Source organism: Pseudopodoces humilis, chromosome 2 (genome assembly GCF_049639895.1).
Source record: "Pseudopodoces humilis isolate 2021_Gansu_Grassland_sample_001 chromosome 2, ASM4963989v1, whole genome shotgun sequence".
NCBI classification, from domain to species: Eukaryota; Metazoa; Chordata; class Aves; order Passeriformes; family Paridae; genus Pseudopodoces; species Pseudopodoces humilis.
In genome coordinates this window covers 18,056,217-18,615,234 of record NC_142201.1, presented here as the reverse complement: position 1 = coordinate 18,615,234, position 559,018 = coordinate 18,056,217, and the positions used below count along the sequence as shown (strand labels likewise).

At 38.9% G+C, this 559,018-nt stretch overlaps 5 protein-coding genes and 2 long non-coding RNA genes across 15 annotated transcripts; 6 read left to right on the top strand and 1 right to left on the bottom strand.

Annotated features, from left to right (window-relative positions):
- The first annotated feature begins 13,086 nt into the window (after positions 1-13,086).
- On the top strand, positions 13,087-33,294 carry MSL3 (MSL complex subunit 3). The gene is made up of 13 exons (XM_005516626.3): positions 13,087-13,232; positions 15,140-15,222; positions 15,796-15,891; positions 16,451-16,551; positions 17,440-17,531; positions 18,286-18,408; positions 18,850-19,010; positions 20,910-21,068; positions 21,330-21,592; positions 21,961-22,070; positions 22,259-22,358; positions 22,785-22,869; positions 32,380-33,294. The coding sequence occupies exons 1-13, from the start codon at positions 13,134-13,136 to the stop codon at positions 32,477-32,479; spliced, it is 1,572 nt and encodes a 523-aa protein (XP_005516683.1). The 5' UTR covers positions 13,087-13,133; the 3' UTR covers positions 32,480-33,294.
- Positions 33,295-41,583: 8,289 nt separating this feature from the next.
- On the top strand, positions 41,584-51,917 carry LOC148184799 (uncharacterized). Of its 2 annotated transcripts, XR_015772024.1 has the most exons (6): positions 41,709-41,751; positions 48,538-48,574; positions 49,185-49,284; positions 50,097-50,235; positions 50,407-50,533; positions 51,336-51,917. It is a non-coding gene; the product is annotated as an uncharacterized LOC148184799 (long non-coding RNA). The 2 variants fall into 2 exon arrangements; XR_015772025.1 differs by lacking the exons at positions 41,709-41,751; positions 48,538-48,574 and adding an exon at positions 41,584-41,669.
- A 38,420-nt stretch (positions 51,918-90,337) lies between these two features.
- On the top strand, positions 90,338-460,732 carry FRMPD4 (FERM and PDZ domain containing 4). 4 transcript variants are annotated; one of them, XM_088051869.1, is made up of 18 exons: positions 90,338-90,385; positions 93,649-93,737; positions 348,203-348,319; positions 395,068-395,228; positions 397,305-397,407; positions 429,815-429,860; positions 438,797-438,901; positions 440,251-440,358; positions 443,334-443,465; positions 445,548-445,667; positions 446,466-446,602; positions 447,822-447,948; positions 450,274-450,363; positions 450,954-451,136; positions 454,321-454,459; positions 455,046-456,107; positions 456,432-457,703; positions 458,830-460,732. In XM_088051869.1, exons 3-18 carry the CDS (start codon positions 348,282-348,284, stop codon positions 460,173-460,175), a joined length of 5,169 nt encoding a protein of 1,722 aa, XP_087907995.1. In that variant the 5' UTR covers positions 90,338-90,385; positions 93,649-93,737; positions 348,203-348,281; the 3' UTR covers positions 460,176-460,732. The 4 variants fall into 4 exon arrangements, with proteins under 4 accessions (XP_087907995.1, XP_087907996.1, XP_087907994.1 ...); XM_088051870.1 differs by lacking the exons at positions 90,338-90,385; positions 93,649-93,737 and adding an exon at positions 128,924-128,959; XM_088051868.1 differs by lacking the exons at positions 90,338-90,385; positions 93,649-93,737 and adding an exon at positions 163,833-164,046 and having other exon boundaries at positions 450,957-451,136.
- On the bottom strand, positions 142,318-161,490 carry LOC148184798 (uncharacterized). 2 transcript variants are annotated; one of them, XR_015774623.1, is made up of 4 exons: positions 161,357-161,490; positions 160,901-161,042; positions 160,712-160,773; positions 142,318-142,584 (listed from the first exon to the last, which is right to left on the bottom strand). It is a non-coding gene; the product is annotated as an uncharacterized LOC148184798 (long non-coding RNA). The 2 variants fall into 2 exon arrangements; XR_015774622.1 differs by lacking the exon at positions 142,318-142,584 and having other exon boundaries at positions 160,649-160,773.
- Positions 460,733-493,320: 32,588 nt separating the features above from the next.
- Positions 493,321-516,689, top strand: PRPS2 (phosphoribosyl pyrophosphate synthetase 2). 2 transcript variants are annotated; one of them, XM_005516628.3, is made up of 8 exons: positions 493,321-493,491; positions 502,780-502,963; positions 505,567-505,587; positions 508,730-508,828; positions 509,872-509,996; positions 512,424-512,597; positions 515,381-515,540; positions 516,408-516,689. In XM_005516628.3, exons 1-8 carry the CDS (start codon positions 493,370-493,372, stop codon positions 516,498-516,500), a joined length of 978 nt encoding a protein of 325 aa, XP_005516685.1. In that variant the 5' UTR covers positions 493,321-493,369; the 3' UTR covers positions 516,501-516,689. The 2 variants fall into 2 exon arrangements, with proteins under 2 accessions (XP_005516685.1, XP_005516688.1); XM_005516631.3 differs by lacking the exon at positions 505,567-505,587.
- A 5,285-nt stretch (positions 516,690-521,974) lies between these two features.
- TLR7 (toll like receptor 7) lies at positions 521,975-529,536 on the top strand. 3 transcript variants are annotated; one of them, XM_088052142.1, is made up of 3 exons: positions 521,975-522,145; positions 523,434-523,558; positions 526,086-529,536. In XM_088052142.1, exons 1-3 carry the CDS (start codon positions 522,070-522,072, stop codon positions 529,224-529,226), a joined length of 3,342 nt encoding a protein of 1,113 aa, XP_087908268.1. In that variant the 5' UTR covers positions 521,975-522,069; the 3' UTR covers positions 529,227-529,536. The 3 variants fall into 3 exon arrangements, with proteins under 3 accessions (XP_087908268.1, XP_014108349.2, XP_014108358.2); XM_014252874.2 differs by having other exon boundaries at positions 522,076-522,145; positions 523,430-523,558; XM_014252883.2 differs by lacking the exon at positions 521,975-522,145 and adding an exon at positions 524,113-524,198 and having other exon boundaries at positions 523,487-523,558.
- A 9,037-nt stretch (positions 529,537-538,573) lies between these two features.
- LOC102104620 (toll-like receptor 7) lies at positions 538,574-549,841 on the top strand. Its single transcript, XM_014250948.2, has 2 exons — positions 538,574-538,659; positions 541,244-549,841. The coding sequence occupies exons 1-2, from the start codon at positions 538,657-538,659 to the stop codon at positions 544,382-544,384; spliced, it is 3,144 nt and encodes a 1,047-aa protein (XP_014106423.2). The 5' UTR covers positions 538,574-538,656; the 3' UTR covers positions 544,385-549,841.
- The last annotated feature ends 9,177 nt before the right edge of the window (positions 549,842-559,018 follow it).

The following is a 559,018-nucleotide window of genomic DNA, read 5'->3' as shown; positions in this document are numbered from 1 at the left end:
TGAAACACTCTAAATAATCATGTCAAACCACAGCCTGAGCACATAACAAAACAAACTATTTCAAACAAAATTTCAATCTTACAAGCACAGTCACATAGCTGAAGTGTCAGAAAACACACACACGTGGTCAAAGAAACCCCTGATGTGCTTAGGATTGAGTAATTAGCTGAGAAGTTGCACAAAAGGGACATTAATCCATGATTTCCACATTTCAATTTGGCCATAAACCTGGCAATGCTTAGCTAATACCCCAGAGATCATTCCAGGCTGGAAGAATATCTTTCCACCCTCAGCTGGAAACATTAAACGAGAAGTGTTCTGCGTGGTGGGATCCATAGAGTGCTGCTATAACATATTTGTGCAATCTCTGCAGCTGGGCCTCTCAAGAGGTTCATGTACCAGAGGCCCAGAGGCTCTCAGTAGTACTAGAGGCACACTTTGCACCTGAAAATATGAAAAGGGCACATCCTAGAAGAGTGTTTCCCTGTTAAAATATGAAGTGCTGTTCATTCCCTTACATGGCTCTTCAATAGAAGCCAAATATCAGGAAGAATGTGTGCATGTGCCTCCACAAGAATCAAGGATGTCTTTGCAAATTATTTGCACCAAAAATAATCTATTTGGAAAATGCTGTACTATAACATCATTAAAAAACCAATCCAAAATCCTGGAAATATAACAGCATGCTTAAATGACACTGGAAACAACACAGAACCATGCCTGGCTCATGGTGAATATTCTGGAATACTTTTTATACTTTTGGCTCTATTCAGCCCTATTAATTAAGAGGACTAATCAGTGTGTTGCAGAAAGTTTTATTATCTTCCCAAACTCATTTGAGATAACTACTAAAGGAAATATAGGCAGTGATTTAACCACAGCAAGTCTCTCAGATACTTAATTTTGATTAAATAGAAAATGCATCCTGAGGAAGAGAGGAGATTTATTTTCATAATAGGGTGGAAAACATACTCATCTATTTCCAGAAAAGCTATAAGCTGTTGGCAGTAAACATTTAACAAATAAAATGTAATTTGTTAATCATTTTAGTGCTGGGCCTTTACCCTGAAATTGCCTGCATAAACTCGGATCAGAACACCATTAACATCTGGCACCCGAGCTATGGCCAGGAAATGCCAAGCTGGAGTGAAGGCATTTTCATACATGTTACTGCATACATGCCAAGAGTACACAGAGCTTTCCTGAAATGAGGAAAACTAACTGCTGCATGAGTTAAAAATACAGTGCCACAAAGAAGTCCCAGAAGAGTGAGGAGAAAGCTGTAGTTATCCATCAGGCCCTGTTTCCCTGCATAAGAAGGGGCCAGTTGGTGGGAGTGCCTCAGTGCCCACAGTCAATGGCAGCATCCCCAGCAGGGTGATGTAGAGAGTGCAGTACCCTCAGCTGGCCTGTGAGGAGATGAATGGGCTTCAGTCCCTCCCTGGAAGTAAACTATAACAATTCATAGTGTCTCTTAAGTTGGAAAGAGTCTCTGTATTCTTTCGTAGCTTGCCCACACTTAGATTTCACTTCAAGACATCGTTAAAGTGTGGGAGATGGCCATAAAACAATCAGATGAAGTGTTTTCCTTTCCTCAGACTCTGTTTAGCATTGGAATGACGGGTTACATTACTGTAGAACAAGGACTGCATTTGTTTACACTGAAACATAGTCAGAATCTAAAAGTATTTGAGTTCCTTTTTCAGCCCTTAAATAACCATGTCTTTTCACATCTGTTAGTTTTTCTGGAACTCAATCAGTAAAATGTCTTTCAGTTTTAATTTTTAAGTTCATGTTCTATATATAGAACATACCTTTCTTAACATTTTATGCTCTGTCTATATGATCCTCTACAGGCATAAATCAGTTTTCTTATGTTTCTTTTTCAAAAGATATTTAAAACTTCCTCAGAAACTGTTTTCTGGTCCTTGGTATTCTCAGATATGTATGAAATATAAATCTATGCCACTTTCAGTAGCCAAAGCTATTGTTACATTGTATACATGATCCAAAGAAATTTGGACGTTGCATGAGTAGTCTGATATAAACAATTGCCTTCAATAAATAAAGTAGAAATATAAAAAACAACAGTGTAATGTAATGTGATTTAGTTTACACAGAAATCTAAGTGCAAAGTATACTTTGGATGCCAAATACTGTATTAATATTGGATAAAAATGAGCTACTTCAAGTAGCTTCTTTATAGTCCCAATATCCTGTCTTTGCAGTATCAGTACTGGCAAGAACAATCTTCTAGGCTGTTAGAGTGATCACTTGATAACTTATTCAGCCTTTCTCAGCTCTCTTCTTATATTATGCACAACCTGAGAAGACCCCAAGACTCATCTCAGTGCCCGCTGCCCACCAAGAAGATTTCAGCCAGCACCAGCTCTCCTGGCTTTGCAGGCTTTGTCATGAACTCTCAAAACAACCCTTGTCTGATGCTTGATGAACGCTATTCCCACAGCCCTCCCCAGGACCCCTGAGCACAGATGCTGGGCATCCCAAGAACAGAGGGCTCCTCTGGGACTTGAAGGCCTCTGGTTTACCAGCCTCCTTTAGTCATAACTGACACATGCAAGGAAAATAAGCATAACACATATTATAGTCTTGCTGGCTGATTCCAAGATATCTCATCTATTTATTTTTCCCTAGTTGGCTGTCAAGGAGATCATCATTAAAATTTTTCACATTTTTTTCCAGCCTTGGGTTTGCTGTTTTTGACAAGTTTCAGCCTGGCCTTGGGCTACTGACTGTATACTGACTGTAATTCCCCTTTCACCCCATCATAGTATGGTATCTACCAAATATAGCTTGGTTGAAGGGGTAAACTACTTGTGATTGATTTAATTAGGACATTAACTTGTCCATTAATGTCCTGGCACCCCTAGAGTTGGAGCATCACCCTCAAGTTTGGTTTTCTGCCCTCTGGAGCCCAAGAGGGTCCCTGGAGAAACCATGTACATAAACAGGGATGATGTTCACCTCTTGACTTGGGATGTGACAAAGCAGGCACCTTCAGTGTTGTCACACTGAAGTAGCTACTAATATTTCACCATGTGTTAATGCTCTTTGCTGAATAGGAATGGAATTCAGCTTGTGCTTCATTTCCAGCAGAACAGGGACTTTCAAACATGGGCTAATCATCTGTTTTGCTGAATTTTCAGCCTCCAGCAAAACAACTAAAGAACACAGGCGAGCCCACCATATGAGGAGCCTTCCTTCTTCCTCTTTCCAGGGTGCATTACCTCTGTTTACTTGCATTTGCAAATGGCAAAATAAATAAATTGCACTGTGTGTTCTTTAGTTGAACCATTCTTTCCTGGGAAGTCCAGAGCACACCAAATAACGCTAGAAGGCAGAAATTACAAGAAAGAACAAAGACACATTCATTTAGCACAAAATAAATATGTTGAGAATGGAATTACTCGAGGCTTGAAAGAATATAAACCCACATTTTTAATTCTTTATGTAACAGTGACAGCAGCCTGAGTAATTAACAAGAGGAAGTAATTGCTTTAAATTAGCATAAACTACACACTCAATTTTACTAATAAAACATAGTGGGAACATTTATTTTACTAGATTTTTAATAATAAATCATATCTAAAATTGAGCAAAAGAAAATAACTAAAAACCCATGTTAACTGGGAAAACAATTTAAATATTAGGTATTAGATAGGTTTGGTTAGGAAAAAAAAATCACAGAATTATCAGAAGGAAAGAATTGTTATTTTCAGTTAATTGAAGAGAATTCATTGGAGGTGGGGTAGACCAGGCTATGGTAGTTTCTCTACCTTAGATATCTAAATCCAACTCTCCCCATATCTGAGGGACTGCTGTGGTCACCAGCTGCTGGACTAGGCTAGACTGACAGTTTTAACTCTTGACACTTTTCAGTCTCTACAAATAAACCTTGCCTGGAGCAAGTGCAAGTCCAAGTCCTGCCTCCTGGAGGAAGGACCCAGCCACTGGCCTGAGCAGTCAGTCTTCAACATTCAGTCTTTTTTTCACAGCAGTATTTATACACAGTGAAACAATATTAAGGGAAGCCTGAAGAAAGCTCATTGTGAACAACTTTGTGAATTGAATGTTGGGTGGTATTCTAAGAAATGGGAGAAAATCTCTGGCAATGAGGGAGTGGGGAAAACAAAAGCTTTAGGCTTCTATTCTCATTTTCAGACTGGTTTGTGTAACCTTTCTTATAAATTAATTAGGATGGACTGAGTGGGAAGAGGGATGGGGAAATTGTACACTTCATTTCTGAACTGGTTTCCAAGTCACTCAGAGCTTAGAAGCAAAGGAAGGACTGAAAGGATGGGATTTCACACCACAAAGACAATTCATGGAGATCAATTTGGCTTCTCAAATTCTTTCCCACACCATCTGCTGTTCACCACTCCTAGTCCTTGACTTGTAAGCCCATCTCTGACCTCTACTTCATGCCAAATGTCCTTCATTTTATAATTGTAGACAGGGCTATTGTCTGTCCACAATAATTTGTCTCAGCTTGGGAAGAGAGTAAGAAAATATGGGAAGACACATAACTGCTTCCAGAACTACACTCCTTCCTATACTTATTTTCCTAAGAGCCATCAGTCAGATCCTCACTCTGAGGATAGCAAAGGCCTTTCATGGTTATTTCCCATGTAACCAGGACTGCCACTCTAAACTTAAGTACTCTTTTGCAAATATGTGTCATGTGGGGAAGAGCATGGACAGCTTCACTATTTCAGAGAGCATTTTCTTTTTGCATGCTCAGAAAAATTACATTCTGTTCCAAAGCAACTGCATGCCACGTTTACAGCTGAACTCATTTTTGAGCTATCCAAACAAGGAGGAAAAGGAAATACATATCCCAAAAATGTTTTGATCATAGAAAATTATGTTCAGGGTCTGAATAACTTAAGAGATGCCTAAAAAACTTTTGTGAATTCTGAAAAGAAAAAGTCACTTAAAAGCATAGGGGCCAAATAAAGCATTGAAAATATCAAACTACTGGACAGATTATAAACACATGAAAGTGTCCATTTAAAGCTTTAAAATTGGTCCTATCTCCACCATTATTTCTTTAATGAAATGAGTAAAAGTAGGTTAAGAAACAATTTCTCACATGTGGATTTTTCCTTTTCAGTTCATTGAGAAATAATTCAGAAGTGCTCTTGTCATGTCAAATGAAAAACTGTTAAGAGTACTTCAAGAAAATATAACTTCATTATTGCAGGCTTGTTATTTGAGTCTTCTAAAGGTTACCTTGCTAACTTTTTACATTGATCTTCCACAATTATAGCCCACATCCTGTTTTATTTGAAACAGCTAAATATTTCAAGAATGCTAAATCAAATTTCAATATAATTCTGTACCTTGACTTCAGAAACTGCTTTGGCTGACTTGTTCAATGTGCAGGTAAAGAAGCAAAGGGATGAACAGAAGGTGTTGACAGAGTAATTTTACAGAATAAAAGACCATATTGTATCTTGTTATCTCAGGTATTTTTTTTCAAAGTCTCTCCCCTTCTTTATACTTTGGAATAAGATGACCATGAAAAACAGAGCTTAGCAAAAGAATGTGCATATGAAAAGAAAGACTTTACTGTACCAGTACATCAGTTGAAACTACGCAGTATGTTTGGTATCATGAGGACATGCCTTTCTTTGGAAAAGGTAATTTCATAGGTCAAGAAGGGAAGGTGTAATTTGCTGACCTCTACTTTACAATAACTCTTCTGCCTCTTTGAATAAATGCACAAAGTCAGTTTCTGGTTGCTTGGCTGTTTTTTTGTTTGGTTTTTTTTTTAATCAAACCACCATTTATTTTCATTAATGCCAGTTTATACTCTTACACCAACATGAGGAAAAATCTTGAGCTCATCCATATTTTCACCCTTCCCTGAGTCATACAAAAACGGTACATCCAAAGAATATTACTTATTAATATATTACTTATAAATTATTTATTATTAATATTACTTACAAATTACATGCACTGCAACCAGTGCATGGGAAGACAGAGGAGCTGAAGGCTACAAGCGGAGACCAGAACCAGGTTTCTTTTGTTGGGATTTTTTTCCTGAGCACTACTAGAAACCTTCAAATAAAAAAAGAATGGGGATGAAAAAAAGGCTTAAGTGAAAAACATCTCTCCCCACCCTACGAAAATGGAAAGTGAGTGAGAAAAACACTTTAGAAAAACCAAATGTTTGTGGGGGCATCACAAGTGGTACAATGAAATAGGGAAAACCAAAACTGTTGAAATAGGAAATGGGGGTGGTAACGAGCACCTGCTGGAGTTACAGAGGTTACATTAAAGAGGAAAAGGAGAAATGCGTGCATCTCAAGGCTGCATCCAAAAGTAAAAATTTCACCTCAGCCTGTGCAACTGCCTGAACTTGAGGACTTTTCTGCAGACCACATCAAGGGACTGCCTGCAACTACGAGGGGCTGTAGAGTAACACAAGTATCAATACCCAGGGAGTGGCTTTACAGAAAAAAAGAAAGCAAATAGGGCTTCTGTGCTATGGGACTGCAAAATGGAATGGGCTGACTAGTAAGGCTGTGTTCCTCAGAGCCTGGGTGACCCAGTCTGACAGCTGGGGGATATATGCTGATGCACAGCCAGGCCATGCTCCAGAGATCCAGAAAACAGCTTCTTCTATCCTCAGTTTTGGGGCATTGGGGTGCCGTCTGTTCTCTCTGGCAGTGGCTGTATCTGATGAGCCGCACAACACCCACCTAACCTCCTGCTGTGGCCCCAGCTGTTCTCTCCTGACTTGAACTGCACATGCCCTCTCACACACCCTGCCTTGTTCAGCACTTCTCTGGTCACCAAGGTAGACATAAGGTCTGTATCTTTTTCTTCCTTTTCAAACTCCTGACTGGGGCAGCAGCTTCCTGCATAATTTACGATGTCACAGTTCAAAGGCCAGGAATGAGGGAGGTTTGCATTCCAAGAGAGCCATTGCTTTCCCATGAAAAGAACGCACAATCCTAACACCAAGAGTATGTTTTCTACTACAGACAAATAATTTCCATGATATGTGGTATGTATAAATACCTTATTTCTACCTCTTCCCCTACAACTTTTGCCCTCCATAGCAACATAAAATAATAACAGCCCCTGAAGGAAAACAGCAAAATTTTGTCCATTTTCCTTATATTTATTCTGTGCAGATGGGGACGAGCATTTGTAAAGCCTCAGTGCACGCCCTTTGAATTACTTGTGATTATCATTATTTAATCCTTTTTCCTCGCCTCAAGTACTTCTGCAGCTTCATTGACCCCACTTTGCTACTGTGGTCAAGCCCCTCTCAGGATAAGTGTGTTCAGTATGTTTTCTCCTAAAAGTCTTGGGCCATTGAAAATCTGAAGATAAAAGCAGAAATACAACTGTAGGACGAAGATTGTACAGCCTGCTTCCTGGAGTCCTGCAGGCCCCATGCCTTGATGCCAGCACCATTTCACACTGCATGACTCCTTCACAGTCCAATTAAACCAGAAAGGTAGGAAAGTTTTAGCTTTAGCTCTCTGCTAGATTGAAGTATTGGTCTTATTTCACAGTAGGAACCAAGGCAAAAATACTGAAGTAAAATATGATGTGTATTTTGTAACAACTCTACCTGGAGTTATTAAAATCTTGATTAGCTCCTAAGAATATTTGTCACTATATGTTGATTGTAGTTCAGCCCAAGCTTCTACTCAACTCTGCCATAGATACATTTGCTCAACTTGTATTCCATTGAGGCTCCTTACTGCACACACAGCTGTGCCAGAACAGCTGGTGGTGGAGGGGGAAAACAGCCAGCAGCAGAAACTTCTTAAGCTTCTTCAAGGAATCCTGGCCCGAGACCTTCTAAAATAAAAAAAATCTCTACCAGTCACGTGCAGTATAATGTGGGGTGTTTATTTTGCCCAAGGGATTCTAAAGCTATGACTGCAGCACTAGAAAAAAAAGGGCCTGGAAATGAGTTTAAGCACTGGACTGCTAATTGTCCATTATGCTTAACTGCAAGCATGTGTCCTGGAAAAGGTTTGGCTCATGTCAGCCCACACTGTCCCAGACAGAATCCAGACCAGGAGATGGCGAGTGTGCAGCCCATTCCAGGAGAGAGCATGCACCAGGCAAACACCAGACCAGCCTCCCCTTTTCCCTCTTCTTGTGCCTAGCATCACCATTTTTCACTGCCTTCAGTCTCTCCAGGGCATAGGACATGTGTTCTCAGCTTCATACTATGAAAATGTAATTCCAATAATCCTTTTTTTTTTTTTTCAGGAAAAGAAAGAGCCAACAAAAAAAGCACAGACGTACTAACGGTTGCATCTTAGGTCCATGGAAAGGAAGCAATTGTTTTGTAAATTGGATCAGGTCAGGTCTTGGAACTTGGCCAAAAAGCCAAGAGCCTTCACCTGTTTTATTTGGTGTTATAAACATAGTCCAGCTGCAAGATTCTGGTCTTACCTTCACAGGGGTGGCAGAAGGCACCTGTGACACTAAGGTCACCGTCATTTGGACAATACTGTCAGGCACAAACCTCTCTGTTTGAAACAGACACCCAAGTAAGAACATCAGGAGGAATGTCCTTCATAGGTAACAATCTCACCATCAGTAGTTTTACAGTAAATTAGGGTGGTTTTTTAATTCTTGTTTTTATTTTTAAGATCTCAGAATTTAATTATGTTGAAACAGGAAGCATGCTTCATTTAAGTGATGTCAGAATTTCTTTATTGAGCTGTTTCATGGGAAGAATCCTTACTTCTTTTTCTCTGTTTACACTGAAGGTTCACGAAGCCAATGTAAACAGCAAAATGAGTGTAAACACCAGGGATTAACTTCAGGAGATTTGAAAGCAACAGGGTTTGCCTTAATAAAATCAAGCAAATAGTTAAGCAGCAGGGTTTGCCTTAATAAAATTAAGCAAACAGTTTAGTATTTCTGTATGTCTCTATATATAGTTTAGAGCAGAAGAAGTATGTTCCCCTTATTAAACATTCACCATTTGAGTTTTTTGAGGATTTCCTCAAAAAAGACCCCAGGATAGAATTATGTTGGTGTTAAGCTAATTTATTAACGTCAGGAAAAGGACAGCTGGGTTATTGCTTCATTGAATGTGCAGACACTCACTGAAGTTGTATTCTCTGCATTGCAATAGAGCAAGATTTTTATACAATACAATAATCTTAAAGGATTCTTGTCTCTTTCTTGTGAGCTGTGCTTTGACTCTAAATGCCTCCTCCTCCGGCTTACTGTGGATGTCCTTTGCTTCCTCTGAGTGTCCTGTAATATTAATGGGGAAATTTCCATGATCCTAATACTAAAACTCCTGGTTATAATTACTTCTAGAAAAGAAGGGGGCAAAAAAGAAGAATGTCACTCTGCAAAAAAAATTATATATTATCTTGCCATGATCAATGCCATAACAAAAAATTTTGCTTTCTAGCAAGCAAAACATAGAAGAGAACATGCAGGTGATGGCTGTTGAATAAAAGTTTAGGAAGAAAGTTATTCAGTTTTAAGAGATACCAATGTGGCCCGAGTGACGAGAGCCTCATAAAGCCAAAATACCCTCAGAATGCTTAAAAGTTTCTGCTTGCTGTTTCCAGCCTGAACAAAATGAAGGATTTTAAACAACTCAGTGCAGGGCTAAAAGAATTATTGATTGCTTAGGTATAACTGAAGTCTCACCGGGATTTACAAGAAGCACTGACCGCGTGGGTGCTGGAGCTCATGGAAACACCCCTTGTCTCTACTGCCCTCGGCTGACGTGTTTTCCTTTCAGCACCGCGCCAATGCGGCCGAGCCAGGTAAATACACACCTGGTACCCGAACATCTATCCCACGAGAAATAATGAAAAGGAGGGTAGATTCAAACAACAGCAACGAACAGTATGCATATTGCATCCCGTCAGACTAACTGTGTGTGTCTTTAGGGTGCTGTCACCTTTGTGTTTGCCTGTAGACGTACAGCGAGAAGCCCGGCACCAGCAGACATGGGGGTAAATTTGAGGTTACCTACACCGGGGCAGTGCAAGCTCCGCACAGAGCAGATCGTGGGCAGGCCGCGGGCATCCCTCTTCCCCGGACAGCCCAAGCCTCGGTGTTCCCAGCGCGCTGCACAGGAAGGATGGAGGCAGGGAATTCTCCTCTTTGGGGGACCCCGACATCTCTTCCCCGCGGGGCCAGGCCGCTGCCCGCCCCCGCAGCAGGACTACAGCTCCCAGCGAGCCTTGCGCCGCCTCCATCTTCCCCCTCACAAACACCGCGCGTTGCGTTCTCGAAACAACGCCTTGTTCAAATAAAACCTGTCCTTCAACAAAACTTCCTCACAGTGTGCTTTGAGCCTGCACTGAGGCGCGTAGCTGAAATAGATCCTCGAATTAGCCGAATAGCCCTCATGATCTCGTTGGGTTCACTTTGGCAGGAGGCCAGAGTCTGCACTCCCGGGCTGCTCTGTCTCCCAGAGGAGCTGTAAATCTGCTTTTCTTTCCAGGAGGGGATGTGGTGTCCTGGGAATGTCCTCGACATCCATGCTGGGTCAGCTCATCCCCTGCTTCAACAATATTCAACAAACCCGGCCGCTGGCCTCTCTCATCACTCACACCCCTTCACTGTTCCTCAGAATCTGGGACGATGATCCTGAAGATGCTGCCTGACATCGCTGTGCTGCCTGCGATTTCTCCTTGCTCAGACTTGCTGCCTACGAGTGAAAAGCTGTAGTTCAAGCTTTGCTAAATCTCGTATGTCTGTACCGGGCCTTTTGTTTATATGCTGTACATAGCAGGAACAACTCACAACAGGTTCTGCACGGGCAGTATGTACATACACACAACAAACACCGTTTTCCAAGTGGCTATTGCTCTTTATTTTTCATTTTGGACAGCCATTTGTGAGTCTTCACTATGGAGAACTCAGTACCTTTGAAAACTCCATATTCTGTATTTTATCTAGAAGTAGGCATTGCCTGGGTATCACAGGTTTTCCATAAACACACCAGCATTTCTCTTCTCTCAGCTCCTTTTGGGTGGATCTTAGTTAAGCACAGCTCACATACAGGATTTTGAAAGCCCTGCTAGATGAAGAGCCTTGGCAGGAGATCTGGCAAGGCCAGGGATCTGCAGGCAAGGATTATCTACAGAAAGGTGGCTCAGGGAGATAAGGACACATGTACATGTGCACCTATCCGAGAGTGGGAGCAGGGACATAGGCAAGGCAACAATTGAACCTCAAGTGCTAGGGCAGAGAGCTGTATGTAAGTATTCAGAGACCCAAGTAAAAAGACATTTGAGTCAAAAGATTCAAGTAGTAGATTGGATGGGAACCATAAAAATGAGCTGGGGTGAACTAGGAGAGACTGAGATGAGCAAGAAGCAGAGTCTGCAAGTGGACACCAGTGGGAAGGAAGAAAAAGGAGGAATCTAGGAGGCAGTGTGGAAATATATAAGCTGTTTATGCAGAAGTGGTGTGAGTACTCTTAACACCAGGTTGGAGGCAGGGACACAAGCACAAGTTGGTGATTCTCCTTCATTTTGTTTTGTTGTTGCTATTTTCCCCCATTTTTAAAGCATTGTAGTCCCTTGGAAGCAGCTTTGTTCTCCAAATATCCAACATTTTCGTCATCTTACCAAAAAGAAAAAAAAAAGGGGGGGAGGGGGGCGGGGTACTTAAGTAACACCTCCTGCAGCTGACATTGCATCCATGCACTTTTGGAGCCTGTTTTCTAACCTTAGTATCAGTGGGCTATGAACAATTTCAGAGACACTTACTTAATTTTCTCTCTTTTCCATCAATTGGCTTCTCTCACTCCACCCAGTCTTAGCAGCAAGTTAACAGGGTTTTCCTACCATTCCCACTATAAAAAATATGTACGTTTTGAATCAAAAGAAATTGAGTACTCAGTCCATTCTATCCCAAGGAGCAGTCACCTTCTCAGAATCTTGTTTTCTGAGGTGATGAACCCCTATCACTTTTTACCTTCAGAAACTTTTCTAATACAGTAGAACTCCATGTCCTTTTCCATGGCATTCCTTACAGCTTCCAGCTTTGCAATCAGCCTCAGTGACTGGAAATAGAGATATGAGGATTTAAAATCCTCTTCCCCTTAGCACAAACTAGTGTATGCTCAGTTGCACAGTCTAGAGTAATCCATCTCCTTCCACAGAAAAACAAGTTCATAAATGCTAAATAATCACAAATTATCTGGTCTTTCCAGAAGACTGGCTAAGCCCAGGCCTCCCAGCCCTGTTATGGTCTTGCATAAATCAGAAATCCAGAACTGGCATAAAAACTGCAACAGCCTGAGGGAGCATCTAATAACATCGTGTGGGAAACTGCAGTGTTCCCCTGGCAGAATGAGGTCCCTTCCAGGCATCAGCATAAACTGGCAAGGAAGTTGTGTATTGATTTTGATTATCTGCACTATATGTGTGCTTGTAGAATCTGAAAATAAACAGTGGATTGGTTTCTAGTCCCAACACCCTATTTATTTCTGGTTTTATTTTCCTGAAGGAAGGCTGAAAGAACAACGGAGTGCAAAACAAACCTTGCGGGAGGTTACAATGTACACAAAGCCATCTTGGGAGTCGGGGCGGTTCTTCGCTTAGCAAAGAACACGGGAAAGAGGGTGAGGAATGGGAATGTCTGCTGATGTTTAGAGGAAGCAGCAGCAGACAGAAGGGCAGATGTTGCTCTCGGGGTGCAATTAATCCTCCACTGGTGGGTACAGACCCAGCACACGCCCTGGCTCCCATGGCGTTGGGGCACCGCCGCCACGGCCGGGAGCTCTCGCTCCCTGGCCCAGGGCAGGCGGCCGCCCCTCCGCTCGGCGGGACACGTCCCCCACGCCGCCGCCGCCGCCGCCGCCCCTCCCGCCGCCGGCTCCCGCATCCCGTGCCGCGCACCCCGCGTGACCGGCGGGGCGGGCACGGGGACGGGCAGGCACAGGAGGGCGGCCCGTCCCCGCAGCGCCCGGGGCCGAACGCCGCTCCCCTACAGAGGGCAGAGGAAGCCGTGCCCTGCACCCCCGCTCCGTCCCGGCCGCCCGCCCCCGCCGGGGGAGCGGGGGGCGGGGCGGGGCCGGCCCGTCCGCGGCGCCTCCCCGCGGGAGCGGGCGGGGCTCCTCTCCTTTGCGCCATGATGAACAAATGACCTCGCGGGGAATGAAATTTAAGTTCCACCGGGGAGAGAGAGTTCTCTGCTTCGAGCCCGACCCCACCAAAGCCAAAGTGCTCTATGATGCCAAGGTGACCGGCCGCGCGCGCTCCTGCCGCCCCCTCCCGCGTCTCCCCGGGCGGGAGGGCGCGGGGCGGGGCCGGCGCGCGGCCCGCCCGCTCCCGTTACGGCTCCTGCTCTCCCGTTACCGCTCCCGCCGGGCGCTGCGCGCGCCCCCGGGCGGGAGGCGGCGCGGGAAGCGGCTGTGGGCCCGGCCGGGAAGGCGGCACCGCCGGCAGCTGCACTTGTTGCGGGAGACGGGCGCTGGCCCGGGGAGGGGGAAGCAGGCGGGGAGGCCGCGGGGCGGCGGCCGCCACGAGACAGGGAGACGAAACGAGGCGGTGCCGCTTCCTCCGTTATTGCTCTCTGCGGGCGGCTCGGGCTGGTCCCCCGGAAGGGCTCAGCTCTCTCCCCGCACCACGGGAGCCGCGGGGGTGGGGGGTTCGCGTAGCAGCTGTTTGCGAGCCTCGGGGCCTTCCCCGCGCTGGGGAGCAGAGGCGATGGGGCCCGCGCTCTCGGGGCCTGCCTGTCGCGGCAGGTAGACAGCGGAGCCGCCGGGCAGCTCTGCAAGTGTCGGACGCGCTTCAAGCCTTCCGTTCTCGGCTGAACACCTGCAAAGTAATTCTGAAGTCTTACTGCCACCCCTGCAGTTTTATAGCGTAGCTGGGTTTATTTCCTGTCACGCTTTTCCGCGCTTATTGCCCGCCCTTCTGCCTTTTAGAAAAGTTCAAGTGGTACCGCTAGTGCAGGGAAGTGTAGGGAAACAGGATAGTAAACAGTGCTCGGTGGGCCATAGGTGTTGCAGTAAGAAGTGACTGCCTCAATCAGGGCTGACCTTAAGAGTAGTGATAGTAATGATAGAGCTTTATGTAAATACAGTGTTGTTTTAGGGTATCAGTGGTACACAAGATTCTTTTTCAATCGTAAATCATCTGTGTCCAACTTGGAAACAGAGTTCTGGGATTTTTTTTTTTTGTTTTGTTATAGAGGGGGATTAAAAAGGAGGTGTTGTAACTGGATTCTTGATGAAATTAGTACCTTTTTGCTGCAGGTTTGCTAGTTTTCTGTGCTTCTCAAATACCTTTGATAGGAATGCCACCATCCTGTAATATTTTGCACTGCCCTTTTGTTTGTACACTTATTCCCATGTCCTGACAACCTGGCAGATGTAGTTTCTATCTCTATAAGCCTATAACCTGAGTACAAAAATGTATAGCACCTTTTCTTCTTTACTGTCAAGTACCCTAAACAGAATAACTTTCTGTGAATCCATTAATAGTTCTTAAATTCTGGACTCTCAAATTAAAGCATCACTGTAGCCCAAGTACTGACATATGATCTATTGAAGGTTACTCAAGTGCAGCCACCACATCTTTTTCTTCTGAGGTGCAGGCCCTTTCAGATTGGTTGTTGCATATTCATGAAAACGGAAGAAAACAAAAGTTGACATATTCCCAAAGCCAACTAATAGTTTGTGGCTGAGAATTTGTGGTGTTCAACAGAGCAGTGTTTCTGAGATTTGTGTATAGAGAACTGCATTTCTTGCTTAGGGGATTTGAGGAGACAGCACAGGGGAGAAAGTGTTAGTAGCCCAAATCTGTATATCCATATCCATACTGTGCTACTGCGCTATTTGATGTCTCATTTTGTCTATCTTGAAAGAATGGGACATTTGAGGATAGGACAAAGATGGTGAATAGTCTGTAATATTAAGAGTAATCAACAAGAATGCTAGGTTTTTTGATAATTAGTATAATCTTTATTTTATGTTAATGTCAATATTAACTGGCAGAATAACAAGTGTATTTTATTTTCCTTTCTTTCTTTGTGCATAAACTTTCTAAATACCCAAAGGCTTACATTCTTTCAAGCTTTTTAATATTCAATATTAAATTAAAATCAAATATTATTCAGTAGTAGTATTCAATATTTGTTTCAGATTGTTGACATTGTTGTTGGAAAAGATGAGAAAGGCAGAAAGATTCCAGAATATCTGATCCATTTTAACGGTTGGAACAGAAGGTAAGAACCTATATGTGTGGCTTCAGTTCTTCCAGTTCTTCTATTTTATTCTGCAAAGACAGGTTTTGCACGGAATATCAAAGGACTGATATTTTCAGGAGTATTTTTGTTTTTGTGAACGCCTTTAATATACTTGTTGACCCTGGTCTATATCCAGAAATTTCAGTGAATCATTTTGATAGGCATGAGTTTAAATCTTATGGGATATCTGTCTTGGCATATACTTATGGCACTTAAGTTTCCATTAATAAAGGTTTATGCTTTGTTAAATGTAGCCCTGGATTGTTTGATCATCAGCGCCTGTAGATGAGTGCAGTGTCTTGATTGTAACTGATAGCATGTCTCAGTGCTAGAAATGCTATTGTGGGTTAAGTCAAAGCTTGAGAGATTTTAGATGGCAATGTGAGAGCTGAAGGCGTGTGAACAGAGAGGAATGCAAACCTTGTGATGCAGATGTTGCTTCTGAATGACATTCAATGAGTCCTTTGTAGATTTAAAATATATTAATTAATTGGTTAGTGTGAGTGGCATATATTCATACTCATTTTTTATTTTCTTTTGACCTGTCCTTAGCTGGGATAGATGGGCAGCTGAAGATCATGTTCTTCGGGATACAGACGAAAACCGCAGATTACAGCGTAAATTGGCACGGAAGGCTGTGGCTCGCATGTAAGAAATCCTTTTGGCCTCAAAATGAATGAGATTCGTTTTCAGATTCAGACAAATACATCCAGGTGTCTACAACTGAACTTGGCGTCTGAGCTCACGTTACAGGTGGTAGATATGTACATAACACAGTCAGTACATTCTAGAGAGCTACTCTTAAGCTAGAGACCTGTGGATTGTTACTAACACTAAAAGACTAACAACTCAGTAAATATGTTATTTTTAACTACTGCTGTGAAATGCATGTGTATTGGATCTGTATCTTCCCAAATAACTGTACTTGCAAAATACTTTAGGCAAACCTGAAGTATTTTTGAGCCAAGTGCAATAATCTAATATTGGTTTGCCATGGCTTGAGGAGCTGCTTGAGAACATGAATATGAGGTAATGTACAGGCATTAGGATATCCTCAAATAAATATTGTCCAAATGATTTCAACATTATTTAATGAAAATAACTCAGACATAGGTTTCCTGTGCATTTGCACACAGTCAAATTTAGTTAGGATGAACGACTGAAATAATATTACCAAAATGTTAGTAAACAATTTTCTGTTCTGTAGGAGAAGAAAGGGAAGAAAGAAGAGACGTTGCAGGTTGCCTGGTGTTGACTCTGTTTTAAAAAGCCTTCCTGCTGAAGAAAATGATGAGAGTAGCGAAAACTGTGAGCTTGTTTTCATCCTTCGGTAACTGGTGGGATGCCTTGACCTGGGGGAGAAGTGCATGGTGTCACTTGCTATGAGAGTATCATGGCCCAAAGGCAGTCATATGAAGAGTGAGAACTATGTTTCATGCTAAGCATCTGTTAAGTTAGAATATCGGTTTTCTTCTTGTATTCCAGAGGTTTCTTGTTGCATCTCTTCTACTCGACTATTCTAATCAGCGATTTCAGAGCTTAATGCTGTTTTCTTTAGTGTGGTATTAATAGGTGTGAGAAGCCCTCAGTTTTCTTTGTTTGATGTTAGGAAACACAACATTTCCGTGCTAGTGTTTCTGTATTTTTGAGGGAAATAAGATTATTTTTTCCCCAGTCTACCTCACACAAAGGTCTGTTTCTTGTCAGCTGACTGGTTGATTTCACTTTCAAGCCTGATCTTTAATTTCCTGCATTTTCCTTTGTGACTAGAAAGCCAGCAGGAACATTGGCTGGCACTTAACTGATGTTCTGGGAACTGTTGCTGCACAGATTCATGCATTTTGATTGAATGATTAATATGTTAATTCCCTGTGCAGAACTAAAGTCCAATGAAAATGTAGGTGCTCTGGAATGTAGGGAGCTTTTAAAAGTGAGTGTTTTTCAATTAGAGAGGATGCAAGAATACTTCCTATAAACTAATCTTACATGTTTAAAATATTTGTAGTGGGCTGTAAATAATGCATGTTTAATTCATTTAGAATTATTCATCCTTATTAAATATAACAAGCTAGTCGTGCTTTTTCAGTGGGCTTTTTCAGTGTTGTTTTTTGGGGGGGGGTTTGCATTGAGGCCTCAAACTTATTGGTCATGTAATATGCAATGTAATAATAAATATGTGAAATCTCTTTTATGCAGCTATAAGTAGTTCTTCTTCTGATGACAGTGATGAAGGAACAGATGAAGAAATAAAAAGTGAAGAAAGTGACATAGATGAGAGGACAGAAATGGTATTTTCATGTGTTCCTTAAGTTAATAACATTTAAACATATGTGCTTGATAGTCTGGAAAAATTGAAGTAGATGTAATATAGGCCACAGCTGGTAATTTAGTTAGAATTAAAAGCCTTATTTTCTTATTCTTTTTATTAAGGAATAAGAAATACGTAAACCACAGTGCTTACTGTGGTTGAAATTTTGAAAATTATACAGTGTAATTTTCTTATAGAACTGTATGATATAATGCTAAAAATACACATTTGTTTCTTTTTCTCTCATTCTACACAAAAGGCTTATGTAGAGAAAATGTCGCAGACTAGATTTTCCACTTTTGTGGGTGCTGTAAAAGTTTACTTGTCTATGCAGGTTGGACAAACCCTACTAGCAGCAGGATGTTTGTCTTATATTTTACTGTGAGACAGGTATGTCAACCCTGGTCTTAAGTTAAAAAGTAGAGAAGACTGTTTTCAAGAAAAAAAAAAATTCTTCCATGAACAGTTGATCTGAAGATGTGTGGAATTTAACTACTACAGCGTGGGTGATCTGAAGCAGCAGCACCTATCAAATTTCTGGGTTTTTTTTTAGATAAATCCTTCAGAGAATTCTAAATTAAAAAAAAAAAAAGTTAAATAAAATGAATTTGCAGACGTTTTCAGGAGCAGTATTCTTAAATAGTTTACATTAAGCTCTTATCCACTTGTATCTTTACTACTGAAGTTCTTTTTTCACAGCCAATATATTGTTTTCTTTCACTGATCTGTTGTAGAAAGAAGAACAAGACACTCATACAAAAAGGGACATGGAAGAAAGAGCAATAAGCATAGAAATTCCTGAAGTCTTGAAAAAGAAACTTGAGGAAGACTGCTACTATATTAATAGAAGAAAAAGGGTATGAAATAAAAATTTGGACTCTAATGTGTGTGGGGGTGTGAGGAGAATGTCAAAAGTAGTTCTTCTTTATGCACCTCCTGGAGGTTTTTAACTTCATCTTTTTAGCTTCATGTTGAGCTCAGAGAGGGTGAAGAATACAGAGTGCTATAATAGTGGATTGTCATATTTAAAAGTGTGTTGTTTTGGTACCTGATTCTGTTTTAGAATGCTGATTTCTTTTGAAAGCTGGAAATGCTGCAGACATGTTAATCTGACCCTGTTTCTCTTTTCTCCTGATATTTATACGGATAAAATGCAGTTTAAGGGTTGAAATGATAGAGTCCTGAATTTGCTTTATGCACTAGACATTTACTAAATTAGTTGGTACATTACAAGCTCCTATTCTAACTTGGTATACTTACTGCTTTTATAAGACATGAATTTGTTGGTTCTTTTTCAGCTAGTGAAGCTTCCTTGCCAGACAAATATTATAACCATCTTGGAGTCATATGTAAAACACTTTGCAATTAATGCTGCTTTTTCAGCCAATGAAAGGTCTCGGCACCATCAGATGACTCCACATGCTAATATGAATCTTCATTACGTGCCACCAGAGAAGAAGTAAGTAATTCTTAGTCCACTGCTGTTGTCACAAGAAGAGTGACTTTGCATTCTGTGTTCTGTTTTATGGCTGTTCATTTCTGTGAGCCTATACCATCATGTATGTCTATTTACAGGGCTCAAAGTATTTGATAGATAATTATAGTAGCGTAACACTGATAATTTGTTTATCAGTGAGAGAGTCCCTGTACTCTGAGAAGTCATTATGCAAAAGTATCAATATCCTGTTTTATCATGGAAGTTCTTATTGGGATCTCTTTAGAAGAATGTGTTGCTATCAATGTGAAGAATTTCATATGTGATATAAGAGTTATATATGCTGCTTAGATAAACAGGTTCAAGTTTTAAAAAGGATAAAAATTGAATACAAAAACGTATAAAGAATTCCAAGTGCAAGTTGTTTGTTTGTTTGAAATGGATGTATGATCTTAAATTCTAGAGTCAGTATGTAGGGAAACTGATAACACAAATCCTGATTCCTTGAAATTGATTGTGTCTTAATCTGTTTTCTTAGTTTAGCTGTATGTTCTTCTACCATGTTGCAAATGTATTAACCATGCATGTTTGCAGTGTGGTGGATGTTGATTGTTTTGGGGATTTTTTTCTCTTATGTTAAAAGATTTTTGATATTAGATGAGACTGCTTCTGTCTAAGTACAATGGGGTGAAATCTTGTTATTTTATCAAAGAGAAATCCTGACTTGTGTTAGTGTTCTATTTCAGTTGTGTGTAATTATGCTATTCCTGGCAATATTTTAGCCTGTCTTGTTTTATGTTGATGTCATTAATTCTTTGACAGCTTAATCTGACACTTTTCGTTCTTTGTAGTATAATCTCCCAAACAAAATGGTAGATGAAATATCACAGCTATGAACAGAAGGTTTTACACACATTATGATTTTTACAAGTTTATGTTTAAGTAACTTCCTCAATAAAAACAGTGCTTTAGTAAAAGAAATGGGTATAGTTTCAGTGATCTTTAAGTAGGAGGGATTCAGCTGACATCTTCATTGTCTTTTCCTTACTGCTCTAACACTGAACGTTATTAACCTTCTTGGATTTAGAGAATTTCTGCACATGATGGTCCCCTGACCCAATTCATGTGTAGTGGTTTTAGTAGATGCTTTGAAATATTGGAGGTTTGGAATTTCTAACATGGATCTTTTTGTCAGAATCAAATTCTGTTACCATACACATAACATGCACTTGAAACATGGGAGGGGAATACCTTCACAAAGGTGAGAGGTGTTGCAAGTGTGCTGCACTCTGTGTTCTCGGTTCTACTTGTAAATATCTCATGTATTCATCACCTAACATTGTCAGTCTTTTACACAGATCCAAAACTGAAATTCCTGGTAGCCTCCACATGTAGTGCTCTGATTACCAGAGCAGACCATTGGAAACTGCTCTCCAATGCAAATGTATCTGGTTTTGTTGGTTCACTGGATACCTCTTGAACACAGCCTTAAATGCATCTTAGTGGCTTTAGGTCAAATTCTGCTTATGCCTTTTAGACAGATTCAGTCTGTTGAGTACTTGTTCTGGCAGGTGCCTCTTTTTTCAGCATAGTGGAAACTAAAATAATATTTACCTGAAAAACATTTGACTAACTTTATTTATTCTGAAGTAGATTTTATTCGTTTAGTGAACACAACAGAACAGTTGTGTGATTTTGTTTGAGGTTATGAAGCAGACCTTTTAAAAAATTTGTATTTCTGAAGTTAACAAGAGCAATCACCATCTTTTTAAGTGTGTTTTTAATTGCTTATCATTACTTAGTGATTGAATCAGCATATTGTAGTTATGATGTTAATGGACTGTATTAAAGAGCAATTTTGTTCAACGATGCTGAAAAATTTTGCCGTGCAACTTTGAAATTCATCATTTTTTTCCCCTGTAGTGTCGAGCTATGTAAAGAGATGGTGGATGGGCTGAGAATAACCTTTGACTTCACACTTCCCTTAATTTTGCTCTATCCTTATGAACAAGCTCAATTTAAGAAGGTGACTTCATCAAAATTCTTTCTTCCTATCAAAGAAAACTCAACAAATACTAACAGGTAGGTTAGATATAAGAAGTTTAATACTGCTTATCTCAAATGCTAGGAGAATGTGGTATTTGTGGCTTTTAAGTTTAATTTGAAGTTAAGTATACTTCCAGGGAATAGTGTTTAATAGAAGGCCTCAGTACTTTAATAGTTATTGGGAGGAGACTGTCTTATCTGATTAAGTGTTCAATAAGATCTGTGAAACTAGAAGAATTTCTTTTGTGGGTAGAGCCCTGACCTCTTCAATTCTGTAAAGCTGCCTTAATTTCCTAGAAATCAGGAGGAACTTTCCCCAAGCCCTCCTCTGCTGAATCCGCCCACGCCTCAATCGACTGACAGCCAGCCCACCACAGGGGAGCCAGCCACACCGAAAAGGCGAAAAGCTGAACCCGAAATCCTGCAGTCGCTGAGGCGTTCGACACGCCACAGCTCCAACTGTGACAGGTTATCGGAGAGCAGTGCATCCCCACAACCTAAACGGCGGCACCTCGAGACACCAGCTTCTATGCCAAAGCTCTTCTTGCACCTGGAAAAAAGTAGGTTTTTCTCTTTATATTGTTGGTCTAAACAAAGTATAAAGTACTGTTCTTTTTTTAATACAGCGTGGACTGTGAACTGAATGATAGAAGTGGGAAGTCACTACTTGTATCAATTCCTTGAGGCCTTACTACCAAAGAGAGAAACACAAAGCAATATTCTCAGTACTTGAGTACTTTGGTATGTTTTTCCACAGAATGTGAGGAGCTACTTTTCTGACAGTGTCTTAGTATACCCTTTATTGAATTTCAGTGTTTAAGACTTCAAACATTTTAGCAGCAGGATTTAGATGCATTTAATGGCTTACAGTTCCAAATAGTAAAATTTTTCTTATTTCTTTTGTTTTGTTTTTCCTTCCGTTTTGAAGAAACCCCTGTCCATAGTGGGTCGTCTTCACCTATAACTTTGACTCCTAGCAAAGAAGGGAGCACGGTGTTTACTGGCTTTGAAGGTAGAAGAAACAATGAATTGAATGAGGTAACAGATTTCAATATTACTGTCCTAGATTCAATGATTAAATATTTTGTGGACCTCAGAGTAGGGCTGTGTAAGAAAAGATTTTGTTGTATTACTTATTTCATTTTGAATTTAAAGTTCTGTACAGACTAAATTATTTATGATATTATAAAGTTTTCATAACCAGTATTCTCATATTTTATGTGTAGGTTTTGTCCTGGAAATTGATGCCAGAGAATTATCCACCAAGTGATCAACCACCACCTCCCTCGTATATCTATGGATCTCAACATTTGCTGAGGATGTTTGGTAAACTGATGCAAAATTCTCTGCTCAGTCAGAGTTGCTTGATATTTTTTTTCCAGTCCTGATATCTGTGTGATTTTTCTGTTTGTTTTATTACATTTACTTTTTACTTTTGGAGGAATGTACATTTTAATCTATTTGGAACTTTTAGGCTATTCATAGATTTGGGTATCTTTTATTGGCTCTTTAAGCCTTCATTTAAGAAAAGCAAAGCAGCGTTACTTACAGTACACTATCAAACATGATTAAACCCAGCAGCATGCACTTTCTCAGCATGTTTCTATTTAGCTAGGCTTTGAGAGATCTAAGGTAGCTTGCAAGGAAAAGTGGGGTCTGTAGTGAGAATTTTTTATATTTTCTGTATAGCGAATAAAAGTAATTTGAAGTTGCATTTACAAGATGTATAAACATTATTTCTTTTATTCACAGTAAAACTACCAGAAATACTGGGGAAGATGTGCTTTCCTGAAAAAAACTTAAAGGCTTTATTAAAACACTTCGAAATGTTTCTGAGGTAACGTGACACAATGTAGCGCAGCAGTGTTTCTAGTGTTACATGGATCTAAGTGTCCTGGAATGGCAAAGGGGGTTTAAAATATGATACTCATTTTCTATAACTACAAGATTATGATAAAATTAGTATACAATTTTAACAATAGCAATTTGAGCAAAGATGAATATAAGATTGTTTTATTCTTTAGTTCCAATTGAAGGGAGCCTGAATTTTCTACTTTGAGTTTTGATAAACACATTGATGTAAGTGTGAAAGTTCGTTGATATGTATAGAATAGCATGTATAGAATATGTATAGAAAGTAGCGTGTTTTATAAAGAAATGCAGAGTCTGCACTGGTATTTTTGTAGAGCATGATCTTGACAGTTTTGATGTTGTATCAATATTAGCAGGGGGAGAAAGAGGGTTTTTTGGGCTTTAAAACATGTTTTTATTTATGGTGGTTTCTTAAAAGAAATGTCTGTCTTAACTGAGCTTTGAACAGGAAAGTTTCTCTGTGATAGAGTGCAGTGGTTTGTAGAGGTACACAACTCTCTCTGACCACACTAGCTCCACCACTGGGGTCAGTAAGGTCATACCTGCGCCATGATCAGATTGGTTTATCAGGTACTGTAATTAGTATTTCTGCATGACATTGAGGATGTGATATAGTCTTGGCACTGTGTTGTGCAGTGTCAGTACACTGGAAAATAAAATTACCAAGGAAAACTTTCAGGAGAAGGTGTTGTAGATAGTAATGGAGCAGATACAGAAATTGTAACTGAAATTTGGTCAGTGACTTAAGTAGCCACTTACAGAAAGGAGATGTAGTATTACACCAGCATAAAAAGAACTTGCATTACAGATCAGGGACATGAAAACTTTAAAATGCTTTTACTTTAATTGCTTATTGAAAATAGAAGATATTTCCAATGTCAAAGTTTTTATAATACACAGTTTTACTCTGGAAGCAGTTAGTTATCAAGTTTTACTGATTCCAACTTACATCTCTTTTGTCAGATCCTTGTTGGCATTCAAAATACCGTTAAATTAAACAAGACAAAATTAGAGCTTATTATTGGAAGACTGATTTTGCTTGAAATGAATATTTCTTAGGGAGCTTAACTCACTGTGAATCAGATTAGTTTTTATCAGGCCTTTGCCTGTTCAGATTCTTCAGTGTTGATCAGAGCAATCTCTGTTCTTTAGTGTCTTAATACTGTGTTTTCATATCCGTTCTGTGGATAAGCTTTGGTGGAGTAGAATAGACTAAAGGAGAAACATGTCCACTACACCCCATACAATAAAGGCTGCTTATTGGGTAAGGATTGCTTAAGGGAACTGAAATTTCTAGTGATAGTATCTATATGTGTTTTACTCTCCCATCTGAGCATCTCACTGAAATGTGTAGTCATCTATAAACAGAAATAAAAATAAATCATGTTTCCTTGTCAACATTTTTAGGGGAGCTAGAACTGTGCTTTTGAGGCAAATCTCTCAGTAGTTCCCCATTTCCATGCTTTGTGTTGTGGTGGAGAGTCCTCACAACCTGCATTCCTTTTAGAAAACACTTAACCCAGAGGTGTTCCTCAGTCCTTGAGGCCAGGCTGCGGCTAAACCAAAACTTCACAAGCCAAGCATAATATCACATATATGTTTAAACAAAATATTTGAAGGCTGTACTTTTCCAAGCACTTTCTTTTTTGACACTGTCAAGAAACCTTCCAAGTTAGTTACTACTGTTTGAAGCATTTGATCTTAGGTAGCTTTGTAGTAAATACTTTTGTTAGTTTAGTTTCCTTTTCAACTATGCTACTGGGTAACAGAAACCAGTGCAAATTACTAGGTGTTTTTTTCTCAACGTGTTTTCATGTGGTGCTTTGAAAAGTTTTTAATTTGGGTATTTATTTCTTGGTGCTGCTTGTCATTGAAAGTGGTCAAACAATTACATTTTCTAGACACTTGTTCATTCTTGATTTTTATCACAGAAATGGTTCTGCCTTACCTGTTCCTTATCACAGGAAAACTTGAGTTTGAGGTGACATCTTGTATGGTGCCTGGAAAATAGAATAGATGTTCCCAACAACATTAGAGTGAATATAAAAGCAAACCATTACATGAAAGCTTTCAGGTACACAAAATTGCAAAAAATCACACATGGTGATTTCAATTTTTCTAAGGTTAGTCAATTAGTATGCTTACCATATACTGTCCAATTAAAAGGTTAGGTGGTTAGGTAATAATGGCTGGGGTCCTGCCCTACTGAAAGCAGTCTAGAGGTTTCTTTTTCCCTATTTTTTTGATGTCTGGTCCAGATTCTGGTTGGAAAAAAGAATGCCTGTGTAGTTTGTTCTCTTCTTGGAATAAGACTAAACAATATTTAGGAATGTGTTTATAAGGTTAGCTTATCATTTCTAAATGTAGTGATGAAAGAAAAAATACTAGAAACTACAGCCATGCTTTAGCAATCTACAAAACTACAAATACATGAAGAATACAAAAAGCTAAAAGTCTTTAGTCATCAGTACTAGTTCTTCAATTTTCACATTCTGTCTTTTCCTTTTTGGGAATGAAAGGATTAATGGATGTTTATGGTATAAATATTTTATATCTGTTCCATTCCAGCTTAACTTTTGAATAGTAAGAACTTCCTACAGGGTCTGTATGCATTAGGTAATAGCAGCCAGTTTACTTACGACAGCTTAATTTTTTTTTTTTTTTTTTTTTTTTTCTTTGTGAGCTGCTCTTGAGTGAGAAGCTGAATTACTCTCCTTTTCTTTATTTCTCTAATAGCAGACAAAGGACTGATGGTCTGCTTGCATTAATAAAACTACTCCTGAATCTTCTTTGACATCTAGGTAGAGTAGTCCAAGCATAAGTAGTTTATATATTCTTAAATGAAACTTCCATGCAGTACACAACTGATTTAGTTCTTGCATAGATACTAATTTACTTCTGCAGTATGATTTTGTGACTAAAATTTAGTTTATCATTTGTACTATTAATCTCCTGTGGGCTGAGAAACTGAGACTTATACAATGTAATACTTTTTCTGAAAGCTTGTTTCCTTGAGTTTACTTAGGACATGATAGATGCATTAAATTATCTTTGAGATGCTAAATGGATAATATTTTGCAGTCATGCCCTCAGACTCCTTCTAGACAAGATTTTTCTCAATTTCCCAGACAACATATATTTTTAAGGAATGTATGAAATGCATCTTTTTGACTTATTAAGTAGAAGCTCTACCCTTTGTGCTCAGTCCAGCTTTATACAAGTGTGCAAAATGAAAATTTCTTCATGGAGAACATGAAAGTTGATTTCTCAATAATAGAATTTGCAGAAGAAAATCAGTTGCTCAAATTAAGTACAAAACTCTGAATCTTAAATTATTTAGTTCTGAAATAATTCATAGTACTTGCAGTCTAAAAGAGACAGTTGAGTCTAAAAGAGTAAATAGACTTTATTCTAAAAGAATAAAATAGACTTGAGTCTGAAAGAAACAGTTTCACTGAATTTCTCTTAGTTCGCATGTAGTTCTCAGGACCAAGCAGTGGAAGCTAATGCTTTAAGTCGTGCTTACTGGTGCTAACTGGTAATCTGACTAGTTAAAGATCTCATATTAAATCTTCTTGCCTGTTGATAGCTTTGGAGTAAGAGGAAGTATTAGCTTTAAACTAATTCCATTATTTCAGACACTTTTAAATAAATGCTGCATATGCTCTATTTTACAATATTCTGGCATTGTAAGGTGCCTAACATGCCTCCAAAGGTTACCTCAGTGGTGAGAAATGATTGGCAGGAAGGTGCCTATTTCTGTTTTGCTGTTTCCATTAATTTGCACACTGCCTTGGCTTAGAAAACTGTTTTGGATTCAGAGACCTCCTCTCAGGTCCGTTATCCAACAGGAGCTTTGTAGAAGTTAGGAGGATATAGTATGTCTGTTTCTACAAGAGTGAGACCCATCTTCACGGAGGTAATTTCAGAGAATGTCATTTGCATTTTAGGAAAAAAGGCAAAATGATGTGGTACAAAAAGGTATAGATAGATGTTTTGACTTTGAAATACAAAAGAATGAATAAGTGATGAAATATTTCTAAAATATTGAATCTGAAATTTCTAATAAGTTTTTTTCAGATGAGGCTAATGTATTTTTTCAGATTGTGGAGAGGTAACGGTCAAATATTTTAGTTTTGTTAAAATCCCACAGGTATTTCAAACTCAGTATTTACTTTAAGCTTAGATCTCTTTTTCTTCCTGATTTAGATCTCTTTTTCTTCCTGATGTGCTAAAATCTGCTTGTATCTGTTGTGCCATTATGCTCCATGAGTAGAAAAATATTTTGATACTGTTGAGTTTCTTTGAGAAGGCAGCCAAATCAAAATGTGACCAAATTAGAGGGCTGTAAAATAAAATGCGTATATACAAAGATGACAAGTTGTTTCAAGTAACCTTAAGAAACAGATCTCTGGTGCTGACAGCACATTTTGAGTGTAGTAATTTTATTATATACAACTGCAGTGGTGAATTATCACCACTAGTCTGTGCTAATGTACAATTATGAGAGGTTATTTGTGTCTGAGGATGAAAATAATAAAGCACATGGCAAATGGATTAGAAGACATCTTTAGTTAGGCAAAGTTGCTTTGTGATAGAGTCCTGCTCATTGTGAGTCATTTTGACTTCAGTTGCAAAAGGACAAATAATTAAAAATCACGTTCCAAAAGATGGAAAAGAATGCAACTGTGCCAATGTTTTTTATATTGTATTATGAACAGATTAATATTGTTGAATTATACTGGGGTTTCTTCTCTTTATTTTTTGGATTAACCAATTACTTTGTTATGAGACACTAGAAAACTTCATGGAATTGGAATCTAAATGTGAGAAAACCAAGTTTCTGAGTATGAATGGAAATATGGATTTACAGTGCACAAACATGTAAAGCAACATTTTTTTCCCAAGTTTTTAAACACTTTGAACTGAAGGAATTCTTTTTGCACAGTGCTATATTTTAGGGCATTACTGCCATTTTTTTGGGCTTTTCTGTATTCATTGAATGGGTAGAAAGGTAATTGCCATTTTGGGCCCTCTCAAACTTCTGGTACCTTAAGGTAGAATGCTTCTTAGGGAGTACCTGGTATTATGCAGGTTCTTACTTTCAGTGGGCTTTGCTGGCTGCTTGGTCTGCAGAATTTGCTCACTGATGCTTATTCTCCTTGACTAAGGTTTTGTTGCATTGCCAAAAACTGTTCCTGAAACTCACCCTGTGGATTGCTCCTCTTCCTTCTGCTTTCCAGATCATCAGGTGGCTAGGAATTTGAATGAGAATATTGCTAATCAATAGCTGAGGTTTGGATCATGTAACTAAATTGAAAGGTTGCCCCAAATACTTTAAATGTGTTAGGGTAGCTTTTTGAGAGGGCAGCTCTAGGGAGCTGTGCTGGGCTGGCTACGCAGTGGGTCTTCATCCTCAAGACAAACTAAGGACTCCTGTACTGAGGTCTTGTAGGACTGTTTTCCAAAATGGTCTTTGGGAAAATTTAATTCTCACTCAATCTGATTCTTGCAAATTTTATGATGGTAGCTTGGTGTCTTCAGGGTTTTCCACATTTGCTCTTAAATGGCCAAGGCCAAGGAATATCATCTCTCAGTTTCTGTATATCAATGAGTGATAAGAGTCCAGTCAACAAAACAGGCTAGTTTACTCCTTCAGCATGGTTCTTGAGACATTGGCTATTAGAATAAATATCTGAAACTTCAATTCACTTCTTCTGTTGACTGCCGTGGGGTTATGATGGACTGTAATCTTTTGCCCTGAGCAGCTTTCCAGATGGAGACAGGCCTATAAATTGGGGAGGGGTGAGGGTCAGATGGTGGCATATGTTTTTGTGTTTTTTTAACTTAAAGCCTTTTAGTTTTCAAATCCTACATTTGAGTAGTAGTGTCAGAGATGAGGTAACTTCCTAATGTGCAAATGACATTTCTTTTGATGGGGTGACTCATAGAGTTAGGATCCATAACAGTCTTCCAGCAAATTTAAATAGATCGTTACAGTAGCCTTTCAAACAGCATCTAGATCAGGTCACTGATCTCATCAAAGTCATCATCTGCTTACCTTTTGAAACTGTAGCAGAAGTGTGTAAGGTCACCTTCCTGGAAACTTTTCCTTTGGACTCTGTCTTCTTGTACCTTAATGCTTGAGGATAACTTCCTAAAAACTACAGTTTTCCTTTCTTTATCAGTTTCACACTTTCTTGGCTGTCCCTAAGTTTATTCATGTGGTGGTAGCTGACGTTTAATATAATTTCTTTTCCTTCATTCAGAGACTTCTGATAATAAGTTGTGTTGGTGGTGTCAAGACAAGGCCCACCAGAGGATGCTCTTAAAACTCATACTAATTCAGTGACTCTTGATATGTTTATGATGTGTCAAATGGCCTTCTAATGTAGATAGTGATAATTCAATTCTTTTTGGTAGATCTGCCTAAGTCAGTCAGATGGTAGTGTATTTGTGAGGCCATTGCTTGCTTAAAAACACCCACACTTGAAAATCAGAACATAGCTTGGAGAATTCCTAAGTTGCCCACATCTTTTTTCCTTTTCTCCAGCCCCTCTAGACCTTTCTGAAGTGTTGCTCTTCTAGGAACCTATGGTATGGAGGAAAATAGCTGCACTGCACCATGTTACCTTTGTGCTCTAAGCATGAGTGTAAAGCATGAGTTTGTTTTTGAGGATGTTCATGATGAAAAATGCATGCAGTCTCAAATCGATGTGGACTGTGTGTCCCAGAATTTGGTTGCTCAACAGCAGTCTCACTGTGTAGATATATGCATATGAACTCCATAAAAAGTATAGAAATAAAAAAAGGCAATAATGCAACAGGTCACTGAATTGATCAAATTTGTAAGTTAAAAATAATGGAACAATTTCTGAATAGCTCGATAGCATTGTGCTTTCTGATCTATTGCTAAGCATTGTCTCTGTCTGCTAATTACAGCTCCCTGTCTTTAAATCTTGGCTCATGACTTGCAGGTAACAGTGTGATTGATCTTGGTGCTGTTTTAGCTTGTCCAAGAGCAAAACAATAGTGAAATATCCAGTAGGCAAAAGTCTTAGGATACTCCTAATATTTCTTTGCCAGCATTCTGCACTGTGATGTCTTTTCAATAGAAAGCAGCTTCAGAAGGGCGCCTGCTCTTTGTATACAGATATAGAAGGGATTGGGACAGAAGCTGTGTTCCTTCAGTAGTTTTCTCCTACTTCTCTGCAGAAAATAATTTGTGTTTGCTAGCTCTGGGATATTTTGCTGTTCACAACTGTTACATGAAGAACAGGAAGGTATATATTTGACTGTTTGACTGTGTGCATTCTGCCTTTTTTTTCCGAGGCACAGAATCTCAGCTAAAATTTCTCATCTGTACCAGCTGTCACTTTAGCATGCATCAAACTGGCATGCATGACTGATGGTTTAACAAAAGTCAGGAAATTTGTAAGAGAAAATGAGCCTGTTTCCCCTTACATGCCATTACAGTTCTTGGAACAGTGAGCTGCCCAAATGCCCTCTGCAGATTCTTTTAGAACGTGCTCCCTTGTATGATCTGGCTCTTAGTACTGTGTTTTACTGAATGTTATCCAAAGACACTAAGATTTTAATCAGCCCCTGTAATTTTTTAATGTCTTGGAGTCATTAATGTATGCTAATGAAGAATTATTAATTAAATACCACTTGTGGCTCATCTTACCCGTATACAGTCTAAGTACATTCAAAATTAGGTTCAAGTCTGTTAAGTTTTAGGCTTTTTCACACCTGCTTCAACTCTTCATCCTTGAAAGTGGCTTGTAGCTAACTAAAGTCAGAGGTCATAGCAGTTGATGACCTAGGTATTTTATTAACTTCTAAATTGCTATAATTTCGGTATTCTTTTAGTGGTTTGAAACATTTTACATCATAAACCATTTAGGTTCCTCTGTATACTGTTAATTACAGAGCTGCTGTGTAATAAGGAAGTATGGAAGAAGTTGACAGTGTGCCTTCTAAATTAACGGTGATGCCATGAAAGATTGATGTCTTCTAAAAAAATTCTATTTCTCACTACTTTTTCTAGAATTAGTAGGTTGTAACTAGTTATTCCTCCAGCTTAGCACTTGTTTGATGCCTGTGTTCAAGTGCAAGGATTGGGGATGTGTGAGAAAAATCAATCCTTTTTACTTTATCTGCAATTTTGTATTATCACCATTTTCTATGATCTCTGAGCAATTAATTTATTTCTTATTACATTTAAAGTGCTTTATTTAGAGGATCTTGTCAGTATTCTTTGATGCTTTGGCTCTGTTTAATTCAAAGGACATGCTTACATGCTTAGTTCAGGCAGTGCAGCAGTGGGTGAGGTTGGAGAAGGCCTGCAGTTTTTATGGCATTCACTGGAACTTTTTTTTTTTAATTTGGAGTTTCTATGTCCACAGTATTGGCTATGCAAAACTGATATTTTCAGCTTCCATTAGTGAAGTCATCACCCCAGCCACTGCTTCTTGAGAGAACACAGATTCTGTAAATGACATTGTTTTCTGTTCTTTCTTTTGCTTCCTACTCTTAAAATGTGTTGCTAGCATTTTGCCATGTTTATTGATGCTGATCTTTAATATCCAGGTATTTTTGAAGATCTGTGTTCTTTTCTGAAGTACGGCTTGATTGTAATCTTGAGTTTAACAACCATTTTTCCCTTTTGTCCCACTTATACACCCAGTGTCTTTGAAATCAAAGGAAGGAGCAGAGAGCTTGAAGTCATTTTAGCTGTTACTGGTGTTTGTAGCAGCACTGTTTATTTTCATTTTCAGTCCTAAACCAAAGAAACAGTTGTGTGTTAGCAGAGCAGGAAAACATCATAAAATATTGGGTGCTTGGCAGTTTGGATAGTATTTGAAGACCATCTTGCAGAAATATGAAATTAAGGAACTGAATTTGTGAAAGAGGTGTTTTGTCATTGAAACCCATGTTTATATCAGGTACTCCTAAAAGATGGAAACCCTAAATGCACAGGCACATGAAACATGAAAAATCATATCTTTGCTTGCCTTAAAAGATACAGATGGACTTAATGGCTCATGGCTATTTGTGTAAGATCCCGACACAGTGATAACTGAAAGTACTGGACGTAAATGAAAATAGTGTGCTGAGCAGGTAACTTACAGAAGTTGCAGAAAGATCTCAACTTTTTTTTCCTTCTGTGTTAGTTCTTTGAATTCTTTTTTGGTGTAGCGTTAACTTTTGAATTTCGTTTTGTTATTGAGCTTGAGGAATTTTTTTGAATGTTTGTTGGATTTTTTAGAACGATAAGAGAAGGCTGTTTTTCACTATGTGGAACTTAAAAAAAATAGGGCAAATCCTTTGCATGCCAAATTTCAAAGAGTAATAATTCTTAATTCCCAGGCTGTGTTTTTGCTGAGCTTAAAAAATAATTTGAAAATAGCTTTTCTCTTAAACGTTTCATATTCTGTTCTTTTTTTTTTTTTTTGGTGTGTTTTCTTCTCAGGTTTTTAGCAGAATACCATGATGATTTCTTCCCAGAATCTGCTTATGTAGCTGCATGTGAAGCCTACTACAGTACTAAAAATCCTCGGGCAATCTACTGAAGCTATTAATAAGGATTAAATCCTACTATACATAGCCCATGACAATGCTATTCTGCTACATGGCTACAAGATGAAAAAGGAATTAAAACAGCTTCTGGAGTTGAAGACATTGGAAAATATCTTTGTGATGGTTGGATTACTTAGGAATGGAGAACTGTTTTTCAGACGTGTGTAGACAGTGGTGTGGGTCAATCAGAGGATTGGATATAAATCTGACTCCAGATGAATGAAGAAGCCTTGTTCTGGCTTTACTGCACAGGACTACATAGAGTAATAAAAAGCAAAGGAGACAAAAGCAGATGCATTGACAACAGGACATTTTCATGAAGATAAATCACCATGCTGTGTTTCACTGTAGCTCAGCCTCTCCTGCCTGAGAAATAAGACTTGACTAAACAGTTATATGAAGAGAATTTGTTACTGGTATCCTATGGATTGTTTTCCTCACAAATTACATGTCATTTGTGGAACAGTCATGATAGAAAGGATTGCTTAATGTAAAGGGGGCTTTGCTATTTGGCTAGTGTGACATCTGCTTCAAAAATGACTTTGTTGCTTGAATGAAAGATGTGTTGCTGACTTTGCATTTTGCAAAGGTGTATATAGACCTTTCATGATAAAGCTGAAAGGGTTCCAAGCTGACCATACACTGCCAGGGATTTGGCATTTACCTGGCGATAAATGATTTCCAGAGCCGTTATGAAAGAACTGATTTTCTACAACTAAATGGGAAAGTCAGTGAAGTCATTGCAGTTTAATTGGCAAACACTTCTTTTCTTAATAAAGTTCACAGTGGCTGCTGTGTGGATGTGTGATTTTGACTGTCTAAAACATCTTGTTTGTGCTTAATTAGTATTTTTGAGGGCGCTAAGTGTGCGTATAATGAGAGGTGGGAGCACTGACAACATATGGAGAGGAGCCCTTTCTGTATCATTGGGTGTTCTTCTGCAGACTTGAAGGATGTCTCTTTAGACTGTTTTAGACACTTTGGCTCTGGAAATAGCAGTTCAGTGAGAACTGAGTTCCTACAAATGTGGTAACACATTCAGTAGAAATTAATTGAAACATAATTCTTGTCATTGAAACCACATGCGGGACTTAGAACACTGGCCTTCACAATCCTTGGCTGTATCAAGATAGACACAGATTTTAAAAGCACTGAGAGAAAATAGGCCTCTGGTTTACAGACAGCATTATTCAATCTGTAATCCTTCTTGGTTCAGAAAACTTCCACCTGTAATGCAGAACTCAAGTTTCCTCACGGATTTGCAGAAACTAGTAACTTAGAGGCATCGTCTTTCAAGCATAAATGGCAAGCTTAGGCTAAGAGGCCAAAAGAAATGTAAAAATCTGCTGTTGATATTCATTGTCATTTTTCAGAGTTCTGTGGTGTGCTCAAGCTTTTGAACTCAAAAGGCAAGGATTACCCAGGTTTTAGTTATGTAGATTCTCATTTTAGAAAAACTTCTATGAAGAGTCTGTTGAACTTAGTTGTTAAACCAGTGTTTGGCATGGATGCATGCAGATTTGGTGATTAATTCTAAAAATTGCTGTTTAGCAGCACTACTGTTTTTTAAACTGTTTCTCTTGTACAAAGGAAACCCTATATTTGTAAAGGAAACCCTACATTTCATCATTCTCAGATGAAGTTTTGACTCTCTAGCAGAATCCCCATGTACATCAAAATTTTGCCAACATGTTTCATTATAGGTTTAAATGTTGTTTTTCTAAAAGACAATTCAACAAAATACGAACAAACTGTCTTACATGAGATTAGTCTAGGAATGCTGCCTGAAACTTCAACATTCATTCTTTCTATTGTAAGAATGCTCATAATAGGGCAGATCTGCTTTTGTTCCATTTTTTGCACATGTGAATATAAGACAAGTTACGAATAGAGTTTAAACGCCATTGTGTGACTATGTTTAACTGTTCAGATGAAAATTTTTGCATTAAGGGGTCAGGAGTACTGTTGGTATTTCCATGTGGAGATGCTTAAAAGATGTGAGGGGGGAAAAATTCTGATGGTTCAGTTACAGTATAGTCCTTATGTGAACAGAATTTTTCATAGCATTCTCTTAAAGCTGTCTTACTCTCATAACAACCAAAAACTTTTCTCCAAAGTTGCACCTCTTTGTGCTCTTGACACTTCTAATTGATGTAATTTTCATGTTTGAATATATATATTTGAATTTTAGAAGTGTAGGTTTATATATTCAATTACAGTAATGTGCAACTTTTACATCCCCCTTTACTGTCACTCTTCATTTTCAGCATTCAAAATTTTATACTTGATTTAAAAAAAAAAAAAAATAAGATGCAATAGTGGGAGACACTTGCAAAAACTTGAAACAGATTGCCCAAGAGGGGCAGTTCTTACTGGCCTTCAAATATATCTTGCCAGAGTGGGCCCCAAAATTCACTTGGAATGCAATGTTCAAGTGTTCTTGTGGCTAGGGGAGCTTAATAGTGTAGCCATAGAGCCAGTGTGAATCTGGAGGAACTCTTTGGATGTCCTTGACTGATCAGGTACTTGATGGGATCCACATCCATCTGAGGCAATGAAAGATGCACTTAACTATTTGTCATTATTTAGTTGCTCTTTGTAGAGTTCTTTTTACTGGTTTCTAACCTGATTGAGTCAAAATGGCATGGATTAGCTGGAGGAATACAAAACCCTGACTGAAGCAGGCTACAGGAGCCTTCAGAGGAGCAAGTCTGCCAGCAGACTTCAGAGACAGTCCCCTGCAGCAGAGGAGCTGAGCTGAGGTTAATGGGCAGTGATAGTTTATACCAAAATACCTGTTTGTACAAGTCACATGTGCTCTGTTGCCAAGGGAAGGCAGTTTTGTTTGTGTATTTCAGGAAATTATCCCAGTATAGTTACAGTGCATACTTACACTGGTAAGTCTCTGTGCTGAGGGTGCTGCACTTCCCCTCTAGAGTGGGGTGTTCCTACAGTGGGTGTGATGTTGGATTTTGGATATGACTGTTCTTGGGAAAAGGCAGAGGAGAACAATTGCAGCCTAGGTTTAGGAGCAGGTGATGCAGCTCATGGGTGGGAAGAGAATTGCCACCTGCGTGCCCAAGGTGCTTGAGCTGCGCTCGTAGGACTCATTTCAGTACCTGCTCTGATTTTGGCACAGGAAGGTGCCTGAGGAACTTTACATGGTGCCACAGGACTATGAAACTGACCTTATGTTAAGTGCTTTACATAGACAGTAAAGTTTACCAAAGAAAAATAAACAGAATATAACTTTAATATTCTTCTGTTTTGTTCCTGATTTTAAGCTTGATTGCGTACCTATCATCCTTCCATACTGTTCTTTCAAGGGCACTGTCCAGAATTGCCATATTGCCTTTCATTTTGCTATTGTGTTTTTCAAGCTCCTGTTTCAAAGCTCAGGCTTTCATGGAGGGTCCTTTTCCATTGAGATGACAAACGCAAATATGACCAAGTGCTGAATAATATGTTCCATGTTCCATTCTGAAAGCAAGCTTATGCACATGTTAGGGTTTCCTTTGGCACTTGGTGTGGGCTAACAGCAAATGTGTCGTCACCCGTTACGTCAGGAATGTTTGATGGGAACTTGTCAAACACTAGTGTAGGATAACCTTGCTCTGGTTTATGCTGACAGAAGTGTCTGCAGTCAAGGAAGAAATAAAAAGCTGATTGGAAATAAAAAGCTGCTTTTACTGCTTTTCATGTTTATATCATCAAAAGTGTTACCAACACATTTGGGAAGAATGCCGAGGCGATTGTTATTGGAGTTAAAATGTATATGCGTATATTAAATCCTTCATTTTGTGAAAATTACACATTTTCTCCACTGGCATCTTGAGCACGTCTTCCAAAAATATGTGTACTGGGGTGGAAATAAGTTGCTCAAGGCTGGGGGAAGGAAGGAACATTTATTATCCTTTGCCAAGTCTCAAGTCAAGCCTTTATTGTGGTAGTTGGCTGTAGGGAGAGCACAATGCTGTCAGCTCTTGGACTGACAAGAGCGCCTTGTCTTAACTTTGGGCTGGTGCATGTCTGATTACTTAACTTCTCGACCAATAACAGAGGCAGAAAGCAAGATTGCACTTAAGGGCACACAAAGGCTAGTCTAAATTTCAAGGATAAAATGCCAAATAGCCACTGCACAAGCATGCTTTGGCTAAATGTGTTGTTTTCATCCTGTGCACTGTAGAATCTTTTTGATTACACTTAATCACAAGTGCACTTAACAAGTCAAGATACATGTTTCATTTTATAGCTTAATACATCTCAGTGTCTCAAGGTTCCCAAGAACAACAGTTCTAGGTGGTGTGTTGCATTTGTTGTGCATTTGACCATAACATAACCTTGATGTGTTTGCATAGTCAACGTTTTCACTTACGAAGCAATGGATTTGGAGGGATTTTCTGCTTTTTGTATAGCTGCATGCTTTTTCTGTATGAAATTAGTGAATACAGGTACTACACTGCTATCGTCAGGGGTAGAAGCACTACAGTATTTCTGTCTCAATTTTTGGTGTTTTTTACTTCAATAACAACACCCCCTCCCCTCAACTTCTAAGCCAAAGTTTGGGATATATATGGCTTCAGGAAAATGTTATCAGCAATGGCTGAGTGTGGCAGATGTAGATGCTTACTAAGATCTAACTCAGTGCATTCTCCCTATTGCATGCATTATGTATTTTCCCCATCTAACTCACATAGCAGATGACTTTCTTGCATTAAGGGTAAAGATTATAGCAAGCTGAATAAAATCAGTGAAGTGTAAACTTGTGCTCAGAGATGAAAAGAAGTCTGTCTTAAAAAAAAAAAAGAGTGGGAAAATGAAGTAAATGTACATTGCTCCTGCTGTCAGTTGGGAGTGGCTGCTTAGATCGTGTGAGCAGGGCAACAGCATGAAGAGAACAAACAATGCTTAGATGCAAATTGATAAATCTCACCTCTAATACAGACCTTTAAAATGCATTCCATGGAATGGAGTAATTTCTCTGCCATTTTGTTTCTAGAAATGGTGGGAAGTTTTGATTAAAAATTACTTAACCAGTACAAGGTATTGGATCTAATTCTGGGGAAAGCAACCCAAGTATTAAAGCATTGAATCATACAAATATGTTCTTGGGGATATTTAGGTGTGACGCCAGAAAACAAAGTGTGTTTATTTAGCAAGAAATGTAGAGATCAATGTGTTTAGTTCCTGGCAAAATGAGCAACATTTCCATTATAGCAGTAGTGTGCAGGGTGAGCTTCTAACAGATAATGTCAAGTAGATGTTCAATTTATTAAACATTTTTTAGTCTTTAATTACAAGCTATTAATAATTGCCAATCTGATAATTAAGTTGATAATCTTTAAAGTCCTTGAAACAAAAATATCTCCCAAGTATTTTCTTACTTTACTTCTTTGCTTGCTTATATTTTTTCCATTAGTCTAGGAAGTTGTGATAAGCATGCTTATGAGGTTCATGGAGAGAAGAATAGTTCTGACTCAGACTAAGCAAGTCTGAGCATATAGATTGCTTAACCATTTATATATTTCTGATTCATTCTGAGGTACAATCATCACATATGTACAACATACACTAGGTTTTTATTTGTAGGCTCGAAAGTAGAGCCAAAATGAAAGGTGATCTGAATGGTGTAAATATCTAATTGAGTTAATGGATAATTTACATATGCCTAAAATTAGTTCCACTGCATGTATTTGTATGGTGGGGGTCTTTTTATTTTATGTATGGCTTTCTGATTGTGGTTACTTGATGCCAAGCATTATAAATGAGGACCTTTCTCTAAAGTGTAAAACTGATTAAATCTTAACATGAGTAATCAAAACATCAAATTTTGACATAAATTTGAATTAAAACATATATATATATATATATATATATATATATATATATATATATATATATATACACACATACAACATTCCATGTTTTAAACAAGCATTCTGCCCTCCTTTTTGCAGAAGCTTCTTAGAAGTGGAGTATATGACAAATCTGCTGCCAGCTGGCTGGCCTGGTGAAGGTGTCACTCTCAGCAGCAGGACTGCAGCTCTCCCCAAAATGCCCCCAGCCCCTACAGGGTTCTTCCTCTGGTGGCCTGGGGGCTCTGGTCAGCACACAATGACAGAGTCCTTGGATGGAACAAACCTTCACAAGTTGTCTTTTACGTTTATATTTCAATAACAGCAGTACAGTAAATGCTTGTATAGGTGATATTTAGTAAGAGTTTTCATGGCTCACCTGTTTTGTAGGCTGCTGAGTTAAGAAATCGAAAGTAGTTTTGTTTAGGTTTCACATGCATGTTTGAGTAGGAGGTAGATTTTACTAATTGTTTTTAATCAGGTTAATTAGGTATTTATTTTCTGTTGCTGTGAGTGACTACTGCAGTGATATAACTTCTTTGGCACCAGAGATTTGAACATTATTTTTAAAAATCATTTATTATAAACAGGGTGAGTAGTAACTAATTGGATATTTCATAAAGATTTTGTTTACTGGCATATGGATAATATGACACATGTAATGTATATGAAGTATTGCCAACTGTAGGCATTAGAAATCATGAGTCAGACCCTTAAAAGTCTTGAAAGTGGTTAAGAAAATGTGACAATTAACTTCTGTTCTTTGGGCCCCTAGGGTAACATGAGTCAAGCTTGTGACAAGGCTTGCTTGAGACTTTAGGAAGGAAAACTGAGGGTTTTGACTAATCATGTGTCTTTTAGAGTTGGAGCTTTAGGAAAAAAAAAAACAAACACAAAACCTTGCAAGACTGGCAATAAAAGGATGATTTGGCAATGCTCTAATAGAGCAGGATGTCATTAATCTGAAAATAATCATAGACTGAATTTGTTTGTGAACATCTGTGCGAACATAACACAAGCCTTGGATAGTGAGGTTTTCCGGGTAGGACAGTTATATCTGCTGATCTACAAAACAGGCTGCCTTTGCCAAAGGCATAAACCTAAATTTGTAGATTCAATTTTTTAATTGTTTGGAATGACTATTAATAAAATGAGAGAGATAAATTGTTTACCATAGTAACAAAATTATGCTGTGCATGATAATGAAGTTGATGAAATGAAGTCATGCATCAGAAGAAAATAAGAAATTAGATGAGAACTCTGCTGTTTCTATGTGGTATGTGCAAACTTCACATGTTGTTTATGTTGTTAGACCCACTCACTGAATTATTTGTCTCTCTTTTGTTGTGACAGGATAACAAGTTGTTGCTGTTACCTTAGGCCCAGCTCGGTCAAGAGTAGTAGGTATCTAAAGAAAAATATAGGCTGAGATCAGATCAGCTAAAGAGAGCAATCCACAAATCCTTTCTTTTTCTAAATCTAGTGCAGCAATCTGTATTGCTGTAGTTGTCTAAGTTTTCTCCAGTAAAGTTATTTAGATATTAAAGAGACAAACTGAGCTTTTAGTACCCCTGGCAGGCTGGTAACGCCACGTGGGACGTACAGGTTGAGCACCAGTTTTGCACTTGTGTCTGCTGGAGGACACGTGCCTCTTGCCAATGGCAGTGCAACCCGTGTTACAGCAAGAGCAACTGCTGTGGCAGGAGGAGCAGGCTGGAAATGCTGTGGCAAGTCCTTCAGATGCAGTGGTTTAAAGGTGGTTTAGACAATGGGAGGTCTGAGTTTGGTGCTTACTCCACCTCAGAAGTTTAGCTGTGCACTCTACAGACCCTATTGCATGACACTTCCTTTTAGACTTCTCCTAACAATGTCTCACTGCACAGAAAGGGCTGCGAGAGCCAAGGAAGGAAGAATTTTTTTTCTCATTTTCTTTTCTGGAGCTAGAGTGATATTTCTACTTGCATGTTCTGATCTCCCCATACAGCACTTGATTTCCTTTTTATTTTTTGCACACCTTGAGGACAGCCTTGCTACCAGCCTCCTTGGAGATATGAAAGTAATTTATCTGAGATACACCAGGCCTCAGTTGTGAGCATTTGGAGTGGGCCAAAGTCCCACTACAAATCTGAAATTTGAGTTCTTACGGTAAAGAGCCAAAAAAAGCCCTCAACCTACCTATACCCCCAAACTTGTTTTTTCTGTTGCTGCTCAAGCATGTAAGGTAGGGTTCAGCCCAGCATATAGGGATGATGGATCTGAGATACCCTTGTCTGAACAACTTCTGTAGTCCTTGGAAAGAAGTAGTACTTGAGGGTGTGGCTGATCTTGTCCTGAAGTGGGTGTGGAACACAGGCTCTTGAGCCACACCACGTGCTCTCTGCTTAGAGAATCTAGAGTTGAGAGCTCAACACAGATGATTAGGCATACATTTACATGAGAGGGTCCCTGTTAATTATAAATTTAAACCAATTTGACTGTTCTAGAGCTTTTACTTCATGGTTTTGCTCTCCTTTATTTAGGGTACTTTTGTAAATATAAATCACTCTCGCTCCAAGCCCAGGAGAGGTTGGCTGTTATTCTATCTAGTTATTACAAGGGCATTCAGAGGCTTGTGGCATGAGAGGAAAGATAGAAACTTGGAAAAAATAAAGCACGGAACACATGAAGAATAGCTGTTAGTTGTGGAGGAAGAGAGCTGACAAATAAATGGCTAATGTGTGCACAACGTGCTGTTGAAAGCAGGCAAACAGCAAGCTCAGAGTAGGCAGGATCAACACGATGGTTTTACCTGCCTCTGCTGCAACGTTTAGCCCATGGCTGCTGGTGTCATGCTGGCAGGTGCCAGCAGGCAGTGAAACCTGTGCTTTTTCAGTTCCTGCAACAGAGACCCTATGCAGAACACCCCATAGCAATTCTTGATAAAGCATTGTGAAAGATTGTGCTGCTGAGGGAGAAATAAACCCCAGCTCAAACATCCTTCTTGTCGTAGGACTGCATTTTTCAGTCCCATACCAATCACAATTTTTAATTGCTCACACCAATCATTGCTTTTCTGCTCAGGAGCCTGTTATGCAAGACCAGTAGAGGGTGCAACCTGGGTTCAGTTTTGTCACTTTTCTTGCCTAGTCTGTTGCATCAGTGTGAGAGCAGCCGTCCTTTTTGCACTTCACAGATTGAAGCCATGTGTGGGGATTTAAGTAGTCAATGACATCTTAGGGATAGGTAGCAACACACAGACAGCTGCCTTGTGAGGCTGCCCTTGCCTACCTCCACCTGGCTTGGAGGGAAATTGCCTCTTGGTTAGCAGTCAGAAGAGATTTACAGCAAGGTAGTGTTTAGATTTGGGAGAATAGCTGGTGAATGAGGTGGGTGTGTGGTCCATATGGTGCTGTGAAAGGGATTGAATGCAGGTAAGATCTGGGTCATCATGTGGAATTAAGGACTGGATGCAGCATCGGATTTTATGTGACTTTCCTTAGGATTAGTAGGTTGGTTTTTGAGACATTTAAGAAACTTTGATTAAGGAGACTGCAGGACGTTGAAAGGAGTTCTTTCTGAATATACATTTTTCTAAATACTTTTATTTCTGTCCTTAAGCTTAAGGCCACACAAATTCTAGCCTGTTTGACACTGTGTTTGTCATAGGCACAGACATTTGGGTGAAAAACATAATGCTACATTTTGCAGTAGTGTTTTGATTCTCCCTGTTATATGTGCTTTTTTTTTTTAATATGTAAACAGTTTTGAAGTCAACTTATCCTTAGGCTATGTTAAAAAAAAAATAAAAAGATGCAGCAACACTCTTTTCTGGAATCAGTTGAACCCTAATTTAGCTGTTCAATTGTTCAGTTACTTTAAGAAATAGACTTATGCGTAATCATCAGAGATAAAAACATCTCAAAACCCCAAGTGTGTTTCCTTAAGCCTATATGGGTCACCTGTGTACTGAGCATAGATTCAAGGAAATGATAAGAAATTTGGCTTCCTACACTGATAAGGTTTGATGGAGACTTGCTTGTCCAGAGTAGAGCACTCGATGCCTTGGCAAACAAGTGGGGTAGGGGTGATGATGGAAGTCAGTGTTATGGGCCAAGGTATAGAAATGCAGAGGAACTGCTCAGAAATAGGGTGAACAAGTGGAGTTTGTGCACATGTAGTACATGGTTTCCAAACTCTGATGGATGTAGGCTTCTCTCTCACTAAAGATGAAATAATGAAAAATTCATACAGACAAGAAACTCATTTTCTGGGACAGTAGAGGTGCAATTAGATTAATATTCAGAAGACTGTAGTCCCCACCTGGGATTTGAACTCTGGATTAGAAGATTAAAACTGGATCACCATATGCTGTTCAATCTCTGTGTGTAATTTGGTAGTTGTTCCTCTAAATAATTAATTAGATAATGCTCTCTGTCAAGTAATCAGTTTGGAGTTCACTCGAGGAGAAGTAATATAAAGTCCATCAAACCAGAGAGGATTTTATTAGGACAACCATGATTAAAGTTTCAAACTCTAAATGAGGACTTCTTAATTATGCTGTTCAACTGCAGAGGGAGAAACATTTAATGTATTGAAAGATTACAGAAGTCACCTCCATTTTCTTTGGTTTCATCTCAGAGCAGAACAAGAAGAAAATTCACATCTTCCTCTTGGAAAAGTAAGTTTGACAAGCTTTGTGGAGTTATAAGTGGTAGACCTGAAAGCACAAGAGGCAAATCAGTCAAAGTATTTTTTTTAAAAAACCTCTCTCCTAGTTTTGATGACACCATTTCATTGAATGCAGGGTTGTGTTAGGTATTTTTCCAGTCATCTTATAACATTTATTGTGCTTCAGCTGAAATGATACAGAGAAAAGTGAAATCAGCACCTTTGCCTCTGATAAATAACTTGTAAGTTAATTTGTAAGAAAATTGTAAGTACAGGTGGCTGTAAGGACAGGGAGATGCACATACTTTCCATCCCTGAATCCACTGCAATTGGCAGTGGTCATCCACTTGCCAGAGTGGAATGTTTTCTGTACTGTCATCTCATGGTGGCACTGAACAAGGCACAAGGTAATGTGAACTGCAAGGAAGGGTCTGGTTGATTTGGCTCTCAAAAATTTTCAGTGGTGGAAACTTCTGCTTCATGGTGGAAACTGTCATTTTAAGAGTGTTATTCTAGACAGGAGAGATGTATATCACCAGCATTAAACTCCTTTTATGGTTTTTAATTAATTAATGCTTAGTGTTTGGCTGGAAATACATAAAAAAAAAATTAGTTTGCATTTTTTTCTAGAAGAACAGGAAGTTGCCCCTTATTTTTGAAATTTTATACCAAGAAAGCATTTATAAGGAAACATAAATACTGAGCTAGTTCTCTTCCCATTTCACCTGGAGGAGGAAGAAGAAATAAGGAATAGGAATTCCATGTCCTCTTCTGATAGTAAAATTCCGTATCTTCAAATAGGCAAGAGTAAGCAGCTGTCATTATAATGAGTGAAAAGTAAACATTTATTATGTTGTGAATAAGTCCTATAAATCTAAACTTCCATGCAGTATGTATGGAAGTATGCTATGTATGGAAGTGTATATACTGCCTTTACAGTACAGCAAATACAGAACTCTTTGTTATGTAAGCAGTCATATATAACCAGATACTATGGGCCACATGGGTTGAAGAGAAGCCAAACAAACTTTGTTCCTTTCTTTTATTCATTTGTACTTTAGCTAGGTAAAGGAAAAAACTTTCTGAAAAAATCTGAGACTTTCAACAAAGGAAATCCAATCTACACAACTTCTTTAACAATTAATAATAATTAGTGATAATTGCAGTTTTAATTGAAAAATTACTGAAAAATCAGAAACATAAGCAACTATGAGGGGTAAAATAGCAAACTGGAGCACACTAGGGGTTAGTGTTGAGCCTAATATTCACTTCTGTATAAATGACCTAAAATAATAAGAGAACTTAAAAATCAATCAAATTCACAGATGGTATCCAGAGGCTTCAAAGAAAGCAGGGACAACAGATAAACCACCAAATAAACTAGAGAGTTTATAGAAAAAAGGAGCATTCAAGGACAAGATGCAACTTTGATACATGTAAGGTTCTTTTGTGGATTAAAAGAAGGCTAAAAATGCAAATATGTTCACAGAAGAACATGGACACTGATTTCATCAGGAGACAGGGACAGTTTTATATAACTGCACCTCACATCCTGTAACCAGAGGCAATTAGTTTAAATTCTATTTAACAGCAGTTTTTGGTCTTACAAGCTCTGTGCCTGAAGTCTGCAGAGAAGCTGTTTTGTTTTCAGATGCTGCTGGATTAAGAGAGCAAAACTTTTGCATTTGTTGTTCCCAGTTTTTTCAGTACTTGGATTTTTAAAGGATGAGGTTTGGCTGATGTTACGTTTTGACATTGGTGGGAGACTCGCCTTTTACCAAAGGCTTAAACAAAATCAATTTGCCAGTGAAACTTGTTCAATTTGCATCCATATTTGATGTGGTGGGTCTGTGTGTGGCTAAATGTATCTTTATCCACCTGTGTCTGATGTTTGCTTCCATATCTGCAATATAACCTTCTTGTTTTGATTGGCACACATAGGGCTGATTGGAAAAGGAGTTGTATTTAACACAGGGCTGTAAAACTGCATGAGTTTGTTCTCCTTGGATAAAGGACAAGTAAATAATATTCTGCCAGATGAGCAGGTAGCCAAGAAACAGATGACCAAACTGATTTCTGGGTAGCAAAGGACATTGTCAGAAAAAGGGCACTAGTACTTATAAAAGGAAAAATATTATTTTACAAGCAGCCTTGCTTTGATTACCAGAGAAAGACAGATGTAACTTGACTGCAGGGGCCAGAAGAGATGGGGCTTCAGCAAAACCCTGGAGTCTCTGTGACCACCAATCATATCAAAAACGTGATGGAAAGACCGAGGCAGTGATTCAGATGTTGCTATTTGTTAAATATAATTTTCTGTATGACTTTGTTTCATGCACTGACTGAATAATGTGAATTTTCTGTTTTTAGACAAAAGTTGCCAAAATTTTATGTGCTTCTATTTCTGTGGATCCCTGAAAAATGAAATAAACCAGTTCAACTGTAAAGGTAACTGCATGTATCAGAAACTTGGGAAGTATTTTAGTGGGAATATGGAGGAAATCAGGCTGTGAAATGAAGCTGCTTGTGAGCTGAGATTATTGTTATCCTCCCAGGGGGAAGGCTGTGGGCAGCCACTGCAGAGGCCGTGAAGTTGGGTAGATATTTAGGAAATAAACAAATAGGGTCATTATTATTATTATTAGTAGTAGTAGCAGCAGCAGCAATAGTATTATTATTATTATTAGTATTACTATAATTATTAATTCTTAATATAGTTTTTTATAGTTTGACAAAGAGTCAAGCACTGTTGCTGCAGGAATGTATACACCTTTACATTTAACATGGTTATCTGCAGGGATGGTGGCGGAGAAGGCAACTCTGGTAATCGTCTAAAGGGCCTGTGGTGCAGGTCTGCCATTATTAGCCCAAATTCATAAAATCTTAAAATGGGACTGAGTAATTTCACATATTAAACCCTAAATTTTGATCCTTACTCGCCATTCCTTAGGCTAGATCTTTAGACATACAGATTTTCATACTTCTGTTCACCAAGTATTGAATATTTTGTTTCTGTGCACACAAATAGCTGTTAGAGCAATGGTTAGAAACCAAGCTTCTGTACTTCTGATCAAGTTTCCCAGTCATTGGTTAAAAGATGAGGCAGCTTCTCTCTAGTCCACTGATTTTTTTAATCACTTTTTATCCAGGAATATGACTGCAACAGGAAGGGAGAGGAACATCCTGAGTATAAAGCCTGCAGCAGGATAGTTGAGTTAGCAAGTGAGACCTGTACAATTTAGTAATTTGGCTAAAATGGAAACCTCTTGCTTCCCTTTCACACAGGCAATGACTTTTCTCTGTGTTACACAGGCATGAGCACAATGCACAGCTGCAGTGCAGGAGAGGACTCCAGGCTAGAAGTTCCAACCTGATGCTAATCACAAAATCCTCGAGGTTAGAAAAGACCTTTAAGATCAAGGCAAGCTGTAAGCCTAACACTGCCAAGTCCATCATAAACCCTGTCCCTGAGTGCCACATCTACATATTTTTTTCAATATCTTCAGGGCTGGTGACTCAACCACTTCCCTGGGCAGACTGTTCCGGGGTTGACAAACCTTTTAGTGAAGCAATATTTCCTAATACCCAACCTAAATATCCCCTGGCATGACTTTGAGCTAATTTGACTGTGACTTGTGGCCACACAAGTGGTGGGCTCTCAGGTGGGTACCTCTCTGAGGTATGTCTCAGCAAGCCCTGGAGCATCCTTGCTCCCAGCTCTACCTGTTACAAATCTGGTGGAGGTGGCACTCAGCACCCAGGCACCAGGAAGTCAGACACTGCAATGGCTGCTGCTGCAAAACCTGAATCCCTTAACACCTCTAGCCCATGGGTCTCTGACTTACAGTGCAGATAATAGTGTAGAAGGGATGCAAAAAACCAAGCAAGTTACTTAGGCAATGCATTAGCAGAGAGAAGGTGAGGATAGCAGACCTCTCTACAATTGCATTTGGCTTACTTTTCATTCTTCACAATGGGACATCTGTACAGTGGGATGGAAATTTTCCCCATTTCCAGGATGCCACCTTTTCCAATGCAGTTTTTGTTATTTTCCTCCTTGAAACCCTTCTCTTGTGCCATGTCTCCTGGGTGCTCTGTGGACCATGCAGACTGTGGGATGTCCATGCTCACCTCCCTCCTGCTGGCGAGAAAGGAACACAGGCTGCAGAGGAGCTGCAGAAGAATGGGGATGGTAGGATGGATGTGGCCCAACAAACCTTGTTCTCTGTCAGCATCCTGCATTTTTGAAGCAGAGGTCATGAACATTGGCCTTTTGTGTGTTCTCTGGAAATGGCTGCCGTGAGACTCCCAGTTCATCACAGCGTGAGCCAGTCACAAGCGTAGACTTGGTGCACAGCCTGAGCTCCTGCACGATGAACCTCATTTCTGCAAACCCCTGTAAATGTTTGGTTATGCATTTTGAAATGTACTTAATTTTGTAATAACTATAATTCTATAACTTCATTCCATAATATGTTATAGAAGGAGTTTGACCACAGCTAGCTGTTTGAAGTACAGCTTTAATGGCTGAATTGTTGAAATTATAGTTTCACCTTTAGTGATAAAGGACCTCTGGATCTGCCAGCCTGAGTGATTTCATGTGCTTTTTTGGCCTACACGTGTTAATAGATTTCAAAATCACCATTTTGATAAAATGTCTCAAGGAAGATTTGTTTTTTGCAGATTTGTTTTTCATATTTTGTTTTTCTCTGGTGATTGTAGCAAATCTAACTGGTTTCAATTTAATTAAAGTATCTTAACTTGGCAGGGCAACATAACCATAAGATATAGGAGTTTTCAAATATAAAAAAAATGCAAATGCTTATTGTGAAAAACAAATCTTATTTATTTCAATTGAAATTACAGGCTTTTCTCATATATTTAAACTAAGTTTTAAATCACTAAGGGCTAACTATATTGCGTGATTAAGCAAATCCTAGAAGGTTCCAGTTATTTTACTGGAACTTGAAATGTATTTCATGCTTTCTAAAATGTTTTCTCAATATATTGGCTTCTTCTTCTAAAATAGCAGCTGGGAGTAGAGAGCAGTGAACCCATATTAAATCTGAGTTGAACTATATTCTTCAGAGATGCACTGTATTATTTTTAACTGATGCATTCATGGCAACACTATAATCTCACCAGAGCTACTGGATCGCGTTGTTCTAGGGCTTTCTGTGTTTTATGAAGTCACTGCCTCTCAGTCTAAGTGCATCACTCTTTTGATTGACCTCCATATAAAAGCTGTCCATACTTTTAGAGTTACAGCCATAAGCGCCCTGATATAGAAGCATATACTCGGCTCGTTTCAGAAAAATTACCTCCCTTTTAGAGTATTTTGACAGAACCTCTTTGGAAGAGTGAACATGGAGTTAGCAGAAACTTCATCAAGTGATGATGTCTTTGCCCTCTCAATGGGTGATGTGCTTGGGAGTGAGAAAAGATTTTCAAAAGGTTTCATGCTATCTTGGTGTCTGAAAGTTCAGGTTCACAAAAGCATTTCTCATTGTTCTAGAAAGCTCAGACTATCTCTTTGTTTTATCTGCTAGATGATCTCCAGCCCTGCTGAAACATCCTGAACGTAAGGTAGTCAGATATTTCTGGTTCTGAATTCTGAAGATGAGGTCTCCAAGAAGTATCAGATAATGAAAGAGAAATAATTTCATCTTTGGAAAAGAAGAGGTTTTTTTGGGTTTCTTACAAAGTTCAAGTATTTTTCAAGCTTTGAGTATCAAGTGCTGTATTTTATATATCTCTATATATATATCACACTTCTTTACTGTGCATGTGACCAAGCCCTGGAACAGATTGCCCAGAGAGGCTGTGGAATCTCCCTCACTAGAGATATTCCAGACCTGTCCAGATGCCTTCTGCACTCTGGGATGATCCTGCTTGAGCAGGGAGATTGGACCTGATGACCCACTGTGGTACCTTCTGACCTGACCAATTCTGTGATTTGTGACTTATAATGCTTGCTCAGTGTCATAAACATATTGAGCAATTCAGCTGAACAAGGCAGAGCCACCTCAGAAAGGTTCCTAAAATAATGACATAAAAACAATTTTATGTGTTGGATATTTTGAAGGGATTGTTTGGTTAGTTTGATGTAAGACAAGTTCAAAGATTACAAAGAATAAGTGGTCAAACTTCAGCAGGAATTTAAATGTAACAGAAATCTCTGTCTGTGCTTCCTCAGTGACACTCCAGCTGGAACACTGCAGCTGCATGCAAATATCAAATTGCTTCTTAGAGTGAGTTATGAAAAATTGGACAGAAAAAACAGCAGACTAGCACTGGTAGGTTTGATCTTTAAATTCTTGATTTTCAAAATACTGCTGAATCTAGATGGCCATGAGAAAGGGTCATCATTGCTGAATTGTCATCTTTACAATAAATTTCAATTTTATTCCAGAGGATGCTGTGGCAAAATTTTTGTCATAATAACAATTACAGAGTTCTAGTTTTCAATAGTAATATTAAATGCAGAACACAAAGAGAAGCTCAAGTTGTACTTGAAAGTGCTTTATCAGCACAAGACATTCAAGAAAATATTGGTTTGAAAAATGGGAATTGATTTACCTGTTCAGTAAAAAGTCTTGGAAAACACCAGAACTACAGCTCATAGAGAAAGCAGCTATTCAGTGCCCTCTGTGCCTTTTCTTAACAAAGGGTTTGGGGCACCCTTCCTCCCACTACAGTAGTGCTTGGTGCTATAAAAATGTGGCATTTTTGGGCTTTGTTTTGGGCTTGGTGGGAGGTTTTCAGTTGTTTACTTGGGGGATTCTTTGGTGTTTTTTTGGAAATGTACTGCATGGAGATGCCTAAGCAATATTCTGGTCTTGAGATATCTGGGCTTATACATTTGCATGCCTGGAATATTGTCTTGGCATCCTTGCCTTTATGCAAAGTGAAGTGAAGCATTGCCTCAAATTTAACTTAGCTGCAAGAAAGGCAGTTTTATTTGTAAGTGAAATTAAATTAATATATGCACTCTGACATGTCTCAAGGCAAATGAAATTCTTTGTTTTAGACATATTTACATAGTTTTCTATGCCTTTTGCATCTTGTTGTCATTCCACCTTATATTTCTACATTTCCTGTATCTCAGAGAACACACAAATGGAAAATGAAGCTAAAAAAGCTTTGAAGAAAAGCTTTAAAAATCTTCTATTTGGATTCTGGAAAATGGCTCATTAATTACAGCTGGAAATATGAAATGTGAAAGGCTGCCAGCAGAGTCAGCTCAGGTTTGTGACAATGATCATTTTATGACTTGCATCATGTCAATCTCCCAGTAGATTCCCTCCTGCTCCCAGAATAAGTGAATAGTGAGTAAATGACTTCTTACAGTTGCCAGGTAGCTTGGAACACAGTGTTGTGTAGTAAAATTATGTTTATTTCCATATTCTTGGATCTAGTTTTAGTTTGCCTGCCTGGCATCAAAGCTGCGAGATGAGTGACCCCACGTTCCTACTCCTTGTTTTGTATTTGAGGATGATGATACAGCTGAAGCAGGTTGAAATCACATCTGCCATCTATCACACGGTAAGTACCATCCTCACAAGTCTTATTTGGGCAGACTGAGGGGACACAGTTTGGAGGTTTGGAAAGGTAAAGTTCCCATTCATGCTGACAACATTCCTGCCACTCTTAATGTAGGCAGAAACCTGTTAGAATGGGAGACAAACCAACCCTATTTCATGAGGAAGGTGGCTAAGTGGCAGGATCAAAATGAGAGGGTAAGACAGACCCCAAACCCCTGAAGACCACATATTCTGGGCTTAGGAAGATAGTGAGTATTGAGGGCCAAAAAAGAAGTAGAGAAAAAAATTAATGATGTTTCATCTAGTAGAAATAAATAATTGCATCAATAAAAGATAAATCTTTAAATCCAGCTTATACAGGTTGTCAATAACAACATATTCTCTCATTTTTATTGCTGCTATTTAATAACTCCTAAGTAGGAGTAGCTGCAGATGAGACCTGTTGTTCCTTCTATGGCTGCATTTCATTATTTTGATCTTCTTTAGTTAAAAATGTGAAATGTGAGTAGATCTGACACTATAATACATTGCTACATCATGCTAGTAACTCTGTCATGGCAGGGCTGGGACCTGCAGAGTGCGCAGAAGTGTAAAGTCTCGATTTAGATAAATGAAGTACTTATGTGCAACAGTGCTTGCAACAATAATGTTATCTGAGAACGATAGCTAATGCATATGGTACAATTTTTATGAAATGTATGAATCATCTGTCTTTTGGGGAACTCATTGTAGCTTCCTTCTCCTGATTCTGTGTTAATGTAGCAATATAATTTTTCTTTCTCATGCATTTTTCTCAATGGAAGAAGAGCAGCAATCACCAGCATTTAATAATCACAGCCTTCAGAATGCAACACGAGCTACAAAAGCATACAAATAGGCTGGGAGCATGCAGAGTTATGGAGGAAGGAACAGCGTGTTCCTCAAAATTTGCAAGCACCCTTTTGGAGGACTGCTGTGAAGGAGAACTGCCATGGAGGTTGGCACCAGTCCTTGTGCCAAAGCTTGCTGTGGATTATTCTGGACCAATGACTTCCCCAGCAGTAGATGCTATTGGGACTTCTCACACAGCTTTCATGCTCTATCCTTTGGAAAATCCTTGGAACGTGTTCTGGCTATCAGGGAGTGAAATTTTTGGGTGGGCTGCTTGCTTGGTGTATAACAATCTGGGCAGAATGGATATCTTTGGATTTCTACAGTTCAACTAGCAATTGATTTTCTCTGGAGACAGAATTAGGGTTGCCAAGACAGTTTCTTGGCCCAGTTACCATTTCCACTGTGGGCTCGCCCTGGAAAACCATGCAGGCATATCTGGGGATGTCTTCAGTCAGCATAGGGTGGGTTGACTGTATTGTCTGACCAGGTTTTGTGTGTGTCTTTCATTTGTTTATGCCTGCAAATAGACCATATTGTCAATTCCAGATTAAAACCTTATTGAAAAACTATGATTGCTTGTTTTCCAGGAAAACTATGGAAATTGTGAATAACCCCTGTTGCATTTTCTTTTTCTGAAGGATATTTATTAATGTTTTGTCCAGACTGAACAAGGAAAACCTACTCTTTTTAATTTCCTATTCCACATCTACTAAGGTAATGGCTACCAAAGTAGAACAAGAGTGGAGTAACACAGGAATGCTTGGCATTGCAAAATCCCAAGAGGGTTGAAATCTCAGCAACCTTTTCCCATAAGATAAATAGCTTAAATTTAAAACGAAATGAAGCATATTGGAACAAAGAGTAGAAAGAAGGGGTAAAAAGAATTGATACTGCTTACAGTGGCGTAACATTTTCTAGATTGAACTGATTCATATTTCAGAAAACTCTGAATGTAATTTGGGTATTTATATTATGAACTGCAAAGCCTGTGAAGTCAGTGCAGTCCTTCTGTTGTCCCAGTGGTCTGTGAATTAGGGACTTGCTGGAGATCTGGATTAGCCTGGCTACGTGCAGAAAACATTCTTGCATGTTCAAATCCCATTTCACCTTTCTCATGTCTCATTCTCCCCTAAGCACCATTGCCTGTTTAAGGATCATAATAACAAGAACTGCAAATAAGCCGTGTTTTTCATGTTGTTTAATTTTTTATATATGGAAAACACATGAATGACTGAAAGGGTATTTACTAAAGTCTCAGCCTGAAATGTAACCAATGTAACCAAGTCTCCCTGATCTCTAGTTAGACTAATCAGAGGGACTTCCTTTTTTTTTTGGCACTTCTTATTGCTGGACTTTAGTGATATCTCAAAACATGCATTTGAGACAGTCTCTGCCATGCCACTACTTCTTGAGAGCAGATTTAATTTCACTTTGGCGAGGAGATTCAGTGTGCCTAACATTGGTGCTGAAATCCCTCATGCTGTCAAAGACTGGAAAATAATCTCTTCCCTATACCTTCTGCCACATACACAGATGTAGAAACATATCCTGGGGCAAAATCCTGAGCATGCTAAATCCAGCAGTGCCATTAAGGTTGGGATGGAATAGTACAAACATGTATCATCCAAATCTGTATCTATATCGCCAGTACAGGTAGGATTTATTGTAAGAAGAAAAACAAAGTAAAAACACAGCTGATAATTTGATGAATTTATGTTTTTTGAATGAAGAAGAACTAGTTTTCACCAAAGTTACCTGGATGATAAGCTGAATGTTCTGCTTATCACTTTGATATATTTGATTTCTTCAAAGTGAATTAGTTCTAGTTTTGTCATAAATAATATCTCTTTTTTAATAAAGATTTTTTTCAAAGCTTCCAAGTGAGATGAAATTCATTAGACATATCCAAGGATGTTGATTCTCACTGGTCAGGACTTGAAATAGGTGGGTGTGTTAACCCTATAGCTGATTCCTATCCCAGCCACTGCCCCATGGCAGAAGGTGATACTTATGCACTTTCTACTTCTTCCAAATACCATACATGAACACAATGAATCTGTGCTGGTTTTATTCGGGATGGAGACAATATTCTTCATACAAGCTGATATGGGTTACATTTTGGACCTGCGATGGTGAGAGAGGTGTTGGCAACACACCAGCACCTCAGTTATTGCTGAACAGCACTTAACACAGAGCCAAGGCCTTTTCTGCTCCTCACCCTCCTCCCAGTGAGGAGGCTGGGGGTGAACAAGGAGTTGGAGGGGATACAGCCAGGACAGCCGACCCCAATGGACCCAGGGGATATCCCACATCGTATGGTGTCATGCTCAGCCTACAGGGCTGGGGCAAGAAGGGAACAGGTGATGTTTGGAGTGATGGTGTTTGTCTCACCAAGTCACCATGTGCTGGAGTGTGACTTTCCTGGAAATGGCTGAACACCTGTCTGCCCGTGGTAAGTGCTGAGTTATTTTCTTTGCTTTATCTGTTCAGCTGTCTTTATATCAACCTGTGAGGTGTGGTGCATTTGCCCTTCTGATTCTTCTCCCCATGCTACTGATGGGAGACTGAGTGAATGGCTGTGTGAGTCTGAGCTGCCTGCTGGGCTTATACCACCACAGAATCAATTTCACACACTTTTTACAAGAATAGATGACATGAGGTTATTAGCTCAAGGTTGCAAAATGAGGCAGTAATGGGTGCTGCTGCCCGTTGGGATCTCAGCTAATCTATTGAGCTATCACAGTCATGATTCTTGGCCTGAGTAGTTGGCAGAACTGTGCAACAGAACGTGGCAGGAAAGGATACTGTCAGCTTAAAGGAAATATCAGATTCCATCAGTTGAATCTTATCAAAAAGAAAAATTGGAACCCCAACTCTTATCAGCTACTTATTAAAAATCAAGTATTCAAGGTTGTTTATTAAAATGCAATTACAAGGTATTGCCTTCTGTTCTATGCCTCCACAGTAATAAGCAAGATATTTAGTAAATCAACTGCTTTCAATGAACAAGAGCCAGCTAATTAATAGAAAACCTCTTCTGCAGCACTATGAAAGATTATCCAAAACAGTGAATGCATCTAGAGAACAACAGAACATAGCTGTTTATTGTAGCATTTCATTTACACAGCTGCAGTTGGCAATTATTTAGAAATTGTTGAAGTTTTAAGAATATTTATGGTATAGTATGCTGAATATTACACAATTATTTTTTGAAGCGCATGATTAATTTGCAGTGTGCTTTATGGAGGAATTCTTCACAGCAAAACTAGTGCTTTCTTTATAAATACCTTTATAGACATTGGTAGATAAGGGTACAAAGGAAATGATGAAACAAGCATGGTGACACTCTGAGATTGTCACAGTGGAGGCATCCGGTCTTCATGTCCATTTACTTTGTTTTATCATGTAAGTTTTCAAATCTAAATGCCATCTTTATGATTTTCCTTTTTGTGGTATCTTGCAGAACAGACTGTGGTTCTGAAAACCTGCTTGGCAGAATACAGCCCAAAGAAGAAGCAAAAGGAGGTGTGCTTCTGGCCCTGCATTCTTGTAATCCACCCTACGACTGCTGTTGCCTGGCAGCTTTCCTCTAGGATCAATTAAACGTCAGACATCCGCTTCTGGAGATCTTAATATTGGGTATTTTCAAAAGTTACTGGTAGTCAAGCTGGGACCCTCATCCATCCAAGAGTGTAAGTAAGAAGCTTTACCCTCTTGAGAGGGAAGAGAGGCTTAGATAGGTAGGCCATGTGACTGGTTAAATATAGAATAAAATTTCCCATTTGGTTGTGATAGAGGCACACTTACGCACTTCAGACATGAAGAGTCAGGTCGTGAGCACGTGTTCAGGGGTGTCAGGGGTCCAGGTCAAATTGATCACCTGGAATAACAAGATGACTGCAGTAAAGGCAGCCCTAGCCTGCAGTGAGGTCAAGAAGCTCAGGGGTGAGTGCCAGTGTGGCAGGAAGCACTGTCCAGCTGCAAGACCCACAGGCTTTCACACAGTGCGACATGGATGGCAGCTCCCCACCCGTTTTACACAGAAACCTGATGCAGGAAAGGGCAAAATCTGTATGGAGGGACCTTCTGCCTGGTAAGGCTTTACCCAGGTGACCTGCTGCAAGGCTGTTGTACATACGGCACAGGACTCAGGCAAAGGGCTCTCTCTGAACGCCAAGCACAAGGCTGCCTGCACCAGTGTCATGGGTTGTGTGGGAACAAGCCTTCTCTGACCAAACTCCAGGATTTCCCAGGAACTCCTGCCTGACTTGCAATGCAATTGGATAAATACTGAAGCTTTACACACTGTGAATGTCCACCTTTAAGCTAAAGCTACTGTGGGTGGCATTATATTATTATTAAAATGAATATTTTCTCTTTTATGACTTTTTATGGGCAGTGACTCTGTACAATGTCTGCATCTGAGTTATTCATTTGGGGCATCATTGCAGCACCAGGAGATGAAAATGTGCGTTAAAATTTGATTTATCTTCATCATAAATTGGTGATCCAGATAATTGCATAGGATGCAGATGGTATTGGGCAACCAACTCAGCTTCATAAATTTACAGATTTTGTAAAATCTGAAGTTAGATAAAAGGTAGGAAAGCAATTCTTCATGTGTAGTGACCCGTTTACCTCATTACTTTCTAAAGTCCCATATCTATATACATACCTGCTGCTCGTTCTCCACTTCCCATCTCTCTATGCCAATCACTTGTTTCTCTCTCCCATACTTTGTGTAATTCAGAGAGCAGAGAAACTGATACTCCAATTCTTGTGCTATGCCAAACACACTGGGACTCAGGCCTGTAAGTGACTCCAGTGCAAATTACTGTAATAAGCCTCATTAACAACATATTCCCATCAGGATGGCACTTAAACACATTTATAAAACTAAGGATGTGCTTATGTTCCATTGAAGATAATGTTACTGAGGTGTACATTTAGAATTCAATATGAGTTTTTTCACCCAGCCACAGCTTGTAATTCAGTTGTCTGAAGCTGTTGATCTAAAACTCTGCATCAGCCCCAAGGAAAGGGGAGCCTAGATTACATGTTGTAATCAGGAAAATTACTGTTTGACTGCTATTGACATTTTCTTGGCACTTCATCACCAGGCTGTGAGTGCCCACAATCATTCTTTGCCTTTCTACTGCATCTCATTCCAGTCAAGGATCTCAATACGTGATACAAATGGCACCAGATTTGGTGAGAAGCTGAATGTCGGTAATTGATTGATTAGCTGTCTTCTTAATAATATCTTTTTATAAAATCTGGGCTTTCACATTAAGGCTCAAGTTTGATTTGGCAGCAGATTTCAGATTTGTACTCTTCAAGCAGCTGACAGCAACTGTTGTTAGGTTTGGAAAACAGGGTTACATTATTTTAAATACTTATATTTAAAAAGTAACCGTTTGGAGCCCTCTGCATTATGTATGGTTCCCATTTTCACCAGCTTTGACAGAGTTGAGCCAAAAAATAGCAAGTCCACCCAATGTCTGCAGGTTTATGATGCAGGACATAAAGCAACAAAGAGGCCTTTAGCACTGTAGTGGTTTAGATTGGTTTTTGTCAGCTGTTACTGGTTCTAAATGGCTTCCATTTTAAAGCAGGGCTTTAAAATGGAAAAATGGAAGGGTAGGGCTTGTTGAGTGTGCTCTTTTGATGATGCAATGAGATCTTACTGTCCGATTAAACACTGTTCCCAGCAGCATCTCTGGGAATTTTTATGCAAACCATTGGCTTACAATATGTGAACAAGCTGCGTTATTGGGTTTTTCTCAAACTGTCAAAACATTTAGCAATCCTATCCAGGCTGGAGCTGCAATCTTGCCTACTTACAGAAACAAAACATCACATGTGCAGAGGGAACAGAAGTGTGATCAGTCTGTACCAGAGGTCTCCTTCTTCTGCCCTGAGGTGATGAGTGCTGGGATGGAAGAACTACCATGTCTGGGCGAGTCTACTTTCTAAATTACATTCATTTATTCAGAGTAAAATATGGTTTATATGCTTTTAATATTCCTTGCTGTGCTCCAGGAAAAACAGGTGCATAGAGGATGAGAAACAGTTTGGCAGATTGTGGGTTAAAACATTGTACCCTTTATCTGCTGATTGTTAGCAGTATCAGAGGCAATGTGTTTTGAGGCTCTTTCAAAGCTTTAATAATTTGTCTGCCATTCACACATGTAGACGTTACAAAAAGAGAAAAAGATGCTTAATAATGTTCCTTACATAAAGGTTTTTTTTTTTAAAAAATGTTCTTATAAGAGAAGGTTAAAAATCATGTGAATAAAAGGAAAAGTCTAATGATCATACAACTAGTCTTTGAAAAATTCTTATTAATCTTTCTCTTATTTTAGACTACAGAGAAAGCAGAGCTTTTGATAGACTAATTAGAAGCTGAAATGTGTTTATTACCTTCTTTTTTATATCTTCTCATTTTCTGTTGATCAGACTGACTTGATGCATTCATCTCATCTTTGAGCTCATTTTATCATGAACTGCTGAAGTGCTTGAAAGAACCTGTGATGCCTGATAAAACCATTTTTCTAAAACTTTGTTTAGAACTCCAGCTCCAGATACTTCTTTTTGATTTGGAAGAGGGGAAGGCTTGGATAAGAGAGCTGTTTTCCCCATGCCAAATTTTGCCCCCAAATTCCTGCAGCTTGAGTCACCCATCCCATGAAAAATTTAAAATATTAAATCAACAAAAGTGGCCAAATCTGTCCTCCCTCTGGATAATTTTATTATTTTCATAATTTTTGAAAAATTTTGAAATAATTTTTGAAAAAATATGTTCATAATTTTTTATGAAACCAATAATTCTGTTTAGGAATTCATCTTCTGGTCCCTCACTTTATGTCAGCTTTGTCTATGTGACAGAATTATAGTCTCAGGAGCAAAATAGAATATTGTGACAGAAGTAAGCACCTGGTAAACACTGAAACAACCACCTAATCACAAGGAAAGTATCACATTTATGAGGCACAAGAAGGTACATAAAATTCAGTGTATTGAAGGGTATCACCAGTTGCTGTCTCATCACTATCCAGGAAGCTCAAAGGGCTCTCTCTATCTTTCAGAGGTATAAAATAAGACAATCTAATGAGATAATGACATTGCAAGAGACCATGGGTTTACAAAATATGCAGAATCACATTTTCTAGCAATTGTTCAGAGCTAGAATGAGTTGGGCACTTCTGAGAGGCCTGGCTTGAGGCTCACTCTCGTCCCCAGTCCCACCACAACCCATGGACAGAGTGGAGCTCTCCCAGACCAGGCACTGGGCTGGTGGGAGGGCACACATACTGTCCTGCTGCAGGGCCTGCATTTCCATTGATTCTCTTTCCATCAGCTTTACAGGGGAGTCAGAGCCACGCCACAGCATCTGTGTAGTTTTTCTCTCTTTTGGTCTTGTAAAAAGAAGGGATTTCTCTGAACAGATCCTCCTCTCCCCCAGCACAGCCACATTATGATTTCAGTGACCCCGTGGAGGATAAATCTGCTTCAAAAGGAAGGGCAAAGCCTCATTTTTGGTGCTGCTCTTTCCCCCAGCCTGGAACCTGGGAGAGGCAGCTCACACAGGACTTGGGAGAGCCAGAGTGGCCCAGAAGTACAGGATGGTGCTGGCTGTCCCCAGAGCTGCCAGCTTCGGCACACCAACACACGTGTGCTGGCAGCGCCAAGGCTGAGTTCAGGTGTGACACAGACAAGCTATGCCTGGTGTGCTGTTGTTCTTTTAATGTTGTTCTTTTAATGACAGCTGTTGAGTTTTAATGATAAAAGTCAGCTGCATTTTCTCTTTTTTCCTCCCCTGCTAACAAGACTCAAGATAAGGGAAGGATTAAAAAGCAGTAATGAGACTTGATATAATTTTCCCCATATAGTTCAATGAAAGAAATAAAAGCTCAGCTTCACTTCAGCTGTATGTAAAATTTGTGGGAAGCACAAGCGCAACTATGATTATAATAAAAGCGACAATACAAATGATTTACTCCTTGATTCCTGGCTTTTCTCTATTAGGTTTCTTTTCCCAGAGATAATGAGGAACCCAGAAAGTTTCAAGTGAGAGAACTGCTTGCTTTTATGGAGCTATCACTTGATGCTGGAAGTAAAATGCTATAAATGATAAAAAATTAAGGTCTTAAAAGGTAAAACCCAGTTCTGTCTATGGGATATTGACTTGCTCTTTGCTATTGTGTGGCTTCAGGCAATTTGTGTCTCTTTCAGTCTTGTTTCTGTTTCCACCTCCCATCTATCTAGATTGCAGTCTTTTGTGGTTATTGACTAACTCTTACTGTTGTATAGTGCCCAGCATAGGGCAGTCTCAATTCCAGCATTGTGCTTCAAACTCTAAAAGAAAGAAAATTGAGTAAGCAGTGACCAGTTTTCTGCTCTCTGACACTGACTGGGTTAAAATGGTTAGGACTGTAAAGCTGTAGAAGCTCCTCTGAATCAAAATTAGGATTTGCTATTGCACTGGTGACGCTTCCTGGTTAAAAACACTTGTCAGTAGTGTCCTCATCTAAAGGTGACATCCAGTGGAGCCTGTCAGTACCTTCAGGAGGCACTGTGTCCAAGAATCCCTGCAGACACAGCACCCAGGCACTTTCATCCCCTGACAGGGCCTGCATTCATCTTCCAAATTATAGGTTGCACCTTTGCTGGTGCCCGAGTGAACACCAGAGACTGATGCTGAGCACTAGTATGTGTCATCTCCAAAATACTTTTCCATTTAATTTAATGAGAACAAAAAAGTTACTGTGTCTTGCCTTCCTCAAAAAAGTCAGACACAATACAAGTTCTTAAAGTTCCTAATGTCAATTGAAATGTATTTTTGAAGGCTACCTGTGAATGAAAAGATCATTAAGTTTGCTGTGACCTTCTAGATACTGAACATCCTCTGAAAAACCTTGCAGTAGATGAAGGTAATTTCTTTAGAAGTATTCCTCATTTGATTTATGCCCTAGAAAGGAAAAGCACAAAACCAATTTGACTAATTGCAAAGAGATTTCCTTTTCTTCTTTATCTGTGAGGAAAGATAAGGTTTCAAAAGAAAAAAATCCCTTATTTTTGATCTACCTTTTCACACAGTGAAAATTAACCAAGTTATTCTGATATACCTGATACATAACAACTTTTGTTTTCCTTTTTCATTCACAAACTTCATTACTCCTCAAAAGATAATGGGGAGGCTACAGGAATGGCTTTGGTGAGAAGCTCCCAGAAGTTTCCTCCATGTATGGCAGAGCCAGGCAGCTCCAAGCAGTGCTAAACCCTATCAGCTCCCTGATGGGGTTTAGGAAGGTAGGACTGGGCTACATGAAGGATGGGAATATAATTTTCTTCATTAATTCTCCTACCTGGACTGCATAGGTGGGTTTGCAATCAGAGATGCTCTCTGATAGGAGTATGGTTGAGCAACAGATACTGTACTATTAGGTATTCTCCAGGGCATTTTATTTTCCCAGGTTCTAGGAAGGGGAGAATGTATCAGGGAATGCTCAGGGCTGGTGAAGCTATTTAAAATGCCTTTGGATTGGATGCTTTTCTTTTTAAAAGGGAAAAGAAAAAAATAATTTGACTTTTCTGGTGTATTTTTGTAAAGGCTTTCAACAGCCAAGCTGGCCTGTTTGTCTTTTCCATTTTCCTTCTTTTGTTTAACCATTCTTTCTTTTTTTAACTATCAGCTGAGTTTGAGATAATGAGGTTGTGTACAAAATGTCTGGTGAATGGCTGCGCAGCATGGGAATCATTAACACAGAGCCTGCCTGTGTGACTGCACTGTACACCACGCTCCTGCTTGCAAACCCAGCTGCAAAAGGGATTTCCAAAGAAAGAGCACTGATCAGCAAAGATTCAGGTCTGTAAAAGTCACTGGGATGTAGAGCAGGACAATGCCATGACAGCTTGCATATCCTGTAACTCTGTTTATATGAGCAGTTCCATATGTTTCCATGGAATCGCTCTTGGAAGTCAAATTAAGTATATGAAGGCATCTCCCTGAGCTGTATTTAGCTTTCTTTAATTGTTATGGCCAAGTTATGAAAATTACTCCAACACAGTCATGTACCTAAGCAAGACGATATTTTCTCATGTCTAAGATAAAATAAGGTGAAATTTCTTCCTTTCCCTTCTGAATATCTTCTCCTAAACTGTCTGAAAGAGATCACTTGCTTTTCTGGGCAAGTGACAGTGAGGGGAACAGCCAACTCTGATGTTATTGGAGTTAGTGAGGGACTGTGCCTGTGCCTCAAGTGAGACAAAGCATCCCAGAAGGGGGCCTGTAGAGCTAAGGTATTTCCTCTAAATGTCAGTGTAAACTGGCTTTCAGGAATAAAGGCATCATGATACTTCTAGACTGATATTTACTTTTAGAAAATAGGTTTCAAAGGAGGGAAACTGTTGTTGTGTTTTCTCTCCCACTGCTGCAGTCTTACCTGCAGTGAGTTGCTTAAAGCCATAGAGCCCCTGCGAGTGAGTGGTGACTGTGCTAACAATTTTCAGGGAAACAGGATTTCTCTTGCATTTCCTGACTTTGTAATATGTGCAGGCAAGAGCAGATATATTGTCTTAACCCTGAGATTCAAGTCATCTGATAAAGACTCCAAATACTCCTGCAGTGAGCATTTTATGGGATGAAGTGCTCCTAAATCTCCACTGACTGCTGATTTAGATACATGAAAAGTGAAGCAGCAGTAGCAAGTCTGGTAGAGTATCTTGCGTGGGAATGGGGGTCCTGCACACTCAGGGCTCAGAGAAGCCATCTGGTCTCCCACTGATCACCTACAAATTCATCTGTGCCCTTGTGGGGCATGAGATATTTGCATTGGCGCCAGCCATGCCAGGATTTTCAGACTAAAATGAAACATGAAGTAAAATGCTTCTAGAGCCATCATTAAGAGAAACAGAGGAGTTGAATATTTTCAGCAATACTTACAAAGTACCTTGCAGATTATACTATCTGCTCCAGGGAAGGTTTTCTCTCCTCCCTGGCAGGATTACCAATGCACCCTCTGCTGCAGCAATGAGTGGAGGAAACAGATCTCAGAGGGCGGGTGTGGAACTCCATGGCATGTTAGGTGTCTCAAAAATAGGCTCAAATATTTTATTCTCTTTCTGCTCCCATTTGATGCTATTTATGTTAAGACAAATCTGGATGTATAATACTGTCGTAAATAATTGAAGAGCCACAGTCCCTTAAAGTGTTTTCTGCATTGCACTCAGCCATTTGGAATTTCAATATGAGAATTGTCAAAATGGCTGCAGTGTCCTTATTTTAGATGTGGCAGGAAGAGAGAGCACCAAGGACAGTCCAGCTAAAGAGGGAAATAGAAATGCTGTCAGATTGAAACAAAGCTGTCTGAGATCTGCATTGTCAGAATACCTTAGGCACCTCCTTAAGGTAACTTAGGAAAGGAGGCCTTGACAGAGGGAATAAGTAACTATATCATTAATTCATAGCTATTTTCTGTGGCTCAGAATAAGAACTGCTTCCAAGGTACCTGGTAGCAGTCCTGGGGTTGCTGTGTCCTACAGCACTGCCATGCTCCCCAAGCCTCTGCAACACCTCTGGTGCAGGGCAGCAGTATCCCAGTCCAAACTCTTCTCATCCTTCTAATTGCTGATTGCACTGTGGTTTTACCTAGGAGCCTTGGCTGTGTGTCATAGACTCACAGTACCAAATGGTGGTAAAACTAAAATAGGTTGTTCTATTTCCAGGCTTGCAGTTTTTATATACACCAAGAGACAGTCAGGAGGAGGTGGAGAGGCAGAAGTGGGCAATGCCCAGCTGGACTAGCACCATAATTTCTGCCACAGTTTGAGTGCAGTGGGAAGCTCTTGCTCCTGGGCATCTACTTGTGAAGGCTGTGAGAAGAAGAATGTGTGAAGATTCAGCGAGATGGTTTACCCTGAGAAGGCTGACAGTAATTTCCAGCTCAGCTTGCTGGCAATAGATGTGAAAGATATGGTTGCCTTGCAGAAGTAGCAAGCAGGGCACAGATGAACCCCTTTTCTCAGTCTTTGATTCTTCCAAGGCTGTGGCCAAGAGGTGGATGCTCTTCCTCTCCTGGGATCTCTGCCTCCTTCCTATCCACATTCTCCCCCCCACTCTGCATTCTCTATTGAGTGTGCAATGTAGCCCTCCCTCATTAAGCAGAGTGTATGTTAATTACTTGTTGTGCCCAAGCACAAGAACTTCTTGCAGCATCAAGGGTTTGTCTAGCATTTTTTTTTTTGCCTGTGTGGTGTGGCTGGTGCACAAGGATTCTGCACCTTTTCCCCGTTAGGACCAGAGCACAACTAAGAGCCATGGAGTAGACTTCAGCTGCAGGAGGTACTGAGGCCACTGCAGATTTTTAAAAAACTTTCCTCTGACAAAAAGTCCTCTTTTTTCTTTTTTTGGTGCCAAATGTTTCCTACATTTTTTTCCAATTCTGAACTTGTTTTCTCAAAGAAAATCTCTAGCTTCTTTAAATTCAATTTGTGCTTACAAGAGAAGTGTGAAACATATTAGGCAATGAGAGAAGCTGAACCAGTGTAGGGATAGACTGTTCAAGGGACTAAAGTTCTAACTATAAATTATTTAAAACACTGAATTTGAATATACAATATCCCTTTAAATCATCCTCTATATTCCATAATTGAAGGTAAGACTTCCAGAGATTTTCAGCCTGCTGACCTGTGCTCAGCATCTTTCTTTCTTTCCTTTTCTTGCTGGCTAAGGACCTGACAGCTCTCACTTCCTCTCTGATCATGCTGCATTTTAAGTTCCCTTTAGGTGGACTTTAAACACTTGAAATGTGAGTTCACAAGATTCTTCTGTAAGGAAAGACCCTCTTCTGGTTTTTACAAGCATTATATGGTTATGCCTATCTAGAAGAAGTTATACAAGGGAAGGTGTCCGCTTTACCCACAGTGTTGTGTAAAACTCTCCTGCCAGCATCCTGGCTTGATTCAATACTGAGTGGAGGACTGCTGCTGTGCTCCTCATTTTTCACTTGAAAGGGGAATGTGGATATGCAGAGAGCCATGTTCAGTGTCATCTTCCTTATCCCTGTAGTAAATTGGGCTGGCTCAGAAAAAGAGGCTATTTTTCCTTATCAAATATGTGTTAGGATGCAAGGCTCTGCTTGCTGCCTTGGAGAGGCTTTCAGTCTGCTAGTGAAAGTGCTAAATCCTACACTTCTGCTAACTGGTTGGAGGAAGCACCATCCCCCAGCTGTGTGGGTTTCAAAAGTGATTTAATATATTTTTAAGTGCTTTAACACTTTCCCTTATATGCGATGGGCAATCTCTAAGCCTGGATGTTGGACAAATTACCAATAAAAGCCACTGCTTCTGTTGGAAAGAAAACCTCATGCGGCTTCTTGTGCAGACATTGTGTTTGTAAATCACTCAGGGCACATGACCTCTTAACCATATCTTGTTTCCAACTTGCAAAATGATGTAAAGTGATTGGACTCCATGCACTCACCACCACTCTCCCCCCTTCTCTACTCTGTGTGATTTTCCTTCCTCTGAGTTGCTCTGACAGAGTAAGCCCAGCTTGCACCAGCCCTTCCCAGCTGAGGGGCAGCAGGTGCAGAGTGGCTTCATGCGCTCCTTGCTCCCGCCAAGGGCAGTGTCACTGATATCTTCCTGCCTCCATCATGGAGAGGGACTTTGGCAGTGGGAAAAAGCAAACCCTTTGCGTTCCCTGGGACATCACTGAAGTCACGGATGAAGTGGAAGAGGAGCAGTTTTGCCCGTGAGTAATAACACTTAATTTGATAGCTGCTTTCCGTGCCGGCAGAGGATGGATTCATGGTGCTGAGAACTGCCGCTGCATTACGTGGGGACAGACCGAGGTCCGTGTGTCCCTCAGCATGGCAGGGCTGCCTGCAGCAGCTGCCCTCCAGCCCCTCAGAAGGTGACCTGGGCAGGGGACAGCTCCAGGGTGGGTGCCCCTTTTGTACTCGCTGTGTCACAGGGGGCTATGAAGTTTTTGGGAGCAACTAAAAGAGGAAAAATTCAACCTAGATGCATTTCTGAAAGAGAAGACAACTCCAGACTAGCTCATATGCTAAAGCATGTAATTTTTTAAACAGCAGTAGGAAAATGTGTTTCTTTCTTCTCTTAAGAGGTTTAAAGTCCTGCCCAGAATAAGAGAGCATTCTACCTAGATACTGTGTCTTTTGCCATTGAAGACCTGGATATGCAGCTGCAAAAACTGCAGCAAAGAGAATGGGTTTGGAGAGGTGAGAGAAGGTTTAGCATAAAAAATATATATGTTGACAGGATTTTGGGCTAGCATAGTGACAGTGCCAAAATTTGCTTCAGTATTAATCTTTGATAAGATGAACAATCCTGGCTGAATTTCAATACTAATTGACAGTATCTCTTTTTGATCATCATACACACACACCAGACTTCAGCACAATCCTTAGAACTACTTAACAATGTACAAAGATACTTGGATGTCCTTCACAATCAGTGATATGGACATATAAACAATCAGGTATTTTAGTTGGAAAGGATGTTTTTCTGATACAAAAGCTGTCAGGTGAAAACCTGAATCTCACAACACTTACAGACCTCCAATTCCCTTCTTCCCCCAGGCTTCCCTCATTCCTAGTGGGAGCTGGGGTACAGTAGAAAGTGGTGTTGGATTCACCTGCTCCTTGATTCCTTAATCTTTGTAGGTTAAAAAGAATTAAATGGGGAGGAAGTTCTGGGTTTGGGAAGAGAAGAGGGAGGGGAAAGGACTTCTTTTGGAGGGCTATGTGTTAGCTGATGTGCTGCTGTACTATCAGGCACAGTCTTGGTCTTTCAGCCATGGCTGTATTAACTGCACTACAATGTTTCAGTTTCTTTCTTTCAAGGGAATGGGGAGAATTAAATCCTTTTTTCTCATCCAAGTTATTCCTCTGAGCCAAGATCATGTACTCAGGTTTGGCATATGCACTTGGACATGTGCCCCTGCCTATTTGTTTGTAAGGCATCCTATGCTTTCCTGGTTTGGGGAACGTGGAGTGTATCTTCATCCCCCAGGAGTAAGTAAAGAGCTGTAAACTATACCAGCATATTCTTAGGGGCTTATTATAAGCAGGTAGCCCAGACATTGCAAGGGCACTGGTCACAGCTTTCTTTCCTATCACACAGGGTAGATATAGATATATATATATATATAGATATATATATATATAGATATATATATATATATAATATAGAATATAGAATATTTTTATATATATACACACACATATATGAGAACGCATGCCAACTTAGATCTGGGATAAATTACTCCATTAGTCAGTCCCTCTGTCAAGGCTTGTGGGACAAAGCTGTCCCACACTCCAATTGGAGCCAGGGCTTAGGCTTTCCCATGGGCACAGATGAGAGCTGCCATGGCTGCTGTCATCCCCCTAGTCTGAGCTTAGGGCTTTGTTGGTGCACACAAAGAAAAAGCTTCATTTTTGAGAAAAAAAAAATATAAATTACTACTGTACAGCCTGTTCTTCCATTTACCTTAGGAATCAATGGGAAAAGGAGTGAGATAGCACAAACCACATCAGCTTCTAGCAAGAATAATTACACTTCTGCTATTATAAAGAGCAAAATAAAAACCTGTAAAGAGCACCATATAAAGGAAGACAATAAATTAGGGGAGTGTGGATACAAATCTTTATGACAGTGAACAGTGTCCATTACTTATCTTAATAGTGTCTCTTTATTATCGTTATCAGTTTAGTCTCAATTAAAATAAATCTTGAAGTATCATTTATACTTCTATGTGTGGCACACTTCCACCCTCCCTCCATAACACAACATGCAGAATCCATTCAATTAATGGTTGAAAATAGTTGGTCCTAATGAGGTGCACAATAAGCCATTGTACAAAATGTAATTTTCTTTTGCAATCATGTGGATACCCTGCCTGAGGAGATCAGCTCCACTTTGTGAAACAAGCATGGGGAGTGAAGGCATAGGGGATTAAAATTTGAAAACTTTACATAGATTTTCTTATGACCATGTATACCATATACTGAAATGACATCAGATAGAGTTGCTTTTGACTCCTATTCTGCAGTGCCTACATCTTTCAGGATAAAGCATATTAAGATGCTGAAGTGACTTTAATCTTCCACTTCATTCAGTTCATAGGGTTTTTTTTTTAATCTGGAGATAAGTATTTTCATACTAATCATTCTAACCCTTATTGAGGTTACTGTTGGTAGGATGAACTTTGGCAGTGACTGGCTTGTTCTGTCAGTTCTAGGATAAGTATTATTCATTTAATATGTGAATAGAAACACAGCAGCTGTCTGACCTTCACATTAGGAGGTGTATGATTTGTTAGCTGTCTGTGAAGCCTCTGATTCACTGGGACTCTTGCTCCACTTGCAGTGAAAGCTTCCAGCAGATGTTTTTGATGGATTTCAGGGTGGTGCAGAAGCAGTTCAGTGAGCAGTGGAACCAGTCTTATGCTTTGATTCCCTGGAGATTTAAGTCTTGAGGTTGAGCCACCATGCATACACTGGTTCAGCTTGGGTGGCTGTTGTTTCTCTACCTCACTTCCTCTTTCCATTAGTCACATTCAAACTGAACTCCCTTGATTCTCCTGCTACTCTGTCAAATAACCTTGAAATTGGCCAGCAACTTCACAAGCTATTAGAAATGACAGGTAGACATATAAATAGCAATATCAGGTAAACATAGTAGAACACGGTAGGTCTGTACAAATATCTCTAAAACAGATAACTTTCAGTTTCAGCATTTTTCATTGGAGGGGAAGAATATGGTATGTCCAGGCGAAGCCCTAAGAAATGCTATATACCTTTAATGTACCTTATTATTTAATGTACCTTTATGTACCCTATTTAATTCCTATTAAATTCAACATAAACTTTCAGGATCTGATCAGAGGTTTTTGGATCTGGCTGTGACTTCCTCCAGAATTGAGGCAGGTACTCTAATAGCTTGTATTATAATAAGATAAATTACTCTGAGGGAGGAAAAAACAACAGCTTCACTTGATTAAACACCTCAGAACTGCAGTGACTCCAGCCGTATTTTAAATGCTGTGCAGACTTGCAGTTGGTAATAAGAATTTCTGGAGCTTATTCAACCATCTTCTTTCTCACTTTGGGGCAGATGCTATAAAATGCCTAAAGCAAGAAGAGCTTCACCTTGCAATATTCTGTCACAAGTATGACAGACTTGTGATGGCAGCTGCAGGATGAGCACTATTTTATTTGAGGAGGTAGAATGTGCATTCCTGACCCCTCCCAGTAATATTCCCTCACCCATCAGCAGCAATGAGCTACTGTACAGATAGTTGAAGCAGAGTTTCTTGTGCAATTGTGTAAGGCCCTTGAGTTTGAGGTCAGGTGTCCAGCCATGGCTGATGGGCAACAGGAGGTCAGGAAAGAGGGTGGGAGAGAGAGGGGCTTGTGGTGACATGATCTGTGCGTGCCCAAGGAAGGGGCTGTGGGGCAGTTCCTGTGCTGGCAGAAGGGGTGCCTGGGGCTCAGGCAGCAGCTCTTGGTGGAAAGAGAGGCATCTTTTGGCTCAGCTGTGCCTGGGACTGGAAGGAAGAAGGCTGAGAGGCAGAAAGGAGCATTTTATGTTTTGATGTGCATTGTGTTGCTCTGCAACTTCTGCTCATCTAGAGCTGAAGGTCACCTTAGATTCAAGCGTGCTTTGGGTTTGGGTCAATACAGGAATTGTCTCATCTTTCCGCAGAGCATTGGTGGTTCCATTAACCAGCTGGGGTTTTGTCTGAGAGGCTGCATTTTGCTGCAAGCCCAGCTTGTGCCGCAGAGATATCGAGCTTGGTTTGGAAGCTGCAGGAACGAGGGTTACTCAGAACTTGTGGCATTTGGGTTCTGCTAGCACAGTTAGTGTGCTGATGCCCACTTCAATCCCATGCAGTAGTATTTTCTTTTGAAAGAAGAAGAGACTGCTTGTGAGTTTGCTGGGGCAGGAAGGGCACATTTATAAGATGGCAAAAACAGGACCTGACATCCTTTCCTATGGTCAGGTAGGTTGCTATGGTGTTTAGAACTGAAATGAAACAGAGAAGGAGGAATAACTCTAAGACTGCAAACTTTTATTGTTTAAAATCACTCAAATAGCATAGACAGCTCTATACAAGCCCTGGTATTCATGACTTACTATTTTTCACTAAGCTTGATGTTATTAGCTTTTCAGAAAATAGAAGCCTGAGGTGCTCCTGGTAGCCTCTATACCAAATGTGTACAAGCAAGAGATTATTTTACCCTTTTAGCTGGAGAAATATTCTAAATAATTTTACCTCTCAGTCAACGGCTAATTCAGAATCCACTGAGGAGCTTTTGACTAACTAAAATTTGTCCTTTTATTAAACAAATTAGAGCCATTCAAGATGCACATGAGAAATTTGTAAATCCACTATTAGAAGTAACTTTCTGATGATTTTACAATAAGAAGTCAATTTGCCAGGAAGAGGAGACCATTTATTTTTCAGTGGGACCAGGCATATGCAGAGGTGTAGTATCACATCACAACGTACAGTGAAGATAAGCAGATGTACTGCTCAGGATGTTCCTAATTATTTGTCTCCTGCATGAAAAATCTGCATCTTGTATGTTAAAACTCAGAAATGTTAAAATATGAGTTGAGTAAATAAGCTGAACTGCACTTAGTCACTGCACCAGTGTTCTCAATAAGAGTTGACCTTAACTCAATTAAGCAGAAATTATTTTCAATGTGATAGAAACTAAGTGGCGCAGTAGAGGCTATTAGGTTGTAAATTATTATGTATGACAGATCTGCAATAATTTTCAGTTGTTCTTAATATATAGCAAAAGTGAAGCCATTCAAGCCAGAGTGGTGCTAGGGCAGAGAGCACATGCAGACGCTCATGTAGGAGCTGGCATACAATAACAGATTACCTCAAAACTTGTAGTTTAAGCACTAAATTGCTCTGAGACTTTTTAAAGTATAAATGAGGGCATCTGCAGGAGACTTTGATGAAGTTTACCTGCACTGCCTTAAAAATGGGCTAGGATTAACTCTGCTGACAGCTGCACATAAGCAGGCTATGGAACGGGAGCAGGATTCTGGAAACAGCCAAAGAAAGCTGAAATCTGTCCTGCAGTTTTCTTAGCAAAGTGCTGAGGTGCAAGGGATTCAGGTCTCCTTTGGGAAGGGAATTGCAAATGTGGCTGAGCAGGGAATGCCCCCTGGATGAAGAAACAGCATGAAGAAATGGTACAGAAAATGTCACTACTGTTGAATGTGTTGGTGTGAGGGAGCCAGGGACTTCCAGCACTGTGCAAGCCGGCAGCTCATAGTGCCTGTCAGGGTACAGACCCCAACACCATCCAAATCAGGCTCCAAATGTCTCTGTTCTGCATCTCATTGCAGTGCAAGGTGCCACCGTGTCCAGTTCCAGATCTAATCTGGCAGTGCAGCTTTAACTCATGCATTACATTTTCTGTGATCAACACTAAGGGCCTGGAAAACTTGTCTGAGTCTCCCATTGTCTCCTTCATACACTGCCTCCTTTTCCTGTCTCATTTGGCATTTCTGTGCTTTCTCATAATGAGCATTCACAGAACAACAATAAAGAGGAAATTTGGTGCAGAATAAAGGTAAATTTATTAAATCTAGCAAGTGGGGAGAAAGATGATGTGCACTGCATCTATAATTTTGCCAATAACACTGTGACAGAAATAGTGGTTTAGGGTTTGCATTCAATTTATGCATCTGCATTTCTTCTCTGCTGCTTTGCAATCAGACTAACAGCCCCTGCAGAGACCATCAGTGGCAGCAATTACATTATGACCTTTTAAAGCCTACTTTCAGAGTAAAGATTTTTATCCCATATTACCAATAATTGCTGACTGAGTTTAATACAATCCTCCCAGTGCACTGAAACTGCAGCGTTTGTGATTTCCACGATTTAATAGATCAAGTGTCATGGCTTTGGGGGAGACAAACTGTTGTAACAGGATCTCTGCCATTTGGTGATTTCAAATTTCCTACCAAGAGGAAATTTCCTACCACTTGCTGTATGACTCTGCTGCCCCGATCTTGCAAATCACATCACCCTGCTGTATAGAAATTTAAGAAGTGTAGCCAGAGATGAACTTTGAGGGTTTGTCAAAGCTTTGTGATACTGAGACTCCTGTTTAGTTTTTACCTTCAACCAACCCACGGGAGCAGAAAACAAAAAGGTGGTACCCATACTTCAGCCCGCCATGGCATGTCCATCCATCCATCCCTGGCAGCTGTTTACTGCATGTGGCCCAACAGATGTTTCATGTGACACCTGTAAAAGCAAGGCACAGTGATCTGTATCTCTGTGCAAAAATGCTTTTGTGCATGTCTTGGTCATTTGTGTCCCTGACTTCAGTCACATGGAGTGTGTTATTTGGACTTGTGACATATGTGTATGCCAGACAAAATCTGTCAGGCACAAAATAAAAGCACAGTCAGGTCGCCAGTTCAGTATAAACCAAGCAATTCCAGCACAGCATTTTGGAACAGTGTAGAGGTGTTAACTGTGTCTTACATGTTTCTTGCTCCTTATTATAAGGAGCACTATCATTAACAGAGTCCTAATAAACAATTTGTTTATAAAAAATTAAAGATGCCACAGCAATTGCTAGATCATTTTCCCTGGAGAAATCCTGCTAACCTGAAAACACTTAGTAAGGCAGGCCTTATACAGCTCCTGGGACATTTTGTGGCTGCTGAATCAGACCAATAGGCACTTTGGCTCCTTCAGCAATAGCCTTCCTCCAAGGCTGCAGCTTAAAGAGCCTGTCTTCCAGCATGTACGCACATACACACGTGTGTGCACAGGTGTGTGCACACATACCTGTGAGCGTTCCCCCTGCCCCAGCCAGTTCTCCTTTTGGGACAGAGCAAAACTGCAGTATGGTGGAGTGGTCACTCCTGGTGTATAATCCTGGGGCAGGCTCACTTTGCTTTTGTCATGTGTTGAACTCGAACAGGGTAGGAAAGCCCTCTATAGCCAGGGGCAGCCCAACCCACCTGGAAAAGGTCCTCTGGTCATGCTAAAGCCATCAGAAACTGGGATAAGCCAGTTTGTGTGAACTACAAAACAGACCTTCAGAGAAGACTGAGAATAATCCAAATGATTATTAAATTTAGGTTAAATTTGGAAAAGTTTGTTTTGTTAATTTAGATTTTGCGTCCCCTGAATGTGGGTCAAGATCGGTTGACTGAGAATGATTGATTTGCAAAGTCAGTGTGAGTGGATTTTAGTGCTCCTTTCAACAAAAGCTGCTCTGAATCCTCACTTTGCTGTTTATCATTAGGATAAAGATGTCCACGCTTACTTTATGGCTGATGGTAATTTGTTTCCCCCATGAAGCAAGTAGTATATCAAACCTGTGCCAGAACTACCACTTCTGGAAGCCTCTTGGAGATGTGCTTTTACACCTACTTAATTCTTGGTATTGGTTGAGGGGACAGCTGATACATTGCCAAACATGCCAGTGGTTTACAGAGTGAGAACATATTCACTAGGCTCTGGATGAGACTCCTGAGCTGAATCATGGGTTCACTAATAGTAACAACTCCTCTTCACTGCAATCCCTGCGTTTGGCATCAGGACAATGCCTCAGTATCAAAAACCTGAAAGAGAAAGCCTTTATAGCCCATTCCTTACTGGTTTGTAAACCAACCAGATTCTACAAATGAAATTAATATCCCCTACAGTGTAATTTCCTCATTAAACAGAGAACCAGATATTTTTCCAGACCTCTGCTTTATAGAATCCTGTATAAACAAGCTGAGAAGGCTCATCTCTTAAATTTTTTAATACAAGAAACCTTTACCATTTTATGATAATGCTTTTATTAAGCAGCTCTGACATCCATCCTTTCCATGTATTGTCTAAAAGAGCATTAACTACATGCATGGGAGTTATGAAACTAGTCAGCTAACATTCGAACAAACATTTTAGCAGTACACCCCCACAGTTTTCAGAGGCTGAACTTTTGTTTCAGCTGTGATGTTATACAATCCCATTTCCATGGCAAACTTACAGATACACACTTGTCAAAATTCATGGTTTATTTAGCAAAACTGTCGAGGCACATATGTGCCATATGCATTCCCCCATTCTTTACAGACATGCTTTTTAAAACAGCATTTTCCTGCTGTGATTAAGTCGGTTGCTTGGACTCAATAGATATGTGTGGCATTGAAAGGGAACCTGGCTTGGACTCATCACTAAAAAGAGCACTGGTCAAGAAACCCTATGTGTCTTTCTACTGTTACGTCTCCTGCCTATCGCAGACTTTTAAACATCCAGTTTTATTTGATTTTTATCAGTATTTATCCTGCATTTAGAAGGCACTCTTTCCTTGAATAAAACTGCACTTGCACACACCTTAATACAAGAAGTTTTGGGCACTGGCTATCCATGAATCCCAACGATCAGTGACTGTTATCTGTTGTGGCATATTCTTCATACAACCCAGGATAAGTACACAGGCAGTCTGAGGACAAAGCTGAGGAGGTGCTCCTTCCAGCACAGATGTGTCAGGCAGGCAGCCAGAGGCAGGATTTTGTGAGCCCTCACCTTCCCCTGCAGACAGAGGTGTCACCCCCGTGCTATGTCTGGAGCAGTGGAAAACAGCAACACACAATGGAAATTGAATGCTCAGGCCTTGACTTTCAGCTGAGTGGAATCTAAAAATCTGGTCAAAACACAGAAAACTTTATGGGACACTGATTTATTTATTTTTTTTAAAACTATATATATGATTTGAAAATATTTTCAGTGTGGAGAAAATTCCCCCTTCTGCCTTTGTGTCCTTCCTATGTTCTTTTCCTTATTCCCACTAGCTCCTGGCTCTGTGTAGTGTCTGCACCCAGCCACGATGCATCCCTCCCCATCCCCAGAGCCCCAGTCCCTGTTCACTTTGGAACTACCTTTGCTCCCAGTTGTCTCCCTGTGCTCTCCCTCACCACCTTGTGCCTTGCCTTCTCCCATTCTGCTGCCCTGGTTTCTGACTTAGTATCAGCTACCCATCCTCTCATTTTGGTACCTCTACCCCTCTTTGCCTCAGGGTCTTCACACTCTTCACTATTAATTCCAATCACAACCATTCCTGAGCTGCAGGCTCAAATGTGTCTTGCTTCCTTAGCACATGGAGCCCTGAGACAAGATGATAGTTGCTAAAATAGGGTAAATATAGGCAAAGTTCCCATCCTAGTGACTATATACATGACACTGCGCAGCACTGCACCACAGAGCCCCTTGCAGGTGTCCTTCACACATACACTGGGGTTCAGGTGCCTAGAAAAACAGCAGTGAGCTCAAATGGAAACCCAGCTCCAACATGCAAAAGCATTCTTGTAAAGGACGATGTAAGGCTGCTTGTTTGGAGATTATCAGACCTGTCTATAACAAGGAAACCCCAGCAGCAAACCAGGAAAGAAAAAGCAGGCAAAGAACTAAGGAGCTCCAGATATAATTTTCCTTTCACTGATCACGAAGATGACATAATGTCAGTGATTGTGTAAAATATAATTGCTTGGTGACCCCTTTCTCCCTTTGCTGGTCACTCCTCCACGCCCAACAGAGATGCAGTGCAGGCTATCAAGCCATGACTTAACTCTGAGCCAGCTCAAAGCACAGCCACAAAAGAGCCAAATAAATTTCAGTGTTTGAAGAAGAGAAGCAAAACCCCTTCCCTGTCCTTGTCCATGGTGTGGGGAGGCAGTTTTGCACAGTGGCAGAGACATTTGTACTGGCATTGGAAGGGGAGAGAGGAGTGACTTGAAGAGCTCTGTGTGAGGAATCACTGGCCAGAGCTGGGGGAGGGCAGATGGGAGCTTACAGGGGAGATGCACAGGTCACTTTTATTTTTTCCCTAGCACAGCTTTCCTCTTCCCCATTCTAGCTTATTCAGTTGCCTCTTACAGGTGTCAAACTGCCTTTCTTCACAAGAAGTCCTTCTCTATTCATCAAGCAACACTCGGTCCTTAAGCTTCCCAATTTTGCCATGTGAGGAAGACACCTGGGATGGTGTAAGAGAAGAAGAGGGGCTGGGAAGGAAACACTGGCCAACTGGACTTTCATTTTTTTCTTAAAATAAAATAAAAAAAATACTAACTAGCTATGGTGATGGAGGGCAGAAGGCCATGGTTGGAGGGAAGGCCCAGAGGGAGCATGTGAAGTCCTATCAGATCAGTCCATATCATTCCATATAAACACCTCACTACATGTTGTAGCCATGCTTTACCTTTAGTAGCACCTGGCTGCCAGCTCAGAGTACTGAGCTTAGACTGCTGGTCTAGGAAGTGAGAGAACAGATGCTTCATTTGCTGGACTGACACAGAAAATTGGAGAGCCCTGCCTGAGTTAGACAGATTGCAGCTTTTTGCTGTACCACAGGTAATGATCAGGGCATGATATATTTTAAAGTAGCCAGTTTTAGTGCCAGCAGTTCTCTCTGTAGTATCTTTGAACCTTCCATATGCCATCAGCAACTATGTACATAACAACTTTCAAGCAACCTTAGTTTACTGTCCTTTTCAAGGCTTAAAGGCTTTTTTCTAGTTTGTTTTGCTTTGTTTTTGGAGAGAGAAAAGAGACAAAAAGGAACCAAATGTTAGTGAGATCATGTGGAAATGAAAGAAATGTGCAATTGTGAGGGTTGCCTGTGGCAGAAAGGCTCCTTGAAAGGGCAAGCTGTTTCAGCACTTCAGTAATTTGCCAGTTCTGTGAGGTTGTTAAATAACCAAATCCTTCAGCTGAAATTGCTCTGTCCCCACTCTTGTCTGCACCATGGCACAAACAGATATAGCTGTTGTGGCAGCAGGTAGTTGAAGTTTCTTATTTGATTCAGCTGGAGCTTGATGCACTTACTAGTAACAAAATATTCAAGGATAAACAGAAGTGAAGCTGGATAGAAGCCAAGTGAAGTTCCTTAGTTTGTCCCAGAATAAATCAAAGGGTCTTCTGAGACAGCTGTCAGAGGCTCAGAATTAGACCTATCCTTCTAGTGAAATGAACACAGTTGTTTTATAGATTTCCCCTTGCTTTAAAAGGAGCTGCAGCAGCATTGAGGACACACAGTCAGTAACAATAGTCCCATTATCCCATCATGGCTCTCTAGGGGAGCAGGCACATTTATTTCGTTTCCAGCCGCACCAGCACCCTCATACTGCATCATCCTCCCTTGTTTCTAGGAGAGCTATGTGTCACCTATGGAAGCATACAGCTCAAACAAGGTTTTATCTCTCTGATTAGCTTTCCTGCATTGTCTGACTACTTTTAGATGCCCATAAACTTAAAGCTCCATTAACACATAACAAGGCTTAGGCAATTTGCTTGAATAATTCATACAAAATACTGTCTAATTCCTTTTTGAATTGATTTAATTTATTCCTCCCCTTGCTAAATGTAGAAAAAATACATGTTTTCTACAACCACTATTATTAAGTAGCTCAGGCTATTCCCTCTGCTTGTGATTGCCTGAACATCAGATTTTTTATTTGAGAATTAGTAATAAATTACATGCACTTGGCCTGAGTCTTCACTGCTCTGCCCTACACAAAGGACAAAAAGCTTTATGTAGAGATCATAGCCTTATTCTCTGTTTTAAGCACATGTGTGATTCTAGTCCCTGGAAGCATGCTTCCAATTTGTGAGCAATCTGTTCATCCATTCTTTCAAATACAGTACTTTTCTTCCAATGTCAAAATTTGAAATAACAGAACTGTCTCCTCTGCCTCTTAGTCTTTTGTGCACATAGCCACCTATACAATTACTAATTAACAAGAACCACTTTCCAGATAATGCATTGTTCTTCCTCACCTAAAAATGAATCGGAATTTCCTTCATTCCTGTCACATGGGGAGTAATTGGAAATACCTGCATAAGTTTTAGCCTGAAACATGTACACGGGCAAGTTTTAATAGTCCTTTTTCATGTAAAATTTGTTGTGAGTGACTGGCATCCTTAACTGCAGCAACTAGCAAATTCACAAGAGCATTATACCAGATTTTTAATTTACCAAATGAGCCCTTACAGGCCATCAAAACACCAGCTATCACTTCATCAGCCATAAAAAACTTCCCTCCTTGAAGTGCTTACCATGTACAAACCAGAGACCAGGACAGAGAACTGTGGCACAGAAACAGTCATGGAGGAAATCTGAGAGGTGAAGCCAGATTTGTTGCATGACGAAATACATACTAAATAATAACTGAATACATGCTGAAATGAAAGCAGTTATCCTGAACAAGAAATACATACCTTATTCCTTTCATTCCTTATTCAAAGCAGCCATTTATTCATGTTAAAAACGAGTTTGTAGGCAAAGTAACTAAAAGAAAACTATGGAACCATTGAAAAGACATGCTTGCATTTTTGAAATGATGTAAGTAAAAGTACCAGGATGCTGAATCAAATACGGATAACTGAGTTGATAGTTACTGACAGTTACCATGGGTATATTTTGATTTATTTATATTTAACTAGTATATATCCAACAGTAATTTACACCACTCTTAAAATAAAAGATTAAAATAACTATTTCTATATAAGAAATAGATATCTCCACCAGTACTGCTGAATGTATAAACATACGTGGTGATCAGTTTAATATTGGCATACCCATGTACACCCGCAAACAAGAAGCTTAAGATTTGTGGATGTTTATTATATGATTTCAGCAGAAATGTTTGCTTGATGGTCTTTTGTTTTAATAAACTGGCTTTCTTTTGTAGCTTATTTTAGGTGGGTTTTTTTCTCTACAGCTTGAAAATTTCTTTTCCCATAAAGCGTTTGGGAAAAGTGTTTTAAACGGGTTTCCTTTGGCTGCTATGGATACAAAAAATGCTTAAGTGCCTCTTAGGAATTTTTATGTTCTCAAAGGCAAGAAAGTCAGAAGAAGGAGTTAAAAAACAGAAGTGTCATAAGCAGAAATAGATTTTACAGTCCTTCTACTGGAACACAGTATCATCCCAGTGGAAGTCATTAGACGTTTTTCTCCATATATAATGAAGGACTGTAGTGACTCATTCCTGAGTTGTAAATGAATTTTTAAAACCTTTCAGAGCCATGGTCAGGGACATCATAAAGATGAACAGCTCAGGATATTATTCCAACCTGTAATTTCTTAGCAAGGAGGTGATACATGTCAGCTGCTGAGTAAACCCTGTTTATGGACACTGAACTTCAGGTCAAGTGTATCACTAGGAAGTATAAGTGCTGATGAATAAAATCAAAAGCAATTAAGACCAATTATACCTGCATAAAGCTAAACATGTCTTTTTGCTTTTGCTGTTTTAAAATATTAGTGACCAGAAATCATCAGAGACAAATCAACAAAATCATTTCTACAGATTTTTCATCTAAGTGCTTTCTATTTCTGCTTTTCTGTCATGTCTGTGGGATCAAAAATGGTCATGTCACTGACATGACAACATCATGTCAGTGTTCCTCACATAATTACATTACTGCCTTGCTAGAAGTAGGAAATCTTGTTTCAAGACTATTGTCAAACATTGTCCTTTCTAGCCTGTTCTCACTTAGCCTCTGCTTTTCAAAGCAATTTTTTTTAATGTGATTTTTTCCCTTTTTCCATTATCTGGCCTAGTAACCTGGAGAACAGTGGGCAGAGGAATGCATGTTGGTCAAAGCATGGCATCCCTTTTCCCACATCCTGTTGTAACTATTTTTTTTTTGTATGTCACAGGGGTGTATCTCATGTATCTCACCAGTAGACAGAAAGGTAGGTATCACTGCTGACAGTCAAGTGTCTGGTCAGGCTGGAAGTGGTGCAGAGGAATCGCAGCAAAATGATATTTTCATTTTTTTCTGTGACTCTTGGAAAATTACTTCAAAGTTGTGTGCCTCAATTTGTGCATCTGTAGGAAGCACATGGTTACTCATCTCAAAGGACTGCTAAAACTTAGTTTATCAATAGCTGCAAAGCACCATGTACTCCCAGAGAGAAAATACACATATTTTAGAAGCTTAAATTTAATACTTGTGGAATTCTTCAGCAGTTTTAAAAGTGCTATTTCATCCACTCAGAACATCAACTCCAACCTACACAAAACAGTCACTAAAATACCCCCCAGTCTTTTCATGAAAACCATGGCAAGTCCGAGCACCTCTGTTTGATATTGTGTTCAGAAAGTATTCAGAGTGAAATCCTATCCCTGCCAAAGTGAGTGGCTAGGGTTTTGTTTCCAATCTAGATTTAGAGTCTCCAGACTTTTAAAATGCTGCTTATGTCTTCTGGAATCATATTCCAATGGCTTATTGCCCTTATGGCTAAAAGTCTTGGGAGATGGCATTTCCCAAAGGAGTCTACCCCTCCTTATATTTGATTTGAACCATATCTCCTGCCTTTTAATTGAATATTAAATATATTCAGAAAATAATTTAATAACATCTTGTTGCTGCTGGCCTTTTCAAAAACAATAATGTAACTATTTTCTAATAATCTGAAAGCATATTGCCTTTCCAAGCATCTTGATTTATAAGAAGGAAAAAGCTCAGGCAATGGAAAAAATAGAATATTCTCATTCAAAGAACTATTAAAGTGCTTTTCAAAGGTTGATACTGAGAAAGTAAAGGCAGTGGAAAAATGAAAAAAGAGTTTATTAGGAGATATATATCCCTTCTGTACAATTTAAGTCTTGAGTAGAAGAAAGTACATAGCAAGTGTTTCATTCTTATTAAAAGAAAATGAAGTCTGGATGCACGGTTTCACATCCAATGAGATAACGCTGGTATTAGGTCAGCAAGCACTACAGGAATGTAATTTTTTCCCTCTCATACAACTGAATTGCAATTACAGCTACAGGCATGTGGAGACAAGGGAAGGAAAGAAATCTGACAACACTTCAGACATTATCCCTTTGATCTACTCAAATGATCCTGGATTTTAATGACATTAGGTGATTGATGTTACAGTGTTTTACATTGTTACACTGCCTGGGTTATTATGCAGTGAGAATTCCTGTCAGCCATAGCTGCATTGTTGCTGCAAGCAGAGCTGCAGCAAATGTCACTTCCCATTAACAAGGTGAACTAGAACAACTTATATCTCCATGCTGTAGAACTGAGGTCACAACAATAATGTGGCACTAAAATCTACTTTAAACCATAGAAATTTTATCTCAACCAGCCTGAACACTAGATCAGATCTTCAGGGGATGTTGCTTCCTTTTATCTGTTATTCTGTATCTTTTATTCTGTTGCATCTGTGGTGTATGATCCGTATCTCTCCACCTGTTTGGGGTTCAGATCCTTAGAGAAATGGAAAGGGAATGAAACTCATAGTGTTTACATTTTTCAGGATGGACACTGCCTGTAGTAAACTCTTTGTTAATCATGCAGCTTACAAAAGGGACAAAAGGGACTAAAGAAATGAGGCTGGCAGCTAGTGAAAAAAGGTCAAGAAGTCATGTAGCTTGCCTCCTGTCCAGAGGAACCATACACAGGATAGACAGATCTCATGAGGAGAAGGAAGCTCATGGTAATGCAGAAAGGACGTCACTCATGCTGCCAAGAGGCAGTCTCAGCAGGAGAGCTCATCCACCTTCTCTTCTCTGCCTGCATCCCTGAGGTGTTCTCAGGCCAAATTCTCAAAGTCATGTTTTATAGCTCAGTACAATTGTACAAGTTGGTATGGCTTCATGTTTAACAATTTCCATTTAATGCAAGTCAGGAAATGTTGAATCTCTGGTTACAGCGCTGTACCCGTGTCTCTTAAGCAATGAAAGTAGCATGGACAACTGAATTCAGCAAATGCTAAAACATGCTGGATCCACATGGATCTTACTGCTGTACTTTAAATAATTCAACAGAAAATGCAATTCTCCTGTCTAAATGCATGTTTCAGTTCCTTTGAATCCAGTAATAGGTCTCAAGAAAGTTTTGCTGATGCTGTGATTTCAAAGGTGAGTGTGATTCTACCTCCTACCCCAATTATCATCCAGTTTCTTTAATAATTCAAAATCCTTGCTAAAATCCTGACCTTAGAGATTAATAAAATGATCCTTTATAGCCTTTCCAAGTTAGGCCGATTAAACACAGATTTGGCACAGACAACCTGAGAAACTTCAGTAACGTTATTCATTTAGCTAACAGAATTACCTCCCCTGCTGACGCACTCCCAATTAATGCCAAGAAAGGCATCTGATCCGGTGGAAGGGGACCGCTTGTTCCATGCTCTCTATTACCTTGGATTTGGTCCCAATTTAATGATAACATCACCGTGTTTTTCTTGAGAATTGCAATTATTTTATGGAAGGGGGTAGGTTCTGTCCAGCTCACAAGCCTTCCCACGCGGACAGCAGGCACCAAGCCTGGATGGCACCAGGTGTTTTGGAGGGAAGCATTCATTATCTCCCCCAAAAGCACATGAAGAAAGGCTTGTTTGGTGTGGCAGTGGGTGATCAATTTATACCCTGCAGCACAAAGATACCCGAGCTCAAGTACTTTATAATTATAACTGACGGTCTTACTTGTGTCTGTACATCAGCTTTTCCAGACTTAGGCTCTGCTGCAGCCAAGCAGAGCCAGCTTAGCTCAACTCTGCCTGGAAGCAGCTCAGCTTATACTGATGCAACTGTACACACGATGACGGATTTAAAATTAGTTTTCTGTTACACTAGTGTTTATGAATGCCAGCTGAGTCACTGCAGGCTGAATTTAAACCAGTTTACTAGAGTTCATACCCAAAATTACCAGGGTTTAGCCAAACCAGTTTAAAACTCAGCTGCAGGGGTGGGACTGGCTGAGCAAATTGTGCTGTGAGGCTGCCAGGGAGAAGAGCCATACTGAAGGACAGGGGATGCTCTGGCCACAGCCCAGATGCCCATTGCCTCCGACATATCCCCAGGGGTAGTGGTGACAAGGGTGATGGCTGTGCCCATCCCTGGGAGGAGGAGGAGAGCAGGAGGTCTGATCCCAGGAGGAGTTGAAGAAATAGAATCATAGAAACATTTTGGTTGGAGAAGACCTCTTAAGGTCACTGAGTCCAACAGCTAACCCAGCAATGCCAAGTTCACCACTAAACCTTGTCCTTAAGTGCCACATCTATGTCTTTTAAACACATCCGTGTCTTTTAAATACCCTCAGGGATAGGGACTCTTACTGGAGTCCTGCCAGTCAACACCAGCTGAGAACTTGTCCTAACACAGGGCTAAAATGTTATTCCTCTTGCCCAAAGGTCAACATAAGCAGATAAAAGCTGGATCTCTTGGACTATTTCAGACAGTTTTTCCCACCAGACCTTAATAACTCTACCTTCAGGATCCAGCCCACACTGGAGAAGGGAGAGAGATTACCTGACTATGACCAATTTTACGGTTTAAGAATATAAGATCATAATGAATGACCGTGTAGAATGAAGCCTGGTTGTTTATGTTCTTTCAGTGCTGAACTGGAGGCTTTGTGTAAGATCTCACAAGGAGAAGCTGAGGGGCCCCTCCCAAGGCCCGAGCAGAGAGGAGGGTCTAGGTGGGTGCTGTGGGGCACATGGGGTCTCCCATGGCAGGGAAGATTGGAGGTTTCCAACTCCTGGAAAAGGCAGGGGGCTGTGCCTCCATGCAGAGGCCTGCAAGGAGCGTGAGTGCCCGCAGCAGGTGGGGACAGAAAGCTGCCTGGGGAGACATCCCAGACCCACGGCAGCACCAGGAGGAAGCACTGAGGCACAGCAGAGGGAGATCCCCTTCCACAGGGATAGAGGCCCCTGTCTCCTGGCCTGGCCTGCTAGTGGGGGCTTGGGCAGGTCCTGGGATGCACAGACACCTCTGCCAAGGCCAGAAGAGCTCCTGGTGCTTTTCTCCTGGGTTCTGGCACTTTGGGGAAGGGGCTTTAGCTGTCCGCATAACTGTTGTCAGCAATAGATTTGGCTTTTACAACCACAAGAACTGAGGAGGGCTTTGTGGGCACCTGAGAGACACCTCACAGTACCTACAAGCAGGAGAGATGGAGTGAGGTTCCTCACTGCAGTGCAGGGTGGGAGGACAAGAGGCATCAGGTATAAGTTGAAATGAGAGTTTCAGGCTGTGGATAAACAGAAACTGCCTTCCTATGAGGGAGGCAGTGGAGCAGGTTACCCTGAGTATCTGTGCTGTCTCCATCCTCAGAGGGTTTCAAGCCCCAGCTGGTCCAAGCCACAAACAGCCTGCTCTGGCTCCAGCACTGGCCCTGCTTTGGGCCAGGAGGTGGACTGGAAATCTCCCAAGGTACCTCCCAGCCTGAATTATACCATCATCCTGTGATAACCAATAAGTGTTTTTAAACCAAGACAACTTTGCATGTGCAGCATTATACTTATATATTACTTATTACTTATATAACATTATACTTAGCCCTTAGCCTCAGTTAGGTCTTGTGGCTGCAAATTATATAAATTACATAGATATATCAGTTAACCATCATTTCAGTCAGAGTTATTTTCACCCTGACTTTGATTTAAGCAAGACATTTTCATTTTTGCAATCCTATGCACTTGAGGGAAACTTTCCAACATACATGCTTAAGTAAGTAACCTCTTTCTGACAGTGATGAGCCCTCATCAGCTGTCTCTTGAAGGGAAATTATTGCCACTTGAGAACTTTGGAAAACTTGTTCCTTTGTTTACCAGCCCACATAAGACTTTTGGACCCTAATTTTTGGCACATCTTCTAAAATGTCTCTGCTTCAGTAGCTTCTATGTGTTCTGAAAAGGTAGATTCTATCCCTACAAGAAAGGAGTGTTATTGTCACAGTCATAGAGTGTGCTGAGTTGGAAGGGACCCACAAAGATCATCAAGTCCTGGCCCTGCACAGGACAATGTCGAGAGTCACACTTGCCTCTTAGAGCACTGTCCAAGCTCTTTCTGAGCTCTGCCAGGCTGGTGCTGAGACCACCTTGCTGGGGAGCCTGTTCCAGTGCCCAGCCATCATACCTGTGTTATCACCCTCCAAGATCAGAGAGTGGCTGACCCATCAGAAGTCTCACAGTGAGTGAAAAGTGATACTTCAAACATAACCACCCATCTGTTAGTCATAGATTTAATTAGCAGAGAAGCAAGATCCGCCATCCTTATCCAATCAGGTGCAAGTTTTGCTAAAACATAAGGGAATTTGCATTAAATATGAGCCTTGCTATGTTTATCTAAAATATCAAATTTTGTGTATGTTCTATTTTTAGTCATATCTATAAAAGAAAAGACATTTTTTGTTTCCAACTTTTATTTATATGTCTGTTTTTTTCTCTTTTTGCAGTAAATTCATCACTAATTTAATCATCTCTAAGATCCATATGCTCGCCCACACCATCCTTCACATGAGTACAATGAGATAAAAATTCTTATTTGCTCCACTGGGGTATAATTAAACTTTCTAAATTTCAATTATTTCAATTTCCTACCATGAGCAATCACATGCCCCCCTGCAATAAAAGGAGATACTGTTTTCATTTTAAATGTTTCAGAATTTTCTACTCTCATCTTTTATTTAGCTTCCAGTCTTTGATAACATGGTTTACTTACATCAAATTAGTAATATACTCCACTGACATGGTTTCTTTTGTTTTGGTTTGGGGTTTTTTCCCTCCTATGGCCATATTGGCAAGTGTTACAGCTGAGCAGTATGACAAATACCATATGTTCACCTTCAGGCCACTATGTTATTTGCTGGTAACTGCAATTCCTGCTGCTGTAGCTGCTCTGTGAAATTAAGAGTGACTATGACACTTTCCTTCTATTACCTTAAGTCATCTTATGTATCTAGGCAACTTTCTAGAATCACAGCTCCATTAAATGAATTGAAATATGTATAGATTCACATTTCACATTGGTAAAACACAAGCAACATTTGAATTCTGAACAGAAATGGAAAACATTCCAATTGGAAAGCTGCCTGCAAAAAAATTCAATACTTTTCTGCCTTTATTCATTTATTTCAGCCCATACTGCTTATGAATCTAATGAAATGCTAGGCTAGAGCTCCATTTTGGTATGAAATGACTCAAGGGAATAGCATAAGTGTCCAACTTCATGAACAATATATGACAAATCTGTAGAGCAAGTCCTTTGATTAGTTTATCTAGTGGCTTATAACTTTGCTTTTGAGTAAACAGGGGTTGTCAGACTGAGTTAGCAGGAGAGTTTGCTGAGAATATTCATGCAAACACACCTGTCCTAAGTCTTGCACAGTTTAATGGAGCTATTCCTCTGCCTTTCTTTGATTAATTGACTTTTTTAATGAAGTTTTGCTCATTTTTGTTTAAAGTTTCAAAGAAAGAGGGCACAGAGAAACGAGTGACCAAATTGCCATTCCCTGAAAACCAAAACATCTGTCAATAGGAACTAAGAGTTCAATAGAGGGGCAGGACTGAGTCTTGTATTTCCTAGTTTTTTTTGAGTCCTGCTTCCCACAGAAAGCCTGACTAAGTAAGAAATTGCAGGTTTCTTGCTATTTTTAATCTTCCAACAAGAGGTGCAGTCCACCCAGATCAAACTTCTTGACTCATTTCTAGGCTAGTCCTGAGCCAAAGGGTTTCATTTCTTGTTCCACTGCCTCTAGAGAAACTCTTGCTTGTCCTTCTCTATGCAGGACACCAGCTCCCTCTACTCCTCTGATTGCAGAAATCCTCCTTAGTACTTTGGGCTGACCCTTCTTCCTCATGCTTATATCCTTCATCAGCTGCAGCCACTCACCTGTGGACATGAAACAAATCTCTAGTTGGCAGCTGCACTGGAAGTTTACAAAACTTTATTAGATATACAGTCTCCCAAGTTAGCAACAGTGCTAATGTAAGGTGAAGAAAGGGGGGGAAATAGACATCAAATTCCAAGTTAGCGAAAGTGTTATTGCCTGAAAAAAATCATTGGCAGGTTTAGTGTGGGAACTTGCCAGGACTTTGCAGGAGCGAGGGGAGAGAGCTAAAGATACATAGTTGGATGTAATCTATATGCTTAAACAGTAATAAATAGTTCAGTCTGCAGTCATAAGGAGGATTTGCAAGGTGTTCTTTCACCTAGTAAGACTTTCTTTAAGGAGGTGGATCTGCTCTTTCTACAATGTGTGAGGAAAATTAGCACCATAGAACAGAACCTGTAAAGGCGAAAACAAGAGCTGTCTAGGTAGCAACAGAGACCTAAAGAGCTTTAGATCTGCTTCCCTCCAGGCAGAGTTATTTTGGGCTGACTAGAGATGCCTTCAAACCCATGAGCCCCTCCTGGAGAAAGCTCTCAGAGAAGCCAGGACAGCTTGTTTTCAAAACAACAGGCAGGTGTTCTCCTTTCATGGAAGTGTCCAAGAAAAAAGTCAGTCACTCACAAGCAGCGGTGGCACCAATTCTTCCTTGTGGCTTTGTTTGCTTCCTCAGCTACTCCAGATTCCAGTGAGAGGAATGATAATTGCAGATGGGGAGGTTTCAGTTAAAGTGGGAATTTTGATGAAATCTAGACTCCTAAATTCACAGTTGTCCTGAAAACCTCTGGCTTAACCGTTACATAATTTTAGTAAAACACTTGATCAATCTGTTTATAGTATATCAATGTATAGTATATAGAAATTTATAAAATTAGAAAGGCTTTGCCTACAAACAGTGTTCTTCAATGATGATAATTAAATTTTGGTAATTTTGTTGCTTGATATTGCCAAAATCCAAATACACTTTGATTTGCATATTTTGGGATCATCTAGTCTTTGGCTCAAGGGCATGGATCAGGGATTTCAATCTAGATTTCTCTTTTCCCTCTTTCCCAGGAATACTTATGTTCCTTTAAAGTTGTTAAGGAGGTAGATTAAATGTATTTCACACACACACACACATACACACACACATATATATATGTATATATGTATATATGTATGTATGTATGTATGTGTATATATGTATGTATGTGTGTATCTATATATATACATATATATTAAAAATAAATATTTTCTTGTGTTCATTTGGAATGCAGAAAATATTGCTAATAGCTGTTTTCCAGCTAATAAAGCTGAAGCCTTGTGAGACCAAGGTGTCAAAAGAAGAAATGTTAGAACAAGCTGGTACAATTAAGCAGCAACTTATTTAAAAGAGAACTTGGCTGCTGTTCCACCAAATATTCTGTGGAAACACAAGAACAAAATTGTTGTGCTGTTAAGAAAATGCACAGTGTTATTTTAGAAGCAGACCTTAGGGTAGCAAATTTCAGTCTTACTTCTAACAAAGACTCTGGCAACTATGGAAATGATAAACAAGTTTGTGTAGGGTCACTATTGAGTAAGAGGATGAAACAGTAATTAAAGGAAAGTTATAAGAAGGCAATAGGAACAGGAAGAGATGTAATACAAATCAACATTGATGCTGTAAAAGAAAGTGTTTGCAATCTACTGACACTTTATTGTAAATGCTGTATTTAGAGTAGAATAATCTGAAACAATTTATTTGGACTTTTAAAAACTACTTCTGTCAAAATTCCTGAAGTGGGGCCTGTTACTGAAATTAGATATCATGAGGTGAGGAAATTATGATTAGGGAACAGCAAGCCATAGAAAAGCAAGGACTATAGGTAAATACCAAGGTACCATGCTGGCGAAAGGCCAGCCACGTGATGACTGCAGAGCTGCACTATGAATGCTGTCAAAAACATTTCAAATGGTGGTGAAGCTCACCTGAAGTGCAATAGAGTGTGAAGAACACCTAACAACGGGACCTCACAAAGCTAGGTAAACTGGCAGTGGAATGATAGATGGAATATGTCAACAAAAGGGTATGACGGTATGATGGTAGTTTAAAAATGAAAAAAAATCCCTAATGCTTAGGGATGGAAAGGGCCTTTAAAAAATTCACCAAAGTCCTCTTTATCTGCAGTGATGGTCCAAGTGTGACTGGATGTCTATTGAGAATATAAGCAATAATAAAATTAATCCTACATTGTAGATGTAGCATACTTTATTACACATAAGGTTTCTTAAGGCATAATGTGTGGGCATATGGGTGGGAGTGCATAAGTACATATATGCACTGACATAAAATACTCACCTATCTACAGAGCTGAATTTTTAGAAGCAATAATATTTAATATGATAATCCTATGATTCAGATGTTCTGTGCAGTCTTGTGGTGTCATACCCCTGAAGTGCTAATGCTTCAGCTATTCTGCCTGTACACATATGCTCACAGAAACATGTACATGCAAATTTCTGATATGCATATAAAAATATTTCCCCTGTTTCACTGTCTTTTGTAATATTTTTCCTGCTTATGGACTCTTTACAGAAATGATTAGAAGTAATTAAAGCTTTTCATAGGAATATTAATATAGACAGGGACACCTTGTTTCACAGAAGAGTTGAAGAAGTTTATGAAAGGTATGTGAAATTAGGGTACAGAAAAAGGTGATGAGGTGGTGTGTTTAAGGAGTTGATGCACCTAAAATACAAAAAATCTGAAACATACAAAGGTACTCTCATATTTATCACTGGCAGAGTTCTACCATATGTAGAACTTGCTGCCATATGAAAACCACTGAGCCCAAGATTCTCTGGCAGGCGTATCAATGGCAAAAACATTGAACCATCAAGTAAAAAAGAAATTAATGGAGACACATGGAGACAACGAGGCTTAAAATTATAATCCCTGTAGCAGCCAGGCTTTCTACAGTGTTTTTGGAGTGATTTGAGGCACCTGAAAATACTAGTGAGCATTGGATTGATGGGTAGCTGTGATTTAGCAAGGTAATGCCACAGATACCAATTTGTTACATTCCTATAACTTAAGATGATTTCAGCAACTTTGATGACTGCATTTCCATTGCTCTTGGATAGCAACAGGGCATGTTATATCCCAAAGAGTGATCCTTCAGCCTCCAGTAAATCTCAAAACCTATTTTTCCATTAAGAATTACAGCTTTCTTTTGATGCCTTGAAGTAGAAGATGAGCTCTATGCAAGATAGTGTCTTGCAAGACTGCTAACAGCCAGCAGTGGTGAAGTAAATTCAGGGTAAGTAGGAATCCCAAGTGCTGTTTCTCTTCCCTTAAACCTGAAAATCATTCAACGTGATCAAAGACAAGTGAACATCCATTTTGGATTCCTGAAATAAGGGTTGAGTTATATGACTTCTTTCAATACAGTTTTTTATTTAGCTTGTCTATAGTTTAGATCAAATTTAATACTCAAATAGAATCACAGGAAAGTGAAATGTTAAATATAGAATTTTAGACTGAGGCACAAATCTATGAAGGCCATTTAAGAATTTGCTATAATGCTATACCAGGAACAGAATTTTTCCCTAGAAATTTCCCCCCTAAATAAAAATAATATCTGTACTGTGTGTCTCCGTAGTCTTTTGTCATACTAGTTTTGAACACAATTGTTACTAAGTTTTCAAATGCTAAAATGTTAAAATTGGGCATTCAGAAGCAAATGCTCTCAACTTATTTATAACACTTGGGTATGAAATAAATAATGTCTCTAAGTGTCTAACTTGCTCAGGAACTGCAAGCAGCTAAAATGGAGGAAAGTTCTCTGGCCAGACACCCTTCTAAGTAATTATTTTTTTTCTCATTTTGTGTGTTAAAATTGTATCTGGGCTGTCTGACTTAGGGCTGATTACCTCTGTTCAGCATGTCTGATTAAGTAATTTGATGTTCCTCTGCCTGATAAATATGGAGAGATGTCGCCCTGAAAACTCAGCTTCTGAGCTTGCTAACATAGTTTTCCAAGGACTTTCCCAGGACAGTAACTGTAAACATAGATATGTGTACATTCTTTCTGTTACACGTCTTGTGATGGGCATCTTTCATGGCCAGTGCAGTGGGAAAGTGTTATCCTGACCATCCAATCCCTGGCCGTGGTCAGGAGCCTGTAAATCCTGGGGGGAAAAATAAACTCTGCTTTTTCTTTTACCACACCTCGACCTGTGTCCGCGTGATCTATTCATCTTCAGCGGTAACAGAGACTGACAGTGCCTGCTTCCTCTTGTGTGAACAGTTCTTAGGACCAGGTAAGCCTGTCAGTGACAACTTTCATTATGGTGAGGGAAATGCTTGGGAGAGGGCTGGTGGCTTTTGATCTAGTGGTATGTGTGGTGAGGTTGTTGGATTTTCTTCTCTCTTCCACTGTTGAACTTGCTGAGCAGTTTTGTCTGTAGTTGCCTAAAGAAATGAGAGACAGAGCTGGTGAAAATTAGTGGCCTAATAGAGGACAAAGAGCTTGCAAGTATCTTCATGTAACCAAAAACCTGGTGTTTCTGGTTTTATTTTGGTTTCAATAGAAAATAGGCAACCCTCTCAGGGAAAACTGAAATTGGAGCTTAAGTTTAGACCCTGAAGTCAAACAGCTACACTTCACAGACACACAAGAAAACAGCCTGCATTTGCTCACTGGTCATGGGACCTCCTTTCCCTTTCCCTTTCCCTTTCCCTTTCCCTTTCCCTTTCCCTTTCCCTTTCCCTTTCCCTTTCCCTTTCCCTTTCCCTTTCCCTTCCCCTTTCCCTTTCCCTTTCCCTTTCCCTTTCCCTTTCCCTTTCCCTTTCCCTTTCCCTTTCCCTTTCCCTTTCCCTTTCCCTTTCCCTTTCCCTTTCCCTTTCCCTTTCCCTTTCCCTTTCCCTTTCCCTTTCCCTTTCCCTTTCCCTTTCCCTTTCCTTTTCCGTCTTCCATGGTTTGAATAAAAGAGGCTAAGAGAAGCTTTGTCTGATTCTACCCCCAAATATTTTGAATAAATTGCTAAGAAAGGGAGGCAGACCTGCTTTGCTTTCTCTATGCCAAATCCCTTGGTGGGTTGTTTTTTTCTCATCTGGGATGAAATAATTGGTGTCAGGGACATTCTCTCTACCAGCATCCTTGCCTCCCTCCTACTGCCCCATTCCAATTGCCCCAGCCCTATCACATGCTTCTCTCAGGCTGCTGCCAAGAAGAGAGGAGAACCAGAACCAACCAGGAGAGAGACTATGAAGTATGTTGGGCATTATTCCTCTTCGGGAATTTTCAGCTCCTGAACATCCTGTTCAGCATGTTCACCTCTTCCCTGCATCTCTGCTCAGGGTCCCTTTCAAAGGTAGCACTGATACCTTTGCATCCTGACCCTGTAATACTAATGCACAAAAATCCAAAGTGATCAGATGATCAAATCATTCTATGAGGCCAAGTTCTTGCGAACACAAGGCTGGAGGCAGGAGCCTCCATCCCCGTTCCCATTCCATTCCCATCCATTTCCTCCTGGGCACAACCAGCAGGGCTGTTCCTGAGAACAGCTCCTGATTTCAAGAACTGGAAGAGATCAGATCCTAATAACAACCATACTGTTCATACACACAGTGCTTAGTTTTCCCCCTTAAGTGAATCAAAGCTACTTTTGCATAGTGCAGGGTTTCATTGTAAAACGTTGTTCCTGAATTGTTTCCTCGTGTGTTCTGTAATAGCTTTGCTGCAATCACTGGAGTTTGCCCCAAAGAAGGAGCAGGGTGAGCTCAGTCAGTGCAGTACATAGAAAACAGCACACTGATTTCTCCTTTTCATCTTAGATACTCTGGGCTATAGAAATAAGATCCAAGAACTTCAAAAAGCATGCCTGTAAAACCTTTTGCCAGATAAATTAAATCAGTCACTCCATGGTTGCTCTCTACAGATGCATGAGGGCACTGAAGCAAGAGCCATGTTAATTTTCTTTGCGTTTGTTTGAGGACTACTTTATATTCACTAGGGGATCCTTAACATCATGTTCCTTCATTTTTCTGCATTTGAATATATATCCTAATATTGCCTTAGAATTTTGTTTCTTATTCTGAAAGTGGGCTAATTGGTATGTTAGTTGCCTATTTTCATTGTGAATCAGCAGCAGATATCTGTATTTACAGACTGAAAGTGAGTTTTAAGTCTCTCCATTATTGTAAAATATAGTTTTACCTTCTTTTATTTTCTTTCCTCCCAGCAGCAAGCTCTTTAAAACAGCCCTTCTCTTTCACCATCAAAGTAACACACTGTGTACACTGGAGTTATTAATCACAGCCTATCTTCAAAAATATTATTTGGAAGGTGAGGCAGGTGTTCTATGTCATGTAGATATTCAGATTTTCCCCCTCTTCTGAGTAAATACTCAGTTTCATGAAAATTCTCTGAATTATTAAGATCTGGTGTGGCAGCCTCAGAGAGGTTTTAGCAGCCTCTGAGTTGAGCAAGCTGGGTAAGCAGTAGGAGAGATCGCTCTCCTCCTTACTCTTGGATCACAATCCATTCCTAAGAGACAGCGGCTTTCTGGCAGCCTGGCTTGTGTGTCCATGGAGAGGTGTCCAGAGTGTTTGACCTTTCTTTCAGAAGTGTGCTTACAGGCAAATAAAACAAGGGTTGCCTAGAATCTTTGCAGATCTGGGGACATTGATTTCTCCTTCAGTGGCTGTCAGCTCTGCTGGGGTTGATCCCTGGGGCTGCTCCCCTCTGGTGTTAGTGTGGGAAGCAGGGGTGACAGAGCGTTTGCCAAAGGGTGAAAGTGCATTTTAGCTCATTTAGGTCTATGAAAGGCACTGGGAAGTTTGTTCCCTTCTTGCCACTTTGCCCTGTCTTTCTTTGTGCGCTAATTACTAATGTATGGTGCAGTAAATATTATTTACTCTTCTCTCAGGTCAATTTGTAATTCATAGAGGGCTGGGAACAGCTGGAAGGCAAAGCAGTGATCCTGAAATTTTCTGTGACTAAAGTCAATGATATTTTTATGGTCATCTAATTTTCCTGGGAATATTTTGTGTTACATTAAGTGGTTGTTATGCACTGATGAGCATGCCTAATAAATGTAGCCACTTCCCTCTGATAAATTATGGGAACAAATTTGAATGCTCATTAACATGTATATATTAACCCTGTGTGAACATTGTAAAGAGTTCTGCAGGGTACAAAATTATCACTGTGGCTTACTCTACTGTCTGGATCTAGGTTTATCACTTGGCAGGAGATCAGGCTGAAAGGAAATAAATAAATTACTTTTAAAAAGGGAAATTGTATTAATATAAAATTAATTTAAAAGCCCATACCCGTGGGCAGTTCCTCTCCTTCAGTATTACCATTGAGAAGATATTGAGAGAAATTACTGCACTAGTCAGAATAGCAGTGAGATGAGAGGTAGGGAGGGCCCTCTGTGCCAGCAGCAAACTGAACCAAGTAGATGTGTCACCCTGCTTTATTCAAAGAAGGCTGGGGTCTTTGAGAACAGTAACCTGCTCAGGTCCTTTACAAGACTGAAGTTTGCTTCTTTAATATAATTCTATTTTTCCACAGCCACATACAGAGGTTTTTATTGTTGCCATAAGCTAAGGTACAGTCTCTTTCGGGCAAAGGAGTATTTTTCTTCTAGGAAAATTCAGCAGGTAAGAGACTTTTAATCATAATATGCAAAATAAGTCAAAAGGAGTAATTTTAAAAAGTAGCTTTTGATCCAGTATAGCTTTTCCCCAGGAGCTTAGATCAGATAACTGGTTGCATTAATTGGCACCCAGTATAGTAAGAGATGCTAAATACTGCTGCCTGTCAATTCACCCAGATGTACAGAATAATCCAAAAAAGCACTAACATTAACATGCATTAACAGACAGGAATGAATTCTGAATTCTGAAAGTGCTGACAATCATGAATAATGCAGCAAGGTAAAAAAAAAATATTGTGCTCGAGAGGTAGTTCAGAGGCTCCTCTACTAATACCTTTTTTAAATGTATTGTTCATAAATGGAACTTTTCCTATGAGTTTCACTAAATTAGACAGCAAATTATGAAGATAAGCTTACAAAAGAGTGGTATCACATCTGAAATGTTTGAAATATAAAAACCTGGGGCCTGGGAAGGAAGCTCTACTAAAATGACATGTTTGTAATTGTAAAACAAATATTATCTCTTTGCTGTCTGTATGTATAACAGAGACAGATTTCCACTGATAGGGATATAGACACAGTAAAAGAGATGCTCCTGCACAGACTACTTTGTTTAATGAACAACCAACTGAGGTCCAGTAGAAAACATCCCAGTTGCTTCAGTGGATGCTCATGAGGGAATATTTTTATATTCCTTATCTTAAGCTTATAATTTGAATACGTAGGTGATGCCAGTATTCCCCAAAGCTTCAATCAGCACATTATTCTCTCTTTGACTGTAGGTTTGGTAGAGTTACTATTTTTATCTGCATACATTTCCTTTTCACCTCTGTCAGCTTAATGCAAGACTGCAAGAATAGAGGTACTGAGTATTGCCAGTGTTCCCCAACAATGACCACGAACAGAAAAGTGAGAGTAGAAAATAGGAGTGTTTCAAGGAAATCGTGCTACCTTCCCAGCATGGTCTCTTAGCCTCTGACTCCCAGCTCTGAAACTGGGCTCAGAATTGGTGACCCTGTTTCAGATGCACTCAGATGCAGGAATCACTGCCACCCCCTATTGGAATGACCTCCACATTTTATTGTGAAAACTGTGCATTCACTCTAATACTTTTGACCAGTTTCATGAGTTTGGTGGGGGTTGTTTGTCTGTTTGTTTGCTGGTTGGTTGGTTGGTTGATTGGTTGGTTGGTTGGTTGGTTGTTCCCCAGTTCATGTGGAGATTTATCCGGTGGTTGCTTAGTTTCCCTAAGAACAGTCAATGACTGGAGATGGCCCAGAGCCAGTTGAAAGCCTGGTGAGTGCTACTGGGGTGCTTTCTGTCTTGTTCAGGAATGTATGAGGCAGGAATTCCTTCACAAAGTCTATGCTGACTCTTTCTTGATGCCCCAAAATTGTCCATGTGTCTCAGGTTCTTTTCTTTAGTGTAAGTAGGTAGGCAATTTAAGTTTTGCATTTATATTTCCTCTGGGTGTCTTGATGTCCAACAGAATAGTTCTGGTTTGTTTTGTTTTTAAATAGAAGGTATCTTTGCCACCCTCCTGTTCAGAGGATACACGTTGTACTACAACAAAATACAATAGTCATTTCCCATAATGAAGTCTAGATCGTATGGGAAAAGAAGTGCCAGACTGCGGTGTCCTGCCCACTATAGGAAGAAGATGAGTATGTAGATCAGCTTTTAACAAAGAAAGGTAAGCATACAGAAAAGTGAAGCAAGCACAGCAGTGTGTACCAAGGCTCTGTGATACAGCAGCGTTCATCAGGAGCTGCCCTCAGGAATGACCTGAGGTTTGGTGTTTACACAGACAGACCGTGTTTAGAGTTCTTGCACTGTTTTTCAGAGCTATATCTACCCTGCCAAATAAAAGATGACATGGTTTCAAACCAAGTCCAAGTGACTGAGACAGGGTTTACATGTATGCTGTGAGGCAGCAGCCTCTTACAGATCATGGCTGTCTTGAAGGCAGCTGTTTGGAGAAATCCATACCGGAACCAAGGGCTTAGGGAAAAATTATGCTGTGTGGACAATCAATAATCAAGCTTGGCCTTGTTTTATTTAGGGGTATAGAGGCACTCAGTGTGATCCTTCTAATAGACAGGGACAGCTTGTAAAAGGATAAGAGAAAGAGAGTGATTTCTGAGTAAATAATCTGATCTGGGGAATGATGTAAACTGTACTTTCATGCAGCGTGAAATCATTAATGTTATGTAAGAGCTGAAAGCATTCATGTAAGGCTGGTGCACTTGTATCAGGACATGGATCGTGCTGTTATTCATATTTAGCATCCTTTTATTCCTTGATCTGGGGTCACTTGGGAAGACCCATCTACATAAGCTCTATTTAGACTGTAATATTTTGATGTTAACTGAGCTGAAAGAGCTCCTGATGAGCTCCTTCATGAAAAAAACCAGATCTGAATTTTGGAAGGAATGACTGCACATGTCTTTTAGACACAATTCATTGTCATGAAGTTGCATCTGAAATATGACCCAAGTAAAAATGGTATCAAAATGGGTGAGAGTGTTTTTGCTTAGTCCCCTGGTGTAAAAGGAAGATGTTGGTTTCAGTGGCTGAGAGCTCTAAGTAAAAGCAGTGCTAAGGAGGCAGGTAGTGTGAGTGCCCTTCAGGTCAGCCATTCAGATGCTGAAATAAGCTGTATTTATCATTGACTGCTTTTCAGGCTGAGATTTCTTTCCACAGCTGTTTCTTTCTTGAAGGTTAATTAACAATGATATTTTCATAATAAAGTTCCTATTTCCTGTTACAAAATCTTCACTCTTCCTGGTCTAAATGGTAAGCATAAGTTAATTAATACAAGCAAATTTTCCCATGCAGTATAGCTTTTAAAAGCATAGTAGACATGACTTGTTAATTGAAGAATTTAAGAGCTATAAAAGCATATGACTGACACATAATGAGCAGTCAAGGGAAATAGTATCCTGAGGAGCTTTCAGCAGTGTGACACCAAAAGCTGCACTGTGCAAAGTTCATGTAAAAGAACTGATGGGCTCTGCTAGAAGAATCCAGAGCGCACTGATCCATCACTGATGAGAACCCAGCTCAAGGCTAGCTAGGAAAATGGTGGGTATTTTGTTTCTTTCCTGGTACAAAAACATGTTGTGTTTTAGGCCTGAGAGTGCAGTCTACACAACCTAAGAGTAAGAAGGTTGAAAAAGCTGTGGTTTGCACAGCCCAGGACATCACAGACTCATAGAATCAGACTCACAGAACAGCTGGTGTTGGAAGGGACCTTTAAAGGTCATAAATCAAACTGGGATCTTGCCCTCCATTGCAGCCACCTAAAAGACTTTTTCTCCATGTCACAGTGCACAGTGGCACTCTCTCCCAGCAGGACACAGCTCGCTGCCCTGGAGCAGAGGATCTGGGCAGGGAACTGAGCTGGGGAAAGGTGCTGCCTATTTGATTAGAAATCAACACCCTTTTGATAATGGTAGTCAATATTATTTTTGTGCAGTTTTAAATCCCTCAGCATCTCAATAACTGTCCATGTTTTGACTCTTTCTAGAATTATTTAGGTTGGAAAAAACCTTTAAGATAATTAAGGTAATTGAGAGTGTCAGGGATTTTTTAAAAGTTTTTTTTTATTAATACAGACTTACAGTCTTTCTGAACACACCTGAGTGAAAACCATGTAAACCAAAGAGAACACAGCCAGATAATATACATAGAGCAGTGTTCCTATCAATGTAATTTTCAATCAGTGGAGCTACACTTTCATTTCAGGAAGACTGAGAAGCTGTTATTTTGGATAACTACAAATTTAGGCAAATGGAAATTGCAAATGCTCTTCTGCAGATTTAGACATTTTCAGGAGACAGGCTAAGATTGTTTTCATGAATACCATTCCTTTTTAAATCAGTTGCAGTAGTTAGCTGCAAAGTACCTCTTGGGTACTTTGATTTAATTTGTTTTAGAACACAAATCAGGAATATTTAGTTAATCCTCTAAAATTCAGCTGTATTCTCTTCTTATATTAGCCTCTCTAAAATGCATTTTTACTGTTATATTTTAAAGAGGATTAATATCCCTGGTATAAATCACAATAGTCTCTTTAGTTATGGTGCATCTTAAGGTTTACAGGGTTTAAATAATTTAAATGTTGTTTTATGTTGCCTAATTTATTCTGTTAGAGCTGTTGAGAGACTAAAACTGTCGTTAATATTATTCTACTGTTTCTGATGCATCAGATACAGATCTTTTTGAAGAGCTGTTTCTTTCTCAGTTATGGTCCAACATCTCAACCAGCCCTAATCTTTTTCTTAAATGTTTGAGAACAACTGTAGACAGATGTAAAATACTAAAAAAAATAAGTCATTATAAAAATTTATTTGATAACAGCCACCAGCAGATGCATTCTCTGTATGCCACTGATAAACTGGAAATGTTAGCAAGCCCTATTCTGCCTTCTAAGAACCTGAACATGAGTTGTCATGTGAGCATATCTGGATTTCTTAGATATCTTTCCTCCATGTTGTCATTCTGCTACAGATATTTTCTTATTTCTTTCTTTCTCACCTGATGTAAAATGGGACATTCTCACCTCCAGAAAAGACTATTAAGGTGACTCTGCAGAGGTTACCCTCTTTTGTAAAATGCAATTTGGGTTGATCTGTGAAACTCTCAGCAGAGGTCTCCTCTCTCCCACATGTGCCCTGTTTACTCTAAATCACAACTTCCACTCAGAGTGAGCTACAGAGGAGGAAACCACAAGGAGACCAGTGAGCTGGCATTTCCCGGGGCAAAATGAGGACATGCATGTTTTCCTTTAGATGGAGATTTTAAAGCCATTGCAAGTGGCTTACGTATAATTCCTTGGATTTATTAAAAGAGTTGGTTTTAATAGGTGAGTGGGGTTACAGCAAGAATGAGGAATCTAGTCACAGTTTAGCCACTGATCTTCTGGATGATCTCTTAATAGGCATGTGCCAGGACTTTCAGAAAGGGACTGGAATTTGGGTGTCCCAGTTTAGAGTCGCACTTCTGATTTTTATTTAATTTATTTTCCATTTATTTAGGAGGAACATTTAAAAATTTTGCCTGGTTAGTTTAGGTGGAAACACAAAATAATTCCTTTGAAACAAGTTGAGTGCATTTTAGCCCAGTGTTTTGGTGTAGGAAAGTACTTCTACAAATTCCCTTTCTGTTTTCTTATCCATATTATGGATCCAGCAATATTAATCATGTAAGACTTTTGCATCTCTATTAAGGATACTTAGCTCTGCTCAATCTGAAATCACTACAAAGCTGTGAAAGCCAGAAATCAGGTGTTCCTATCTTTTGAGCCTACAGTCAAGTGTTTGTACATCAATTTGCATTTTGAACTCTTGCATGTTTCAGACTGTTTCACAGCATGCTGCGAGTGGGGGCAGATATGAGAGTTGTCTTAAGGACAGCTTCTTAGCATGCCAACTGGATGCTCTTCCAGAGAGATTGGTCACAGGCACATTTGACTGCACTTTCCTGGCAGGAAAAGGGAAAGGAGGAACATCACAAACCCTTCATCTCAAGTGTGGGCCAGTGCTGAGCATTCAAGAATGTGACCATGAAGGAGAGAAAGGGGGAATGTAAACATTACACCTGTGTCTCTTTGCCAGCCTCACATTCCTACTGTCTCTCTCTCCCAGGGAAATGATTCACTTCTGACCACTAGCACAGCCTGGGCAGGGCAGTGCATGTCAGCCTCACCAGGGCATGAAGCTCAGAAACAGAAGAGTTCAGCTTCACTGACCTCCTGGGTGCATCCAGATCTTTGTTTGCAAGAAGCTGCAGGAGAAATTCAATCAAACAGGCAGGGGCTATATTTTTATTTTAAACTGCAGTAGAGAAAAGGAGAAAACTTCATCAAGATCTTCATGTAGGATTATTTCCTGTAGTTATCTCACATACACATTATACATTTATATATTCCTTGTAAATAATTGCAGTCTAAAGAAGCAGAGGGCTTCAGAACTCCGTGATGGGTTTGTTAACTCTCAAATTCAGAGATCCCTTAGGTCTGGGTGGGGATTACCTGTTTGAGAGGGATGGACTTAACCCATAAGATCTGTGAAGGCAGTGCAACAGTGAAAAGAGGGAACCTAAGGCTGGGGTTTGCTATTTGAATAAGTCTTAGGAAGTATCAAGGAATGTAGGGAATTTGGGATCCTTGCTGGAATGTGGAGGGAAACACAGGCAGCTGAGGGCAAAAGCCGGGTATCTGAGTGACCTGGCAGATAAGTAGCTCTCCAAGACAGGCTTTTATGTTTCCTTGCACTGTCACCTGCTTCTCACCATCAGAGAGATGCTCCTGATCAGATCAACAGCCTGCCTGCAAACCAGCTCTGCAGACTGGGCAGGCAAATCTGCCTTCCTATAGCCCCTTCAGTAGGACTGATGTTTAATCCAGATTCCAATTTAACACAATTTGTGTGTGAATGTATATGTGTGAGGATATAAAATCAGACACAAATCACTGAGTTCACTTGCTCTCCACCATGGAAGAAGATATTTGGAAAGGTGTGAGGAAAAAAGGAGGCGTATTTATAGTACATAATTTCAACATTATATGAAGTAATTGATTAGAACAATTGAGAGATCTTACCATTTTTATAAGTTTTTTCTTTTTTAAAGTCACAAGCAGAAATCAGAAAGGAGCCGACGTGAGTTAATTGAATGAAAATGAATTTTACAAAAGGCAGTAACAACCTACTTAAGTGTTACTGTTACCATAACTTTATATTTAAATATATCATCCTTATCAGACAGCTTTGATTAGCTTTTAAATAAAATTAAATTTTGTTTTAATCAAAGTTATAATGTTAACTGCTTATTTCACAGTTTACTTGGGGTGTATTAGCAGTAATTTTTTATGAAACGCAAAAAAAAAATAATTAAATGCTATCTAGAAGGATGATTATTATTTTAGAATTAGTTACAATTTTATATAATTTAAATATGATTAATAATTGTATTTATTTATAATTATGAAATATGATATATATATTAATATAGATAAATTAAGTATTATGTAATTATCTCCCTTCTTTTAAACTGTAGCTTCAATGGTGCGGTTCACTAATTCAGTATTTAAAATAGTTTAATGCAACTTCTGGTATAAGGTCTTTTTTTCCTCTTCTCTTGCTTCCCAGACACATATTTAGTGGAGTTTTAATCCATAACAATGTATCTGATACAGCTTTGTCAATGAAGGCAAAATCAAGAATGATTTAGTTATAAAAGCAGTTTGTGGTTATCTGTGGGTGTATGTATGACACTTTGGATTCATCTTTTCTTGTCCTCTGAGAAACTTCTTGGATCTTTATCTTTGCAATGGGTAATTTCTCTAGATTTGAGAGCCAGACAAATAGGTATATTCCTCATAATATAGTATTAGGAATGTTAGAGATATTTGCAATTCAAGCTTTGTAGGTAAAGACAAATATCTTGCATCCTGAGCCTTTTTTTTCCTGGGAAGTCAGCACAGAAATTGGAAGATTTGATTTTCGTAACATAAGATATGATGTTCCTGGGATAACTACATTAATACTGTCTTTATTTTTTTCTTCCCTTGCAGCATCAATGTGTTTACTCAAATGTTGATTGTCTGTTGTCTAAACAAGAGCAAGTTAAGGATCCCCACTAAGGGCAATGAAGCCATTACCCCTTTTCCCTTTTCCTTGTTCATTGCATGCTCTTAAATCTATGCCATCATTTAATGGTGTCATTGAGATGTGGAATTCCACCAGGACTTACTCTGAATGCCTGCTTTGCAAATGAGGAGCCTGGACCTTGGTGTCATCTCCCACCATGTATCTGTTGCCTTCCTCAGAAACTCTTAAGTAACTGCAATGCATTCCCTGTGTTCCTGTAAACTCTTTTAGTTTGTTATCTCTTCTAACTTGTCACTCATGGCTAATGATGTAGTAGGTAAGCCATCGAGTCAGTGGTGTGTCTCTCCTTTACATCCCATGCTGAATCTATATTAGAAATATAGAAATCTGCTGTAGATGGGTAAGCATGAAAAGAGCTTGTCCAGAGATTGTTACAATTGCACTCAGAATTTAAAAATCAGTTTGCCTTTTTAAGGAAAATCTTGTGGAACAATTTCAGTTTTGAGGTAAAGGGTGAGGGTGAACTATGAATGTGTTTGTGTGTGTATGTGTGTGTATGTGTGTTACCATAAATAATTTAATCCTAAACAGATTAGTAGATATAATATGATCATATTACTCTGTAAGTAACCAAAGGGTTGATGGAGTAAACTCTAGGACACCATTTTTAGAACAGTTTTTAGTTCCCAATACCCTGCCAGGGGTGAGTGAGAGGTGAAGCAGGTGTCTGTTGGTTGGATTTGGAGGAATTTGTAATAAAGCTAAGTGACATGATAGGTTAAGTACAATGAAATGACATGACACTCTCCCTTCATTTAATAAATAATCATTAATAAATTACAAGGTAATTTAAATGTTGTTGCCATACAATGGGAGCTAATATGGTTCAAACTATTTGTCATAAGAAGGAAGAATTAATTTCCCATTATTTTTTACTATCTTACATGCAATTCACATATTTCTGTGATTTCAGGCAGTTAAAAGTCAAGCACTTTAAAGGAGTTCCTTTACTGAGCAAAGGTTTTGATAATTTTTTTTTAAGGCACCCTTAAAATGGCTATTTCAGGTTTTTTCAAAATGTCTCCACTCCACCCCCATTAAATCACTGTTAGATCCTCTATTTATTCTCACAGATTAAAAAGTAATGCTAAATTAAGGTGAAGATGGAGCTATGCTGCACTTGTTAAAATCTGCTGGACTACAATGTAAACAGACATACCGAAATGACTACTTTAGGCTTCCTCATATTTTTTTAGAGTCTTTTACAAGAAACCATAATTGGCTGACATGATTGCATTTTTTAGCAGTCTGTAGAAAGAAACAGTGATGTTTCAGAAGTGCTGACTGAAAATAATACAGGGTTTCTCTTGTCTACTAATTTGTATCCTTGGCTTTCGTAGTTCTTCTCCTTATAATTTGCACGGCATGGTGTGTTTTGAGGCAATTACAACACCAACTCTAGAAGAACTCTCTCTCCTTGACTTTACATAATGCTGGAAAGAGGGTAACGGATTTTTCCTTTAACCTGAAGAAAATTAAGGTCCTTTTTATAAGAAAACAATTAAATATGCACAACATATGTTTGTGATTGAGAAATAGCGACGTAGCTCAGACCTGTGAAATATTTAGGCATTTGCCTGTATTCAGATTTAAATAGGCAAATATTTGTGAGTTACATCAATAAAGGAGAAGACATTCCCCTGGATTATCAATAAAATCTCAACAATGTAAGGTATAACCCAGCAGTAAAACACATGAATGAAACACCTTTGAAGAAAACAGCAAACACCTGACTTGAATTAATGAGTAGCGTAAAGAATGAGAGATTTTTACTCTCACTCATGACAACACTTCCCTTTTTTAAAAAAAAAATATCTTTAAAATTAGTGCTGTATTTCCAGCAAGCCCTTGAAAGGCGTTAATAGAAATTATTCAATGAAAGCAAGTTTAACCCCACCTTTCCCCTGAAAATCCAGAGCAAATTTGAGCAAATCCTGAAAACTAATTTTCCCAAGAATAAAACCTAAGCAATAATTTGTTCCTTTTCTGGTGGGCAGTAGAAAATGAATATCTCAGTTGGGTACAACATGGACCATTTGGACAGCAGAGAGTCAGTAATCTGTCATTTTATAATGTCCTTGAAGGCCCTTTTAACACATGTTTTGATCAGCATGTTAGCATTCATAGCAGCCTTTCAGCATTTCTAGGGAGACTACAAGAAAGGTAGGGACAGACACTTCAGTGTGACCTGTTGCAATAGGACAAGGGGTAATGGTTTTAAATTAAAAGATGGTCAATTTAGATTAGGGATAAGGAAGAAAAGGAGAGTGGTGAAACAGTGGAATAGGCTGCCCACAGGGACAGTAGATGTCCCATTCCTGGAAGTGTTGAATGTTGAGGGAACATCAGACTCTAAGGTGCACACCCTGCAAGTTCAGCATCAATTTAGATTTAAGATAGAACAGCTGCAATGGGCTCTCTTGCAGCAAGTCCTTGCATACATAGCATTTAAGCTTGCCTAAGGATAAAAATGATAGTCAGTATCTATGGAGAACAGATGAAAATTGAAACTACCATGGTAATTTTTGGCAAGAACAGACTAAGATGGGGACTTTTCATCTACATGGACATGAATGTAGATGATGAAATTTCCAGGAAGAGATTCTGTCTCTGAAATAAGATTAGAACAGTTTAAAAAAGCAGTAGAATCACCTCCTGCATATGTTTACCTCTGTTTTATCTCTACCTCTGTTTGAGAATTTGTAAAGCCCTAAATTAATTGTACTTTACTTCATCTTTTATAAAATGCTTACACATTGTTTACACTTGTTTTAGTTGAGTCAGAATAATCTCAAAATAATCTTGAAGGCAGAGCATGCCCTACCAGTGTTCACCAAACTCTGCCATCTCTTTTTGCCATCTTAATGCAAAGATTGAACTTCACCCAACCTGTCAGACCAGCTTTATTCTCTTTGCTTGGTTAGAGCTAGTACAGCTTTACTGAGTTTTAGGGAATAAAACAATCCAGACTTTCTTCTGGAAGCTGTCAGCTATGCCCAGAAAATTTGCAGGTCCTCCTGGTAAGCTGTGTATAGTGCTGCAGCATTGAGGGATGCCGTGTCTCAGCACTTCTTCCTCCCGGTTACACCAATATGAGAACTCTGCAAGAAAGAGGCAATCTTGTGGCCATTCTTTACTCCCACATTTCTCAAAATGATCACAAGAAGTCTGTGATACTCAATTATTCCCACATAGTGCCTTTTTTTCATCTCTTCTTTAGACCTTTTGACCTACCTCTCCTGCAGGAAATTTTACAATCAACTTCCTAATGTTCTTGAAAAATCTATTATTAAATAGACACTAATCAAATTGCAAATTACAGAAAGATGATATTATGTTCTATTAGTGGTTTCTAATGGAAATAAAAGCTACAACATAAAGCTAATAAAGGTCAGTTGATGTACAGAGCATGGCAATTAAAACCACACTCAATCAGCAACTGTTACCATTTGCAGTTTGCAGATCCATTGCAGTGAGCTTTACTCATCTATGCAATATTCCAGATTGATTTTCCTCTTTTTCACACCAAATAGATATCATATTATATCTTGGCCACTAGAATATTCTATAGACCCCCTGACATTTTGCAGAGCAGTTTCTGCTACCAATTCAATTATATTTTTAACAAGGCATTTGATGTTTTTTTGGAATCTGGAAGACCTATTTGACCTGTGACATTTCAGTTCAGAGTATGTGCTTGGTTTGCAACACAATAATCATCCACTCTGTCCTACACTTGGCCTGAGTGCACCCTCAGTGGGTTTGCAGCTGACCCCAAGCTGAATGGGGCAGCTGACATGCCTGAAGGGTGGGACACCATCCTCTGGGACCTCGGCAGGCTTAAGCAGTGCGCCCTTGGGAACTTCATTAACTTTAACAAGGTCCAGTGCAAGATCCTACAACTAAGTTGGGGAATCCATCCATACAGGCTAATGGATTAAAGAATTGATAAAAGCCTCTGGAGAAGATCTTAGGGACACTAGTGGGAGGAAAGTTGGACATGAGCTGGCAATGTGTGCTTGCAGCCCAGAAAGCCAACCACACCCAGCAGGCTGAGGGAGGCAGCTGTGTCCTGGTGCTCTGCCCTTGTGAGACCCCACCTGGAGTGCTGTATCCAGCTCTGGGGTCCCCAGCACAGGAAAGACAGCAATCTGTTGTAGCAGATCCAGAGGAAGACCATGAAAATGATCCTCTGTGTAGAAATGCTGAGACAATTGGGGTTGCCTGGAGGAGATCTGGGGAGATATTTTGCAGAATACTAATATATAAAGAGGAGTTTTTAGAATATAGGGACTTTTTACCAGGGCCTGTATTGTCAGGACAAGGGGACAAAGGTTTTAAACTGAAAGAGGGTAGATTTAGAAAAACTGTGCCCAGAAAAACCTTGGATGTCCCATCACTGGAAGCATTCCAGGCCAGGAGAATGCAGGTTAGAGCAATCTAGTAGAAAAATGTCTGTACCCATGGGAAGAGAGTGGACTAAATTATCTTTATATGTCCTTTCCAACACAAACTCTTCTCTGTTTCCATGATTCTAGACTTTCCATGTGTGTTTACCTACCATTAAGGAGTAGGCATCATTTTAGTATTAAGGTAGCTGAATTAAAAGCATTCTGGGACTGTTCTACAGCAACAAAAATTATCTGAAAGACATAAACCCCTTTTATTTCCATGAATATTGAATGTTCACATAGGTTAAAGTAAGCAGCACAGCTAAAGACTTTACAGTTTAAAATGTATATAAGGTAACTGTGCCATCTTTATAACGAAATTAATTATTAACTAAATTATTACTATTACTACTGCTACTACTACTACTACTACTACTACTACTAATAATAATAATAAATAACTGATATTTTAAAAAGTGTTGTTATGCTAAAAGAAGAAACTTTTTTTTCAGAATTTGGAAAATCTTTCTCAGCTATGCATTACTCTGTAATTTGATGCCAACTACATAATTAAGATATAGTCTCCCAGATGTAATGAGGTGGAATAAGTTTCTTTTCCTTTATGGACAGATTCAAGTATGTTTAATTTCAATGAGCTTTGCCTATTTAATGCTGCTGCATAAGAGCATGGCAATCTGTTACACCTATACTTCATAGCTTGATGGAGCTTACAAGAACCATGCACAACTCCTGTATTTTGATGATGACATTTCAATCCTTTATCCTTTATTTTGCTATAAATTGCACCACATACCTGTTGGAACAGCACAGGGAAATTCTTAAGTAAATCACTGAGAGAGCGATTAATGGCATACGAGCAGAGGTTACACTTGAACTGGAGCTCTAAAACTAATGTAGATCGTGTCTTAAACTGTACACAAAAAATAATCACTTCAACTCGATGCTTTGTTGAAACAGATACTTCTTGTGTTTTAATCAAGTGTGTATGATTCTCTGACTCACAAAGACCTTTCCCATCCTTGAGGATACCTAGAACGGCTTGATCTAAGGCAAGCAGAGAGGGTTTTGTTGGTCTGCAATATCGCTGTAAAATGAACAAAGGTAAGTTACAAGGCACTAATACCTCCTCTGCCTGACGACAGACAGGCTTATTGGAAAATGTGCTTCAACTGGGAGAAGGCACAAAACTATAAGCATGGAATAAATATATAGGTTACTGATGTTTGAGTTCTTTATAGAGCTCTGTTAACAACTTTGAGTAGTGGCCACCCTGCACATGTGAAGCCTTTACTGTTTGTACTTGATGAACTTGGCACATCCTCCTTTTAAGCAAAACATGAAGCAGAGAGAGGATCTGTGCTGCAGCACATTGCAGCTGCAGCCCACTTCTACTTTGGAGGAAAGCACAGGAAAAAGAAAGAAAAATAGTGATCAGTTTTCTGTTGTTGGCAGGTCTTTGTGAGAGTTTCGATGGGAAACAGAACTTGGGGCAACCATGTTATTTTGGCCTAAATTCGTCCTTGTGGTTTCAGTCAGCCAGAATTGATATTGTGTACTTTGAAATTGCTGTGTGCTGTTGTTGAAGGGCACAGCTGAGCAGCTGCTCCCTCTCAGCTCAAAGGAGGCTGCACTTCAGGACGTGTTCAAGTGATTTCTGATTGTAAAGCATTTCGGGGTTCTTCAGACTAAAAGGCATTTTTAACACTTCTGCAGCTACTGGTGTAGAGGGAACAGACAAAAAGTTCTCTGGAGCTGGTACAGATGAAACTTGAATTTAAATAGAACTTCAATAGCTCTGGAAGTTTTTCATTCTTCTTTTAGTCTGTGTTTAATCTATAGTCTATAATGGCCAGGGTTTATACATAATTCTCTTTCGGGCATGCTCCTAGTGTAATTAGTGACAAAACCTGACTTTAATTAATGAGTAGGATAAAGCTTCAGGGATGGCCATGCAGAAGCACTTCTCAGCCTAATGAACTGATTTCCATTGAATTGGCTATAAATATAATATCATTAATAATGAATTGGTTCATTGCAAGGATACCAGAAGACACTAAAAATGAGCAGATGTTACTTTTTTGCCTCAGAAGCAAGTTAAAAGGGTTGTTTCCCCAATATGTTCTCTGACAACGTTGGCAGAATTGATAATGGGCAATACAGCCCTGTCTTGGGCAGTAGTTTAGTAGGCAGTAGCTGTGATGCCTCCAGGAATAGTTAAAGCAAAACTGATCACTCATGCCACAGAAGAAATAGCTGAAGGATCTTAAGATATTCTTGCAGACACTGCACCTTCCTGAAAATCATCTCTGCAATGGTAAAGAGTAGGTAAATGATGAAGAGATCATCAAAAGAAGCAGCATTAAAAATTTTTGGTGACCAGAAGTATTTATTTGATGAGGAGGCTGGAGCTGGCACCAAGCAGATAATTTCAACACTCCCATTGCCCTGTAGGCTCCACTGCTCTACATTGGAAAAAGGATTCCTAAAGTGCCACGCTGCCACCAGTGTGAGTTCCATTTTGGGAAATGAACATCCTTTGCCACAGCAGTCCAGTAATGCTCTCTTGGTTCCTCCTTCATTACAAATCTCAAAACAGATGCCCTTGGAATTGCATGTCCGTATTGCTGATAATATCATCTACATTTTCAAGCCTAAATATCAATCTCTTGTGTGGAAAGGACTAATTGTCTGAACTTCAGAAAAATACACAACCTCAGTGTATTCCACTGGATACAGTAAGTGACTAACATGAAAAGCAGAACGTCATTCAGGTGTTTTAAAAATAACCTAACTACCTAATGTCTAAGCATCCTTGTTCAAAAATTCTGGTCATTTAAATGTGTGTCTTTGTAGGCATTTTAGAGAGAAAAAAAAAGTGAGTTTGATTTTTCAAACATGGTTTCCAAGTGAACCTATCTAAGCTGAGTCTGCAGTTATGTACCAGAAAGAAAATGCACAAAGGTTTAGCAAAGGTGAAAATATATGCCTTTAAATATGGAAGTCAAATTAAATTCCCTGGGCTCCAGTTGCTTTTAGCAAATGTCCTGGGGTGACTTTATGATGCTTGAATCCCCAATGAGAAAAATAAGGAAGAAAAATCAGTTGATTTTCATGTATTTGTTTAGATTTGGGGAAGAAAAGAGAGGAATCCATCCAAGGCTCTACATTTCTGCTATCATTAACCACACAATAAACACATTCTCACCACCTTAAATAATCACTTCAACAGGAACTAAGCCGGCCAGCTACCTACAGGGAGTCCTGGGGGACAGATGAAGGAAAAATAAATACCTGTGAATATTCTGGGAAAACAGAACATCTCCACTTTTCAGTAACACAGCACTCCTGTTTCTAGCCAACGTGAAGGGCAAAAAGCTCAGTCAGTCTTATAAACTCATTATGATACAAGATGGAATATTCCCTGCCCTGATTATTTTGCCAAGTTAAGTGGACAGTGTTATTTTGGGTGACGACAAGAACTTTCTGCTTTGGAAGGAAAAAGAGAGCCTGGCTGATGGTGCTAACAGCCTGATCAAAGGTGGGGGATGTGTGGATTTACTGAGCTGTGGGAAAAAAAAAAAAAACAGCATGCAGAACCAAGGATGTTTGGTAGACATCTGCTTCAGGACCCGAGAAGAGTATGTTCACAAGCAATGGGTTGCATTTTTTACTCACTTTTTGCATATGTGGGTAGGTTTTCAGGCTTTATATTGTGTACTGAATGTATTCATAATACCATACATAACAATGCAAATTACATGTTTAGTTTACCAAAACATATTAACGATCTAAGGGTACAATCTAATGTATCTGGAGCTAATTAGTGCTGAACACTGCAGCAGGAAGGCAGAAATGCCAGGCACAGTTAAGTATGCAGCTCTACACTGCGGGGGAAAACTCTGCCTCATCACAGAGCATGATCAATACATGTCCAAGGCACCAAGACTGATAATGTTTAGTGCAGCTACAAAATATGTCCTCGCATTCTTCAAGTTTTTTGCTACTGAGTTTGGCACACTGAGATACCTAGTGTCAGGGAAATGCACCTTCAGTCTTCTGTGCAATAAAGACACAAATGTATGGATTTGTTTTTTCATTCTGGTCACAGTATTTTGAAACTGAAGACATTTACAAATAAACCTCTTCTTTTAGAAAGGAAATAATTACAGCTGTGGTAATTCTAAGCCTTATGAAGGAATTCTTCAAATGTTTTATAGTAACAAAAGAAAAAAACCAAACAATTTCATGTATTTCCCTTTGCATTTGTAAGTTTTATGAGAAACTGATAGGGTTTCATTATGGGAAGCAATTTTTGGATGTTAATTCTCTGCTCATCTGTCTCCCCAAACTCCTCAGACATTAATTAAACTTTCATAGCCATTCAAACTAACATCTAAACATTCCAACTCAGAGCTGCTTAAGTACAGCCTCAGGCTGTATCTGGCCCAAATCCACCAGAATGGCTATGTGCCCAATCCTCTGTTCCAGCTATTGACTGTTCTTGACCCCTTTTCCCTTTGCTTTTATCATCTATTATCTTAAGGGAGCTTATTCTGCCCTGGTTCTATTTTGTCCAATGGCATAACAAATTCTCATTTTTTTTTCTGTACCCCTCCTACCTGTGTCCAGCAAGTATTTTTCCCAGTAACACTTTCAGAGACTTCAAATACCTTGACAGTTTGACTTTATTGAAGTTACGCAATGGGTGATGGTGGTTATTTGAGCTTGTGCTTCCAGATGGCATGAGATCAATACATGGGATGTGACTCACAGCAAACTGGATATTTGGCCTTTGAAGTGCAGTGTTGCAGCTCCTTAGTAAGTGTTCCAAGCCTTACAGTTATGAAGGGAACTGCTTGCTGATATTTGGTGAGGGAGAGTTACAAACTGTCAGAGCTGAAGAACATTTGGGCTGAGGTTTGCTGTTTGAGCCTTCAGCTGGTCCGTACCTCCCAATGCGTTTTATACTTCCAGCATCTACATGCGCCATGACTTGCACAGATGTCTCAGCTCCCATTAACATCAGTGGAGTTTTAGAGAGAAAGACAGTGAATTTTAGGTAGGAAAAATGGTTATTCAGACACCACTGATGGTGCCTTAAGTTTTAGCTTTTATATTTTCAGAATTCCGTGCCACCTTGGTGTGTAACTCTGAACTTCATATTAAGCATTAGTAAGTTCTCTTTACAGGGTGGGTAGACAAAACATTCCTTTTCCAGCTTGAGAACCAAGGATACCATTGCAACCTGGGGCCCAAAACGCATAAAAAGCAAATTGAAGAGAGCAAACAAGGAAGATGGCACTTCATAACCTGAAACTGTAATTGAACAATTAACCCCAATATGTAAATGGACCAACACTTATGAAAGTGTGAAAACTCATGACTCAGAATCCTTCTTGAGTCCATTTTGGGTGCACCTTGGGCAGAGCCCCAGTCAGGCTCTCGTACTGCCCAAGGTGTATCCTTGGAAAGGCCTTTTAATAAAGCCTACTTTATCCTTTTAACTCTGTCTAGCCTCTGTTCCAGATCAGCCTCTCTAGGCACCACTGACCATGGGAGCATCTCCATTGCATTTGTTTGGACCTTAGGCAAGCAACACCTACCTGGGGATGCCTATGTTGCAGACAGATAAAATTGTCAGGTCTTTTGCACACAGATATGCAAATTTTCAAACACATGACAGTTTCATAAAAAATATTCTTAATTGGAAAACTGAGAATGTTTTCCAATTCACAGAGCCCTCAACTATTTGGGTAGTGTTTTCTAGACATATGGTTAGCCGTCACTTTTTTTGCCAATTGAACATTACAGAATTCTTCAGATTTAGTAACTCATTCATAAAGATGTATAGGAGCAAAATATTACTCTCTGGGACAAAACCCAGTTTTATTAGTAAATAGTTCAGGTTTGTGAAAGAAAACATACCACTTCATGTGAAAAGGAGACACTGTCTGGTCACCAGTGGATTCCAACAGGAATAACAAGACAGTAATGATAGTCCTAGGAATTATTTGTCCAAGAGTCTTTCTGATTTTAGCAAGTATTAATGAAATGATTTTTCCATTTACATGGCTTTATTTTTGACTAATTTTCTAAATCTTGTTTTGGATGTGGCAGAAATGTTCCTTGTTTAGATGTTTCTCTTACCAAAAAACACCACTCTGTTCTCCTTACTTATCAAAGTGTTTCTTAAACTGTAAAGCAATAGATGACTGTATCCGTGATGGTGGATTTCTGAGGAGCACATCAGCTCTTAGCAATATTTAGCAGTCGGACTTCAATCAGCTGTACTACGAGGTCTGGCATCCCCCAACAGCACAATGGGGCTGGGCCAGTGAGTGGGAAACTCCAGGAAGAACAAGGTTTGTGCTTGAAGGTCCACCTGCTTTAACTCTGACAGAAAGACAAGTAAAATCTCACTCCTCATTCTTGCAACTATATTTAGAGAAATATTTATGATTGCTATATAAATCATACAAAGCAAAGTCTTAGGTATTTTGCAGTTATAGAGAATTAGGAATCCTGGATGAAAGTTTGAATTCTGATGGTTCAGTATTTCTTGGCCCTTTTAAATGAGTTCAAATGCCTGCCAGCAGTTAACAAATATTTGGTACTTGGTACCACAGGAGTGAAACTCCGTTAAAATTAACAATGGTAATTTTGATTGCTCTTCCGGTGTGTAACTATGCAATCATTACACTTCATTAATCACATTCAATAGATGTACAGTTCTATTTACTCATACAGGCTGGGAAACTTTCACAGTTCCCCTCTTCAGAGATTATTCCTATCCCCAAAAGCACTATTACCCTTTTCACTCTAGGCTCTTACCAAGCAAGAAATTTCAAGTTTAATATTTTGTATTTACATTACCAGTTACTAAATGTGGCAAGCAAATGATCCAGTATTTTTTAGTACCCAATACTGCAACCTGTTTATACACAAAGCTAATAGTTATGATGATGTTTATTGCTCATTCTGCATTCAGAAAAATTGAAAGAAATGAGAAAAGAATGCCTTTGTGAGAAACCTACTGTCCAAAGTCTGAAACCTACTGCCTATGGGCAGCTCTACTTAAATGGCTTGTTACTGAATCTTTTTTTCTAATCAAGAAAAGGATATTCAATTTATAGTATAAATGTACTGGGGCATAAAGAACCGATTATTATGATCAGCCTTCTATTTAGAAGGGAAAGGGAGTCAAAAAGTCTACTACAAAATGCAACTTTTATGAGAGTTGAGCATTAATTCTGGATCCTGACACTTCGCAGTTTTGATATATTAAAAAAAGCTGCTAGATAAATCTGGTAGTTCTCAAAGAAAGTCAATTAAGAAAGAAAATTATAATATTCTACTTGTTTCTGGTAAAGATGCATGAAGTTATAAAGAGAATGCTGAAAGAATTTCCCCTCCCTCCTAATCCTTACTCCTTTTTCTTAAGATTAATTATGAAAAACCTACCAGAGACTCATTAGGTGCCAAAAGAAATGGCATATATGTTAATATCCCTCTAGGTGCCATGACTATGACTCCAGGAAATTAATTCATAATTCATGCTAATATAGTTAAGATTCTTTGGTATTTGTTCCTGGATGTTACAGGACAGGCTCTAAATATCAGAACTTGCAAAAACTATGCAATAAATAAGATCAAGCTGTTCCTTGCACCAGAGAACTTGTACAGAAATTGGTTTTTTTTCTCTGCTTTCTTCTGCCATCTTCATCTTGCTTAAAATACACAGTAAGAGCTCTGCCAATTGGGATGCAAAATGCCTTCTTGATTGTAGCATATAATTAAATCTTCCCTTTCAGCTTTTTCTCCACATCAGTTTATAAAGGATCTACTTGAATTTGAGGCAAAAAAAGACATCTGGCTTCATGGTTTTGTGTGGGCTGATCTAGTTATATTCTTTTTTTAAATATATATATTTGTACTGAGTCAAGCCTAAAATAATGAACTCTCCTTACCCACTGGAATATATTCCTACATACTGAGAGGTGAAATAAATTCTGCCATGATCACTGAAAATAAGCCAGAACCATTATTGCACATTGCGCTACTTTGGCCCATTACCAAAGAGATTTAAGTCCTACACAAACCATCCCCCCCACCAAACCCCAAACCAAATATCAGATCTTCACAAAGAAATTAATCCACTCCAAAACCTTCTATTCCAGGTCCAGTTTGTGACTTTAGTTTAAAAATTAAAATAGGTTAACACTATTGCTATAGCATGTTGTATGAGAGAGAGTTAGAAAAAAAAAAAAAAAAGCCTTCCTATTTTCCTAGAGAATGCCAGAACTACAAGTTTCAAAGTACTGAAAGCATTTTTTCTGGGTCAACATCATCACAGCCATGCATTTACAGAGTGTCCTTGATAAGAGTCACAAGGCTGCTTTACAATGAAGCTCATTAAAAATGATCAATATTTAAAACTTTTGAAAGAAGAGGCAAACATATTTCTTTGATTTAGTCTTACATGCTAGAAAAGACTGCAGTTTTAAAATAGTGGTGGAAAGTTTAAATCTCAATGATATAATTAGAAAAATGCATGAGTTTTTAATGTCTAAGGAGGGCAAACAAAACAGCTAATTCTGGTGGTAAAAGATATCCGTAAAACATGGGTGGCAGAGCTGATGGGGTGGGCTGGATGGAGGGGGCTCCCTCGCTGGCCTTTGAGTTGCACCATTAACAGAACAGCACTTGGGACTCAGTACTTCAGTACTCAGACTCAGACTCAGTACTTGAGAGGTACTTTTAGTTTATTCTAAATCCATTTCCCAGAGTGAAATAAAAAGAAATGAGAAGATTTTACAGTGCATTTCAAAGATGGCTGTGCTTTACGTCTGTCAAACCTTGGTGGGCATCAGCCTGGACTGTGTGAATTTTGTTGCTTGGCAAACCCTGGATGTTTTGCCAAGTGATAAACTGGATCTTTCAACAGCCTTCTAAACTGTTGGGATTGGGATTACAGTCTCTCCAAATATCAAGGCTGGCTCCTCTGTCTCCACTGTTCTGTACTCACAACCTCTGCCACCTCTGTGGAGCAGCATCAGTTTAATTCCATGGGGGGATCTGCTAGGGCTGAGACACCTGAGAGATTCAGATTCACTGGTGAGTACCTCGTAGCTGTGAGTACAGCCTTTGAACTGCTTTGGAAAGATGTGAGGAAGAAAGATCTGTTGGGCAGCATCGTGTGTGATTCTTGATGATAGAGAAACATGTCAAACCCCAAAATAGCTCTGAAAACAGCTTTGATGGGACCTGTTCATCACTCCAGCACATGGCAGCTGGAAGTGTTCCTGAGGGATGACACACCCCAGAGCGAGCCCAGGAGCTCTCCTGACACCCCACTGGTGCAGCAACTTGTAGTGAGGGAGGGATTTAGGAATTGGATATAACAAACCCTGTACACACTTCAATAGATCCTTTTGCCCAGGGACAAATATTTTTTTTTAAGAGAAAGGCTAAAATTTATGCTCCTTTACCAAGTTTTTACCCTTATGTAGTTGTTGGCACCAGGAGTGTTGCTAGCTGCTAAACAGGCACATGTAAAAGAGACAGATTGATGGTCTCTTTTAAACTGGAGCACTTGCAACAGCTACACGTCGTTGCCAGGCAGCTGCTGGGTGTGGGGCCATTCAAGGACAACAGCCTCTGGTGAGCCACATGGCTTCATTTCTACCCACCCTGTGCATTTTGGTCACTGGAAAAGCCAAATGGCACCCCAGCTATGGCCAGAGCTTTGCCCCCTCCGTGATGGAGCTCTCCCAGCCTGGCAACATACAGAGCTTAAGCCACGTCCACAACCCCAGACTCGTGACAACAGGAATTCCATACTGTTTCTGAGTGAAACTACAGCTAAAAGAAAAACTACTGCTTGCCATGTGGAAAGGTGAAGAATAAAGGATGAAGAGAGAGAAAAATAATTTATTGCCAAGCAGCAAGGTAAAATAAATGACAGCAGATGCATGTTCCTAGAGCAGTGCCATTCAGATGGGACTGCAGCTGGACTTCCCTGCTGTGTCTCTGCCGTGCACTGCCACTCCATGCCATGCCGTGCTACTCCTCCATCAGCCAAACAGTGAGCAGGCTGCAGCGTGAGCTTCTGGACCATAGGGACAGATTTCCCTTGCATGGGGAGGGGATAGGGGATAGGGGATAGGGCTTGGGCAGGTTTGCACCTCTTTCTAAGATGTGGAGCCAGGAGACATCCAGGGTATTTTTTAGGAAAGTCTCCCTAAATGACATGTTGATAGCAAATTAACGCAAATGAATTGCATGCACACAGCTTAAAAAAATCTGGGACTGAGGTGAAAACAAACACATCAGTTTTTATTTCAGTCTGTGCAAGGAGGAGAGCAACATAAAGCATACTGAATGATTGTAAATTTGAGTACCTCCTGAATTTTTTAAAACTCCTCTGTCTCCTATCTTGAAGGACATGTTAAGTGGAAAGCATATCTGATCTCTTTATAGATTGCCACACACAGTAAACCTTTAAATAACCAAGTGTCTTGAGCACATGGAATGACTGTATTTTGCAGAGTCTTGGACCTTTACCAAATGTATTCCTCAATCAGGTTGGGGGGCAGTTTATAAAGGCTAACACACTTTTAAGAAAGATTTGAAGTGACAGCTTTTTGCATGCCCATTATGTGAGAGGTCTGAGCCCTCTCTCCTGCAGGGAGGCTGACAGACTGCGTGCAGCAGGGAGGAGAATGGGCAGGGAAAACCCATGAGAGCTGTATTGCCAGTTTCATTCTGTCTATGCATACCTGGCTCTCCTCTGCAAAGAAGGGATGATTTCCTTTTAATCTATCACCACATATTCAAAGGGCTTCTTTTCCGCTTGAAATATGACTGTGAAAAAATGTCAAGTTTTGCGAAACAAATTCACTCCCTGTGTGGATCCAGTCACATCTGCTAACCACAGTGATGAAGCATTAGCTAGTTCTCAGCTGAAATGTTCTGGCCATTGTCCAAAGAATTTTGGTTTTTAGCCTAAAAACAATAATGTTCAGTTCTAGTGTGTAGTTTTTAAATAAAAAGAGGACACGTCCCCCATTTTTTTTTATTTTGGTAATGAAAGCAAATGCTTTTGGCCCTCAGCTTCTGTTCAGTGACAAATGCAGTTTTTGTCAGAAGGTGGTTTCTGTAGAAAATTTAACCAAGCGTATCATGTATCAGCTCTACCTACAGCCAATGAAGCAATGCAAGCTATCAAAGCTATTAAAAGAATTTTTTTTCTGTTGTGAGCTTTGGCATTAGTTACTAGTAAGTAATCCTTAGTTGAGGAGCATGTGGGATGGGAAGAGGAGTCAGAAGCTGAGAAGCAGAGTTGGCAAGTATCACAATGACACTGTTCTAACAGAGGATTGCCACTTTGGACAGCGGGATGATCTTGTGAGGAGGCAGCATTTGTATTGCAGATGACGTTGTATGTCTCACTACTTATCTAGAATAAATTAAAGCCTACAAGGAATGGGAAAAATGAAGTCCAACAGCTAATTCTTGTCCACATGTCTGGCTGTCTTTCAGGGGGTTACAGCCACTAATCAGATGTCTGCACATTCATCCTGTCTCAGGTAGCAAGGTTTTCCTGTAGGAATGATAAGAAGCCTTGAATATTTCCTGTAGAATTCACAATTTCTCCCTTGGCATTTCAGTATGACTAATAAGATTTTTGTCATCAACTCTGATGAGCATAAGTTTTAGTGTAAGCATTTCCTGTGGACGCATCTCCACTTAATCACCACACTAGACAAGCGTGAAGCAAGCAGAAGAGTTCATCACACAACAGATCTTGGCACCGATGCTGAGAGGAAGATTTATATCTCCTCACAGGACCTCTTAACAACCTGCAGATTTGAGGAAAAGAAACAGAAGTCACGATAGTATCTTTTGTAAAGAAATAAATATCCCTCTCTGTGGAAGAATGATCTCAGGAGAAGCAGCCAACATAGCATGTTCTTCTTCCAGCCCATATCTTATCAGCTCAGCAGATTGCAGATTGCCTGCAGACATCCTGTCTGGATGCCCCAGGGAGCATGGTAATTGTCTTATTGCATTCAAGCATGCAGCTTCCTGAAGTATGTGCCTCTGACCATGCTGGAGGTCAGGCTTAGAGGCTTGCTGGCCAAACAGCTCTACAGCTGCTGGATATACACAGTATGGATGCACCTGGCAGATTAGGAGATACTGCGTTCTCACACAGAATCTTGGGAGGGCTAACACGTTCATCTGCTACTTATAAGGAAGGAGGAGAAATAAAATTCAAATACAATGACACCAAAATAAATAGAGGGTACCAGAAAAAGGAAATAGGTGTTAGTAGGAAATAAGGAATACAGAATAACCATGTGCTGGCTTGCAGTGGGGATGGAACTATGGTTAGGTAAAGAAGATACATAGGCCGTGTACAATTTCATTTAGAGGTATCCTATATTGGAAACTACTTTCCTGACACAGCAGATCTGCAACAAGTAGCAGATCAAGGAGGAGCATTCAAACACATTCTTTTTCAGCTGCTGTCCATGATGAGGACTCATGGCATTAACACCCTGCCCTGGGGACAAACCTGGATCGTCAAAGTGCAGGGCAGAAACAGAGCTGGATTTGGGTGTACTTCATTTCTGAATCATCTCTGGAAAGCTAAGGAGAAGTAGGTTGGATTATCTGAAAATATTTCTAATACAGTTTAACAATATGAAGTTTTAAAATAACTGATGATGTAGAAATAAAATTTTGTAAGTCGTTTTCTGTCAGTTTTTAAGCAATTCTGTGTCATTAGAATAATAGACTAGTAATTTATATAGTTTGCTCTAGCAAACAAGACTCAAGAAAAGATTCCATGGAGTGAATTGTAAAATTGTCATTAGGAAACTAAAGAATTTTCATTCTTCCATCCAATATTTCTATCACACCACAAAAGCAGTTCATGTTCTTTTGCGTACTAGAGACATCACATTGCATGAGGATACTTTTTTAAAAATATGAATATATCTCTAATTTCTGAAGTGTTCTCAGCTCTGGGATTTCAGCTTCTGCCAAATTTCTAGCCATCTAATGGTTTTGGTTCATTGTCTTTGCAAGCAAACAAGACCCCAAGTTTTCCATCGACATCAGTCTGAGCAGAGTCAGTCAAAACTTGGATTATCATAGAATGGAATACTAATTTGTATACTGATGCTGACTGACTTTGATTTGACTTTGGATCAGAACTCTGTAGAAAAATATATCCAAAGTGAAAGAAATTCATTATAGCAAAGTTATTTGTTCACCAGCTGTTAAAAATAAATAGCTATAAAATGATGTACCATAAAATAAGACTGATGTTATGCATAAGAGAGTGTCTCTTCCTTTGATGATTGCTCTTTGTTCTGTGATAAGGTGGTGAATATCCACATCCTTAGCAAAGCTTTATTATTGTTGGTGACATTTATTAATCATGTTTTTATGCAATAAATGTGCCACAAAAAATCCTTTCAGGTCTCCAGTAAAGAGTGGCTGGCATTCCTCTTCCTGTTATACTCGCAACTAGAAGAAGCAGCATGTAGTTGTATGCAGCACTCTCACCACCTCCCAGAGAAACAAAGAAGTTTATCACCAAGGCAGCATACACACTCTATCCAAAGCACACAAAACTTAATGGAAAATGTGAAATATGTTGAATGACATGTAAATGAAAAGTTGCATTGTCTTGTTTTGATATGGAGAATTTAAAGTGGGATAAAAATAATGGTGCTGATCACTTACTTGATGTCTTTTGATGAAATCCCTTGAAAGAAATCTTTATATATTCTACCTGTGTGAGATATGGCAGATGAATCTGTGATTCCATTTTGTGGAGAAACAAATTCAAATACATCAAATCTGGGAGCTGGTCACCCAGCTATGTATTGAAACACTTGTGCAGATGTGCAAGTGAAGACCAAGACTCTTCTCTTTGATTCAGTAAGCAGTATTCTCCTTCAACTTGTTTGATTTCCAATACAAAATTGTTCAGTAAAGTGACTTTAATAAAGAGCCTTCTGTTTGAATTATTTGACAGTCATCTTTGATATTTAAGCTGTGGTATGTAACTCTTCGTGATTTTTATTCGTATGCAAAATACAAAGTAGCACAGCTGAAAAAGAGAAATTTTAAAAATAAAAACATCCCACTTTGTAACATTCAAGTACATGCTGATTTTTCCTTATCTGACTGCAAAAACTCTTCTATATCAAGAGCTGAAGGAAGATAGAAGAGGAGGCATTCATCACTGAGCTTTATATACAGACCCAAACTTCTACTAGGCCTTTGAAAAATGCAATTTGATTGCAGGTTTCTGCCTACCTTACTCTATGGGCCAGATCCATACAAGAAGCTGTGCCATACTGAATAGAAATATTAAGTGGAGTCCCATAGATTGTTGGTCAGCCCTTGAGCCTCTGAAGCATGTAATAGATATGTGTGTTCCAAGGGAAAGTGTGAACTGTGAACTGGCTCATCCTAAGAACAACATAGAAATGAGAAAATAATGAGTTGCAGGTGAAATGTGAACGGATTTCAATCAGATGTATAACTGGTTTGACACAAGGCTACTGTCATTTCACTCTGACATATTGGAAGTAATAAAAATGTACTAGTGCAATCTGTGAGGAGTTCAAACAGAAGCAAAGTGTTGTGTGGAAAGACCTGAAAAAAGTGTACATAGCATTTCTGCTTGGGGAAAAACATACAGAAACTCAGATTTTTTCTCTCTCCTGTTCAAAGCACTCGCTTGTGAAGCTGAAACAGAATCTTGGCTTCACAGGCGTTTGAGCTGATGCCAGGCTGTAATGATCTATACTTGCTGTATGTACACACAGCATTAAGAGAAGGCAATGTTATTCAAACGAGCCTGTGGTTTACTAGATGAATTTAATTATTTCTGGTTTGTTTTTGCCCCTAGGGGCTAGTTTTTGATGGAATAAATTCAATATTAGTACTTACATGACTTGCAGTATACAAGCAACACTGTTGAGAGCATACCAAAAGCAGTGTTCAATTATAGCTCAGTGAAGTCAGTAAGGACAATGAGGTTACATCTGTTATTCACAACCTTCAGTGGAGAAAACTAGGTTGCACACAAACTGAATATATAGGGAATAAAAGAACATGCTGAGATCAAGCATGGATACAATTTTGACTGGAGACCTATATTCTCAGATTAGTTTCTCCCTACAATAATTAATTATATTTTCTCACAATAATAGATAAAGTTTACATAATTGGCAAAGTCTGTAATTCCAAACTTGTCACATCCAAGGTGGTCACAGCCAGCTGTTTCAGGGGGAATGGTTTTTGGATGAAACCACTGCAAAAGCTTTTTAAAGGAGCCTTCTTTCTTGCATCCCACATCAGTGTTCCTCAAAATGCTAACTGCTTTTGAAAAATCATCTATATCAGCAGAAAACAGAGGGATATACTTTGGGGTTTAGCAGAGTGATTGGCAGTGATTCAGATAAGTCCTTGTAAAGTCATGAATCTCCAGTTAAAAAGAGCTAAAATGCTGTCATGCTTGGGGGAAGGTAAAATCAGTATTTATATAGATGAGGTCTGCAAGTGAGCTCTACTTAGGCTAAAGAGCATTGAGGTCAGTGTTCACGTCGGTTTATAGTCATATATCTCAACTGGCACACGCAGTTGCTAGTAATTAAAAAAGATTATGTTTCAGCTGCTGCTTTGCCTGAATAGCTTCCCAGGCAAATGCAGGAATGAGTGGGAGAAGGAGGTGTGCAGCAGTGGGCTTTTAATGCTGGTGGGAGATGGCAAAGCAACTGTGTGCATGTTTGTGTGGTTACCAGAAATAGTAGACAACCCAACTGAGCTAATATGAAAATTCTCTACTGAAGGGTTAGAGCATTAGGGAGGACAAATGTACTGAGAAAGGTCCCCTTCTTCCTCCACAGAAGGTGCTGCCACATACAGATGCATGACAGAAACTGCTGACACTGTCTCTTGGTTGCTGTGGGATGAGAAAGAGATGAAGGAGATAAAGTGAGAAACGCATTTCTTATTCTCCACCATGTTTTGTTATCATGAAGCATCCTCACATTTGGAGCACCATTTGTGATTGAGGCAGTGACCAAAAGGCCATGTGGAAGAAGAAGAAGAACTGACCAGTTAAAACCAGCCAGTATGTGTCCTCTGCACCACATTCAGTGCCTTGACGAAGGAGTGCTTGTTTCTTTCTCAGTCACCTTGTAGATGGCTCTGGAAATGGTCAGTGAGCCCATCACTCCTACTTAGGACCACCTTCCCCATGAAAATTGGGTGGCAATTCCAACACTGCCTTTACACTAGAAAAGCATACAACGTAAAAATTAAAATTAAGGACTTGAGAAATTAGCTACTCCATTAAAAGGCATACATAGAGAAGTAAAATACTTGTCTAAGATATGTTTTGCTAATTATGACTTAAATCTAACTTTGAATTATATTCTGGTTTGTAGATTGACCTGTCAAACTGACTGCCAAGATATCCTACACAGCCCTCCAACACAGTAAATATCTCCATTAACAAATCTGTTACTGAAATTTGCCTTCCTTGAAGTGGAGACTGACTTGGAAGTGAAATTTCTCTTTCCCCTTACTCAAGTTTTTGGTTGCAAGTGAATTGGCCCAAGGAACTTTTCAAAAAACCCTTACAAGTAATTTAATTAATACAATTGTTTTACTCATTACAGCCTTTCCTCTTTGTCAAGTATGGTTTTCCTTTTGTTGCTTAATGTTGCTTGTGGAATCTGCCATCCTGCTGCAAGGATACCATTTGTGTGGATGACTTAATTGCTACAAGCTCCATCTTGTTTATTAAATAGAAATATGCCTTTTCCTGGAAGACAGGAGGGTAGTGCCGAGTTACATCACTCTAAACATGCATAAGTTCTGAAAATAATTTTTAATGCTATATAACTTCCACAGGAGTCATTATACCAACATATAAACAAGAATGATGCATGGCTCATCAGAAATGCTTGTCAGAAATTAGGTACAATAATAAATAAATAGATAAGCATGGATCAGGTGATCTTTAATTATGGCTTGTTGAAACTCCAAAGTGTAATTTCTATGTGTACCACCTTTAGCCTGATTGCATTTTGTATGAAGTGGTTATAGTTTGTCTGGGTTGTTCATTAGCCATTTTCAAAAGAGGAATGTTGCTTGTCACTGCTGATGTAATGTGACCATTCTCAGGCTCCATGCACAGCTATCAGCAAGGAGTGAGCCTATGTGATATGGATCTGGGTATGACTGATCCAGTTCAGTCACTGGAAAGAGCCAGAAACCACTGAAAAGACAGATTGTGACCGGTCCTAGCTTTATTTTGAACAGACCTGACTTGTCAGTCATTGAAAACCATCTGTGAGCTGCTTAACCTTGAGTATAATTTGTTTCTCCCAGTTTCTGAGGCAACTTTGTGCCAAAGTATGTTGGGGTGGATATAAATCTTCTGATGGGACATGACTCCTTGGGTCACAATCCCAGCTTGCTTACGATAGGGTGTCAGTTTCTGTTTGCTCAAGGCACTAAGGAATGTGTCTAAGTTAATTATTACCTGGGACTTCTGTAGATCCAAGTTTCTAAAACAGAAAAATATTGTTAAATACTTCCAGCAGCACTGAGACTTCTCTTTTTCTCTTACATATCCTGGATTGATTCCACCATGCATATTCACAATGAGTTGTATCTACTTCTGCACATGGGATTACATCATAGGATCTTATCTGGCAGGCGCAAGGTTGGAAAAATGTGATTTAAATTTTTCTCCTGATTTTATATTTCCCATTAACTAAGGAACATGCACAGAAATAGAGCTTGTTGCATCTCTGTAACACACCTGAAAATCAGCTTGCTTGTTTTACCAATCTGTTCACTGGTTTTAAGGGGATAAATAATAGCATATGAAGAATTTTCCTAAGGATGTCAAATGCTTTATATAGCTTTGTTGATATAACATGAGTGCAGAAAAATTACTTGATTTATTGCAAACATCAATACATACAAGTCAAACATAAGCTGAATGTTAAACAAACACATTGCAATTCCAAACAAATCATAGATACAAGATTAGCACCACCACTTCTCTCCTCCAGCTCTGCCCACTCTTTTCAGTGAGCCTGGGACTCAAAGCTGGAGCTCAAAGCTCCAGCACCATCAGTCTGCCCCCAGTTACTCATCCCTGTCTTTTCCACACCTTGGTTCCTTTCACTAATGGCCAGCACTGTAGATGAGCTTGGAGGGAGAGCAGGAGGCCACTTTGCAAGTGAAAAACACTGTATGAAAAGTTCTGACAGGGGGATGCAATTGTGGTAAACAATGGGAAAAGCACTCTTGCTGAATACATTCAACATCATGGTCTACCTGAATTGTGCCCAAAGACAGTGTGTGGATCTTAATGTGTTGGGCTTTGGGGGGATGGAGGAGTGTGGATCTTTTAAGAAAAGAGCCCAAACATTGCCAGAGCATGTTTTTCACATGATTGCTGGCAAGGCTATATTTTCCAACATGTAAAAGGTTTTCTTCAAAGAACTTTTTTCCAAACCTCTGGAAGGCCAGATTCAGTCACACCAGCAAATATAATTTTATGGAATACCACATGAGGGGAGCAGGTTTGGATACTGGCAGCTTGGTAGACCAGTGTAACACCAAAGTCCAGTCTATATCTTGCTTTCATGTCTCTGTAATATAGAGCCTCAAGGGAGGCTCTCAGACACAGACCTTTACTTGAAGTCTTAAGTTCAGAGCTTCTCCTCTAGCTCCTATTCTTCTTTGTTCTACACGAAGTAGCACCAGTCTGCGGTACCGCACACCAAACAACTCAGACAGACAGCAAATGGAAAGAAACAGACACTTCTAGGCATTATTCATCTCAACTGTAAAGCAGCCAGCTGAATTAGGTCAGATGAATCACATCCTAGGAGCCGCTGTGGCAGCAAGCAGTGGGTGACCAGCAGAAACAGCCAACTGCACCATAGGCCTCTGGTGTCAGACGATGCAAGTCCTGCTTATGATGATTCTTGCCAAGACCAAATGAAGCTAGAACATGTCTAGATTAGGTATTTTGTAGATAAAAAAATCACCCCTTTCCTGCCCTTAAATAGGGTTCATAATATTTTGAATTTTTCCAAACTGAATTTGACTAACATGCTATTTAATAGCTGCCCTATGGTATTGCCACCATACTTGACCTACTGATTACTTAGAGACTTCTTGGTGTTGACATGCCATCAGACCTGAGGCACTGACACGATATGCAAAGTTTTAATTTTTTAATAATTCCTGTGAAGCAGTAGTTAATCTCCTGTCTAGCAGCACAGTCAAACTGGCAACTTATTAGCACTGTTCTGCGTATTCATTTCTTTAGCAAAGCCTGCCTTTGGTTTTACAAAATATTATTGACACCTTAACCTTAGAAACCACGTTGCAGCCAGAAGACTGAAATTGATGTTGAGTAAAAATAGGTGGTGGCCCCACTGCAACCTAGAGCAGCCATGGGAATCAGGATGAGGCTTCACCTTGCCTCAGTTTGGTGGCTATCCTGTCTCTTATGATGGGACTCAAACATCTCTAAAGCTGAGATGCATTACATCTACAGGTGCCTCATTCTTTAGTGATTTTTGAGTCTTGGGTGAGGGGATTAAAAGTCTGCACTTTGTAAGAAAGGTCCCATTCTTCCACTTTGAAGGGAAAAATGTTGAACAGTGAGGGAAGAATTAGTTTTGTTGTGAGTTCTAGGAGCACTGTTATTGTGGGTTTAGTTGATTTTTGTCCTTTTTTTTTTAGTAGCATGACATCTTTTCTAAGGTTATAGTCATGTTCATCTCAACAAAGTCAATCGTATTAAAAATAAATCCTGTACCGGAATTACCAGTTACATAACTTATGAAACCTTTTATTAAGGCCCAGTTGTTGTAGCTGCTAGTGTATATATATTATCATTGCTCTACTGGTTTCAATGTGTGTGCATCAAATCATGCCAGATGAGCATCTGGCCCCAAATGTTCAGTACGTGATTCTCAAGATGTTATTAAGAGTGTAGTGGGAGGAAAGGATCATGTTAAAGGCTAGTTCATTTCATCACTGCTTTGTTCACAAGAGATGGTCTAAGAAAAGCAAATAAAATATGTTACTTTTCCCCTCTCTGGTTCTTTCAGTGCCCCTCTTGCTGGAATTTCAGAACAAAGAAGTCCAGAAAGGGAAAAACTGCTGGTGCTGAAGGTTGGCTTCTGGGACCTATCTCATTTTGTATTGTGTCATCACTAAAATGATCTCATTAATTTCTTCTGAGTAGTGAGTTTGGCCTCAGTGTCTATGGGTACATGAATAACTTCTGCCATGTCTTTTGTAGTGTGGGGGAGATAGCAAGATTTCTCTGCAAAATGTTAGAGAATCTGAAAAATGAGGAATTAAAGATAAATCACATGCAACTGGGAGAAAACACAAGAATGAAATAAGTGATCAGATTATCTACTCAACTGCACGTGAGGAAGTCATATGGGGTAAACTACCTACATCATCCCTCAAACTATCCCACAAATATTGCCTGAATAATCTCTTAGATATGTACATCTTTTCCTCTCTTTTGGAGATGTGGAAACTAATACAGTCTGAGTAGCTGTGGAGCCTGTTGACTTAGTGGGACATCTCCAAAAACACTTGCAAGGCTTGAGATGAAAACTTGTTTTTTTAAAAAGTGGCTTCTGATTACAGAAGTCAAATTAGTGGTATCCTGTATCTAGATGAGTTTAAAGAAAATTATCATCTGTGGCTAACCCTTCATGATGACACTCACTTTGAAAATACAGCCCCACATGTCTCAGGCTAAATACTGAATATCAGTAGCTCTGTTTGAACAAATGTTTCTACAAGTTGTCTGCTAACGATTTGCCCACTGCCAGAAATAAAATTAGTTTCAGAGCTAGGATCTGAATTCAGAAATGATGCCTAACCCCATATTTATACCACACTGCACTTGGAGTTTTTCAGTACCCTGGAGTTTTTTAACTCCTAGTTCATGTATTCAAAGCACCCTTGAGAAAACAGCAATTACGCTTGTTACAGGCCTGCTTAGCTGGAATCAAAGCTTACCTTAGGAAAAAAATCTTGTCTGCTCTTTGCACAAGTGGAGATGTTTTCCATACCTTGTGAGCCCAAAAGAAGGGCCCAGCCACAAATTTGTTAATAGACCAAGAGTGCCCATCTGTCATGTAATAGACCCTGTGGACACCAGCATTTCAACAAGGTTGGTGATGGAATGTGCTCAGCCTCTGTTCTGAAAATTAAGACTCTGGACTTTCCATTGGCATATTTTAATGGAAAGATACACAATGGTCTTCATTTTGTTCCTCCACTGTGTGAAAATCTGAGTGGCACAGTACAGTAAAAACCCACCAAGCTGTCAGCTTGGCTTTTGCAGTGAGCTTTGGTGTGGATTTCCCAAGTGTGTCTCAATCCACTGCAGCCACCACACGGGAGCACTTCTGTTTTCTCTTGTCTTGCTCTTCTTGGGGCCTGCAATGAAAGGTCCTTAGCCTTGGTCACTAGCCTTTAGCTGAAATGATCTTTGTAAACTGTGGTGCCTTCCAACCTTACAGTGATTCTGTAATCATTGCTGGCAGCAATGCCAGCAGTGTTTGTGATCCAGCTGCCTGTACTTCTGTTCTGGAGTTTTTTACCTCACTAGGAGAGATTGCATTTCTTTGTAATTTTGTCAGCCAAGGTGAGAGCTGTGGGGAGAGCAGGGGGGTCTCGCTTGTTAGAAATGGGGATACCATTTAACTAACTGCTTTCAGCACATCCATTTCCATGGTGGCTGCCTCTGATGGTAAAGACTCACCCATCTGGTATCAGCTTAATGACTAGAGCCACCACTTTTCCCTCTTGTTTTGCTTCTCTTCATCTACTTGGACACAGCAGTTCCTGTTACTCACTGTAGTCTGGGGGTAAGGGCTGGAGGACCTTCCCACAGCTTCCCACATGCCTGTCACCCCAGCCTCACTGCACAATCTATGATATCTCCTTCCCTGAAAGAAGCTGTGTCCAGTGCTGTATTCCTGGAATGAGGGCACTGGGTATCTGAATAGAGGAATGAGTGCTCCCTTGGAAGTGCCCAGCTGTCATCAGACTTTTTCAGCTGAAGGATTTCTTCATGCAGGATCACTGAGGGAATAGGTGATTACTTCAGCAACTGTCTCGGCACCACTGTGTTTAAATTACAGTGTAGATTGGTAAGGAAATATTGTTTCTTTACATGAAGAAATTGTGTTTCTTACAGGTGTTTGTAAGATGGTTAAATTCTGGAGGTGTAAGATCAAAGGATCTTAAGACGTTTAAAAATTACAGCCATCCTCCTTTGAAAATCAGAGGTCTTCAGCTGGGCAGAGGAAGACTCTCATACACTCATTGGTTTTAGTGGACTGGTCTGTACTGTTTGTCCTGTGATATTTAAGTGACAGAGAGTCATTCCCTTGCTGTCACTTCTCTTTTTTGCATAAGCAGAAGAAAGTTTTATTTCATTACAACCCCCAAAGTCATATTCTATTCTAAGAATCCCAGTCAAGGCAAAGAAAACAAAGCACAACTGTTCCTATCCCTCCTTATACCAGCAGACACTGACACATCATTAACATTAGGCTGGTATCACACATGATCCAGTCTACATTAACATACAATTCTGTATTTGTTAAGGTTAATCTCAAGGCTTGTTTCAAGGTGAAGCTACTCAACTGTTTTAAAAATTGTCACTAAATCATTACAGCCCAGACCACGGGACTGCAATTTTGCCATTGATCCTCCCGTGTCAGCATCGACGTGGATGTGGGAGCGTCACTGCCATAGAACACCCCCTCCCCGTGTCCCCCCGCTGCCTCTGGTATCTCTCAGCCAGCAGCAGTGTTTGTGGCTCCATAGCCAATCTGACAGAGCAGTGGGGCCGGGCGAGGCCGAGCGAGGTGCACAGAGCAGGGCTCTGCAGGTGAGGTGTGAAGGGTGCAGAAACAGAGACACAGACTGCCCGAGCCAGACCGCCGTGTCCCGGGACTCTGCCACCTGCTTCCATCGGCTTCAAACACAATGGACGTTTATGATAATCCCTTGGGAATCTTCACCGTGATTCAGTGAGTAAACTAATACATCTGTTCTTCCCATTTTAAGCTAATGGGAATATAAATATTTAAATGTATGCATACTTTGCAAGGGCAATATGGTTTTGAATACTCACACCTCTGTGCCCTTAATGGTAAGGCATGCTTTGAAATGACTTAGTTAAAGACTGAAAATAGTTTGACCTTTGAATTAAACTAATCTAAGTAGCATTTCAGCAAGTGGTAACACAGACATTCTAGATAATTTATTGAAAATGCCATGGACTTCAGAAAGTGAAGAAAGGAATTAGGCATTTTCTTTCTCAAAGAATGCTGACTCTCTCAGAAGTTTTAAGAATGTTTTAGTAAGCATGTATTTATGTCACAAATGGATTTGAAAGATCCTGAAGGTAATGAAGCAAATTCCCATTAAACTGCGTGGTATGCTTGTCTTTGAATAATGAACTCATACTGTAGATAAATTATTCAAGATTTCACTGTATTGTATGTATATTGGGTCATAGCATAGGATATGATGTTTGTTTAAAGAGTGCCTCTCTGCATTTATTTGCTAAAAGAGGTTGTCCAATACTTAGGAGGGCTGGGAGCTGGAATGCCTGGATTCTGCTCCCAGTTCCACCAAAGGCAATTCTTCATCTCCAACTCAGGGAGGTTTTTTTGTTTGTTTGGTTTTGATTTTGGTTATCTTATGTTGCTGTTGTTATTATTTTTCTCATTTTGAGTCTTTGGTGTTTTATCATCTTTTTGGATGTAAAACTAGTACTTAATGAGTAACTATGTCAGGAGAGTTAAGTTTTGCATAATCCAAATCTTCAAGAATCATAAAGCTTTGGACTCATCTGGTCCCTTTCTACTTGAATAGAATTGTCTCTTCCCATTGAACTGGACTGCAGCTGAAACAATTTTCTCTGGATCTTTCAGTGATGTAGATTTTTTGTGAATTATTTAACTTGTTTTGCCTCTATTTAATTTTCCACAAATGCGACAAAATAAAATAAGTCCAAATACATCTGTAAATTTTCATTAACCATATGATTGTCAGATTTGTTCATCTATTCCTTCTGCATCGTTTGCTTTTTGTTACACTTTTTTAAAGTTTAAAATCCATGCTAGAAATTTTTTGAATAGGGATCTTGTCTTTGCCAATGAAAAAGCTGGAACATATTAAAATAAATTCCAGAATTCTGAGTAGTTTCTTTATCAACAAAACTCTGTCCTTCCTCCCCTCCATGAATCCCAAGGCAGATGGGCCACTGCTTTGGGGCCAACTTGCTCCCTTGTTCTGGATGCAGCAGCTGAATGCGGGAACTGAGCAGGCTTCAAAAGGAAAGAACAGAGACACAAAAAATATAGCAAATAAAGAACCACATTCATAAATATTTCCCTTTCCCAACCTTCCCTCCTCCAAAGACAAGAAAACAAACACCAAGCCTGGAACAGGAAATGCAGATGGAATACAAACTGGCACAGTCTTGGGAGCAGCAGAGGGATGGCTGCTTCAGCTCCATGTACACAGGACCTGCTTGGGGTTATGCTGTTGCTCCTGGTCTTCCAGAGCCTCTGGATACTTTGCCTTTGAGGACTGCTGGACTTGCTATGTAAAGCAAGGCAACCACTGCCAGTTTAATGGGGCACAGCAACCCAACCCCTGCAGGATTTGCTGAATAAATTGATAGATAGGTTCATCTTTCCATATGCTCCTTCACATTTCAGGGGAGCTTCAGGAAGTGTGTTTGGAAATTCAGACTTTTCAGCAAGGGCACCTTAACTCCAATGACTGCACAATGGGTGTTGTTTTTAAAGTTCATATGTGCTGGAGTTAAGCTCAGCAGGCTTAGAACAGATCATTAATGTTGGGGTTTTTTTTTCCAAGGAGAATTTTTTGAACATATTACACAGAACAAAAGATGCTTGGAATGAGTGGGCAGAGCTTGTGCAGGCTCTACCATAGAGCCATGAGAAAGAGGCAGAACTCTCGATTATGCACATTCCCCTTATAACATGAAGAAAGCTGGCAAGTCCTGAACAAGCATAAGGAATTTGAAAGCTTAAAAAGAAAGGAAATATTCAGACACAGTCATTACAGTCTCAGTTCTTTGATTATTTGGACGAGGAGTGCCAGGGATACAGAGTGAATTAAATAAGGATTCTTGTATAGACATCAAGCCGCTGTATTATCTGCTGCAGAATTCAGTCTGATGTAGGCTGGTTTTTTTTCCGGAGAACTGAGCAATCCCCCAAAGTCAGTAATACAGCTCCCTATCTGCTTGTGGTGTACCCACAAAATTTGATCTGGCATATGCTCCTTCATATATATATATATATATATATATATCTGAGTTTTCATCTCCGTGAAAGCCATTTATCTCTATAAACAACTGTGCTTCATTGCATTCAGAATGAAGAGAAGCAAGAAAAATCCAAACCAAACCAACAGAAAACCTCAAAGAAAGCAATATATCATCATCTTACTCACAACAGTTGAACAGGGAGGGTTATGCCTTTATTGGGGTGCTCTTCTGGTTCTGTTTCTGACACACTCTTCTCTGAATGCCCATCAAGCTCACTATGAAATGAACTTGAGGGACTTTAACCAGAGGAATCTGCTTGCTGGAATACAGTGTTTGTGGCTTCAGTGTCACTGAATACAGTTTCTGTGATTTGACAGCAATAAACATCTCCCCTATGCAGCTGCACAGTGCCGTCCCCAGAGCACCACTCCTGACTCACAAAGCATCATAACAACAGGTGTCCCACCATGGATATGCCTGGAAGATGACAACGTCTGGCAGTGGTGGCCTGGGACAAATAAATGCATTTTTGGAGCCAATTCATATCAAAACTTGATAGAATAGGCTAATAATGTAAAGGATTCCACAACCAGTGATTTGTACTGCTCATTGTTAAACTTTTAAACTACAAAAAAAGACAGGTATTTCCTGATTTGAATCTCTTTGTCTTTGTAACATTGAAGTCCTACCTTTTTCATTAAAGAGGGAAAAATCATTTACTAGCTCTCATAGTGGTTCATCAGACTTAACAGTTTTGCATTTATCTGTGTACATACAATGAGAGCAGCTAATAATGCTTATTAACTCCACAGTCAGAATCTCTTCCTACACAAAGAATTTCCCTGGACAAAGACCCCTACTAAGTGATTCCAAGATGTGTTTTTCTTGGAAGTTTAGTTCAGACCAGAAATGTATTCAGGAAGCAAATATTCTGTTCTGTTTACTGTACTTGCATTCTCAGTGTGAATGCAGCGGTGCTGGAGCACACAAACTGCATGTCCTTCTGCTGAACCAAGTAGATGGGGTCCAGAAAGGCACTTGCTACACCTCACTCAGCACTCAGCATCCTGTGTAGGGCCCAAACAAGAGACAGCTCAAAGTAATATCCCTAAAATGTGTCCAGGTTGGCCCTCAGCTGCTCTGTACCCACCATGTCACTCTAGAGATCCACTCCAATTACACTCTGCTATTTGCCAATGCAGAGATGCCCTAGACTTCTAAAGGGGACAGTCAAAATCAGACTGGCACTGAGCCAGATCAGCTATTAGCTTGCTGGCCTTTGCAGCAGTTTGCATTGAGATTATGGAGAGGTGCCGAGCAGGAAATCTATGACTGCAGTGTGGGTGGTGTTTCAAGTAGGTTTTAGCTTTAGGTTAGATGAGGGCTTCTGAAAGGGTGGTCTTACTGACTTTTTTTCTTGCTTCTAGATAAGATGTGTTGTTCTCTCTTGTTTTGTTTTTTTTTTTTTCAAGCTATGCTCATCATCATTATGTGAAAGGTTGTGTCAGGATAGAGAAAGTTCTAGCCAATGCCAACAGAACCTGTCAGTAAAACCCACTGTCACAAGCCATCCACTTTGAAACAAAGGCAAAGTAGAGCAAGTGTTACAAATACTCTGTCAAAGAGATCATCTGGGTGATATAACTGTATCTGTGACCTTCCTTAACTCACAGGGGATCTTTTCTGCTCAATAGGCCACTGAAATAGCTGACTTCTGGCTAGATTTAAATAAGCCACTTGTAAATAATTTTGTCATGTGTACTGGGAGGGAAAAAATCTGGCTGCAATTGATTTTGTTCCTGTACTTTCACAGCATTTTGCCACAAGCCCTCAGTATTGACAGTCTTCCCAGACCTACAGTGAATTCACAGCGGCTGCCCTAAATATCTCATGCCTGCTATTTTCTCTTTTCCTACATGTGCATGTTGAATAAACATTGAAACCATTTCTGTCCTTCAAATATTTGCATACTGTGCTAAAGTGCCCAAAAAGGCAAATGGGTAAAATTGTTCTGTGATCAAGTATGTAAGTGATACTTTACTGGGAAGGTACAGATGGGAATGGCCAGCAGCTCACTGTTCATCTGAGTTATGCTATGTTTGAATGTACTGTAAAGCTTACATTCATTTTAAAGGATGGGATATTGGGATAATGGAATCCTTTGCTTCAGTCAGCTGTTCCAGTTTACCTAAGAGTAGTGTAAGTGATTATGGCTATCATCTCACACTAGACCATTTTCATGTTTTGTGGAAGGATGGGTGCCCTCAGACATGGGACACTGAGCTCTTGTTGGACAGGAAAACAGTGGTGGTCTTTGAAATGGTGACCCATGGCTCAAAGTAAATCATTGTGACAAATGGTACTCTTTTGAAAAAGGCCAGGGACTGACAGCCTTGGCAGAAGGTCACCTGCCAATGAGTTCAGTGTTGGTCCTGCTTTGAGCAGAAGGTTGGAAGAGAGACTTCCAGAAGTCCCTCCCACTCTGAATGGCTCTGTGATGATGTTAACAGGATGGTGGAGAGGCAATATGCTAGAAGTAGCTTATGAAAAATAAGTTAATGTGCCTCTCAGAGGTCCCAGACCTTAAACATAAGCAAAATACTGATGTTGATGAAATCAAGAGAGCTGCAGGCAATTACAGCACAAGCATGAAAGATTGTATTAGGGAATCAGATACACGGTTAAATTGGCAATAACACATTTGTCTCCCTCCTCTTTGATGTCCTTCCTTCCACCTTAATACCCAAACTTGCCAGTGGCACAGTTTGTAGTGGCAACTTCAGTTTTCACAAAGTTAATAAACTGAAATAACATTTTTTATTCTGTCCTGAGACTGGCCAGCTATTTGTTGGACTTTCAAATTGGGAGACCCAACTGAAACACAGCTTTCGTCAGTCCTGACAATTTAAATGTGCTTAGCTGGTGGAGCTGCAGAAGAGCATCCCCAGGTTGTTCAGTTTTAGTTTACAATAAAGTCTCAGTGTCAAAATAGGTCAGGCTTGCATGGCTCTGCATGTGGCAGAGCAGAGCTTAATGTGGGCTGAGACATCCATCACAACAAAGTAGAGCTCTCTCAGAACTTGGGGTAACTCTCCTCTGCAATCCACCATGAAAACATGTTCTCGCACACCTCAATTTAATAGAAGGTACAATTTTTTTTAAAAATGGTTGTCTGGCACCTGCCTGCATCATGAGTCACCTTTGATAATGTGCCTCTTTGAGCACTGTTTTCAGAGGTATTTGTGTGTATTTCTACTGAGAGTGAGTCTGGAACAGAGGGCCCTTACCTGTAGCTTTGCTAATCAAGCATTAGTTTCTGGTGTTTGACAGCAGAATTGGTGGTCATTTCAGAGAATTCTTCAGTATATTTCTGTTATTTCACGGTGGGTTTTACTGCAGAGCTGCTGAGAAAGGAAAATACTCATTTGCATGCTGCAAAGCATAGGCAAGGAGCCAGATCTGTGCTATTACAATATCTGATCTCTGTAAGGCAAACATCCTTTTGAAAGAAGCTAATGTTTCTGTCTATTCTATTCTGATTCACAGTTCAGCACTTTCCTCATTCAAACACCCTGGGGAAGAGTTAACTGTATTTTTCTCTTCTCCTTTTATCTTTATTCCTGGATTAAGTGAAGAAATTATTGGTTCATGTTACAGCCCTTTTTCCCCTTGCAGTAAATTATGTGCAATATTTCTTGCTATTGGTATGCTTCATGTCACATATACCCTGTTCATGTCACACTGAAATGGTTATTTGCATGACAAACATTCAGGTTGCATCCTATGAGTTGCCCCACAGGAGGTACGTGTTGTTAACTAATGCATACATGCACATATCTTAGAATGAGCTTTCTATCAAAAGCAAAAAATTGCTATAAAACCTTTAATAACAAATGTTCTTGATGATTTTTTGCTTCTGTTTATGAAGAAAAATCATAATATTTAATATAGTCATTAGTAGAATCTCAGCACTAATTTTTTATCTGCTGTTCACTTGCTGCCTATGCTTTGCAAACACTTTCCAAGAATCAAATTATAAGAGTCACGAGCTGTAGTTTCTTCTTTCTGAGGGGATATGACTGACTATTAAAACAACCTTTAATTCTGTGAATACAAACGTTAAAATTATTTTTCTATAAATACCATGCAAAATGAAATTAATATTTATCACTTGTATTCCTGCCAGGAAATTTAATTGCTGTTCACAGAGAGCAAGTATGGAAAAAAAAAATCATTTAAATATTTAAGCATTTGCTATATATGCTTTATCTGTGAAAAAACAATCCAAACAAAACAAGCCTAGACCAAACCCACAGAACTCTTATAGCAGGATGCACTGTGCATCAGCACAAAGACTAGTCATGTCTTCCCCATCAGTCAGTCTGCTTATGCTTTCTCTAACACAGCAGTTGCCCTCTACCTACACCTGCAGTGTCCGTATGGCCCCCTTGCCTTTCCAGATGAACAGGCACAGGAGCTAATTACTCTTGAGATGATCCTCCATGTAAAGTCTGGGGAGCATTTCAGAAGCACAGCACAAGCCTCTCCCTGCTGAACCAACATTCCCAGCATGCTGAAATGCTGAATAAATACCTTCTCTCCAAAATCAATGCATGCTGTATACTGCTCCTTCATTTAAATAACATTTTTGTATCCCAGGGCTTCAGGGTTAGAGCTCTGTAATGTGAAGGCAAGTTATCCCTGCATGGTTTCTGGCTCCAACTGTAGCCCAGGCTATTCAGGAATCTTTTTCTTCCAAATACTTCTGCTTGGTCCCACGGTGGCTCTACTGACAAATTCTCTGCTCTGTGAGTGACAGCCCACAGCAGCATCGGGTATGAACATAAGGTTTTTCCAGACAGTCCTTCCTTCCCAGGAGAGGCCAAAGGCCCTGCTGGTGCCCCAGAGCCTTCCTGCTGCAAACCCCTCCTGCAGCAGTCCCTGCTGAGGGACCATCACCTGGGGAGGATGGGGTTAAGGAGGCTCTAAGCTCCTGGTCTGGGGCTGCCCCAGCAAAGGTGTCCCAGCCTGTGTGGGTTTGTCTGCTCCTACCCCACTCTCAGCCACATCTTTCAGCACTGCTGGAGGGGGCTGTACAACAGCTGTGCCTCACAAGCTCAGCTTCCCAGGGTAGGAGCTTCCAGATTAAAAGCTTCAACTGTTCTTTTATGATGCTACAGCAACAGCCTTTTGCAGGAGGTACAGCTGCTTCTAAACACCTGTGGTTCCACAGATACAGGTTAGCAAAGAAGTCAGAGTTTCACAGCTTGCCTGGGGTTTTACCTAAGATCCTGCCATCAGTCCCTGGGATCTGAAGTGGGGGTAACAGGCTGCATTTCATTACATGTTTGTCTTTCAAATGAGACTTAGCTTTCTTTTACCTCAGGAGTACAGCATTAATGTTTTGTTAAGGTTGATATATTGAAGCTGGAACAGCACAGCTCAATGGATGCTAATGAGCTTTAAACAAATGGAAAAGACGTACGAGTGCTTGCCTAGTTGGCCAGCCTTGGCCAGCTGCACCAGGTAGCAGGGGAGGTTGCTTGTGGGGAACAAGTAAGTAGCATCAGTCCTCTCCAGGGAAATTGCTCAATGTCCTTGCCCATACTGACGCAGGAAAATATCTCTCCAGCTGTCAATCCTTCAGTCTCCTACAAGAGGAAAAAATTGCTGTGGTTTGTTGTGACTACTTATCAGTTTAACTGGTTTTTATAACCAAATATTTTATCCACACAGAAAATAAATTTCAACAGTCAAATACAAAGAATTGAAAAAATACTTGTGGCACTAGGAAAACCATATCCTTTTCTGTAAAATCATAAGCAAAAGCAGGGAGAAACATCACACTCTTTTTTAATTCTGAAATTTGCTATTTACTTATTTCTAAATAGCTACAGTTGATTTGAAAGGATACCTTAAAATGTAAGGAAGGAATGCATTTTTTTCCAGGACTTGCAATTTCATTCCTTGCTGGAGGTTATGAAGTTTTTTCTGTGCAACACATTAACCTAGTCAGAAAGAGAATTTAAAAAAAAGTAAGCAGTATTGAGCAGTTGGTGTATTCCTGAGCATCTCTATAGGAGGAAAGGTTTCTTATAAATTAGTATTCCTCAACTCTAAGAAGCTTTCTCTCTAATTCATATGGGTCAAAACAGTTCCTCTCATGAAAACAATTTAGAAAATTCAAAGGTAATCCAATTCTAGGCTCTCTGCCATCCAGATGCTTGTGTCCAGAAGGAAAAAAAAAATCACCTTAATCCTTTTCTGTTTTTATAATTACTTGTTTTTCCTATTCCCAGAAGTTCTTCTGTTGTTGGTAACAAAAGTTACCATATCGAATTATACCTTTTTGTCCTTGCTTATAAAATCTTCATGTTTCCTCAGTTATATATTAACACAAGATTAATCACTTGATCAATCTCAAGGTTTTTTTCCATCTGGCACAGTGACAGCCACCAGCCATTTGGTGGCATGTTCTCAGAGTTTTTGTGCAGTCAATGTATGTGTGTGACTGTATGGGGGAAAAAAAGAAGTGTAATTAGAGAGAAAGAAAGAGCAAGAACACCAGTATCCCATTTAGCATGGTAAATGCCATGGCATTTTGGAGAAACCAGCTTCCACATGTGATCATCTAATAGCTTCTGATCCACGTTGTTGTGTATTTCACTGTTTATGTAAGAGAGGCTGACAGGAAGGGCACTTCTTGGCAGTTAATGATCACTGTCATTGACCAAGCCAATCAGTCAGTAACTGGAAATATCTGACCTTTATCACTTCCTTCCTTTGATGATTCTCTTTAATCATATATTTTTTTAACCTTTCCTGTTGGATCTGAAACTGTGTGCTTTGATATTAATGTAATGTGCCATACAAGAATGAAGAGATTTTTCTTTCTCAGACTTATTCTGACAGTTACTGCAACCAAAGATAAAGCAAGATTTGTTTCTGAAAGCTCCATCATATTTACATTGTCTTCTAATGTTTTCCTTTACCTCCCTTACCTTTACTGGAGCTGCTATCACTTTGTACTGCCCACTGGATATTATCTTCAGAGTTCATTTCAGAAAAAAAGACCTGAATTTATCAATGATTGTTTGCTTAAGGTCTGCTACAATATGAGTATTTTAACCTAGGGAATTTAAAGATTTCCAAAATTGACTTTCTCTGACAAAAATACACTGTCTGATGAAGAGTGTAGGCTTTCTTTGGGAGAAGGTTATTATCAAAATTTTAGTTTTCAGATTACTTGAGATTTATTTGGTAAGTCATTGTAAGTTCAAATGCTGTCATAAACAGAAGTCAATTTACTAGAATCTATCATATTCATAATGTTCTTAAAAGAACTTCATTTTCCAAGTCATCTTCTGAATAGTTGCATTTATTACAGTAAATACTTATATACTTCTGGCCAGGGAAAAACATTCTGATTTATTTAGGCACATGTGAATACAAAGCAGAACCTCAGATTTACAAAGTGTGTTATCATCCAATAATTTTCTTAAAAACCATGGCTAGTCAGTAAAGTGCTGAAGGCCATGTTTGACTTGGTGGCCCCCAGTGAGCAGAGAACTCAAATCAAGCATGGGTGCTGCTGCTCTGACCCGCTGGAGCCTTGGAGACATGGCTTTGCTCCCCATGACTGAGGCTTGGGGACACTTTGGCTGTGCAGCCAGGTACAGCACACATGGAGCAAGTTCAGCTCAGTGGCCAAACTGATTTCCATGGTCATATTTTGTTTTGTCTTCTGGTTAAGCCTATTTCATGCATAGCATAACAGACACTGCAATACACAAGAAAATGGGACCAGTCCAAGGGCACTGAAGCAGATACTTTGCAAAGGGAAAGTAGCACAACTCCAATGATTTCAGCGGGCATTCCCATTAACACAGTGCCTCTAGCTGGAAAGATGCAAGGTTAATGTTTGTTAATGTATTCTGGCCTTCTTTTGGTGAAGCTCAGAGACACTCTGTCCTGCCCAGTGTGAAATCTCTGTATTTGACTTGTGCCATGGAAAAGATTAGAGTTAATTATGAACCGCAGCTTTAACCGATAGACTTTCTGTATTACAGCATTCAGGTAAGTTTGGACAATATTTCTAAAATTATATGAAAATTATTTCTTGATGTTTTTTGAATTATTGTTTGTGAAGCGTTTGTTGAAATTACTATGCTTCAGTGAATTGGTGAAAAATTACTTATCCCTGAACACCTGAGATACTACAGTAATTTTCTACATCTAGAAAAATGTAATATTGGTATAGCACTCTATGAGTACGGTGTCCATGACAGTGAGCTCTCATTTCTGGCACCAAGCAGCCAATGAGAAAAATGAACTGATGTTCAAAATGCCAGGCCTCACCTCCAGAAATTCACAAAACAAAGACCTGTATCTTGTCACCACACTGATTCCTGCTTTGTTTTGCTTGATAACTCTATGCAACCCCTGACTTCAGTGGTGACAATTATGACATTGTGAAGTGCCCTGAGACCAGCTGCTGAAAATTGCCACCCCTGAGATGCTGCTAAATAACCCCACCAAAGCCAGCCTCCCCCCTTGTGTAAGAGAGTAATTCGTGCTGTGCCTGGGTAAGGGGGCACTGGGGACTGAGCTCTGGTTTGCAACTCAGCTAATTAAACATTAATGAAGTCCTTTCAAAAGAGGGAGATTTGCTTCACACTTCTGAACGCCTAAATCCAATCTGTAAATGTTTGTTTTCCCCATTTTAGCTTTTTAATTTATTCCTCAATTTTGTAACCCCTGAAATGACAATAAAATATACTAGATTTGAAATAGAAGTCTCCAAACAGTATTTTGGCAATCTGTTAGGAGCTGGAATGCATATGGATTGCTCAGTAAATCTAAATTATTGGCACTCAGGAGATACTATTTCCATTTATTTTGTTTCATTGTATAATACTTTGCAGCTATGGCTGCAGTGCTGTTATTAACTTGTGATAGTTCTAAACCCGGGTAGGTGATTAGATCATTTACTGTGTAAAATTCAGGCCTCCAAAGTAAGATGGTGCTAATCAGTTGAGCCATAGGAGTCCCAGCTGCTCACCCTCTCTAAAGATTTGACCCCTACTGTATTGGATAAGTGAGCCTCAGCAGAATTTTAGTTTGTACTTGGAAACAGTTGGTAGAATATATATTTTTATTAACTTGCTATAATAGAGATAAGATACAGAAAACATTGTCACAGTACAGGATGATTTTAATTTGTACAAAGAAGTTCATGACAAGAAAACAGTCTTTCCAGATAAAAAGATGGTTTTGCATATTGCAAACATGCTTTCAACCATTTGGAAAGAAGTATTTTTCTCCATTGAAGTTAATTCCATTTCGTATTAGCATGAATTACTTATGTATCTTTAAAAAATAGGTGGCTCTCTATGTTAAATGATGGCCTTGGTGAAAGATAATTTTGCATCTTGGGCATTCAGGAGATATGGTATTGCCACAAAGCCACTGTTGATCCTCAGGCAAGTGATTCTATTGGATTTCTTGCCTGTAAAGTGAGATAAGTCATCCCTCATAGCTAAGGTAGGATTTTCCTTCCTTTTTTTCTTTCTCTCCACATCCTTGTACTTTAGATAGATTTGAATTTATTCACTTAGGAAAAAAAACCCTAAAAAACCTATGCTTGCTCAAGAAGCACAAACAGACTTAATCAAAAAATCTTGAGAATTGCAAAGTCTCTAGTTTCCAGAGGGAGGAGAAGAGGACAGATAGAGTCACTCCCAGATAGTCACTCACTGAAAGCTGTGAAGATGTTTTCCTGGGCAGCTGGAACCTGGCTGAGAGATGTCTTTCACCAGAGCCTTTCTGAGCCCAGCTGCAGCCACCACTAATGCAGGTGGTACTTTGGGTTTGCACAGCTTCCCCAGCTGATTGGGGCTGGGAGTGGCTTCAGTTATGAAGGGTTAAGTCACTTCAGAGTTTATTTATAGATTGCCACTGTGGCCACATCCACAACAAATACCAGATTTCTTAGGTAAGTCAGTGACCAAGATGGAAGAAGGCTTGCTGGTACCAAGTCCAGCATTTAACATGCAATAAAACCTCTTCCCCCAAAAACTCACAGTATTTGATTTGAAAGTATAAAAATGTATTACTCTTGCTGTGTTATGTCTATTGGGGCTTATTTAATGCACATTTACTGTCCTAGCCCAATTGGTTCAGACATAACTGAAAATTAAATGTTATTTAGAGAAGCATGTGAATGTTATGTAAAACCAGAAGAATGCCATTCAGAACTTAAGTTCCTACTAACCTACACAAAAATGCTGAAGGGATTGTTCAGCTTATTTTCCCAAACTATCACTTATGGCTTAGGTTTCAGACCTTAAGTCAATGACAGCAGTTAATCCAAACAGCAATTAGAACAGCCATTTAGAGGTAAAGTGATTTTAACTTCTCACCATTAATACAGCCTACGTTAGCAAACATGAAATGGAGGAACTTCTCTCTTCAACCAATAAGAATTTGTATTTTTTTGATATGTTTACAGACTGATATTAGTAGTTTTCTTTGTAAGAAAAATAATAAAAATGAATGGCAGCTGAAGAGCAAGTGGCCTTAGAAAAAAATGCAGGAAGACAGCACAGGGACACTTTCACATACCTAAAGCAACAAAGAATGACTTGTCCAAGCATTCTGTCAGCTTTTCAAAATGAAATTCATATGATCAGACATCTATGCACACGATCAGACATCCATGCATGCTGTGGTATGTGTTCTTTGCACATTTTTGTCAGTTTCATCCACTGAGCAGCCTGCTCAATAAAGACCAAAAAAAAAGAATCAATCCAAAACATAAATTTTCCTTATGCTTTTGATAAAGGTGTTACATTATCTACATTATCAATATTTGTAGCAACATCGCACCAGTTTGAGTTCTTGTCAGAGCTTACAAAAGTAGCTGAGCCAGGTCTTACTGGCAGGGAGGTGGCAATCTTCCAGCAGCTCCCAGGTGCTGCAGAGCTCAGCAGCAATTAAAGATGTGCCACTCTTTGCCTCCCAGCCAAGACCATGATAGCTTGTAAAAACTCAGAACAAAGCTATGAATATCCTGTCAGCTTTTGGAAACACTGTAAAACTGAAGTTCTGGCTACATGTGGTCATTAAAAACCACTTCAAGACGTTGGAAAATATAGTGCAGTAACTCCTTTATCCTGGACAGGTGCCACTCAGGTTTACTCTCTCATCTGGCAGCTGATGTTCCCTCTGTGGCCTCCTGTGAGCGTGGTGATCTTGCTTTATGAACAGGGCTGGTGGATGGGAGCTCTGCTTGGCTTTCATTCTCTGCATGCCCACTGTGACTGTGCTCTTCAGCTTTCAGCTTGCCTGAGAATTCCATCAATGAGAGCATGTGGTTAAAGTTACCATGAGGAAAATGGGTAACCTAACTTGAGAAACATTGTCACACAGGAGTTTCGGGGAGTATTCTAAACATTTACATGTAAAACTTTCCACTCGACCACTTCCACTGAAGTGGTTCTGACTGACTACCTCTTACAGTTAACACCTCAGTGCTTTCCAGAGATCTTATAGAGGATTTGGAGTTTACCATGTTCTGAGCATGCTAACATTCCTGTCCCCTTCAGACTGGACTGAAAGTCAAACAGAATCATCTTAGTTGGAAAAGACCTGTACAATCAAGTCCAACCCTTAACCCAGCACTGCCATGTCCACCACTAAATCATGTCCCTAAGTGCCACATCTACACATCTTTCTAATACCTCCAGGGGTGTGACCCAACCACTTCCCTGGGCAGGCTATTCCAGTGCCTGAATACCATTTCTGTGGAGAAAATTTTCCTAATACCCAACCTGAACATCCCCTACTGCAACTTGAGACCATTCCCTCTCATCCTGTCACTTGTAATCTGGGAGAAGAGACTGACCCCTGCCATACTACAACCTCTTTTCAGGTAGTTGTGGAGGTCCCCACTGAGGCTCCTTTTCTCCAGGCTAAGCTTCCTCAGCCTCACCTGACAGGACTTGTGCTCCAGACCTGTCATCAGCTCCTTTGCCCTACTTTGGACATGCTCCAGCACATCAGTGTCTTGTAGTGAGGGGCCCAAAACTGAATCCTGGCTCCGAGGTGTGGCCTCACCAGTGCTGAGAGCAGTGGGATGATCACTGTCCTGCTGGCCACACTACTCCTGACACAAGCCATGATGGTAGAACAGCATGCACAGTTTGCATCGACATAAATAACTACTCAGTATCCACTGTCACAGAAATGAAGTATTTTTTATCTCCTGACTGCCAAACTAGATAACTGAATATTGTAGCTCTGTAGCTACAGCATGGGAAGTGAAAGGTGTGAATGGTAAATGCCCTGAGGTCTCTAAATTACCTAAAGCATTCTTTCAGTAACTGTAAGACAGCTATGGTCTCACCAACTGCATTACAACTTACACTGTGGATCCAGTTGAAAAACTGGGGTTTGGCATTTCCCAATGCAATACAGCCCCAGTTTTGTTCCCCTCGTGGATTTTGCATAATAAATAAAGTTGTCACTGGTGTCACTAATGGTGTCACTAAATATATATATATATATATATAGTGCCAATTCAGAGCTCAAGGTCAGTCTGTTAGAGAGAAAAGAAGAGACATTTATGGCTACATTGTTGGAGAAAAATATTTAAAAGAGCATCTCTTCAAAGCTATACAACTATTTTAAGCATGTGGTGTGATTCTTGGGGTTACCCTGTGCAGGACCAGGAGTTAGACTTCAATGATCCTTCTGGGTCACTTCCAGCTCATGGTATTCTGACGTTCTATGATTTTAGAAGTTACAAAAAATTGAGGTCAAGCAGTCAGCAAAGTGATTCTGAAATGGTCAAGGGTAAAAAAAAATACTAAAATCTATCACCATGATCTATTTGCACTTCATCATCTGGGTATCACCACTGAATTCACAGATTCAGACAGCTAGAAGTCCAGAAATAATGGGATAAGATAAAAAAGGGAACAAAGATTTGGATTGGAATACAAATTGTTTTTTTCTAAGCTATTTTGAAGCTGATGTGGAACAAATTGCTATCTGCATTCTTTTCAGTCATACCTATAATAAACCCATAAATAAATACAAAACTTAAGTGAAGCAGAGCACCGCTTTCCACAGCTCCTGCCCTTGATCCCTGCAAATACCAGGAATCACTCCGGTTGTCTACCACATGGTCTGATAAAAAGTTTTTTGAAATTCTATTTCACAGCATTAGTGTTTTGAAAATGTTGTTATCCTCTGTTCTTTTCAATAGACAGAAACAGAGGTCTCCAGAGAGCCATTCATCTCATCCTAAGATAGGCATCTAAGGCAGGTCAGAAAATGGTGTTCTGAAGATTATTCTATTAACTATAAAGGGAGAGTAGACTCAGATTTCCAACTTTTAGAAGTCTGTAATTAGGCAAGATGATTTTCACTCATCAAGCTACTTTTAGACAACTTTTTTCCCTCTTAAGATATAAAATCTCAACTTTTTAAACTAGAAAAGTACACTACACCCTTGCTAAATTTAAAATCCTGCATACAGTAAGATTGACTTTATTCTTCTGCACCCTAGACAAACTTTCAAGCCTTTCCTTTCTCCCCAACTTGAAATGCCAGCATACTAGAGGGATATTGCCTTCTCTGTATTTCTAGGTGTAACTCAAATCAAATGTTTGAAAACTCATGAAAAACATTGTACTTAGCACATTTTCAGCTCAGGTTCAGAGCCTTCCAGTTCATGTATAATTCAAAGGATTATCTAAATATTAGGATGCCTGTCCAAACTAAAGTGAAATTCCAGATGCTTGAGATTCACCTGTCATTGAAGATAATGTTGCCATGAAGAAAGCCCCAATTATTCCACTAGCGATACAATACTGAGAATAACCGTAGTAAAAATGGCACTTGCTGAATTTATGGTGATGCAAAGCTATGAGCTACCAGGAAGATGAACAAGGAATGTGGGAGACATTTTCCATGATTCATACCAGGAGCTACAGTGCTCCTTGCTGAGAACATATCCATCCCATACAGTTTGCAGAGTCAGATACCCTAAACAATTGCATGTGTCAGTTCCAATTGCTCATTGAACAGTGACACCTCACTCATTTCATGCTCCTCACCCTTTTCTCTGTATCATTCCTTTGTTGTGACCCTTTCTGTCAGAGATGTTAGTTTTAAAGCCAGCATGAGATTAGCTGCATAATGCTCCCCTTGCAAGCCTGCCTTTGCTTTATCTCCATCCAGCTGAGCTGAGCACCAGGATGCACGGAGCCCCCCCGGGAACAGCCGTGGTCCCTGCAGCCTGTTTGCATAACAGCTCACTCGTCTTTCTAACATGACCACAATAAGAAGAGGAGACACATTGTTTCCAGAAATAAAACAGATTACTTTAATTCTAAACCTACTGCAGAGCCAGGATAATAATTTTTTTTTTTTTTTAAGCCATGTATTTAACCATTTCTGAGGACTCTAAAATAGCTAGACATTTGTGTGTATGCTATCCTTGTTTAAGAAACAATCTTCATCTGGGTTTACTAGGGGTTTAGGCTTTCTCCCACCACTTCAACAAAATATATTCAGAAAAAAAAAAATCAAAATCAGAAGACTGCATCACTATTTGTTAATCTCCTTAAAATAAACATATTTAGAATTTTCTCTCAGTCCCCACACTGTTTCTCCAGCCAACCATTACTTAAAGATATGTTTACCTTCTTTCAAGGAACAGTTATTACTACATTCTTCTATGAAAGCCTATATCTGCTCTCTTTTCTGATTAATCAGCTAATTGACACCTTTTATGAGGAGGGTTTTTTTTTTCATGTTTTTCCTCTTCATGTTTATAATGTACAAGGCATTGATTTTCTTGTGTTTCCGCCATCCCAGGCAGTTCTGACTTCTTCCCTTCAAGCTACATTGTAATGAAACAGGACAAATGCTGCGGTATGCTCTCCTTAAAAAAGAATAAGATTTTAACATGGATGGTATTTACAAATAAAATTCACCCCTCTTAACTTTACGCTTCTATAAACTAAGTTTCTAGTAATTTAAAACATTGCAACCTGACTATTTACATTCCCTACAGTCAACATGGACAGAAACATCCAGAGGGTAATTTATCCCCTGCTAAGATCAGTGCTCAAGGCAGCACCTGCAGGAGATACTGGCTCCTATCTCATCCATTAAATAAACACAGAACCTTGATGACCTGGCAGAAACAAGACATGTATGGCATGGCAGGGTCAAGTTACAGGAGGTGAGATTTACCTGTAGGAACTTCTAGTCTTAAAAAACCCCCAAACCAGCTGTTTTCATATAATCTGAAACAACCTTCAAGTGAAATAAGTGGTGCTGGATCACTTATCAGAGTTTAACATGAAAATTAAAGCAATCACAGAGGAATGAGTTCTGAGTGATTACAAACTCCCCCCACACCCCATTTCTGTGCCATTTTGGAAGGATGTAGTAGCTTTGATTGTGCATTACCCAATGATATCCTCTCAATATACCTAAGACAGATATATTTATTATGGTGATATGATGTTGCTAAGTACTGCTCAAGATCCATGTCTTGCTGGGGAGGAAGAAAAGGACAAGTTATTTTATCTCACTCTTAAATCTACTTCAATATATACATTTTAAATATATACTTCAATATATAAATTTTATCCTTCCTTGAATAAATTTAAATATGTCAACTTTCCCAAAGTTTGAAACTGCAAGCATTCTAAAGAAATGTTTCACATGACATACATACAGGTATCAAAACTAATGATATATATCCACTCACCTACAAACAGTGTTCTGCTGAACCTATGTTGAACAAGAAAGTATCAGTAGATTTGAGAATTAAAGCTCCTAATGAATCTGGTAAGCTTACCCTAAAGTTTATTTCTACTTTTGCATAATAATATAAACTTGCCCAGATGAGAAGCATGTGAGGTAGGTTGAGTGATTTTTATTTGCCACATGCATTTACTGCACTGGGTCTTTTTGATGGCTTCTTTCTTCTGCCTCTTAATGTAGACCTAAAGCAGGTGCTGCAAACCTAAAATCCTCCTGAAAGACCAGGATCCCACTTATCCCATGCCTGTCTATGACGTCGTCAAAGCATTTCCTAATCTCTATCCCTGTTGCCTTTTGACAAGTGTATGCAAGATTAAGCTAAGAGAAGGAAAATATATTCTCAGTAATATTAGTGGATGGAACTTTCACACTGTTTAACTAAAGTTAAAGAGTTCACTTTTAGGCTGGCAAGCAAGGAATAGAATAGTTTCAGGATGCAGAGTTTTCAAAAGTTTCATTTGCTTTTAATAATTGAATTGTTGTAGCACAGTATGGAAATATTGAGGGAACTCTTGGTCTTTCACTGAAACAAGTTGGGGCTCTTGATGTGATTGGTATATAGATTATGGCATGAGAAAAACTATTTGGAATTAATCTGATCAGATTAATTAATCAGATGGGACTCAACAAGACAAGAGATGCCCCAGTTGTCTCTCCAAAATGGCTTCTGCATTTTTAACTAGTGGTAAGCTCTTTTATAAGTTAGTGCTTTATTCCCAGGAAAACGAAATTGCCAAGAAACCTGAATTTATGATGAGCCAATCTAAAACTTATGTAGTTTCAGCCCACTGGAACCATGTTTGTTATCCCTAAGTAGCAATGCAGGCTTTCTCCTATTCAGAAATAAATGAGCATTTTTATCTGCTTGTGTGCAGAATTTATGAAGCATACAAGAAAAGTCCCAGGTCACAATATTATTTACTTAGTGCTGCAAGGGGAGTTCCCTGGCAGCAAAGAAGAACTGTGATACGACATGTCCTTAATATTCCTCTCTCCCCATCCTTGTACCCTGCAATACTATGGGGGAAGTTCTCATTCCCATTCTGGGAAATAAGCACATCTGGGTGCCTCCCTAGAGTGCCTGTAGATATCCTGAACATTAATGCCCATGGCATGGGGAACAAGCAGGAGGAATTAGGATCTATGATCTCACTGGAATCACAGAAATGTGGTGAGATTCTTCACACAACTGGAGAATTATGATTGATGGAGACAGACTTTTTGGTAAGGGTGGCAAGAAGGGTGAATTATGCTGTATGTGAGGGAGCAGCTGAGATGGATGGAGCTCTGATGTGGGATAGGTAAAAGGGCTGAGAGCCTGTGTGTCAGGACAGGGGACAAACCAACACAGGTGATGTTGTGGGTGTCTGCTACAAACTGTCTGGTCAGAAAGAAGTGGATAAGGTCCTTTTCAAACAACTGGAAAAAGCCTCATGTTTGCTGGCCCTGGTCCTCATGGAAAGTGGAATCATGGTGATACCTTCTGGTGTGAGCTGACTGAATAGATAATGATGGGAGCTGCTTTGCTCATGTCATACTTAGAAACAAGGAAGGGCCATCTGGGGATCTGAGGCTGCGAGCACCCCTGGCTGCAGTGATTACAATGACTGGAGTTCAGAAGATGGAGTAGAGAGAACAAGGCAAAATTAGGATTATAAACCTGGACTACAGCAGAGGAGACTTTTGGCCTTTTTCAGAGATCTGCTTGGAAGAATGCCATGCAATATGTCCCTGGAGAAAAGAGGGGTCAGGGAGAGCTGGTTCATTATCAAGGATCACTTTCTCCATCCTCAAAGGTGGTCCATACTAATGAGCAGGAAATCAAGCAGAAGCAGTAGGAGGCCTGCATGGATAAACAAGGAGCTCCTGACTCAACTCAGACATTAAAAGGAAATACACAGGAAGGGGAAGCAGGGATTTCAATGACATTTATAAGAAAACTCATCAAACATTAACAATCTTAGTTTCCTGAAGAAAACCTGGTAGGGGACAAGACAAGGAATTTTAGTTACAGAGAGAAGAAAAAACAGTGCAGTCTATGCATTTCATATCACATTACCTATGGGTCTGAGCAGGCTTTATTCTAACTTGGGACCTACCTGACAGAGAGTAACTTTTACAGAGTAAGAGACTTATCATCCATTGGGACAAAAAATTATCTGTGTTGTTGGTATTTTAGATGATGTCTCATAATTTTTCCCCAGTGCCTTTATATGGATATTGAAAGAGTGATTGATGTAGAACTGGAGGGTCTTCATATCTTTGGCAAGTAAGACAAAGCAGGCCATCAGTCCTCTGATTGCATTTTGTACAGTGGAAATTTTCCAGCTCAGTGCTTAACCATTAACTTCTCAAGGTAAAATGACTACTCAGCGCAGTGAATATATGGAACATTGTAGAAAGACATAGGAACCTTTAAATGGCAAGAGTGGGTCATCCATCACTCCAGCCAATGGTGTGTCTATTCCAAATTCTATTCAGCTGGAAGGAGTCCATGAGCAAGGTGGTAAATAAATTGGCTGTGCACAAACACAAATCAAAAGTGGTGTGAGGGCAGAGGAGATGGAATAATGGTAAAGAGCATCTAAAAAAGTTTTAAAAATTTGCATTACTAAGTCTGCATTCTCAAAGTGCTCATTTTTCTCCCCACTTTTATTTTAATATAGAACTTAATGTCTACTACTTCACTGATGCCTGGGGCCAAAAATCTATGGAGAGAATCTGGTACTCAAAATACAAAAACACATCTTCATTTTGCAAAGTTTCTGACCAGACACAGGGAAAACCAGCAAATATATTCAATTAAAAAATACATATACTTTAGCACTTCCTTGATCTGCAAGGAAAATTTACGGGCTTCAGTACAATTCTGATGGTGTAGAAGACTTTCTTGGACTATAAAACTTTAAAAAGAGGATTTTTATATGTTTTTTGAAGACATAACCACTTCTGTTTCATATAAATATATATACTTATATATACTTATATACACACACAACGATTTATGAAGGTGATATAGTTAGGTAATATTACAGTAAGCAGCAGTAATCAATGGTGATCAATGCACCACAAAGACAAAGTTATGTGCTAATGGGTTTTTGATGTTGTTGGAAAAAAACCCAGGAGTGATAATATTAGACAGATGATTCAAAATATGTATTAAAAATAACACTAACGAAAGGTCAAAACTTTGTGAAAGGAACATTACAAAGCTCTTGGAAAGAGTTCTGGGACTCAAGGCCTCAGCTGACTCTTGGGGATTATCAAGAAGGATCAGTCTTACCCATCCTTGAGTATGTGAAATGGGTAAAATAGCTTTGCTGTCCACATTCACAGTATATTTTTTAAGGTCAAGTAGAATCAGAAAATGTTAGAGGATCAAAGAAACATAACCTTCAAAACAAACTTAAGAGCTTCCCATCTTCAAAATTGTTACTAGCAGCAACATTCACCATGCTGCAAATCACAATTCCATCCACTCTATTCCTTACTTTCAGACTTAGTGTGTCCAGAGCTAGTAGATAAATTCCTCTCATAGCCATAGATATTTAGACTTCCCAAAACTAATAAATTGAGGTCTGCAATGTACATCTAATGTGCTCAATGGCCTTAGGAATGTTTTTCAGCAGCAAATTCACATAAACCCTCTTACCTTTCAACCACTCTGATTTATCTGACACTGCCATGAAATTATTAAGTCTGTAGAGATCAACGTGTGACACAAACTAATGCCAGAATTTTTCAAACTTTAAAACAATGAAGGAACTAACTGAAATTGCTGACTTTACACTAAAAATAATCCAAACTCTAGCTAAACAGCACAATCTTAGAATAATATAAAGCTATTTTGTAGCGAGTATGCTCTTATCCCTGTTACAGCAGTTTTATTACAGTCTTCCTTTAGGTGGCATTTGTTTGAATTATTTGACAGTAAATATGAAGAGGGATAAGGGGCTGAAAGTATTCATAAAGTATTTTCTTGCAATATGACTCACAATATTACTCTCCTCTGATGTCTGTCTTTATCTGGTGAATTTAAATTTTCACTTTTTATATTATTTTAATTAATTTATAAAAAGATTTTTGATACACTACAATATAACAAAAATCCTCACAATGTCACAATTCTAAGCTTAATTTTAAAGGATATTGTATTTTTAGTGTTTTTAAATCACATTGGTCTAAAACAAATATGCAATGAGACATCTGTCTGATCATCTTCTTACAGTTACAGAGAGAAAAATAAAAGTAATCCCAGTGACTTCAACTGCTTTTCTAACAAACCATCCTATAATTTGAAGAGAAATAATGAAACTAGACATAAAGCTGGTTTTAATGGGATTTTGGAAATTTTTTTTGTTCTTATTGAGGCAATTGACTATCAAAGCCAACCCCAGAAAATGTGCATTGTTCAGTAAATTTGTATTTTATTCACAGTAGGATGGTGTGGAAAATATCAGCCATGGAAAATAACCGTCAGAGTCTACAGAGATCTTGCTAGAATGTCAAAACAAAACATCTTCCATGTAAATTATGCTAACAACAAAATATAAATTATGACCATAGATGTGAATGGAAAAACTCATAATCAATTAATATAGAATATAAATTTGTTTTGTCTCCATTTATTCTAACTTTAATAGAGGCTATTCATAGCTTTCGATGGGCATGCAGTTACCAGTCCACTGCTTCTGGAACAAATAAACTCCAGAAGATTACCTGTGATGTTTGAAATTCAGCCTGGGTATTTCAGGAGGCAAACTGACTTGGATCCTTCACATCAAAACTCTTATATTTATTCTTGCAAGTTGCAGAACAATTCAAAGTAATCAGGGTGATAAAAGCAGTGAAATCTCATTTTCCTGAAAGCCTTTACAGTTCTTGCAGTGTGTTAGTCTGGTGTTCTTAGTCCAGTGTGTTTTGAAGTTAAATTGTAAGTTGGAAGGTTTTCAGGCAGAGGCTAAGGATGTCAGCATAGGGCCATAACAGCATATACCCTTTTTGGTGAACCTTTTAAACACCAGATATGCAATTAATGCATACGAACTCATAAAAGCTGCAGACTAAATGAGTGAAGCCCCAAAATCAATTAGAGAATAATAGAATTTTTTTTTTCCTTTTAAAAAACTTATGGCCTTCTGTCACCCTTTCCATTTAATTCTTATACCAACCTCCTTAGCACCTCAAAGCTATCATGATTAATAAAACAAATTTGAAAAATTTGTTTCATATTGCTTCCTCAAGCTGCTGAGTTTCTGTCCACCTCAGTGACCCAAAATTTCTGACTGACAGATTCCAAACCCTGCATAGTGATAACTTTTGATTTCATATGAATAACTTAGAACTATAAACAGGTATTTTACCTCAAATAGGGTGTAAAATTCTGTAAAATGTTTATGTCTAGTTCTGGTAACGTGTAAGATACAATGGCTATATGCCTGCACTGCTCTGATGGAGAGACAAAATATTTTTTGTATTTTGGAGGGCTTTATACTTGTATAAATACTATTTTCCCTGTCATTCTAAGGACTATATTTTGTAACTAGGCAACCATGATATAGAGCATTATAGTATAATTTTTTTAATTCTCTAAAAATGGTTTAGTTATTTGTCGACATTGTTCTCTACATTTTTCTATAATGCTGCATAAACAGACAAACCATGTGTTTGTGTCTTTGCACTATATTGCCTTTATTGTTTATATTTACCTATATTGTGGGTGATCTTCAGAGATTATTTCTGCCTTCATTCCTTGTTAGCAATTACCAGTCATTCCTTTTTTCACTTTGTGGGAGTGGATCCAAACCAAAAATATGATCAATTGTTCCTCTGTCCCAATGATTCTTTTGTGCAGGACTGTGTGGTGCTCAGCTTGGCCATTACTCCTTTTCATCTGCAAGGTCATGACTGTTTTAAGCTGTCTTGGCACCAGTGGGCACCACAACTCTTAACTTGGTGATTTCTCATCTAAGCAAAGGGCTTTGAGTTTTCCCACAAAAAGTGGGACAAAACTGAGATTTAAGTGAGAATTTCTGAACCACATTTATTGCAAAAGATAAAGATACTCTCAGGCTTCTAATAACAGAATTTGTACCTGTCCCTCTACCTTATGAATTACACTATCAAACAGTCAACCAAAAATTGTAGAGGATTAATCAGTAGCAGAGGACAGCAGGGTATTGCAGATAACATCTCCAGTGGGAAGTGCAGAGTGGGATGAACCTGGATGTATGGAATTAACATGATATGAATGTAGTATTATAGTTACCTCTGGTATTCTGTCTCTTCCTTGTCTTGGACCAATATGAATCCCTCAAAGCTCAAAGCCTCAAAGACCAAGAAGCCTCCACAGAGAAGAATGGCTGCCTACTTATTTTTGTAGATGGTCTTGGGATGTGTGTGACTTCAACTTTGCACTGTGCACTCTTATGCAAAAAGTCTGTCCCTAGATTAAATTCAAAGTGTTATTTTCAACATTTAAAAATCACTTAATGGGCAATCATTTAAACCCTGGTTACAAGACTCTTAATCACAAGAGACTCAAGTTTATACTGAATTACACTGAAATGCAATACAGAGTTTGTGGTGGATATTTAGCTTTGTGCTTCAGAGTTCATACATCCTTGTCCAGGCAGAGGGATGAGATTGTGTGCCACAATATAAGAAAGATAAAGAGTGTCCAGAGGAGGACGACAAGGATGGTGAAGGGCCTTGAGGAGAAGCCGTATGAGAAGCAGCTGGGGGCACTTGGTCTGTTCAGTCTGGAGAGGAGGAGACTGAGGGGAGGCCTCATCGCAGTTACAGCTTCGTTGTGAGGGGAAGAGGATGGGCACTGATCTCTTCTCTGTGGGGACCAGTGACAGTGGTCTCAAAGGAATGGCCTGAAGCTGTATCAGAGGAGGTTTAAGTTGGATATCAGGGAAAGGTTCTTCACCCAGCGGGTGGCTGGGCACTGCAACAGGCTCCCCAGGGAAGTGGTCACAGCATCAAGCCTGACAGAGTTCAAGAAGTGATTGGACAGTACTGCTGGACACATGTGACTCTTGGAGATGGGCCTGCACAGGGTTGGACCTCATGATACTTGTGAGTCCCTTCCAACCCAGCATATCTTTTGATTTAGTACAGCTACTTCTTTTAACACAGCTGACTGGAGCACAGACCTCTGTTCCTTCCTGTTTACTCTGGTGAATGGTGCAAGCTTACCCTCACACAGGCACTACCTGAGATATCCAATTCAGGAGTACAAGCAATGGTGCAGAGATGACACCCTACCTTTAAACTCTCCCACTCCTCCCCCTAAAAAACCAAAACACAAGCCTAACAACCAACCAGTCAGACCTTAGGTGGACAGAACTGCCCTCAGAAAGTGCTTGCAGTCACAAGTCACAAGATTTCACAGGGACCTGGGAGAATTACTCAGAAGTTGTAAGGTGACTTTCAGGTAAGCAGAATTTCTTCCTCTCAGATGCAAATGTCTTAAGCAGGAAGTTGATGGGTGTAGTCATGACCCCTACAGTGTGATTCTATTCATCTCCTACTTCAATGGTTTTTGGACAGTCTGGCCGTTCATCTGGTGGAAATATAGGAGAAATGGGCCCTGGAGGACAGCCACCATTATGGAGCTGGCCTGATGGATAAGCAGAATAATTATTCAAGTGGATGGTCTAATACAGCTAAATATGTATTTTTAATGCTATGTGTTTCAAAACCTCTGATATCCTGACATGTTTTCAAACTGTGCTAAGCCAAAAGAGTCTTAAAGAATTGTTAAACCAGATGTTGTACATCTCTCTCTCAGATGTATTCCTTGAGGCAGTTTGAGAATACTGGGTTCTCAATGACTGGGGCAGACTTGACGTGCAATTTCACGGGCATCTGATTTATTTCCCCTAAGTGTATGCTCTGCTCTTTTTAAGAGGGACCTCTTGGAAGAAGGGGAGCTTGTTCTTTTCCCAAGGGCACTGAGTGTGCTCAAAGAGAGAAGGTTCAGGAGACTGTAAGGTGCACTGAGAAGGTAATTTATATAAAGGGGTGTGGACATCATGCATGGTTTGGTTTAGAAGACAAAAACAAAGATGACAGAGCAGGCCAGCAGGCTTTGGAGGTGAAGGAAGGAATTTCTAGATGACTAGAGCAGACAAAGCAGAATTTGCAGCCAATCAGAAATCTGTAAAGTTAGCAGCAATCATGGACTACCCCTCTAAACATACTGGACTTGAAAGGACTCTCTGGAAAATTCAATTTCTATGTCTTCTTTTGTCTTCTCTCTAAAAAGCTAAAATTTTAGGTTTCTGTTTTCATTCAGACAAAACTTTTATTTCTCAGTAATGTAATGCAGACATGCAATAACCTAACTTTGAAAGAATCATCCAGGGGAAAAAAGTGCTTTGGCATATTGTAAACAAATAATTGTACTAATCTCAGCAGAGAAATACAAGAAGCCCTTAATGGGACATTAATATCATCTTTAAACCACTCATCAGGTACTCACTGGACTGAATGAAATCTACAGTCACAAAAGTAGTTCATGGAACATAAAGTGAGCAGCCCCTTTCCTCACCTCTTCCTTACTGCTCCACTGCAAGTAAAAGGAAAAATCTCATATAGCTCTGTGCTCCCTGCTGCATGAAGCCAGCAAGCTTCTTAACAGTTTCACTGATATTATTCTGGCTGCTAAGCTCCAACATAGCTCTGAACCCCAGCCATTTTATGAGGCCAGAAGTGATTTGAAAATACCAATGCCTTATGTTTACATGGAACAAGTCCTAATTTCTTGAATTTGACTAAAATTCCTTTCACTTGCAGCTACAGAAACTAAAGCGATAGGTTGGGCAGTGGGAACAATTTTCCCACCGGCTTTGTGAAAATTGTGCTATGTTTCCTTTTTGCAAGAGCTAGGAATATCTGCTAAGCATGTTACTGCTCTTTCATGAAATGGAATCACTTTGATGTCCTTTATTATTATTGCATTTGGATGTAAAATGCTTATCTGTAGAAGATCTGGGTGCACATTACAAAATTTAGATCAGAATTAGGCAACCATTTCTGTGACAACCCCCACATAGCACCAAAATAGCTGCTCTGAAAAGAAGTGATACGAGGCACATGATTAAATGTCAGTGAATTCTAAAGACTGTTTCTACTGGGGAGCACAAAGAAAGTGATCTTGCATTGTGCTCTAAAATGTCTCTACCCTGTAAGCTGATCTGCACAGACTGCTGGTTCTTATGCTGTGTGTTGGCTCTTTGACTCCCTTTTGACTCCAGAAGGTGTGCATGTCCATTTGTGTGATCAAGGTACATGACCCAGGCTGAAACAGCCTGCCCTGGGGAATGCTCTGCAGCCCATCTCTTTGCTTTCAACTTCAGGGTGCAGCAAAGGGAAGAGTAACACAGGTCTGAGATAATGAGCACGGAGACAAAACAGGTTATAAATTTCACCCAGACTAGAACTGGTTGCCAAAGAAGCGAGTACAGGTGTGAAGCTCTCTTGTTGATGTTTCTTAATGATCTGGGCAAACAGATTCCTGTTAGCAGAAAACACAGCACAAGAGCCTTCACATGCAGGTTACTCAGGCACATCACAGGCCACTTGCTGATGGGGACTGGTTTTCTATTTCCTCCTAACTGAAAGCATTAGGCTAGTGCATTGTAATAGGTAAATAGTTTTCTAAATGTGCAGTGTTTACAGGATACCTTTCATCAACTGCAGTACATTTCTAAAAATTGCACGTGCTTTCCTAAGAAAATTATGTGAACTTTATGACATGTTTTTGTCCCTTTCAGCTTTGCAGTCCTCACTGGTCTTTCCACATACCATATTCCCAAGATAATTACTATCCAGTATTTATTGTTAGGACACATTAGGGACTCATTTTCTGTTCTAGAAGCACTACAGAGCCTGAACAAAAATCAAAATCCTTAGTGACAGTCACCAGCAGTCACTTGAATAAACAGAAGTGTCTTGAGCATCCAAAACTCCTTATCATGTTACTCGGTACGCTGAGCAAGTAACTATCTTACTATGCTTTAGACTACAGACAGATTTGCAGTCTTCTCTTCTGCCTGGAAAAAACATTCTTAATGCAAGCCACATGAAATAGTTGCCTGTACACACCCTGCAAACACAGATTTACACTAACAACCCCTGATGCACAGACTGGCTGTTCTGCTGATGCTACGGTCAGGAAGAGCAGCTGCAGTGTGCTGTAACTTACTTCAGCTAAGAGTAATTCCTCACTGCCTGAGATATATATATATATATATATAGGTATATATATATAGATATATAATTCACAGGCCTAGTTGTATTAAACCTGCAATTAAGATCAAAAGAACACATTGTAGTGGATAAAATATGGGGTGTGTGATCTTTCAAACTACAGGCTGGAAATTTTAAGACTACATGCCGATGTTTGTCTCTTCAGATACTCAGGCAACTTTGTATAAACTGCTTGGTTTTTAAAAGTACTTAAACCTTTAAAATCACCTCTTTTTCATTTGTGAATGTTTAGTATTACTGACAAGTAGGCCAGCTATGTGCAAGTGCCTAAATATGGACTGAGAAAACTAGGTTTTGGCACCCAGATACAAATGCTGTGTCTATGAAGTTTCTGTTCATTGTGAAAATCTCTTTTTTTTGCTTCTTTTTCTCTCTCTCTCCTCTGACTGTAAGCTATTTTGCACCTGTGAAATTGATTTTTCCCTCTTTGCTTCAATGCTTGCATATACTTCCCAGAAAATACACAGAACAAAAGTTTACAGTATTTCTTGAGTTTCATCATAATGTCTCATTCTAACACGGAAAAAAAACCAAATACTTTGTGTTCATAAACAGATGAGCTGGCAAATTTTTTAATACATAACTAATACAAGAATCTGCTACTGGGAATAATAAGTATTTTAAACTTCAGACTATACACTAAACCAAAGGCTTCCTACCCCAACACGATTCAATCTTATCCTTGGTTTTGATGATATCTTAATAAAAAATTGAATGTGCCTCTGATTTTAAAAACTCAACACATATTTGATCATTTTAATCACAGATAATACTAGAAAAATTCAGTGGTAGTCCTGCTTTTAAACATTTTGTTAATTTAGAAATGCATACTTTGATCACTTTCTCTGAAGTTGCCACAAAATTTTCATTCTGCAGTCAGTTTTGGTTAAAGAATAAAAAAAGCCCTGATGGCAGAATCAGGATTGACTTTGAGAAAGAGGGTAGATGAGGTTTTACTTTTCCTCAATTTTCCTTTTATTCTAAATAAATTTCAAATTTCTTTTTTTCTGATTAATGTCTATATATTTTCATATGATTTGTGAAGTCATATTTATTCAACCAACACTTAAACAACGTGCTTAACTTTGTGACTGCTTCTAGTTATAGTTTAGACTAAGTGAAGCCACACATAGGGCTGATTATAATCATGTCTAAGATTTTCTTGAATTGAGTCCATTTGTCAGTAAAAGAGCAACTATAGATAACAGTTCTTTCCATATTCTGATTTGAATATTTCATACATACCCATTCCAGAAAAGTGAATCCTTTTTAATAAAGATAATTTCATTTTAAAATAACTAATGCATTAGCATTGTCTTATTCATTGAAGTAGGAAGTGTTACTCTCTTCATGTTGTCTAAGGTCCTCTTCCTTATCTGATCTCTTCTGCGCATTGCAGCATTGGCAAATATTCTATTTAATGATTTTTTTTTAATGCTACAGGTTCAATATACTGCAGAAGTTTTCAGTTCATAATAGCAACCAGTAGTTTTGGTTAACTGTCTTGATAACAGCTTATGTAGGTTTGACTACATGTGCGTGGCTTCAGCAGAATTGTTACATCACTTGAAATATTCTTGCTTATATTGTTCTGTGCAATTCAGTATCCTTTAGGCTTCTAGATTTGTTTCTTAATTGGCGAGAAAGAAAATCTTATCTGCTATCTAAATTTTCTATCTATGAATTAATTTTGCACTTTATGTGACATACCATATCCACCACACTAAATTATTCAGCAAAATTTAAAACATGCAGGGCTTAACAGTCTGTATGGGTCAATTATAAAACTGGAAAAACTCTATTTGACACAGATGCTAAAAATGACATGTAGAAGCTGGTGCATAGATTCAACGTAAGCAGAGGGACTTCTTGATTATGCTATAAATGTAGACATGGAGAAAATCTTTAATGATTACAAATCTTTTATATAGAATTGTATAGTGTTGCACTATACTATACAATATATCGTGAGCACCATGATATAGAAATGGATTCTAAAAAACGCATGTTTCAAAGGCTTAAGGCTGAAAGAAAAGAATGTAACAGTTTAAAATACAAGTACCCAGAGTATTGCAGGACTGACTACATGACAGAATCATAACCAACTATCTTGAGAAATAACATTCAGTAAGTAGCAGATCACAATGACAAAATAGCTTCCTTTGAAACTTTGCATCACCAGCTATGTATTAACACCTCCTTACTCAATGGATTTTATTATCACATTTCTCTACACATTGTTGCCATTTGGATATGAGTAACATCAAGCACTGCAGGAAAGTCTGAGAAACTTCAGCTCTTACCTAAAAAAATCATTCCAACTTGATGAATTTTAAACCATTTTGAAGATGAGACACAGCACTTTAAAGTATCTTTTAAAAGATTCCAAATCATTAAAAACCCTACTTGACTAGTCTTAAAAAATTACGGTGATGAGTTTTTAATTCACTGAGAGAAAAACTTGTGAGACCTACAGAAGTATTAAATATGATGTGTTTGGTTTAGGATTCTACCTGTCTTCATTTAAATTATCTGGGATCAAATCTGATCCATCTTTTAAATGATAAGAGATCCTATTGGTCCAGCTGCAAGGCTAGAAGTCTGTGCTGTGTGGTATCCAGGAAATCCCAAAGAATCTTTTTCTGGGGATTATTTAGTGCCTCAAAAGAAAAAAATAAAAACCTTAGAACTCAGGAACAAAAAAATAAGTGTTCCTTCATGTCAGTTGTAAAGATATATACAATGCATCTTCATAGCAGATTCTCTAGGACCAAAACAACAGGGTTTTCAAAAACATTAAGTCTTTACAGTGAATGGTTTTTCAGATTACTTGGTTTTAAAGTTTAGACAGCATAACATTCCTGTCTGCATTACATATGTCAGCCATTTCCTTCAGAACAGGGAGCATCATAAAATGACACAGATTCCCTTATCTAAAAATGTCTATGAAACTGCCATACTATATGAACTAAAGGCTTTTACTGATCCACAGTCTACACAAGGATATATATGATTATACAAAGCATTAGTATTAAGTGTCCTAATTTGATTACTCTGGCCAGGGATAATAAAAAGGCAATAGTACATGGTGACAAAGCATCCTCAAAAAGCTCTATTTACTGTGCTATTCTAAAGGAAAAAAGCAAAAAAAAAAAAAAGCAAAAAGCCAGGTAAGAATTCAGCCAGGAACTGATGTCAGGTTCCTACTTTAAGATTAGGAATGTTCATGTTCAATTATTACTTGTTACTGGGATGCTGAGTACATGTTGGTTTGCTGTCTCTGGCTGTCTGTTCTCATTCAGTGCTTACATGTACCTTTGTCACATTCAAATGGGTTTTACTTCACCTGACTTTAGTCATCTGGAACACAGTCCCCTAGTCAAAGGTAGGTATCAGTGCTGCTTCTCACTGGAATTAACAAAGAAAATGAAGACATAAATAAATGAAATACATAATAAATAAATTAATTAAATAAATAATAATAAAAAAATTATGTCACTTTTCTTGGAAAGAGGTGGTTTGGAGTGATAGGTACCTGTGCACCACAGAGGTAGGGTATGATGAGCTGAGGCTGGAACCTGAACTTTTGGTAGTATTGAGAAGAATCCCACTGTAGTAACTGAAAGGTATGAATGTATGTGCAAGAGTGCAGTCATGACACAGTCTAATTGATATTCCTGCAAATGAAGATAAAATACCAAAATATTATCTCAATGTACAGTTGATGGCTTCAAAGCCCGTCCAAACTACACATATCAACACTCACTCTTGAAACAGAACAACGCCCACCACTTTGCTTCTTTGGGTAGGCAAATTTTAATCTTTTACTATGAGACTGACAGTTTTGTATCCAGTTGCTATGACAGCAGAAGCCAAAGAACCATGAACCAAAGTTCATTCTCATACCCCAGCCTCCTTCCCCATGCATGATTATCACATTGCACACCTCCGAAAGGTTATTAGAATTTAGCACAGTAGGAAGGACACTTGCCCAGGTTCTCTTTTCATGTCTCACATCTGGGAGTAAGACTCCTGTGATACTGCTATTAATGGACCTCTAGCATGTTGGCTAGTCCAAGAGTATCTCCACAGGCACTCTGGAAAATTTCCAATGTCGCAATAGCTTCTGCCTAGGAAAACAAAAATATAAAATAACTATAAACACAGCAATATGACATGTATCTATTTGGAAAGCCAAAGAAAAAGGAGATAATTTCAGCTTCATGTCAAATTTTAATGACTTTCATAAAGGCTTATAATTTTGGCTACACACCCTGTGTTTACCATACTGATGTTTATAAACAATAATCTTTTTTATCTCTTAGTCATTGTTTTGCTAGGCAAAACACTTTCTTTTCATATGACTGACTCTTCATTACCTTTAACACTCCTGCACCTGCTCTCACTTTTCATAAATGTACTTTCTGAATAAGCTGAGTATGACATTTCTGATCAGATCTTACGCTTTCTGCTTTTCTATATATCTCTACTGGAAATCCTTCAGCTGGTATATCCTAGGATTAAATTTGCCTTTCCTACTGAAAGACCCTGAAACCACAGAAATTCCAGTGACCCCTTAGAATTTCTTCCTTTCTCTAGCACTCACCACTATGCTTTAAGGCACCTTTATGTCAGAAGCCTTGGAGCATGAAGTGCTCAAGACGAGAACCTTGTTTGATATGGAACATATGTGCTTAATTTTATATATGGTGTATCATTTCATCAGCTGCAGTTAGCTTTGTAGGATCTTGGCCTATCTCCTCAGTCTATAAATAAATAATGACAGATTTATAAATAAATCAGTTTCTAACCAGCTGAAACTGTGTTATCTTTGTAGCTTTTACCAATCAATAGAGCAGAGTGAATGACAGGCACGGGTTCTGCAGTTTAAAAAAAATCTAGTATAACAATAAATAGAGTACACGTAAGTATCACATAAATATTTTGATGCACTAGCAGAAACTATTTCATATGGGGTTTTAGAATACACTCAAGCTGTTTACATCTGGGCTAGGCCAGCAAGTGCTTTTTAGCTGGCAGTTCAATGTTCTCCCAATATAAATAGATGATCAATCATTCTTTGCTGCTATTGTTTCAAAGAATAGTTTGAAACCAAATTCACACTGAGTGTTAGTACGGCCTGTTCTTTTTGTTCCCTTATCAATACAAGTTTTAATATTAAAAAAGTGCGAAAGTGCATTGTTTTCATCTGGCTGGAGTATATGTGTTGAGCTCTACTGTAATTTTCTAAGCTCTTGGTTGGTGGAAAAGTGCAAGTTGAAGCCTGCAAAAGAGACTGAAACTGTGAAGGCATGAAGTAAAGAACATATAAATCTATTCAGAGAACAAACACAGAAATGAAAACACTTAAGTAGAAAAAGATCCATTTCCATTCTGAGAATTATTGTATTACAGTGCAGAGTTTGTGTGGAGATTAATTTGAATTTCACCTGCCTTCCTGTTCTGCTCACTCAGAGGAAACTTATGGAGACCTAAACTCCAGTGCCTCATTTAAAGCCTGATGCAGGACATAAGGCAATGCATCTGTATTGTTCTTGTGTCAGGAGCCCTGGATTTATCATTTTTCCACAAGATGTGGCATGAAGAATGCTTGACTTTATGTTACCACAGACTGGCCTTGTCACGTTCCTGTCACAACGAAGACTCCCCTCGTTCAGGTCTCTTTCCTGGCATGTACAGAGAGGTCACAGGATGGTGCCAGCAGCCCTGCGGTGGATTTCAGCCCGGTGCGTGTCCTCGGTCCATTGATGAGCATTCAGTGCGAGGGCCGAAAGCCAAAAAGACCCTTTCCCACCCTGGGGAGCTGCACGGGGCAGGGTGATCGTCGAAGCAAAGACGGCTCTCTGCTTTCGCAAGTTTTTGCTTTGCAAGGCCCAGGGTGCTGCTACCGGACTGGGGATGTGTCGCCTCCTACTTACCAAGGCTCCCATTCCACTCCCGCTCAGCGGCCCCTGCCTGGGGGAACCGCAGCCGTGCCCCTCACACCCCGATCTCTTGCCCTCCTTCCCCGGCACCGCGGCTCCCGGAGGCCCTGGGGGGAGCCCTGGGCTCGGCCCGGCGGCCGCAGCGCCGCCCCGGGCTGGAGCGGCCGATCGGCGCTCGCCCGGGCCACCGCCCGCGCCCTCCGCTCGCCCACCGGGGCGGCCACACCGCCGGCGAGAGGAGCAGGCACCCCGATACACCTGCGCTCTCCTCAGCACCCGCGCCGCCTCCCTGCTCTGGATACTGCAGAGGGGCGGCGGAGCGCTGCCGCCTCCCCCTCCGGCTCCCGGAGCGCGGGCTGCGGGCAGCGCTCCTGCCGGGCAGCCCCGCCGCCCGCTCCGCTCCGCTCCGCTCCGGACTTACCCCGGGAGAGCGCACGGCAGGCGGGGAGCGGAGTGGGGCGGGGGGGAGCGGAGGGGGAGGGCTGCGCGCAGATGAGCGCCGGTCCTGCGAGATGCTGCACGCCCAGCTCCCCGCCGGAGGGGGGTAGCAGCCGCTGTCTCCGCCGGCTCCTGCTTTTTTGCAAGGGCTGTTGCTGCCGCTGGACGCAACCTTCTCCCGACATGGAGCTGCTGCTGCTGCCGCTGCCGCTGCTGGAGTGAGTGAGTGTGACGGGCAGAGCTAGCCGGCCGCATGGATGGATGTGTTTAGCTTTGTGAAGATTGGGAAGCTCTCCGGGTAGGTGCTTGCCGCTGCCGCTCCGCGAAGCGCGGGCGTCCCGTGGCTGCGGGCGCTGCCCGTGTCCTGCGGGGGCACGGAGGGATGGGGCTGCCCGGCGAGCGGAGCGCCCGCGCCGCTCCCAACTTCTCTGGCAGCGGGGCTCCGGGCTCGGTGTCGGGGTGGGGCGGTGGGGGCTCGCTGTCACTGGCATCTTCCCGGCCCGCGCCGATGTTCCTGCGCGGGATGGGTCGTTCCCCTCTCCCTTGCGAAGGGACAATGAACTGCGGCCGCAGTTGGGCAAGAGCGGTGCCCTCCCCGAGACGCCGGCCAGAATAGGCGGCCAGAATGCTTCTGAAAATGCAAAAGCGGAGACAGGAGCCGGAACCGGGCGCGGTGGCGGTGTGTGAGGGGTGTGTTGGTGTTCGGGGGGTGGTGGCCGCGGTGCGGGTATGGGTCATCTGCCGGAGCGGGGGGCGAAGTTCCGAGGAGCGAGCAGCGCCGGGCCGTGCCGGGCCGCGCCGCCGGGAGCGTCTCGCCCTGCCCCTCCGCTCCGCTCCCGCGGTACCGCCGCCTCGGGCACGCCGGCTCCCCCAGCAGCCCTATTTTTGGAGAAGTGGTGGAATCGTCGCCACTCGCATCGTTTGTGAGCGCTGCCCCTCCGCCGTTTCGCACGGTGATGGGTGCAGGGGAGCGAGTGGATTTGGCGTCTCTTACCTCTTGCTTGTAAGGCTCGTACTTCTCGTTGTTTAAATGTGTAGTTGATTTGTATTATTTTTCTCTATTTCTTTGTTTCCCGAATAAACCTTCTCTTTAATGGCCTCAGAGTTGTGGTCTCAGCCTGTGGACTGTTGCGTTCGCAGCTGGTTGCCAGGCCTGGAACTGCATAGATAGATCAAGAGGCACAACAGCCCCTATTGCAATGTTCCCACCGTTGTTAAGCGTAACTGGAGGTAGCCCTTCGCAGTTACACAGGGGATTGTGCTTTATCTCAAAGATGCAGTATGAAAGTACTCGAGTCATATTTTTAATTTTTTTTTTCCAGGGTTCTGGTGTGGATAATCTTCCTAAAGGATTTAGCTTTGATCACTGTAACTAGGAGTGTTTCAAATTCTTATGATTCACTGGTTCCTACACCATAGTTACCATATCTTTTTTCTGTTTATGAGGCACGTATGAGGCAGAAATTGGATGTTTTACAAAAGGGAGAAGGGCCTCGTTAAGAAAATAAAAAAGGTGGCTTGCTCCAGTGACGGTCAGGTAGGGAGCTTGTCAAAATGACTGACGGTCTTTAAAGAACAAATATTGCATGGCTGGAAGTTACAGAGTGCCACAGGTGCAGGCACTGCCTTTATCCTCCAAAATTCCCACCATTGCACCTGGCTGCGATTACAGCTCTGCTTGTGGCATGCCAGCACAGAACAGCTGCTGTCATTCAAGCACATCATTGTCTCATCCTGCTCACAGCAATTTTACACCATGTGACAGTGACAATACAAGCAGCCCCCTCGGCTTGCCTTGGGTGGTGTTACTGGCTGATACCGCTAGAGCTGTAGCAGCAGGAACTACAGCGGAAACTTCGAGGAGAGGGAAAATATGCTCACATAGATAAGGAATAGGTCATGTAGTATGATATTTACTTCCAGGTAACTGAGTTGCATGACCTTCTCCATTTTTATTTTTGTTTTTGGAAATGATGTTCTAGAAAAGCTCCCAGGTCTTCACGTCACACTTGGTCTAGAATCAAAGGCGGAGAAAGGGATGTGCCATTCAAAAATGTTATTATGTCAGGTGCATGGAAGTTTTTAGATATATATATTGCAACTTGGGTCTTTCTTGGTGTTTACAAAATCTGTAGCTTTCTGCATACTTGAAGACAGAACTAAGATTTGTATTTAAGTAAAGACAGATCATAGAAATTCTTCAGAAGAACCTGAAGGTTCCTTCTGAAATGAAATTGCAAGTTTCAAAACTTGTATCTGCCTCTGCTTCATTTAAGGATGTAAAATACTTCTGAACTGTGTTTGTTTATCTTGTGGATTGCACTAAATTATTTCTGTACTGAGCTACACTTTTTATTTCTAATTTTCTGGTTGTTAGAGGACACAATAGTTTACACAGGACTTTACTTGCTGTTTCCGGGGTTACAGCCAGGTATCTATTCCAATTTTATGAGAGCTTCATGAAGAAGACAAGTTCCAGTTCCATTTTCAGTCCCTTTGTACATTTGGGTTGGAAAACTAGTTTGCCCAAAAATACCAGTTGTTTGCTGTTAGAAGGAAGGCCTTTCTGAAGAAAATATTTAACTGAGAGTGTGATCTTACAGGCAGATTACCAACAGAAAGTTGTTTTGAACATGGCTGGTGCTGAACTTCTTTTAGATTTTATTTTGTGTGCATTCAGGTCTCCTTATTTTAAGTTGCAAGTCTTTTATTGCAGTTTTAGTCTGCAGCCTTGATTCTGCAAATAGTGGCACACCTAAGCTGTGTTATACATGACTACTGGAAGGGATGCTTCCTAAAGTTATGATATAATTTTGATGGATCTGGTAAGGATTTAAATTTTGTCTCGATCAATTAACATATTTTTTTTTTTCATCTGGAATGAGCTTAAAATGAGCTTTGAAGTCCTAGAAGGTGGCTGCTGAATGCAAAATTTTACATAGCATACATAATTTTTTAAATCTTAATTATCTATGTGGGGTTTTATGAGATACCTTTGTGTTTAGGGTCTCTCAGACTCTGCTTCTACAATGGTTTCAACAATTATCCATACTTGCTGGGTAAGTGGAAAATATGGGCATAATCTGGAAAAGGATCATGTGCAGAAATGAGAGAGAAGCCAAACTGGTTTTATGACAAAGAGGATCTCTGGTAATCTTGTCCTTTCCTTGACTTTATAGGTCTGTCACATTGTGTACTATGCATAAACATACAGATACTTCGTGATAAAGTTTCTGTTGATTTTGTAAGTTTGGAGATGACAATGAAAACAAAAATGTCATGTAGAAATAGTGGCCACACTTACCCTGACATAGCCTCTCCCCCGTCCCGGTTTGGAAATTCACCCCTCTGGAGTAAATGTTTTGGTATAAATCCTGTGGTGTCATTTTCTGGAGGAAAAACCACAAAAAACTACCTTTTATTGTAATGAATTTCCAAGTGTAGAGAATGATTGACAAGCCTTGTTTAATGGACCAGTGCTCTGATGTGGAGCTGTACAAGGCAGGTGAATATTTTTGTAGTGTGGACAGCATAAACATGCATGGTGTGGTAGCATCTGTAATTTGGGATGGAGGATTAGTGCCATAGGTAAGGTGCTGACAGTTGAGGTTGGTTCAGAAGTCTCTCTTGCCTGGTATTCTCTCTCAGTTCCTTTTAACAGCTGCTTAGAGAAAGAGTAGGAGTGGTGATTCTTGAGCATGGGTATAGGCAGTGGAGGCAGGATGGTGCTGCTGTTCTGAACATGAATCTGCTTTCAGATCAAAGTAAATCTGAGAAAAGGGCACAGGGTCAAGTTTCTAGTCAATACTGGACAGATGAACTGTGAAACAATAGGTCAGAATAACGAATTGATGTTATCAAGAATTTAAGCCTGTATTCAGAGAATATATATATATATTTTATTTTTTTTTTAATTGACAGTGAATGTTTTTGTGATGTCTTTTGAGGTCAGTTCTATTTTAGAGCTTTCATAGCAGGAAGTAAAACTTTGATATGAAAAGATGCTTGTCTGGATATCACCTGAATGTGACTGAGGTAGTGACCCTCAGAGTTGGGATACAGAGATCCTGTGGCCCTGTTTGTAGCTTTGCCAACCAACACTGGGGAGAAAATGTCATGACTATCTGCATGAGTGGCCACCAGGTTCTAAGCTCTGGCAGTACTGCTGAGGGTAGGGTGGACGACATCTCTGTCACACAGGTACATTTGTAGGAGAAGTTCTGAGCTCAGGGTCGTTGGTCACCAAAAGGAAAGTCTCCTAGAAATTGGCTGGCAGTATGGGGTAAGAAAGTAGAAATCTAGACCTCATTGTAGCTATTAAAAGTATAATTAAGGGAGAGTTAACCCCATATAACAAACAGGAGGATACTAGGAAGATTTGGACCTGCCCTTAACAACGATGCCAGTTTGTTGTATGGGGTAGGTAAATTTGTCTTACCTGGATCTTTACCTTTCTGCTCAAGTTTAGCATTGCTACCCATTATCCTTGAAATTAAATTTATTCCAGGGAAATGGGACATGAAGAGCTGTATCCTTTCTAGCCAGGCCCTTGAAATTTGCTTTAAAACAATGACAACAAAAAAAAAAAAATCCCCTAACCCTTCAGAGAACAGTCAAATATGGTTTTCTGCTGTGATTATGTTAAACCTGAGTTTCTAACTGAGAAGGAACTTACTGCCAAGTCATTTTTCATTGAGGTGGATAAATTCCACATTCTTATTTTTTTGTGTTTATTTTTCCATAGCTGGCCATCTCTATTCAGGTGGACTTACTTGGTACCTGCACAGATGTTTGGACTTTTGGGTTCCTGCTGCTTAAAAAAGTGAAAGAAGCCTAAAGTGATGTGGAGCCTTGCATTTGTTCTCATGCTTTCCAGCCTTTGTAGCCCTGTGCTCAGTTTTTAAATCTCCAGATAACTGTCTTTAGATGTCCTACTAGACTGGTATGAAAGGGTCTCTCCTAGAACTGTCTAAAAGTGTAACAGACTAGAAGCTGTGCCTGTATCTTCTGAGTACTAAGCTCTGTTGTGGGTTTTTTTGTTTGTTTGTTTTGTTTTTGTTTTTTTTTAGTGAATCAAGTTGTTTGACTTCATGATTTAGCTATTTTTATGTGGCCAAGCAGATGCATGCTTTTAGATTTAAAGTTCTAAAATTAGCCTGTTTGTTGTTAGTGGTTTTGTTTATTGCATTTTTGGTTTGTTTTGGTTTTTTAATTAATTGAAGAAGATTTTGGGATGCTTCTCTGTCTTTATCAGAATAGCACCTTTCTTTATCTGTGATTTTCCTTGCCAAGATTTTATTTTCCTGTGAAGTTTAAAAAAACCCTACCTTAATGGAGAGACAATTGAAAGTGTGATTAACTTTCTCATGCTGTTTTGCATATGATTTTTGGAACAATTTTTATGAGTACTCTTTGAAATGACAGTATCGTAGCTTGTAAGTTATTTTCAGTATTTACAAAAGACTCAGTAAGAAAGCCTGTGATTATCCTTTTTATGTTCAAAGGAGGTAATTTAATTCCAAAAAGGATTTTATTATACTGGATGATAATTCAAATAACCAGTAATTCATTTCAGCCTTTTTCCTTGAGGACTGCATTACATTTAGTGGCACATTTGCCTAGTCACATTAATAGAGAAGCTTTACCTTATATTTTATTATTTGTCTGTTTTGTTTTGTTAGCTGACACACATAATAAAGACGTATGCTTTAATGTTTGTGATGTTAGTAATGTTGTATGTCATAGTGACTTCAGCAGTTTAGAGATTTATTAAAACTACTCCTTACATTATGAACTGCTGTCAAGAAGCCAGTGAATGATGACACAACTCTGCTAAATACCTATGTTCTCTAAGCCAGAAGCAACATTGTCTCCAGAAATTTTTGAGAAAGGAAAAAAAAAGTGAATAAACACCAAGTAATGCTCTTTCTTTTCTTCTGCTACTTACTGAAGAAGATAGAATGAAAGCTCGGAGAACTGATGCTTTGATTTAAGAAGGATCAAAATGTGCAGGTTCAATATAAGGCTTTTATTCCTAGGAAGATGTCTTTTCTGTTTGCTTTTGGTTTATTTTGGAGGACTTCAATCTGTAATGTAAAATTGTTGGTGACATGGCTGAATCGAGAATCTTGGGATAGTTTCTCTTATAATTGTAGCCTGCACAAATGTTCTTGTGTTTAAGTCACTCTGTTAAAATTTTTATATGGTTTGAGAAGTCAGAAAAAGGTTTTTTTTGTGGATTTTTGCCTGTATTTCAATGGCAACAGGACGAGCCTGAGGTGTTTTACAGTTTACATTTAATTTTTTTTCATGGGGTAGAATGTTTGCTTGTTCATGGTATGATTTGGTTGATTTTTGAGAAGCCTGCTTTTCAGCCTGACAGATTCATGTGGGATATTTCAGTTAAATTTCAAAAAATTCTCACCGTAGCAGAAATAAAAAAATGAGGATATATTTCCATATTTTGCAGCATTCTAGATCATAATAAAAGTATATCAACCTGTTCAAAGGGAATACAAATGAGAATTAATGAGAAATAATACATGAAATAATGAGAGGATAATACATGGTCTCAGCTCCCCTCATAACGTGGTGCAGAGAGGTATTTTACTGCATTTCCAAGCAGTTTTGTCAGATCTATCACAACTTGGTATCTGACAGATAGGATAAAGGATTGACTAAAGTCATGTAGGAACCACCACCTCCTATAAAATGAACCATCATTTGGGAAGAATCTCTAACTGCTGTAGACAAATAATGCAAAAAATCAAATGTGAGGAAAGGAAAGGTAATTTTGGATTCCAATCCTACGGTGTCATGCACAAATAGCTCTATTAAATCAGGGAAGACCATCCAGGTACATGAATTACTCATTTTCATGACTGTTTGCATACAACTTATTTGGATCCACATTATGGAAACTTTTGGTGCTGATAAAGTATCAGTGTTTAAATACTATGGGGATAGGCTTGAACAGGAATTGACTTCTGATTATACCAAACTGTATTTAAAGCTGCTTTTTATAATCATGAATAAAATTATTAGTTTTGTGACATACCTTGAAGAAATCTGTGAAGTAACAGGGCTGCACATTTATTAAAGGTATATTTAAATACCTTTAAAATAATTAGTGAGACTCTGTTTCCAATAATTATTCCATTGGCTGGAAATGAAGCAAATAACAGTGCCAGTAGTATAAATTTCAGTAATTGCATTTCAAATCCTAGTGAAATCCACATTGCTTAAAATCTAAACCTGTGAAAGTTCATTGGACTAGAGATGTAAAGTACTCCAGGACTCAAAAGTCTCTCTGACCTAAATTAGGACCTGGTGTTGTAGAAGTTTCTACAAGTATTCCTTTAGTTCAGTGTGTACAGAAACTGCCTTTAATAGGTTGATTGTTGGCTACAAACTGAGAAATTACTTTTCTTTAGTTTTAATAAACAATGTTTTTAATTATAATAAAGTTAGTGAGTGAACTTGTCAGGTATCAGTTTTAGCTAAGGGAGTGTGGAGAGATAAGGCTTTGCAGAATAGATGGATATCTTGCAAGATTTTGAGAACTGCTGGTAAAAAAATAATTTATACAGAGAATAGAAAGAAGGCAGTGAAGACTAAGAAGGAACATTTATATGCTAGAGTCAAATGTTGAGAATGAATCTGGTTCTTGGTAGAGTTTATTTTTGGATTTTGCTGAAATTTTTGGAACTTTAAGAGAAAGAGACTTGGGATATTCCAAGGTATTATGTTTTTTTTATCTATAGATAATCAAAACAAAAAGGTGTGTATGCGTGGATTGATGAAAACTGCTTAGTGATTTACATTAACAATAAAAAAGACTAAAAAAGTCTCCCCTCTGTTCTTCAGAATTTATTTCTGCATATGTCCTTTCTGTTTGTTTTTGGGGAGGGAGTGGCAGAGAAAAGACATAATTTTTGAAACTAATGTTGCTTAAGAAGAAAATCTAAAATCACGATTTGTAAAACTTTGCAGTACTGATTGTACTCTATTAAGAGTGAAGGTTTTCATTAAGGTTTGTGCATGATTGAGTTTTAATTGTTCAGATAAACCGTCAGCCTCTCTCATGTAAGTGCTTACATATTTGTTTAAAATATGTTCCCAGCATTATGCAGCCTGTAAGGTTTTGCTTATGTTGCTTTTAGATTTTGCAGTTTCACTGTTGGTTCTTAATCTTGAATTTGTGATTATATTCCTCTGGATTTAGCACTACTCATATGTTTGGAAAGCTGATGCCCATTGTTCCATGGCAGTAAATGCTACCAGGAGTACTAGCAGTTGCACCAGCCATGTAAAACAAGCCAGGCATGTGTTACAAGTCTGAGCTGCCTTATTTCACTTGTGCTCTGTGTTTGACTGAAATAGAGCAGAAGAGAGCTGGAGAAGAAATCTGGAAATATTCCATATCTAAGCAGATTTGTAGAGGCAGGATACTTCATTACCTGAATGCCTGAATGATGGCACTGACTTTGACTTGCTCCAAATGAGGCTGTGATGAGCCTTTGAGGCATCTGTGACAGGAGCCTTGAGACAGCAGAGACTGCATTTGCACAGAAGAGCCTGCTCCAGCTGGGCTGAAGTTCAGACTTTGGGATTGGAACTAGATGATCTTCAGGGTGCTTTCCAACCCAAACCATTCCATGACCCTATGTTTTTTTTTTTTTTTTTTTTTTTTTTTTTTTTGTTGCTCGTGATATTATCCACTGAAAAAAACCAAACAAAAAAAACATAAAAAATTGAAGGTTTTATATGGCAGTATCATCAAGGCCTTACCCACTCTGGAAAGGGGTGGGCTGTCTGTTTGACACTGCAGTATGTAACAGGTTGCATAGCTTTATCATAGAAAAGACAAATTTTGTTTTGACTGTACAATGTGGCTGATGAGACAAAATGTAGTGCATGTGTTCAGGTAGAAATTATCAAATTTCATTGGTTTTTTACGGGCATTAGGTTTTGGATCCTATGAAAGTTGCTATTCAAAGGCATCCGCTTTTCTTGTTTTTTATTTTTGACTTGTTGCAAACCTCAGATGATGTTAAATGAATTTTTAATTTTTATCTTTGAAGAATTTTTTCTTCCCTGTGGGGGAGGCAGATAGTTTTCTCATGAAGTTGGCTATCTGCCTAGGTCTTTGCTTTGCATAATGTATTGTGTGTTACCTGTCATGTTTACAAGGAGGGCTTTCTCCCATGTCAGGGCACACAGAGAAGGGGGACAGAGAAAAACTGCATGTGGGGAATGACTTTGTATTCGACTGTTCTGCTTTGAAGGCAGGGTGAGTATGGGCTACAGCATGTAATAGGGGAAGAATGGCAAAAGTGGGGAGAGAGAAATTGGAGGAAGGAATTTTAATGAATATTGTATTGGGTGGGGGCTAATTTGCCTTGACTGAATTGAACCAACTGTTCAAGACTAGCTGATCTTTATGTGAAGGTGAGCTTGCATTGTTGCCTGGTTAGGAGTTTATTTGTTTCGTAAGGCTAGTTGAATTAATTGGTGAGATGTACTGTAATCTGTGTGACTGCTGTTTTGAAAAAAGGAAGAATTCACTCCAGCATTGGAACAGAAACAATATTTTTGTTTTCTGCGGTCTTGAGTTTCTTCTTGAAAGTCTTTATTTTTCTAAGGGATTTCTTGTGGCTAAGCTTGAACTAACTCAACATATGAAATAACAAGGTGGTCCTTGACTCCCTGTGTATTTTCTGTCTCAGAATACCTGTAATCAGGATGGTGCCTTTTCTCAGGGCGAAACTCAAGCCCTACATTGGCTTTTTTTCTTTTTCTTTTTCTTTTTCTTTTTCTTTTTCTTTTTCTTTTTTTCTTTTTCTTTTTTATTTTTTTTTTTGATTGGTATTGGGAAGAATTAGGACTAAGCCCTGGTAATCTGAGGCACCTTGAGGGGGCACTTCTGTAATATGATCAACCTCATATAATGTGTGCTGGCAGAAGACCTAGTGAGGCTGTAGGGTGTGATTTCCACTTTATTTTGCATTTCAGTTTCCTCATTTTGTCCCCTGCAGCCCTTAATGTCCCACACCATGGTGAGCTACTTCAGGAGCTACAACCACTAGAAACTGGCTTTGGTTTGTTTCATTTCTGCTGGTGTGGATATCTAAAGTGGCTTGGCAGAAGTGATTGAAGCACGTTGTCTTGGGCAGTGAGGTGGAAGGGGAGGAGGGGAAGGGGACCTTCTGGTGTGTGCTGAGCTCTGTTACGTTGCATCCCATTTAGCGGTGGGTGCTGCTGTGGGAGAACATGGAGATGAAACCTTTCTTCAGGTACCTTTGGGAACTGAGAGCTGAGGAGGATGCGTGAGAACTGCACATATGAGCAAATCCAGGAAGAGGGGAATGTCTGCAAAAGATGGCTTGGAGTGAGGAGAAGCTGCTTCAGCCCCTCTGAAATTCCTCAGATCTTTCCTAGTTCCTTTTGGTTCCCTGTCTTTTCCTGCCTTTGAGGCCTATTCTGCTGTCTTCAACTGACTTGGCTTTGCTCAGGCGCTTGGGAACCAAGTGCAGGTTCTGTGTGCTAAATGCAGCTTTATGTATCTTGCACATGCTTATGTATCAAGGTATTGCACCCTTGCTCCCAAGCCATGCAGTGTAAAGAAACTGGCTTCCTGCTGTCTTTAAAAGCAGATTTCTAATCATATTTTATTAGGCAGCAGAGGAATGTGGTTGTCCCAGGGATTAATTTTCCTAGATTGCTTGTAGAAGGTGAACTGTCCAGGATAAATGAGAGGTTGTTTAATTTTTTTGGTTATCTTTTAAATAATGAACATGTGTTCATTCCTAGTAGTATGTCTGCAGTTATATCCTTTCCATGGATATGTTTTCCAGGTTCTGGAAGCTGTCTGAAGAGATAAAAGGTTTCTTTCAAATACTCTATTTCTGAACTTGGAAGGAACATCTTACAGAAGCAAGTATAGTGTGTCTGTGCTACTTCTGAGACCACAGAAAAATAACTGGGGAGTATTAATGGCTTGCTTTTCAAATGCTCTTCATTTTTAAACTGGAAATGGGACTTTTATAGGTGCCTAAGTAGGCTGAATTTTTATTTTAATCATGTGGCTTTCTCATTTTTAGCAATAGCAGTAGTAAACTTTGAGGAGTTTCCATACAGCAATTTTTCTCTTCTTTCTGTATCTTCTCTCATTCCTTATAAATATATGGCACTTCATCAGCCTCCTTCCTTGTTGATTACTTTCATACTTTGCAATGTTTATCCATCAACTCTATTGCATCCTTGAGTATGTGGTCTAAAAAAGGTGGTGGTTATGTGGATCTTGAAGGATACATCTAAAGGAGAACTCTAAAAAGCCTCACAACAAATGATTCTATAGAGAAATTTTAATTTAGAACTACTCTTTTAGCTTGAGTGTTTTATTGTCAAAATAAATATATTTATACACATAGTATATCAAAAGAAGTACTCTCAGGATGCACAGTTAAAGATACCATAGCTTTTATAAATTTTTTCCTAGGTGGCTAACATCATGCATCTGCATGACTTACAGTTAGCATGCCTTACAGAATACCACTTTATAAATAATATCCTTGGAATATGAACAGTGGAATACAAGTCTGGCTTTCTTCAGCTGACATGTTTGGATAAAAAACTTTCAATATCTTTATTTTTTGATGATGAATATATTGCATATTTGTTTACTGATACAAAGATGTGTTCTTTCAAAGCAAAACATTGATTATTATTCTTCTCTTTTGATGGCTTTAATAGGCATAAAGGTCCTGTGAGGGTCTTGCTGAGACAGGGATGTTCTGAAATGTCAGTGTGGAAAGCTGGCAGATTCCTTGCCCCTGCCACTTGTTTCCATGGTTGTCCTGTTGGATTCCACTTGTCCGTGGTATCTGGGTGTGCTACTTGGTGCCATGCCTATTTAATAGATTTCAATAGTAGCCTGCTGTGTAAAGGGTAAAGAATGAATTTCAGTCTTCCAGATGTCAGTGCAAGCCTCCTTCTTCATCTCAGCAAAAGTACTCTGTATTTCTTTAATGGCAGAATGTTGCTTTGCTTTTTGTTGTGTTTTCTAAAGCTTGTCCAAACCTCATAGTGTTCTTTAGCTTTGTAATGACTAGACAAATGTATATTTTTGGAAGTGTTTCCCTTTCACTACTGTTCTTTAGCCATTGATGTGAGAATTCATCCCATTTTCTCATGTTATGTGCTGGTTCTGAAAAAGAGAAATTCTGTTTTCATGTTAAATGTTTAAAATGTTTTGTTCGTAGGAGAAGGTAAAGCAGCATTAGTTTAAATTTTTAATTTTTTTTTTCCCAAACAGTTCAGTGCTGCAATGAACAGCTTTCCAATTAGAGGACACAATCCCTGTTCTACTGGGTGTTATTTCAAAATGGCTGAAATTTATTTTAGCTGCATGAAATGTTACCAGTAATATTTGTATATATTTGTTTACCAGGCTATAATTATAAGAATTGACATTTAATCTGCTCAGTGTTCAAAATATTCTTTTTTTTTTCCCTTCTACAAATGTGATGGTAAGCAGAAAGCAGTTTTTCTCTCAATTTCTGTGGTGTGCTTTGCTGTTTTAGTTCCTTTCCCCCATCCCCCTCCAGTTTCCAGCTCAAGCAGCTTTCTTTTGCTACTTCACCCCTTTCACAGTGAGTATTTAATGCTGACTCACCAGTTGTCGTGATTGCACTGCTTGGCACTGTTGGCAGGGGCAAAGGCACCCTGACCACAATAGAGACATCTTCTTGATCCAGATCTCTTTTGTATTAATTAGTTCAGTATTCTGGCATTTAAAGGTGTTGGGGGAATAGGTGATTTAGGCTTTCATTTATAGTTATATTCAGGGGAGAACAGTTCTGAGCATTAGAACAAACTCATGGTGATTCTGCCTTTAGTGAACAGTGACTGGAAGCTGTAAAATTTGTTTAGTGTCTTATAAAATCATAAGGAAACTTTACTCTTGTTTTTGTGTAGTCTTTGCAAAAGTTGAGTAAGTAGGAGCAGTGTGGTTGCTTTGTTTCTCACATACATGCAGTTGTTTCATTCTGTCTTTGTCATATTTTTCTTTCTGAGCTGAGCAGCACAGACCTTATAACTAAAATGTGGATTTTTCTCCTTCCAGCCAGACTGTGCACACTGCAAAGGCCAGATAACCCTGTGTACAGCATCTCTTTGCTCAGCAAATAGCAGTGCAACTTGAATTGCAGCCTAAACTTTCTTTGTAGGCTTTTGTTGCTCTAATTTCTTCTGGTAGGATGTGCCTGTGCCAGGTGCCAGCTGTGTGTGTCTGAACAGCCCCACGAGCAGAGTTAGCTGCTGGCACCCCTCTGCTGCTGTCAGCTGGGGTCAGGGAGGGAAACCTGCCTTGTGTGCCTTGGGTCTGCTTCCCAGTGCTGATGGAGTGCTTCTGAATGTGTCAGCTCCCAGCCTGGGTACTCCCTTCAGCAGGGAAGTAGAATTTGTACTGCACTGAAAGATGGTATGATCTGTTCTTCAAATTGGCAAACTCACTCCACCAACTGTTTTGGAGAATTTGCTGAAAACTCGGCGTTAATAACGACAGTGTTTGGTGATTTAGGGGTCTGTAAATTAATCATTTGTGTACACATGCCCACTCAGCTTATTGTACAGCTTCTATAAAATATCTGTTGAGAGTCTTTGCTGTATAAATGAACAGTCATTTTGGAGGCAAAGGTCATGGCTTTCCATTCTCAAGTTAGGCTTTCATAACTTAGGCCTGTTTTATTGAAAGTTGTGCTTGTTTCACAGTAGAAAAGTACTATTTAACCTCTGAGAAAAGTATTTCTGCAGTTTAGTGCCTGGTGACTTGTTTAGTATTTTTTGACCTTTATCAACACTTACAAATACTTAGTGATAAGGAGGGTGGTCAACTGGAAGGAAAACTTATCTGTGTAATGACCAGCCACTGGGCTCAGTTTAAAAATCAAATCACAGAATTAAACTGTCACCTGGTAAAACATGGCAGAGAATACCAGAAAAAAGCCTAATTGTCTGGTTTGTTGTGCATTTCTTTTTATTTCATGATTGTGGGGTAGGACAAAGCCTCAACAATTAAAAGACAATTTTTTACTATTTATTTTTCCTCTTAGAAAGAACGGGGAATTTGGTATTGATAGAGAAGCTAATGAATACTAAACTTCCACATGAGGATGTAAAAAATTCAAGCTGGCTTTTGAAATTTAAGGCTGCCTTTGGCATTTCATTAAGCCGGGTAGGTACTGGACATTAAGAATTTTCTAAAGGACATGCTGTTTCCATGTGGAATTGTCCTAAAATATGCCTTTCTAGTGCATAATTTAAAGTACCCGTGCTCAAATTAAAAATGCACTTTTTACATTTAGATTTTAAAACCCTCTGCTTTCCTCTGCCCCATTTTCCTATAGTGATTATGATTGATTGCAGTGGCTCTTGGTGGTGACAGAAGAGTGCATCACCTGCAGTCAAGATCACTTTCTTCTGGGTTTAACCAGGAGTCTGCTCCCTTGGATGGGAAGTCCAAAAGCATCACTGGTAGGCTTTTTTCTTTTCCCTGCTTCCCTTCTCTCTCTTTTTTTTTTTTTTTTTATTTTTTTATTTTATTTTTTTATTTTTTCTTCTGATTTTTACTTACACAGTTCAGAAAATTGGGAGAAATGCTTTTGCTGAGAATGTTTAGTATGACATGTCTGTCAGTAGTTTGGAAACAGCTTTTCATTCATGTTAATGGGTTATAATTTCTTATTTGCAAAATAAGCCCTTATATTTTCCTATATTACTTATAGAAAACCAATCAGCATTCAATGGTAGGCTCTAAAACCAGAGTCTTCTGTCCATCAGAGGGATGGACTTGGAAGTGTTTTTTAAAGAATTCCTTAGTTTCCACTGTAATGGGGGATAGATTTGAAGATCTGGTGAGACAATCCACTTTCATCTGGAACATTGCACATAGCTTGGGATACTGTTTAAAAAAAAAACATGCTGGAGGATAGGAAGAACTTCCACATGCTGGTGAATATTTGGGAGCTGATGAAAAAAGGAGACTTCCTTGGAGATACACAAAACTAAATTTTCAGGTGAAGTGAAGCATGGGTTTGATATTTACCCTTGTTTCATAAAAAACTTCAGACCTCCAGAGCAATTAAAAATAAAAAAAGGAAGAAAAGACAAAACAGACTTCAGAGGGAGAAGTTTTATGAAACAATGTGTGCATCCAAAATGAATGCCTGTTCAGTAGTTGTGCTCTTGCGAGCCTTAAATACTGTCAAGACTTGAAATTTTCTGGAATGTTATAGTCTGATTTAGCATAAAATGTGTTAGAATCTATGATTTTTTGGCATGAGATTTGACTTCTAGCTGATGAAATTAGGCAGAAAGGTTCAAAGGACAGTTTGCTACAAATTTCAGCTGTATTTGGTCTTAATATGGAGAAGGGGTATAGCATTTTGGAAAATGTTCTATTGTATTTGTTGGCGGAACTTACTGCTACCGCAAATAAAACACGAGCCTTAAGCTTTCCTATGCTTCATTGAGAAAAGTGTCTTCTCATTCATCTTCCATAGGCTGCACAGCATAACACTTAATTCTTAATATAAACTTCAGTTTAGAAGGGTATTCTGAATTTTTGCAATCTGAATATGTTGGTAAAAACAAAATTGAATTCTATCACCATTTTTTCCACTTGGAGAGGATAAACAGTAAATAAAGTGATGAGAAATCTAAAGACATGCTGTTGGTCAGCTGATGAGTGTTTGTTGGCAAATTAAATTATGATGATTTATGTTTAGATTTCTTCAGGGTTTTTCCCTTCTTTTTTCCCAGTAGTTTAAATGTTCACTTGTCTACAGGAATTGTAAAATAAATAAAAAAAAATCTGGAGGGCAAGAGATACCTACTCATGAGTGCCCCTACATTTTCTAGTTGATATGCAAAAGTGAACTGCTGTTACCTAGTTTGATGTACATAAACTTCTGTGAGAGTTTATAAGCACCATTTCTGAAGCTGTCTACAGACCATGCAGAATCATTGAACAAATCATTCCAGAAACTAAAAAGGCTGGATGCCAAATGAGATTTGATAGCTGCTGAGGCAAGTGTGTAGGTGAACTATTGAGCCCATTTGCAGTGTTGTGATATAATCTAAAATTTTGGTGACCTCTAAAAGCTACAGAAGAGTCCAAGTAATTTTGTTATCACAAAAAGAAGCATCCTTAGGTATGAAAATTTACACCACATTCCTGAGGCTATTGAGTGTTCCAGACCAGTTCATGTTGGCTAATACAGAATACCAGATGTCTCTGATGAGCAGATCTGGGAAACCATTTGGCAGTAGCTAGTAGAAAATATCATTAGGCGCAATGGTGTTGCAGGATTTCTGCCCTTCTTTGGATTTTGTGTGTTTCATATCCCCTCTGAAAGGCTGGAGATCTGAGCCAACATCTGTTGCTTCTGACTACCAGGCATTAAGAAATTCCAGGAAGAAAGAATTCTGCCACAAATACAAGAATGAAAATGGAGTAGTGAAGAATATAATGTCTGACTGTTAAGTAGTTGTAATTAGCTGCCTAGGAAGGGGATTCCTTTGATTTCAATCCCTTTTCCTGGGCTTATGAAGGGCTTTTATTCTCTTGTTCTAACCCAGGAATGCAGAGCAGAGACTTAGGGCTCCCAACAGCCTGCAGCTTCTTCAGCTTCTCTCCATCTCACTCCATTAACCATTCCCAAGTTGTTCTTAGGTATAAAGGTACCTAGGCTGTGTTCCTCCCTTCCTTACTCAACATTCCCTCTGTTTAGTCCCACTGTGTAGCATATATCCCACAAATTCCTGAGAAAACTGTAGATTAATTTATTTATTCCATTTTCATCCAGACTTAACATTTGTTCAAAAACCTTTATTAGAGGGTAGTCACAAATTTTCATTTTGTTGTAAAATAAGGCCAGATAAAATATTCGGAATCTAGCAAGACTCAAAAGAACATGTATTTTGACAGCTTCTACCAAAATGACTTAAGAGGGCTATGCTACTGGCAACTATAGTTTTCTCAAAATAGACCTCCACTGCAGTGCAATGTTATGCTGGAAAAGTCAGCTATGGTGCAGTTGGCTTTTTCCCCCCGCTTCCTTTTCCTGGACTTCATTGGTGCCAAAGACAGTACAGCTAAATAACCTAATTTCGTATTTTTATTATGAAAATAAATATATAAATTATTAAAATGCATTCTAAACTTGAAAATGAAAGTCTCTTCTGCCAGACATATCCAAATATGAGCCTTTAATGTCATTGGGTTTTTTTCCTTGTGGAAGGTGCTGGACTCTGTGTTCTGTTACACGTGATGGTTTTTCAAAGCTAAAATTACCATTAGGATAGGCTTAAAAAATTAGCTGGAAGCTATTTTTACGCTGTCCTTGGAAGTTGCATACTTGCTGTTTTGTGTTGAGCAGTGAAATAATATAAATCACTCTCATGAGAGCTGGTCTGGGTTATTTTGGTAACATGTTCCACCACAGCAGGTGGTAGCGTGCAGATTGTGAATGCTTTCTTTGTGGCTCTGTGTTGTTTTTTGGGGAGGAGGGACCGCAGATAGTGGTGTTGGGGTGGTCTCCATGTCTCCCTACTGTGGTTGTGCTGTATGCTCCTAAAACCAGAAGAGGGAGCACAGATGAAGACCTTGTTTCTAAGATGTGACTTAGCTCCATGAGGGAGATCCCAAGCCATGGAAATGCTGAGGTCACATGAGTTAATTCACAGTGCTTTACTCTGTTAGACTGCATGTGAATAAAAAATGGGAAATATGAGCTTGGTGTGAGCACCAAAAGGAAGGAAAGAAATGGAAGAAGTGAAAAGACTATGAAAGACTGTGCTTGGCACAAGGACTTTTAAAGCAAAAGCAAATTGCTACTTAAAGTTAACCAGTGTATTTGGTTTGTAAGACCAGCCATGCTTTTCATGAATAAAGAAGAATATTGCGTGTAGCTGTGCAGACTGGATATTTTGGATATTTGAGATTCATGCTTTCTACAGGTTTTCCAAATGTAGTTTATTAAATACAGCTTATTGTGGGTCATATATAGCATGTTCCTAAGGTCTTTCTTGGTTTTTTGAAGGTGTGCTGATTTGGTTGGATTGCTAGTTTGCAAATATATATATAAATTTATATGTACTTTTACAAATGATGTATTTTTAATGATAATTGCAAACATTGTGTCATGAACAATGAACACATTGAAACTAATGACTAATAGCAACTATGTAAGGAGACTGAGGTGTTGATTAAATTTTGCAAATTGGTTTCCTTGATGGCAATAGCTATTTTGGTTGCAGGGGCTTATTGACTGATGTGCAATTGATTCCCACTCAAAAGAGGAGACTTTTCAAGAGTGTAGTCTTCTCCTAGGTGTTTTCTGAGACTTTGACTGCATTAGCTTGAGGAATGTGATACATGATATTTGGAAAAGAATAATTAAAAAAAAAGCTGCAATCTTATTAGCCTCTTGCATTCTGTTTCTTTTCCGTTGTTTTTATTTTGCTTCTCAGTTTATTGTTGGGATAGAACTCCAAATTTCACGTCTGCATCTATTTGCTTTATTACTTTATATGTGCCATTTCCAGTGTTATGCTCGTAGACTTAACAAGCTAATCTGGGAGACTAAAGCAGAGCTGTCATTTTGAAGCTACTTAGCTGAAGTCTCTTTGAAATCAGTGTAGAAAGCTCCAAGACTATTTTTGTTCCGTTTTTAATTTTTAGAGAAGATGTATTGACGTGCTACGTTATGCTGTTAGTGATCCCTAGAAGAGCTGTTATAGAAATGTTGCCTCTTTAAAGTCCCCTAGGGATTACATCCCAAATGGACATGATTTGTATTTAGGGACTACACTGGTCTGAAGGCAGATTTGGGATTACTCCAGGATGCCCCTTTCATTGAGACAATTTGTTTCTTAAACTGTGTAATACTGGGTTTAGTGAAACTATTTTAGTGCTTATGTGAGGAAAGATGGCCCATTAGAACTGTAGTCCATGCCAATATTGCATGATAAAATACAAAGGCATAATGAAATTAGGAATGCTAGCAAAATTCCTCTATCGATACCACTTGTTTACTGTCACTCACAGAAGCTTCCAGGACTGTGGAGTATTTATATGTGCTCTGCCCTATAAAAGCTGTGTTCCCACAGTGTGGTCATCTCCTCTTCCTGTCTACTTGGATTGCTCTGTCAGAGATTAAAGAGGAAGTGACTGAAGTAATTTGTTTGTTTTCCCATTTCCCCTTGAAGAAGACTATGGCTGTGAAAGATCTGTGGTGAGTTACCACTCCTCCCTCAGTATTCCTTTACCCAAGGTCCTTCCTCATCGTATAAGCTCTTTGAAGTTCACATGTCAGGAAGCATTTGATCATCCTTGTGGCAAGAAAGTGCTGAACTAATGACAGCAAACACTGGTGACACAGGTTAATTTCACATTCTTTAGCAAGCAAATTAAATGCATGATAAATCAGATTATTGTCACACTGGCTGTGCTTGTGCTATACATCACTTTTTAAAATAATGGAATTAGCTTAGAATTGTAGAATATGCTGAGTTAGAAGAGACTTACAGGATCATCAAGTCCAACTTCTGGTCCTGGACAGTCACACAATGTGCCTAAGAGTGTTGTTCGAACACTTGAACTCTGTCAGGCTTTAAAAGCCTGTTTCATTGCTTAACCATACTTTGGGTTAAAATCCTTTTCCTGACATCCAACTTAAACCTTGCCCAACTCAGCTTCATGCTGTTCCCTGAAAGCCTGTTGTTGGTCAAGAGTGAAGAGATTGATACCTGCCCCTCTGCTTCCCCTCGTGAGGATGTTGATGACCACAATGAGGTCTCCCTTCAGCCTTCTCTTCTCCAGGCTGAACAGAACAAGTGACCTCAGCTGCTCCTCATACGGCTTCCCCTCAAGGCCCTTCACCATCCTTGTGGTCCTCCTGTGGACACTCTCCAATGGCTTGATTGGTTTTTTATATTGTGATGGCCAGAACTGCCCCCAGCACTGGAGGTGAGGCCGCCCCAGGGCAGAGCAGAGCAGGACAATCCCCTCCCTTGCCCGCTGGCCATGCTGGGCCTGATGCCCCCCAGGACAGGGTTGGCCCTCCTGGCTGCCTCATGTTCAGTGCTGCTCATGTTGAACTTGCCATTGAACAGGACCCCCAAGTCCCTTTCCCAGCACTGCTCTCCGGCCTCTCATTTCTTAGTCTATGCATGCAACCATGGTTTCCCCATCCCAGATGTGGAATTCAGCACTTTTTGTTGTTAAACTTAATGTGGTTGGTGATGGCCAATTTGTTGAGATCTGTCTGCAGGGCCTCTCTGCCCTAGTTTAGGTTGGAAGGGACTATTAAAAGTCATCTAGGCCAACCCCTTGAAATAAACAGGGTTGTCTTTAACTAGAACAGGTCGCTCATAGTTGTGTCCAACCTGACAATGAATGTGTCTTTGGATTTTGTTGTAGAAGATCCAGAAGACAGCTTTCAAGTTTGTGCAGCATGATGGTACCTTCAAAGTATGGTCTTACACGTATCTTCAGCTATGTAATAACATGTTTTGTGCATGAGAATTTGTAGCTGTCAAGGTTCATTGGATTAGAAGGGATAATCGATGAGCTGCCAGTTTTAGAGTGAGCTTTGGCTCCCATCAGGTCATAATGCAGTTGCAGCTCCAAATGCTTCTTGAGGGACCTTAAAAGAAAATCCTGTTGTTTTTCAAGCCAAAAAATAAGAATGATGTATAACAGGGACAGTAGATGTTCTACACTCCTTCTCACTTTTCTTTCCAGTGTTTTCTGAGAGAAGAGAGTTGCCCATTCATCTTGGTCTTAAGGCATCCAAGCGAGGATTCTCAGAGGAGTAGTAGGTCATGTGGATGATTGTCTCTGCCTGAATACATGCTGAATTGAAAGGGTTCTGAAAGCTAACAAAACTGCTGACTAAACTATAAACTAAGAATGTACTACCTGAACAGGGAAAAAGTGTGCAGTATTATATCTGAGCACTGTGTTCATGCTCTTTCCTGTCTTGATTTACTCCATTTGTCTACCAGCAACCTTGTACCTGTTTGTTTAGAGGGCCTCTCTTGATTGCCTAATTTTTTAAAAAAATGGCAGGCTCTTGGATTCTAAAGATCAGCACGTAGGTAAGTTCAGCTGTTCTAGAGTCACAGCTTTTATACTGTGCTATATGTTGATAAAACAGTTCTTTCAGGGTGACATTTTCTTGAAGCAAGTTAACAAAAAGTTTTTAAGTAGTTGCTGGATGTTGTCCTTCAGTTGCAGCTGAAGTAGGCATTGGTGCCTATATGGCCCCAAATTGCTCGGGGTTGTTGGGCCTTTATAATCAGTGCCAGAATTAGCACTTATGTGTCCTTTTCCTTTGACCTCAAAATGATTTGGATAATTCTATGCCATTTGAAAAATAATTATTTTCTTACTTAAATACTACAGTGAAATCAGCAGACTTGGAGGGATTGTCTAGAGAATGAGGATGCAGAAAGATGTGGTAAGATTTTGTAAATCTCATGTAGGTCTCCTTTGCAGAGACAGATCTGGTAGGCTCTTGCAGGGAAGGGAGTTGGATTGTTCTCAGCTGGTTCAGCTTGAAGCAGAAGAAGAGCTTTTTTCTGTAGTCCTGCTTGCGGTATGTAAAGCAGCACTGTTATTTTATTTAAACCCTTTTCTTGAGAATCTGCAGCATTATTTTCATTCTCATCTTCACAGAACAGCCAAGCTTATGTGCTCTAAATTTAAATTCTGTCTTTTCTCTAGCTCTGAGTTGAAAGTTGAATGTGTGCCTTAAGGATCTATTCTTTGCTTCTTAGTCTTATTTTTTACAATTAATAGCACGTAGTTGAAAATAAATCAGAACTTGCCCGGGAAAACAGCCTGATTTTATGAAAAAGGCCAGGACTCCACTGGTGATCTTGCTGAAATAGCAACAAGGAAGGAGAACTTAGGACAATAGAAAAGGCATTAATTAAGTGCATGCAGAAAATCATGTGGTTTATATGGATCAGTATTCAAAGCACAGCTTGCAGTGTTTGGGTTTTTGTTAGGTTTTGTTTGGTTTTTTTCCTTCCTAAATAGATCTGGTAGCAACATCAGCTATAAGCAGGTAGAAATTGGTCTTAAGGACTGAATTAGGAGGACAGCTGAGAAGAAAATAGCAAAGCAAGTGAAAATGATGAGGAGATAGAGGAAAATGGGTAGTGAGAAGAAAAAAGAAATCACTTATCCTTAGAAAGAGTTCCCCTGTTCTTGTCCCGTTTGTACTTACTGGTAGCAACTTTTGAAACCAGCTGCTATAAATCACCTGAACTGCAAAGGTTATGAAAAATTGTTCCAGCTTTTACAAACCTTTGTGAGATCTTGCCTTGGAAGCATTCCTAGGCAGAGTACTGGTGAGATGTGCTTGTTTGTACACATTTTTACTACCACTTTAAGAAGAAATGTTGGCAAGGCCTGAAAGAAGACTAATTACAGCTTTGCAGTGAGGTTCTTAATATGGTTGTGGATGACATTGGCTTTTGTTTTTGGAGCAAAAAATAGATGTTAGTGTGAAGCAAGAAGCAGGGACTGCATTGTTAAAATGACTCTTAAATTATTACTTCAAGAATGTCACTTGCTGGTGATTCAGGATACAGTGATGACAGGGGAGGATCCTGATGGATGCAAAAGATTAAACAGCATGCAGAAGAAATGAGAGAAATAAATGTATATTTTGGAGACAAATAGTAGGGACAGAATGAGTGTTTAAAGAGAATGAGAGAAAAATCAACCCATTCCTCAGTTTTGAGGCCAAGTTGGCACCCCCTTGACTCATTAAATTGTTCTTTTGAATCTAGAAATTGCCTTTACAAAATGTCACCTCATCAAACAGCAGAAGGACCTTAAGAAAGAGGGAGGTCAGGGCCAACAAATTATAGGCAGAAGCCCTAGCTATTTTAGTTCTGCTCATTCAGTGTAGCTTTGAGTTGGAGACTTAATTAATCATCTTCGTGTTTGCTGACGTTTGTATATATGCTATATTTCCATTCTTATTTGGCATCAAACAGCAGGATGGTCATTTAATCTTGGTGTATACAGAATCACTGAATGGTTGAGGCTGGAAGGTGCCTCTGGGTACCATCAGGTCCATCTGGTTGGGTTTAGAATATCTCCAAGGGTAGATAACCTGAGGCAGTGCTCAACTACCCTCATTGTAAGAAAATATTTTCTTTAGTCAAATGAAGTATCCTGTATTTAAATTTGTGCCCATTTCTCCTTGTCCTGTCACTGGGAAACACTGAGGAAAGACTGGCTTTGTCTTCTTTACTCTCCTACATACTTTAGCAGGTATTTATGCATGCTGATAAGCCTTCTCCTTTCCAGGACGAGCTCTTAATCATTTGGACTTGGATGTGCTGGGGAGCCAAGAGCTGGACCTAGCACTCCACATGTACCTCAGTGGGGACTTGATGCCCTCCCTCAACCTGCTGGCATCACTCTTCCCAGCATAGCTTGAATGTAGACAGTTCTGTAAGATAAAGTATTTTATGAGGCACTTGAGAGCTTTTAGCTCAGATTTGTTGTACCATCAGCCATGGGTGCTGTGAGGTGTGGGTTTCCCTTGGGTTTGTTTCCCTGCTGCTCTCATGTCATGTGTTGACTCCTCAGTTGGCTGAGAGAGGGCAGAAACTTGTGGTTGCAGCTTTTTGGTGTGCTCAGCTGGCTAGAGGGAAATGGCAGCACTTGGATCTTGTCCTTGGAAAAGGGTTCTGGAGGGTGTGAAGTGGAAGGAAGTCAGGGATCTGGCACCTGTGAGGCACAGGTGACAGTGCTGTGGAGGGACGGACTTGCCTGACTTTGCCATTTTAAGATTCTAATGGATTGTGAACTTATTAAGAACAGTGTTGGCTGTTCTGTCTGTGAGAATATTTTTAATTGTTTCAGAGTACTTGAAGAGGATTGAATAATGCTTATTCATTTGTGATTTATGCAGTATTGAGGCTTGCATCCAAAGACTCATCCAGTGAGTGTCCCTCTGGGCCAGACTGGTCCATTAACTTGTAGCATATTTGCTATAGGCTTCTACTCTTCTTTTTTATTCATAGCTGGTATGCTTTTTCCCTCTCAACTCCCACCTTCACTGGGAGTATATTTTAGTTATTATTATTTTGATTTTAATTTTTGTTGTTCAGAGTTCCTGTGCTTTAAATCCAGCCCAGGAAAAGAAAAATAAATAAAAGAAGCTCCCAGAAAATAGTTGGTGGATTTACAGAAGTTACCACTCAGGTTTACTTAGGATTGGAAGTGGGGTAACAAATTTGTCCAATACATCTGGAAGAGAAAGATTCTTCTGGCTCTCCCTTCACTGAAAGATCTGTGTGTTTCATAGTTGGCAAATGCTTACATTGTGATACTGGTAATTTAAATCAGGGAAAGAAATATGAGATTAATATTGGAAGCTAGAGGTGGATTCTTAAAGAAAATCTGTATAAATTCTATAGGAACTACTAAACTTGTAAAATATCAGCATGAATTCTGAATGATACCATCTTTCAACTGATGATATTTAGGAAATCAAATATATTTCACTGGAAATTTAAGAAAATGGTTTATTGATAAATAAAATAATTTTGATAAACATAGATTTTCCTTTTCCTGTTGCAATCTGCCTTTGTGCTTTTCTTATGCTAATATTGGCAACTTAAGAAAAAAATAGGAAATGCAGAAGAAAGCCTGTGATATTTCAGTTTCATCCTACAAACAATTTTGTCAATCTGAGTTAATCAGTTTTAATATTTGTTCTCTGGCTCACAGTTGAAATGAGTTAATAGGAATATTTTGTTTTGCTGTAGTTGAGGTTCTTGTAAATTATATCAGTCTTAATTGTAAAAGCAATCCTAATACTTCTAAATTAGGGTGTCACCTTAATGTAAACAAATCTTGACTGAAACCTTGTGAAAGTGATGTGAGATCTGATAGCCTTGTTGAGGATCAGGCAGAAGAGCACAGTTTTGGCTCTGGTACAAATGAGCACCAATGCATTAGGAATGTGATAGGAAAACTCATTTCTGCAACATCTGTATCTAACACAAGGAACTCAAATTGATACAAAACAGAAGCTCTCTGGCTGGTACATAATGAACACTCTTCTACCCAAACACAGGAAACATTTGGTGAAGGTTTTAAAGTCCACAGCATCACATATCTAGTACTTCTTTTCAGAAGTTAATTTTATTATGTCATGTTCATACATCTTCAATTTTAGACCCCATATATTTAAAATATTATTTTTTAAAAAACTGTAAGAACCCTTTTTTTCCAATAGAAAAGAATAATCTTGGTAGGGATACTTGGAAGTGCTGTATGATAAGGATGTCAATTTTTTTCCTGTTAAAACATTTTCTGCAGTGCTTCATGAACACTAGAATTGATTTGAATGAGGTCTGAGCAATTTCTGCATATGTTATGTCAAAACTGGCAAATAGACATGTAGGGCAAAATGCTGACAGAGCAATTTTGTCTTACCTGAGAAGTTTTTTTTTTGTTTGTTTTTTTTCTTCATGTCATGCCTATATTTCTGTGTGTGAGGTTGGATAGTGCTCTAACAAAAATCAGCTGCTTAATATTTCTCTTTGGCCACGTCTCCTCTGTTTCAGAGTCCCTGTGTCCGTATTCTGCAGCATGTGCAGAACTGCTTGTTTCCCAAAGCTGCTCTGTGGCTTACTTATCATTGTATCTCTGTACTTAAAACTATACTGAATTCATTTTGCACTGCTGCTGTAAGATTCAGCAGCCTTTTAATATCTGTTTACAGAAGACGGATTGAGATATGAAGTGATTAAGGCTGAACAAATGTCTAGGTCCTCACTTGTGATATGGGACACATAGATCTGATTTTTCATGGGGCTGTTCATTTTTTTAGCCAGTTCTGAACAGTGGGGAACTTGTGGGGTCAGGCTGGTTTTTGTGTGGGTTGTTTTGTTTTTAATTTTAATTTTTTCTTCCATTCTGATCCAAAATTTATTAAAAATATTTTAAAAATATATTAATTTAAATAAATACTTGTGTTCCATTTTTGTGAATGTAAGAATCCTTCTTCCTGCCATAAATTACTATGTTAGTGTAGACATCTTTTGTGCTTAGTACTTGTGCAAGAAAAGCTTAATTCAGCCTCTGCTAAGGAGAAGCCCTACAGCTGTAGTTTGTAGACATTGCCTTAAGTGATTTGGAATACCCTGCATATTCTGTAGATCTAGATATTTTTTCTTTTTTAAACCTGTCCATCTGGGAAAAGCCAGCATTTTGTACTCCTGTGTCTGTACAGTTACTGTGTGTGTTTATATATAGATACATATATATAGTTTATATATATTTCTTTTATCTAGATGTTTGATTTGTTTATGTTATTAAAGACATCATCCAGTATAACAGTGATCTTTTCAAATGTCATATATTGAACCTTAATATCCAGAATTTCAGCAGTTGGCTGGTTCATTCTGTATGTATGATTGAGGCTGAAAATGCAGGAATCTAGTGGACCTCACAGCTATTCCCAGTTGCATCTTCTGACTCCAGGCTTCTCTCAGCTTTATTTTATTTCCATCTTCTACCACTACTAGAATTTTTCTGTCCTGTCCTTGCCCCTCAGCAGGTCTCTGTTTCCCTGGCACTTCCATGCTCCTTTTTCCTACCCCCTTGTGTTGGCTGCTGTCTCAGCTCATCTGTGTGCCAGCGAGCCGCTGTTGCAGCGCTGTGGGCTCACTTCTTGCGCCGATCCCCGTAACAGCTCCTGGTCCAGGGCATGCACAACCATAAGTGAAATCTGTCTCAGCTGCTTCAGCTTGCAGGTGGAACACCTCCCATGGCCCTCTGGGACCAGTGCAGGCTTCCTTCCATGGATGCAGGGCCAGCACATGAAGAAGGGTATGAGAACTCCCTCCATTTGCAGTCAGGAGAAAGTGCTGCAGGCCTCCCCAAAAGGATGCCTTTCAATAAGATTTTTCCCTACTAAATATTTGTTTGTTTTAAAAATGCTGCTTACTTGACTACATTTTCAGGAGACCAGCAGGCACACTGGTTCAGATCAAGAAGAGTGGTTAGACTACTTAACAAAACTTTATTTAGTTTAGATAGAATTAACAGTATGTATACTAAGCTGTGTGCAGTAAAAGGCTGTAGTACTCACTGGGAACGGGGAGGAATATGGAAAAGCGTGAAAATATTCGTAGCTTTCAAAAATCAACCCTGTAAGCAGAGATAAAGTAAGGATGGTAAGGAGCCCATTGTGTTTTGATGTATATATGATAGAAATCTGCAGTTAAATACAGACTCTGTTAAACATTAAAAATAAAAAGTAGCATGGACCCTCTCTGCTTGTCCTCCCCCTTTTTTTCCTCCTGTCATATTGAGAGGTTATGGCAGTAACTGGCCCAACCATAGTGATATGATTTACAAAAGAAATAAGGTGATTCTGTGGCACTTTGAGTCCATCTCTTGTTTTCTGTTTCCATGAATATCTCGGATTCAGTAAGAGAGGTAATGTAGAATTAGTGTTTTCCCATCAATGAATAACTATCATAGAAATTTCCTGTTGATTTTGACAGCTGATTCTTTCTTTTTAAGGAATCTGTGTTTGTAGCTTTAGAATACTGAGTTATTAAGATTGCAGAAGGCCCCTAAGATCAGTAAATGCAGCCTTTGTCCGAATACCACATTGCCAACTAGACCATATACTACTAAGTGCCGTGTCCACTTGTTTCTTAAACACAGTGTTTAAGAAACACCACTTCCTTGGGCAGTCCATTTCAATGCTTTCTTCATCCTTCCAGTGAAGAAATCCTTCTTGAGAATTTATTTTAATACCACAGTACTAGAAATATGACTATGGTGATTTATTATCTCTGATGTTTTTACAGTATAAAGAAATATGATTTAAAGGCACACTTCTGAATTATTTGGGAATATGAATTGAATGCAAAAATCAGCAGTAGTATCATTTATAAAACAAAACTTATTGAAGGCATTTGGCTTTGAGTTAGGTGGCCATGGTACTTAATTGTAGCCATCACTGTATTTCCTCTCACTAGATTAGAAAGCTGTATTTGTTACTAGAAAAAATATTGCAACACATACAGTGTTTGTTGTTTTTTCATACATGCTTAAAAGTGTTTTGAAACTGAATACTGCAATCACTCAGTTTTATTCACAGAAGCAGGTTTTATTGCATAAGTACCCACAGATTCCAGTGTATGTGCTGTGACCTTTTGGGGTTATTTATCTTCTTTCTTGTATGCACTAGAGCTTGTGTGCTTTAATCTGTGTTTGCTGAGAAGCAGCCAAATTGCCCCTTCTGTAGCAATCTATCTTTTGTGTGTGAGTGTGTTTGTGTAATCCATGTTCTGATTGATGTATTAAAGGTTTTGTAGAAAAAATATGAGGCATATATATCAGTATTTGCTTATGAATCACATTTTATGAGATATTTATTAAGTATATGTTAAGACCTTGTAGACAATCAGATGCTATATATAAGAATATATACTTAATTGTTTAAATATGCTTTAGCCTGTTAGAGCTGGGTGACACGTGGTGCCTTTTTCATGTATATGTTCCTTCTGTTTGTTAATCTGAGGCTTTCAAATCCAACTATATAAAGCACTGACAAATTGATAGAGATTAAATAAATCTGATTTATTCAATTTTCTTGTGTGTTTAAGTAAGTCTGAAGGACTGAGGAATGAAAAGCAAGTTGCTTGGGATAGATGAAAAGTCTTTTCAAGTGCTGGAATAAATAGCTGTTTCTGATATGAGATCTAATTATAGACCAGAGAATTTAATGACAAAAACCCCATTGACGTCAGCATCACTAGGGCTTGCACTTATGAAGTCAAGGCAAATGACAAAAAAAGTGGGTCCAAATTCAGATCTTCGGTAGTGGTGTAAAATCTGAAGTTCACAGTTAAAAAATTCCGTGTGAGACAGATTTCTTTCCATGATTACGTTGTTTGCTGTTTTAAAACTGTGTTGTGCTTAAGGTTGCACGTTGCTGTCTCTCCCTGTAACACGAGTGGCAGAAAAGTTGATGATTTTGTCCTGAGTCTGTGAAACATTTGCCTAGCCAGTTTTGATGCCAGTATTGCTGGTATATAGCTGTCTAGGTCAGGAAGGAAAGATAGCGAGATAGATCAGGTAGAAGACATCATATAGAACAATGATAAATTAGTTTTTGCTGCATTATTTCTAAGTGTAGTCAAGAGTTTAGTTAAAGTTTTGCATCAAACTTTTCCAAGAGGCAAAATGTTTTATTTGTTAAAATGTAATAAAAATGTATAGTGTAAGAACTATTGAAATTAGGCAAACTATTTACTGTGCAGTTATGCATATGTATATGATTTCCCCTCCTTCCCCTTATTTATAGTGGATTTATAGAGTTTTTCTCATTGGTAGAATTTGTTATCCTAAAAAATTCAGGTGGAATCTACAGCGCTTTTTTATCATGCTGCACAAATAAACTCATTTATAATGAGATCAAAGTGAGTTTAGTAGACTAAAATACTGATGCAAAAACCTAAAGTTGGGAACAACATTACTTTTTGCCTAGAATCTTTTTGTCTCTGGTCCCTCATAGCATGTTCCTTTTTTTTCCCATGGCTTGCTCAACCTCTGTTTTTGTGTGAGGATGTACTTGAGCTAAGTGCAGGCTGTGAGGACAGTATAGAGTTTTGGGCCCGTGCACTGACGTGAGCAAGGCACTAAGATTCTAGAAAGATGTTAGTTTAAGGGAAGGAAAGCAATAATAAGATGTCTAAGAAAAGTGACCTTTTGAGAAGTCTGAACGAATCACACTTTATTTACTGATGGGAGAAACAAATTTTCATGTAAGTAAAAGACTGATGCCAGGGGAGAAACAACAATGTGCTTTCTGTTCATAAGGGATAGGGCAAGAATTTCAACAAACAGTTAAAATAATATGGGTTAGATATTGAAAAAAATAAAAAAAGACAAACAGAAGACAGAAAGAATGGGCAGAATACTTTTGAACAGCAAGAATCGTGAGCTCTGGAATAGATTGCTTAGAGACTCTAAGAAGCAGATTGGAAAAGTCTCTGTCTGGATTATGTTGGAATGGGACTTGGGCTATCTGACCTCTCCAGGTCCTCTTCTGTGCCCTGTTTTTCCCTCTTGGGGGTGTTTGTTGTTTTTAGGTAAGGACTTGCTTTCCTTAAGGGTCCGTACCCTATGATATGAATATATGGTAGTCTGAAGTTCCCATTTTAATTTACAATAATGTTTTGCAGGCCAGTAAGCCCTACTGTCCAATGGATGTGTGTATTTTGGTATTTATGATCTGCAAATTAAGATAATTTTTGTACAGTTCCTGCTTCTGTAGGCTGGAGGAGTAGCTGAATGCCTAATGAAATGGTTTCCTACAAAGCAATCAAGAAACAATTTCGTTTCAGAGGCCAGTTCTGCTTCTTCGCTTTAATCTCTTTTCAGATGCACCCTTAGAGTACAGGTGGTGTTAAGAAAGAGATGAGTATCTGGAAAATGGCAATTTAGGGGCATGAGATGCATTTACATTCAGTCTGGGAATATACTTGCTGCCTGTGAGTCAGCAGTGTCAAGCAACTATGTGGCAGAAAAGAAAATGATAAAAAGGACAGAAGTGACAAAATGAGTGCAAATTATGTAATCAATGTTTCTCTTTTTATCAAAATAGTTATTTCAAACCTAAATGAGCTTTGCCAACTAGTGGTAACATTTTGAAGTATTAGAGTAATAAACATTCATTGGACTTTGTTAGTATTGATATAATTTTCAGTAATGCTGTGTTAATATCTAGGTGACATTTATCCCAGCTGTTAAGTAATAGAAAAAGGTTGATTTTTTTTTTTTTAAGATAGCCATGAAATGAAAAGCCTTTTTATTGTGTAAAATGAGATCATATGGGGAAAATGTGTTGTTCTTACCAGATGGTGATGCCTTATTTCCATGTAGAAGGGTTGGGGGACTTTAAAAAAACAAGGAATCTTTTTCTAATGTTGCTGTGTGATCCTGTGTGGTTTTCTATTACTAATTTACTTACTTTGGCACTGATTCATATGCCCTAGTAATTTTAAGGTCATGCAGGACCATTACATCATATGGGTTAAACTCTGTATAGTACAGGCTTTTTCTGAATCTATGCAGCCACCTTTCTAATAGGCTGGTATTTATCATGGAGTGCAGCTCCTAGAAGTGTTTGGTCTTCATTTACAGATGTGGAAGATGCATTGCACTCTTAACTTCATTAGTAGTTAATGGTTCTCATTGCTGAAAAATGTAATTCACCTCTATTTTCAATATGAATTATCTGGGTTCAGTTTCCAGGCATTGCCTCTGGTTTCTTCTTCAGAGCACCAATGCTTTATTCTTAGTGAGATGTTTACACTCTCTAATGAAGTCACCTTTCAGTACTCTTGTTCTAAGCTAATCAGACATCCCTTTAGACCTTGCTGTAAGGTATTTTCTCTAGTCTTTCTTTGTTTTTACTGTATCTATATGAATTGTTTTGGTTGTATTTTATTAAAAGCTTTAAAAACTGCACATGCACTGTTAACATCTGCCTGGCCAGTGCAATACAACGTACTAAAATCAATACTCTTTGTTGTTTTCCTGTTGATTTATCAAAAGATTTCTCTGTACTTCTTAATTTCTGTATCATCATCCTAGGAGATCAAATTCACCTACTAGATCACTAGAAATTTTTTGTAGATGTTACTCTTCAAGACATGTATAGAGTCCTACAGAACAGGCTAGAATATTTTTGCCCAGCTATAAACTTTTAATTATTTCCCTGGTCCCTCTGCCAGTGGTAGCTTTTATTAAGAGCAACCCTTTGTCTTCTGGATCATTAGTGAACTGTTAAATAAGAAAAGTCCAAAAACTGTTCTTGGTGGGTCCTACTTTGTTGCAAATTTATGTTAAATAATGGCTTTATAAAATTTAATTTTTATTATGTTTGCAAATTACTTGATTTTTAAATCAAAATAATGAATGGATAAATAATGTGTCTTTGAAAATGCCAGATATATGCTGTTAGCACTCCTTGCACATTTATTATTACATTCACCATTTTTTAGCAATCAGCTTTTTTAGCTGAGGACCGTAGCAGAGCCACTAAGATGATTGTAGGGCTGGAGCATTTATTGAACAGTTTATTCAGGTATCTAGGAAAATAATAGATCTCTGCTGGCCAACTAATTGTGTCTTAAGAAATATTTTGCCTTGTTAAGTATTTGAATGTGATATCTGAAATGGGAAATCTTTGGAAAAATGTTTGACTTTCTGTGCTGAAAGCTACCTTGTCAGTCCTCCTGTGGTGAGAGAACAAATCCATGTTGGTGTGAGCAAGAGCAAACTGGGTTGTGTTAGCAATGGCCAGTAGAAGGGCATTCTCAGTGGGGTCTGGAGCTTACTGTCAGTGTAGTTGGGTGCTACAGTCCATAAAAAGTAGTGCTTGACAGATTGATTCCAGGCAAAGTCATGCCAGTGCTGCCACTAGGGTTCAGTTCTTGCAAAGGGCAGTCTGGTGTTCCCAGTGGAGCTGGAAGGATGGATGACACCAGGGATGCTGCCTGCCCTTCTCGGGAGGTGAAGGAAGCGTAGCAGGAGTTGCTTCTGTGCTTCTCTTCTTCCACTTCTTGGATTGATGCTGACTACTGCTGTGAGCTCCTTGTACAGAAAGTAGATATTTAAGTCATGCCACTCTCCCTTAAATGCCTTTGCCTGCAGAAAACAGGTAGAATAGAAAAAAAAAAACCAAACCTCATTTCTTCCTTTGGTATTGCAGTTTCAGCCCTGCTTGTCCTTGGGATGACACCGGTTCCATTTGCACCCACAGCTCAGCTTGCACACTCTGTATTTTGTGCTCTCCCTAACATTTGGACATAAGTAGTGTGCTAGTAGCATAAAGCAGCACATGAGTATTAAGGATTTGGAAACACAAGTATAAAATGAATAAAATCAGTGTAAATGAAAGCCACCAGAAACGTTCAGCTTACAGTTTTTTGTTATTTATCTTCTTTCATTGGCCCAACTATTAGGTGTATTGAAATGTGTTACCTAGTTTAGCACTTGATTTACGTGAAAGACAGCCTCAGGATTCAGCTGCAGCTCACTGAATGCCTGGGTCATTCTTAATGTATACTGGAAAAGGCCAGTGAATGAGAAACCTTCCCTTATTGTCTGAGAGTAACTTTTACTCTGTGTTTCTTCTCCCAGCCTATGAGAAGTTACCCTGGATTGATTTGTTCTGATATGGGTTTCTTTTTGGACTTTTTCATTGTGGGTTTTTTTTTGTTATTGTTTTTTTTTTTAATTATTTTTCCTTTAAAAATTTTGTGACATCATAATCTTTAATATCTTGATCATGAAAAAAAAATACCCTTTTCCAGCTGAGAGTAAAAAGTCTGATTCATGCAATGAGATGCCATTCATAAACTTTCACAGAAAGTTCTGTTAGCCAGTTGTTTGTAAGCCCAGTCATTAGAATTGTTCTTAAATCTTATTTCTCAGGTAATTATGATGCCAAACGTACTTCCAAAGCTCAGGAAGTACTCATACTACTTTTTCTGCGTAGTATGCACAAAATACCAGAGCATAATATTTATTATGTTTGTAGGCCCAGAGGGGGAAGAAAGGTGCCAAGTAAATGTAGTGAAGGCTGTCTAAATTATTTCAGCGGTTGAAGGATGAGGGAACATTTTAATCTTAGAGCCTGTGGGAGTTTGGGAGGAGTGTTTCTGGGAGGAGAGTAAGTATAGACTGAGATTTGTAGTGATTCAGAGTTTGTTAGTAAAAGCTGTATGGAGAAATTGCTAATTTTGGGCTGATAGGTCATCTCTGGCAGTTCTTTACATTCTGACAAACTTGTTTCCTGCTAATTGTACATGCTCCAATTATGTTTGAAGGAGATTTAATTGGAGTAATTTTAGAAATCACATCCGGTAAAGAAGAATTAGGGAATACAGAGGTTTAAAATTGATATGTAGCAGCAAAAGATAAATCAGGGAATGTGACTCTAGTGCAGTTTTAAGTGGTATGCTAAGGTAGGTAGTCTGGTTACAGGTGTGGTGACCACTCTCCAGGCTCTGGTAGACTCCGTATATCTGAAATTCTGTGTGTCTTTTCTGGGCATCAGGAGACATGGGTGTATTTTTTTTTTTTTTTTTTTATTCTTTTTTTCTCAATTTGCAAATTCCTCTGGTGTTCAGCTGGCTAAATCGGTTACCACAGTGCCAGGAAGGCTTGGAGGGTTGTACAGGTCCTGTGTTTGAGAAGTGATACAGAAGGAGACCCAAGCTGACTTTTGGATGAATTATTTGTGGGAGAAGATTTTTAGAGAAACAAAACATTATTTGCAGCAGATATCTTTGTAAATCTTCTAAACATGGTTTGTCAGAAGAGCTTGTATCTCATATGGTGTTAGCAGTCTGGGTGCTAAGGTGTTCTGTCCTATTTAGAAAGGAAAGCACAAACCAGCTTGGTAGAGGTCTGACAGAGGTGCAGGATACCAATTCTGAGTAGGAGACTAGAGCGCTGAGTAGGAGTTGATTTACTTTTATGAATGTAAAGGAAAGCATCTTTAAATGCACTGCTCGAATTCTTTGTCTCAGTTTTTGATTTTTATAAGATTGGTTAAAAATTGATGACAGTAGATTATTTAAACTCCCTTGGCTTCATGCTTTTTTTCAGCTGTTACTACCCATTAACCAGAAGGCATAGGAGCGTGTCTTTGCTTACCTACCCTGCTACAGTGCTGTGCTGGTTTGGGCAGGGTAGTGTTAATTTTCTTTACGGTACTGGTAGGAGGCTGTGTTTTGGATTTGTGCTGAACACAGGGTTGATAATATGGAGGTGTTGTTATTGCTGAGCAGTGCTTATACAGAGCCAAGGCCTTTTCTGACCTTTTAGAAATTACAGAGGGATATTCTATACCATTTGACCTCATGCTCACTCTATAAAGTGAGGGCAAGGAGGAGGCAGAAGTTGTTTGGAGTGATGGTGTTTGTTTTCCCAAGTTACCATTACATGTGATGGGGCCCTGCTCTCCTGGAGATACCTGATCATGGGAAGCAGTGAATTACTTCTTGGTTTTGCTATCCTGTGTGCATGGCTTTTGCTTTTCCTATTAATCTTCCTTTATCTCAAGCCACAAGTTCTCTTCTGCCCTTCCAACTCTGTCCCTGACGCTGCTGGTGGGGCAGTGAGCGAGTGCTGCCTTGGGGCTTGGCTGCTGGCTGGGGCTAAACCACAGCAAATGCTGAAGTTGAGTTCACTTAAATCAGAGGTGAACAACCCAACTGCTTTGATAAACTGGATAGCAGGAGTTTGTGTGCCCCTAGAGGATGGTGACTTCAGTTTGGGCAGACTTGCCTCTTGGAGAAGATAAATGTCACCAGCTGGCCCATCTGTACTCCTCCCAAACTATAGGAAGTTGGTAGCAGGTTCATCTCAAGCTGTGGTTCACAGTTCCTTCCTCTGAATGGCACATGTGAGGATGGGGAACAGTCTATCACAATATGCTCTTTGGAATATGGTTTGAAATTACTGAGCCATCATTGAAATCTCCCCGAAGCCAAGTGTAGAGCTTCATAGTTACGCATTTTTCTCTTTATTTAAGTTCTTTGCTTTCTCATTTCCCTTTCCTCCTTGTAAACAAAATAGAGGATGATGAACACAATTGAAAGAAATGTGCTTTGGGAAATGGAAAGTTGGAGAGAAGTAGACAGAAATCTATTTTAAACCCATCAGTATTATAACTGAAACAATGGAGTAAAATGTTTACTTGTTTTTGCAAAACATTGTCTTAAGTTGGCTGCTTACCCAAGAGCTGAGTAAGGAACTACCCTTTCTAGACAATAAGTCATCTAATAAGACAGACTTATATGACATACTACTGATTTTAGCTGATAAATTGGATAAGCAGTAATACTTTATTTCAGGATTTAAATAGGATTTATATCTCATATATTAAGGAGACATTTGTTTTGATGCTGTGTAATGCAGTGATTTGCATGGTATGCTTCCTTCATTGCTAGTTCTTTTACCTGTTCTTTGCTGAGATACAGACCATCAAGTTTTACTTCTATTAATTTGAAAACATAAGACTTATTTAAAAAAAGTACATGTGCATACACCACAGCTAAGAGTGAAGGCTCATAGGCTTATATTCCTTATACTCTTTTAGCCATATGTTTTAAAGGAGCAAGCAAGAGACAAAGATATCAAAATAAAAATCAAGAAGCAATAAGCTAAAATTATTTTAATGAGAAAATTAAAATTCATTAATATACCGTGTAACTGAATTTTATTTAATGCAAATCTCTTAAGTGTAGTTTAAATATTAAGAATAGGTAAATAAATGTGAGACTAAAAGGAAACATGTTTTGTAAATGTGGATGAGAGTATCGTGAATGTATTAAGTATGCAGAAGGATAAACCTGGCCACAGGGCCAGGCTGAATGGGGCTTTGAGCAACCTGATTTAATTAAATGGCATCCTTACCCTTGGCACGGGGATTGGAACTAGATGACCTTTAAGGTCCCACCCAACCCAAACCAATCTGTGAGTCTAGGATAAATGGAAAACAAAGGAATATAATTTTTGTTGTACATTGGAACTGATAAGGAAATGTTTGAAGCAAAGAATAAAAGTGCTGGAAGGTAAGAGCACTAGGGTACGTGAGGGAAGGCAAGACAGGAGGGGCTAAAGAAATGAGGAGTAACTACACTAACGTTAATTCAGTTATATCTACTGCTGGGAGTGCTCCAAAGGAAAGGTAACTCTGGAGAGTTGTATGCTAGAGGAAGTCTTTACTACTTAAGGCATTTGTGGAAGAGAACTTGAACAAGGACTTTAAAAATGAGCTAGAGAATGTCCAGATTTAACCAGGCACATCTCATCTCAATGTAAGGATAAAACAGAGGATGATACCTTTGCCTCTTTGCTGATGGGATTAATCTTCAGCTCAAACTGCTGTTACAAAACTGGCAGGATTTTAAAACGATTATAAATTTTCTTTTGTCTTTATTCAGATCAAAAACTTCTCACCTCTGTTATTAATTTGAACATTTTACTGCAAGTAGGATGTTTTAACTGTTTACTACTTTCCATTCTAATACCCTAAATTTTGTGGACATTTTAGCTTTACCTACTTCAGTTGAACTATATGATAAGTTATATATTTGAGATCTTTCAAAGCTTGGCTTTAGTAAATTAAGTCTCCTCTTTGTCAAGTCTAGGAATGCCATACCTATATGTGGTTGTGTTATATGTTTCTTGTAGATATGTCTGTGTTAATTTGTGAATTGTTTGACCTCAGCAATGTTTCCCTGCCAAGTGGCTGCCTGTTAAATTATGAAATGCCATGTGGCAAATTTCTCTGAGGAGTTGCATGGCCTCACTTCCAACTATATTAATTCTTTTTTATGAGATGAACATCAGAAACTTTGATAATAAATAACCAGTGTAATTTGCTCATTGCTGCACCTCTAGACAGATAGCATTGCTCTTCTTTTGACCAGTACGTTATAGGAACTATAAGACCTAGTAGTTAATTATTATCAGAAGGAATTTAGTCTAGCTATTTGTAGATGAATCCTGAAATGTTTGGTTTCTGAATGTGGACTTTATACTGTGGTGTGGCAGTGGAGGATCCTTATTTTTGTGCCTAAGGGGCTTTCTGTCTTGACTCCCATTCATTACAGATATGTACTTACTTTATTTGTATTTAGCTATTCAAACTGATGCCAAGACACCGAATATTTATATCTGATACTTCTGAGTGGTATTTTTTCTGTAGTGATGAGAACATAATTTAAAACATTCTCATATACTGAGCCTTGTGTGTATGCTTGTTTGCTGCCATGTTTCTAAATGAAGACTGAACTTAACAGACTTGATACAAAAATGCTTCTACAATTCTGGGGAAAAAGAAGGCTAGTATAAATTTAGTCAACACTGATTATATCAAGATGACAGTTCACCTTTGGTTTTGTTTTTTCTGAGTATAAATTAAAGTTACGTATTTTAATTGTGTAAGGGTATTGTAGAAATAATTATTCCTTATGTTAGCCAAACTCCCAACAAGCACCAGTGCCTATTAGGACAAGAAAAATGCTAATCAATGCAGGGCCTAACTCCATTCCCAGAGCTAAATTTCTATGGCGTGTTTTTTTTTTTTGAAAGTTAAGAGAAATGAGTATGAATTATTCTCTTCTATGACATGTATGCCTGAAATAAATAAAAACCCACACTTTTTCATGTTAAGTGTTATGTTCCAAGATGGAAGAATAAGACGATGAGATCTCCCCTACAGAGAGGATGCGTACATTCACAGCAAGACATGAGCTATATAAATGGCAGGTCACAGATGTTTTTATTGAAAGTAACACAGGGCTCTCATGTGACGGTTTTTGCATTGTTTACATCATACATCTTAAACAGAGAAGTGAAGTATGATTTTGTTTTCCTCCTATAAACTTGAGTAAGATACAGAAAAAGAAAACATTTTCAGATAAGTTACTGCATTTACTTTTATCGAGTTAATATTTACAGGTGTTGTCTTCTGTATTTGTGGAATTTGGAATGTATAGCAGGAAGAGGGCAGTAAACATTATTTTATATATAAATATATGTACATTTGCATAGAAATCATAGTACAAAAAATTTGATGAGCTGAGATAATGTTTCAATTATTTTTAATAATACAACTATTGTGTTATTACCAGTGTTTTGCAAAACTGAATATAATTTAGTTATTGTCAGAAAATTACCAGATCATAACATTTCTAGATTGCATACAGAATTAGAATAAAATAAAACTTCTGTACCTGCAGAGCACTCCAACTGTCTTGACATACAGATGCAATTATCTTTAGGAGAGACTTGAATTAACTTGTACTACATTACTGGACTTGAAGGGAGGTTATGTTGGGTAAAACTCAGCACCTTGTTTTATTTCAGGTTAGAAGATAATTCTGCTTCTATTTGGCTTTTTGTTTTTTTCCTACCAATTCACATCTAATGAAATCTTCCCCCTTATCTTCTGAAAATTGAGTTTGTTCAAAGTGCTATGAGTACTCAGAATTACTTTTTTATAAGTCTTTTTCCCTTGAACATTGATGTATAAAAAACTCAAAACACCTCCATACCAAGATTTAGTACTTCCAAATAAATTAATTTCCTAAAAGGACAAATGAGATATTTTAACTGTGTGTTTAGGAGTTAGTTAATTATGAAGGTAAATGTGAGCATGGTCATCATACAGAAAGTAGCGGGTGGTGTTTGGTGTGGGAACATTTGCTTGCTTGTGCTCTTGGTGTGAATGTAGAGGGACAATGCCCTCTGCTCTCTGGCCTGAATTGCTGGGAAGAGCAGAACCACCTTGTTGTGTTGCCCTGGTGCTCAGCATAGCACCTGCTGTGTGAGAACAAACCACACATCATTTGGTTTGTCTAAACCTGTGTGTGCTTCCTGATTCCAGAAGATGGTACTCGGTGAGCCTCTTGCTAGAACCATTAGGTGGGAACCATAGAGTTACAGCCTCTTGCTAGAACTGTAAGAAACAGACTGGGACAGTATTTTAGGGATATTGATGTAGGGACTCCTACACTATTTCAGAAGTTTCCTGGAAACTTCTAAGTTTTCATAAGTCTTAGGTCTTAGAGAAATCCTGATTCTTTCTTTTCCCACTTACGGGCTCTTGGAAGCCCAGGAGAGTAAGAGATCATTAATAGTCCTTCAGTGGAAAAGCTGCACAGATTTTGGTCAAGGATAGTGATATCTGCTTAGCCAAACGTTGAACTGTGGGTGCAGGCCAGCCATATAGACTGGTCTCCCTCCATCCATGCCTTTGGTGGCAGGTTCAAACAGATGCTGGGGTCACCAGGAACAGGCTGGCTTGGGGAGAGTGCCATGTTGCCAGATCATACCCTGCTTGGCAGCAGGAGGTGCTCAGCTGTTTGCCCAGCGCTTTGTGTGAAGGTGGTCCTGTTGGCCCTGCCCCAAATTTCCTGCCCTCACCATCCTATGGCAGGAGGTCCAACACATGCAGCCAGCTCCAGCACAGGGTCTGGAGACTTGGGGAAGAAAGCAGAGACAGGCATGGAAAAGGCATAGCTCCTGTTTTGGGATCTGACATCAGCAGTGGTTACCTTGTCCAGGAACGTGTCTGCCTCTGCCTCCTCTGCAGCTCTGTGTACCCATGTCATGCCTTATCACCACACAGACCCATCGAGCTCCATCATGACATAAAAAAGGTGCATGAGTTGCCTGGGATTGACTTTACCTGGCATGAAGCAAAACCTTATGGAAATGATTATTCCCTTTCACCATTAGATGGAGCAATCAGCTGTTCTCCCCCTCTGTGCCTCAGAGCCAGGAAGTCTTTGCTTAAGCTCTTCTGAGGAGTGAAAGAAACATCATGATTTCCAAGGGCTATATGTTTGCTTCAGTTCAGAAAAATAAAGTGCCCAGTGCAGAATCCCAGTGTGTTTTCCCATCTCTTTCAATTTGAAAAACTAAGTGTGTGTAAATTAAATATTGTCTGCAGTGAAGCAGATTTCATGCACAAGCTCAATCTTTCATGCATGATTTTTTCTTGAACCGTCTTAACTTGCCTGGAAAGTTAAGCCAAAACAGTCAAAGGGATGCATAATCAAATAATTCCTTTTATGAAGTGACTTTCTTCCAATAGGAGGTGAGTATAACTTGTGCTGAAAACTTGAGTTATAAACCTGCTGCATTGAGAAATGCAGTTCTTGTGATTTGCAAATAATTTTCCATTGGTGCATCTTCGCGTGCTGTGAAGCTATACTTGATACCTTCTTTTCTGTGACAGATTCTTTGAAAAAATGTACATTTTTCTCCATTAACTCTTCCTATTCTTTGTTTAGGTGTTTGTTAGGAGGGAGGGAATGACCATGGAAAGGAGCAGGATGAACGCCTGCTTGTGCTTAGGTGTGGTTGAAGTTGTATGTGTTTTACTGTATGTCCATGCATGTCCCATTGTATTGTGTTTATTTTGAAAGAACAATTGCTTGATCAAAATGGTATTTCTTTGTGGCTGTTCCCCTCTGAAGGTGAGTTGCATCTGGTAAGCCTGGAGTTGTTTATGCTTTCAGTTTGGGACTGAGAGCAGGTTTGATACCTGGCTCCTGGCTAAGCTTTTCCACTCTCCATTCCTTACAATGTGTAGTTGGTTCCTTCCACTGCTTGTTCTTTCCTGTTCGTGTGTTTATTAGGTTTTCCTATGCTGAGCAGGTATTTAATGATTTGATTCTGCAAATAGTTATTATTTTGCTAAGCCACTGGAGTCTCATACTAATAGCACATCCTGGAAAAGGACTGATGTAAAACTGACTTGGGGAATTCAGAAATAAATAATGGTCAAAATTAAATCCTGCTGCATGCAGCTTGTCATATTGTGTTTACAAGTGCACAGTCACTCTGTATTATAATAATTTGTTAGCATATTTTTCTATTCATATTATGCAACATTTATTGAGATGATGTTACATCAGATGTTCTACTTTTTTTTTATGTAAAAGAGTTATGCCTTTTTGCAACTCCTTGGACACAATTTTAAGATGACCTGCCTTATTTCAAAAGTCACTATTCCTGGCTATCTAGGTAATTCAGTAAGAAAGGATATGATTACTTACATGGATTTTTTTGAGTATAGAGATGAGTTGTCTGCTCTTTGCAGTTTTAGTGGTGGTTGAACCTTTTTATGTTTGTCAGACATCTGTCACAAGGTGGGATCTGGTTCTTGGGAGGGGACTGCTGTTTGGCAAGCTTGCTGCTAATGCATGATGCTCTGTAAATTTGTACAAAGCAATGTCAGGAGAGAGGGTTTTTGGAGAATGAGACAAAGATATTATGATGGGATTTTGTACATCTTTATGCTTGGACATAATCTAGTTCATTATAGCATTGCCTGTAACTACTGTAGAGAGATCACTGCCAGCTTACCAAAAGTAATGGGATCTATGGATAGCTCTTTTTAAATAGAAGTTTCCATTGCAAACTTGGATTTTAAGTGACTTATCATTCTGCAAAGATTATTAGAGCCTTAACTCCTCCAGTTTTTTACAAAACCAAACATTTAAAGAACTTTCAGGTTATTTGCTTATTCATAGGGAAGAGTCAGTTGCCTATGATTCACTGCAGTGAATATTCAATTTAGTCTTTCTCTCCCTCTCTTTGTCTTTTGTAGTCTGATATGTGTTGTATTTCACTTCAAAATCTTCATGGATCACCTCTACATCTGTAGCTGGTCTCTCATAAGTAGCAGTAATACCTGTGTGATGATACAAGCAGAATATTGCAATATTGTTATGTGAAGCAGTCCATAAAAATTATTGAATGTATTTTTGATCTGGTATTTTTATAAATAAAATGTATTATTCACTACTGAAAACTGAAGAAAATAAAACGTTGAACTAGATTAGCACACACCGCTGTTTTAGTCAGCTGCTTTTTTTTTTTTTTGTAGTAAGAACTGTGCAAGAATTCTTTTACTAAGTGAACTAAAAAAATCTGATTTTCTACAGTTTAAAGCTAGATATTTTTTTTTCTTCTGTCTGTGAATATTACATACATTTCATGCTGTGGAAACAACAGCCTTGTTCCATGCACAGTATGCTGCAATGGCCAGTTCATTAATGAACTCCGGATTCACATTTGTTCCATAACATATTCTAAAGTAGAAATATGGTAAACAGTTTTCAAGTGGGTTTTTAGGGGAAAGTGGGGTGGATTTGTTTTTCTTTGGTTTGGTTTGAAGGTGTGAATATTAGGATAAAAATATTTAGACAACTTGATCTGGATGCTCATTAAAGTTTTTAGAGTTACTGAAAGTACATGTTTCCTTCAAAATATTTGTCAAATATTTAAATGACCTTTCTATCATTAAAAATAACTGTGTTGCCAAGGTAGCTGATAACTCTTTATCCTGTGGGAATATGATGGAGAATACCAAAATTACTTGGCATGTTACCTCTTCTTAATATACAAGCAATCATTTTAACACCTGTGTATTTTACTTTCCATTCATATTTTTGTTTATACATAGTTATTTATGGAATGAATACACTGCTACCTCAGAAGCTGCCTGTGCTATGCGTGCATGCTGCACACCTACAGAACTGAAAGAAGAGGAAATTTTAAAGACTTACACGTTTACAGTAATGCAGAGGTTCTTATGAAAAGGATAACCTTTTGTTATGAAACACCATCAGAGGATTGGTTATAAGTAGCAGTGATCTGGGGAGCTGTGCTGAAGTAAGGGCTTCTGACATGATGTTTGCTTGCTGAAGGCTCCCAGCAGCTGCGGGCCTTGCGCGGTCTGTGGCGTGAGGCTTTCCACTGGCTGTGGGCATGGGAGGAAACACTGTTCACAGTGAAGCCAAATAAGCCTTGTTTTATCCATAGGAGGTGTTCAGATGGCAGAGAACAGTTTTTTTGACTAGTCAGAGGACGGACAGTGGATATAGTGTTTATTTTGATTTAGAGTTTAGGTAAAAGCTAGTCACATTACTGCTTGTGACTGAACAGTAAAAAATGATGGTGAAATGTTCAGGTGTTCAATGGGCATTTTCTAGCTGCATCCAAAACCTCAATTTATTTTTAGATTGTGCATTTCTCTGTCAGTTTCCTGTATTAAAAATAGGGGAAAAAAGTTATTAACCCTCTCATTTCCTCATTAGTGCTCTAGAAACATTCCCCCTGCCCTCACCCTCTAAGGATCTCCACAGAGTCAAAGACCTTTATCCACAAGTTGTAGAATTTTCAGGCGCTTGTGTTTTGGGTTCTGGTGGCCCTCTGAGCCATTGCTAATGGTTTGAACTCAGGGTGGACCTCAACATGAAGAAGCTGACCATGCCCTTTCTGCTTTCAGAATTTGGTGTCACTGAGAGGAAACACAAGCTATTCTTTTGTGCTGCTGTTGGAATGAATTAAAAAAAACCCAAACCAACCTGCAAAACCAGGATTTTTTTGCTTGTTTCCCAAGAAGCAAAAGGGAGGGGTTCTATGGTTTCGTTGGTTTCTTTGTGGTTTTTTTTTGTTTTTCTTTAAGTTACAGTGCAGAGAGAACAAGAAACCTTCCAAGGAGCTGAAATTACTAGTGCGTGCCCCTTTTCAGCTTGGCACATTAATGTGCTAGAGAAGGACTGACCATTTAGGTGGGGGGAGAGGGAATGTCTTGACATTGAAATTGGAAAAGTTATTCATGTACTGATAGAAGTGACCTGCAATGTACTTGTTTCACAATAGCTTCTGTACCTAAGGCATGAGGTCAGTAGAAGATGCAATAGATTTTTAACATGAATGGGCATAGCCATCCACTATAGATCTAAAAACCTGTAGGAGGTTTTTATTGCTGGCCCCAAGAATAAGTCCTGGAATACTACTACAAATTGCTCTAGAGGTGCCTAATCAGTGAAATCCTTCTGAACCACAAAGTGCTTGTAGACACTGGGAGGTTTTTTGATTGTTGTTATTTTCTTTCCAAGCACTTTAAATGTGGTTTTAACTTTGCAAAACCACCATAAGCACTTTCCAGACCTGAAAAAGTTGTGCTCTTCAGGGCGAGATAATCTCAGACACTGAAAAAGCGAGAGGGCCTCTCATGAGAGGAAGGATTTGAGTGGCTGAGCCAGAGCTGGCATGTGGCCCTGGACCCGGCAGGGCTGGCACAGCCCGGTGCCCTGTGCTGGGGTGTTCGTCACACGGCCAGGGAGCAAGAGCTGGAGTGCTGCCAGCCAAGGTTCTTTGGAGAGAACAACAGCCTTGTGAAAAAGCAGGAGTGCCATAGAGGAGGTTTTTTTCTTTTTCTTTCACCTTGTTGAACCTTGTTGAACCTTTACCTCTGTTGAACTTGCTCTGTGTCTGGCCCAGCTGCCGAGATGCAAACTGTTGCCAGCGTGCTGGTCTTAAAGGAAAAGCACAACTGGCAATGGGGCTAGTTATATTCTGCATGTTACATTAATTTGTTTAGAATATTCCCTTCTGAAGGCCTGGGCAGATGTACAAGGCTGTATTAACGAAGTGTGAACAAAATGTGCATGGATTTTGTAGCATTCCTTCCTCCACTTGCAGCAAAAGCAGTCTGAAAAGAATGAGGCAGCGAGGAAATGATGAGGGAGCTCAGGGTGAAAGCAGAGAAGCTGTTGGTGAGGTCAGCTGGTGCCCATGCTTTGTGTTTAAAATGGATGTGTACTTTGGGATGGTTTTGCTTGGCTCTGCTGGGCACATATGTTGTGTTTTTCACACAGAAGCAGGTGTTGGAACTTTTGGATCTTTTTTTGTGATGGTACATAAGACGAGATGAACTTCAGGGGTTCCCCTGAGGTTTCTAAATGCTCCCTTAGGGATTTGTATTGAAGATTTCTGTTCAAGCTGTCCTACTTTTTTATGATGTGAGGTTCACTGTCTGTAAGTTTGTTTCTATTAAATGTAGTGCTTTATTTTCTACCTGAAACTTGCTATGGTGGTTCCTTTTAAGGGAGATGGTGTGTTGGTGTTCCTTTTAAGGACATTTTCAGGTCCATAACTCTGAAAGTGTAAATTATCTTTAGACTATTAGAATTTCTTAAGAAAGCAGTCAAGTAAGCCTTGGCTTACAAAGTTATTCTTACTGTCAAAGACTCATATTGTCTTCCTTATCCCATGTTCTGTTGTATAGCCAGCTTTCTTATTTCTTGTTTCTCAGCTTGGCGAGGTCTAGCTCCATTATTTATGCAGCTCAGGACTGGCAGTCTTCCACTGCCATTAAGAGAGTGATTTGCAGATCTGCAAGAACAAAACTTTTTGCTTTGAGGGCAGCCTTGCATTTGGTTTATAGTTGGTTACTGGTAAGACAAGGAAGATCTTGATCCTGTGACATTGGAAGGTGAAAATCAGTAATGCTGGTGTGTGTGCCCGAACTGTAGTTCATGAGCCTGGCGTAGCTACAGTAGAGGAGCTGTTCTGGGGAACCAACACCAGCCCTGTGTGATGAGCTGTCAGGGTAGCTCTGTAATAATATCTCTTTTCTGTAATAGTTTGGTTTTGTCTTGGTTTTTGTTTGTTGCACTCTTTTTATTTAGTTGTTTGTTTTTTCTGGGGCATTTCTGTTCAATAAACATCAGCGATCTCCCCTCCTTCCCATTTTTCATAGCCTTTCTTGTGATGAATCACAAGAAATGTACGTCACTGAAAATACAGAAACTCCCTGAATTTTTAGTTGTGAAATCTGGCAGCCAAGTTGTCAGTTGAGATTTGTCTGCAAATCATGATATCATGACTCAAATTATCTTTCATAAATGTAATGAAACTGGCTGAAATCTATCTTAAACTATTAGCTGGGTGGCAGAGCTTGTTATGTACAAGTATGTATGCATGTATTGATTTTTCAAAGGTCTCTATAGGATGGGGAGAAAAATGTTGCAGTATTTCCTACAATTTCCCAATCTCCATTTGACCTCATCTCAAGAAATTGAAGACCTCAATTTGTTTAATAGCAGAGTTACTTTTGGATAGGAAAACAAAAGTTTTGTCATATGAGCTGCATGATCAGGTGTGATTCCCATATGTTTCAGAAATGGGAAATATGCTGTCTTTTTATGAATTTGCTCCCATCTCAGATGTGAAATAAATGTAGTACTTTTTCCTGGTTAAAAGACTTGGGAAATAAAAAGAAAAAAAAAAATCTAAGTGGCCATGATAATCCTTTTTTGTAATCCAGGATCTTAAGCTTGAAAGGTAAATGCCAAATTATCAGAAGATCTATAATAATGCCGCAATAACTCTGAACTGAAAATACTTCTCATTCTTAATTTCTGCTGTTCTTTCCACTGAGGTTTTATTACTTTACAAAATTAATGACTCCTATTTTCTTCTTTTCATGTGGTGCATTCCTGTAGTATTCATTTGGTTCATTAGTAAATCAGCTCAACTGCTGAATCATTTCCTAGAATCAGGAAAATCACCTAAGCTAAGGTTAAAAAACATACACTGTCTTTTAAGTGAAAAAAACCCTAACCCCAAAAAAACAACCTAAAAGCCAAATTTCACTTTTACTCCTTTGTGTAAAGCTTGCCAGATGTCCTGCACAGCTTAGTTAAGCATGCTAAGAATAAAATGCCTACATTTTATAAGAATAAAATACCTAGGGTACTAAATAATTGCTTCATGTTGTTAAGGCTATTAATTTAATCAATATTTTTGTCTCTCAGATTTTCATGATATTATTTTGATGGATTCTTATTATATTCCAATGTCAGCAGCTATTTTCCCCAGAAGAATGGATGAGCTGGAAATCTTTTTGGTAAGAGGGGAAAAAAAAATCAAATAATTGACTCCAGCCAGTGCCAAGTGGCTTCATCAGAGACTTACTTAAAATGCCAAATCTAGTTTTGTGCCACCGTTGTGAGATATTGCTTCTGTATAACAGATTTCACACTAACTGGTCCAATTTGAAGTCATCACTGGTCATCACTACTAAAATACAAATGACTGTTGTGATTCTGAGTATTTATCTTACTCAGTTTTTCATTTGTGGGGTAGTTGGGTAGGTATAATGGATTCACAGAATCATCAAACAATTGTTTTTTCCTGGATCCTTCTAAGGCATCTTTTACAGACCTCTACTTTTCTCCCATCTGCCCTATTTTAAAAATAAAAAAAAAGAAAAAAAACCTAAAATAATTTAAACAGGTATGTTAGAAAAATTTCTCTGAGTTGCTCCTTACAATCAACAGTCTTCCCTTATGAAAGTAGGTTGTATAGCAAATAATCCTCTACAGGAATGCATTTTAATCTACTGTTAATGAATATTCTTATATAGAAACATAGGAATAGAAATTTGTTAGTTCCTTCCTTTGGTAATTATGGAGATTGAGCCTTCTAATCTAGTTTCCTGTTACATTAATATAATACCTGTTTCCTTTGGAAATTTACCCTTTAGATGACTGCTTTAAAGTCAGTTAGTGCGGTGTTTTATTTCACGTTATTATAGACATCCTCTTGAGAATGTCACTCGTTCTTTGCTCACATTGAGACCATTACTGTATGTAATGGTAGGTTACAGAGTAAAGAAGTTCTTGTTCATATTCATGTGGAATTTCCTGTGTTCCAGTTTCTCTCCATTGCCTCTTGTCCTCTATTGCTTGGCATGATCGAGAAGAGCCTGGCTCCATCCTCCTGGCATGCCCTCTTCAGATACTTACATTCATAAAAACTTGCACCTTTGTCATATTTAATGTGCCTGATTACATGTCCTACTGTATTTTGATGTTGCACGAAGGATTGTTAGAAAACACAAAAAAGGAAAATTATTTTCACAGGGTAATGATTTTAAACCTGTAGGTTTATTTTATGAAGCCTGAGAAGTATGGAAAATTTTCAAGAGAAGTGCATGTGATGAAAGGCATCTAATCAAAAGTTAAGGGATTTCAAAGAAAGCTTCTTAAATTGTGTGAGACTGTGGAAAAAAAACAGTATAAAAGCATTTTAAAAAAGGAGTAAATTTCAGAGGCATTCGGAGAAAAACATTGATTAGAAGTTACTTCAAGGAAATGGATGCCCTCAAGTAAAGCAATAATTTATTAAAACATTAAATATACATACCAAATCAGTTGCTATTAGAACATTTATCTGAGTTGGGGTCTTGTGGGATACAAAATGTTAGGTTCAAGGTTTGCTATCTTCTGAAACATAGCAAATCTTAAGTGATGGGACACCAGTCAGTTGTGGTAGAAGGGAAGAGCAGAAGGCTGCTGGCATTTTGGAATGCAAGTATATTATCCAAATAATGTTCCCATGACATGAGGATTCTTGCCTTCTTTTGGAGGTCCCAAGAATTTTTCTTAACCAAGAATGTCAAGCAAAGAAGAAATGTTCCTTTTTTACCGTTGAAAGTATTTGGAAGCTTTATTTTTCAGTCTTCCTTTCTAGTTACTTGCCTAGATTGATCATCTTGATTACCTATCTGTTCCTCTCACAGTCTGCAAGTAAATTCAAATAATGTAGTTAACTTCAGTGCTTCCCAGGTAGTGAGTTCATTTTCTGTTGTTGGTCCTTGGTTTTTAATTTTTATTTCCAGTGTTACTATCTAGCCTGTGTTTATAAATTTGGTCCTCTTCCCCATCCTCCTATGCTGTAGATTGGACTCTTTTCTTCTTCTGTCTGCCACTCATGCCATTATCATCTTGTTCATTTGTACCTTGTTCATTATTGGTTTACATCGACAGAGGAAGGACAAGGGGCATTCCATAACACAAAGATAAATTAGAATATTATTTATGCTTAGTAGAAGCAAACATCCTGGGACCAGGGACATGTATCAAAATGATTGTTTTTATAGATTTTTGTAGCACCACTTTGATTTATGCCTCCATCCTTAGCAGTACTCAGCATAGTCCTGGAAAAGCTGGCAGCCCATGGCTTGGACAGGTGCACATTTGTTGAGTTAAGAACTGGCTGGATGGCTGGCCCCAGAGTTGTGGTGAATGGTGCTGCATCCAGTTGGCATCCAATCACTTGTGGTGTCTCCCAGCGATCCGTGTTGGGCCCATTCCTGCTTAAGGTCTTTCCTGATAATCTGGATGAGAGGATCGAGCCTGCCATTAGCAAATTCATTAGCATTCATTAGCAAATCAGGTTGAAGTGTCAGTCTGCTGGAGGGTAGGAAGACTCTGCAGGGGAAGCTGGACAAGCTGGATAGGTAGGCCAAGAACAACAGTGTGAGGTTCAACAAGACCAAGTGCTGGGTCTTTGGCCAGAGCAACCCCCTGGAGTGATGTGGGCTGGATCAGAGTGGCTGGAAAGTGGACCAGCAGAGAGGGACATGAGCGTGCTGGTCAAAAACTGCTGAACATGAGCCAGCAGAGTGCCCAGGTGGCCAAGAAGGCCAAAGGCATCCAGGCCAGTATCAGTGTGGCCAGCACAACTAGGAAAGTGATTCTTTGCCTGTGCCACACCCCAAGTCCTGTGCCAGTTCTGTGCTCCTCAGTTCAGGGAGCACACTGAGGTGCCAGAGAGGTTCCAGAGAATGGCAGTGAAGCTGGGGAAAGAGCGTAAGTCCTATGAGGACCAGCTGAGGGAGCTGGGGTTGTTTAGCCTAGAGAAGAAGAGGCTCAGGGGAGAGCTTACCACTCTCTCTGACCACCTGAAAGGAGGCTGTCACCAGGTGGGCATTGGACTCTTCTCCCAGGCAACCAGTGACAGGACAAGAGGACATTGTCATAAGCTATGCCAGGGAAGGTTTGAGGTTTAGGTTAAAGGAGGTTTCTGAAGAATTTCTTCACAGAAAGGGTGATTGGAGGCTGGAATGGACTTCCCAGTGCTGGAATCACTGTCCGTGGAGGTACTTAAGGAAAGACTGGGCTCAGCACTCAGTGCCATGATCTGGTTGACAGGATGGTGTTGGGTAATAGATCAGACTTGATGAACTCAGAGGTCTTTTCCAACCTCATTGATGCTAGGAGTCTGTGGAAAAAAATAAATTCATGTAACAGCAGAAGAAATCCTAAGAGATTTGCAGCTCTCCCTCTTGCATAGTATGTTAGTCCTCAGTATTTGTGAGAAATAAAACTGTTAAATATATTCAGTGAAGTGTTTGTGTATAAATATTTGATCGTATGTGGTAACAGCCTTTGATCTAAAACATTTGAATGGTTTGGGAGCTGCCAAGCTACAAGTCAGGGCTCTGCAAAAATAGGAGGGATGGTAATTAGATAATAAAATGAAGATTTTAATTTAATAATAGCAGGCTAAGCTTATCTGCAGTTTTGTTTGGTAAACTATTTGCAGCATGGTTGGTAGTGCTTAATAAAAGACAAGAACGGGAATGAAAAAGACCTGTTGTGGTGAGAATGCCTGTTTTACATTGTGTTACTGCAGGGGTTTACATGAGGAGACTGAAGCTGGGGTGAGAAATATAATAGGATATATATAATATATATTATACTATATCTATATAATATATAATATTTAATATTTATATATCATATTTATATTATATATATATAAACATAATTGAATTGGAATATATTTACTCTGTGTTTAAGACTGTAGCATAACTTCTTCAGGTTATTGGAATGATTTATATCCACTATGAAATATTTTAATTCTAGCTATGTTTTCCACAAAGTGAGTGTACACTTCATAAAGTATAAGGTGAAGCATCAAGAGATCTGGATTCATGTTAAGTACCAATTTCCTTTGTGATTTCTGAGATGTGCAACCATTTGAGTGTACTCTCCCTTTCTATAAAAGAGAAAATAGCTCATGATACTCGATAGTTTCATAGTAAAAAGAAAAAATGTTGGAGAGAAAAAAATGCGTGTCTTAATGGGAACATTTTGAACATATTGGTAACATACTGCAGAAAACCTTGGCAGTTTTCTTAGTGTCAGCTAGTTATTATCTTTCATGTGTGCACTTTCAGCAAAAACACCCACATTTTAACAGTGAAGAATCAACCTTTTGCTTTCCTTGACTTGCTTTGTTAAGCAAAACTCTTGGGATATCCAAAAGAAAGCAAGTATGTTCATGTGATGAGAACAGCATTTGGATAGTACACATTTACATGATCCTTCTGCAAATACCCGATGTTTTATACTTAGAAAAATATGTTAGTTTGTCATATATTTAAAAATAACAAAAATGTTTATGTTATATACTTATACATCTATATTGAGGCTATCCATAAAGACACCAGTGAAGAGTTAAAGCAGTGTTTAAAACCTAGTCAGTGGTGCTTCTTTTTCTGCCAGAGATCAGGCCCACTGCTCAGACTTTGAATCCACTTGGAAGTAAATCTGGAGTTCCCCAGAGGTCTTATATGCCAGTTCAGGGTGAAAAGGGTTTGAGATCCTTTCTTTTGAATTCTGTTTTGTTTTTTGTGCAGCACTGGTGTCTTACTGATGGCTTGGCAGTTTCTTTTTTTTTTTTTTTTCCCTTGGGTATTTTTTTTGTTGGCTTGGTTGTTTTTTGTTTTTGGTTTTCTTTAAGTTATGGGACAGCCACAGTGTGTAATTTCCCTATGCTCCGAAGAAACCACGAGTGTGAAAAAATATCAGTGTAACTTATCTCTTATCTTCCTTTGTAGAGGAAGAAGCAAATAGCATTCACCTGCTCTAGAAAGAGAGGTGCCCAGTGTCTTCCTCTTCTTCCTATATAGCTGCAAGAAACAGCAACTAAGACAGGAAGCTTTTCCTTCAGCTTCTAAAAAGATCTAGGAAGGGAGGAGCAACATCAAGGTGAGGTCCTTACTAGAAATGATGAATTTAAATTTCAGTGTTGTCATGGAGTTACTTTACCTTTAAGAAAGTTTAAGTTGCTGGGATCTGCCTGGCGTCTTTTCTCCTGACCAATTATCGGTCATTGCTGAGAATTGACAGCAGTTTAGGCCATTGAAAAGTGGGATCAACTTGTGAACCCTACCTTAAAGTGTAAAACCAGAGCTCTCTTGGTTCTCTTTGTTTCCTGGCTGGGAAGGGCGGCAGAGCTCCAGGCCTCCCGTTCCCTGCCCAGGCCATGCGGCCGGGCGGGGACTGGGCTGGGCCCAGCGTCTCCCGGCCGGGGGATGCGGGCCCTGTGGAGGGGGTTTTCTCCGGGCTCCGGCCGGGCCGGGCCGAGCCGATCTCTGGCTCGGCTGCAGGTTTTTTGCTGTGGCTGGATTCACTGGAGACTGCTGAGTGAAGAAGGAGAGAGGCTCTGGACCTGCAGCAGGCTGGGCGCGGCGACTGCACTCTCCAGAGCAGCCATGAGGAACTTTCCATCGCAGACGGCTCCAGCTCCTGCACCGGCCGAGGCCACAGAACTACCTACAACAGCCTGGGCAAGATTTTAACTCTTTCATTTCCCAGATGAGACTTGCGGATTAATCTTTTTATCCAGACAGAGAAAAAGAGAGTGATCAACATGAAAAGAGACTTTATAAACTACTAGTGACAGGAAAGAAAAGAAGCTTCAGAAAAGGTAGAGAATTAAGAAGATGCTTTAATTAAGCTGAAATATCTTTCTGTTAAAACTATGGAAATGGACAATAAGGTCTTGAAAACACTCCTTTAATTCATGACAGTATATAGGGAGGAATAGAGTGTTCAAAGTGTAAATTTTGAGTAAAAAGTAGAGTAATTATGGTACAGTGAAGTGCTGGAAGATTTGAAGCCTTGAGAGGCAATGAGAAAACTGTTTTCTGGTGAAGCTCACGGAAACAGATGAAGACTTTTTTGCCTTTGAATAACTTATCCTTAAAAATCCCATCCCTAGACTCATGGCCCATATACACTTAAGAGTGATGTGAAAAATGGGAGGAGTGGGCTCTAATAACAGCAGCTCTGGGCAGCTAACATTAGAGCAATGGAAAACTATAACACAAATAGTTTTTCTTGTGAGAAACTCCATAAATTAACAGGAAGAAACTTCTGTTTCTCTATAAAGACTGGTGAAAAGACTCTAGCAAGAATTGGGACTGTTTTAACCATCAAAGTTCCAAAGGTTTTGTCTCTTTTGTCATGTGAACAAGGGAATAGTGGGTAGACAGGGGATGAAAAGGTTTTTCTGGAAGTTTATTCTGGTGTTCTTATTGTAGTTTGTCAATAAACTTTCTTTTTTTTCCCTTTTAAGTTTTATGCCTGTTTTGCTCTTGTTCTAATCCATATCTCACAGCAAGAAATAAGTAATTTTCTTAGTTATTGGTTTAAAACCACGACAAGTGTAAATTTTTAGGTTGAAGGAACCAGCCAGTTTTAACCCACTAATAACAAATCATTCTTGGAGCTCTGAATGCTGTTATGAAACTTAAGATCATAAGCTTCTGGGACCCAGGCTAAGCCAACTTTTTGGGAGCCTGGTGCAGCTGGTGCTGTAACCTTTGTTTTTAAGCCTGTTTTGTTACGAAAGCAGAGGGGCCTCCAAAGAGTGTGATGTAATGGGATGCTGTTGCCTTGTTCGACTTCATCACTGAGTTTGTTCCCTGCAAGTTTTTGCAGTTTTCTGTATTTTGTGTTGAGTCAGTCCCAAAGCTGTGTTGGGTCCTTGTAAAATAATTAGGTTTTAAAGTTAAAATGTTTGTATGAGTGTAGGAAAAACCTAAGAATAAGGTGATGCTTTCTGTTGCTTCAGGGATTGATCTTTACCTTTGTTGTCTGGGGTATTTGAAACTCTGTCCAGATTTATCTGTTTCATTGCCCTTACTCAAAACTGGTCTCAGAAATAAGGAATTCAGTGATCATAATGGCTATCTAGTCAAGTGTTCAACTTCATAAATACAGGCTCTGGTGCCTAGATGACATAGTATTGCCACATCTCCTGTTGAGGAAAGCTGAATTAACTCTCCCTCCTTTGTTGTCTGAATGCAGACTTTTTGTTGTTCCTTTTTTTTTGTTAGTGACAAACTTCATCCTCAGAATTTAATGCTGGTTTTTTTTGCTTCTCCCAATAAGAAGTAGTATTAATAATAGATAATGTAATGATTCAGGTATAATCAATCTTTGTTTGCATATAAAAATACCATCTTCATCCAACATGGTGCCATCACTTGCTAAGAAGCTCAGGAGCTGGGACTCCTGCAAAGGACTGTGTCCCAGGATCTCCTGTAGCTGGTCAGCTGGGAAGGAGCTGGCTTCCCAAGGACACATCGTGTTGTATCCCTTGCAGCAGTTCTTCCGTGCTCCCTGATGCAGGAAACCCCAGTTGCACCTATGTTTGCCACCCGTGCTGCAGGTTTGGGACAGCTTTCAGCAGCTCATGATCGTGTCTAAGTGGTGGTTGTTCACCATATCTTGCATTTCAAAAAGTGAATATGTGTGGTGGAGCTTGGCACTCTCCAGTTATGTCTCCGTACTAAGACAGCTGAAAACACCCTTGAAATGTCTGTCTTACAGGTTTGGATTCTGCAGCAAAATCATATTGCTTGGCTGTTATTTATACAGCACACTAATGCAACAGAATTAAACCTGAGCAAAATAGTGGAATCTGATATATTAAGAGAAAAATTACTTTCAAGGGCACTGCAATGCAGATGATAGTTTCCCTTGAAAGAGGAGTACAGAGGCTGTCGTGGTGATAATTGTGTGTTATCTACCTTACTATCCAGTCACCTGTTATTTATAGTTTGAGGTTTTTTTCCCTAGGATTTTGCATTTGTTGCTTCTCTTCATACTTTTATTAACTTTTATATGTGATTTTTTAAGGCATTTAGCAGCTTCAGCTAGCCACAGTGTAATTTGAAGAGATTCGTTGAGGTGCCTATGTTGTTAGTCTGAATTTAATACAACATGAAAGAGAGTAACCATAAGAGTTGTAAATAGTCAAGAGAGATTATGTTGAAAAAGAGATTGTGTTTTTTTACCTACATGTAAAAAGTGTTTGCTGGGAAGCATTTTGTGAGGTTATTCAGGTAACTATTTTTCAGGTAGTAAGTTAGAAGAGAACCAAATATTTAGTTACAGCTTTTCTTTCTGCTTATGTAAGCAAGTTCAAGCTTTGCCTAATATATTTTTTTATACTTTTGAAAGCTATCTGTTGAAAAGTGCAAGGATCAAATTAAAAAATTCAAAGAAAACTTCTCTGCAGAAGCATTACTGTCACTTCATATGACAGACTAAAACCACTAAAATGTATCAAGTTTGAAGTAATACCAAATTATGTATGATGCTGATGAAAGACAGTTACTACTGTGGTAAATTCCACCAATGCACAGGAAAACCTGGCCAGTAACTCTGGAATTGAGAAACATTTTCCTTTTATGCAGTCTCTTTTTCTTGGAGGGAGGAGAATGGGGGAATAAAAAGAAAAGCCTAGGGACTGTAAAGTCCATTCAAAGCAAATGACTTTTTTTTCTTTCTAAAAGCATCATTCAGACAGTGGGAGTAAGAGGTATATAAAGCCTTTGTACCTGGCAGCCATTTGATGGGCAGGTTATCATTATTTCTGTTAAACTCTTGCAAGTCTTCTGCTGGATTCTGAATGTGTAATTTTGAGCCTTTGGCAGGAGAGGATGGCAGTACCCCTTTTGCTATTAAATTCAAACAATGAACGTGGGCATTCAGGAAGTTTCACTGTATTATATAAGCCCTTTTGTTCGGCCTTCCATACAGACTCCCCATCATTTCAAATTAGTTGAAAATACTCTGGCATTGCCTATTCCAAATGAAGTCAAACCAGGGAAAAAAAACTACAAGAACAAAAAACCAAACCAACCCAAAAAGTCCCTGTGAAAACACCAGAAAAACCCAAACATAAAACCTCTCAGAAACTGGAACAAACTTTGATAGCTTTAAGTGATGAGATATGGAATGTGTGTTTTTTCTTTTGTGTTGGTGTTTTTTGCATTCCTGTGTAGAGTCATGCTTAAAAAATGCTATCAACATGTGTGCACCAATCAAGTTTGAGTGTTTACCTCCTTGCTTAGCAGAAACTCTTGGTGTAGACAAGACTGAAGATACCTGTTGTCTAAGGATGACTTTTTTAGTGTTTTGGTGTGCGGACTTTTAGTTTTTTGTTTTCTCTTTGAGACAGGCATGCTTGGATGGGGTGATACTCTTGTATTCTTTTTTTCTTAACACCTCTGTTCATCTGTGCATCTCTGGTATTTTTTTCTGTACTTCATATTCTGAACCCAAGAAGCTGAGCATCATCAGTAGAAAACTCTAGCATTTACAGAATTTAAACTTTAATTGCAGGTTGAGCAGACAGACTGTTTCCATGTGGGGCAGGTACAGTGATTTCTGTAACTCAAGTAATTATGGGTAAGATACAAATATGGAGGCCCCCTTCTCTTTCAGTGTGTTGTCTGCTGGGTAATACCTCCCCACTCCCTACAATCAGGTAGTTGATTGTGTAGTGACTCCTCACTGTTTAAGGTTACAAAAAGATATTCTCTAACGTGGGAATTTAATGTTATAAAAAAACCAGTGGTTTAAATACTTGCACCCTTAGGGTGTATCTTTGTGATCCAATTTTTCTAAGAGGCGCTCTTGTGTTACTGAAAATGTTCTCATTTCTGGAGTTAGCGGTTCTGTGGGTTTTCCCAACTGTCTTCAGTACCTGCTGTCTACATACAGCCTGGCCTTGTGGACTGAGACAGAAAATATATCATATTTGATAGTAGGGTTGTATGCTGAATGTTTGCCTCTTTCTTCTCAGTGGGAGTGCGCCCAACTGGCTTAGTTCTCTAGCTAGCTTCCCTCAAGCTCTAACAGTGCACACCTGAAATTTGAATTAACAGTGACAAAGTTGCCTTGGCACTGACATTTTTCTCTGTGTCAGCACTGAGATCTTTGTTGTATTCTAATGTTGTAAGAGGGAGACATTTTTTTAGTATTTTCTTTAGACATCCTGTATAATTGTTCATTTGTAGCTGAGTGTTTCTCATTATTTGTTTGCAGTAATTTAAAAAAGCTTTAAGAATCATTCCTTTTTTCCCCATCTACTATGAATATTGCTGTAGGATGTTGAATTCCTGTAATTTCCTAAGGTTCTTGTTACCTTAGTAAATATGTTTTGGAGAGGTTTTGATCAGTCATAGCTTTCTGCTTGTCTTCCAGCTGCTCACTCTTTTGCAGATCTCTCTCTTCTGTGCTTGTTTATATAAACTAGAAACAAATACCACTGAAATTCCATTAGCAGTGTCCTATTTTGCTCTCCATTTCCCTCTTGATGTGTTTCCTTCTTCTGAGGATGACTGGAAAAAGTAGTTTTGTAACATTTAACTCTTGCATTACTACTGCCCATCATGCAACTCCTTTCCAGTGCACGTGCTCTCCTCCTGCTGTGCTGCCAGGCGGCGCTGGGCTCCAGCCTTATGGGAGCCACATCCTCTTGGTGCCTGCAGGATGTGTCATTCTCTTCCTTCCTTTTCATTCTTCCTTCTGGGTAGTACTTAGAGCTCTATTTTATTTCCAGACTGATATTCAGAAAAGCATGCATAATTGAACGGTGCAGCCTGAAAGGTTACAAGTGCAAAAGTTATTTTTAAGCATCTGTTTTCTGGTTCAGACTTAATGATATCTGAAGCATGTTTTTCAGGACAGCTCTGTTAGGATGGTTTGTTGTTTGGAAAGGCTGATCAAAATCTATTGAAAGTGATGATTCCTTTCACATAACGTTTTCTATTCAGCAGTGTAGTGAATTATGTAAAAGTTTATATAACACTGTATTAAAAAACTGCTAGTTTGTTATTTTTGCAGTTTTCTTCGCCTCTTAAGATTTCAGGAAGGGTTCTTCCTTGCCTGGGTTAGAGACACTCAGGCAACCACTGCTTGGAGACCATTGTTTAATGGGTACTGTAGAAATTAAAAAGAGAGATGCTCCCTTGTTTTCAAACAAAACCAAACCAAGAACCCCACAAACTGGTAAGAGATTTGTTGTCAGATGTAAGAAATGTGTCTTACTTACTTGACTTATTCATTTCAAGAAAATACAAATAAAAGGTAAGTTTCAGTTTTGCAAATTTGCATTTTCATAATTAGTTTCTAGACTTTTGTTGAAGCTCCCCTATATTTTGTTTCCACAGGTAAAAAACTAGGAAAAAAAGGAATTCATGAAGGTTGAAAATCTTCATATTTCAGAATGAAAGACAAGCTATACATTTTAAAAATAAAAATCAGGTGTATATAAATGAAAATCCAGATCAGTTTTGCTAATGTATTTAATTGCATTTATTTTGTTCTTTATACATCTTATTTTGTTTTTATTTTAAAATATCTAAGACTTTTAAATGCTTTGTCCAGGGGCGTTGCAGGATGTCTATAACAAAATGTGCATTTTAAGAAGAATCTCTTTTTAATAAAGGCTACAGATCTGTGATTTAATTAATATCATAGTATATTTCCATAGCTGAGTTTACATTAAAACTGTATGATGGTGATTTTCTCCAATTTTAAACCTCATTTACAGAGTAATACAAGGATGTTGTGACTGTGACAAAATTTCTACAAAAATAAAAGTATTTATAAGGAGTACATCTTGAGAAATTATGATTTAAATTATGATTTATATTTTTGAATATGCCATTTGTATCTAAGATTCAAGGAGAATCTTACCTTCACTGAATAAGATGGGTATGTAAAATTTGTGTAGATAACTGCAGAGTTGAAGACTCCGTTTTCCCTATGAGTAGGCTTCTTGGGGTTTTTGCAGTTAAAAGTCCAGAAGAACCAACATATGAATGGTATGAATAGTATATAAGGGCAATATATAATGGATTCATGGAATCATTAAAATTGGGAAGAGTCTCTAAGATCATTGAGTCCAAACATATCCCTGAGTGCCACATGCACACTCAGGATTGTGAGTGTCCTCACACTTTTCAGTGCTTCCAAGGATACTCTGGTTTCTTATGAAATTGTATGGATCTTTTGCCCCTTAGTAAAGATTTTCATGGCGAGGACAAGGCATGAGTTTTGAGGGATGGATATTATAAAAGAGGAATTTGGTAATATCATTGTATAAAATAGGAATTAAATTTGCCTAGACTTCTCTACAGATAAGCAGAATGCCTAATCATTCTTTTCCTCAAAATGTAAGTTTCATTGTAAATTGTAAATGTAGGTGCGTTTTGCTTGAAGGCAAAAACCTCTCACAGTTTGAGCTTTACCCTGGATTGACAGGGGACAGCCCTAGATTTTTCCTGATCTCAGAGATTTGCTCACATGAGCACTTGGAGAATGCTGATCTGGTAGAGGTTAGGTGTTGCTATTACTCTGTTTAGCCTTAGTGGGGTGCAGGAAAGGTGATGTTTTCTTGTGCTTTGCACAGACTGTGTTGGCAATGTCTCCCTGTCTGTCCCTCTGCCACCCTGGGGCTCACACAGCCATCAGTGCCCATCGGTGTGGCAGAGGAGGAGGAGCATACGAGTGGTGGATGTAGTGAGCTGTGAGCTGGTCCATGTGGTCCCTTTTTTTGGGGACTGCTGATAAGCAGTGTGGAAAGAGTCCAGGCTGGAGTTCCAGTGCCAGGCAACACCTACATTGGGGTAGGAAAACCCACTTTTAAATTTTATTTTTTTTGAATGGCCAGGCTGCTTGGTGAAGTTTGGCAGATGAGACAATGAAGACTGTGCTGGTTACCTGAGGCATGCTGGCTGTTCTTGGATTTCTTCTGCTTCAGGGATCAAAGATAATGCACATATCATTTGGCCAGCCTTCTTTTGTTAATACCTTTTTATTAAGACTATATTGTTTGCCATGCTAGGTGTATGTCTAATTCACTAAATGAAGCACTTGTATAAGCTATGTGTGCTAATGCTTCATCTAGGAACAATGTCAACGGCTTTCACAGAGAAATAGTTCCGCATTTTGTTTGTTATTCTTCTAGAATGGGAATGCTTGTGAGGAATAACATGTTATTTATTTAATTCACTTGGATGTAAACTGCTTTGGAAGAAGGAGGATAGCAACAAGCTGCAATTGCTAGAGAAAAATGAAAAAAATGTGAAAGAAAAATATGTTTAACAAGAGCTGAGGGTTTTAATACGTTTCTCTAAAAATAGCCTAGATAAAGTATGTCATTCTGCTCTATTTCAGTCACATTGGTTTGTTTCATAAATTTGTTTTTAGTCTCAGTTCCTTCAGGCAGAGAAATTTAAGAAACATGAGATCATTGCATCTCTGAAGGTAGACTACCACGAGGCTTGCAGAGCCTTGGAAACTCGGTTTCCATAACGCCTGTGTCCCCCATGGGAAAACTTTTGGGTGGTTGAACAAAAATGGCCTGGGATGTGGAATGTACTTTTAAGAAGTAAAATGAAGGTGGAAGGAGGTGGTAGCATGTAACAATAGTCTAAGCCTTAAACCAAAGCCGAAGAAAGAACAGCCCCACTGATTTCAGCATTCTTTTTGTGGGAAAAAGTGTTTAAAAAATCAAGAGTAGCTACAAAAAATTTTGTATTTGCTTTCATAAATGATAGTCATAAAATTCTAAACCAGCCCAAGGGACCTTGAAAGATGATCTGGTCCAAACTTTCTTGGGAATGGGAACTGAGATGAAATCATCTACCTTCCTCTCTAATCTCAGCTTAAAAACCTCCAGTGATGGGATCTCTACCACATCCCTGGAGAGAGGCTGTTGCAGGGATTGATCATTCTCACTGTAAAAAAAGTGTATCTTGTGCTGAGGATAAACCACTCTCAGTGTAGCTTTTACCCTTTCCCCCTTGTCTTATCTATGTGGCTTTGAAGAGAGACAGCCTCCATCCTCTTTGTAGTTACCCATTACATGGTGGAATACTGCTGTGAGGTCCTTCCTGAGCCACCTTTTCTCCAGGGAGAAAAGGTTTAATTCCTTGTCTTTCATCAAAAGGCTTGTTCTATAACACTTTGGTCATTTTTATGGCCTTTCTTTGGACCCTTTCTTGAACTGTGGGGATGAGAAGCTGGGTATGGTAATGCAGATGTGGCCTGAGAAATGCTGAGCAGAATGGAATGATCCCATCCCTACCAGTAATGCCCTAGGATCCCTACACATCCCTCTCCTAGTAACGCTCCTGAGGATTCAGCCCAGGATTCAGTCCCTGCTGCTGAATCATGGTCAGCTTGTTGTCCACCAAGACCCTCAGGTCCCTTTGAGCACACTGCCCCCCAGCCATATAATCCTGTGCTGGGCTCTTGGGTTATATTGTCCAAAGTGCAAAACCTTGCACCTGTCTGTTAAATGTCATACTGGTCTTCCTAGTCCACTCTTCCAGTCTGTCCAGCTCTTTGTAGAATGGGTCCCCCTTCTGATGTGTCATGAGCAAATCTGGTGAGGGCATTTTCAATCCTGTCACCCCAGTGATTTATGAAGGTGTTGAACAGTATTTATCCCTGAGGGATGACTTGGGACAGGATGCCAGCCTGACTAAAAACCCACCCTCTGAGTTTGACCTGTGAATCTGTTTCCAACTCATCTTGAAGACAGCTCACCCCATCCGTATCTAGCCAGTTTGTCCAGGAGAAAGCTGTGGGAAACAGCACTGAGTGCCTTGCTGAAGTCCATGTGAACAGCATCCTGTTCTTCTCCCTACGTCAACAGCAGAGATTATTTTTTGAAGAGGTTGATCAGGTTAGTTGGTGTGGCTTGCCCCCGGTAAATCATAGTAGCTTTTCCCAATCATCTGCTTCATTAGGTTCATCGCATCTACTTGTTTTGTGACCAAGCTGAAAGGCCTCAGGTTGCATGATGTTTATAATAAAGGGGATTGGGAAAAGTTACCTGGGAAGTTAAGCTGTGAAACTTAAAATGATTCAGGGTTGGTAAGGCTCTTTAACCTTCCCTACAGTTCATTTTTTTCTTTTTTAAAGCTCCTTTATAAAAATAAAATAAGCTTTCCAGGGAGTACTTGATACATGAAATAGACTGGCTAACCATGAAGTAATGCTGTGTGGCACCTACTGAGCAGAAAATAATGATGTTTCAATATAGCACAGGAAAAAATACCTAGATGTTAAAAGCAGAATATATAAAATATGTTCAGTAAAAAAGGACTCAATGATGATATTTTAAAAAATATCAAAGTAATCACAAAAAAAATTTCATATTTAATATAAAAAACATTTGTATGGCATACAAGGTAATTTAGTATTCAAATCAGAGTACTTTTAGGAGAAGCACCTGCATAAGAAATATCAGATTTTGAGAAAAATCTTTTAAGGCAAAGAGAAGTTACTTAAAAGATGAAAGAGTGGACCAAAGTAACTGTCCATGGTGTGTAGAAGATCTTCTTATGTGTTTTCATCTTGCACAAATGAAATCCTTTTAACAGTTACTGTGCTTTAGTATGAGTACAGGGACATACATTAGTTCATTAGTCATTGCATCTCTTGGTTTCATTCTTTATTCTGTCCCATGGTGGTAGCAAGAATACTTTTTATTGGCTAAATGAGGGACTAAATGAACTCAAATTATTGTTCTCTTTTTTTTGAGCAAGCTTGTTTTCTTGGCAGACTTGACTAGAATCCATATGGTAGTGAAACAAACCTCATTGTTTTCCATTCAATTGAGATTTAATTCTTGTAGGATAATCAGTAGCTTTTGAATAAAAGTTTTGTGCTTTTCAGAGAAGTGTGCTTTTCAGCCAAAGGAAAACTGCAAAGCCCTTTTCCAAATATCAGATGTGCCCAAGAAGTTGAGTAGTTTTCTTTAACTTCCAGAGTGAACCAGCTGTATGTGTCCGAGGTACATGGTTCTGAATTTTATGCAACTGTGTTTGTTGAAAATTGGCCTGGTGTCATAGTGGTTTTCTGTGTTTTTTGGGGAGGCAGTGAATTATGTCTGCAGCCATTTTCCACTTGGATTTATCTTTCACTGAAAATTTTTATTTATTTTCATTAGGATGTTGATAGAGTTACCACTAATAACAAATATGAATGTGTAGTTGAAAATGTGGCACTAATAGCATTTTGGGATTTGTTACCCCCATTCAGAATGTCCTTTACAAATTTTTCTCAGCCTTGTCCTTATTTCATTTAGGAGAGCTAGAGAAATTATTTTTTTTATAAACATTTGGAAATTGAATAGACAAAATATTCAGTATTCTGCTGCTCCTCTTCTCAGAGACTTTCTCTAGTGAGAACCTAGACTATTAAGTGAAGCAACTGGGACTTGAAAAGAAGTCCCAGAATGGGTTAATTTGACTCCTGTGTTCTACTTCCTGAGATGTAATGTTTTTAGAAATCTGCTGAAGAATTCTTCCTGAAAAAAATTAAAAAAGACAGTATGTTCTCAGTCTCTGAGCTGTGAAAGGCATCTAGGAGAGGAGATAGTGGTGCTGCTTCACTGTAAACCTCCAACAAAAAGACTAACTAATCTTCTAATGATTTTCAAGAAGTTTTTGTAGCTACCTCTTTTCCTGGGAGTGAGGAGTAATATCTCCAGGGCAGAGCAAGTGTCTTGAAAGATTACATTGAAAATCTTCTTGGTACGATTAAGAAAAATCTATTTACTTCATATATTGCTTCATTTCCAGTTGTAATGCTTTATATTGTATGATTAATATTGTAGTTATAAAAACAGGAAGAAAATAAGCTTGTCAGAAATTGTGTATTTTCTAGAGTTTAAAATGAGTGATCCTTGTTTTTCCTCCAAAATTCTGAACAGGTGAGCAGTGACTCTTTCTGGAGCAGAATTAATAATAGTTGCAACTTAATCAATAAGGTCCTGCAACTTCAACGAAAATGCAAAATAATGTGAACTAAGATGATACACTGGATCACATTTTAATTCTTCTCCTTGCTTTGTTCCAAAAAGCAGATATTTAGTTCATGTATTTCTTTGGTATGGTTAGTGATACAAAACTTGCAAAGCTTGATGTTCTGTTGATGCTGTTGGTGAGAACTGGCTGATTCCTTGAAAATGTGAGGTGTGTGAAACCAAAGCCTTTTGTATTCTACAGAGATAATGATTCTGTTCTTTGCAATGAGCAGGAACTCTGTTAGCTCAGTCTTACTGTGATTTTTATTGAGCTTTGTTTGATGGATTTGCCCCTGCTTGAACATGAAAAGTGATTTTGCATTTACATTGAATTTTGTTTTACGTAGTCCTTGTTCTGGCAGCTTCTCTTTTGATGCTATAAATCACATAGATTATAATGGATCACTACTTATTGCACAGTATTTTGCTGTATGCCAAAGTTCTGATGCACTGAGTTTACATTTTGAGAAAATACCTGATATTACTGTAAGATTACTACTTGTGATTGTGGAGTGCTTTGGCTTTTTAATGGTACTCCTGTATTTACTCTCCTGAATAATTCTTGTTCTCTCATCATGTGCATGTGCTCTTCCAAATTAACTCAAGGGTACTTATGAGAACTTAATTATGAGATGAATAAACTCTGAAACTAGCTACTACTCTTGTCTAGTACCTGACAGCACTGCAACAGGTGCCCAGGAGTGGCAGAGTGGCACTTCCCTGTGAGCACTTCACATGCAGGAGTGCCTTGTGACTGGACCAAGGTTCTGAATTTCCTTGGCTTTGGATGAGCTCCAGCTCTCCTGTTTCCTACACCTCTTGGTCTCTGTTGCCCATCTGCAGGCACAAGGACCTTACAAGGCAGGCAGTCAAGAAGGTTTTTCTCACCCATGCCCAGCTGTTCAGGCTTTTCTCGTGCCAGAGCATGTCCTAACCTGGAGCTCAGCTGTTCTAGCACCTAGTCTGAGGTAGTTTGTCTAGTTTAGCATAGTGATGGCTTGAATGAGCTGTTAACAAAGGATGATTTTTTTTTTTTAATTTTGTATGTCTGTTGCCCATGCCTATCTGTCCCTTTAATGTAAAATGGAGTTACAGGAAGTTAGGATGAGCAAAGTGAATCCTAGCCCCTTCACTCATTTTTCTGTACTCCTTTAGGCATGGATGTTACTCTTGAAGGCAGTCAATCCTTACCTTCAGTGGTGTCAGAAACACAGATGCAGACAGAGCCATAAAATAGAAATGGTTGTAGGACAAGGGCCATGCAAGGTCCTTTCAGTGATTTGCAAAAAAATGTTTCTTGTCTCAAAGAAGCATGATACAACTCTTAATTAAATTGATTGGGTTCACCAATTCTGTGTGGGTTCATTCTTTACTGACTTTGTACTGACAAAATGGTTCCTGTATGCTATTTTTTATGTGGGTGTTTTTAAGACTGAAATCATACCATGTAGCTGGGGCTGTAGTTTTTGTTATTGCTTGTTGTTTCTACATCTTTTGTTTATAATCTCTTTAATAATCTGAAAGATGGCAACTATCTACATGTTGGATTTGGGTGTGAAGGGAAAACAGAAGCAATATTATTTTTAGCTCGGGATTTTCTGGTGACCCGGGGATATAAAGTATGAAAGAAAATCAGATTTATATAAAAAGGGGGAGCAATGTGAGGAATATGCAAGGGGAGGAGAGCTGATACCTGGTGAAGTACCATGGACCTCAAGAAAACAATTATAGGTGTCTGCTGTTGAGGTTTTTGCTGCCTATAGCCATGGGAACTGGCAGAGCAGCATTTTGGCAGTCTGGGGGCATGGGGCTGGGTGGCAGCTCTGTACAGAAATAGAAAGGTGTAGTTGATGCTTTTCACTTTGGTGACATGCTCTCTGAAACTGCTCTCCAGCAGAAGTTCTAAAAGAGGATAAATACATCATGTGTCACTGGAAGTGGCAGTGTGCTTTTAGCATGAACTGTAGAAGTTGTTTCCTGAGGAAGGGAAGCTTGCTGACCTACCTGGGCCTTCTGCAGTCAGTTTATATATCAAACAGTATGTGCTGTTCCCATGTCAGCCCAGGCTGGTGCTGTCTGAAATGAGCTGTCACAGGGTCATTGAGGGTGGAGAGGGTGCTCAGAAGGACTCTAGTTCAACCTCTTTCTAAAAGCAGGATTGGTACTGAATTTGAGATGCTCTAGAGTCTGCTCAAATTTAGGTCTTCAAGAAACTTGTTCCAGTGCTTCACTACCCTTAATGATTTTGGTTTTTTGGTTTTTTTTTGGTGTGTGTGGCTATAGCAAATAGTGCTGTGGCACAGTGGCACACCCATGATATTGACAGTAGCTGGCAGTCCACACTGATAGCAGAAGAGCATATGCAACTCCTATAGCTCCGACTATGTAGAGCTAGGAGGCAGTTGACACTGTAAATTGCAAGATCATTGCTGACACAATGTTACAGAGAAGTCTCACAAAATAAATGTCGATGTCTGTACAACTCTGAAGTAAAAAGTTTGTAAACACAGACTTCATGTGCATAAAGATTTTGAGGTATCAGTGTCCTAGAATAAGCTCCCAAAATATGTACGACTGATGTAGGCGCCTGGCTCAGGTTGTGGGCTGTGGTTTGCTGCTGCCTGGCAAGGAGCAGAGTGAGCCAGGGCACCGTCAGTGTAGAGACTTGATTTGGGACAGAAACCTACATCTGAAAAAGTAATAACATCTGCTGTGTTTTGTTTCTCTAAATATAATTTCCAGAGAGGGGAAGAAAAGAATTCATTTAAATATGCATCTCAAAGGCTTGTGTAGAGAATCACAGCTGGCCTAGTGCCTTCAGGAAAAAAGTGCATTGCCATTGGTTTCTGTATATTCATCTTTTAGCTGATTTCTTTTTTTTAAAAAAGGTCTTAGTATGCAACCAGTTGTGTAAGTACTGTTCAAATGTTGCTGTCATCAGTATATTTGCATATCATCTTTATTTATACCATGTGGTTGCTGACAGCTTCAGTTTTTCTTTTGATAACTCCTTTGGGTTAACTAAGGCATCTTCTAACAAAGCTTTTCTTCTCTTTGATTGAGCTCTCACCCTCATTTTTTTGGTCAGATACAGATAGCAGAGGGCATGCAGGGCAAGCAGAGAGAGAAATCTCTCTTAGTGCTCTTTCCATTACTTTTGCTGTTTCATTTTCTCTTGCAAAACAACACTGCCTTTTAACTTTGGTTTTCTTCTGAGTAATTCCAAAGTGTAGAAGTTTCATGGATTTTTTTTTCCCCCTTATTACGTTTATCTTTCCTAGTCTGAGACATCATGGGTGCAACTCTTGATTTAGAGAACTCTTTATTTTCAGTTTGTATTAACTCTCCTCAGCCATTTTTTCTGATAAGCTAATGAGGTTATGTTGTGGTATGCTCATTGGAAAACATACTTTGCAGTTGCTTCAGTCATTCTTGTTGTGTTCTTCTGATCCCTTTTCAATAAGTGGGCATCCAAATTGGATATTACTCTCTGATACTGTTTTGGGGAAGCTGCCACAACCACAGATGTCATACAGATGCTTTATTATTTCAGATTCTATGAGATTCTAAGTTTACAGATTCAAATTTAATTTAATTCGTTTTTCTGAATGTTTTCCTCGAAAATTTGTTTTATTTACTAGCTCTTAATGATCCCTAAGCCATGTTCATAGTTCTTTCAGATTGAAGTTCATAATAAAATGCAGCCTTCCTAATTTTTATTATTTAAATCTCTGGTTCTTTACTTGAGCCTTGTTTTTTTTATGGAAGTCAAATTACTGTCTTCAGTGAACTGTGCCACTGATTTTCTTGGCTTAATTATTTATTATCTGATTTTGCATCATCAAATAATTCAATTTTTTTCAATTAATTCAGTGAAAATACTGTGGATCATAGCAGGTTGTCAATATAGTTAGTCAAAGGTGTTGTGTTGGTAGTCACTGCTGGAAACCTATTATGAACCAAATTTCTAATCTTGCAAAAAGTTATTTGAAATTGGCTTGACATAAAGTTTCACCTTAAATCCATAGTGTTTTAGCTCTATTCTCCTTGGGAAGCTAAAATTCCTTGATACTAGTTGCTTTATCGACTCATTTTATTATATTAATACTATGTTTTCAAAGTGTAAAAAAAGACATCTAAATGTAGAAAAGTACTACTTTTAGATTTGTATTTTCTGTGTTGATGCTGTTTGTGTTTTGTCTTTTTTTCTTTTATGTGTTCTCTGTATTCTTCACACATATATTTGTAACTCTGTTACCTATTGTATTAGTAGCAAGTTGTCCCAGTAAATTTCCATGGCCTTTCCCTGAGCAGAAAGACAAAACAAATTCCAGAGTTCCATGCCCTGGGGGGTACAAGGCTTGGTGCTGTCTTGGTTCTTCCAGGCTACCAAGGCTGAGAACAGCCCTTCGAGATACATTTCATGGACAAGGTACAACTAGTGCTGAAGGGAGGGCTCCAGAGAAGGGGCTTGACCTGGAGGGGAATTGCATCACCACTTGTCCTCATTGGTGCTTTTTGTAAATTATGATAATTTCCTAAAACCTATAAAAATATCCTCACCCCGGGGAAGTAGGCTTTTGTAGACATCTTTCCATAACTGCTCCTGAAAACCTTCAAATAAAGATCCACTCTTATATTACCTCCTTACTAAAATTATCTTGTTTCATTTCCATTGAGCAAAGGGCAACAGTGTTACTATTATAGCTCCATCGTTTATTAGTGAATCTGCATAATAGTGTTTTTTGTAAAAGCCACTTGCCCCACCATGTTTGTATCCTTCCTAGCAGTAGATTTCTTTTTTGGCCTCTTGAAATACAATGTAACTTGAAATTCTGTTTGTAACAGAAGGGCATGTTGATGAAGAATCTGTTTATAGATGTCATGCTTGACTGAGCACATAATTTTTAAGTTTAGTAAAATTGGTTGTTTTTAAAGGATGGAGAAAACCTTTTATTTTCCATGTTCAGCTCTAGTACAAATCTCTTTTAATACCTTTTGCATTTTTTTTTTAGTGCTATAGTTTATAAATAAACTTTTTTTTTTTTTTAATTTTGCTCTTTAAAAATAGCCTTTAGGGGTTTTAGAACGTGATTTTACTTAAGTCCTCCTACTTTCACTATCCAGAGGTGTCATAACCTTTAAGAAGGGTAATGATTAAACTGCCCTGTTGTTCTGTGTAGTTTTGTTTGCAATAACCATGATATACATTGAATTTCTACTTTGTAAGCAGTGTGGGTAATTTGTTTCAGACATGTTAATTACTGGGGAAAAACCAGAGATAATTTGACAGTTTCCTTTGTCTTGTACACAGCTGATCCTTTGTAATTAGGCTTTCCCCATTGACTTCACATGAGCCTCCTTTTCAAAATTTGTACTAAAAGATACACAATTCCAGTCCTGCTTTTTATGGAGCCCTTCAGTAGTCCTGTGTATGCCTTTAATGTTACTATCCCCTTTTGCTGAGCATAATTGTGCTCCATGTTGGGAGAATGCAGTTGGGTAGGATTTTCCTTGCAGTAGCTTATACTTTTTACCTTCCTCCATTGGCATACTCTATGAAATGCATCTCAAAGAACATAAAATGTATTTCATCGTAATGCAGTCTGTTCAGCAGTGTTCTGAAGTTGCTGTGCAACAGGTGGTGAAGCTGTGCAGTTAGAATCCAGAAAATGGACGCTGAGAGGTGGAGCCACCTTGATTGTTCTTGGGTTTTAGATGGGTTGAAAAAAATGGCCTCAGGGAGGAATCAAATTTCACAAATGGAAGACTTTGGGGTGATGCTTTGGTTAGCACATTTTCAGCTCTCCTGCTGGAGTTGGAGTCTGGCTTACTTGGTGAGGCATTACTTGCCTTTGTGTCTTGAGGGCATCTGCTGCCTCTTTCTCCCTGTGGGTCAGTCAGCTGAAGAACATTGATGTCTTCTTAAGAGAGCCTAAAGGATTCTGGATGTATTTTGTGGAGACAACTGATTCTATCCACTGGCATTAACCTTTTCTTAATGTAAATAGAGTCACTTGTTATCTAGTTTACAGGAAAGGGAGTTGAATAAAAAATGTCTATTGAATGTTCTTTAGGTTAATGTTTTCCTTTTGATGTCCTGACCTTTTGGCTTTAATTTAATTTTGCATTAATGATGTTCAGGGAAAATGTACTGAATGTATGGAATGGCTGAATTTGGTTGCCATTCCTATGACATTTTACCACATTAAAATCCATTTTAATTCTCTTAATCATCAGGTATTGTACGTGTCTTTTGGAAATTACAGTAACAAATAAATACTTTCTGAATCCTCAGAGAGTAAACTTCTGTCTCTCTGAGGTAGGTGTGAGTTTTATATTGAGTGTGTCACCTCTGAGCAGTGTGCATCATCATGGTAGCTTAGCCATATATAGCACATGAAATCAAGCACGTATGTTACCTCTGTTCCACCGCAACTCAAGCAGGAGGTGGTTTGCTGAAGGTCACTCTGCAAGCTGTTGGGCAGGAGAGAAAACAGCCCACAGGTTTTCTGTTCAGCCACATTGTCTAATTTGGTGGAGAGCTGTTTCATAGCAAGTGCCATGCAGGCTATTTGACAAGAGGTAAATAAATTTCCTGTGTTGTTAGATATTGAGTACTAGAGTGTCAGTTTTTAGCCATGGTTAGTTCAGCTAAACCTGAATATTTAACCAAGCAGTGTGAATCCAGCAACGCCCAAAAGCCGTAGAAAGTGTCCTTGAACGTGAAGTTCTAAAAATACCACCAAATCACTGAATATGCTGAATTAAAAGGGACCTGCAAGGATCATCGAGTCCAACTCCTGGCCCTGGACAAGCCCATCTCCAAGAGTCACACCATGTGTTTGAAAGCATTGTCCAAGTTCTTCTTGAACTGTGTTAGGTTTGGTGTTGTGACCACTTCCCTGGGCAGTCTCTTCCAATGCCCAGCCACCCTCTGAGTGAAAAATATTTTCCTGATATCCAACCTAAACCTCCCCTGAAACAACTTCAGGCCGTTCTCTTGGGACAGCTATCGCTGGTGACCACAGAGAAGACATCAGTGTCTGCCCCTCCTCTTCCCCTCACAAGGAAGCTGTAACTGCAGTGAGGTCTCTCTTCAGTCTCCTCCTGTCCAGGCCGAACAGACCAAGTGACTTCAGCCACTCCTTATAAGGCTTCCCCTCAAGGCCTTTCACCATCTTTGTTGCTCTCCTTTGGACACTCTCTAATAGTTTAATATCTTCCTTATATTGTGGTGTCCCCAGCACTGGAGGTGAGGCTGCCCCAGCTCAGAGCAGAGCAATCCCCTCCCTTGCCCACTGGCCATGCTGGGCCTGATGCCCTCCAGGACAGGATTGGCCCTCCTGGCTGCCAGGGCACTGCTGGCTCATGTTCAACTTGCCATTGACCAAGATTCCCAGGTCCCTTTCCTGGCACTGCTTTCCAGCCTCTCATTCCCCTCTCTGTCTGTGCAGAGTGCCATACATGTGCAGAATCCAGCACTTTGTTAAACTTCAAGCAGCTGGTGATTGCCCAGCCCTCTGATTTATCCAGGTCTCTCTGCAGGGCCTCCCTGCCCTTCAGCGAGTCAACAGCTCCTCCCAGTTTTGTATAATCTGAGAATTTGTTTAGTGTCTCTTCCAGTCCTGTGTCCATGTCATTTATGAAGCTGTTGAAGAGCACAGGGCCAAAGATGGAGCCCTGCAGAACCTCACTAGAGACAGGTCACCAGTCTGATGTTGCTCCATTCACTACAATTGCCATTTTAAACCCAATGCATGAGCCAGCTGCTCACCCATCACATGATGTGTTTATCCAGTTGTGAACTGGACATTTTGTCCAGAAGGATCTTGAGAGAAGACAGTTTTGAAAGCTTTACTGAAATCCAGAAAGGTTAAATCAGCTGACTTCCCTTGATCACCTAGCTGGATTACCTTGTCATAGAAAGAAACAAGTTTGGCAATCAGGACTTTCCTCTTAGGAAGCCATACTGGCTGCAACCAATGACTGCATTGTCTTACAGGTGCTTTTCAGTACCTCCCAGAATTATCTTTTCCATGGTTTTACCAGACACTGAAGTAAGATTTACAGGCCTGTTGTTCCTGGGGCCCTACTTCTTGCCCTTCTTGAAAATCAGGACAATGTTCACCAGCTTCCAGTCAGCTGGGACATCCCTGGATTCCCAAGATGGCTCAAAGATCATCAAGAGAGGCTTTGTGATGACATCAGCCATCTCTTTGAGGGTTCTTGGATGAATCCCATCAGGCCCTATAGATTTGTAGGGCTCCTGCTGGGGCAGCAGATTGTGCACAATTTCAGGGTCAACTGGGATTTGATTATTGCAGTCGTGGTCCTCCAGCTCAGGGTAGTGAGACCCCCTTGATCCATTGTCCATGTTGAAGACAGAGGCAGAGAATGTCACACCTCTGCCAAGTCTCTGTCCCTGTTTGTGAGGTGACCATCCTCATCATGAAATGGGTTGATGTTACAGGAATGCTGTGATATTGACACAAGCTCAGTAATTAATGCCAAGATGGTATTTTTTAGAAATCCTCCTCATTCAAATTGTCTACAACCATCTTGGCATTAACCTGAAACTACAGTAGATCTGGCTACATTTAGTCATGATCCTTTTGCACTCAAAAATAGATCTGCAACTTGATCCAGAAGAACTTACAATTAAAAATAAAAAATACAAATTCCAGATTTGCTTTTTTGAAGAATCTTTTAAGTAGGGGCAAGCACAATCATGAGGAAATGATGCTGGTGACCGTTACAGCTTAATTTAAAGTCTGTTTTGAAGAATTGAATGGTGTGATTGACACTGCAGGTAATATACTCAGCTATAATTTACTTTGTTGTATTTAAATAATGATTTCTGCTGTTTAAAAGGAGATACTCGCTTCATTAATCTACATGGATTGACAGTGATGTCATGGATGTGAATGTAAGTTATGTATCACATTTATTTTTAGGAGCTTTGTCACTTTTATTGTGACTATAAAAATGAGGAAGAAGACTGAAGAGGCCAGGATAGAAAAAATAATGGAGTCCTGAGACTGCTTGTGCATTGTTTGGGAATGCTGTTCAGCCAAACACCTCCTTGGCCATATAATATTTATTATGACTTTTTTGTCTCCTATCAAATTTCATTCTCTCTGAACTGTTGGGAAAAATTGCCTGCTGTGATGATTATAAGGTCTTAGAATATTAACTGTGTCTTAAATGATTTATGAAGTTTTGGAATAAACTAAACACATTTTTAAAATATAGGTGGGAATGGGTCTTTGCGATTTCAACAAAAAATATGAAGTCAGCATCAAAGATCCCGAACTAAGTGGAATATCTAATTAGTACTCTGCATTATTGTATCTGGGACCAGGTGTAACATGAAGGTAATGTCACAGAAAAGTCACACTGTGTGACTGAGGTGGAACCTCTTCATGTCACTCTTTTGGAGCTGGTTAGGAGGAGAAAGTGGGAAGGGACTTGGGGTTCTGTGAGGATCTGTATTCAATGTAGTTGGTCAGGGAAAAAGGTAAGTATGGAAATCAGGCATTTGTAAGGATGCCATGTAACTACAAAGTGTAGACACATGGTAAGCTGAGCTTTATGTATGACATGAAAACTATTTATTTTGTTCTGTTCCGTTTTGGTAAGATACTGTAGAAAAGATGTGGACCAATTTCTGTCTAGAAGGAAACAATCAAGCTGGAATCTGAGAAGTGTTGTCTTACATTGGAAGTCATATTAGCAGTTTAGTGTTATTAACCCTTGAGAGGGGAAGGTCAAGGAGCAACTTTAATTCTCCACCATATTAAAAAGGCATTCCATGATGAATGCATTTAGTATTTAGTGTTTTTAGTGTTTCTTGTGAACATCCAATTCTATATGGCTAGCATAAAAATAGTTTTCAGCAACTCTGTATTTCAAAGATACTTGAAATCTACTGAAGTCACTTTCTTGCTGGATGTAGATATGAGTTTTGTTAGATGAAACTCACTTCAGTGTTCTGAAGTTCTGTCTGGTTTTGCTAGTTATGAAGTGAAATTGTCTTTTGATATCAATAGTAAGTTATTAAGGTCTAATACCTATTTTACTCTGCAGGCCACAAATCCTTTTCTACGTTTTAAAATTACTGGTTGACCTGCTTTGCACAAGGCACCCAGAAAAAGCAAAAAGTCTCTTGAGCTTGAAAAGTCCATAACACTCTTCTGATATCCATTTAAGCAGTAAGTGTACTCTTCCCTGAAGTGATTTAGGTTTTGGGGATTTTTATTTGGTTGGGTTTTTTTGTTTGATTTGAGAGGAAAAAAGGTCAACACAAAATACTGTCAGCACAATACTGTCGAAGTCATACTGGATTGTGTCTTTATGCCCACTGCATTGACTGATTGCACTTTACAGGCTGCCTATACCACAGAACAAGAAACACCTGAAGGGTACAGTTTGTGGGAGTTCAATAAGCAGTTGCTCAGTACAAAGAGGCAAAGTGAAGGCAGTGTCTGAGGTCTTTCGTATGCTTTCCTTTCTGGTGATGTGTGAAAAGTTTCTCATTCAGTTCAGAAGCTACTTGTGATGAAACAGTCCCATCCTCCTGTGATGATAGCAGTGCTGTCCTTTCTCCTGGTTGGTCTCTTCAAGAGTTGCTCTGCAGTTCAGCTGACTTTTCATATGGCTGAGTGAAAGATTAAAAAGGACAGGCAGTGAAAATTGCATATGAATTATAGTAGATAACTTACCTTAAATAAAAATTTATCTGATCTTTTGGAAATGGGTGTAAAAAGACATGTATAACTTTTTTCTTTTTCCCCCGTGTAACCTGAAAAAAAAATCCATCTATTCCTAGTGTAAATATTGTAATATCTGGAGACCATCTTCCTGGACAGGTATGATTTCATATGACCCTTTTTATCTCTTACTTAAATCAGTACAGGAGCTCTGTATTTGTGTGTGAATGTTTTAAATGACTGACATTGTTGTTTTCCTGGAGTTTGTTGCCATTTGGGGTTGAAAGCATTCCATTCCACTTTGTTTTGAGTCTGTAAGACATTTTCATTAATGTTCCCCTCCCGTGTCTTATTTTTCTGTAACTGGATTGTGTACTGAAGTATACAGACAAGGTGTATAAAACTAAAAGAACCATCCTTAAAATAATTACGAATTAATTGAGATGTTCACAGTCATGGAATCACAGGATCATATAGGTTGGAAAAGACCACTAGAATAATTGAGTAGCATTAACCCAGCATTGCCAAGTCCACCACTGAACCATGTACCCAACTGGCCTATCTGCCTGTATTTTAAATACCCCCAGGAGTGGTTACTGAACCTTGCTAGGCAGCCTGTTACAGTGCTTGACAGACCTTTTGGGGAAGAAATTTTTCCTAATGTCCAATCTAAACCTCCCCTGGTGCATCTTGAGGCTGTTTTTCCTTGTGGGATCCTGTGGGTTTCGCAGATGAACCGACGCTACTGTTAACTTGTTTTGAAAGTTTACTCCACCGCATGGGAAATTCTGCAGGTGCAATGGACAGAGTATCATGTGTATTCTTTGATTCTCTCTCTGTGCTCTCAGTCTCCAGTGTGCTGACTGCTGTCAGCTGCTAATGATAATTCTTTTAACAATACAAATGCAGGACACTACTGTCTACTACAAGTAACTTGGAGGTTGTAGTTTGCTTTAAAGGAAAACTGAAAAGTAACTATATCTGAAATGCAGTCTCTTTTTGCATTTCAGTGTTTTTTCCCTGGGTGCACATAGAGCTGTGTCTAAACACTGGAGAAGTAGTAGCACTTAGGGAAATACAAATAACTTACTAATAAAGTGTGTAATTGGAAAAGTTAAAGCTCATTTAAGAAAAATGATGGACCCAATAATAAAGAATTAAGTGGAGAGTGTTGACTGAACTAGCATGCATCTGCTTCCAAATTTCAGGCTTACTCTTGTAACAGACAATGCCTAAAATGACTATAATAGCACAAAATTGGATGAAGATAATGCTTCTGTCTTTGTTCGTTTATATTCTGCTTTTGCAGCACTTTGGATATAGCCATCCTGTCCTTTTATACTCAGCCAATTTGTCTGTTATTGTTTGTGTGAGTTCAGTTTTTTCTTCCTGTAGAAAAGCAGGACATAATGTTTTCGGAGGAAAGAGGGAATGTATTCTTTTTTGAAACCACCATTAGTCATCAGGGGATTTAAGGTGTTTGGTACCTTGAAGTTTTTTTTGAATTGCTACCTTTCAAAGTTGAAAGGTTTAGCAGGCAGACCATGATGGTCTGTAGCATCTATTTACTGGAATTCAGAACAAGTGAAAAGTAAAATGTGGCAATTTAGAAGTCAGTTCTGTGGATCTACTAAATATTGCACAGCTGAAATCCCTTCTGATTTTCTTGTACAGACAAGTTCATGTATGTGGAAAAGCTGCAGGGCAGAAGTCTGTGGGTGGCATGAACTGGATTGGTCTCATCAGCTGAAGCAGTTCAGATAAACTGATTTGGGTTTTATCTTTGGAAACAGCCATTTTCGTGAGCAAAGGGGATTGAAACCTAAGAATTGCATAAGAATGGAATGGAGTTGTTAAAATATGTATTTACAGTAATAAATGTTGCTATTTTTCATATATTAGGGAAGAAAGAGATATTTCTAAGTGATAAAACTGTAAGTTAGTGTTTAAAATAATAAATTAATAAGGCCTCTTTTTGGATGTTCTGATCATCTGCAATATATGAGGTGTGTGCGCTGGTTTTATTCACTTTTACAGATTCAACATCTGTATTCTGCATCTAATTTGGGTGTGTTAACACCCTTTTGATCCACACTTAGGTGTTTGTGTGAGAAGAACAATTGCAGAATCACAGAATGGTGGGGGTTGGAAAGGATGTCTGGAGGTACCTAAGCCAGCCTCCCTGCTACAGCAGGTTCACTTCCAGCAGGTTCTGCAGAACAGTGTCCAGGCAGGTTTCGATAATCTTGAGAGACTCCACAGCCTCTCTGGGCAGCCTAATTGCTTAATATTTCTATCTGCTAGAAGACTTTCCTAGACTGTCAGCAGTGCTCACGCATCAGGGAATGTTGAAATATTAAACTGCTGGAACAGATATGGCAGAAATCAAAGCCTTTTTCTGGTAGGATTTTTTTTTAACTTCAGATTAAATAAAATAGGCCAGAATATAACTAGAAAAGTTTGGGAACTGTTTCTTAAATATGATTAAATCTTTAACATAAAATATATATGGTTTTCTAGCAACATAAGTTGTTTTGGTGGTACACATTTTTCCTGAAATTTTACTTGCATATTCATCAAGGAACTGATTGATGAAACACTTAAGAATAAGCTTAATTATGGATCCCTGAATAGTCACACTGTCAGTTTTATTTTAAGATTGTGAATTTGTCATGTTAAGTAGCTTTGTTGATTTTTGAGGCACGGAATACACTTTGCTGTTGTACTTAATTGTTTTTTCTTGTGTTGAAAAAAGTTTGTGGAAATTAATCTTTTTGGGTAGTAATTTTGTGTGCATTCTACTAATTTCCCAATTTTTTTTTTGTGAAAGTGGTGTTGCTGAGCTGGTGAGGAGTGCAGAGGAGACAGGTGCCATGCTCCTGAGCAAATAAGGCATTTTAAAAAGCTGAATGTGCTGATTTGATACCTCACTTTTAGCATCTGAGGCAATTCAGGAAGAGCTTGTAAACAATTCTGTTGTGGGGTAGATTTTCAATTACAAACACTTTGCCTCTAAAAATCTCAACACATTTTTTGGTGCGGTTTTGTGCTTGCTTTTTTTTTATTTTTATTTTTATTTTTTTTAGTGAGTTCATGTCAGTCCCCTTAAATGAATCTTGTCAGAATGTGGGGCAATATTTCCAGTGTTTCACAGGAGCAGCGGTAGAACCAGATAGTCTGAAGCCAGTTCATATCTCCGCTATTTTTAGCAAAAAATGTTTGGTAAAGTGACTATGTCTTCAGGTTGATATAAGATTTTATTTCTGAATTAATCCTTGCTAGAGAGAGACTTGGCTTTTTGATCTTCCTAAGGAACCTCTTTAGAAGTAAGAGAGCTTTGAATTCTGACAGGTGACTGACAGACAGTGAGGAGGATGCCCAATGAATCTTCTGTTCCAGAGAAATCTAGTCATCTGAAAGGTCAGTTGAATTGAGGGTGAGAATAAACATTTTCCTGCTAATGCATTTTTAAAGCATAAGTGATGTCAGCAAATAGTTCTGGAGAAATGTATTATAGATGGCTTGAGGTGACTCATGAGTCATTATCTCATGGCTCTTTCAAAGATAAAAAGGCAAGAAAAAGAAAAGATGATAGTTGCCATGTTCTAAAATTCAGAAGATTAGATGATGCCAGGGAAATGGCATAAACACTGGTTGAAAAAAATTAATTTTTTTGCATCTCTTTCTTTTAGATAACTGGAAATGCTGCTTCAGAAGTTTGGGCACATTTATTGTTAGGAAAGTCATTGAGATGAGTTTACAGGTGCTGCATGACAAGATAGTAGAGGGTGAACCCCAGCACCTAGACTGGATAGTTAGTGATGGAAAGCTCCATGTGGCATCCAGGACCGTGATTCTTATCCTCCCGCTTACCATCTGTGAACTTTTTAGGAATTCAGATAATCCAGCATATCATATGCTGTCAATGATGCTTTTAAGTCACTTCTGTATCTAAACTGATTACAGCATACACTTCTAATATAATAAATGTTCTGTTATCATGAGTTTTAATTGTAAAACTTTGACAGGAAATATTTTTAGAGTACTATAAACCTAGCCCAGTGTAAAATCTACCTAGGTATGAGAGCAAATACTGACTGATTTTCCACTTGGAGCACTCTGATTCAAGAGATTAAGCAAGTTGGCCAGTGTAATGGCATTGTAAGAGAGGAAATTAAAATAAGGAGAGAAAGGAATGGATCTAAAATTCCTTGTTGATATCTAAATCAGAACAGGATTTCTTCTGCAGATAAGAGTTTTTAGCCTGTATCCCTTCTGTATTGCCCCCATTGATATATTCTTGGTTATGTTATTTAAGCTTTGTGCTATAATTTCAGCTGAAGAAATATACTTTCCTTCTCTTATCTGTGCTCTCAAATTTGGCATCAGTCTGTTGGAGCAGTTATGCTCAGGTAACTTTGTTGTGCAGTGTCTTGTTTTGGCTATTTTTAAAGCCCAATACCTTGTTCTTTTTGCAGGCTTCATCACTACCCAGCTTTACACAAAAGAAACTGTTTCTTTGTGATGCTGCCGCTGATCCCTGACAGATTGTGTATGTGTTTGTGTCCAAGTTTAGCTGAGTAAAAACCTGGCCTACTTTCTAAAGATTTTTTTCAGGTTGTAATAAATGTGCCAAATTTGGAAGCGGAGAGGATTATGCAGGATGTCTAATTTGCATGCCAGTACTTCGAGTGCATTTGCAGATCATTAGGGCTTCTAAGCGGTGCTGGATTATCTGGGTGGCTTTGCTGCTGTACCTTCTTCAATGTCACCTGCTGCTTCAGGAGTGTCAGTTTCATAAAGGAACTAGGAGGACTTTCCACATAACTCTTTGCACTTTTGAAACTGAGAAAAACCTGTTTTTTACCATAGAATCATTATGATTGGGGAAGACCTCCAAGATCATCATTTGACCAAATACCAACCATGCCCATTAAACCATATCACGGAGTGATACCTGCTTATTTTTTCTAACATGTCCCTAGGTGCCTTTTCCAATGGTTAACCACTCTTTCAGTGGTTAACCTCAGTCATATTCACTTGTAGGGGAAAAAAGTATGCTCTATATGCTTTTGTTCATTTTTTTTTCAATTTAATTTTTAAAAATATTTGATCTGCTCCAAAAAAGCACTTCTGCTTCAGATCAGATATCAGATGCCTAATAGGCTAGAAATGGATCATAGGCCATATCCCTAGTTCATATGAGTAATCATAGTTTGAATGAATTGAGTGGTAATAGATTAGACTGATTCTATACTCTGTGCAGATTTTCTTTTAACTATATGAAATCAAAAAATTCTGTTTATCCCAGGTCATTTCCAGCATGGGGAGATGAATAAAATCTTTTGAACTCCTCAAGGATTCGTCTGGTGTTGAAAGCTCTCTATAGTTTCATCTGTGATGGATAGTCTTATCTGAAATACCTTTTCCTGTAATGACTAATCACACATTAAAATACTAACTCTTCTGTCCTGCTCTTTTAAGGAAATAGAACAGTCCTGCTTTTTATTCTTAAATGGTACTGAAAGGCTTCTAAAAGTTCTTCACAAGGTTTTAGGACAACTTCAGAATTCTCAGGTACAGCCCATTCTAACTTTTTGCTAAAAAAAAAGTGTTTTTTTTTGTCTTTGTTGTGTGTATCTAAGGCACCTTGAAAGGAAGTTGTGATGTATCCAGAAACAGCATACAGCTTTCCTAAACTTTACATAATGGATTTCATGTTGATTGTTAATATGATTCTCAACTGCACTGTAGCTTTTTTTTTTTTCAGTGTTGAATATTTTACTGTATTAATCCTTAAATTGGGACTTTTCCTCTGTAATAGTTTATTTTTCTGCTTGATTTCAAGATTTTTGTCAGGTACATAAGATGAATTGTGTCAAATCAGTCATTAAAATAAAACAGCTCAACATCACAAAAATTAACCTACTTGAAATTTGATAGAAATATGTATGATGATAAAAATTTGACCTCAGCTCATTTTAGAGGTAAGTGTAGATGGACAGATTGTATTGGCAATATTATAAATAAGTGTCTGTACTTGTCAGCATGTAAAATATGCTAGAGGGGATAGATGGCTGTGTCCTTAGTTTATGGTTGCCATCTGGTACCTATTCTCCTTTGTTGTTTCTCCCTACAGCTCCATCCTGTGCCCTTCAGCATCTAACAGCAGATCCAGCTCTTTGGGACATGCTTTCCTTCTACAATACCAATTCTCAAAAACATGTAATTTGGCCTCAAAATTATTTTGTAATTTAATTAAAGAAATAAGTGCTCTAACATTCACACTTGACAATGATGCTGACTATTTCAGCAGGCAAGGGAAAGGCTACACATGGCATTTATCTGGACTGCTGTACAGCCTCTGACACAGTCCCCCACAACATTCTTCTCAAAGTTGGAGAGAGATGGATTTGATGAGTGGACTCATATGTGTCTTTAAGTGTCTCAAGTGTGTCTGTAAGTCATCAGACTTACTCTGATGGTGGGCAAGTTGTTGGACACTTCCATCCAGAAGGCTGTGGTCAGTGGCTCAGAGTTTTGTTGGACGTCAGTGACAAGTGGTGTCCTCAGGGGTCCTTTAGGACCAGTGTCATTTAATACCTTCGTTAATAGCAAAGACGAGATTTGAGTGCACCTTTGGCAAATTTGCAGATGATACCAGGCTGAGTGGTGTGGTTGGTGCTCCTGAAGGATGGGATCTATCCAGAGGGACCTGGATAGGCTTGAAAAATGGGCCCATAGGAAACTTACAAACCTTAATAAGACCAAGTGCAAGGTGCTGCAGCTGGTCTGGGGCAAACCCCTATATCAGTGTGGACTGGGAGATGAACAGATGGAGAGCAGCACTGCTGAGAAGGACTTGGGGGTGCTGGTGGGTGAGAGGCTGGACATGACCTGGCTATGTGGTCTTGCAGCTCAGAAAACCAAGCATGTCCTGTGCTATATCAGAAGCAGTGTGGCCAGGGTTTGTTCAGCCCAGAAAACAGGAGGCTTTGAGGTGGCCTAGTTTCAGCCTTCTAGAACCTGAGGGGAGCGTGCTGGAATGCTGAAGAAGGAGTGTTTTCAAGAGAATGTAGTGACAGGACTAGGGACAATGGCTTCATACTGAAAGAGAATAGGTTTAGGCAGGATACTAGGAGGAAGTTCTTTGCTGTGAGGATGGTGAGGCACTGGAACAGGTTGTCCAGAGAAGCTGTGGATGCCACGTCCCTGGTAGTGTTGAAGGCTAGGCTGGATGAAGCTCTGAGGAACCTGGTCTAGTGGAAGGTTTCCCTGCCCATAGCAGGGCCATTGGAACCTAGATCATCTTCAAGTTCCCTTTCAACCCAACCCATTCTGTGATTCTCTGCTCAGGCATAAGAATTAGTGCATATTAGAAATTGTTTTCTTGTGCTTTCAAGGTCTTGAATGGAACATTACTTTATCCAGGTCCATATCTTAGTATAACTTCTGGTTCTATTACAGTATATCCCAAAAAGATGAAATGTACCAACAAGCTCCACTTGCAAGCATTTTGGCTCCAGATTTGTCTGAAGGTTGGAGTAGGAGATGGGGAAGTTTTCCTGTTTGTCATTGCTGTGCTGACAGAGTGTACTGCGTGTGGTAGGAAGGGTATTGACCTTCAAGGAGTGTGAGCTCTTGGAACAGTGTCTGACAGATGTGCAGAAGATGCTGATTGTTATGGAGCACAATGCACCAGGCTGGTGCTTGACTGGGAGCTGTCAGAACACTTTGTGAGCACAGAAAGTGTTGTGCAACACACAGTGTCAGTCTACTTTAACAAAGAAAATGTGTTTTTATAGTCTGACTGTGTAAATAATAAGAGTACATATACATATGTTTATGAAGATACCTGAAAAATATGCCTCATTTACTAGAGGTTGAGAAAACAAAACATAAAAACATACTTTCAAATGGAAAAAAAAAGACAAAGCCAACCAAAAACCAAACAACAAAAAACACCAGAAATTATTATTTTTTTTTATATAGCAGTCATCAGACCATTGTTTTTGGTTTGCTTTACCTTGAAGTGTGAGGAATTGTTTTTTAACAGGGGCTTTGGTGGTAGGGCTTTTTAGTTTGTTTTGTTTTGGGCTGGTTTTTGTTGTTGTTTTGGGGGTTATTTTTAGAAAGATTGGAGAACCTTTTAGTAAACTTTTCACTACTTAACCGTGTTTCTCATAGGTCCAATCTTACTGTTATGTTCTTAATTTATGGAAGTGTTCGTATATCTGGTTTTAATTGGTGGGTTAGCTGACAAAAATAAGTTGTCATAAAATATTTACATTGCCGACTCTCCTTTTTCCTCCTCATTTTTACCATTTATGGATGACTTTCTGCTATTCTTGGCGTACATGGTGTTCACTTTTGTGTAATGCCTGATATTTGGTGCCTTTGTTAATAACAGGACCCTTTGGGTGTTTTTCTTGTGAGTTTTAATATTTGGAATTCTTTTATTAGGTTGCTGTTTCAGCGCAGCCCAGAACTCTGGCTTTTTTTCATCTTATTTCTTTCAGGAGGGAGAAATGAGAAGGCTCTAGTGTACTGTTGACTTGAGCTCTTTACAAAAATTCAGCTTTGAAGCAATAACTGCCTTGAATAGACTGCCTACTTAGCAGTATGGGATAGACCTATCCTTTAATGCTATTAAATTTCTTGAAGCATTGCTTAGTTTAGAAAGTAGAACACAAACTGTAGTCCCCTTCTCAAAACTCCAAGTGATGATTACTCTTTTTTTTTTTTTTTTGTGAGCCCAGCAGTGTGCAGCTACTTGAATAGTAAATGTTAAAAAACCACTTGCTGAAATCAGTCCTGGAAACCATATAGCCTTTTGAAAACACTGTCCTCGCAGGCTGTGTGCAGATTTATGCAAGATTTCGCAAGCAATCACAGGGTTTGCAGAAATCAACTTGAGCTGGGAAACTGTTGCTCCTACACAGGAAGTCCTTTGTGTGGCAGAACTCTGTGTCTTCAGCTGCAGTTCCAGAAAGAAGGTATAGTGCTCTTACTTTGTAAAACACAAATTCTCAGTATAAACCTTTTTTTTTTTTTCTTGAATATTCTTAGACTGAGATACATCTCAGTTGTAATTTGAGGTGGACACAATGGCTTATTGTCACTTTAACCTCTGTTAGCACAGTTTTGAAGCATCATATTAAACTATGTCTGGAAGTGCCACTGAATGAGTATGTACTAAAATAAAATTCATAGTAAAGTATAACCATTTTACGTGAACTAATGGTGAGACTTACATAGCTTGAAAGTGTTTGAACTATCATATGATGGTGTCACTTCATTCCCTGATGAAAAATTTATTTTTAAATTTCTTTTTTTCCTCTATACAATAGTACAAAATACAAGAAAATACAACATTACTGTAATAATTTTGCAGCACCTCTTGAGAGTGGTAGGGAAAAGTCAAATGCTGCTTGCATTGATCCTGAGAAGTCTTTAGTCTCAGGTCCAGGTAATTACAGTTTCTGTCCTGTTGTAGGATAGATTATTCATTATCTTATATATGATCATTGCCAGTCTTCCTAATTAGTATTGGTCTGTTCTAGACTGCAGTGACTTAATTTAGAAAGCAAGCTGAAATTCTTCTGAGAAGGCAAATAATGAACTGTATTTGGAGAAAAAAGGGCATTGTCAGTGTTATTTAAACAAACAAACCCAACCCCATTTTTGTCAAATTCCATTATGTTTTTCTTATTACTTATTTACTTATTACTTATTACAGCCTGTTACTGAAATTAGGATCTCTGTGGCTTATACATTTGCCTGGATAGGGTGCTTTTAATTTTTTTTTTCCTCAAGGTACTGGATTAAAATTTAAGGAAACTGTTTCAGTGTTTTAGGATTGTTTTTTCTTTTTTATTGCAGTTGGCTCTGGAGGCCAAGACTGGCTTGAGAATGCCCTTAGGGCGTTTACCAGGTTTCTCTGGGTATAGTGGTATTTTTATTGCAACTGTAAGTCTCAGGAGTTATAGTGGTGCACTTCAGTGCAAGAGCTGGGCAGAGAGAAAGATACTTCAGAAAGAAAATTTACTTTGTATCTGGAAATGCACAGGGGGGTTTTTGATCCCAGAATATGTGAAGAAGAAACATCTGGTAATCATGACAATAGAGTATAACCTCTTGGGGAAAAAATTCTGCAGGCATTACAGTGTGTGTCTGTCTACTGACTTCTGTGAAAAACATTTCAGAGTAGCTGAATCTTTTGTTATTTCAGGTAATTCTAAAATATTTATTATAGATGCTTCATGAATACATATGAATTCTAAACATCACTATTTCCTACTGAAGCTCTTTCTGTAGTCTCCAGCAGTGGAAATGAAGGACTACTTTCTGCTGTATTTCAGAAATACAAGGTTTTCTTCTGTCAGGAAATTTTTCATTAAATTGTACTTAATATTTTCTAATGTGTTGGATACCTATGAATTACTTTTTAGCTATAATAAACAAATAAATAATATGGGCTCTCACTCAGAAGTACATTTCTGTTTTGAATGACCCAAAGCTGGAGCAGTGATTACTGAAAATTAAAGAAGAGTGGGAAAACTGAATCTTAAGTTTTTGCTGCACTCAGCCTGAAGAAATCCCCCAAATAAAGAATTTAAAGCTCAAAGTTTAATACTTTTGCCAGAATGCAAATAAAAATGCTACACTTGGTGTGTTTTCATTGGAAAAACAAGGCAAGGTGCTGGTTCTGGGTCTTTTCAGGAATCTTCTGAATAGCAATTCATTTTTCTTCTCCAAACATTAAGCTGTAAAAGCACTGCAAATGGTACAGTCTTTCAGTGGACTTCAGAACAAAGATGAGCAGCTGTATATGCTGACTAAAACCTCTTTTTTAAGCTATCTGTAGGAGATGGGGATATTGGTTTTTCTTATTCATCTTGGAGCAGACAATGGAATATTACAGCTATTGGGAAATGCTGTGTAACAAAGCTTATGATTACGTACTGTCTGCCGTATTTTTTGGTAATGTGGAAAGAATTGCTGACCTTCACAAAGACAAATGCATTGCATTAGTACCATGATGCCTGGGCCCTCTTCTCCCCAGACCTTAAAATACTCCAGTGGGTGTTAAGTAAAATAGAGTACTCTGTGGAAGTGAAGAAGTCATTACTGCTTCTGGCAGTATCGTGGCTTCCTTTTAAAGCTTATTAAAATGCATAAAATTAAAAACCCATCAGCTTTTGTACGCAGGAAAAGAGGAAGCAGAATGGATGTGAGATATGGTGCACTGCATATGAAATGCCTCAGTAATGGACCATTTTGCGATATGTGACAAAGGAAGGTACTGAAGTATATAACAGCATAGATCATAAAAGGAATCAAAGGAGTTTACAGAAGATGACACAAAGTCAGTCAGCTCTTTTGTGGAGAATATCAACTCAGGAGGTATTTTGCAGGTCACTGCTAGCAATTCTTGCCTTAACAGCTGTAGATAACTTCAAATAACAAATTGTATGCGGTGGCTGACAGCTGAGACAGAAGTTCTCCTGATGGCGCATGTGTGGTGGCTGCCTGTGTAGGAGAAGGATTTACTTTGGGGGATAATACAGCTTTTTTTAAATTTCTCATTTTACTAAGTCCAAGAAGATTGGTAAAGGCCAAGAAAATTGTGCAAGGGAATTAATATCATTCTGCTTCTCCCCTTCCTGTTCTTTTTGGTTTGGTTTGGTTTTTGTTTTCACCCTTTCAGGGGGAATGCAAGCTGAAGACTTTCTTTGACAAAAACACTGGTGGAAAACTGTTACACTCTTTGAAGATTCATGGAAGAAAATAGTTTGATAAAGAACAAATGACACTAAACCAAGTCAGTCTATCACTGGATTTCAGAAGAAAATTAGAAGTGGTAGATGTTTCCGTCTCTTAAATCCCAGTATGATTCTTGCTATGATGTAATGAACATGGCAGGGAAACCTGGGTTAGGTGACACAAAGCAGAGTGCAGCTAGAAAACTTCCCTCCAGTTGTCACTGATTTACTTGTGAATTTTTTAAGATTTGCAGTTCTGATAGGTCTGATTCCTGTGAGCAAGCTAAGTGATGGAGTACATGTACTCTGTTACATTTCCAGGTGACATTTCCTCCTTAAGAACATGTCAGACAATTGTCAGAATGATATAGGCAGAGCTGATCCTGTCTTGAGGAAATAGATGCATGCAGGAACTTTTTCCACTTCCATCTCATTTCACCATTGCTGCTGGGCAACTGCCAGCTCTTTGTTGGGCATCTTAGGAGGAGGATAAGGGCTTTATTTGTTTTATTTATTTATTTATTTTTAAAATATTTCCAACATTCCAACATTTTTTTTTTAAATATTGCCAACATTTCCAAGGAATAGGAAATATATGTTTCCTGTAGTTTTGCTTTTAAGCAGTAGGCAGCATTGTTACACTAGTCTGGGTCCCTTGTAACTTCATTAAAAATGGGTTAGTTTGGTCCTTCTCTTCCATCCAAAGCGCAGCATTGCTTTTGAAAAGCCTCCTCTCTGGCCTGTGCATTCTGATGCTGAGGACAGCTGCGATAGTTTTATATAACCTGATATAATATTGGTTTGCTCTGCTAGAGCACTGTGTTCTATACATCTGCTCCATAAAAATACATGGCTATGGTCTGGGCTAGAGGGTAATATAGAAATATAATTAAACAGTGTAGTTTTGTTGTTATTTGAGCATGTTAGGCTTGCATAGGACTATTTTCTAGCACTTCGTGAAGAAGAAACACCCTGATTCAACTGTTAGTCTGTCCCCTCCAGCAGAATCAACTCTGGCTTCTCAAAGGGTCAGAAAAATCCCCATTAAGCTCATGAACATTGTCTTTTGAAATGCCTGAAAAGTGATCTGTATATCTTTCTTCAATTCTATAGACATTTTGGTCATCATTGCCTGAGAGAGCAATGGCAGAACTCTCTTTAAATTGAGTTTGGTCTACAAGGTGCCATTCCTGAACTAACCATTTACCCCAAAATACATGCAAGCATACAACTGTTGCTCTTCATAAGGTGCATGGTTGAGTTTTACTCATTCCATTGGCTCATTTCAGCCTGGGTTACAAAGAAGATGACCTTTCTCCAGTTCTAAATAGATTAGATTAGTGATTTACCACCAGCTAGGAACTCTTCTTCCAAATGTGCTGTTCTGGTCCAAGCCACATGTGGGCTTACGTCTTTATTTAATGTTACACTGAAAGTGCAGAAACAATTCAAGTTAATTTACATTTTTTTTCTGAGTGATGGTGAAGTATTGCTATCAAATAAAAAACCAAAAGAAAACATACCTTGAAATACTAGAAAAAGGTTGCTTTTTCCTAAGTACAGTTTTCCCATCTGACTTTACTGAAAGGCCCCAAGGTATAAATAGGCATAAATTTTATACTCAGGCTAACAACAATCTTCTTAGCATCCCAGTATATTTCTTCCTCAAAACCATGCCATGTTATGAAAAAAGCATAGTATGAGAACTCTAGTATTTTTAGAAAGAAAATTTCTTCTGAGAAATTTGGTACAAATGATTTTTTTTCCACTATGACATTGCTTTATATATATATATATACACATATGTGTGTATATATATGCCAGAACATCTCTGTTAATTTTCTCACTTAGAAGTGAGAAAAAGTGAGAAAATCAACAAAACAATGGAAAAAACAAGGTTTCAGCATTACTCAGCAGAAGTTCAAAGATTGATACTATGATGAAGGGTTTTTTTAAAAAAGGTTGTAATTTACTGGGTGTAGTAAATTATACTTGCGTTACAGCTGTCAGCATAAATGAAGAAAATACGTGTGGCAGTTAAGAATCCATTTATGCTCTTTGTTCTGGAACTTGTTCACCGTAATTTAATCATTCAGTGTTGGTCTTACTAGTATCATCTGAATTAATGAAGGTCCATTCTACTGTATTTCTTAATCAAAAGCTGACAGAAGGTGTGCCTATTTCTGTCCTCCTGCACTCTGACATCCACAATATTACTTTTTAAGTAGGGTGAAATACAGCTGAACATGTAAGACACAGTGAAAAATCCCCATTTTAACTAAAATGAAAAATTACTCAGTTACATGCTTAACTGAAAGTGGCCACTGCTTTAATTAGTCATCCTCTAAGATACAGAATGGCTCTTCTGGCTGGGTGTATGAGGCCTCATCTTACCCATGCAGGAGAGTGGCCAGTGACCTGACAGCGAGCTGGAGTTGGGACCTGCTGTCTTCCCTCTCAGCCCCTGGGGAACCGTGTGGCTTCAGAGCCCACCTGCCTCCTGTACCCAGCTTCTCATGCTCACAAACAGCCTCCTGCTCCTCTGGGGGCATGGGGGTGTCCCTGTGTTCCCTCTTGGCCCTGGTGAGCAGAAGCTAAAAGAGGCAGAGGACGAGAGAAAGAGGAGTGGAAAAGGAACTTCAGGGGTGCAGAGCCCCGAAAAGAAAGGAGGTGACTCTTGATGAGAAGAAACTGAAGGATAATTTGTTAACAAAAGAAGGTAGGAAATGAATATGGAGATGTAAGAATTTCTTGAAGGGCAGCCATGAAACTTCTTACAGGTTATCTGAAAGGTGGACTAAGATTCAGTTGCAAATTTTTTTTAATACAACCAATAAATAATAATATAAAGGTTTGAAAGCTTCTTTAGCCTTTCCCCTGCTCCTTTAAGTGCCAGTTTCACAAATGATCTTAGCTCTGATTCTTGGTGAAAAATAATTGGTTTTGTCTGTCACATAATGCTGCAGAAGTGAGAAAAACCAGTACAAACATATAACATAAAAATGTTCCTGTACCATTGTTCCTGTTCCTTTTTCTTTATCCTTTGGAGAGCAGTGGAACATGCTGGGATGGAAGAATCATCCTCTGGAGGAAAATATCTGAAAAATTACTTTGTATTTACAGACATTTTGCCTCATATTTATATTTTTTATTTCTAAAAGCCATGTTAACATACATCATATATATTTGTAGAAGAAAATCTAAGTAATTATTATTTACAGAAAAATCTAGTGCAGGTGTCAAAGATCTTCTCTAAAATAGGCAATCTCTGGTGGTGTACTTCTGAGGGCCTTGGGATTTCCATTTGGGCCTGATGGCAACTTCTAAAGGGTTTCAGGCAAGAAATATTCTTTCTCTGAACAAAGCAAGAATAAGAGAGAGCTCTTCCTGTTTGCTAGAGCCTCTCCAAAAACCTGACCTATTTAATTTAAAAAAAAGCCAACCAAAAAAAACAGTTGTAGGAGAATATCTACAGTATGTATGAGAATATGTAGGAGATAAAGGTGGTCAGTGCAAGGACAGTTTATATTAAGATGGCATTTTGTGGGCTTAGATTTAGGTTGAAGTGTAGGTTGCTTATGATCTTTGTGCCAGAGCAAAGGTATGTATAAATATTGGTGAAATACTGTGTATTGTAAGCATAGGCTGAGAGGGCAGGGTCTCCACTGTCATGCAGGATAGTGCCCTTCAGCTGTGCCCAGAAGCATAAGGATTTGACAGATGAATCCAACTGAGAGAAGAAAATGTTAAAAAACCTGAAGCCCAGATTAGGAAAGGACATTTCAACCTGGTTACTGGGAAAGAAATTCTTGATGCTTATGCTGGCAAAAAAAATATTGTTTTATTATTGTTTGTTTTTGGTTTTTCTGGTTGCTTTGTTTTGGTTTTGTTTGCTTTGTTTTGTTGTTTTTTTGTGTGTGTGTGTTTTCTGTTTATTTTTTGGGGGGGTTTTTTTGAGGGAACTTGAGTGTGTGTCAATATTTTCAGAAGGTGAAGTACTATGAGACATTTTTGTGGTGGAAGACGTGAAGATGTTTAAAGAAACAAGTAGGTGATGTTTGGCATAGATACTTTAGGATAAAATCTGGTTAATTCTGAGGTACACACATACTGAGTGGACATAGATATACATACACCTGCATTGCTTAGCAAATCGATTTTTTCTTGTCTTTGACAGCATCATGCTAAAATAAAATAGGTGTCTAAAAAGCATTGCTGTATTTGGATATGATGGATTATATCATGCATAACTAGCTTTCTGGGACATAGGTGAAGGTATCTGCCACCTCTATTTTACTACTGCTGTGAGAAACATAATGCAGTATCTACTTCTTTTAGTCAGAATTTTAATTAAATTTTCTGGTTTCAAAATTTATTACATGGCTGTGTAACTTGGATGAGCTGCTGCATTTCCAAGTAACATACATTCTGAAATGATAGCATCCTCTCTCACTTTACAGTCTTATATCGGAGGGTGACAATTACTTAATCATTTCATAATTTATTTTGATTGCTGCATAGTACTAACTTCTCATTTGTGCAGTGACTCAATTCTGGGCAAGGAGCCTCATTTTAGTAGCCTCTGCACAATGCACCAAAAAAAAAAGTGCTTGTTAAGCTAAGCCTTCAAGGAGCTGATTTGTGTTTAATAGATCATGTTTACATTATTTGTTAATGTAACCCATACCTGTAAAGCTACAAAAAGTGCTAAGTTATATATACATATATATATATACCGTACTGCTTCACTTGAAAGATTTATGTATTACTAAGAGACTGTTTCAAACTTACTTAATAAAACTGAGAATCCCTGCAAAAAATTCTGAAGCTCAGTTCTAAAAGCCACCTGTCCTCAGTAAACCTGAAACAGAAATACTTACTGATTACATAAGTACTGTTATTTTTGTAGATTCACTAGCTTTCTTTCAGAGACCTGAATACAGATGACAAGGATAAAATATTGTGCTTTTCTCCTAATCCACAGTGTGATTTTGCTATTAGCATGCTTCATAATGGGTTATCTGTCATCATTGTTGAATTGAATGGGGTTAGCTGAATCATACGTCACTGAGTGATTGTGATGTTTGAATTTCTAGCTCAAACTGTGCTGTTATTTCTATGAGCACAATACTAACATGTTTGCTTAATAATGAAGTTACAGTGTCACTAAATGGTTTGGTTTCTGAAGTTATTCCTCACTGTTTCCTTCAGGCAGAAACCTTGTTTCACTCCTAACCCTTTTTAAGTCTCCTAAGCAAGCATTTATTTTCGTCCTTTCATTTCCCCTTAATTAGTCTTTAAAAGAATTGTGGCTTTGTTTTATGGAAATACTAACAAGGTCAAAGTTTCAGATGTATTATTTTCTTACCATCCAGATCCTCTTTTCATATACCAAACCAGTTGCTTTGCAATTCTGAAATAGAAATGGCTTTCAGCCATATAGCTGAACTAAGAGGAAGACGTGATGGGCAGACTTTTTCTGACTCAAATCACAGACTGGTTTGGGGTGGAAAGAACCTTAAAGATCATCCAGTTCCAACCATTCCCTGCCAGGGGCAGGGACACCTCCCACTAGACCAGGTTGCTCAGAAGTTGAGACTCTGTCTGTTTGCATTTTTGTGCATATTTATATCTGGAAGGTGGTTTGCCATCCCTAATGCAAAGGCAGAACAGAGTGGGATCAGCCAGGTGTCTCCCACCTGCTGGCTGGCCTGGGCGGGGAGGGTGGGAGTCCTGCAGAGGAGGATTCATCATCCCCTCTGGTGCTGGGGCTGGGCCAGGGAGATAAGCAGAGCTCATTCCTTTTTCTTTAGAGATTTGGGTATGGTTGTTTATTTAATATGTTGATGTTTGAGGAAAGTTACAAAGGAATCTACCCTCGGGGATTAGTACTCAGTTCCTGCCTGTATTCCTGTGTAATTGTGATTCTTTCAAAGAAGTGGAAGGGTATCAGTATCTAGACAGCTGATTTCTATAATGTGTTCCAAATCCTGAGCCTTGCTAATGAATCTCTCATCTTCTGGGGCAGGGATTCTTCTCTGATGTGTGAGATTCCATTTAATGTGTTTAATCCTCATTTTCCTTTTCAAAGAGCAGCAATTGCAATACATAGCTGTTACACTTCTTCAGTGGTGTAGTCCTACATGTGAGCTAGGGTTTATCACATTATTTTGTATAAGGAGCAGGTTACAAAAAGTGATTAGAAGACAAACAATGGTTTATTGAGGAGAGAATTGAGTAATTTGAAACTGTCAAAATGTTTTCAATGTAGAAACATGTATCCATCACAATTTTATTGTTCCACAGAAAGGTGAACTAAGGATGTTAAATTCAGAACTCAAAGAGAATGACTTAATGAGTAATATTTTACTATAAAATAACATTTTTATTAGAAATACTGTCATAAATATCAATGCTTCATAATATATTTTCACGGATTATTTATAGAGATGGGATTTTTATGAAATATCTTTGTGGTAGTCTTTTACAATGGCTAAGTCACCTAATCTATAACACTGAGTGTTTCTAGAGATGTATTTCCATAGATTTGTTTAGTGACTTGTTCTGTGTTAAAGACTGTATCACAAGGGGAGTTCAAAAATTAGCTTCCTAAAAATAATACTTAAAAATAGCTTTTTCTTTTTTTTTTTTTTTTTTGAGTATTTTCTGAGGTCACAGTGAATGCCAGTGAAGGATGAGTGGTGATCTGTCATTGTGTGAGCTGCATTAAAACTGTAGCAGTTTTTGGAGCTCTTCCGTCTTATATTTTAAAATCGTTTTCAGACATGACTGATCAGTAAAGCAGAGACAGTTTCACTGGTGCTGGGTGAAAGTGTGTGATCTGTCCATGATGGTGTTTGGTGTTCCACAGTAACCCACATGCTGATGTGAAGAAGCAGCTGAAAAATGTAAATGTTGTCTCATCTCTACAGGAAATGAAGAGTAATTTTGTCTGCTGAAATAACTGATCCAAAAGACAACTTTTAACTCATAAAGCAGTGTTTTGGATTTTTTTTCTGTAATACCAAGTAGTTTTTCTTAGTGATGGGGAATTCCATTAAAACCAAATTTAAAATCAAAATACAGTGTTTAAATTGTAATTGTGGTGTACTTTTTTTGCATAAGTGGGACAGATTTATTTTTTTTTGGCAGGGGAAAGGGACTATGGAGTGCTAAAGCTCTAAGGGCTTTAACATATGGATTTTTCCAAATCTAATTATATCTTGATTATTATTCAATCAGTCTTGTATATCATTCAGTAACCTTTCAAGGGACAGGAGCATGAAACTTGCAGTAACAAAGATGCTCTTAGATGCATTTAAATTCAAGACCTCTGAGACCAGGATGCTGTGCTGGAGGATGGGTTTGCATGGCGTGTTTAGAATGCAAATGCTCAGGCCACTGCAGTTCCAGTGGGATTTGTCTGTTCCTTAGAGGCTGGGTGGTGATGGTGGTACCTTTCTGTACACCTCTTTTCTCCCCAGTCTTTCATCTTTGAAGGAAGTACGTTTTTTTCCCCAGTAAAATGAGATGGAAACTGCAGACAAGTTAAATATGTTCAGTGATGTAGAAATTCTGCAAAGGTTTGGGGACAGATGTCAAACCAGGAACCAATCTTTGCTTGCAGTGAAAAGAAGTCATTCTTGTGCATGTAGAAGACTTGTTCCCTCTAGCAGTTTGTGCTCTTCCCTTTTCTCTCAGCTGGGGATGGAATCTTGTTTAACAAGATGGAAGTGCTTGGTGACTTCCTGTTGAATTCTCATGACCTATGTAAATCCCTTGCTAATTAAAGTATGTTATGAAAATAAGATCTAATGTAAAAGAAGACTAAATCATAGTCTTGCCAGATACAGAACTTTTATTTATCCCACATAATATTTGATACAGTAATAAAATATATGATAAAGTAATAAAATACTGCTTAGCTATATAATTATAGTAAAAAATTGGGCATTGACAAGCAAGCTTTCTGGAGGACTATTCTGTCCTTCTCTAAAAGTAAGATGCTTAAATCATTGCAAGGAAGATAGCGAAATCAGAAATTACCGTGGAATGGAAAACAGAAATAAGTGTCTTGAGGTGACGTGGATACCATGCTGGGGTTCTGTAAGAGGAATGTAGGAAATGCATGAGGGACAGACAATACATTATAAATGTATGCAAGAATTGCCCAGTGCAGGATTTTTAAATAAACCTGAGAAATAAAGATTAGATATGCAAGCATTTTCTACTGATCTTTTATTTAAAGCAAAACCATTTGGAATTTACAATTCTGTAGGTTTCTGTGTGAGCTGCTACTTTAGATTTGGTAGCTGTAGTGATAGATTTGAGTTTGACATAGCTTTAGGATGAAGCAAAAGGGTGAAATAAGTCCACCTCAAGAAATATCTCTGCCTGTGTTATTCTGATATGAAAATATTGTATGTTTGTGGCTTGACTGTGACTGACTTGATGTGCTTTACTTAAAAAAGAAGAAGATAAGGTATACTCGAAGATAAATTGGATAATTTATTCTTTATTTATTCCAGGCAGTTTTGTGCAATAAATTCCTTCAGTGTTTCAGTTCTGTTCCTGGAAGCTTCCTGGTGGCTTAGCTTTTATATGAAAGAAGCTATAGTTCTGTGGCTCATCTGAGCTTCTAAGGGCAAGGTGACAAGTTTGTATTTCAACATTTTGCTCAACCTTGTATGTAGTAAACTTCTGTCAGACTCCACTATTTCTGTGTCTCAGACAGCTGAAGGTTGTAATGCCCATGTTGCTGATGGACATTGGAACTGGTGTGTTCATGAGAGTGATTTAATGCTAAGTGTTCTCTCTGAACCTTTCCCACAAGACTGCAGTGATCGATTGTTGTCCTTTCTTTGTGAAAATTTCATCCTGTGAGGATATTGTTGAAATGCTGGAGAGGCAGATTATGCTGCTTTCCCTGGTCCTGTATCTGTTGGGGGGATGTAGAAGGGGGGACTTCCTAAATGAAGTATGGTGGATTAGTGCTTGGGTGGGTTTTTCAGTTTGTTCTGGTTTTGTTTTGATTTTGTTTTTTTGGCTGGTTTGTTTTTTTTTAATGGGTTGTTTGTTTTTTGTTTTTTTTTTTTTGTGGAGGTAGTTTGTGGTTTTTTTAATTTATTTTCTGTATCCTTAATCTTTGTGGCTGTTTTTAGATGATGGTAACCTATAAAATCAATCAGAATCTGAAGCAGGGATTGTGATGGATTCTGTTCTTGCAGAGCTCCAATACGTGCTGTTTAGAATTCAGCATTATATGAACAGATGGTTGTTACAACTTAGCTTTCTGGTACTCTTAACAGTGCAAAATTATTGGAGTATTAGAAAAAAAAAAAAAAAAAAGGCTATAGCATTTTCCTTGTTTCCATTCCTGAGCTGGATGAGAAGGAAGAAGTGGCAAGAGGCAGAGGCAGAGGTGGTTTTCTCTGCACAGCAGACTGCAGACTGAGGAGACATGGGGGCAACGTGGTGCCCATGTGCACAATTCCTCTTGACGTTAATGGCCCTTATGAATATAAAGTGAGGCTAGCATGCAGTGATTACACATGAAGAGCCAAATTATTATTGGTAATGATGATGTGTATATGTTTCACTGATGGCTGGATTGCTTATAATGGGTTTTGTTTTCAATTCCCGTGTTTAATGAGAGGTACTTCTGGCTCCTGAGTTCTTGTTTAAAATAGGATTCCCATCTTCTGCTGTCTGTGAAACTTGATTCCTGGTTTTTCTCCATTGATATATGCACTTTTATTCTTGCTGGCTTTTTGAGGTTTTTTTTGAGGGGGTATGTGTTGTTTTTTTTGGGTGCCAAGATTTTTTTTGTTTATTTATTCTTGAACTGTCAAAATAAGCAGCATATTTTCACGGGTATAACTTGCACCTTATATAACTGTTGTGATAAGAATATGAAATTTGGAAGAAAATAACCCCCCTTGTGTTCCAACTTGTCCTCAGACATCAGAGGGGCGGGGTGCAGCTGGCCTTAATTTCTGATTTATAACCAATTCAACACTCCTGGTCTGGTTACATTCAATCAGAACTTTCACCATCACAAATTCACAAAGTGCAGTTTCTTGAAGCAACAGGTTATAGATTATTGCTTGATTGCTGGTGATAAATTCACTCAACCTATAAATATGAGCATGTAGTGCTCTGTGCAGGTGTCCTTGTGTGTGCTTTGATGCAGTTAGAGGTACAGATCTTACCCAAGAGGCATCCCTGCTTTGGAGGGCAGAGCAAGGAGCAAGCCTGTCAGTTTTTCTGTGAAGTTTGTTTGTATTCTGATCCTCCCTAATGGAGGATTTCAAGTATCAATTTTTTTTTGTTTTTTTTTAGAAAAATGGAAGTAAGGACTGTAGTAAAAAATAATTGCATACTTGTTGCTGCCATCAGAGGTGGTGGGGGAAAGATGTTTTCTAGTTTTCATATTGTTTGATGTGTTTTTTTTAATATATAAATTAAATGAATAATGAAAGTTTTTTGTTAACTTCAGTCAAACTAAGCTTTGTAGCTTATGGCTGAATCCAAGACAGCATGGAACCATAACACCTCAGTATAACCATAACACCTCCTCCCCCTAGCTGAAGTGGCAGTGAAGGTCCTCTGACAGCTGGTACTTTACAGAACTTTACTGGTATTGTTAATCTCCTCGAAGGACCAGATTTATTACAATGTTTGTTATGAGTGGATGAGGGAGAGTGAGGGTGGTGGCTGGCACAGAGACGCACACGGCTGCTCTCCTGTGCTTCACTGAGATAGCACCAGGCCTTCAGTTCACCCCAGACCTCATCCAGCTATTAAGCCCAGCTGAATCCCAGGTGCAAGATGAGCAAGTGGGAACTCATGTTTCTTGCTAATTTCACCAACATCTCTCTATCTTTACATGACAAACCTGTCAATCTCCCACAATAACCCATGTAAACTATGGGGAAAGGAAATACACAGAGGCAGCAGGTGGCTAATAATGGTGGAGTGGAAGCAAGGCAACTGGGATTTTAGAGGAGGCAGGGAATAGGAGAAAAGGCATTCCTGCAGCTGGGGCTGACTGTGCCAAGGCAGTTGGGAAGGTGTGACCACCACGAGGGGGCTGTGCTGGGGGCAGGACAACTGTGAGGAAGGAATCAGAGCTCTCATACAGGTAATCGTCTCCTAGATGGCATGCACACTTGTACTGGATTCACAAGGTGCGGCAATGGAAGATCTTGGGGCACTCCTGGAAACCGAAGCAAGTCTGATTCACTATTAGATGACAGGCCTTATTTAGTCTCTTTTTACCTTTCTGTTCTCTCTGAGTTTCTGTATTTGGCAGTCCAGCCTCAGATACTGTCTGGGATGCTTCCCACCCTGCCTTCTGATGATGAGGATGGTGAAACTGCATGACAGGTGATGTCTGGATGCTGGCTTGCTCATGGCAAAGACAAGGCTATGAGCAGCCAAGCTTAAAGCCAAGCTTGGTGAATCTTAGGGATGTATATGATTGAAATTGTGAAATGGAGCTTTCAGAGAAGAAAAAAGCCAGAAAAGCCATTACCTTTAGAAGGGAAAAAATAGTGTGAAATTAATTTTTTGTCCTAGGAGACCTTTATAAGGGACACCCTTTGTCTCTTTTTAAGTAAGAAGAACAGGAGGTGGTCATTTTGAACAGAAAAAACATTTTAATACTTTGTGTTCCTTGACCAACTTCAGTGCATGTCTTCTAAAAAACCAAGGGAGGTGCCATGTTGTGAGTTAAACCGAAAACCTCATCTCAAGATCTGAAATATAAGTAAACCCACAGGGATTTGCTCCCCAAGACATATCAAAGCAACTCTATTGAGTTCATGACATTTATTTTCACTTTTTCAAAGTGCTTCATTTAAAATTAAGTGAGATTTATCTCAGGCAGTTCTAGTTTTGTGTAGTCATTACTAGTTTATCAGGTGTGGCTATTACTTTCCAAAATATTTTTATTACAGTTTTAATAAATAATTCAAGATATGTCATAATTTTCTCAAGTCTGAGCATTTCTAGTGGCCTTCAGGCAATTGCTTAATTTATCCAATGCACATTATGGTACTGGAAAAGTGGTCTCCATCTCTGGGAAAGGAGTTACATATTCAAGGTTAGGAATAGCTGGCATAGCTGTTGGTTTATGCTGGGATTTTATTTTGGCAATCACCAGATTTCTGACAACATACATTCAGTGTTTGCTGCTGTCCCTATTAGGACATTGGCTTATATGCCAATGCAGTAAAGATTTCCTTTCTTTAGTTACAGTAGAATGAGACAAATGTTACATTGCATTTATTTATTTTTTCAGTTAATTCATGCTTCTGCTAAAAGATGTACATACAGGAGTGAAGGAGAGAAAGATATTGGAAACAGAAGTGGGTGGGAAAGAATAGAACTAGCACAACTTGGGAAAGAGCACCCAGATTTGGCCCATGGGGCAGAGGGAGATGATTATGGCAGGAAGAGAGAGGTGTGAGACAGTGAAAGAATGTTGGATTAGGAGCTCCTTTGGGGTTAGGAGAAGCAGAAGGTTGAATGCATCTGCTCATGATGCACAGAGTTTGGCTTTTACACATATATCTTAAAGGTCCTTTTTGACAGAGAATTGGATTCACATTCAACATAGTAACTTGAAAAACAACCTACCTTTTTTTTTTTTTCCTTCTGAAAAGTGGTTTGGAACTCTGAGTTTCTTCTAGGTGCACTGTTGGCAAAAAGTGAATACTGAACCTTTAAATCTGCAGTGCAGACCTATTACAGTGGAGAAAAAGAATCAATTTTGATAATCTTGGGGACCCAAATGTTAGAAAGAAGCCTTTTTTACTGCTTCTTTGTATTGAAACTCTTTTGGTAGGCAATGGCACAATGATAGAGATGAAAAGCTGAGTTTGAGCTTCAGGTGTGAGAGGGGAGTGCTGTCTGTCGATTCCAGATAAAACAATCAAAAAATAATTACCTTGCATGATCAGGCCAAGAGTTAATTTATTGGCTTGGCAACAGTTGCATAGAGCTGCTACATGGGTGGGATAAAACTGCTTCAGTTTATAGGGAAGCGTAGGAAATCTTGTAAGTAAAAGCCATATGGGAACCTAGAAACATGGTTAAAACTCTCTTAAAAGGAGGCAGAATCATAGATTTTCTGCCTGGCTTCTGAAAGAAAGATGAAGTGTGATCTAGTTGGAGTAATGACATTTAATTAAAATTGAGCATTCATGAGAAGCAAAAGTATGATTTTATTGGCTTTTTTTTTCCTACGGATTTTCAGGTGAGAGCATATGTACAGTCATTGAAGCATTTTTGTGAAGCTTTCTGGTATTTGGATTCAAATTGGTGCTGGAAATGTCACTCAAAATTAAGGGAAAAGATATAGGATACTCTCACACAGTTATGCCACAAAGCTAGTATGTGCCTTTTTGTCTTTTTTTTTGTTTGTTTTTTGTTTTCTTAGTTTCTTTATTAATGTATTCAGTGCATATTGAACTCAGGACCAGTAAACAAAATATTGGCAACTACAGAGCTTGCTTAACCCAACTCCTGAATCAATCACTCTCAGAAATGAGTACTTGTTGGATTCTTGTGCACCAAATTAACATCTCTTGCTTGGTGTCATTGTAAGAATGCCTTAAGGAAATGGCACTATCCCTTTCCTAAGGAATAACAGAACTTGTGTACAATATGTAAATAAGATACTCCTAAGTCCCCCATGTTCATGGTGTTAAAACACCAAGCCAGGTCTGGACTTCATACTTCCTTTCCTTTTATTTATTTATTTTTTTTAAAAAAATATTAATTGTATAGTTATGGTATTGTAGTGCTAGTTGAGTTAGTGATAACATTTAATGGGGAAAAACCCAAACTTATTTCAGAAATCATGCCTGATTACTCTAAATCCAGTGTTAATAAGCAGGCAGGAGGTAAATGTTGATCCATTCATCTCACATGTTCTGAGATTGTAATGAGTCAAAGGATACTTCCTCCACACACATCAAGCCAAATCCTCCAGCTGCACCATATCTTGAAAATCAGTGAATTATTCAATGGCTTTTTTCAAGACAAAGATCAGATTAAAAGCTGCCTTCTTGAAGAAGGCACCAAGAAGTCGTATTTTTGCCCAAAGTTTGGTCTGTCATGAAGCTGGCTTCAGACAGGATGCTCCACGTAGAAGTAGATGGGTTCTTCTTCCAATGTCTTGGACATAAGGGACTCTTACCCATTTCTCCAGTTAGTATTCTGTTGGCATAACTCCTGAAATTAGGCTAGGAAAAGTTTCATTCTTTGTTTTGTACATGGGCAAGTGATACAAAGTTTCCTCTGATTACATGGCTTCCAGGTCCTGACCACTTTATTATGTGTATTTTTGCTGGAATGATAACATGAAGATTGAAACTTTCTGTTACTACTAAGTAAAAGTGTAATTAATGTAGGGCTAATGGTTTGATGGAGAAAAAAATCTCCAAACCAGATGCTGGTATTAATTTGACACTGAACTGCTTGAAATCATTCATTAGCCTGTAGGTACAGTGTTCCCAATCAGCTGCAGTTTCACTTCAGGCAGAAAGTGATAAGATAATCTTATTTTAATTAAGGTGATATTATAAATTAACCTGTCAATAAATGGCATTAACTTTTTCAGCAGTGCAATTACAAGTGGATGTATTCATAGCACTGTTCTTTTGCCAAAAGACAAATATTGTATCCAGTGCCAAGTTGTTAAATACTAATGAATAATTTATTTAACAAATTTTATCTTTCTCTGTTCACAATGTGAGTGACTGAGCACCAGCCCTCTCCAAGTGTTCTGTTCTTCATAATTGCTCTGAATTTTGGGCCTTACTGCTTCAACTTTGCTACCCAGCATGCTAACTCCTTTGCTCTGTTTTGGAAAAGATAAGTCAATTATCTGTTAACTTCTCTGATTCAGATGAGAACTATTTTATATTAAGGGTTTTGGTGGGAAAGCGTATTGGTAATTAATTTTTAAATTCAGTTTCTGCAGAAGGTTAGCATGTGTGTTCTCTGTAAACCTAATTGTGTAAATGATCATGAAAGTGAATCCACAGTGGCTCAGACATCAAAGTGAATTAAAAATGTGGTGAACTGCAGAAATACTTCATGCTATATCTGGTCAGATCCAGGTCATTATTCTCTTTTGAAAGATTATGAGGGCTTTTGGAAGAAGATGGAGCTATCTCCAAAAACATTACTTGAAGAAAATTGGCTTACTCTGGGCATCTAGTGTAAAGTAACATGTAATAAAACTATTTCCAAGATTCGTAAGTGCTTATAGGTCCAGCTGTTTTTTACTGAACTGTTGGTGCTGAAGCAGCTCTCTGTAGAAGATGGTCTACTTGTTTAGTATCTTTTGACACAATTTAAAACCAAAAAGCATGGCATGCTCTGGTTTAGTATGCTGCAGTAAAAAGGATACCCAGGGTCCCTGGAAGTGGGACTGTGTTAGGATGAGATTTATGCTGGAAGTGTTGCAGAGATCTGAAGGGGTAATCCTGAGGTGTATATGGAGTAGGTGAACATCACTGCTGCTCCTCTTCATAAGCAGCTACTGCATTTTAGGCTCATGTGCTGCTGCTGGTTTTCCCTGTGTTGTGTATAACCTGGTTTGCATGAAGGCACTTGACATTTGAAGCTTTTTTTTTTTTGGTCATCTTTTGACATCTGCATGCTATTTAAAATAGCACTACTATTCACTACTACCCCATCTGCTTCTTGCAGGCTACAAAATGTGCTTCTGTTGGAAAAGATGTTGTGTCTTTTTCTTCCTGCCCTCTTAGCAGACACACTGGGGGCTGTTACTGAGCCCTGGGGAGATCTTTCCCCCTTTCTGAGTGTAAAAGAGGGAGGCACGTGTAGGAGCTGATGTGCATTCTCAAATAGAGGTTGGAGAAATAGGGCTTCAGTATTCATTACTGGAGCTCTGCTGGGAGCACTTGTGGGATGGAGGTCAAAATATTTCAAGTGCAAATTCAGTTTGTTTAGTCCCTGAGCAGAGATCGTTTGCCTTACCTGGTCTGTCACAGACAATAGCTTTCAACCAGTCTTTAAAATCAATTGGTGTGATTATGTTTATGGCACAGCAGCTTTTGCTGAAAGTCTCTGTCCTGTAGGAAACCAGGACCCAGGTCCTAAGCATAACTGCTTTGAGCACTAGTCAATTATTTGATAGCTGGCTTTCTTCCTGCTATTTCCATGACGTTAGATGTGGTGTTACCCTAAGGCATATTGGGATCCTGTAGTGGAACTTTTTTAATTACTTTTTTTGATTGATTTGGGAGGGCATGCAGAAGAGGGGAGGTATGAGGGTCTACTAGCTAAACTTTAAAAAAAAGCAGTAACAGAAAAAAAAAACCCAAAAACCAAAGCAACAAAAAACCTCAAGCCACAATGCACTGAACAGTGTGATTCAGTTACATTTATTCTGCCTTTGCAGAACATAATAATTACTTTTTAATTCTTACTTCCTGTCTGAATTAATTGCATTTTGTACTGAAATATGTTCTTCTGAGTTATTCTCTTCTTAAGTGACTTCCTGCTTAATTGCATTTTTAATTACGTGCCCTTCATAGTAACATAAATATTTGTATTTATCTCCCGTTCCCTAGATTTTGATATATTCTCCCCACAGTCACAGTGCTTTGAGCTCCCACTTTGTTTTACCTGACTTCACTGTAGGTACCAAAGGCTGTTGATTTCCTGTGAGTTGGCAGTTTCACCTATTTTCAGGAAGACTAGGTAAATTCTGTGTTACTGTACAATACTGTAGCAGTAGGGGCAGGAGAACTGATACTGCTCAGAGGCTTCCAAAGAATCCATAGCCTCGAGAAAAATGTGGAAAAAATATAGATTAAATAATTTTTTTTTACATCTCTAGCAGTGCTGTGACTCACCAGGAGGCAAGAAAAGAAGTTGATTTTCCTTCATCTGCTTGCAGAGACTATGTACACACTTTTCTTAGGTTGTTGAATGATAAGGAGAAAATTAAAGGATGGCCATTGGGGGAGTTCATCCTAAATGGAGGAAGCTCTTCTCAGCTCAAACAGCCAGAGAGCAAGCTGTCTTCTCAGGGAGGTGTGGGGGAAATGTTGCACTAGGTTTTGTGCTTAGAAAGGGGCAAACCTAGCTGCCCACTATTGGATTAGTATGAACCATGGAGCATTTCAGAATATACCCCATCTGAGAAAGCACTCTTCATTTACTCTCTGGAGAGAAGATATTTTTGCTAATTTAAATTAATAGCATTTTGTCATCAGAAAAGGAGTTCATTCTTACTTGTTGCACCTGCACATATGAGGGCAGAACTCTTTCCTTAGCAGCAGGGGTGGTTTTACATGCTGCATGGAAAGCCACAGTGTGCTGGTATGCCATCAGCTCCTTTCTCATGGGCCTGTTGCTAATTACAGGCCAACTGTAGGAGTCTCCATTTCTTCTGATTTTCATTTTCTGATGTTCAGTTTCTCTACAAATCTTAATCTTTAAACCCCCAAATCTTTTTTAGCAGGAGAGCTGGAGTGTACTTTGAATTGTCTAAGCTTGAATAAAGGTCTGTGGCTCTGGTGGACGGGTGCTTTCTGGCCCTTCATGATTACTTTAGCTGCCAGCCTGGAGCTATTAAATGAATGGAAATTCTGTAATAGGGTGACAGTGCCAACAGACAAGTGCCTATTCTGAGCTTGCTCATTATACCAGACAACAAAAATGTTGTGAAGCTGCATAACACTTGCATTGTGATTAGATGCATCACTTATTCATGTTCTGCAAAATAAACACATTTAGATGGCTGACCATGATAAGCATTTGAAGAAGTAATGGTCTTTAGGCATCAGCAAAGACATAATTAAGCTGAATATTGAAAAGAGTTTCACAGCTGTGAGTACAGTTAATCAATGAAATGGGCTCTCAAAAAAGCCCATAACATTCACATAAGTCCTACATTTTTGGGTCCAAGAGTAACGTCATTAATACCCTGCTAAAGGTGATGGAGACCAGCCTTCGATACCTCAAGGTGAACAGTAACCATCCATTGACCTCCTCTTGGGGAGCTGCTGCACTGTAACCCTGCTGGGGATGGGGCTGGAGTGAGCTGATTCACAAGAGGAGATACTTGCACTGCATGTCAATCATAGGAAGAAGGATTGCTAATAGGAAGTTGGTGTGTTCAGCATTGACAAAGTGCACAGCGCCATGGAAGTCACGGTACAAATCCTTAGGCTCTTCCTTAATAAGAGAAAATTTAATTTTCCACAAGAAGAAATTTTATGCTACTGTGTTTCACCTATTAATGTCTTGGTGATCAGAACATTCACTGTGAGCCTAGAATTAAAAAATCAGAGAATATGCTGAGTTGGAAGAGACCCATCAGGATCATCAAGTCCAACTCCTAGCCCTGCACAGGACACCACAAGAATCACACCATGTGCCTGACAGCATTGCCCAAAGTATTAAGTAGTCCTGCAAGGAACACGGGAGTTGGACTCAATCATTATGGGTGCCTTTCAAATTGAGATAATCTATAAATCTGATTCTTACAAATAGTAGGGAACGAGAAAAAAGTCAAGTTGGCAAAGTGAAGTATAAGGAAACCACAAAGTGAGATGGAAAAGAAGAAATCACATACCAAAAGGAGAGGTTGGAAAGCCTAGCAGAAGTGGTGGAGAAAGTTGTTAAATAATGAAGGAAATTAGGGGTGAAAAGAAATGGTGCAAATAAGTGAATATCAGAGAAACAGATGGAAAGACGAGGAAGAAGGCAATGATTTAACAGTCACACACTTTATTAAAAAATACAGATAAAATAGCAGTGATAAGAATGTCTGTCTGTAACAGCTGTGCAAACATGCAAACCCCACTATTGATTAGAATTCTAGTAAGTATATTGGCAGATGGATTTACTTGGAGTGCTTTATGTAAGCATAGGCTCAGTTGTGTCTTTCTGACCTTTCCTTTTCAAAGACAGGCGGGGACAGCGGTCTGTCAAGGACTTGGAAATCCTCGCTCTCATTCTACATTACTGCTAATGTTCAGGTAAGCTGGTGGTCTAGGCTGGTAATGAACCTCTAACATTAGATGGATGTTAAAAAAATATCTGTGCATTTTCAGTGTCTTCACACCCCCAACACTCCTAAGTAGGACTTCCCCCAGACTTTTGTTTATGACAGTTTGGCTGTTACTTTGTTTTCTCAGACTTCAAAATCTGAAATTTTCAGGTTTTTTTTTTCCCAAAGAGATGGGAGACCAGAAAAACTTGAGTTAGAAATAAAAAGAGGTTACATTTTGCTATGTAAATCATGTATGCAATTTAACAAAATCAAATCAAACCAAACAAACCAAAAACCCCAAAAAAAACCAAAAAAAAATCCAAAAGGAAAAAAGAAAATCCATCCAGAACACAACCTTCTCCCCTCCCTCAACAACTGGCCAGAGGAAGAAGAGAGACAAGTTTCAGGATACTCAATGTCAAAGTGGAAAATCCTGGGGTATGTGAGTTATTGTAGCTCCACTGCTGGCAGCTTTATGAATCAGGACTACAGGAAACAAGGCTGTCATATCTCTTGCTTTTCAGTTGATTTATAACTGCTTAACACCAAAGTTCTCATTTTTATTAGACTCTTACCTTGGGTAAAGCGAAATAATAGAGTTATTGTGTTGTGGAATGACAATGCTTCCAAAGACTTGTGTGATTTGGATAGATGGACAGTGGTAGAGCGACTTTCTGAATAGTTCTATTTATTGATAGGAAAAAATGTGTGGAAGTTAAAATCTGTGGCGTTTCAGAGGAAGATGTCTTAGTCCTGTTGAAATCCAGTGGTATTTTAGTGACTGAGTTAGCTTTTTATATTTCTCATCCTTAAACTCACAAACTGAACTGTAAATGTACCCTTGCAATTCTTCATTTTGCATTGGCTGTGCTGTCACCCTGTCTCTTTTTCATGTTTTCAAGCAATCACCCCATCCTAAAATCAGAGCTGAAAAGCTGCATACCCCAGACAGAGAACTTCTATTAGCTGTATTAGAATTAACCAGATTAATTTAGATTAACAATATTGTGAAATTAGTTTTCTCTGCTACTTTATCCTTTGTAGAAAATGTTTTCCAAGATCACCTCTGTGAAGAACCATTTATATGTGACAGAGCACTTACTCAGTTAAGCAGTGATTTGGTGATCTTCTAATTACAAATCTCTGTGTAAAATTGATATTTTGGGGATTACTCTGCAGCATGAAAATTGTTTGAACTTTCCTCCCCTTCCCCTGATAGCTATATATGTTGTCAAGCTTTCTTACCAACCATCAGTACATTTATACTTTGAGTTTGTTTTCTTGTTAACTGGATGGTGACTGTTGGCAGTCAGCATGATCTTTTGAGTATCTGCAGACAAACATGCAGAAACTGCTGTGTTGGATGGAATGATTGATTGGTACAAATAATAACATAAAGTTTATTCACTTACTTGTTGGTGCGTAGGTTGGTATGTTGCCTGAAATGAAAGTGGGACATGGCTGGGGCCATCTGCAAAGAACCAGCACAGCTGGTCTGACAGAGCCTGAGAGTCCTGATGTGGTTTAGTCCCTGTTTCACTTACAATTGAGAGCTAGTAGCAGAAAGTAGGACTGTAGGATTTAAATTGGTGGAAATGGGGTAAATGGAGCTTGGCATAAGAGAACAACTCTTGGATTGTGCACAGAGATGGTATTTCCAGTTCCCTGTCTCTGAATATTGCTTCCCTTTTGCACATCTGTGTTGTGTTGACTAAAGGTAAAGCATTTGAAATGACAAGTTTCCTCAGCAGGCAAAATAGAAAAGTATTGATCTGAATACAAAACACCTATTCCTTCTCCTGGAAATATTCAGTGAAGGACATATTAGAAAGAGGGTCAGTTCTTAGCTGAGAACAAAAATGAACTAATCAAATATTGAACTACCAGGGAGTTGACATTCTTTCAGCTCTTAGATTTTTTCCCTCTTGCACATGTTACATCTACAATGTTAATTAAGTTGTATTGCAGTCAGTAGGTTTCAACATATCTAACTGCCATCAGGTGAAATGTAAGTTCCTTAGTCTGCCTGCCTTCTATTTCAGATAGGAAAGAAGAGGATATTTTTATTCTGAGTTGTTTTTGGGGTTTTGTTTGTTTGTTTTTTTCCTTGGTTTGTTTTTTTTTTTTTTTTTTTTTTTTGGTGTGTGTGCTTTTTTCTTGTGGAAGGTGGGTTGGTTTGGTTTTGTTTTCCTTCTCCTGTTGATTTTGAGGGACAGGATGTTTGATAAATGGATGCCTTAAGCTTTCGCCCAACCTCCATAACAAAACCCCTACAATTTTCCCCATATTTGGGGGATATGAAGAGGTCATAATTACCTTGCAACACTCCATTTTGAATAGGAAAAAAACGTGGAACTGGCTGATATTGGAGATCGCTAATAAGTGATTAAATACTGAATGAGCAAAAATTGGAATTTCTCTGCTGCCTCGAAATCCTTCAATGCTCTGTTTCCCCAGCAAGTGAGCATTTCCTTGAGTATGAAGCTACAGTGCACATGGAATCAGCAGCTCTGCCTATACAGAAGGAAAATATTTTCATTCTTCATTGGAAGTCTGCAACTGCAGTCAGTAATACAGGGGAGGAAAAAAGATACCAATGAAAGTGCTGGACTGGTTCAGCAAACACTTATGCATATGACTATCTTAGGTATAACTAATTAACCTAATATCAGCCTTTGCCAACATTAGCATGTATTGCTTAAAAACTCAGGATGAAGCCAGAGGGTAGAAAAATTAAATCTTGGTTCATGGAAGAATAGCTGATAGGTTATTATTACTCTGTCTCTCAATTTGGGAATTTAACATTTGTCTGTAACTTACAATTAATACAGTTCTCTAGAGAGCATTAATTTGCCATAGTATAAGTATTCAAAATTGTGTTCTCAAATTTGTAATTTTTCTGTAATGCAGTTCCTGTCTTTGTCTTCCTCTGCACATTGCATTGAGCATTAACCAGAAAGATATGAATTTCCTTGTCTTTATTCCAAAAAAGGTAGATTGCTGTTTTTTTCCATGATGTCATCTTCTTTTATCCACTAAAAGGATAAGTAGATAATGGCATGGCTTCAACAATAGTAGATAGAGTAGGAAGACTCTAAAAAACATTCCATAATATTTTCTTTTTATCATCTTACTCCACTGCAGAATGCTTTCTAAAACAGATTTGGCTGGACATGTGTGCCTTTCCACTCATTTGAAATTACCAACAGTCTTGCTTGATAAAACTTAAGGATCGTCAAGAATTTAAACAGAATAATTTTATCACACTGGGGTGATGGTCAGTTGAGCCCATAAAGCCCCTGATGACTTTTGTGATAACTCACCACAACATGCCCTATTGCAGCTATTAAGAAAATCTGATTTCCAGCTGTGCAAGACCTTCCTGAAGCTCCTGCCCTTCTTTGCAGGGCTGAGCGATGGGGGCCGTCAGTGCAGGGCAGTGAGTGAGGATATGTGGTGTAAATCCCCTCTCCCCCCACCCCTAAGCAAACAGACACTCCAGAAGATTCCAGGGATCAATCCTGCAGCATAAGCACTATAAGAGAGACAGTATTTTAGTAAAGGCATAGTGACAGATTGAGAAATACGGTGTTAATAGGAGGGCATATTAACTATCTAGTGAAAAGAATAAAGAGAAACAGAGAAATGGGGAAAGCAAGGAAGATACAGGACCCATCAAGATGAGTTATATTTTTAAGACTTCATTTTATTGAGTTTTTATTATTTTATCAAAGACAATAGTGAAAAGTACTGGCATGGACAGCACTTTCCTCAAACTTAATATTTCAAAGAAATTTTCACTTAGAATGGCAGCTTCTCTGTCCCATTACTTGTAACATGCATTTTTATTATGACTAGGAAACTGAATTTTTAAAATAATAACTTTTTACTTCCTTGCTGTCTTGGAATGAATGATCTTTGCAACAGAGACTTCTTTCCTACTGGTGTAGAAGGAGATTACCTCGTGGAGAATGGTCCTGAAATATAAATAATGTATCATCAGGAACTGTAGAACGATGTAGGTGGAGGACTAGAAAAACTGAGTGTTTGCCAGGCTCGTCTATTATTTATCAAAGCTGGTTAAATCTAGTTGTCACAGCCCAAGATATTCAGAGATCTTGGTAAAAGCCATTCTTCTCATAAGTCTTATTTCTTTAACCAAAAATTGCAGTTACAGTAGTAATGTTCTTTAAAGAGTTGCAAGGTCTAGGAAGTTTGTTGTGATGTAGTAGTTTTCAGTTTGTTTTTCTCCTTGTTGTTTATTTTTTTAATACAGATTTTTAACTCATAATACTTTGTTGACCAGTTGAGACATTATAAATTTTTGCCATGTTGGTCTCTGATACAAAAGAAAAAGTAACTACTTTTAATTAAAAACTTGTTTGTACTTTGATTGAGCTGCCAGGTTTTTCTCTGAAGACCACAGACTTAGTTTATAAAACAGGCTTACCTTTAGGCAGATTTGAAAATTCAAGCCCTTAATGTTTTTGGAAGCCAAAAGAGTTTAAATCTGGTTCCTAACAGCCAGAAAGTTATCTGTATGGATTATTAGCAGAATCTGTTTTTTATGTCATTGCTTCCTATTATCACCTGGATAGGTTCAATCATTTTTTGAGTAGGTCCCGTGGGGTCATAAAGCACGTGTGATAGAGGAGCTGTGTGTGTGTATACCCAACGTAAACACAAGTGCACAGATAGTGTCTGGCCATGAAAGAAATAGAACGCTTGCAGGCATGCTGACACACACCAGGGTAGAAGAAAGAGAGCCCTGTAATAAAATCTCATTGAGGATGCAGAGAGAATGTTTCAGCATTAGGCATTCTCCTCATGTTTCACATAAATGCGTCCTCCTCTCATGAGGGGATGAACAGTGCATTTGCACCGGCTCATTCAAATTGAACGCTGGTAAAAGAAGAGTCTTGAGCAAACACTGAAGAGTCTGGCATTTTTTAAAGACAGGAGAAAGGTTAAGCTGACTGCTGTTTAAACTGCTGTTTATTGGATATTTATTTGCTGACCGTGTTTATTGAAGGTGGTGTTGAAAAGATCATTGGCAAGATTTTGGATGGCTGCATAGCACAGGTCAGAATTCTGTTAAACTAATGCAGTTTTTACAATGAAGTTTAGATCTTCATAGGTGACTTAGTAAGTTTTTTTTATATCTGAGGATGGTTAGATTGTATTTTTCTGGAAGATAAAAAAGGGTAGGATGTACCTTCTCTGTATCATTTCCCTTTCTCTCTCTGACAGCTCGACAGCTTTAACTTTGCTTAGAGCTGTAGTAAATGAGAAACTTCCCTAGAATCCAGCATTTACAAGCCAGAACATTCATTAAGAATAATTAGATTTCAATATGAATGTTTTATTATTTTTGTTTGCTGTTTCAAGAATAGCAGAGGTCACTGAACTTGATAATTTTCTCCTTAATGCACTGAAGGGCTGCATGGGGGAGAGTCACAGTCACTCTTTTGGGTGGAGCACAGGGTCATCTTTGCAATGCCTTAGGCATATTTAAAAGCATCACTTGTTACCTTTAGAAACAAAAGGTAAAGGCTGTATGTGCACACTAGATGTGGTCATGCATTGTTCTTACAATGAAGAGATCTAGAAGAACCAAGGAATTTTTGAGGTATTCTAGTTTTACACTGATTTAACTCTCACACACACAATCACCACCTCTCTATGTAGCTAAATGTCAGAAAAAAGTTCCTTCATTATTTCAGCAGGACTCCTCTTTAGTGGTGTCTGAAACATTAGGGGAAGTCTTGTGTTACAAATGCATTTGATGAGTTGCTTGCTTCTCTTTCTCTGCATGCACATGCTCTCTGTTTTTAATTTTTTTTTATTTTGAAGGTACTCTTTCCAGGACTTTTGTGGTGGTTTATTATTTTTGTTTAATTTGTTTACTTTTCCCCTGTCTTTCTCAGAGATAGCATAAAAAGTCCTGTAAATTAACTGCTGCAATGAGAGTTTGTGTTCCTGGTTGTGAAGTCTTGTTTACATAGTGAAAGTAGTCTGCAATATTTCCTCAGGAGAGCTGCCCTGGGAAAATACTCAAAATACTAGTGTTTTTCTTTAAAGATGTGTGCATGTATGCATGTCATTTTTGTATATCATCATATGCTGTATGTGTCTAGAGCTGGTATTGAATTGTCTAATTGTCTATGCAAAACAAGCATGTACAATGTTTGTGTTAGTGGCACTGCCTTCAGATTGCTTAGACATTCTTCCGTGGACATTCCGGATTGGAGGTTCCTAAAGGAGTAACATGAACTCACATGCAGCTAATCTTGGGGTGACTGGCTCTGTTTGGATGATTTAGTGTAGAGAAGCTGCAAGCAGTGACATGTTCTGTGGGTGCTTCCTTGGAGAATTTGATTGCATTAGTGGTCTCAGGTGAATGGCAGAAACCAGGTGGCCCTGCTGTCATTACTAGGAGTAAACACAGCATTGGTCAGTAAGTTTATGAAGTCTCTATAAGCATTTCAGTACTGGAATGTGGCTTTCTTTTGGTTTGTTTGATTGTTTGGGTGTTTGTTTGTTGTTGTTTTTTGTACTAGGGAAACTAATCTTGCATTGAGCTCTGTGTGTGTGTGTGTGTGTGTACTACAGTGACACTTGAAATCAGAGTGAAACTGGAATCCTAAGACTGTAAGGTGTGCTCCAGAGCTAGGTGCTCCAATGCTTCCTGTGAGTTTCCCATCTATCTGTTAATGGGTTTCCAGATTACATTATTTGATTTTATATTTGAATGAAAGTATTATGTGAGCAGAACATAGTTTACTCAGTTCCACAAAGATTTATTTGGATACTGACCTCTACCATCTCTTTTACAGCAGCAAATTTTGGAAACCCCAGATGTGATCAGTTTTGAGTGAAAGGGACTGTGATGGAAAAAGGCATGACATGAAGCCTAGAGAATTACTGTGGTCCATGGCATTGCTTTGTTGCCCCTATGGTTGTCAGATGCTCTGATTTGACTGTAATTGTTGCTTGGTTCAGTGTGAAATGACAGGCAGCTCTGCCATGTGCCAGCGTTGGAGGGGGGAAAAAAGTGATGCATGTTGAGACTTGCACTACTTTCAATACTGGTTAAAAGGCTGAAAGACACTAATCCTTCCTGGGTGGGACAGCTGTATTAATTTTGAGTGGCTGGGTCTTGGTAGCAGGGGTGGCTTCTGTGAGAAGCTGCCAGAAATTTCCTCGTGTCAGGTAGAGCCAATCCCTGGTGGCTCCAAGATGGACACACCACTGGCCAAGGCTGAGCCAGTCAGAAGTGATAGCAATGCCTCTGTGTTAATGTATGTAAAAAGGAAAAAACAAAGTTATTGCATGGATGTAATTGTGGCCAGAGAAGAGCAGAGTGAGCAAATGTGAGAGGAAAAACTGTGGCCAGTGGAGGAGGGGTAGGAGCTGCTCCAGGCACCAAAATTGAAATTGCCCTGCAGCCCATGGTGAAGCCCATGGTGAAACAACTGTGCCCTGGCAGCCCATGGAGGACCATGGGGATGCAGAGATCCACCTGCAGCCTGTGGAGGACCCACCCTGGAGCAGGTGGATGCCTGAGAGTGACCCTGAAGGAGGCCCATGGAGAGAGGAGCCCACACAGGAGCAGGTTTCCTGGTAGGACTTTTGAGTCCCTGCTGGACTCAGCCCAGCTGGAGCAGGTTGTGTCTGAAGGACTGCATGGTATGGAAGTGTTACCCATGTTGGAGCAGTTAATGGAGAATTGTATCCAGTGGGAGGAACCTCCTGCTGGAGAAGGGGAAGAACTCTTTTCCCTGAGCAGCATCGGAAACAACTTGTGATGAACTGACCTTAACCCCATAACACTTCTCCCTGCACCACTGTGGGGGGTAAAGGTAGAGCTGGGAAGGAGGGAAGGGTGGGGCAAAAGTGTTTTTTTAACATTTATTTTACTTCTCATTATCCTGCTCTGATTTTGTTAGTAAGAAATTCAGTTATTTCCAATTTGAGTCTGTTTTGCCTGTGATGCTGTTTGGTGAGTGATGTCTCTCTGTCCTTATCTCAACCCATGAACCCTGTGCTCCATTTTCTTTTTCCTCTCCAGCTGTGGAGAGGAGTGATAGAGCAGCTTTGGTGGATGTCTGGCACCTAGCCAGGGTTAACCCACTGTAACAGCCTCTTCCTATCCCATACATATGGGAGGTTTTGATTGCACTGAATTTTATGCTGTTTCAGGATCAGTGTTCAGGAGTTGTATGTTGGAATTTTTTTAAAATTATTTTACTTTTAAATTAACTAATTTTGAACTCTTTTTTTGAAAACTAGGAGTCAAATCCCAATGTTATCTTAAATGTTAATTAACTTTCAGTACCAGAACATAGTTTCTTGCTTTCCTGAAATCTGATGATTAATGCTTTTGTTTACTTCTAAGTGATACATTGTCATGTTACCACTGAAGCCCTGCTCCTTTTCTGAAATTGTTGTACTTAGCTTTGCATAGGCAAATGCTTCATTTTTGCTTGCAGAACTGCTTTGCTTTTTGTCCAGAATCCAAATAGTGAATATAATTTAAAATTTTAATTAACCTTACAGCAATATTTTGCAATTAAGTCTTAACATCAAGTTTTATGGAATCATATAATGGTTTGGGTTGGAAGAGGTCTTAAAGATCACGTATTTCCAACCCCCCTGCCATGGGCAGAGAAAACTTCCTCTAGAGCAGGTTACTCCCAGCTCCATCCTGCCTGGCCTTGGGCACCTCCGGCAATGGTAAGTCCATAATTGCTCTGGGCAGTAAATTAGAGTTAAGGTTTTTTTCTGACTACCTATAAGAAAGATGAAGGTGATGATAGCCCATTTTCCTGTGTGTAAACAGGGTGCTTTCAATACCATTACATAGTTGATTCTGCTGATAAGCTCAGAGGGCTCTAGTTCTACAAAACTTACCAGTCATTTGGCAGCTCTACAAGTCTATCTCTCACTTCTAAAAATTTTAAACATTTGTTTCTAGGAGAGCTGTCAGGCAGTTCTCAATCAATATTTATAGTATTTGTATTTCTCAGAGAATGTAGATAATCTTTCTGGGTGTGTTATAATCCACATCACACCTGTGAGTGAGTGCAGCCTTTGACTCGATGGTAGAGAAATGTCAAAGGGCTGTGTGGTTATCCCTGTGTTGTTTCAGGATGGCAGTAGAAGAATTTGCCATTTATTAGAGAATACGTCGGAGCTGTCCCAGGGAAGATGTAAACTGCTTCATTAGAAGAGATGGAAAGAAAATCAGAGTTAACATTTTTTGGGAAAGTGTAACTTCTCTGCTGATGCCCATGACATTCTCCATTTTGTAATATTATGCTTTCTTCTGAAGTGAAAATATTGATGATTGTTTACATTGTAAATACAAATATCATGTCTGCTTCTGATGGATGTCCGCTGAAAGATGCAAAGGCAGACTTTGAGGTAAAAAGTACTCTTCTGCTAAATTTAGTTGGTTGCTTACTCATTTCACAGTTGGGGAAAAAATCTTTTACTGGGGTGGTGAGGATACCTAGCAACTCGGAGGTTTTCAGAAGCTCTAGTTCAGGAAAAATACAAATATCTCTGGAAAATAAAACAAAATGGTAACTTACAGAATATTCCTGATGTACACTTTTTTCCTAGTTAAAATTCAGTTCAAGAGGGTAGCTAGTACAAATTGAAATTTTGCATTTGTAATTACTTTTTAAGTTCAAGCTGTAGTATTCAGGAAGGTTTTGGCCATTTTCACACCCATCTGAGAGCTACAGAGAGGGGAAAAGACTCAAAGTTGTGCTCATGCTCTAGGAAGGACCGAGCTCAGCCCTTCCTGGTGACTGGTCAGCTTGGAAGTGGACATGAGCTACCTTTTTGCACAGCTGTTCTCATTGATGCAGTCACTTTCCAGGACTTTTTAGACAAAGAGAGGTAGCTTAATGTCTGAGGACAGCTAATTCTGTGCAAAAATTTTGATGTTTGGTGAAAAATTCTTCCTTTCAGATCCTGAAGAACAATTTTGAATTGGAAATCCTTTGAATTTAGAGTGCTGCTATTGATCTGTGAAGAAAGTGTAAGGTCCTTGAATGGATGTAGTTGTACTAAACTACTGGATTTTGTATTTGGTTGAGTTTATGCAATAAACATCAGTCAGATTTCATTGAAGGGGATGCTGCAGCTGTTGGGGAAAATGCTGTGAGTGAAATCAAAGGGTAATTATGACTCAGTATTTTCTGCATAGAGTTTCTAAGAAACTGAATAGTCATTTGCCAATGAAAACAGTTCATTGAAGTTAATGCTTTATGGATATGAAAAGGGATGATGAGGCTATAGGCATTGCAAAAAGTAGCAACAGGGCAAGAAAGTCCTTGCTGCAGATCAGGTGGTCTTGTCAAATTTTTCTTAGTCTTTGAAAATCCCCTTATAGTCATGTTTTTGTGTAAGGTTTTTTGCTAGCCTTTTGCCCACTCAAAATTTAAGATGCAGAAAATGTAAATGTCACTTCCATATTAAGCATTAGTTTTGGGCTTGGAGGAAAAGGCACAAAGTTAATTGGAAGGTCATAAATAAATCAGTGCATTTCTCATGTGTGTTTATGCATATACTTTTAAAAATCTCTTTGTAGAAAAATAAAGCATTGGTTTCTAAAGAAGATCTGGATAAACTTCTGTTTGTTGACTATTTTAGCTGCAGTCTGTAGGATTCTCTAGTTCTCAGCTGAGAAAACTATTTCTGAATTTCAGGAGCTGGCTGTATTGTTTCAGAAACAAAAAATAAATGCCGTGTACCCTAATAGAAAGAAATAATTTTAGCACCTGATACCAAATACTTGATGAAAAAGAGAAAAAGAAAAAATTTGTTTATTGTAAGAGAAACAGCATTTAATGAAAAATTTTTGTGTGTTTAGGTGCCAGACAAGTTTGATTTCTCAGTTTTAGTGAAACTATAGAATGAAAAATGTCTGTAGTCACCATTTCTGGAGGTATTTCAAAGATCTGTAGATGTGGTGCTTAGGAATGTTGTTTAGTGGTGGACTCAGCAGTACTGGATTTATTTTTCTGTGATTCTATAATATGATCATGCAGGTTACTATAATAATATAATCTTCGGCACTTGATAATTAATACACATCTTCCATTTTAGAAAGAAGATTTCCAAGAGTTTTTAGCTATTAATTAAAAATAAAAACTTCTTCAAGTACTTATTACAGTTAAATTGCTTCAGGAATGCTGAACAAATGATCTTGGGGCTGTGAACAGCACGAGAACACCGTGATCTCTGGCTCTGTGGCACTGGCGGACAGCAATGGTGTGTCCACCCTTCTGCTTCAAAAGGCAGTGGCCAGCAGCAGAGAACTCCCTTCTGGCTGGGCAGTGGGGACATCCATGCGGATCGTGGGAGCTGCTGGATCTTCCACCAAGGTGGGGTGCAGAGAGGGTCCAGTCATGGTGGAGCATCAGTGAAACAATCTTGTATCACCTCCTTCAGCCCTTGTGATCTGAGCTGTAATATTTACAGCTCTGCGTGGTCACTAGAGCACCTCATTGGACTTCAGTGACTTGGATTAGTTTTACTTGGTTTACCATTTAGAGATGGTATTTCCAACTTCATAAAGGTGCAGGCAATACAGAGGTGATGGGCGGGGCACTCAGCTGATGTGACAGTGCTTTGTCAAACAAAATTACTCCTTGTGGGTCGCCAATCCTTTATGTTTTGCAAAGTGTTTTGTATATGATACACTCTAGATTAGCTATATTTTAAATGTATAATGTGAGGCTAAGGAGTGAAAATTTCATATGTCTTTGTTATCAGACTTCTCATGTTTTTTCAGAGCCTTTTTGTATGCTGTTTCCTGGTGGGGTCTCTTTCAGTGGGTTCATGGTTTGATAGTAGTACGTGCAAATTGTTACCTTGCTCCTAATTTAATAATTAGGGGGAAAAAAAAGTATATATATATGTGTGTGTGTGTGTATATATAGATATATAATTATAGTCTAAAGATGACATAGTGGTGGGCTTGTTTGTTTGTTTTGGGGTTTTTCCCCCTTCATCTTGATAACTGGGAAATTAATTCTGAGTGGATTCTGTGCTCAGAAAACAAATGCTGTACATAATTCTATTTTGAATTAAAGTGGCACCATACTAGTGTGTATATCATTACTGATATTCTCCTGTGCCCTGCAGAGTAAATATATCAATGTTTTGGACTGAAACCTTTTTAATGGGATAATAGGCAATATATGAAAATGATGAAGTGGAAACTGGCATTTCTTAGCCTTGTAGCCATTCCTGTTCTAAGTAGGTAGCTATTACACCAAAGACATGACTGCTCTGCCAAGCTGAACTTGTGAAATCTTCAAGGTGTTTTCTTTTTTCCTGAAAATCTATTCAACCCACTTATTTGAGGTTTCCAGAGGAAGTCTGCAAAACTGTTAGTAGTTTGTACAAGGTTATGGATTTCCAGCTGATTTCTGAATTACCCTTGTCATAAGCTTTTTTTTTGTCTGGGCAGCTGTTGTTACAAGGTGAGTTTGGTGCTTTTTGCCTCCTTCAAGGGATGGACTAAAGCCATGGTGCTGGCTTTGAGGTAGAAACAACAGCCAGCTGTTCTGCTCTGATTTTCCATGCACTTCGTGTGAAATAAAACTGCGTATGAGGAGGATAATGGATTCAAGGATAAGGAGTTAGGGAACTTCCTAATATATTTAAAGCAGAGAAATGCAAAGACAGAAAATGCTGAATGAAAAAGAAAATAATAAATCTAAAGAAGGGTTTCTCTGCAAAGGCTAGTGGCATTACCAGCGGAAGGCAATATGCGTTTGTGACTGAAACTTTTGTATTGTTTGTAAGCTGTTTTGTCTGACTTCTGGTGCATTTCCACTTCAGATGAAGAAAAAAGGTTCTAACTTTCACATGGGTTCTTGGGAGCAAAACCCCAGGTTCTTCAGAGATGAATAAGTATCTCAGGATTACTTTTATATATTTATGTGCATATACACAAACATAGGTGTGTGTTGTTGTTGTTGGGTCTGGGAATTTGTCCCTCAAGTTTTAAATACTTAATCTGTGAACCAAAGTCTTCTCTAGAGCCAGATAGTTATTTATGTTTTTGTGGGATTTTTTGTGGGGTTTTTTTTGTTCGTTTGTTTCTGTTTTTTGGGGTTTTTTTGTGTGTGTTTTTTGTTTTGGCTTGGTTTGGTTTGGGTTTTTTTTGAATTGATAAGCTATAGCTCATGACTGTGTGGCAGAGCTAAAGTGCAGTAGTTTGCTGTGCTTGTATTTCATTTCTGACCAGAGCCAAAGTGCTGAACCATAACAAATCTACAATGCAAAACTTTTCTTTATAAAGATTGAGCACAGCAATTTTACAAATGGGAATATAATTCATTTAACAAAGTGCTGGGGGAAAAAAAAATCATCAGCTTTATTCCTATCCCACTGCTGGATGGTTTCCAGACTTCACAGAGTGGGGCTCCATCCAGCTCTTGAATTCAGGAACATGAACCTTTCCTAGAAAAAAGCTGAGTGTATTAGAGCTTCAACAGGCTTTTGCTGTGCTCTGCACTGACCACTAACAATTACAGTTTCCTTCTGTGAACCTGATGCATTGTGCAGAGTTTTAAAAGCTGCATTGACAAACATGTAGTTGAGATAATTAGCCTCTGGAGGCTTCACTGAGAGACGTGAGAAAAGCAGCTGTCCAGTGTTGTAAGGAAGCAGGGCCCTTTGCAGCAGCAGTGATGTAGGGCTGAAGGTCAATTCCTTTGACATGACATGAGATGTGTAATTGCATTTTTTTGTCTTTTATAAACTACTTGCTAGTGGAAATGTGAATTTTTGATAGACTCTGCAGAATGTGATGGAGGATGGAGTTTCCCAGTAGTGGGAACAGCGATATTTGCTGATGCATCTCTTTTGTTAGCTCTGGGCCATTAATAATGGTGAGTGATACTTGGAAACACAAGAAAAAGGATCTTTTTAGGTGGGGACAGTTTGATGGGAGTGAGAGAAAGAAAAAAGCATTTTTCTGTGTGCTGTTTCTGTGTGTTCTGAAGGAGGACAGGATCCATTTGTGATGTGAAAATAAGGCCATAGTGTGTAACATGGCAAAACATTGCTTCCAGCTTTTTTAACTAGAGTGTTTTTCAGTGTACAGAGTCTGACATGGCCTGTTCTTGTCCATCCAAGCACTTGAATATCTTTTTAGAAAACAATAAAAATTGCCTGTCAGCAGCTGGAGTGTCCCAGGGGTCCCATTTCAGCAGTGCCACCAAAAAAAACTTGATGAAATATGGGAATGAAGCTTGCTCATCTATAGCTTTGCCTGTGGGTAGGACAACACCTCTCCATTATTAATTTTTTTAATTATTTTTGATTGAAAATTTAGAACTGTGATGATATTTCTGCTGGCTGTAACTTCTTTCTGTAAACGTTTTGCATCTATTCTTAGGTATTTGGTACTGAAACGTGAAAGGGAGAACTTGCAGAAATCATAGATGGCTGAACCAGAGTTTGAGCAGTCAGCTTGCTTGAAACACTCAAAAAATGTATAGGAGGACACTAAAGCTGTTTTTACAACTTTCCAGCTTGGTTTCAGTTTATGCTAGTTTTGTTTTTAAACTTCGGCAGAATTCTTACTGTTTGTTCTAATTATTGTTTAAGAATAAATATTCTTAAAATGTTTTTAATTCTTAAAATGTTATTGGATGCAAGAGGAGGAAAAAGGAAAAGTTCCACAGCAATTTCCAGGAGAACTTTAATTTGAATAACAATTTTAATAGTGTATCCTAGAACTTATTCTTAAATGACACTACACAAAAGTGCTTTGGAAGTCAAATAATAGCTCTTCACGAGTTTCAATTTAGACTCATGTCTGTTTTACATTTTCAAAGTGCAGACCACGGTATATATGACAAGAATTTGGGTGCAGAAGTGCAGGAGAGCCAGCACCCTGTCTGTTTGGAAGGAGCAGTTGTCTTCTATAATGTGCAGGTTTTTAAACTGGTGATTGAAATCTGAGCATTGAATTCTTTACTGAGCTTTCTGATTTCCAGAAAAGTGTTTTGGTTTTCTCTTCTGATGTTTTTGTGCTTGCAAAATCAAAAAGAGATGCCTGCCTGCCTATAAGAAGTAGATGAGAAACAATTTTTTTTCTATTTTTTATTTTTGGTGGTGAATGAAATTCTGTCGAAAGTCAACTAAGAGTATGGAAAACAGAAGAATTTCTCTCTTTTTTGATTTGTTTTAGGACCTGTTTGTTATAGGGTGACGACTAGTAAGGCATTCATATTTCCAAAATTCTATAGGGTTTTTTTCCTATACTTGGCTGTTTTAATCTAAAATATGGCTGTCTGCACAGTGACTGTAAAAAACCCCATTTCTAGTGCGTTACATGTGCTTGCCCAGGCTCTACAGCCCTTGCTTGTAAATACAAACTTGCAATTATAGATCATAATATGTGTATATGTATTCATGTATGCTTTCTTCTAGTACAGAAACTAAACTCTGCCCTCTCATGCCTTGATTGCTGGCAGCCCCTGGCTAATCAGGGTAAGATTGGGATGGTAGCAGGGGGTGAGGAGAGCCCAGACTAGCATTACTTCAGGGTAGAGTAATAAATAACTATGATTTGTTCCCGGAAATTTTATGATTGTAGAGAAATTATAGGGTTTTATTTGTTTGATTTTTGTTTGGTTTGGTTTTATTTTTTAAACTTGGTAGTATTATTTTCTTTCAGTAGGTGCCTGGAAAAAATACTACCTGAAGACAAGAGTCTTAAATATTATTTTATATATCACAAGCAGAAACAGCAATATCTTCCCCAAACCTCATTGCTTCTCTAGTCAAGCTAATTTGGAGCACATGGCGCTGGGCAGCTGAGCCACATGGTGCAGGAAGCTTGCCAGTGTGGTGGTTGCTACCCCTGCAGATGTTCATACTTGCCTTCTGGGAGCATGAACATCCTTTGCAAGGACTAAAATCACAACTTTTATGCTCTTCTTACTTCTGTGATTGACTTGTGCTGCCCTTCTTCATTAGAAACCCCCTACCCTATTCCCTTCTTGCACAAGTGAAATTATGCCCTGGTACGGTGTGTAAGTAACAGCTGCAGCTGAGCTCCTTGGAGATGAGGCTCAGGTCTGCTCATGCCACGTGTTTACAAAGAAAAAGTAAAGCAAAAATCATGTCACAGACTGTGGTGGTTTCTGTTGGCTAAAGGGGACCTTGACAACGAAGGAACCATCCTGGTTAGGGTTGAGTAGTTCTCCCACACAAGGCAGGTCCAGATGTGTGTTTTCATTAGCTCAGCGTCTGGAATCTGCCAGTTTTTCCTATAGCTACTGTTGCAAGACCAGGGATGTTCAGTGACTGCAACCTCTTTTATTTAGAGACCTTATAAACCAGAACAGAACCTCAACCTTGCTAACTCCAGCTCCTAAAGTTATTGATTGCAGTAAAGCTTGAATATCATTCTCTCTAACAATTTTTCCAGTTTCTGTTTGGGAGCAGTGGGATATCTCTCTGTCTCGTTACCTAGCCATGAACTATATAGCTATAAAATGGCTATAAAGGTATTGGTAACACCTCCTATACTGTGACTGGTGTGGGGTCAAGACCATAGCTGAGAGAAGTGCAAATATTTTCTTTTCTGAGCAAAGTGTATTATTTTAGTTATTCTGGTAGGTTTTGTGAGACAGATACATGGAGTTGTGTGCTGGTTTAACAGAGGCAGGCATATTGTGGTCTTACACAAAGTCAGTCTGAATATCTCCTTAGCCAACTTCCTGGGCTCAGCCTCTCTTTTCTCCAGAGGTTCACCTCTGCCAAGAACTGTGTTCTTTTTATTGTAATGATGTAAAGGGGTGGTAGGAGTATAGAGGGACTGTGTTGTGCTGGGTTCTGGCAGCAGAGTAAGAGCCAGATTGTGGTATTCTCCTTGCTGCTTAAAGATCAGCAATTCCTTTATATATACTTTCCAGTTTAAATTTTTAAGCCTATCTGTGGCATTTATAGTATATTTTGGTAGTCTGTGTGAAGTTTTCAAAAACTCACTCCAAGCTGGAGAGTTCTTTTACTCTTCCCTCTATTTAAGGGGAATTAAAGGCAATTTCTGTGTGAGTTGTTTTTGATTCTTCTAGCAGAAAGAAACTGGATGAACCTTTTTTTTTTAATTGTGCTATTGAAAAATGTAGAAAATAGGGGTAGAAGTGTGGCATTATGGAAAGTGAAGGCCCAGAACTTGCTATTGTGAGTTGGAAAGTGAAATTTTTTGTTGAAAACCATGGTGTAAGCTGGTTTTACTCAGGCTAGAGAGGAGTTCTCATGGGAAGGTTGTCACTGGAAAGGGAGGGAGGAGAGAGGATCTACAGACCTCTTAGAATATTTCAGAAGAAAGATTAAAATAAATTATGCATTTTGTTATTTGTCTCAAAGCACTCAATAAACTTCCACCTTACACTGTCTTCAGCAATGAAATTTCACCTTTACATCAAGGGGAGTAAAGGAGCTTTTTCTTCTGAGTGGTGTGTGAGAAGGGCAGTGTAAGAGCATGCAGGTCTGCCTGCTTATAGCAGGGTTTGTCATCATTTTCAAAGTGTATAATATGGCTAAATGAAGAAACTTCTAAACAGCACTTGTTCTTCAGGTCTGTGTGCTGTATTCTTACTGCTCTCAGTCCTTGTGGTGCTGTCATGTAAATCAGTGGCTGACTGGTCTTTCTCGTTTGTAATACTTGCAGCAATTCATTAGCTCTGTCTTGTTTAAAGGACTTTTATTTTTAGCTTTACAGTCCTTTAATGTGCTTCTTTCTGGCACTGACACATGACTGTGAGAGAACTCTGAGATCCAGCTTGAAAATATGTTATCCTACAGGGAATGAATATAGTGGGAATTTGTCCAGTTTGTCCAGGGGCTTATGCCTGATACTTGCTGCTGTGTTCTATGAACCTGGACTTTTGGAGTAATTTCTGTAGTGCAATTCTGCACTATGGGAATGGGTGCTAATGACTTAACAGACAGAATAGACTGAGTTAGACATACATTCTCTTACAGGCTAGTGAGTTAATGATATAATTTTAAAAGCACACTATAACACTCTGCAACATGGGCATCTTGCTTACAAGAGCTGCTAAGCTTCAGTGAAGAGTCTTCATTTAATTTGCTCGGTGACAGATTCTGTCACAAACTAATCTTAATTATATTTGTGTTTACCTGTCTCCTCTGTAACTTTACTGCATTATGAAAAGGTTCCTTATTTTTCTGTTAGTAGCAAGCTATCCAGTAATAGCAGACTTGCACGTGGCACTGATGAGTAAGTATCATTTAGGTAAACTAAATATATTTAGAAACACCTTTCATAGTTGTTAGCATGCTATATTTAGAGAGCAACAGCTGAGTGATGGATTTAGGTAGGGAGGTGTAGGAGAATATGGCTAGAAATTTAAGTGAGAAGTCATCTGAAGTGTTAGCTAAGAAGGGTCTTCAGTGATTGTAGTGCACGCAAAATCCTCCAGAGAACATTCTCCCTGCTCTTCTTGTGGTCAGGGGAGGGAAAATGGCTCTTCCAAAAGGGAATTCACTGCCCAAGAGAAATACCAGCTTCTGCATCCCACTCCTTGGAAGAGTCACTTTTTCTGTGTCAGCAATAGATCAAGCTAAAGGGGATAAAGCAAAGATTGCTTTTCTGAATACCTCCCACAGGCTTTCTGAGAGCAATGTTCAAGTGAAATATGTAAGCATTTAGGATTTCTAAGAGCTGTCTGCTCTCTCTGGGTTTGCTTGGACTTCAGAAGAGAGAGGAAACAGTGCAATGGAAATGTGCAGATATGAGATCAAGTGGGGGAAAAACGGTGTAAAAAAATTAATTCCTTTTTTCTGAGGCTGTCTGTCTTGTCTGTGACATCCTTCTACATATTTCCCATGTGTCTGAGAGTGTTTGACATCGAGTGTTTCAATGTTGACAGCATTGAAAACCTGGGTTATTTAAAAAACAATCCTCAAGGAGTTTAAAATTCATTGTCTGTTTAAAAAGCACAAGCATAGGGAAGGAATGGGAGAGGGGAGTGGTGGATGTATGTCGATGCTGGAAGCAGGACTTCAGAAAGGGCATCTCTGTGTCAGGCTTCTGGAGAGAAACCTCGGCTGAGGTGAGTCACGGTTGGTTTAGAGGGTGTTTGCTGAGAGAAATGGTATAGCAAGAAGTGGTGCTACATTAAACTGAGCTGGATCGTGGCTTCAGGATAACTCTGTTCCCTCTATTTTCACATAAACTTTCAGTACTTCTTAACTTTGCTTGTGATCATTGGTTGCCTCTCCAGTAAATGGACTGCGTCTTTGTGGTCCTCTTAGCTCAGATAAATAGGTTTCCATAGTTTTCTGTCTGAGACCAGATCGCACTTACATGTGTTCACATTTCCCAATGTGAAGTTGGAGTCAGCAGCAGCAATTGTAATTGGGAAGTATTTTTATATAAATTGATTTGGTTTTCAGTTTTAAAGACATACCAAAACAATGAAGCCCTTCACAACCACGTGGATTTCATAAAAGTATAACATCTCTGCAGTCTGTTCTTTAGTGCTAATTCATATTTTGTGAAACATTTCTATGGTACAGCTATTTTTTTTATTATATAATTTTGTTTTAAATGTACAGTCTTTTCTTCAGTTACAGACCACTGAGCATATTCTTGAGACTGCCCTGTGCCTTACCAGTGTGTCCTGTCTGATGATACCTCAGAATCAGAGATGCAAATGGTTTCTGTCCAGTGCCTGCTTTTTCCCCAAAGATGGGAACAGCTGCTTGAGCAGTGAACCTCCCAGCCAAAAGACAAATGTCAACCCCTTAAACACTGTTTGACAGGGATTTGGCAGCTACAACCATCAGTGGGACCTGCAGAGTTAGTAGAGGGCATGGAAGGCTGCCCCCTGGTCCCCAGGGACATGAAGAGCCAGGTGTGTAGGCAAAGATGAGACTCCTGCTTCCTGAGGGGAGAATGGACTGTGGGGACGATGCTGCACACTGGGATGTCCTTCCTGTGCTGCTAGAACTGTCAGCATCCAGATTTGAAGGGGGAAAAGAAAAAAAATCCCAAATGCTGTTAAAAGGAAAAAGAAGGTGTACTGTCACATAGTACATAGCCCTGTACTTCTTGATCTTTCAGCATAGCTAGAGATGTTTTTCCCCGCCTCATGCAGCATGCCTGGGGCTCATGGCCATGTGTTGTTGAAATTTAGATTTCTGTGAAAAATGTGGCTCTTGCTACCACAGTGGTGCAGTCAGTAAGCAGTTTCTTCATCTGACATCTGGCCTGTCCTTTTAATTCCCAGTTCGCACACAAGCCTCTGCCAGCTGGTGGCCTGACAGGGGAGGTATTCAGAGGTGAAGCTAATGTGCAAGGTGTGACCTGAACAGGTATGTTACTGGACAAAAAAATAGATGGAGATGGTCTTTGATGCAAACAGTTGTGCTGCTTTGCAGCTGAGGCAGTTGGGTGGCCACGGTGCCTCTGGTGGTGAGGACAGAGGAGGTAATCTACTTATTTAATAATTTCTCACCAGAAATTTGAAAACTGGAAAGCAGCAACTAGCAGATCACATGGATGCTCAGGACAAAGAAATATAGTCTACAGGTCCAAATATACTGATGAACCAAATGGCCTTCTCTCTGTAAAAAGCAAAAAAAAAAAGAGAAAACAAAGAAAAAGGTGGAATCAAATTTTGGTATTACTGATAGATACTGCATCTCTGTCACTACAAGGTATGGGGAAAATATACTTAGGAGAATTTATGCTCTTCATCATTCCAGTCCAAGAAGCTGTTAGTTTTCTGCATCCTTTATAGCAGCCATAGTATTTCAGTGTTTCAGATGTATTTTTTTATCCATCACATGCTATCCAGTGCCAGATTTACAGCCTATGCCAATGCAAGTAACTAGGTACTTCTCACTTCCTCCCAAAATGTATATCCTAAATTTGCCTTCTGAAAAACCTTGGTGCTACAACTAAATACGTTGAAACAATAGATATGAAATAGATTGTGGGGGGACCACTTAGCTCACCTTCTTATTTGGGATTATGCTCTGTAGTGTTTCCCAGCTGAAGCAGGCACATAGTGTGTTCCACATTCAGGTGTGCAAATAATTCCTCCAGCAAGAGGAGGAAACCAGGTTTGGTATAATCTGGTTTACCTGGTAGATTTAGTTGGGTTGTATTTTTTCTCTTTGTCAAAAAACACATGAACTTAAACAAGAGGTGTCTGGGGATTGGTGTTCTCCATAGTAAATTGTAGTGTTTCGTAGGTTGAATAAAGCTGTTATCTGAGAGATACAGACACAGAGATTTCTCCTTAGCAAATCAGCATTATGCATGCAAGCATTTCCTTCAAAGATCAGTTTTTCAATTACCATCAATTTCAAAACAGATCATAAGGACACAATTCATCAGGGTGATTGTTTGTTATGTGGACAAACAAAAATAACAAATCGCCTTATTTTACTTTGTGGGATGTTCTGTGGTCAGAGATGAGTAGGAGCCAGCAGTCTGTTCAGGAGCTGTGAGCTCAGGCATTTGATCAGTGGGAAAAGATACTCAAGGATGTTTAACCTTCAGGCATCCCTGCACTCCATTTGTAACTTCTCTGTTAATGAATTTGCCATGATTAGACAATTTCAGCTTGCCAGAAGGAAAAAAAACGGGCTACAATTTCTAGGAAGCTATTGTGTTATGCTGGTGTCTTTCACTACAATGAAAAGCCCTGCATCAGGCTGCAGGGTCGTCAGAGGTCTTTCGAGACTAGATGTGCCAACAAGGAAAATATATAATGAGAGATGAAATTACTGAAGTAGTTTCTTGAAGGAACGCCATTTCCTTTACTGAAGAGAAATTTTCTTCAGGATTTGAAATAATATTGCAGCATAGCTATTTGGCAGCTTGGCTTGTTCTCATGTTATGAGAATGATGCTAATAATTCCTATTGACTGCTGTGACCTCTGCTGGAGGGAAAAGAGTCCATTTCCTTGTAGCCCTTCCTCTCACAGCCTGATAACATATTCTTAATTTATTTATTTACTACCTGTTTGTTCCCTGCAGCAAATTTCCCTGCCTGCCAGGTGGCTGAAGTAATTTACATACTTTGTCATTTATCGCATGTCGTAAATGTAGTTCAGAAACAAATATCTGATGAAAATCTTAACCTAATAGGCCTCCAGTTCTATGGGTGTATACTTTGTACTCTTTGTGGGGCTTAATTTAATTTTACCTATGAATGTCTGTCTTAACGTTTACATCCAGAGCAGCATTTCTGTATTTGTACAACACATCTTGCTCTGAGCGTTGAGAGATGTCAACATGTAAGTCTGGACTGCATCACCTTTCTGAGTGCATACACTGAATCTGCAGTCACATCTACTTAGTTTGAAGGCTGCTGTTGCAGTTCTGCCTCTGTTTAGTTGAAAACTACTGACAGTGAAGACATTTCAGAATAGCAAAGCTTTGGCTTCAGACTGTGAGAATAGCCACTAATTATATATTTCTCATTCTTCAATGCTGCACACATTGGCTTATATTTTGACTTTATGCTTCAGTTCACTAATTAGATTCCTCTTTAAGAAGATGTATGTTCAGTGTCATTGTTTTGCAAACATTAATAGATTTGGGTTTTTTTTTTGTTGGGTAGAGTGTTTTTTGAGGAGTTTGTTTTGGGTTTTGTTGTTGTTTTGCTTGCTTGTTTTTATTTTTTTAACATGGAGGACTTTTTGCTGTATCTAAAGCAGGCCTGTCATTGGCTTCAGATCTAGACCTGCCCTTTGCTGTGCTGGCTGTGCCCTAGAAGGGCTGTAGTGCAGAGCAGCAGTGAGCACACCTGTGCCTTCTTTCTGCAGGGTCTCCAAGCAGTACATCGTAGCCCTGTTGTGTCAAACAAATGAAACTTTTTGAGCTCTGACCCAAAAAGCATGACTCAGATCTGCTTGCTAGCCTCTCAGCAGCCTAGGAGGAGCTTACTAGAGGCACATGTAGGCCCACGTGGTGTTTGTTCTCTGCACATTTGTGGGCAGTGTTGTTGTGTTTCGGTTGTAAAAGCAGCCCCCTCAGATGGGGAAACAGGTCAGCAGAGTGCCAGGTTTTGGCTGTGAGTGGGAGGCTTTCAGGGGGGAGTGTGAGATGGAGTTTCTTGCAGCCTTGGAGTCTCTGCGTGCTCCTTTCTTCTGGTGAAATGGCGTCTTCCTGTGCTGAGACACGCACACAAACCAGGTGTGGGAGCCACAGCTGTGACACTGGCAGAAGAGAAAAATAGCTGGGAGGGACAAGCCACAGGATTCATGTGATGCCTTAGGTTTTTGTGTGTGGGAGGGAGGGAGCTCAGGGTTTGCTGTTTCTGTCATGTCTCTGGGGGCTGGAGAGGCACCAAAAGTTGATGCAGAATGAAGCTTGAGTAGAAGAATCATAAAGAGGAAAGTTCTGGGAAAAGGGAAGGCATCTGCAGGGCATAAAGGACTTTGGGAGGAATAACAGATGAAAAAGTCTAGATAAGCATAGTTGTTTTCCCTTCAGTTTAGCCTGTGTTCTAGCAAACAGCACAGAGGAATCAAAACCCTCAACATTTCAGGAGGTCAAAATCTAAACTGTAATGGGCAAAACTGAAATGTTTCCATAAGTGGTGTTGAAAGTCTGATTGTCTCTTGCAGTTTGGATTATTTAAAGCTGGATATCCTCATCCTTTAGTATTTTAATATACCTTTACTCTTCAGAGGGGCTGTGTTGGCATCTCCATCTTCTCTTGCTCCTTGCCAGGCAGATTTTACCAGGCTTGCTTCTTCATGCCTAAAGCTTTGAAGCTTAGTGAGGGGAAAGCAGCTTAAACTCTTGGAGACTATCATGACCATGATGTTGGACTTGGAGAGGAATTTACAAACCTGGAGTCTGTGGTTCTCATCTGAATTGATTATAAAAGAACTTCAATGCTGTTGAAATTAAAGTTATAAAAGGAAACTCCAGAAGTGGAAAAAAATATAACAGTTAAAAAAAAATTATAAATTTTGAGAAATAGGTAAGTCTTAGAAATCCAAACTTTAGAATAAGTTCTGGGTTGTTTTTCTTTTTTACTTTTTCTATAAAACCTGAATTCTTATTCAAGGGAACAGTGGAAGTTGAACACAGTGATACTTACATAGTAAAGTGGTAGTTATTTCCTTTAACAATAAGATTGATTTAATTAATATTTCTATTATCTGGGAAAAAAAAGTCTACATGCCTGACATCTCCTCATCTCCTGTAAAAAGCATCTGAAGACCTTGTGACAAAAGGCAGTCTTAAGAATCCTAGCAACCACTTATGGATTATAAGATTCATTCTACCATGAACTTCAGTAGAATAGAAGAAATACAATGGTTGGTGAAATAAGAATGGTGATACTTAAAATGCATCACCTCCACTGCTTTTTTGGGGGAGTGGCACTCTTCCTGTAAGCCAGTCTCCAACATTCATACTGAGACAGCATTCTTTGTGTAAAGTACTAAAGTTGCTCCTTTGTATTCACATGAGTACTTCACCTTACGTGGGAATCTGAAATGCCTCTGAGCAGAGGAGTCCTTACAGCATCCATAGGAACAGACTGTGATTGCATTTCTACTGCGGGTGAAAACCTGACATACTGGTGGATGCAGAAGAGTTTAGATCACTTGTTCATAGTGTGATACTAAAATATCTAGATGGCAGCCAGTGTGTGTTTAGTGCACCAGCAGTGCAACTTTAAAGTGCCTTTAAGGAGCAAAGGGTTTGTTTTGTTTTTAATTTTTATTTGCAGTATTTTCTGCTGGTGTGTTGTGATGTTACAGACCCAGGTATGTAATCACTAAGACTCCAGTCCTGCCTGCTTTTCTCCAAATTACACCTCTGTGGAAGTAGTCTGAGAAAGGCAGAAGGACTTTCTTCTTGATGGGGGAGGACTGAGTTTCTGCATAATCACTACAATGTCCCTTAGTTTGAGTTGTAGTGTGAAGAAATACTTCCACAGGTCCCATCTCACAACAAGCAGTCCTGGTTATCTTGACTTCCAAAACTGCTTGTGTACTTCCAGAATGAAGGGATAATATTTCTTATGTTTAGCTGTAGCATTTGCATCTGTTGATTTGTGTGGGGTTTTATTTGGTGGCTTGTTTGTTTTGTTTTGTTTTTTGGTTTTTTTTGGTTTTGGTCTTTTTTTAAATTTCTTTTTCTTCTTTTTTTTTTTTTTTTCCTGTGTTTTAGGATAGAGTTGGAAAGAATATAGCCTAATTTACTTTGATTCACCTGCCAAAAATGTTCCAGTTGGAAGCTTTCTTCCCTAGAGGGTAGGGGGAATGTTAGTGATAGAGCTTGATTGTTCAGTAATTTTCTGCCTATTAATCTGTAGAAGTCAATTCCCTTTTAAAGAAGACAGAAATCATTTATTTAATTATTTTTACAGTAGATTCAATTTAAGCTAACCTCACTTGCCACTCCACTCCATTAAAGTGGGCCTGAAAGATGGATTTTCCCACCCCTTTTTTAAGCATCTGTCTTCTGCCATCTGGACAATTAAGTTTAATGCTTACATTTCAGGTGTTACTATGGTTTGAGTGAACTGGTATTAGACTTGCACCTTCAAGTTAGTTACCATTGCTTTAGGACAGGCAATTTGACATCTTCTGAAACTGAATGTTGAGCTGCATTTTGACAATTGGACTTGTCAAGGATAACATGTTTTATGTCCAGTTGTCAGGAAATGACAGGTTGGTTTATGTTCTCCCCCTCAACCTATAATGCAGTAAATAAAGTTGTACTATTGCCTTCCATTCCTCATAAGATTATTTTCTGGCTTCAGCAACAGAAAGGCCTTTTGTGGTGACTTTTAAAGAAGTATTTGATTGAAGTTAGTTAGCTTTGTGGCATCTATTAAAACTAAGTTTCAGTCATCGACTTGCAATAACCAAATGTCAGAAATTATGACCCTGAACCTTCAGCTATTAGCTAGGACTTCAGCAATCATGACATGTGATAATGAGTACTGCAGGAAAAAGTAATTAGTGGTTCTTAAATTTTATTTATGAGAAGGATTGCATGGAGCAACCTGATTTGAACCTGCAGGCTTTAATTTTTATTTCTATTAATGTTGCTTGGTATTTTCTTTACATTATCTGAATCATAGTTGATGAGGAGGGGAAATCAATATCATTTGCTTGTATTGCATCAGATGCCTAGATCCCACTAATGTCTGTATTAGATTTGTTCCTATTACAATATAGCTAAAATGTAAATCAGTATAAATCAGTATTGACTATAGCTTTTTCTTTTTAATCTTTGTTCTTCATTTTACTTGAAGTTATATCTTGGATTAAATCCACTTTAACAAATGTGGAAGATGTTCATTTTCCAAACAATGGGCTGTCAAACCATTTAGGCTTGGTGGTGGATAATATTAAATGGATTTTTGTAATATTGTGGGGAAAATATGCTACAGTCTGCAAGGCTATATTTTTAACTATGGTAGCAAATCTGCAATAATGCTATTTTTAAGCAAATCTGTTTTTTAATGCTGTTAAGCAGTTTATATCATCTCTTGATGGAACCCAGTAATAGGTAAAACTGTCCCAACAGGAAGGTTAAGAATTTTAGCACCTGCTTCATCTTCTGTGTTTAGGCATAAAACAAATTCTGTTTCTTTTTATGGCAGCATATTGGAAGAAGGGGGTTAGAGCAAACGATGTGTTGTGATGACATCCGGTATCTTTCCTCCATCATGGGGAAACAAAAAGAGCATGTTTTGACTCTGTGGTCTCAATAGTGCTAAGCAGGAATGGAGAAGGAATTCAGTATGATATTCACGTTGGGGAATTAAATAAATGCAAGGACTGGAAACTGAGATTTGGTTAAACCAGTTTGCTGATGTGGAGGATGTATGCATATGTAGGGGTGACTTCTTAGCCTGGTTTCCAAAGGGAAAGAAAAAAGCTTATATAATTTTGCTTCCTGCTTCTGTGCCTGTCACACATTTTAGCTCATTGTCGAATGTCTTTCAAGCTGGCCAGATGGGTGGTGATCTCAGTGGTCCTGAAATAGTCTACTACAGCCTTTAGCCAAGAGGACCTATGATCCCTTCCCCAGCACTTGTCTCTGACCCACTCGGGAATCGGAGGGGCAGTAGGCACTTGCCTGTGGCCCCAGGCAGCTGCCATGTGGCTGAGCAGCTGGTGCCCATGCGGGGCTGGATTAGCCCCAGGTTGCAGTGCTCACACTCTCTCTGTCTCTCTCTCTCTCTCCCCCAGTTATCAGATCAAATTAACCTTGGTAGGTGACCCCTGCCAGTTTTTAAGTATTGGACTGGGGGGAAGCTGGCAGATGCACACACAGAAGGCTCTGGTGCTGTTTGTGGCTGTTTGCCTGGGCTTCATCGGCAGAGGAGTGTGGATGATCTCTTCTGGGGGGGCATGGCAGCTTGGACACCTCTCCTCACTGATTCAGACCCATCTATCCTATGAAGATGCCATGACAAGTGCTAGTGACTTCACCTGCTGTGGGACAGGACATGGTGTTTGCCAGCCAGATCAGTCATCTGGGGAGGACTGCTGCTTGCCTGGAGCCTGGATCCCTGGTGCTGCAGAGAGGCTGCCACTGCTTACCTGGCTTTCTGACTGCTTCCTTGGCAACTCATCTAGACAGGCATCAGTGAAGTGGCCAGGAAAAGCTTCCAGCAGATTGAAGGTGACTGCAGGGCTCTGGGGGCAGAGGTACAAAGGACAGGTGTCTGAGTAGCAGGCTCCCATGTGAGATGTGAAAACTTACTGAGAGCTCAGGAAAAAATAATCCTATTTTGGAGGAAGGTTAGGGACTTTTAAATAAGACCCCCTTGACAAGGAACTGCTTTGGGAACTAAAATTCAGAAAGGCATAATGCAAAAAGGGGAACCAAAACCAGCTAAAGAAGCAAGGAGGGATTCTTAAAGGTGGTTGATAGCAAAGGGATGTTTGGCAAAGGTGTAAATTCACTGACTATAAGAAACCACCTAGTATATAATAGTATAGAAGCACTAAATGTTTTATTGGCCTCAGGGAAAAGCCTGTTCCCATGCCTGTGTATTTGCCAGCAAGTTTTTGAGCAGCCAATATCTGGAGAGCAGTGAGTTAGTGGGCACTTAAAGGAGCTGGATATATCCAGAAAAGTGTGATCAGATGGGAGCTGCTGAGGGTACTGAAAAAGCTAGAAGATGTGAGGCCACTACCAAAAGCCTACAGCTGGGGGAGGTCCTCAGTAAAAGAGAAAAAACTGAGGTGTTATCCCTCTCTAGGAAAGACAAGGAGCATCTAGGTAACTGTAGGTTGCATACCTTCATCTCATGGCCTGGAAAGATCATGGAGTATACTCTTATTTCCAAGCACAAAAAGAACAAGAAGACAACCAGAAATAGTCTGCATGGATTTAGCAAGGGCAAATTGTGCTTGGCTTGCTGGTTGCTGCTTTGGCTTAAAGGACTTCTTGCAAGGGTGAGGGCAAGCAGTAGATCTCTTGAATTCAGCAGTGCTTTTGTCTCTGTCTCCCACAGAGGTTTCATTTGAAAGCTGAAGTGGTATGGTCTAGGGAAGTGGAATTTTAGATGGGTTGAAGACTAGCTGCTGAAAGGTTAATGGTGCTTTACGATTGGTTCTTAACAAGCAGGGTACTCTTGGGAATACTGCTGAGGCTGATACTGTTAGGGTTTTCATCAACACCCTGGGTCATGAAGCAAGAGGCACTTTGTGCATATTTTCAGATTGATTAAATCACATTGGTAAATCTTCAATCCAGACAGAGCACTTGGTGCAAATTAACCCCATGTGTTTTATTGAGTTGAGCAAGAGCCTTAAATGTGCTGTCGTTTCAAACAGGGTAAATAAGGCACTGGGATGTGTTAGAAGCAGTACCTCAAAGACTGTTTTGATATAATCCTGTATTTAGTGTCTGTAAGGCTGTCTGGAACACTCCATTCAGTTTTGGAGGCACTGCACTTCAAGAGGGAGACAGAAAAAGTTGAAGGACCATTTGGAAGTCTAGCAAATGGTGAGAGGTTGTGGGTGTGAGGGAGAGGCTGACAGAACTGATCTTGCATAGTCTAGAAAAGAGAAATCTGAAGAACAGTCCACTAGCATCCTAAAACTTCTTGAAGGGCACTTACAAAGATCTTAAAGCTGATTTCTGTTTGCTAGTGACAGATGGCAAAAAGACAGATGTAATGGCATAAATTGTAACTTGGGTTTGAACAGTAGGGAGAAAGTTTTATCTGCAGGGACAAAACAGCCCTGGAAGAGGTTGCACATGGAAGTGGTTTAATCTCTGTTTTCAGAGAAATTCATAACTCCTTTGGACAAAACTGTGACTGACTTCATCTGCTGTTAGCAATGGTTTCTGCCTGGGCAGATGACATCCCAGCCAGCACTTCTATGATTCTGTGAAGTCTCAGAGACACAGAGGATGTGGAGACAGTTTGGTTCAAGTGTGGTGCAAAAAGATGTAAGAAACCAATTTCTTTCAGCAGAATGCTTTGATGGACCACTTGGTGGGTTTTTTTGGGTATTTTGTATGGTGTCATCATCCCAGATTTCACAGGTTACTGGAAAAAAAAAACTTCTTCACTCTGGGTCTCTTAAAATGCTGTAAGATTATGTACAAAAGGATAGTGACTCCAGCACCAATATGCACCCCATATGGAGTGCATCTCTAGTCACTGTTACCATGTAAGCTGAAATAAAACAGCACAGTATTTTTACATCTGAGCTTTAATTAAAAAAGTTTATATTCACTTTTTAATTGAAGACATGCATACTTTTAACACAGGTAGTTTGAAAAACTGAGTGTTGCCCATGTATTCTGAGTTCATATTTTCTGTCAATGTAGATTAGGTAAGGGTCTAATGTCCTGAAAGAGTGCCCTGTTTGGTAAGGACTCTTTGGACTCAGGGAATTCATGAATACATGGAAGTATATGTAATTCCAAGGTTGACTGCCTCTCATTGTGCAACTTCTTTGTCTTATGGTCTGCTGCAAAGAGAGCTTTTTGGGTTCAATTGAATGATGATCAATACTAGTATTTCGATATACTTTATCTTTGGGAGACTGAGGAGGTACTCTGAAAGTAAATGTATTGCTGTCTTTTTTTTGTCCTTGTTCATGTTTTGGATCAGTCTGCACAGAGTGCTGTCTCTGTGGGGGTTGCATGCTTGTAATCAAATTTTTACTGCCCTGCTTATTTTTCTTTCTAACTCCTCATACTTTCACAGAAAGCACTCTTTGTGCACAAGAAATGGTTGGGTGTATGCCAGTACAACGTCAGCCAAATAAATAGAGGTTTTCCCTTTAAAAGATTAAACAAACTGCAGAACTTCCTATCAGTTTATCAGACTTCTTGTTTAATCTAATCGTGATGCATGAAGTCTATTTACTGCAGTAGCTTTTATTAGAGGTTATGCAAATTTTGTGTTAAATCCCATCAGTAATAATCAAGACTTTCTTTGCTAGGAAGTTATATTGCTCGGATTTTCTGATGCCATTTTTTAGTAGCTGGGGAGTATCTGAAATATTCATTCTGAGGTGCCTAAACTGTAGTTGCACCTTTTAAAATACCATTGAACTAGTTAGGCTGGTTGACAGTAATAATGCAGTTGGTTCAAAAATCATATGCTGCTACCATTCCTGTGGTTATTATTACAGGAATGGCATTCCTGTAGAGGCTCAAGGAATACTCAAGTGATGTAGCAAGAAGCTGAATGTGCAGGCATGTGGTGTGCAGGTTTTATGAGCTCTGCACATGTAGTTTATGACCCTGGACTGGGTGCTGTGATGTGTATGCACTGACCAGATGCACTGTGTATCTCCATAATGAACCTGGGGAAGGTTCGTTGTCTTGGTCTTTGCTTCTAGAATGGTGAAGAGAAATGTGAAATACAGGCGTACCCCATTCACAGGTGGTTTTGCTGTACCATTCATCCTCACACCGTAAGACCAAAGCTGTGCCTGTCTGGGAAGTGTTTCTATCTCGGGTGCATCTGCATAAAACATAATTACCCTTCTGAAAGCAGGATTGATAGTCCTAAAATAGATTCAGGATCTGACCTGAAATTTAACTGAAACTAAAAATGTATGTGTTTACGTGTATTATTAGTGCATGATGTCTGAAGTCCCAAACAGCTGCAAAATTTGATGTTTAAAATTATCTCTGTTTATTTTTTGAGCTGTATGCCTAATGGGAGAATTTGTAATGCTGACATGGCAGCTCAGACTGCGTGTTGCTAATATTCTTAATTACTCTGCTTCTGCAACCAAGAAGGATGACAGCTCATACCTATTTCAGTGGTGATTTGTTTAATTTTGGTGTAATGTCTTTGTGAATCAACTTATTTTGCAAAGCTCAAAATTAACAGTGGTTCTGATTTGCAATGGTTTTATTTTTAATTGTTGTGCTTGTTTGTGCGGGAAGCTGGAGGAAAGCATTGTCAAGATTGAAAATTAGGGTTATCAATCTTCTGTAGAAGCCCTTTCTGAAAAGGTGATTTTTTTTTTCTCAGTTGCTCATATTTTAGATGTAAATCAAAACTAAAATATTATGTGTTCTAGTACCAAACCAACATTGATTATCTTAGCAATTATCTGTTGAATACTGTTGCATGAACTATTAGTGAAATTGGTCCACACATAGCAGTGGTTGCTACGACAACTTGCAAGGAAGTTGAAAGGCACAGTATGCTTGATGACTATCTATACTGAGGAAAGAAAGATGTAATTTGTTTTTAAGCTTAGGTTTTCATGTATAAATGCTTCTGAAAGATAGGTTTGTTTTCTACTTTTTCTTTTCAACTTAACCATCCTATTGCAAATCATAAATAAGTCTCGGTAATGTTATGAATGTCTAAATCACTAAGGATCTTAAGTGTTAGAATGAAATTTAATGTGTGATCTTTTGCTTCATTAAGGTGTTTGTCTGTTGGAGTATAATGATTTTAGTTGTGTAACCAATTGTGTTATTTCTATGAACTTAGGTTCAGTGCTTTAGCTTCAGATATATGTGTCTGGTTTCAGTATTCAGAAATTAAAATCATGGAATTACTCTGAGTTTGAGGTTAAGGATTTCAAACATCCAGATTTGCATCTGAATAATATGGTATGATGTAGCTCATCTTGGTTTCATGTTCTGGATTGTATTCTGTATTTTTGAAGTGATGCACCAATTTCAGCACTTTTCTTGGGTAGTTATTTGATGTTATTGTCTTATGAACATGGATTAAAGCTACAGATTACTAATAATTAAACTTTACTTGGCAAGGTCTTTATGCATAACATCAGCTTTTACAGTTCTCATGGTTTATGATCCTCATGTTTTGTTGCAAGTCTCAGGAAGTTCAGAGGATTGGCAGCACTGTACAGCTGGAGTGCAGAGTATCATTTTGTTTTCACTTACGCTTGTTATCTGCCTGGCATTGTACCTAAGTGCCTGCCAAGGAAAATTAACTGCAGTGAAGTCCATAGAAGCAACTGAATTTGAACCTCCTATGACTCCTACAATGACTTTTTTTATTTTGATTAGTATTTTTATAATTTTCAAATTGGAAATAGGAGATCTATATAGAAGATGGTCACTGCACACAATAAAATTTGTGAAGTCAGGCTTTTCTGTCCTAAACACTAGAGTAGAGCTGCTTGTTGTCTACAAAAGGTATAATGAATTTCAGCAAATAGAGAATTGCTTTCTGATTTTATTCCTGCCTGCAGCAAAGGTTTGAAATGAAAAGTTCTTCAACTTCTTCCAACCCAAACCATTTTATGATTCTGTGATTTTCCTCTGTTCATATCCTTTTTCATATCTGTTCCTGTGTTTGAAACTGGACTTTGACTTACTGGGTAGAGGTCGATTGTTATCCTGGAGTAGTTACTTGGGTTTCTTGCAGCTTTATTTTCCCAATTTTTGCTGAATGAAGAGCAGAGCAGTAAGAAGCAACAGTCTTTGAAAGCATTATAGACCAGATCTGGAGGGTGAGAATGCAGAGATGAAAACAATGGGTTTTAAGCAGACGAGAGGAGCTGGGTTGCTGCATGATGACTTCTACAAGACAGCAATACAAATCCCTGTCTCTTCCTGGGGTTACACACATCAGCATTGCCTGAGTTAGCAGTTGTTACTAGTGCCAGATAATATATTTTACAGACATAATACTGAGTGCATGTATGCAGAAATTCATCTGTTGATGTAGCTTGTAAGTCTGTAATAATACTAAAGCATATTTTAAACCGTTTATAAAACAGGCTTTTTTCACCCTACAAAAAGCGATAAAAAGACTTCTTGCTTTTGTCTTGGCCAGTCTAATTTAGATATTTTACCTTTCCTTCCTTCATTAATCCTTATGAGTATGGAAAAAAACTAATTATTTCAGTGAGCTAATTCTGACTAAATCCTGCGATGCAGAACAGCATGTGAAACTGCTTGTGCCCTTCTATTACTCAGGCCTGCAAGAGAAAAGGAAAAAAAAGAGCATATGTATCATGGATTATATTTTGCTTCAGGCTTTTTCTGACCTACTGTATTATGATTTGGCAGTTACATAAAAAAATTAAAAGCTATTTGGGTCCTTACCAAATACATTTTATAAAAATGGAAAACACCAGTAATTCAGAATGTAGAATAGCTTTAGATGGATGATTATTCTGAAGATTTTAATAGTCCAATAAGAACCTAATCTAATTGCATGTTGAAATGAAATTAAATGTTTTCCAAATAGATTAGAGAACGGGAATTGCATTTGTCATTGTGGCACAGCACCCTTCCTTCTCAGTGAGCACACACATTTAGAACCTATATAATTCTGACTAAACAAATGTTTCCCAAAGGAAATAGATATAACCAGATAACGATGATGTATTTTGCCTACTTAAGGAGAGGATCACTGGCCACAGTGCAAAGTCTTGTCAGAGTAGCTGTAAGAGCCAGTTACCTCTTTGTTTTGAGCTCTCAGTGTAAGGCTGGAGTCAGGAAGGACAGTGATCCCAGAGTCCCTATTTGCTGGCTGATGGAACTTCCAAAGCGATTTGGTGCCTTGAAGCAGACCTCGAAAGACAAAAGGCTGCAAGAACTGTCAGGGATTGGTCCCATCATCCTCCTGGACCCTGAAGAGGCCTGGAAGTAGCAATTCAGATCAGAGATTTTTGGTTATATGGTATGTCTAGATACAGCGTCTGACTTTCAGATGGGTATGATCTCCTTGATCCTGTCATTTGAAAATTTTAGGTCAATACCTGAAGCCCACACTTCTGGGGCTGTGGAAGGAGATGACCATACTTGCTGGCTATTCAGCCTGTGTCTATTTAAATCTATTATTTAAATGTGTTATTTATATAAGTGATTCTACAGCTAGAAGCGGACTAAATGAGATACTCAAATGTAGATGCTTTACAGCCATCAGGTATATTGCTCTCTCTACATCTCTCCAAGTGTAATCATAAAACAAACATTCACATCTATCAAGAACTGAGTTTTGTAATATTTTATTTTGAATAGGGGAAAAAAAAGCCTAAGCTTTCCTCCCATCCCAGTATGAAGTACAAGCTAGGAAAAGGCTGGGGAGGAAACTAGAGCAAGAATGAGTGCAGCCTTCCCCCTGCATTTGTATAACACTCTCCTGATCCTTTGCTCCTGCTTTAATTTTGTGTTATTACACTTTGGATAGCATGTTATAGTTTACACAGTGGGAATAAAAACTTGTTTTGTTCTGTGTCTGAAATGGCCTAAGGGTGTGCTTTGACAAGACACAGAGTTGCTGATCCACGTTCAGCAGGTGCAGGTGGAGCTGCTTTGGAGCTTTCATGCTCAGCGCTGCCTCAGCACCCTAAGTGCCATCAACAAGATAGGACTTTTGATGAATGAATTGATGAAATTCTCTGATATCCACGTTCTGAAGGTGTCTTGAGAAGAACTGCTGAAATTGAGTGTGTGCATTTCAGGCAGGGAGATGTGAGGGCAGGAAGTGAGATAGCAATAGTTCTCTTCAGGTGCCTATAGATTTGCATTAAAACAATGGTAACAATTTAAAAAATCTGCAACCCTGATGGATTGATTAAATGTACTGTATTACCATGCTCTTTAAATACTAAGGTAAGGAATAGTTTTTTCTCTATGCTTAATGAGTAATTTTTCAAAATACTGCTTGGAGAGAAACATTTTTCTGGAAATTCTCCTTTTGCTGTTATTTGTTTATGTTCCCTCTATCCTGAAAATAGAATGGCAATGGGAACACAATTAACTTTCTTTTCATTTTTTTCTTTTTGCATTTTACCAATGTTCTAAGTTTTTTGCCACTAAAATGACATCTGTGGCCCGAAAACCTAGAGAAAAAAGGAGGAAAATTGTGAAGCTGAGAAAGGGGGGGGGGGGAACCTTTCTTTGGTTGATGTGACCAAAGGAAAAATACAGCTTTCTATTCTTCAGTGGTTTCAGAAGTTTTCCTGAAAGCTATGTGTGTAGGGTCTGCCTTTTTCTTCAAAATTCCAAAAATTTAGGATGAGAGAATGAGACAGAAGATTCAAAGAGAATCTTGCAGCCTGTGATTCTGTGCCTTCATCTAAATTTTTAGTTATGTGTTTGTAGGCTTTATATTACTAAGAAGTTTAACTGTTTGTTTCAGTTAAGTCCCTTTCAAAAAAAACCTCCATAGAACAGATGAAGTTTTCTGATTTAGTAATATTTTTGGGAGGATAACTTTCTGTATGCAAGTCTGATATACAAAAATTAACAAATCTATTATCTTCACTGTACTTGACTATTTGAGAAGCCTACTTACTGCATTGCTCCTATTCAGCATGCACCCAAAGTATTGCAATGGGTGTATTAATATAGCAAAATAATTTTATTAATACTAATTTAAAGAAAGTTTTCATACTAGCTGTCAATGAGTGTCATTAATCTTAACATCTAAATACTTAAGTGTCTGTATTACTTATTAATCTGTTCTCATGCTTTGATTTACCTATGCGGAAGAATCAGTAATTTGGCCAAATACCTTTATTAAGGAATAAGGAGACAGAGTATGTCAGTCTAGAAAAAAGCTGAATGGAGTAGTAGAATGATCAAAAAATACTGGCATCTCTTTTTTTTATTTAGCCATACTTATTGTTCTACAAATTTTGTCATTTCAATATTTTTAAAGAAATAAGGTACCACAGTTAACCTACTGGCACCTGAATTGTGTGCCATCAAAGGTGTGTTTATTCTTTTCCCATGCCTTCATGAAGAATTAACTCATTTTGAGTGGTTAACAGTTGAGTTTGACTAGGTACTTCTGTTTTTTTCATAGCATGTATAGCCTTTGACATTCCTCTTCTGTAAGAAGTTGACTGCCTCCCCACTGCTGCAGGTGGCTCAGGGGCTGCTTTAGAGGGCAGCAAATGTGCAGGTGGGAAACCTTGTACATCCACTGCTCAATGGAGCAGTTTCTGCTTCACCAGTCAGCTGCTAGCCCCTTGCTCACTCCATTTTATTGCAGAATTCAGAAGGACCCATGTATGTCCATTTTTAGCAGGGCTCTCAATGGTGACCAAGATGTCTGTTTTGCTGCAGGAGAGATGCCTGAGGAGGTCGGTTCCTTTTGTTGAAGGAATGACTTTGGACACCCAAAACTGTCAGCAAAGTGGCTGAAGAATGTCCTTTCTCTCCAGTGTAAGCTTCTGCTTCTTGGGGAAGGGTTTCAAGAGCATATTTTCTTTGAAGAGGGAGAAAGTGGTGAAAAAGTGCCCATGAGATTTAGGTTTGAATTCTTTCACGGTCTCTTCTGACAAATGTTCCTGCTGTCACCCACAGCCAAGTATTTAGCAGAATTGCTGACTGCAGACCCAAGAAACATCTTAAGAAACACCCACTGAGATATTTTTAAATTCTCTGGGGCTGGGGAATAAAACAAGAGAAGTTCACAGATGCAGATAAAAGATTCTATTTATTCTAATCTGAATTCATCATGAATGGATTCAGATTGGAATAAAATAGTATGTAAAGAAAGCAAGTACATTCATATTCATGTGGAACTGGAAATAATGTAAGATGGGCAAGTTTTTTATTTTCCATGCAGTTTATCCTCTGATTTTACATTTCATAGGAAAATGTTTCCCAGTCCCTAAATGAGGGCCAAAAAGGACTTCAGATATTCTGTTAATCACAGAATCACAGAATTTGCTGAGTTGCAAGAGACCCATCAGGATCATTAAGTCCAGCTTCTGGCCCTGTACAGGATACCCCAAGACTCCCCACCAATTGCCTGAGAACATTGTCCAAAAGCTCCTTGCACTCTGTTGGGATCGGTGCTGTGACCTCTTTCCTAGGGAGCCTGTTCCAGTGCCCAACCACCCTCTGGGTGAAAAACCTTTTCCTGATATCCAGCCTAAACCTCCCCTGTCTCAGCCTCATGCCATTTCCTCAAGTCCCATCACTGGTCACAAGAGTGAAGGGATTGGTACCTGCCCCTCCACTCCCTCGTGAGGATGTTGAAGACCACAGTGGGGGCACCCCTTGGTACTAAAAGTCTGTAAGTTCACATGATCACACCATGGAATCATAGAATCATCTAGTGCAACAATAAACCCAGCACTACCGAGTCCATCACTAAACCAAGTTCCAGAGCAGTTCATCATTAACTTACATGTTAGTGCAGATACCCCGTGTGCAGATGTGTATTGAATACCCATAGTAGTACAGGTATGGGCTGTAGATTCCCACATCTTACTGAATATGTATTAATCAAAAATACTGAGATTTTTAGTTTTAAATGAAAGCTGTGAAACAACCTGTTATTACTAAACTACAAAGTAAAACCACATTTTCTTTCATCAACAGACTGCAGCTTTAAGAGTGTTCCATTTGCAGTTAGTGCTTTTTAATGTCATTCTTCAGAACTGATTAATTGAAGAAGAAATGCTGGACATTGCAAGATACAGACTATCTCATGAACTCTGGCACTTCCTGCTTAAAAGTTGCTGCCGTATGGTGTAACAAGGAAAAGTTAATGCATTTAGACATGCTTGATTGCTGTTTTCGTTTAGTGTTCAATATACGTGCAAGTATAAAAAAGAATATAAAAAAGCTTGTATTTGTGAATAATAGCTTAAAGGTTTTTCTACTTTCAAAACTTCCTGTTAAAAGCTTTTGATATTACAAACCAGACAAAATTCTCCTGTATTATTGGAAAACCAGCTTTTTGTACTCTTAAAAAGAAGACAAATAAGTAAACAAGAAGAAAGTCCTAAGTAGAAACCTAACAGAATGCATGACCCCCTATATAGAATAAATGGATAGTTCTTTGCTGATTAGTTGAATTTTTTTAATAGATTTAGGTTAAAGAAGGTTAAGTTATATGCAAGAAAAATAATAAAGAATCCCAAAATGACCTGTTGGCTCAGTTGCTGGGGAGCAGTGATAATTCTAAAATTATGTGCCTCTAATCTTGCTTTTTGACATTTAAATTGTCCTTTCTTTTGGGGCGTGAAAATTCATTGTTTTCCTTTAACTTCTCTGTGAGAAAGTGGAGAGGAGTGGCATTGAGTGCTGGCACACTTGAGAGAGCTGGGGAGCAGTTGTGGAGCAGTAATCAGTCTTGCATATTGCAATATCTAAGTGGGTAATGATGATTAATGTTCAGCAGGATGCTGTGTGCTACAGAAATGATGCCTCTTCTGTTCAATCTGTATGCAGACAGAGTCCTTCCTGCAAAAGCTGGAAGAAAGTAAGGACTATTTGCTTTGGCACAGCCTTGTTAGCACCAGGATTTCTTACATGCAGGTTGTGTGCTGTTTGCAGTTGGAGTTTGTTTTTTTAATTAATTTTGGTTGTTTGAACTCTTGATTTGCTCTTATTTCTGCTAGAAAGTGACTGATGCTTTGAAAAATAATTTTGGGGTTTTTTTGTTTGGGATTGAAGGGAAGTGTGGTGTTGAGAGTGGAGAGAGCTGGGAAATGGCCGTGGCAGTGTGGGTTAATCCCCAATGAAGCTGTAACTCAGTCACATTCAAACATGACTCATTTGAAAAGAGGGAAGGCTAGACTGTGTGAATGCTCTGTTGTTTTCATTTTTTTAAGTGCACCTGTATGCATCTGATTCTTGCTGGTATGAAGGGTCACAGTACGTGTGCAGCCTGTCTAAAGTGCTTTAATGCAAACATGTATGTGGAGAGATTAGTTGAAAGGGACGTGGCTGCAAAATGAAGTTTATAGGAGAAAATCTTTGCCCCTCAAAAAGCAGATTTTATTGTGTTGAACACAGGAGCCTCTTTCTGCAGAGTTAAGAAGCTGGAGCCAGCTGTAGAAGGAGCCAGGGAGTCTATGAGTGGGGAACTCAACATGAGGCAGGATCCTAGCCTAGGTGGAAGACTTCTGTGAAGTTACTGCATGATGTCCTAATCCCTGTGGCAATATACAGTGTTTGGCTTTGAATTTACTCTGGTGGGGAGCGTCAGTGGGACTGGAACATTGAAATGTTGCTATACCATGCCAATGCTCCAGATTGCAGCAACTCAGCAAAGACAGTTTAGTAGTCTGCACTGCTGCGAGCTAATGCAAGAGTTACCTGATGGTGGAATATGATCACTTTTAGGAAATTAAAATGTTTTAAGTGAAAGTCATTTTTCTCTTGATGTCTCTAAACTGTGGAAGAAAAGTACAGCCGCTGCATGAAAATAGCACCATGTTAATCTGTGATAGCTAAGGCAGGAATAACAGCCTGATGGGACTTGCTGCTTGCAATAAATATTCAAAGTTATATAATAACAAATGGCCTGAGGATGAGGTATTCAGGTATTTGATTGTTTGAGAAAATTGTTCCATATTGTCAGTAAGATAATAGCACTATTGCAGTGCATGGATTACAGATTAGTTGTTTTAAAATCACTAAAGTAATACAATGATAAAATAGTCAATTCTTTTTAAATTTGACAGGGGAAATTTTGAGGCTGTTTAGGCTGTTCTATAAAACCTGATTATTAATGGTGGGAATACAAAAAACTTACCATTTTTGTATGTTTTTACTTTCTGCACCTTAAAAATAATTTTATTGGTAAGTACTAAACTGACTCCATTTATTAAATTCTTTCTGTGAAACCTTTGCTTTGAACTACCACTGTAGGAAATAATTCCATTAACTGTGGAACACAATGAACTGAAAACTGGCTAAATAGTAATTTTCAAAATAATAACAAGAAAACAGTGTTGGAGAGGGGCAGGTGGTGTGTCCCAAGAACAAGGTGGTGTGTGCTGGGTAGGCTTGGCTGAGGGACCTTGCTGGTGCTGGTGTGGCAGAACAGGAGTCCCAGATGTGACAAGCCATGCTCGTGCCGTCTCTGCGGTCTGTTGTACCTGGGCAGCCCTGGTGTCCCAGCGCTCCCACTGCAGTGAGATGTGCCTCTGCACAGCAGGCACAATTACCCCCATTTTGGAATGAAGCATGTTGAGCACTCTTAGTTCATCCCCTGAAGCCTGTATTTCATCTTAGAAGCCCAAAGGGACCTCTAGAACTTGTATCTGTAGAACTTTTATCTGCTTGCTGCGGGCTGTTCTAATAGGCTGTTCACTGAGACCTGCCTGTTTCAGGAGCGTATTTGTTCTTTGCATTCTTGAGAGATGCCATGGCTCTTGTACTGCTTTTACTCTTGTATTATAGATGAATGTGAACACCTTCTCTCCATCTTTTATATGAATTTGTCTGACTTTGGTGTCAACTTTTGTCTGTCATTGTTCCCTTGCACTGTGAGATTGAAGTGCCTTTCCCAGACCTGCTGTTACTTTGCATTTGAGTCACGTGCATCTGCCGTTTGTTTGTGAATCCAGTCACAGTGTCCAAGTCTCACAGACAGCTGCTTCTCCCTTTTCTCTGGACACAGTTTATGGCTCTCTGCTGCATCTCTTGGAATATGGAGACTCAAGCTAGATCCCACATTTCAGCACTGATCTCAGCTCTTCCCTCTCTAACTGTGGGTCACTCTTCCCTATCAGTACACCTGGGCTTTGCAGTCATGCTCATGAGCTCGTTTTATGGCAAGTTCATGTTGAGCTCCTGAGCTGTTGCTGCCCACAGAAGGCCTTTTCCTAATGCTGTCCTTTATGTCAGGCTTTAATTCACCAGCCCTAGATGTATTAGCTTCTGTACATAATTTAGGATTTCATTCAACTGTTTAAAAACTGTAGCCAGCAGGTTGAGAGAAGTGGTTCTGCCCCTCTACTCGGCTCTCATGAGACCTCACCTGGAGCTCTGTGTCCAGCTCTGGCATCCTCAGCATAGGAAAGACATGGATCTTTTGGAGAAAGTCCAGAGGAGGACCACAAAGATAATAAGGGGGCTGTTCTTACAAGAACAGTTTGAGAGGGTTGGGGATTGTCCAGCCTGCTAAAGAGAAGGCACGAGGCTGACAGCAGCCTTCCAGTTCCTGAAGGGAGCTACAAGAGAACTGGAGAGGGACATTTTACAAGGGCATGTAGTGACAGGACAAGGGGGAATGGCTTTGAGCTGAAGGTGGATATATTTAGAGTAGATAAAAGGAATTCTTTACAGTGAGTGTGCTGAGGCTCTGAACAGGTTGCTTAGAGAACTTGGGGACAACCTATCCCCAAAAGTGTTCAAGGCCAGGTTGGATGGGGCTTTGAACAATCTGGTCTAGTGAAAGGTGTCCCTGCCCGTGGCAGGGGCGTTGGAACTAGGTGATCTTTAGGTTCCCTTCCAACCCAGGCCATACTGTTATTCTATGATTGTATGAAAAACTTGGTTTAAATTGCCAAAATAGCTGAATTTCTTCCACCATGACATTTTCTTTTTAACTATTTCATCCATTGCTTTCTCATCCAAAATTTACATCAGGGCTTTGTACCCTTAAACCTTCAAGGTAAGTGTGCTTGAAACACATTGTGATATAAACCAGGAATCAGAACTCTTTTTTTATTATATTGTTTCCATTGAACCCAGTCAATGCTAAGGGAGCGAGACAACAGTTCAGTAATTAATTTGGCTTTATTTTTTATAGTGAATTCCTAAGTGAAATCGATCTGGAGATCACCACCTTTTGGTAAAGAACTGATTATTATTCTCAAAAAAATTAATTTTTTTCTTGTGTGCACCCACCTACACATGCACAATTAAAGTTTTGTGCAGATTCTAATGGTAATTTTTAGACAGAATTTTCCAAGTATTGACATTTTAATTTTTTGGTAAACAAAAAAACCTTGTTATCATATAAATGAGGGTTTTCCAAAGTAACTCAACATTTTGCCTGGAAGGCTTGGGAAAATGAAAACTATTTCCAGACTTATGTAATGGGAACAATACAATTAAAAATAGATGAGTCTATTCTTTTTTTATTGGTTTAACAGGGTATATTTTTAGTTTTTCTATATTTCTTTTAAATACTTCCATGTTTCTCTCTGTAGAAAATGTCAACAACACTCTAATTAATTGTTCTACTGTGTAAAGAGTAGGCTTTTTATATATGAGCAGCAGCAAACTGCTACTATATATTTACAGAAAATCAATGAGAAAAATCTAGCTAGAATATTGTCACTTCCCAAAGGAAGTAAAATTTAATTTTCACTAATCAAAATGTCAGCTTGATGAATGTATGTAAGACTACATATACCAAATTGCAGAGTTCATTATACTAATATAAATTACAGAGTTATCATTATGTTAATTACATAATGCCTAATAAAATAAATTTGACAGACCTTAATAATTTGGCTTTATTTGAAAAAAGTGATTATTTCCAGTAGCCCCTGGGTATTAAAACCATACTTACCTGTTCAGTGTTCTCTAAAGTGCACTTCAGGGGCTCAGCTCAAGCATTTGTCTATTCTGTGTCTTCATTTCCTTTCACACAGGTGAAAATTTTAATTCCTTCTAAGTATTTCTCTGTAATATACACTTATATTTTTAATCTTACTGCTTTGTCCTTTTCTGGTTTAAAATACTTGTTAATAAGTCTTTATTTTGGTCTTGTTTTTTCCCTTCCAGAACTTGCAGACCAAATAGAAAACAGACATTTTCTCACTTAAAGCCTTTCAGTTTGCTGTTCAGTACTTTCTCTTGGCATCTGACACATGAGAAGTTTTCTCCTAGTACCTTTGGGTGCCCTCCCAAAGCCAGGAGAGAGGCAGGAGCGTGCTGCTGCTGACATACCATTCATGTTGCCCTGTCCAAGCAGCGACGCTTTGGCCAGCACAGCTTCTTAATTTCTCTCATCTCCCTTGTGGCCCTCTCTGATGGAATGAGATGTGGGCCTATCTCCTCCCAGAGCAGCACTGGCTCTGGACCAGGCCTCTCAGGGCTTGGACCAGTTGGAAGTTGAAAACTCCAGGAACGGAGACTGCACAACCTCTTGGGGTTACTTGCTCAGCTGCCTCGCTATCTTCTCCTGGAATGTGGAATGGCTGGAACGTGGTCTGATGTGTGCTGTGCTGGGAGGGACAATCCCTTATCCTGAGCTCTGAGCTGTGCCCCTGTTCATATGCCCCAGGAGCTGCAGGATGCCTTTGCTGCCAAGGCACCGTGCCCACCATTGGGACCTCCAGGTCATTGCTGAGGATGTTACAGGTCTCAGGACAGACCCCTGCAGTTCTTCCTCCGTTTGGTCCTGCTGTCTGGGTGGGCTACAGCTCACTCAGCCTGAGCGTCCAACCCACGTCTTACCTGTCTGGTTTAGTTGTGCTCCAGTCTTTTCTCTTGGCCATGTCTCTGAATATTGTGCAAATTCTTAATGGTAATTATAGTTGTGCTGCTTTTCCTCCCTCACCCCCCTTTTTTCTTTTCCCAAAAAGAGGCACTGTACATTGCAAGACAGAGAGAAGAGGAGTGACGCAGTAACCTAAGATTTACTCAAAGGGTTTTCTATACCGTGGCTCCCATGCTTGTCTTCCTCAAAACATGAGCCATTAGTTGCCATTGAGTAAGCAGGATAATTAGGTTCTTTCTGCGAGGACAGGTCACTAAGATCCTGCATTGCACAGTTGAACTGCTGGAGCTATAATGGAGTTTAACAGCTTTTATCTCCACAGTGTGTTCTTTCAAGCATATATCACAGAGGCTTTACTGAATTGGTACTTGGCTTTCCTTTTCTTTGGTTATCTGCTGTTGGATTCCTGTCTTCTGTGTTGAGGAGATGGAGGAAGCTCTGAAAGATGTCATCTAAGCTGACATGAACTTACCCATCAGCCTGAAAGAAATGCTGTAATTTTGCAGTACAGACTGCAGTATGATTTCCATCTACTGACACTGCCTTTGAATAGGTGAGGAGAGGATGGATTTTGTCCTGTTTATCTCTTTAGTGCCTGTTACGCTTGTTGCATTGATACTAAAAAAATATAAATGGTTGTGCTCTCATTTCATCATTTTCCTCATTTCTTGAGGAAATGACTGAAAATAAAAATGCTCTGGTTCCATTCCAAGCAGTAATGGCAATAATTTGCTTGACTGTAGAAGTCAGAAAACCAAGAGAAGGAAAGCCTAAATTTTGTATAGTGATAAATGTTGGATAAAGGTTAGATTTATACAAGGTTAAAGTATTTTGTCAACACATTAGCTATAAGGACTGCACTGCTCAATTCAGGAGGACCAACCAACAGCCTGCCAGCAAGCTTTTTCTAAAATCATGAAAAAGGCAGAACTGAGCCTTTTACAGAGACATTTACCTGAAGAATGACAGATTATAGTAATAAATTGAAGAGGGAGGGGGTTCAGACTGGATATGAAGAAAGAAAGCTTTATCATAAGGATAATTAAGCAGTGAAGTAGGTTGTCCAGAGGCTGTGCAGTTTCCATCCTTTGATGTGTTCAATATTAAATGCAATAAAGACCTGAGGGGAAACCTGGTTTGACCTTACCTTGGCCAGCAGGTTGAACTAGAGGTGTCCATAAATATCCCTTAAAACCTAGATTACTCTCTGGGATAAGAGTCTTTATGCAAGATTCATAGGAACCTGCCTTTAAACTGCATGGGTATTTGGTCTGGGTAAGTTCTGCAGTTTATGCCCTTTGAAAAGACCAGTGTCCCCACAGCCTTTTGTCATCTTTTTAATGTTTAAAACATGAAAAACTTGTTTAAAAGGTGCCATTTTTTACCAGCCTGGGCGTGCCTGGGTTCTGATTTTTAGCTTCAGGGTCAGAATTTGATTGTGCCTCTCCAAAAGGCTGGTTCAGCTCAAACCCATTTGCTGCCAGAGATTAAAACTCTGGTTGCTGGACTTAAGAGTCACAAATTTACCAAAGAAGTCAGACCTGTGTGGGATTACTGGGCGGTGAAATGAAGCTATGGCTGGGTAGCCAGAGGATGACAGCAGTTTCATGTTGGGCTTCTTCTGAAGATGTTTCAGGAAAAGCTCAGGACTTGGGAACTTTGGTGTGTTTGAGAAATTCCTCCCTCCCTGCTTTAAAAAAAAAAAAAAAAATTATTTTGTTTTTACTTAAACATATATAGCATCTCTAGGTATCAGAGCCCAAGCCTCAAAGACAGGAGGCTCTGCAACATTCAGTAGAATCAAGCAGTATGTTCAAACAAAAAGCAAAACCATTAGTCATTATTACAAGGGATAATCTGTTAAATGCAGTTCATTTGATTCTCAGGTGGTATCAGTTGTTGTACATGTAGAATGTATTCTATATGATTTTGTTTCATTGGTTTTACACAGAGTGCATCTCTTTCTCCATATTAACCATGTCATAGGCCACATTTTGCTTCTTTCCCAGGCTTGCTTCATTGTTAATTTTAAGTACAGCTTTATACACACTTGCTCCTGCCAGTCTTTCTGCATAATAATTCCCCTTTTATTATATTTCCCAGTGTCTAGAGATGTGATAGTAGCAAGTTATTTAGGTACATTTGTCATCATTCAGAACAAAGAATTTGTTGACAAGAGAAAACAAACCCCAGATGCCGTCATTGTCTGTGAAATTTGTAATTCTCGGGATTTTTATTGTAAAGTTATCATGGATCTTTTGTCATTATTACTATTGTTATAATACATTCTTCCACTACCATGAGACAGGCTTTCTCAGCTTTTTTTGTATCAAATTTTCATGCTGCTTTCTATATTGCAGGAGCTACTTCTTTATAACTGTTTTGATACTTGTTTTGGTTCATATTTTAAAAGGAAATATTCTTTTGCATCAGTGATACCTTAAAATTTTATCCCAAAATTATATGCCTCTAAAATATGAAATATAACTTACCCACTTAGTTCACATGCTTAGTGAATTATGGTACTTCTATTTTGATTTGAGGGAAGGATCCTGTACTTTAATATTTTTAAATTTTGTATCCTTGAAATAGTTGTGTTTTATCTTGCAGAGCTGGAGGTTTATATATAGAAAGAGTCAGGATGGTGGGAAAAGTAGGAATTTTGGGAATTCCATAATTAAGACCCAGAGTTAACCCTGCTTTAGTGAGGACAGTTTACTGAAAGCTTTGGACAGAATTAGGGTTTCACTGTTTACACTGCCATCAGTCTGTGTCCTCATTCTGACTCTTTCCAGGCAGTGTTTGTGCCCCACTGAATTTTAAATACCCCTGAACTAAACAGTGTCGGGATCTGACCCATGATGACACTGACATTTTCTAAGGCAAGGAGGGCAGGACAGGTTGTGTGGTTTGGCAGGTCACAGCTGACCAGGAGAAAAATTTTTGGCAGGGGGCTGAATGTGCCAGCAGTTACTAGTGAAATACATAGGTTTGCATATGTATGTGCTTTCACAAAACCAGACTACTTTAAACTGACATTTAACCTGAGAAATTTTATCTTTCCCATAACATGAAGAATTTTAAAATGGAGAATCAGATCTTTGCAATCTGGTTAAGGTCATGGTGCCATCTTCATGCTATAGTTTTGATTTTACTAGGATGTAGAGTTTTGTTTGGCTTATGCTTGGACACATTTCCTTTGAACTGTGTAAAAGCTTACACTGTGTTTTTTAGTTAAAAGAATGCCAGCAGCCAGTTCACATTTTAATTTTTTTTTTCTCTTTGGTAGCTATGTGAATTGCTCTGAGGAAAATACAAATGAGTTTTGAATAAATTAGATCTATCATTCTGGCTTAAGGAAATATAGAAACATAGCCTATAATTGTAAAGCATTTACAGGTCACAGAAGATCTTGTTCCTGATCATCAAGTGTTCTTTCACAATATAGATGCAAATGGCTCATTATTCCCTAAATAATAAGGAACTTAATTTTGAAAACATTTCAAGAGTGAGAATTACAGTTCATCTGATTATTGATATAGTCCAACTCTACATCTTACAACTTCATTTTTTTCTGAAAATATGCTAATTTCTTTTCCAGAAATTATTTTTTTGTGGCAAAGGTTTTTATGTTTTAACAGCTGTCTTGCCTAGTGGCTTGATGATGCTGCATCTTCCACCAGTTTCTTCTTGCCTATCTGCCCTCCCATGTTCAAAGGCAATCAGTCTGCCTGCTTTTGTTATTCATTTTGAGCTTTTCTATTTTTCCTGATGGGATATGGTGTATAGCATTAAAAAAAAAAAAAAGCTTCTAAATTGCCACTCATAAGAAGGAAAATTACTGAGAAGGAACTACTTTGTGGCCTTCCTGTAGGTGCTTCAAAATGCATTCAGGTACAGTTGGCATTGGCACAGACTTTCTGGTCAAACTAAAGCAGATGCCATGATTGCAGTTGTCATGGAAATAGGCATGGTTGTATTGCTCTGTTTAGCCTGTGTAAATGTAATTATACATACTTCTGACTATGAAGGTGAATCACAATTCAGAGCGCTGGAACAAAATAATTATGTAATTCAATGCTTGTTTTTTGTTATTTCTTCGTATTTTGTGCTTGTGATGCTGGGATTTGCCACATTAATTGTTCTTGCTGTAGTAAGCATGGCTTTAATTGATGTTCTCAAAGTGTATCCAAATATTTCGCAAATTGCCAAGCATTCTTTCCTTTCTAGTCACTGGGTTTTATTTTTGAACTAACTAAAACTTAGAGGAAGTTTACTAAATAATCTTACACCTTTTTTTTTTTTTTTCTTTTAATTTTTATTTTTCAAGACCTCAGGTTAAATTTTCAGTATTCTGCAACAGGTTTGTAATTAAGAAGAAAGGTTATTTTCCCCCTCTTTCAGAAAGTAAGTGCTTAATTTGGTTTTTGAATGCTTAATTCAGAGGTCTAATGAGATGAATTTGTAGTAATTGATCTCATTTGATGAAGTTTTCTGAGAACTATTTTATACGTGGGTAAGGGTAATGACATGATGCTCCTAGGTTTGAGTCCCAGCTCATTAAATGGATGCCTTGGAATCCTAGCTGGGCTATTAATTTTTCATGTATTTATACAGTATAAATGATTAATGTGTGCTCCTGCACTAGAGTCTAAGATTTTGAAATGGTTTATAACAGATGACACAGCATACTTTCAGTTGTGAAAATGTTTCCCAGGGGAGCACTGAAACCTGAAAAAAGAGTGAGAAGACCAAATGAAGATTTAAATTAAAGAAAATGCTTTAGGTTCCTGTCATTTGAAAACAGATAAATATTGTAACTTCCCATGAACATTATATTTTTACCTACAGATGTAGGAAAACCTATGTATTTAATCTCATGTCAGATAAAGTGCTTCCAACAGTATCTTAAATAAAGTGGAGGTGGGGTTATTTAGTAAGTTGTCTTTGCGTTCAGATGAATTTCAATGAGAATTTACGCAGTTGTAGCAGAGGAGTCACTTTACCAGTAGTTAGTTCCCTGCTGGAGTTATTTTGGAAGGAGGGCTGCTCCCATAGCCTTTGAGGAGACGCTGTGAGGTCTCTGCCAGTTGGGGTGGGCCAGGGAAGCAGCAGGAAGAGCTGTGCCTGATAGAAGTTTGCTCCACTCACAGGCTTCTGAGGCATGGACCATGAAATACACACACATACAGGGACAGAGGCCAAAGACTGCAAATAAAAGAGATAGCAAGGGCTAGGATGTGCTAAGGGATGGTTTGTGGCCTTGTGCCATTCATCTTCCACTGCTGATGGCAGTTCAAAGTCCTGCATTTCGGAGGTATGTGAGGTGTATGACTAATGGGAAGGTCACAAATTTGTATTACAAAGCCATTACAGTAAAGTTCATTTCACTTGCTCAGTCCTTCACTTTTGTTTCAGATGTTTATGTTTTCACAAAATCACAGCATGAATTTTTACAAGTTGTGTGGCCCCTCTCAACTATACTTCTTGTGGAGAGCTTATTAGATGAATGAATAAATATGTCATTCTGAATGACATTAGATAATATCAGGCCTGAAAACAATTCTTGCACTTTATTTGGAAACTGCATCAACTCCTGGTTTAAGAAGGGCTTTCTGCTAACACCAACTTACTTGGCTGCATTGTTTCTGTGGGAGATGTGTGCTCTGCTGTTACCATGTTTGCTTGCAGGACATTTTCACTCTTTCAACTCTTTTTTTTGGTTCAAATATGACAAAATACAGACACTTGTTAAAAAAATTAGAAATTTACATGCACTTAGAAAATACTGTCACTGGTCTCCTGACTTTCTCATTAGATATTCTCTTGAGATGCTTCTCAACATTGGTTAAACTAAGGTGCTTCCTCAGCCACATGCTTCTGGAGTGCTGCCTTCGACAGTGAAGCCTCTTGGAAGCTGTTGGAGCCAAGTGGGAAGCTCAGTAGTGTGTTACCTCCAAAAACTGAATTATACTGAGCGTGTAAGAGGTTTGTAACCTTGCTTTCTCTCATAAAGGCTTCCTTCCTTTTGAGGAGCTCTCTGGAGATGCTTCTTCCCTCTTGTCCTGTTTGGTAGTAATTCCTCTTCTGCTTCTGTCTTCAGTGCACGTTCTGGGAGGCCTTGAATTGCAACTGTAGCATAGAGTAGTTTCATACACACACAGGCACAAATTTGTCTTATACTACTTTTGTACCAAATATTTCTACTCTAAATATGTACCAAATACCTCTCTCATTTATATTTAATAGAACTGAACTTGAGAATCATGGGAATGATTGAGGCTGGAAGGGTCCTCTGGAGGCCACTTTGTCTAATAGTTTTCTCAGGCAGGACCACCTAGAATTGGTGGCCCAGGACTGTGTCCAGCTGGGTTTTGAATATCTCCAGTGATGCAGATTCCATCATGTCTCCATGTGAATGAAATGTAATTTGCCCTTTTAGGGTATTTCAGTACTAATGAAATATTTGGGATGCATCTAGATCAGTAAATGTTCTCTTTGCTATTTGTAGTAAATCCCAAATTTGGTCTGTTGTAAGGCTGCCATGATATGTTATACATAGAAGTCATGGGGACTTACTGAGTATAAGCTGCTGAATTGTGTTTTGTGGCTGTGTCAGGGGGTTTGTTGGATGGAAAAGGTGACATGATGACAGACTGTGGGGGAGGCTGTGTGGGATGCTGTGAGGGAGGTGAATAAGCTGTGTAAAGGACATGCAGTTCTGGCCCCATTTCTGGGACTATATTATTCTACGTCCGTCCCCAGATCCCTCTCTCAGGAGGTGTCCTGTCTTCCAGTGTCCAGCCCCTGACCTATGTAGATGTGGCCCATGGATGCCATTCCCGGAGCTAGACATGGGTTTGGGACAGCCCTTGAGTATCTTTACTCTTACCCACAGGATACCACACCACTGGTAGCTCTGCATTGTGTGGAGTGCTGAGAGTACAGCCCACAGACTTGAAAAAGTTGCAAAGAAAATTTTATCCTCTTTTTCCTTTCTGTCCTGATCCTTGCCAGATTTGTGGTCTTAGGCCATAGGGAGAAGTTGGAGAATTACTTGGGTTTTGCTTAGCTTAAGACCCTCATAAGAAAAATGCAGATAAGGATGCCTTGGTGTGGTATGCGGGGCTTTTTGTCTTCTAGAAATGGAGAGGTGGGGAGTTGTCACAAGTTGCTGCTCCTGGCTGGAACAGAAAACTTTTGGGACATCTTGCCACCTGATTTTTCCATGCTGCCATCTTCCCACTTATGAAGCAGATGTAGACGAATTTGCATTAGTGTTTTGTGAGGTTTAATATTTTAAGGTTTCCCAGCTGTTTTGTGATCCTCAAAGTGAAATTACAGTATAAAGAGCAAATAAATAATTGTAATTTGGCCACTTCATTTTTCAAGACAGCTTACTTCTAAGCTAGGGAAACTGCAAAGCTGACATGCCATTAGGAAATAAAAGATGACTGAAAGCTAAGGAGGTTATGAAACCAAACTGTGATTAACTGAATTAGTATGAAGTAATGGCAAAATATTGCCACATTTGTAATTACTTCTTTAAAAACATAAACATTTACAAAATGTATGTTAAAAGTAGGGTTCTTTCTACCAAAGAATCTCTTTGTATGATTTACATTCCTTTACGGGAAAATAACTAGTGCTCCAGAATGTGGTGAAAATGTATTATTATCAATGCCTAAAATACAAAGTGACATTGAGTAAAAATTCTAGTGTGTGTGTGTTTTATTCTCCCATATTCATATAAAATAATGTTTGTATTTTATATTATATATAATAATAACATAACGTATATATATAGTTATATTAAATAGAATAAAAATACAATTTACTAGTCAATAATTAAAATTATTTCTCCTATGAGAAGTTTGGCTTTTTTTTGGGGTCCTTTGAAATGTAGGCACCAAATTATAAATCATAGATTGCCTCAGTGATATTCAGGCATTTATTGACTGAATGTTTTGCTGAGACTGGCTACAGTAGAAAATGAAAATACACTGAGTAAATGAACAAAGAAAGTGCAAAGAATAAAATTATTGCCATTTTTACAAAGTTAAATTTTTCGCAAAATTATTCCAGTAGAAGCTAAAGAGCCATCTTTCCCTGGCAATACGAAATTTCCCACTGAGCTTTTGAGTATCAATATATAAGATTAACATGATTGAGACAGGTGATTATGTCTCCAGTTTAATTTCAGACGGGGAGGAAAAAGAGGCTGTGCAGCAGGGCCTGAGGAACTGTCCTCTGGTGTTCTGTGCATGGTCATTGTTTTTTAAATCAGCTTTAAAGCTGCAGTGTGTGCCCTGCTTCATTTTCAATGAAGCTGGAGGAAAGCTGGTTGTGCTGAATGTGGAAGCTTTCAGCTGGGGGTTCATTAGCAGGTTTGGTTTTTTAAGTGGCAACATGAGTAAATACAAATTTCTGGTACAAGTTACTAGTAAGGATAGCAGTCAGATACAGGCTACTGTATATATTCTTTTCTATGTGTGCAAGAATGAGAAGCAAGGTGTTGATATCAGCATGCCAATATTCATGGGGCAAAAGTGTGTAGAACCTGGCTGCTGTGCACAGAATCTCTGTCTGATGATATTACTGGAGATGTCATTTTATTGTAGTGCTTAACAGGAGTTTTCATAGAGATGGCTATATATGCAAAAGAGAAGGAAAATTCTAAGAGTCAATGAGGTTTCACTGATTGCTTGCTGTGCAGAGGTAGTATTGAATGTTATATGATTGTCCAATTTAAAGACTAAATGGATAGTTCCAGGTAGAAATTGGGTGCTGCACATGTCAAGAAAATAAATGTTAGTCTCTCATTGTAGATGAGCTTTAAACAGCCTCTGCTCTTCTGAATATTTGCACATTATATCTTAGTGCTAGACAAATGCATTTGCTGTTTCTCCATTATTATTACTATTATGTGATTTTACAAAAAGCTGTCTGGATTTTGTAGCCTCTGACTGCTGCCAGCTCTCTTTGAATTAGTTCTGTCATTTCTATCATATGTTACTTGAGCAGAGGATTCTCAAGTATTGTAGCCTCTCACAGCTATTGCTTGTTGCCCTCTCTCAGTATTCCCTGCGGATGATAGAGATGCTGTACCTGTAGAGTTTTAGGATTATTTTTTTCCTCTGACAGAGCTTTTGCTGTAATAATGCTGTATTTATACTTCATGGTGATCACAGTCAGAAACATCAGTGTTAGTTTTGCGTCTCAACCTCTGTGGAGAGGGCCCATCTCTGTGTTGCAGATTAATTCCCAGAGCTAATTAAACCTCATGAAACATTTTTTTCAAGCCCAGTAAAGTTACTACAGTTGAAGATAGAATTGCCTCAGCTGAGTGGCAGAGTTGAAACTTGTGAAGCATCCAGCATCTGTGAGCACTCTGTCTTTTGTGGTTTGGGAGCACATTCATTCCTGTTTTTCAAGAAAGGGGCTGTAAGAAAGCAGTATGCATTTGGTGAATTGTATGTATTCCCCGAGGTGCTGGGGTGGCAGTGGTTGACAAGAAAGACTATTCAGGTGTGGATCAGAGTCAATGCCTGAAATCTTCCAGAGGCTTGAAAAATCTCTGTGTCAAAAGGTTCTTGTCCCATTCATCTCCTATAGCTTTCCTTTTCAGAACATGTCAGTTCGAGTGTAAATGTTAAGGCTTTCATTATCAGGATGACATCCTTTTGAAGCGTAAACGAGATTTGTATAACCCCTGCTAACATTAATTTTCCAGAGTACACAGGTATCTATCAGCATATAGGGAGTTGATAATGCTTGCAGACTAATTGCTTAAATATGGATGGATTCATATTATCCGTGAAAAACACTAATAATTCAGTTAGCTGAAAGCTCAATGCACGTGATCCTTCAAAACTGTCTAATGACTCAAGACCTTCTTTGAATTTTAACTGGTTTTTTGGACCAGATAAGGATCTTAGATAATGTGTTCATCTTGCATAATTGCTTTATTGCAACCTGGAGGAAGTTCTTTCCTTTTGTTACTTCAGCTTTCAGTGTAATCCTATTTCTGCCTCTGTATTGAAAATAGTATAGAGGACTGTTTTCTTATGACATTGACAAGATATGACTTTATTTGGCCTAAAGAAAAAGCCTTCTTTGCTCATTCTGAGAAGGTAATACTAATTGCGGTATACTAATTGATGTATTCTTCCCTCCTACATTCTTGTATTCAGTCAAAACTGAACATATTTTCAGATGAGACCTGCAGAATCTGCTGCTCTTTAATTTCAGACCACAAAAATCAGTGCTCTGCAGCCTCAGTTCATCTCACTGGTGAGCTTGTCTTCATGAATATACTTTATTCTGCTCTCTGGGCAGGAAGGTTTAAGAGCACTTTGTCTTTGAAAACTCTCAGCAATGGTTTTGATTCCTGTTTGCTTTGGTATGAGGTAGCACTAACTTTCATACTTGAACTACAAGGTTCATGGGTTGCTAATGTGAAACAAAAGAAAGACCCACATACTCATGATAAATTTTAACCCTGGGAGTTTGGTCTTTGTAGAGTCCCTCTATGAGTCGAGAGGATGTGGTAGCTCCTCTAGCAAAACAAAAAAAAAAGTGTTCCAACTTCCTCTGCTGACTTCCTTCTGGAAGAAACTTCAGTGTCCATTGAGAGTAGAGGAAACCTCATGAGATTACAGTTTTAAGGCTACTTCTTTTTAAGGCTAGTTTCCCAAAGAATTTCTTAATAGTTAAAACAGATATAAGAGAATACTTTTAGTAGCTCAGTGCGAAATCAGTAAGGCTGAATGTGTACCTGTATGCTGATTGTTGTATTGCAAATGCAACATGCTTCATCCTAAAGAAATTGCTTGTGTTAAACAACCACATTATTGCAACTTAGAAAAACATAACACATGAACAGCCAGCCTACCTTTTCTTACACAGGCTTCAAATAAGATTAAGCTAAATTTATCACTGTAGAATAGGTTTCATCAAAAGCAAAAAATAAGCAGTAATATATTTTTGGTACAACCAGTTGTCATCTGAGGAATTTATAGTCAAAATTAGTATATTACCAGAAGAATGTGGGAATCTTACCAGAATACTGTAAAAAATTCTGATTCTGATGCTTTTTTGCTCTTTTTTAACAAAAACAAACAAACAAACCAAACCCCCAAAAAATCAGTATGGTATTTTAAGATGTGTTGAATTATTCATGTAGTCATATTAAACAATGAAGACCATTGGCTTTTCATCATAAAATTTTGATAATTACTGTTGGTTTATTTTTATTTTAAAAAAGTAGTGTCTTTGCAGCCCAGAGCTGTATTTTCTATATTAGTATTTTTTCCTTTAGTTGCTGTCCTATTTAAAATCCTGTATCATTGCCAGTGTATTCCAGGTTCTGCACCTCAAGGAAAGAAGCAGCTGAGATTCTTCTGTATTACAAGGGGGTTTTATATAGCATTTACTTAATAAGGAAAGAGTGTATAAGAACACACTGCCTTAATTTGGCATAACTGCATTCCTCAGTGGTGAAGATCACCTGGAGATCACCTAGAACACCCATTAAAGAAATTTCATAACTGTAAAAATTAGGAAGTTGCCTTTGCTAGAACTTACATTAGAACAAGAAAAAAAGTTAAGCTGTCCCAAAAGAAATTAGATCTTTTTGGTACAAGACAACAGTATCAGATGACAACAAACAAGTATGTGAAGTGAAAGCTTCTGAGGGAAAAATACTTTCATTCATATTCTCTTAAATGTAGATGTTTGAAAGGCCTCAACTTCTTAAAGTAGTCTTGCCATGATGAGTTATAGAAACGGTATAGAAATGTAATCAAAATTCTTATTGAACAGTTTGACAGCACTGGGTTTTTTTAATATTTATCATGAAAATAGTGGTGTATATAGTAGAGAAGTTTATTAACTTGCATAAGTTTCTTCTTACTGGATTGTGAATACATTGTGCCATTGATGAAGAGACATATGAATTTGCACTGTATAGGTCAGTTTGTTTTGGGCTGATATTTTTCCCTTGTCTCACTGTAATCCCATTATCTCAATTTTTATCTCCTAAGGACAATGGAAAACTGAGTACAGTGTTGTAAAAAAGTGTTCTTTGTAAGAACTTGATTTTAATGCAATTTTTGTAAGATGGTGGACAGAAGCTGAGAAAGTATTTTATTTTTTCTCTTTCTACAAAATCTAATGTGTTGCAATTTAGTCCCCAATTGAAGTAACAGCCTAAATCGTGGGTGCTATGCAGTACATGCCTGATCTCTCTCCTCTCTGTTTCTCTGAGCTGGATAATGAACGAGTTATTCTTCATCCCCATAATTACCAAATATGCTGGGAATTAATGCCTAGCAATAAGTACCTATATTTCATTCAATGCTCATGTGCCAGCTTTCAAATTCAGAGATGCCACATGTCTTGATGTTTGGGAGTCTTGCTGTTGTTTTTTTTTTTCTGGTGTCAGAGCTAAAGGTGAAAATGAAGTATGGTGGGCTTGTCTGTGCTGCTCTTGATCAGTGCAATGGTTCATTCAACGGACAGTCTCCAGACATGAGACATATCTTTTATTTGGGCTTTGCCCATTTTTCTTGTGCTGAGAATATAAAACACATAAAAAGTGACTGGAAATCCACGTTTGTATATGTTTCTGTGTAATGGGTAGTGTTTGTGTATTGACACTAAGGGCTTTGTTATGCTTTGTAATAAAATTCAAAGTCACTTGGCTTCCAACTGGTTTGCTTTATACAAGGTAAAGTTTAATCCTCTAATTTATCTGATTTCTAGGCAGAAAGTAATTTAGAAAAATTTGGGCTTGCATGGCACATCTGAAGAGTTTGGAAGAAGTCTGACGTGAATGTTTGGATGATCATTTTCTGGCGGCATGAGAAGAGCATGGGCAAGGTCTATTCTGTCTTTCAAAAGAAGCAGACTATTGGTAGCCCTTGAATGAAGTTTGGCAATATGGGAACAAACAATCCTGGGATTCTTCAGTGCAGCCTCTAAAATTTTGTTACAGATTTTATGGAGAGAAAAGTCGATAGTCCATGAGTATGGTGTTTATATTTGCAGCCATTCTATAATTCTGTGCCTAGAAGGAGGAAGAATCTGTACAGAAACGCTGTAGCGTTGCTTATCAAGGTTCATGATATATAAATAGTTTGAGATTTGAAATCTCACTGAATGAGGATTTTCTTCCTCTTCCACCATCATATCCTCTCTATATGTTCTATATGTCTAAGGGTTTTGCTTAGCAAAGGTTACTCAAGCCTATTTCTTTTTGGCAGCATAGTGGAACTTCAATTTGTCTTCCATTTTTCTCCTTTATTCCCTTTTGACTGGTCCATATTCTAATTGGGAAATAATAATTCTTCCTGCTATTCAGTGTATTTTTCATGCTTCCCCTGGAGCCAACTACTAATTCTGGGAGCCGTACAATTTTTCAGATACGCAGTTGTCAAATTTTAACTCAGATTAGATCTAAAGCAAAGATTGGCCTATTTTCCATAGATCCATGCTGACCTACCTTAAGAATGTCTTAAATCATCTTACCTTCTTTTTGTTTAAGCTGTCATGAATCACCTGGTAAAGTTTGTGAACTACTTCAATCTTTTAATTTGACTTCTTATCCAGTTAAAAAAATTGCACTCACTGATTTCTTCACTGAGCCTGTATTTTCTGTTCTTCCTATAAATACTTTTTAATGACCTCCAGGTTTGATTTTATGTCTTCGATTGATTCCCTAATTATCTGTTTTATAATGATAAAATGTGTTCCTCATTTTAAATTTTAATTCATCTAATGATCCCATACAGCCATTGACCCTCATTGCACTGTTTTCTCTGTGGGTAGAGATCTGACGTAAGATGTTTCTTCAGGAATGCATTTTTACTTTAAATTAAAAAAGAAGGGGTGAGGGGGAAGCTATGGGCCCTGCTGCTTCTTTATCGCTGCTTAAATCTGTCTACCTTTGGTTTTCATTTTAAACATAAGAAGGTGTCTGGTAGGGTGCAAAATAATTAGATGCTTTAGAACTTTTGAAGTTCTTGTAAGTGATTATTTCATTATCATTTATTTATTTTTTCTGAGATGCATCTATCTGCTTAAGGTCACAACACCTGCCACCCTGAACTCCTATGGAGGGTGTTGGGGATGCATTTTAAGTCAAATCATGTTATAATGTGGAGAGGGTGTAATCTCCACTGTCTTCCACTGTCTACTTCTCATTTCTATCATTGATGCCACTATAACAAGTTTAGGCCCAGCTAAACCAAATAAATCCTGCTGTCTGATAAAAAGTGAAATGAGGAATGTGGTGCCAGAAGGAATATTTCAGCTTGTCATTCCTTTCCAAGGAAAAATGTCTCCTTGCTTTACTACTACTCCAAGGAAAGAGAAGATTACAGAATGCCCAAGATTAATATCTCTTCTGGTGTATCATTCAGCCTTAACTTAGGAATGAAAAATTTGTTGATGGTGTTTCATGCTTGCACTCCTTATTTTTTTTTATTTTTTTTTTCCATGCAGCTCAGGGCAGGCAGCAGCTATATACAGGGCTGCAGACTGGTGCCAGGGGGATTGATGCATTTTGGGTATAATTTTCAGATGAAAGAAGAATTTTGGAAGACAAGGTTTTAAAAAATCTCAATTAGAAAAATGTGTATCTGTTTACAGAAGAATGGAGATCCTTCAAAGTGATTTTATGTTAAAGCAGCTGCCTTTTGAAAGTAATCAAAAGACAATTGGCTCAAGGGTTTCAATCATGTTCCTTTCTGGAAAGTAATACAGTGATATTACTCTGTTTGATATGGTGAGGTACTGTTGAAAGTGGGCTTCTGATCTTCTACCCAGCAAACTGAAGGATGAAAGCATCAAAAGACATATCTGGAAGTATAAACGTTTCATCCAATATGAGACAAATAATCCTTATCTTAAGGTGGACTATCTGAGAGAAAATTACAAATGCAACACTGTACTTCAGTGCCCTTGTATTTGTGGCAACGTCTCTGTGGGCAGTCAGGGAAGAATAGGTCTGTGCTCCATGGGAAGTGTTTGGGGTGGTTTTGTTCTATTTGTATGCGTGCATTCCTTTGTTTTAATGCACCATCAAAACCTTTACATCCAGCTATTTACCTTCGGCCCCTAGACAGGCCATGCCACATCACTGTTGTGATGCCTACACCTCTCATGGCTTGCCAGAGACCACCATGTGACCACCAGGAAGGCAGGTCACTGTTGATGCCACTCTGCTTTCACTAAGCCTTTCCTGCTAGATGAGATGGTTGCTGAGTTCAAGAAGCATTTGGACAACACTCTCAGGCCCATTGTGTGAATCTGGGTGTCCTGCAGAGGGTCAGCAGTTGGACTCGATGATCTTGATGCATCCTTTATTGCCAAGCAGATTAAAAACTGATTAATTAATTGTTCTAATAGAGTACACAAGTTCAGGGTATAAAGAATATTAACCCTGAAAGAATGACACTCAGTAACAATGGAAATAAATTTCAAAATAATCTTTCCTGATACTTTTAAAATCAGTAGTTTTGGGATTTTTCTTGAGCCTTCTGTGACCCAAGCAATGACTCTTGAGCCCATGCCAAGGCATTTGCTTGCATCCATGCTGCAGGGATGGTCAGTGGTACCTCACGTCAGGGGATTGCTTCACTGTTCTCACCTGACAGCTCTTCACCTGATCAATCAGCCCTTGCTCCCAGGATTTTGTTTGGGAGTGAAATTATAACCCTTACAATAATGTAATGAAGAATGAACCTTGGTGTCTCACAGTCATGAGAACACAAGCTACTAACACGCATTTTCATTACAGGGACTCTTACTGAGCTTGGGTTTTCCAGATTTTGGAATAGTTTCATTGGATTCTGCTTTACATCCCTTCCTGTATAAACTGAGGAATATATGATACACCTGTGTATTCCCTCACCTCTTTCCTTCTCTCTAATTAACTTTGGTCCAATGATTTTAAACTAATTAGATCATCCAAGTTGGTGCTAGGAAGCAGGGAGATGTTTCTAATGTGTTGGAGTCAGTGAAGGTACAAATTGGATATTTTTCTGGCAGAAGCCGTTTTCCTGCTTTTTTGTGTGCTGAAAGAGGATTTAGTTTCTCTCCTCTGCCCAGTGCTTCTAGGTAAATGAGTTAAAAACCTTTTAACTGGGTTAGCCTTGGTAGGAGCAGTGTGTGCTCTACCAGGTATCTCAATATTAAATTTCTTTCTTACATGGGGTGAAATGTGACCCAGTGATACAACCAATGGCATACTTAGGATGAGCATTGGGATTTCACTCCACTGACCTTTTTGGGACTCAAGCTGGTTGTTATGTTCCCAAAGCAGTGTATTTCCATTCCTCACTTTTTTTTTTTGCTTATGCATCTCGTATGTTTACTTACAAGGTAAAGAAAAGCTACCGACTCATTGTGTTATAATAATAAGTGAGGACAATTACCCTTGTTATCAGCTTGCCTTGCAGTCATTTTTGCTCTGTTTTGCTTGTTTCTCAACTACAGATTAAACTGGTGTCCTATTTGTGCTTCCTAGACAAGCATTGAGACTAAACAAGCAATAGCCTTTTCCAGCTGAATGTAACCTAAGAGGTGGGAGGAGTGTGGTGGAGTGGTGGAGAAGGATGACAAAAGGTGTCCACAGGATACTCCCCAAGGAAGCAGAGCATTATGAAATGAATGCGTACCTGGTTCCTGCTATATGAGAATGGTTACAGCTGTCTGAGGAGTCAGTGGGAGAGATTGAGTCAAATATGATTAGCGTGGCAAAAGGGGAGAAATTGGTTTTGATAAAACCAACTGAGGACATTATGAAAGAAGCCAAGATTGCGGTAGGGAAATAAAGCTTCATAAAGCACATAAACAGAGCAAGACTGTGCCTCCAGGCATGTGCTTGTATTTAGTGGAATTATTTAGTTCCAGTGCCTTGGGCAGTGCTAGGGGAAGAGTTGTGCCTTGGAACTAATCTGTTTTTTCCCTGCTCATCACCCGTTGCATCTCAAGGGAAGGGGCTGCACTTCCCACAGAGAGAGGAATGGTACAGACTTTGCTCCCTGGCTCGATGCTCCTGCTCACCTCTTCCCAGCTCCCAAAGCCAGCTCTAGTGACAAGGGAAGGAGCCCTGAGCTCTCGGCTCTTCAGAGCTCGTGGTAGTCAACCACAGGGTGAAGAAGGGAGAGGAAAGGTGGGTGCAAGAGCCAAAAAATATATTCAAGGATCAACGTGTTACGCATCTGTGCAGCTGCAAATTGTTTTGTGCACCAAGCGAGTAACGAAAGACGTAGAGAGGTGGCAAGGGAAATTTGGTGTCAGACTAAGTTTGCATTGTTTGAACGGAAAAAATGTTTTATGTTTTATGACTCCATGTGCAGCAAGGCACGTGAAGTAAATATGCCAGTAAACTGAGGAGCGCTTTCCTCCTTAAAAGAGAGTAAATATTAATGAAGATACAGGTAGTGTGCGCACACATGCATAGAAAAGAAGAAAATACAAGAGGAAGTAGAGCACTTATAAAACGCAAACTCTGGTTTGATGGCTGCCTTCTCAGAGGTTTTTGGTGGGGGGATGGTGGAGGAAAATGCAACAGCAGCAACAAAAAAAAATCATAACAGGGTTTTACAAATTCCTGAGGAACTGGGAGACGAGACTGAAGGGAACTGAGCAGCATCCTCTTCTTAACAGATAAAAGGGAATGTGCTGTAAAAAGCAATATTAAAGTTTGATCTCTTTGCTGGTGACATCTTTGTGATTGATTTAGGGCAGTCCCCATGCACAAGCTGTAACACGCCGTGCTAGGTCTAACTACAGCGTCTTGCCTCAGCTCTAGAGAAGCAGGCCCCATAGACTGGCAGCAAGAGAACAGTTTTTGCTACGGTAAGGACAGCTCAAAACTTAGTAATGTCAAGGACAGAAAATACTTCATGCTTATAGCCAAATGCCTAATACACAAGCCTTTAACAGAGGGTGGTACCGCAGAGACCAGAGCTGGGTGGGAGACAGTTTAATTTAAACACAATGCTGCCAAACAGAAACTCATATGTGGCTTTTGTGTGGAAGAAAGTTCTCGACATTGTTGTGAAGCTCCTTCGGAGCAAGGCTGAAGTTTCCCACTGTGCCTCACTCCACTTCTTCCTACCCTCAGACAGGGCTCAGCCCATGCCTCACATGGCTCTTGTCACCTTGTAGGTGAGCCTTTGCTCCTCCTGTTGAAGGAGGAGGGAGAGGTTTGAAGGACTGTCCTGATGTGCTCTCCCTAGAGGAGGCTGTTGGGAGCCTCAGAAGGATGCAGCCAAAGGAAGGCTGTCTCCAGCTGTGCCGTGTTGTGTGGCAGGCACTGGCCAGGCACAGAAAAATGATAGCAGAGAAACGATGCAGCTTGGCAACCATTCCAAAGCATCAGCAAAAAGTGTCTTCTGAGGACTAGAACTTCTTCGAGATGTGATTGCAAAGGCTGCCTCTTTCAGAAGGGTGTCCTTCACCCTTTGAATCAGCATCTCCTCTTGATGTGACAGTGGGGTTCAGGAGCAACACAAATAAACAGAGCCCAACTACAAAATTATATTGTTTCTACTCAAAGTCCTTAACAAAGGATTCTTATGTTACTTATATTTTAGCTATTTGCTTGTATGCTCATTACAAAATACATATTTTTGAAGTCCTTTGGCATTACCAGTGAGATTGACTTGCATAAGGTATAAAAAAATTATGTCTGGAGCTGAGGGAGAAATTAATCTAATTTATGTCAGGTTTTGAGATCTAAGTTTTAGACAGAGGGAGGATCACAGAAAGCTGCCACCCTCCCATACTGCAAGAGCTGATCTGATTTGCTCCTTGGACCCCATTATCTCCAGTTCATCCAGACAGGAGAAACTTAAAACTGTCCACCTTGGTACCTGAAAAGAAATCGAAGTGTTGTTTTGGGTAGGAACCAAAGGGAGCGAGTATAAGATGTTTGCTACAGGGGAATGAAGCAGTGGCCATGGAGATTTACCAAAGAAACAGACACAAGTAAGTTGCTTTAAAAAGCTAACACTTTAGAGGGCAAGACACAGAAATAAACACTCCAAATTTCAGAAGGGCAGGGATTTTGCTTATATTTCAAGGTAGCCTGAGTTTGCCACCATGTTGTAGAGAAGGCTGGTGTGTAACACAAGTAAGGACTCTGGCAACAAGGGACTCACACACTACCTTTGTGTATGTATTGGAAAAAGAGGAGTCTTGAGCAATATAATGCTAAAAAGGAGTGTGCAGACTTACTAATTGTTAGTATTTCTCCTTCAATTTTATTCTGTCTTTATATTTTTCAGTTGCTTTGTAAGTGATGCAGTATTTGGGCACTCTGATGCCTTCCTATTGTATACTTAAAATTGTATGTCTTCTGTAAAATTTATTCTAAACCTCTTACAGCTTTTAGAAAAAGAAGTAGCATGTTTTATTTGCTGTCCCCCTATAAACAAAATGTAGAAGCACTTTTTTAAAAAAAATTTGTGAATTGGGGCAGAAGAAGTCGATTTTAAAAAAATGTGATTAAGAATAAATATGGAAGGACAATTAAACATCTGTCAGATCTCTCAGGAATAGGTGTCTAAGAGGAAAATTAACTGTTTCCCAGACAAAACCAGGACAGCAGGACTTGTATAAAAGTTTTTATGCAATTCCTCTTCTGCTTCAACATTTCATAGATAAAAATTTTCCTTCTCCACTTTGAGTCCAGAAAATTTCTTTTAATATCTGAATGGAAGTTACCATAAAATAGCAGGATTCCAGGAAGTTTAGTTAGACGACAAAATAATGAAACTTGTAATAAAATCAGAGTTCCTAGCTCTAAAACAGAAAAAAATAAAGCTTGGTGGGACAGCAAATTACTTTGTATGATGTGTATTTTTAATACTTCATGCATACATTGCATGTGTGTGTGTATATATGTATATTTGCATACCTCCTTTTTCTCTGTTTTACTTGCAGCTAGATATGCTGTTCTCAGTTGATCATAAAATGGGTAAAGAATTTAAACTGATTTTGCAAATGTAGCATTTGGTAGAAAAATAGGTAAATAAATCATGTTTACATATTTTGTCAGGAATATAATCTCACAGCATCTGTAAACTTGTAGGCATCAAGATGTTTGTATTAATGACACAGTAGATCACGAAGACCAGTATAAAAAACACTGTTTGCTGCCTACTTGGATTTCAAATATGCCTACATGTCTGCCTACTCTGACAGAGCTGGTAAAAGGAAAAAATTGCCGTGTTGTGACTTAAGAAAACAAGTTTGTTTTCTGAACTCTCTCCTAGATATTTACTTCTAGGGAACAGTTTGGGGGGGGTGGTAAAAAAGTGTATCCTCACAGATACATGTGTTCAGGGCTCCAAATCAACCGTGTTTAACCCAGCAGCAGAGTTAAGGCTGTTGCAATCTAAGCTGACAGTCAGTAAATATTTACCATCCAAACGACCCTGTATTGTTTCTCTGTGCTGTCAGTTCTGTGCAGCTAATTTTGAGTTGGTGAGATGCTAATGCAGACAGGAACGTTTCTGGGCATGTGCTGCTCCCCAGTGCCTGCCATCTGAGCACACACCTGTCGAGAGCTGCAGGAACCTGCCTGCTGGGGAAAACAAGATGACCAGTCGTGCCATGGAGTTCAGCACCCCAGAGTTAGAGAGTGGTGTTTGCTGCTGATCACACTGCAGAGATGGAAACCTGACCCTACTGAGGTTAGTAGTAAGAGTTCTGGCATCTTAAATAGGACTAGAATTTCTGTTTACCTTCAGTAATGGTGTTGTCAAGCCACAGTCCTCATGTGTAAGTACTGTCCTCCAAAGTGAATTTTTAAACCCAGCATACTGTCATTTGGGAACAAAGGATAATCCTCTTAAATTAAAAATCAGAATAACAACTTTAATGTCAAAAACCTAGGTGTATCTAAATTTATTCTTTTGTTTGTATTGGTGATAAATGCAAGATTAAAATGTGTTAAGGTATGACCTTTAAAATAAAATTAACTAATTAATTCATAAAACTGTATTTGTTGAGATACTAATTTATTTTAATAATGCCTAGGACAGTCTCAAGTTAATGTAAACTTGATAACATGTTTATAAAACCTGAACCTAGGTTGTTTTGAACTTCAATTTACTGTTGTAAATAATTGCAGTCAGGTTTTTAAGGATATTGAAGCATCTAAAGATTCAGGTGGGCTTCAGTAGAATCACAGAAAATGTCACAGTAGATAGTCCTTGTTACTGGGCACTATTTTTGCCAGTTTTATAAATAAGTAGGCCCTTATCAACACATGTAGCATTTCCGAATGTCTTTACAGAAAGTAAAGCTGTCAAGTTCTGGCTCTGGGCTTCAGAAAAATGGGTGGGAGAGTTAATACATCGAGGAAATAAAAATAGTTCTGTGAAGTAAAATGGAGTGGTGGGTGATAAAATCAGCCTGCTGACCTGTTGCTTGGGGTAAAGCTTGCTAGCAAAGGCAGTGAAACAGCAGCACTTAGTACTCATTCCAAATAGGCTCTGGCATCCTCCTGGACTGTTTCTTGGGGTGTGAAACTCTGCAAGTGGCTGGGTGACTGGAAACCTGGAGGCTGGCTACTGTGCCAGTAGTGCTTCCCTGTGGCTAAAGCAGCAGAGAACTCAGTCCCTGTACATTAATCTTACCACCAGCCAAGACTTTAGGCTAGCAGAATTGATTTACTTTATCTTGTCAAAGAAATAATCTATTTATAAACAAATTTGCAATGCTGGAGGAGGGAGTGCAGAAGGGTAGAAAGTTAATGTGTGACTCTCAAAACCAAACTCGGTAAGAGTTTCCTTCTTTCAGTTGCTTCTGTCTGCAGTCACTGTCTCAAGTAAGATATGTTTGTACAAGACAAAAATACACAAGAATGTTCAAGGTAAAATTACAAGAATGATCTCTTATCTAAAGGCTTTTGTAAAAGAAGAGGTTAAGTAATTTAATAATCACAGCTGGGGAAAAAATTAGTTTAAAATGCAAGTTACTTCTCTGAATTTTGCTGCTTCCCGCTGTAAGGGACATGACAGGGAATCTGGGCTCAAACCATTTTGGGTCTGATCGTAAGTGTCTATTCTTAGTATTATTTTTCTACCTTGGATAAAATGGACTCCAGCAACCTCTCATGAGTACCCATTGCTGCACAGGGCAGCAAGAGAAGAGCAGTTTTGTTTACTCTCTCTTCCCTGATCTTCCTGCATTTTGTATTCATCATATTTCTTAAAGTGAAGGGAAGTGCACAAATTACCCTTTTTCTTCTTTTTTTGTCTTCTTTTTCTTTTTGCAATTCAGGAAGATGACATGTTGTTATATTGTGAAAATCACATTTACTCATTGAATAATTTTTAAACCTTTAGCTTGCTAGTTCCCCAATATCTGTTGTGCTGAGACTGTCTCATGATAGCCTGACGTTATACAGCTGGTTCTTGTGTTGGGGCCAGTTCAATTGATCATTTCCCTTTCATTCCTTCTTGGTATGACGGGACCCAATTTATGGACTGTGTTGTGAAGTTGTTGGGAAACACTACAATAGTAGGTGAAACAATGCTTATATCACTTCTTAAATGGATTAAACCCACATGAGTGGCTAGGTGACTCCAAGCTTTGCAATAGCAGTTTCTGGACTGAAAACACTGAAGTTTATTTCAGAATTACATTGACTGTTAAACTCTAGTGTTTCTGTATGCTCTCACTCAGATTTTCCTGTATTGATACTGTGCCTAATTTCATGCCTTTTAGCAATGCTTTTAATAGCAATCTCTGAGAACTGCAAATTTAGAGAATGCAAAATATCAAAGAGCTGGACTCCATCTAAATGTGTGTGCACTCCTTGATCTGAACATGCAGTTACAATCTGCAAACAGATTCATTTATATTACTGTATGAAAACAGCCAGAAGCACTACAGCCTTGTGTCAGAGAACAGTATTAAACCTGTGTAAGTCCCAAAATCCCTCTAGTTTTCTGACTGCAGGGAAAGTTTCATTTTCTGCTGGAAGATCTTTAAGGAAGCTGCTTGCCAGTGGCTGTAAGTGGGTTAGCCCAGCCGGCTGTACCTCTGTCTGTATCATTTTCCTTAGCTATCACTTGCAGAGAGCTGAGAGAGATTTTTTGAGAATTTCTACTAGCTGTCACAGTAGCAATGCAGTTGTAGCTTGCCAGCATATACACAATCATATGTACCCAAACTCCTACCACGGCATGTAACCAAGGGCTCGTGAAAATTGGAGGAGGGAAGATTTAGGTTATGGAGGTTTTTTCCTCTGTGTATATGTCGTTTCATTTCTAAGAGCCTGTTATTAGAAGAAATGTATAAGTCAGTTTAACTAGATGTGCAACTAGATGGCTTAATATCATAAGATATTAGGGATTTAAATAGCTGAAGCCTTGGTATTTCAGGAGGTTTTATGCAGAAATATTTCACACTTTTATTTTCTCTTCTAGTTTTATAAGTAATGTCTGCCTCCAGAATGTTTTTCAGGTCATAAATCAAATTTAAAAAAACCCATGCATTTTGTGTTCAAAAATCACCGGGTTAGGAAACACTGATGGGGAAAGAGCAGGATATAGACCAAAAACCTGGAAAGAATAGAATCAGCAAATTTCACTTTTTCTGTCTTTTGTGTAATGATTAATGGGATAGTCATATAAAGTATATAGCTCCAGGCAACTTGGTTTTTGGTGTAATACCTATTTTTCATATTTTTTTTATGATAAAATTTTTTGAGTGGGAAATTGGAGAAGCTGGCCTTGTAAGATCCTTCCCAAATGGAGCTGTCCTGTGATTCTGTGGAACGTGTAACTTGGTAACCTGCTACTGGAGCGTGAACACTGCTGCCTCAGAGCTCAGCAAGAGCTTTTGCTGGTCATTGTGTAACATGAAAATGGCAGAAGGCTGGGAGGTCTGGGGCAGGTGGTACTAGAAACATCATTCAAGGTAAACTCTAAAGCCTTGCTGCTAATCTTAAAGGCAAGCAAAAGGAAATGGTGCAGTCATGTGACTTCACCAAGTGTATTGTAAACTGAATAAACTGAATAATGGGTAAAAAGTAATTCTAAGTTGACAGAGAAGATTAATGTTACTGGTGCTCCTTGTTGTGGTTTTCTGGGGTAGAGGGGGCTCTTGTCAAAGATTTAAGTTTGCCTTGGTTCTGATTTTTTTTTTTTTCATTTGCAACAGAGGAGTTTCTTCCTTTGTCTTCTGTCCGTCTTTAGCAACTTTACACATTTGTAGCTTCTTGTGTGGGAATCAGTCATTTCCTTGGAATTTCAGGAAGACATGCATGATAACCAGTAGAGAATGCAGGAAAAATTATTTTGAAAATAATTCCAGAGCATATGTCTAGATCAATTGTCATGGGAATCTGTCACTTCTGGATGGATGTTTTGCCCACCTTGTTCTAAGCTCCCCTGTGGTTTGGGTGGGGATGTGTTGAAGGAACGAATGTTTTGTACAGCTTCTGTTCAGATTTTCAGTAAGTTACATTGGTTAGTTTTCAATGCACCTCGGCCCTTAAGTATGTAAGTTCTAAAATAAATTTGAAACATGAGACTTTGGTTCCACTTTACTGGCTCACACTTCATGAAGTCACTAAGGCTAAGGAAAAAGTTTTAACACCCCATATCTAAATGATTCTTTATCATTTCTTAAGGTTTTACACATGCCTTGGTTTGTGACATAATTCTGCAACAGAATGCACCCAAGTGCTGGTAATTTCCTAAGAATGAAACTGCTTCGGATTTTTGTGTGTTTATGTTCAGAGTGCTTTAAATAACCTCCTGTCTGGATGCAGGCTTACCACTGGTGAAAATGTCTGACTACTACACAAAACGTCCTTTACTTACATTATTTCTCAGTATGTTGTCATATAAACCATAATTTTCTCTATGAAAAAATACAAAGGAACTCAAATAAAAGAAGAAAATAATGGCAACATTGTAGCATGATAGCAGTAGAAACACAGGCTTTTCTGCATATGTTTTGAGAATGTAAACAGATTGCTCAGCACACGTTTTGTCTGGTCCTTTTCTGAAGTTCTTTGTAACTTTTGCCTGGGAGTGAAGTATAGAAAATTATGTAGTGTTGTTACCCTTTTAATAGCAGCATGGTTATTTTATCATATATTCCCAGTTCTGAGAATTTTGGTTTAAAGGCAAGTGGAATATTGAGCTTTTGGGGTATTTTTAATCTAGAAAGTAGACCAAAATACCTTGAACTATAATCATGTGCTTATATATAGTATTTGAAGTAGATTTAAGCCTAGCAGAGTGATTACTTTGGTAATTAAGATTTTTGAATGGGAAATGCTGCCTATGGAAAGCAAACTCAGCCAGTGGTGAGTGGCTGCATCTCATTTCAAGGTCATCAAATGTGTTTTGTAAGGAAAGGACCCTTTAGCTCTTGGAACTTCTTCTGTAATCACTGAGCAGTGATGCTTCTTATTGCTGGATTTCTGTGCAGGGAAAATATTGAAAATTTCTTTTTCTTTCACCTCCAAAATTAAGATGATAGTATTTGGTTTAATTTAATTTACAAAATATCTTTAAGATAGGCTACCTTTATTTAATTTATTGACTATTTCATTTTATTTCCCAAGAAATTGAAAGTGGGGAGATTAAGTCATAGTAGAAATCTGAAGAACTAGTAAATATGAGGGTATTTTCACTTTTTTCTCTGCAGTACTCTTCCCTTAATTAAGATCCAGACAGATAATTTGTTTCAATAGTTTGCTGATGGACCTCATCTTGAGGTGTAGAAAGAACTCCTACCAAAACCAAGCAGTAGGAAGTTAGGCTTCAGTCCAGTTTTAGAAAAGCAGTTTTGTTTCTTTTTTGGCAATTCACTTCATCCTAGTAATGCAGGGTCACTCTCCTACCTTCCAGCAAGAGTATGCTGTGAAGCATTTCCAGTTGACCACAGGACTGAAACATGGGTGACATCTTTACAAAGACAGAAATTATCTACCAAGAAGTGCTTAAAATTTTTCTGAGCTGCATTTTCTAGTGTATGATGGTCCATTTGGCTCACAACAGGCAGGTTGAATTCTTATAAATGTATCGAAAAAATTGAAAATTTACTATGCATACAAATGGGATTCCCTTTTGCAATGCAGTATGCATAACTGAATTTTAATAACTATATACACCTCAATTTTTTATGGCATAAAATGGGCAGTTGTGTAAGAGGTGGTACTGTTACTTTTATTTAAAGTACGATGCTGCTTTACAGCATTGTGTTTCCATTGTTCTACTCTCTACTATCATAAACTCTCATTATTAGTAACAATGCAGTCAATGAGCTAGACTGCATTTCTGTCAGAGGCTTTATGGGACATTTTTTTCATAAGGCAGAAATGGCAGAATTCCTGAACTTCTACCTGAAACATAGCAGTGAGTCATGGCTGCACGTTACTGCAGAACTGGTAAAAGGACATTCATTGAGAGCAGAAATAACAACACTTCAAAGCAAGAAAAAAAATACATAAAAATAATATGTTAGATAAAATTCAGCATCTGATAATAGCTGTCACTTTGTCAGGAATCTCATTTTAGGAAAAATTAATTTGGTGCCTGGTCTAAGGGTATGCTACATATCATATGGTAAGATTTTCCAGCATGTACTAGTTTGAGAGAGGAAAAAATAATTAAAAAGGTTTTTCAGAAGATTTAGAAATATCAATACTCCATTTACTAGACGAAAAAGACAGAAATATTCATATACTTTCATTAGTTTATTTTGTTGAATTTTTTTTTTTATTTTTGCTCCTGAAATACTGAGTTGGCCTGAGAAAGCCTTAGGTCAAAATCCCTGTTAAAAACGAGAAAAACATCTCTCAGACATCAGCTTTTAGAGACTTTCACTTTCTAGTGCACATTAGCATGAAGCTAAAGCATCCTGTGGAACGGAATGTCAAAGAGCCTTTCACAGGCATCCAAGTCACAACCATTACTTGCTGCTTTGGGTAATTTCTGGCTTTAACAATACAAAATTCTGGAGGTGAAAGCAATTCCTTCAGGACTTGGATCTCTAATGGGGTCAGTGTGCTTTAAATGAAAAGTCCTGGTAGTCTAAAAGATAATATGATGGAGGCTTTTGTTTTCTATTAAATGGGTGCACATCTTTAATAATAATGGATGTAAAACATAGAGGGAGACAAGACAGGAAAATAAAAAATGTTACCCCTATCAGATGTTTAAAAAATCCCACAAAACCAACCAACCAAAAAAAGCCCAGAACAAAACAAATAACAGACGTGAAAGTGCATTAATGGACAGCAATGACTGTAGAGACTGTAGAGACATGCACATTTTTTGCTGAAAGGAAAAACTCAGCTTACAAAGAGCAGAGAAGGGCAGGAAATTTGCTATATCAGTGATAAAGTGTTTGTAACTTTTTGTGGAATCAGAGACAAGAAAGGAAGTATTCTGGGCCAGGCAAGGTACCGCAAAGAGTGACAAGATCTTTACCTTTTCCCTTTTCCAAGTCATGTGTAGGTTGCTAGTGCCTGGAACAGAGCAGCATTGCCTCAGTAGGTTTGTTTCATACCTTTTCCCAGCATCCTGCCTGTACCTTTGATAGTTATGGGTCCGAAGAGGACAACAGTGGCTCCTTGAAGAGCCACCACTCAATTCTGAGGAGCTTGCTTTCTAACTGAAGGCAAAAACACATTCTTCACTGTGCTGTTTGGTTACTTATGTCTTTGCACACATCTGTTAGAGAAGAGACAGGAAAGGGAAAATGAAATTTTGGAAGATACTCAGTGAAAAATACTGTATACATAGATCCTTAGAACAAAGATCCTTGTTTGGAGGTAACACCATGTTTTTGTAGTTTCAGACTGAGAGGAACCATTCCTTGTATAGCGAGACATGTAATGAGTACAGTGCACATTTTGTAAAGCCTGTGGTTTTGTTCTTCGTCATTCTGTCCTGCCTGTGATATAGACAGGAGTCTGGAATTGATGCTGAATGTTTGGAGCCTGTGAGTGGCTCACAAAGTCCATGAATAGGCTTTTCTTTTTTCCCTGATGAAGCAGTGGGCAGCACCTGCTGCTGTGTTTCCTGCTTGTGTGGCAGGAGAGCTGTCACGGAGTGTTCCCCATGGCAGCCATGGAATCCCTGGTTAAAGGGATCCTTTACCTTTCAGATCAGCTACACAGCAGGGACCCTTGTCTCATGACTGACAGCAGGAGCAGTGACTTCTGGAGGAGGAATTCAAAATTCATTGGAGTTCTGAATCTAGGCATAGGCTGCCGTTTAGAAGAAATCTGTTTTAGGCACTGAGGAGATGGAAGCTAATGAAATCTATGACAAAAACAGTCTGAGAGGGTTTTCTAGAAATGTAGCTCTTCTACAGTTTTGAATTGCAGTAGAGAAGTTCAGTATGAATTTTTGATTTTACTTGAGGTTTTCTCTGGTCCCCCAAAGGATTTAAACGTCAAGTGCAGCCTTTAGCGTCATTGTCTGTTTGGAGTAAGAATGAGTGGTACTTGGTGAGATTATGAATAATTCAGAGCATCTGTGGTGGAAGGTGGGGACAGGAGAAAATGTTTGAAACTTTTGTGCTTCAGACAGAGTTTGAGGAGCAGTTAAGGCCTAAGAAAGACAAACTTCCAGCTGGAGACAATTTCCGAACAACTGGTGCAAGGCAGCCTAGCTTTATTCATAGACCTTACTAGGAAAATAGAAAAAAACCACCACAAGGTGCAAGAAAGGTGAATGCCTTTATTTTCTGAATAAAATTTGCATTTTCCTGATGATGCATGATGCAGCAGGAAAATTTCAGACAAGCCTGAATAATACAGTAACATTATTCTGCCTTTGACCAGAGAATGGCTGTATTGCAAAAATTATTGAGAATGACATGTGTCAAAGGGCAAAAATATTTTTCTACCATTTCTTTCTTATGATTAAATAAGAAAAACAGTCTTGGACAGTGATTCTACCTTCAGTGATTGGTCAGTTACAAGCTTGAAACTCTAAACTCATTTGTGGGATGATACTCATCAAATTTCTTTTAACTGATACACAAGTTCAAAAATGGCACGCATTTAGATGAGGACTAAAACCCTTTTTCTTTCTTACCCATCAAAAGATTTAAAAGCATGTGGGTTGTAGAAGATGAAAGATATCTGAAGTCATTAGGGTTCCCTTCTGTACTTACATGATTTAGTAATAAAAGACCTAGTATGAATCAAGTTTTTTACTACAGCAGAGGGTGTCTGGGGCAGTTAATTTTCTTCTTTCATCTTTCTGGTAGGTCTGCTTCTCTGGGGGTTTATAGAACTCATCTCTACAGAGACAAGAAGTCTTTCAGTGCCCTTGATCTTGCATCCAGAAACTATTGTCCATCATATCTGTGTGCCCCTCAGGAGAGTTTCAATAGCAGGGTATGATGATTGATTTTGATAGTATCTCTGCAGATTCTTTAAAACTTTCATTTCTTATTTTTTCAAGTTAAAGTTGTAGGATGGAGGTAAAAGTATTGTGTTAGTCTTCTGGGACAGGAGAGGGCGAGAACTGGATTGAGAAGGAAGGGTTTCATTCCCGAGACAGTGGAAGATTAAATATCATAGAGAGACGGTTACTGAACTCCACTTGTGTCACAGTAATGTTTCCTATTTGCAGATAGACATGCCCTGCAGATACTTCAGGTGTGGTGTTCTTGCTTTTAAAAACTAATAATACAAAATGTTTTATCTCTAGTGCTCCTCTCGGTACCTCCTTGGGATTGTTGTGGCTAGAATTGCTTCTGTGCTGTGGAGCTGTGTGTCCTTCATAAGCAGCTCTGGGAGTGCAGTGTTGCCTCTGTTCAGGATGTCTTTCTTTTATGATGGGTGGGAGAGGGACTGACATATGTATGGGCATGTGGGAAGCAGAGAACTGACTTTTGTACCAATGGAGAGTTGAAATGAAGCCAGGCTACATGGCAAGACTCAAAATTTAGATTTTTTTTCTCCATGTGGTAACGTAAAGGAAGCCAGCGTATCGACACCATTATTCCATTCGCAGTGCTGAGCTCCTTGTGTTACATGGCCAGCCTTGTGTGGGTCACTGATGCCCCTGCAGACTGAGCTTTCAGGAAAAAATAATTCGTATATATGAGGAAGTACTACGAGAAACATCAAGATGTTGAACAAGATGATTCCAGGACATTGGATATCCAAATAAACCCATAAACATGCCATTATAATCTGAAACCCTGTAATAAACATTCATTGTAACTTCAGCCATCCACCAGAGTTGCAGCAGTTCAAGGGATTGCTATAAAAGAAGATTAAAACATAATCCTTCCACTGTTTTAATTCAGCTGAGGAAATCCAAGGTAAATGCTTGAAAAGCTACTAATACCTGAAGAGAAAGTATGTGTAGTGTATTAATATTTCAAATTATTTATATTTAGGAAAACCATAGGGCTTCATATGGTTCCACAGAGATTTTAAACAATTATGAAAATTTTTGTCAGAAAAATCTATGGATAATTTCAGTTTTTGATAGCCTGTGAGCTATCAGATATTAATGAAAAGCAACACTGGGAAAAAATAATGCAGAGAAAAAAAAAGCTAAGGTTTTTTTTGTTTGTCTGTTTTTTTGTTTTGTTTTTTGTAGTTTTATTGAAGGAGGAGGTTTCAAAGGGAGCTGCTTTGATGGGAACATTTTGGAAGACATGCCCCAACTGTGTGCTGAGTTGTGCCCCATTAGACATTAAATATTCTAAATGCAATTGAGACATTAAGTGAGTGCTTTCTGTCTTGTCTCTGCCTAAGGATGACCTGAAGAATGCAGTTTTTGTTTTACCGTTCATTTTTGCTGCCATGTGACCATCTGTGAGGCCATGAAGTAAGCAGAGATTAATCTGGATGGAAAAAGAATAGCAGCTAATTTTAAGGTGAACCATTTTACTTTCATTGACACAGGAGCAACTGTGATGTGAAGCAGAAGATGCTGGAAGAATGGGAATACTGCTTTTGTGTCAGTGTCTGTTTATGCTGTTTTAAAATTACAGCCTGAGAGCTTAATTTCCACTAGTTCAGAGAAGTGCTACATTTATAATAAAATTAATAGGCTTGGGCTCTAGAGGTGGCACAGTTAAAAAATCTGTCAAGATTTCTATAGCAAAGACCTATTGAGAAGAATCTCCAATTACTAGTTAAAAAAACAGGTTTTGGGCAATATTACATTCTTATTGGCTGACTCTGTAGATACTATTTTTTTTTAATTTAATTTTTCAACCTATTTAAACTTTTTTTTCCGCATTTGAAAGAAGAAATGGTGTTACTCTCTGTGTTCATCATTAGTACTCTCTGAACTGTTCTGGATATTAGGCTTTAATAGTATGCCTTAAAAATTCAAACTGTTCTAGTTTTGATCTTTAAAAAAGAAGTGGATAATACTACAGATTTGCACTTCTTGTTAAGGCATGGTTTATGCTGAGTATGTTCTGCATATCACATAAAGAGCATATCACTGATACAAGTGAAAATGCAGGAGATTTTCCTTTATGATCTCATGCTTCAGGTCATTCCTCAAGCACAGGGCAGAAAAAAGGCTGACCTGAAGATATTCACTGTGGCAGAGCTATGGCATTATCAATCAGAATGTCCCTCCACAGGGCGCATTGATTCCTTACACACCACTTTAATACTCACCACTTCGGTGATTTAATGAACTGATTGTTTAATGTGAAGCAATTTGGAGAGATCGGGTTTTTATATTTCCACAGCAGGAATGTCAGGAGCAGGTTGAGGGGATATTTTAGCTAATCTGCTTGTTTTCAGACTCTGCTGGCATGATGCTGGCCTAGCTTTCCCAGTGAAGTTAGACACCTGGGAACCGTGCTCCAAAAGGCTCTCCAGCAGCCAGTCCCATTGCTGTGAGCAAAGCAGGGAGGTGATGGACAGCAGGCAGTGGGCAACAGCAGTGCCAGTGCTGCCTCTGCTGCCAGGCTTGCTGAAATTGAAGGTGCGCTCTTCTTTGTCCTTTTGGTCTTTGTAAGTGTACAAGTGTCACATAAATCTAGGCAGTCTTGGTGTGCTCCTCCTTTGCCTGTGCAGGAGGGAAGTGGCACATGGTGATCAGTGAGCTGAGGGATTTATCCAAGATCACCAGCATGGGAGGTAGGATCTCCCAGGGCCTGATGATCTTCCTCACCACTAAGGTATCCTCTTGACTTAAAGATTACCAAGATGGCTTTGTTCTTCCCCCAAGTGAAATGCCTGACTTATAATTTCTGGCATTTATCTCCTCTTTGCCATCTTTGCCCTTCGTAGTGGCCACTGAACAGAATTCTTGTGGACAAGCAGAATTATATTCAACAATTGAAGGGAGGTGTAGAAAAAAGTGCGGTGTACTGCTCCTTTTTTCAGACTGTACAGGCACCTGGGAATTCTAGTCACTTCTGAGTGTAAAGACCTTGCTTTATTGCTATGACTTGAGTGTTTATTATTGAATTGCACAGTAGCTATAGGAAAAATTATGTCTTTTTTTCCCTGTGGAGCCACTGTGAATTTGCACACATCTAATGTAGGTGCATACAGTGTCTCAAATGCTGATTTGTATCCCACTGATTATAAGAAAGTCTGGAGGAGTAGATCACATGTAGACATATTTATAGTTAAGTAGGACAGTTATTACCCGTCATATATGATATGGTTCTGACACCATTACTGTTTTAAGGGCTCAAAGAAAGCTTTCAAGGGAATTAGGTTTACCTTAACATCCACTAATGCTATAATCCATACAAAGATGAGCCCTTAATTTGAGTGCTGAGAGTTATAATATTGATCACCATCACTGTCCTATGCTCCTACAAATTATCTGATAGTTTGATGTACTTTACTTGGGAATTTAAATGTCACTGTATCCATTTAACAGATGGTGAAACTATAGCACAGGGTTTGTGAAACACATCTAATTAAAACAAAAACTGTTAAATGGATGGCTATCCATTTATATAGTCTTGATAAAAAAGGTTTTGTTCCAGTGTATTTAGTTACCTGCAGTGGTTAGGGTACCAAATACTCTAAAGTGTTATTTGAAGTCTGTAGATGTAGTTAAGCTGACATTCTCATGTTGTAGAGTGGTTCCTGTCTAAAAGAAGGGACCCTTTGTCTCTCAAGCATATGGAGGAAAAAGGAATGTTTATGCTCAGTTTAACAAGAAACTGGATGAGAGAGTGTTGAAAGTATTTTGGATTTGTTCCTTGTATGACTGTTTTCTAATCAGTTCCTTGGAACAGAAATGGACTAATTGCATTTATCTGGAGTACTGTAGCATATCTGACATTTATGTCTTTGATTAGCCTTGAAGAACTGTAATTGTTTTAAGACTTCTAGCATTTTCAATATTAGACTTAAGCCATGCCCTATGGCAAATACCAAGTGTTTGAATGTGCTAACAGAAATGTTTTTCTACTCCTTGAAGATAGAGTACTTAACGTAATTGATAAACCAAATGATACCTAGCATTCCATTGTAATGCTCTACTTTACATGTAAATTATATTTTGAAGCACCATATTTTTTCTCAATTGTGATTAATCCTTGAAATGAAGGGGGAGGGTGAAGCAGCTAGTTTGTTTTTAATGATGCATTCTCCCTTTGGGAAAGATTAGCTATGCACAACTTCATTGAATTTTGCAATTTACAATCAGTTTTTGAGTTGTCCATGGAGACCAATTCCGTTCCTTCAGGAGAGTTTGTCAGGTTACATTGTGCCCTGTTTCTCTAAAGCAAAGAAGTTCTTATGTCTCTGTCTGTGACAAGAGATAGTAAATTCCTTGCTACAATTTGAACTTTAATAAATCTAGCACATAAAACTAAGCTGTAATATATTTGATGAGTGGAGAAAATACAGAAACAGGGAAGACAACTAATTCAAAATATACTCTTATTTTATGTGTTTTTGGTTTTGATGTCAAAATTTCAGATTGTGTTCAGTGTTAGGTGCTCATTCCTATTTGCCTGTTGCATACTCTTAGCTGGCCTTTAGCTTTGTTGGTTGCCCTGCCTCCTCTTCTGCTCTTTCCCTTTTTCAGATTGTACATAGATATTAATGGCTTGACTAATTTTGCTAAAACACTGGTTTGTTGTCTTCTGAACCTCTTAAGTCTCACAGGAGAAAGTGGGGGTGTGCAGAAGTATCTAGCTTAATCCCTGCAAGTGAGGGGAAAAGCATGTGTGCGAATGTTGAGGATTCCTGTGGGAAACTGTGGTGGATCCTTGCTTCCTGAATCTTTTTTTGTATGGAGTCAGTAGAAAGTACCTCACAAAATATTTCAGGTAAATGGGGACACACTGTCACTTGGGAGTGCTGCTGGGCCCTTCTTTGGGAGTAGGAATACTAGGAGAGTGTGCTGGAGCAGTGGGATATAACAGTGTGTGGGCTCAGAGATGCTGCAGCCTTTTAAAGGTTATTTGGTGGGACGGCTTAATGGATAATGATCAACTGCAACAAAATTTACATATTCAGTCGGTTTAGTGTGTTATGCAGCAGTGTCACGGCCTTCCTTCATTCCAGCACAAGAAATAAAAAATTATTTCCTGACAGAGAGAAGGTTGACACTCCCTCTCGTGCCAGGTGTTGCGCTGTGTGTGATCTCCAGTGATGTCGTGGGTAGTTTGGTTTGATGGATAATTTTTTTCCCTAAAACTGTGCTGAGAGCTGGCATTTGAACACAGAATGGTGATGAATGAAAATGCTTCCTGTTCCTTTTATTAAAAACTACTGAAAATTAGCACTGTGTATGTGGGACTGATGGAGAATGACAAATGCACCAACCAAAGGTTTGAACTCAGACTGTTAGAAATGACAGCATGTCTTTCTACTGACTGAAAGAATATCATAAATGTAAATAGATCTGCTAACCTCTGTTCCCTTGCCTGGGTTTTGACTCTATATTTCACAACTATGAAAGTACTTGGATATCAAGTGAATCATGTGAAGTACAAGAGAGAAGTAACTTTTTTTTTTCTCCTGTCTTTTCCCCGCTGCGTTTTTCAAAATTGCAGCCACAGGAATAAGTCTTCAGGCTGGCCTCAACCTTCAGGGACCTGGAGCTTGAACCAGGGGACACCTTATGGATGGGAGATGACGGCAAACAGAGATGGAAGAGACTACTTCATCAGGTAAGTCAGCAGCATGAGCTGTGCAGTGTGGGGCCCAGCACTGCAGCCTGCTCTCAGCTGTATCGCCTTGGGATCCTAATTCCTGCTTCAGCCCTACACAGTTAGTGTTCACTGCTTTGATTTATGGCACAGGGATAGCTCAGACTCTGCTTTCTGCATTTCGCTTTGGTGCTTGGTTACTTCATTTGCTCAAGAGAATGTTGATAATAGAAGGACCTGTAATTCTTAAAGAATTACAAGGAAGGTCATTAACAAAAGATAAATAAAAAATAAAAATTCCGTGTTTAAAGAATGCTGCAGAAGGTCAGTTCTGACTGAGACTTCTAACTCACCTCTGTCTCTGCCATGTTGATGCCTTGGGATTTAGCTTTTTACATTTTTCAGATCCTGTACTGCTCTGGTGCATAACTCTAAAACTCCACAGCTTGTCAGCTACTGTTCTTCCATTTTATTCAGACAAAACAATTTCTCTCTAGGCCTGAAATTGAAGGACACCTTATTGTCTCAGGCCTTGAAAGATGTAAACAGTGAAGTGTGGGGGGAGGAAACTTGGAATAAATTACTTCATTACCTGAAACTGTAATTGGGAGATTAACCCCTGGTATGTAAATGGACCAAACTTTTAATTGTACGAAAAACTCGTGACCGTCGTCCAGCTTGGGTGAAGCCCCTTGGAGGCTTCTGACTGCCCAAGGTGTATCTATTGAAGGCCTTCAATAATACCTGCATTTATTCTCTTAATTTTATCTGGCCTCTGTTTTAGGTCACCACTCCAAGGCATCAGTGTGAGGTCTTTCGGTTTGTCTAATACATTCATTATACTGGTAATAAGATGCTTGGATCCTGTATAGTAAATATACTAATTCTTAGCCTTCTCAGAGATTTTAGCTCTGGTTTAAAAAATAAATGTCAATGACTATGATATGATTGTAAACATTATTGACTTTTCTTTTCCCATTGTAAACTGTGCATAAATATTTTTTTAAAATCACTGAGGTGACTTGGATAAAATACATTTTGCTGTTCTAGCAAATGTACTCTTAGATGGCTTTGGAACTTCACTAAAAAGGGTGATGGTAGTGGGTTTGCAGAACCATTGACTGCTTGGCATTCATTGCTTAGCTTACATTTCATTTCTAAGGTCAGCATTTTGATTCTGTTCTTGTGAAGTTTTGGGGTTTTTAAATTATTTAATTTTTGTCTTTATCAGCCTATTTAGAAACTTGCAGGTACTTGAGAAAGTAATGGGTGAGAATTAGGATTCTTTTAACACAGAGTTGAAGGATCAAACATATTTCTAATTGACTGTTAAAAGTCTTTAATTCTCTCAAGATCCTTCAACTGCAAAAAAAGAATTCTAAAGCATAAAACTGAAGATCCTTATTACTGTGCTTCCCTTCCCTAGCCCTTTTGCCCACGGGGTCTGCCTTGGCTTCCTAGGAGGCATTTGCTTTTGGAGCCAAGGCAAGATTTGTAGCAGCCTGGTGACCTGAAGGCTTTCAAGATTTAGAGCAATTTCAGACCTGTCCAAATTGGAACAAATTTTCTGGGTTAATGAGGTCTCAGAAGCTGACTTTGAAATGTTTTCTTGCTTCAACAAGTATTTGTCATGCTTTGGATGTCTGAAAGATGGACAATGTGAAGCTGAATGCCAGGCACAATATAACTGTATTAGTATGGGTTTTCTGCCTGAGTTAATTAGGCTTGTCAAGAAGCATAGGTGAGCCCCAAAGTACTGTGCAGATGTGAGACTGTTGTTCCTGTTACACAGGTTAATGAAGATACCTGCACATCTCATTCTTGTTTTCTGCAGACTGTTGATATATTCTCATCTGTGTGAATGAGATTCATTTGGAGGATTGATCTCCTGATTCTGAGGACAGGCGCTACATTTGATTGCTCCTCTTTTCTCACTGGTCACATAATGGGGTGCTGCTCTTGTGTAGCTGTCAACAGCTGTAGCTTACAGCTACACTACAAAATGAAGTGCCTTAGTACTCATGAATTTTGCAATTTGGGAATGTTTACTAATCATCTGTAGATAATGATTATTTTGTTTATTTTTTTGGAGAGGTTTTTAGTACCTTAAAGTGCCGCATCCTTCTATTAAATTGAGAAAACTGCATCTTGGAAAAATAAAAACCATAACAGGGAGTGCCAAATTATGCCCTAAGTAATATTAGCCTGTGGTGGTTTTGTTGTTGGGGTGGTTGTTTTGGGTTACTTTTCTCATGCTCTTACAAGGTACTTGTTTTTCATTCTCTTTTGGGCTCTGGTCTTTCATTTTTCTCTGTGTGTGGATAGCAGGCTATATGGAGAAAAATAGTCGGAGAGGTGAAGAGCATGAGGCTTCTCTAGAAGCTGATCTGTAGAAGCCTTTGATGTTTTGTGCCAGACTTTACAACCCACTGGAATCTCTGAGCAGTTTCAGGTGCAAGCTGAACACTGCTACATACCTACACATTGCATGGTTTATAGAACACATTCCTGTAGTACATATTCATACAGTGTCAAATGTTTTAAAACAACAGCATAGGCTGTAGCATGTGCACAGATGTGCTTCCAGAGTAGTAATGCGTCTTACATGAAATGACGCTCCCTGGGAGTGCAATACAAGGCAGTGCAATAAAAGGCAGTGCTTTTGGAATGCAATCAGGAAACCCTTTGGGTTTCCACCAGCCATCCACCTTTATAGGGAACATCAGCCCAGGTGGATACTACAGTGTCACTGGTAGTTCCATTACATATATCTTGGTTTTAGAAGAGTGATCAAAGCCTGAATACAACTAAGAGAAAATGACTTTCCAGCGATTCCTCTGTGGAGGTGTACATGGTATCTGTCCTTACAGCAACTGTTATTTGGCAGAGAAACTCTCTCTGGCTTTCAAAACAACTGTTTTTGCAAATACTACATAGAACTATATAAATAAAAAGATAATTTAATTTTCTTTCCCTCATTATCATATCTAGATTTTAGGAATGATACAGTGACATGATTTTTGACAATTATGCCAATAAAGAAGGGAGATAGATCAGTGAGACAGCATTTTTTATTGTCTCTAAGACTTTTTATAGCCATGCAGATTAACAAATTGCATCACACTGAAGGAGAACAAGCAATTCAAATATTTGCTTGGTTTTGATTAAAGATGTATAAGCCATGTATTATCACAGTAAAATGTATGCATGAGTTCTGTACAAAGAAGTAGCATAACTCATAGCAACATTAACTGCTTTTTAATTAAATAATTTACTTTGGGCCATATGTACATATCCATTCACCTGAAAGCAGACATATTGCAATTTTGAAATTGTGGAAGGAATAGAGAATCCACGAGAATCCTCTGGTGAAATGAAATGTAATTATATAGTGTTGGTGCAAATGTTTTTAAGGTAGGAGTGGGAAGAGATGTTTATTCTTTCTGCTGAAGCAAATTTGATTTCTTTCAAATCTCTGGAAATCCTAATCAGGGGCAGCTTCCATTGCCAGGCGGTGCTTTTGTAAAAATGTGAGAAGAATCTCTTATCAAAATATTTTCAGATGTTGCTATCAATTTATTATCTCTTCTGCACAGATGGCACAACCAGGGTCATTTTGCAAACCTCTAAAATATTTTTTCTTAAGTTTAGGGCACGGTAAATTGAAGTTTCAGAACTTCACCCATTCCCTTTTAACTTGCCCCTTTTACTTGAAATAGCGTTATGTGGTAAGTAATACATTTCAGTATTAGCATTCAGTAATACATTTCAGGATGGCAATCATCTAGTATTCTTCCAGCATGTTTCTGTACTCCACAAACTGTATTAAACTGGACTTTTAATATGAAATAATTTGAATATGGTATATTTAACCACTTTAAAGTCCTAAATATTTCATTTGCATCTTTTATATATGTCGTGTAGTATATGATTATGAGAAATTCTGTAACATTAATTTGAATAAAAGCATGACACTTATTAAAAATGGTTTTGTGTGACTATAGTATTCCATAGTGACAGTATGTGGAGAAGAAGAGCAGAAGGTTTTGGCTGATTTTGTATACAAAAGGTTTAGACTCGTGGCAGTTTTAGGTCCTTATTTGTGCCACTGCTGTGATCTTGTTGATTTTTGGACCTGTACATTTTTGTCCTTTCCCTTGTGGAAATCTCACTGCTTGTCAGATCTGGAGGGAAGTTGATAGAAGGAAATAAACAGCTAATAAAAAGTCAGTCTTATGGAGAAAGCAATAAATTTTATGTTGGTTTTGCTCTAAGTCAGTCCTTTGCATGGTCTGATGAAATTGCAGTATAGTTTAGCATGGAAGAATCCTCTGAAGGGCAGCATGTGCAGCCTCCTGCTCAGACCATGGCTAATACCAGGTGATGAGCAGCATTGCTGCCACACTGAAATATCTGACTGGTTTGAGAACAGGATTGGAACAGAGTTGTATTGTCTTAAGCTGCCCTGCAACTGCACTTTAAGGTGCAAGTTGAAACAACATTCACTGCCTTTAGAAGTCATGCCTTTTTAATTGCTATTGCTGTTTAATTCCTAAGGAACAAGATACTTTGGTATTTTCATGGATCTGACTTCTGTCATTCAAATAAAGACCAAAGAATGTGAAATAAACTTAGCTGAAAGGAAGCGTAGCCCTTCTCGTGTGAACTTAAAGTAACACTGGTTCCACCAAGGTGTTGTTAGTTACTGGATTCTCAATACAGAGGGGTCTGTTAGGTCAGTTTATTGCCATAACCTTGTTTGCAAGAGGTGCTATTGGTTGTGTTTACTTTATTTTGCTTTATTATTTTTATTGGTTGTGTTTACTTATTCCTTCTATTGCCTGGGAGAGGCTGATGGGGTCTGTGTTTCCGCTTCTGTTTGCTCCCTGTTTGACTCCAAGGACCCTGACCATCTGTACTTTGTGAATATTAGCTTGCTTCTGTGCTCCAGTCTGGAACAAACTGAGCAAACAGTTGGGATCCCAGGCAAGAATTAAAGGAAGCACACCCAGAGATGAAAGCCTGCAGCATTGTTACTGCTTGGCTTGAAACCACGGGTCAGTCTCCAGAGGGCACAGCAGAACTGGGAGAGTACTCCTTGTCAAAAGTCTTTCTGAATTTTACTTACGTTAATATGATGTGGTTGCTAGAGCAGTTGAAATGACTAAGTGACCCACCTAGTGGATGAGGGAAACTCTAAGGATGTAGACTACTTGGACTTCAGCAAAGTCTTTGATATTGTCTCCCATGGCTTTCTCTTGCAAAAGTTGGCAGCCCACATCTTGGACAGGTGCTCTCTTGATTGGATTAAAACTGGCTGGGTGGCTGAGCCCAGAGAATAGTAGGAAGTAGTATCACATCCAGATGGAGGCCTAGTGGGGTTCCTCAGGGCTCGGTCCTGGAGCCAGTCCTGTTTAATATCTTTATTGATGATTGGGTTGAGGGGGTCAAGGGCACCCTCAGTAAGTGTGTGGATGACACTAAGTGGAGTGGGTGTGAGTGTTGATCTGCTGGAGGGTTGGAGGACTCTGCAGAGGGATCTGGACAGGCTGGATCAATGGGGTGGTGAGGCCAGTGGTGTGAGGTTGTGTTGAGGAATACACTCCGGGCAGGTAGCTCAGTGTGCAGCAGCAGTGTGAGCTGCAGGTTGAGCTCCGTGGGGTGGGAGCTGGCACTACAGGCAAGAGGCCATGAGCTGCCAACCCTTTTCATAACAAAGGGCACGGGGACCTGTGGCCCAGCCAGGTGACTGGACACTCAGAGACACAGCAGGAGCCAAGGATCCCAGACTTGCCTGTGCTTAGACTGTAAGGGTATGAAAGCCCAGGTTTCCTTTTTTCAGAGCCCCTCCTCAGAGGCATCCAGCTCAAGCTGTTATTTTGGTACTGCACCATGATTAAATTATTCTGAGCATCAGGACCCATGAGACTCTGCTATGGGAAACTTGGGGTCGAGCTGGTGAGGAAACCTGGTCTGACTATGAGTGTGGGGTGTGTAGCTGTGAAGGAGCCTTGGTTCTCCCAGCTTAGGTGGTGTGAATGTGACAGGGTCACTCCTGGATGGTCAGACTTGTACAAGTCCAAGTTGCTGTCTCCTGCACTACAGTCAAAACACTCCCTGCAGCACAACAGGATTAGGGAGAGTGGTTGGAAAGCAGGCAAGTGGAAAAGGACCTGAGGGTGTTGGTTTATAGTAGGCTGAGCATGAGCTGGTGTGTGCCCAGGTGGCCAAGAAGGCCAGCAGCCTCCTGGATCGCATCAAAAATAGTGTGACCAGCAGGACCAGGGCAGTAACTGTCCCCCTGTACTGGCACTGGTGAGGCCACACCTTGAATCCTGTGTTCAGTTCTGGGCTCCTCACTTCAAGAAAGACATTGAGGTGCTGGAACTTGTGCAGAGAAAGGCAACAGAGCTGGTGAAGGGTCTAGAGGGTTGAATCCTATGAGGAGCTGCTGAGGGAGCTGGGGTGTTTAGCCTGAAGAAAAGGAGACTGCAGGAAGAGATTACTGCTCTTCTCAACTACCTGTAAAAAAGTTATAGCAAGATGAGGGTTGGCCTCTTCTCCCAAGCAACTAGTGACAGAACGAGAGGACATAGCCTCAATGTGCTCTAGGGGGAGGTTCAGATTCGACATCAGGAAGAATTTTTTCATGGAAAGAGTCATTAAACATTGGAATACACTGCCCAGGTGGAGTCACCATCACTAGAGGCATTCAGGAAATGACTCCATGTGGCAATTACTGCTATGGTCTAGTTGACAAGGTGGTTATCGGTCAAAGGTTGGACTTGGAGGCCTTTTCCAGACTAAATTATTCTGTGTCATATCATATTTTGATATCCTGAGCGCCTTGTTGTTTATTAGTGCTTTTGTATTTAGTATCAAAAAATTATTTGACTTCTTCCAGATGTATCTTAATTCTTTAATTCTTAAAAAGCTTAATTCTTTTCTCTAAGGTATGTTATCCATATGTCATCTCCATGATTTTTGGCTTGTGAAATCATTACATTTAGGTTGTCCTTGTTTGGCTTAGTAGCTGTGCTATTCCTGAAAAATAAAATCCTTAAATGTCAGCTTTTGCCCTGTACAGAAAGTAGAGGTAATGTGTTTGTGTTCTTTGGTAACTAGTGTAGCTCACAACATCCTAAATTCTCAAAGCATACCCGGTACAATATTTATTTGCAATAAAACAATGTTATGATATTCTTCTATATTCAATAGCTAAATTTTTTTTAGTAGTCTTCATCTTACTCTTTTCGTGCCTGCTGTGCTTAGAAGAGGAACTCAGTTGTATTTTCTGAAAGTTCACCTCTGCACCTGTTTCATGCATCCTGTCTGTCCTGTGAGCTCCTGCTTGTACACCCAGTTCTCATAGCTGGCCAGCAGTGTGGAATGACACAACACAATCATTGGTGATATTAATGGCCTATCAATCAGGCATCCTGCTTATTAAGGACCACTAATCTATACCAGATGCAAAACTGAGCCTCACAGCCTGCTAATCTGTTTACTTCAAAATAAATAAGCACGGAAGATGTTCAGACCATTCAGCAATCCTTTTTAATTATTATTTTCTTTTGTTAAGTCTAGCCTACCCCAACCTTCTTGTACATGTGTTCTGTAGGTGTTTGCTTTGTTTGAAGGTTCTGAAAACCATCGGTGGATATAAGTAAAATATAGTGAAAGACTTGATTGTTGTTACTGTGTTGCTCATCTTTCTGGGTTTTGAAAAGGCTGTTGTTATTTTACCTTAAAACTACCATAGTACATAAGGCCATAATGAAAGTTTGAAGTCACAGGAGCCACCTTCTGCCCTGTAGGTATGATATTATATAGCACTTTATTGAGTACATTGCATTCTTTCATCTCTAAGTACAGAAACAATGTTGACTGGGTTCACAGGGGATTTATGTGATATTCACAAAAATATGGGCAGCACAGCTGCTGCTGCTTCGTTCACGAGGGCACTCATCACTCGTGCAGGGCACCTTTCCTTCGGGTGAGGGCTGTGTGTGGAGGCGCTGGTTCAGTGCCTCGAGCCGAAGGCTGGCTGCCGTGCACCTCTTCTGGCATCTCCTCTCCCAGGTGAGGTGCCAAGGGGAGAAAAGGCACTGGAATCACACTCTCTGGCCCACTTATTCCCGCGTCCCTAAAAGGGACATCCAATGAGATCGAATGGCAGGCAGTTTAACAGTGATAAAAATAGTACAACCTATATAATTAGCAAATAGAACTCTCAGCTACAGGTTACAGTAAAGCCTAAAATGCTTCATAGGATTCAAATGTACATTTGCAAAGTACATTTGTAATAAGACTTCTACTATTAAATTACATGGGATTAAAAAAATTAGAGCAGATATAAAATCTTATGTTTCAGACAAGCGGGTGAGTCAGCTGCTGACTGCCTAGGGCTAGGACGAAACTTCCTGTATTAATCAGGTTATTCTATAATTACAAGGTTTCTTGCACCTTCCTCTGAAGCGGGTACTGAGTGCTGTCAGAGAAGGAATACTGGACCAGGCGGACAACAGGTCTGATTTTTGATTTTTTTCTATCTCTTTTATGTTTGTTTTTTTTAAAATTCCCTTGTCACTAATATGAATGGTTGATATGAATAGTGTGATAGATATGAATAGTCTGTTACAGAAAGAGTGCTACTCTGCTTCTTTCAGACTGCATAGAAATTTGCTTTCTGTTGCTAAGGGTTTGACCTACTCAAGGACAGGATCATATGGTGGAAGGGGGAGTGGGTCTAGAAGAGATGAGCAGCAGCAGGGATGCACAAATGCATGTGACTGTTTAAAGCAAACCTGAATATTTAGAAAGCAGAAGAAGGAAAATTATATAGCAACCTGTTTATCAGTGGTTTGCCTAGAGACTGCTTGGGTATGGTGAAAAAGAAAGTATTGCTAAATCAGCTCAACCTCCTGAAAAGAGAGGATGATTTAACAATTGTCCTTCCTTCACAAAGAGATGTTGCTCTAGCCATAAATATGGCAGTCATAAATATGACAGACAAAGTGATGTTAATACTGGCTGGGATAAATCGTTGTTATAATGGAGGGTATGATAGCAAGGAGATGACAGTTCGTGGGGTTGTTTTATTTTAACTAGAGCATAGAAAAATGGAGAGTCCATTGCATTGCAAGGCAGCTGTACCTAAGCTGGTTAGTGTGCTGTAACTCGGGAACTAGTCCCAGCAGCGTGGCTCCCTCCCTCTATTCTGGCTTGCAGTTTTTGCGTCCCCTCTGTACATAGAACCCTGACTGAATGTCATACTGGAAAGGTGAGGGGGGTTATGCAAGAAGGTGTGAATGTGGGTGAGACTCCTCAGAAAAGAAGAAGCTTTTGCTCAGTTATTTGCCTTAGGTTGCCTGGATATAATTATTCCTAAGAGGAATACAGGGAATCATACTGTGGGCCTCTGCTACAGCAAATTTAGTGTTTCTGAGCTAGTCCTCTGTGTTTTCTCCAAACACAAACTGGAGGGGGACACAATGAAATTCAGAGAAGTATTGCATCCTGAACACCGTTACTCTTGTGTATTTGAAGGTGGATTAGGCAGGAATAACACTTGTAGAGCAGAACCTGTACAGGAAAAAAAAAAATCGAAACACCCTAACCCAGGATCACAGAGTACATTAACACAGAGGTGCAAAGATTAAATCCTCGGTATTGTTGGAGTACACAGTGTTCTAGGTAGGTGTTTCATATGGAATAACAGCAACCCATCTGTGAATTGCAGCATGTAAATGGTTTTGTAGAAGCATTGCTTTGGTACACCAAACTATCCTTCCTGGGAGGGTAAAACAAATTAATTCTTGCAAACAGTTTGTGTGAGAATGATAGTCCCCACTGGAGTCTGTTTTTACAAGCATCTCTCTTGTAAAACAGTGTGGTCCCTGCAGAGCTGAGATTAAAAGTGCCAAGTTCTAGCTCTGCAAAGCCATGCAAGTGGTTGGAAGAGTCACAGGGGTTTGTAAGAAGCTAAGTCGTATCTCGGGTCACATGCTGGTATTCCAGTTGATGCAAACACAGAGACTCTGAATATGAAATAAAACCAGGCTATGTAAAAATAAAGAGGGGAATACAGCCCTAGAAACACCTAAAAGGTGTTTTCTGCAGCATGTACATGGGGCCTTAGTGGCCATGAGCTTGAAAAATTAAATAAGGCAGAGCTTCTGATATTTGGTGATGGAATTGAGATCTTTCACAGAAAAGGCTAGGTGAAAACTTCCTCTAGAGCTGCAATTACGACATTGAGAGAAAAATGTGCTGGAGCTGGGTTACAGAGACAAAAAAAACCAAAACCAGTATGAGAATTAGCACACTATATTGCTGCTGTTTAAATAGCACATTTGAAGTTTACCAGTTCATCATGGTGCATGTACAGAATTTAAAATTAGTTACCTAGTGTCTTATGCCATGCCAGGAAATACCCTATTCCCAGCAGACATTCATGTACTAAAGAACTGCATGCTGATGTATATGAAAGCCAGCACTTAAGAATCCTAATTCATCCTGTTGGATTAATTTCTCTCATATTAATATATTTACAGTTTTCTGTAAAGAAAATCAAGTATATGCCTCCTGTGAAAGGTTCTTGTCTGGATTGATATTGTAGAATAGGAAGATAATTTATTTTAGAAAGGCAAGATGATATTACCAAAAGTTTACTGAATTTTAATTCTCATTTAGTTTCTAATTTCCCTTCTTACAACAAAATACTGGCTAATTATATTCAAAATTCTTACCTCCCAAATATAATTCTAAGAATCCTCATATTTTGTATGTTGTCATATATGTATAAGATTTAGGTAAAGAAATAGTTCAACTGAACTCAAATTAATCTAGTCACTGACAACATTATGACTCACTGCAATATTTTGAAAGCCGTTTATCTCAAGTTTGCTGGAATCCTGGGCTGTTCCACAGAAGAACTTCAATTTAAAATAAACCAATCAAACTGTGTCGCTGCACAATTAAATATCTCCATGGTAACAGGGATTAAGCACATAAGGTAAAGACCTGCTGACAGTGCAGAGATTATTTCAAATTTCTGGCTCTTCCAGCAATAGACAAATGAATTTATATTTTCTGTATCGAACATTGGGAGACATAAAAAATGAAAGCGATTGAGCTACTTCTGTGGCAGCTTGGGATTTCAGACAGTATTTTCTTGACAGGGGAAGTAATTAGCTGGAATTACAAGTAGGAATTTAGCAGACAGATACAAATAAGCATTTGCTCATGGGATTTATTTAGCATTTCATAATTAAAACCTGGATAGGCATATTATTTAGGATACAAAGAGCATGGAAAAATCTTGCCATATTTTAAAAAATTAACAACATAATAACACCATTTTTCTTTAAATTTTTAAGTGATCTTTGGTTCACTTAGGAGAGGTTATTTGAAGCTCTGCTATCAAGTTATATTTTTAATGAGCAATGTACTTCTAAAGTTATAGTGTAGATGGCCACATTGATACTCAGTGAAGACAGAGGATGATGCTTTAATCAATCCTAACATCTTGCTGATTCTCTCTGACTCTTTTCCTGGCTTTTTCATGTGTATTTATTAAAACTACTGGAAATGCACATCTGCTGGCATGTGTAGTTTTCAGATTTCAGTTATGTGGCTTAGGGTTGGTTTGTTTTTCCTTCTCAGATTGGCTTTTGATTTGGTTCCTAGGGACATAGAATGACTTGGAAGGGACCTTAAAGGTCAGTCAGTTCCAACCCACCTGCCATGCACAAGAGACACCTTTCACTAGACCTTGTTGCTCAGTGCTGCATCCAGCCTGGCCATGAAAACTTCCAGCAATGTGTCATCCAAAACTTCCTTTGGCAATCTGTGTCTTCCAGTGCCTCACCACCCTCAGAGTAAAGAATTTCTTCTAATATCTAATTTAAATCTAAATCTAAATCTAGCTTCTTTCAGATTGAAACCATTGTTCCTTGTTCTGTCATTGAAAGCTCTCGTCCAATGTCTTTCTCCAGCTCTCCTGTAGGGCACCTTAAGGTAGTGGAAAGATGCCCTAATGTCTCCCTGCAGCCTTCTCTTCTCCAGACTGAACAATCCCATGTCTCTGAGCCTGTCTTGATAGGAGAGTTGCTTTTCTGTCAAACTGGGAAGTGGAAGTGAGCTGCCCCCAGTGTGCAAACAATTCATCCTGTAGCTCTTCATCCTGTATTAGGCAGCTGTAAATGCTGCAGTGCTTCTGCATTCTGAATATTCTTTCAGTATTTTGAGCTCACAATATGTTGAGATGAAAGGCGTATGCTGCCCACCACTAGTGCTTACTAGTTTCAGGTTGGTCTTGAAATCATGCTGTTCTTATTTGTTGTGGCAGGATGGACTTCCCACCCTTGAACAGCAGGTAAGACACTTGGAAAACATTTCATGAGACCAGGTTGTAGATGGATCTACAACTGTACCTCTTCAATTGGAATTAGAATCTACCTACCTTGTCAGGCTACATTTTGTTGACTGCTTTTGATTATGGGAGTCTATGCAGTCTTGGATGTCTTTGGTTCCCTGTGCATTTTGAGCATAAGCTTAGGTCTGTGTGTGTAAAGAGACAGGATTTTTATCTGTGCTCTTATGAAGAGACACTGCTTCAATTGTCCTAGTTGTCTGTCACTCAGCTTTATGTTAGAATGTCCTTCCTTACACGTTGAGATGCAATTTTTTTCTTTGCATCTTGGGATGAAAATCAATAATAAGTATGGCAGATATACCTAAAAGTCATTGTAACTGTTATGTTCCTAAAGGAAGAGATGAATACCAAGCACATTTGGTAGGAATGAGTGTAGAGTGTCTGTTTATGGCTGCACTCTTCAACCGTTCAAAAAAAGCAGGTGCCCATTTTAAATTAGCTTCTGGTATAAACATCCAGCAAATGTATGTATGTCTCGGTTCTAGAAGACAGGTGTCTGCTAGGGAGAGCAGGAGCCTCCCTTGGGATGAAAGAATGTAGACCCCCCCTCCCTCCGAATTATTATAATTTTGAAATCAAGGGGCCTTTAGGCAGAGATCTGGGGATAGGAATAACAGTTCTTTACTAGTATAACCAGGCAAACAAACAACAATAACTACAGCATTAACAAGAAAACAGAACCAGGGACCCCGTGACAGCTTTCTCGGCTGAGACGGGATGGAGGAGAGGCTTTGTTTTCACAAACCCCTCGGGCAGTCAGTCCCGGTGCTCCTGCAGGGCTCCGAGGAACAGTCGGCTGGAACAGCAGGGATGAGCTGAGATCCTGGGCTGGTGGCTGAGGTGTATCAGCAGGGATGAGCTGAGATCCTGGGCTGGTGGCTGAGGTGTATCAGCAGGGATGAGCTGAGATCCTGGGCTGGTGGCTGAGGTGTATCAGCAGGGATGAGCTGAGATCCTGGGCTGGTGGCTGAGGTGTATCAGCAGGGATGAGCTGAGATCCTGGGCTGGTGGATGAGGTGTATCAGCAGCTCCGCGGCGGTGCCTGGCACTGCCACACGTCCCGGCAGGACAGGGGGTGCGAGGCCACCAACAAAGAGGGAAGAAGGAGAAGAAGCAGCAGCTCCGTTTGGGTGATGGTGAAAATTCCCTTCTCCCCACCGCAGCAGCTCCGCGACACAGCAAACGAATGTCTTTTCCTGAAGCCGAAGAAAGCCAGCCAAAAACTGTCCCCACCCTCCTTTTCTGCCCCCTTCCCCACCCTGGGCCCGGCCACTCTTTGTCCTTTATCAGTCACCCACTAAATACCCACAGTTAGGTTGTCTCCGCAGCTAATGGGTAAAAATTCCACGGGCAGGCCAGAACAACAAAAAAACCCAAACACCTAACCCTCAACAATGTAGAAGGAAGAAATACTGAAACATTGATGAAACTTAAGGTAAACCACAAAGCCAGGGGTATATGGAGGAGGTGCCTTAAGAAACAGCTTCAAAGATAAAGAGACGGTTTCCCAGGAGTTCTGTTTTAGATAATGCAGTTCTTGGGCTTGACCAGGTGGGAACAATAATTTTACCTGGGGTTCATATTTCCGTTCCTGCTTATAATCCCTTTTGTGCAGTGTTTTCTTCTTTCTTGCTTTGCATGTTTATTGGTTTTGTTTATTCCAGCCAGTGCCTTGAGCTGGACAGAAGAGACTTGGCAAAAAGCTATACTGATAAAAGACATTTTGGGTTGGACCACAAGGGGCTGATTCTAGCAGCTCATAGTAATGACATTTAGTGGTTTTGTTGCATGATTCCTGTTGCCAGCATCCAATGAAGATGCAGTTCTACCCTTTTAACAGTGTCCTATGGAGGTATGTGCTAACGATTTATCTCTGAGAAGGAAACCATAAGAGCATAGCATTGTCACCCTGAAAACTCAGCTTCTGAGCTTGCTGACATGGTTTTCTAAGGACTTTCCCAGAACAGTAACTGTAAACATAGATATGTGTACATTCTTTCTGTTACACGTCTTGTGATGGGCATCTCTCATGGCCAGTGCAGTGGGAAAGTGTTATCCTGACCATCCAATCCCTGGCCGTGGTCAGAAACCTATAAATCCTGGGAGGAAAAATAAACTCGCTTCTTCCTTTCACCACACCACACCACTGTGTCCGTGTGATCTATTCATCTTCAGCAGTAACATAGCATGGGTGTTACACACTGACAAGTTGCAGCTTTCCAATCAGGAATCTTTTTAGTTAAAATATACATATAGAAAATAGGGCTTTCAGTGCCTTCAAACACAGGTCAAAATTGTGGCTATGTCTTGAGAAAGATTTGGTTCCCCAGAATGTCACACTATGACTAACCAGAAGCTTCCAAAAGGCTTTGAACAGTGCCTGGTAAGAGAAATCCAGACATCAATGTACTCAAGCTCCATTTGAGACAGTCGTGTTAGTTTCCCTGACTAGAATTAAGTAATGCAAGTGCAAGCTAATGGGCAGATCATAGAAACAGCTGCTTTCATGGCATGAGCCTTCAGGAGCACTGTTCCTGAAGGAGGAACCTTATCACCTGAACATGATGCGTAATAGATGCACAGCTGGTTGCTCAGCCTTGCCTCTGTGACTTGCATAGGCAATTGAGCTCTGTGCTGAAAGCCTGGGCGCCGTTTGGGAGAGTGACAGGACAGGGCTTCATGTAGAGCTGCCTGGAGGGGAAAGTTTGGTTGGATGGCTTGATTTTTTCCATAGACTTCCAGCAAGCTGTACTCAGAGTGTGCTGGCATATCCCAGACAGCCTTAGAAAGAAAGGATGTAATGACTGCCTGTGCTCAAGATTTGGCATTGTGAGTAAGCCAGGTAGCAGTTAGCTTAATGGTGCTGTTGTTTGACTTTGAGCTCAAATTTAAAGAACTGATCAGCTGAAACTCCGGAGAAACTTTCTCAAAAAATTTTGGATTTTGGTCACTGGAGTTTTTTTTTTTGTTATTGTTTAGTGTTTTTTTGTTTTGGTTTGTTTTTGTTTGTTTTTTGTTTGTTTGTGGTTTTGTTGGTTTTGTTTTGGGGCTTTTTATTTGGCTGGTCTGGTTTGGTTTTGATTGGGGTTTTTTGTTTATACTTCAGGAGCACAGGAAGTCTACCACATAAAATTGGGATCCTCTTGTACTAGGTGGTTATGTTTTCATTAGCAGATGCTTGAAAGACATTGACTTTCTCATCAGAATGTTCAAATGACATTCTCATTATGGGTTGCAAAGCTAAAGCATGAAAAGATTTAGTGAATTTTTTAAGCAGGGTTTTACTGTCACCCTCTCCTCTGCAAATCTCTGTTAAAGCTTAAGAACTGAATGTTAATTTTTTCATAACCACCATTCAGTGACAAGTTAAAAAGCTAAGTGATCCACACATTGCCAGACTAAGTATTGTGCCATATTTGAAAGTCATAATGATGTTTTAATGTAAATATTAATGATAGAAAAGTGATTTTCTGTCGAGTGTTTGGCTAAATTTTCATAGAATATGGCACAAATGCTGAATGCTTCTGTTATATGGAATAGTAAAACTTAAGAGTTTACACTGACCAATCAGTGTCTTACTCCCTAATGAGCTTTTAAATTCCTTGGATTGTTTCCATTCCTAGGCTATCATAAAGGTTAGCATGGACCATCTAAAAAAATATTTTGCTTCTGTATCAGGTTTAACAACTCAGACTGATCTTTCTGCTACAATAGCTAAGCTGCTACTGGCACCTGACTTCGCTACTGTAAAATTATTTTGGGATAGCTTTGCAAAAAAGCACTTTCAAGTGATCTGTTGGCTGGATTATAGAAAGGCTACTGCTTTCAGTAGATCTGAAAAGCATTGTTTTTCCTGGAGAGCTAAATGTGGGTATATATGAGACTAAGGGGGATTCTTGGGGAAAAAACTTAAAGGGAGAGGAGAGAGAGAGAGACAGCAGAAGCTAGGAGTGGTTTATTCCAGTCCCAGTTTCAAGATTCAGCATGATTGCATAGAGTAGTGTGTGACTATGAGAGACATGTATTTGTGTATATACACACATACATACACCTCCTGCACTTGTACGGTACAATACACTTGCTGATGCTAAGAATTATAAAAAGTGTGTTGCATATTTAAAGAAGACATTTTTAATCATCTGAATTTATAGTTTACAGTGAATCTATAGTCTATAGTGGCTCCTTATCCATAGAAAAGAGAAACGGGGGCCTCTGAATTTTACTGTGTTTGTCTGTGCTCTTTACACAAAGGCATGATTAATGATGAATAACAAAATCTTCCCAATGATCTAAAAGTAATTGTTCAAATGACTGAAGAGAGGAATCTTGATTTATTAGCTGATTTGCTGAGAGAAATCCAAGTTTCATCATTGGGGTATGTTGCTGGAAAGTGCTGTTGTAGCGATAGGGAAGTATTTATTGCAGCTAGACATATTTGAGAGGGAGGATTCAAACTGTAAAAAATGCAGAATGGTTTTGCTGCGGGAAAAAAATTAGGAGAGACAAGAACACATAGATTTGTCTGATACAGCAAAAGTAAGATCAAGAGAGAACAAACACCAGGAAGAAGCAAGAAATGTTAAAATAAAAAGTAATTTGTGGCAAAACACATAAAGGCACTATGCATTCAAATTTCAAGAGAAAAGACCCTTAAAGATTAGAGGAATAGAGTTAGTATCCAAAGTTTACAGCCAGAGTACTGCATTGAGTAATCCAAAATGTATTTACTCTGATTATTGGTAAATATTTAAAGGAGGATATAGGACACAGTTTATATGATAGATTGTAAAACAGAAGGGATTGAAGATGGTGGCAAACCAGATCATTCCCATTCCTTTCTTCCTTCAAGTCAAGTGACACCTTACTTACTTCTTTAGCATGTGGAACATGAAATCTAAGCAACACATTTGCAAAACAGACTTAATCCACTATATGCCCTTAGAACCTTTTGCAAATATTAATGAAACATATCTAATTATCTCTGTTAGACAGATTACTCAAGGCAATTTAGATTGCCATGTAAAAGTGGAATAAAAATCAGTGGTTTTAGTTACCATATTGGTAATAAGAATACTTAAATGGGATGATATTCAGGGAGATGATATAATTTGACCAGGCTTTTGGAAAACTGGATAAATGTACTTTTCTAAATGCTGTCATAGAATGATGAATAAGGCTATTTTAAAAAATGCTTTCGTTGAAAGATATGAGAGGAAATATTTTTTTCCTCAAGTGTTTATATGAAGTATCAGCAAAATGTTTTTTTTCCTCTGGAAAACAGGCTTTATCATCAATCTTATTAAAGGATAAAACATGGAAGTAGTCTGCAAATTTAAGGACAATTTAAAGGACTATTTCTTTCTGGAAGTTCTGAGTTTTATACTGTTTTCTGATAACAACCAGGATCAGTTATTAATTTCATCACGGTATCTAAAAAAGCAGTTGTTAGTATCTGATGTAGTTTTTTTGAAACAACATTTAGGGAATCCGTTTGCTCATGTGAACTGCATAATTGTGGTAATATGTGTGGTATTCTTGAGTGAGCAGACTTTTGCTGCCAATAATATATATGGTAGTGCTTTAGAAGTGTGCTAGTTAGACAGCTCTTCAGAGAAACAAAACCCAACAATTTGAATTAATTTGGCATGCATATGGTACAAGTTGCCAAAGTCTCCATAGTACAGGGAACCTGTACTAATCAACTTCCTTAGTCTAATGCTACAAGTTAACTTCACACAGGTTGTTAGTTTTGGGATTTGATGGTTTTATTAGTTTATTTTAAAGATTACCTTTTGTTTTTGATGTTCAAATATAGCACAATTTTCCTGGCATGCAGAGACAACAGTTTCCTTGAACAGTCTGTCAACAATTTGCAGTGTTGCAGCACAGACCCTACAGTACCTACCACAACTACCCAATACAAGGAAGCACAGATATAAAACAGTGTCAAACAAGTGCTGGCACTGGAGCAAACAACTGGCTACGTATGTCTAGAATGTTCTGGTGGATATTTTACATGCTCCATCAGACCTCCTTTCTGACTGGTCCAATGTATCTTTCGCTTCTTACCCTTCTGATCCTAGTGTATAGAATGGTAATGCTCCTTATGAGTTCTCAGACATATATATGTTATTGTTTCAGTTAAAGCAGAACAACTAAAGTAATGCTAGTCAAATGTAGAAAATGTTTTGAGAGAGGGCAGATTGGTGACCATCTAGATCAGAGGGGATTCCTCCCATCCCGGTCTGATAGCACCAGGCTGCTGCAGTCCCCGTCCCCTGGTCCAACTCCCCATGAGGCTGAGCATGCAGTCCCCATGACTGGCATGGATGACCACCAGGATCATGCCTACAGGCAAGCAGTGCCTCTGCAGGCACCACATCAGCACAAGCAGCCCACCCATGAACAAGACCGGTATAAACTGCCTGATCCTGTTCTTAGCCATCAGCAATTGGTTCTTGCATATCAGGTGCTTGCTATTGGGTCATGTATACCCCTGCACACACAGCCTCCCCATATTTGTGTAGAAGTGGGTGTCACCAGTAGCTGATCACACCTGTGGTCTTCCCCACAGCAGACTGTTGTCTCTGGTCTATCCAGTGCCACGCTCCAGATCACTTTTCCTCATTGGTTTCACTTCCATAACATCTGCACCTAAATTTGGTGTTTGTGAACCACAACCTAAATGCCATCAGCCTTACATAGTAAAACCGATACAGTCCCCTTGGCACTGTTGGCCTTTCAAGTTCAGTTCCCCATGGATGGGCTGTGGTCCTGTCAAATGTGGTGATCTTCCACATCATTCCCCCTCACCTGTCCATGACACCCAGCCAACCTTCCCTGTGCTCTCTGTCACTTTTGGCACTTCTCATTCCGCTCTGTGTTACAGCCAGCTGTTTCTCTTGATGTGCTTTCCAGTTTTTCTTGGTTGATTAGCTGCACCTTAATCTTTGTATGCATTTAAAAAAAAAAAAAAATACATTATGAAAACAGGATAATGTATGTGTTTACTGCATAGTCCCAAGAACTGTCAGTACCAAATTCTGTCAATCAACCTCTGGGAAGGGAAATGGGGCACAATATATCACAAGTTAGAACAAGGGTTTTGCTCTCCATTTTCAGTGATGTTTGGGTTCTAATTAAGTGTTACAGCTGTTGTATTTTAATTCCTTCTAATAGTACTTCAGGAACTTGAATATTTCTATTCATATGTGCTTTCTCTGCAGTAAATGAGGATTGTTGTCTAAGCCAGATATTGTAGATTTGTAAAAAGCTATATTGCTCTATTTATGTTACAGAATCTTGGGAAAACTTGAATGAAATTATCAAGTTCTTCATGATTTCATTCTTTATACAAGGGCTGCTGAATACCTTTCATCAGCAGGCCCTTTTTGGCTGTTTGTAATCTTATATGCTTTCCTTGACTGAGATGAAAAGTTTTGTTCCCATCTCTTTTCTGAGACCTAATTGCTATTTTGAAAAATATCTTCCCTTTCCTGGAGAAAGAGAAATTGTTTTGCCAAAGTTCATTGCAATGCTTGGTTCCCAGTGTTTGAGATATTGAGGTATTTGAAACATGACCCACGCAACCCCTTGCAAAAAGTGATGCAATTTCTGTTGTTGCTATGAAACTCTCGCATCTTAATAGCCTTCTGAAAATTTTGGTAACTGCCCAAAAACTCAGAAGGAGCAGTGCCCATGCAATGTGTCCAAAAATCACACGGCTAAAAAGAAGTATGCTGATAGTGACTGCTGGGCATCAGAATGGAGAGCTGAGGAGGAAGCTAGGTAAAAATATGGACAACACAATTGGAGGAGGAACTAGTGTGAGTGGCAGGACTTGGTTTAAGCGAGTTTAACAGGATAGTCATTGGGAACCGTGAGAGGAGAAGGAGTAGGTGGAGAAGAATTGGTCTCACAAGGAGATGAGAGCAGGAAAGATTGAGGATAGGGGAGCTAGCAAATCTGTAACTTTTTTGCAACACGGTGGCACTTACTCATCTGGTTATGACTTGTAAAAAGCTTTGATATTGTTCTGCCTGTTTTATTATAATTTTTTTTGTATATGGATTTTCTGTATTTATACCTGTCAAATGGATAGGCGCATTTGAATGCAACATGAATGCTAATGTTTTATTTTGTCAAATGCCCAAAACACTTAGTCATGTGTTATATGCATATGTATTGTTTACATTATTAAAGCATTTTTAAAGTTCAGGAGTGACATGAGTTAAGTATTAAAACATTTTAGAGTTTAGGAGTGAGGTGAATTAAGTATTGCAGTCTTGCTAACTGAATCAAAATTTGTCTTACAAAATTATAATATTTAGTTGTCCTGAAATGTGACTGCTAGTAGTTCTGAAGTATTCATTTCCTGCTGTGTTGCTGCCTTTCACAGAGGTGTTATTAGTATTTTAATTATGTGTATCATTGCCACTGTCAATATGAGACCATAAGATGAATACAATACTGCTCTCCTGCACAGACTACATTTGTGTTCTGTGTTATTGTAGACCTTTAATAATATATTTCTACAAAATCTGCTGTTGAATTTAGACATTAGTTGTCATCATAGGAAATAAAGAGACAGATTCTCTGCCATAAGTCAAGTTGGTTTCATTAATGTCAGCAGAGCCCCACTGATTTACACCAACAGAAATGACACAAAAGCACTTTTTGTATTTTACTGCTTCTCCTATGAGTTGCTCTATTGCAATGTTTCATGAGTCCTAGAACAACAGTTCTTTTTCTCTTTTTTCCTGTATTTTCCTTTCTGTGCTTTTGTTGTTTTGTCAATCACTTGAGCTCAAAAATATCCTTACCTAGTTTGAAGAAGCATAGAAAAAAAGGTTTGATGTTGTGGTGTTTGTCCATAGCTGTCATGGAGGCATTTCAATTTTTACTTTTTCATTAGAGGTATTAGTCAAAGTGTGCTCTGGGCTTTTGTGAACGGGAAGCTGTCTGCTTGTAGCTTTCCTGGCTTTGTTCTGCAGTCATCATCTACATATAAATGTTTATGGATGTGAATGGATGTCCTGTCAGCCCCATAGTGGAGCCCAAATTGCAAATAATTGAGCTTAATTAGGCCTGCTGAGTTCATTATGGGGACATTGATGCATTTCTCTTAAATAAGTGCATTATGGGGTCATTTTTCTGGATCAGGGCCTCAGTTGTGACTCAGGAAGAAAAAAGGCCTAGTCAAAAACCAGGGTTCTCCCAGGGTGCAGTCACAGTGATAGTAGCTGTGAATCCTGTGATCAGTGCACCCCAGTCAGCCTTAACTGGTACCAGTAGAGATCTTGCAATGGCAGCCTCGAGTTTCGGCTGGTGTCAGGTGGAGCAGGTTCAGCCTGCGCTGTGCTCTGCAGTGCAGCAGCTGCACTTCCCATGGCACTCAAGCACACTGGCTGAAAGCTCTGTAGATTTCCGGCTTCTCACAGCTCACTACTCGAGTAGTCACTTTTATAGATAGTACTGAGTGATGGACTCAGATTTTTCAGCCTGACCTATCTTCTACTGGAAATGCTCTCTAGGGATGTGGTAGTCTTTTCTGCATGGGAGAATCTCTTATATTTTGTTAGCAGTCTTCATCTTGTACCCCTGGCTTGTATCAGCAATATCATGGCCAGCAGGACTAGGGCAGTGGTCATCCCACGGTACTTGGCACTGGTGAGGCCACATCTCGAATCTTGTGTTCAGTTTTGGGTCCCTCCCTAGAGGAAAGACTTTGAGGTGCTGGGGCAAGTCCAGAGAAGGGCAGTGGAGCTGGTGAAAGGCTTGGGGAACACAAGACTCATGAAGAGCAGCTAATGGGTTGTTTAGCCTGGGAAAAAGGAAGCTGAGGTGGGACCTTATCTCTCTCTACAGCCATCTGAAAGGAGATTGTACCCAGATGGGGATCAGTCTCTTCTGCCAGGTGACAGGGTGGGAGGAAGTGACCTCAAAGTTGCACTAGGGGAAGCTTAGATTGGATGTTAGGAAAACTTCCTTCATGGAAAGCTTTGTCAAGCTCTAAAACAGGCTGCCCAGGGAAGTGATTTTGTAACCAACCCTGGAAGTATTCAAAAGACATGTAGATGTGGCACTTAGGGACATGGTTTAATGCTGGACTTGGCAGTGCCTGGTTAATAATTTGGCTCAGTGATTTTAAAGGCCTTTTCCAACTTAAATGATTTTGTGATTCTGTAAGAACTTTCAGCTTTATTCTGTGAATAATTGTTTTTTTCAGCTTGGTTGCTATTTCAGATAAAATCAAATGTAATGTGTGTGACTGTTTCTCCTCCTCATGGTTGTTCCCTGATTAGAACAAAAAGTACTCCACTTCTTCATTAATTCACATTTTTCTACACAAAATGGCCCATTCAAGGCTAGATTCACAAAACTGCCTAAATATTAGAAACTGCATTTGCTTTTCAAAGTGATCTATGCCTTTGTGTTGATCAGTTTTGCCATCTACCTGGTGAGATAAGCTCATGATTCCTATTCCTTGCACAAGATTATCCAGCAGTTGGCATTCCTGGCCACAGTGGTACAGCTTCATGTTGCATAAATGTGAATTAAATGCTCACTGAAGCAGAGCAGAGACGAAGTATGACACTTGTCAGATGACTCATTTGGCCTTGCTTCAGCTTGCCTGTGGGTAATGTTTTGATGAGATTTAACTGATGGACTTTACAATGCAGCCTTATGCTGGGCGGGTGACAGTCATTCTCCAGTGCCATGGGAGCTTGCTGGATGCCCAGACCCTGGGAAGCTCAGGAAAAAAGTTGGGTTTTTTTCCAGTCCCAGAGACTGCTTCTTCTGGGAAGGAGTGAGCCCAGTTCGAGTCCCAGATACTTCAGTCCTCTGATGATTTTGAGTTTTTTACTTCAGCCAGTAAAAAGCCTGTACCAAACTCTACAGCAGTTAAAGCAGGACTGGCTCACTGCTTTTCAGGACTTTGGCTTTATGGGGAGCTGAGGGATTGCATCCCAATTGTCCTTTCTTTTATACTCTCATACTGGGAATATTAGAAGGCAAAGAACATCTGTGCTACTTTCTTTATAGATACTAACGAATCAGGAAAAATTGGTGTTGTGCACATGTAGCTAATGTGATCTGTTCTAACCTCTAGAGAAACCTGCTCTGCTACAAAATAACCACTTGATCTTCAACATATTTCTTTGAAAGCTGTCTTTGGAGATTAAAGTAATTATTTTTGCATTCAGCAGAGTGGAACAACCCCCCCACCTTGTAGACTGAAGGAAAGAAAGGAGTCTGAAATAGCTATAAAAGTTATAAAAATTAACTGTCTTGCAACTGATCCTGCTTTATTTTAATAAACCTTCAACTAAGTTGCATTAAAAGATCTCATTTTTAATTTCTTTTGCAAAATAACTTAGAATTTGATGATTTATTCTACATATATCCTCAAAACATTTTTTCAAAATTAATGTCATAGAGTTCTCTTTTACCCCACTCTATTATTTCTTTCTTTTCCACATTTGATGAAGTTTTTTTTAAAGTAGACACTAATTTTGTATGTGTGTTATAAGCCTTAAAAAGAGTGCTTCAGAGGTTGTGAAAATAGGAAGTGTTTAGTATTTATCCTTAGAAAAGAAGCACTCATTCCTAAACTGAAATATCTTAATCTATGGTCAAGCATAGCTTAAACTGTGAATATGAATAATAGTAACAATTGTTGGGTTTTTGTTTGTTTTGGGTTTTGGTTTTTTGGAGTTTTTTGGGGGTCCAGTTAAATAGCTAATGGCTAACACACACCATTACTTTTTGTTGCCATTATCATGTCTTTCCTTAGGGGATATTATGTTTGGGAAATAAATCGTATATCCCCCATGTTATTTATGTCCATATACATACATGTATGTATACACAAAACATAGCCTTTCTTTGAGGTAGTTAGCTATAAAACTAATTTTCTGCAATTCCATGTTTAGTCTATAACAAGCAGTAGTGCTTTACTCATACACTGCTATGTATTTTACCTGTACTGTGTGATCTGTTCCATTCAGTTTGGTTTATTTCCTAAGAGTACTTTAGCCTGTGTTATTTGTTGTATACAGAGTAATGGAAGTAATTTAAAAAATGTTAATCTAAGATTAGAGATGAAAATGTTATTAGATACTATAATGTTTTGCATTTGCAGTAAGGTAGTGCTTAGAAATTGAGGGTTACCAGCTCTTTGGGAAGGCCATGCTGGGAAGACAAGGAAGAGGCATCATCTTTTATGTGAAACAGCAGCTGGGAAGCAAAGAGCTCTGCTGTGGAATGGCAGATGACCAGATCAGTGTGTGTAGGTCAGGAGTGGCAGATAAACCAACATGGGTGATGCTGTAGGAAGTCTGCTCTAGGCCACTGTCGTGGTTTAGCCCCAGCCAGCAGCCAAGCCCCAGGCAACTGCTTGCTCACTGTCCCATCAGCAGGATCAGGGGGAGAATTGGAAGGGTAAAAGATAGAAGACTTGTGAGTTGAGATAAATGTAGTTTAATAGGGAAAACAAAAGCAACACACACAAGCAAAGTAAAACAAGGAATTAATTCAGCACTTCCTATGGGCAGGCAGGTGTTCAGCCATCTCCAGGAGATGTGTTCCTACCATGTGTAACAGTGACTTGGGAAGACAAACACCACCACTCCAATGAGAAACTCCTTTTTCTTTCTTCCACCCATTTTATATCCTGAGCATGATGTCAAATGGTCTGGAATATGCCTTTGGTCGGTTGGGGTCACCTTTCCTGGCTGTTTCTCTTCCCAGTCTCCCATGCACCCCCAACTTCCTCACCAGTGTGGCAGTAGGAAATGCAGAAAAGGCCTTGGCTCTGTGTAAGCTCTGCTCAGCAATAACAAAAACATTTCTATATTATCAACTCTGTGCTCAGCATAAATCCAAAACATAGCACCATACCAACTACTGTGAAGGAAATTCTCTCTACCCTAGCTGAGACCAGCACAGCCACCTGATCAGGAAAAAGTAGGTGAGACCTTAGGACAATGGGAAGTAGCCTCACAGTTTTTCACAGAGGTCCTCGGGGGAGTGTGAACCAGCCTCCTAAATTGCTGGTGTGCAACACAAATCAACAGCTTTGTGGTGATTGAGGGGCCAATGAGAGGAGATGCTTTGCTGGATGTCATACCTAAAAACAAAGGCCAGCTGGGGAGGTGAAGGTTAGGAGGAACCTTGGCTGCAATGGCCATATGATGGAGTTCAGGAGCATGAGAGGAGGGAGAAGGGCAAAAAACAGGATCACAGCCTTAGACTTCAGGAAAGCAGGCTTGGAAGAATCCCAGAGTATCTTACGGTGTCCCATGGCCCTGGAAAGAAGATCAGTTCAAGATTGATCTTCAAGAAGCATCTTGGTTAATGGAGTTCACCTGCTCTACTCTGCGCTGGTGCACCCGCATGTCAAGTCCTGTGTAGAGTTTTGGGCACCACAGTAAGATACAAAGCTATTAGAGTGTCTAAAAGCTACAAAGATGATGAAGGATCTAGAGGGGAAGCCATAGGAGGACTGGATGGGATCACTAGGTTATTCGGCCTGGAGAAGAGGAGACTGAGGGAAGACCTCCTAGTAGTCTTCAGCTTCCTCATGAGAGGGTGCAGAGGAGCAGGCATTGATGTCTTCTTTCTGGTGACCAGGGACAGAACCCAAGGGAATGGCAGAAGCTGTGTTGGGGAGAATAAGGTTAGATGTCAGGAAAAGGTTCTTCACCCAAAGGATGGCTGGGCACTGGAACAGGCTCCCCTGGGAAGTGGTCACAGCACCAAGCCTGACAGAGTTCAAGAGGTGTTTGGGCAATGCTCTCGTGCATATCATGTGAGTCTTGGCTGTCCTATACAGGGCCAGGAATTGAACTTTGGTGATCCTTGTGAGTCCCTTTGACCTGAGGCTATTCTATGATTCTGTGATCTTTACAACAAGAAGTCAGCCTGGAAGCAGGGACAGGTAACCCAGGAGGAATAGACATACTGTCCAGTTGTGCAGAGGTAGTATCAGGAAAGGCAAAGTTCATGTGGCTTTAATCTGGCAAGGGATGTGAAGGGCAACAAGAAAGGATTTTAGAGGTATATCAGCAGCGAAGAAAAGAGAAAATATGAGCCCACTGCTGAATGGTTCTGGGGTACTGCTGTTAATAGACAGAGAAAATGTTGAGGTACTCAATGCCTTCTTTGCTTCAGCCTTTCCTTGCCTTTATGAATCCCAGACCCCTAAAACCAGAGGGAAGTCTGGAGTAACGACTTGTCTTTGTTAGGGCGTGGTTGAGTTAAGGAGCACTTAAAATGGATGTAAGCAAGTCCATAAGGCCTGGTAGATTGCATACATGAGTGTTGAGGGAACTGGCTGATTTCACTGTGAGGAAATTCAGCTATCTTTGGAAGGTTCCTGACAGCAGGAAAAAAGCCCAAATACCGTATCACTCTTCCAGATGGGCATGGAGTGGGATTTGGGAAATTTCAGTCTGGTCAGCCTCACATTGATCCCTGGGAAAGGTGATGGAGCAACTTATCCCAGAAAGGATTTCTGTACACAGGAAGGACAAGAAGGTTATCCAGAATAGTCATCATGGGTTTACAAAGAGTAAATCATACTTACACAATCTGACAGCCTTCTAAAATGATGTGTCTGATTTGAAGGGAAAGGAGTAGATGTTGATACCTTTGACTTTAGTGAGGTTTTAAACAGTCTTTCATAAGATCCTCAAAGACAAGCAGATGAAATAAGAGTGAAACAAGTGAGGTGGATGGAAAAGTGGCTAAATGGCTGAGTCAAGAGTATTGTGATCAGTGGTGCAAGGTCCAGTTGGAAGTCAGTCACCAACATGGACCCCAGAGGTTGATACTGAGCTCCGTACTGAGTAACATCTGCTTTATTGACCTGAAGTATGATGTAGCGTGCACTCTCAGCAAGGTTGCAGGTGGTAAAAAAACCTGGGAGGAACATTAATGCACATTGATGGGGTGTGATGCCATTTAGAAAGACCCTAACAGGCTGGAGAAAGGGGCAGGCAGGAACCTTGAACCTTCAGTTCAAGAGGGGGAAATGCAAGGTCCTGTATTGGCGAAGGAACAACACCATGCATGAATATAGGCTTGGGCCTGACCAGCTGGAAAGCTGCTTAGCAGAAGATTGTTTCTGCTGTACTCCAAGCTGACCATAAACTAGGAATGCACTCTTGGGACAGTGGCAGCCAACAGCATCCTGGGCTACATTGGCAAGTCCATTGCTAGCAGGTCAAGGAAGGTGATTTTCTACCCTGCTCAGCACTGATGTGGATGCATCCATTTACCCAGAGAGGTTGTGGAGCTTTCATTGTCAGAGTGCTCAGAATTCATCTGGACACATTTCTGGACAGCCTAAGTGGCCCTGCTTGAGAAGGGTCTGAACTAGACAATCTTAAGAGGTCATTTCCAGATTCAATTGCTCTGTGACTCCATAGCTTCCCTGATACACCTTCTTATCTTCCAACAATCTGTTAGTAGATTCTTTGTGCTTCCTGTGCAGAAATTGTGCTTAAAGAATGTTTGCCTTTTGACCGGAAGCTGGATGATGGTTGTTAAGTGTATTTAAAGGTCCATATTTATGAATCTTTCTATACATGATACTTCTATTAATGTCTGTAAAATGAGGCCCAAGATGATGATACAATTAACACCCCAAAACTTCTGTTATCACAATTTTTATTGCTGTTATTATTTAATTTGCACTAAAGCTGCTAGAGACTTTCTCAAAAAGATCCTGTTGTTTTAGACACCATTGAGATAGAATCCTTTGTAAATTAAGCAGTACTGTATGATATTTTTTGGGGTTAAGAATTTGATGGGGCCATCACCTGAATTATTAGAATGGTCCTGGACATGCTCATACATACACCACTTAACACTTTCCAAATAAACTGTAATGATAGATTGGGATTTAGCGTAGGCTGTAAGGGTTTTGTAATCCCCACAAGACTTTTAGGACACCATGCCTTCCATTGTTGAGTTTAAGAGAATAACTGTAATGAGAAGTACAGTGCAGTAATAATGTTGGCAGAGGCTGCTCTGTGCCATTTGCTCTCAAAGTCAGTGAACAGCCTCTGGCATAATTAATTTATTGGTATTGCTATAGAGACAGAAATGTTCTAGGCCAATAGTGCTTGCTTATTACTGGGAAATACATAATAGGGAGGTTGGGGGTACTGGGAATCTTCTAGTCCATTTGCAGAACAAAATCAGTTATCTGTTGAGAAGTACCTGGGAAATGATAAATGAGGAAGTGCTTAGAGAACACTTCTATCTTAGTAAAGCTCCATTTTTATTTTTCACTCTTCATGAATATCCATTTTTGTCAGTTACCCAGCTGGCAGAAGTTATTTTTTGCCAAAGGAGTATTTCTTTTTCCTAGAGAACCCAGGGCAAAGGAATTATTTCTCTTTGAGGCTTGGTAAAGGATACTTTAAAGACATGCTGTGTAAACTAAAAAAAGTGCACTATGTTGTCATTGAATCTTACAAAATGTATGAAGTGTTACATTATTACCAAGCTGCATTAAGCTTTGCACTGGTTAAAATTTCATGGCAGCCCACAGCCACTGTGGCCATCAGCAGAGGCAATGCCAGTCAGTGGCAGGCTTTGGCAGATAAGAGCTGCAGTGCTGACAGGAGCAGGTATGCTGTAAGGAGAGATTTATCATCTGAATGCCAGAGAGAGTCAGTGGATGGGTTGGTTCCCAAGCTTGATTTATGTGCCACTGTATCTTGTTTGGCACCTTATTGTTATAATGAATTATTCCTTTATGGAAGGTCTTAGAAATTCCTTTGAGATATGCAAGCACATGTTGACTCTGTATTGAGCCTCGTTATTAGTTAGTTATACTACATCTTTGATAAACAAGCAAAACAGCAGGACTTTTCCATGGAAGTTAGTCCTTGTCATTGAGACAGAAAATGCCTTCTGGTTGCCTCTCAGTTTTTTTAAGAAGGAGATCCAAAATGTGTCAGTCTGGTTTTGATTGTTGTGAGGAAGGCTGTGGCATTTTAGACTTCTCATATGTGAAAAAAACATTGGTAGCACCCCAGGCTGCAAAGCAAAAAAGTGCAGAAACTTCATCTGTCCAGAAGCTTCAGAAGGGTGCATAGGATATTCCATCTACTTTCCATGTGTGATTTATCATGATCTGTAGCTGCCTTACTGAACAAAGCAGCTAAGCACTATTTTCAAACTGATGTTTCCTGATATACATTATTGAATTTAATCTGATCTAAGATAAGGTAGGGTAAATAAGCCTATACCCAGTATATTATCCACTGTGCATTACATTAAAAACAGAGTCAGAAAAACCCTCCCTGAGAACAGTGAATAAATTTGTGCTGGTAGTGTTTTTGTAACTGTGATAGATCTAGAAATAGAACTGAGGCAGTGCTTGTTAGCAGAGATAGTACCTTCTACTGGGATGACAAAGATAGTTTGGGAAAAAAAAAACAAACCAAAAAAAACTCAAACCCATGCTTTTGGGCAACAAGATCTTCTGGTAAAAAGCTTACTTGTTTTCTCAGCTACATAACCTGCTCTAATAACTTGCTGTTAGGCACACTGAGACTGAAAGTAATTTTTTTTTATTCCTATAAGCTTTCCTTTACTGCCATTCTTACAAAAATAAAATTGCTGCCTAAATAAATAGGCATTTCCCATCCAGCCCTGCTGAAAAGCATGCCTTCCAGTGTGTATGAACTTGTTATGTCATGCTTTGTACAGCATCTATTAAGATCATAAGGATTTGAGCCCTCCCCAGAAGAGCTCCCCAGGCAGTTGCTGTTGGACCTGGGGGTCTGGTTTCCTGAGTAGCTGCTCAGAGGTCAGGCACATGCTGGGGAGTGTGTTTCTGGTGTTACCACTGATGCTGAAGTGAGCTTTGCTTCTGGAGCTGGCTGGACTAGGAACCTGATTTGCTGGACTATATCCATGAAGACACAAAAACAGTTTTAAAAGTTTCCACTAGTAGAAGACATTGGCCAATCAGAAGTGCTTGACTTAGAGTGTCTCCCTAGTGTCTCCCTAGTGTGTGTGCTTCCCCACAACTTGGGGACCTAGCTCCCAGTCAATAAGATCTGAGCCCTAATTTGAAAAGACTCTGAGAGCTTGCTGCTAGAGCCAAGGCCACCAAATCCCTGGCATACCAAACTTGCTGCTCAGGCTTGGAAAACATCATGCAATGTGAATTGAGACTTGAGTCTGAATGCAATGTGTGTCTTACCTAGGCCTTCAAACTGGTAAAGGCAGCTGTCTGCCTCATCATCCTCTGCACAGCTGAATTCAAACGTTGGAATGGTGCTCCAAGCTCATCAGCATGAATTAATTCCTTTTTGCAGCACCACTGTCCCCCCCAGTCACGGCACAATGGAGGGGCATGAAAGTTTGTTTGGAGCGGGTGATGATGAGAGCAGCATGTTGGATCTTCATTTGCTGTTTGTGTCCTTTGTTGATACCATGAAGTCTTCTCTATAAATAGTTTGGGATGGAGGTAATTTTCTTTCCTGAAATCAGGTCATTTGTCCGTGATTTCACTTTTTTGGCACAGGAGCATGTACTGCACTGCTTAGCATACTTGTACCAAAGCTATGCTTTCAGAAGCTAGTCCAAAATTACAAAGGACAAAGTACTGCATCCAACCTTGTTGCCTTCTGATCCAAGCACATAATGTACTTACAAAAGATTATTAGCATGCAAAATCCCCCAAACACTACTTTTTTGAAAGTACAGACTTCTATTGAATGTAGGACATCACTTTACCATATTTAGTAAACACTGTCCATGTTGCTCTGTGCCAGCAGCATCTTTCATAGGATACAATTATACAAGATAAGCTTTATTAACAAATTCAGATTTATATGATGGATCTCCTTGCTTTGTAGACTCGTCTGCTTTGAAGTTTCTTCTGATCAATCATTAGCATATATATACCTACTGAAGAATTCTCTTTTTTATCTTTTAGAGGACATGTCTTTCTGGCTAAAAACACAGCCATTTCATTTCTCTAGTTTCAGTTTTTATAGTAAAGTCTGCCATCCAATTTAATATTTATCAGTAGTAATAACTGACTGCCAGGGTATTTTCAACATTAATTCCGGGTGTCTGTGCACTGGAAAGTCCTGCATTCAGAATTACTAAGCAGACTATGCAGGCAGACACTTTGGCTGTAACTTGTTTGCTCATTTATATACAGAAGAATGGAGATGAATAACTAATTTTGCTGCAGAGAGTTGTCTGCTTTGAATCCCAAACGCTCCATATTTTATAACTCTAGGAGCCTGGTCAAACTATTGTAGCAGTCTCCCAACTGGTAGAAGGGATTAATTACTCCAAGCTGCCTTTTTTTTTTTTTTTTTCCCTTCTCCCTGCCCCTGCAACTTTGACTAAAAGAGAATCTGAATCATTATTTAGAAAGCAAATTAAATACTTCCAGTATGACTGATTTAAATTTCTCCTAAGGATTACAAATGTAGTCCGGACTGAAGATCCATAAAGAAAAGCGCATACAAAGACAAAGGAAGACACACTGCAGCAGAGGATCTGGGTATGATTTTCACAGCCAGATTGTGCCATATTGCTTCAGTCTAAGGGATTGATTTGACCCTAACAGCACATAAATGCAGGTTTATACCCAGCTGTTTGATATGGAAGCTGCATTGCAGCCTCAGTTTTACAAGAGCTATGCAAAACTCGGATGAAAATCCAGTCTACTGTTTGCCCTTTAATACAGCTACGAGGAGATCTAAGAGGAAGAGACAGGTTTTGTTCTTGTAGAAAACATTCAGTTCATGCTCATGTTTTATTTCATCTGGCAATATGTAGAGTTGGATTAGTGATGGCTTTTCCTCCAAGGATCTAAGCTCTACTACAGAAGATTTTTCCAAGCAGTATAGTCACTGTAACAGAGAAATTATGCTGGTGGCCATACACATGTGATCCCTACAAAATGGCTTTAACTGGGCTTGTGTGTGCTGGAGTAATTACATCCCTAAAAATAAAACTTGCTTTAGTCATGTGACTGTGAATTAACAGTGCCTCACCTAGATTTTACAGGGAAATGTCCTTTCAGTGTGGCCAAAAGAACAGGGAATGCAGGTAGATGGAGTAGACTGAGGATGGCAGTGCAGTGTCTGATAGATGGTGAGATGATAATGTTGCCAAGGCTTCCCAATGTTTTTTCTACTTTCCACACTTTTGTATTGCTTGGGCTGAGTTTTACCTAGATGTTACTATAAGTCAGGCTGCTTGTGGATTCAGGAAGGAATGAAATGATGATCAATGTTTGAGCTAATCTGTAAGAAAGCGTCCTGGTAGGAAAAAAGCAAGTTGGTTTGTTGGTTTTTTTGGGTTTTTTTCCCTCTGGGAGGAGGCTGGAAGGAAATTATGGAAATTATGGAGGCTTCTAGAAAGTTTTCCTTGTAATTTTTCCTGCACTGATAATGCCACAGGTATAACATGTACTATTCCCAGCAGTTCAGAAGTTTGACTGTGAATTTTGTCTTGGCAGTAGTGACTCTTTTCCCACACTATATACAATTAAGAGAATAGAGGAGCTACTGATGAGTGGCTTCTCCTCTGATGTCATCTCTACCAACTCTCCTTCCCATTTCTCCTGTTCCATAGTTATACTATGAAAAAAAGTCACCCTGGACTTGGTGTGCTCCTTGGGCTTTTTTCCCTCTCCCATCTTCACCCTTTAAAGAATGTATACATGGCCTGGCATTTAAATGGATTTTGGCTGCTGTTTTTTTCCCCCAAGATCATGCTAGTGAGAATGGGATTCTTCTTTCATACTTGGGTATTCTGAATTGTTGCCATGCATCTAGCCATTTTTTAAAGAAAAAAACCCTCAGGTTTATTTAAAAAGTGGTTTAATTTTCCTATCCTGTCTTAGGAGAACAGAAGAGGAGAAATTTCATTGAAGAAGTGTAACAGAAAGATTTATTGCAAAACATTTTCACATTTTCTGCAAATTGCAGCTGCAGTTTTTTTCTGGTTTGTTTTGGGGTGTGTTTTTTTAAAAAGCTTTATGTATTTGGATCAGGCCATAAGTGGGAGGTAGAAATACAAGACACACAACTGGCAAAAGAGTAATCTGTGTAACTCTACGGAATGTGGATGCAAAAGCTTAAATGAGACTCCTAAAACACATTATTTTGTTCCTACTATTTCATTTATAGCAAAACTATAATGGACAGACATGAGATCCACTGAATTGCTGATGCTTTGATTGATCTCCTTCTTTACACAAAAAAGAATAAGTAACTCTGTTCTGTAAGGATATGAATTTTACTTAAAATGTTAAAACTTTTCCAAATCTATTCCTTATGTTTATGAACATAAGTGGTAGAGTATTTGAGTTTGACAGAACAGTGAGTAGGTTAATTATCCATTGCTGAAGACTTGTTGTTTTCTCTTGCCAGATGTTTCAATTAATTTTAGAAAATAGTAGAGCTTTGCTTTGTTTTTATTCCAGTTGTTTTAAATCAATTGTGAGAATGTATGACTCATGTTTCAAAACAGAATTCAGAGAGTAATTTAATTTCCTGATCTGACAGATTTTTTTCTGTCCTAGCCCTAAATCTGAATTGTGTAGTCTTTGAAGTTAAACTGCTTGTCAGAAATGAATAAATCTTCTCTAAATAATCTTTCTTAGTTCTTTATTTGGGGAATAACAATTTGATTTGCATATTTTGTTAAATATGATTAAATTATGAAAATGTGTTTCATTTATAGACTAGACTCTCTGTGATCTGAAAATATAAAGGTTGGTTTGTTGAGTAATTAATGATAGAAAAGGCTGTTCTGCTTTTGAAGAATTTATGCTTCCTAAATAGACTGACTTCTTATTCTATTAAAAATTGGTCTACTAAATGTCCAGAAATTTATTTCCTAGTTTCCTTTGTAGGCTGTGACGTGACCAAGATGTGCATAATTCCTGGACCTGTCAGCAAAGATAGTGTATGTAAAAGAGAATCATAGAATCATTATAGTTTGGAAAAGACCTCTAAGATCATCAAGTCCAACCATTAACCCAGCACTGCCAAGTTCACCACTAAACCGTGTCTCCAGTTTTACACATCATTTAAATACCTCCAGGGCTGGTTCCCTGGACAGCCTGTTCCAATCCTTGACAAACATTTTGTGTAAGAAATTTTTCAAATATCCAATCTAAACCTCCTCTGACACAACTTGATGCCATTTCCTCTTGTTCTATTGCTTGTTGCTTGGAAGAAGAGACCAATCTCCAAGTTACTACAACCTCCTTTCAGGTGGTTGCAGAGGGTCTGCTCTGATTCTTCTCCAGACAAACATTCCCAGCTCCCTCAGCCACTCCTTATAAGACTCATGTTCTAGAAGTTAGGAGCTCCACTAACCTTGTATGAAGTCAGTTTGGTTTGGCTTGGGTTCTCATTCCTTGGTGGAAATGCTCTTTACTTTTACGGCAGACATTTAAATGCAAAGTTCAGTATGCTTTATGTGGACAGTAAAACGAGGTCACAGTGTATTTCCTAAAGAATTGAGGTTTTATGGTATAATTAGGCAGATGTTTCCCTCACCCCACTCCCCATGTGCTGTGCCATGCAGCTTAAATTCTACACTGTGTTTTAAAGGCCACTATGGTTCAGTGATGCTCTGTGAAAACTAAGGGTCTTTGGCCCAGGAACTGTTATCTAACTAGAAAAACACTGTTTTATAGAATGCCCTATGTAATGGAAGTAATTTACATAGTAAATTGGGAACTTCATCACTGGAATGTTTCATACAAAATTGATTTATCCTCATGGTATGGACTGCAGCTTAATGGGGGGGATAGTATTGGTCTAAATTTAGCCAGAGCTAGATATTCAGATCATGTCAAGAATGATCTTCAGATAAGTGTGTAGTTCAGCACTTATTTTGGTTTTGTGGTGGTTTTACTAAAAAAAACCACAACAAAACAACCAAAAACCTTGGTTTTGTATGGCTACCAAATATCACTCTTTCCATGTAGTCCTGAACCCCAGATCTGCCTGATCCTAAGCAGACCTACACTTACAAGATCATTTACATTTACTGCCAATGGCTCAGATCCATCCTTGTTTTTAAGTTTCAGAAGATAAGTAAAAAATAATATATTTCAGATTGTTAGTTACAGCTCATTTTCTTCAAGTTTGGCCTGTTCTGTCACTTTGACCTGTCTATGTACAAAAAGAGACATGACTGTTTCCAGGCTGAAAATGTATACAAGTGTGCAGTATCAGTGACCAAGATTTTGTTTCGGTTGTATTTGTTTTTTTTTTTTAAAGTCTGAGTCTTTAAACTCTTTGTTTCAGCAATGTATTTAATGTCAGAATTGCACTAGTGTTGTTTTTCCTTAAAAAAAAAAAATCAACATTCCAAAACGCTTTATGTACTTTCTCAGGAAACTTTGAAGGCCTTTAATTATGTTTTTCATGAGATGGGGCTTTACAGAGTTTACCAGCTTTAGATTTCAGAAGAGAGTGACATGTCTGTGGCTTAAATAAAAAGCAAGCCATCTGTAGAATTGTTCTGAACTCCAAAGTGAGGATTGTCATAGTTTGGAATTAACTGCTTGCCTTACTAAGAGCTTTCATTGTTTACAGAGAATTGGGACTTCTTGAGATAAACAGGGAGATTTGATGTGCTGATCAGACAGCCTGGCTGCAACTTCCATCATAATTTATTCTTTTGTGTTGAGCTTACTGTACATGACACTTTTGTTTGGCCTTTTTCTTCACCTGTAAGTAAGGGGTTTGTGTCTGAATAGGCTTCCCTAGAGCAGCTGTCACTCCAGTTTAACTACAATGCATTTGCTTTGAAATGTTGTATATTACTTTTTTTCTCCTTCACCTCTTGAGGAAGCTTGCTGGCAGTTACAAATTGAAAGAGGTAATGATTCTTGTACATCATACCACACATAGTGTCTTTAATAATATTTATATAGATTCTATCAAACATAATGGATTGGCAGTTGGGCAGCTTCTCACATGTTGGTAAATAGAAATTACCCACAGGCTTTAGCAAAAGCTTCTTTCATGTCATGAAGCTGCAATATGATCTGCAGCAACCCTATTTCTAAGGTATATAAAATATCCTGTTGTTACTAGAAGTGCTCTCACTTAGAAAGATTATCTGCTTACTTGAAATGAAAAAGTAAGCTCAGAAAAATAATTCAGCCATTTGTACTGAAGTATAGAGAATAATGTACCAGGAAAAAGACAAAGATCAAACACACCTGATTTTTTTCTCCTTTCAATATCCCATGCTTAATTTTTGCTCTATGACAGCTCTATCTGGCAGCCTCACATCCCATCAGTGCAATCTGTCATTCTAGGTTATTTCAATTAAGTTCTTATTCTCATTTTGCATTTGCTGAAGAGTCATAATGGCGTGGTCCCAAATCAGCAGTCAAGAAGAGTAATCCTCTCTATTTTTATTTTTTAAAAGAAAGGAGAAAGGAAGAGATGGTTCCTTTCTTTCCTCTCTGTCCTGAAGGCCTTCTCCAGAATTACAGAACTAGAAGATTTGCTTTGAAGACTATCTGAAGACTTTGTTACAGATCATGAAGGCTTGATTTTGGGACTTTTGTAGATTATTATGAAAATCTTTTAAATTCATTCTATTCCCCTTGGTTGCTGGCAGATCCCTTTCTGTCTGATAGCTGGAGAATTAAAGGTATTCCTTGCAGTCATTGTATTGGTGTGGGAGTTGGACATCTTTAGAAAAGCAACTCTCTAATCTTTCTGTGCCCGAATGTTCAGTGAAGAGAATTCATACCCAGCATGGGAAACTGGAGGCAGCTTGTTGTACTGATGTACAGACTCCTCCTCTGAACTCCTGAACTCGGACAGACACAATGTTTCTAACTGGGTTGTTGTGTTGCCCTTCCTGAAGCGGACATACAGAAGCAGGTACAGCCTTCTTCTGAGCGCAGAGAGCTGTACTGACCAGAGTGATACAAACTCAGGGGTTACATCCCTGAGTATTTAAATACTTGGCTGTTGATAAACTAAGCAGCTGCAGTATTGAGCACCCACTGTTTATGAATTAACCCATATGCTGGTATTTCACCTGTTTTAACGTGGCCAGCTGATGTTCAGTTTCCCCTGAGAAAGGCTGGACTTTGTCCAAGAGGCAGTAGGTGGCATGCTGGGTTGACATGGTACCATGAGAAGGGCTAGTTTTGGTCCAGGAGTCCTCCACTGTAACTGGAAATGAAGGAAATGAGTAAATGATTTAGAGCCCTTTCTGTGACCTGTTCATCTATTCAGTTGCTAAAGAAATGAGGAAGATTAAGTTCAAAGGATTAACAAATGGGTTTTGCTTTTGGTGTAATTGCTTATCTCCATATGCTCATAACAGTGCTGAGTTCCCAAGAACTAGGCAGGTACAGAACTGTTACAGCAGGGGCTTCATGTTTCAGCTGTTTGTTCATGCCAAGCCCAGCTGTACCAGGGGGTTGCAGTGGGCACATTAAACCTGCATTCTGTCTTCTTACCGTGACATCAGGTTACCCACACTCAGTGTTTACAGAGACTGACATGTGATGGTTGGAACAAGCTTCCAGCATTGTACCAGATGAGATTTTTTTTTAGTTAGTAGCTTTCCTAATGTAATCAGCACCTTAAAACAAATTTCCGTGCTGCTTCTCCTGTGTTCTTTTTATCACATTTCAGTTGGACAAATTGTCCATGTTGAGTTGGAGATGGCAGCTCCTTTTACTTGCTAGATGGGAAAAGCTGGCAGCCCTTAGTACAGGTCTCTGCTGTTGCAAACTTGGGCCAGGCAGGGCTGACAGACTGCTGTTGATGGGGTGAGTGTGAAATCTCTAAAGCAGGATGAATAGGAATTGTTAGTTCTGTTTTTCAGAGGACGCTTTCCGCCCAAATGGATTCATTGTGTATTTGCAGATTGTTTTGGGTTTTTTTCCCCCTTTTCTGTGTCTGTAGTTGCAACAGGGCTAATTGATGCATGTGCAGGGGATAATGAAAAGCTGCATTTCACATCATCTTAAAGGGCCTTAAAGTGACTACTTTACAGTGAACTCACTCTCCTAAACAGAGTAGCTCAGATCACTTTAAGAAAAATGCTTTTTGTCAGGATAAAACCTAGGTGTACTTCAAATCCTAACTTTGTAAGAAATTCCTCCTGTGGAGGAAAGCCAGTATATCTGATTTCTGGCAGAATCATCTTGCACAGTTTCCTTCTTGAAGGAGCAGGGCCATGCAGGTGGCCAAACACTGTGCCTCCTTGTGCTATACTACCAGCCCATGCTGCATATGCTAGAGTTGGCCTGTGAAAATGCTCTTTTCAGGGAGGAAATACCAGTGACTTTGTAACATCATAAATCTTTCCCAGGAGAAGGCAAGAACCAATTGGTCAAACCAGCCAATGTTAGCCATTTGCCATTTCTGCTATCTGGCTATCTAACATTTTGGATTACCCTGTGTCTGCACAGCTCCAGCCCAGGGCTTTCCCTGGAATTTCTTGTGGGAGGCAGTGCATCCATAGTTTCATCCATGCAGTCTTGTACATAGGAGTATTTTGTGAGCTTCCTTTGGCTATGAAAACCTGCTCAAGAACGGGGCCCTGAATCTCTGTTCACTTACAGGCTTTGAAACCAAGAGTATTTCTGCGGAACCTGGTGTCACCCAGGTGAGAAAAGTTTGCTGGGACAGAAACTGAGTGTAGAAATGCCATTCAGCATTGTGTGGGAGCATAATTGTGTGTTAGGGGGGTGGGCTGTCCATGTGCACCATGTGCTGCACGTGCATGGCTGCAGTTCAGACTTACTCATCATTGGCACACCCATGCTGGCTGTACATTCTGGGCGGTGAGTCAGACAGAGGCTGGCATCACGCTCAGCTTCCAGGCGAGGTAATTCTAGCATTCAGGTGGTCCTTTCTCCACCAATTTTCACTGACATGTTTCTGTGCAATTTCTGCTATTTGGCTTGTGCCTCTAAGTCCTGTCCCAATACAAAAGGAGGGAAGTCAAATGTTTGTCGTGAGCAGAGCTTTTAAAATGTTTGTGGCTATCCTGAGAGAAGAATAATTTTAAAAGAGAATTTCTCTAGCAATCTGTAGATATAATACTCAAAGCAAACAACTGCTAGTTGGCAGTTGGGGTTGAGGCTTATTTCCATGTCTTTGTGGAATTCAACTATTGAAGTGGTTTTTTTTCTTCTCCATATATAGTATTCATATATAAAATAAGGCAGAATGCAGAAGCATTCACATTTTACACGTGTAATAATATGAGTCCTAATTGTCATTATGAATTACATTTTCAGTGTGTTTTCCCCAGTGCCTGAATAAAGTTGAGCATAAATCTTTTTAGCCCTCTAAATTTGTATTCATGTCAGTTTTATTCAGCGTAATTTTGGTTCACTTTGCCTTGCTTTAGATTGCAGATCATGCCCAACAGTGGAAGACTGGATTTTGAAATTTTTTTACATGTCAGATTTCCCTTATCCATTTTTATCAAAAAAGCTGTCACCAGCTTCTTCTGAAACCAGCAAACCTTTTTCTTTCTAATTACATTTTTACCATATGTTCACCCAGATGGCATATGCCAAACATTTTCTAGGGTGTTATAAAATGACCTGACTTTGGAGGATTTAACTGTTGAAAAAGCTTAAAAAAAAAAAAAGAGAAGCATAGACTGGGGCAAAAAAAAGTAGTCCTAGAAAGAAAGAAAGAAAAAAGTCTGATAAATATCCCCAGTTGCATTTTGTGGCTGTGATACTGAATTCTCAGTATATACACCTGCACAAAAACAGTGAAAATGTAGAGAATGTTTTCTTGAAGTGTTAAAAATTGACTCCTTTTTCAAACAGTGAAAATAAAATTTTTGTCTGTTGAATATGTCTAAAAAAATTCTTGAGCTTCGAGCGGCTCTAGTTTCCTGCAAAATGGAGCAAAAAAGAATTTGTCAAGGCACCAGATTCTCTGTAGGAGCAGTAGTTTTACTGAGCAATGTAATAACTACTTGTGCAGATTTTTCTTGAAATACCACTTTCAAGTAAAAGCCAGTTGATGCATGATTTTGATACTTGTGTCCTACTTCTTAATAATTCTTGGGGGATTTCTTAGAGAAAATAAATTAACTTGGGATATACTGAGAGGTTCCAGGAAGGAAAGAAATTATTTTTCATATTTAGCTATTAGTTAAGCTAAATTAACAAAGATCAGTTTTTCATTTTCTGGAGGGTTTGCATGTTTCTTTGTCTCTGTGAGAGTTCTCTTTTAACTGCCATTGTTGTTTTGGTAGTCTTTCCAGATTATCAAGCAGGGAAATATAGAACACCCTCATGTTGTTATAAGTTTCTATAAAACTGCCTCAAGTCTCAAGCCATTTTACTTATACTAATTCCTGAAGAATAGTGATTGAATGGGAATTAAAGTTACTTCCTTGTGTTACTACAGTAGCTTCTCCCACTCTCAGAAAATTTTGAGTGCAGAGCCTAAACAGACTCTGAACAGAGTATGAAGAGGTTTTGGGGCAGGATGGGCAGAGACTCATGGCAGGGACTCAAATGGAGGATTGTAAATGAAGGTTTGTTTAGTGTCCTTGCACAGATCTTGTTGAAAATCACAACTGCAATCAACAAAGCAGATCCTCCACCTCCTCCAAATTAATGTGACAGGATTTTAGCAGTTCTCAACAATTTTAAGTGGTTTTGTTATTTCTGAATTAAACCTTTGGTAAAAAGTCTTTATTTCCCTCCTCCTTGCCCACTTCCACTCATCAGTCTGTGAGTGGTTTGACATTTCCACAGATTCTTCTCTGTCATTGACTAAGTTTACACCTGCTGTGTCTCAAGTGAAAAGAGTCTATTTTGCAGGTAAATCAATCTGTATAGCAGAGATACTGTACTGTTTGAAAGGTAAGGATTAAACACCCCAAAATTGCAAGCTTGTGTTACCTTGTGAAGTAATTGAAACAAACTGTAATGGGGGAATATAAAATGAGACACCCAAAAGCAGCATGTCTCCACCCTGTCAAAGTATGATGCAACAACCAATTGATTATGGTTGTTTTAGAGTTTGTGGGTGTGCAGCTGTATTCAACTCAGTTTGGGGTACCAGTTTTTCTGCTTTCTTTCTGGAAGTCTTTGCAAAAAGGAGCTAAAGTTTTTCAGGTGCCTTTGTTACTTATTTCTAAAATAATGTTTATTATAACCAGGATCACAGGGTTCATGCCATAGTTTTCAGTTTCTTAGAAGAGTTAGAGCTCTAAGCATTTTGCTGTCAAAATGCAAATTCCATATTTTGTCAAAAAACCTTGACATGTGAATGACATGTCAAAATGCAAAGGCTAAAAAAGCATTTTATTCAGATACTTTGCTTTTAATTACTAGTTAGCATTATTAAATCTCGACTGCAGTCTTTGTTTACATATTCTTTAGGTTATTCAGCTGCAAATTTAAATAAGGACAATGCTAGGAAGGTTTCCATGGAAAATATGACCAAGTTAATGATTTTGAAGCTAATTATGTGAAGATTCAAAGTGTCAGACTTAAACCATACCTCTGACTAAGCCAAGCATTAATTTGGCACATGTAAAATTATGCACATGTAAAGTTAGACTCCTCATAATGGGGAGGGGCTTCTGAATTGTATTTGCAGGTACTAGCTGCTGTGATGCAGCTGATCAGTGCTTCCCAGGGTGTTTTTCTTTCCTAATTTTCTTTCTCCTTTCTCACTGTAGGCCCTTTTGTGGGTAAGTGTGCACATGAATTTTATGCCACCCTGCAACATCTCTGCTCTGCTCTGAGTGTTGGTGCATGCACACTCAGATGCCTTCTATCTCATTTCCTGTTACCTTCTCTTTTGACTAGTGCAGTTGCCACAGAGAGTTCAAGAGAGTAAGTGCTTATGATTGCACTTCTGCTATGATTTTCCATAGCTGGTAGTTTATCTCTCAGAAGAGTCTGGTATATAAAATCCCTGCTCAAGAAATTCTCTAAGAATTACTCTCCTTCATATGGCAGCAGTCTCTCACTGCTGTCAACATGAGTGCATCGGAAAAGATGGCCTTTTGTAAAGCAAGGACTAAGCCTAGCTGTTGAAAATGAAGGGAAATAAGCACCTCTCTTTGAAAAGGCAATCTAAGGGCAGCTTGAGTTTGTGTACATGGAAAGAACAGTTCATATTTAAAATCTCAGGTTTTCCCTTGAGAAAAGTAAAGCTTTAGGTATGATGTAAGAACTGTATCTAAATGTATCTAAATACATTTTTATAGGGTGTTTGAAGCAAATAGCAAGTCTGTAGTGCTGCAGTTATTCTTCTAAGATCTTTCACAGTGTAAAGGATATTCCGAGTAGGGTTCCCCTAAGTGGCTTTTTTGAGTCCAAACTTATTAGATTCTGATTTAGAACTCTTAGCATAGTTATTCTGCAGAAGTCAATATTTTCCATAGCTGAGATGGAGATCAAATACCTCCAATTAACGCAAAATTCAAATTAGTCTTGAACTGTGGTACCTCAGCTGGCATCTCAATAATGAACTAACCACAGGAGGAAGCGGGTTTGTCAATGTTCCATCACAAAAAGCTTTGAGCATTCATCTCATCTCTTCTGGGATCATATTTATACATCTTGCTGCTCTCTTGAAATACACACCCAATGTACTGAATGGCACAAGAATATCCGATGTAGCAAGCTGTGGAAGTGTGAGCTGCAGAGTCTTTGTAGTTGATGTATTTCAAGGTGGATAACCTTAAAAATCAATAGTGTCTGCTGCACCACTCAGAATCATGATGGACTGCTCCTTGCTGATCCTCTTGCTTAGGCTTTGAATAACTGATGCTGTGCTGCTGCAGATCCTCAGCACCAACCAGCCAAGGCAAGCTCTGGAGCATCCAGTAGCAGGGCTGCTCTTTTAAGCAAATCTTTGTCTGCTCTTAGAATTTTTTAGGTGAAATGCAGCTGTTGGTTGGGGGTTTTGGGGGTTGTTTTGGGGTTTTTCCTTTTTAAAACAGGCTACACAAGTGCCAGAAGACAGAGTAAGTACAATGACAGGAAAGTCATCTTTAAAGGCTCGAGCAGTATTTTCACGTTGCCTGTAAATATGGCATTTTCTCTTTGGAGAGAGAAGATGCTTTCCATTTGGGCTTGTAGTGCCCCAGTTACAAAAATGGAAAGAGCTATTAGGAAAAAAATATTAAATAGATTATCTTAACTTTGTGGAAAGTTAGCTTTGTGGGGCTGTCATTTAAGAGAGGTGAAAAATGCAGGGTTTTGTCTCCTCTAGCAAAACAAAGTTTGCAGGTTGAAATAGATACTGTTTTAGATACCAGTGACACCTCAGAAATTGTCTCATTAGAAAGACAAAATATATGAATATCTAGAAGCACAAACCATAAACAGGAATTTATGGAGAAGAGCTGCCTGGGAGGTCTTGAAGATAGATTTCTTAAAGGGTCTGCATATAATTCTCTGGATTTTCTAAAAGTTCATTGGAAAAACAAAATAGAAAGTTATCTAAAATAAACTGACAAAAGCTGGAGGAACAGGAGGAGGAGGAAGAGAATGAAGTATCAGATGTGATGCTCTAGCTAGTAAAAAACAAGTACTTTCTCTACTGACCTCACCTTATGCATGTATTAAGAGAGCAGAGATATTCTCTTGCTCTCTTATTTTTGTAAGGAAGTAGCTTCTGCTGCCTCTGATCATATGCATAAAAAGACAGCATGTTACTCCTAGGCAGACTGAATCTAGTGAAAGGGATAGAAAGCTTCTTTGAAGAAAAGCCCTAGAAAAATCCAGTAACAGAAATAGACTTCCACTGAGAGTTTACTGAGATTTTGCTGCTCTTCTGTGTATCAGTAATGAAGCAGACCAACGAGAGAAAGTAAATTCATGTCGTGCCTAAGGTGTGTGTGTTGGGGAAAGATCAGAGAAGTTTTTGCATGCCACTGGTGTTGAAAACAGAGCTCTGAATGATACCTTTCTCCTTACGGACTGACAGTTTGGAGTTCTTCAGGGAGGTGTATTTGCAGATGGAAGAGGGACAGGAGGTGAGAGCAACAATGCTGGTTGCATGGTACATCCCTTAACTCTCATGTTATAATATGGTATATGTAAAATTATCAAAGATATGTGGAAATTACTTGACTCTCATATTATTATTTAATTATGATTCACCAACAGATGATACTGCCTAGTGCTGTAGGGGTATCTGCCTCTCTGATGTGCATTTCAGAGTTCTTAGGCTAGTTGTGACCTTTCTCAGAGCCTGTGCTCTCTCTGCAGGTGGGGTTGGGATTTGGCTCCCTCCATTTGTCTACTGCATTTATCTACCATGTGTTGGAGTCTGAGACAGAGTGTGTGCCGTTGTTTTTGATACTTAACTCTAAGATCCAGAAAAATACTGAATTTCATACAATATGAAATCATGAGCATGTTTTCATGGTGATACATGAAAACAACTGTTAAAGTTAGAAAAAGCTAAAAGTGTGAGTGTGTAGATTAGAGAGTTTTCTTAAGTCACTGGGTGAAAAAGTTAGTTTAGAGTTTAAGTTAGTTTAGAAAGCAGAAGACAAGATGGAGGATTTAAACTGTTGTTTCTTTTCCTTCTTTCTTCTTCATGGTCTTCTTCTAGAGATTTTTGAGTAATAGCAGGTGATTGGCTAGAAAATGCCGCAGTGCAGCACACAGGTATTGGGTCATTGGGTCATTAAGAAAAATAATATACATGTCTATTGTTAATTGGATAAGAATGAGTATAAAAGAACTGCGTGGTTCAGGGCCATTTTGGGCTTTCAAAGCCAAAGCGAGACACAAAGTGAGCCACAAGGCCATTCTGTACCATCAGAGCAAAATGAGCCAGATTGCGGTGAATTGAGCATGTGCAGAAAGTCTGGAGAGACCTGCCAAGTTTTGTGATAACATCCTGATAAACACGAAAAACAAGATTCTAACGAGCTTGGGAGTTTTCCTCAAACCCAGAGAACTGTGATTAGCGGGACTCCCCATGAGGGAGGATCCCAAAGGAGCTCAGCCCAAAGGGGACTGAGAAATCCAGGAGTGGAAAATAAGTACAGAAGAAGTGCAGCAGAATCAAGAAAGAGAAAAAAGAAACAAAAAAGAATTTTTTAGAAAAGTTACGCCATGAGCTAGAGTCAGTTCAGCACTTGCAGACTTACAGTCTCTTGAAAGTAAAAAAAAGAGTTAACTCTTTGTCAGGCAACTTAGAACAAATATTATCTGAGGTCTGTCAGGACTGCAATAAGTTGATACCATGAGCTGAAATCTGTCAGTACTGTGCTGACCAGATATTGCTTGTTGCTTGCAGTGGTATTTTGGTTTCCTGAAGCACCGGAGTTCACCATGATTTCATCAGTGGATGGTGTTTGGGGTTAGACACTGGAGTGGTCTGTTTGTCTGTCTGATTGGCACTGGGAATTGGTAGCTGTGAGTCAGTGGGGAATCCAGACATTGGGTGGAAAATGCAAAGTATTTTGCATCCAGTTTTGGTTCTTACTGTGTACAGGATCAGCCACTTTTCAGTGGTTATTAACATTAATTTAAAATCTTTATGCTTTTAAACTGTTTTCTATCTCATGGATATGTGATGCTGGATAGCTTTCATCCTTTCTATTTTCTGCTTGAAAACTCAAGATCTTTCCCTCCAGCCATGAGAATTTTTTCTTCTAGATACAATAAATAGGGTTTGTCATAACACTGTAGAAGAAAGTCAAGTATTTTAGTAATTCTACATAAATATATTTTTTTTATATCTTTTTTGTTTGTTTGTGCCCTGGAACATTTTGAAGTGATTTCAGATAGTTTATCCAAGTAGCAAATATAGAGCTGTTATGGGTGCCTGAGGAAGGGAGAGGATTCAGCTCAGAAAGCTGCTTAACATGTTAGATCCCCAAATTAAAATGTGTGTCTTCTTTTTAAAAAGGCTAACAGACTCTAATTGTTGTGTTTTATGTTATGAGTACGTGCCTACTATTATTATTCCCTTCCAAAAGTTGAAGGATGAAAAATTGAACCACAGATGACAAAGGCTTTATTGTCGGGTTACTTTTCTTTCATATATCGGTTGTGATTAAATGTGTGCTGTAAAAAAGAGGCTTCTTTAAAGCCTGATAATATTGATTACTATTTGAGACCTGCCAGCTGCATTATTAGTTAATGCATAAGAATATCTAATAGAAAATTATTAAGTTGATGTTTTAGTTCCTCTAGTGAGAATGTTTCAGATATTCATCTCATATCGTTGCACAAATTGTTTGGCTCAAGTAGATACCATAAAATCATGTTTTAATGATTTTTTTCCTTTTTCCATCTTTTATTTTTTTTTCACAGTCACATGACACAATCAGCCACATTTGAAGACCCTCGAATAGAGAGCTGCCAAATAACCCCTCCAGCCCCTCGGAAAGTGGAAATGAGGAGGGATCCTGTGCTAGGATTTGGGTTTGTGGCTGGTAGTGAAAAGCCAGTTGTTGTACGCTCAGTAACACCAGGTATGTTCTCCTCACCTGACCCCAGAAGAAAACTTTGATTTAGCCTACTAAGATGAAATACAGCTACAAGGTTGAGAACTGTTGAAATATTCAGGCAGGAAAAGTAATCACAAATACTAGATATGATTTTAAGCCTTGTCTTACCCAGTGGTTTTCCTTCCTCCCACTCATTTTTGAACATTACATAAATGTGTTGGCAAAAGGCCAGTTTGGAGTCATTGCTCTGAGCCATTACTATTGTTTGCCTGAAAAAAGTTAACCCATTTCATTCAAGGAAAGAAGGTCTTCTCCCTGGTATCTTTATATTGGTTTGCTGTCACCTTCATTACCATTGAATCAGCGTTTTCAAGAGGTATGCTGCGTTCTGAGATTAAAACTTGCATATTTTTCATTCTTACCATCACCTTCCCAAGGAAAGCTAGGTTTGTAAAAACAATATATCTTTCTGGAAAAGAGAATGCTATTGCTGGCTTTTTTTTCTTTAATGAATGCATCTGTATAACTATATGGTTAAAAGCCAGGTCAAAAGATATCCGTAAACATCTTTCCTGCTGTGAAAATTAGTGAGGTTTGTGATCTTTTTGAAGTCCTGAGAGACCAGACCTGGGATGATCCATCTCCCAAATAGCAGGCTCCTGCTCTCTATGCTTAAAAGTTCAGTTGTTATGTAAAATTGCAGCCAAGGGCAGGGATTTGACTTTGCTCTTGTTCAGTATGTTCAGAACCCCCACAGAGAGCAGAAGAGAGGCAAAATTGACTTTGTGAAGTTCTGATGTCATTTACCCACATGTGTGTATTGATTACATTTGTATTGCTTTCACATGAAGTGAGCAGCGTAACTAATATTTGAACCAAATCCAGACAGCTCATTTCTCTCAGCTTGGCTTTATTAATTTAGTTCTATGTTAAAATTTTGAAAATGTATCTACTATGTTCTGTTCCAAGTGAATAGGAGGAAATATGAGCTCAGGACAACATTCTCCTACATGGATTTGTATCCATTTATGAGGGATATGTAAGTGGAGTAAAATTTTCAAAGCAAATAGTGGAAAGGATCAACATTAGCTTAGTTGTTGAATTAATTGGTTTTGATGCTGAAACAGTTTCTTTTAAGACTTTATCTTCATAGTTGTAATATTATTCATTTTTTTATGTATCATCATTGCAGTGTGTAAATGCAAAGACTAGAGAGGATATATCTTTACACTAGGAACTCTGATGTCACATCATCTTCCGGGCATCTAATTGTGCTGAGAAAGTAAAATACAATGCACTCAATGTGCATTTCAGCAGTGCCAGAATCCAAACCACATGGGCATATACATGACTGATTGTCTATTCAGACTAATGCTAAATATTCATTTCTAACTGAAAGTGGGAATGCTTTTGGATGTACCCGTGTTCATTGAGTGGTAGGAATCCAACAGAAAAGAGATTCAAGCAGCTGGAGGTGTAAAAACTTACTGTCTCCAATTGAAGAAAACAGGTTTGTTTTGCTTAGAAGAGAAAAGTCATAGGAGACACCTGGGAATGACATTAAAATATATAAGTGATGTTTCATTGGAAAAGAATAAGATGTTTCTTTGCCTGGGACAGGAAACCATATGCTGCAACCGGGAAAATCTGGTATATTTACCATGGAAAAAGACCTCCTGATCTTAAGAGTAGGTAAACAGAATAATTTGTTCACAGGAAAAGAAATCCTCCTCAGAGTGGTCTTACAAAATATCAGACAAACACTGATCAGGGTGATTAAAATATGGTTGATCGCACCTTAAAGGGTACATTAGTCCACAGCTTATGGGTCCTTTTGGCCCTTCAGAAAACTGAACCCCTGGTTTAGGTGGTTAGATACAGGTTTAGAACTTGAGGAACTTCAGTAGAAGCTCCTGAACTGCTAGCTTTCAATATTTTCCTGGTGAGGGAGTACTGCTAACGTCAGAAATAGTGTTAGTGTAAAAATGTCATTAGCTGAAGAAAAAACACACTTGCAGTATGTGAACGACAGCGTGTCTGTGTGTTTACAATGGCCTGCTAACCTATGCTCTCTTTTTTTTTCTCTTCATTTGTCTGCAGGCGGCCCCTCTGAAGGAAAGCTAATACCAGGGGATCAGATCATAATGATTAATGATGAGCCAGTCAGCACTGCTCCAAGGGAGAGAGTCATCGACCTTGTCAGGTACTTGATGTCCTGTCACTTAAACTACGAACCCAGTGACTTACTGCCTTGTGCAGTCGTTCAGTAGTACAGCAAGTCTTGCTTTCCATGGCTGAGACAAGAGAAAATAATGTTGCTTTAGTTATAATGAAGAATGATGTATTATTTTAGTATTGAAATGAAGTGTCCTCTTAAAATATCATCTTGGTAGCTGAAAAAGTATAAAAACATCCAGAAGTAGCTCCAAAGTACTTGGGTATCAAAAGAGGAATAGTATTCTCCTGGTATTTATTTTTGGTATGGATTGTTGAAAAGATGATTCCTGGAGCATGGAAGTTCCACTCACTGTTGCATTGCTGTTCATTTTTCACATGAAGAAAGTTAAGTTTGTCTTATGTGAAGAATAATGAAAACTTGGTAGGGTGGTTTTTGAGAATGAATGAATGCATGTAAATATGTAGAGAAGCTCAAAAAGTGTTTAGGTAGAATGCAGGTAGGTGAGTTTGTGTGAAAGAGGCAGGCAGGAAAGAGAAGAAAGAAGAAAACTAGACAAAAAAGGTGTCTGTGGATAGTACAGGAAAGGAGAAATGTCAGTATTTATAACATAAATGTAGATTGTAAATGGGATGTAGACAGAAAGGAATAACAGTGACTGACAAATACTAAGGATGTAGAAAAAGATGTATTGCAATTTATTTAATAAACTTTGCTTTTGGAGTAACAAGAAATGTTACATATGCATTGCACAGAAAAATGGCAAGTAACTAAATAAATAAACTTAAAAATTAGTCATTTAAATTCCAGTAGCTTGATTGCTGTACACCAGATTTGTTTCTGTATTCTCCTTACCATCAGTGTAAACTCTGAATCGGTGAGTCTTATTGATTCCTGAGAGATGCTCAGGTTTTAATTGTACAGGTACCTCTCCTCAAAACTTACAGCTATCAGTGTTTTCAGTGTTACCCATGTAATTTTGAAAAGTCACATTTGTTTACAAAAATTTGGGCAGGAAGTGCCACAGCAGTTTCCTCCTGTAAATGGGTGTTCATTTGCTGGAGATTAGAAGAAAACTTCCAAAGATGATGCAGAAATGGTATGAAAACACCAGCAATGCTGATGGCCTTCATCTGTGTTAGGTGGGATTAAACAAAATAAATTTTCAGACTTTTTTCAAAAGAAGTGTTAACCTGCAAGTCAACTAATAAACAAAACTTGCTAAGAGCTTCTTGTGATGAGCAGACTCCATAAACTGAAAGAACTGTCTTGCTTCTAATAAAGTTCTGTGTTGTGCTCTGTGTTGACCACTGGTATAAACCTCAAAAATTGGTCTTATGCTCATTTTTGATGTCTTTGTTTCTCAATAAAGCAATAATATTGTCTTCTTCATTCTTTCCCTGATTCTTTGACATTAAGCAAAGTTAGGTTCTCTATCTCATTTTCTGCTTCTAGCAATATGTAGTAATAACAGCAAGGAAAATAGACTGATTAGACCTGAGACAGACTGAATTTATTTTATAGTTGATGCTCTGTCTGCCTTCAAATGAGAAACTCATTAAGAATGTCACCCTTCCCAATTACATTGACTACATAGGTAGTGTCAAATTAAGCACTGTTTCGTTTCAGGGAAAGCTTTAGGTGATGTTTTTCTTACACTGTAATTCTACCTCTGCTCTCAAAATCTGTCTGCTGTTGGGATTTTGACAGAGACTCATTCTTTGATGAAATTTGAAGTGAAATATATTGGGGTTGTATGTTACAGCATTTGAAAATAAGAGCTTTCTTTTCATGCCAGTGGGGATGCCTGGAATGATTAGACACTGTCAATTGCAGTCCTGACACCACAGCAGAAGCAATTCTTTACACCAATGAAATAGTGAACCTCTTCTGTATAATTGAAGATTTTCATATTAGATAAATCTGCAACTTTTGAATGTATCTTCATTATTCAGTGTGCGAGGGAGAAGTTTTGAAATCTTGTTTTCCTGCAGGTATCAGCATCTCAGTGGTCAGCAGTGAGGGTGTTTTAAATGCATAGGTTATACAGTGGGCATAATCACAAAATCATGGAAGAACTGAGAGATTTCTGAAGGTCATCCATTCTAACCTCTTGCTCTAGTCCAAGTGTCAAAGTTAGACATGGCTGCTCAGCACTTGCCAAATCAAGTCTTTAATATCTCCAATTATGGTGATTTCATAACCACACTGGGTAAGTGTTTCAGTTCTTAACCAGTGGCCTTTCAGAAAGACATGAGCCAACTTCTTTATCAGCCTTAGATGCATCCCATCTAGGCCCATGGACTTGTGAGTGTCACTCTTACCTAAGCAGCTCCTAATTCAGCCTTTTTCTGCCTCTGTTCCCTAAAGTCTGTCACTGAGTTCAGGGACCAGGGTGGCAGATCTTGCCACTAAAAGCCAAAGCCAAGAAAGCATCGAGCATCTGAGCTTGTTCAATATCCTTCATCAGGTTACCCGCTCAATTTAGCAGTAAATTTGTATTTCCCGTGGCTTTCACTGCTATTGTAATTGTAGAGACCTTGTTATTCTTCATCCATCCTGGCTAAGTTTCAATGCAAACTGAGCTTTGCAAACCCCGTATCTGCCTGACCAGGTACAGCTTCTCTGTTTCTCCTGGGTAACCTTCTCCATTTCCATCTCTGATCTCTTTCCATTTTGCACTGGGTCTTGTTCAGGCTTTCCCTGTGGAGAAAGCCCTGTGGTGTCCTGGTTTGCCTGCCTGCTTCCCTGCAGACTGGAATAGACCATTCTGGCACCTGGAGGAGGCTCTCTGTGAAGATCACCCAGCTCACCTGGGCTCTGGCCTTTCAGAGCTGTGTCCCAAAAGACCCTGCTTGCCAGTGCCCTGAACAAGCCGCAGTCTGAGTTTGGACTGGGTTCTTCTTCCTCTTTTTCTTAATCTGGAAGGATCTTAATCTGTACTATCTTGTGGTCACTGCAGCACATTAATGAGAAATTGATATCCCAACACTATTTTATTCTGTGATTACATGGTTTCTTGCTGATTAGGTATAACAAGGTATATTTTTCATTCATGTGAAATTCAGTGGCTATTTTTATGCAGCTTTCCCTCAAAGCTTTTTGTAAAGTCAACAAATAATTTGTCATTATAATTGCAGAGAGTGAGGAAAAAATTAATCTACTTTCAAAATACTGATATAAAGATCATGTGAAATAGAAAAAATCCAAATCACATAAGAAAAGAAAAAGGCAGATTTCACAACCCGGTGAAACCAAACTTCACCAGGAATAGGAAAGCCCAAAACTTCCAAACAAAATATTAGATGTTAAGTCGATGTTGAATATTAAACCGAGTTTTTAATGAAACACAATATTTAATTGTTTTCCAAGAAAACATTGTCAGAACTTTACTAATTTAACTTATGAAAATAATTATGCGATTGAAGGAAAAGAAAATGGAAAAGGCAATTTCTGCTTTAAAAAAAAAAGTCTATTAATTTAAAAAAAAACTTCAAAATGTCCACCAAAAAGGGCAACTGAAAAGTGTCAAATATTTTTCTGTTAGGAAAAAGCATATCCCTCATCAATAAATTAGCTTTATTCCTAAATTTCCCACAAAATCAATCAGAGTCATTTTCTTTAGATAATTTTTTTTTCTTACACCCTTTTCCTATCAGCTCCAAATTCATTGTCTAACTGCTACTCTTACAGGAATTGAAATAGATAGACTGGTCTTTCAAGAAAGTCCATTTTGTACAATGGTTTTGCTACAGGAAAATGCAAGAAGTTATTGCCTTTTTATTGCATTGTAATATTTTAATTATGTGTGGGCTTTTTAAACATTCATTACTGAAAATAATCTTTCTTGAGTAGAAAACTGTTGTACCCACTTCTGCTGACTCCTGTGGGTACTGAGAAGGAACCTGGTGAGAGATTTTGATTTGTTTTTTAAGAACTGAGGGACACTTGTATCCTAGGAAGTCTCAGGTCTGGAGATTATCAGGCATATTCATTATAAATATCCGCTGTAGGTCGTTCTGATCCATTGAATTCTTTTGGCTCTGCTTTACTGGCAACATTTAATTAGTGTTCAAGTTGTCCTTTGAAAGCCAGAGTTGCAGAAATATGAATCCAGTATGGTTTGCAGACAAAATCCATTTGGACTCATTATTTCTGGGTGCTGTTCAATGGTTTTTGCACCATATTATGTTCTCTTGAGCTATTTCCAGCACAAACTCAGGATTCATGTTTGTGGTTTTCCTTACAAAGAGAGGTCAGTTTTATGAATGTCACTTGTGGCTGTGGTCAAGATGAATTCCATTCAAGACAGACAGTTACAGAACTTCAAAAAAGAGAAAGAAACAAGATCACTTTTCTAAATGTAAGCTTCGAGTCGAGGCAAGTAGCAAGTGAACAGAATACAAAGGATGTATTTGAAGTGCAGTCAGATCAAAATTTATCAGGAGCTATTTATGCTGGTTTTATTTTGCTCCTGATACAGATTCTGTGAGTTAAAGCTTTTCACACATACTTAACAGTAAGTACTTTGAGACAACATTAAAGTCATGGTGCAGTGAAGCAATTTTTTCCTTATATGAAGGTGAGCAACAATGCAACACTGACCTATTAGAAGGTATGGTATCAGTTAATTGATTGCTCGGAGGTGCATGTATCTCATTATCACTGGTTAATGTTACATTTCTATATTTTTAAGAATCAGCTTAACCGACCCTTTTTTTTGAAACAAAGAAAAAAATCTAACAAATAATGGATCTGAACTCATGTAAACTGTCTTTTTATTTAGCAAGGTATTTTATTGAAATTTTAAGTGAAACACAAGTGTACTGCTTACTCCATAAACCAAACAGTGAGTATAGCATGGTAGTGGTAATTTATTCACACTTTAATTAAAATAGTTATCCAAGCAGCCATCCAGGAGAAACTGGCATCTGAAGAGGGTGATCCATCTGAGATACTTGTTTTGGAAAAACTACCCTGGTGCAGAAAGCTTTATTATATATTGACTAAAGAAGAAGAACAGAAAAGAATTTTAGAGTAGAAGCCTGACTTCTAGGTTGCTAAATTAGGCTAGAATGGTCCATTCCTTGAAACTCTAACAGCAGTAAATCTGTATTTGATATCCTGTGGAATTCCACTAAAAGATTTAAATTGCAAAGGGAGAAATTAAAAAGGTAAAATTCATTAAGGGCTTTTATTTGTTGGCTCTATTTTGTATTTAAGAGAAATTACTCAAAAGCCTCTCTGAAATAACTATTTCTTTGGCGAGTTAATGTCACAGCAAGTTTTTATCAAGAGGATCTAGAGGATTCTTTCAATTCCTCAGTAGAATTTATGGTTTAATTGTGTATTGCCATAAGACTGGAGAGAAGGAACCTTCCAGGATTTTAGGCTGCATGTTGCATTTAAGTGCTAACATGAATTTAATCAATGCTGACCATCCTTACCAACATTGTGAAATGGATGAGGATTCTGTCGCTCCCATTTGACTCTGTGTATGTCAGGGAACCACTTTTCCTACTCTGTATCCCCAGAGCTAAATGCAAGTGTAAAGGGCAGCTCAGTGACACAGTGCCTGTCATCATCTTCGTCTCACAGCAGCTGAAAATGCCACTTTTCAAATGTTTCTGGATCTAGTTTAGACAGTTTCTTATACTGGATAAAGGAATTTTGGTGGACTCACTATTAAAGATATTCTTTCTTCATCATCATCGTAGAGAAAAAAATAGCATATTAAAGCTATTATCTATGATACTGCTTAGCAACCATGAACCTTGAAAACTGCTTTTTCTGAATAACCAGTCATGCAGATATTTTAATTTGAAGGTACTCCATTATACTCCCAGTTCAATATATAAATCTGGAGGCTGTACCCACTTTGTATCAGGCCCTGATTGATGAATTGCTAGTGTTCTAGGTTTTAAACACATAATGGTGAACAAAGGGACAAAATGTTGGACCAAGTGATCTGTAAGAATTTTACAAGTGCCATCAACGGAGATAAGCTTTCTGCCAGGGTGTTTAATTAACTACATGTGACCAGCTAGCCCATGCAAGGAGCTCAGAATCAGGATATTAGAAGTCAGTTCCTCTCTGTCTTGAGGGGTGTTGTTAGATATGTATCTTCTACCTTTTGAGGTGTTTCTGCAACGTAATACAGAGATAACAGCATCATACTTCATTTAGCTCTGAATCTGTGAGAATCTGAATCTGTAATTTTATATTACCGCATTTATCTTCTTTTCTTGGCTGTTGTGCTGCTTTTTCTTCTTGAGCTAATATATTGAATGCTAGTTCAGGTTTCCCCAGATTTTAATTACTAATCTGCAGTAAGATTTCAGAAATGCCTGACCACCTTTTAAAATGCCTGCAAGAGCTGAAAGCTGTATAGAGATATTACTTGTTATTGTTAAAATCAATTCTAACTGTGGATGTTGTTCTCTTTAAATCCATTTTATCTCTAAAAGCATGCAGTGTCATATCCTTGCGTATTCCTTGCAGATAGTTGACTGACATGGTTTAGAAAAGTTTGGCCTTCATAATTCAGATGTTCTGAATGCTGAGATCTTAATTTGTTTTGTAAACTTAATTTTCTTTTTGTGTTAACCATGCTGAATGGCCCCCAGAGTTAGCAAGTGTAGGCCCTTTTCTGAAATTTCAAGGCTTGATGTGTCATCTGTTTGAAATGTTGTGTCATCATCCCACTCTGTTCTCTAGAAAGAGGAGTCGGCCGCGATGAATTTCAGGTCAGCTGTTCCTTAACAAGTTGTTTTATGGAATGCAAGGGTATGAATGGAGATGGGGAACAGCTGTGCCCAAAACACAAGGAACTGTACTGATTGGTTCTTCAGATGTGAACCAGCAAATGTTGCTCTCATTAGCTTGTTCTGACAAGCTTATTGCTTCTCATCCAACTGAACAAAAATGTTGGCTTGTCCAAATGGAAGATTTGCTTTAAAGCCAGCTGCACTGATGTGAATGTTTCAGAGTAGCTGTTCCCATGTAAAGTCATTCAGATGAACACCCAGCTTTGAGCTTATTATGAATTAATGTTTCCATGTGATGAATTACCTTTATATTGCATTCTCTGCAGTAGATGTTTATCCTGCTTTGTGCTGTTTATGCAAGCCCCATGCATCAAAGGATTACATCTGGTTGGAATATGTAGCAAGAGGTACCTAAAAATCTTATGTCCTGTATTCAGAGTTGGGAGGGTTAGAGAATAGGTGTCAGACAGAAACTGCATGATTTCTCTTTCCCAACTGCATTTTATGTCTCTTTTGAAATTACACTTCCAAGTCCTCAAAGACAATGTTGGGCAATCCAGCCCTTTACACTGTGCTGTTTGTAGCTGAATGTTCTGTGGATGCCTTGAAGACATTACAACAGGACAGCTACACTTACACAGGTGTATTCACTCTGAAATTTAATCAGCAGAAAGTCGAAGCCAGGGAGAAACACAAGCCAGAGACAGTTTCAGGAGCTGTTTGGGAAGCACCAGTCTGTGCAGAACAGTCTCTGGGACTGGGGAAGCAGTATAGGCTGACAGGAGAGGACTGTGCCATGCACCTGGGGCTGCCAGCATGGAGTGGATGTGAAGTAGAAAGATGACAGAGATGCCTTCACCACTGCATGCACAGAACTCTGTCCTTCCAGAAGCGTCTGTCTGCCCTCACTGGGAATTTTACAATTCCCTTATCCTGCCAGTCAGTTGCTGACTTATCCAGCACATACACATCAGCTAATGAAGCTATTGTAATGGCTGTCATAGCCATTTCTGAGAAGATGTGGTGGTTGTGGGCCTGTGATGCTTTGGGAAGGCCTTCACCATGTGGCTTTTCCCAGTGGTGGCATCAGCATTCCCTTTTATCCTGAGCCAGTGCTGGCCAGATGAATCACAGAAATCAACTGTTGTTTATCTGCTGCCTAAATAGCTTCAGGAGGACAGAGAAGTAGTTCTTTAAAATACTGAAATGTAGCTTGCACTGTCACTAAAGCAGCTTGTAATTACTCTGAATTATACCAAAATGCTGTATTTTGATAGAAAGATGGCAAAGGTAATGTCAAGAGCTGAGAGGCAAACATGATATTTTTATGGTTTTGTAAGTTGACCCTTGGAGACTTCTGTCAGCTACAGGTACCTTGTATGAGGGAAAGGCATTTAAATTGCCTCCTTTTAAGGAATGCTGTTTTGAAGGTGGCAGTTTCACATGCACCAGTGTTCATAAGAGGTAAAAGGTAATTTGAACTGTTGAGAGAGAAGGGTGAAAAGACTGCAACCAATTTGCAGTGTCTTGTATATTTCCGTTCATTTGAAGTATCTTTAGTTTTCGGGTTTTTTTCCCCTGTCAAGGTGGAAGCAGCACTCTCTGGGGTGGGAAGGACATAAGGAGGGTGACTGTAAATGAGTAAAACCCTACTCAGAGAAAAATGTCATGGAGAGGTCTTGGTACTCCGTGGTCCATTGCTATAACAGTGTAATTCTAATGAGCTGCATAATGGGAAGCTGACTCAGGAGTCCCTGAAGATGACAAGATCTTTCTCTGGCTCTGTGGCATGCTGATGCTGTGTCTTCCTGATTCTCAGAGTTACTTTTTGCTTTCACAATTCTGTTTATTTTCCAGGTGACATTTAGTCTATAAAGTAAAATAAAATGAAGAATGGTGCTTCCTGAAGCTGTGTGTGTCCATAAGGTGGCCATCCCTCAGAACATTAGGGTCCACTTTCAGTGGCTACCTCTACGCTTCCATTTCAAATTCCTGCTCGCATGGCAATGTTGCCTTTCAATCAGCCAAAAACATGTTAGGGATGTCAGTGCTTGAAACCTGAAACCTGGAGTTTGTCTAAGGAGTTGGAAAAGCCCAAAAAATAGTAGAAATGAGAGAGTACCTAAGTGAATATTTAATAGTTAAATGAGATTGGAAGGGGCAAAGAGACAAAAATAGGCTTGATGTTGTGCCAAGGGAGGTTGAAATTCAATATAAGAATAAAGTTCCTCACCCAAAGAGTCACTGGGCACAGGCTCCCCAGGGAAGTGGCCACAGCACTGACCCTGACAGAGTTCAATAAATGTTTGGACAACATTTTCAGGCATTCTTGGGGTGGTCCTGTGCAGGGCCAGAAGTTGGACTTCAGTGGTCCTTGTGGATCACTTCCAACTCAGGCAATTCTATGTTTTTATGATTCTCTGAATCCTAGTCTGATAAAACTGTGACTTCTTTTTGATTGAGAGATGTCTAGATCTAATAGTTTTGTAAAATAATTGGATCTGGCTCTCAGTGCAGTTGACTGATTTTTTTTTCTGACTTTTTAATGTGTGTTTGCAAGGCCTAATTTTTGGGGTTTTTTTTAAGTTTTTTTAAAAAATCTGATCAAAAGGTTTAAGACTGTCACTAGCAAGTCCTTTCTCTGTTTCCCTCCAATAAGAATTATTTTGTGATTCACAGTCTCTCTTAGCAGTTGATAGATTAATGTAGTTGGAATAGAAATGTTGTGGGGAGTTCTGTGTTGCTTAATAGACTAGAAAACTTTGAACATAGAATTATATAATATTTTTAATTTAGCAGTAGTGCAGCCAACAAGGACTCCCCAAACTGCCAAGAGTTTGGGTATCTACTTCTAATTCCACCAGATATGCCCTATAGAAGAAGGTTAGTTAAAAGGGGAACAGTTTTACATATTCTGACTCATTAGTCCCCAAAGTGATATTGTGATATTCTTCAGTTAAATATTACCACTGATTGGGATGACTTTGGGTCACAGTGGAATGTCAGAGGAGAAAAACAGTTTCTCATTAATCTGGGACAAAAACTAGTAGAAACCAGTAGAAAATAAAAATAACTAAAAATAAATTCATTTTAAAAACATTGAGTGCTTCAAAAGGCAGCTTAATGTGGTAGACTTCTCTATCTGGGATTTATTTATTAGTCAGCTTTTCCTTGATTTCTGATGTGACAATTGATCATCTGTAATTTATTACAGGCAACAAATGACAAGTAGTGTAAGAGAAGTATTTTAGCTACTGCTTTAGCTTTTTACAGCTTTTTTCCCCATAGACATAATTTTCTGTTTGACTTTTTGCTTGACTTTCAACGACCAAGTCTTCACAAACCTGAAAGCAGTGACAGGAAGAGGGGAAAGACAAATGGTGTATTTCAAAGCAGGTGACTTCCAGATGATGTTGGTCTTAGTTTTGCTTTGGCTTTGTTTGAGAGACAAAGAAGCTGGTTCTGAGAAACCAAGAAGTCAGAATATCAAACTGGAGCCTGCAAATACCAAAGGAGAGACTGCAGAGATAAAACCAGATTGTCATCAGCCTACGTTTCCCCAAGGCATATTTCTTACATATTATGTGCAGAAATGTTAATTGTTCTTTTAGCTCCTGTTCCTCCTCATGCAGACTAAAACTTCATATATTTTACTTACTGCACAAGGAAAAATCCCTGCAGTCCACTGTCTATATTGTTAAATAAAGTAATTCAGTTTGATTGCAGGTTTAGTTATAACCACATTTGTTCAGCTTATGAATCAAACAAGACTCGAGGAGAGGCAAAGGTCTTGTCATCTTGTATCATGGAACTCACCCATTTTATGATCACTTCAGCTTTTCAGCAGGTCTGTTACTCAGAAAGCACTGTGTGAAAAAGGCAGTTCTTTTGTTAAAGAAATTGGTTTCTACAGCAGTTTGAAATCCTTTAGGTCATCTGTATTTAATAAAAACTATAGGAATCATGAGGTTTAGTCATTGCACTGAAATCTTCATTCCATACTTTGTCTTTTCTGCTCAATGTTATTTTCTCTGTGTCATTACAGTGTGCCAGAGACTTAAAAGGAAAATATCATCTGCCTGAGTTTATCAAGAGAAATAGCAAAAACTCTCCATATTAGAAGACAGCAAAAAATTAAAACAATTATTGAGTTTGCAGTCCAGTTTCTTTTTAATTTTTTATCTCGTGTCATTCTCCTTACTGCTCAATTTTACATGGAAATTATACTTTTGTGACCAGAAATACCCTTTTGTTCTGCATTTCATCTGAAATTCTATTTGTGTTCAAAGTCTTTAATTAAATATTAGGAAAACTACATTAGTAAAGATACTGCTTCCTTTTCCCCTTAAAAAATATTGAAACAACTTCTTAGTGTTCTACAGCAATTACAATCATGTTGCAATGTCCAGCAGATGCCTTGAGATCATTAATAATTCATTCAAACTGCCATGGGTTTAAGGAAGGAACTGTACCACATATTGACATATGAGATAGGAAGAAAATTCAGCACACACTTTTGCAACCATGTTTTTTTGGAGAAAGAGTAAATTGCATAATTTATGCTCCCAGATATGTAGACTGAGGACACTGTTTGCTAATGTAAGTCTTAGGGCTTTTTATTGGACAAGTAACATGTCATAAGCATGCAGTATATATTCTACATAAATGTAGGCATTTGCACATGTTTGTATGTATGTATGGAGAGAGAGAGGAATATGATTCATAAAGCTCTATTATAATGGATTTGGGATTTGTGCGTTACTTAGAAACAAGATCCTGAGTTTCTGCAGCTCGTGTTACCCAAAATCTTGTCTTGACATTTTACATGGTTTGTCATGACCATTTTACATAGTTTGTACAGCCAACCTGCTATAAGGAGAGTTGCTTAGACAGTTGCAAAATATTTGTTAGAAACATTTTCTTTATCTCTACCTAAAAGTGATAAATAAAAGGTGTGAATTCTACCATGTCATTGTGGTTCTCTCAAGTAGAAAAAAAACCAAGTTTCGTTTCTGTTTTACAAGAAAAATACACATTAAAATGGGGAAAGATCTGGGCAGAGGGGATTTTTATAACACCTATCATTTTATGAGTGTTACTAGTTTTGTGGGGTTCATAGGATATACAGGTTACCTATGGTGGGGGGTGGGGGAGAGATAGCTGCATACATTTTGCCAAAGATACAGAATGCACTTAATTTAATCCCTTTGGAGAACAAATTTCATTAAATTAATTTAATTGAAGGTCATGGCAAAGCTGGTACTTAAGGATGACAAAATAAGAGCAGTTTATAGTGGAAGGGACTTTTTGCATTATCTAGTTTCAACCTCCCTGCAATGAGCAGGGACATCTTCCACTAGATCAGGTTGCTTAGAGCCCCTTCCAGTCTGAGCTCTAACAGTGCCAGGGATGGAACATCCATAGCTTCTTCAGACAACTTGTTCTAGTGCCTCACCACCCTGGCAGTACAGAATTTCTTCCTTGTATTTTAAACATACCTTGTCTTAGTTTAAAAGCTCTTGTCCTGTTGCAGCAGGCCCAGCTAAAAAGCTGGTTCCCATCTTTCTTAGAGGCCTTCTTTAATTTACTGGAAGGTGCAATAAGGTCTTCGTGTTACCTTCTCTTTTCCAGGTTGAACAATCCAAATTCTCTCCTTTTGTCTTCATAGCAGAAGTGTTCCAGCACTCTGATCATTTTTGTGACTCTCTTTGGACCTGGGTCTCCACAGCTCTACCTAATGGAACCACTGCCATTTGGCAATAGCTGGTGAAATTCCGGAAGTTCAGAAATTTAGAGAAAGGAGCTTTGAAAGTCATGTGCTGGCATTACAAGGGAGGTGCTGTTTCCCAGTGCAGTGTGTTGAATATGGCCTCTGGTAGTAAAAACTTTGTTTGAGAAGAAGGCTGGCCAAGATGAAGTGCAGGGTGACTGTGCCTGTTGCTCAGAGCAAGTGGATTAAACTGATATTGAGACCATTCCTCTCTAGATCCTTGGTTCACATAACAAAGCTCAGCCTAGGGTGAAACTACCAGAGATTGTTAAGATGCAGCAGTTCAGACCTCAGCTTGTCATGGCATTAAATAATTCATTGAATCTGACCTTTCAGAGCAGTACATTGTAGCTAATAGAATGAATATAAAATGAATATAAAAAGGATAAGAATATCAAGTGGGAGTAGGGAGGCAATATAAATTTTATGTGTAACCATAGAAGGTCTGCAGTGCTGTCCATTCCTGGAAGCGTGCTGGTAATTGGACATAGTTTGGGAAGAGCAGAAAAAATTAACCACAAGTTTCCCCTTTTATGAGACTCATAGGAAACTAGTTAGGAACCTAGCCTAGTTAGGTTGCTGCAGGACAGATCAAGACAGGTTTTTCTGAACAAGGACAAACTGGGATAGCAAGTATCTTTTCAGCTTGGTAAAAAAGTGCAGTCTAAGTCCTAAGAAACCACAGCTAATAACGTGAGAGCTAAGAGAGAGAGCTGTGGTAATTCCTTATCATTTCAAGTCATTAAATTATAAACTTGTATCTGTTTGTAAAGATGTATTATAGCTCAAGCATAACATAAGGCCTTCCCAAAACATCTACTAACAATGCTTATCTGCGAAGTTTGTGTTTGGACGAAGTCAGATGCAAGCTATTTGTTGGTCTTGGATCTGTGAGTGCATCACAGGAGTAAGATTGCTCTATCTCATACCAGAATTTGAATTTTGGGGAGTTGAATAAGCTGTACTTACTCCTTTGGGAGTCCTTTCAGTCCTTTCTGGGAAAATGTGAGTTTTCCAGGAAGGAGGAAAAATGAGTAGCTCTCTCTTACAGCAGTAAATTTCTGCTCTTGTTCACTGTCATCCGTGCCTGTGCTCTGTCTACCTGCACTTAGTGCTGCACAGAGCCTTTCAAAGGCTTGTCCACAGTTTGATGTCTTCTGACTTGCAGCCTCACCAGATACTGATGCTATGCAGGACATGATTTTTTAAAAATTATTTTTTAGTTTCTTTCTTTTATTTGATTGGTGTTTTGTATGGTTTTTGGTTTTCAAGGTGTGTGTTATTTCACATGGGCTCATGACCTGGTTTTTCAGTGAAAGTCAAATACAGGATGATACAGAGTTACTTTTTTGCTACAGAATGCTGAACATACAGAGTTTACATTGTATTTCAGTACTGGGTTGTTTGTTTGGTTTTTTTTTTTCACTGAAATCCTGTTTTGGCAATTATAACTATGAATGTCAGAAACAGTAGGAAGAAGTAATTTACAGAGGACACATAACTGACACCAGGAATGGTTTCAAGCATCAGCACTTTATTATTCCCCAGTACAACCTCTTATAGCCTGTTTCTCACATGCATAGCACCTGTGTGCCCTTCTATTCTTTTGTGATTAGCCAGTACACCTCAGCATTCTGTGCTTCTTTTCCTTCTATGCTGTGCACAGCTGCACACCATTAGGGGTGAGGCTTGGCCGCAGCCCCATTCCTAATGCCCCATAATCTATTCTCCTACAAGTAATAATTTGGTTTGGTTGTACTGTGGTCAGGATTATGGAATGACTGCCTTAATCTGATAGGATTTACTGATCTAAAACTTATTTTTTATTTAAGCAACATTTTACTTACTTAAATATTTACTTATTTATTTACTTAAGGATTTCTTACTCCTAATCCCTTGATTAGAAAGATGATGTTTTATCAAAGGGCAATGTGCAGTAACTTCTTTGACTTGCTACTGTACTGTACATTTTAAAAATATTTTCATATCCTACTCTTCAATATATTCAACAGAAATTATAGTCTATTGACTAAACACTAAACTTTAGGAAAATATTCTAATATGTGCTTGTATAAGTATTTGATAGATGCTTTTGAACAGTTAAATTGTTTCAAGAAAAGAATATTTGGATTTTTAATTGTCTGCTGTCTTCACAGTACTCTCCTCATGACAGATTACTAATATCTCCATGAGAATTTTTCCTTCAGCTGCTGCTTTAGAATAATTATAGTATGTTTGTATGTATGTCATGAACAATGAGGAGAAAAAACCTGCTCTCATCAAGGCTGTTCATTTAGATATCTAATGCGTGAGGCAGGATACCGTGAATTTCCCAGTAGGTGCTCATAGTGCACCACCAATGGTCTATTTTGTTATTTCAAAGAAAGAAATACCATTATAAACATGAACTTTCATGAATAGCTTAATTTATAAAGACAAACATCAGTGGCTCTTCCATCAAAAATACATTTGTTAAGATAATTGTTTACCAATACTTTTATTACTGTAAATGGAGTGATAAAATAGTATTTTACAATTATGAAGCATAATACAGAGATAGTGATAATGTTTCACCCTATCCTACGAGTGCCAGATCTATTAAAACTCCAGGGTGTTACAGTCAAGTGCAAATAAAGCAGTTCTGCAGCTTTGTAAATTAACTATTTTTTGTTTACCAAAGATACATGGTCGACTTGTTTTTCCAGGCACAGAGAATAATGCCTGGGCTTTTTGTTTAGGGACAGCTCTAAACATGATGAATATTTTGCATGTTGGACCTATAAATTATGTGTCCATAAATATACATGCTAAAATACATACTGCCTGCTCTAGAAATACTTATATTTTGTTTTCTGGTAAGAAGTCCCTACTTTCTTAAGGCTTTGTTAATGGAAAATTTGACAAAGGTGTTTTAAAAGTGGCAGGAAAGGTGTTGCTTTGCTGCCTTTCATGCTTTTGTGTTTAATTTTCCTGGGATGAAACTATGGAGCAATGTTCATCCTCCAGCAACATGACTCTGATCCAAAGCCTGCTGAAAATGATGGTAGTCTTCTGGTGGATTTCAGTGGGGTTTGAATCAGACTGTTAAATGATTACCCCATAGATTGCTTGTAGTGGTTCTATATGTAGCCTCCTAATTTTAAGACATAGCTGAAAAATGGTGGAATAGCATGCTTTAATAGAATATTTCCCTATTTGATCTTGGGTAGTTCAAGGGGTGGTTTTGTGACATGGCATTCCCAGTAACAACCCATGCCAGCCTCTGTAGGTGCCTTTCCCATCACTCCTTCTAATTCTCTCCTTTCACTTTCCCATCACCCTCCCTTCTCTGAAATTCTGTGCCTAGTAAGGAACTCTTTGTTTTCTTCGGAAAACAGAACATGAAAATTAAATATTTCAAGCAGACCAGACCCATTGTTAAGGTAATGCTATATGTTGCAAAACAAAACCATAGAGGAGACAGACACTGGAAGTTTTTAGAGCATGAGGTTTTATGACAGTAGAAATTACAACAAATGACAGTTGTTAATAAATGTCACAGAATGGATTGGGTTGGAAGGGAACTCAAAGATCATTCAGTTCCAACCTCCCTGCCATGGACAGGCACATCTTTCCATTAGACAAGGTTGCTCAGAGCTCCATCCAACCTGGCCTTGAACACTTCCAGGGATAGGGCATCTACAGGTTTCCTGTGCAACCCGTTCCAGTGCCTCACCACCCTCAGAGTAAAGAATTTCTTCTAGTCTAAGCCTACTCTCTTTGAGTCTGAAGCCACTGCCCCTTGTCCTGTCACTACATGCCTCTCTCCATCTTTCTTGTAGGCTCCCTTCAGGTCTTGGAAGGCTGGAATTGGGTCACCCAAAGCCTTCTCTTCTCCAGGCTGAGCAATCCCAAATCTCTCAGCCTTTCCCCGCAGGAGAGGTGCTCTATCCCTCTGATCATCTTAGTGGCCTCTTCTGGACTTGCTCTGACAGGTTGATGTCCTTTCTGTGCTGGGGATCCCAGAGCCGGATGCAGCTGCCTGTGAGAACAGAGGGGCAGAATCCCCTCCCTCATCCTGCTGGCCGTGCTGCTTTTGATGCAGCCCAGGACACGTTTGGCTTTCTGGGCTAAAAGTCATGTCTGGCCTCTCATCCACAGTTCCCCAAGTCCTTCTCAGCAGGCATGTCCTTGATCTGTTCATTCCACAGCCTGTAAATGAAAACATATAGAGATTTTAAATGTTTGTGTTTGTTCTGTGCCTCAGTACAATGGTCTGTGTACTGACTTTCCTACTGTTTTGTCACTGCATCATTTTATGTCTGAAGCAATTTCACATCAGCATCTCTGGGGCAGGATGCAGAGGCTCATGGGCTGCAGCAGAGAGCTACCATAGTTTGCAGTAACACCCTTCAACATCACTTGCTAGCTACAACAGAAAAAAAAAAGAGTGGATTTTTTCATTTCGGACCTGAAAGAAAAGCAGACATTTTGAAGTCCTTTCTCTGTTTCTTTCATGAGTCCAAATTAAACTGTTAGGGACTTTGTTATGAGTTATGGTATTCAGGTGAATGGATGAAAGTCCCAGTATTGTTTCAGTGGAAGAGCATGGTCCTTTTGACTGCAGAAAGCATGAAATCATGAGCTCAGAAAGACCAATAATGCAAGAACAGAAGATAGAAGTTTATCATAGTTGGCGTCATGGCTTTGAAGTCACGGTAGGCTTTGATACACCATTATTTGATGCATGAGTTTGACAGCACTGAGATAAAGTTTGTGATATAAATCAGTGCATCTTCTTTTCCCTGAGGCTGTTTTACTATGGAAAGATGTTAGAGGGGGAGAAAAGGGTGATTGTGCCTTCACCACATCCCTCTTACTTTTGTCTTCATCCTCTTCCGCACAAGTGTTATGTGCAGTTTGACCATTTATCTGATGAATTGTAATAACTACCTTTATCTGAATTATCACTACCATCTTCTCTGTAATAATGGGAAAGTTTTTGAAATCAAATTTCATTGCTTTTTCATGTTTCTGCTTTTACTTTTCTTAAGTAAGCTGATTTAATTTTCCAGATGTCAGTAAAGTGTTAGATATAAAAATACAAAGAAGGCTGAATCAGAAATGCCTCCCTGTTTCAAATTCTGACATATTAAATTAAAACTTCAATAAGTAAAACAAAATATGTGGTTAATGATAACACCCTTTTTTACAGCACATATTGTAATGTGGTTTGCAGTGAACTCATTTTTTTTCCTGAACTAAGCATTTTGTGCAGAGATTCTATTCAGAACTTACAGCTACGTTCCATTCAACAAATACATTGCTTGCTGGTGATTGCTGAACTTTGATCAGAACTTTGATGAGTAGCAAATGTCAACAAAAAATGTCAGTACTGTCTGTACTGAGTAACTTCTAAATGTGAGCATTATCACAAGCTTTTATGAAAAAGTTAATCACTTGGAAGGGGAAAACAACCATTTAGGAGCCACCAAGCCAAAACAGATCCCAAGTCCTTTATTGCTCTATGTTGTATTTGATACACCTGGCTCCAGTTGTTTCAGAGAAATGTCAGAGAGACCACATAATGACTTGTGTACAGGATATTCTTTCTTGGGGAAGATCTGTTTCTACAAGCCTTTTAATTAGAAAAAGCATGAGCACATTTTTTTCCTTCCTTCATTTTTACTGCACTTTCCATAACAGTCCTGAATTTTACTTAAAAAGCAGCGCAATAAGAACCTAGAGGTTCTGTAGCTCTTCCCTTCAATCACCACTGGCTGCACTCAAAGACCTCCTTAATGAATATATATATATATAATACGTTTTTTTAAGTGGAAACTATAGAGTGATCGTTGTCTTTCCATTTCCCTTGGAACGGGAATGACTGTGTGGGGATCTCACCCTTATTCTGCAGAGGGAAAGGACTCTTATGTTTCCACAGTAGTATAATTTTCCAAATTACTTCTTAATTATGGGTAGATGGACAGGCAATAAATGGCATCTGAAGCAGCTGGAGTATTTTGCAGCCTAGGACACAGGAAGAAAAGATTGCAGCTTGGAGAGGAGTCATCCCTTCTGTCCATGCACCCCATAGCAAACGGAGGGAGGGTGATTGCCAGCAGCAGCATGCAGAACAGCAAAGCAAGAATTAAATATTTGGTCTCAATGAATGGATGAATCAAAGGACTGTGAGAGTGGATTGTTTATAACTGCCTTTAAAAATGCGAGTAGTTTGTCATTCAAATGGTGAATTTACCGATTTTGAAGAGCAAAGGTCCCCTTCACAGGTGACCTTCCTGAAACTTTCCTTTTGGAGTTTAGATCTTTAGAAAAGCCATGGGGAAGGTGTGAACTTAGAAAAATTCTTGGGAAGCTGCAGCTGGGGAGAGGGTAGAGGGAGGAAAATAAAATAAATCCTCTCAAACCTCTCTGATCTCCCTTCTCCACTTTTTGTTTTAATGATTAGCTTTGAGAGTCTGATTCTATAAACATGCCTCTCCCCTGCCTCTTTTCCTTATATCCTTTTGTGGCTATTGATCCTCTGTAGATTAAGAACTTTTGCCTGCAGGTTATCTTTTAGTTAGGATAGGACAGAATTAGGGAATAAAAAGTATATTGAAAATAAAAAAATAAAAAACCAAACAAACAAACAAAAAGTTTTAAAAAGGATTGTCAAGGTTTAAACTATTTTAAGTAGTTGGATTATTTTCTGTAGAATCACAGATTAGTAAATTTGAACTAATTTTCATTATTTTTATTCTTGTCTTGCCATGTATGACATAAGGAATTAGTGACATGCATGTGGGCAGTTTGGTGTCTAATTAGGACTGCTGGTGATAAAAATGCATCATCAGTGTCCTATGACCTCTCTGTTTAGATCTGGCTCTTGCTCTCGTCCTCTTTTTGCTGACTTAAAGGCCAAAATTATGCCTGAGGATGGACTCATCACTTTTCCTCATTTACATGTATGCAAAAAACTACTGACTTGTACATGAAAAAAATCCGCCAAGCAATACTCATAATCTGGCACTCTGCATTAGCAGTAAATGTTATTTTAAAATAATGATTTAATTTGCTTTTTTAAAATGACATTTGCAGTCTAATTAGACTCAAAAGAATTACTTTGTGACTACATAATGAAGAGTATTATGTCCATTGGAACACAGAGATACAGTTACAGTGATTCCTGTCAGACTCAATTTTGACAAGTCTATTTTTAATCTTGAGGTTTGACATCTAGCCCTTAAAGCATGCATATATCCTTGCATGCTAAATCTGCTGCTATGTCCCTTTTGAGAACTGAATTTTCATGCACATCCTTGGAACAAGGAATTTATTCTTGCGCAGATAGATTGTTGTCAATGTGTGCAAGTGAAGCAGATTTCTGAAGCGCTTTTTTTTTTGGTGCTTATCTCATGATTGCAGCTGAAGTGAGGGATATTTGTGATTCCTGAAGTTCATGAATTAGCTTTAAATGAAAGTTTTCAACATACTATGGATGAAACGGAAGTACGAGCTATTCAAGAGGAGAATGGGATGGTCATCCAAGAGAACAAATCTGCAGACCCCAAAGGTTGTTCTTTATAGGAGTTATTCTGTAGGAAGGACACCTTCATATTGCATACTTCTCTAACTTGGTGAAGTTGTTTACATGGCTAATATAGGATACATTTTAATGCAGCATACCATGAGTTGGGTCAGATTACAAGAGCAAGCCCTGCAGTATCCAAAGCCCAGTAGCTGAGTCAAGGTGCCTAAAACCGTGTGTGTGTAGCCGCCGGAGCCTGTTCTGTTTGTGTGTTTGACAGGCTAGGGCAATTTCAGAACAATAAAACTTAGACTCTCACACCTGACTGAAAATTCACCCCTGTGAGCTCCAGCTGTTTAAAACCGGCCCTTCAGCCCAAACTAGCTGCCTATTGCCATGCTGAGGATGGGAGAAGGTATTTGCAGCTGTCCCTGTGATTTCAGAAAGCATGCAGAGAAGTGCTTTGAGCTGTGGTACCTCAGGCCCCAGTCAGCTCGAGGTGAATCTCCTGTTGGATGGGTGAGGGGGTGGCTGGCCGTGCTGGCTGGACCAACAGAGCCCCTCGCTTGCCACCTCTGCCCTCGGCTCCTCATTTGCAGCTCCTTTGCAGTGAGCTCTGCGTGCTCCATGGCAGGAGCTGCGGCGGCGAGTGCAGCCCACACCGCCAGTGCCGGCCTGTGCCCCGGGGAGATGGCTACTGCCAGGCTGGTGCCAGCAGCGCTCATGTGCCCTCGCCCCTTCGCCACCGTGGCTTGCGTTAGAGAGGGTTTGCGTAAGACGACTGACTTCAGTGTTTTGTGTCTAACAATGTGTCGATTGGGCGGAGCAGCGATGCCGGGAGCAGAGGCTGCGGCGCTCCGGGGCAGGGGCTGTGGCGGGCAGGCTCGGGCCTAAGCGCCGCCGGGCTGGGCCCCGCTGCAGGGCGGCGCGGGCACTCCTGCGGGCTGAGCAAACACAAGCGCACAAAACAAACGAAATACCCGTGAAATCAATTTAGCAAGTCACATCGAGTCCGTCCCTTCTATTTTTTTCTCCCTATACCAGTAAGCATCTTCCCTCCTACCACCTTCTGGCTGCAGCTATGTGGTGAGTTATATATTCACCTCCCCCGTGAACAGCTTCCCTCCTCCCCCTTACTGTTTTCCTGAAGAGCAGAGAGTTGCTTTCCTGCCCTTCCCTTCAGTCCTGCCCGTTACCCGCAGCTCTTCAGGAGCGGGAGAGGACAGCGATGAACTGGTTAATTTTCACCTTTTCCCGTTTTTTGTGCTACGGCGCAGAGCGCAAAGGCGAGGCTGCGAAGGCGGTGGGCTGGGGCCGGCCGGGACACGGCACCTGCGAGAATCGTGTCCCCAAGCGAACCCGAATGTGCCTGCTGCCGATAGCAGAACATCGGCTTGGCTCGGCAGGCGTGGGCGCTCTTAGAACTGATCCTGAAGGGACTGGCATCGTGTTTTTACTGCTGGTGTTACCCATCTAGACTAGAGCTCACGTCTCTCTGTCCGACTGCACTGCAATTATGTCTTCATTTTCTGGGTGGATAGAAGAATGCAACCATTCAGCGTTTTATGCTTGGTTTGAGTCTGCAGGGCAATTTTCTTCTCCCCTTTTCAGACATTCGTTCCCCCTTTATAATTTACAATTTATTTGCATTTATCAGGGAAGAATTTCTGCTTAAGTGTAATTTAAGTTTTATCTTAAAGACCACGTTTATGAGCAGCATACATTTGCTTTGTTACTTTTCAGAGAGACTCATACTAGTGATTCTTTGTACCAAGAAAAACGTAAAAAAATATATATATATATGTATTGTTCTAGTGATACAGAAAAAGGGAAAAAAATAAAGGGTATAGCACCATACATGCATTTTTAAGTTAACCAGCATAACTATTAAGATTTATTAAATGACAATTAATAATATGATTTTGAAAGATTGGACAGAGCTTTAAAGAGAATAGATTTTTTTAAAGTCACATATTATTGATTTTAGCACAGTAAATAATTTTTTCCTTTAAATAAATTTTTAAAAAAGGGGATGAACCTTTGAATTTGAAACATTCCAGATATATGGTATATAAACACGGCAGGACTTTTTAGTAACTAATGTAATTTAACAGAAACAGGTGGTTAATTGTCTGGCAGAAGTTCTGTCTCAATTTCTTCTCCTGTCAGTCTACTTCTTAAATAAATTAAATAATGTCTGAGGATATGAATAAAACCAAAGAGTTTGCACTTTGGGCCTGCTGTCTGAATTACTGTGCTGTGTGCATGGTGGCTTGAGAAGAGTAGCCCCTTCGGCTGCTCAGTGAAATAATTATAAAATCCCTTATACTGTTCCAGTGGCACATGGGTATGTCTTTGGCATCTGACCAATCAATTTTCTGTTCCAGATGCAGTAAGCAAAAATCATTCTGCATTAGTCTCTGCAGCTCAGTATCCATCAATTGTCTAACCTTGCAGATATAATGATAATTACAGTAATACTAATACTAAAACCCACAATACCCAAGACACTGCTGAAACTTTTCTTAATGAGAAATTGAATGGATCTTGTTTTGTTCGAACATTTACTTCTCAAAACCATTTCCAGCAATCTGTAATTATTTAAAACATTATTCTAGCATTGTGTTCCATAACAAAGGATTGAGGTGCTCTTAGGTTGGATCAGATAGTTTGGTCCCAAAAAAGCAGATAAGACTGAAAAGCAAAAGCAATAGTGTTCAGACACCTGAAAGAAATTTAAGAAACAGTGATAAAGCCAATAATATTGAACTGAGAACAGTATATAATATAGTGCTTGAAAATACAGTATCCTTCAGAATTCAAGAGCTTTATCTCATTTCCAATTGCATCCTCCTCTTCTTATTTTCTTTTTCTTTATTGGCTGAATTACTTTGAGCTAAGATAATGCTGTGAAGGATTTCTGACACAAAATAGCCTTAAGTGAATGTTATGCATTATTAATAAAAACTCAGATAACTCTCTAAAACAAGATGATCCTAAAGCATTTAACATTTAATCAGCAAAATTTATCTCATGTTCTGCTTTTTGAAAAGCATTAAGGGAAAGAAAAAATTTAATAGCTGCAGGAATGAAGGATGTGTGTGAATGCCTGACCTTTCATTACTATGTACACAATACCCAAATGTGAAAATGAAAATGCCAGTGCCATACAGATTATGAATAGCAGCTGTAATGGTTTCTAATGCTTCAGTACAAATGAAAATGAAGCTATGATCATAAAAGATTATGGTTAATTTGTCACATAGTAAAACTATCTGTAAGATTTTCTCATCTTTAGTGTTCTTACATCCTCTTTTACATGTAACTCCCATAAATTTCTTTTGCAATTGTACAGATACTGGCATTGCTGTTCTACAATTTCTGACATCTTCAACTATCTTTTCTTTTAGTTTGAAATATAATTCTATAATTATTTGAAGTATAATTCTAGAGTATGTGATTTCTTTGTTTCTCAGCATGGAAGAACAAGTCATATTACTGTTTAGTTTAATTCACTGATGTATTTATTCAAGGCATTAGATAATGCATTTTATTGAATAATTGTTTTTATTGATCTCTTAACTGCTAGAATATACTATACAAAACTATACAAAATTCTGCATCAGCATGTATGGTAGATCTTCTCTGTCCAGAGTATGTCAAAACGCAGAGCAGGGAGAAACTGTTCAGAGAATGTAAGTGCTAATGAAGCAATATTTGCATTATACTAGTATCAGTACATCAATTGCCTAAGTTTTGTCAAGACCAGGCAGGTAAAGGAGAGCCCTGCTAGAGGCAGTGTTCATTGTGGATGACAGCAATGTTGCTTTTCCTGCTCCAGAAGATGCTGTGACCATCCCAGCAAGGGGACTTTCCTTCAAATCTGTAAGCAGTCACTCTAGTCCAACTTTGGATTGATGGTTTGTGACAGCAGAGCTGCATGTTGCTTGTTCAGTCATCAGTGTGGTTTTAACCTGGGCACAGGGTTACATTTCTGCAAAAATAGCCATTAGCTGTGCCATAAAGTTTTTGTTTTGACTTCTGGGCTAAGTTTAAGCTGCTTTGCCTCTTAGAAAGAAGAGAAATAGCCCAGCAAAATTAACTCAGAACTTTCCCTTCTCATGGGATATGAGATATCTGCAGCATCCAGACTAGAGAAAAAAATTATTGGGTAAAGTGGTAATCGTTGCCATCTAACATAGTATCAGCAAAAGCAGACATAAAAATAAGCCATCAGAAGGCAGAATTTCTTTTCTAAATGAAAATTTACATGGCATCTCTTTGAAAGAAAGAAGTGGAAACCAACAGGGCTTCATTATGTGAATGTTAGAATTACATTTACTCCCTGAAACATCCTTTTCAATTGCTAGATCATATTTTTAATCTCTGTGTTACACTGAGATAAGTGAATGGAATAACACCATTTTTCAGGTTTTGAAAAGTAGTCTCATGATACTCTTCAGTTTTAACCTTCATTATTTATGTTTCCACTATTGAAATAAAATTGAAAAAAAAAATTCAAGACCATGAGAATGCATCAAGGTGTCTAAACAAGTGCTGGAAATTCAGGAGAGCATAAGAAAGTTTCTTTTATTCTAATTCAGATAATGTAGAGGAACATAAGAGAACTGTACAGAGAAGTACTCAAATGCTCAAAAGAAATGTATTTCTTTTCTTTCTCTCTCAAGTAAGTGAACTCTGAACTCAGTTTGACCATTGATATATATGTACAAAAATTTAGAAATTATTTCAGAAAACAGAAGGATGTTATTACATTTAGCATTTTTAAATTAAACTTTATATGAGCATGTATGCTACTGTAGCAAAATCATGATAGCTCTGTTTTTGAAAGCTGAACATAGGAAATGACAAAGTGGTTGGAATGTATTTCATAACCATTGCTAGGTCTCTGATGACTGCCTCAGAGAAATGGTTCATGTCACTGTTTCAAAGCATAGTCTGTCATACCAGCATTGGGTCGGATTTTTTGAAATGGCTAGAATTTACCATGTTGTGCATTTTGTTCTGCAACTTTGGTGTTTTGTTACAGCCATGGACATCCTCAATAAGAATGGCAGTGCAAAAGATGAGTGAACCAAATTGACTGCTTGGGTTTAACGTCCCTGAGCACTGTGAGCAGTGGGCAGGTGTTGTGTGTCTGCTGGATCTGTGTGTGGACAGCTGCTGAATGGGAGGACAGAATTGCACTTAGCTCACTTAGAAACTGTCTGAAAGGGCTTGCACAAAATGGCTCACAGAAATGCCATTTAAAAGTAACTGCAGTCTGATGGAAACAGCAAGAGTCTGACAAATAAAGATGAGAAATTTTCAGGAAAATACAACTGACCTTTCCATGGTGAGACCAACCTCTTCTGTAAATATTTTACTTTCCTGTATTGCATTAAAGCTCCATAGAGCTATTTTTCAACGTACGTCATCAGTAGACATCTTGGGGCTGTCTCCTATTCATTTTCTTCATTACACTTTGAAAATTAACATTTCCTCAGAGCTTTTGAGATTTCAGCAGTTAATGATAGGAAAACTAGCACTGGAACATTGGCCTGGATGAGTGACCTGAGAGACCAATATTATCTCATTTTGTCTGCCTTTGATCCTTTAAAACTAATGTGTAGAAAGTCTAATTAGAAGGACAGCTGAACAATTAATTAATAGGGGAATAAGCACTACATTTTTCTCCTTGGCTGTATGGCATCTTCATGCAGCATGAAGTAATTGACATGGTGATGGTGTTGGCAGTGGTATGCCAGCAGTTGGACTTGGTGATCGTCTCAGTCCATCAGATACACACACATACTCATCTGGCTCTTGGTGGTTTTTTAATACAGTGACCAAAATAAGCAAATACTGCTTCTTTTGGATCAGAGAACTCCAGTGTAGTTACTTCTAATATGTTCTCAGTTCCATCTTGAAATTTAATCCCAAGTGCTCTCAGAGGCTGAGGGAGGCCATCATCAATATGCGCAAGGAGGAAAGTGATGTCTAAGGAGGGCACCTCAGTCAAAGCCAAGCACTCAAAAATTGGTTGAAGGCCAGTGTAGTAAGAATCTTTTAACATTGCTCAGGAGTTAGACAGCAGTGTAACACTGCTGGTGGTGTTCGAGCAGCCTTACCAAAGCACTCTTCTACAGCATACACAGGTATTTACCGTTTGACCAACATTTTGGTAACTCAGTTACAAAGTTTTAACAGCCTTAAAGTTGAAAATATGAGCAACTGAAAACTGAGTATTTGTGAGAGGAGGGTTTATTTTGACAAGAGGTAAATATGGTCGTCATACAGCACTGAAATTCAAGAACAACAACTTTATAGGGCTCATCTTGCCACAGTGTTAATACAGAAGGAAACGGTGTGAATTTGGTACATGTGAAAGCTTGACAGATGAACAGCCTTAAAGAAGAGGAAGCTTTTTTATTCTCAAAGCCTTTATTGCAGAGGTATCTGAGATGGCATCTGCTGTATGAAAGCCCACCAGTGTGCCACAGCCCTGATCTGAAGGGACCACTTCTGTTGGAGGAAGCGACCGTAATTCAGCCTGCAGACACATTCACTCCTTGACCCCTTACAGAGATTGCCAACAAGGGTTCCAATTAGTGCCAGCAGCAGACTGTGACAATTTTAAAGATTGACTTTCACACCATGCCAGGCCTTTAAAATAAAGAACATTAATACAAGACACAATTTGCTTTGACAGTAATTTTCAGTATGCTATTATTGAAGTTATTTATGTTTGAATCAGAGCATCTTTTCACTCAGCTGTGTTTCTGCTGCTGTTTGATCCTGCAGTGTTGTAATAATCCCATCCTTATGTGTTTTATACTTCATGTGGCAGTGGTTGTTTCAAGCATCCATTACTTACACAGTTTTTAGGACTCAGACATTCAATTAGGATTCTTGCAAAATTCCCAGGTTCTTGTGCAGATTGCTTCTGCTGTTGCAAACTCTCACATATTTGATGGCAGACTTAAATTTTAATGACTTTGTGAAGCAGAAGGCTATGCAAATTAAACTGTAGGGTTCAGGAGTTCACAAGTTGAAGTTGCTTGGGTGTCAAGAGTATTTCACTGCATTGACAGCACGGCTGAGGACAGGTAATATCATTAACATCAGTAGACAGGGCAGGCACAGCTTTCTAAATGTGATTGTGATGTCTCTGCCTTCTGATACCAGAGATTAGAATGCACCATCCTGATATCCAAAAAGAAGACCTGAGCACTATGATCTTTGTGTTTTGTGCTCTGTCACCTCCAGAAATCAGTATCCAATCTGATGCTTGTCCCTTAATTTGTTCTTCATGTGTCTGAACCCAAAGCTAGGCACCTTGGCCTCATATCCACATCATCTGTAGCTCTATTTCATGCACTGTTACCTGTCCTCCCGAAACTGAGACCGCAGACCTCATCTCTGTGGTGATGTACCTTATTTTATGAGCTTCCTGCTATGCTTCTTGCCTGCTGTGTTTCTGCAACTGTCTTCTGAGATGGAGTTGGGGATGTAATGCCATGTGTGGTGTACCCTGCCTTACCTGCATAGTGTGATGGCAGGAATGGCCATCTCTCACTGTGTACAGGATCTTCAGTGAGAGTTCCCAGAGTTCAGCTGGACAGGCAGAGACTGAAATCCCATTACAGCTCTTCCAGCAGTTGGTTCTGCCAGATAATGGAAAGCTCTAGAAAAATTGTAATTTTCTGTGTTCCCCTAAAATTTTTCTGGATATTATCTTTCTAGGCTTGGAGACGTCTGATGCTTCAGCTGCTGCTAACACAGTGATAATCGATGGGTAGATGTAATTAAAAGACCAAAGGGGCTCTGCTCACAGTAGCATGGCTTCCAGCTTTGTGTAATCTGTTGGTCTGGTCAATTAGAGTCATGGAACTATTGCCTGTAGTTTGTGTTCTACAGGGTTACCTTTGGAAATGGAAAGGGAAGAGCCCTACATGTCATGGCTCTTGCTGGAGGATTGTCTGATGCAGAGGGCTTTTAGCTTGGGTCTTGCTTGCACAGTGCTGCTTCTCCTGTGACAAAAACAACCCTGGGGAAGGCAGACCCTTCTTAAAACCTTTCTCCCTGGATCCCTCCACATCGTTTCACGGGTGTCCATGAATACTGAGTTTGTCTCATAGTTTTTATCAAGGTTCCTCAGGTCAACTTGGGCAGGATGGCATCATCACACGACCTCAAGGCTCACCGTGTGTGTGTTTGCTGTGTAATAACAACTCAGAATGAGAAAACTGCCTTAAATTTGGACTACTCTGTCCCACCAAGATCCTTCCAGAAGACGTCTTCATCCCTGGAAATAAATATACCTGGATCTCTGGGGAAAATTTCTCCACAGGAACCGTTGCTCATGATAAAAGCCTGGGGAAATGAAATTTTTAGTTTCCCAAGGTGAATATAATACTGTGAAACAGGTTTTATGTAAAAATGTATAGACAGCTCAAATAAAAATGATCCTTAGTTGGAACTAAATTATTTTAAAGTCCCTTCCAACCCAAACCTTTCTCTGATTCTGTGACTCATTCTATGAAATAATTAAAAATGTACTACAATGGAGTGACTTTGCAAACTCTGCTCATTAATACTATGTTAATATTCATAATATTGAAAGACATCCAACCATTGAATGATTTTTTTCTCTAGCCCAGATGCTAGACTTTGGAGATAATTTCCACTTTCCTTAGCTTTGAATAGGGCATTTGAGGTAACTTGTAACATTTTGTAGTTAGCTTTTGACCCATTGATTTCCATTTCCTCACTTCAAAAATGTAGTGCAAACATACTGCAGATCATGGCATCAAACTCCACAATTGTGGTGTTCAGACCTTTCTCATCAATAGTGAGACCCAATTTGAAACAGATGATTTTAAAACAGGAGAGAAAAAAGTGTTTCAAAACAAGAGTTTCAGAATTTAATGGGCATTGTGAATGAAACAGCTAAGTTCTGGTTAGAAGATTTTTCTGAATTGTATTCCCTGAAAATTATATTATTTATTATAGCTTTAATTAATTCTTTATTTGCTCATCTTCGGTGGGAAAGAAACCAAGTATTCCTCTAGTACGTAGAATTGCTAAAAGCTTTAAAATGAGCATAAACAATTTTTCATTCTTCCTCCTTAAGAGCAATATACATACTTTTTCTATTTATATGCTATATTTGCTGTAGGATGCATATGAATAACAGACCCACTTATTCTGTTTGGCTCAGATACTGGGATTCCCCCATGTCCCTCATCTGCCTTTGCCCTTCCTCTCTTCCAGCTAGCAAGAAATAGAAGAGAGGCAGTGATTTCCAGCCCCAAGTTCACAGAGGCTGGCATTGTAGCTGAATGTTAATGCCTCATGTCGTTCGAGATGCCTGATACTTAGTAATGCAACTTTAACCTTTATAATAGACATAATTTGATTCTCAAACCATCTAAATTCTCTCCTTGTTGCAGCCTAAGTAGCTGTGAGGAGTAGTGTGAACAGACAAATATAATCACCACGCAGGACACGGAGAAGGACAGAGAGATGAATCAAATTCCCATCAGAGTTTTCAGATTTTATCCTTGTTATCACTATTTGATTCTAAAGTCAGGAAATGAAAGAAACATGAAGATATTTTGTTGTGATGTTGGTGTTAGCCAGTCAAATGGCAGAGCACTCAAAAAGTCAGCATCTTGTTTTGTAAGCTGGTATTGCAGATGTTTGGTCTAAAAAGAGCACAAAAATAATTAGGTAGCTGTTAAGTGAGCATGAAAGGTAATAAAATAACTGATATATGCTTTTCTTTCTTTTTTTAATTTTTTAATTTTAAATGAGGAAGGACATTTCACGGTGAAAGTAAGACTGCAATTGCATTTTTTTTAGCCTTTGCTACTGTGTTTCAGGTGTTGTTTAAAAGACATAGCTCACATTTCAGTGTGATGATGTACCTTGTTTCTGTAAACTTGTATGTTTCTGCTGTTGCACAGGGACATAAGTTTGTCCACGTACATTTAAGCTACAAAACGCTGAGATCACACAACTAGCGATACCATTGTCTCTCCATTCTTGTGACATATACATGGTACAACTGGCAATCTCCAGTGCTGTGCGAGGTTTATCATATAGGATATAGGATATAGGATATAGGATATAGGATATAGGATATAGGATATAGGATATAGGATATAGGATATAGGATATAGGATATGCTAGCCATACCAGAAGTAAAAAAGATGAGCTGTCCTGCAGATTTTTGTCATCATTAGTCAAGAAAGTTTTCAAATGAGCAGTGGAGTCATGACTGAGTACTGCAGATCAAAACAGCTGATGATTAAATACTTACTTCTTTTGTAACTGTGCTGTGTTCTGTATGTAGCACAAGTTTTATAGGAAATATTTACTATTATTTATATTTATATATTATTTATATATAAATATATTTACATTCACTCTTACGATGAGGGATTTGTGTGTGGTGCTTGACACCAACATTTTGAATGTGTAACATGATTATGTCCAGATTCTCCAAAGGGTCTTACTATAGCCTCAAATGTTGAATGTATGGTACAGAGTCTAGCATCTTCCCAATGCAAGAAATCCTTATCCTGAAAGAAATCCTTATCCTGCAAGAAAGTGTTATCCACAAGATACATCTTTTGATGTTTTGGTTTAAAAAAAAGAGCGCTTGCTAATTTAGGATGAATCTTGCCTAGCCTGACACCTTGACAGGTTTAATCCAAGAATAAGGAAGAGCTGAAAAACATTTTCAGGAGAAGCTGATTTTCATTTTTAAAGACAACTCTCTAACGTAGCTGCAGGAGGTAGTGGTGGTGGTAATCATACACAGCATGAGAAACATAAAGTAGTGAGTTCAAAGTAGTTGAAAAGATGAGTTGGTCATGGTGTGGTTATCCCAGGGCTGCAGTTTATCCCAAACTAGCAACTGTGAGCCTTTGTGTCTACTCACCTGCCTAGGTTAATATAGCAATCATAATTGAATAGATGTAGATAGCACAGAGATGGTGAGATTCTTGAACTACCTTTCTTAACATGCATTTGTAGATCCCAAAAAATGTGGGAATGTTACAAATATCTAATAAAAGAAGTAAAAATTTAAGTTCTAACTACTTTTTCTTTAGTTATATGATACTAGATATGACTTTGTCCTTTACATGACTGATGGCTTCGACAAAAGTGGAATTTCTAATTCCTGTTGGCATTCATGAATGTGTTTACTTCAAGTATATCAAGTATAGACTGGCTTTCCAGACCAGTTTTCTGACTATGTCTTCAGTCTCTCCTCCATTTCTTTTGCCTTTTGGCTTTTTGAGTTGTATATCAGAGGTGTCATTTTGCCTATAAGATGACCCTACATAAGACAAATACAGTATGACTTTTTTAGTTCTGCTCAACAGGTCAGGCATGCAAAATCAATTCCATGTCAATTTAGCCAGGTAGTAACTCAGTAAATAAAAAAATCTGTGTTTAAAAGTAGTAAAACAAAGAGAAATTTAATTCTGTCTCAACAAAATGGCAACTGACCTTTTCCTACCTAATATCACCAACTGCAACCATCTGGTCAAAAGATAATGCAAGAGATATCTACTGTGATTGTCTTTTCTTCCTTCTTCTTCCACTTTTCCACAGTTATCCACCACCCACAGCTACACACCAAGAGTTAAAATATATGTTTTATTTGTCTAGACCACTTGGTCAGATCAAGATTCATAATAATTCCTTCTTTATCCTATGTTGGGATTTTTAGAACTTTTCATATGTTTTCCATTTACTAGGTTTGTCATAAAGAAGAACTATTTAAATTACAAGAAAAACATTTCCTTAGGAATCCTGTAAAAATTTTAAAATTCTAATGGGAGAATTCACCAAATATTAGTCTTTTCCTACCCATTTAAGATGAGCTAGAGAAGAAATGGGGGCTAAATTTTGTCCTCATTTGTGTTTTGAGAAAAAAAACACTGCTGTCTTCAGAGAGATAGGGCTTGAAGTGTACAAGGGCTAGATGGTGTAAAAGTGACTTGCATTTGCAAGGTAGGTAAACAAAATTCATAGACTTCAGATGCTGAGCTAATACAATTAATCAAAGGTTATTTCATTTTTGCTCAAGACAACCATTATTGCAGCATGCAGGGTTCTCTGATGAAGCAAAAAGTTTGTAGCATAAACTGCAAAGTTAGGCCAATTCAATTTGTTAGACTGGAAAAGAACGCATATCTTAGTATCTATTGTTATTTCAGTATATTATTAATCTCTGGACTACTCTGCTGTGTCATTGTAATAAACATTCTTCCATATTACTGCCATTTTCTCCATTAAAAGCTGATTATTAGTAGCGAATAAAAGTATGACTCTTTACTTGATTTTTCTTTTATTTTCTTTTTATAGAAGCTGCAAAGAATCGATCCTCCTTACTGTTGTTCAACCTTACCCTGTAAGTATTGTCACTGTTTTCTGAATTAGTTTCCTAGCAACATAGCAGCTTCTTTTTCTGCCCATATTCTGTTTGTGTCCCTATATTATCCATGCAATAAAAAGAAGTAAGTGCAGTAAGGACTGTGTCTATTAAAGGTGATGTTTAAGATGTGTTTAGACACAGGCATTATTGTGTCCTATCCTCAAAGGCTACATTAGTAAATTAAAAAATAACAGAGTCTTTAAACTCATAGTGATAGAGCAGAATTCTGAGTTCTGCTTCGATTTCTTGTTTGTTGCAGCTCCTGGGTTTTTCTTGGTTCTGCCTTGGTGCCACAAAGTTACACTGCTGCAGTGATCCAGCTGTACCTTATCTAAGGGAGGGCTCTGTGTGTATCTCCAGCTGGTGGAGGTGAGGGGAGAGCAGAGACAGACAGGCAGCCATGTGAGGTTGCCTTGAATGGACTGGGAGAAACTGCAGCCCATTCAGAGCTGGTTGATGAGACATGGTTTGTGGGAGTGGGTCCATGACCTGTCAGCTCAAACCTATGAAAAAGGGGAGAAGCCAAGCCAGAGGAAGAAACTCACCTGTCCATGCACAGCCATGCATACACTGTGGGCTGCTGAGGGGCCTCAGCGATTCATGAGGAGTAATTCAGATTCAGCAGGTCCATTTGGCTCCCTGTTGTCTAGTCTGATACATAGCAGTTTTCACTAACAAGGGATAATTGCATCCTTTTCATGCAAGAATAAGAGATGAGGTGGATTTGACACAAAGACTTGAAAACAAGCTTATCTGGTGAAACTGCCAAAAATTACATCTTGCAAATGCAACTTGGCCCATGCTGTGTGTCTTTGTACTAGTCATTATCCATTCTGGTCTTAGTTTTGAGGTGGCCTTGCATCTTGTCCTGTAGTCTTTCTAGAAGCCAGTCTGCACTGCACCTACTTTGTGGGGGAAAAGCATGCATTCCACAGTAAAAAGAGGCAAGGGCTGCCACCCTGCAGTAAGAACTCTGTCAGGAAGGTGATCTGGGATCAGGTCAGTATCAGTCAATATTTAAATGAAAATGAAGCCTTGTCTGACTGAAAAAAAAAACAAAATCTAGCTGCCTTTAAAGCTTGTTGTTTTACAGCCAGCGGTTTAGGTCACAGTGTATATATATATAGTATGGGGGAAAAGAAATCTCCACCCAGTTTTCTTTTTTATGCAGGTTTCATCCATTGACAGACTTAATTCTTGTTTGTAAATGTCAGGTGAATAAAGAGCATGTGCTTTAGTGCACCTATGTGTAGTCTTTAAAAGTGGGGAGCAAAATGTAGTACTATGTCTGTGAGGTGCTGTGACCTGTTGTCATTATGCTGCTGGTCTGAGAGCAAGCCTGCATGTACTGAATGTGAGGGAAGCTGAAACCCAAATAAATTGTGCCCTCCATGTTCAATGGAAGACCTTACAGCAAGGTGCAGTCCTTCTCCAGCCTTCAACCTGGAAAAGAAGGAAAGTCATGACCTGGTATCTTTATCACAGGCAAGTCCTGCCTGACCAAGGTAGTGGCTTTCTATGATGGAGTGACTGCATCAGTGGACAAGGGAAGGGCTACAGATTTCTTTTATCAGGGCTTCTGTAAAGCCTTTGAAACAGTCCTCCACAACATCATTCTCTCTAAATTGGAGAGAGATGGATTTGTTAGAGGCACTGTTAGGTAGATGAAGAATTTGTTGGATGCTCACGTCCAGAGGGTTGTGGTGAACATCTCAGAGTCCCCATCATCAGTTGGACATCAGTGACAAATGATGTCCCTCAGGGGTCTGCAATGGGACAAGTGTTATTTGTTATCTTCAGTGACATAGACAAAGGGATCAGGTGCATCCTCAGGAGATTTGTAAGTGACACCAAGCCAAGTGGGATGGTTGACACCCTGAAGTACCAGAGGGACTTGGACAGGCTCAAGAAATGAGCCCGTGGGAATCTCCTGAGGTTTAACATGACCAAGTGTGAGGTGTTGCACATGGATCAAGGCAATCTTTGGTATCAATACAGGCTGGGGGATGAACAGAACAAGAGCAGCTCTGCCCAGAAGTATGTGCTGGTGGGTGAGAGACTGGACATGAGCCAGTGCACTGGCAACCCAGAAAGCCAAACAAGTCCTGGGCTGCATCAATAGCAGTGTGACCAACAGGATATGGGGGGTGACTGCCCTTTTGTTCTGCTCTCATGTGACCCCACTTGTAACACTGCATTCAGCTCTGGCATCCCCAGCACAGAAAGGACATCAACCTGTCAGAGCAAGTCCAGAGGAGGCCATTAAGATGATCAGAGGGATGGAGCACCTCTCCTGTGGGGAAAGGCTGAAAGATTTGGGATTGCTCAGCCTGGAGAAGAGAAGGCTTTGGGTGACCTGATAGTGGCCTTTCAGGACCTGAAGGGAGCCTAGCAGAAAGCTGGAGACAGACTACTTGCAAGGCATGTAGTGACAGGACAAGGGGCAATGGCTTTGAACTGAAAGAGGGTAGGTTTAGGCTAGATATTAGGAAGAAATTCTTTACTCTGAGGGTGGTGAAGCACTGGAATAAGGTGCCTAGAGAAGTTGCAGATGTCCTATTCCTGGAAGTGTTAAAGGCCAGGTTGGATGGAGCTCTGAGCAACCTTGTCTATTAAATGGTGCCCCTGTCCATGGCAGGGGGCTTGGAACTGGATGATCTTTGAGGTCCCATCCATTCTTTATTTGTGTCAGTCTGTGATTCACAGCTATTTGTTCAAGCTGTTTGTGAGGCCTGACAAGGCAGGATCTGCTCTCTCATTAAATAGCAGCAAAATCTAATCAATACCTGAACTACCTCTAGATGTCACCATTTTTCTGTCAGCCATTTGGACTGATGTGCCCATTTGGTATATGAATTTGCATTTCCCCACTTGGGTATGTCTGTCAGAGACCCCCAGCTCTACCTCAGCAAATAAAACACTTGTGTTTTGGGGGGCAGTGGACATTTAAGCTCATGTAGGCATGGAGATTGTCTCCCCAAGAATGTGCACAGAGCAGTTAGAAGATGAGATTAATGTCTGCATGCTGGTGCTAGCTTTGATTGACCCATTTTTACCCCAGAGTTGAGATGCTTAGTGAAATGAACTGGTTGGGAGGCCCTTGCCTGCAGGACTGTTGCACCCAGCAGATCTCATCTGTGCAGTATTATTGTACCTTCCTGCCTGCCCAGACCAGAGTCTTACTGATTTATAGCATCCTCCCTTACTGCTTTCAACTTCAAGGTTTTCTGCAGCGGAAGCAAGGGTGTCTGTAGGGATGTGGAGCAGTTGGGATGATGCCAGTGTGTGCAGCCAAGTTGTGGCCCTGAAGCAGTGCAAGACCCTTCAGTTTGAGCAAACCTTGGGCTGCAAGGTCACCTGGGTACTCCTGAGTCACTTTGAACATCTGGTCCATGCTAGCTCTCATACTGCCACACCACTGCTGTCACCAGTGCCTGAGCCTGTTGGCATCTCTTTCAGCCTTGCAACCCCTGGGTGTTGCTGCACTCCAGCTATTTACCTGTCCTGGTCTTCTATGCAGAGGATCCTCTGACAAATATGATTAAATAAATAATATTTATGCCTTCAGAAATTATGATGTACATATATTTTCCCCATTTGTTTAATCTTGCTTCCTTCATGTTTCCTTTTACTCTTTTGTCAGTAAAACTTGGATGATGAAGTAGAAACCAGACAAAGGAAAATAAGAGCTTTTAAATAAACACTGAATTTCTTCCCCATTCTTGGCAGAAATACATCTCTACAAGCATTTAATCGATCTCTCTTGATGGTGATTTTCCTTCTGCCGTTGCATGCCAAATTGCCAAGATGGATTACAGAAGTGCTATTTCTTCATTGGTTTTATTTGTGCTATTTAGAGTGTGTTTTGATTTTGCATTTAAGTAACCATCCTTTATGACTGCAGGTGAAAGTAGACATAATCTAGATTTATAGTACTCTGTACTTAGTACTCTTTGAAAGCTTTTGCAGAACATTTTTGCTTAAATGCATTTAGTTTTGTTTAATGCTTAAACACATTAAAACACATTAAAATTTCATTTTAATCATGACCATGCCAAAGCATTAGGCTATCCTTTTCTTTCCATCAATCTACAAATCTCTGCTAGGTTCTTTATCACCAGTGCTGCTAAGGAGGTCACCGAGCAGCTCAAGCAGTTAAAGCAGTTTTGAATGCAGTTCACAGTTTTGATTTCTGGAAGTATGGCATTTGATTATAATTTCTGACTGTTTTATTCTGTAAATGTACTATCATTCTGATTGTTGCCTTATTAAGTTTTAAGCATTACTTAAATCAAACAACTTGCCTGTTTGATATCCTTTCAGATTTTATGTGCAGAGATCATTTGATCGGTTGCTTTCATGATTAATCCCTTAAGCTCCTTGGATGAAGTCCAGGCCCAGCTGAGATCTGTGGCAATTTTGCTGTGCAATAAGTTTTGCAATGTGAAGAAGATAGTATCTCATGTTTTGAAAGAGATGCTTCTTGTTTTAACATGGTTATACTTTTGAGACACAACAGTTGCAGAAAAACTACAATAAATAACTTTTATGGATCATAATGATTGTGGCAACAATCTTACTAAGAGTTTGTGTGACTAATGATCAGACTGTGACTACCATCTAAAAATGGTAAATTATAAGTAATGCAAATAATTAAATACAATTGCCTATGATAGATTGCCAACTTTTTAAGAGAGAACACAAATCTGACCACAATTCCAGCTATTAAATGTGTGCCAAGATTTTAACAAAGAAATACTCCTGATGATGATCAGGACCATGTGGTTATCACAAATTACTGTGTGGTAAAACTTCTCCACATTATTTCTTCCATGTCCCTATTTGCTCTTCTACAATGCTCTTGTGAGCCAGTGTAGTCTTTTCAGCCTTGTTCGCAGCTATGAATTACCATATTTAGTTTGCCTTTGGGCATTATGTCCTGTTCCACTTAATAAATGTAATTCTTCCTCTTACTCACCTTTTATTTGCTTGTTAAATACTGGTGCTTGTAATTGCTGTTAGCGGTGAACCAAAAAGTCAACACATTTTTTCCACTTATGCAATTTTTTCTTTATTTTCTAGCAAACTTAATATTTTATATTAAACTAATGACTATTTTTAAGTAACAAGCTTAAAATTTATTGCATATATGCACTCTGTGACTATCCAAAAACTATAGTTTTTCTATAGTTTTAACTATAGTATTTCTAATTTTAATGCTTACTGCCACAGAGCAGATTTTTTTTTCAGCTTGTGAGTGTCCTATACTGCTGTCATTCTATTTCTTTATGATATCTCAGTACTACACTGTGCTCTTCTAGCTATTAAATCCTTCGTTTTCTTGTGCAGGAGTAAAGGTTTTACTGGCAAGAGCACTCAAAGAGGCTTTTTTTAGCCAATAAAAACCAATTCCTTTGCAATCTCCCCCAAATTATAGTTTACCTGCAAAAGTGCACAAAGCACTAGACATTTTTATTTTCATTAAAAAATTTCACTCATAATGTAGGATATTGTTTCTAAAATCTGTCAATAAATGACCCTCTCTAATGCTGCTGACAAATATAGCATCTACTTTTGACAAGTCTAGAAAATGGGAAAGTAACATTTTCCTGAAAGTCTGCTCTGCAATCTTTTGTGTTTTGACCCTGCTTATGGGAAGCCCACTGATTGCAGTCACTATAAGCAAGGTTCAAAGTAGGGTCCAGGTCTTTACTATTATTTCCTCCAAGTATATATCTGTGCAATGCTTCATTTTTCTTGTTAGTAGTTTCTCTAGGTAGTGTTGAAATGATCAGCTGATTTTTTCTTTTGAATTCTGTGTAAACAAGTAAAAAATATTTAAAATCCTGATAAATTTGAGCTTTTAATAGGAAACAGGGCTTATGTCACAAGGAGTAAAGTTTAGAGAGTTTTGAGTTATTTTGACTCCTTGTTGAAATGTGTGCCCTCATTTTGCAAAAGTCACTCTAATTAAGCTGTTTTTATCTGTGACGATGCAAATACTTTACTTGCAGTGATAGATGTCCTGCATTAGTGTAAACACCTCCTGCTTAAGGTCATTAACTGAGAATTATGGTGTCCGCTTGGCTATAAAATAGAGCATCAGAAATAAATGAACCTGTCACTATGAGAATCATTAAGTGATAGCATTCTTCTACAAACCTAAAGACATTAAAATACAATAGAGCTACACATCATCTTGCTGAGGCTTTGTTAGACAAGCGAGTTCCGACAATCAAACCCAACTGTTTTCCTAAGTATTTGCACATCCTTTGGAAAGACTTCTCTTCCCAAAGAGAAAATATCAAGTGTCAAGTTGATTCAGAGGTAGAAACAACGACATTGTGCAATTAAATGCAAGAGCTGTGCTGTTACTCAAACCTTTAACCAGCAGAGCATGTTCTCCCAAGTACCTGGTGTATTTTCTTGCACCTTTGATTTATAGTTCGGAGCTTTTTGGAAAACAGTCTGCTCCAGGCTCACCCAGAGTGCCTGGAGAAGGGCCAGAGTCCTTCCCATGTCACCACAGCAAAAGTGAAAGGAAGCAGCACATTTTGTGGTTTTATGGTTTTATGGTAAAATGTGGTGTGCTTCCCTGGCTGTGCAATGGGTACATTGAACCCCACATCCCAGAGGAGTTCTTGGGAACCCACATATGTTCAAATCTTTAGTTGTCCTGAACTCTCCCATTGCATTTTGCAGTAACATAATTTAAGTGTTTATGCCTCCCACGAGTGACTTTTGAGATTGTAGAGAGAAAAAGAAAGAGGTTGTAGAGAGCAATAGGGACACATAGTGGTTTGCCAGATTTGCTGTATGGGAACAACCTTGCCAGAATCCAGAGAAAATTTGGCAGTCTGCCTGTTAAGAGAGGCCAGACTGGTGACTCATTTGTAATAAGAGCAAGCAACAGTACAAAGATTCGTTCAGCAAGAATTGTAAGTGAAAACCACTCTTTTCCCCATGCTCTCACAAGGGAAAGTCAGTAGCCTAATCCTGCTGCTGTGCTGCTGCCCTGTGGCAGTGGCATCAAGTTTGCAGTCTGTTACTTGGGTGCCACACAGACTATCCCCCTTACACATTGCAGAGGGGGACTACATGAGAGGAAGGAAATTAGAGAAGACATCTCTAGAGTTGTTATATTAATCATGGTACTATTTTATACTGTATCTTTCTAGGAATTCATCTCCAGAGGACAGTATTTAAACTGCTTCAGTATTTCCATGTTGGCCCCTCCTGTTGAAAAAGTCAGCAGGGTCCCCCACCGACACTATTCTACTTTTTTTACACTTCTTTTTTTTTTTTGTTTGTTTCTTTTTTTGGTTATTGTTTCAAAATTTCTGGGGACTTCATTCATGGAGTTGAATTTTCTGTTATATACATCTATTGATTATTGTGTGATCATATGTGCTAGAGAGGTAAGAAAGAATGAACTGTGAAAGCAAAGAAGCATTTCTTTTTATTTCTTGATTCTATTTTGTGCCTCAGGAATTCCTGGATGTCTCTGATATTTCCCAGGAGAATGTGACAGTGTTCGTTCCTTGTTCACTGGTTGATACTGAGCCTATGATAATAGTTACCATGTTTTCAATGTGATGATAGATTAGAGGCATACAGAAATGAGACAGACTTCTTCTCACTAGTTACTAGAAACAAAGCTTCTGCATCACAACAAAATAACTTCTAAGCAGTTTCAGCAGAGATCAGAGAGAGAAACAGAGGAGCACATAGTCTTGGACTACTCCATTACTCCTGCAGATTGTTAGTTGGGTCAGAATTCTAGTGACAGTAACAAGACTTTCCATGTTTACAAGGACAGCTCTCATACCACATTGATCATCACCACACATGCCTCTGCTTATTTCTCACAGGCAAACCAACATGATTTAAGTCTTTATTCAAAACTAGTAAGGCCACTTCCCAGGACTTAGAGTAAGATTCTGAAATTCTTAATTCATATTTTCATGAAACAAATGGATCAAAACCCGTCCCAAAAGAGCCCAGTGACTTTCAGCCAGAGCAAGAGTCTTCCATTGCCCGTTATCATGGTTATGAAGTGAGGCAATGCCAGAAGCTGTGTTTGTAACTGACTTGAGAATAAACCAACCTCACTTCTGCTGCTGAAAGTGGAAATCCCATTGACTATGAATATTTAATTTGTTACTAAAAAGAAGTTGTTAGTCAAATTTCTCAAGTGAGGGGACTTTCCAGGGGCTGAAAACAGGTGAACCTATTGCATAACATAGTAGGGTAAAGTCAAGTAGGTCCCAGAAGAAAATTCGGAATGCTTCTACACTTCTAATCCATGAAGCTCTACAACATGTCAATATTGAAGGCGTGCCTTGCACAGGGTATGTTTAGGGGATACCTTCAGGGGAAGCTTGATGGCCTGCAGGTGCCTCTTGGTGGTTTTCACCTGGGTTTTAAAGTGGACAAATACAACAAGATGCCACTGTATTTAGAGACCTCCCAGACACTTTTTTGGCAAAAGTCGTGGGTATGTCTATCCAATAGATCACAGATTATGCAAAGATTTTCCATTCATTCTGTGAAGAAAGGGTCACTGGTAGGTCACTGGTCAGTGTCCCTTCATGCAGATAAGGCTGGGTGACAGCAGTGACTGTGGGAGCACTGCAGGAATTCGTGTGTGCACTGAGAGCCCTTCTGATTGCTCCAGTCTAACTGTGGGATGATTTTCAGTGTGTTCAGTATGCACTGGTGTTTCTTTATGTGTATGTACATATAGATTACCTCAGGATGCATTATGGTTTGACTGTATTTCCATTCTTCTGTATGCAAAATGTTTGCACGGAGTTCCCAGCACATAAGAAATAGAGGGAATAACTGAAAAAGAAAAGAAAGGTTTTAATTTGATGTTATGTGATATATCTTGTCATCATCTTTTCTTCCAGTCTCCTAAATCAGCTTTTATTAGTGCTGCAAAAAAGGCAAGATTGAAGTCCAATCCTGTCAAAGTGCGCTTCTCTGAAGAAGTAATTATCAATGGCCAGGTGTCGGTGAGTATTCAGCTATTTAACCTCAGAAAGGATTGATCATTTCATCCAAAGGTACAGCTCAGGCCTGGAAAGGGAGGTAATTATGTGGCAGGAAAAATGGTGACAGGCTTGCAAAGAGAAGGGTTTTTCTATTTCTGAAGTTTTCCAAAGATCTTTTTTTAAAGTTCATTAGGCCCATAATTTTATGAAAATTTTTTTTCTTAAAATAAAATTAAGATGCTAGTGAGTGTATTTTGTGGTGATGGCACATATGTGAGCAGCTTGGCAAGCAGGCCAGGGAAGATGAGGGGCAGCTCATGATCCCAGCTGCTGTCCTGCTCTTTCATTATTACTGTTTTCAAATCCCTTTCAGTATTCACAGCTCAATTTATGTGCTAACTGACCCTTTTAATAATCAAAAGCCAGAGACTGCAAAAGTCAGTGTGTGTGTGTATAGTCCTGATAGTGTTTGTCTGTTGGTTTTTTCAGATCAACTTTGTTTTCATAAAACCCATAAGCTCAAGAGAGCTACCATGTCAGAAAAACTGATTAAGATTTCCTCACAGACCCCTTTAAAATTTGTTTTATCTCCTTGAACTTATTGTTTCCAGACCTCAGGCAACATCTGCCTCCCTTTGAGAGGCACTGAACTCCTCCTTAGACATGAACTCACAGCTCATTTTCATAATTTGCTAGAGCATCGTTCCACTCTGATGTCCTTAGCCAGCTCCCTTCCAAACCTAAATTGATACTGCATTTTTTCTAAAGCAATTTCTGCTCTTTAAAATAAAAAGAAGCAAACAAAACCTCCCAAGATTTATTTCCCTTCCTTTTTCCTCTTTATTTTGCTATACTAGTTATGAATTGTCAAATTGGGTGGTAATGTTATATGTTGTTCTTCTTAAATGATGAAAGATATCAGCATTTAATATCCACCTATAAAGAAAATGTTAAATGACTTGATTGGAATCCTTACTAATAAACTGTAGTTTCCATTTTTTAGATTGAAGACACTAAACAACTCACTATATTCAGAGAAACAGTAATCCATTTTTCTATTTTAGTGAAAATGTTTCAACTTCAGAGGCAATATTTATTGTCAGAGAGAAACTATAGGGAAAGAGTTCTCCAAGACAGACATAAAATATGTGTGAGCAGTCACATTTTACAGGACAGAAACCTAAAGAGGGCAGCTGCAATGAGCATGGCTAGACCCTTGCAGGGCACTCATATTTCTGCTTTCAGTTTGGGCCAACACTGAAAACTTCTCAGTGATTGCTTTTCTATCAGAATGGTGTGCTTCTTGATGGAACAACATTTATATTTCTCTTGTTGCATGTTGTAATCTGATTCACTAATTTGCTTGACAGGAAACAGTTAAGGACAACTCACTTCTTTTCATGCCAAATGTTCTAAAGGTGTATCTTGAAAATGGACAAACCAAATCTTTCCGTTTTGACTGCAGCACTTCAATAAAGGTAAGCTAGGGTATGAGACCTTGGTATGAGACCTTCAGTAATTATCGCTTACTTGGAATGCTTTAAGAACAAAATTATTGGTGTGTTCAGTTTGGGCTGGACTCTTAGTTTAGAAATAATGAGGATTTGGTCCATTTTTCTGCTCCTAAAATCATATTTTATTGTCAGTGAAGAAGAAGTGATGATTTTAATGTGCTTGGAGAACAATCAAAACTGTGTGCTTGTATTGTTTTGATATGCTGCCAAACACTGGCATGATTTGTCTGCAAAAGTCAGGAGCTGAGAAGATTAAGATGTTGGTTGCTGATTGAATATCATCTATCTTATCATTCAGTGAATTTAGGATGGGATATTGTAGGGTTATGTCAGTGATAAATTACTTGCCTCAGTGCAGTGCCCTTTACACTTTTCCATAGCACATTTCACATGCAGAAATAAAAAGGTAAAGCCCTGGCACAAAACTGAGTCTGCCAGGGAATGTCTGTGACACTGTTCCTAAATCAGAGGCATCACCGGTGTCTGTGAGAGCCTTGGAGTAGTGTGGTAAGGAGCAGGGTTAGCATTACTGTTTGGGGAAGCTGGTTTCAACGTGGGTTGGTTACCAAATCTAGCTCACTGCATGGTTGTGAGCACGCCTGGGACACTGAGACATGAGAGGGGCATGGGTGGCAATGATCAGTGAAGGCTGGGGATGCTGGCTTTTGCTACTTTTAAGGGCTTGTAAAACCAGGCATATTTGAAGAAAGGCTGCCTTTGTGCTTACCATGATACAGCAGCATGCTCAGTCAGTTAGAGCAGCAAAGAGAATTATTTACTAAGGCAGATAAGAAATTTACTCCAGTCTGATGGTAAAACAGATGTTAGTCACACTTAAAAATGGGATGCAACCTTTGTTGATAAATGTAGCATATATGCCTTAGGCATAAGTTGAATTCAGGTATGGGTACAAGCATTACATCCATGTGATACATCTATGGGATACTGAATTCCTTGAGTCCATTTGAAAGCTTGGCTGATGAAAAAATAGGGGACATTACTCATCTAGCTAGTGAGATCTCCATACCCTTCTACGGGGCACAAGCCCACTTTCTAGTATTTTCTGTTATGAGCATATAAACAGCCAACCTATTCCAGGATGTCTTGCCCCTAGTGACCAGTCTTTGGCCATCACATTACATTAGTTTTCAGTAGTTCTGTCATGGATATGTCATTATCAGACCAAATGTCAAATCTGAAGTGATTGGCACAGATACCCATGTGGTCACAGTTACCTAACTGTATTGATGTTGTAGACCTGCTTTGAACTTAGTAATTTTGACTGTTAGTAGGAATAATTTCCTTGGCATCTAATTCAGACAATTATATATTCTGAGGTCTGCACAGATATAAATGACATATTTTTGCATGTGTGCGCATATTCCTCAGTGTGGATGGGTGGGTGTGGATTGCTGCTTCTTTGCTTAACTGGGGTGACATGCTCCAGGTGAGTCAAGGTAAATGCAGGATTTTTCACCTCTAGCAGTCCAGTAGTTCACCACTTAAAAAGGAGGGTGCAAGCAGCACCTAACCTGCAGTCCTCGCTTCCATATTGTTGAGTCATAGCACCTGGGTTGACTCTTAAATTATCAGATGAGAGGATATCTAGCAGAAACTTTGGCACGGTAATTCAGAAGCTGTGTGCTCCTTAGCCTCATATTTTAAAAGGTCCAGAAGAGCTAGTGGTACAAAGCAGTGCCATTACTACCCTCTCTTAAAAGCTTATATTTAGTGTTATGCTGCTTCATGTTACTGTTATGCCCATAGTCATTTAGCATAGTGTAGAAGTATAAATAGAGTAGATTTAATGTGTAAGTAATAAATTCCCCTTTGGTCAGAATAGTATAATATTAGCCTCCATTATTTAGTGATAGCTTGGAATTCATCAATGCTATCTTATATTCTCTACATTGTAGAGAGCTGTCCCCATCCTCCCACGAATATTTTTTCATCCTTCCACCACTTTGGTCTTGATTTTCCATAAACACACTGTAATTGATCAATTAATCTTCCTAAATTATGTTAAAACACTTGGATTACAATTCGTCATGATCTCCTTAGTAAGCCTCATCCATCTGGATACTTATGTATATCTGAAAATCTTTCAGTTGGAAGGAAATGTTTTAATCTTGTCACCAACATACTATGAAACTATTTCTAAATGATGGGTTATTATGTATTTCTTTTTCCTACAGCATTCACTAAAGTAAAAGGTACCTTGACAAATGATATTGAAAATCTGCATACATTTACAAAGTGTTATGTGAAAGTAAGGTAGGGATTAGTTGAATGGTTTTTTGAAGAGGTTTGTTTAGCTGTTATTTTAGATAGTCATTCTCAAATTAATTATCCTTAGTCATAATTCAGTGTGAAAAAAGCTAATCAGGAGTCTCTAAAAATTGATATGGTCCATTAGTTTAGAGCTATTGTTCTGCACAGGTATTGCCATCATTGACTTTTCTGTTAGCATTTAAAACTCAAGAAGTGAACTTTAAAAAAACCCTTTGCCATAAGAACAAAAAAGGCCATTCATCTATATTTTTTTTTTTTTGTTGAATATATATGTTTGGTTTGTCTGCTTGATGGCATGGCCCTGACAAAGGGAAAAGAGTAGTGATAAGACCATCTCTCCTTTGCTGTTGGCTTTTATTTCCAGGGAGACAGATATAAGGGCCACACCAATATAATTTTCATGTTAAACCACAACAGATTATTGTCTATTCCCAGCAATTCCATTTATGTATTTCTCACGTTCATGTCTGTTACCATCTTGGGGATGTTTGAGGAATGGTTGAGATGTCCTGGAAACTTGTGCAAAACAGGCACAAAGCCTGGGCTTCTGCCCTGTGCTGCGTACATTCAGGCTGTGTGGAAGCGAAGAACTGGGTCCCAAACCTTTCATGAATTTAAGCACTTCTTATAAATCCTTTGTTAATTAGGATGTCATCTTAACACTCCAAGAAAAGCTTTCCATCAAATGTATTGAACACTTCTCCCTAATGCTGGAGCAGAGAGTTGAAGGATCTGGAACGAAACTCCTTTTGCTACATGAACAAGAGACTCTAACTCAGGTTTGTGTAATGGTATATGAAAACATATTAATGAGATGGGTTAATCAGTAAATTATCCATGTTTTTCATTACTCAAATGAGTGAACTGCAAGCTTTATATTTTGATACAGTCTATCAAATAGCTAGGATATTTAGATGTGATTGTAAGAATAAGGTTCTCACAGGTATTTTCTGTTACAAAAACATCATATTTCATTGCTTTGTTGTGTCATTCAAAATATTAAGAATTAAAAAATCAGACTGAAATCTGAAAAATGCTTATCTAACCTTTTCATATCATATGAGGCCCAGCTAGTGAACATACTCAACAGCTGGCAAATCCATGGTAACAGTTCTTAGAACCACAGTTTTCCCAAATTTCTTTAAAAGACTTATTTTGATATTTTGCTCCAATTTGATTATACAGATCTGTATCTGTGTGACAGGGAATAGTCCTCTTTCTGATGAAGTCAAGTTTGGCTTGTTTACACAGAGGTATGTTATGTCACCAGTGATGATGAATTGTGACACAGAAAATGTTGGTGTGACTTTCTTCCTTAGAACCAGGAAGTGTGACTTCACAGTTACCAGCAGAGTACCCTAATATTATCTGATCATTTTGCCAAATTGCTTAGCCTGAAATTTTCTATTATATTTTTTTTTCCAGGAGAACATTAGTATTTTATAAATTTCAGTTGAATTGGAAAAAGAAGGAAAAAGGAGAAATGGATTCTTAGATGTGGAAAAATACTTAATTTAAATGACAGAATCCCTGTAATTATAACTGGAGTCTGTGTAATGGTGTGAAGGAGCTTAGTTTACCAGATAATAGTCTTTCTAGCATTTTCTAGCCTTTAAGCACTTGCTATTGCCATGTTAACATTATTTTCTTGTGGCTATAAACTATCCAGTGATTGCACAATATCCAGAAATACTAAATACTTGTTCTCCTAGCCAAGCCATCTCCTTGAAGTTATTGGTAAAATTCTCACTGATGTCAGAAAAATCAGAATAAACCAAATTAGTGAGCTTTTCAGAAATCCCATCTGGAGCTTTTATTAATAGGTACAGTATTATACTGTACATGTTATTAATATGCAATATGTATGTCTGTATACTTAGGAAAGAGGTGACAATGTGAGAAAGAAGAGACAATGTGAAATAAATAGACCTTTTGAAAATTGTTTGACCAAGACAGACTTCATTGGAGATATTTTAAAGTATAGTTTTGTCAGGTAAAGATGTTGATTATAAAGTACCCTAACTCTATAACTACATTAGCCTAATTGAATAAATTACGTAAAATACATTAATACTGAGCATTTCTGCTTTGAAGTTCCTGTAAAATCAGCAATGTTTTAATTTCCCATTATAATGTTGCTGCTGACCATGACTTAAAATGGTGAGTTTGGATTGTTACCCTTTTATCCAATTATTCCTTTGCTAGGCAGTGATCTCCTGTGAATATACCCAGATTACAGAGTTAGATGCTTTAAAAAGTTTTGCTGACCAACACACTAGGCAGCCTTTTTAATTTCTTAATGTATTAGCTCTCAGTCAGAAATTACAGAGTAGATCTCTTAATCCAGAACAACCCAGGAAAATAATCTAATTTATCTCAATTTGCCTAATGGATTAGAACAAGCAAGAGAAAGTGAGAGTAATAGCTGCCAAGTTGTGTCTCACCTGTGTTCTCAGACAGTCTAAGAAATAAAATGTGACCTCTCCCCAAACACCTAACACTTCTTGTTTATGAGTAATTTAGTCCTGCTGAAGCTCAACTCAGTTTGCATTTCGCGTGGCTGGTTTGTTAAGATCTGTTTTCTCTGTTGTTTCACCCTGGTTTTGAGTGAGTTCTGTTGCTTTGAGGATGAGTTGTATCAGGCAGTTATGCCTGTATGAATCTAAAAGTCCTTCCACAAGATTATATATATGAAGTTCTTAGATGAAGAACTTAATAAGTAGCCCGTGGCAAAGCTGTTTTATGGGAATTCTTTTTCTTGCTATCACAGGGCTCTGGAGCAGGGTAACATTGCCCAAGATTATAGACCCTGTTTTCAACCAGTGCTGCCAAGCTCTAACATTATTATTGCACTGTCCTAGGTGACCCAAAGGCCAAGCTCGCATAAGATGAGATGTCTTTTCAGGATTAGCTTTGTCCCAAAGGATCCCATTGATCTTTTAAGAAGAGATCCAGTTGCTTTTGAATATCTCTATGTACAGGTAGGTGAAAGCACAGCCATTGCTACTGCAAAGGAGAATAAAAAAATACACTTACTAAATATATAAATTTACTTCTTGACATAGAAAAGCATGATTGCAGTGAATCCTAGCTTTTATTACTGCTGCATAAAGCCAATGAATGCATTTGGGGAATGTGCAATTCTCTATCATCTGGAAAGTCCTCTTTCTTCATAAGTCTCTCCAAGCAGTAACACTTTGATACCTTTCCAAAATATATTTGGCTTTGGATAAGAGTGAAGCTGAATTAATTGTTAATACTTATTTATGGTACTGTAATATCAGACAGAAATTATGTCTGAAAAGGAGCTTCGAGTAAAGTGGATGGGAATACTGATGTACAAGCAATGTGGTTCTCCTGAGTATCTCACCAATTAGAATCCAGCTATCCTGGATATACTGATACCCTCCAAGCACTCTTTGTGATGAAGGATTACTCTTCTCACCAGGAAGGCTGAAGAGAGCTTACGTCAAAATAAACATGCCTTTTGCTCTTTGGCAGAAGTACTGGTATTCCTCATTAGTCCCCATATCATGAATATCTAACACAATATGTGAAAGCAAAAACACAGTTCTGCTTCTGAGTTAGGGGTTACTTTTCATGAAGTGTTAATTAAAAATCAAACAAAAAAAACAAACAAAGACAAACAAAAAACCCCAAAAACCAAACCAAACCAACAAACAAAAAAAAAGATGAAAAGAAATAAAATAAAAGAACATTAATTTATTATTAGTGCAAGATTTTTTAACGTGATGCTCCCTCTACTGGTTCTTTGGCAGAGCTGTAACGATGTGGTCCAGGAAAGATTTGGACCAGAACTGAAATACGACATTGCCCTGCGGTTGGCTGCATTACAAATGTATATTGCAACTGTGACCACCAAGCAAACTCAGAAAATCTCCCTCAAATACATAGAGTAAGTTGAGACTGCTGTGTGTTCTCTAAAAGTGAAACATTAGGAGTAACTTGTAGATTCTTTAAGGTTGTTTCTTTAGTATGTCTGTATGCATGCACCAATTTAGGTTTATTCTTTGTGGCTGAAATAAATTCAGGTGTGTTAAGAGTGGTACATTTTGTCCTTTTGGTCTGTTTACCTTTTGATCATCTGTTTGGGCATGTGAAATAGACTATAAATGTAAATAGCTCATTTGCTTTCAGTGATTTAAGATCTAAGTTTATAAAGTCTGTATTCTAAAGTTTTAGTAAAGATTATTATAGTAAGATTCAGATTATTGTTCAGTTCAGAAGACAGTAGGTCACAGATTGGAGTTTGTAATATTTTTTAAATCCAGAAGTACTCCAGTAGGCACCTGTCTTATGTTAGACATTATAAATATATATATATAACTACAATGAAAAAAAAAACTGGAAAGTGCAAATGTGTGTATATTTACTTGGATTTAAAAAAAAAAAAAAGGCAACAAAATTCCCCAGCAAAATAAAAACCCAAGCCCTAAAACTTTTGTTGCTGTTGCTTAGTTTGCTTCCAGAATGGAAATTGCTACACACTCAGTCTTGTAGAGTTTATCCATCATATTGAAGACAATTTTATATTCTATCCTATTAATGAATCTGCAAAAAATAATGACTTACAAGTAAAGAGTCAATCTTCTGTCAAAAGGGGTAGTTCAAGCAGAAAAGATTTGGTAAATGGAGGCGAACTGGTTGTATTTTTGAGGAGAACCCAACCCCCTCCCCCAATCCCAAACATAAAGTGACAAGAAAATAGCTGATTTCCATGTTCTAAAAGAAACCAGTAAAATAAAATTAAATCTGACATTACATTGTTAAATTATCTGCTATTTTAATTCTGTGATCATACTTGTCAATGCAATTAAGTGTTGTTTACACAGACTTTAAGTATCAAACTTTAACATTTTTTTCTGAATGAATATTTTTTGGCATGACTGAAGAGATGGAAGGGGTAGAAGAGAGATTATTTATAATTTTAAAATACCTTTTTCTTGAGAAATAAATTTTTTTAATTTAAGAAATAACATGTTATTGCAAAACTCTGGACTTGATCAACTCTCCTTCTGTTTTCAGGTAATCATTCACTTGGCATCGTAGTCATCAGTCTTTAGATAAATACTCATCACAGGAATGTGAAATTAAATATATGCCTTTTATTGCAGAAAAGAATGGGGATTAGAGACTTTTCTTCCATCTGCTGTGCTGCAAAGCATGAAAGAAAAGAACATAAAGAAAGCACTTTCCCACCTTGTCAAAGCAAATCAAAACCTAGTTCCTCCAGGCAAAAAGGTATTCCATTTGCATCTTAATGGAAAATACGTTTTAAAGAACAAAAGTGTGGCATGCATGGGACACAGTTAAAGCTAATCCTTTGGAGAAACACCTAGCCACTATACTTTCAGAGATCTAACATTAGGTGCTGGCGCAACATAGCCAAGAACTATTAAAAATAATTAATTATGCCCCAACTAAATTATCTTCCTATCTTGGGAATGACAGAGAACTGGTTGATAATACCTCCTGTATGATAACCATATATTTTTTAATTAACTTAGTGCTTTCTATGAATGGCAGATTTTCTAGGAAAGCTTTGTTCTCTCTCTGATGCTCTCATCTGACATAAATGCTGTTTTTCAGATTGTGTTCTGTTGCACTGTAGAGAAAGACTTTTCGCTGGCCAAGATGTAACTGGATAGATGATGGTCCTTGCAGTAAATGACCCTCCTTGCTGTTGTAAAATGCTTTTCTTAGCACTAAGCTTTCACTTCAGCTGGAAAAAGCACAGATAAGACAATGTCTCTGAGAAATGCCTTTGTTACATACACGCAGCTGAGACTGCTCTTAGGCACCATAATGTGGTTTCTTAGTGCAGGTCATCTTCTGATTTGTAATCAGTGGAGAGAAGCAGGCACTTCCAGGGAGCGAGTCATCCAATCCCACATTTGGGACCAGAAATAGGTCAGATTGCCTGTGTCCTAGAAATGCTTATGTCTCCTCATGGACTATAAAAAGAACCTAAGAGTGACTAGTTGAGACCTGAAATGAGCTGAACCCTGCTTCATGACACTTTGTTTCTGAACCAAAAAAACTCAAAACAGCTGCTGCCTGAGCTAAGGCTCATTGTGATCAGCAGAAATCCTGCTTGGAGGTTTCAGAACACATCCTGACTGTGAACACAGCTCAGCTGTGTTTGACCTCAGGAAGAGAGGCTGAAGCACTGTGTGTTTCCTGGGCTAAATTATGCCAATTGCTTATTTGTTATCTTGATAGTATAAATTTGGGTTTATTTTGGAAGCCGTCACTACTGCAGGCTTTCCATGTGTAAGATATGCCTTACAGTGGCATACCAGTATCAGTTCTTGCTTAGAAGAGATATCCCAACAGTTCCTTCCTACAGCAAGCAGACTTTGTTGGGTTTGCTTCATTCTTTTTGATTTGAGCTTTGGAAATACGTTGTTTGCCAACCTGCTTTCTTAGCAGGTAGGTCTGAGAAAGAAAGCATATGAGCTCTTCATCACCTCCTGTCTCACTTGTAGGTACTGACACAGGAACTAATTGATTTCTTTCTGGGGTCTTCTCTTCCTTCATGTGAAGTGAAGCTTGTCAAGCTCAGGATTTTCCTGTTTTTATACAACCCGTGTGTATTTCTGCACCAAGTGAGCACCTGGTGAAGCAAAGGACAAAGCATTAACATTAGTTGCTCTGCTTTGGATCCATTTCCTGCTTGTTGTCTAGGAAAAAATTAGGATAAGGGCCCTTAAAATGCTCTTTGAGATTAAATGAGTTTTAGAATTAGAAATCCGGTGACAGGGATGAAACCAGCAAATGATATAAGGCTATTTTATATTATCTTCTAAAAGTCCAGATATAAGGATTTACACAAGGGAAGTGTAAGGTTTGAATTCAGACTGGTGAAATGAAATGTTTCTTGTTTCCCTTCTGTCTCATAAAGTATTTCTAAGCTTTCTTTTTTAAGTAGATAGTTTAAGCTCAGAGGAAAAAAAGAGGAGAAAAATTCTGACATGTATTACATGACATGATCATATGTATTGATCATATTGCTGTATTTAGCTTTCTGATTTGTTATCTACTAAATATAGTGGAAGAGTGTTATTTCAGAAAGTAGGAAATGCAGTAACAAGTTGGAATAACACACCAAACACCACAAGTACCTAGCAAAATGTAAAATACATAGCTGACAAATGCAAATTTTTTGTTCCCTTTCTCTGTATAGGTACATAAACGTTTATGAACTGATGGAGTTTATGAATGGAAAGCTGCTGTCTTAGCCTTCAAATCCCTCAGTGAACAGATGTTTAATCTGAGTACTTGAACATTTTCCTTTCATTAAAGCAGTCAGGATGTTCTTGAAGTGCTCTGATCTGCCCATTCCCAAGTCCTCAATGCATTTTAACTAAACAAGCAAGAAATTAATTTTAAGAATGAAACTGTTTCTCTTCATCTGAAGCTCAACATCTCAAGATTTACTTTCAGGCTCCAAAGAGCTGTTATTGCATACCATTCTCTTTATATTACACAAATACATTTTCTTGTGGAATTTTAGAATGTGATGATTTCCACAACTACCTCTTACTCCTGTTTCTCCTTTCTCAGCTCTCTGCTCTGCAAGCCAAGGTGCATTATCTAAAGTTCCTCAGTGATCTCCGATTATATGGAGGGCGTGTCTTCAAGGCAACACTAGTGGTAACGTTTCTCTTTAAAGAGTCTCTTCTCTTGTTATTTTTTACCTAATTCTTTTTTTTTTTTTTTAAGCTGGATCATATAATTTTCTTTAGAAGTTTATGTTCTGTTCATATGCTTAAAAATAATTTTTAATTGAACCAAATCACTTTTTGTTTCTTTTCATCTTGAAAATAACATATCTGTCATAATATAAATTTTACTGGGAATTTGGAGATAGATAGCACTTTCTTAGCAAATAACACCATCCAATTATCTATTGAATGCTAAAATTGATAGTCTGGAAAAATCTTAATGACAAAGTTTTTCTTTTAACAGAAGCAGAGTCCACTCATCGTCTGTCCATCTAACTATCCACCTAAAATCTAGAGTGCAATCAACATCCAGCAAGAAATTCCTTTACTTTTTTAAAAATTATGAATCAAGTATGCTCTTGTGTATCATATCTATCTAGTAAAAATATAGTAATCTTTAATGTAAAAATGCCATGCAAATGTAACTCTGTGTAACTGAAAGAAAGGAGTGGTGATTTCCGTCACTGTGCAGTACCTGTCGTGTTTTTTACTTGTGTTTTCTTTCTTTTTCTGCTAAAGCAGGGAGAAAAGCGTTCGGAAGTGACTCTGTTAGTAGGGCCGCGGTACGGAATCAGCCATGTGATAAACACCAAAACAAATCTTGTGGCTCTCCTGGCAGACTTCAGCCACGTGAACAGAATTGAGATGTTTACAGAAGATGAAAGCACTGTTAGAGTTGAACTGCACGTCTTAGATGTAAAAGTAAGTTTGTTATTGATTTGTGTTGATATAACATCTTTTAATAATGTTTTTGTCTTTGAGTATTAGATTGAGCTATGCTGTTCTGAACATTTTCACACCAAGAGTACTATGAGCATACATTTTCAGCTCTTTTTTTGGTCACAGTACATTTATGCTACAGGTTGGGCCTACAATGCACCAGGCTGGTGTTTTCCAGAACCTGCATTCTAGCTTGATTCTAATTTGATTTTTCTCTCAGCTGCTCTCCCTAGTAACTTGCTTTGTTACTGTCTTCATGGATTTCCATGGTAAAAAGAGGTGATGATGAAATCTGCCTTCTTTTGAAGCTCCTTCTAGTGTAATACACAGTGTTATTACCAGTAAAGAATTTCCAGCTGCATTGGACCAGTGTCCCCTGTAATCCAGTGTTACATCCACAAAGTTTACTGCAAGTCACCACATAACAGTTGCTAATAAAATAAACTGTAAGAATGCACCTTGATAATTCCAATTTTTTATTCACAGATGCTCATCATTTACCTATAGTCATTTAATTTCTTTTCAACCTCACTTAACACTTTGCATCTGTGTAGCATCTAGTGGCAAAATGAGTGGGGTTTTGCATGTTATACTGTCCTGGTTGTTTTTACTGTGGTTTGTATTTAGCTTTGAAGTGAATGGCTTCATAGACTTTCTAGGGCATTAATCTGAATAATCAGAGATTGAAGGAAGAGGTCTCATTATATTTGAAACTTACATATTTGGTTAAAATAAATAGAACCTAACAGTTCTTTTGCTTACCCAGCTATACACAAAAAGCACACATGAGGAGTATTTTACCAGGCTTTTGCTTTGAATGCTTTGGGTGTATTGACCTGAAACTGTTCCTCTGTATTTAAGGTAATGAAAACAACATGGTTGTAAAGTAATCTAAATGCTCTTTGACAGCAACTTAAGAAAAATTTACTGGTTGGTGAATACAGCATCTCCTTCACCTTACTTAGCATTGGTAACATCTGAGGATCTCAGGCTGCTTTGCCTGCATTACTGTGCTAAATTTGTGGCCTTCTTGTAAGAAAGCTATTATCACCTTTTTATAGATGGAGAAAGTAATATAGAAATTAAATCCTTCCCATCTGCCCATATGTAATATGCAGTACCGTATGTGTTAGTATTATGTATTACCATGCTATTTTGTTGTTATATATAATATTGTTGCTGTCTTACTGCAAATTGTGCATATCCCCATCTCCTTGCACTTCAACACATGTGATCTTAAACCCAGAAAGACTGACTAAAAATTAAAATCTAGGCGTTTCTGGGTGGAATTTGACAAAATGTTGCCTCTCTGTGGGGCACAAGTTGTGACTGTGTCCTGTGAAGGAGATGCAGGCACACACAGGTATGTATTCATAATGATGTTTTCATCCTTTCACTTAGCCTCAATTAGCAGGTTCATATATTCAGCTTCTGAATGTACCAGTATATGTTATATATGATATTATTTTCTTAGCAAACAGACAGTTTAGATTTTTATTTTTGTTTCTTTAAGTATGTTCTCAGCATGTTTCACTTAGAAAGTGAAGCAGGCAAGAAAAGTTTAGCTGTCAGAGGACTTTTTCAGCAGATTAACAGTACTTCACAGCATTGTTTTCAATCTGAGAGTTCTGTGGAGTTCATCAATTCATGCCAATCACTGCAGAAAAATTTGAGATGAATGTAACATTTCAAATATCAGTTTTTAGTACTTGAAGAAAGAACAGAGATTAATTAATCCACTTTGTAAGTTTAATAATTTATAGTAACTATAATAGCTACAGTTTAATACCTTGAAAAAAAAAGTATGGAATAGAAGCTCAAGCTTTAGCAAAAATAGGTTAGAGAAAAAAAATAAACAAACCAAAACCATCAATATTTTTCCAAGTTGCTGAAAATAGTTCCTACAACATTCAGGGCACCTGGAACATTTTGGCCTAAGATGCTGTAGCACAGGCTTTTAAAGACTCTTTGGACCTATTGTGGGTTTGGTAGTAAGCTGTGATCATCAGTTATGTTTTGGCCACAGCTTCCATCAGAATCAGTTGTCTTTTTACCAGTAAAGGGTTGAGTAGGTTGGAGAGCCATCCTTGCTGTGTGTGACATTCCTTCTGGAATGAAAGACAGATTGCATCTGTCTTGTGACAGTGGGCTCTGCATGCTGTATTATGATAAAGTGTCACAAATGTCCACATACTATGAGTTGCTACAAACGATGAGTGATAAGATGGGTTGTCTATGGTGTAATTTCTATCTATGCATCATGGTAAGAGCTTCATTTTTATTTCCTGCCTAGGAGCTGTAGAGGCTAGCCACCTTAATAAATTACATTTGGGGAGAACAGCTTTTGGTATTAAAAGCTATAGAGACATGAACACATCTTTTAGGCAAGAAAATGTATACGTAATGACAAAAGAAAAATGAATTAAAGTGTTTCACATGGATGTCTCGGGTTCAAAGCTTGCTATCCTGGCGGCCACAGTTTTTCAAAGCTCTGAGATTTCACTTTTTGTTAGGACTGTCTTTTCTTACAGTGTTTTGTGTTTGTTTTCTTTGCTGGTCACCTTTCTGGTGATCTTTCTCCAATCTCTTTATTTATCTGCTTCTTTTTTTCACCACTTGTCTTTTCAGTAACACCAAGCCACAAACACTGAAAGTTTTTAACCTGCCCCTGTCTTGCGATGATAGCTTTAACCTGACTGCTGTATTTTATGAACCTCAACTTTCCCTGACAGTTTGCTTATCATGCTTCTTTGCATATACTTAGTGCACCACATTTTCTGGGAAGCAGCAGATTCCCATACAACTGCACCTAATGTACCAGGTTCTTCATCTGTGGCAGATTCAGACTAACATTAAATAGTGCTTTTGCCAGAGTAAGATATCTATGCAAGAAATAGATGGAGCAAGAGTCTTAAAATAGTTTTCTTCATTCAGAAAAAGAGCAATCAGTTGTTAAGATGTGTAGTTGGAACTCTGCCTTTCTACAACTCCAATCTTGACTAAACTTTTTATACTGTTTGATATTGGTAGTGAGGAAAATAAATTCTCACATGTATTTTTCAGTGTCGTGTTTGTGATGTCATTACTTTTGCTTCGATGTAATAGAATTGTCAACAGGCAAACAAATTGAGGAGGAACAGCCTTAACTTGATTGTATTCTTCCTAGCCTATTACTCTTCTGATGGAGTCATCAGATGCAATGAATCTTGCTTGCCTAACAGCTGGATACTACAGACTGCTGGTTGACTCAAGGCGTTCAATATTTAACATGGCCAACAAGAAAAATGCAGGGAGCCGAGAAACAGGTATTTATCTCAGAGTATGTTAACAATGGCCCAGTGTATAAAGCAGAAGTCAACTTAAGCCAGGGCACCTCCAGATAAATAGAAAGCTGTGTCGAATGAGATCTGATTGCTGGCTCGGACCTAGCACCACAGTATTCAGTTCAGCTTTATAATGTTCTAATACCCAGCCTATGATAGCATCTTCATGGTAAAATAAACCATGTGTCGAATTTCTTTCATACTCTAGTAGACAGATGCACACTCCCTGTGAATGTTATTATTTTATATGCATATATCTTTTGTCAGAATACATATGGTGTTGGAGAAACCAGCTGCTTTTGTGTTACTATGCCTGCAATAGCATTTGTACCTAGCAGGGGTTTAGATTTGTTTTAGGTTACAGAAGTCCCAGTTAAACTTTAGGTCATTAAGTCAAAAGGTATTTAACTTAGAACAGAGGTGAATTTGAAAGCATTTTTCTGAAGTATTTGATGGCTCAGCTATCCTATTCAGTGTTCGATACTCAGCATCAACAAATGATTGTTTACAAATTACATGACTTTGTTCTTTGATTTCACAATGTTGGTTTTATTTCACCATGCTATAGGACCTGAAAATAGAGGGAAGCATAATATCCTTGCTTCTGAGTGGAACTGTATACCAAAAACTACCACTTTCCTGGCTGAAGGAGATCAGGAAGCTCAAATGTCCTTTGCTGATGCAAAGCAGAAGACTATAGATGTTTCTGAAAGTCTGTTATGTCAGAAAGAACACAGACATCTGTACATAGAAAATACTTACAATTCAGGTGGATTTGATCAGCATCTCGCCAAGCAAAGTGACCCTGTTGAAACAGAAGAAAGCAGGAATTTTAACCAGCCTTCACTGCTGTCACTCTCAGGTTTGGAATCTAGCAAGAAAGCACAGGATTCTCCCAGGGGAGCAAAAGTTTCCTTTATATTTGGAGATCCCAACTTGGATAGTATCAGTCCCCAGACTCTTGGCTATGAAAGGCTTTTGGATGAGAGTCCAGAAGTACTAGAAAAACAAAGAGCCATTTATCTTAGTAATGCCAATGATATTAAAGGCCTGGAGTTGTCACCAGATGCTGAAAGCATTCAGTTTGCTACAAATTCTGTTTACGCAACTATAAGTGATGGTAAAATATTTGGAGCTGCAGAAGGGATAGAAGAGCCTTTGCTGCATGATATCTGTTATGCAGAAAACACAGATGATGCTGAAGATGAAGATGAAGTAAGCTGTGAAGAAGATATTATGGTAGGAGAAATCAATAGGCCTGCTCTTCTCAGCCTTTCTGGTTCTAGTGATGACATTATTGACTTGACTTCACTTCCACCTCCAGAAGGTGATGACAATGAAGATGATTTCCTTTTGCATACCTTAAACATGGCCATTGCTGCACCTCCACCTGGCTTCAGGGACAGTTCTGATGAGGAAGACTCTCAGAATCAAGCGACACAGCCTAGAGACAACAAGGAGCAAGACAGTAATCTAGGCAATGATGACATTCCTGTGTCGCTTATCGATGCTGTCCCTACTAATACAGAGGGGAAGTGTGAGAAGGGGCTAGATGATGCTGTAGTCTCTACACTTCAAGCACTAGAAGCTTTGGCTGCTTCAGAGGAACAGCAGACGAATGACAATTCAGGTTCTTTCACCATAGTTACATTTATTCATTGAAAATCATTCCATCTCATCCATTTAGCTTTGGAAGTACTCCATTTCATGAGGGTTGGTTTGGTTTTTTTTTAGTTTTTCTTTTATTTTTTTGCCATCATTTTGCTTACATCGTATTTCATATTTAATGGAGCCACCACTGTTATTAAACTACCTGTTTCGGGAACTGTGCAATAAAGTCAGAGTATTCTTGCAAAGAATATTTTTGTCTCTAATACACCCCCTTTTGCTTGTCGCTTATCCAGGTGCCTCAGCTGCTGTCATTTAATTGACTCTTATTTTCTGTGGCTTGCAGGTGTAGCTATCCTGCGAGCATATAGCCCTGAGTCATCTTCAGATTCTGGCAATGAAACAAATTCCTCTGAAATGACTGAAAGCTCTGAACTAGCCACAGCACAGAAACAGTCGGAAAACACTGCACGTATGTTTTTGACCACAAGTGAAGGCTACCAACCGCTTGTGGAAGAGCAGACTGAATTTCCCATCGCTAAGAATCAGGCTGGAGGGCCAGGCATGAAGCCCTCACAGCCTTTGGCTGGTGGTCAGGCTGCAGAGCTACAGTCAAAAGTTGTGCCTTCAAAGCAGATTCTTCATTCCGATAACATGGAAATGGAGCCAGAGACCATGGAAACAAAATCTGTCACTGATTATTTTAGCAAATTGCACATGGGATCCTTGGTATATTCTTGCACTAGTAAAAGGAAAAATAAGATGACAGATAGTGAAGTAAAAGCTTCCTCTGATGGCAATGCTACTATGAAAAAGCAACAGGGAAATAAAAAAGCAGCGTCTGATGAAGATCTAAAAGCTAAATTTGGAACTCTTTCAGCAAGAGACAGCCAGCGCCTAAGCACTTTTAATGTGGAGAGAACTGCCTTTCGCCAAAGATGGTATGCTGCCGATGATGGGGCAGCAGATAAGCCAAGCCCAGAAACGGTTAATGGGAAGACGTTTCCAAGAGTTCCTGTCCTTGGTAAAACAGAAACTGACTGTAAGGATGAAGTGGATCCTGAGGTGGATCAGGATGATACCTCAGGGCTTAGCCAAGGTGAAAACTTCCTGTCAGATATGACTCCTGTGTCTTCAGCCAAAGACCTAAACGATGCAGAAGATACTGATTTATCTGCAGATGACCATCCTTCAAAGCTTCCAGAATCTGAGCAGAGTGTGGCTAGACTTTGTGAGTATCACTTGGCTAAGCGCATGTCATCTCTGCAAAGCGAAGGCCATTTCTCGCTGCAGAGTTCTCAGTGCTCTTCAGTGGATGCAGGATGCAGCACAGGCAGTAGCACGTGTGCTACCCCCGTTGAATCCCCTCTTTGTACCTCTGATGGTAAGCACATCATCTCTGATCCATCAATGAAGGGCATTGCCTATGTTCCAGCAGATGAAAGAGCTGCCATTCTTCCAAACCATGGGACGGCATACAAGGACCTGCACCAGCAGCCCGAAGCCGTGTGTCACAGGATGACGGTGCCTGTTGTGCATTCAGCAATTAATGCTGAACCACTTTTCGGCACTTTGAGGGAAGGATGCCACCGGATCCCCAAGATAAAAGAAACTACAGGTACAGCAGTAATAAAGTGTTTCTTGTGTTTATTCTTAAAGCTAACAAGTTCATGTTGAGGTCTAGATAAGACATATCTATTATCTTTATCTGGAACTGTATCATCAAGCTGTAGCAAACAGTGACATTAGACCTTCAGCTTATCTGTTCATTTTACTTGTTGAGATATTCTGATGAGCTGCATACAAAGATCAACATTTTAAAAAACCTCACATTACAGCTAAAGTATTTAGAGGGACACTGATGGAGAGGCCTCTCTTCCACTCTTTGGAAGCCTCTCCAAAATCCATAGTCACTTGAGTCTAAGACACTTAATAGATTGTAACATGGCTTCAGAAGTTATATTAATGTCAGGGAGCAAAACCTTTGATTCATTTCTTAGGTGTCTTATATGCTATTTTAGCAGGTTGTCAAAACCATGCCAATATGAATAAAAAGCTCCAGATGTTAAGAATAAGAAAATGTCATTACCTCATTAAGCATGAATTTACTTCACAATCTGACAGTAGGCATTTCTTTAAAGTTATAAAAAATGCACAGCTTTCAGACAGCATTGAAATTCTTTCAGTTGGATTTTAAATGCTTCCCTCTTCTTGGATTGGAACCCACATGTAGCAGTAGTGTGTGAATGCACGAAAATCCAGAAGTAGAACAGACTAGGATTCAGAATGAGAAATAATCTTTCTCTGCCTTTCTCTTTGGTTCTCGCAAACCAAAATTACCATGAACACCTCTCCATGCTCTTTCAGATGTAGTTAAGGGAGGTATTTTAATCTGAAATTATTCATCTAATTAGTTAATGGAAAACATACCATCCATGTATTAGGGGAGATTTAGGATGTTTTGTACATAATTTGCTATTCCTTTTCTTGAGCAAGTCTGCTGTAGCGAAATGAACAATTACTTATTCATAAATTATAATTTAACTGGTTGTAAAAGGCATTTTAGTGAAATACAAATACTGGTAATGAATTTTTGATGGAATATTTTGAGGAATGGAGACTATTGGGAAATACCAGGAAACCATTTGTACTGACTGTTACAAGATATTTAAAAGTTCAACCTATGAATATTATCAGGGTGATGCTTAATTATTCTGTCTGCTCTTCTACTACCCCTAGTGTAGCTTTCACAGAGCCTGAAAAGGGAAGACAAGGAGGCATGCCTACAGCTTTTCCTAGACAGCCTCTAGCTGACTCCATCATGCTATCATCCATGCTATCAGAATCAAAGGTGCCAAGTCAAAATGAAGACTCTTGTGACATTCCCAAAGTAAATCAGGCTTGTGGGGCAACAGTTAGTTTATGGCCATATGACATGATAGGAGGAAGCCTCAGGATGCCGCAGAACAAGAAAATGCTGAGACGCAGCAGCAGCAGCATTGGAGGATCTGCAGGTACTGAGATGCTGTTTGAGAAGAAGGCAGCCACGGCCAGCTTGAAATGCCTGGACACCACCCGAAAGGAGGAATCCAAATCAGAGAGAAGGGTGGAATTTTCCCTGGGCAAAAAGCTGTCAAAAAGTTACTCTCAGAGTTGTGTGTACATCAGCACTGATAGGAAGGACAGTAAGAGGTGTTCGGGCACAGGCACCAGTCAGAAGGACTCCAAGCAGTGTCGAACACTGCCCTTGCGAAAGCTGACCAGCAGCACCTGGAGGTGTCGGGGCCCCTTTAGCTATTGCTTCCTGAGCAGAGGAAATGATGACAACGAGGAGGAAGATGACCGAGACAGCCATCAGCCCTCGCATCTCTTCGAACCACAGACCCCGTGTGAGCTCGCAGAACCAGTTGCTCAGTCATCCAGTGACAATGAGCAGAAAGTCTTGGAGTCCCCGAAAGCTGCTGAGCCCCCACATGATGCAGTCAATGAGCGTGAGAAGAGCAGTGCTGACACCCAAGGTGGCCAAATTGATGTGAATCTCAACGATGTAGCCTTCGATGCACGAATCACACAAATAAATGTGATGAAAGAGAAGACTTATGCAATGCCTGATGGATTTATTGCAGCACAAAAGGATGCCAATGAGCTACTCTCACTGGTCCGAGCAAGTATGGGCAAGAGAGAAGATTTACATCCAGAAACATATGACCTTAAACTTTCTAAGTACAAACAACTGTTATCTTTGGAATCGAGACAGTTGGGAAGTGCCTGCAGGAAAATGGCCATGGCTGATAAAAGCCCTGAGGAAATGCTTTTAGCTATGACTTCCAGCTTTCAAGTACTCTGTTGCTTAACAGAAGCCTGCATGCGTTTAGTTAAAGTCATGAACTCTGAAACACAGCAGCAGGAAATTATAGCTAAGATAGACGAGGTTGTAATAAACTACATTTGTCTTCTGAGGGCTGCAGAAGCAGTGTCAGGCAAGACCTCTGGTGATCCTAGCATTAAACTCTTGGCTCGACATCCGAATACCATGGCCGCTATTGTAAGCACACTAACACGTTCTCTTAAAATGCTTTTAAACAAATAAATACAAAAGTCACTTCATAATCTACCTTTGCAAAGCCATACATTAAAAAATTTTATTTACTGTATGTGTATGAACTAATGTAACAAAATCAGCTTTCTCTGTATATTTTGTTATTTTATATAAAATAGGTATGAGATTAAAAAAAGTTAAACTACTGAACACTGAGGAAAGTAATGACTAGATCCATCCTTCAGTTTATACAAAAACAACAGCCAAAAAACCCTTTCCCGAAGATCAGAAAAACAAACAGAAAAAAGTCCCATATAGGAGCAAATTGATGTTTGGCTATTTTTCATATAGTCAAATTTATGGTTGTATGAAGTGAACTTCTAAAGCCTGTTATGTCAATGAAATTGTTTTCTGTTTTGTCCAAGTTTTTACTTGGAAAATGCTCCATGTTTAGAATGATTAATTAAATCATAATGTATATAACACAATATTTAATGTTTTAAAATTATAATTTTTAAGCTTTGAAAATAGCAAAAAGACATTTAAAATCCAAGAGACTATTATAACTTACTAGAGAATATATATATAATAAATGACTCTTTTGTTCATATGGACTGAATTACCTGATTCTTCTTTTCTAGGAAATTCTGTATTTAAAAAAAAAAATTATTGAATATATGAATATACTAACTTCAGAGGGGATCTGATGTATTGAACTTTAGTGTTGGCATTTCAGACAGTGAAGGTAACTGTGCAGGCCTGAGGACAAAGAAACCAGAGCAGTGGTGGTGTTCTCTCTGAAATGAAAGATTGATGCCATAATGGTCAGACCAGAATGTATGAGGCAGGTCTACACACCCTTTTTGCTGGTAAATGACAGAGAGGACCATCAGAAAATTCCTATGCTGTTTACTGTTTCATCATATATTTATGGTGCACCTGAACAACATGGACTGCATCTATTTTGTTAAATATTTTATACTTCATATTTTATGATTTTGAATGTTTAACTGTAAATAAGTTAGAAATAAAATGAAATTTTCAGAATACAATAAATATCTCTGAAATATTTCCAGCTAGAGACAGTTCTTCTCTTGAGTGATGACAAAGGCAATTTGTGAATATTCTCTTCCATCTGAACCTTTCTGGAAAACATTTTGTAGCCTTGTGGTTGAGAGGCAGCCAAAGCAGCAGCTCTGAGTTCTGGCTGGCAAATAGGCTTTCACAAGAGCGTCTGGTGAACTTCTCAGTGACCAAGGAGCAGCAGCCTCCGTTCTCCAAACTGATGTAGGTAATTTTCACCTGTTTCTCATAATGCCATGTGCAAAGGGTATTACAGCTCTTGTTTTGAACTTTGGGTTCTACCCTTTCAGTTGAAGCACACGTGAAATTTTCTGTGCTGAATTAGAATGACTAAACCAACAAAATCAAGGAAATACTTTCTTGCACTTCACTTAATAAGAGTCCGATTTCTGAGACCAATTCACTTAGTACTTGGACCCACTTTGGAGGGCAGCTCAGAGATAGGCTGCAGGCTGACTGACACTATTGGTGGGTGACAACAGCTTGTCCTGTGTGCTGTTCACACTCGGTGCTCTCGTTCTGGCAGCCGAGAGAGTGGGGCTGTGAGTGCTGCTCTTGCGCTGCAAATACTATGGGATTTGAGTATTTCTTACTGGGGAAAAAAAACCAAGCTGAGCTGTTGCATTTGTATCTATTCCTTGATGGTTTTCTGAGTTTTAAAAATGTCAACAGTGATTTAGAAATACTAAGTTTCAAAAACAAATTTAGATTGTCACAACTAAGCACTGACGTAGATAGGAATGTGTTACTTTAAGCATTTTTAGTCCAGTTATTTCATCCCAGTTCTTTTCAATGGATTTTATTTTATTTCAAAGGTAAGTAGATTTTTGTTCTTCTTACTGTTCTAGAACTTTTATGATGGTAAACATGTTAATTTTGCTCCTTAAAGTTAACTATGGTCTCTGCTCTCTGTCTCTCTGTCTCTCTCTCTCTGTTTTTTGATTTTTTTTTTCAACAAGTTGTGTCTATCTGTCCTTTTTTCATATCATAGAATAATTTGTATTGTAAATCTAAATGGTCCTTTGTAGTTCACTTAGTTCAATCCCTGCTCAGGTCTAGTCAGATCAAGTTGCTCAGAGCTGATATGAATATCCAATTGTGGGACACCTGTCCTTGGATAGGTGTCCCACAATTTCTCTGGGCACCAGTTCCAATATTTGACAGTATTTGTGGCTAAAAAAATGCATGATTCTTTAGGTCTAATCAGAATTTTTCATGTTCCAACAATATCCATTCATGTGCATCCTTTAGAAGAGTCAGGTTCTGTTGTCTCTCTACCCTTTCATCAGGCAGCTGTAGGCTGAAATAAAGTCTCCCCTAGGCCTTTTCTCCTCCAGACTGAGAAAAACCAGTTTCTTCAGTCTCTCCTCATACATCATGTGCTGCAGCCCCTGACCAGCATGGTCACCCTTGACTGGATTCAACAGTGTGATTTCATAAAGCACCACCATGCTCTTGTGTCAATTTTGATAAATGGGATCATCTAGCCAAGCTCTCTGAGGCATCTCTTAGAAGGCAGTTTCTCCTTCCCCCAGGACTTTAGATAGCCCCATGAGTACCATGTGAATCTCTTTTTCATGTTTCCACACAGATTTATATGCAGGCTTTTAAATGCTGCCTTATGAGAGCTTTGTACAATGGCACAGCTGCTGGAAATTATTTGTCTGCAGTCTCCTAGAATCACATGTATTCACAGGCATATTAGGTTAGTGTCTCACAATCATCCTTTGTCAGAAAGTACTCTCGTCTTTCTACTGGGCTTTTAAGAGACCTTATTGCAGCCTTTCAATACTTAAATAAGGCCTTATAAGAAGGATGAGGACAAGCCTTTTAGCAGGGTCTGTTTCAGCATGAGAAGAGGTAATGGGTTTGAACTACAGATACAAGGAAGAAATTTTTTTATAATGAGACTGGTGAGGCATGGAACAGATTTCCCAGAGTGGTTGTAGGTGTCCTGGAAACATTCAAGGCCAGGCTGGATGGGGCTCTGAGCAACCTCATCTAGTTGAAGATGTCCCTGCCCATCACAGGGGGTTGGACAAGATGTCTTTTCAAGGTCCCTTCCAACCCAAGCTGTTCTGTGATTCTAAGTTCCTATAATTCAACTTGTCTTGTCCAGCTAAGGAGCGTATTGGATGATAATAGACATAAGTGTTATTAATTCTGGAGCATATCACCTTGCACATCAATTGCTGCTGAATTATAGCCCATTTCTATTAATCTTGAGCATTAAGGTAACCTTATCCTCCTGTGTGGCATCCTAATTGATTCCTGCATTAATTGCACAGTTTAACTTCATGACATGAGGGAATGCCATCAGTATGTACCTACTTGCACTAAGGCAGTAAAGAAATGCTAAATGATAGAATGTCATCTATATACAATATAATACAATACATTTATAAACTTTTGTATATACACTATATGTTTAGTGATTTTTAACTTGACAAAATGACAGGCATTCATGTTTGAGCCCTTAAGTTCAGGCTGTTTTATAAAATAATTGGGCAAAGTTTGCCATTTTGACATTAAGAAACAAAGCTGCATACCTATAATTTTTTCCTTATATTTCATTAATACTCTATTGATTCATGATCACCAAATCATGATCCAGAATGCTTCATGATGTCCCCACTGCTCACCAGACATGTGAAATAATCACACTAGCACGTTATTGGAAGCTGAGAAATTCATTCCTGAATAACTTTGTCACACAATTTATATCAAAGAGAGACATGATTACTGCACTGAAATCCAGTTAAATTTAGTAGTATTTTATCAGGGATTAATTTGGCTCACTAGGGTATAACTGTAGCATTGTAGCAGCAGATGTTAAAAACCAGAGCCTCATTGCACTAAGCACTAAACTGTTACAAATTGAAAACTTGGTTCATGTCATGAATAGCTTAGTGATGAACATGTGGCACTAACATTAACCAGTATTTATAATTTACCACTCAAAATTCAGCAGTAGCTCTTGTGCACAAAAAGAAGGTGATCACAATCTTCCACTGCACTATCTGTGAAACAGCCCTAATATGTTTTCAGACCTAGATTTGGCCAAAGCCACATAGAGGTTGAGGCACTCATCATTAAGATCTCAACTAAACTAAACTAAACTAAAATAAAATAAAATGAAGTAAAATGTAAATACATTTTCCGATAGGTGCTCACAAGGTAAAATCTGAAATTGTCTGTCAGTGCTGATGGAATTTGGAAGATGCTGATGGGTGGAAATTCATGAGATTCAATCCAAACTCTTCCATTAGGGCCTGTAAAGCAGAGGATTCTGGGGAGAGAGAATTTTAGTCCATGTGATCTGGGAGCCAATCTTTGATTTCCTAAGAGTTGAAGGGAAGGCAAACTAACCTAACACCCTATTGTACTATAGCAAATGTGAATGTTTCAGTTTTGATTTTGAGGTGCATTTCTTTTACGAAGAGAGGCTGTGGCACAGTTTTATGCAATAGGAAATACTTAATTGCATTTTAAAGCTCGTTTTGCCATTCTGAAAAAAACTATTTACTCTGAGCCTGCAAAGCTAAGGAAGAGTAAAAGGAATGTACTACATCTCTTGCTCCACTAGGAAAATACTCTAAATTCCCTTTTTTAAGTGGTTGTCCTGTTGCACTGGGTTTATGTGCGCAGGTTTCCAGGGTGTTTACTCTTTATGGTACCTGCACTTGCAGCAGTCTTCTCTTATTCTCAAAACATTTAACAGATGGTACCTAGAGCTACTTCAGTTTTTCTCAATGGCCAACTAAGTTATCATTTGTTCTTCAACCATGCCTTCTTTTAGGATTACCCTTTTTCCTTTTTGATCAGGGAGATTTGACTTACATCTTGCCACCTGTCTAAGAGGTACCTATACTGCCTCAAAATAAGGCACCTATGTGATCCTTCTACCATACTTTTAAAAGTGGAGTGAGAGGGCATCTATGTGTTTATCTAGTAGACTAAGAAACCTCTTCTCATCTGTGACGCCAAAACTGCAGAACACAAATACTGGCCAAGCTGAAATGCATGTCATCTTCTTAAGGTGAAGGGAAAAGCCTTCATTTTGACACAGCCAGAAATGATTGTCCTAAGACTTCTCCTCCAGGTGATCCTTCCCCCTTTCCATGATGCTAAAATGAAGCATAAAGACAGAGATTACAGCATAGACAAAGTCCCAACATCAGCACTGCTATTCCTTGAAGTGTGAGAACTTTCTCTTGTGGTGGCAGCATCAAGTTTCCACTGGGGGATGACGCTTACATTTTTCCACTTTTATAGGAAGTGGCATTAGGTGTGTTCCCTCTGGTTTGACTGTCCATTTGGGCAACAGGATTAAACAGGGACTGGCCAAAGGACCGGAAACTTCACATCTGTATCATGGAGTTCCACGTTATCTGAATTGCAGGAATGTCTCTATCGTATCTAAAATTGTTCATTCAAATAAGGACTTCACCTCTAAACTACCAGTTTTTGAACTTGATAACCTGGAAAGAGTGTGTGTAGGTTTCCTTTTGCTCTTCCAGTATTTAATTAGCCCTTGGCAGAATGTCATAGAGAACTATATTCATTTATTAGTATTTTATGTATCAGGTCCTCCCAAAAAAAGGTCTGTCTGAGCTCTACCAGTGGATTTATTACAAGCAGATTTATGTATCACTTTGTATCCCACAGTGCTAATTTTCCTCTATCTTGAACACTCATTCATGTCTCTTCAACACTTTCATGAGATTAGTTGAACAGACTGCCTGTTGGACAGTCCCCTGATAGCAGAGGAAACTTATCCTCCAGGCCCTGTGGCCCCAGTTTCAGTGAAGGTAAAGTGGGATGAAGGATGCAGAATTTTAATATCAACACTCTCCATTTCTCAGAGACTTCTGCTGCTACTTGTCCACCTGTTGCTATGGAATGTGGGCTATTTGGCCCTTCTGAGTCTAGAAATGCCCTTTTCTGTGCTGCAGATGGAGAAAGACTTACTCTTCAGCACTCCTATTTCTCTTGTGCCTTATGAGTAATGGAATGGAATGTAAATTATTAACTAGATTAGATTTTTGATTGATGTTTTTGTTGGCCTTCTCATCAGTTCAGTATGTTCCAAGTTACCCACTCAAACTGCAGCAGTCCAGTCTTTTATTGCATGTTTCTTACCCTTAATGAAGTCTGTTTACCATCCGTCACAGCCTTGAGCTGAGCTTATCAAGTTCTTTCCCTCTGCCAGGCAAGTGACTTGCAGGAATTTTAATTTGGTGTTTCATGTTCTCATGGATTCTCCTTCTCCAAAAAAAAAGTGGCATACTTTGTTGTTATCTTCTTTGACCTTACTCTTCAAAGATAGGCCAGCTCTTAAGATGCAGCCATCAGTTTTGCTGAAGGTACTGTCTTTAACATCACTTATTTGGTTATGCTTTCCTTCACCTTCCCTTGGGCTTCTAATAACATGCTTTATTTTGTACCTTTAATAGCAAAAGAGCTCCCTTTGTATTTGTAGTCCAAGCTATCTCAGAATATATGGACTGTGTATATCTTTGACAGATCCAGCAGTTATCTAGATGGATGGTAGGTGTCTCAGTACTTGCTATAAAACTTAGGAATTGATACTTCCAACTGAGTGTACAGCTTCTGTGAGACTGTTGAGTTACTGACCCGCAGTATATCCACCACTCTTTCCCCAGGCACTGTGCCATCTCTGGTGAGCTTTCTCCAGAGCTGCCACAGCACTTGGTGAAGTCAAGAGCCTCTGGTAGATAATTTGTGTCAGTTAATTTTATGAAGTCGCACAGTGTGAGCAAATGTGGATATCAATTTGAAAGTTAAAAAGGAAAGAAGCTCTATTAGCTCTATGAGCTCTATTAGCAGGGCTTGCTTTAATGTTTTAGACCATGTCTGTGTGGCTGATCATTTAAACAATTTTTGGCGTGATATGGGGAGTTCTATGCTTTTGTGTCAAAGGTGATGACAAAAGTGTGAATACATCATCTGTTGTTACTGCAAAGGAAAAAGCTCTGCAGTCTGGAGGGAAAAGGTGTAGGTGTAGCCTCAGAACAGCTTTATTTATAGTCTGTGCATCCTAAAGAAGACTAATTACTGGTAAGTTAAGTTTCCTTCTTGAAGACCAATCTCTATTCTCCATTCTAACTGTGAATTGCCATAAAGGATAATGGGACAGCAGTCTGTAGCAACAAAGATAGAATTACGCTTACAATAATAAAACAGATTACTATTGTTTCATACTACAAACAGAGGATCAAAAGAGGATAGTTGCCTCTAACTAGTGCAGAAAACTATTAAAACTCCCATTTTTATGTAATAATTTGATAATGGGCAACACAAAGATGTTACACAGTGGTAGTTGTTTTTTACAGTGTTTTTTTGAGAAGCTCTTCAGAGAGAAGATGTTTTTAAAATCCTTTTTGGCAGTGCATTGCAAAATTCTCCCATGTTGCGGATGCCTGTCAAGTTTCAGCATGGAGTGACAGTAAATGTCATCAACAGCTTTATCCTTGTAAATCTTCTTTTTCGTGTGCTAAACTCGAAGTTTGTATATAGGACAGGTTTGAAAATGGTGTATCTAAGTATTATTGGTAACAACCTGAAGGCTTTAGCCTGTGTTCCCGGGTTTGGTATGAGTAGATGTGCTGAGTTCCTTAATATAAATATGCCTTTCAGTATCCATGGAAGGAGGTGATCTCGGCACTTCATGGGAATCCCATTTTCATAATGGTCAGGACTGTTGGTTTTTTTTTTTCTTGAAAGAGATGCCAAAGGATCCAGTTTTACTTTAAACTTTCATATGCCAATGACCAATTTATTTCAGTTGGTCATTGAAATGACCACAGATGCAGCTGAGGATGTAGTCTGTCCCTGGGTTGTCAATGCATGGATGCCTGAAGAATTTCCTGATCTGTCATTTTGCTGAAGTGGATCATCCTGTCATCCTTGCAACAATTTCTGGTATGAAATCTTCATGAATGGCTCTAAAAACTGGCAGCCTTGAGAAAATGGAGCCACAAGATCAAAATTCTCCGAGTGCATAAACCCAAGCTTACTTCTTTGGCTTATCTTTAACTGCTTTCTGTAGTAAGAGAAAACTCCTTGTGCTCACTCTCTTAGTTCTAGTCCAAAGTCAGCAGGTTTTGTAGGAAAGTTTTAATGTTTTCATTACTGAAAACCTCAGTAGCCTCACTGAATACCTTGTTTAGGGCTTCTTCTACAGGTCACTTCTATGAGCAAATTATCAGCACAAATGCAGTACAGCTAATTGTACAGCTGGGTTTCTCCTGCCTAAAGCAGCCAGATGTACCTTATAACTTAGTCAAGTTTCAACAAGTGTAATGCTTCTGAAACATTACTACATATGCAGGACACTACTTGGATTAGATACTTCAAGCTATTTATCATACTGAATTCTGGCTTTTTGTAATTGTGATCTCAGTTTTCTTTCATACATTTCAGATACTTATATTTTGCACTTGAAAACCATGTCTTAAAAACAGACGTATTAAGTATGTTTCTTCTCATTAAGGATGCTTTCTTCTCATTAGGGGTTTTACTTTTAAAAGCAATTCCTACTTTCTAAAAAGTGTTTGCTGCAGCATCTTCTCTTTTAATCAACTAAACAGAATATTAAAAACCATCTTCTTTAAATATATGGAAGAACTACAAGAGCAAGGCAGCAGTACATTCCTTGAGGAGTCAGGAAGGGTAAGTATTCACCAAAACAACAGAGGACGTGCCTTTCAACTGCTTCATTTGTACACTGATAGGACTTCAGGTAAAATACAGTGTCCAGGAAAAAAAAAAAAATGCAGACAATCTTTGCCTTGGAGATGCTTCTATGGGGATTCCTGCCAGCATGTCCTCCATAAAAAGAAAAAGTTGCATCCAGCAGAAAGGTTCAGAAACCTGCACCAAAACTTGAAGAATGTAGTGAAGAGCCTTGGACAACTCTTGTGTCTCTGTGGAGGCAGGCTGTTCAGCCCACATGGCTCTGCTTATGGCATGAAGGTAAGGTTGCAATTTAAATTCTTTTTCACATTTTATAAAGTCAATTTCAAAGCTGCTGTTCTTTTTTCTGACTGAATTTCCCTTTCCAGTCTTACTGCTTTAAAAAAATAGTTTTCAATGTTTATTTTTCTCTTCTCTTGCTGTAGGAAAGACCACATAAATGAGTAAATTAACCACTAGGTTACAAAAAACTCTGATTCTACCAAGAGGCTTGTCTTGCATGTAAAACAATGTACCAGTACAGTCAGTATAGATTTGATGTCTTCTATAACAATTGCAGTATTACCAGTAAAATTTTTTAAAGAAATTTAATTTTTTTGTAACTGAATTACCCACTGACAACTTATTTAAATGATATTGGAAGACACTGTAGTGTAGATTTTTTTATTTGCTTCTTTTTAAGCTTTATTTTTCCTTCCCTGCTTATTCCAAAATTCAGGAAAATGCAGTTTTCTTTGCAAAGGTTGAAAAGGAATCTAATTTAAAATTGCATTAGTCTTCCTGAATGTCCTTATTTGTACTTCACAAGTTACACATTAATAGATTGGAAGTCTTTTTCCTTGCAGAAAAATTTGCACTGTTTATATCTCTTATGTCAATAGGACCTTTGCATTGAAAGGTATCTTCTTCTAGCTGAGTCTATTTGTGTTTTCTCAGTGCAGACAGGCAGGCTTAAGACCCATCTTAAAAGCACTTGGGATTTTGATGGTCTTCCTTTGTAGACACCTGTTCCAGGATATCACTGCTTTTAATTTCTTACCAAAGCCTCCAATAAAAAGCTAGTTCTAATACATTTTTTACTTAAATAGTTCTCCTCTGTTACTGGTGGTTGTACATCAAATTCCAGATGAGATCTGACCCATTTTTATATAGTGGTAATATTTCTTCTCTGTCTGTGGATAATTTCTTGTCTGGCTTACCACAGGATGCCTTTTACCCTTCATGCCTGAAGCACACTGGTGCCTTAGAGTCATTCTGTGAATTACTGGTATTCTCAGTTCTTTCTCCTTAATCAATTAAAACTGATGAACTCCTAAGTTACCATGGTCTTTTTTTTTCTTTCCCCAGGGCAGAATTCATCTTGCTTGACTCTAGTTGTCTAAATGCTGGGTATTGGGTATAAATCACAGAAACAGTCTCTGCAGTTAATGCAGGGAGAGGAAGAGACATCTCCAGAGGCACATTCAAAGATGTCTGGGATAAATAACCTCCTGGATGTGTTTTTTTATTCTCTTTCTGTTGACAATGTAGAGAGGCTAGACAGCCAGCTTGTCTTAGTGTTGAATATAGGGAGATGAAGATTTCTGCCCCCCTCTACCCCCCTTTCTCTTCACACTTTTAAATTTTAACACATATCAATTAGCATTTGTCAAGGTCATCTACTCCTCCCTCTTTCCAGTGACATCTAATCATCACTGAATTGATGATGTTTCCTATCTTTGAGTAAACAAAGTGCTTTGAAAGGTACAAAGCACTCCACAAAAAATGCATTTAAATCAAGGGATGTGCAGTTTTTTCCAGTATGTTTGAGGATGTTGTTTAGCCAGTTAGAACACATCTTCCAGCATTTCAGACTTTTTTCGTTGTTTGCTCTATTCATATTTGCATTTTTAAGTTTTGCTTACAAAGTTTTAATGCACTGTGAAAATTTAGGGGAAAGTTTCTCCAAGCTACTGGCTACATTTGTGTGATAACTTATCATATTTTTTTATGCTGTTAATATTAAATTGGTTTCTTTTGTTTGATCATCCTGCTGATTTAAAGCTGAATAGACTATTAATTCCACCAAAGGTGCTTAAAAGTGGAGCTACAGCTGACTTTAGCAGTGAACAGTAAGAAACAGTTCCAAAACTACTAATATTAAAGGTTTTCTTTGAGTTGCTAGGGCTGAATTCTGGTGCTGAAATTCACTTGAGGTTCTTGAATCCAAATTTCTTTTACTGGATCATTAGCAGAATCTGGTTATTGAAAGAGGCAAAGATAGGATTAATTTAAACAACTGGAGATGTTTTTATCAGAGGTCTTCAAATGCGAGCTCCCTTTGACTGGAGAGAAATAGGCACTATTAGATGCTACTCATATCACTGGAAAGTAAAGATGAAAAACAGATGAGTCCACATCTAGGAAATGCTCATTTCTCTCTGATAAATTATTAAGGAAGTCTAAGCTGACCAGCTCAAATGTTCATATTTGCCTTGTAGATGCTTCAAGTTGTTTGTTTTTAAAGCAAACAAATGAAAAATCCCAGCTGAGATATTATAAAGGTATTTAATTTCATCAATCAAGAACATCTATGAAGCTTTCTACATTTTCTTTTTTCTGTTTTTTTTTGTTGTTGGTTTGGTTTGTTTTTTTGTTTGTTTGTTTAGATTTACCATCATAGTATTTTCTTCTACTACTTTTATGTCTTGATACTCCTTTTGAAAAGCATATTTCAGCCAGTAGAGGAAAACATGGAAGAATAACTTAGATAATACTCCACAACCTGGTGTTGATTTTGGCACCATCATGTCTGTACTCATTTGGTTTGTGATGAACCAGCCTTCCCAGTCTCTCTGAGTGCTCAGGGACCAGCACTGTCTGCCAGAGCTCCTTGCACACATGCACTGGCCTCCCTAAGCCCTTTGTACCACCAGTGCTGGAGATAAAGCAATGAGCTTTGATAGCCTGAAAAGGACTGTCTAGGTTCTATATAAATCTCAATAGTTTATTTTGCATCAGACTTTAATAGGAGAGATTAACAGCACTTCATAGTTGTTCACAGTTTAACAACAAATCTTACTGAATTTGTATAGAAATTACATAAATTCTATTTTTCAAGATTTAGAGTGGGCAGAATTCCCAGCTATACTTTTCTCATGTTTCTAAATCCCATTTCAAGTAAATTGCAGGTCCATGCAATAAGTAGCAGATAAAAGGCAGATGGAGAATGTGAAACATAATTTCAGGAATAATGCCATAGTTATAAATGAAACGTCAAAAGACTTTCTCCTTTCTTAGGCAAATGCCATGTTTTTACTTTAAGCATATGTTGTTATTTCCTCAGAGGAGCACAAAATCCTTGTGTAGTTCTTACATTCCAATTCAAAAGGCCAAGGTTTTCTACAAATGAATTTCACAATCTCAAATGGGCCATTTTAGGGGATTGTAACAGCTGTTTGTTTACATTTATTGTTTAGGATGCACATCAATTTCCATGAGACTACTCACATTGCATATTCACAGCTTACATTATATCTCTTTTTCAGTTCAAATAAGCCAAGTATGGTCTCTGTCTGAAGGTTAAATTGGTTTAAAAGCAGTGAGTTTGTTGACAGAGTAAAGTACATTTTGATGGATTTAAAATATTCTGCCAACCCTTCAGAAAAGAACTACATCAAAATCAATCCAGCCCTCTTCACTCTTTGCTTTGAATGTGCATCATTGGTGATGTCAGTGGAACTCTAGTAAAACAGTTGTTAATTAACTTATGTCCCTTCTCATGGTGCTGCAGAATAAAAGCACAAAATGTTGTAGGTGCAACCTGAAGAGCAAACATTAGTTTGTTTGTTTCTTTATTAATAATTTATCATGAAATGTTGTTAAATTCTCCCAGCCTATGATGACATTCCTAGGACTGGACCCCATCAATCTTGCCCCATCCTGATCATTACGATACACGAGTTACTGTAAGACTTGCTCCTGCAAACACTTCTCGGCCCAGCATGAGCTCACATTTGGTTGGCAACTTAAGAGTACCACTGTCCTCTTGAATATACCTTTGCAAACAGAAAAAAGAGAGGCTGCAAACCTAAAATGAAATTAATTTAAATTAAATTGAATCAAAGTTGTTTTATGAGCTGTCCTGAAAATAAACAGAGCATAATAGTGGTTCCTGTTTCCTATACCACTGACATCCTAGTGCCTGTCCTTTGAGTAGGAGTGCTGTAGAAATCATGCATATGGAAAACAGCAAAATTAATTTTGCAGAGACAGGAAGGTTTAATTTTGAAATGTCACAACTTTTGAGTGTTTGACTTATGACCTTCCCTGATATTTTTAAGCAGTTTTCTAGAGTTAGAAACCCCAAATAAATCTCTTTGCATGCTACATTGATAGTCACACAGGTTTTGTACCTGTTCCTCCTGGATAGAGCAACCTCACTCCTTGTAGAGCTAGAAACATCTTTTTTATTTCCAGGTGAAAACAGCATTAACCTTTGTTGCAACTGGGGCCTTTTAAATGGTTCTTTTTCAATCTATAATAGCATCTTTCCACTTCACATAGAGTCAATTCCCTCTGGTTTTCTTTAGCTAATCGGCAAACTCTTTTACCATTTTTATCCAGGAGATTCTTTAGAATCTGCTTAATCAGGCCTTTGATACTCATCTGTCTCTACTGACAGTACCTCATATGTACATAGTATCATCACATTTACATTTTTCAGTAAATCAGTAGCTCTTAGTCATTCTGGCACTGATTACTGCCAGTGGTTAAGGTTGTTACCATTACCTATTGACACTACACATTTATCTCATTTCTATCCCATTTCTATCACTTTTAGTCCTGGAGGGTATCTGATTCTTCCTAAATGTTATCCTCACCAAACCAAACCAAACAATACAACATAAAGAACACTGACAGAAAAACAGTGCTATAAAAAATGTTGTGAAATGAGGAGTGCACTTGGTGTAAAGAAGTGAAGAATGAAAATTTAATTTAATGAAAAGTTTAGAAGAGTTGTAATTTAGTTCCATGTTATAACTGAGTTAAATTTTAGTTATATTTGAGACTCAGCAACAGGAATGCCAAACACCTGTGCTGGGCCAAGTGAGGAAGTCACTTAGCCATAGATGAAACTTGTGAGAATAATATTGATTGTGCTTTTAAGCTGGGGCATTTATGTTTCGCAAATGGCAAAGAAACAGAACAATTAAGCCCATAAACCAAAAACCTATCAGACACATGAACAGCTTTCAATCTGTTTCAATCTTTCAAAGGAAAACAAAGATACAGAGTTTAAGCGCTTCTCAAAGAATTGGACTTGCTCTACAAGGTGTCAAAGCCCAGCCAAGAAAGCAGAGATGGGGAGGAATGGGGACATAGATTAGAAGATACCTGAAAAAAAGAGGAAACAGAAAAAGAACACAAGCATCATACTAGCAAGGAAAGTTGTTGTCACTTCTTGTCCTTAAGAACAGCACAGTCTAAGAGCCTTGCCAGTCCCAGCAAAGCAAAAGTATTGAACACAAAGTTGGTTTTTTTCCAAGCTGTTGAAACACTGGCAAACCTTGGAGGTGGGAAAAGCAGACAAAACTAAAATGTGGGATGAGAACTTCAGACATGGGGGGTGAGAAGTCAGTACTGTTGGAATCTCTTTGCATCACTGAATTATGTGGCCCATCCAAGTAGAATATCCACATTTTCCCAGCAGGATTGGAAAGACAGTGACTAGAAATGGTTCCAGTGTTACATGAAACCATGTGCCTTTTTTCATTAAAAAGTCTGAACTAAGACTAGAGCTTAGGTTGAGGCAGGGACAGCCATTGTGTTCAGATAGAGAAGTATAGGGTACTTCAACATCTCTGCTGTATCACAGAAGTGTTACCAGAGAACATGGGCTACTGGATGGTGACTCTCAATAAAAAAAAAAAAAAAAAACCCAAAACACCTTTGAAGAGAAGCATTTTTATTTATTTTTTTTTTCCATTAAAAGGTCACCAGGAGATAACATGGTATTTTACAGAAATATTGAGACTTTTATTTGATTTTCCTAGCCAAACTCTTGGGTTTAGTTCGCTCTTACATATATAGCCTGCAAGAAGAATTGGAAAGAGACTGTGTGGACAATTCTTCACAAGAAAAATAAAATTATTTTAACAGTCAGGCATTTAAGCAAGATATGTTGAAGCATTAAATGAAAAATATGGGGTTTTTTTCTGTCTCCTAGATCAGGTAATATTAAAGCCAGATACCTTCTTATTACAGTTAGTCTACTATCTTTAGGTTTCAGTTGGGGGGAGAAAAAGAAAGAGTGTAGCTGTTTAGAAACATTTCTAATATCACTTCAGGTCTTCCAGCAATCAAAATAAAATAAAATATTTGAGTACAGACATTTTTCTGTGCTTTTATTTAGAGCATGAGAAGAAATTAAATGGAAATAGGAACAAAGAACGAAAGATAATACAAAGTATAAAATGACTAATGGGAAAAAAAAACAGTAAGAAAAAGATGTCTTGTATCCACCTTGAAATATTCTATGCTCTTTGTTGTAAAAGTGAATAGATATTTCCGTGGATTTCCAAAGTGCATGTTTGTGCCTCTAGTTGCAAATAAGTTTTTCCAAGGCATTGATTTCAAAGGTGTGCCATTCTACAGTCTCATCAATTGTTTAGGTCCATAAGGTCCATTAACCACTTCAATTGGGAAGTAAAAATAAAAGTTGATTCTTTACTTAAATATTTGTTTCGCTGCTGCCATCTTAAATTTGATCTACCAGGTTCACAAGGGAAAACACTTAAGCTCTGTTATTATTTTCTGTGTATACAGCTCACACTAATGGATTGCTGCAATATCACTCACCTCAAAAGATAAAACTCTATCAAAGGACTTAATAGGTCATAGTGCATGACGAAGAAATAGTTATAGATAACAAAATTTGCAAATTTAGATTTGTCAAGACCTTTTTTTAAAGAAGGAGAAATTCACTCAAACTGGCAAATGCATCTTATCCCAGACATACTCAGATTTGATACTTAAATCATGACATGAATTTTAACAAAAAGCACACAGGAACTAAGAAAAGTAAATTTTTAAAATTCTTTTGGGTATAATTATGTAAATCTCCAGTGAAAGAAGATTAGAAAATAGAGATTAGGTTTTTTAGAAGACATGAAAATCCAAAGTTAAATTGTGGTGCCACTTTCAATTATCTTTTCTCATTCCACATTATCTAAAGCTACCCAGGAAAAGTAGATGCTGCTCCTGTTTAAACAGGTTATCATGTCTTGTTGAATGTATTTGGTGGCTTTATTGACATCTCCTGAGTATATACAAAGTGTGGGGGGAGAACAATTAAGCATTCTGGAATCTACTGTAATTAATTTTAAAATTAATATTCTCTTCTGTTTTCTTCTGTGTAAGCACTCAATCAGAATTGGATAGCCTGGTATTTTTAGTGGTTTGTTTACATTAGAGTAGTCTTGTCCCAGTCTGTCACTTTAAGCTTTTCAATTATTTTCAGAATCTTAGATAAGCTTGACTGAAAGACCTAATCTTTTAGTTCATGTCTTCATTAAAGATGGCATCAAAATCAATCCTTCATTAACATCTGTTGAACAAGGCCAATGCTGCTAGAGAAATGCTGCCATCATCCCCAGCCAGTGTGAATCAAATCATTAATGAGACGATCTTCTGATTGCTGATGTCTCCTTATGAGCAGATGAATGAAAGAAAAAGTAATCTTAGTACCTTATCAAGTTAAACAAGCAAATCAGAAGGGGCATATTTATTTTTGTTCCAGGAGCAAGAACAATCAAGAGGAAAAACACATAAATCATTTAAGGAAAATCCCAGAAATAATACCGTGCATGGGAGTGATAGGAAGATTGAATCAGACAGAGAAATTAAGAATCCTATTTAACATGTGGAAGATAAACACCTTTGCTAATACTGACTAGCATTGCAAAAGGAGAGACATAGGTGTTCATAAAAACTCTCTCTAAATTATTTTCTGGGTCAAGAGCAGCATCCTAAATTATGTTTGTAAACTACCAGTTAGCCAAGGAAAACAGAGGCACCCTGGTGTCACCTAATGCCCCCTAATTAGGAGAACCCCACAATTTGCTTCAGCTCTCTTGACCCATGATTTTCAGGGCTACCTGGAATGAGAAAAGTCTAAAGACTGTTTGTACACAGAGCTGTTGAAACCCTTGGCTAGCAGAGGCAATTATCCTGGCTGCTTTTGCTCCCATCTGCATTTCGTAAGCACAGAAGTTCACCAAGGGGGAACTGCATTAACAAGAAAAAACCCAAATCCGCAAACGAATAACCCTGCTGAAAGGCAGATCTTATTCTTCTCATATCCTCTGGTTTCTAGCCTGAGTAGACAAGACAGGTCTATCTTAGTTTTTTCCTATCCCAATAGAAGAGACCGTGTATAGGAAGTCATTGGAAGAAGCGAAGTTTAGAGCAAAGATCATTAGCACCAGGCCCCAGCCTTCTCTTTTCTCTCATAAGGTCTTAGATCTGGGAGTAAGAAATTACTGTCTTCTGGAAACATTCTGCAAGAAAAAATTTGACCCCCACTCTGTCTCTCCACTGCAGCTACAAGGAAGTTACTGCCACCTCATCAATGTTAATTTTACAGCATCAACAGAAATAGAAATCAGTGCACAGGCCCTTTCAAAACTGTTATTGGTTGCAGAACTGCAGGACTTCATCTCTAGCCTCTCTCTGCTTTTAAGTAATGAGTGTGCTATGTCATAGCCAAGGTTTGAAAAGCTGCAGAGGATCTGGGTATGTTGTTTTCATAGACTCATTTGAAATTCAAATATCAATTGAGTAACTGGTTTAGAAAAAAAGGTTATTCTGCAGTGCATTGTGTGGCAAATAATTATATGACAAATTTCAAGTTACAAAATGTAAACATCTTTGCTTGAGAACTCTGAGGAAATGCTTATATTTCGTTACAGTGAAAGTGTTCCTTTTACCACCACCTGGTGACCTGAAAGCAGTTAATGGAATTTTTTCAAAATATTCTCCGTAAAAAATTAGAGCGGAGCAGATACCAAACTCTAAAAGTGCATCTCTTACAACCTAGAGGTGATTTTGAAACAGGTTTTCTAACAATATGATGTCCAGTTTTCTCCAAACAGGTCAAATATTAATTATTTTAAAGCTGTGCAATGGGAAGCAAGGAATGAGAGCAAGTGTGTGCACATGGCAGGAGATTTTTATCTGGGATACTACAACAAGAGGCCAAACCCTTGAGTACTATTGGTGTCCAGTCCTGATTTTTCCACTGACAGACTGTATGATCTTGAATAACTGATGTAAACAAATCAGAAAGCTTTTAAGGATTTAAGGATTTTAAGGATTGATAGGTAAATGCTTTAAATAATCCTTTGAGGGAAATTTTCAGTATGCACATCCAAACAGAAGTCTCAGCAGGGATTTAGCAATGCTAGATGAGACACATGTGAAGGAAAGCAACTAATCCACATTCAGTTCTACTGGATGATTCCCTCATTCTAGAAAGTTAACCTCTTATTATGGAAGTACAACCTATATGATTTAATTTTACTTTCTGAAAATTCTCTTCAAATTCCAAGAAAGAAAAACTATTTGTGTAGTGAAGAATGGATATGGAGGAAATACTTTATTGTGGAGAGACATATCCCCACAACATACTTTAAGCAACAGAAAATAAATAGGGAACAATTGTTTTCTTGCCTAATTGCATTTAATTTCCCACAGAATACTTTGTAGACAAATGATGGGCGCCATAACCTTAATTGTTCAAAACTGTTATGCAAATTAATCTGTGAATTTATTTAGAAGTACATCAGGTTCTCTCTTACAGTACTGGGCTTTGAAAGTTCACAATAGGTTTCACATGAGAAGCATGAGACTGATGCTGGCAGTGAGTTTATTTGCTTAGGTTGGGACAGGAGCAAGAAGAGAAACACTGCAAATGTTTACTCTGCATAAAATAATTTAATCACATCCATTAGGCTTGCAAGACTGAGTCAAATCACAAAAGCCTGTAGCATTGGTAGATTGCTAGTTATTCTCTGCAGAATTATGGGAAAATATTAATGACTAACATTTTATTAATGCTGTTAATGTAATAATTTTTTGTTTAAATAGAGGTCAATAAGAATTACTGCCTGTAACACTTAGAGGAAAATTAGTTTGAAATTGTTTTGTGTGATTCATGTTTTTTCCTGAAAGTTTTCAATCTACTGTAAAACCTATACAGGTATAAAAGCAGTGTGTGATCATTTAATATGTCAGCAGAGCATCTCAGATAGGGAATTATGCTGTAAAATCATCTTAGCATGCATTCCCTGAGAGCCTGTGCTGTGCTCTGAGTCTGAGAAGTGCAGACAATTCAGCAACTGGCCCCACACCTGGCCAAGGAACGAGCCTTAGGGGCATATCCATGTTATTCCCTGGTTCATCTTTTAGAGATGTCATTTCCTTATGCCAAATTTTTCTGCTACTAAACTGTCACTCTTAAAAATACTATTTTGTGGAAATTGTTTAATTCTGACCTTTGAAAGTACACATCCTCTCCTTTCCAAGATTCTGGTCTTTTTTGGTTTTTTTCCTTTGCTGTATTTAAGGCCAGAATTACATTAAGGGAAAAAAAAAAAAAAAAACCAAAACCCAAACCAACCAACCAACCAGACAAAAACCCCCACAAAGAATCAAACAAACAAACAAACAAACAACCCCCCCAACCAAACCACAGCCCACAAAGAGCGAAACAGACACATCTTCCCCCCCACCCATCCCCACCCCGCCATACATTTCTTATTAGAGGATATCAGAATTACATTTCTCAAGGGAGATGTGAAGGTTTGTCTCCTTATTTTGAAATTCAAATAAGTGTACATTGCCTTTTTTTTCTCTCTTACAGCAAAAACAAACAAAAACATGCATCAGTATGTATAACACAAGGTATTTGCAAAAAATAGTAAATTGCCAGCACCATCTTAAAACAATTTGTGAATAAGGGTCAAATTCTCTAAATAATTTTATTAAGAAAACTGTTCAGGTTTAGCAACAACCAAGCACCACTGACTGTGAAGTAAGCAGATTTTCCTTTGTAGTTTGTAATTTGGTGGGCAGAGACATCATGAAGTAGAATTCAGATTCATTGTTTCTTGTGCTTTTGATGATTTTGAACCTACTTTGGGTACAACCACAACATGTGTCCCACCAGCAGTCATGTCACAGCAAGTTATTTAACAGTGATACTTATTTAACACTGGATATCACTACGACAGAGGATGAGCTATTGTATCACCTTCAACCACATGTAATAATTTAATTTACAAAATAAATTTGTTCTTTTTGCACTCTGGAATATCCGTGTTCTCCCTTAACTAGGGTTCATACAGCTCATTTGGTCATCCTAAAACATTTTGGCTGTAGATAAGGGCACAAACAAGGGCTTCAGAAGCAGAATTGCAGAGCTGGGGATAACCTAACATTGTTTTCAGAGCTTAGTTGCAATTCACTGGATCTGAAATTAATAACCATGTGGAAACCTATGAGAGAATTAAGCTAGACTTTTATCAGCATATTGTTACCTCCAAGGAGGGACCTGGGTCCCACAGCAGAGCACTGGGCATTCTTCATTTGTGTCTCCCTGAATCCATTAAAAAAATTAGGGATGATAGGTAAAATTTGCATTCCTTTTTTCCTGCTTATCTTGCAGTTTGAGCACCGAAGTAACTAATTTTAATTCACTACAATAAATAAGCTTACTGACTAATTTTGCTTTTAAAAATCCCTTTAAGCTCTCAGAAACCTTCAGGTTCTCAGTGACTAGAGAAGGTAAATGATACAGGAGAGTTTGAAAGGCTTATTCATGGAGTCATTCTGCCATATTGTGATCCATGAAAGTGGTATGCAAGTAATTTTTGAGAATTATAGACAACCTTTTTTTCTTGATACATAGGCATGGAGGTTTTAGCAGCATTTCTCTTTTCATTTTTGCTTTCCGTTTTCTCTTCATATATTTTAATAATGTCTTCTTTCCTTTTTTTTTTTCATTCCTTTCTCAGACTCTGCAGCAGGTTTCATGGGTAACAAATTTACTTCAATATTTCTTTTATTTTGTTAAATGTGATGTGAACTGAGTACTACTTGAATCTGAAATGACCTTTGAGGAATAATGAGTCAGTAGGTTTGAAATGGGTCTAAAAGGATTTTCTTGGTGATGATCCAGACTTTCATCATCTGAATCCTAAATACTGTGTATTTTATAGTATCACAAACTACAGTGCCAGAACATCCTAAAATGACAATGGGATAAAAAGTAATTGGGCCATTCCAATCTGGCTGCAATATAATTATATAAATAAAACTGTTAGCATAGTCTAAGATATAGGTAAAATAATACACTGCCTTTGGAAAACCACTGAGGAACTTCTCCATGTTCACAACAAATCAGATAAAGCTACTTCCTGCAATAAAATTGGATTGCCTTTTTTTTTACCTTAATCTTCCAGGTACAAGCATAAGGCCTACCTGAAAAGAAATAAAAAAAATCAATTATAATTTTCTTTTATGTATTTCAGAGGCTTTTGAATGCCTAATTCATTTAATAATACTAGAAAGTTCTTGACAAAGGGTAAAAGTAGAAATAAAAGTTATCTTCCTTTTTTCATAGATCCTTTCCCACACTTCACAGTTCTCTGTATGCTTCATTTTTATAGAAGTAAGACAAGTGGCAATATCTCTATATACTTTTTTCCCAGTGCCCTTTTGCTGAGTTGGTCTGGGAACTGAAGGCAAAGTTATCAGGTTGTACAGAAGCAGGAAGGGAAGGGATGCATCATCTTCTCCTTTTAAGGAGACTGAGAAAAATAATGTAGTATTTTATTCTGCTTCAGTACCCAAAGGATCATTCTGTATTTCAAGGAAATAAAATTGAGTAAGAGCAAGCAGATGTATAAAGCTGCATAATAGTAGTCATCTCCCACTCCTTCTGGATGGACAAAAAGCTGGGACCAGTTCCTCCTGTGGAAAGGCAAGGCACATACCAACCTCAGATGTAACACTCTAAGAAAACAGGCATGTTTTCTCCTCCTGAGAACACAGTGGCCTCTCCCTAATGAGATCTTCTGTCCATGTCCATTTGTGGAAGTATTCCATGTGATTTTCCTTCCAGAAGAATGGGTGCTATGAGCAGCTTAGCTACATAACCTTTTATATGAAATCCCATACCTACTCTAGAAGAAAATAATGGCATTTAGATCATGATACCGCTGTCTTATATGGTGTCCATAATATACAACTTTTGTTTTATAAATAAGGGGGAAACAGTAGCCTTTCCCCATAGCTCCTGCAGTCAAGAATTTAGCTCTGAAACTGTGAAAAACAGGCATGTTACCAGTGCATTACATCAGATGGTAGTTTAACAAAAAAAAAATCACACATTGCCTTGCTTGTCTGCCTGTCTTATGGAGTGTGACTGAAATGGGAAATTTTGTGGTTGAGATCAGATATAGAGGAGAATACAGAGAATCAGGCTACATGAAGGGGAAATAAGAAAAATGGAGGAAAAGACACACATAGTATGAAAGTGAAATATATTTGGGAATATAAGGACATATAAGATCATTAGAGCAACCATTAGAATGTCCCCACCTTCCCAAAGTAATGAGAGCCTGAGTCTGCTTTTGCTCAGTTGTGCCCATTTCCAACCTGCTCAGAAGTGTTCTTCATGGGATAAAAATATGTTTTCTCTTAAATCCCATGTACAGGTCAGGTTCTCTCTTTTACAGGAATGCTTGAGCCAAACAATAAGAGTACCAGGACTGAAAAGCATAAAGTCACCTTACATTGAAGAAAACCACATACAGTTTTATTTTTGTTCTGATCATTAAAAACAGGACAAAGAATGACAGCTTAGAAATAGGCTTGGAAACTGTGTGAGACCTGACAGCAGAAATTGAAATTCTGTTGCACACAAGTACTTATACTGAGATCTAGAGAGAGAAAGATCAGTCTTTTAATTTATAGTTTTACTGTGAGATTGTGAGCATTGGGTGAAATTCAAATTTTTTTTACCTACAGAAAACAGAGCCACCCTAGCAGCACTTTTGTTCTGCCCTTACTAATGTAATTCTGAAACACCAGTCTAAGCACCAGTGACTAAGTACTTATATGCAGAACATTAATTCTTTAAGTAGAAAATCTAAATTAATGGTCCAATTCTAAGTCCTCAGCACAGATACCCTTCCATATTGTACAGGTGATTGGAACTATTGGAAACAGGTAAAATATTTCTAATGCAGTGTAAAACAGAGGCAAAAAGGTTTCTCTCTTAAGCAGAGAAACTCCTCTGGATGGTTTTAGACTAAGATTTATTTCAAGTGGTGACAGTGAAGACCTCTAATTTTCAGGCTGCTGGAAAAGGTTATTTTGCCTCCTTGGACATGTTAGGCTTTTCATGCCTTCACTCTTGTTTCCATTATGTTTTGACAGGTATGGAGGAGTCAGGACAGGAACATCGAGGTTTTACTACCTTGAAGCACCTATTTTTGTGTTATGATTTGATGTGACATCTACTTCAAACTTAGGGAAAAAATACAGGTTTCTACTGCAGGCAAGTTAACAGCTGTGTGAGGAAACATTTTCTGAGAAAGGAAAGGGATGGCTCCTCTCAGATATGTAGCAGTCCCAACTCTTGGCTGCCTTCAAAATCAATCAGCACTTTTGTGTAATTATGGGATCATACACATTTTAAGGGACATTTAAAGTCCAGTTTAACAGACTATTAAAGACTTTACAAAGTAGATCAAATTAGACTGAGTTGCTCAGGGTTTTGTTGAGTTTTGAATGTCTCCAAGGATGACTATTTCAGAGCCTGTCTCTGTTTCAGTGTCAGACCACCCCATGAATAAATAGGATTTCCTGTTTCTAATCAGAATTGCCTTGTACCTGCCTGCATCAATTGCTTCTTCTTCTGCCACTGTGTCCCTTTGAAATTAGTCTGGCTCTACTATATCTATAACCCCTGAGAGGTGTTTGGAGACATCAGCAATACTTTTCTTTAGGCTGAAGCAGCCCAGTTCTCCTGCCCTCTCCTCTTCCTTCATGGTGCTGTCTCTCTGACCATGCTGGTGGCTGACTCCTAGAAGGACTCCAGCCTACTGGTGTCTGTCTTGTGCTGGGGCACTCAGAGCTCTGTGTGGCACCAGAAGGAGTGAGCAGAGCAAAAGGGAAACAACTTGCCTTAGCTTGCTGGTCACACCCTTCCTGGAGCAGCCCAGGTTGCCACAGACACATTCCTGGTTTTTGCTCAATGTCTTGTCCACCAGGAACCCCAGGTCCTCTTCTGTAAAGCTGTGTTCTAGCTGGTCTGTCTCCAGCAAGTACATGTTCCTGCGCTTTTTGCTCTCCCAGTTCAGGCCATTAACCTTTGTTGAGGTTTTCATGAGGTTTCTGATGGCCTATTTATACAGCCTGTTGAAGTTTGTCTGAGTAGCACCCCTGTCCTCCAGCCTACCAGCCACTCTCCCCGGTTTGAACTTCCTGAGTGTGCACCTCTGCCCCATTGCTCAGGTTGTTAATAAATAAAATGAACAGTATTAGCTCCAGTATCAATCCCTCAGGCATGCAGCAGGTCACCAGCTGCCAGCTGAACTTTGTACAGTTGACCACAACCCTTTGAGCCTGATGAGCAAGCCAATATTTCACCCACTTTATCATCCACCTCTGTAGCACATTTTGGTTATAGGACACTGTAGAAAACTGTCAAAAGAATTTCACTTTCTAGGAATGTTTACATTTTTCTATTTGAATTTCCTACTCTACACTCCAGTCTACTCTTTCTGTGTAGAATAGGTTTTAACCATTAAAATGAACTTATCAGTCCTGATATTAACAGATATACCTTTTTGCCTTTGGTTTCCTTGAGTGTTAGTGGATATAGGCATTTCCAGGGGTAAATCAGTTTGCCAAGAGCAGAATTAACTCCAAGAGTTTTCTTTTTCTGGTAAGAAAATATTTTTTTTTAATTATTTCATTTAAGTCCCTGTTATGTCCCTTAACTCTTTTATTTTTATCCCCTTGTTAATCCCAAGTATTGTTTTCTTCATACACATGGAGAGATGTCCTTGTTCCTAAAAAAATTAATTTTTCCTTAATTCTCATATTGTTTTAAAACCCTTGGTACAGCCACAGTAATTTCTTATCTTTGCTTTCTGTCTAACATCAGAGATGTTTGCTGTTCTCTCCATTTATAAAGCCCTTCAGTTAATGGTACCTTTCTAGCAGTCTTCTGTCATTTGAATTAAGTTTCCAGAAGACTCAATCTGCCAGTGTGTTACAGACTCAATCCTTGAGTGTGTTACAGTCTGGTTTATATTTCTTCTGATCCTTTGACTTCTTCCTCTCCTTACAATAATGAATTCTTCTCATGCAATTTCACCAGGCTTGCTTCCCACCTCTATGTTTTCAGACATTTTCTAGTACCAATCAAATGAAGAATAGCCACTTCACCGGTAGCTTCTAATTTGCATTGTTGGGAAAACAGAGGGTTAGAAGGGGGACAGGGCAAGGGAGATATCATTAGCAGAAGAATTTGCTGAAATAACTGTGCCTGTACTAGGAGATTTCAGCCTGTCTGAGGGTACTGCTGACCTTTAGAGCATGATCTTTTATGCCAGCAAACTGTTAAACTGTGCCCTCACTGGTGTGAGCTTGGCCCTTCCTAGCTAGTGCTTTCCCCAAATACTTCTTGGGGGCAGTTCAGCTCATCATCATTCTGGCAGTCATAAGTGATTGGTAGTTTGCTCACAGACACTGATTTGGAGCTAAGAGATTTTATCTAACTAGAAACTACTTTGCCTAAGTGCAAAATAAAATTCTTAGATGTGTTTTATTCACTGGTATATAAGATTGCTGTACTGTGCACGTTCACTATTCCAACAAATTTGATGACTCCGTCCATCGTTAGTTTCTCTCTTTTGTAGGCTTCAGCTCTCAATTTGAAAAAAAACCCTCCTCCTCCTGGTTAATGCTTCACAGATTTTTGTGTTTAAACAAGCCTGGATCTCATCTCTTGAGCTTCACAAAGACTATATACCTTCTTGGCATGAACCTTAACATTACTTCCACTGACTTGCATTTTTGCTGCTTAGTAAACAGGATGCATCTATGCCTTTCCCAGGCAAAAGGATCTTTTAGCCATAACCATTACTGGAGAGCTGACTTCCAGTGGCTATCACAGCAAGTGAGATTTTTTTGTTACTGTGATTGTATCAAAGGCAAGAAATGGCTTGAGGTTTTTCATTTATTTATTTTTAAAAACATATGCACCTTATTTTCCTTTTCCTTTGTAAGATAGTTCAATAAAAATGAGCAGGAAGCAGGAAGAAGCTTAGAAGGAAAAAATTAGAATATGTCAAGATTTTTAAAGGATTTAAATATTTCAAAGAAGATTTTTAAATGTAGAGTCCTGTTTTGATATAAATAATACAAGGATCCTGGAGAATGATTTGATGAAAATGGTTCTTGAACTCAAGGCAACAAGTATACACACATACAAAGATGTCTTCATCCAAATCATGAATTTCCTCAATGAATGCATCAGTATTTTATTTATGAATAATTTTAGTCACTGATATGCTTCACAGAATATTAGGGCAGAACTTCGTGAGTAATTTAAAGTCAGGGTACAAGACAAGACCAGAAACCAAACCCATTTAGTATTTTTAGGATCTGTTATTATTAGACCATTATGTTGAAACAAAATTACTGGGGACTTAATACTATTTTAAAATTATTTCAGAAGGATGTAGTCATTGTCTTATTATATTTCTTCAATATTTATTCTTCTCTGCTTAGTTTCATATTAGAAGTGAACATTAATATGTGGGTAGTTTGAAGCAGGTTTGTGCACACTTACTTTTTTTTACCCATAAGTAACTCTCATTTTCTTTTTTTTTCTGGTAAAGGCTGCAGATTTTCTAATATGCTAAATTATCTGAAATCTTTGCATGACCTTGGTGATTGAGAATTGGTTTTGACCGTGAGGCATTTGGTCTGATTTATACACGAAGGCAGTAAATATGAAGAAGCATTTTGAAGATGGAATGATGTATGATGAATTAGAGGTACTGAGTTTTGTTACATTTCATCAAATTTTTATTTCTTAGTACTTGTTATGCTGGTGTTAGTGAAACTTGATTTGCATGCCTGTCACTTCTAGTGAAGAAAATATTTCTCACACCAGATTTGAATAAAACACACAACTTATAGAGATGTCTCATATAATAACACTACAGTAGAGTTGATTAAACTTTCTTCAGAATATTTATGGGAAAATATTTTTCCACTCTTTGCCAAATCCTTAGTTCAATTCAATAATAACTCCAAATACTTACCAATTAGAAAAAATATATAGATAGGCAAAAAGTATTTTCTGGGGTATTTTTTCACCAAAAATATTTTTAAAAGCTTTAAAGAACCTTCAACGGAGGACTTTTTTTTTTAAATATCAAAGAAAATTGCTTATTTTGAGTTTGTTGTATCTATATCTTTGTGTTGGTAGCAGTGTTGTAAGGATACCTATTTCAGATTCAGGAAATTAAATTTTACTTTGTTAACATTCTTGTATTTTTGTCTATTGTTATATGAGGGTTCTATGTCAATTTTTAAAGTATCCAGCAGCATTTAATTGGAATTATAGTCTGGGAACATGAAGGGGAAGGGAAGTTTTGACTCAGTAATATATGGGCTCTTTTTCAGTCCTATTTTATTTCTATAGTTGTACTTCAGATCTCTTCCTTTCAGTGTGCTTGGTTTTTCAAATAACTGTATATTGTTTTTATATAAGTAAGCTTGCATATCTTATCTTGACATGGGATATTCACTCAGATGTGGAAGCAAGGAAGTCTTAAGTCTCACTGCACAACCACAGCGAAAGAAATCACAAGACAATTCCTACAAACTTCCCCAGGTAAGTTTTACTCAAAGCTAGAGAATGAGCATCACAAAAGTCTACCCTGTGACTTGCAAAAGGGCTGTCTACTTTCATGGAGATTTTTCTTTAGTTTGACTTAGCACTTTATGCTGTCAGAACACAGGCATAAAACATCAGAAAGGCCACACCAGGTCAGAACATATCTGAGAGAGATACCTGACATTCCACCTCTGACTGGAGTCAAAAACAGGTGCCTGTGGTTGTGCAAGAATGATTTGAAAGAGTGCAGTCTCAGATTGTGATCTCCTTCCTTCTCCTGTTGGCTTCTCTTTCCTTATCTTTTTTCCAGTCAAAAATGTCCATACCTGTCCTTTGGAAAATGTGATTTGACAGAACTGAGACACAGCATGGTGATGTGTTCATTTAGTAGAAGATTAAAGAGTAAGCATACAGGCTTGCAAGCTAAGCTGGAGTCCTATGGCTGTCTAGACTTAGAATCAAGATGCATAAAAGACAAGCTAAAATTTTCTAAATTAGTCTGAAGCAGAATGAAAAAGTTTCAGCCTTACAAAAGAAATGGAAATCTTTGATCTTTTCTCTTTATTTTATCAAGGCTATTTTTAAAGGGGTAGAAAACAGTATTCTGAAGAGTCTTGGTCTTTTGCCTCTGATACCTGAATGGATGATATATAACAATTTGCTCTGTCCTTCCACCTTTCCTCAGCACTGATATGATCCCTTCTCCAGTAATGTGTCCCTAGAGCTTCTGTTCTGAAAATCAACTGCCATCTGTTTATATATAGACTTAAAAAGAAATATTTAATTCCAAGATCAGTCTTCTGTCTTGCCTTTATTTACTCAGGCATGTAGTAACAAAAATGTTGAAGACTGGTGGTTGACTAACTGGGGCAAACAGAGGTAAAAGCCTTGATACTAGGTTAGAGATGCATCATTCAAGGATGAAGATTATGAGCTACTTTGTAGTTCAAGCAGGTGAAATCATGGAAGAAAAGGGGAAAAAAAACCCAAACCAGTGATAAGGGATCTAAGAAAGAGGTATTTCAGAAACTGGGAGTAAACTCTTGGGAAAAACACCCAGCATATGATTGTTTTCATAGAAAAAGTTGAGAAATTATCTAGTAGTAGGAACTAAATCTGTGAAAAAATTACAATGTTTCATGATCCACCAGGAAACCTTAATGGAAAGATCCTGGTCTAATCCACAATACAATAACAATACCCACACCACCTACAAAAATATTTTCAGTTGAGCATTTTGGTTATGGTTATGTGGCAAAGAAGTTATGCTCAGGACAAACTACAGATTTTAGAAGTACCTTTTTAGATACAAGAAACCTGAAAGATACTTTGTAAGCTGTCTGGGAAAACGGCAGTATTATGAGGTGACATACCTAAGTTTTGTAAGTTGTCCTAGCTAAAAGAATAACAAATGAATGCTTACTGCAGTTGAAACACATCCACCAAAGATCAGACTGGAAAATAACGATGGGTTTTCTGGGTTTCTCAACACCAAACAACAATTATCTGTTGCCCAAGTAAAGGCAGTTTAAGAGAAAATCTGTTAGAGAAGCAGAAAACATCCTTGTGTAGATAGGTGGGGGGCTAAGAACAGTCTAGACTATTGATGTGAAAATGTCCAGATAGCAAAGCATGCAGTGAACAGTTAAATTTATGTAACCTGCTATTTGAAAATTCTTTTTTTTCTCCATTGATCATGATGCACTCCTTTGTACAAGATGCACTTGTTAGATGATGATTAGAGTCAAGAAAGGTGCATTATGATGCACATTAGGAGAAATTTATGAAAAGAGTTTGGCTTAGCATCTTCCTTCAGAATAAATGTAAGAAGGGCAATGAGCTGTTTTACAGAATAAAGTTGGTGAGGCAGTATGAGTCGTATGCTGACAAAGAAAAGTGGAGCTAAGTGATCAAAGAGATTTCAATAGCAGCTGAATAGGAAATCACAGAGCTGTGGATCTGAAATAGAAGCAGCAACTGAAATATTCAGTATTCAGAAAATATCCAGAGGTAACCTTAGAAATGATCATGGGAAGCCATTGAGCAAAGCCAGGAAGCACTGGGGATTTGGAAGCTGGGAGGAAGATTACAGGAGCTATGTGGAAGTTGGGAACATTGAGGGGAATTTGGAAGCTGTGGGTGGCCAAGATCATGAAAAAAATGCTAAGTTATGGAGTGATAGGAACAACTCTAAGGGTTTTATGACAAAACTTTATGCTTTCTCAATAGGATTATTCATTTAACAACTTTTTATGTTTTTATACTTGCAGGATAGAACAAGCTTTAGAAGAACCAGATCAGCATTTGAAAACAATAGAATCACAGGTCTCAAAATGCAGAGATAATAGGTTTGGACAGATGTGACTGTAATGTTGTCAGCTGTTGCTATTCCATATCAAGGCCTCTAATATTTGCTGTTTATCCTTCAAGCCAAAGCCTGTGAAGACCAGTGATTAGAAGCAAATATTAACTGATTTTTTTTTGGTTTGTAACGGAGATTCTGAGAAAATCTTGAAGTCATGACAAAAAGGTACACTAACAGTTAAAAATACACACAACAAAAATAGCCAGCAACTGTTTATTTTAAATCTCAGAATTTTTATGACCAACTGTTTCAAGACCAGAGCCATGGTTTACTTGTGGTACATGGTTTACATGTGATAACTAAATGATGTAACTGAGGGCAGAAACTGTTCAATGGATTCTTGTAAATTATGACGATAAAAGGAAGGAATTAAGTAGCTTGAAATTCAGATTGTATTTCCAGAGATCCAACAGGGATTTTGTCAGTTCTTTAAAGTCTGGGGCTTTTTTCCCCGACAGATATTTTCCCATAAAAGTATTTTGTAATTGGAAGGGAAAAAACTAAACAAACAAAAAACCCTCACCAAACAGTCAGAAGGCATTGTGATACAAAAACTACTAGAGCCCTGAGTTACTTTGACTTTTTTCAGGATGTAACAATTTTTAGTATGAGAACTGTAAGGAAAATCATAAAACAAGCTGTATGCTAAGATTTGCAAAACTGCAGTGCAAAGAAATCAAGACAGGGAAATTTTTTTTCAGTTTTATGTAAATCAGAGTCTTTCTGATTTCTGCTTCTGATATTTAGAAGTCTCTTATTTTTCCTTGTCTCTCACACCTTTGCTGGAAGTGCTTCCAGTTGCAGAAGCTGATTCACATATGTTTTCTTAGGTCCAGGTGACTAGTAGCTGTTTCAATCTTTGTCTTGGTTAAACTGACCAATACTTGGTGACAGCTAGTTACCAGAAAAGAGCTTCTTGTCCTTTGTTGATTATTACAGCCTATACATCAGGCAAGATTGTTTTTGATTGCAATGAGATGATAAAAGGAAGAAAGCAATTTCCAGCTGAGAGTTTTAATTTCTGTTGTTTGGCAGGTTCCTCCCTTATTTTTCTCATTTATAGAATGAGTGTTTTTTTTATTTTCTTTAGAAAAGTACAAAGCTTCAAGTGAGGATGGCACTAATTTTTGAATTCTGGTCTGCTATTTTAGGCTATGACAACCAATGGAAAGACAATCACACTTAGCATGTCAATCACCATTATTTCTTTTGCATGATAGCCTCCATGACTAGTTTTAATGACTGCAGTTTCTATATTGTAGCTACTCAATAAACACTATGCTGTTGGGCATAAAAGTCCTAATGGGCTGAAAAGAAATATCTGGGTATCCTGCTAAGCCAGTAAATAAAGGAATATATAACAATTATGGTGACAAGAGTTTTTACTAGATGCATTAGGGAAAAAAGAGTGAATCAAGACAATCACCAATTTCATTGTAAGGTTCAATACTGGAAAATACATATTAAAAATCTGTGGGCAGTCCAAGTTGGTTTTTTGTCTTTTTTCTGGTCCTGCAGACCAGATATTAAAACTTCTGGTGTTACTGAGTGGACAGTGAAGTACAGTATTCCTTTATTATGTGCTTTTAAAGTAAAATTGCCCTTTTCTGTCTAGCAGTGCTTTTAGTTCTGATAAACTTGAGATCACATTGGCAAATGTTCACAGATTTGAAACCTGCAGCCTTAATGGCAGCTGTGATGTCTTCTCACAGAGTCCAAGGATTTTAGACTAAACAGTTCTAAAAATCACAACAAAATCAGGACAGTGGGCAAAATTTGGAATTGCAAGAAACCCAGAATAAAATGTAGCCTACAAAATTAGTCTTTGAAGAAGATGTATGAACTGGAAGAATCACAGGTTTGACTTTGAGATGCTTTTTTGAGCCTATGGTGCTGACAGTTAAACTAATTTCTTTTCCATTGTGTAAAAAGAAAATTCAAAGAGGGCAAGTGGGTGAGTGGGCCAAAAAACAGTCTTTGTACGCTGAGGTATGGGCAACGTATCAAATATTGGAATAGATTCTAGAATTATGCTGTGATAAGTCAAAATACTTATTTTTTTCATTCTTTTCCGTAAGATGAACCCCTTATTTATATTCCCTCTACAACGATGAGATACTTAGCAAGAAGTGTCTGTAATTTGTGCAAGAATCTGGACCACTGAAGAACCGGAATGATAGCAACCCAATTTATTAACCTCCAACTCCCCAACCCAGAACACTTATTTTCCAGTTGTTGACTAAGATATTCAATTTGGTTTGTGGGCTTTTGTTTTTGTTTTTTTTGTTGAGGAAGTTCCTTACTGGAATTCAGGTTAAGTTGAAATATTTACTATGTAACAACGGAGTTTATTTATTCATTAATTATCCTATGGACAGAACATAAATAACCATGTGTTCAAGACCCTGCTCTTTGAAGAAAACACTTAAGGCAGGAAAACAGAGGTGGTTCTGAAGTCTTTTATCCAATACAATCTATTTATTTGTACACATACGAGTTAAAACAGCTCTACCTGAAAGCTAAGACGTTTTTGTCTTTGTCAGTTTTCAGATAGCACTTTTCTCATGAGCCTATTTCTAAGCAACAATGGACAAAACCACGGTAAATGGAAAACGCGCAGTGTTTATATAGAATAGGTCGTGGCTTACTTAAGGACAGTAAAAGTAGTTAGAAACCTATCTAACTCCACATATACCTAGCTACAGCTGTATTCGGCACTTGCTTTTTTTAGGTGCCGGTGTCACCTGAACCACATATTCCATGGGCAGCCGAGCCACCGTGAGGATCCTCCACCGTCCGAGCCTCCCTCCACGCTCCGAGCTGTGCCGGCCTGCGGAGCGGCGCTGCCGCACGCCGCTGCAGGACAGGAGGGGGGCACGCAGCGCTCCGGGCTGGCCACGGGGAGCAGCGGCAGGAGCTGGAGGCGGTGGAAGCCGCCCCCCGCAGCCCCCCGGTGGCCACACCTGTGTCCCGCGGTGGCCCGGCTCGCCCCGCCCCGGCCCCTCCCGCTGCTGGCGGCGGGGCGGGCCCGCAGCGCCGCTATTTGAGCCCGCTCCGCGCTCGCCGCGCTCCTCTGCCGCTCTCCGCCGCAGCCCCGAGCTCGCCCCCGCCATGCCCAACATCGTGCTCTTCAGCGGCAGCTCCCACCACGACCTGTCCCAGCGGGTGGCGGACCGGCTCGGGCTGGAGCTGGGCAAGGTGGTCACCAAGAAGTTCAGCAACCAGGAGACCAGGTGAGCGTCTGTGCCCCGGCCCCGCCGCCTCTCCCACGCCCCGCGGGCGGCACGGGCGCTCCCCGGACACGCCCCCGTGCCCGCCGGCTCCCGCCCCGCTGTCACCCCGGGCTGGCCGCGGGCTCCTCTCCGGTATCATCTGCTGCGGTGTCCCCCCGGGTCACCCGGCGGGTCCTGCCAGGGTGGCTGAGCCGGTGCGGGACCCGCGTTGGGATGGCTCGGTGCAGGTGCAGCCGCGGGAGCACGGCGTGCTCCGCTGTGTCCTGCCCGGCCGTCGTTCCCGGTTGTTCCCCCTCCGTTCCTCCCGCCTGCGGAGCTCGAGCACCGCACCGGAGCCGTCCCGGCTGGCTTGTGCCGGCCCAGCTCGGCAGCGCTCCCGCAGGGAGCTCCTTGGCCGGAGGAGGGCTGGCACGGCCCCGGCCGGGCGAAGAGCATCCTTCCTCCAGTGCGGTGGGAATGGAGCTTCCACAGGCAGCCTGTCTGCGACAGCAGGTGCATCCCACCGCTTGCAGATAATTAACTTATATTAAGATAATTAAGTTGATCAGCTTTATATACCTAAACATAAAAAAAAAAATCTTTTGTTTTATAAACTACAGTCTACCATGCAGTTTTGTAAGTAGGTCTGCATACAGGCAAATATGAGAATAGAATGGTGATGGTGGATTAGATTTTTTGAAAAGGGTCTAGGTTAAATTACATTTGCAGAATTTGTTGCAACTGTTCTTTGTTTTGCATTAGCAGCCAGCTGTGTGTGTGTGTACCTGCTACAGCTCCTGTAGGGCTCCAGTCCCTAGTCCAAGAGTGATGGTCATGCACGAGAGCGATACAAGTTGTTGTGATGGCCTTGGCTTGCTCCTAAAAGTGCAGTCATACCAGGTTCTTGGCCAGACAAACACAGAAAGTGACTTTGGTAACAGTACAAAAAGTCCTGTGTGAAATCATGAAGACAGCTTGCTCACGTGGAGTTCGAGAGTGTGCATGCCAATGCTTTTTCTATTGATATTGCTTCTCTTTATTAGTGAGTGTATCATCTTAGCTTTCTGACCTACCTATTTAATTTGCTGAATTTTGACCAAGAATTTTAAATTGAGGTGGCAGTGGTATGTTCACCCTGTGAGCTGGTAAGACTGCAAGTACATCTCTGTAGGTATGTGAGTCTAGGCTGACAGCTGATTCTAAAACACAAATTCCTGCTGTAAGTAGCTGGCTAGTCTCTGAGGTTCTTGTGTGTTTATTTTTATCTGTTCTTGTTCTGAATCTCCTGAAAAAGCGTGTTTTCATTGCTTCCTTTGAAAGATTAACATGATGTGTTCTAAAATTGCTCTCACAAAGCTTGTCCTTCTCTTCTATCTACATTTTTGTATTCTCAGTGCAGTTGCTCTTGTTCTAGTTATGTTCACTGGCATTACTATAAACCCTCTTCCATTGGTGTTTATGCAGTCTAATGTTTGCACACTCTAACTCTTCTATTCATTCCTGATTAAATGAAAGCTTAAATCTTCTCTCAATTCTTTCCAGCCCCATACTCATTTTATTGCTCTTTGATCTCCTTTCTGCATGGTAAAACTTAACTTGTGTATTTGGGTTGCATGACTTTCTTGCTAACTTTGTCTAATTTTTTCTAATCTTTGTTCTCCAGAGACACCTTAATCTGTGCTTGAAACATAGCAAACAGCAGAACTAAATTGATTTACATTTCAGCCAAGGTAGAAATTTATCTCCACAGATTGCATATTTATTTTCTAAGATAAGTTAATTAAATTTTGGGCTTCAGGATGCACCTATTTTTCCAGGTATGGAATATTCTCTCCACAATTAAAAAGGAAGGTAGTGGTGACTGCAGTACATCAGTGGTTTGGCTAATGTAGTAGCGTCAGTTTATTTTTTTAGGCAAGCAGTGATGTAGTGTGGTACAGATATGAGGAATGCATTTATTAGGAACATTATTTCTGATTGTTTCTGTTGCAACATGGCAAGGCTGACACTATCTTTATTTCTTTTATTCCCTGAACTAAAATGCCTTAATATTTTAAACCTTTAAGTGTTGTTTTTTGTTTGATTTTACAACTACCTTCTTTAGAAAGTCTAATCTGAATTTCCTGTTTCACCTTCAGCAAATAAAGTTGTATCCTCTATATAATATAATATTTCAATTATTTTTTTCAATATTCTTAGCAACTTGCTTCAAGATGTTGACTTTCCAGTTTCCTAGACTAATGTTCTTAATTTAAAAAACCCCAGGAATTGTACTAAGGGAATTCCTCAACAATGTATATGAAATTAATCTACAGGTAAAGTTGATACTTGGGCAGGGGGGTTCTTTCCTGAAGCATCGGGATTTTCAGTCTGTCTATACTGTTAACTTGTGTGTGTATGCAAGCAAGAAAAGTCTTCTTCCTGTATACAGTGACTCCAGCACAGTACTTTTTTCTTTGTTTTTGTTCCATTTTTAAATTTTTAAACAAGTGTATTGGCATTATGAAATACACTTGCAGTATTGCAGAATACTATAACCTGATAGTTAAAAAGCTCAAAGAACCTGAAACCTTCCAGTGGCACTCCAGCAATCCCCCATGCAAACAGATAAGCCTGGGCCCGAGGGTCAAACTCTTGCTTTGTCAGATCTGTTGTTAGCAAGTTGCAGAGAAGATTTACCTTGCGTTCAAAATTCTGTTTTGCTGTTTGCGGCATTCTCTTAAATATAAATGATGTGTAAATTGATAACTGTGTGCAGCCCCAGGCTTGAATCCTTGCAAAAGGTCCTAGCTGGAAGCCTTTTACTTGAGAGTTGTAATTAATCTGGCTTGCAGAATAGGGTGGAGGGAAGGGTTATTAAATATTTTGCATTATATTTCAAGTCAGACAGGCTTTAGGTTTCTCAGCAGCTGTAAGTGGGTTTGAGAAACTGATTCTGAGTTTAGCCAGGGATAGGACCACCACTGACAAGTACTGTGGCTAAATAGCCAGTGCCTGTATGTCTACAGCTCCAGAACATTTAAAATGGGAAAGGCTTCTCATTTTTATCTGTATGGAGACTGGTGTATCTAGCAGTTAATATCACAGTCCCCTTCTGATTTAGGCAATCAATATTCTTTCAGGTTCTGTAGCTGGTAAATGTAATGTACTGCGCTGAGAAAGTTGGGGAGATTGCTGGCAGACTAATCGCTACCCCATTTTTTTCCTCTTTCCCTTTAAACTGTACAGAAATGCTTTCCTTCAGCTGGCTACTAAAGTCAAGCAACCCTACTTGAATGCAGCACCAGAGCTCCTCAATAAACTCTGGTTGTGGATGATAAGTCTGTTTTTATTCATAGCTTGTGTGTCAGTTAAGTGCCAGCCACAGTATCATGGTAGGAGCTTTGGTGACACCACCTTATTTATCTGGCAAAATGATAAGGGCTGCAGTGGGGGGCTTAGTCAGTTTATCTTCTTCAAACCCCACAAACCAACTGTCATCAGCAGTTTTGAGGCTGGAGGAAGAAGGGAATGGAAGTCCTTAAACAGGGATGATTGTTGTAGCCTCAGCATCATGAAATTTTTTGACTGACATGTAATAGGTGCCTACAGATATTGGAAACTCTGAAGCTCTTTGCAAAATTGTCTTCAAATACACTGAGGTGGCATTTAATTAGAGTTGCTGTACAATTAAACCCCAGTGCAGGTATTTTTGGTGATTCAATTGAAAAAATATGATTAAATTTATCACTTTGTAAATAATTTTATTTTCTTACAAGATAGGATATTCTTCCTTTTCTAAAGACTATTTATTTTAACTCTGCCCTTGAAATACTTGTTACTTTCAAAATGGTGAAACTACTCATAGATGGCATTCTTTTGCACACATTTTTCCTGGTGAAAGATGTTCGTGCTGCCACCTATTCCTCTGAGGTTCCTGGTTTCTTGCTGTCAGATTCACTGGCTGAAGTGAGTCTTGCAGATCTTCTTGATCAAGGAGGAAGGTAATTGAAATCCTGCCTGGGACATGTGAATTTGAAGGCTTCCTACCCACAGCCTTATTCAGCAGCTGAAGTTGGACTGTTTCAGAAACATCAAATTAAAGTGAATTTCATTTAGCATTTACAGAAGGAAATATGGAATGACTACAAAGGGACATTGTCTGCTGTATGGGGAAAGCTGTGCTGTTAATATGAGAGCCGTTTTCTTGTGAGTAAATTCAACTGGATGTCATGGGCTGATATTTGATCTTGGAAGTTAGGTAAAAGTAGCTAATGTTTCCTTGGAGAATTCACTCCAGGATGGGTTTGAGTCTGTATTTCACGCAAAGTGAGGAAACGAAACCAGTTTGCTCCATGAAGAAAATAACTGAAAAAAAAATCAGGAGCAAACCTGGAAACTTACATCTTGGGGATTTACAATTTGTCACCTGGCTTAAAGACTTCCTCCTTACCTCCCCATGAGCATCCGTGTACTGCACTTGTCTCAGATGAGACATGACCTCACTGCATCTCGTGTAACCTGGTTCCTTTGGGTTCAGCTGGTGTGGAGTCATGAGCTTTATCACCCTCACTGCATAGATGGTGTTTGCAGATCCCTAATCATGGAATGAGCAAGCTCAGGTCACAGACACTGGTGTTAGAACAGCTGAAGACAGTAGGGATTAGGGACATGCTGGGAGGTGAAGTGTTTCTTCATACTGCCCAGCTGCTGAGCAAGTAATTCCCAGACCAGGAAGGTTGTGGTCTGCCTCTCTCAGTGGGGGCAGCTGTTTCCCTCTCTCCCAGTTTGCTTGCACTGTCATGAGCAAGGGGAGGCTGGAGAAACAGATTTTACCAGCTTGGTTGAAGAAGGTAAAAATTGTTTCTGGACTGCACACTGTATGTGTTAAAACCACAGCAGTGTGTTTGTATAGGGAATTGAAGATTCAATAAATATGGCCATTTATTGCATTGTTCGTGTCTGAATTGGGAAAGGCCCCAAATCCTTTAAAGCTTTCGGTTTGAGACTTCCACTTTTTTGACCTTGCCATATACTGTGCATTTTTATCTTTGTACAGATACTAAATACTTGAAATTAAAAAAATACCCCCTGCCTCAAAGAACTCAAACAAAACCAAAAAAACCACACCACCACCTATGTCACCTCCCTCTCACCCCAAAAAAGAAAGCCAAACAAAAATAAAGCCCCAATATGTGTGAATAATGGTGGCTAATAATCCTAGGTGTCCTTATGTGCATAGTTTGGTACTCAGCCTTTGAAGAGTTTTTGTACATGTTCAGGCTTGTTGCACATTTGTTTCCAAATTTTTGAGGGTAGTTTTTGGACTGCATGTTGTTAAACCCAGAACTTGCTCAAGAAAATGTGTTTTCCTCTTGCAGTGGCAGGCTGTGTACCACAGTAGAGGGTAACAAGATATTTCCTATCTTCTGGTGTTACCATACCAGTGCTCTGCATTAGAACGGGGCAGTTGTTAATGGAGATACAGCAGGGGGTTTGTCTTGGAACTGTTAATCCAAGTGGAAGAGCCCAGAGTTGAGGGGACACCATGGGTGCCAGGAGATACAGGATCCCTATAGACTTAAAACCAACTCTGGTGTTTTTATTGTATCTTTGTTGTTTTGGGCTTTGCTGGTACCCACTTTGTTATGCAACATCACGTCAGTTGAAATATTTGCCTGGTAAGTGGAAGCTCTTGCTTTGCAAGACTTTACTCTGGGAAATGTGTTCCCAAAGGTAAGAGGTCAAACACACCCTGCTGCTCAGGGCTTGCCATTGGCTGGGTTTCATGCAAACTCAGCATGTGGATTTGTTTGATCACTTTCGAGATATCGATTCATTTGCACACTGTATGGGGACTCTAGACCTTCATTTTTGGCCTCTTCCCTGGGTGCTGGAAGGGCCTGAAGTACATATCTACTTTACTAGCATCAGATTTGCTTGAGAAATCTTACTTTTTGTAACCATGGCTAGAAACTTAATCTGCTGTAATTATTTAAAAAACAAACATAGAACTCTTGTAAGTGTATGATTTGAACATCCTAGTTACGTATTTACATTATTTTTCTTTGTAGTCTGGCTTTACATACTTAATCTCCAGTTTCCCCACAGGTGTTTGGTTTTTGGCTAGAATGGTTTTTGGCTACAAATTACAAATTTGTAATTCCCATCACTAAGTTCAGTTGGGACTGCACTATAAGTCTAGCTCAAAAGGATCTCAGTCTTGTATTACTCCTGATTCTGGTTTTTGCTTAATGGATGCTTCAGCTGTTGAAATATGTTTGTAACCTAAGTGGGTTTTATGCTGTATCCTTAATTCATGATTATTAGTCTGCCCAAGTTTCTATTTATTCAATTAAGCTTTCAAACCAGCCTTTGCAAGTTGCAGGCAGATACCAGTGCTTAAACTTGGTATTCATCATGTCCTGTCTTACGTGGATCTTTCCCAGCTAGAGCCTTTTGCTTCTGGATGCCAAGCAACTGGCTCCAAGTTAATTACTTTTGTAGGCTATCGATTTTTGTAAATTTCCCTTTTAAACACAATTGTGTGGTGTCAGGGCTTTCAATGTACAGGTTCTGTTGACTCTTCTTGAACAGAAATTTATTTAAACTGTTACCAAATAGCTGAATTTGATTAAATTGCATAAAACAAACAGAGCTTGTAATCTTGAGGCAAGAGCTTGTTCTTTTGTCCTTCCTCTGTGTCCTGACTATGTGAAATTGTTTAAATAACCTCAAAGACAGCTAATGAGGTCATTATATAGATGAAAAAATTAGTAGAAATGTTAGTAAGATAACTGTCACAGAGTTTGACTGCAGTTAGCTTAGTGTCGTCTAATAGATACTGGAATACAATATTCAAATACCTGATTCTATAGTTTGTCTTTTATTGGTTGCCTGAATATTTAAAAAAAAAAAGGAAAGGGATAGGGACAAAAAAAAAAAAACAAACCAAAACAAACCCAAACTGCTAATTCCCCACTCTTCCTCCAGTAAAAAAAAAACACCACCCAAACCTTCACCAGTGTGGTTATTACAGGCTGTATCTGATGGAGCACTTGCAACACAAGGACTGGTTATCTTTTACTCTCAGGCTTGGGGAAGGTGAAATAGGTGGCTCTGTGTGTATCTGTTGGTTGAGTCTACACAATACCTCTCAATACCAATCTTTGAGAAGGTAGATAATAAGAGAGACTGATCTGTTGCACAGCTCTCTTGAGTTGACTGGGAAATGTGACATTTCTGTGTGACAAGTATGTCATTCTAGCCTTAAAAACATAGCTACCCTTCTTTTTCAAATGTACTGAGAGGAAGAAGTAACATTTCTAAGTTGTTTACAAGATGGCATTTATTGGTAGCCCAAGATCATAAGAAAAAAATACAATTAATGATAATGGAAAAATTATCACTTCAGTCCACGGTATTAACCAGACCTATATTTATCTGAAAGTGTATTCCTTGATCTTCTGAAAACTGTTATTTTTTAGTGATGTGCATAGAAGTGACAGTTTTTTAAAAGAGTAAAGCAACTCCAAGTATTCTTTTAGTATATAGTGAACATAAAAATTATATACTTTTGTCACTCAGCCAGTTTTTTTCCTAGTGTGTGATGCCAGACTGTTAAATTATCTGTTCCTTTTTTTCCTAAGTAATAAACTAATTTTTCTTTGGGCTTATTCTAAAGGTGTGGTTTGAACAACACTCATTGTAAAGTAGGTCTGTGTAATTGCTGAGTCAGGGTGCAATTAGAATTTTTTTAAGCCCTCACGATAACCACAAAGCTTATAATAATGATTGAGACCACATTTATAAGCCAGTGAGTAGATTCTTCACCTGGAGCTGGATTTGTGTTCAGGAAGGCTCCTACTTAAGCCTGGCTAGTTTTTCCAATCATTTATCACACTTAGTATCTTACTGAAAAAATGTTTTGTTGACCAAAACTTTTCCAGCTCCAAAAAGGGAAACAGACTAAGAAAATACTTGGATCAAAACAGTATTCTCTGAATGGCCTCATAAAAACTTAGAGAGGGAAGTAACAATTTTGTGACTAAAAAAATTGTGTTTTTGTGGATTGATGAAAGCCTCCAAAAGGTTTCCTGGTGTATCTGCAGATGATGCTGTCCCTGACCACCTCTGTCCTTCCAGACACCTGATGTTTGATGATTTGCTTTCTTTTGACCTTAAGAAATCCTGCTAGTAGCATTCTTAGGCAAAAAAAAAAAAAAAGTATTCAGTTAAGGAGAAAAGACAAGATCTTTATATAGCTTGTTAGGTACTGCAGAAAACTCAAGTAAGGGAGCTGAGAGCATGTACTCAACTATCTTGGTGGTGATAAATCAAATGTGTGCTTATCATTAAGATGTTTAAAAGCAGTAAATTCCTTTCTATGGAAAGCTCATGGGTCTTACACAGCACCCTGAGACCTGATAAACAAAACTTCTTAGGCCTGTGTTTGACTAGAGCAAGCCTCAGCATTGAAGAACCCATTAGAGAAATTATTCTACCCACATCTGGGCCATTTGGATGATTTCCAGTCAGAAACTTCTGCTTAGTTGTGTCTTGGGTAAAGATACAACCTTTTAAATAAGGGTTCAATATATTCTATCATTTGATAACTGAGATTAATATAGTAGAGCATGGATTTGCAAGGTCTAATCACTTAATTATTTAGGAAGTCTGCATGTTTTGTGTACGTTGTACATGGATTTAGGGAAAAATCAAAGTTTTTCTGTTATATATAAGTTTTGGAGTAACAAGTTTGAAAAGTTAATGTGGTTCAGCAGTAGATACCTTTTGCTTGGATCTAGAATTGAGAAAAAATACACATTTAACAGTTTTATTTTTCCTGTTTGTTTTTAAACTCAATTTAATTTTTTAATCCTGTGGTGTGAGCAGTGATTGATCCCAGAATTTGTCTTGAAATCTGTGGGAGAAAAAAAAAACTTAGATATTCACATAAAGAACAAAAGAGTTTTTTGTCAGAGCAAATCTAACTGATACAACATGAGAGTTGAGCCCTGGTAAGCTGTTGATTAGCAGCTTTCTTAGCTTTTCTGTACAACTTTTTTTCATTTAAAAACACTTAACTTAAACCTCATGGTGTAGATTTGATAGCTGGGCTGGTGCTGACCTGATGAAGACCATACTGGCAAATATTGAAATAGAGTTTGTGTCAAGGAGGCTGTTATTGAAATCACTGTAAAAATAATCCTACTCTAAATGGGAAGTTTACTGAAAACCTGTGGTAGTTTGTTAAAACACAACTGGATTTTTTTAGTCATGCTTTTCCAGTAATTTAAGTGTTGAAATTATCATCTCCTGCTCTTTCAGTGTAGAGATTGGTGAAAGTGTGAGAGGGGAAGATGTGTATATTATCCAGAGTGGCTGTGGAGAAATAAATGACAACTTAATGGAACTACTCATCATGATCAATGCTTGCAAGATTGCATCATCCTCCAGAGTGACTGCTGTAATTCCATGTTTTCCATATGCCAGGCAAGATAAGAAGGACAAGGTAGGTAAGAATTGTCATTTTGGAAGGCTTCTGTTCAGCTTGCTCACTTGAAATTTTTGGAGATTAATAAATTTCATAAACATTTAAGTGATTCAAAAGATTTTATTTCCCCCCCACCTTTTCTCTTGGTAAAATGGTTAATTATTTTGTCCACAAGTGAATGAAGTGAAACAATAAATTATTTTTTTGCTTGTGTTTTGATAACTGACATGCCTTCAGTTTGCAAAAGTAGGTATACTTTGTGGGTAGTCTATTGCAGAGTACTTTGCTAGCAAACCACATTTTATAGGATTGTTTATCCTGCTTTTTCAAAGTTTTTTTTGTTTTTAAATCCCGATCAATATAGAGAGTACACCTTTTAAAGCATTTTAATTGCATGGAATTAAATACTAAATTCAAAATGCTGTAACTATTATATAGGTAGGTTTTATCCTATATGGTTAAACAGAGCATAATGGAAGGAACTGATAAAATCTACAATACATAGTAGAAATTAATAAAAACATTGTTTTCTGCTGCCAAACATATTAAAACATTTTTTTTATATCTGTAATAATTATTTTCATTTATGAAGACAAGAAATTGTATGGAAATCCCATAAATGCTCTGCTGATTTTATTGCCCTTTTCCTGAATTTGATTTGTCATAACTGATGAATATATCAGTTCAGCCAAGTTTGTAGCACAGTAACAAGCCCTCTGTGGGAAGTGAGACTGATTTCAAAAAAATAGAGCACTAGATTTTCTATCTCTATTATATATACTAAAAAAAAAACCAAACCTTTGATAGGTTATATGAATGGTACTTTTACCTAAGCTCATTCAAAAAGTAGTAGTAAGAAATGTGAATTTGGCTTTAAGGATTGGATTGCAGTGGTTGTATTTTTAAAAAATTGTCTGTCCTTTACTTCCTGTAAATGGACTGCCCCCTCTCTTTCACTTTGGGCATCAGACAAGCCACTCTGCAATCCTTTTGTTGGTCTTTATATTCTTTTAGATAAAAAGCATAGCAGGAATGAAGTAATGGAGAAGCTAAAAATAATAGCACTCATTTCAAAATATGTAATAGCCTGTGATATCCAAGAACAAAACTAAAAAACCTCATTTTTTGGTATATTAATTCTTTAAGTGCAGGCTCTGTAATACCGTACTACTGTGAAGGTGTACTTATACTTCCAAAAATGAAATTCGGGAATTAAAAAGTAAGACCCTTTTCTTTGCCTGCATCACTTGGTACTTCATTTTTGCTGTTTTGTAGTGGATGATGCTTTCCCTTGATCAGAAGGGGTGACATACTTTTTATCAAAAGACCTTGAAAGGGAATCAATAAGGATTTTATTGAAAAGAGGGGAAAGCATCCACTATGTTTTGATTTCCCACTTCATATTGAGAAGTTGTGCTCTACCATCCCTGAAGTTCTTGGTGTGGGAAAAGGATGAGTATATTCCAAAGTTTCCATGCATCTAAATTGTCTTGTCAAGGGTACCCAAATTCCCTGTGGCAGACTTCCAGAGACGTTTTAACCCCTAGTGTGGTGGCACAGCGCATGCCATCCAGGAGCATTTTGTATTTCAGAACTTCCATATGAAAATTAATAGTGTAGGAAAGCAATTTTGACTAATAGAGACCTTGAGATTTTTTTTCCAGACTATTCTCTCTGTGTCACTGAGTTCCACAATTGCAGGCAAAAATTTTTTGTTGCTGTTGTGTGTGGGGCTTTTTTCCTGCTCAGTTTCACAACTGAGAAAATGTTTGCTGTCTTTGGAAATTAACCTTGGTAGTTGACCTCCATGTTGCAAAATAAGCTATAATACAGCTGTCAACATTGGGCAGCTTATTGACAGGGACATCTTCCCTCCTGCTTGCATCAGATCATTCGGTCTTTGACCCATCATGAGTGCACAAGCTTTGTGTGATGCCTGAAGTGCCAGTAAAGTGCCAGCCATTTTCTTCCTATGATTGTACACAGATTGTCTTCTGTGCTGAAAGATGTTGCTGTAGTATGCTTGACTATGAACTGAAGCAGTATAATACTCGGTAGATGGATTTTGTTTTCTGGTTTGAATTTAAGTTACTGATTTCAGTTAATTACAAACTAAGTAGACGGAGTCCTTGATACTTAAAATAACCATGTATTTGTCATACCTCTGATGCAGTTATGATTCCTGAAAACAATTAAAGTGTTCTTCCTTTATTTATGGAAGGAAAGGGCCTTGCAGTAAAAATCTTAGTCTGAGCAATCTAATCTACTCTGAAAATTTTGGCACTAAGCCTGGACAATCTTTAAATGAGAAACAGATTTACAAAAAAAAGGCTTACAAGAATGATAAAGTCAGTAAGTTAATTTAGATTCAGTCAAGTGCTGCCCTTAACAAGAATATTTCTGATGCACAAGCTAGCTAAACTTAAAAATAGCTTATATGTTTCTGTGCTTTGACTATAACTGCACTTATGCATCCTCTAATTATGCTAACCTTCCAAGCTGTGGGCAGGACACATTTTATGTAGGATGCTGCAGAGATGCCTTTGGGATAAGTTAGAAGTACAGTGACAGGTGAGTTTGGTGTTCTACAGCTCATGTAACTTTGTTTTTTTGATTTGTAGAAGGGGTCCGTGGAGCGTTGGGTAGGTATCTTTTTTTTTTTTTTTTTTTTTAATCTAACACTACGCATTTCCATTAATATGGCCTTAAAGGGTGAAACTTACTGGGTTACATTATGTATAACTAGGAACATTTCCAGTTTCACTTCTTGATTTCAGTTGTGTTTCACCTAGGCCATGACAGTAATTCTGTGAAATAATTTGCTACAAGAAAACCCCTAGATTCTAGTTAAAAAATTATTTGGACATTCAAGATAATGGCTGTCAATTTCTGAGGCTTCAAAGCATATCTCATTTTTGAAATTACAAATTTGAGTAATGCATTAGTGAACATTCAGTATCCATACACTTCACAACTGGCTTTCTTGGAAGTGAAAGTTCCAGTTATAAATCTTTGGGCTTTCTTTGATTTCCTTTTTTTTTTTTCTGTTCAGTGTGCATGTGATGAATATTGAGCAAGACAATGTACTAAGTTGCTTAAAGGCAACAGAGCTTTGATCTTGATGGAGAACTTTTACTTTCAGCTATGTGTCCTTTGCACAGTTACTCTTGTGAGGTTGTTTGTATTAGCTTTGTGGATTCCCCCTGCCACTAGTAATTCAAGTGATTTTTTAACAATTTACATGTACATAATCTAATGCTGCATTTCACACTAACAGCTCTGAAAATAATCTAAAATTACATCAAAGAATTGAACTATGAATGCTGTGAATCTGTGTTCTTACCTCTCTCATCAGAAGCAAACGTTACAAACTACATTATAAGGAAAATCATGAGTTCTCATCCACCTTTGTCATCCAGATTTCTGAATAATGAGGCCAGGTTATCTGAGGTTCCCATGAATATATTTTCTTTGGTTTTAAAATAGTCTTCAATTTGCATCATACTGTAGCACAAAACTTAATTTTTATGCAAGGAAGCAAATCTTAAATGTGTCATGTGGGTTTTCTTTTAATGCACAATTTTGTGTGAAGGAAACCTTCAGCTGCAAGCCTCTTTTGTCCTAATCTCCTATTAGCCCATTCTTAAGAAACAGGTACTGGTGTCTGACTATCTTTACTTCCAAGACCCTCTGCCCCCCAACATGTAGGCAATCTGTGATGTGTGGATATCTGCTAAAACAAGTTACCTAGTGGTAAAACTTCAAGTTCTTCCTTCTGGGAAGGCAGCCTGCAAGGCCAGCAGCTGAAAGAAGTACCAGCTGGTAATGTATGCATTAGTGTGGGATGCAGGAGAGTATTTTATTTGGTTTTTTTTTTGATGGTGATACTCATATTGATACATGAGACAAACTGAACGGTATCCACATTGAACAGAAATGAAAAAAAATTGGACAAAATTCAGTGTGCTGAATGGAGTGGAAATGCCAAAACCACAGTCTGAAAAGAATGTAATTTGCCTTTATCAAACCTCTAATTTCAGATTTAGCTGTTAGTCCAGCTTAGTGGAGGCATTAAACTAAATCTCTGCAAAGAGCTGGTAAGAGAACACTAGAATGAAAAGAGTAGATACCAAGTATTTCTTTTGTTAGATGTTGACAGAGGTTTGATAGAGCTGAAGTGATCAGGAATTCAAATAGCATGAACAAAAATTTGCTACTAATAATAGAAATATCCAGAAAGTTTTGGACAGCTTACAGAACTGAACTTTTAAATGAAGAGTAGCGTTGTCCTCAGTAAGTGAAAAATCAACTGTGCTGAAGCACTAATGATGATAAATGCTTCTGGAAGCCATATGCATCTGAATTACAGAGATCTAGGGGAGTCCTGCCTGTTGCATCTCCTTTCTGTGTATCTTAGACAAAATGGTGGTGATGTTCTGTGAAACACAAGACCAAAAGGGATGGTTTTCAAAAGGAAGAGTTTAAGTAATGATGGTGATAAACTTGATCTGGCCATAAAACGAAACTCAGTTTCTGTTCTGGAAGTACGTTGTCAATCTGCAGGTTAAAAACAGAGAAATTCCCAGTGTCCACCTAAACTAGGAACAGTTGTGATGAAAATATTGGCTTCTTGATAGGACACAAATCAAACAGCATCCTGGCTAAATTGCCAGTGATTCAACTCCTCATCACTTATGCCCTTGGGTATCAATGGAAGGAAAGCAGAGGTACTCTGTAATTGTGTGTATGGGCTGGAAAGAGAGGAAGTTCCTGGGAGGTGAAATGAGGCTCTTTAATAAAGAGATGTATCAGGAGAGAACACTGTGCCAGCAGAAAACAGTCTGATATTGACTTGGAAACTCTGACTTGAAGTTCTGCCTTCATGCTAATGCTATAGCCAGCCTTATTTACAGATCAGCAAAAGAAAGCAGGAGGTTTTGTTTAGTGCTTGTTTAGAGTTTTTGTTTAGTGTAGAGAAAACTGTCTAGGGAAACATAGGTTTTTACAGAGCTTTAAAAAATTAAAGAACTTTGGAGTAACTAAAAAAAGAGTGAGGTATCCTCCAGTCATAGTTTCCTTTTTGTGCTTGTTTGTTTCTTTAATGTCCTTGATGCTTTTAAAAATCTCTTGACATTGGCATTAACTTTGCTAATAAGACATTTCTTCTTTAATTCTTTCTGCTTAGGATTTATTCATCCTCCCCTGCCCCTTTTGGGAGTTCTGATTGCATCCAGGAATTAATCATAAATTTAAAAAGAAAAAAAATAGGATAAAAGACCTCTGCCAACAAGGATCTGCTACAAGCTTTACAGTGTTACGGAGAAATGCTTGATACTAACATTGTTTTAAAGCAGTGTTCTCAAAAGTTTGGTTCATTTTGCTTTCAGTCTTTGGGTTTTGCAATGCTTCTTAGAACAAGATAGAATTGAGTGTTTATGTAGAGTAGAGGCTTAGAGAAATTAAGATTGTCTTTCTGCTATGAAAAAGTTAGCTGAAACTTTTAAGTAGAAGTATTAGAAGACTATATTTCAAATTTTATCTCTTTAATACAAAGCATTATTATGCAGACTGTTCAAACTGATTTAGATATTCCTAATTGCTTTACTAAGTTTCAGAACCCTAGTAGCAAGATTGATAAGCTGGTTTGGCTAAAGTTCTGAAGCTTTTCATACCTAGATTCCAAATACTGTAAAGGAAAAAAACAGGAAAATTAACTAATCTTCTGATTGCTTTCATCTAGTCAAAATATTTTTTAAATGTAAAGAATTGTGCTTTATTCTTCAGAGCCGTGCACCAATCTCTGCAAAACTTGTTGCCAACATGCTGTCAGTTGCAGGGGCTGACCACATCATCACCATGGACCTGCATGCTTCTCAGATCCAGGTAACTCTTGGTTCTTACCTCTTGTGCCTAGAAGCTCTACTGAATTAATGTGACAAGCTAATCATAATTCTCTGGGGCTTTGGTCATTATTTTGAGAGGCTATGTACAGAACTTGTGAGGGTTCAGGGAAAGTGCTACCTGTTTCCAATTAAATTCTCTTTTAGATAGAGACCAGTCTTGATTTTATGGGGTGATTTTGTAGTCATTTCAAATATTTGTGCTTTAAAGTCTTTGGTAGGATTTTCCAAGTCTAATGTAAGGGCTTACAGAACATAAAATATACTGGCTTGGGGCAAGTTCTCTTAATCTTAGCCTTGTCAGAGATTATAATGTTGCCCTAGGTAGAGTTTTGTTGTTACTGCCAAGGGTATAATATTTTCTTAAAAGAAATGGAAATGGGGCCTGGCAACCCCTACCTGGCTTACTGCTGAATCCAGCAAATCACAAAACCTTTGCCTCAGACACACAGCAGATGTAATTTGTCATTCTCATGTGTACCTTGTTTTAGGAGAACTTATTTTTTATAGAAAACACCATATCTTTCAGTGCTGGCATTCCATTTAATCAGAGTTTCTTATTATGCCCGATAGCTGTCACATAAATAAAAAGGTCTAAACCAGATTTCTTGTTTTTACAACTTGTACAAATATTCCATTTTAGTTTGAGTCTTACCCATGTTGAAATACTGCTGTTAGTGTCAAGCAGTTGTAATTTATAGAAGTTGAGTATTATTCACTAGATTTTTTTGAGAGCTTTTCACTAGCACAAATTTACTTGAGTGCCTGAAGGTGATCATATTTTATGATTTTTATATCAATTGAGAACATTCTTTTTCACTACTCTTGGGTGATATTTTTAGAGACCTTAATATTTATTTGACTTCAGCAGTATTTGACAGTAGCATCAAAAGCAGGATTAAATCAGTGTAAAATACTAATGAAGTTCTACCGTTCATGAAAGGTAAAGGCTTGATTCTTTCCCTTTGTCTCTGTTCCAGGTAAGATAAAACACATATTCATGAAACTCTTTCTCTTTTGGACTAGGGTTTCTTTGACATTCCAGTAGATAACCTGTATGCAGAACCTGCAGTCCTGCAGTGGATTAAAGAGAACATTCCCGAGTGGAGAAACTGTATCATAGTCTCACCTGATGCAGGTGGTGCAAAAAGGTACTATACAAGCCTAAAACAATTAGATTTCCATATAGGTAGTGGGTAATGATCTAGTTTGTCTAGTCTTCTGTATTCCTCTGTGAATTGTGCAAGGTATAGGGTACATCACTGATGAATCCAACTGCTTTGTATAAACAGAACAACTAGTTCTTCCAATGTTTTTCATGCTTGAAAACATTCAGGAGCTTTCTATACTCTAAAGAAGATATTTTTCTCTCTCCCTGGATATGGCCTCATTAGCTGAATCCCTCCACCAGAGGGAAGAGATTTTTCCTGCTGCTTGCTTCTTTAGTCAAGTTGCTGCACCTCTTCCTGCTTCGCTCTGGAATTGCCTAAGCTTCCCTTCTCTGTCAAAGCATATGGCCTATTCCCACTGTACCTGCTGGCATTTAGGTAAGAGCTTGCTTGACTCATATTTCTTTTTTCTTTACATTATTGCATTCCAGATGTAAACCTGCTTGACCCCAAGTTTTGTGCTATAAATGTTAGAAAAAGGGAATGAAAGTTAGAGTGGTGAAGGGTAAAAACAGTAAACTTAGTTCATTGCAGGCTTTCTTCATTCACAGCATGTGTTACTCATTTAGCAAACTCTGTTTTATTTGGTATTGATTGAGCATAAACCAATGCCAGAGCTCAGAAGCAGGCTGGCTGGTGAGGTCATAAAGCATGCTGTTGAGGCAAAATGCTTATTCTCAGGTTTCATTGCTCATGCTGCTACTGCAGAGAGAACAAAGACAAATGAAGTGAGACTCCTGTACACCCATAGCAATTTAAGTCTGTGAAATGTAGTATGGGGAAAAGTGTCAGACTGTCATAACTTGATTTTAATTTAAGTCTTTGGGTCTGTTGTGAGCATTGAAGTTGTAATGTTTTTTAGGGAAATAAGACTGAGTAGAAGAACTTCTAGTTGTTTCTTTTTAGATTAATGAAGTTAAGGATGTGAAGAACATAGCATTCTAAAGGATCACTTAGTTAAATTTCTTCATTTGTTCCTATCAGGATAGTGTTATTTTTGCATTTGATTTTTATGTTGGTTTTGTTTTTTAAACAAAATACAGTCTTTGCTTAGAATTCAAGTCAGAAGACAGCATTTTTTCCCCTACCAAATATTTTTGCATTATCAAATTAATCATAGAAGTTTATTTTTCGAAGACCACTCTCATTGTATTTAATATAGATAGTACAGTCTATCTTTAGTATCTTTCTGTTGTAATGCAACTAACCAGTTTCTGGTGAAATAAGGGTAGATGCTGCTTTCAATAAATTCATAGATCCTCCTTCACCTCCAGTAATAAAATGAAAATTGTTTGACCTTTCCATTTAAAATATGTAGAACTTCAAAATAAAACTGAATAAAAATTTAATAGAATGTGAAAATTGAACATGAATTATTGTAAAATTTATATCTGTAAGTGTTAATTTAAAATAAATCCATTTCCTTGCACTTATTTAAAATACTTGAATTTTCTTTTGCTTCTTACCTTGCTTCTTAACTTGCTTGGTTTTTCTCCAGCTTATTAGATATTGCAGCTGATATAAGGCATGGAAATTCTATTGATATCTTAATGCCTCTGAGGTATTGAGATATGCTATGAAATTACACTATTCATGAAAAAACGCCAAAATTTTTGGATTTTTTGTTTATCATCCATTTGTTGAAATACAGTAACTACAACTTCCATATTTAAGTGATAAACAAAACTGTATTCTCTATTAACCATGCATGTTAATAACCTTGTGAACAGCATTCTAGACTGTCTAAAAAGGCAGGCTACAAGGTTGCATCAACATTTAGAAAAAACGTGGAATTTTTTATTCCTGTCTCTTTATTCCTAAGAGCTCTATTATTTTAAACAAACTGGAGAAAGGCAATCAGAGGTCTGTAACAAGTGAAGTTTATTATTGCAAGTTTGTTTGGCCACCAGAGGTCACCCTGAAGAGTTTTAAAAGATCTTTGTCAAGCAGATGTATGCTAAGGGAATTATTAATGAAATAAGCTACTTGATTACTAGTCAAGTACTGTGAAAAGAATTATTAATCACTATTAACCTGTTTGTTTCTTCCTCTTTGGCTTGGTTTCAAGTCCTGCAATGGTATTTTTCAGTTAAAATGTTAAAGTGCACATTCCCGTAGGCTTAGAATTTACTTCCCCCTGCTTTAAATTACCTAGTGTGACTAGTATTGCAGCAGCTTAATAAAAGCATGTGAATAGCTGAAATGTTGTCAAAGCCAGGCACTTAATGACAGAAAACTAAAGTCAACTCAATTTAAAAAATTAATTTTTGGGGTATTCCTTGCAAAAGTTTTTGTTGTGGTAATTTGAAAGCCAGAAAACAAAGCTGTTTTGTGACAAATATATCTGTATGACTGTTTTCTCTCTTAAAATGGTTCTCTAAATGTGGTGTATTTCTTCCTGTAACTTAGGGTTACTTCAATTGCTGACAGACTGAATGTGGAATTTGCTCTAATTCATAAGGAAAGAAAGAAGGCAAATGAAGTGGACAGAATGGTCTTGGTTGGTGATGTGAAAGACAGAGTAGCAATTCTTGTTGATGATATGGCTGACACATGTGGCACCATATGTCATGCAGCAGACAAGTAAGTATTATTATGATCTGTCTCACTGTAGTGTTCTCACTCACTGCACAGCTGATGAATGCAGCTGTCCTCAAAGCCCATAACCCAACCTGACCTCCATAGCATGAAGTCTGACCCTTGAGTTGGTAGTCATGTTCTGTGATTCAGCTGTGTCCTTCTTTAGAACATGAAATTGAGAAAATATTTACAGAAATATATGATCTGTCCCTAGGAAGAACACAGAATAAACAATATGTCGTATAACTTGAAAAGGACTTGGACCATCTAGTGCACTTTACAGTTCCAAGGCAGAAACAACAGCTCAAAAATCATTTCCCCCTTGAATCTCATCATGGAGACTTTCCACTCTCCTTAGGCAATCTTTCACAAAGCTTTACTGGATTTAACACTGTAAAGTATTTTTGCCATAGTGTCCAATGCAAATATGATATTTATCTTCACTGTACATCTTGAGTATAAAACTACTTGACCTTTTCATTTGCGGAGGTGAGCATAAGATATCCTGTCTTCTGTCTGAAAGTTTGTTGAAGAATTCTCTTTTCCCTCTAGACTGGAGTAACTTGAGTTTGTTCAGTCTTTCCACAAGGTTTGTAGACTTCTGTTCAATTGTGATGCCCTCTGGATTCCTTCCAGCTGTTCTAGTTCTTGAAGTGGACCTTGTGACTGTAGACCTGCTATCCTAACTAAGGCTCTAGCAGTGCTAAGTAGAAAGGATTATTTATGTTTTTCCAGGTGCCTTTATGCTGGTTCTTTTCAGGTTAGTAGTAGGGCTGGCTCATGTTCTTCTGGTTCTCAACCAGCACCCCCAGGTCCTTTTCCACCAGGCAGCTTTTTAGCCTCTCTTCCCCGAGCACGTAGCGCTGCATGGGATTGTTGTGACCCAAGTGCAGGACCTAGCAGTTGGCCTTATTGAACCTCATACAGCTGGCCTCAGCCCATTGATGCAGCCTGTCCACAGCCCTCTGCAGAGCCTTCAGGCCCTCAGGCAGGTCAACACTCTCACCCAACCTGGTGTTACCTGCAACCTTAACTGAGGGTGCCCTCAATCTGCTCGTCCAGATCCCCAATGAAGATGTCAAATGGGTTTGGGCCTAGGGGGAACCCCACTAGTGAGTGGCTGCCAGCTGGATGTAACTCCATTCACTACTGCTTTCTGGGCCCAGCCATCCAACCAGTCTTTCATTCAGTGAAAAGTATACCTGTCCAAGCTATGAGATGCAAATTTCCACAGGGGAATGTGGTGGGAAATGGTGTGAAAGCAATGACATTGTTCTTGGTGGTTTGAAGTAAGGTCAATCCCATGGGTTTACAGTCTTTAGTTGCAGACTTGCTGTTTACACATATATAAAGGATGTAAAAAACTCAAGGAAGAAGGATTCATATGGTCTTGTGTTTCTTATAATTTTCATGGAAATTTGATGAAATTTTGCAGAAATGTGTAGTTGTTTGCTATCTTCATTCTAATCTACATCATACCTCAAAGTATTCTTCTAGGCTGTACCCTTTGCAGATCAAAATCATAAATTGCTTGGCCAACATATTTTTTTTATTCTTGTGCATAGAGGAAGTTAATTACTGCCAAAAACCTTTATTTCTTTCCTGTTTTGAAAGAAGCAGTCTGTATTTATTTATAGTACATTCCTAGAGACCAAATTCTAAAACTGTCAATCACCTTCAATGCATCTGCAGTGTTTACTAAGAGAGATACTTTTGCTTGAGTGATACTGCCTTTTATCGTGGTCTTGGCATGAACTAATGCTTTTCATTAATGTAAAATCCAGGTGGGATGTACTTTGTGTATAATAAGATTCATGCACCAAAATACTCCCTAGAACTCTGTCTCAGCAACCTAGATGCATATCAAGCAGATGAATTAAGAAATACATTTTCAGATACAACAGATCAACTTACTTAAGTACAAACTCAAATACACACACTTGGTACACACTCAGCCTGTTATAATGGATACTCCTTGTAGGCTGCAGGTACTAAATGTAGTGCTGAAAATAACCAGAAAACTTTAATTTTTTTTGAAGTCATTCAAAATGAGATGATGTTTGCGTGGTTTTGTCTTTTTCTTTTCCTCTCTTATGCTTCTTCCTGTGCCTTTGTGATGACCTGATAAAATGCCATTCCTCAGGGCCTCTCTAAGGCTAGAGAAGCAGGTAGGATATAGCTGAGCATCTGGAGGCATTGAGGCCATTAGAAACTAAATTAGGATATTTTGACTCATTCACAAGGTGTTCTAGTTCTTTGATTTATACTTTTTTTTTCCTCATGCATCACTTCACTGTGTGCTTGGATCAGCAGCTTGTCTTCCCACAGCCTTGCAGTAAGCTGGGCTTTTAATCATTAACATTTCTTCTTCGTCAGAAACTCCTTCCAAGCAGAACTGTTTGAATTGCAAATGAAAATAAAGGTGGACAATAATGGAGGCACAACAGAGTTGTGAATACTGCCATCCAGCCTATTTAATTTTTTGCCTGGTTAAGATGGAAATCTTGTACTGGAGTTCATTTTTATGTTCTGCTGTTAAGTGCAGCATTGTAGATTAGTATCACTGCTGCAAATAAGAACTTCTAAATTTAATTATAATTTTTGTTGGGGATTTTTCTGAGACAATTCAGATTTTTTCAGCTTATAAAAATACCTGAATTATTTTGTAACTATTTTATATGCATGACTTCATAAGTAAAATGTGTTTTATAGATTTGCATCCAGCTTCATCTGTAGCCATGTATGTAAACATGCATCACAGCATGCTGTTTTTGTGTGTTCTACAGGTTAATGTCTGCTGGAGCTACTAAAGTTTACGCCATTCTGACTCATGGCATCTTTTCTGGTCCTGCCCTCTCTCGGATTAATAATGCATCGTTTGAGGCTGTTGTGGTAACTAACACAATCCCCCAAGAGGAGAAAATGAAACATTGCCCAAAAATACAGGTACAGTGGTGCTTTTATGTCATTTCTTTAGACTCAGTATTTGTATTTTACAGCTCACTGGTGCTAGAATTTGTGCCTTGAGACAAAATTAATATTCTTAAATACATTGTTTGCAGAACATTTTGCTGAAACATGCTAAAGTACTGTTTTAAGGCATTCAGGTAATATAATAGACCACTTGAAAATATTTGGTATTTGCCTCACATTGAGTATGCTTGATTGTGAAAGAATGACAAATGTGAAATTGACTGGATTTTTTTCCTTTTTCTATTTTTTTTAATCAATATTAATCATACAATATTTGCATGTAGGAAATAGTTGTTCTGTTGAGGAGGCCACAGAAATCTTAGACAAGTTTATTTTTTCTTGGAAAACACAAATGGAATTGTTCTGGGAAGTCATGTGTCCCATTTGGAAGTTTTCTTCAGTACAGAGTGGAGAAAAGTATAAAAGACTGAGGTTTTAAATGCATTATTGGATTTTTTAAAAGCTTAACATTAGGTATTTATTTAAACAAGGCAAGCACTTAAAAAGATCTACTTCCTTTAACGTGTAATTATGTCAAGCAGACACTGCCATCTGATGGCAAGAATAGTGGGGCTTTTTGACAACATACCCTTTGTCAGAACTACTCAACAATTTTACTGTTCAGTGATCCTAGTCAATGTTTTCCTACTCAATTTTTGAGTTCTTACTCGGTATTATTGCAGCTCTTATGTATGTTCAATGCCTAAGCTTTAATGTTATATTGCTCTCTAGAAATGAAAGTTACAAAGGTAGATGGAATATTTGTTTGCATGTTTATAAGCTGCATACTTTATTGCTTTTGGCATGCCATCAAATTTTTCTTCTCAAATTTTCTTTCAGTTCATTGACATTTCCATGATCCTGGCAGAGGCAATTCGAAGAACACACAATGGTGAATCTGTGTCTTACCTGTTCAGTCACGTCCCCTTGTAACTGCAGGGGATTACACTGCATCTTTGCAAAGGTCTCTTAAGCTAGCACTATTTTTAACGATGCACATCAACCATGAGAAATTACTGTCTTTGTACAATTCGAGAGCTTTTATGTTTAATTATATTTGTCTTGTAATTACCATTTGTTCTTTGTAAATGGGCAATAAATCTCAGTCGTACAGAAACCTTATGAATTCTCTTGAGAGTCTGGAAGCCTTGTGTGTTGTGTAAATTCTTCTGTGTGCCTGGTCCCACATTTGGCTCACTGCTGCGTCAGATCCTTTTTCCTGTATAGAACTGCAAACTGTTCACAGATCTGAACAGGATGTACACGTGTAAGATCATTCTCTGTGTTAAAAGCTACAGAGCTGAGCTCCTATCTGTTAATCTCTTGGGCAAACAGCTGGTGTTTTTTTGTTCATGTTTAAGTACTATGAACAGTATTTTGTAAGCCCTAACAATATGTGAAGGTCATTTTAATATTGAGGAACTGTTGACATACACATAGTGACCTGTTTGATACACTTAATGTTCACTTTTTTCCCCACAAGATATTTGCTGTTTTCTTTTATAAAGCTCTCATCACATGAAATTCTTTGCTTGACACCTATTCTGTAAAGTTGCTATCTTCAGTTGTAAAATTGGTATTTCAGTATTCCCAGTATTATTAATACCACTCATCTAAATAATGATGACCAAGCTTTAATCATAAGCAGTTTGGTGAAAATTTGATTTTTTTTCTGTGTTTTTTGACATTTCCTGCTTGTGATGATAGGAAGAATTTTGTAAAAGCTTTCCTGTAAAAGTTTATTGTGCCAAGTCCAAACAATATTAAACACACACAGAGTGGTCTGTGGTTGAGAAGTACCATGGTTGAGAAGTATCTGAAAATACATGGTTTTTCAAACTGCACAGTAAATGTGCACAGTTCTTCAAATTCCTGTTAGAAAATACCACAGTACTTGTCTGTGCAGTGAGTGAACTAGGGTACAGCAACTAATCTTGAATGCTTTAACATTAGAAAATTAAAATCATTATGAAAACAATTTTTCCTGTTGCATGTTAGGCCAACTTATGGTTAAATATGGGTAATGTAGTCAGTAATGGATTTGGATGGGGGGTTTGGTACTCAAAATTGTAATTAGGTCTTTGAATCCTATTATGAATTGTTTTCAGTCTTTCTATCAAAAGAGTAATGTGTATTAAAATACTATCCTTGCACCTAGGTCACAGGAACTCAAGTTTCCTACCTGAAACTGCTTACAAAAGCATTGCCATACTTGAGAGATGTTTCCTTGCTATAGTGTTACATAAAAAATAGCCTTATTTCTTCCAAAGTTGCTTGTTTGGGGATATATTTATAATAATACAATGATGTGTTATTAACGGAATTTTTCCATTCCAGTTAAGATAGTTTTTAGAAAGTTTTTTTTGGGTTTTTTTTTGTTTCTCTGAGAATAAATCTACTTGGTCTTCATTTTTTTTCCCAGTAATTTTCTATTGCTTCTGTGAAATTCTTTCTTTTTCTGCATGAAAATAAGTAAAGCAGAATTTCACTTGTACTGCTTCCAGTGATGAATACAGTAACAGAGTATATAAACTCTTGTGATGAGAATTCAGTTCAGCTGCTTATTCTCAGAGAAGTTCCTCATTAGAGCTGAATTTTCATAACTATAACAGTGGAAATGAATTTATAATATTGTTTCATTTGGTAAAGAAATGTCTTAACTGTAATATCACATAATCTCATTTTTTTGCAATTAGGTCAGTAGACCCCTATTCTGGGGCCACATAATTATACCAAGTTTACACCTGAATACTACACAAAAGCCATACAATACATTTCATGCACTGTATCAATTCAGTTCCTTTATGCATCAGATTGTTGGAAGCAATCCTGCTCAACTGCATTTAACAGGATGAGATGGGGAAAGAGCAGAAGGGAAATTGCAGAACTAATCTTACTCTATGAGCTTCATTTTGTGCACCCAAAATGCTTATGAGGAGTTACGGGTGACTTCCAACAGCTCTGTGAAAACTGTGTCCATTTTGAGAGAATTTAAAGCCATGGGAACAGGCAATGGTGAGGTGTTTGGTGTGTTTAATTCTCTGTGCTCCCTGGTGCATGCCTGGATTCTGCTCTGAAGGTCTGACAGTTCAGCCTGGTGGGTAACATTCCTCTCTCAGCAGCGTTCTTTTGAGATAACAAAAAAAATACCAGAGTGCATTGCAGAAATTGAAGGATTTAGCTCATATTTGTACATAAACTTTAGATTGACTTGTTCCACTGCCCTAGTGCAAGTACACATTTCTGGCTTTCTTGGTAGGAGTATCTGATGTTTGTAGCCTTGCTGGCAGCTCTTGTCATAGACTCCCTAGGTGTTTTAAATGTCAAATGGTCAGACTCTGGTGCTGAGGTAGTGGACTGTGGGGAGTGAAGCCTCAGTATCTTTCTTGTACTGAAGGGCCCAAAACTGAACTCTGATAAAGATTCTTCTTAGCCCTTCTTCGATTGTTAATGCATTATAGGAACACTTTATTCTCTTTTTCTGCAGTAGCCAGGTTAATTTCTATTTGGTCTTTAGACCTTGTAATTTTCTTCATGTTCACCTGATCCCTGAGTGTTTCCTCTGCCCTACTTGTAGGCCAGTCTCCTCCAGTGCTGTCTTCTGTTTGTTTTGGTTCATTTTAGTGCCTGCAAATACATTTCTGTAATGGCTATCAGCAAGGATCTTACATTACATACACAGATTGTACATACAGAAGCTTTAAGGCATCTGCGAGTGATTTTGTTATTTCCCCAATTTTGCTATCCATTTCTCTTTTTGGTTCTTTTGTACATCTGTCTACATCAGTTTGAAGAGTCAAATTATGTGTTTCAAAACTGAGCAAGATACTTGTTTTTCTTGAATAATTTCCTGTGTAAATTATGCAATATTACAACTGAATGTTGTATTAACTATGAATAGGTGGGATTGTATCCTCATTCTTGAAATGAGGGTGCCAGCACTTCAGAAAGAAGGCATTGCTGCAAGACCTTAGGACTATAAATAAACTACCCAGATTTAAGATGAACACAGTGGAATCCTGATTTTCATAAATAGTTTAAAGCAACTTGCTGTAAGTTTTCTTTTAGAAGACAAAGGGGGGAAAAAAGGAAACGTGAATTCACCAATCTGATTACAGGCCAACTGATGACCAAACTCATAGGTGAAGAACTAAAGCAGTTAAGTGTTCCTGCTTTATTTTAAATTACATTCTTCACTCACAGCAGCAGCAATATACATTTGCTCTTATCAGTGGGTCCTCCCCTAACATGTGATGTAGTAGGAAGTACATTTTTGAATTTTGGTTACTTTGTGTTTCAGAGGAGGCAAAAGATATTTTTGTGCAACTTCTGAGGGAAACTGAACTTTAAAAATCAGTAAATCAGTGACTTCCTGTGCCTTCAAAAATCAAACTATATTCTGGAGTTCTAAACTGCTGTGCATTTACTCCAACCTTTTGAAGGGATATGTTGCTGTATTTTGCTTGTTTTCATAGGTTTAAGGGGGAAAAAAGCAGCAAAAGCACGCTCTGTGTTTCTATTAGTGTTTAGCTAAACCTGCAGTTTCGCTTGGTGCAGAATCGAAACTCCTCTGCTCTTAGATGGGTGACAGCAAGTTTCTAATATAAAGAAGAATCAGCCTTAATTCCAAAATAAAATGCTGAGTGTCTGTCTAGATATTAAAATAGCTGAAGTTTGTAGGTTTAGACTGCAAGGAAGATCTCCAAGGACAGTGTGCACTTGAAAAAAAATTGCAGGTTTGGGTGACACTGATACAGAAAACCCTTGCAACCAAAACAAGTAGACATTAAAGCCTCTCGGGTTCTGGTGTTACATATCAGGGACATGGCTGGGTACTTGAAGAAATCAACATATACGGTCCAGCTTGTGTCAAATTCTCTTCTTTCATAATTAGTTAAGCACCTTATCTTTGCTATAGAGTCAATAATTATAAATGAGTGGAAGCTAGCTTCCCTTTGTTCTGACATAGAGTGAAATATCCAGAGCAGAATAGCTTGTGTAGCATGTTTGCTAGTGTAAAGTGAAGGTTTTCCTCCTACCAGAAATTTCTTGAATGGCCTTTCAATACACAGCAGGATTCTAGTGAGATTTCTGCATTAGTTATGGTGTAGCACCCAATGAAAATCTCAGTGTATTTTGAAAACCAAAATCCAGTTATCAGTAAAGAGCAGAAGAATCATCCTGCATTGCAGTACTTCTAGTATTCAGACACAAAGGTGAGAAATACAGTCCTGAATTAAACCATTTGGGAAATAATAAGCCCTTTTCTAGGCTTTGATTGAAATGGCAATGATGCTGTACACCTTCCCTGTTTATACCTCTATGACTCAGACACTAAACACAGGCAATTTGAAAGCATGATTACAAATTCTTTCCCTGCTCATTCTTCAGGTTTCTTTTACCTGAAATTAATTTCTCAGCTCCAGGATAGGTAGAGAAATTACAAATCACAATTTCAAATGTAAAGAAAAATATGTGAAGGAAGGCATGGAAGACCCCTATGAACTCCAGCTAATAAACATCCTAAAAATTGAGCCATCTTGTTCTGGTGAGCATGGAGGTTTCTAAGTATTAAAACGTCTGAAAGACACCATTTTCTGTGAAATGCTGGATTGTCATCAGCTTAAGTCTATCCGTGTAATTTTAAGCTTTGGCCCTTCTACACTCTCCCACACAGTTTTGACCTTGCTGTATGCCATTTCCTGTACCCTTCCCACTATCTTTTTTATCATCAGTTTTGTTTCCCTTCCCCAAAGTCCCATTCACTTAATAGACGTTTATTCCATAGAGTAACTTTGAACTGCCCCGGTTTTTGAAGCTATTTGCTTCAGGAGTGAATGCCAAATAATAGTAAGAATGACTAAACTTCTAAAATGGAACTATTGTTAACATCAATAACCAACTTCTGTCTCTCTTTTCATGCAGCTTATACTAAAAAGAGGGGGTGGGGGAGGCAAGGAGGAACTTGAGCTTCTGCAAATCTTAGTTTAGTCTGAAGTGACTGACTTACACTTATGTAACACATTTTTCTCCTTGCTGGTTAATCTTAAAGTTTGTGGCCAAATATTTCACAATTGTCCTTAGAAATTCCCCATGGATTGGATGCTAACCTTTTTTGAGTAGGTCTTACAGTTTTTTGTGGCACAGTGTCTAGGTAAAACATACTTTGTAATGAAAACTGTGTTCAAAAGTAGCATAGAAGGGAGAAAATTGCAGCATATGAGAATATCAGCACGTTGATATATGAGCAACATAAGAATTTGTTTAAAGGGGGAAAAATAAGAGTACTCAGTTATTTCTGTGGGGGTGGAGCAGCAGATGAGGTGCTTTTGTTTTAAGAACAGATGTTTGAGGAAGTTTGCAGCAGTTGTTTCACATTCATTTATTTCTCAAGTTGCAATCAAGGTGAAAGGTAGTGATAGTGATTTCTGCTGTCGTCGTGAGTGAGTTATGTCATATTCTCCTCTGCACCTCAGCTGAACCACTGGGCACAAAGACCTTGATGCTGTTTTCTTCTGCTGTGTTTTACAGTCTCTTCCAGCATCAAATCTGCCAGACCTGGAAGCACACAGAAAATGGTATGTTAAACTTTTGTTTTAAAATTGCTCTTAGATATCTTTGACTGGAACTGTTTTGTAAGACTTTAAAGAACATATTCTGCTTTTCTGTTTTCTAATGGTCCAGTTTAATGTTATGGTTAGAAACTGCAGTGCATCATGACTAGGAAGGAAAGTATTAATTGGCATTAATACTTATTGTACAGCAGTGCTACAGAACAAGTAATGAATGTCTTATCTAAATGCTCTAAGTTCTTAGGTGTTTATTTTTCTCTACCCTTTCTTCCTGTCACAACCTAAAATACATGTGGAACCTCTACAGAAAACCTTCCTTCAGAAACATATAGCTGTACTGCTGCTGAATATTTGAAGAACACCCTAAATCATTAGGGGTTGGTGCATGTGCCAGTTTAACTCTGAAGATTAGTTCTTTTTGAACTTCTTATAAAGCCAAGCATAGACCACAGAGAAAAGAACAGCTCACATACTCTAGCTGTAATTTTAAGCAAGCCTCTCTTTGCAAGGACATTGCACAAGACAACATTGCTTTTTGGTCTTATTTAGAAATCTTTTTGTTTGTTCTGGTACTACAATGGATGCAAGGTTTTACACATGCAAACAGCCAGATACAGCACCAGAATGTAAATCTTTACAGTTCAAATAGCTAATGCATTTAAAAGATTATCAGGAAAGGGAAGAGCATAGAAGAAACGAAGCACAAAGATAGTAGTAGCTAGGCTGGCTCTGCAACAAACACTTAGGTTCCTAAAAATACTGAAATATGTGATGGTTCAAAACCGGAGCATTGTAAAAGACTCAAGAGTCTTTTCTTAAGAATACAAACGTATTCATGAAGACTTTCAAACCCCAGATTCACTGCACCTAGTTTCAATCTTTGAACCGAGGAGCTCCTGCAAAGAGGCCTCTCTCCCTCTCTCTCTCTCTCTCTCTCTCTCTCTGTCTCTGTCTCTGTCTCTGTCTCTGTCTCTGTCTCTGTCTCTGTCTCTGTCTCTGTCTCTGTCTCTGTCTCTGTCTCTGTCTCTGTCCCTCCTGTGTCCCACTCTATCTTGAATTTCAGTGCTGCTGAGGTTGATGACAGTAAATTGAGGAACTTGGTTAAGCACCTTAAATTAAGGGCCTACATGCAGTGACTGAGTATGAGTTCATGTAGAAAGTTGGTGTCTTCAATCTTGACTGCAATCACACCTTGCCCATGCCCTTGTCTACTGCTTCAACAGAGTGTTTTAATTTGGTTTATCAAATCCTTAAAGCTTGAAAACCTAATTAACTTTCCTTCATTTAAAGGTAGAAAGGCTGCTAGACTTTGATGTGCATCAGTTGTCAGTATTTGCTTCAGTGACTGCAGATTCCATGTCCCCAGCTGGTGACAGCCAGCACGTCATTGTTTGCTGCGGTGTGTGTCAACAAATAAAGGTAAAATGCGCCCATGTGATGGTGGAGTGACATGTCTAGTGGTGCAGGGTGTCTCTGTGGTTTCCCTACCAGGTCTCTGCTGTGCTCTGAGGGCACTTGCCTTGGGTAACCAGACTAGCCCTGGGGTCCATCAGTCTGCTAATGCAAGAAATGAGGCAGGCAGCTGCTGGGACATCACAGACCATTTGGTAGCACAGGTGCTCTTTGGTTTTCCATTAGTCCCCTAACGTTCTTTACATGTATCATATGCTGTGTCCCCTGGGAAAGAATGAAGGAAGGCAAAATTTTTTCAAGACTATATCCAGATTTTTCTTTGGCACTGTCTTTTGTCACTCTAACAAAGACCTTCAATTTCCCATGTAATTTAATATCAATGACAGAGCCCTTCTTTCTCCTTCCCACATCCCTGACCACATTACTGGGGAAGAAAGGGTTCTACTGAAAAGCTTGGGTGCTAGGACAAAATTAACGCCTTTTGTATTTTCCAAATTCATTCCCCACTTACTCTGATTATTGTCATTAATAATTTTTATCAAAGTGCTTTTCTACATCAGGAAATCAGAAAACTTAAATGCTGTAAAGTGGATTGGCTACTGTACTGAAAATGCTGGTGAACTCTCTTACACAGTGATCTGTCTGGGTGAGTTTCCAAAGTGGATTCCAGTAAGCCAAATGACGGTTAATTTGATACCTAGCAAATGAAAACACAGAAATTGGAGATAATGAATTATGAATACACAGGCATGGCCTGGTTAGTCCATATGAGCCTTCCCTGAATAACTGTATGTATGATAGCCATGGCAACCAGCTGTGGTATTTAGCTACCTTGCCTTCTCCCAGAGGATCTGCGGAAAAGAAGGCACCCTAGCACTTCCAGGGAATGGGCAAGGAAGTTGTGGTAGCACTGTAGCATTGTGTCACTGTATCAGGTTGCACTGAATTCAAGGTCTGCAGTGGACTTTTACATATTTCCTTCTATGCTGAGGCTCTGTAATTCCAAAGATGACTGAAGGAATTACCAAAGTGATGCCATTTGGATGTTAAGATAGCATAAATGCAGTCCTGTAAGACCTGATCTGTCTTCCCTTACATTTGCTGCCCTGCAGGTCACTAGAGCACTCTTCCAGATACACAGATGCAGAGGTAAAACAGAAACACAAAGTTGTACAAGGGACACAGTGCTCAAAGTAAACAAGACATGCAACAGAAAGCCTCACTTCACCTCCAAGTCTGTGTCACCCACAAGGCACAGCTTTGGCAGCACTCCACAGGGTTCACACAGACTGTTGGCAGATCTCTGTATGTTCCTGTGTACCAGCTAAAGAGATAAAAACATTTCCATGTATCTTGAACATTTTACCTAATTATCTGATTTTCGCCTGTTTAACTGGGTTTTGACATTAAATCAATATTATGCCACACATAACCAATCCTCATTGTTTAAGAGCCCTCTATGTGCCATGCAAGACTCCACCACTGAATTTTCAAGGGAGAAATGAGACTGTTGATTTTCGTGGGGTGTCTTGTCTTTGAAACTCTTTGCCAGCACCAGACACAAGCGAGCAAGATGGTCAGGGCCCCTCTACCTGTGCCACAAAAGCCAAGGCTAGAAGCCTGCCAGGTAGGGTTTCCTTGCCACTGACTGCTGCTGAGGAAGTAACTAGTAAGTTGTGAAAGATTAAAAACTCTTCCCATAATACACACAAATCTATGAAGTTGGAAAGACCACAAAGACTTGACAGACAGGGAGAGTGTTTTGGAAGCTTCTCAACATGCCTGTGGGATTTTGGCTTTGGTTATGTAGTCTGATTATTAATCTTTTATGGAACATGCCCAGTTTTAAACCAGTCTTTGATTTTCATGTTCCCACCTCACACTGATACATGGTTTTCTTGTCCCGCTTCCCTTATTGGGCAGTGAAAATGCAAACTGGTAATTAACTTTATGGAAATAAAGACATTGACTGGTTTAGGTCAACTCTATATCCATTCTGACACTTACCGGAGGAAGAATACTTATGATAATGTTAAATTTTAATTAGGAACTCAGTCACCTGTTAGTGAAGTTTTGAAAGTTTACAGATTTAAATATAGATTGCTCTATTTAAGCAAATATAGATTTTATCCATCCTGCATACACTTTGAAAAAGTGCTCATCTACGCTATTATGCAATGGCAATCTGCAGGATGTTTAATAGCTCTTCTTTTCCCTTAAAAAAAGAACGTTCACAGAGAAACAGACTTTCATCTCCCCTGGTCACTTTTTCGGGACATATTATTCATTCATTTTTTAGAAAGTGGTATTTAAAATACCACTAGAAATCTTGGTGATAATAAAAATAAAAAAGTATTCAAGGGAAAAAAAATATATATGTGTTCCTGAAACATATAATCCTACTTGAACATAAATTCATGGTCAGTGTGAGACAAGAACCGGAATTCAGCTGTATAGTTGTCCTATAAACCAGTGTATAGATGAAGTATTTTCATTGCATTAAACTAATACGTCCACATTTCCTTGGTTTTAGGTACCTTGTGCAAAGATGTCAAATGCATTGCCATTTATCTTGCTCTTCATATTCCCAATGCTGCTGTCTGGGGCTTGGTTTCCCAAAACTTTACCCTGTGATGTTAAATCTTCAGAAGGTGCTGTGACAGTGGACTGCACTGACCGGCGCCTTACAGAAGTCCCCAGAGGGATCCCTGGAAATGCTACCAACCTTACCCTGAGTATTAATCATATTCCCCATATCTACCCAACATCCTTCAATCATCTTGAAAACCTCGAGGAGATTGACTTCAGATGCAACTGTGTGCCTGTCAAGCTGGGGCCCAAAAATCATGTGTGCACCAGCCCCCTGAAAATTGAGAATGGTAGTTTTGCTGCCTTGACAAGATTGAAGGCATTGTACCTGGATGCAAACCAGCTGGCAGAAGTACCCCGAGGTCTTCCTGCTGCTTTAAGCCTGCTGAGTCTGGAAGCAAACAGTATCTTTTCTATCCAAAAAGCCAGCTTCTCGGAGCTAGGGAACATAGAGGTGCTGTATCTTGGACAGAACTGTTACTACCGCAATCCATGCAATGTTTCATTTGAAATTGAGAAAACAGCCTTTCTGGGGCTGAAAAAGTTAACAATACTATCCCTGAAGTCCAACAACTTAACACAAATTCCTCCCAATTTGTCATCTACTTTAAAGGAATTGTATATTTACAACAACATGATTCAAGAGATTCAAGAGCAGGATTTAAGTGGTCTTCCCAACCTAGAAATTCTCGACCTAAGTGGCAATTGCCCACGTTGCTATAATGCCCCATATCCCTGCGTTCCCTGTCCCAAGAGCTCCATTCAGATACATTCAAATGCTTTTGATTCTTTGGAAAAATTAAGAATTTTGCGGCTTCACAGTAACTCTCTACAGAGCATACCCAGCAGCTGGTTTAAAAACTTCAGGAATCTCAAAGAACTTGACCTCTCCCGAAATTTCCTCATGAGGGAGATTGGAGATGCTCAGTTTTTGACATTTATCCCCAGTCTTGTGCAGCTTGATCTGTCCTTTAATTTTGAACTGAAGGTGTATTCTCCCTTCTTGGATCTTTCTGAGACATTTTCTACCCTCTCTAACCTGGAAATCCTGAGACTCAAGGGTTATGTCTTTAAAGAGCTGAGGGCACAAGATCTATATCCACTGCTCAGTCTTAGGAATCTAACTATGTTGGATCTCGGGACTAATTTTATTAAAATTGCAAACCTAACTGTGTTTGATGAATTCCCAGCTCTTAAGTTCATTGATCTCTCAGTGAATAAAATTTCTCCTTCTTCAGGGGAAGGCAACCTCTATGGATTTTGCTCTAATCCTGCCATTTCAGCCGAGCAATACAACAGACAAGTACAACAAGAGATGCATTATTTTAGATATGATGTGTATGGGCGAAGTTGCCGTTCCAAAGACAAAGAGGATTCTTCTTACCAGTCTTTAGTTAAGGAAGATTGCCTTAACTATGGAAAAACATTGGATTTAAGCAGAAACAATGTATTTTTTGTTAACCCCTCTGACTTTCAGGGGCTTAGCTCCCTGAAATGTCTTAACTTGTCAGGTAATGCAATAAGTCAAACTTTGAATGGAAGTGAATTCTTTTACTTGTCTGGATTGAAATATCTGGATTTTTCTAACAACAGGGTTGATTTGTTATACCAAACTGCTTTCAAAGAACTAAAATATTTAGAAATTCTAGATCTGAGCAATAACAACTATTACTTTCTGGCAGAAGGTGTTACTCACGTGCTAAGTTTTATGAAAAACCTACCCCACTTGAGGAAGCTGATGATGAATGACAATGATATTTCCACCACTATTGATACAGGAATGGAAAGTCAATCTCTTCGAATTTTAGAATTCAGAGGAAATCACTTAGATGTTCTCTGGAAGGATGGCAATGATAGATACTTGTCATTCTTCAAGAATCTGAGCAGCCTGGAAGAACTGGATATTTCCTTCAACTCACTCAGCTTTTTGCCTCATAGTGTTTTTGAAAAAATGCCTCCCAGTCTCAAGGTGCTCAACCTAACAAATAATCAGCTGAAGAGTTTCATTTGGGGAAACCTCCCCTCTCTGAAGAACCTGGTAACTCTGGACCTGAGCAATAACCTTCTGACTAATGTTCCCCGAGAACTGTCCAATTGCACTTCATCGCTGCAGGTACTGATCCTGCGAAACAATCGCATTCACGTGCTAACCAAACATTTTCTCAGGGGTGCTTTTGAACTGAGATACTTGGACCTCAGCTCAAATAAGATTGAAATAATTAAGAGATCTAGCTTCCCTGAAAATGTCATTAACAACCTGAAGATGCTGCTTTTGCACGGCAATCCCTTTAAGTGTAACTGTGAGGCTGTGTGGTTTGTCTGGTGGATCAACCGGACGCAGGTGACCATTCCTCTTCTGGCCACGGACGTCACCTGTGCTGGCCCAGGGGCACATAAGGGAAGGAGCGTGGTTTTCCTGGACCTGTACACCTGTGAGCTGGACACGTCCTATTTGATCCTGTACGCTCTGTCAGCTTCAGCCATCCTCGGCTTGGTGGTGTTCACTGTGATGAGCCATCTCTACTTCTGGGATGTGTGGTACAGCTACCATTACTGCGCTGCCAAGCTGAAGGGCTATCAGCGCTTGTCGTCACCAGCCGCTTGCTACGATGCCTTTATTGCCTATGACAGTGAAGATCCTGCTGTGAACGAGTGGGTACTGCAAGAACTGGTTGAAAGGCTGGAAAACCAAAAAGCCAGACAGTTCAATTTATGCCTGGAAGGAAGGGACTGGCTCCCAGGACAGCCGGTCTTTGACAACCTTTCCCAGAGCATTCAGCTGAGCAAAAAGACCATATTTGTGCTGACCAACAGGTATATTAAAAGTGGCCGCTTCAAGACAACATTTTATATGGCTCATCAGCGCCTTCTAGATGAAAAAATGGATGTCATTATCTTGATATTTCTTGAGAAGGTTTTGCAGCAGTCCCGCTATGTCCGTCTGAGGAAGAGGCTGTGCAGAAGTTCAGTCCTGGAATGGCCAACTAATCCTCAGTCTCAGCCCTACTTCTGGCAGTGCCTGAAAAATGCCATAGCTATGAGCAATTCTCTGGCATACAACAAGCTGCTCCAAGAAACTGTTTAGTTCTACTCTTTCCCTTAAATATTGTCATGATGCACATGCACCTTGCTTGACACTTTTTAGTGCGCAGCAAGAAATAATGCACTACCCCCTGGAAGTCACTTTTGCAGAAAATCACCACTTCCAGCTTTTAGTTCAATATTTGCCTCCAGCATCTCCTGTGGTTGGGGCAAGTGTGGATTAGACACTTGGTCAACGTGCTCAAGTGTACAGAGTGAAGGAGTGGTTGGACCATGCCTAAAGTTGCACTTCAGACACTGCTGGAATAAATGGGATTTTAATTAAAATGTATTGTTTCTCTATTTGCTGTATTTATGAAAATCAAGAAAAGAAGTCGCTTACACATTTGTGTCTGGAAATAGCTTTATAAAAGCTCATTCTTTGATCCTAGGAGTTGGGAAAATCAAAGATTTTTTTATTTTAGGCTTACAGCTTTTGAGTCTTCCACTTCTGTCTGAGTGGTGAAACTGGGGAGAGCAAATTCTGTGACTGATTTCAGGGGCTTGGGTCTGGTACAGGAACTCTCCCTTTGTTGCACAGTCAAAAAGCTCACAAATCTGAAGAGACTTGGAAGAATTTGTGTGGACTGAAATAGGAAGGTGAGATGTGAATTCAGAAAAGCTTGTAGGCTGTAGGTGGAAAGGAGTTATAAGATAAAGGATAACTCCTTGTGCATGGACTGCTGCATGGGTGCAAGGAGAGGGAGCAGGACAGCAGATGGGCAGAGGAAGGGGCACAAGGCAGATGGAGAAAATCAGTTAAAAGATACAAAGAACTAGCTAGCTTCCAGATCCTTCCAGTTCAAACCATTCTATGATTCTGTGATCTCAGCTGCCTCTGGTAGTTCCTTGCCTAGCTTTACTGTCTGGTTCTTTTTTTAAATAGTCCCCTTTTTGATTTAGTTTAGTAGGCATGCACACAGACAAGAACACAAACAGGAAAACTAATGCTCATATAATATTATAGACAAGAAGGATTTTTTATCCTCCAAATTATCATAGTGGTGTTATTGATTTACAACAGAAGCAGGAGAAATATTCTGTTTAGAAGAGTGGATGTTTTATGATTTAATTTTAACATTGGAAGGAGGATCTGGGGAACTAAAGGTGTGTCAGCCTGACATCGGTGCCAATGAAGGTTGTCGTGGTTTTAAACCAGTAACTAAAAAAATTACTTATTTCTTGCTGTGAGATATGGATTAGAACAAGAGCAAAACAGGCTTAAAACTTAAAAGGAATAAAGGAAGTTTATTAACAAACTACAATAATAAGAACACTAGAATAAACTTCCAGAAAACTCTTTTTATCCCCTACTACCCACGTCTCATGTTGTCATGTGAACATTCTCTTGTTCGCATGACAACAGAGACAAAAACTTTGGAACTCTGGTGGTTGAAACAGTCCCAATTCCTGCTACAGTCTTTTCATCAGTCTTTGTAGAGAAACAGAAGTCTCTTTCTGCTAATCTATGGAGTTTCTCACAAGAAAACTATTTCTGCTATAGTTTTCTATTGCCCTGATGTCAGCTGCCCAGAACTGCTGTTATCAGAGCTCACTCCTCCCATTTCACATCACTCTGAGGTGTGTATGGGCCATGAGTTTAGGGATGTCATTTTAAGGATGAGTTATTCAAAGGCAAAAGTCTTCTTTATCTGTCTCTGTGAGCTTCACTAGAAAACAGTTTTCTCATTGCCCCCCAAGGCTTCAAATCTTCACTTCACTCTATTCCAGCACTTCACTGTATCACAATCACTCTACTTTTTACTCAAAATTTACACTTTGAACACTCTATTCCTCCCTATATACTATCATGAATTAAAGGAGTTTTTTCAAGACTTTATTGTCCATTTCCATAGCCTCAACAGAAAGGTATTTCAGCTCATAAAGCATCTCCTTATTTTCTACCTTTTCTGAAACTTAATTCTTTTCTTTACTGTCTCTGATAGTTTTATAAAGTCTCTTTACATGTTGATCACTCTCTTTGTTTCTCTGGATAAAAAGATTAATCTGCAAGTCTCATCTGGGTAATGAAAGGGTTAAAATCTTGCCCAGGTTTTGTAGATAGTTCTGTGATCTCTGCCAGAGCAGCAGCTGGAGCTGTCTGCGATGGAAGATTCCTCATAGCTGCTCTGGAGAGTGTGGTTGCTGTCTCAGCTTGCCACAGGTCAAGAGCTTTTTTCCCTTTCTTTACTCGGCAGTCTCTGGTGAATTCCATCATGACAAAAACTGCAGCCGAGCCAGGGACCGGCCTGGCCCGGCCAGAGCCCGGGACAAGCCCCGCAGGCCCCATCTCCCGGCCGGGAGCCGCTGGGCCCAGCCCAGCCCCTGCCCGGCCACATGGCCTGGGAAGGGAACGGGAGGCCTGGAGCTCTGCCACCCTTCACAGCCAGGAAACAAAGAGAACAAGAGATCTCTAGCTTTACCTCTTAAGGTAGGGTTCACAAGTTGATCCCACTTTTCAATGGTCAAAACTGCTGTCAATTCCCAGTAATGACCGATAATTGGTCAGGAGAAAAGACTCCCATCAGTCCCCAGCAACTTCAACTTCCTTAGCTCCAAAAACCACCTTAAAGGTAAAGCCACCCCATGACAAAGGTCATGGAGCCAATCATCTTGAATGCCATCATTCAAGAAGTACAGAACAATCAGGGTATAAGGTCTAGCTGGCATGGGTTTATGAAAAGGAGATCTTCCTTGACCAGCCTTGTCTCCTTCTGTGACAAAATGACCTGCTTATTGGATGAGGGAAAGGCTGCGGATGTTGTCTATCAGAGTTTAGTAAAGCCTTTTACGTAATTCTCCACAGCACTGTTTAGCCAGGAGAAGAGGTGGCTCAGGGAGACCTTATCACTCTACCACCACCTGAAAGGAGGCTATACTCAGTGGGATTCAGTCTTTTCTCCCATGTAGAAAGTGACGGGTTGAAATGAAATGGACTGGAGTTGCACCAGAGGAGGTTTACATTAGATATTAGGGAAAAAATTTCATTGAAAGAGTTGTCAAGCATTGTAACAGACTGCCCAGGGAAGTGGTGAAGTCACCATCCTTGGAATTGTTAAAAATACATGTGGATGTGGCACTTGAGGATATGTTTTAATGGTAAACATGATCATGGTGTTAGGTTGATAATTAGGCTTGATGATCTTAAAGTCTTTTCAACCTTAATTATTATATGATGCTACGGTTTCTTATGGTTGTATTTGTAAACCAATGATTTGAAGTTCAACTACTTTGTGCACATTGTGACTGAGATGGTCACCAATCACCACTTTGCCCATGAATCCCTCTGTTTTCAAACAACAAATCTAGGTGGGCATGTTTCCTAGTCAGTTCCCTTAATATCTCCACCAAGAAATCATCTCCAACATGCTTTGGGACTGCTTGTGCCCATTGTATGGTGTTCCTAACTGAGGTCTAAGAAGTTAAGATCACTCATAAGGACAAGGACAGCTGACCTAGAGATATTCCTTAATTTTTTATGGAATAATTCCTTAGTGTCATGGTCCCAGATGGGTGATTGATAGTATACTCTCACAACAACATGCATCTTTATCCTTCTCAGAGACTCTTAACCATGTCATCATCAACCCCTCCCTCATATAAAGAGCCATCCCTTGACTTGCCTGTCCTACCTATGCTTCCTGAAGAGTCTATAACTATGCTATAACACAAGAACAAAATGAATCAACAGTATTGTTTGGTAAAAAAAATTTCTTAAATGTAAGATCCTTTAACCCACATTACTTTGCACTTAAGTTGTTAATAACCCTGAAGTCTGGGGCCACATAATTATACCACAGTTTGCACCTGAGCACTACACAAAAGGCATACAATACATTTCATGCACTGTATCATTCAGTTGCTTTATATTTCAGACCTTTGATTCAAAGTGCTGAATTATTTGTCTTCCTTGTGCACAAGTACTGTAAATAAAGCTTCAAAATTACTTGTGCCAAGAGGTTGCTTGTGCTTCTATTCTTTTGAAACTCATTTTTTGCAGACTGTGGCCTGCATAGGTCAAATAGAGAAGAATGTAGGCATTGACTCTTATGCAAACCTTGTTCATATATCATCCTCTGGCCTTCTTGAATATAAGGATGAACTGTTAATCACATCATAATAAGATCATCCTTCTCTTTTTTATTATGTTCTGACAGAAGGGACACAACATTAAACTTCCTTGGGAGTCTGAGCTGCATTTCATGAGCAGTTGAAGTTTGTATTTCTCAGATTGTTGGAAGCAAACCCACTCAACTGTGTGTAACAGGATGAGATGGGGGAAGAGCAGAAGGGAAATTGCAGAACTAATCTTACTCTATGAGCTTCATTTTGTGCACCTAAAATGCTTATGAGGAGTTACAGGTGACTTCCAACAGCTCTGTGAAAACTGCGTCCATTTTGAGAGAATTTAAAGCCATGGGAACAGGCAATGGTGAGGTGTTTGGTGTGTTTAATTCTCTATGCTCCCTGATGCATGCCTGGATTCTGCTCTGAAGGTCTGACAGTTCAGCCTGGTGGGAAGCATTCCTCTCTCAGCAGCATTCTTTTAGCTGATATTTGTCTGTAAACCTTATTTTTAAGCATTCCACTGCCCTAGTGCAAGTACACATTTCTGGCTTTCTTGGTAAGAGTATTTGATGTTTGCAGCTTTGCTGGCAGCTCTTGTCATAGACTCCTAGAGGTTTTAAAAGTCAAACACTCAGAGCCTTTTTCTGAGGCAGTGGACTGTGGGGAGTGAAACCTGAGTGTTTTCACTGTACAAGTGCCTCTCTCAGTTTGTCAGGCTCTGTTGTCAGTGCAGGTCTCTCCTGTGCTGAGTGGTGGCTGCCCCTGTCTGGCAGCCAAGGCTGCACCCATCAGGGCTGGGTGGAGGATTGGGAGAGCAGCTTCCGAGCAGCTCTTGGGTAGAGGTAAAGCTCTTGGGTAGAGAAAAGCCAGGCTAATAAGTTAAGGAAAAAAGAAAAAGGCAAATTGATGCGAAACTGATCACTCACCACCTCCTGGCAGCAGACCAGTGCCCAGCAAGCCTCTGAGTGATGGCTGCTTTCGCTAAATCTACCTCCTTCCACCTCTCCCCCCCAGTTTTATTGCTGAGCATGGAACCTTAATGGCATGAGTTATGCCTTTAGTCATCTGGGCTCTGTCATTGTGGCTGTGCCCCCTCCCAGACTCTGGCTCACCCACCAGTGTGAGAAGGCCTTGAGGCTCTGCAAGTTCCCCAATAGGCATAATGCTGGTGTGCATTCCACACTGCTCTGTCACCAGTCTATACCAGGGTACCACAGGGCTGCTATGGAGAAAACAGGCCGCATCCCAGCCAGACCCAATATGGTTGTTGTGAGTGATGAATGGGGTGTGATTGTGGATACTCATGTCTGTCTTTTCCAGGCCTGTGTTGAGCTATACTTGTAAGAAAACATAAAAGAAGGCAACAAATAAAAGAAATTGTACAGAATAGGCAAATCATAGAGACTTGCTGAATTCCCTGCTTAGATTAGGTGTTGTGCCCCATGCCTGCACATAGATATCTACTCTAATTAGCAGGATCCATAGTGGATGGCTTTCATCTGACACTAAAGGAAGAGCTCATTTTTGGCAGAATTATGATAGTGCTATATTGTAGTTACAATCAAAACATTTTTGATAGGCTATTATGATTAGTCTAACACATAATTGATTATTATTAAAATTCCAGAGGATTTCTACAAAACAAATTAACATAGTACAAGCTGTAAGTAGCATAATACAGAATTTATAATAAATTTTAACTTATAATTTCCAATCACTAAATCCTAATTTAATTTTTGATACCTAGTGACTTGAACCCTGTGCAGATCAAGTCAAATCTTAGTCCATGCTTTGCTCTGTCAATAACAATTATAATTAGACTCTCAAAACATATAGAAGAGTCACTCCCTGCATCCTCAGAGGATGCGAACAATGGTGGAGGCATCCCTGTTCCCTGGAGGTTGATGGGTTTCACTGTCCAGCAGCAGCTCTGGTTCAAGTCCCCTCTTATGCCTCATAACTGGTTGGATCTCTAGACAGGGGGCTGCTGCAATTCACCTCCCTCTTCCATGGGGGCCTGGTAGGCCAGAAGGGTAGGGACAGTAAGGAGAGGAGCAGTCACCTGGTGCCCAGGAACCTCAAGGATGGGAGGGAGGAGAAAAAAACTCTTTGGGTTTTCTTCTGGGTTCACAGAACCTTCAGGGCCTGAAAATGAGGTGAAGGGCAATGAAGATGTGATCCACTCGGTGACAGGTGATGGCAGCTTGCCTCGTGAATTGGCATTAAATAACTCCATGAGCAGGGGTTGAAGCAGGATGTACCATTGGCAGTGGCACATATCAACATTTCACTTCTAGAGTGACTTTTCAAGGAAGGCAAGAATGAGGCATTTTCCACTGCCCCTCAGCTCTGAAGAGACCCCCTGTCCCACCAAGGCTTGCAGGGGTACAGTTCAGAGAACAGTGGTGTGAAAGCAAAGGGAAAATCTGGCTCCAGCTCCTGCCAGGGAGGAAGGTCACAGGGCTGGGAAGGAAAGCTTGCACCACTGTAAATGGCAGGGCTTTGGACTTGGTTAAACCAGTAAAAAGACTTAGAACATTATGCTATGATGTATCTGCAACTATATCTAGATACATATAATATATACACTATAAAAAATACATTCCTGTTGCATATAGGTGTTTCCATGTGTAAATATACATACATAGAGGGGGACAAGAAATCAATCCATTGCAAGTGCAGTTCATGACATTAGAATCAAAATAATCTCTATTGAATAGTAGCCCTCACAGATAGAAATGTTATTCACAGTTTTCAAAAAGGCATTATCAAGGCCTAAAATAAATGAGAAAATTATGTCTCATGGTCTTTAGAACTCCATAAATTGATGGGCATGCATGTTTAATGTGACCTGTGTTACAGTAGCTTGCCTGCCATAATCTTAAGCCTTTATTCAAATGGAGCTACTCTCCTGCTATGTGATTTGTTTGGGTCCACCAGTGTCTGAGTCCATGCTGTCCTGCAGGGGCTCTTCCAGTGCTCCCTCAGTGCTCTTGCCTGAAGATGACTTCATAAACCATGGCAGGATTACCTAAATGAACCATGAAAAAAGGCTAGCAATGTCATCACTAAGAAACAGGATTTGAGGATATCCCACTTAAAATTGTCAAACTTCTTCTGAACCTGCCAGTTTTATGATTTTCCCCCAGTTTCTCCATTTCTGTGCACCATCACTTCCAGCATTACTGTCTTGGCACTTCTCCTCCTCATCATCCCTCAGAGAAAAGAAGGAATGATGTCTGTGGCTACTCTGTCTTTCCTGCCCTGAGGAAGGGGCAAGCAGAAGGGACACAGTTGCAGTGCTCACCCTCGAGAGCTTGGAAAATAGCTCCATCTTATTTCAGCTATTTCTGGATGTCTTCTGGCTCCCTTGAAAGTAACTCATTTTCAAAAACAAGAGTGCTGGGCACCTTTGCTTTGAACAACGATTTTAACCTGTTATAAACCAAACTGTCAGTCCTGGTACTGAGGTAGTCTAGGACAGCTTAATCTTTCAGAAAAGGCAATGCCTGTTTCTGTGGTATTAGTGGCTCCCTTGGCCACATCTCAGCACCCTGGGTAATCTCTTAGCACAGATCTGTCTGTGTGTCCTCCCTCACCACTTCTGTTTATTGTTTTGGTTATTTTTAGTCCCCGCAAACACATTTCTGCAACGACTACCAGCAACATCATTTTGAAAATTCAACTTACATATTTCAAAAGCTGAGCAAGCTAACTGGCTTTCTTGAATCATTTTGTGGGAAAATTATGCCGTATTTCGCTGAACGCTGCATTAGCCATGAATAGATGGAGCTGTACCCTTATTCCTGAAATGAGGGTCAGCACTTCAGAGAAAACACATTGCAGCAAGACTTTAAGACTGTAAATAAGCTACCAAGATTTAAAATAAACACGGTGGAATACTGATTTTGACAAATGCGATAAAGCAACCTCCTGCAGACAAAGGAAAGAAAAAAAGGAAATGCGAATTCACCAATCTGATTACAAGCCAACTTTCAACCAAACTTGTAGATGAAGAATTAAGACAATTAAGCACTTCTGCTTTAACTTAAACTATTTTCCTCACTCACAGTAGCCGTAATATACATTTGCTCTTACCAGTAGGTCCTCCCCTAACAAATAATGAAGCAGGAAGTACTTTTCTGCTTTCAGTTACTTTGTATTTCAGGAGAGGTGAAAGAGATTTTGTGCAATTTCTGAGGGAAACTGAACTTTTAAAGTCAGTAAACCTGATTTTAAACCTAAACTCCCTGTGCCTCTAAAAAATCAAGTTATTGTCCAGAAGTCCTGGGCTTCTGAAAGCTCCCCTCCATTTACCCTGCCCTCATCACTTCAAGGGAATTATTGCTGTATTTTGCTTACCACATTTCATAGATTAAAAAAATTAAGGAGGGCTCTACATTTTTCAAGCACTCAGCTTAAGCTGCAGTTTCACTTTACATAGACTTGAAACTCCTTGAGCCCTTAGCTGGTTAAGTTCCTAATGATATAACAAAAAAAGATCAACCTGAGAGCAAAAGAAACTGCTAAGTGTCAGTACAGCTATTAAAATTTCCAGTTTGTAGTCATAGAATGTGAGGGAGCACCTGACAAAAATTACAGGGCTGGGTGACTGGATGTTGTGTTTTTGAAAACCTTCATGCAAGCAAAGTGGACACCAAGCATGCCGTGTTCCAGCGACGTGTACCAGGGACATGGGTGGTCACTTGAAGAAATCAGTCACAATCCAGCTTGTGCACACTCTTCTACATAGTTTTCACTTCCTTGTGTTAAGTTTCCCGTGCCCTTACCATTATCCTATTGGTCTTGGTGTTGGTTCCCTTCCCCAAGTTCCTTTCACTTAACAGACATTTCTCCCAGACTTCTACATAAAATATTCAGCTTAAGAGATCTGTCTACTTATATTAGCACACAAAGAGATTCTTAGAAAGATCTGAAGCCTTGAAGCTATTAACTGGAGAAATAAATCCCAAATAATAATTATAAAAATTACTAAATTTCCATGTCAATTAACAGTTTTTGTCTCCATACAGCTTACAGTAAAAGAGAAAAAAAAAAAAAGGAACTTGAGCTTCTGCAATCTTTGTCGATCACATGAATATTACCCTTGTATAATGCTTTTGTCTCCTAGCTGATTCATCTCATACTCTGTCATTAAGGATTTTGAAGCTGCCTTCCTTTGGTGTTCAGATGAAGAGAAAGAAGATACGGTGTAGATTACTGTTGTCTTGAGTGGGTTATGTCGTGTTACATTCTCCTCTACACCTCTGCTTAACCACTGGAAACAACTTTGATGCTGTTCTCTTCTGCTCCAGTTTATGGTCTCTTCCAGAATCTAATCTGTCAGACCTGGAAGCACAAAGAATATGGTATGTTAAACTTTTTGGATTTGCTTTTTGACATTTTTGACTGGGACTGTTGTGAAAGATTTTCAAGAACATATTCTGCTTTTCTGTTTTCTAAATGGTCCAGTTTACTGTTATGGTTAGAAGCTGCAGAGCATTATAAAAGGAAAGGATTTATCTGTATTCCTATACTTCAGAATTAGCATAAAATATTTTCTACTTGCTGTAACTTCTCAGGTGTTTCTCTAACCTTTCCCCCATGAACAAATATATGGAACTCCAGCAGAAAACCTTCCTTCAGAAACATACAGCTGTACTGCTGCTGAATATTTGAAGAACACCCTAAATCATTAAGGGGTTTATACACATGCCAGTTAAGATCAGTATATTAGTTCTTTTTGAACTTCTTATAAAGCCAAGCATAGATCACAGAGAAAAGAACAGCTCACATACTCTAGCTGTACTTTTTAAGCAAGCCTCTCTTTGCAAGGACATTGCACAAGGCAGCATTGCTTTTTGGTCTTATTTAGAAGTCTTTTTGTTTGTTTCTGGTACTATAATGGATGCAAGGTTTTACACATACAAACAGCCAGATACAGCACCAGAATGTAAATCTTTACAGTTCAAATAGCTAATGCATTTAAAAAGATTAACAGGAAAGGGAAGAATATACAAAGAAATGAAGCACAAAGAGGTAGGCTGGCTCTGCAACAAACATTTCGGTCCCTGAAAAAACTGAAATATGTGAGAAACTTACAAACATATTCATGAAGACTTTCAAAACCCAGATTCTTTACACCTAATTCCAGACACCTAAATGTGCAGCATTAATCTCTGTTTGGTATGTAGTAAGCCAGAGCTTTCTACATCTTCAGAGCCAAGAAGCAGCTGGAGAGGGATCTCTCAGTCTATCTCTGTCTTTCTTCTCCCCTTCCTCTCTTCAATGTCAGTGCAGCCTAGGTTAATGACAATAAAATGAGAAAATTGGGTTAGCACCTAGAATTAAGGGTCTGAGTGCAATGGCTGTGTACAAGTTCATGTAAAAAGTTTGTGTCTTCAATCTTGACTGCAATCATGCCTTGCCCATGGCATGCTCTAATGCTTGGACAGTGTTTATTTTGGTTTATCACATCTTTAAAGGTTGAATCTAATTAGCTTTTCTTCCTGTTGCATTAAGTGTGTAGCAATTTGGCATAAAATAACCTCCCTTGCTTTCCAGCTGGTCCTCAGAAATCAGAGGGGCTGGGTGTGTGTATGGACTTAATTTCTGATTTGAGCCAATTTAGTACTACTAAGTCTAGTCAGGTTCCAGATACTGTTTCAGATGCAACAATAATCTGATTTACACTACATTCCTCATCTCATTCATGAACAGATTCACTGGTTGTGAGTATTACTGATTCATCACTGTAAGTCTGGTTTAGTTCAATAAGAACTTCCATGAACACAGATTGACCAATAGTGTAATTTATTGGATAATTGATAAATACACTAGACTTGCAACATACAAATGTACGGTGCTATGTAAGTGGTCCCAGTGCAAATCTTACCAAAGAAGCACCCCTAGTTTTGTGAAGTGAGAGAAATAACTCCATTGACTCATCTGTAAAATGGTTGTATTCTTGTTTTCTGCCAATGAAGATTTCAAATGCCAATTTATACTTTTGGGAGAAGTGGAAGCGAGACTGTGGTCAAATATTCTGTTACTGTTGTTATTAATGGGGGACAGAGAGCAGCAGCATATATGTAAATGAGGGACATCAGGAGAAACAAAGAGATTACAAAACTTTGTGTCTTGCACAAGGAAAGTACAGAATTGTGACATTTTAGCATTACTTCCTCTTCAACCTGGCTGGCTGAGGGTAAAAGGGTTACCCATTTCTGCCCGATATTGTATCACACTTCAGCATACCATCATGCCCAGTGTAATCCCTTAGCCACAAGGTTTCCTTTGGAAAACCCTTTACCACATATATAACACCATATCTCATGCCTGTAGGCCTCATTCCTGCACCTTCCTTGTTTTAAAGGAAGAAAAGCTGCTGGACTTTGATGTGCAGTGGCTGCCAGTATTGCCCTCTGTGACTGCATGTTCTGTGTCCATGGCTGGTGATAGCCAGCATTCACGATCTGCTCTGCTGTGCATCGTCAGATGCACATTAAAGGGTACCCATATAATACTGAAACATGTCTCGCAGTGCAGAGAGCCTGTATGGTTTCATTAGCAATGCTCTGCTATGCTCCATGGGCGCTTGCCTTGGCTAATGTTCCTGGACCAAAGTTCCATTGCTCTGCAATAAAAGATGGAGATAGGCAGCTGCTGGGACATTATGGGCCATTTGGTTTGGCTAGAAACTCTGTTTTTTCATTAGTCTCATAACATTCTTTATATGCATAAAATGCTGTGTCCACAGGGAAAAAAAGGAAAGGAAAAACTAACATATGCTTCCTGAAACTTATAATCCTACCTGCAAATCAATTTGTGGTCAGTGTGAAACAAGGACCCAAATTTAGCAGTTGTTGTTTATACCAGTGTCCTTTATACCAGTGTACAGATGAAATACTTTCATTGCATTAAACTAATACGTCCACATTTCCTTGGTTTTAGGTACCTTGTGCAAAGATGTCAAATGCATTGCCATTTATCTTGCTCTTCATATTCCCAATGCTGCTGTCTGGGGCTTGGTTTCCCAAAACTTTACCCTGTGATGTTAAATCTTCAGAAGGTGCTGTGACAGTGGACTGCACTGACCGGCGCCTTACAGAAGTCCCCAGAGGGATCCCTGGAAATGCTACCAACCTTACCCTGAGTATTAATCATATTCCCCATATCTACCCAACATCCTTCAATCATCTTGAAAACCTCGAGGAGATTGACTTCAGATGCAACTGTGTGCCTGTCAAGCTGGGGCCCAAAAATCATGTGTGCACCAGCCCCCTGAAAATTGAGAATGGTAGTTTTGCTGCCTTGACAAGATTGAAGGCATTGTACCTGGATGCAAACCAGCTGGCAGGAGTACCCCGAGGTCTTCCTGCTGCTTTAAGCCTGCTGAGTCTGGAAGCAAACAGTATCTTTTCTATCCAAAAAGCCAGCTTCTCGGAGCTAGGGAACATAGAGGTGCTGTATCTTGGACAGAACTGTTACTACCGCAATCCATGCAATGTTTCATTTGAAATTGAGAAAACAGCCTTTCTGGGGCTGAAAAAGTTAACAATACTATCCCTGAAGTCCAACAACTTAACACAAATTCCTCCCAATTTGTCATCTACTTTAAAGGAATTGTATATTTACAACAACATGATTCAAGAGATTCAAGAGCAGGATTTAAGTGGTCTTCCCAACCTAGAAATTCTCGACCTAAGTGGCAATTGCCCACGTTGCTATAATGCCCCATATCCCTGCGTTCCCTGTCCCAAGAGCTCCATTCAGATACATTCAAATGCTTTTGATTCTTTGGAAAAATTAAGAATTTTGCGGCTTCACAGTAACTCTCTACAGAGCATACCCAGCAGCTGGTTTAAAAACTTCAGGAATCTCAAAGAACTTGACCTCTCCCGAAATTTCCTCATGAGGGAGATTGGAGATGCTCAGTTTTTGACATTTATCCCCAGTCTTGTGCAGCTTGATCTGTCCTTTAATTTTGAAATGAAGATGTATTCTCCCTTCTTGGGTCTTTCTGAGACATTTTCTACCCTCTCTAACCTAGAAATCCTGAGACTCAAGGGTTATGTCTTTAGAGAGCTGAGGGCACAAGATCTATATCCACTGCTCAGTCTTAGGAATCTAACTATGTTGGATCTCGGGACTAATTTTATTAAAATTGCAAACCTAACTGTGTTTGATGAATTCCCAGCTCTTAAGTTCATTGATCTCTCAGTGAATAAAATTTCTCCTTCTTCAGGGGAAGGCAACCTCTATGGATTTTGCTCTAATCCTGCCATTTCAGCCGAGCAATACAACAGACAAGTACAACAAGAGATGCATTATTTTAGATATGATGTGTATGAGCGAAGTTGCCGTTCCAAAGACAAAGAGGATTCTTCTTACCAGTCTTTAGTTAAGGAAGATTGCCTTAACTATGGAAAAACATTGGATTTAAGCAGAAACAATGTATTTTTTGTTAACCCCTCTGACTTTCAGGGGCTTAGCTCCCTGAAATGTCTTAACTTGTCAGGTAATGCAATAAGTCAAACTTTGAATGGAAGTGAATTCTTTTACTTGTCTGGATTGAAATATCTGGATTTTTCTAACAACAGGGTTGATTTGTTATACCAAACTGCTTTCAAAGAACTAAAATATTTAGAAATTCTAGATCTGAGCAATAACAACTATTACTTTCTGGCAGAAGGTGTTACTCACGTGCTAAGTTTTATGAAAAACCTACCCCACTTGAGGAAGCTGATGATGAATGACAATGATATTTCCACCACTATTGATACAGGAATGGAAAGTCAATCTCTTCGAATTTTAGAATTCAGAGGAAATCACTTAGATGTTCTCTGGAAGGATGGCAATGATAGATACTTGTCATTCTTCAAGAATCTGAGCAGCCTGGAAGAACTGGATATTTCCTTCAACTCACTCAGCTTTTTGCCTCATAGTGTTTTTGAAAAAATGCCTCCCAGTCTCAAGGTGCTCAACCTAACAAATAATCAGCTGAAGAGTTTCATTTGGGGAAACCTCCCCTCTCTGAAGAACCTGGTAACTCTGGACCTGAGCAATAACCTTCTGACTAATGTTCCCCGAGAACTGTCCAATTGCACTTCATCGCTGCAGGTACTGATCCTGCGAAACAATCGCATTCACGTGCTAACCAAACATTTTCTCAGGGGTGCTTTTGAACTGAGATACTTGGACCTCAGCTCAAATAAGATTGAAATAATTAAGAGATCTAGCTTCCCTGAAAATGTCATTAACAACCTGAAGATGCTGCTTTTGCACGGCAATCCCTTTAAGTGTAACTGTGAGGCTGTGTGGTTTGTCTGGTGGATCAACCGGACGCAGGTGACCATTCCTCTTCTGGCCACGGACGTCACCTGTGCTGGCCCAGGGGCACATAAGGGAAGGAGCGTGGTTTTCCTGGACCTGTACACCTGTGAGCTGGACACGTCCTATTTGATCCTGTACGCTCTGTCAGCTTCAGCCATCCTCGGCTTGGTGGTGTTCACTGTGATGAGCCATCTCTACTTCTGGGATGTGTGGTACAGCTACCATTACTGCGCTGCCAAGCTGAAGGGCTATCAGCGCTTGTCGTCACCAGCTGCTTGCTACGATGCCTTTATTGCCTATGACAGTGAAGATCCTGCTGTGAACGAGTGGGTACTGCAAGAACTGGTTGAAAGGCTGGAAAACCAAAAAGCCAGACAGTTCAATTTATGCCTGGAAGGAAGGGACTGGCTCCCAGGACAGCCGGTCTTTGACAACCTTTCCCAGAGCATTCAGCTGAGCAAAAAGACCATATTTGTGCTGACCAACAGGTATATTAAAAGTGGCCGCTTCAAGACAACATTTTATATGGCTCATCAGCGCCTTCTAGACGAAAAAATGGATGTCATTATCTTGATATTTCTTGAGAAGGTTTTGCAGCAGTCCCGCTATGTCCGTCTGAGGAAGAGGCTGTGCAGAAGTTCAGTCCTGGAATGGCCAACTAATCCTCAGTCTCAGCCCTACTTCTGGCAGTGCCTGAAAAATGCCATAGCTACGAGCAATTCTCTGGCATACAACAAGCTGCTCCAAGAAACTGTTTAGCTCTTCTCTCCCTGTAAATATTGTTATGATGCACAAGATCAAAATATCCGGAACAAAAGATACAGAACTGCATTTGCAGAAACTGTGTAAGCATGGAAGATATACCTCTTTGATTTTATTCCCCAAAATGATAGGCACAATTACTTTGAAATCAAATGATTTGAAGAGGAACTGTTTCTAGAACAGGTGTTTTGTTGACATGCACCTTTCTTTGCACTGATCACTGCACAGCAAGCAAAGATGCTGAAATGGGATGGTACATGAGATCAGGTTCTGTAGGGCTTGCAGGCTGCTTTGTGAAAGCAAGGCAGGGGAGCAGGACAGCAGAGAAGTTGAGGAATAGGTACAAGGCAGGTGGAGAAAATCAAGTAAACCAAGGAGGAAATGAGAATAGACAAAGAAATGCAGATAAAAAAAGAGAAAGTGGAAATGGTGGTAGAAAGGAGGAACATGCAGCTATACTAGAGCATGGTGGAAGTTCAGAAGCAGTTACTGCTGATTTCCAAATAAAATTTTCACTTTACGTTTCATCTGCCTCCTAGGCTGTTTGCTGAGCTGGATCCTCCTTGAAGACTTTAGGGCTTCTCTCTAATGTTATGCTATCAGTTTGAGGACCTTTTCCACCCAAGTCCTGAGTGATGATCCTTTCTGTATCAGCTGTCTCTTAGCTGCTCTAGCCAGGGCTGGGGCCTGAGGACATATCATTTTCCCCAAAAGAAAATTTAGACAGAATTTGGAAGTGCAAAGCATGTAAGATCAGGTCACACAAGGAAAGCACTTTTCCCAGTTTCTTTAGTCCTCCTTCATTTCCTTGTTCCCCAGGCAGGTGCTTCTCCCACAGCAGCTGATGGGGCACTACTAAACTCTTGAGACAGGAATGGGTCTGACTAGGGAAATCCTGAAAAAGTGAAGAAACTTAACCTGTGCCTGTTCCCCACTCTGTTTCACAGTACAGACTCATTGAAAACATGAGTATTTCAAGTGAAACCTTTTGTAATGGCAGCCTAAACCTCTGGGCATGACATAGGCAGGTTCTCTGCCTGATGTGATGATATCTGATTTGGGAGAAGCAGCACATTTTCACCTTGCTGGGTCCTTCTGTCTGTACCAGTCTGGGCAGCTTCTCCCCTCTTGTGCAAAGTTCTTTTTTTTTCTGGCAACCAGTCTTGGTGACATCTCTGGCTGATGTTGTCAATGTTAATTGCTTTAAACTTGTTTATTTCAGATGCTACCTGCATTTCCTCACATAAGTGTTCTGACTGGTCCTTTCTTTCAGCAACAAGACAAAAAAACAAAGAAATACAAGAAAAGAAACTTCATATAATAATATTACAGATAAGAAGGGCTTTTCCCCCTCAATTTTTCAGGACATTTTTATTGATTGGATACAGAAGTAGGAAAAAGATGAGGACCTGGTTAAAAACTGGGAGTTTTACAGTTGTATTTTAATAATGTGTATTTCTGGTGGTTTTGTTTGTAAGCCTAAACAATCTGTATCTTTAAATATGATAACATGAGCTGTAATGTGACTCTCTCCATAAGGTGATACTTGAAACAGGAACCTCTATCCCACAGTTACTCGCCCACCATCTCCTTCTGCCTCCCTACAAAATGTCTATTTGGAGCAGATCCTCTCTCTCAGCCTCACTGACAAGGGCAGGAACACCAGGTCACTTAGCCTTTCTGAGTTTGAGAGGAGAGGTATTTTATCCTCTTTCATTAAGAAGCATGCACAGGATGGGTATGATGAGTAGCAATGAGTATAAATTGATACAGATACTAAGGGAGTTGACCAGGAAAGGTATCCTCCTTGATCTGTTACTTGCTAAAAAGAAGGTCTCATGAATGAATTGGAGATTGGTGGACATTTTGGCCCATGAAGCATTGAATTTAAAATATCTTGTGACAGGAGGAAAATAGCCAGCAAAATTCTGAATGTGAAAAGGACAGACTTGAGGCTGCTCAGGGAAGTAGTTAGTAAGGCCCCTTGGGAAAATGGTTTTGAAGATGCTGGGATCTACCAGTGTGGTCAAAATTTAAACACCACTTCCTTGGCGCATGGGAGCATGTAATTCCAAAACACTGGAAGTCAAACTGGTGAGGCAGAAGGCTGGCTTGGCTGACCAGGGATCTTTCTCTGGAGCTAAGGCGGACAAAAGAAAGTGTATGGCCAGTGAAAGCAAGGTTGAGTGACTTGGGAGGATGCTGTGGTTTAAGCCCAACTGCAGCTAAGCACCACACAGTCACTCACTTCTCCACACCCTGGTGGGATGGGGAGGAGAATCAGAAAAGAAACATAACACTTGCAGGTTGAGATAAGAACAATTTAGTAGTTGAAATGAAGAAAAATATAATATTGCAACAACAACAAAAACAGTAAGAAAAGAGGAGGAGAGAGAGACCATGAGTGACAAGTGATGAATAATGAATAGCTCACCACCTGCTTACTGATGCACAACCCATCTCCAAACCACAATCAGATCCTTTTCTGTGTTATTCCACCAGTTTACATACTGACATGTATGCATGACATTCTCTGGCACAAGATACCCCTTTGGCCAGTTCAGGTCAGCTGTCACGGCTGTGCCCTCTCACAGCTCCTTGTGCACTTTCCTCTGGCAGAGCTTGGAGCTTGCTTGCCTGGTTGGTGTAGCTGTGTCCAAACTACAAAGCACTAAAGAGTCCTGAGGTTTCTGTACATCAGGGTGTTGTGATGGTGTAGCTTGTGATTTGGTGTGAGGACAGTTAGGAGGAGGAGCTATGGATTTTTGGCAAATTTTAAAATGGACTTCTGCAGATGCATTTACAAGTCTATGTGTCATTGTCCTTCAGAGGTGAGATCATAGACACATTTTATTAATATCTCATCCTAATGTAGGAGTTTAAGAGGGATGCAAGATTCAATTATTTTAATTGCAACCCAAAAGTAGGATTTTTCTCCATTAGCTCTGTAGTATTTGCATTGAGAACACTTGCAGTAAGGCAAGGTAGCTGCTGCTCAAGGCTAACATGTGCAGCAAGTTAGTCTTGAATAACCACGTCATGTGGACATCAAAATATCTGAAGTACTATAAACACTCACTGTTATGACCAAAGATGTTCTGCATCCATTGCTACTTCCTTAGAAAAATTGTAACAGACCATGGCTAGACCTGGTATTTAGCCTATGTGGCCTGGAAGAGCATACATGGAATACAAGAAACAGAAAGAGGATAAGGGAAGAAGAATATTGGTGAATTAATTGAATTTTTACCATTCTTATGGAATTGGCAAAAAAAAAAAAAAACAAAAAAAGAGGTGCTATTTACATTACTGTCATTAGTGTGGCACAAAAACAGTAATCACTGGAAGTTGGTAAGAAGCATCTATACTTACAGCACAGATTTATATGACTGCAAAAGTCCCATCTGATCTCTTTGATCTCTCTTTTTAAGAACTGACATATGAGGAACTTGTAGGTGCCTCCCCTGTGAGAAAAATTTATATTTGAAGGGACTTCTGAAATCAAAGCAGGTCTAATTTCAACATAGCTTGTTTAGTCTCTTGTTCTGCAATAAAATTGGAGTGCTATGTAGCAAACATGATATCCCATAAACTTTATAACAGCATCTTTAAAAATACACTGTGTAGTAGATCACACTGGGGAGTCAAATAAGCCCTCTAAAACAGAGAATCTGTTTTTTGTCTTCTGAATAACCCTGCCTTTTCATTTCCTCAATCTTGTTATGAAAGTATCTGCCTGCAGAAATTAACCCTATGATAGGTTATTCATTTGAAAAAAAAATTTGCCACAGGCCAAATTTCTCCATATACTACGAAGAAGATCATTTTGGTTATAATTACTCAACTTCACTGAAAGTGTGGAAGTCAATTTCCTAATTTGGGAAGACAGACTGTGTGTCCAAAGACAAAAGACATACATGTTAATCCATCATTATCTCTAGGAGTATATAAGTGCCAAAAATAAAGCACAGTCAAATAATTTCTACTAAATCCATATGCTGCTGCTGAAATGGAAAAGGGAATCTGGATATCTGTTGTGGTGCATTGTTGTTCATTATGTTTGATTCAGTTACTTCTGTATGGTAATTGTAAATTGTACCCTGCCTTGTTAATACTTTAGTCCCACTTGTGCCCTCCTACCCCAGTTGCCAATCCACCCTGACACCTGCCCCTTGTTCCTAAATGTTGCCTCCCATTAAGCTGTCAATCCTCCCTTGTGCCAACCCCCTGCCTGGACTGCCCCCTTTGGAATTCCCCTGTTCCTCTGAGCCCCATTGGTCCATGTGTCCCACTCTCTTCCCCTTGTGTTCTCCATTGGTTTATGTATTATGTAACCCCACCTTGTGTTCCTCCCCTAGGTCTTCCCTATTTGTTTATTATTCGTACATGCCCCTTCCTCCTCCCTTTATATAAGTTGCTGTACCTTTGTGTCTTTTGTCTTTCATCCCTGGAACCTGCAAGAGAATAAATCCTTTTTGGCAGCCACATGGAAGACCTCTCCCTCATCCTTGTTCCTGCCCTCAATGCTGGACAGCCTGTGCTGTAGAGCACAAGCCCTAAGCTGCCCTGCTTTCCGGGAGCAGCCCACGCTCGGCCCAGTGCTGGGAGCTGGCTGGGGAAAAATCCGGCACCGCGTCAGATATCCAATTTTGAAAAGCAACCTGCATGCTTTCCTTATTTAATGAGCTCTTAGGCGTTATTATACAAGGAATTATTTAATTAAAAAATAGCCAAAATCAAGTGTGTACCTGGTGAGAAATTTTTAATTTGGGTGTGTAAAGTATCGGACTGTAGGAAGGCCTACTAAGTTCTGAAAACTAAGGTGGTTAGGTGGGTTTCTTTGGTGGAACAGTATCTTTGTTCAAGATATTCAGTCCTGAACTAAAGAAGTGTACCAGAATAGCCACTGATCAAACTCCATGGCCTTATCTCTCTTTGTTTTCTTTCTTTTATTGCTTCTGCATACTGCTAAGGGCAATATTTTGAGCAAAAGCATCTCTAGGTAACTGGAGTTTTTTTTAAAGAGAACCACACATAAAATCGAAACCATCCTTGCAGTTGAGAATTCAGAAACATATAAGGAAATAAAGTTTCCATCTTTTTCTAGCAATGACATTATTGTAAGAGTGGTAATAGATTTATGTAATTCTGGAAAAGCTGGCAAGCTGTAAAATGGAAGGTTTCCCCTTTTGGTTTCTGAATATTTTCCTGAGTATTTTCTTTCATTTTACAAGCTAAGTTCTAGTCACACTGTCTTAGCTATGTTGTTTATCTATGTCACATTCCCCATAGTAATATCTGCAACTCTGGTATCATATATCTTATCAGTATTTTATTAAGATTCCACAAGAGTGAGAAGGTCTGGAAGTATGTGTTACTTAAAAACACACATGCCCGGTCTTGTATTTTCCTGCAGACAGAGTAGTTTTCAAATAAAAATTAAGCTGTAAATAAGTCCTTTGTGAATATGCCTTCTTTTCTTGACATAATTTTTTTATCCTTTTGCTTTGCTAACTGAATAAATAATTGAAATCTAATTTTCAACTGATCTCCCACAGTGACAAATTGCTTTTAATGTAGAACAAAGGAAAATTTCCTGAAACATAGAACAAGAGAAGTTTAAACTTATATTCTTATTAGCTGGTTTGCAGATGATTCTTTGCCATAATTTACCCAGAATATTTGAAGTCCATATGTCCATATGGAAGGATGATACTCATACAAGATTATGCTCTTAAACACTGCAGCCGAATCTTGCATTCTGTTCATAATAAAATTTCTTAACCTTACTACCTTGGTCTAAGACTTACTTTTAGTTCTAGTATTAACTCAGGAAAAACAATCACTAAGCCATGCTCTTGCTTGTCTATCCTGAACTTCTAGTCATGATGCAAAAGAAAGAACCTCCAAAGTAAGAATTTCATTGACCCTTGCTCTATTGGGAAAAGAAATGTCAAAGTGTTTCCATACTTCCCTGTAGTTTTTCACCCTGCACATTCCTCTCAGAAGTTCCACAGCATCACTGTGACAGTGTGCTTTAGTGTCCTAAATCCCACCTCAGGCAGCAGTGGTATCAGCTCATCAAAATCCCACAGCTTGACTCTTCTTTGAAAAATCAACCAGAAATTTGGGCTGCTGCAAGAAGCAGAAAAGATGTATAGTCTGTACTTACACACCAGTGTAAAAACTTACACACCAGTGTGTCAAAGAGGTGATGAAAAAGGGAGCAAAAGCTTGTGGCTTTAGCTTCCACCCCTGTAATATCAACAAAACCACCTTTTCTGTTGTTTTACCCTGGATATCTTTCGCAATTCCACACAAGACCCATTCTAACATCTGGCATGAGAAAAGAAGAAGCCCCTCGTGTGGGTGACCATCTTGAGTTTTTGGTTTTGATGTGCACCTCAACTAGATCTGAAAAGAGAGAGGGAAGAGGGAAGAGTGCTGGCATGGATTGTAGGTTGGCATGTTGACTCAGCCCAGCGAACTCTGGGAGAAGGACACACTGAACTTTGAAGGATAACTTGAAGTTTTCCAAAGATTGGACGAACATGTCCTTGAATAAGGACTAAATTATGAGATTACTTCAGTTGCGTAATACTTATCTTCCACCCCACATATCCTATTTTCTCACTTGTTCCAAGTAAGAAAAGGAATCATGTTACAAGCATGGGCAATGTTTCTTAAACACATTTTTAATGGGCAGGATCAATGTGTATAAGATACTCCTCAGACACAGTTGCCTCATGCATTTAAAGAGTAAATCAAAGACGGCAGGTTCCCTCTCAGTGCTGCTTCCTCCCATATGTTCTTCGGCTTCTGATGGATGACTGTGAATGAAACCCTGCTTCCATGCAAGATCCAGTCCCAGAAACTGCCTGGCAGAAATGCCAGTTTTCTGGATTACAAACATATTTGGGTTTGAATTGTCTTGAGACTGAGAAGGTTGTATGTGTGTATATGTGTGGGCTCTGAGGTGTGATAGGCATCCTCTCTGGCTCTATCCCTGGTCCCAGAAATGCTGCTGTCAGGGGGGCAGCTCTGTAGGGAAAGAGGAGCAACCAATTCTGCAAAGAGGAGGCCAAGCTCCTCCAGAAGAGGAGACCTTCTGATGCTCTCCCCTTTGATCAGAGACTCTAATCCTAGAGTTGTTACATGTATTCATATTGTATACATGTCTGTGTATATATGCATATATACATATAGATGCGTCCAAAAAATCCTCCACTTTAAAAAAACAAGCAAAACAAACCTGGTTTCAAATTTTTGTCAGCAGGATACAAAACTAATTAATAAATCTCACAGAAAGACTATGGTTTATATATTGAAAGGAAATAAAAAAACAAAACCTCAAGAAACAGCACTTCTAAAGCAAGCTAAATAGATAACTACCTCCAAAGAAAGAGGAATCTAAGAGCACAAAAGACACACATTTTCTCAAAGCCATTTCTGTTAAGAAGAAGAAAAATTAATTGACAATTCCAGTCTGGCACTGTTCTTAAAAATTTTCATGTATTAGTAATTTTACATACAGTGAACAATTACTAATATATAATAAAAAAATATTTCATTCTCTTGGATAGGTCAGTTCTTCTTTTCAAAAGCAAACTAAAAGCTCTCCTTTTCTAGTGTCTCATGGAAGGGCACTTCAAACTAATGTGGGTGATAACAGGACTGGAGGAGCAACAAGGGAGAAGAGCAGATGCTCCATTTGCCCACTGTGTGGGCAGCTGATCTGCAGACCAAAATTTAGAAAGAGAAGCTCAGAGTGCCAAAACCCAAATCCTGCCACAAGTAGCTCCCTCTTAACCAGGAGGCTGTCCCCAGGGAGTTCCAGGGGAGATACCCTTCCTTCAGTATGATCCTGCACGGAGGGCTGGGGGAATGGTGCTAGAAAAGGATAGTGTCAATGCCTCCACCTCGTCCAGCTCTCCAGTTTAGACTGTCCTTTCACGAGACAACCTGCTGCAGACTCACAAATGCTCTCTAATGTTGTTTACTTGAGAAAAATAAAGTTCACAACTTAAGCGCAAAGATTGTCACCAGGAGAGGTCTTCAGCCTATGTATAGATTAAATTCAATTTTCTCAAGCTTAAAAATGTTGAAGGAATTACATCTTAATGGCAGTGATTAATAGAGACAGTACCTAGAGGCCTTCCACCTGCTTTACCCAATTAGGGCTCATGCCCATCAGTATCTTTTCCATTACAACACCTTCTTAGTCTTGAAGGAAATTGGTGAGGGTTGAACTGGGACTTCAGTGAACGCTATGGAAAATATCTTCCTGCAGAATTTAGAGCTGTCCTGCTCTCACCAACCTGACCATGTTGTCACCGTCCCCCAGTAACCTGACACAGGTGTGAGCCTCCATACCTCTACAGTACCTTGATCAGAGTCAGAAAGCCTCAATTGCACTTCTCCACTTGAACTTTGCTCTGGAAAATCTCATATTCAAGTACATCCTTTAAAAAGAAGACTTAATTCAGACTCCACAAAATATCTGCTGCATGCTTTCAAAAACTGCCAGAGCTGTGAGTGAATCCCTCCTGCATCTGATTTCCTCAGGCAGGTCATAGCCTCTGGAGAGGTTGTACAGAGTTCATCTGCTCTGGAAGAGCAGGATTTATCTTTTAATTACCAGAGGCAAATGGTATTGAAACCATTCTCAACACTTACAATCCCTAAAATCATTGTATATAGAGGAAGTTACCATTTTTGTTATAAGTTATATGTCATATGTCAAAGAGCAAACCAAAGAATGTACAAACTTCTATTCACTCTTAGAATGCTAAATGTTTTTGATAAAATGTCCAAACTTTAGAAAAGCTGACATGTCTGTTTTCGAGTAATTTAATAACCTTGTAGATCTATCATTGAAAGAAAATTAGATGTTTGCACAAAGGAAACTGTATTTTTTCTTAAATATATGAGGAAAAGGCAATTTGACAGATTACCTTTCCAGCTGAAAGTGGAAAAGCAAGTATCATGCATCACTAACATGTTCTGATCAGAGTTTCTGCAGTCAGTTCTCTTCTGAAATGTAGAAATGGCGCTGGAAATAGATCTTCAATCACATTAGTGACACTGTGGGTAAGAGCTCATAGCAATGAGCTTGGAGATCACATTAGGTCTGATCCAGAGCAGTTCTGTACATGGTGTTCCTCTTTAACCATCACAGGTTTAAGCTTTTTTAATCCAAATTATGTCTTCTTTGCAAGCTAATCATGCACCACTACACTTGCTTTCAATTTATCATCCTTCTCCTCTCTGCAATGCTACAAAATTGTACAATAGCTGGCTTCTGTTTCTTAGTTTTTGATACCATTTTCCTTTTAATATTTTTTATGCCTAATTCAGACATTTTCCAGTCACATACCCTTAAAAAAACCCAACAAAAAAAAAGTAAACAAAAAAATTACAAAACAAAACCAAAAGCCAACCTAACACAAAACTTGTCCCCTTATTTATTCTGCAGGTGGCTTGATACAGTTACGTTTTAATTAATGTATTTGGTTTAGTGCCTAGGACAGATAGAAAAGGAGATTTTGACATTAACTCCTTGTCATCAGGAATTTTGATAGATGCGAAAATATTTACTGAAGACAGGTTTTATATATTCTACAGTGATGAAGAAATCAAATACTTGCACATGGTGTCCATGGACATGATGTTTGCTGCAGGAACATGGGATAGTTTTTCAGTCACCCTACTCCAGTTACTGAACCTTCAAGTAAGTGGCATACATGTTTATTCCTTTTCCAGCAAGCTGGAATATTTCACTATTGGTTTAGTTATTTTTTAAAAGATGCAACAGCATTTAAAAGATATGAACAGAAAAATTCTATTAAAGTTTTAAAACAATATTATTCTTTTTGTATTAAACAGATACTGTCAAAACCAGAAGGACAAGTATTCAGCTTCTCATGCATTGCAGCTAACATTTCCATCCTTTTTTTGAAATGCCTTGAGGGAACAATTCAAATCCCAGGAACAGAGACAGGAAAGGGCAGCAAAGAAGTGTGCAACATTAATCTCAACTGAATCCTAATAAAGTCAATAGTAATTTCTCTTTAGAGAAATGGCTTTGAATCAGGTCCTCAGGGGTATCTTTGTAAAGTAACGTAGGTGCCAGCAGTTTTTGTAGATCCCACCTGATACCTATCTGCATGTTTACATAGATGAATAGTAGTGAAATTCTGCACTGTCAGATATTCTTATGTCTCAGACAAGGTCAGATGTATGTACTATTGCAGTGTGTGTTACAACTTTCTGAAGCTGTTGGGCACTGCCTCTTTATATAAAGTGGTTATGAGAAGTCATTAAATCCTTCCTGAAAGTCAGTAGGGAAATAGTATTCTTTAACCATCCATCACTATTTTTTCATGAAAGGCAGAGGCAACTCAGGAATTTCAAAGCACTTGGAAATAGAAATTTTGCTAAGCATGGTCCTACCCAGGCAGGTGTCTGTGCATGCATGAGTGGGAAATGGTGGAGGGAGGGAGAGCTGGGTGCTGTGAGAACGCTTGTAGGGGAAGCCTACAAAAGTAGCAAGGGCAGCATTGTGGGATGGGAAAAGAGTCGGCAAGAGTCTTGCACTTCTTGGCCAAGAGAACACTTGTACTGAGAAATTAAAAATATTTTCTCTGGCTGAGACAATCTTTATTGTGGACAAGAAAATAATAACTGTTTGGATTAAGAATTGTATTCATTGTGCCAATGTAGTGTCTATTTGTCCCATCCATTCATTTTCTAGAAGCTGCTGTGTTTTTATCTGTGATACACAGATAAAGTACACTTCACTTTTTTTCTGAGTCACTTGGGAGATCAGCTAATGCTATTTCCTTTTAGTCTTGGTCTTCCTTATATAGTTAATCTGTCCAATTCCTAGATATTTACTGAAGCATTTGTTTTCAAGGTCATTTAGATGCTTCTGTCATCAATGTGTTCCCAACATCTGCATTTGAACAGAGGACATGAAGGCATGTTCTGAGAGCCACACTTATGTCTGTAGTGTGGTCCTCTCTCCATGGAAACTCCATGGCCATATCCTGAATGCTTTAGGAGTGGTCAAGATTTGGGTGCACACTTCATCTGCACACCACTGAGTTCCTACTGTGAGGATCTCTGGAAGTGAAGACAGGGACTGTTGATGCCCTCCAGCAGGTCCCCAGACCTGGAAGAGAAAAGTACCTGATACATTATAAAGCACACCTCTTCCTGGCTGTGGGGACAACCTGGGACACATATGGTCTAGACTATCGATGATGAAAATTTACTGAAGATGCTGAAGGCCAGGTACTGCTTTGGGACTTGATGATATTCTTTGCTTCAGGTGTCAGCCTTTGCTTGGCATCCTCCTGTGAGTTAGAGGTGCCATAGGATGTCATTGTCTCCTACTGTGACACAGTGGGAGCTGTTCCTCAATAGGTACATTTTTGGAGGATATTATATTGGCAGTATCTTTGTCATTTTTTTTGTAGGGAGGGACAGTCTTCAAAGCTTTTTTCTGGTAATTTAGAAGGCTAGAGCTGACAGTATCCTTTTAGTATTCTGGTATAGTGTTTTCTGGTTTTCTATACGTGCTTCATAGAATTTTAATTTTTTTTTTTTTATTGTAATAAAGTGAATGTCTGACAGTGGGTGTATGTGTGAGTGTATAGTTGACAGGAGAGTTTCATTAGCCCATTTATGCAAGTTCCCATTTGCTTTAATTGTTCAAGCAGAACCTTGGCATAAAACTTGGATGGGGTTCATGATTTTTGTTGGCATGCAATAGACCTTCAATAGGTTCCAAAGTGAACTGCACTGGCATCTGTCAAATGCCCAGATAAATTTAAGGCTCTAAATACTGTTTGAAACCTGCCTCTAATTGAACTAAGCTTCACAATTTCTGGATTTTAAATCTGCTGTCAGTTTTTTTCTTGATTTAAAACCTGCCATATTTAAGGGCATATGATGACTGCACTGTTTGGACTATAATTTCTAGCTTCATCCCATAGCTCATGTCCATGAAACCCAGGATCACCTATAAATTGCAGATGTATGGGTCACATGAGGCATTTTCTGCCTTAGCCTGGCATATACTTTTCCCAACCCAAATGATGAGTACCTATCAAAATAGGGAAGGGAAGACAAGCTCAGAAATATTATTTAATGATTTCTTATTTTGTAGCAGAATTTGCAATACTAACCCCAAACCCAGATGCAGAAAAATGCAGAAGTTAGCTCAAGATAAAAATCTCCTACATTCCTTTTTCTTTTCTGTTTCTTTTCTGTCTGGGCTAAAACACTGCTGCTGAGACACTCCTGTTGCCATAAATGTGTCCCTCACATAAAGCAATCCTTAAAACCATTTTCATCTGACTGTAGCTCATGTTCAAACCTGTCTGATTACAACAGCAATACACAATATTTTTTAATAGTATGAAAATACTATCTTGTGCCCGTGGAAAGCAGAAAACTGCTAAGACTCCTCTCTCAGAATGCAAATACAGTGGAACTGCTTTGAGATTCTGTTTCAGTGTGACTTCCCTAATGTTTTCTGAACTGAAAATGTATGGGAGTGAGCCTGGTTACTATTACAGCTGAGTATTTGGTTAAGTATTCAGAATTTTTAACTGCACATCAGGTTTATGAACCTTGTTCATTAAGCTAGAAGATACTGAAAATAAAAATTGGAATGAGTGAAAACATTTTGTTGTGACAATTTTGAAATCAAGCGTTTTAATTTTTCATCTTGAAAATATCTGTACAGAGTGGGAAAGTGAAGAACTCCTACTGCTGTACTGATCCAGTAAATATGTCATATTAGATCACTCAGTACAAAAGGAAGAAGGAGGAGCTGCTCAGAAAAAAATCAGAATATTCTGTACCCTTTGCTTATGAGAACTGAGTGTTGTCATATCCATATGCAGGGGAGGAAACTACATTCCTGTCCCCATAATTTGACTATCTCATCATCTCTGTTACTGACTTCAAATGCTGAGCCTGGACTGAAATAAGGGGAAGTGGATCTTTTCCTATCTTTGCCACGTAGCAGGTTTGAACCAGCCAGAATTACCTTTTTTGTGAAAAAAACCCAACTGCTCAAATAGTTAAGTCTGCCCTTCTACATAACATTTGAATAACTTCATGTATGTAAATTATTTCTTTTAGGCAACTGTCATTCTTCTTTTAGGGAAAATAAAAGTGTAGCATCCCACAAAGGGCAGCACAACTCACTCTTCACCAGCCACACGGAGCTTGAGTCACCGAGTGCAACAAACCACCCCAGGAGGGATTTGCACAGAACAACACTTCCTCCTAAAGGCAGCTCTGCAACTGTCAGGTGGGAAGGATGCTGTAGCCAGAAAAAAAAAAAAGCCTACCACCACATTACTTTCCTAAAATGCAGTCAAAGTCCACCAAGTGCATAGAAGCAGAGACAAAAGCATGACACTGCAGAGATTCTTGCTCCCTGATAGCCTCGGAGAGGAGTTAATCACAGCGATGGTCTGTCAGCTGAGGAAATGTCTGTCCCTGCACAAGATTCCTTTCATTCAAAATCTGAGATGCCAGAGGTGCATTTGAGAGTGGGGAGAGATTATTTTGGATCTCTTTTCTCTGAATTTGGTACTAACATTACATCTGTGTAAATGCCCACTCATTATGCTGCTCCCTTTGAAAAGTGAATTTACATACCGTGAAAATAGTTCCAATCAGTCAGTATAAGCAATGTTAAATACTGCCCTCAAAACCAGCCCAAGATAATATTTGCTCCTTTAATGCCATTCCTTTAACCTTGGGAGAGAAAAACTTATTAAACCCATAAACAATCTATGATCCATGATATTTATAAAGTAGCTAACAGTTTTTCTTGTGACCTTTTCATAAATGCACACTTTGTATAAATAAAAATTATCTAGAATGTGATTATTAGCCCTATAGGACAAAATTATCATATTATAGGTTTTATTAATGGGCTGTTCATGCAGCTGTTCTCTATTGAGAAAATCTGTTTTTCCCTTGAAATAAAATGTTCACATCCAAGACTATCTGTTGTGCTTGCTCTTCATGATCCTCATGGACCAGAAATTTTTATTACCCCAGAAAACTACCACGTACTTTAGAAGCAGAAATCACCAGTTTCTTCATAGTCTTTCACTGAAGCTTGAAGGTTTTAACAATAAGTGGAAATAAATGATAATGCAATCACTTTGATATTTGCCTATATTCATACCAAAGCAGTTTCTGATGACTTCTTTCAGAAATTCAAAAATCCTGAAGAATAACCTTAATCATAATGTGTCAGGTCATTCCTATCTCATTATTTATTTTTTTTCTTCAGCTTAAGGATTAGGGAAATTATATCCCAGTAACAAGCTCCACAAAATATCAGGAGTTTTCATCTTTCATTGCAGCACTAGGACTAAATGGTAACACAGTGCTATTCCCACTACCAGGAGTTGGCTGTGACAATTCTATTTACAGAACATTTATACTCTATTTATTGCTCTTACAGAACTGTATGAGCAAGAACTGCTACTAAAGCAATCCTCATGGGAAAAAAAAAAAAATTTGATTCAGGAGATGGGACTTTTGCAGGTCTCACTGATTGAACCATTCTTTCTTCTTCAGCAGCTTTACCAGAGC

Excerpts from the sequence above, each read along its gene's own strand:
- PRPS2 (XM_005516628.3), top strand. The coding sequence starts at position 493,370 with ATGCCCAACATCGTGCTCTTCAGCGGCAGCTCCCACCACGACCTGTCC. Across the intron at positions 502,964-505,566 it reads GGCAAGATAAGAAGGACAAG|AAGGGGTCCGTGGAGCGTTG; the intron begins GTAGGTAAGAAT and ends TTTGATTTGTAG. Across the intron at positions 505,588-508,729 it reads AGGGGTCCGTGGAGCGTTGG|AGCCGTGCACCAATCTCTGC; the intron begins GTAGGTATCTTT and ends TTTATTCTTCAG.
- MSL3 (XM_005516626.3), top strand. The coding sequence starts at position 13,134 with ATGACCTCGCGGGGAATGAAATTTAAGTTCCACCGGGGAGAGAGAGTT. Across the intron at positions 16,552-17,439 it reads TGATGAGAGTAGCGAAAACT|CTATAAGTAGTTCTTCTTCT; the intron begins GTGAGCTTGTTT and ends TCTTTTATGCAG. Across the intron at positions 19,011-20,909 it reads TACGTGCCACCAGAGAAGAA|TGTCGAGCTATGTAAAGAGA; the intron begins GTAAGTAATTCT and ends TTTCCCCTGTAG.
- FRMPD4 (XM_088051867.1), top strand. The coding sequence starts at position 164,006 with ATGGATGTGTTTAGCTTTGTGAAGATTGGGAAGCTCTCCGG. Across the intron at positions 348,320-395,067 it reads GGAAGAGACTACTTCATCAG|TCACATGACACAATCAGCCA; the intron begins GTAAGTCAGCAG and ends TTTTTTTCACAG. Across the intron at positions 457,704-458,829 it reads CAAGATAAAAGAAACTACAG|CTTTCACAGAGCCTGAAAAG; the intron begins GTACAGCAGTAA and ends CCCCTAGTGTAG.
- TLR7 (XM_088052142.1), top strand. The coding sequence starts at position 522,070 with ATGCTGTTTTCTTCTGCTGTGTTTTACAGTCTCTTCCAGCATCAAATC. Across the intron at positions 522,146-523,433 it reads CTGGAAGCACACAGAAAATG|AAAGGCTGCTAGACTTTGAT; the intron begins GTATGTTAAACT and ends ATTTAAAGGTAG. Across the intron at positions 523,559-526,085 it reads GTGTGTGTCAACAAATAAAG|GTACCTTGTGCAAAGATGTC; the intron begins GTAAAATGCGCC and ends CCTTGGTTTTAG.